The 466,845-nt window shown below is 33.3% G+C and overlaps 2 protein-coding genes and 1 pseudogene across 9 annotated transcripts; all 3 read right to left on the bottom strand.

The window, feature by feature from the left end:
- Nucleotides 1-47,472: 47,472 nt before the first annotated feature.
- On the bottom strand, nucleotides 47,473-428,191 carry LOC114335103 (kinesin-like protein unc-104). 8 transcript variants are annotated; one of them, XM_050655720.1, is made up of 27 exons: nucleotides 352,077-352,232; nucleotides 243,164-243,281; nucleotides 223,606-223,688; nucleotides 213,599-213,905; nucleotides 199,425-199,620; nucleotides 194,104-194,281; nucleotides 191,321-191,484; nucleotides 181,714-181,853; nucleotides 176,474-176,515; nucleotides 169,831-169,950; nucleotides 158,570-158,769; nucleotides 147,702-147,863; nucleotides 126,980-127,252; nucleotides 121,391-121,505; nucleotides 115,475-115,647; nucleotides 108,319-108,497; nucleotides 104,724-104,888; nucleotides 98,393-98,718; nucleotides 91,369-91,624; nucleotides 89,574-89,664; nucleotides 89,142-89,492; nucleotides 86,753-87,061; nucleotides 81,910-82,099; nucleotides 72,562-72,855; nucleotides 72,262-72,479; nucleotides 70,142-70,321; nucleotides 47,473-62,209 (listed from the first exon to the last, which is right to left on the bottom strand). In XM_050655720.1, the coding sequence occupies exons 2-27, from the start codon at nucleotides 243,261-243,263 to the stop codon at nucleotides 61,892-61,894; spliced, it is 5,130 nt and encodes a 1,709-aa protein (XP_050511677.1). In that variant the 5' UTR covers nucleotides 243,264-243,281; nucleotides 352,077-352,232; the 3' UTR covers nucleotides 47,473-61,891. The 8 variants fall into 8 exon arrangements, with proteins under 8 accessions (XP_050511677.1, XP_050511671.1, XP_050511670.1 ...); XM_050655714.1 differs by lacking the exons at nucleotides 104,724-104,888; nucleotides 352,077-352,232 and adding an exon at nucleotides 428,094-428,191; XM_050655713.1 differs by lacking the exon at nucleotides 104,724-104,888 and having other exon boundaries at nucleotides 352,077-352,231.
- LOC126887841 (uncharacterized) lies at nucleotides 253,070-253,545 on the bottom strand. Its single transcript, XM_050655728.1, has one exon. The coding sequence runs from the start codon at nucleotides 253,416-253,418 to the stop codon at nucleotides 253,080-253,082; it is 339 nt and encodes a 112-aa protein (XP_050511685.1). The 5' UTR covers nucleotides 253,419-253,545; the 3' UTR covers nucleotides 253,070-253,079.
- A 3,410-nt stretch (nucleotides 428,192-431,601) lies between the features above and the next one.
- LOC114335104 (5S ribosomal RNA) lies at nucleotides 431,602-431,720 on the bottom strand (annotated as a pseudogene).
- Nucleotides 431,721-466,845: the final 35,125 nt, after the last annotated feature.

Below are 466,845 nucleotides of genomic sequence, written 5' to 3'. Positions count from 1 at the left end.
TTCTGAAGCTATTTTCTTGTGGCATTTTTATAATCAAGTGTATTCAAATGGGAAATAAGCCACAATTTTACCTAAAAATGATTTTATTAACGTTTGGACGCCCAAGTCGGGTGTCGTTGTCAAAATACAAAATAATACTAAATAAACAAAAATGTTGCTTAGTAAAAAATTCTTCTAATAATTTATTTAATCTGACTCATTTATATCGGCAATTCAGACACGTATTATACATTTTAAAGTAGACGACTTTAAAATGATATTGCCAATATTGATGAGTTGCGTTCCTGGGACGACTTTACTAAAAGATAGTTCATTCGATTACATGAAATCAATCCCAACTCAAGAATATCCGCCACAAAAAATCATAGCATGTGATCTGTCTTTAAAAAGACAACCAAATGCAACGGTGGCACTGAAATTCTAGAGTTAGAGATTCCATAGTAAATCACGAGGGCAAACCAGGAAAAACCTCGTGATACTATCCCGACATCGTAAGTATTTGGGTTTACATTTAGTTTACTCTCAAAACTAATACCAAATTCTGACTTGATATTTTAAATTTTTCTAAATTTTAAATAATACTAAAATACTAAATATGTACTAACTCGATATGTTACTGATTTACTAATTGTGGTATTTTCTTTCTATTGACTTCCTCCTTTAATATGGGTAACCACATCCTACTGCATTCTACCGAGGAATTTGCGACACAATTGGTTTCATTTAGTATAATAATATAATATTTCACAATAATATAAAAATTCATTTTTAGAAGAAAAACAATTGTTAACATCTGTTTTATTAAAAAATGATTATCCCATATCGTTTATAAATAAGGAATTGTCAAGATTGGATCGAACGGAACAGAACAACTTAGAACGGGATCCTACAATATTCACAAGAAATAATACGAGGAAAATATCAATACCATATGTAAAAGGACTATCCGAGAAACTTAAAACAATAGGAAATAAATTCAACATATCAACAACACTCAAAACAACAAACACATTGAGATCTATTCTATCTAAAACTAAACCTAACAGTGAACAAGAAAGAACAAAGAATTGTATTTATAAAATACCTTGTGAATGCGAACAATTTTATATAGGTGAAACGTCAAGACCACTAGACGTTAGAGTAAATGAACATCAGTCTTATATAAAAAATAGAGAATTTGATAGATCTCAAATATGTCAACACGCATGGGATAGTGAACATAGAGTTCAGTGGAGAGATTCAAGTATAGTCCTAAAAGAAGCAGATAGTAAAAAGAGAAAAATCAAAGAAGCGGCTCTAATTATACTAAATGAAACCAATTGTGTCACAAATTCCTCGGTAGAATGCAGTAGGATGTGGTTACCCATATTAAAGGAGGAAGTCAATAGAAAGAAAATACCACAATTAGTAAATCAGTAACATATCGAGTTAGTACATATTTAGTATTTTAGTATTATTTAAAATTTAAAATATCAAGTCAGAATTTGGTATTAGTTTTGAGAGTAAACTAAATGTAAACCCAAATACTTACGATGTCGGGATAGTATCACGAGGTTTTTCCTGGTTTGCCCTCGTGATTTACTATGGAATCTCTAACTCGAGAATTTCAGTGCCACCGTTGCATTTGGTTGTCTTTTTAAAGACAGATCACATGCTATGATTTTTTGTGGCGGATATTCTTGAGTTGGGATTGATTTCATGTAATCGAATGAACTATCTTTTAGTAAAGTCGTCCCAGGAACGCAACTCATCAATATTGGCAATATCATTTCAAAGTCGTCTACTTTAAAATGTATAATACGTGTCTGAATTTCCGATATAAATGAGTCAGATTAAATAAATTATTAGAAGAATTTTTTACTAAGCAACAACATTTTTGTTTATTTAGTATTATTTTGTATTTTGACAACGACACCCGACTTGGGCGTCGAAACGTTAATAAAATCATTTTTAGGTAAAATTGTGGCTTATTTCCCATTTGAATATACTTGATTATAAAAAGCCATAAGTTGGTTAATATCAAAAAATATTGAAAAAGCAGTTATTATGTCAGATTCTCAATCTTCATTGATGTCTATTCAAAGTACCAAATTCGAGACGCTAAAATGTCCAATATTATGCGACATTAAAAGATACCTTCAAAATATTGATGTAACTTTTGTTTGGGTAAAAGGACATATAGGGATAATGGGTAATGAAAAAGCTGATCAATTGGCTAAACTTGCAATTACAGAGGGAGAATTCTGTAATATAATTACTGAAAGAGATAACAAAAATATTGCAGCGGTTATTTACTGTAATAACTTATAATTACAAAGAAACAAGCGGTTCGTATTTATATACGATTTTATTTATATAACAGTACAGACGAATTTATTTTTACAGACTTTACTTTACAACTTTTAGCTTAAAACTAAACTCTCAATAGGTCCTGTTCTCGAAATGTCTACATATCCCTCGGCCTAATGAATATTCTGGAGATCTTCGCTCACAGCGCCGTCGCTTCTGTGACGTCACGGCTACTGTTATTCCGACGGTTGGAATTCTCCCAAGCCGGGGACTGTTTATTGCGCCGATTCGAAACTCTTTCGTTACACTGCTCCCCTCTTAAGATCTGAGCGTCCCGATCAGCAACTCTAGATGAAGGCACAGGATGGCGGAATCTACACGACTCTCCAGCTTTGCATACACCCTTCAAGAAGAAATAACAGTCTACTGTCTTTGAAGGATCCGACATCTTCGGGTTCATGCAACACTCAGTAATTCGTACGCCAGTTTCTCTGAAGACCACCTCAAGCATGCTTCTCACAATCTTCCAATCCAGATTTTCTACTGCATGGCCTATTTTTGGTAAAGCCAAATCTTTGATGTCATAATTACACACGATTTTCTTCAAATTAGTTAGAGCACGCCATATGTTCTCGTAGCTTGGCGTGTCCCCGTATAAGACTTCCTGGTCACCATATACAGCAAAGATCGAGGATTATCTTCCAATCGCAGTACTCTTCCAATTTTAGGTTGTTTATTTCTTAACTCGTCCAGGCGGCCGAACTTTCTATTGAATACGGACGAGATTCCTTTAGTCATCTCGAGGTCTTGGGCAACACAGTGGGCTAGAGAGACGTTTTCTGGAACACCAAACAGATCTTGCTGAACTTCTGTGGTCACGCCGAATCTAGCACTCTTTCTCGCTGCGTAATTTGACATAAATTGATTAAAACTTGGCTGTGCGGCGTCTTTCATCTCCTGTTGGAGGACTCGGGCTTCTTCTATTTCATTTGAGCCAGCATATGGTGCAAGACGATTTATGTGAATAACTTTTGGTTTACCGTTTGGCAAGTTCTTAATTCTGTATATTACGTCATTTATTTTCTTCTTAACTTCATACGGACCTTCCCATTGTCTTTGCAGTTTAGGACACAAGCCGCGACGACGTTGTGGATTATAAAGCCAGACAAGATCACCTACTTCGAAGCTTTCATTCTTGCATCGAGAATCATATTGATCTTTCATTCTGTCACTGGCTATCTGGATGTGTTGTCGGGCAAGTTCATGAATGCTGTTCATTCGTAACTTCAGGCGGTCGACGTATTCTTCGCCTGCAACATGTTCCTCAGAAGGTCTGCGGCCAAACTCTAGGTCGCAGGGCAAACGAACTTCACGACCCAACATCAGGCAGGTTGGTGTTTGACCTGTAGTTTCATTTACGGCCGAGCGGTAGGCCATCAGGAATAAATTAATGTGTTGGTCCCAATCTCGCTGATGTTCAGATACAACTTTGGACAAGTGTTTACCCATCGTTCGGTTCATCCTCTCGACTATCCCATCTGATTGAGGATGCAGGGGTGTTGTTCTGGTCTTATTGGCACCAATCAATTTACAAACGTTTTGGAAAAGAGCTGACTCAAAGTTTCGCCCTTGGTCGGAGTGGATCTCCAAGGGAACACCAAATCGGCTGAAGAATTCTTTAACAAGTACCTCTGCAACGGTAGCAGCTTCTTAATTTGGTAATGCATAGGCCTCGGTCCATTTCGTAAAATAATCCATGGCTACCAGGATGTATTTATTTCCAGCATCAGTTTCTGGAAATGGACCTGCAATGTCGATTGCTACTCTTTCCATAGGACTGCCAACATTATACTGTCTCATGGGTGCTCTCTTTTTACCAACTGGACCATTACCGGATGCACACAGTTCACATTTCCGGCACCATCTTCTTACATCATCTTTACAGTTCACCCAATAGAACCGTTCTCGAACCTTTTGCAGAGTCTTCGTAATACCAAAGTGTCCACCTGATGTACCGTCATGCAACTGACGCAATACTTCTGACACTTTACTTTTAGGTACAATCAACTGAAGCTTAGATTCTGTACCATCATCGTTCTCAAAGGTTCTGTACAGGAGATCATCTTTTAGTATCAGGCAATTCCATTGGCTCCAGTAGGCCTTGACTTCCGGACTACATGCACTAATGTTTTGCCAACTAGGTCTCTCACCTCGACGCATCCAATCCAATACTCTTTTTATACATGGATCATCTTCTTGGGCGTAACTGTTGGGGCTGCCATTGTTCATTAACTACGGTGGTTCGTCTCACGGGGCAAAATCGTTCCTCTAATTTGGCACAGTGATTACAATTTGCACTGCATGGTCGTCTCGAAAGAGCATCAGCATTTGAATGAACTCTTCCGGCCCTATGTTCTATCTCGTAGTCATATTCTTGTAATAGTTCCAACCATCTGGCCCTCGGGATTACGGAATTGTATGAGCCATTTTAGAGCAGCGTGATCTGTTCGAAGAAGGAACTTTCTGCCATACACGTATTTATGGAAATGTTCGCAAGCCTTCACTACACCCAGCAGTTCTCTTCTTGTAACGCAATAGTTTCTTTCTGGTTTCGACAGGACTTTGCTGAAATAAGCAATGACTTTTTCCTGTCCATCCTGGATTTGGGAGAGAACAGCTCCTATGGCACTGTTGCTAGCATCGGTATCCAAAACAAATTTTCCTGCCTGTCCCGGGTAGCTTAATATCGGTGCACTGATCAGAGCCATTTGTAGTTGTTCGAAAGCTTTTTGGTACTCTTCACTCCATATATATTCTTTGCCCTCCTCCGTCAACTTTGTTAGGGGCTTGGAGATATTCGCAAATCCTTTGACAAATCGTCGGTAATATGTACATAGGCCAAGGAAACTTCTAATTTCATGTTTATCTTTTGGTACTGGCCAATCTTTAATTGCTTCAATCTTTTCAGGATCAGCTGTTACACCGTTACTCGATACAATATGTCCCAAGTACTTAACTTCTCGTCGAAACATGTGACATTTCTTCGGACTTAACTTCAAGTTCGCTGCCCTCAATCGTTGAAAGACTTCTATTAAATTCTTGGCGTGTTCATCAAATGACCTTCCAACCACAATTACATCATCCAAGTAAACCAGGCATGTTTTCCATGTTAGACCTCTTAGAACTGCCTCCATTAATCTTTCAAATGTGGCAGGGGCATTACATAAACCAAACGGCATAGCCGTAAACTGCCAAAGCCCTGATCCTATCGAAAATGCGGTTTTCTCCCGATCGACTGGCTCCATGTCTACTTGCCAATATCCACTTTTTAAATCGAGTGTGGAAAACCATCGAGAACCGGAGAGAGTATCCAATGTATCGTCTATTCGGGGCAAAGGATAACTATCTTTTTTTGTTACCGCATTGAGCTGGCGGTAGTCGATACAAAAACGCGTCGAACCATCTTTCTTCTTTACCAGAACTACTGGTGATGTCCATGGACTGTTCGATGGTTCAATTACCCCTTGTTTGTCCATATCCTTGATAATCTCTTCGGCTTCATCTCTTTTCGCAAATGGAAGTCGTCTAGGCCGTTGTCTGATTGGCTGAGCGTCTCCGGTATTTATTTTATGCGTTACTATGCTTGTTTTGCCCTTATCCTTCTTATCAATAGCAAAAACATCTTGATACTCTATCAGCATAGACCTCACTTTTTTCGTTCGTTCATGATCAAGATCTTGGCATCTTTCAATGATCATCTCGACAAGGTCTTTTGGATACTTTGACTTCGATGATTTCTCATTGGTATTCATAGAGCAAATTGAAGCCACGGGAACACACTGTCCGATCAAAGCTCCTCTACTCAACTTGATAGCAGTTTCTCTTAAGTTCATAACTCTTACAGGGATGACATCTCGAACTCTTATCAAAGTTTTCGCCGTTAGGAACTCGACATTTTCCACATCTTCGACCATCCTTAAACTTCCCTCTCGGCAGTGTCCATCAAGCATGGTCATCAGAATTTTCTCACTATTACCGGGTATGGTTACGTCGCATCTAGTTAGTAAGCGGATGGCATCTTCTTTGTCGTCGTGAAAGGGCAACTCTTCACCATTGATCCTGAGAACTCCATTTTGAACATCCAATATTGCCCCCACTTTTCTTAGTACGTCCATCCCCAATATGAACTCGTCGGAGATCTCGGCAATTAATACTTGATGTTCAACTGTGGTCTGGCCAATGAATATCGACATATTAGCCTCGCCATATGTATTAATTAGCTCACCAGTCGCTGTTCTAAGCTTTACTGTTGCAGGTGATAACTTATGGTGGCCTCGTACTACGTCTGGACGTGCGATAGTTCTAGTTGCACCTGTATCCACCAAAAACGATCTACATCTATTATTGATACGACCTTCGATGTATAAGTTGTGGATTGCACCGGAGGACGTAAGGTTGACAGTTACTATGGGGGCTTTAGTTCTCGAGGTCGGCAGCTGCCCCTTGGTGTCGACCCGCTGTAGTTTTCCGACGGCTGTACGATCTTCTTGCAATTACGACGAATGTGGCCTACGTCGCCGCAATTCCAACATCTAGGCTCGCGTCTCTTTGGCATCTCGGTACGAACTACTCTCCGTATCATTTCCTCCAGAGGTTCATCGTTGTGTTCGTCACTTTCTTCAATGGTTCTTACTCTATGGCTTCGTGAAGTTTGACTAGCCGTTTCGTGCTCCAATGCAATAGCAAGTGCTTCATCTAAAACTTTCGGTCTTGCTAGTCGTAAGGCTTTCTGTAGTTCACTCTCTTTCAATCCATTGATTAAGGTATCTACGGCAATTTCTTCTAAAATACTGTCTGGCGCCTCCGGATAAGCCAACCGCACCACACGAGCAACATCTGCTTCAAATTCTTGCAGATTCTCACTTGCTCGTTGACTTCTACTTCGCAGTTGTGCTTTGTATACTTGTTGTAGATGAGCATCTCCATAGCGTTTTTCTAGACGAGTGAACAAGGTCTGGTAACATTTTTCTTGACCCTTGGGAATTGACCTTAAGATATCTGCAGCATCACCTCGTAAAGCAGCAGTCAATGAAACAGCCTTTTCTTGTTCGGTCCAATGATTGGCGGTCGCAATAGCTTCAAATTGTCTAAGATATATGGACCAAGAGGACTTTCCATCGAATGGTGGTAATTTGAATCTCATATTATGCGACGTTTCGTCTCTCGGTAGTTCATCTTTCACCACAGGATCTAACGCTGCTACATTAACTGATGGTTGTACTTTTGTATCGGTTATCATGCTCTCTAGTTGTTTGATCTTTTCTTCTACGGTCTCTACACTTTTCTGCATCTTATCGAATGTTCTAGAAACTTCTTCAAATTTCTCGTCGTTCTGTCTACAAACTTCTTCAAGTTTTTCGTTGTTTTGTCTACAGACCTCTTTAAAAGTTTCATCAATCTTTTGAGAAACACTTTCGAATTTCTCATTGTTTTGACTACATACGTCTTTAATTATTTGAGAAGTCTCATCGAATCTTTTAGCAACATTTTCGAATTTATCGTCGCTTTTTCTACAAGTTTCATCAATCTTTTGAGAAGTCTCGTCGAATCTTTTAGCAACATTTTCGAATTTATCGTCGCTTTTTCTAGAAGTTTCATCGATCGTTTCAGAAACAGTTTTTAATTTCGATAAGATTACTTGTTCTGCTGACTGGAAGTGGAACGTCTCTGGGTCATCTCCGTTCTTCGTGAGGACATCCTTGAGTCGTGCTTGTAGGACTATCTTGCACCCACTGCTGTCTAATTCGTACTCTTCTAATTGTTCACGGAGCTGTTTTATGGTCAGTTCTTGTAGCAACATCTTTGGTCGGCACACACGTACTTTTCAAAATGTCTAAGTTTTTCCGAATACCGAACAATCAACGCACTTCAATTATTCCCGACGAATAAAGTTCAAAAGTCTTTTAAAAGTCTTTCCGAATACCGAACAATTAACGCACTCCGATTATTCCCGACGAATAAAGTTCAAAAGTCATTTTTTTCACTTTTCATTTATTTACACTCCACACCGTTAACACCACTGCAGCGGTTATTTACTGTAATAACTTATAATTACAAAGAAACAAGCGGTTCGTATTTATATACGATTTTATTTATATAACAGTACAAACGAATTTATTTTTACAGACTTTACAACTTTTAGCTTAAAACTAAACTCTAATAACAGCGCGCTCCGCTTAAATAGCCAATAGGTCCTGTTCTCGAAATGTCTACATATCCCTCGGCCTAATGAATATTCTGGAGATCTTCGCTCACAGCGCCGTCGCTTCTGTGACGTCACGGCTACTGTTATTCCGACGGTTGGAATTCTCCCAAGCCGGGGACTGTTTATTGCGCCGATTCGAAACTCTTTCGTTACAATATTATACAAATTAACAATCCAGTCGCAATGGGAAAATCAATATATTAATCTAGCAAATTCATCATTCAACCCATACTTTAGTATTCATCCAAAATTGCCAGATTCTTCTTATTTTAAATTAATGCACACACACACTCTAAATTATTTTCCCCTGCTTATTTCGTATTAAAACAAACCATGGCAAATTTCGTGCTCACTTATCCAAATTAGGTATAACACAAAATGCATTATGTAGCTGTGGGTCTTTCGGAGACTTAAATCATATATTTTTTAATTGCAATAATTATAACTTAAATACAAAAATTCTAATACAATCACTTATTCAAAAGAATTATTTACCACCTTACCATATCCATAATGTTGTCTGTACCACTGATATGAACATATTAAATCTGCTAGTTAGTTTTCTCAAAAGTAATAATATATATTTATAAATGTTTATAATATGAATTTATTTGATTATCGTGCATAATTATCTTGATAATTATGACATAAAAAAAATCTGTGGCAAATGGACTTGCATCCAAGCCAAAAACAAGCACACACACACACACACACACACACACACACACACACACACACACACACACACACACACACACACACACACACACACACACACACACACACACACACACACACACACACACACACACACACACACACACACACACACACACACACACACACACACACACACACACACACACACACACACACACACACACACACACACACACACACACACACACACACACACACACACACACACACACACACACACACACACACACACACACACACACATAATATAACGCGGGCACATAAATTTGATACACCCTGTATATTGATTTGTAACTATTTATTAGAAGTTAGCTTTTAAGCAGTGGGTTTATCCTTAATGAGTTTTTCCCTGAAGAATTAAAGACATTAGTACCTAAATAAAGTAATATGAATAGACAATTTGTTTCGGGATGATAATTTTAAAACGGTTGCTTTGTTACTAGCGAGGCCAAAAGCCACAGGTAATTATTATGTTTAGAAAAATAATGTAGAAAAAGTCGGAATTTTAAGTCTTTTGTTTAAGCCCCAAGTCAATTTGTAGAATTCCCGAAAATTAATTATCATGAGTAGAAGTATTTGTTTGGAAAGTGCATGGGTTTTTTCGAATGAAAAAAGTGGAATGGGAATGAGAGAAGGTTGAATGTCAGATAGTTTGAAAAAAGGAGATTATGTGTGACCGGCATCCGAGAAGAGTATTCAAAGTTTGCGTGAATAGTTCAGAAGCAAGTACCAGTGGTTGTTAGATAGTGAATAGTGTAGCTGAAAAGTGGAACGAGAGACAGATCAAATTGAGAAGAAATACCTCTTTGATTCTGTAAAGTCCAAGGGAGAGAATGTTAAGTCCGCGTCCCACCATCAAATAATTTGATCAAACTGGTTTGAGCAAACTGAAAGTGACAGTTAGTGACGTCACATCCTGAGTGTTCATTGTGGATAATAATGAAAAATTTAAATTTTAAATAAAGTACAAACAAGTTAGACAACTCAATACAAAAAATTTGATAAAACTAGACTGATAGTGAGAGCACAGATTTTTAGAATTTCAAAAAAACTGCAATTGTGACGTCACTTTGACGTACTTTCTCAAGTACGTCAAGTTTGCTCAAACTGTTTGATCAAATTGTTTGATCAAATTATTTGATGGTGAGACGCAGCCTTTATTGTGAGAAAGAGAGGAGAGAATTTTGGAGTTTTTTTAAACGAGTACTGGTCAAAAGAGGCCTGGCTCGTGTTTTGGAGAATTAGTTGCTGGTATGCTGTTGGATTGATGCTGAGAACGAAGAGGGCTTTGATGGGTAGCCTAACATAATCAACAAGGAAGAGCTGTTTGGGTCAAGAGGAGACATCATTGTGTGTGAATCAAAAGGTCAGTCAATAACTTCTGTGATAGATTTTCTTTATGTTCAGAAGTTAAATTTTTTTGTAAAAGCATATGAACTAAGATTCCAATATTTCAAAAATTTAATAGGAAGTATAAGTAGTTTTTACGAGTATCTAAATTTGTTTGTTTAGCTTGTTTTATCAATGGTATCGGGAACAAACCGATAAATATTTGTTGAATTAAAATTAATTTATGTGGTAAATAAACCGGGAGATATTAACAGAAGTTCAACCACGATTTTCTAAGTCCTGCCCTTTGCAATACTGGAAGGTTAGAGAAGGTACTTACAATTTGTGGAAAAATCCACGGGTTTCCTGTGACATTTTCCAGTGAAAATTAGATTTTCCATGAAAAAAAAAATTGGGAGTTGCGATGAATTTTTAAGTCCTGCCATATCCATAGAATAACAGGACACTATCTATTTTATGAAGGAAATTTTTTGGGCAGGACGGTTGCAAAAGGACTAAGGGAGTATACAGATATACAAACATGTAATGAAAATAATGAAATTTTCATAATTTTCTAAGTCCTGCCAACTTAATAAATTAATCATATTTATTTCAAAATGTCCAAAAAAAAATGTTGGCATGACGTCACCTAATGTTTAACTGCACTTGTTTCTTGGAAAATTCTGTATAAAATTTTCACTCTGGTTCCGTGATTTTCTAAGTCATAAAATAAATTTTGTTATAAAATAAATAATTTCAGTAGACATTATTCAAAATGGCAGGATGTTTAGTTACACCTTTTTTACTATATATAGTTAAAAAATTTGTAAGAAAATTCGTGGAAAATTACACGATTTTCTAAGTCATGCCATTTCGCACATATCTCAAGAAGGTTAATATAAATCTATTTTCAAAGAGGCAGGATGGTTGTATAGTTATTTCGTATAAAAAAATTAAATTGTGTGTCTGTAAAATTATTTCAGGGTGTTATACAAACATATTCATATCACCACAATTTTCTGAGTCATACCATGTCGAGTATGCTTAAAAAACACTAATCTAAAACCGTTTACAACTTGGCAGGATAACCGCAAATATGAATAATACAAAAAATTAATTTGTATATCATTAAAACAATCGTATCCTATTAAATATTATTTTCCTGAATAATGTCTTGGAATTTTTACACACTTTTCAAATCTAATAGCAAACTGTAATATCTTTATTTTAAGTGATTAGATCATATTTTTATCTAAGTAAACGCAATAAAAGTAAATAAACAATTTTTACAATTTATTGGTTATATTAGGGAATTTACCTGCCCATTATATTATACAGGGTGTCCAGAAGCTCTCATAACAAACGAAAACCGGAGATTCCTCAGATAATTTTAAGAAAATTTAACTCAATTCACCTAGTTCAAAAATGCTTCCGTGGAAAGCTAAAGCTTTTTAAAGATGGCGTCTTGTAATTCATCATCGTCATAATTCAACCCGGATCTATCCAATGCTGGATATAGGTCTCCCTCAGTCTTCTCCATGCATTTCTGTCCTGTGCTGTCTGCATCAAGTTTCTGTCGATCTGTTTGATGTCATCAGACCATCTGGTTGGTGGACGACCTCTACTTCGATATGCTTCGTCTAGAAGAAGCATATCGAAGTCTTGTAATTAGTTTCTTTAAAATAGCTGCAGAACGCTTCTATTTGGAAAAACGAAAACTGGTACACTTATTTATCTTCCAGAGGTCAATTGTCAAATGTCAATTATCAATTGTCAATTTTTAGTACCGGTCATGGGGGTCCGTTTTGGGTACGGAAACGGATATTTTATCGAATAACTTTTCTGTCTAACTTTTAAGCATTTCTGACACTGGATTATTAAATTCTGGGATAGTTTTGTACTAAAAGGTACTTTTGCTTTAACTAAGAAGAATACGCAGTGTTCTAGAAAAATCGATTTGAAAAATTTTTCGTTTTTTGGTTTTTTTGAGTTTAAAAGAATTTAGAAAAATTATATTTAGGAAAAAGGAAAACTGCTACGTTTATTTCTCTTCCAGAGATGAATCGATTTTATCAATTGTGAATTTCTAGTACTGGTTATAGGCATCCGTCTTGGGTAGATCAACGGATATTTTATCTCATAACTTATTGGTCTTTAAATTTTTAGACATTTTTGAGAGTAGAGTATTAAATTATGAGGTATTCTAGTATTAAAAGTTACTCTTGCTTTAAGTCGGCAAGTACACCGTTTTTTTTTTAATTTTTTTAAAATTTTTTTCAAATTCAAATAAAAGGTGTACAATATAAAAATGGGTGGAAATTGCATTTTAGTGCATAACATGCATCCAAAAGTGCATAAACCTGTCAAAATCAGTGTATTAAGGGCAAAATTTTGTTATTTGGGAGGTTTTTGGAGTTACGAATACGCAAGCAGAATCGACCTCCGAATCACCTAGTGCCCAGAGTTGCTGCTAAGGCACGTCTTCTGGAATTTCGTGGGATATCGGCAATAAATTAAAGAAAACAGATTATTCGAGGGTTTTTGGGATGGCCGAACACGAATATGACATTACACCCGACCCTCGGAGCACCTGGTGCCCAGGGTGACTGATCTCGAATTTAGAGAGTTTTTGGAGGTCGATTCTGATGGCGTATTCATGTTCAGCAACCACAAAACTCCTCGAGTAATCTACTTGCATCACTTTAGTGTCTGAAAGCCTCGAAATTTAAGAATATGGCGTGTATATTAGTCACCCCGAGCACTAGGCAAAGATCTGTTCTAATGTGACATTCTTGTTCAGAAACCCCAAAAACCACCTGAGTAATCTGTCTGTATCAATTTACTGCCGAAATTAATATATAAATATGGTACAGAAAATGCTTAACAAATAAAAAGGTACCATAAAATACCATTTTATTATAATACTAAAATACAGGGTGTCCCATTTAAGAAAACTCAGAAAATACTCATTCCGAGTTTCAACCAACCCCGTATACTAAAGTTAAACATTTTGGTATACTATTAATAACTGAAAATAGTAGACTATATTAAAAATCGTTTAAACATAAATTAATAGAAGTTTGGATATCAAATCACTAACAATATGTAGGGTGTGAATGTTCCTACAAAATTAACAAAAAACGTAATTATATTTTAAACTACCTCGTATAATATTTCAAAACGCTATATTTTATTAAAGAGAACATAGAGTAGAATCCAAAAATTTAAAAATATACAGGGTATTCCATTTAAAAAAACATAAATTTGTGTCACCCTCTGAAAACGGGTAGCCCTGTATATTAGAAAATACTGTTAAATCATAGTTCTATTTGTGGCCCATGTTTTACCTAAATAACTTTTTTCGTATATCTTACGACAAACGAGTAATTGGACTTTGTCACACTAATGCCCCACCCTGTATACAAAATAACCATAAAACCATCCTGCCTCTTTGTAAATAGACTTATATTAAGATTCTTGAAACATGTGCAAAATGGCATGACTCAGAAAATCGTTGACTTTTTCACGAATTTTCTTACAAATCTAGGACTCCTGCCGTCTTACAAAAACCGTTTAACCTTCCTGCCGAGTACCGAAAAGGTATTGATTGTATTTGAGTATTATAACTTTTTAAAGGCAGGACTAAGAAAATCACGGAATCAGGGTGAAAATTTTCCGCAGAATTTTCCAAGGGACAAGTATACTTAAACATTAGGAGACGTCATGCCAATATTTTTTTTGATCATTTTGAAATAAATATGTTTAGTTTATTTAGTTGGCAGGACCTAGAAAATCATGAAAATTTCATTATTTTCCTTACATGTTTGTACACATATATACTCCGTTACCCCGTTTGCAACCCTCCTGCCCAAAAAATTTTCTTCATAAAATCGATAGTATCCTGTATATCTACGGATATGGCAGGACTTAGAAATTCATCGCAAAACCCTATTTTTATTTTTTGGGAAAATCTAATTTTTACAGGAAAATGTCACAGGAAATTTGTGGATGTTTCCACAGATTGTAAGTACATCGTCTACCCTTCCAGTATTGCAAAAGGCAGGACTTAGAAAATCGTGGCTGAACTTCTGTATAATATCTCCCAGTCTAAAAAGTTTCATTGGGACAGTTATGCCCACAGGATTTAATTGATAGATTTTCAGAGTATTGCTTTTGATAATAAAAGATATTTGTATATGCTTATTTTTGGTATTTCTATTTATTTCCTTTTCCTATTTTATCCCGATAACGATCAACTAAGAGATACTGAAGCCACGAGAAAGGATAAATATAACCTAAGATAATTTGCACCCTGAAATTTTTCTTAATTTTTATGTATGATTTGACTAATTAATTAAATAAATATACTAATTATTATAAAAGTAAGAGAAAGCAGATCATAACAATACATATCAAAATGGAAGTCATCATCGAGATCTGAGCAGTGTTGAGCCCGCCGACAATATGGAATCAACGCCAGGAAACGATAAAGACGTTAGCGCTAGTGCATTAAAGGATATTCGTGAGTTTAATTTTCAGAAAGACGTTTTTTTTTCTCTTTTGTTATAGTTATAAGTTGTGGTTAGGTATATAGCTAAAATTTTGTTCTATATTTTTTTTAGGAGAGGGGGGTGTGACGATAATATAATTTTATCGTGTAGATTCTAGAGTACGCCAATGGATTAAGTAAAACGTGTTTTTGTACCGTCTTGGACGATATAAAAGTCGAATCAAAAAGCCTAGTTGATTATTATTCTTGGAGCGTTGATCGAAGAATAATAAACAACAGCGAGGTACAAGAGATGAGTTTATGTAGGTAGTAGTTCCCGACCATTTCCCGCTGTCGTTTTGGCGTGCTGAGCGAATCCGACAGTTTTCCTCTTACCTATCCTTATACGAGCGGTGATCGTATATCCCTAATATGTCTTTTCATCTGGCGAGCTGAGCGAGATTCCTTTTCTTCCCTTTCCTTATACATTCATGTCGTATTAATAAAAGCAATTCCTATTTCACGCGATCGTCAAAATCATTCATTCATGTACAAAATATCGTCACATCGGCCGGAACAGGAAGCTAGATGCGTAGATTATAAATATATTTTATTAACGAAATTAACGAGTAATTAAGGCTAATTATCTTATCTTTTGTATGTTTTGATTCCAAATAAAAATGTCTTAAAAAGCGAACTCTTTTCTTCGACTGATTTAGTTACCTGCAGCAACAACGCAACGACCGCGTTACAATCTGACAATATCAAACTTCAAATACTGGAATACAACTGTTATTAATGTCAAACACATATGTATATATACATGTTGTGACGTTCTAGACGTCACCAGACATTTCTGGGTTATTCCATGACATCTAGAAAATTCTCGTAGGTGACTACTTCTTTCACGTCAAGGGACTTTTTCTATGAAGGATCATCAATCCATGGAATTGTCGTAACATATGGTATTTTATTTAATAATATTAATAATACATAGATATACATATTATATAGTATAGGGTGTCCCAAAAGTAGCGGAACGGTCGAATATTTCGCGAACTAGACATCGGATCGAAAAACTGAAAAATACGTTTTCAATCATTTTCAAAAATCTATCCAATGACACCAAACACCAATCCCCACTACACCCCCTGGAGGTGGGGTGGGGGGTAACTTTAAAATCTCAAATGGAAACCCCCAGTTTTTCTTGCAAATTTGGATTCGTTACGTAAAAGTAGGCAACTCTTATTCAAGACATTTTTTCGAACTGTGGATAGATGGCGCTATAATTGGGAAAAACGATTTATCCTGATACCATAGGTAAATTATAGAAACGATCTAATATCTCACGAAATACACTTCCAAATGAGAAACCAAAAAACATATTTTTAATCTTTTTCGAAAACCTATCGAATAACACCAATCATGACCCTCCAACCCACCCCCTGGAGGTGGGGTGAGGGGTAACTTTAAAATCTTAAATAGCAACCTCCACTTTTTATTGCAGATTCGGATTCGTCATAAAAATTAAGCAACATTTATTCGAAACATTTTTTTGAAATTCTGATAGATGGCGCTAATAAATCGTATTTTTCCAATTAAAGCGCCATCTATTAACAATTCTAAAAAATGTTTCGAATAAATGTTGCTTAATTTTTCATGGCGGATCCGAATCTGTAATAAAAAGTGGGTGTTGCTATTTAAGATTTTAAACTTACCCACCACTCCACCTCCAGGGAGTGGGTTGGAGGGCCACGTTTGGTGTTATTCGAAAGGTTTTAGAAAAATATTAAAAATCTGTTTTTTTGTTTCTCATTTGGAAGTGTATTTCGTGAGATATTAGACCGTTTCTATAATTTACCTATGGTATCAGGATAAATCGTTTTTCCCAATTAAAGCGCCATCTATCCACACTTCGAAAAAATGTCTTGAATAAAAGTTGCTTACTTTTACGTAACGAATTAAAATCTGCAAGAAAAACTGGGGGGTTTCCATTTGAGATTTTAAAGTTACCCCCACACCCCACCCCACCTCCAGGGGGTGTAGTGGGAGTTGGTATTTGGTGTCACTGGATAGATGTTTGAAAATGATTGAACACGTATTTTTCAGTTTTTCGATCCGATGTTTAGTTCGCGAAATATTTGACCGTTCCACTACTTTTGGGACACCTTTGTATGTAAATAATATTAAAATATAAATTATGTACTATCCTCGATATGTTATTACTAATCATGGCATTTTCTTTCTATTGACTTCCTCTTTTAGTATGGGTAACCACATTCTACTGCATTCTACCGAGGAATTTGCGACACAATTGGTTTCATTTAGCATAATTAGAGCTGCTTCTTTAATTTTCTCGTTTTACTATTTGTTTCTTTCAGGACTATACTTGAATCTTTCCGCTGAACTCTATGTTCCTTGTCCCATGCGTGTTGACATATTTGAGATCTATCAAATTTTCTATTTTTAATATATGACTGATGTTCACTTATTCTAACGTTCAATGGTCTTGATGTTTCACCCAAATAAAATTGTTCGTATTCACAAGGTATTTTATAAACACAATTCTTTGTTATTTCTTGTTCATTGTTAGGTTTAGGGTTTAATTTTAGATAAATTAGATCTCATATTATTTCCCAATTAGAATAATAAATTACATAATTGCCACAAAGAAATAGCTTCAGAACAATAAAATAAGTAATTATGTTTCATAGTATAATGGTATAATAAACAAGTTCTAGTTATCTTTCAAATAAAAATCAAGCCAACGTCGTACAAGGGTTAAAACCGCCGAGATAAGGCTGATGATGATCTGGGGTCTGGGATATCGTGGAATACATTAAAAGAATGAAATGGTGCTAAGCAAGTCACAAAGCCAGATATGATAACAACATGTGGACACATAGAATACTAGAATGGAGACCAAGGAGGAGAAAAAGAAGCATGGGAAGACCTAGAAGAACAAAATGGCGCTGAGCAGGTCACAAAGCCAGATATGATGACAATAGGTGGACACGGATAATGCTAGAATGAAGACCAATGCGGATGACAAGAAGCATGTGAAGATTAAAAAGAGACGGGTTGATAACATGAAAGCAGTGGTAGGCAAAAAGTGAATTAGTTTGGCGCAAGATAGACATAGATGGACTAAATAATTTAATATATATTTTGTCTTCTGTTTCTGTGTCTAATACAATATTGATGTTGAATTATTTTTCAGATCCTATATGTTGCTTTTAAACGTAATGACAAACGTGAAGTCAAAGTAAGTCAAATAGTCGAATCGGTCATGGAAAAGGTTGCTTATCATCATTGTGATACTTCTCTTTCGATGACAATCGTCAACATGACTCAAAATTTCGTCGGCAGCCATAATATAAATCTATTGGAACCGAGTGGTCAATTCGGTACTATATAGACTGTCAGGTGGTAAGGATTCTGCCAGTCCGAGGTACATTTTTACCAAGCTGTCGCCATTATCGAGGTTACTGTTTCACGTGAACGATGATCCGTTACTGAAAAATGAATATGATGATAATATGAAAATTGAACCGATCTGGTATATTCCGATTATACCGATAGTATTATTTAACGGAGCTGATGGTAAGTAAATGATTTTAATATTATTTTTATATTTCTTCTAGGGATTGGCCATGAGTGGTTTTCCATTCCTTTAACGTCTGCTCACGTTTACTTAATTTCATTCGCGCCCGTCCACGTATCCTAAATTGAGTCACTCTAATTACGACACTGGATTCTACCAAATTGGCATATTCCAGTACAGTAGAAACAAGAATAAAAAAAGAATGTGTGTACTTTCTACGCACGTAAGAAGATATTCTTCTATTATATAATAGGTAATTTAAACGAAGTAAATATACTTAAAAGGTTATTTGTACTTATTTTATTTAAAAATCAAACTAACTTTCTTATCTACCACTTTCAAAAAAGAAGAATATCTTCAAAAATTAGTTGTGCGCCGTACGAAAGTTGACGGCATTTTAAACTGCACCACATTCGCGTATACGTCATGTGGGAATATACACAAACTAAACGTTTACACCATAAATTTATATGAATTTAATAAAATTATTAGTTTGATTTTTGTCGAAATAAAATACAACAAAATATAGAGTAAGAAAACGATATATGAGATGAAGATTTGTAGAAAGTTTGTTCGTAATCAGATTATGTAAATTAAAGCATTGCCTACTAATAGGTAACTACATTATTTTGTTTACATTTTCCAAATAGATAGGTATTGAAACTATTAGGTATTTCCAACTGAAACATTTAGAATTACGTACCTGCGGCTTTTCAAAACTATTTAAAAAGTCACTATAATTATAAATTTGATTTTATTTCTGTCCACACATCAATAAAAACTAGTATTATACAATATTTTTGTTTACCGATAACCTCCATATTGAACAATTATTGACAGATCATTTCAAAATTTCAACACCCAATCAGAGCCCGTATAACGACTAATACCATACTGTCGGTGTGCGCATGAGCGCGGATAGAATATCTTCAAAAACCGCTAAACGCCGTAAAAATGAGTGGCGTGGCGCATACAATATTCCAGCTACAAAATATCTGATATGAAGATTGCGTGGCGTGGAAATGTATTTTCATTTTATTGCAAAACAAAATTCTAGTTTTATTTTAAAAGATTTTTCCATATTATTTGCTAAATTTGAAGTAAAACGCGCGAATTTTACAAAAGAGTAACTTTGATACAGTTTGAATTTTGAAACTATTTTGTGGCGCGTTTACTTCAAATTTAGCAAATATTATGGAAAAATCTTTTAAAATAAAATAAAACTAGAATTTTGTTTTGCATCAAAATGAAAATACATTTTCGCGCCACGTTATCTTCATATCAGATCTTTTTTAGCTAGAATATTGTATGCACCACTCATTTTTACGGCGTTTAGCGGTTTTTATTCTTATATCAGGAGTTTTTCAAAGTTATTTATAAATTAAATGAATGAAGTTGACTGCAATGTTTCTCGATTACACGTTAAGCTTTATAAATGGTCGCCTTTGTCGCATTATCTCCCAAATGATCTAGTGTCCATCGAATGTACACTAGATTTTTTTTCTATTCGAAATAGATTGAAAAACATATTGGTATGGCCGGTAAATATACTCGGATTGCCCGTTGCCAGATCAAATTTAGCGTCGTAACCACTACAACTACATAAACCATTTCGGGATTGGATTATACTTTTGTAGCTTAATAACTTCTAAACGGCTTAACCGATTTTGATCACTAAACATGAGTTTGAAAGGTCTTTTCATTATTATGGCCTGAAAAGATTGTGTTTGGGTATTTGATGCTTGAATGCCTTTTCTATCAGCACCATGACCATACCCTGCCCTGCACGTTTAGCCAATACACCACCAATGCAACCAAAGTGCAGAATTACCCCACACCCGCCTGCATTTTTCTGTATAGACCAGAATCCCTACTGTAAGGACTGCCCTATAAGCCAATGTATTGTTGCCCGTATCCCGCCACTAGGAGGCACGTACTTTATTCGGGATACTAATTTCAGTATTTTATAAATGCTAGAATATTCCACTAGGTGATGCAAACTTTGAGAAAAACACAGTTTGATTGGAACACCCGGTATACAATGAAAATTTAACTGTTTAGCAACAATGCTATTACAGCGATATTGTTAAAGAATTCTAATATATTAAAAAAATCACTTAAATCGGACAACAGGTTTAGGAAATTCGAGATATCAAAAATGACCCATTTTTAAGCTGTCCGGTTAACTTTGCACGTTAGTGTATTTTAGATATCATTACTTTCCTCATACCATGTAACATAGGTTCCAACGTATTTTCGTTGTAATTTTGGGTCCATGTACCGACTGGCAATTCAGTGATTTCTACTGTGTCACCATCCAGAATATCAATTTCACCAGTGACGACATATCGCTGATCGCCACAATATTGGATGGTGCCCCAAAAATTATTATACCAAGGCAGCATTTCCTCGGGTTGTTCACCGTCCAACATTCTTAAAATGTTGGTTACAATGTCCCTCGGGTTAAAGTTTGGAATTTTCGTCATCCACCCAGTACCAATGCCTTAAATATAAAAAACATTTGACTAATTAACTCTTTATAATATATTTGATTTTTTAAATTGGGAATTAATATACGAATAAATGGCGAGGATTTGAACGACCTAAGGTTTGCAGATGACATCGTTTTAATATCTGGGAGTTGATAAAGGTTGTAATTGTATAGGTTTTAACAATTAGGCTCTAACAATGAAAATTCCACAGCGACCGGTTTTCATTTGCGGCAAAATACAAAAATTGTACATGGAAGCTACGTCTTCACCTCTAAAACGCATTTGGATTTTTGTTGATATACTCTGGGCAAATTAAAAAAAAAGCAAGGAAAAGTTATTTACCAGCAATTTTATTGCTGGAATCAAATCCTATGATTGTGTAATATTAATCATATAGGTATACAAAGTCCGCAGATAGTGTGCTATTTTTTCTATAAACAAATTAACACTTCAAAATCGTGTTTTTTTCAACTATTGCTCTGTAACTCTGAATATTTTAAATTTACAACAAAAATACCCAAATAGAAATTCCCCGTAATTAAATTCTGCATAGAGATATTTTTTACCGATTTGATTCGACGAAAATTTTCCTCGGAAAATCTGGGTTTTCCCAACAAAATATCAACTAAAATTTTAGGTAAGTATTATATTTCCAGAAGCCGGTGGAAATTGAACGAATAGTTTAGCAACAATTAAATTGTTAATTAACAATTTACGGTCGCAGAAATAACCATAATAATTATGATATATGATTTTCGTATAAAAAGACACTATACATTTATACATATCTAACGTACTTTACATAATTGAAATTGGACTATTTAAGAGGCCTCAGGAATGTTTTAAAGTTATAAACAACTTTTTGGCTTATAAACAAATATAATATCTCGGCAACTATTAGATTAAATAGAAAGACGCGGCAGGGCGCTTATTCTCAAAGAAAAAGTTAAACTGCGATGAGTGGTTCCTGAGATACAACCGGTCAAAGTTGACCGGCGTTCAAAGTTCCCCGTGTGGGATGCGGGCCGCCCAAGTAGAATTCACCCACAGTATCTCCTGACTTGATCGTAGAAGGCGACTAATAGGAGCAGCATTCCGCTGTCCTCTTCCTTGAAATCCTGTCGACACCTAACCCTCAACGACCAAACCCCGATACCCACCTCCAACTCACCCCGCGTGAGATTGGAGTCCTTTTGCCCGTGGGTGAATGGCAAGGGCCGTCTGGACGTGGGGGAAGCGGGGCATGTATATGTCGCGCAACCTATCAAACTGCGTTCAGAACGTCCAAACCAGACACGCACTCCTATAATAAACACGCACTCGCACGAAGGAAATGTCGTTGCCACCTCCAGGACCACTACCCCCTGAGGCTTGTCTGGAAGCTACAGTCGGCAGCCCCGGCACCAGACTCGGGTGCGGAAGGCCAATAACCTACCCATCTTAAATTGTATATTATTACTGAAACTTTGGTAGAAACAAACCGGACGGATCAAATGTTGACGACTTTGGCATCACCGAAAACACGGACACGATTTGGTTGCTGGAATGTAAAAACACTGTATGAGATTTCTAAACTGGCTCAAGCAGTAAAAGAATTAAACAGATATAAATTAAGCTTTGTTGGTCTATCGGAAGTAAGATGGTTGGGCAATGGTGAACACCATACCCAAACAGGAGAACTTCTATTATATAGTGGTAAAGAAAATGGAAGTCACGAGAGCGGAGTGGGTCTTCTACTCAGTAAACAAGCCAAAAAAAAGCCTCATTTCATGGAAACCCATTAATGACAGAATTATGACTGTCAGATTTTATACCAGATACCGTAAGATAACAGTTATTCAGTGCTATGCTCCTACGAACACATCTCTCCTCGAAGATAAAGACATTTTCTACGAACAACTAGAACAAACAACCCAACAAGTAAACAAAGGCGATATCCTAATAGTGATGGGCGATATGAACGCCAAAGTTGGAGAAGATAATATTAATTTAGAAACCGTAATGGGCAAACATGGCCTGGGAATGATGAATGAAAATGGAGAGCGCTTTACAAATTTTTGCTCCAATCACCGTTTAGTTATTGGTGGAACCATCTTCCCACATAAAAATATTCACAAGGTAACATGGACTGCCCCTGGTCATACCAGAGAAAACCAAATAGATCACATCGCCATATCAAAAAGATGGAGATCATCTCTTCTTGATGTACGAAATAAAAGAGGAGCAGACATCGCAAGTGACCACCATCTGTTAATTGCTACCATTAAAATCAAGATGGCAAAAAACAAAAACAAAATCACAAGAAACACCAACAGACCCACATATAACCTGAACAAATTAAAAACTCTTCCAGGAAAACACATGTTTAGGGAGGAGCTTCAAGTAAAAACAAGAGAACGTGAAGTAAATAGCTGGGAAGATTTGGCAAATGTTTTGACAGAAATAGCTGAAGACAAACTGGGTAAAAAAGAGAAAGATAGAAAGGAATGGATATCAGATGAAACTTGGAATCTTATCGAGGAAAGAAAACAACGAAAAAAAGATATCTTGCAAGCAAGAACTGTAGAAGGAAGAACGAACCGACAACAAGAATATGAAACACTAAATAAAGCAGTTAAAAGGAATGCAAGAAGAGACAAAAGAAGGTGGGCTGAAGAACTGGCAAAACAAGCAGAAACAGCTGCACAACACAACAGGACTAGAGAGCTGTACCAAATTACCAGACGATTAACAAAAAATGGGCCCAACTGTTCGAACATTGTAAGATCCAAGACAGGTGAATTACTTACTACAACGGATGATCAAGTAGAGAGATGGAAAGAGCACTTTCAGGAGATGCTAGGCACGCCCAGGGATAACGCGGATGAAATTGTCGAAAACCCGCAGAATGTAGACTTGCATATATCTTGCGAGTCCCCTTCCAAAATGGAGATAATAACAGCTATCAAATCTCTGAGAAATAACAGGTCCCCGGGAATCGATAACATTGCTGCCGAACTACTTAAAACTGACCCGCATCTAACCGCTGAACTTTTGCTCCCCATAATCCGAGAGGTGTGGGAAACAAACCGCATTCCAGCGGGCTGGAAAAAAGGTAATATTATTAAGCTTCCAAAAAAGGGCAACCTCACACTGTGCAAAAATTGGAGAGGAATAACCTTGCTTACCGTCATAAATAAAATTTTTACGATCATCATACATAAAAGATTAACAAACAAGGTTGAATTTCGAGCGAATCAAGCAGGTTTTAGACCAGAATCTTCCTGCATAGATCACATTAATACAGTGAAGGTAATAATGGAACAATCGGTTGAATGGAACACACCTCTAAACATGGTCTTTGTCGATTTCGAACGTGCCTTTGACAGCCTGTCTCATGCTGCTATATGGAAAATTTTAGAGCTAAGAAACATTCCTCATAAAATAATTTCCATTATAAAGTCACTGTACACTGAGGCGACGTGCAGCGTGACACACAATGGGGTCAACAGTGACGAATTTGACGTACTTACTGGAGTCAGACAGGGATGTGTGCTTTCTCCGTTTCTGTTTAACATAGCTCTGGACTATGTTCTCTCCAAACTAGACTTCGACACAAAAGGGATACAATGGACGTTAACCACACGCCTAAGTGATCTGGAATACGCCGACGATATCTGCCTGTTAGGACAAAGGTTCCAGGATGTGGCCGACCAATTGGAAACACTATCCACTGAGGCCAATAAAATAGGTTTAAAAATCAATATTGGTAAAACCAAGTCGATGAGAATAAATGCAAGGAACAACACGCTATTTAATATCGACAACAAGCAGATTGAAAATGTGGAGAACTTCACGTACCTTGGAAGTGTCATAACAGAAAGCGGAGGTACAGAAGACGATATTCGTATGAGGATACGAAAAGCTCAACAAGCTTTCAGCATTCTTAACCCTGTTTGGAGGTCTGGAGAATATACTACAAGGACAAAGATCCGAATATTCCAGTCAAATGTTATGTCTGTTCTACTCTATGGATGTGAAACCTGGAAAGTGACAAAATACCTTACAGACAAATTGCAGGTCTTTGTTAACAAATGTCTACGAAGAATTGTTCGTATTTTCTGACCAAACACCATCAGAAACGAAGATCTGCTACACCTGACCCAACAAAAGAGGGTAGAAAATGAAATAAAATGCAGAAAGTGGGGGTGGATAGGTCACACACTCCGAAAAGATAGTTCCAGTATTGCAAAAAATGCCCTAGAGTGGAATCCCCAAGGAAAGAGAAAAAGAGGTCGCCCAGCACAAACTTGGAGAAGATCCATCATGGACGAGATAAGAAGTCAAGGAAAGTCTTGGAATGAGGTGAAGGCCCTAGCGCAAAATAGAACCCGATGGCGCGTTTTCACTGAAGCTCTATGCTCCACTTAGGAGTTCAAGAACATTATATATATATATATATATATATATATATATATATATATATATATATATATATATATATATGATGTTTAAGACGACGTTTTAAAGTTGACCGGCATGTGCGGCGAAGTTACAAACAATAGGATTGTAATTTTCGAAACATTATCTTTTTATTTCGGTCCTCTTTCTACATACAAATTTTCATATCTTCAAGAGACTCATAACATGTATTATAATAATAAAAAGATCAGTATTATGCGTGAAAAATACCAAAATCACAATAAAAAATTAGGTTAAAGAAAATACAATCTCAAAATTCAAAATCGGTAACGTTAAAAAAATGTATTTTCTCAGCTTTCCATGGAGCAATTTTCATTATTTCGCGAGATTCATCTCAGAAGGCTATGGAGCGCCAGATATTGGGTGTCTCCCTGAGGGACCGAATTCCAGACGAAGAAATACGTTGTAGAACAAAAACAGCAGATGCTGTCGAAAAAATCGCGTCGCCAAAGTGGAATTGGGCAGGACACATCGGCAGAATGTCAGACAACCTATGGACAAAACGTATTGTCGAGTGGAGGCCACGACAAGAAGTACTACGGAGCAGAGGACGCCCACCAACCAGATAGGCCGACGATCTGAAGCATGTTATCGGCAACTGGATGCAAGCCGCACAAAACAGAGAGAGATGGAAAGAGCTGAGGGATACCTATGTCCAGCAGTGGAAGCGTACGGGTTGATGATGATCTTAAAAAATGTGAACCATCAACCTGTATGATTGTGCAAAATTTCAAATCTGTTTTGATAGCCGAAATATAGGTATATCTTAAATACGACAAACTGTAGATGTGAAGTTGGTTAAAATATAAAGTGTCGTATGAAACTGTCTACACACTAAATCCTATTACTTTAGTTTCTCGATTTGATTTTGATTCAAATTGTTGGATATTTTAATTGAATTGTATTAAAACAATAATATATCTGTATTTCGCCTTCCCAGATTATAATTTTAACCCGCGAGTAGTCGCGCGGTGAGATAGAATCTCAATTTTTATCCTTTATCGCGACAACTTGATGAAAAATTTTGCAATTTTAAAAAAATTTCGTAAGTGCCTCGAGGAATGGTGTAGTAATGCGTAGGATTTTTTTTTCTTTTCTTCTTCTTTTTTTTGTGGAATTTATGGCTTTGGGGAGAGCCAATTAGCTTTAACCCGCGAGTAGTCGCGCCGTTAGATAGAATCTCACATTTCATCCTTTTTCGTAATACAGTAAAACCTGTCAGTAACGGCCACTAAAAATGAAAGAACTATTGGCCGATATAGAAAGGTGGTCGCTATTGTCAGTTTTTGTAGTCTTAGTCCAGAAAGCCACTGCGTATCCGCTAGGAAAAATATTCTAATTCGGATTTTTTGCACAATCTTACTCAAAAAGGACCCCTTTTAACAAATTTGCATGTTGCCAGGACCAAAAGTTGGTCAAAAATTTTTTAAACGTTTTTTTTTTTGTTTTTTTCCTAAAATTATTTTTTTTGCATGGAACAAATTTTTTTTAAGTTTTTTGGATCATTCCAAACAGAAAAGGTATTTAGTGACTTTTCTCTAAAGTTGATAGTTTTTGACATATAAGCGATTAAAAATTGAAAAATTGCGAAATCGGCCATTTTTAACCCTCAAAAACTATGTGAAAAACTGAAAATTTGAATGTTGCCAAGGTAGGTAGATATTCTTTAAACATCGATTGATGAAATCCCGAAGAGTTTTTTGCAATACATCAAAAACCCCTTTGTTTTTTAATTGCCAATCAAGGGTGCGCGACACTATTTTCCGTATTAAATATAAATGAATAAATTCGTTATTTCGTAAACCGGTGACTTTAAGGAAAAATCCCAAAACAGGTCGGTTTTTATTTTTAAGTTATGATATTGTGGCATATATAGTATACTAGTGACGTCATCCATCTCGGCGTGATGACGTAATCGATGATTTTTTTAAATGAGAATATGGGTCGTGTGCTGGCTCATTTGAAAGGTTCTTCAATTCTCTATTCACTAATATAAACATGTACATAATTATTTATACAGGGTGTCCAAAAATTTTTTATTAAATTAAATCATTTGGCAAATTGACAAAAAAATTAAATTATTGGACACCCTGTATAAATAATTATGTAAATGTTTACCTTACTGAATAGAGAATTGAAGAACCTTTCAAATGAGCTAGCACACGACCCCTATTCTCATTTAAAAAAATCATCGATTACGTCATCACGCCCAAATGGATGACGTCACTAGTATACCATATATGTCACAATATCATAACTTAAAAATAAAAATCGACCTGTTTCGGGATTTTCCCTTAAAGTCGCCGGTTTACGAAAGAACGAATTTATTCCTTTCATTTGCACCATACTGCATACACATGCAACGGTGGAAAATAGTGTCGCGCACGCTTGATTAACAATTAAGAAACAAAGGAGTTTTGAATATTGTATTGCAAAAAACTCTTCGGAATTTCATCAATCGATGTTTAAAGAATATCTACCTACCTTGGTAACATTAAAATTTTCAGTTTTTCACATAGTTTTGGAGGGTTAAAAATGGCCGATTTCGCAATTTTTCAATTTTTAATCGCTTATATGTCAAAAACTATCAACTTTAGAGAAAAGTCACTAAAGACCTTTTCTATTTGGAATGATCCAGAAAACCTAAAAAAAAAATTGTTCCATGCAAAAAAAATAATTTTAGGAAAAAAACAAAAAAAAAACGTTTAAAAAATTTTTGACCAACTTTTGGTCCTGGCAACATGCACATTTGTTAAAAGGGGTCCTTTTTGAGTAAGATTGTGCAAAAAATCCGAATTAGAATATTTTTCCTAGCGGATGCGCAGTGGCTTTCTGGACTATCTACATATAATTGGTTTGGGAAATTTTTAAACTGGCCGTTAGGACAGGTGGCCGATGTTGGCAGGTGGCCATTAACATAGGTTTTACTGTACAGTAAAATTTGTCAGTAACGGCCACTAAAAATGAAAGAACTATTGGCCGATATAGTAAGGTGGACGGTATTGCCAGTTTTTGTAGTCTACATTTCATATAATTGGTTTGGGAAATTTTTAAACTGGCCGCTAGGACAGGTGGCCGATGTTGGCAGGTGGCCGTTAACACAAGTTTTTTTAATAAAATTGTTAGAAATATATATTTTCAATATAAAAAGTAGATAAAAATAGTACAAAATAAAAATTTGTTTTAAATTCGTATTTTGAGATAGAATCTCACACGCGACTATCGACGAAACAGAAGTGAGCGCGACTACTCCCGGGTTAAAACAATATTTTTACATTATATTTACCCTTCAATGTCATGACAGACGTCAGTTACAATTTCCAATCTCGCCAAATGTGATAATGACGTCATATAAACTCGTCACTAATTCTAGCCAATGAAATGCTTGCTGTAATAGGAATGCAGGTAAAAGGGGGGAGAAGTGTACTTTTGAAGTGTGTAAAATTAATAATTCTTAGCTGAGCGCTTTCGGCTTATAAAGCCATCTTCGGAGCTATGGTCAAAAAGGTCAAAATACCACTATGAAGAGAGATGGGTTCCATTTATGATATGAAATACTTCTGTTTCTTATGTAGTTTTTTATTGGTTGGAAAAAACCTTGTCTGTCTGTTTAAAAAATTGTTCAATTTGCCGCTGGTTGTTTTTTGTATCCAGAAAAATTAAACATCAAGAACGAGCACAAAGGACTTTCACACGAAAATTACATTATATATAAAACGAATATTTGATCATGGTAAGGTCTTTTTGACCTTACTATGATCAAATATTCGTTTTATATATAATGTAATTTTCGTGTGAAAGTCCTTTGTGCTCGTTCTTGATGTTTAATTTTTCTGGATACAAAAAACAACCAGCGGCAAATTGAACAATTTTTTAAACAGACAGACAAGGTTTTTTCCAACCAATAAAAAACTACATAAGAAACAGAAGTATTTCATATCATAAATGGAACCCATCTCTCTTCATAGTGGTATTTTGACCTTTTTGACCATAGCTCCGAAGATGGCTTTATAAGCCGAAAGCGCTCAGCTAAGAAATATTAATTTTACACACTTCAAAAGTACACTTCTCCCCCTTTTACCTGTTGTCATAAGTGTGTACAAAACTTTTTCAGTCTTTACATTTGTAATAGGAATGGCATGCAAAAAAACTGATATATTTCCCTACTATATATTTTTTCAAATTTAGAATATGGCAACAAGGGGAAAATTACTTGCAATCCATATTTATGGACTTTTCCTTTAAGAGGCTACATCAGCGCGTTATCAAAACGAAAAACGCGTTCCAAGATTGCATCTTTAATTTTGAATATTTTGTTGAGATATTTGGTACACATATGTTCGTAATATAGTAAAGAATGGCGGTACAGAGCCCAATTTGAGAAATATGTTAGTATGTGGAAATTACTCTATAATTAACCCTGTAACGTCGGGAACCGCATATACGCGCAGCTTGCCACATATACGGGAGACGCTTATATTCACTTGCATCAAAATGTACTTCAGAGCGGAAAACGTTATTTTTATAAATAATTAATAAAACAAAAAATAGTAAATCCTTTATAAAAGGTATATATTTAAAATCCCTCAAAAGGGCTACATCACAATCACATAACTAGTTTTCGACTGGTTTACCAGTCATCATCAGTGCTTACGTGAAGTTTACATGCTAACCACCAAGATATAGTTTAACAAAAATATGTGGGTCAAAGCCCTGTATAAGTGGCCCGTTAAGGAAACATCAGTTAAAAATGCCAATTAGAGCATGGATGTTTAAACTATTTTAAAATAATGCACCAGGTAACATCTGAGCTGTGGTGTGACTAGATTACATGGTGAAAGTCTGGTAGCAAATGACCATTTGCTACTAGTCATTTGCTACCAGACTTTCACCATGTAATCTAGTCACACCACAGCTCAAATGTTACCTGGGGCATTATTTTAAAATAGTTTAAACGTCCATGCTCTAATTGGCATTTTTAACTGATGTTTCCTTAACGGACCACTTATACAGGGCTTTGACCCACATATTTTTGTTAAACTATATCTGGGTGGTTAGCATGTAAACTTCACGTAAGCACTGATGATGACTGGTAAACCAGTCGAAAACTAGTTATGTGATTGTGATGTAGCCCTTTTTAGGGATTTTAAATATATACCTTTTATGAAGGATTTACTATTTTTTGTATTACATGGTATACAGCCAACTACAGGAAAACTTTTTCCTTGTGAATTAATAAAACGTTTATTATGTGTACTTGTTTATTCAATTTTACACTAACGAATTTGTTTATCACAAAAGTCGGGAAAAGCATAGATGCGCTGAAGTGTTAAACGGAAGCGCAAGGCCCAAAAATCCCGAAGAATTTTTGTAAACATTTCGATGAGGTAGTTGATAAACCAGTGTTTAATATTTAATATTCCGATAACTAATCGAATAAAGGATTACAGATTACGGTAAATATTTATTAAACATATATGATTACAAACTTTTGTACATGTTTTATTTTAGACCGTGACAAGTGCTCTGATCTAATTGACGTTGACAATGTGACAAATACACTGACACCTAAAGGTGTGTTCACACTATACACTAAACACCTTCCCCTTAAAGATCAAGTTTCACTGGGGGTTTAATAGATCGTCCAAAACGAGATCTTTGATAACCTGAAGTACCTGAGTCAGAGATTACTTGTTCATTTTTATTAACATCTATTGTCCTAAATAATAGATCTATATCATCTACAATATCATTATTACTTATAGGAATCTGATTATTCAAATATGTTTTTTGTTCAGGTATATACTGGTCGGGAAACAATTCGGGTTCCAACATAGCATCATAATTTGATTTTGTTAAAGATGGTTTTAATTGACTGCTGTTGCGCCTAATAACTTTATTATTACTTTCCTTACGTATCCAGTATGCTCTTGGTTCTCGAGCTTTCTCTAGAACAACTGCCTTATACCATATTTTATCTCTATTACTTTTAACTACTACTTTATCTCCCTTTTTATATTCTATTAAGGATTTAGGACTCGTTTTATCATAATGTATTTTCATCTTTTGTTTTTCTCCCTTCAATCTCTAAAAACTCTTCCCAGATACTTCCTCTGCTAGAATTACAAGCTACAACGTTATTACTTAAGTTTACATTATCTACAAAAATTTCACTTGAACTGTCGCCATCTTCATGTTCAACATTTTTAACATTTTTTACCCTACATGATTTTGAAAAATGATTTAGAATACCACATTTATTGCAAGCTTTTCCATAAGCTGGACATTTGCGGGGGCCGTGCTGAGTCTGGCACCTTTTACAGCGAAACGTCTCAGTAGATTTTGAAATTTTCTCATGACCTTGCTTTAAATTTTTGTTACTTTTTAAAAATTTTGTACTTACAGTTTTTTTATTTCTTATTTCATTTACTTCAAAACCTGTTTCATTGCTTCCTGTACTCTGAAATTGTAAATTTTGACTTTTACTTTGCTCACTGGTTCTGCAAAAACTTATGGCCTTTTCCAGTGTTAGTTTATCTATCCTAAGAAGGGCTTCTCTAGTTGTTGTATCTCTGATACCCATTACAATTTTATCACGGAGTGCCTTATCTTCTGCCGTCTCATCTGGATCATTACGATTGTAGTTGCATGTTCTTACCAAGTGTCTGCAATCTGTTAGGAAATGTTCGAATACTTCACCCTCTTTCTGGGTCCTCTTTAAAAAATTATAACGTTCAAAACATTCGTTCATTCTCGGATTCACATACTTCGATATCGTTTCTATCATATAATCATATTTATCAACCTGTCAGGAGTTAATCAAGTTAAAAAAAGAGTTAATCAGTTAATCAAAACCTGCCCGGTTAATCAAAACGAAACCGTAGATTTTCTTATTTTGTTAATGCCATACTCTGCATAGAGTACAAAGACTCGTTTCATATGGGCTCTCTGAACCGCAAAGTGGAATGTTTTCCTGGCGGTGCTTTTTGGTGTGTTTATACCTGGGTTAAGCAGAAAGCTTGAATTGAGTCGAAATTCATTTCGCTTATTCCCCGTTAGAGGGCGTTCTATCCATACTGCGATATAAATTATTTTAATTTATATCGACAATCTACGGTCGGAATGGTAAAAATCTGTCTTCCTTAGAGCCTCCTTGACAACAGGTAGACCTAGAAATAGTGCTATCGGGGGATGGAGGAAGACAGATTTTAATCAAAACGAAACCGTAGATTTTCTTATTTTGTTAATGCCATACTCTGCATAGAGTACAAAGACTCGTTTCATATGGGCTCTCTGAACCGCAAAGTGGAATGTTTTCCTGGCGGTGCCTTTTGGTGTGTTTATACCTGGGTTAAGCAGAAAGCTTGAATTGAGTCGAAATTCATTTCGCTTAACCGAGGTATGTTTTAAAAAAAGTCACACTGAAGATGAATTTACTTAAGTGTCAATAAGGCCGGATAATCCAGTACTCCCACGCCGCAGCAAAAAAACTTCAGAAGTGAAAGTTCCACCTAATCTTGTACCTAAAACTCTTTCCGCAAAAAAAGAAATTTCAAAGGAAAAAATCAGTGCCATAAAGTAAATGATGCCATCCATGCCACAAAATGACCAAGACTATTACAAAGCTCTGTTAAATTTAGAATAATATTGCATTTATTTACCTACTTATAGTTAGTTCAAATCGACCATATACTAATTGAATCAAAATGGAGAAGCTGGCGGGGTGCAGATGTGGATTCGGACCACATGCTTATCAGGGCCCAATTAAGTATGAAACTAGCCAGAGAAAATAATCGCAAGACTACCAGAAGAAAAAGATACAATGTAGAAACCCTAAAGCAAGAAGAAACAAGGAAAATATTCACTGACAGACTTACAGTAAACCGAAATATACACCACTGTAATGGAGATTCTGTGGAAGAAATATGGAAAAACTTCAAAGAGGTCATGATGAAGACAGCAAACGAAACAGTCGGGCTGAAAAAAGTGAAAATAAAAAATGGATAACTAAATACACGTTACAGCTTATAGAAGATAGAAGAAAGAAAGAAAATCAAGAAAGACATATTGCAAAAAGAAGGAACAAGGGAAGAAGAGATCCTCGAAAGAAAATACAAAGCAAAAAACATAGAAGTGAAGAAGGCATCTAGAAAAGATAAAAGGAATTACATAAACGAAATGCTAAAATCAGCAGAGAAAGCAGCACAAGATAATGATCTACGAACACAATACGCGATTATACGAAGCCTAACAGGCAATCGAGTAAGAAATGTAAGAGAAATAAAAGATAAACAAGGAAATTTAATTAAATCTGAGAAAGAAATAACTCAAACATGTAGAGAATACTTTGAAGACATATACGCCAAACATGACCGAACCCAAGAATTGGATGATCAAATTGAAATACAAGAATTAGAGGTTAACACTGGGGCAATTACAAGAGAAGAAATCGCCAACGCACTTAAATTATTAAAGAATGGCAAATCTGCAGGAACAGATAATTTACCTATCGACCTGATAAAAGCAGATACCGAACAAACCATAGATATGCTACATAAACTTCTAAATAAAATATGGACCAACGAAGAACTGCCACAAGACTGGAAAGAGGGACTGATAATAAAAATACCAAAGAAGGGAGATCTGAGTATCTGTAAAAATTGGCGTGCAATAACTCTATTAAGCGCCTCATCCAAGGTGCTAACAAAAATTCTGCTCGAAAGAATGAAAGAAGAATTGGACAAGAAACTGGGAAGTAATCAAGCAGGCTTTCGTGCTAAACGCTCCACTATAGATCACATAAATAGGCACCTTAAGAATCATCCTAGAACAAGCTAATGAATGGCAGAAAGACATAAATTCAAGTTTTATAGACTTTGAAAAGGCTTTCGACCGAGTCAATAGGGAAAAAATGTGGAAAATTTTAAGACAGTATGGTCCACCAACAAAAATTATTAACCTGATCAAACTGTTTTATGATGGGTATAAAGCTAGACTAGAACACGAGGGAGTTCTAGTCTAGGTTGTATCTTATCTCCTACTTGGTTCCTTATCTTGGTAGACTGGATTATGAGGAAAGTAACGGATGATCGGACAGGCATTAGATGGAACCTCTTTAATCAGCTTGAAGATCTTGAATTTGCTGACGACGTCTGTCTGTTAACAGAACACAGAACTCACATGTAAACAAAAGTCGATAAGCTAACACAGTACTGTGACATGATTGGTCTCCGGATAAATACAGAGAAGACAAAAATCTTAAAAAATGATAACCCGCAAATTAATAAAATAAAAATAAAAGACAAAGAAATTGAAGAAGTAGATAAAGTCATTTATTTGGGATCAATCATGAAAAGTAAAGAGGCTATTACATCCTAAATTCAGGACCGATATTCAGGATACGATTTAGGACACTAAATTCAGTCACCGAAGCTCGCGATTACACTATCCTAAATTTAGGATCGTAAATTATAAAAGACAGCACAAAGACAGGGTTTGAAAACCAAGTGTTAAAACCACAGGGGTTCGGTTTTATTTAGGTAAAACTTTTAAAAGCAGGTAAAAAAACAAAAGCTTTTCCTCAACCAGCTTGAGTGACGGAAGTGTCGAGTGGATTACGGTGACATATTTATCGTTTTGGGTACAAAAGGTAAAGTATTGTATCAGATATTCTGTGATTGTACACCCATCCGATTTTAGACGGCGCTGTGGCGTCACCCCCGTACGAAATTATTCCGATTCGACTTTTTTGCACAAATTTACTCAAAAAGAGGTTCTTATAACAAATCCACAGGGTGCTGGGAGGTGCCGAGGTCGGAAAATTGTTTAACATTTTTTTTAAACAAATTCAAAAAATCAATTTTTTCACTTCGTATACTTTTTTTTAGATTATATGGGTCATTCTGGGCAAAAAAGGTCTCGTGATTTTTCTCTAAAATTAATTTTTGTTGAGTTATACGCAATTTAAATTTTGAGAAATGCGAAAATGGCAATTTTCAAGGCTTAAGAGCAAACAGTAGCGATCAGCAGGTAGCAAAACCCGTTCCAAGATTGCGGCTGAAATTTTGAATATTTTTTTGAGATATTTGGCACACGTATTCGTAATATAATAAAGAATGGCGGTACAGAGCTAAATTTGAAAAGTATATTATTATGTGGAAATTACTCTGCAATTAAATACAATATTAAAAATACGAGCGTGTACCGCCATTAAGAAGAATAAAAAAATACACTTTCTTCAAATAAACTTTTTTATCCGATGCCTAGATTTTGTGTCATTTTGGAAATACTAAAATTTTTTATTTCATTAGTAGTTCCAAAATGACACAAAATCTAGGCATCGGATAAAAAAGTTTATTTGAAGAAAGTGTATTTTTTGTTGTTCTCAATGGCAGTACAGGCTCGTTTTTTAATATTATATTTAATTGCAGAGTAATTTCCACATAATAATATATTTTTCAAATCTTGGAACGCACTTTTGCTACTTGTTGATCGCTACTGTTTCCTCTTAATATTTTAATTAAAAATAATTATTATTATGAAAGTCAGAAAGTGACCAAATCAAAGTTTAAAACCTCTCCTTCAAGAGCCTGAAGAAATTTTGTCATTATTTTATTACAAAGCTATTATTTTTAACAATTAGCGCTCATATATCAAGCTCAATAATCATTTTTAATTGAGTTGATTTTAAGTGTTGAAAATGGCTATTTCCGCATTTTTCAAATTTTAAATCGCGTGTAAATAGACAACAATAAATTTTAGAGAAAAATCACAAGAGACCTTTTTTGCTCAGAATGACCCAAATTATCAAAAAAAATTGTCCGAAGTGAAAGAACCTGTGGATTTGTTATAAGGGGACGTTCAAGTATTAAGGCGGGTATACATATGCGCTCTGCTCGGTGTGTGAGCCGCTCGCGCGCAGCATATTTGTTAGATTAGTACATGTTTTCAAGTGGCACACAAACGGCTCGCACACGGCGCACCACGATCTAACTTCTGTCGGCTTTTCAACAAATGCTTTGATGGTTCGCAATACGTATTTGGACGGGTTTGCGAGTGGTTTGTTGGTTTTGGGGCGCCTGAGTTGAATATTTGTTAGTAATGGAGTGGTCGGAAGGAAATATCAAACTAATTGATGTTTACCGTCGAAAATGAAAATGAGATGATGACATTGAATATATTTTAACATGTTAGCTTGCAACCATCTTGCAACCAACTTACAACCAACTTGCAACCGACTTGCAACCAACTTGCAACCAACTAGCAACTCAACTTGCAACCAATCGGAATGAAACCAAACACTTCTCGATGAGAATAGGAGAAGCTACTAGATCAGATATCGGATCTGATCTGATCGGAGAAAAACGGATCCAATGTAGGCACCCACATTTTAATACTAATTATCTACAATTACTAAATATTCGTAAGTTTCCTCTGGATCGCGGAATGTTCGTCAAAATGAAAAATTTTAACGAACATTAACCGCGCCACGAACGCGCGGCGCGGATATGTATCTCCGCCTTTACGTAACGCAGGTTGGGGTAGGGGGGGCAAAAATCTTCAAAAATTGCGGTACGTAATACTTGAAGTTAAAGTTTGTGCAAAAAAAAAGAATGTGTGTGTACTTTGTACGCACGTAAGAAGTTATACTTTTATTATATAATTTCAAAGAAATAAATATACTTAACAGGTTATTTGTATTTTATTTAAATATTAAACTAACTTTCTTACCTACCTACCACTTTTAAAAATGTTTTATTAAAACAATACCAAAAATAAAAAAAAAGAATATGAATCGTCCGGGATTTCTCGATCTCCGGTCACACGCTCGACCACTGAGCTATATTCCCTTTGCTTTGACAGGTTACAAGATTTCTCATACATACTAACAAATTTAATAGACCAAGTGAAGTATACAAAAATACTTTAAATATACTTACTATTATTATAAAATATCTTATTCCCGAGGAAGACAAATCCAAAGACACAAAAATTATAATAAATAATACATTTACTAAAAACACTAATATATCCTTTTAACGACTTATTGGCGCTGACAGCGCTGATACATACATATCTTGAAAGATTAGCAACGGACTACATACTGTCTGTGTGCGCATGCGCCCGGTATTATAAAATTTCACTCTCGATCGTAAAGAAGTATAACTTCAAAAATCTAATCGAAATAATTTCGCTAACCGGGGAGACGATACAGCCTATAGCGCTAATTGTTAATATGTAATTAAAAGTAACAGCTTCGTAATAAAATAATGACTAAAGTTTCAGGATCTTGAAAGAGGGGGTTTTAATCTTTGATTTGGTCACTTTTTACTTTCATAATAATCATTTTTAATCAAGTTATTAAGCCTTAAAAATAGCCATTTTCGCATTTTGCATTTTTCAAATATTAAATCGCGTATATCTCGACAATAATCAATTTTAGAGAAAAATGACTAAAAACCTTTTTTGCTCAGAATGACCCAAGTTATCTAAAAAATTTGTTCGAAATAAAACAATTATTTTTGTGAATTTGTATAGAAAAATTGTTTAAACAATTTTTCGACCACTGCACCGCCTGGCACCCTGTGGATTTGTTATACGGACCTGTTTTTGAGAAAGTTTGTACAAAAAAATCGAGTCGGAATAATTTCGCTAACGGGGGCGACGTTATAGTCCCGACTATTTAACCATTTAGAATGTCGAAAACCATCCTAATTAGGATGCTAACTGACTAAATGCGATTACACTATCCTGAATTCAGAACGTTCTAAATATCGGACACTAAATTTAGGAAGATGTAATTGCCCTTTAAAGGAGGATGCATGAAAGACATACAAGCAAGAATAACGAAGGCACAATTCGCCTTCAATGCGTTAAATAAAATCTGGCAAACAAGTGAAATAACAGAGTCAACAAAAATCAATATATTCAATACTTGTGTAAAAAGCATATTAGTCTACGAAGCAGAAACTTGGAAGCACGACGAAAGCACAACAAAGAGGCTACAGACTTTTGTAAATAGGTCCTTAAAAAAGATCCTAAAAATTTACTGGTGTAAAGGTAAATTAAGGTAATTATCTCAGGTTTTAGGGTTGATTATAAGAAAATCATGATAATCGAAACAAATGATGTATTTTCGTCTATACGTTATAAAATGTCGATGCCATAGATAAAGAATATATATGGTCGATGCTAACTAAACTAAAAATAGAAAACTGAAAAAAGGTCTTTGTATCTTTCTTAGGTAAATACATCTGTTTCAACGGGGCACTGGGCCAGTTCCCGGAAAGCCATATGCCCTCTGGGTCCTTACCGACGCATTTCTTAGTCGTCTATGTAGAAGGGGCAGATTTGTTACACTGGCCTAATAAAATAACGAATGAAGAACTATGGAAACGAACGAAATAAACCAGTATAATAACAACAATCAGACAGAAGAAATGGAAATGGATCGGCCATATGTTAAGAAAAGATCCTAGTAACATCACAAGCACTCGAATATCAATCTGAGGGGACAAGGAAGAGGAGACGACCTGATAATACTTGGAAGAAAACAGTAACCAGAGAACACAACAGAATCGGCTTAAGTTGGGGTAAAGTGAAAAACAAAGCAAGAAACAGAGGAGATTTATTTATTTATTTATTTATTTACTTATTTATAGTACTATACAATTGACCTGGCCTCTTGTGACTAATCCAGGTCGTTTCCTGATGGGATTACAGTAGTTTATTACAATATTATTATTTTAAGAATTTTTTCTATTTGACTAATTAACAATAGCCCTAATCTACTACTAATTATGAAAACTACAAATTGTAAACAATTCTAATAAACAAATAACAGCAACTAAACAAAAACTAATAAACAAAAGATAAATTATTACTTTTTTTTAACATATAATTTTTATAAAAGTGCTCCCATTTCTCATTCTCAGATGAGAAATGCCAGCACTATTCATCTAAAAATAGTCACGAATAATTTTAAGTGCAGGTCTAATCGACTTTATGATATTCTCAATGGTATTTCGGTGAGCCTCAGACCATTGAGTTTTAAAATTTCAGGTTTTTAGTTTAATTTTTTTTTTTTGATTAATATTTTTTTTTTTGATTTTTGATTTATTTTATTTTATTTTATATTTGATATTAATTTTTAATTATTTATTATATAAATATTTATTTAATTATTCCAATATTTTATTTTATATTTTTATATGTAATTTTAATTTTTTTTGTATAATTTCTTATTAAAATTCATAGGGGTTGGATATTATTTACTTGATTTCTTCTTCGTCTAATATTATATAATTCTAATTGTTTCTTTGATATTATGTCCGCTAAATTATTTAGTGTATTAAATAATTCTTCATTTTGTATTATATTTACTATATTTATGCCAACAAGGTCTCTTCTCATTCTTTGTAGTTCTTGTGTATTTGTTTGTCTTTCGCAAATAAATACTATGTGTTCTGGTGTGCCTATTTCTCCACATTCACAATATTGATTGTCTTTTAAGTTAAATCTATGTAGGTATGTAGGGTACGGACCGTGCCCTGTAAGAAAATGGATTAATCCTTTTTTTGGGTTAAAATAATTTGGTATATTATTTAAATTTGGAATAAAATTATAGAGACGTCTTGCTTTAGGGGAATTATCCCATTCGTTTTGCCATTTTCTATTTAATATTTCTTCTAATTCTCTTTTTGTTCTGATTTCTATTCCCATTAATTGTATTATTTTTTCATAATTTTCTTTTCTTTGCCAATATCTACATGCACGTTTTTGTGTTTCCAAGTGCATGGGCATTACACCAGTCAATACTGTTAAAGCTGATGTTGCTGTAGTACTGAAGGCTCCTGTCATTCTAACAAGGAAACCTCTTTGTGCTTTATTCAGTTTTTCAATATTTGTATTATTTGTTAGTCTGTGTGCCCATACACTTGCACCGTACCCTACAATTGAGGCAAGTATCGTACTCAGGTATACGCGCATATGCTGGAACGGAATTCTATACTCCCTTTGTGCTAGGCTTGCAATGCAATGCATGACTTTCGCTGCCTTCTCACAGACGCTATTTATATGGTTTGTAAAGAGTCTTGGTTCATCGATTATGATACCAAGATATCTAGTTATTTTTGTTCTTTTTATTGCTTTCCCCCTTATTTGTATACTTGGATTTCTTTCAAGTCTTCCCTTTATAAGGCTATATGTTGTTTTTGTTTGTGATATAGTTAGTTTAACTTTTTTCATCCATTCATTTATATTTTCAAGTACTCCATTTGATTTTATTTCTAGTTCTCTTCTTGAATTAGCATCTATGATAAGCAGCAAATCATCCGCATACGCTATGCTTCCTAGAACTTCAGGATCCACAGCTAACCGTTCCAGCAGTTCTTCTAACATTATGTCCTAAAAAATAGGCCCACACACTGAACCTTGTGGACAACCTTTAGTTATGTCTCGTCTTTTTATCCATTGGACAACTTAAGCTGGCATATCGGTCTTGACAATAGTTTCTGAAACTTCCGTACAAGTTTCTGGGGCAATGCATCTGTCGAAGTCTTTCGAATAATGCCGGCCACCATAAATTGTCAAAAGCTCCAGGAACATCTATAAAGATCATCAAAACATACTTCTTTGTGCTCCCCCCAATTATATTAAAAACTTTATTAATAGCATCTTCTGTTGATTTTCCTTCCCTAAAGCCATATTGATTTGGGTGAAGTCCAGTTTCGTGTCTTATTTGATTTAGTCTTTTACAAAGTAATTTTTCATGTAATTTCCCCATTGTGTTTAGTAAGCATATTGGTCTATAAGATTTAGGTAAAGTTGGATCTTTATCTTCTCCTTTACTTATAATTATAACTTCAGCTTGTTTAAAGTTGTTGGGAAACTTTTGTTGTCTTAGACATTCATTATATAAAGAAGTGAGTATAGGTATTAAGTACTCTGAAAGTGCCTGAAGAATTTCTACATGAATGTTATCTGGCCCAGGAGCCTTTTTTCTTTTCATGTTTTTCATACATTCATATATTTCTTCTTCAGTAAATTCTTCTAACTGTCTTTCTTCTGGTATCTCATACTCTTGTATCATCAGTGTTCTAATATTTTTTTGTTCTATTGTTTCATTTTCTAAGTCGTCAGGAGGTAGTAATACATCTAGTAGTGTATCAGCTGAATCCTCCCAACTTTTTGTATATGAACCATCTGCTTTTTGTAAAGTAGAAAGCATTGTTGGACATTTAAGTTTTTTAGATACAATTTTGTATGGGACACCCCACATATCTAATTCTAAATGTCTTGAAACAAAAGCTTCCCAACTTCTCGCTTTCGTTATATTTATTTCTTCTTTATATTCGTTTTTTAATCTTCTATACTCTCCTAGAAGTATTTGCCTCTCGAGAAAGATACTACTTCGTTGATATCGCTTTCGCGCATATCTTACTCTGCTTCTCATTCTCGTGAGGTTTTCCTTCCAGGCAAAGTTTTTTACTTTTTTATTATTGGATATTTTTGGAATTGCTGTATCCATTGCTTTTCTAATTGCTTTAGTTAATTCTTTTGTCGCAGTATTTATATTATCCCCTCTTTGTATCAGACGTGGTGCACGGAATTCAGACCTAAGTAGTTCAAAATTCGCTTTTCTTATATTGTACCTCAACGAAGACATTTCCGTATTACGTGGCTCTAGGTTACTCAATTTGAACGTTATGAGATTGTGATCACTTGTTGTTGCATGTTCAACTACTTCCCAGTCTAGAACTAGGTTTGCTGCTGCGACATTCGATAGAGTTATATCTATGTTACTAGATGCACCTGCTCTATTCTGGAAAGTTGGTGGATTTCCTGGTTTATTATGAACTATTAGTTGAAGTTCATTTATCATCTCTTCAACTAATGTACCTTTCTGATCTGTTTGATTTGAATTCCATAATACTGATTTAGCATTAGCATCAGCCACAATCACAACTCGTTCGTTTCGGTATGCTATGAATATAGCTCTCATCTGTTCCACGTAATCGTCTATGTCTTCACTGAACTGACAATACAAGTTCGCGATAATTATTTTCCCTGCCTTAGTTAGAAGTTCTAAACATACACAATGTCGATTACTATATTGACTTATTAATAGATTTTTCATATCTTTGTTAAAAATTATGGTTACAGCCATAGGATTATCTCCTACGCTCGCACATTGTGCAGTTATAGGCATGTGTGGGACTTTATTCAATTTTGTGTATGGTTCCTGAATGCATATAATATCAAGATTTTTTTCTTCTGCTAATTTCGTTATTTCATGTATTACGGTTGCACTACGCATTCCATTTATTTGTCCAATATTTATTTTGAATGAATGATTAGCCATTTATATTTTATTTTATGTCTATTAATTTAATTTTCATTAATCTTATTTTGATTTTTATATATACTTTAGTGATTAAAAGATATTTATATTCCTGACTCTGTACTCCACATCTGATACAATGTATTATATAAAGAGCAGTTAAAGTATGCTTTGCTATCTCTTCGATTTTGTTTTTGACCAATGCATTACAGAGACTTTTATATATTAGGTTATTTAGATATAAATTATTATATACATATATTTGAATGTCAAAATATATATACATTATGATATTTAGATTTTGTATTATTTTAGATTTTGATATAATATTTATTTGATTTTTATATATTTTCATAATTATTGTGTGCCAAAGTCTGTTTTCTGAACTAAACGTTCTAGAAGCAATTTATATGTTGGACATTCTTTTTTATCTTTGTTACATAACTTACCTCTATTTTTACAAGGTACGCAAATTTTGGGTTGGTTAGTTTTGTTGCAATTTCTATTTTCATGTTCATCACCACAGTGACCACACACTGTCTGTTTGGTGCAGTGTTTACTCACATGTCCCAGATCATTACATCTTAAACATTTTGGTACTACTAAGTAGTCTTTTGAGTTTATACTTGTAAATCCTACATAAATTTTATTTGAGATCAATCTTTCTCTGATTTGAGGTGAAGCCTCTATTACATAATGAACAGTAGGTTTATTTCTTTGTCCAGTTTTAAATTTTATATTAAAATTCTGATCAAATTCCTCCCTTGGAATATCATCAAAATTTTGTGCATATATGCATTCTTTGATGTTTTCTTCTTTTTCATTACTAGATATATCATACATAATTATTAAGGGTTTTCTTTTTCTTTGTAATTCACATTTAAAATTTTGTTTTATTTTATCATTATTTTTTATAGATTCTAAATCTTCTTTTGTTGGTGTTTCTATTATTAAAATTTTTCCAGTGGTTCTCATTTTATTAATTTTTAGTTTTGTTTTTCTTGGATCTAAGAGTTTTGTGAATTCTTCCTGCACCTTCCTTCCAGTCTGTGCAGTCTCACTGGTGATGAACAGAGTATTTATCTTTTTGTTTGTTTCAATTAATTGTTTATTATCAGCTTTGTAATTTATAGGTTTTGCAGTTATATCTGCATACGATAGCTTTTCTCCCTGCATTTTTGTTATTTTATTTCTTAAGTCTTCATTTTCAATTCTTTGTCTAGTATTTTCTTCTTTTAAAATTTTAATTTGACCTTCCATATTGGCTAATTATATAGTTAAGGACATAAGTTTTGTTTTGAGTGTATCTTTTCCTGTTTTGTTTATTCTCTTACCGAGGTCCATTTCCCGTTCAATGAAGTCAAATAAGTCTTTTATTTTATTTTCTGTTATAAACTTTTCAGTTAGACCTACACTTAAATCAATTCCTCCACTTAATTCTACGCTATTCCTAATATTATAATTTGACCCCTCGTCTACTTGTGACGAAAGAAAAGTGTCAAAGCCTCCACTAGTAGTTATACTACTAATGGAAGATTTCTTTGTATTGCTGTCGCCCATTATGCCAAGTTTGTTTAAGAAACCATATATAAAATATACAATCTCTCAAAACAACCTACTGTATTTTATAGAGCTAAGTGTCATATTATCATAAGTTAATAAAGTCCTTTACCTTGTGGATCACTTACAAGGCAACAATACCCGAGAAGGTCCTCCACACAAGAATAGAACTTCCGCTTCTATGGGCTAGGACAAATCACCCATCTACAATCCATCTAGATATTGCTCATACCTAGTTTCTTATTAGGTGTTCTCCAAAATGTATATTATTTCACCAATAAAATAACAATTCTCTTGAATTATTCTTCAATTGACTGTATATGACGTTTATAGGTATGACATAAATATAAAATATTTTTATATGCTAAGAATCTAAATTTTATATTTTAAATGATATGTGATGTTCTTTACCTTGTCGTTTACTTGTAAGGTAACAACACTTGAAATGGTTTTCTATAGAAGAACAGTCCTTCTGTTTTTATGGTCTAGGACAAATCACTTATCTGTAATCCACTTGAATGTTGTTTAAACTTAATTTTTTTATGTGTTCGTGTTCGGAACGTGCTAATGGATTGAATGTTCAAACTAGAATTTCTCAAATGTGTTATTTTCACCAATAAAATAATAATTTTCAGGAACTATTTTTCAGTTGAATGTTGACAGTTAATTAAACAGAGGAGAATGGAAGGAACTGATACGCAGATTTACCAGAGAATAAACACAAGAAGACGCGCTGAGCTGGCCACCAGCCGTCTTACACTATCGGCCAAGAAACGCAGATGCGCCCAATACTCCACTAGGACTGATGGTCCAAGAGAGAGACAGAGTTAGGTCAGTTAAGGTTTTATATTAGAAATATTTTTGATTTAAAAAAATCACCAAGACTATTACAAAGCTCTGTTAAATTTAGAATAATATTTCATTTATTTACTTATAGTTATATATAAGTATAGTTATAGTATATATAGACACTCAATAAGAAAGGAGTCCGTGGTGAATATGTAAAGATTGTGAGGGATATGTATGAGGGAGTAGCGACTAGTGTTAGGACAAGTGTGGGAAAGACTGATAAATTTCATGTGAAAGTAGGATTGCACCAAGGCTCGGTGCATAGTCCGTATTTATTCTCATTAGTTTTTGACCAGATAACAGCGAAACTACAGAGTAACATTCCATGGTGCTTAATGTATGCTGATGTCGTGTTCGGAAATAGTGAAAGAGAGTTAGAACAAAGACTGGAACAGGAAAAAGGTTTAAAACTTAGTACGACAAAAACAGAGTATTTGGAATGTACATTTAAAGATGGAGTTACTACAAATAAAATGGTTTCTTTGGATGGTAAACTGATTGTGAAAAGCAATAGTTTTAAGCACCTGGGATCGGTATTAAAGAGTAATGGAGAAATATATGGAGATGCATTAAGTACAATTAGGGCTAGATGAAGTGGAAGGAAGCGAGTGGTGTGTTGTGTGACAGAAAAATTCCAATGAAGTTGAAGGGAAAAATTCTATAAAACAGCCATAAGACCGGTTATGATGTACGGAACTGAATGTTGGGCAGTGAAAAAGAAAGAGGAACAACGAATACATGTGGCGGAAATGAGAATGCTTAGAGATGGATGAGTGGAGTGACAAAAAAGGATAAAATTAAAAATGAGTATATTAAAGGAAGTCTAGGTGTGGCATCAATCGATGCCAAAATAAGAAAGCATACATTGAGATGGTTTGGTCGTGTTCAACGTCGAGACATTAATCAGCCAATACGAAGAATTGCTGAAGTGCAGATTCCTGGAAGGAGTAGAAGAGGAAGACCAAAGAAGACGTGGGGGAGACGATTAGGCAGGACCTGTTGGTAAAGGGGATTAATATTGATATGACCCAAGATAGAATTGTGTGGAGAAATGCAATTAGGGAAGGCGACCCCGCATAGGGATAAGGCAAAGATAATGATGATGTCAGGCATGGGTATTCTAAATTTCATGTTAATAAAAGCGGTTTTTTAAAATTTGGAACAATCCAATCTATCCAATATCGAACTAGAGGATAATGAACAAATCACATCCTGTAGTGAATACACTTACCTGGGAGTTATCTTCGATAGAACGGGAAAAGACGATGAGGAAATAAAGAAAAGGGTAACACAAGCTAGAAGAACAATTGGCTGTCTAAATGGAATACTTTGGAGCTCCGAAATAGGAATACAGCGAAAATACAATATCTATGAAACACTTATTAAAAGCAGCCTACTTTACGCAGCAGAAACTTGGAGAATAACCGAGAACAACAGGAAAAAATTAGAAGCTGTAGAAATGGATGTGTTTAGAAGATCGTTAGGTATATCCCGTAGGGAAAGAGTTCGAAATGAAGAAGTAAGACGACGAATTGGAATAGATGGTTACTTAACAACAGACATTGAGAGGAAACAGTTGATTTGGTATGGTCATGTTCAAAGAATGGAAGACACAAGATTGCCCAAAAAGATCATGCAGTGGATACCACCAAACCGCAAAAAACGAGGAAGACCCAAAAAGACATGGAAAGATGGGGTAACAAAAGCAATGAGTACAAGGGATCTTAGAGATGGCCAATGGGATGATAGAAGGACGTGGAAGTTAGGCATCGGACAACGTCGAAAGACGTTCTAAAACCGATACAAACATACAAAAAAAACCGTGAGTAAATGGACTAGTTAACGTTTATAGCTAAATCACATTTAGTTTGGTAAGATATGTTTGTTCTAATTTGGTACAAAATATTCAACTGCTTCCTTGACTTCTTCATCAACCTAACAATTCAACCCACTCATGTCTTGAAGAGCGTTATACATTTTATTGGTTTTCGGTATGCCGGTATATGAGTTACAGCAAAAGGATAAAGCAAGTCTGCCTGAGTTCGAAAGGAATATTTTTATTACAAAAACACAACCATTTAATTAATTTTATTTCATATAATACTTATACAATGATACAATAAGTATGAAGGACAAAATTAGAATTTTCATGAAATAAACAATTTAAAATTCCCTAGAAGGTCTACTTTTTCGTAATAGTAATATATATGCTTTTATACAATCATAGCATAGCAAGTGGGATGCATATCAAAGTTCATAGGGAGGAAAACTATGTAACTAGAAAAATAAATTTATAATTTTTAACAAGCAACTACAACAAATGTTTTATCCAGATCCAGAAAAGGTTTTAACTCATTTTATGGCTTTCAATAATTGTACATGTTTCTATACTGGCACCACCCAATACTTTATTTTTTTTTTAATTTTTATAAATTATAATTCTATTTAACAATTGAATTGAGAGTTTTTCGATTTAGTAAAATTTGTTATAGAACCACAGACTTAACATATTTAATATGCCACCAATATTCATTATCAGAAGATTTAATACTGTATAGGACCATATTACTAATACCGCCATTTTTACAAAAAAAAAATTACCGTTGAAAGGTATTTTGTAATGGCAGCTTTTGTTTCTGTTCCTTTGTGTTCGGTAGATTTGTTGTTTTACATTTTTTTATATATATTTAATTGTTAAATATTGTATTTATATGGGATTAGTTACAGTTGATTGTAACGGCAATTACATTTTTACCTAAAAAGATTTGACTATAACCGCCAAGTTGTTAAAGAGGTTATGTATTATCAAAAAATCGAGGTTGACATACTTGGCTATCGTGTTGTATTCAATAGCCAGGCTTAGCTGAAAATATGTGAGGGTGGATGTTTTATACCCCATGGTAAATTAAATTCTGATTATTTATTCGGTGTCTTTCTGCATTATTTCTATATGCTTCATGCGGTTCTCTGTGTAAGAGAGTTAGTCTTGTGTTATGTATTGTGTGTTGCATATGTATTATGTATAATAGAAGACTTGCGTCTCCCATTTTCTCATCTGCTATTGTTTGTAAATTCTTGTTGTTCACTTCTAGTATTGGCAACAAAAGCCTGTTACATTCTGCTGATGAGTTTGCTACACATTTTTCTTCATTTGGTAGAATAAGAGCTGCTTCTTTGATTTTTCTCTTTCATGTCTGTTTCCTTCATGATTTTTGATGCATCTTTCCATTGTACTCTGTGTACTCATTGTCCCAGGAATGTTTGTATATCTGTTATTTGTCGAATTTCCCTGTTTTTTATGTATGTTTCATGCTCGTTTATTCTGACGCTTAGGGGTTTTGTAGTTTCTCACACATAGAAATTGTTGCATTCACAGTGTATTTTGCAGATGCAGTTCTTTGACTTTCCGTGTGTGTTATCTGGTTTGGGTTTGAACAGGATATATCTGAGTGTATTGGTTGTTTTAAATGTTGTTGCGATGTTGTTTCCTATCCTTTTTAATTTTCCTGGTCAGCCCATAACATATGGTATAGTTGTTATCCTTTCTTGTGAGTATTACTGGATTGCTTGTGGTGTTGTTTTCTTTCTTCTATTTTGTGGATTTCCGTATTTATAAATGAGAATGGATAGTCATTTATTGTTAAAACCTTGGTTAGTAGGTTTTTCCTGAAATGCCTTTTCATTGCAGCAGATGCTTTGGGATTCCGGTGAAAATTTTTGTTCACTTCCGATTTTCTTCGATCCATAATTTTGCTTACAAAATAAAAATTCGCACACAAGAATGATTTTCGCACCAATAAAGATTTTCGCCTCTTTTGTTCGGTTTATACTATATATGCTGGATTGCAGAAAATCTTTGTTGATACTAAAATTTTTTTAAAACTTATTTCTATCTATGAGACAAACTGTTTTTAAACCTATGTATCTGCGTTCTTTGGTATTTTTAAATATTTTATAAAGCATTAACTGTACATATAGTAATCCTATACATATAGAGAAGAGGTTAGAATAAAAGTTTCTGTAAAAATTATACTTATTTCTATATCTAATGTAGGCTTATCTAATATGTAGAATAAAAAGTGAAAGTAGTGTAAAGAGGAGAATAAGTAGTAATATGCTTTATATTATTTGCTAATCAATAGGCAATTGCTAATATAACATTCCTGAAAAATTGGTCATTTCTATTTTTCTGTTTCAAAAATAGAACAGCGCCCTCTACCATATCCTACCATCATGTTTGGTGGCGTCGTAGTGTCCTGTGATATAAAACGTTACACTATATTCTTTTATATAGAAAACTCCAAATTACCAAGTTTTGAGATTGTTCTATTACCAATAATTCATTGATATAATTTTAACTTATCGGTAATATAATTAGTTTGATAAAGTTAGTCAAGTTAAAATTAAGCAATAAGAGTACTTACAACTAGCTTATCTTAAAATATATTTTATGCAGTCACCCTTTTAAGTACATTTTATAGACTTTATTAGTTTTGAGAAAAGGGACCAGAGAATAATTCTCACACTGAAGAAACGTTCCGTAAAATGTACGTCACCTATCCTAAAGCTAAATACTTAAATTAATTATTGAATAAAATATGTACGAAAAGTTACGTAGTGATAATAAGAGTTTAGAATACGTATGACATCTTATTTTTATCTTATGGCTGCGTGGCATAAATAGGATTTTCATCAATAATGACAACCGGGTGCATTTTAAAGATTACATATGTTTTAAAGCATCAGGCATTGGGACCAGAAAAAACTTCTCGAATCGTATTCTCTAAAATGTACAAAAGCTAATTGTCACTATGTTGTTTCAAGTAACAAATAGTACCAGGCAATATTTTGTATTTGTCCTGCTTGAAATGATAGTTAAACCACACTATCAGTGATTTGATATTCATATTTTTTACTTTGTGATCATATTTTGTGACCATATTTTGTACTTTGTGAAGATACTTCAGTTCTTTGCGACTTAAATAAAAAAATCATCCATTATATTGATAGCTGCAAATTCTTGTAAGTTATTCTTTATAATCAAGTATATTCAAATGGGAAATAAGCCACAATTTTACCTAAAAATGATTTTATTAACGTTTCGACGCCCAATTATATTAACGACGAAACGTTAATAAAATCATTTTTAGGTAAAATTGTGGCTTATTTCCCATTTGAATATACTTGATTATAAAAATGCCACAAGAAAATAGCTTCAGAACAACATTATTCTTTATAATTTTCTCTATGGTTATAAGCATATCGATTTACTTTTAGATGAACTGAAGATGTGTCTGGATTCATGTACGAAACGTCTTCGATAAAGGATTAAGTAGCAAGATCCGTTTGCATTCTTCTCTAATTTTGTGACCGGTAAGCCTCGCGCAAGTATCCTTGTGAACTACATTTTGTATATATATATAATTCATAAGATTTTTAAATATTATAATTCATAAGAATTTTGATTTCCTATCTCCGATCCTGTTTTCGATCTAGCACTGCTAGTCTAGTGTTATAAAAGACGGTCTATTTGGCCGTGATATGTTCGTGAGTGAATAAAGCTGACCAGGTTGTTCCCATTGTTTGTAGTAATGTGTATGCAGTTTTATGTTATGTACGTAGGACTCGTCAGTTATCGACTTGAGCACTAATAATAATAATAATATCGTATGGCATTTTTGCCGGGGAGATCCTTTCGGACAGTTCCGGCGCCATTTACATCTTTAACCCTGTTTTAAGTAACTAGTGTCGATGTACACTAGCCCAGGGGGACCGACGGCTTAACGTGCTCTCCGAGGCACGGTGAGACGGTTCGTGTCATTATTGGAAATGAAAATGGTTTGTCTTTGGCAGGGCTCGAACCCACGTGCACTGGCGTATGAGGCCAGCGATTATGCCGTTACTCCACGGTCAAGCACTAAGGGACAAGCTAAGTGCTGCTAAAGAGGTAGGCATGGTTGAGGACCGGAGTTGAGCGCCCTGTCCCCACATTCGGTCATCTACCTTGGTAGGAAGCCAATCCCACTTGCTCTGCCATATCCTCTTCACTCTCCTCTTATACTGTTCCCTACCCGTAATACCTTCTTCCTAACCTTATTAACTCAACCCCAAGAGACAACCTGACGCAGAAAAAAAACCGATGGAGAAAATCAGCGGAAAAAGCAGTATTTCAAGGCGAAAGAGACTGTTCGAATAATTATTCGAACACATAAAAATGATTAAAAATATTTTTAACGTAAGTACATCTTTGAAATGCAACACTGTCAACAGTGCAAATGTAAGGACAAGTGTTTAGTTTTTAATGTGTGTGCCTAAAAGACCATAGGTTGCAAAAAGAACTTTCTCCTCAAGATAGGAGAGCACCCGCTCTCAACCTCTCAGTGGGTTCTCAGCCGAGATCAAGGCAACATCCCGTTGCCCAGGGCAGTGTGTCACAGTCAGTCCGAGGTGGATGCGACACGCCTGTCACTCCCTCAACACATTCCGTCAAGGAAGTTTACAGTGTCTCAGTACGAGATCCGAGCAACACACCGTTGCAGTTGGATTCACCTGTCAAAAGTGAAAAGTGTCCTCAGTGCTCCAGTACGAGGTGTTTTGGAACACGCTCGTTTGCTCCCTCAAAAGATTTCGCCAAGGAATCATCACTCACCTGTTCCCAAGCTTAGTTGGGATCTATGTTGCCTTCAACCACACCGTTGCCACATCACCTGCTCAGCCTGGACCGTGGTAGGATTTTGTACAGACTAGTGCATACACGGACTTTAGACTGAAAGAATCATGGTAGCTTGTAAGTACTTATTCTAGTTATATGTAGTAGTTTTCTCTCGATCAACAATAGTGTTGCATCCATTTTGTTTAAGTGTTTTGCTCTCTCTCTTCTCTTGATCAACACTGGTGTTGCATCTAACCGTTTTGTTTGTATGTTTTGTTCTCTTTTTCTCCTAGGTTTGTTCTTACTCTATTTTGTATATATCTCCTCTCAATAAATAGTTAGTACTCATGGTAAAAGCTCCTTTAAACCTTAGTGTTTAAACCCCCTCATCCCTCTCCACCTCCTTTATTGCAGGTACAGGTAGATATCCTCATATATTGTATTTAGAACCAGCACCTGTAGTCGTACAGTCACTCTCTTTGTTCAGGCCATTTTTTATGAACGTCCTATTGTCATGTTGTGATAGCTATTATCTCAACAGAGACATTGATGACGAATGGTCCCCTTGGGGTACCTGACGACTTCCATTATAACCACTATTACTGCCGCAAGCGGAGCTCTGCGACAGTGGACTAACCCCTTCTCTACCTACTCATGGAAATAGCATGAAAAAAATATTTATTAGAAAAAACCGGTAGCGACCCGCCCGGCACAACGGGAAGAACCAATAAGGAAAGAAGCTGCAGAAAGAGGACGCACTCTCTCTCTCCCTCTCTCTCCTGACAGCCTCGACTTCGAAGACTATTATAGATGTACCTAATTTAACTCCCTGATAGAATGCATAGAGATGCAGGAGAAATTGACCGAGGAGCTCCACAAATTAATTGTGGAGATGACTAACACTTATAATACCATAAAAGATCATGCCCAAAGGCTAAAGATGAATACGGCCAACTTTAAAGGGGAGTCCATTAGAAAGTGGTTTATACGACCTCATTTAATTTTACATTCCCCTCTGTTGGACCACATACATCTACATTATTTACTTTTTCCTTTATAATACTGTTGTTGCGTGTTATTTTACGTGGTTCTTACCGCTTCTTGGCAAGTATCCTTTTCCAGTGTTTTTTCCCGAATTGATAAATTGCGCAAGGCATCCCAATGTTTGGTTCACCGATTGAACTTGTTTGGGGTGTCTTGTCTTGTGGAAGAAGGAGATCGAGGAGCATGTGTCGCATATAATAAATCCGTGGATAGTATGACCTAGCATGTGTTCCTTTCCGGATCAAATCTAACTGTAGTAGGAACATCTTCCCTATTCGGTCTTAGAACTTTTCCACCTCAGTAAAAAAGGTACTTCATCAGAGATATTGGTTACTAAGGGTTAAAATAATTTCTTTTATTTCATTATTATGCTTTCTAGTACTATGTTAAGTAATACTGTATACAGTGATGAGCGCGCTAGTAACCGGCAAAATAACTCAAAAGATGGAAAACATAATACATTGCGAAACAAAAAGAGATGAAAGTAGTGGAGGTGCAAATTATCGTTATAAACGTATAAATAATTAACATTACATTACATATTCTCCTTTTCATGAACATTTTTCAGTGCGTCACAAATTATAGAAAAAAAGGTAAGTCCGTGATAATACACATTTATGACATTTATTCTAACGTGATATTTTCGTTAAATCTGACAGTTGTCAAATTTTATTTTCAATTTGGAATAAAACCAAATTTATTGTGTCTATTGCACTTATAAAATGGTATTTTCTTTCATTTGTATAGTCTTATAAATTGTACAGATTATATTGATAATATTATTTTATTTAACAAATAATTATTTTTTGATTATAGCGCCATCTATCGACAACTAGAATAATCACAGAACTAGAATAATTACCAAAGTATTCACAGACGTGCGTTTTTTTCTGTCACATACAATTTAATGCGTTAGAGAGAAATCGAATAACTGTGACGCACTGAAAGATGATCATGAGAAAAAGAATAGTTTCCCACCTTTAGACGTCTATGACAGGAGTATTTTATAAAATTCTACTGTCACAGTGATAGTTGTCATACTCCTCTGATACGTCTAAAGGTGGGAAACAATGTAATGTTAATTTATACGTTTATAACGATAATTTCCACCTCCACTAGTTTCATCTCTTTTTGTTCCGCAATGTATTGTTTTCCATCTTTTGCGTTATTTTGCTGGTTATGGCGGTAAAATGAATTCTCGTCTTGATATTTAATATTGATATTATGTATTTTGATTCTACGAAAGTCTTCTGCAGCTCCTAACAATTTTTATTTTATACAGTTACTTCAGTGCACTTTAACAAATATTTGTATAACACAAAAGAATTAAAGGTAAAACAACCATTAATTTGGCTATTTTTGTATTAAATCAGTCATAAAATGAGTTAATATCTTTATCCAACACGATCTATTGTTTGCCAAATTATTATAAACAAGTGTGTAAAACAAAATTACAGCTACTGCACTTTGTCACTCAAACATCTAAATAAAAAATAATGACTTAGAAAAAGACAGTACATACAATAATTGTAAGTAATCAAAGCAAAATTGTTGATCGTATTTATATAATTTTTTTATAAAGTAATAATTCAACAATTGACGGGATGTATTGCTTTTGTGACTCACATTTTAAATGTTAGTCGTAGGTACAAACTGCCGGTTAAGTTCTTATTATTAGCTTTGCTTTGATTGACATTTGCTAATAAAAATCGATTGATAACTTTCAATTCTTTGATCATCTTATTAGCATTGTCTTAACCCCATTTAATTGTTACTGTTAGTGGGTTGTTTTGTAATTAATGTAAAGACTGAAATAGTTTTGTACACACTTATGAATACGGGTAAATAGGGAGAAGTGTACTTTTGAAGTGTGTAAATTAAATACTTCCTAGCTGAGCGCTTTCGGCTTATAAAGCCATCTTCAGAGCTATGGTCAAAAGGTTCAAAATACCACTATGAAGAGAGATGGATCCCATGTATGATATAAAAATACTTCTTTTTTTTATGCAGTTTTTAATTGATGGAAAAAATTGGAAAAAAACCTTGTCTGATTGTTGAAAATGCTCAATCCAGCTATTGTTTTAAGGTCGGAAAAGTTAAAAACATCTATTACAGGCACAAAGGACTTTCACACAAAAAATTACATTACATAAAACGAATATTTGATCATGGTAAGGTCAAGAAACCTTACCATCTGCATGCTGACACCGTAAAGTTCAGATGGTAAGGTTTCTTGACCTTACCATGATCAAATATTCGTTTCTTGTAATGTAATTTTTCGTGTGAAAGTCCTTTGTGCCTATAATAGATGTTTTTAACTTTTCCGACCTCAAAACAATAGCTGGATTGAGCATTTTTCAACAATCAGACAAGGTTTTTTTCCAATTTTTTCCATCAATTAAAAACTGCATAAAAAATAGAAGTATTTTTATATCATACACGGGATACATCTCTCTTCATAGTGGTATTTTGAACTTTTTGACCATAGCTCTGAAGATGGCTTTATAAGCCGAAAGCGCTTAGTTAGGAAGTATTTAATTTACACACTTCAGAAGTACACTTCTCCCTATTTACCTGTTTTGTAATTGTAGAAAATATTTGAGAATTTATTGGGTTGATTTGATCTTCCACTCAAGATTCCATTTAACAAGAAGAATACATGATCATTGACACTGAAGCACGAAAGACGATTTTTGGTTAAATTTATTTTAGTCTTCTTTCCTCCAACGAATGAATGAGTAGATCTACCATCTGGCATCTTCATCCTCGCAAAAAAAAATTTTCTTTTATTTGCCCTCAATACTTGTAGTCTTACCGTCAATTCTTGTTATTTTATTAAATTTTAAAATCGTTTTAATATCATTTTTAATATCCTTCCCCTTTTTTGTTTTGTTTATATTTTTGCTTCCCACACTCTTCCCACTGGTATGGTATCATTCATCGGGTGTAAATGACACCACCACCTTAGCTGTCTCTATTCTATAAACTCCACTGTGGATTGTATTTTCAGATCATTCCTTGTATTTGTGTTCCATATTCTATCCATTCTGGTAATACCTTTAATTCTTGTTAAATACTTCACCTCTATAGCCTGTATCTTGCCCTTTTGCCGTTGATCAGTTAGTACCCATGATTCGCTCAGAAAATCAGAACAAGTCTGCTTTGAAAACAATAATTTTTGTATTCCGTGATGTTTCTTTTTTTCATGGTATGATACAGTTGTAGCGTTTTCTCAACTCTGCTATTGATTTCTGCTTCTAGAGGTCTTACTTCTTCTATTATTCCTCCTAAGTAGGTAAGTTTTAACTTGTTCTATTTTTGTTCCTTTAATTTACATATATCTCGTTAATCTCCTATCTGCACAACTTTTGTTTTGTTAATATTTATCCTCATTCCGTTTTCATTGAGTACTTCTTTCCATATTTCCAAATTATTCCGAAGGTCTTTTTCAGTTTGCAACTGAATTATGATGCAATTTGCAATTTGATGCAATTAGCATCAAATCTTTTGCAAATACTGCTTCCTAGATGTCTAATCTTTGCAGCTTTCCATACCCTACATTCAACTTTTTACTTCTTGTTGTTTTCTTAATAATTTCGCCCATAAATATTGTAAATTTTTTGTCTCACTCTTAATACCTTGTTGTCAATTCCTTAAAAATTAAATAGCTTCAGAACAACATTAAAAATTAAGATTCTACTTTATATTTTACTTTTTTTAAATATCCGTTCAGTTGTGCTTATATTGCTTATTTTATAAGTAACACGAAGAATATGAAGTGTATGTACCGTTTTTACCTTTTAAGTGAATTATTCATTACTTAGATGCAGCTTCCATCCCAAAACCTTCTCAAAAAATATATTCCAAACCTTCAACTATTCCTTTATCACACCCGTACTAAAATATCAGTCAAGTGATCAGCTATTCAAAATTTATTGATCATACAATAAAAACAAATCGAGGAATCATTAATGAGTTATAATTATTATGTACTATCGTATATATGGCGGGAAGTATCAGATAAAACATTTTGATTATTTCAAATGAACTGTTATTTTTATTTTAAGAAGTAACATAGCAAACACGAGGCTAGCATACCTATCAACAATTTGGTTTACTTGAAGTTTTCAGTTGATTTTCCATTTGCATTTCACTACCTTTAGCGATTGCTACACATAATTTGCTTATTTCATTTAATTTTTCTACCTCTGCAAAAGTTTTTAAATAATACATTTAATAATAACCCAATAAATGATTTTCCTCGTATAACATTGCAAACAAAATTCTCAACTTACTAAGATTTGAGAAGAAACTCAAATATATATACAAAAATTGAGGAATGTATAATGTGGTAGTTACAATAGACTAAAACCTAAGAGAAGAGAGACAAAAATAAATAAAGATACACCCTGTACATTTACACTTACAGTGCCCGTAAAGTAAGGAATTTGTGTTCATCTCACATGTAGGTATATACTGGATATTGCACCTTAAAAAATGAGGCCTTATAAGTAAAAGTTTAATAGGTAAGGTGAAACTTGGTACATGTATTTTTATTACAATTACAAATTCTACTGGTCAGTCGATTCTAGGAAGTGTTCACAAAAAATAATGTATAATAAAAGAATATAAAAAATCTATTGTATTTCTTATAATAATAAAGGTAGATACATCTAATAATTATACTCTACTTGTAAGTAAAATCAATGTAATTAATCGTCACTCAAGATCAAAGTATGTATTAAAGGAAGTTGCGGATCAATTATGGAGTATCTTCCAATTGGGCTACTGAGCAGTTATTGAGATAATCAATCTAACCTAACCTAACCTAAAAAATATAATGCGTATATATTTGCCTTCATTTACTTATCAATTCCATAATGAAGGAATTCTTTTAAAAACAATCTTAGTTGAAGTTATTTAGATCTTTTCTCTTCAATTTTCGTTAGTTACATTTGAAATACTGATTTCTGTAGTGAAATTAAATGTTAAGTTCTATAAAATCTTTCCTATTACCAACTGTATATTTTCTAAAAGAATGCACTTATGATGGAATTGATAAGTAAATAGTAAATGAATTCAAATGTATATTTTGCATTAGGTATATTATTTTTTAGGTTAGGTTAGGTTAGGTTGGGGTGATCTAAGCATAGATATATAATACCTAGATTGCGAGGTGAGAAGTCTCTTTCTAATCGACAGGGTTTATCCAATGACGTTTAGTTTATTGATTACGTCACTTTCTCACTGTCGCCGATTAGATGAACTCATACGATTAGAAAGAGACTTACCAGCTAATAGGCTCATTTATCTCTGTCGCAATCGTCACCCATTTTAAGATAGCAGCGCGCAATCTAGGTATTATATATCTATGGATCTAAGTGGTCTTTTCGATTATCTTGGGAATCGCTAGCTAGAAACATTGAAAGATCCGCTAAATTGATGCTATAAATGAGGCCTCCATTTGACACATACCTTGAAATTGAGTGACAATAATATTTATTTACCAATAAGTATAGTACGATAATATTGACATTTTATTCATGAATAATCTTCCTTAATTTTTTTGTCTTCATTAATTTGTTTGGTGGTCTTTCTTCGTTTGCCTTTATATTGTACCTACATACCGTAGTCATACAAATTAGTTCTGTGTCATGATCTCCTTCCGATACTTATACAAATCCGTCCCTATAGATTTATTTTTCTCGATTTGATGTCTTTAGGCAGTTTTCGTTTGTGTTTAGTACCTACTGTTGGTGGTAACACTAACTTAGTGTTTATCTTGGATGTTGTTGGCACTTGCGCCTCATTACTAAGATATTTAGACACTTTGTGACAAGTCAGATCAAATATGAAAATATAAAGTTTTCCAGAGGTCATTATAGACTTATTTAGATAAATTTCATGTTTTATAGTAATTGTTGCTTGCAGGTGTATACTTTGTAATATTTGTAGATTATTCTACCTGGAACACAACTTTGTACTGTCCCGACAGAATGCGCCTTATCGTTACGAACATAACCTTTGATCTTTGAGTACGTTTTGTACTTTAATTCTTCTTCTTCTAGTATCGACTCCACTAATCAGGGTTCATCTCTATCTTCTGCTTTTCTGTAAAGCGTGTGTGTGTTTAACCCGGTCCAGTCGCGAATGTTTTTCAGCCAGGATATTTGTCGTCTACCAGGACCCCTTTTTCCTTTGATTTTACCCTTCATAATCAGATGTAGTAACTCGTACTTATCATTTCTAAGTATGTGTCCCAAATATGCTATTTTTCTCTTTTTAATGGTGGTCAAAAGTTCTCCGTCTCTTCCCATTCTGTGCAACACCATTTCGTCAATTAGTTCTTCTTCTACTTTTACTTTTATTGTTTATAAAATTATATTTACTTATTGTTTATATTTTTAAAAAGTAATCTCATAAAATGTCCAATGCGCACAAACATTTCTTTTGTACGATCACAAAAATTAGAATATAATTACTAAGGATGAACACTTCTGAATCAGACAATTCTGTATTATAATAATAAGCTTTTTTAACTTTTCCTAAAACATTGAGATCATTCCTCAAAATTATATTCGTATAAGATTATAGTTTAACAAAGTTAGGTATTTCTCTATTTTCCACAATTCCTTTCAATTTATACTATATATTATAACGCTATGCACATTTCATTATTCAAAAACGATGTAGAAAATTAAAAAAGAACAATAAATAAATCCTAATACTCAAAATGACTAGAAATATGTATTCACTTTATCACTCATGGAATCCGTTTGTGTAAAATTTCAATTAATCTAAATACTAAGGATTTTCGTAATGTATCTTTTTCAGTTTTGATTTTTATTAATATTTGAAGTAGGTTTATGGTAAGAATTGGACACAATCTCCCCTTCCTTATTTTCCTTATCCGACTCTTTCCCTAACTGTGCTTCATCCCTTCACCAGATTGTGATATAACTATTCAACAGTTTATCTCGAAATTCTATTTCTTTATTCCATCTTTCTCAGAAGTTCGTTGTTTGTGACGTGTTCTGTCCACGATATTTCCAGAATTTATCTGTACACCCACAACTCGAATGATTCCCGCTTTTTCATTAATGCCGCATTCAAGGTCCAAGTTTCCATTCCATAAAACAAAGTCTAGAAAACATAGTACCTAGCCTACCGAACTCTTAGCTCCAACTTCAAATCTATTGTGCAAAACACTCTTCCCATTTTGTTAAAATTTGCTCTAGCCTTTTCTATTCTGAGTTTGATTTCCTGGAAGTAATTATTTGTGGAGTTGATCATTGTTCCAAGATATGTATATTGGTCTACTCATTCGACATCGTTTCCGTTTATGAAAAGATTCTCGTTATTTCTTTGAGTTTTTCGCATATCTAATGTTTTTAATGGGAACTCCATTTACCTCTATTCCAGTTGTTTAACCCTCAAGAGTATACTAGTATACAAAGACCCTTAAAGCATCTTCGAATTTTTGGATCTTTTTCCTCCAATCGATATTATGCGGACCATGTATCTGTGACTATTTGTGTTATACGATGTAAAACAAAAAGGGGAGAAGATACGTCCTTGCCTAATGACCCAATCTTGACTACTTTGACAGCAAAGTTAGATTTAAGTAACGTTTGTTGCATTAAAGTTAAATTCGTTGTTATTTATACTTTTTATAAGGACCCATTATTAGGGTTAAAATATCTTGGTTTGTTTCTATAAGAACGAAATATTTGCATCTACGAGAAAGATACTAAAAAATCCCTAGTACAATCTTTATATTCACTTCATAAACTAACTATCCACTTCTTACATATACAGGTTTAGGCATCAAATACTCTCCAAAGCGATATCAATTAATTTATTTGATTTAGGTACTTTTTTGTGAATCTATTTCTAAACCACTTCTAAAGCCTTTATACATTTGTGTGATTTCAAAAAATAGTTATGTATGAATTTGTCGCTATTGGTTACCCAATATAAAATGTTTAACATTAAGAAGAAAATAGTTAATTTAATGAATTATATAAACCAAAAACAAAACTTGAACCTTCAATATTCTCTTTCGCCCAGTCAACTACACAAATAATCAACAGTCAAGACAAAAATTACGACTTGTTTAAGTTTGACATTGAAGAATTGGAAACATTGATATAACTGGTACACTTAGTTCCTCTTATAGCTTCAGATCACAATTTCCAAGGCCAGTCTAGGCATAAATACGACAACAAATCAATGACAAGTATTCTATCCCACAATATTTTATTTTAACTTTCGAAGAGTAGGTAATAAGCTCTCATAAGATTGTATCGATTGGTATCCAATGACACGTGAAGGGTCTAACCATGGTCTAACATACTCAAGCAAACTACTGGTTAGGTTATGTTAGGTTAGGTTTATTACCTACTGGTTAGTTAATAATGACATGTTGTAAAGCGTATTTGCATTTTGCAATGTTTAGCTGCTTTACGATTAAGTACAGATTAAGTTTAGTTTAACCTATCGAAAATTGTAGTTACATTTCTTGATACACTGCGTATAGCCACATTTTTATATAAACGCATGGTAACTTTTGAGGTAAAGTATATATTTACCAGTCTCAATCTTAGGTTAGTGTTAAATATAGCGTAGTATGTTTAGAATTTCAAATAAATTATCTTTAAATCACAATATATTCAATGAAAGTGTCCCTCATATTTATGACCTCCACATATCAGACTGGCCCGCCGAAGAAAATAAAATAACTTACATATATTAAAGCTACTAATAAACTAATACGGATTCCATAGTGATTAAATCTCATTTTAAATTAACCGTCACTTCTTTGGTGGTAGGGGTGTCATTGGTGTTTTGAGGATTGCGTCTAGCCGATTTCGACCTAATTTGGCCGGCTAAAAGCGGATTGATGGCGTAGAGCCAGTCATGCACTTCTTTCTCGTGCAAAGTTTGAAGTAGGTATCCCCTGTGCTTACTTACTACACTAAAGGTGTTGGGTAGACGAACCGCGCTTAACTGATCTTCGGAATACTCTACTTGAGCTGTAGCTAGGTTGATCAAGGCCCTTTCGACTGGATCTTTTTCTTCTCTGAAGATGAATACATAGGGACGGCGAACAGACTAAAATAATAAAAAACATGATTTTTTTAATTGTAGACACTTGCAGACAAGAAAAAATAACTCATCAGAAATTATTGAAACTTTTGGTCTTCTCTTTTTCTGATTGTTAAAGATCTCTCTACCTATTTATCATTGTAACATTTCTTGGTTTACATATTTGCACTTGGTATATAGTCCAAGTTAAGTTAATTTCTACTGGTAGCATACTTTTGGTTCTACTATGTGTCAACACTCGTTTCTATGCCACAGACCATAATATGTCTAATAAAAATTACACTTTTATAAAAAATAACTTTTTAACTAAGTACCACGTTCTTATTATTTATAGGACACAATATACAGGGTGTCCCGAAAAGATTGGTCATAAATTATACCACAGATTCTGGGGTCAAAAATAGGTTGATTGAACCTCACTTACCTATACATATACAATAGTGCACACAAAAAAAGTTACAGCCCTTTGAAGTTACAAACTGAAAATCGATTTTTTTTCATATATCGAAAACTCTTAGAGATTTTTTATTGAAAATGGACTGGTGGTATTCTTATAGTAGCAGCATCTTAAAAAAATTAAAATAAAATTTGTGCACCCCATAAAAATTTTATGAGGATTTTGTTCCCTTAAACCCCCCAAACTTTTGTGTACGTTCCAATTAAATTATTATTGTTGCACTATTAGATAAACAATATTTTTAAAACTTTTTTGCCTCTTATTACTTTTTCGATAAGCCAGTGTTTGTCGAATTCACCACATATTTGTATATGGTTAAGTACGATTATAGAGAGCTGTTAATAATCTGAAAATTTATTTATAATTTACATTATTAGGTATATTTTTGAAAAAGAAGCCACATCTCGATAAAATGTGACTTATCAAAAAAGACTAGGAGGCAAAAAGTTTTAAAAACAGTGTGTTTACCTAATGGTACCACAATAATAGTTTAATTGGAACGTACACAAACATTTGGGGGGGTTTAAAGGAACAAAATCCCCATAAAATTTTTATGTAATCATATTAAAAAAGAAGACGCATCCCGACAAAAACTGGCTTATCTAAAAAATACCAAGAGACAAAAAAGTTTTAGAAACGTTGTGTTTAACTAATGGTACCACAATAATGAATTAATTGGAACGTACACAAAAGTTTGGGGGGTTTAAGGGAACAAAACCCCCATAAATTTTTTATGGGGTGGACAAATTTCACTATAATTTTGTTTTAAGATGTTCCTGCCATAAGAATGCCCCATGTCCATTTTCAATAAAAAATCTCTAATAGTTTTCGATATATTGAAACAAATCGATTTTTATTTTGTAACTTCAAAGGGCTGTAACTTTTTTTATGAGCACATTTGTACTAAGGTAAGTTAGGTTCAATCGAACTATTTTTGACCCCAGAATGTGTGGTATAATTTATGACCAATCTTTTCGGGACACCCTGTATAAAAAAGTATTATAAAAACAATTATTTTTCAAATCAAAATGTCAATTTTAAAAACAAAAAGGATTTCCGATACCGAGAATCGAACCTGAACCTCCTGGGTGAAAGCCAGGCATCCTAGCCATTAGACCAGCGATACTCAACCTGCGGCCCGCGGGCCGCATGCGGCCCTCTTACGTTTTTTATGCGGCCCGAAGGCTAACTAAAAGGCCCTGTAAATGAACAAATTGTTTTGAACTCAAGTAATACAGTTGGTGGTGGCTTTTAGCATTTATTTGCGACATTACAGAAAAACTTGGCGAACTTAATCGTGCGTCGTTTACATATTAAAAGGTAAACATAAAATTATTTTCGTAGTTGACAAATAAAATATTTGCTTTCGTGGACAAGCTAAAGATGTACATCGAGGAAATTAATATAAATAATCTGCATAACTTTCCAACATTGGCTCAACTAGATAAAATTGATGTATTTCCAGAAAACTATGCTACTGATTGCTAATTTTCTAGTTTTCTTGAGCAATGAATTTCATGAAAGATTTAATGATTTGTGAAACATTAGGAAATGTCTTCTATTAATGGAAAATCCCTGGCACTTAGAAGTAGCCGCTACTATACAACTTGCGCCCGTTGAGATTTAAAAGCTCAAAGTTGTTACATGAATTAATTAATTTTAACAATGATACAAATCTGGAGGCAATTTTTAAAGAAGAAAGATACGCAAATCAATATGTTTTATAGTCAACTATTAAGACTCTCAAAAGTTGCGCTTACTTTTGTTCCTCACGTTGTTCGCTTCATCATACCTGTGCGAATCCTCATATTCAGAAATGAAATAGTATGCAAAGAAATGTTTACCTATCTATGCTGACACTGATTCGCACCTGGAGGACGTTGTTATTTCGTAAGCGGGCGACTTTAAGAGGAAACAGTAGCGATCAACAGGTAGCGAAAACGCGTTCCAAGATTGCGGCTGTAATTTTGAATATTTTTTTGAGATATTTGGCACACGTATTCATAATATAATAAAGAATGGCGGTACAGGGCCCAATTTGAAAAATATAATAATATGTGGAAATTACTCTGTAATTAAATACAATATTTAAAAAAACGAGCCTGTACCGCCATTAAGAAGAACAAAAAAATACACTTTCTTCAAATAACCTTTTTTATCCGATGTCTAGATTTTGTGTCATTTTGGACTACTAAAATTGTTTATTTCATTAGTAGTTCCAAAATGACACAAAACCTAGGCATCGGATAAAAAAGTTTATTTGAAGAAAGTGTATTTTTTTGTTCTTCTTAATGGCGGTACAGGCTCGTTTTTTTAATATTGTATTTAAGTACAGAGTAATTTCCACATATTAATATATTTTTCAAATTGGGCTCTGTACCGCCATTCTTTATTATATTATGAATACGTGTGCTAAATATCTCGAAAAAATATTCAAAAGTACAGCCGCAATCTTGGAACGCGTTTTGGCTACCTGTTGATCGCTACTGTATCACCTTAAGGAAAAATCCTGAATCAGGTCGATTTTTATTTTTAAATGATTTTTTTACATATTATACAGGGTGTTTCATTAATAACTGTCCATATAGTAACTGGAGAAACCTTAGCACAAAATACGAAGATTTAACCCAAAACACTTAAATAAAATGTGGTTCCTTACTGAGTTACAGGGTGTTTTATCTAAAAATTTAAATACTATTTTTGCCCAGCATTTTAAAACTTTTCGACGTATTTTTTTCATACTTCGCAGAAAGTGCGACTACTATACACCCTACTAAATTATGATAAACAAACGTTTCTAGCTACTACCAGAGGCGTACGGCAGGGGATAGTAAATGGTTGACCCTTCTCAAATTCTACGCCACTGGAGGAATTACTATTTTAGTGCCATTTTTAGATTTTTCAATACTTTCTACGTAAATAATGTACTCCTGATTGGTAACGATAAAGTCATTAGTTTTCGAGATATTTGAAGTTAAATATGAAACGGCACACTTATTTTGATTAATTCATGGTATGATTCATATATGATTAATGTTTAAAAATTATTTGACCCAGTACTTTAAAACTATTTGGTGTATCCTTATCATACTTGGCAGAAAGTGTAGGTACTGTACACCCTACTAAATTAAGATAAATAAACGTTTCTAGCTACTACCAGAGGCGTACGACAGGGGATAGTGGTAGGTTGACCCTTCCCAAATTCTACGCCACTGAGGAAATTGCTATTTTAGTGTAATTTTTTATTTTTCAATACTTTTTATATAAATAATGTACTCTTCACTCGTAACGATAAAATGATTAGTTTTCGAGATATTTAAAATTAAAAATGAAGCGACACAATACATTAATAAAAATAACCGTGTCGTTTCATTTTTAACTTCAAAGATCTCGAAAACTAATGACTTTATCGTTACGAATGAAGAGTATATTATTTTCATAGAAAGTATTGGAGAATCCAAAAATTGAACTAAAATAGCAATTTCGCCAGTGGCGTAGAATTTGGAAAGGGTCAACCATTCACTTTCCCCCGTCGTACGCCTCTGGTAATTGTCAGAAACGTCTGTTTAACATAATTTGGTAGTTTGTACAGTACCTATACTTCCTATCAAGTATGAAAAGGATACGTCGAATAGTTTTAAAATGCTGAGCAAAAATGGTTTTTAAATTTTTAGATAAAACACCCTGTAACTCAGTAAGGAACCACATTTTATTTAAGTGTTTTAGGTTAAATCTTCGTATTTTGTGCTAAGGTTTCTCCAGTTACTATATGGACAATTATTAATGAAACACCCTGTATAAATATTATACTATCGTCATCCATCTGGGCATGATGACGTAATCAATCTTTTTTAATGAGAATAGGGGCCGTGTGCTAGCTCATTTGAAATTTTCTTTGAATTAAATTAATTAACAAAAAAGAAAGAAAAATGTATGTAATTTATTTAATTTAAAATACATTTTACTGCTGTCAGAAAACAGAAGAAAATGTTTATTTGACAAATAAACACTGCTTTTCCCTTAAATCCAATGTTCAAACTGCCAAGAGGCAGGTGGGTAGACGCTTCAGCAATAAATTTAAGCGAAAAGCAATGTTCGTTTGTGAAATAAACATTTTTTTGTTTTTGTTTTCTGACAACAATAAGCTATATTTTGAGTAAAATAAATGACATACATTCTTCTTTTTGTGTTAATTAATTTAATTCAAAACAAAAATTTTTTTGAGCATCCTGTGAATAATCTTTTAAATGAGCTAGCACACGACCCCTATTCTAATTTAAAAAATAATCGATTACGTTATCATGCCCAGATGGATGACGTCACTAGTATGATACATATGCCAAAAATCGATATTTTAGAATTTTCCTTAAAGTTGCCGGCTTACGAAATAACGAATTTATTCCTTTCATTTGCACCATACTGTATATTACTTCACATAGATTGCGGCCCGCAAGCTGTGGATATAGCTGATATGTGGCCCAGGAAAAAAAAAAGGTTGAGTATCGCTGCATTAGACCATATTGGATGTTAAGTATGAAGATAAATACTTGGCATATAAAGTTCTAAATAGTACAACTGTATTAAAATAACTATGATTGTTTGGAATAATAAAACTCAATACATCCATGTAAAATCTGTTGAAATTTGCATTGTCATCGAGTTCTGAGCTATTCTGAAAATTTCATATCTCTCTAGCTAGTCGGGAAATATGTATGTTTAAAATCGATTATAAGATTTTTAGAACACAGAAACAGACAAAGAACAAGTGAAGTAGGTATATAAAAACGTTTTAAAATGCAACATGTTTGGAGTGGATATCAAACATTATAAATCTTTTTGAGTGTGTTTGTTTACATTCACATGAAAAACTGACAGCTTACATTCTTCTTCTTCTTCAGCCTTCAGTAATCCAACTTTGGAGATAGGCCTCCCCCAATTCAATCCAGTGTTGTCTATTTAGCTCCACCTGTTTCCAGATGTGTTCTCCAAACTTCTTTATGTCATCGGCCCATCTCATTTGTAGCCTTCCTCTACTTCTTCTTCCTAACCACGGTCTCCATTGTTGTATTTCGTGATTCCATCTTTTATCCTTCAGTCGGGCATTGTGTCCTGCGAAGCTCCATTTTAATTTGGCAGCATGTTCTCCTGCGTCTCAGCTTACCTTGTTATAACTAATTAAAGGATTTCATAGTAATGAATTTTATAAGAAAATACGAAGTCAAATGTGCAATCATGAAAGAAATCAACTCAGAAAAGGCTGACGGATATTATTAAACCGTTTTACAAAACGGGAAAAATTATACAAAATATATCCTAAAAGATAATGTGATGTGGGAAAATCTCAAAGAAGTTTTTACATCAGAAAACATTAAAATTTTGAACAACCACACTCCAGCTCCTAAAAAATGGGATAACCCTAGAAATTGTAAATCTTATGGACGAAAGACGAACATATAAAGATAAAAACAAGGAAAAATACAAAAAGATTCAGATATTGATACAAAAAAGATCAAAGACACAAAAAAAATTGTATGCTTCAGAAATGTATATAAATCGATGAACTAGAGAGAAAACACGATTATTTCAACGTTCACAAAGAAGTTAAGGAGTTTGCCGGTATCGGGAGAAAAATGTATGATGTCTTATAACAGGATAGCAATGGAAACCTTATATTGGTCCAACCAGAAATAATTCAACGATGGAATGAATACATAAAAGAATATTTGAATATGACCGAACATATAATAAGCGTGAACTGAATGGCTCTAAAGGACCAGATATTTCAACGACAGAAATTGAATAGGTATGCTGTTAAAAATTCGAAAAACCGTAAAGCGAGCAGTAGAGCCAGTGTGAAAGTGAATCATTATGTCGAAAAAATTATTAGAAAATTTGTTCATACATTAGGAAAAATTCTTGTTCGCGAAGTGACAGGTTAAGAGCGTTCAATAATTTATATAACTTAAGGTTCATCACCTAATACTGTCTCTAAAGAGATCAATTTATTTAAAATAAATTTCATTTTATAAACTGTGTTCTTCCTGGTGACACCTCCAAGGCTTCTACAATATGCAAGCCAAATGGATGCTGCAGTAAAGACAAAAGGGAAGGAATTCTACACTATGCAATTCACAACCCCCGTCTGCAGCGTGGTAAAGTTCCAACGGAAAATGGACCTAGTTACTTTATAGGAGTAATACTAATATAAAAATAAAAATGTATACCATTTTTATTCAGTTGCAATGCGAAGCCAAAACTGTCTTAATTTTTACTTAGACCAGAGAGTGCAACCAGCACTCTTATCGACGATTTCACCTCTTGTTAGAGGTTCATCAGAGACTGCATAGGCTGCTTTCTCTGGTCCAGGTAAAAATTTTCGACATATTAATCCCCCGTTGCAACTGACGAGAAGGTAGTAGGTGCGTAGCGGCATCTGCTAAATAAAAGACTAAGTTTTTCAACCTAATGACAATATTTGTAAATTAAATATTTTTAAAAGATTTTTAATTGAAAAACTTATTGGCCAATCTTCCTGGTGACACCTCCAAGGATTCTACTATATGCATGCCAAATGGATGCTGCAGTAAAGACAAAAGGGAAGGAATTCTACACTATGCAATTCACAACCCCGTCTGCAGCGTGGTAAAGTTCCAACGGAAAATGGACCTAGTTACTCTATAGGAGTAATACTAATATAAAAATAAAAATGTATACCATTTTTATTCAGTTGCAATGCGAAGCCAAAACTGTCTTAATTTTTACTTAGACCAGAGAGTGCAGCCAGCACAGTCTCTGATGCAGTCTCTGATGAACCTCTAACAAGAGGTGAAATCGTCGATAAGAGTGGTGGCTGCACTCTCTGGTCTAAGTAAAAATTAAGACAGTTTTGGCTTCGCATTGCAACTGAATAAAAATGGTATACATTTTTATTTTTATATTAGTATTACTCCTATAAAGTAACTAGGTCCATTTTCCGTTGGAACTTTACCACGCTGCAGACGGGGGTTATGAATTGCATAGTGTAGAATTCCTTCCCTTTTGTCTTTACTGCAGCATCCATTTGGCTTGCATATTGTAGAAGCCTTGGAGGTGTCACCAGGAAGATTGGCCAATAAGTTTTTCAATTAAAAATCTTTTAAAAATATTTAATTTACAAATATTTTCATTAGGTTGAAAAACTTAGTCTTTTATTTAGCAGATGCCGCTACGCACCTACTACCTTCTCGTCAGTTGCAATGGGGGATTAATATGTCGAAAAATTTTTACCTGGACCAGAGAAAGCAGCCTATGCAGTCTCTGATGAACCTCTAACAAGAGGTGAAATCGTCGATAAGAGTGCTGGCTGCACTCTCTGGTCTAAGTAAAAATTAAGACAGTTTTGGCTTCGCATTGCAACTGAATAAAAATGGTATACATTTTTATTTTTTATTTTTAATTTTAACTCTTTCTTTAAAATAATTAAATTATTTTTGAATACTTACCACCCATCTCTTTCTCCACCCCTGCGTTTTATGTTCCAATACGTTTAAATATCCTTTCCTAGCTATAACTGGAGAAATTCTTATTTCTTCCATATCTGGTACGTATAAAACTAATTCTGGATCTCTGGGACCAGGTGGTGAAACAGGCATGGGAGGGAATGGAGCACATTCTCCAGGTACCTAAAAAAATTGATATTAATTAATGATATAACATACATCCACTTTAACACAATACGATACAAGCCGGAAACAGGATGTCTTTAAGCTCTTCAAAACCTTATAAAATCGAAACAACTAACAAGACATAGAAAGGTATAACAATAGGTTTGTTCCAACACGACCCAGAACCGTTACGGAACGGTAACGCTCCTGCGCAGTAAACAAAAACCGTTCCAACAAAAATATGATCGTCACCGGATCGTCCTTCCCACTGTTCCAACAAGAATTGTGATCTTTCGGTGACGGTTTCGTGATGATCATTTTAGTAATCGGGCAAATGCATAGGTTTAATGTGCTGGTTGGACTGACTTGCGCAATAGGATTTAATTCTTTAAATTTTTTGAGCCTTTGATCGACTAAAAGAACACAAGCTGTCACCAACAAAAATGACAAATAGGGCTTTTCATCGATTGTCATTTGTTTCGAGCTACTGTCATATGTTATATAATCTGTGTATTATATTAATATAAACGGATTATACGATATATGACAGAAGCTCGAAACAAATGACTGTGAATGAAAAGCCCTATATATGATAGTGATAGATAAATCAGTTATCAGTCAGATAACCGTTCCAACATCGATTTCCAAATTACCGTCATGTGACGATAACTGGGCGATACAATTACGAACATGCGCACAAGAAACAGTACAAGTAGTTTCGTGACGGTTTCTGGACCGTCCAAAAGTTCATGTTGGAACAAACCTTATATAAAACAATCATACGACCCATGGTGATGGGTCTAGGTTTTTAGTTTTCAGAATTTTCATGAGTCGATCATGTTTTACTTTATCAAACGCTTTATTGTAGTCTATAAAACAAACGTAAAGGGGACGGTTAACATCCAAACATCTCTGTGTCAGCACGTTGAAGGAGAATAATGCCTCTCTGGTATCCATACCATTGCGGAACCCATATTGAGTGTCACTAATATCCAGCTCCAGTTTAGAGTGTATTCTGGCGTGGATAATTGTCAGCAGAATTTTCAAGGTATGTGACATTAAGCTTATAGTTCAGTAGTCACTGCATTCTTTGGCATTCACTTTCTTTGACAAACATACAAATGATGATGTCAACATTTCTCTAGGGATGATTCCCGTAGTATAGATAGCGTTGAACAGTTCTACTATTATGTCCAGGTTTTTCTCGTTGACCAACTATCAGATCGCTAGGTAATTCATCTGGACCAGCAGATTTATTGGTTTTCAAAGAGTCTATTGCCTGACTAACCTCTGATTTGGTTATCTCTGGGCCCACATCTCCGGTTTGGCTATCTACGGATGTACTAGCTTCTCTCTGATCATGAAATAGTTCCTCGATGTACTCTTTCCATCGTCGTAGTTTTCATTCTGTCTCCATTATAATACTTCCATTTTTGTCGAGCAATATATTTGAGGTTCTTCTATTTCCTATTCCGGCTAGATCTTTGACCTTTTTATGTAGGTTGAAGTTGTCATACCTGTTTTGCAGTTCTTCTATTTCTTTACATTTTTCACAGAAAAAGGTTTCTTTAGCCTCCCTAATTTTTCTTCTTATTTGGTTTTGAAGCTGTCTATAGCGGGTCTTATTGATGGTTTTGTTTCTTCTTCTTTCATTCATCAACTCTAGAATTTCCTCCGTCATCCATTCTTCTTTCTTACATTTGGTTGTTGTAAGTACTTTCTTACTTGTCTCTAATATAGAGGTTTTGAAGATCCTTAACACGGCGCGTCCCAATAGCTAATAGAGAGTGCCGATATACAAGTGTGCATCGAGCTTTAGAAGTTAAACGACCCCGGTATCTACAATCTAGGACTCCCAGTGGGATCACCTTAATCTGGTCCGGTTTAAGTTCTTATAATAACTAATTATTAAAAAAACAATCCTCCATAGATTTAAAAATATCGCAATGAAAACTTACCACAACCCTTTCTGGAGAGCATAGCTCTATAGAATTATTTGACATGATACTAGATATCATGCTTGTGCTCATTTCAGTGACTTCTTCAGAAGGACTCGTCACATCGTTGTCTTTAACGTTATTTGAGTTATCTCTGTGCCTGCCCTGGATAAGTTTAACGCATCTCAGAAGTAGATCCATTTCTCGGTCAGAGTATTCCGTAGTTGTGTCATTGTTCGCTAAAACAAATATAAAGGTACATTGAAACGTTTGTTAAAAGATAATTTCAAAAAATGTAACTGTTTATTAAAATATTCATACCTATAGCATTTATATTATTATTCTTGGCGACCATATTACATGCTTCCTTTTCATTCTTAGTGTATTCTAATCGGTACTTATTATAATTTAGTGTTCGATCCAATCCCAGACGTTCTCGTAAAAGCAACGTATGTCTGACTCTCTCTACTTCCTCCAAACGTGTCAATTTTTCTAGTTCCCACTGATGATCAAATATTAAAGAATCTCCTCTAGGTCTCCAACCATGAAGGTTCTCTTCACCTCGTACGTAGGTGGTGCTAGTATCCAGCACTCGTCGTTGACGTCTTTGTACGCCTAAAATTATTCAAAAGTTTTAGTTTTAATATACTTCTGGAATTATACTTTTATTTTATTACTGAATCAAGTTATATGATGTTTTATATACACTGTTTTAATTCAAATAACTGTAGATATAATATTTAGCATGAGATTAACTAAATGCGACAGAAAAAAGCATATTTTATATTAGGGCAGTCGATGAGGGTATTTGGCTCCGAATTCCATCCTACTACATCGATTTACTTGATATTTTCACAGTTAGTAGGGAATAGATCGAGAAACAAAGTCTACCCTATGTCGATGTGTGCTTTTATCGTAAGGGTGGCTCCCGCTCCTTCTTGGTGGTGGAAAATATTTTGGTTAAAACAGCCACGGAAAAGGCTAGAGAACCTAATTCTAAGCAAAAACTGTTTTATAATTTTTTTTTGAAAACTCAATAATTTTTGAGTTTTGCGTGGTTGAAAATTGATCATTTTCATTGAAAACTGACACCTTTGCGGACGGTTTTTTGCGAATACCCTAAAAACTATGCATCTAACGAAAAAATTATATAAAATATTTTTGTAGCTTATAAAAAAGCAAATAGATTGGTTCCTTCATCAATCTTCTAGTTATAATACAAAAAGAGATATGGTAGGTGAGAAGAGTTTGTTTTTTTGGTGCATGCTCAAATCGGTGTATTTAACCTGAAATAACAGAGAAACGGTAGATTTTACGTGTATAATGGTACTAATACCTTTTGCAGTTCTTGAAAAGACCTTCAAAGTGAGCAACATTAAATGTCAATTACATTCAAACTGAGCGAGATATGCTGCAAAAAATTGATGACTAACGTATCTTAAGAAAAAAATGGGAAGTATATTTAACCCCTCATCCGTCAGAATTTAAATACATCGTTTCCCTTCTACAATACTTTATATTGTAGTGTTATTTCTATGTTCAAAAAGTTGGACGGGTTTAAAATGAATGATTTCTGAAAAAAAAATAAAATCAAATTACAGAGCGCATTTTTAAATTTTCTTAAAAATCTTCCTTTTTCTCCATGTAACTCGAAAATGATAATGAGATACGAAAAAAGATACTGCACAAAAATGTAGGGTATTTTTAGATAAAAATTTTGTTTTTATTTTTCATTACTGTCATTACTTTCATTTTATTTGATCATATTTTTTTCAAAAATCGTTTATTTTAAACCCGTCTAACTTTTTGAACATAGAAATAACACTATACTAAAAAGCATTGTAGAAGAAAAACGATGCATTTAAATCCTGACGGATGAGGGGTTAGATATACTTCTTTCTTCTCATTAAATACATTAGCCATCAACTTTTTTGCAGCATATCTCGCTTAGTTTAAATGTGATCGACATTTAATATTACTCGTTTTAAAGGTATTTTCAAACACTACAAAAGCTATAAGTATCATTATACACGTAAAATCGACCGTTTCTATGTTATTTCAAGTTTTTTTTTTAAATACACCGATTTGACCCTGCACAAAAAACAAACTTCTCACCTACCATATCTCTTTTTGTATTATAATTATAAGTAGAAGATTTATGAAGGAACGAATCTCTTTGCTTTTTTATGAGCTACAAAAATATTTTGTATGGTTTTTTTCGTTAGATGCATAGTTTTTAGGATATTCGCAAAAAAACGTCCGCAAAGGTGTCATTTTTCAATGAAAATGGCCAATTCAACTGCGAATAACTCAAAAAGTATCGAGTTTAAAAAAAATATTATAGAACAGTTTTTGCTTAGAATTAGGTTCTCTAGCGACTTCCGTGGTTATTATAACCAAAAAATTTTCCACCCCCGAGAAGGGGTGGGAACCACCCCCAAGATAAAAGCACACATCGGCATAGGGTAGATTTTGAATAAAGAGATAAATAGAGGCTATTCCCAAAATTTCATAAAATCCATGAAGTAAGATAGAATTCGGAGGTAATATCCTATTCTTGCTCCCATTGACTGGCTTATACAGGGTGTTTCATTGGGAAAGTAACATACGTTAACTGTAGAAAGAGGACATTTAGGCGGTTTCAAAAATACCATACTTAATGGGTCTTACTCCATTAATAACAAAGATACTGGGTGTTTTGGCACACAAATATCCTTTAAGGTTTACAATAAATTAATTTATCTACAATAGTAATCTAGTACAAATCCAGGCTCGGATTAAAAAATATTGGAAAAATGTTCCCACCCAAAAACAACACCCTGTACATTAAATTTTTTTAAATTGGATTTTTCAGTTGAAAAGAGGATGAAAAACTAAATTTAGAGGTATACTTCGAAATTTCGGCAAAATGATTTTTCTGGTCAAATTTTGAATTTGAATTCTGAAATTATGTGAATTTCGAGAACTCTAAGTAGAAAAAAATGGAAATACAGCTTACAACTTGTCAACCGCACTGTATATTTATTTTATATTTAACACGCCAATATTCTTTTAGGTGTAAAATCAATTATTTTATTTACAATTAAAAAAAATCCAGGTCCGGATTAAAAAATATTGTAAAAATGTTTCGACCCAGAAAAACACCCTGTATATTAAATTTTTTTAAAATGGATTTTGCATTTGAAAAGAACGTGAAAAACTAAATTCAGTGGTATACTTTGAATTTTCAGCAAAATGATTTTTCTGATAAAATTTTGAATTTGAATTCTGAAATTATGTCAATTGCGAGAGCTTTAAGTAGAAAAAATTAAAATGCGACTAAATTTTAATTAATACCATTATATAATTAAATTGGTAAAATGTTAAAACATTTCAGTGTGTTTTATTATGTGTGACAAATAGGTTATGGCGAATATTCATCTTTAAATAATGAATAAAGAGTCAATAAAGAATACATCACTTTAATAAACAAAGTATCTAAAAATTATAACAAAACAGAGAAAATTTGCAGCATATTAACTATTCAAAATTACCACCATCAAAAATTATTGTTATGTGTCAAAATGTTAATATTTTACCAATTTAGATTAAATAATGGTAGTAATTAAAATTAAGTCATATTTTAATTTTTTTTACTTTGGGCTTCGCAATTCACATAATTTCAACATTCAAATTCAAAATTTTATCGGAAAAATTATTTTGCTGAAAATTCAAAATATACCACTAAATTTAGTTTTTCATCCTCTTTCAAATGCAAAATCCATTTTAAAAAACTTAATATACAGGGTGTTTTTTGGGTCGGAACATTTATACAATATTTTTTAATCCGGACCTGGATTTTTATAATTGTAAATAAATTAATTGATTGGACACCTAAAAGAATATTCGCGTGTTAAATATAAAATAAATATACAGTGCGGTTGACAAGTTGTAAGCTGTATTTCAATTTTTTTCTACTTAGAGCTCTCGAAATTCACATAATTTCAGAATTCAAATTCAAAATTTGACCAGAAAAATCATTTTGCCAAAAATTCAAATTATATCACTAAATTTAGTTTTTCATTCTCTTTTCAGCTGAAAAATCCATTTTAAAAAAATTGAATTTACGGGGTGTTGTTTTTGGGTCGGAATATTTTTCCAATATTTTTTAATCCGGACCTGGATTTTTTACAATTGTAAATAAATAAATTTTTCGCAAATCGCCAGGAAATTTTGACATTCCTGTCAAAATTTCTTGAAGAAAAAGTCAGGACCTCCTTACTGTAAGGAAATGTCATTTCCTTACTGTAAGGAAATGATATTTCCGTACAGTTGTTAGTGTTCTACATAAATGATAGAAAACACATTGCTATTAAAACCTTGTAAATTACCTTAATCATTAAATTTTCTTTATCTGGAGCTTCCTGGATAAATTTTTCAATTTCTTCCTTCGTTAAAATCTTAGATTTCTTTGCCCTCTAACCTTGAGCTTGCCGTTTCAATAAAGAACGAAGTTTTGAGTATGTAGATATATCTACATTGTGTTTAAGTGCAAGGGTTGACTTCAGCATTGAATAATTGGCCCATAATGTTGAAGATTTCATCTTTAAACAAAGGTCTAGGAAGTATGCCATTACAACATTTTCTGAGAAAGAACTCGTATTTTTACTCATGCGATAATCCATAAAACGTCTGTATGCATTTTCGTACTTTTCTCTTGATTTCTTTGGCAATAATTCTAATGAAGCAGTATTCACTGCCTCAACCAGCTCTGGAGGAGTCCCAGGAATGGAAATTTCATCATCACTTATCATTTTACTTTCGAGAACACCAGCAATTAAATTTATAAGCGTCAAGTTTGACAATTCAACCTCAATACGTTTCCATAGTAACCCAAGTAATTTTATTAGGAATTTCAAAGCACCATTTATTTGGGAATAAAATTATCGCGTTTTTTTTAAATCAATCAATATCTGTCGAATTTTAAACGATTTGCGGAAAAATAGTATGTTTACCTCGTAGGAAAAGCCACATTCCTGGACTCTGTGTTGCTAATCTTCACAGTCGTCCAGGAATTTTAAGCTTTTCCTACCCGGTAAACAATGTACTATTATTTTACACCTTAAATAATATTTTCTTGCCAAATATAGGATAAATATACAGTGTGGTTAAAAAGATATGAACCAATTAAGAAAATGGCAAAATAGATAAAACACTCAGTATCTTTGTTATTAATGGAGTAACACCCATTAAGTATGGTATTTTTGAGACCGCCTAAGTGTCCTCTTTCTACAGTTAACGTATGTTACTTTCCCAATGAAACACCCTGTATCAGTAACTGTGTTATACTGTTATATTTATAATAAGATATTTATACGAAACAAATTTTTGAGGCTAATTTAAAAACTGTATTTGAGTAAAGATATTTTTTAATATGACATACTTGCCAGGTGGTCGGGAATATTTGACATAAGTACAAAGGATTATCGCTATGAGTGGGTAGAAGGATGAGAGGGAGAGAACATATATGTCACTGACCAGCCCAGTTAAAGTATACTGCGGTATTTAACTTCGTTTCGGGTAAAGTAATGTCTTTATACTTTAACCTATGTTTTGGTTGAACTTTTAATGATTAATAACACCTCATGACCTTTCTGTAATATTTTTTTCAGTAAAACTGTTGATTTTGCCATCAATATTACTTCAATATAGACTCTGGTCTAAAAAAGTTTACAACAACAACATGCATGCTTTAATTCGCCTTGTCTTACAATTAGACCAGGGTAATAAGCTAGAAATAGACCATGTTCGGGACACTCAAAGATCCAGGTTGCTGACTACTTTTTTAGTTATTGTATCCCTATAGGACGAAAACCTACCTGTTTCCTGCCTATAGTTCGCGTCCGTTTTTTAATTATTAACAATTTAGTGCAAAAATCGCGATTTTTTCGATTTTTTGCACCCCATTCAAAAGCTAAATAGTTGACATAAAATTACAAAATTTAATTTTTTAGAACATTAAAAAACCTTGAAAATTCCGATTTTTGAAAGTTAAAAAGTTAATTTGTTGCTACGCAAACTGCAAAATAAGTGAAAATCGTTATTTGTTAATAACTTTTACAAAAACTACCTTAGAACTTTAGTGTTTCACCCAAAGTTGGGTATTGGGGTACGTAACAAACCCTCAAAATTTGAGACCGATCCATTAATTAGTTTAAGAATTATTCTAATTGTTTATCCCAGAGACCTTTATTTTGCAATAACATAACACAGAAAATAATGAAGATAGGGCAATTCTGCGTATGCCAAATGAATGTAGAAAACTGACACTATCAAAATGTACTAAAAAACGATAAAAAGATTATCTAATAAAGTCAAAAATCCTAATGCCAAATTTATGAAATTTTGTAGTTTAAAAACATTTAGAATAACTTTAAAAATATTGTCTGTAGAAAAAGTCATTTTACATATTAGAAAAGCTGGTATTTTACACGAATTTTTAAAAATGTAGTTTAATTGGTGACTAGTCGTGGTAAGTGAAGGGGGAGCTGGGAACCGACAAATGCACGAGTTCAAAAACTATAAAAAGCAACTTAAAACTACTATCATTTTCTATATCTCGGGATCTACTGAATATATTTTGATCGTTCTTTTTTTAATTTGTATGTAATTTTTCTGTACATTACAAATATGCAATTTGTCTAGACATTTATTAATTAATAAACAGTCTAATTTGTTTAAACAATTTTTGAAAAAATAATTTTTCCCAAAAATCCATGATTTTAATCATACTATCCCTATTAATCATAGAAAAAGTTAAGGTATACTTTAATAAATAAATTATCTTCAATAAATAATTATCTAATAAAAATCATTTATTTATTAAAGTGTACTTTAACTTTTTCTGTGATCATTAATGATACTATGAATAAAAAAAATAGATTTTTGTAAACAAAAAATTTTTTCAAGAATTGTTTAAACAAATTAGACTGTTTATTAATTAATAAATTTATAAACAAATTGCATATTTGTAATGTACATAAAAATTACATACCAATTAAAAAAAGAAAGATCAAAATCCATTGAGTTGATCCGGAGATACAGCAAATTATATTCGTTTGAAATTGTTTTTTCGGTATTTTAACTCGCTGGATTTGTAGATTCCCCCTAGTAATCGTTTGCTCTACATTTTTGAAAAATCGTAGAGGGTGCTGTGAAGGTATAATGTTTGTGAAAATTTTTTAAGAAAAAATACAAATCCCATTCTTTAAAATGGCATTAATGAGATTCCTTAATTATTATAAACAAATTAGCTGTGAATTAAAAAAAACATATGGCTAACTTTGTCCTAAATGAGCCCAGGCTAAATTTTTTTATTTGAAAATTCGTGTTAAAATACTATCTTTTCGAATATATAAAAATATTGTTTCTACGGACAAAATTTTTAAAGTTATTCTAAATGTTTATAAACTACAAAATTTTAAAAATTTGGCATTAGGATTTTTGACTATGTTAAATATTTTTTTATCTTTTTTTAATACATTTTGATACTATCACTCTTCGACTTTCATTTGGCATACTCAGAATTGCACTATCTTCATTATTTTCTGTCTTATCTTCTTGCAAAATAAAGGTCTCTGGGATAAACAAATAGAATAACTCTTAAACTAATTAATGGATCGGTCTCAAATTTGGAGGGTTTGTTAAATACCCCAATATCCAACTTTGGGTGAAACACTAAAGTTCTAAGGTAGTTTTAGTAAAAGTTATTAACAAATAACGATTTTCACTTATTTTGCAGTTTGCGTAGCAACAAATTAACTTTTTAACTTTCAAAAATCGGCATTTTGAAGGTTTTTCAATATTGTTAATAATTAAAAAACGGACGCGAACTCTAGGCAGGAAACACGTAGCTTTTCTTCCTATAGGTCTACTATAACTAAAAAAGTAATCAGCTACCTGGATCTTTGAGTGTCCCGAGAAAATCCTTATTACCCTGGACTAAATAGCCAATTGCACTCCAGTACGCTTCAGCTAAGCCGGTAAAAATTATATTTTTTCTGTCGCATTTCAACCTACCAATAGCAATCACTCCAAAGGGTCTTGATATTTGGCAGTATTCTTTGGAAGGAAATTCTAAAACAGGTCGATTTTTCCCAAAGATGATATCTTTGAATGATATAAATATCTGTCATTTTCAACCCTTTCTCTCCCAGTACAGCAAATTTTCAATTTTTAAAAAATTACCCGTAAGTACCGGGATCAGTAGCTGATAAAAAGGGGGCACGAACAACGTGTTAGGATTGAAGGAATTGGCAGAAGTAGAACTTTGAGGACCTGTTAATTTGCTCAAGATCGAGCTTAAAATAGCTCAAGAATCGAGCTTTTTTGCGCATTACTGTCCTCAGTCCTGAAACATTACAAATTTTATTCCTACAAAATACACTATCTGCACTGAATGGCCAGCACGATCCCCGATTTAACTCCTCTGGACTTCTTCCTATGGGGTATTTTAAAAAGCAATAATTATAATACCATTTCTGCTTAATTGGAAGAACTAAGATGACTAAAATGATTCAAAATGTTCGTTGGAATTTCGAACAGTGACTTTATAATTGTATGGACGCTGGTGGATATCATTTTGAACATTCTTCATATAGTTCTCATCAAGTTATTTAAGAAACCTTAATCTAAAGCTTAATACAAAGTCATTTGTATTTGAATTGGGTTGTTAAGCACAGGTAGAAAGTTAACCCTGTGTTATTGTTAAGGCTTCGTTAGTGCGGTGGGGTGTAGTACACCACAGCCGGAAATATTTTGGCTGTGTTTTTTGTTGACATATTCAGAATGATATTATTTATGTTTGTATGAATGATATTATTGTACGTTTGTATGTTACTGTTATTTTTTAGATCAAAGAAATAAATGCATTTAGTAAAGATTACAGTTATCTTATTTCTGAGACTTTTTGATTTTTTTCAAATTTTTCTTTGTACTCCCTTGATTAATTTTATTGGGATTCTAACACCCCATCACACTAACTGCAATTGATCAATTTTTTGACGTTACGGGAAACATTTCTGCAAATAGGACTTTTCATTGATTGTCATTTGTTTCGAGCTTCTGCCATTTTGTATAATATGTGTATAATTAATATTAATATACACGGATTATACGATATATGACACAAGCTCGAAACAAATGACCGTGAATGAAAAGCTCTATTGACACTAGAGAAACATAGGCGTTGCGTTCAGTTTTGACATGGAAAAAAATTATGGATATCTGAATTTTTCAGCGAAATATCTGTCTGATAATGTGCCACAAATGGTGTATTTTCTATTGATTGATACATATTGACAAATGACAGATATCTATTATGTTAAAAGATGTCCCCTTTGGAATAAAAATCTATTTGTTCTAGCATTTTCACAAAATCCCATGAATTTTGTGAAACAACGCCACCAAATATCAGGGTCTTTTGAGTGGCCAATCTTATTATATTCCTTAAAACTGCGAGAAATAAAAGATGTATATCTAAAAAAATACTACTACCTACAACTAAGCATAACATTTCACAATGCCACTACTGGAAAAGCTACAGGGGAGAGAGCCAGGCATAAAGAGGGTTTATAAAACTTGGAAGAGAATAGCAGTCAGGCGAGGAGCAGGATACTAAAGGGAATCTACCTGGACTACCTGCTTCGCTAGCGCGACGTAACAGCAACTCGTAGACTCCAGATAATCGATTAGCTTCAGTATTACGGTAGCTGCCAGAGAATAGATGTTTCAAAGACCTAGGTCCGGTTCTAGCGTCTCGTCCGTAAATCACCATGCTTAGGTCTTTTGTTATTATTGCTGGACGTCCACAATTTTCTAACTGTAATTAAATATATCTTCATTAAACAAAGGTAAAACAATCGTTTTTGAAGTAAAAATAAAGAGTTGTCTTTATTTTTAGTTCCAAAACACTTGAAAAGTTGAAGAAGAAAAAAGCTCAGATAAAGACGAATTGCCACACGAATTACTGGAGTATTATGGAGCAGCAATAACAGAACAGTTAACAACAATAATTAACAAAATATAAAACACAATAAAATATCGGAATAATGGAGAACTAATAATTATATTAGGAACTAATTCAAAAAAGGATATAAAAAAGAAGCCAGAAAGCTACAGAGGTATAAACTTGTTAAATACTAAAATTTTACAAGAACTGATGAATCAGAGGATCAGTTTAGCAGATCAACAACAGGGATTTCGTACTGGAAGATCGTTTACAGATGCAATATTCGTATAAACCAAATTCCTGAGAAATCTTTAGAGTATAATTAACACAGCATTTCTGTGTCTGAATTGAAGAAAGCATTTGACAGAGTAAGACTCAAATGTGTAATTAATCCATATTCTATATAATAGAAAAGTTCCCCTATATATCATAAAAACTATTGAAAATATCTATCAAAACAACTAAATAAAAGTCAAAATAGATAGACAACTTACAGAACATAAATATAGGCAGCGGAATAAGACAGAGGGACTCTGCAAAGAGTCCATAGATTTGACATAAGAGCAAAAAAAAATAATATGACAATCTCAACTCAGAAAACTAAAACAATAGTAGTAAGTAAAGAACCAATCAGATGTAAAATATAAATCTATGGGATCAGCATTGAACAAGTAATGGAAAGAAAAAAAAATCTTGAAATTACACTGTCCTGCTATGTATACCTGGACAAAGAAGTGAGAGATCAAGTAAAAAAAAGAAAATAAACTGACAGGATGTCTTAATACCACTTCCCAGGCAACCAAGTGACGTCAATAACGTCGAGGAAACGTCAGTTCTTCTTTGAATGTATCCACGTGTTTGAACATTACATGGTAGAAACGTCTTTTGTAGGTGATTTTAAATACGTAAGATTAATGACGTTAAAATACGTTTAAAAACACGTTTTCATTTAATAGCCTAAGTCTGACGTAACAAAATTGGGAGGTGCTTAAAGACGTGCTTAAAGATGCTTATGACTCCAAACAATTTCCATAAGGAATTTTTCATTTATTGTTTACATGCTTTGTGTGGTAAAATAAGACTTTTTATTTAGTTGAAGAAACGTGTTAATTAAGAGATTTTTGTTCGTTTTTCTCAAGTGAGTTAGTTCAATGCAATAGTTCTTCTTGAAAACTGTTTGAGGTTATGTTATTTGTTTTCTTTTGGTGTTAATATTTTCTGTTAATGAACTAATAATTATGTGTTATCGAGTTTAATTAAACTAATTTGTTAATAAATTATTTATTAGTTTATATGTTGTTTCAGTTTTGACACAGTAAGTATATATTATATAAACAGTAAAAATTCTATATTTGTTGCATTGAGGGTATTGTAATTCTATACATTTTAGATAGTCTTCCATTTGGTCTTGCTTACAGCCTAGGGGCTAAATTTAAAACAGTTAAATGAAAAATTGCAATACCAACAATGCCCATAAGAATAATTACTGTTGTGTATTTTTAAAATCTTAAAATGAAAAATAATCTAAATAATGACATAAAACTACGTTATTGATATCACGTAGGTTAAAACGTGATAAAAATGACGTCAATTGTGGTGGGACAAATTCACGTGACTTTCGACGTCGAAAAAACGTGATAAACTGACGTTGTTTGGTAATAATTATGACGTCTTTTCAACGTTTTGTAAACGTTATTTGGTTTTCTGGGTTTAAACTGGCATATTAACACTGAGATGAAGTCAAGAATTTATAAAGCCAATGTAAGTCCAATACACACATGCATCAGAAACAAGACCAGATATGGCCACAACACAAGGACTACTGAAAACGGTACAGATGAGAGTACTGAGAAGAATTACAGGAAATACGCCGAGAGATCGAAAGAGGGGTGAAGACAGAAAATGTAACGTACAGTGTATAAACAAAACAGAAAAAATAATGGAATAACCACATAAGCAGAATGGGGAGACCCGTATGGTCAAAATAGAAAGAGATAAATCACCTATCGGTAAAAGTATCGGACGACCGCGCCAAAGATGGATTGACAACGTTCTATAGAAGTATCAATCCGCCAATGAACAAGCAGAATTGCTTATAAAGAGGAAGAAGAAGAAAAGTCGGCAATCAATATCTCCAACATCTACATTAGTTCCAGGGTGTTACAAATTGTTTGCAGACCTAGATAGTTCATTAAAAATGTCTCTTTTGAGAAAGATATTGTACAGCGAAACATGTTACATTGATAATATTCTGTGGAAATTTAAAAAATAGTGTTGTATTTTTAGGTTTTGTTTTACAGTCGAACCCGCTTATTAGAGTACCGCTAATAGAAATATCCCGGTTTATGGAATAAAAATTCGAGGTCACGAAACGTTTCCATTTACCCCTTAATAAATTTATTCGTTTATTGGAATATGATTTAGTAAGATCGTACCGCTTTATAGAATATTCTTCATGTCAACGAATAAATTTTTACCTACAATTTCCTAAAAATTTAAACTATGTCTGGTATTATGGATTGTCGACAAAAGCCTCGAAGGCCTATAGTGCTGTTTAATATATTTTTAGGGTTTGTCAAGTAATACACTTTATTACTTTGTTATGAGTACGAATTCAATCTTTCGCCGACACAGGTCATAAAATAATTTAATTTGTCTGTAAATTTCTTTACAAATTACCACCCATTTGCCTGTTATAAAAAATTTTTAGAAACAGCTAATCGGCTATCCTAACCGCTCGTAGGTAAGAAGTTTTCTGGAGGGTCAATCCAATGGAAATTTTTCTAATTTTTATAATTTAGAGCAACAACTGATTAATAGTTTATGTAACAAAAAAAAACCAAGTACAAATTACCTATTATTTTTCAAGACAAAATAAGTAACTCTTTTATATTGTATTTTAATAAGAAAATATTTACAGATCTATATATTGTACACATTTCATATTAATTCCTGTATGCATCCACATTATATTGGGACCGTGCAAGTTCGCAAAGCGACAGCTGGTTTCTACGCTCAGCAACATTTTTCGCACTTTTAATTATATTGGCCAATTATATTAGTCCTGGTTACTGGATAATTGTCAAGGCCATAGTCCAAAAAAATAATAAGAAGAAAAAATAAGATTCAGGTTATGTTATTAAAACTTAAACAATTGTATGTAGTAAATAAAACTAGTTATTAAAATGCAGTAGGTACTGCAAGCAAAATACAATTACAGTGGAACCCCGATAAGTCGGCCCCCGATAACCCGGAACTCCGGCTAACCCGGACCGATTTTTATCAGACAAACATTTCAACAATAAAAATGTATGTAATATAATATTTGAGAGGTAATGGGTATTTGTGTAATTTGAACTACATATACCATAGTAAAAATGACTCATGGCACACCACATTCATTGTCGTGTTATCGAAAACAACAGGCACCTGTAGTATCCTTTATTTATTTGAAACTGTCTTAGCATTGTTTAGAAAAGACTATTAAAATTCTTTTTTTAACAATGGTCTTAGTCATCACTGTTATTAAATAACATAACATCAGAGACGGTATTGTGTGTAGTAAAGTCGTATTGTTCGCTTCCGTTCTGTAATCGTTCGTAAATCTATTCAGATTTTGTGTTTGCGTGTTTTTTGTCTATAAGGGCAACAAAACGTAAAAATGTTGTAGTGACAATGGAAAAGAAACTAGAAGCATTCAGTAGAATTGATAAAGGCGAATCTTGCAGCATTATATGGTGTCGGTACATCTACAGTATCGGATTGGAAGAAAAATAGAACTAAAATCGAAGAATTTTTTTAAAGTGATAACAAAAGACAATTTGGACAATCGGTGCAAAGCTAATAAAGCTAAGAATGAGACTCTTGGCGACGCTTTGTATGTGTGGTTTTGTGTGGAATGCGAACGTGGTTTACCAGTGTCTGTGTGACAATTATAACGGAGTTTATCTGTAAGCATACCATATTTTATTAATTTTTACCATTTTCCGGCTAACCTGGATTTTCGATAACCCAGATCGGCCGCGGTCCCGATTAATCTGAGTTAACGGGGTTCCACTGTAATTAAATTTACCTTTATATAATAATTGCATTGACAGTAGGTATGAAAAAATATACGTCAATTTGACAATTTCAATTGACAATATGAATTATTTAAGAAAGTTGCAATATTTCTCCGCTATTCACGCACGATCGTTTCTCGTATCCCCTCCAAGTACTTGCACACCGCGAATAATGCAATTTGGTTTTTAATAAATAAGTTCCTAATAGTTACACTACTGTATTATTGACATAAAAAGACCTAAAACCATATACATATACATGTTAACATAGTATGTAAGTACTATCATTACGAATATTCGGTACATTTATTTCGGCTTGTCACCAACGATCGGTTATTAGAATATCCCGGTTATAAGAATATTTTTGCTTGGCACGAAGGCTATTCCAATAAGAGGGTTCGACTGTATTATTAAATTATCAGTGTTGATATTATAATTTTTATTTATTAATAAATTAATTTACCTCTAAGTAAGCTGATATCGTCATAAATATTTGCTCTCCTTGCGAGGTTACTCTATTTAGTAATGGAGAATTATGTAAGGAACTATCCCAAGCAGCTTCGAATCTAAACATTACTCTATCGTCTCCGGGTATTTCTAGGTATTCACCAGGGAAGAGACCTAATGACAGAACCGAATTATCATTATCTTCATCTTCCTCCGATTCTGGTGTGTTTCTTATTCTACCGACCACCAACTCACGCACGTCTCGCCATTTGATCTCCGCCGCTGGATCGTGCACGATGGTTATTCTGATTCGGCGTTGAATTCCCTAAAAATCATACAGATGTTAAACTAAATGTTAATTTTAAAATAAAGTAGTTAATATTGACTTATGGTATTCGCAGTTTATAGTTTGTTTAACTAAAATTAATTATTAAATCGTTTGTAACAAAAGGATATCACCAGTTAAGTGTTTGTTTTGGGTTTTTAAGAGGACCGAGCTTCAAAATAACATCGAAACCCTCACCAATCGGTTATAATTAGAGATCGGAATGTATTCAAAAGGCATTCTTTTGTATCTGGCATATTTTGCATAGATATCATATTTTTACAGGATATTAAAGTATATATATGAAAATTCCACACCTGTAATTTTGAACCAATCAAAATACGTTATTTTGACAGATCACCATGGCAACGGAGGTATTTTATCGGAAATTTTTTGCTCGTGGGGTACCCAACAGCGAATTATAGGGCTTTTCATCGATTGTCATTTGTTTCGAGCTTCTGTCATGTGTCACATAATATTAATACATCTACGACATACGTCTTTGGTTTCTATCATTGGTATATGCCAATAACGTATGACGTAGATATATTAATATTATGTGACACATGACAGAAGCTCGAAACAAATGACTGTGAATGAAAAGCCCTATAGTGGAAATTTTTTGACGTTTACAATAACAGAACATTTTTGACAGACTGGTTTTTATTTGTTTACATAATTTAGTTTTGATTCATTTTCTATCACTTGTAGTTACTCAAAACTTATGTAAAATTGAAGAATATACTATTTTCTATCTTGAAATGGTATTCCCATGCAACTACAATGAGTAGAAATTACGAATTTGAAAGCCTAAATAATTGCTGACAAAGCTATGGCGCGCTATTAATCTGTTCATGCAGCTTTGGATTTTCAAATGCAAATTTGGTGTGGAATTTTCTTACCGAATACCACGCGAAGTCAAATTAATATCCGGAAATTTTTTTTTGATCATGAATATTTTTAGAAAATTTCCGGAAATAATTTGACCTCTAGTGGTATTACTAGTGAAAATATTGGCATTATAAGTAGGTATACCTAAGTATAATGCCAATATTTTCTGAAATTATGTCGACCCTTTCTCGAAATTGTATATTCAAATTCCTCGAAAAATAAAACCTGTCTTTTTGAATCATTTTAGGCGTAAATACTGTTGTAATAAAAGGTTTTATCTACTACAATAGGAATTATACTTCTAGGAATAAGTAGCTGTATGAATCTCCGACATTTCTCTTAGTTTCACTTATGGTTTTCGCGTCAAACAGTGTAAACGTATGGATTGAGACTAATTTAAAAGTGCATTATAGTGTAAGTGTTCGGGTTCAGTTATATCCTGAATTAAACGGGATGGAATAAAGGTATTTTTTCGAGCTTGTTCTAAAATTGGAAGTAAGTATTTTCGTTTTAAGACAAGTGCAAGCAAATGTCAACGCATGTTTCCGTAAAAAAAACGTGTGAATAAGCTTTGGCTTTTTGTATCAGATCTTTTGTGAACAATGTCAGCTCATTTTTGCAGAAATATTGTAAATTTAACATTTCCGATGAAAGTACCTCAAGAAAAAAATTTATCCAGATTTGCTACGATGATACCATAAGAGAAATTCGGAAAATTGTGGCCGATAACTCGATTTATTTTATAGTTGACGAAAGTACTGATTCACGGGGGCGCTATATGGCGCATTTAATAATAGGGGTTTTACACGAAGCTGTAAAAACTAAATATTTATTGCGTCAAGATTGCCATTTATGGTCAAGACAAGAACTTAAAAGATAATATTATATAGCAAAAGAATGTCAAAAAAGTTTTTATGAAATCGCCATTACGAGTTCAATTTTTCAAAGAACGTCTGAGTAATATTTTACCCCATTTGCATGTTATCACAAGGGGGCACTTAGTTAGAAGCAGCTTATTTTTATGAGTAGTATTCTCAAGGAATAAAAAGTTTAGTAGCCACTCTTATTATCCATACGTGTACAAGTTCCCAATTATTATGATGCCAGCTATCACCTATTATCTAATGCCCTAATTATGTTTTTCAGCCCCCTGTAGACAAACGCCACAAAATTAACTCCAAAAACATACCTGGTGCAATAAGAACAATCCTCTACATGGGAAATCATCGCTATGCTCTACCACCACAGGAACATACTCTCCACTAGGTGCTAACTCACAAATTTCAAACCAGACTAACACATCAGCCTTGGCATGAATGTGTGCGGTGCACGGAGATGGCAAAGCACCGAATTTAGTTGACCTAACAGGTTGAGAGATAGGAATAGAAGGTGGCAGCATTCTTCTTGGAGGTTGGCGAACGCTACCTTCGAGTTTGGCATCTTTGTGCAATGGATGTTGTTGGTAATGGCCAAATACTTCAAAAACTATTGGTTGGCTTTTTATGTAGTCGATAAAAGATTTTGTAGCGGTGACAGTAATCTAAAATTTAAAAATTAAGAATTTAAAATAAAAGTTTGCTATAAGTATTGTTTTTTTTTGGTTTATAAAATATATACTTACATTTTGAACATGGTAGAAGCCAAGAGGTGATCCTTTTCCAGTATTTTTGACGGGTTCTGTTGAAAATGCCTCATCGTGGCGATGAAGGAAGCTACAAAAACGAGAATATTTTATACATATTATTATGTATCAGATATAGAACATGGTAAAACGTTGAAGATAGGACCAAAGGGATGTTACGGAAAAGGGTGGGGGAGTGAAATGTAAAATAACACTGTAGCCGCATAACTTGATGGAAACCACAAGTTGAACGTAAGCAGCGAAGGACCACCAGTGCACAGTGATTCCAAATACTGAAAACGTGGTCATGAGGCGAAAAAAAATTCCCTATATAGGAATTTTCATGTTTACAGTTGTTTTCTCATACTATCGTAGAGTCGTAATACGCATGTATAAGGATCAGACTAGATGTATTCTGGTTCATAGCTTAGGGACAAGTGAGCCATGTTCGAGGTTATTTTAGCCGGCAGAGAAAGGTGAAAAGAACACGTATATTGAAAACGCTGTAAAACGTTTTGTAGTTTATCAATTTTATCGCGGTAAAGCAGATTCTTCTTTTTTAAGTATGTAGTAATGTAAGATATGAATTAACTTAAGATTTAGTACCAATAAATGCCTTAAATTTGTTAATGCATAAATAGTGAAAATATACTTGAAATAATCAAAATTTTGTAAAGATAAATTTAAAAAGTACAAAATTCTGCATAATCCTGCGACTGTTTATTAATCTTAAAATATATAGTAAGAAGATACAGAATCACTTTGGTTTAGCTGCCTATAACTGCCTATGTATTGACTATTGCTGGCAGTTGTTTGAATACAAAAGTGGGAAATGACGCATATTACATGATTCTGACGATTGTTGAGTATGTATGGGCAGTTGTACATAAGTAATAGGTTCTGAATATTTACTTCATAAAGAAAATATATTGCTAATCAGCAATTTTAAAAGTCCCTTGTAATATAAAATAAACAAATATGCAGTTTAAAACAAAATTTCTTTCGGCCATATTGGATACGCTATTTTGTTAAAAAAAAGTAATATTAGATTTGTAACCAGCGACCTCAAACTACCAAATTTGACCAAAAAATTTACGTTTTGATTGATATTTTCAATTTGTTTCCTCCATGTTGGATCCGCCATTTTGTTTTTCAGAAAAAATAATGTCAGATTCGTAATCAGCGATGCCAGAAACACTTAAGAACGAAAATAATTCCGAACTGTATAAACAATATATGCTTTTAAAGGTTCATGACCACGTTTTCGACATTTGGAACTACAGTGCAGTGGTAGAAGCACAAATTATAGGAGGCCCAGGCTCCATATAGGCTGTAGCGATATTGGAAGAAGGCTTACTGTATCTTTCATTACCTACTGGCTTGCTTTTATTCGGCCCTGGTGTACCTATTTTTATCAAGTCGGCATAGAACCTTTCCATAGCGACAGTAAGTTTTGCAAAAGCTGCCTTACTGTGCTGAAGTTTCGTCTATAGGACCCTGATTGGGGTCACTAAGACCTATTTGGCACAGCGACAGAGTCCGCGACCGGTGTTGCCTGTCTGCTCTCTTCGTCTACATTTTTAATTGTGGAATCAGAAGATTCCTCATTTTAAGTCCTCTTTTGGGCCACCTCTTTTTGTCTCGTTTATCCTAGGCACAGCGATATCACATCTTGGTATTAGGTAACGCAGTAGCAGCAGAAAAAATCTCACCGTATGAGCCAGTTGTGATGCGGCTGGTGTGTGTGGCGGTTTATCGATTAAGTATGATGGAGCAAGAAGACCAGTATACTTACTTAAATTGGCAGAAAACATCAGCATACTCCTGAGATATTCCAACAGCTTGTAGTACTGTAACTCTAAAAGTGAATTCCTTTCCAATTAAAAGATGTTCTGGAAGCTCTTCCTCTTTGATGTCAGAAGACACAGAACTATCACCTCGACCTGAGTCGGCATCGCATTCTATCAATTCATCCAGTTTAATTGGATCTATGTTGTTTTGACCTTCAACAATTCTTTCTTCCATGTTTCTTATATTACGATCCATAATATCTACAAAAAATATATTAAATTAATTATAAGAAAGGTCAGAGATAAAAATTTACTAAATGATTAATTTGGCAGATGATAATGATTTAATTATGAATTGCGATCAGGTGGCTTTCTAAGAGTCCAACAACAAGACAACAAGACGAAACACACTGAACCTAACATTATGTACTAAGAAAACAAAAAATAAAAGAAAATGTGATTTCATGTTGATTACATTTGATAGCAGATATAAATACAAAGATAAATACCAAGAGGGCTAGGGATACAACAATAAAACCATGTTATGTATATCTGACTTTAATAAACTATATCTGACTTTAAGACTGACCTAATTGAAGCTGGCAATGGGATAAGACAGGGGGAGTCCCTGAATTCTTTGTTGTTCAACCTGATCACGGATGAAAAGAATGAAAACTAAAAAATGATACCAAAACCAAAGAGGAGAAAAACAACTTAAAATAATCTGTTATGCAGATATATATCATGCATACTAATCTCCCAAAGTGAAGATGATTTACAACGTATGCTGGTTATAACAGCAAATCCAATAAGATGTAAATTGGAGCTGGAGGGTCAGATATTATAACAACTGATGGAGTTTAAATAGCTAGGCATCACACTATCTAGTTACAGAAAGCTCGAAACAGAAGTGGAGGATCAAGTGAATAGAGCAACAGAGCCGCAGATTGTCTGAAAGACACAATATGGAGAAATAAAATTGTAGGAAAAGAAATGAAAGGCAGAACTTACAAAACAATCATCAGACCAATAATGACATATCCGGACAGAAACACGACCTGACACAGAGAGGACAAATATATTGCTCGAAAGAGCTGAGATGAAAACTCTTCGAAAAATCGATGGCAAGACACTATGGAACAGAGCTAGAAGTACAGATATACGACGGAGATGCAAGGTGAAGAACATTAATAACTGGGTAAGAAACAGAAGAGTAGAATGGAATGACGACATAAGCCGAATGACAACAAATAGAGTAGTAAGGACGGCGAGAGACGGTTCCCCAATAGGAAGACGATCAGTGGGAAGACCACGAAAATGATGGAACGACCACTTACTGGAGGCTCATTGAAAAACAGACAGAGTCATGTCTATACAAAAAGAAGAAGAAGAAGAAAAAGACTTTAAGATGTAACTGTAGCAATAATTCTTACTTAGTCTTTCTAGATTCTATTATTTATTTTTCAGAAATTCCAATATGAAAGGCCTCACCCAAATATGACAAGACCACCACCATTTTTTCCTTAAAATGAGGCTTGATATAACATATTATTAACATTCGTATACGCATAAAAAATGTGTACGAAGAACAAACTGCACTTAGAGGCATAGAGGCATATATCACATCACGAATACAGGAGGTAGTGAACAAATCTGTATATCCAGGGCATTTATTGGAATTTAAATAACCCGCACAGAAGTCGTTGTCCATGCTAAGCGTAAGAGATGCACTTCGTCATAGGTTATGTAGATATTGAAAAATCTACAGGGAATTAATTTTTCAAAGTCAAAGTATTTGCACCTCTTAATCAAGTGATCCTGAAGACTTATTGATATTTTATTACAACGCCAAAGAGAAAATAAGATCTTATTGGGTTCGCTCCTACTTACTCAGCAAACGGCAACGGATGCTCTTCGTCGAGGCAAAAAAGAATTCTAGGTGTTGTTCTGAAGCTATTTCTTTGTGGAATTTTTGCAATTAACTATTCTAAATAGTAAATAAGCCACAATTTAACTAATAAAATAATTTTTTTAGACGAAGTAGTTTTCAATCCTAATAGTAAATTATTAATATTGAAAATATTAAAAATATTACTAAAAGATTTTTAAATTGAAAACTTGTTGGTACACTTTCCTGGTGACACCTCCAAGACTTCTACAATTTGCAAGTCAAATGGATGCTGCAGTGAAGACGAGAGGGAAGGAATTCTACACTATGCAATTCACATCCCCCGTCTGCAGCTGGTAAAGTTCCAACGGAAAAATGCACCTAGTTACTCTACGGAGTAATACGACTATAAAATAAAAAATAAAAATGTATATCATTTTTATTCAGTTGCAATGCGAAGGCAAAACAATCTTACTTTTCAATTAGAATACGGAGTGCAGTCCAGTCCCTTGAATCGCGATTTTCGGCTCTTATTGGAGCCTTTATCGGAAGAAACGTAGGCACTGTTCTCCATATTTTAACTGATTCGTATCGAGAGGTTTTCCCACCCATTGCAACTGAAGTGATGATAGTAGGTGGCTAGCGCCATCTGGCATTGAAAGACGAAGTAGTTTTCAATCCTAATAGTAAATTATTAATATTGAAAATATTAAAAATATTACTAAAAGATTTTTAAATTGAAAACTTATTGGTACACTTTCCTGGTGACACCTCCAAGACTTCTACAATTTGCAAGTCAAATGGATGCTGCAGTGAAGACGAGAGATAATATTTTTAATATTTTCAGTATTAATAATTTACTATTAGGATTGAAAACTACTTCGTCTTTCAATGCCAGATGGCGCTAGCCACCTACTATCATCACTTCAGTTGCAATGGGTGGGAAAACCTCTCGATACGAATCAGTTAAAATATGGAGAACAGTGCCTACGTTTCTTCCGATGAAGGCTCCAATAAGAGCCGAAAATCGTGATTCAAGGGACTGGACTGCACTCCGTATTCTAATTGAAAAGTAAGATTGTCTTGCCTTCGCATTGCAACTGAATAAAAATGATATACATTTTTATTTTATAGTCGTATTACTCCGTAGAGTAACTAGGTGCATTTTTCTGTTGGAACTTTACCAGCTGCAGACGGGGGATGTGAATTGCATAGTGTAGAATTCCTTCTCTCTCGCCTTCACTGCAGCATCCATTTGACTTGCAAATTGTAGAAGTCTTGGAGGTGTCACCAGGAAAGTGTACCAATAAGTTTTCAATTTAAAAATCTTTTAGTAATATTTTTAATATTTTCAATATTAATAATTTACTATTAGGATTGAAAACTACTTCGTCTTTCAATGCCAGATGGCGCTAGCCACCTACTATCATCACTTCAGTTGCAATGGGTGGGAAAACCTCTCGATACGAATCAGTTAAAATATGGAGAACAGTGCCTACGTTTCTTCCGATGAAGGCTCCAATAAGAGCCGAAAATCGCGATTCAAGGGACTGGACTGCACTCCGTATTCTAATTGAAAAGTAAGATTGTTTTGCCTTCGCATTGCAACTGAATAAAAATGATATACATTTTTATTTTATAATTTTTTTAGTTAAATTGTGGCTTATTTCCCATTTAGAATAGTGAATTGTAAGACTTCTAGGATGATAAAGCTTATATGACATATATTCGCGATTACTATTTTAGGACTGGTTGTTAGTTCGAATCACACGCTAGCAAGAGAGATATTTTAAACGCATGTAGTATAAAATCCCAAAAGGCATGTGGCTTGATTCTAATTACATATTAAATGCATGCAGTATAAAATCCAAATGATCTGTGACTTTGAATTGAATGTTACAAGTGAAATCGAGTTGGCCGATAGTAGTAGTAGTAGTAATGGTAGTATGGTGAAAGATAGAATCTCACAGCTCAGTGAACACTCATGCATTAATCTATTCTGAAAGGCGACAGGTCGCTACAAAACCAGAGTATAGTAGTACTAAAACTGAACTGTAAGTTGGCTGAATTAATAGAAAATACATAGAGCCAGCGCACGAAAAATGTATGGTATGGTTTAAGAACTACAACATAATATAGCGGTTTTCGCTCCTCTACGATCAGGGGTACCTACAATTGGACCGAAACCTTTACCGTAATTATATAAGTCATGTGCGGATTAAGTAAAATAAAGCAAGAAAAACTAAACAGCTGAAATATAACTTCAATTCAGTCCATACATACGGTTTAGGAAATTAATTTAGATATGAAAAAGGAATAAAATATAACAGTACTTGGAACGTAACTTATTAATAAGGAAATTGGTACTATTATAGCGCATATAAAAACAGACGCTAAACCAAAAGTACCAAAACAAATAACAAAAGTTGTATAAGATATAACAACAATCAATAGGGATAGGGGAAACGCTATTGATGATGGTTAGACAAAATAGTTGAGACTTCAAATAGGATAGGTCTACGATATCACAAAGTTTATTTATGATAAACATAAGTATTTAAGTCGTAACTTTTGTATGGAACGGAGGCCTAGACACCCAATGTAACGCTGATGAATAAGTTAGAAGCCTTTGAACTCTGGCTTTATAAAAGAATCTTAAAAATACCTTGGACAACCACCACCACCAACAAAAATGTTCTGAGGAAAATAGGTACAGATAGGGAGCTGCTAAAGATCACCAAAGTTAGAAAAGTTAGCTACCTGGGACACATAATGAGAAACGAAAAGTACCGCCTCGCGCAACTGATCATCCAGGATAAAGGCCGATTCATGTTAGGACGGGGCGTACACGATACGTTCCGTAGAACAATAGAAAGCGCACGTGCCCCGGCTCTCCCCGGTGTTACCGCGTTTCGTTGTAAAACCAATAAAGTTAGCCAATGCTTTTCATATCAGACGATTCCTTAACGTGTCCCATAAACCGCCGTGTCGTCCACGTCCCCGTTTTAACATAAATCAGCCTTAAAATTGAAGAAAAACGGGGTCCCGGTAGGCGCCAGATTTCTTGGCTTAGAAATATCAGAGACTGGACCGGCCTTGATTCAACATATGTTTAAAAGAAGAGGTTTGTGAGTTATTTGCTGAGACTTTTTCCACTGCTTTTACAGTTGACACGGATGCTGCGTTTTCAGGTTTGCCCACTACTGATAGAATAATGGAGAGTTTATCAACAATTGACATCTCTACTGAATTGGTTAGAGAGGTATTATGTTCTTTAAAGACTACTGCGTCTCCTGGATCGGAAAATATTTCACCATTGTTATATCATAATTGTGCAGATAGTTTAGCGCCTCCAATGGCAGCTTTATTGGCCAAATCTTTGAAAAAAAAATTCAATACCAGCTTCATGGAAATCTGGTATAGTAACACCGATATATAAAAGTGGAAATAAACTCCTTTCGTCTAATTATCGCCCAGTAACAGTTCCACCAACATCAGTTAAAATAATGGAAAAATTAATAGCTAATAAATTAATATCCTTTTGGTTAGAGCATAATGTTATTCCAGTCTCTCAACACGGATTTCTGCCGAACCGTTCTGTAATTAGCAACCTTCTTCACTCTCTTAATGAATGGACTTTATCTTTGGACCGATATGAACCGATTGACATTATTTATATAGATTTTTCCCGTGCATTTGATAAGGTACTCATACAAAAATTAATGCTGAAGCTAGAACATTACGGCGTGCGTGGTGAGTTGCTATTGTGGTTAGAAAACTTCCTTTCTGAAAGAACTTTTTCGGTCAAAGTGGAAAATGACTGCAGTGTTCCACGTGCGGTAGCCAGTGGTGTCCCTCAGGGATCAATATTAGGGCCTATTCTGTTTTTGTTGTACGTATCTGATTTAACGTGCGGATGGCAGTCAAAATCAGTTTCATATGCCGACGATTTAAAGTTATATTACTGTCCCGATATTGTTAATGCTCTTCAGAGTGACCTTAATCAGCTATCAGAATGGAGCATGAAATGGGCTATTCCAATAAATTCGTGTAAGTGTTGTGTTGTTCAATGTGGATATAATAATCCACATATAACATATTTTTTGGATGGAGTTCCTCTGAAATCGGTACAGGAAGTTAATGATTTGGGCGTTACGGTCAACCAAACGTTAAGTTGATCTACTCAAACAGCAAAAGTAGTCGGTAAAGCTAACTCTGCTTTATACCTCATATCAAAAGCTTTTCCTAGAATGTCTCCAGACTTGTTTTTGAAACTCTATAAAAGTTATGTCAGACCTCACCTGGAATTTGCGGTATCTGTTTGGTCACCTCATTTACAAAGAGATATTAATTTATTAGAAGGAGTACAACGAAGAGCTACTAAGCTACCTTTTAATTATGCAAGATTAAGCTATGAAACTCGATTAAGAAAGCTTAAGTTGTCTCCATTGACTCATAGAAGAGAGAGAGGTGATTTAATATCTACTTACAGAATTCTTAGGGGAGAATTTTGGGGAACATCGAATTTTTTTAATATCAGCGAAGATGCTAGACTACGAGGTCATCACTATAAATTGAAAAAGGAACATTTTAAAACTACTGTAAGGCAAAACTTTTTGGTAAATCGAGTTTTTGATAAATGGAACAGTTTAAGTGATGACATCGTAGGGGCTATTAGCTTAAATAGTTTCAAAAACAGGTTTGATGAGAACTAACTGGACATTGTATGTGTAATGTTAGCAATTTTTGTTAAAATAGTTGTAAAATATAAGGATATATTTTATGTTTTTTTTATGAGAAAAAAATTTGTAATTTTTAGGTATACTTACTTTCTAATTTTTGTATCTTTTTTAATTTGCTATTGTTGTAACAACTTTTATTATTTATGTTATATTATTTAGTTTAAGACCTACAATTATTTTTGTACTTTGAGCCATATAAGCTCTGCTTTGGCTCGATATTATTGTATAATAATAAAAATAATAAATAATAATAACATCTTCGTTTAGACTCACATTCGACAGAGACTGATTTGTTAGTGTAGTCGCTACCCTCTACTAACAGAGACAGCACCACCAGAAGAAGATTTAAGTCGTAAATCATTAAAGGGGTTAATTATAATTTAAAATATAATAACTTACTCTTTGGCGTACTTTCGAACGCTATTCTGGCACTCTGTCTGACGCCAACTTGATCAGAATTATCTTCATCCATAACGGCTTGAACTGCTACCTTCAAATAACCTCTTACATCACCCTTCTCACTGACGATTGCTACTTTATGGATGAGTGTAATGGGATAGAGTAGATTACTGAGGTAAACGAAACCTCTGCCTACCATTCTAAACCAAGGAAATCTGTCGTAAAACGGATCTCCGCCAGTTAAAGATTCGACGTTGTAGTCTGGAGATGTAGGAGACATTTCGGCTTCGTTATGATACATTTCGCGCATTAATTCAAGACGTTGCCTGAAAAATAGGAATACTAATTAAATTGTTCTAAACTTACGTGCATAGAAATCGGCCCACTTTAAACTTTTGACTTTAACTAGATTTATTTCTAAAACTAATTACTTCCACCAAAAAGGGATATATTTGAAAGATAATTTAATAGACTTTAATATGAGTATAAATTTGTCATGGATTGCTTATCATTTATATGCGTAGCAACCGGTAAATATAGAAAAGTTTTTATTTGATTTTTATAACGATAATAAGAAATTTGTCAACATTTGTTATGATCTTTGCAATTTGCAACTCACAATTGTATATTGTTTGCTTTTCATCAGTAATTAGTGTTCTCGTATTTAGGTGTGTGTAAGTTTAATGGACACTAAACCAGAGAAAGCCGCCCAAGTTATTGCATTAAAAGACAATGCACTTAGCCAGCGAGCTAAGGATAAGCATACAACTGGATATAACACTCGCCGTGGTTCGAGAGTGTCCCAACGTTATGAGGAGACTCGATCCTTTCGTAGATGACCTGGACCAAGTAGAAAGCAACAATTGCTCGTGATGATTGCTTTATTGTGTCAACAATATTAAGATCGTCACCTTAATGTCGTTCAAGTGCAAAAACAGCTCCGTGAAGTAAGAGAAATGGATATTAGTCAGTGGAGAGTAAGACGAAGACTGGAGGAAAATAATCTGACTCCTCGAGTATCTGCAATTGGTCAAAAACTTACTGCAGCACATTGTCAAGCACGAGTGCATTTTGCACAGGATCATCTGAACTGGACGTTGGAATAATGGGGATCTGTTCTGTTCTCAGCTGCATTGACGAGCTGAGTCCTTATGGAAGTGATTCCTGCATGATCTAGGGTGCAATTTCTATGGGGGTACGAACCGACCTTGTTTTCATTCGTAGGGTAACCGTCTTCACGAGCGAGGAAATTTAACGGGTGAAATTTAACATCAAGAAGATTTTAGCAATGCATGTGGTACCTTACGTTGACTACATTGGAGACGAATTTATTTTTAGGCAGGACAATGCAATGCCACATACCTAAAAAATTGTGCAAGATTACATTACTAAAGTCGGTTTTCTTGTCATGGAATGGCCAGCGTGCATAGAACATTTATGGGATGAGCTAAAAAAAAATGACGAAGTAGTTTTCAATCCTAATGGTAAATTATTAATATTGAAAATATTAAAAATATTACTAAAAGATTTTTAAATTGAAAACTTATTGGTACACTTTCCTGGTGACACCTCCAAGACTTCTACAATTTGCAAGTCAAATGGATGCTGCAGTGAAGACGAGAGGGAAGGAATTCTACACTATGCAATTCACATCCCCCGTCTGCAGCTGGTAAAGTTCCAACGGAAAAATGCACCTAGTTACTCTACGGAGTAATACGACTATAAAATAAAATGTATACCATTTTTATTCAGTTGCAATGCGAAGGCAAAACAATCTTACTTTTCAATTAGAATACGGAGTGCAGTCCAGTCCATTGGAGCCTTCATCGGAAAGAACGTAGGCACTGTTCTCCATATTTTAACTGATTCGCATCGAGAGGTTTTCCCACCCATTGCAACTGAAGTGATGATAGTAGGTGGCTAGCGCCATCTGGCATTGAAAGACGAAGTAGTTTTCAATCCTAATAGTAAATTATTAATATTGAAAATATTAAAAATATTACTAAAAGATTTTTAAATTGAAAACTTATTGATACACTTTCCTGGTGACACCTCCAAGACTTCTACAATTTGCAAGTCAAATGGATGCTGCAGTGAAGACGAGAGGGAAGGAATTCTACACTATGCAATTCACATCCCCCGTCTGCAGCTGGTAAAGTTCCAACGGAAAAATGCACCTAGTTACTCTACGGAGTAATACGACTATAAAATAATTTATTTTCTAAAAAAATGAATTCGAGCTAGACTTCATACCCCAAACTCGATCCCAGAGCTTATTGTCACAATAGGAGAAGAGTGGCCACTAGAAACAATAGCGAACTTGATTAGACCTATGCTTAATCGTATCAGAGTAGTTATTAATGCTAGAGGAGGTCATACGAATTATTAAAGCATTAAAATTGTTAAATTTTTAATTGTCAACTACCCTTCTTGTGTTAGCAGTAAAAAAAGTTAATTTGCTTGATGCAGTCTTCTTCTTCTTCTTCTTCATGTACCATGTCCTTTCAGAACGTTGGTTACCATCATAGCTATCTTAATTGTATTCACTGCCACCCTAAATAGCATGCTTAGCACCCTAATAGATGCAGTCAGTCAAAGTCAATTAAATTATCTTTCAAAAAGTATATCCCTTTTTTTCATCCAAGTGAGAGTTTCTAAAAAAATAGTTAAAGTCAAAAATTTAAGTGGGCCGATTTCTATGCACTTCAGTTTATATTATTTTAATTTTTGGAGTATGGGGTGAAAAGGTTGGTGCCACCATGATAAAAATAAGCCATAAAATAACTTGGTGAAATTAAAATACATAGCAATACTTTAAGAAGCATATTACGTGATAAAATAGCAGGTAAAAATTCAAGATGAACGTAAATACGTAAAACATGTACGATAATTGTTTAATCTTACACAAATTAAATCCTATATAAAAATGTGTTTAAGAAGACATGTGCCAAATAATAACACACAACATCGTGAGGTGTTCTACATTTTTCACATAAATTTTAAAAATATACACATATAAAAATTGTGATAGGGATAGATACTCTGTGATTCCGATGGGAAGCAGACGTATACTAAATAAATTTAGTGCCCCTGACTAAGCGAGCTTCTTAATCTCTTGCAATTCCTAACCAGGATCCTGGAGCCTGGAACTAAATCATAGCACCACCTTATCCACATTTAAAGTGCTCTACATCACTCACCACCTGCCAACTCACATAGGTGTGATAGGTAGTATCCGACATTCGACAGTTCGAAAATTTGCGTTTATTTTGTTAGCAACTAGATGAGGCGAAGAAATGAGGGTTATAAGAATCTCCGACAACTATTGCAAGAGTAGGACTATGTAGCTTATAAAGTGGGATATTATTGGTCCTCCTCCTCTGTCGTTTCTCCTTCGTAAAGAAGTAGTGACATCATGTAATTTGATTGACTATTTCTGTTCAATTATCTTTCTCCTGTGCGTGTTGTTTTACTTCGGAGAATGAGTAACTTGTCATGTCATTTATTTGACCAGACCATGATACTGGATATCTTCATCCTGGACCTTTTGTCCGGTATTTTGTCCTTCTACTATCATTTGTTCCATCCTTTCTCTTCTTCTAGTTATACATCCAAAACATCTCAGTATATTTTGGATCACAGTTGTGGTGATATGATATATTTATGATCGAACAAGGAGTAATTTTGTGCTTTTTATAAGGTCAGCATTCTTCCATATTTTTGGGAGTTTGATTGTTACCAATCTGGCCATTGTGATGTGTCGACGGATCTCATCTTCGCACCCTCTACTGTTAAAGGACATAGATAAATTTCGCGCATTAATTTAAGTGATGACGGAGCCTAAGTAACTAAATTGTCTGATCACTTCGTAACCTGCCATGTTTCATATTATTGGTATTGGTGAGGAAAGAATAAAAGACTAAGGCCAGGCAACGTTAAGATCAGTCTGTTATGATCCATCTGTTTTACTATGTAGAAACTGAAAATAATTACAGTAGGCTGAGTGAACTTTATTTAACACAGTCAAATTAATATAAGCACTGTTGAAATAACGAAGGAAATATTAGAGTAACCAGCATTATTCTACAAAGTTACTGAAATGGATTATACGAGGAAAAGTTCAGGAAAAAAGTGGCGGGAGACGTCATAGCCTGGCTGAAGAATATAAGAACATGGTTTCGTCGTGGTATTGTCCACCATGAGGATCTTAAAAGAAGCAATAAATAAAACTATTAATATAGGAGAGACAATTAAAAAAGAAAGATAATGCTTACCAACATTCAGTAACGGATATGCACTAGAAGAAAATTAAAAGGAAATTATTTAATATCTTTAATGATAACCTCTTCTTCTTTTTCTTCGTACTCATTTACTTGCGTCCGAGGATAGTGCCATATGATGTATATTTTTTATATGTGAAGTATTTGATGACATTGAATATGGACATCTTTCATAATGTTCTTCTAAATTGTTTTGATTAGTCGCCTACTGACTATGTGTTGAAGTGGCTCTTGAGTTTTTTACGTTTCCGGTTAATGCTTACTTAAATATCTTGAATTTACTGACATACACAATAGCATTTTTACTGAAGAGAAAACGAATAAGGTAAAAAAGTATCGTAATTACATGTACAGAAATACAACACATTTGTATCTAAATTATTACTTTTATTAATTACTTATTCTATTCTCGAAGGTTATATGTAAGAGGTATTGTAATAAAATTTGTATACATTGAATGTGGTGTTTTTATATATTTAATATTTAATAGTTTGGGCTTCCAAAATCTTTTTCCTGCAGAGTTTTTGTATAATTTAAAAGAAAGAAATAGAGATGATGAAATTGATTGAAGGAATGATCAAGAAAATGTATGGACCTAACGTCAAAAATTGTTTGGAAATTTACTTCAATACTTGAAGATTCTTAATTTCTAACGAAACTTTTTATAGGATAGTCTCATCAACACAATAAACGAAGAAGTTATTTGAAGAAGTTGATTGGTATTTTATCTTCAAATCAGGTCGGACACAGATCTTCAACTTATAAGATGACCAAAAAGGAAGCAAAAGTACCAGCAGCAAAAAGATAAAGTAGAAGCGTATACAAATCTATACGATCCACTTGATACCAGGGAGGGACAAGCACACTAGGTAATACAAAATAGCCAAACATAGAACAAAGAAAGCAAAATATTTTAGTAAGATTAGATATATTCGAGATCGAAACAATAAAATGCTAGCTCACGAAAATGATGTCAAAAAACTATGAAACAATTACTTTGACAGTATATTAAATAAAGAATTTGACAGAAAACCAGTCGAGCTAATTGAGACAGTAAGAGTAACGGTCATCAAAATAACAAACGGCAAGGTCTTCAAGTATTTAAAAAAATAAAGAAGGGTAAAGCAGTAAAGCATCTGTCTGAACCAGATGATATCCTAGGAAAATTGTGGACAGCTTTAGGATATACAGGAACAAGTTATCTAACAGAATAGTTTCTCAAATAGAATTATGGAAGTGAGACAAATGCCAGACGAATACAGAAGCAGTGTATTAGTAGCTGTTTACAAAAACAAAGGAGATATACAACAATGCACAAACTACAGGGCCATAAAAATACTTAGTCACAACATAAAAAAATGGGAGAGAGTAGTAGTTTTAAATGCCTAAAATCGGTATTACAGTGTGGTAGAAAAATAAGTGGAGATGCATGGAGAAGAGTTGGGTGGAAATGGATAAAGTGGAAGGACGAGAGAGGAGTGCTGTGTGACAGACATATTCTGATGAAATTGAAGGGAAAATTATATAAAACTGTCATAAGACCACTTATGATGTACGGAAATGAATGTATGTTGGACAGTTAAAAAGAAAGAGAAAAAAAAAACGTTCATGTGGTGGATGCTTAGATGGAAGGGTGGCGTGACAAAAAAGGAAAAACTTAAGAAGGAAAATAGAAAACTCGCGGTGTTCCTGGAATGGAGATTACCTACCCAAAAGAAAGAAGATTGGAGAAATGAAGCAGCAGATGGGTGATATGGCGCTCAATATTGGGATTCAGGCTCAATGATTTAACAACACAAAGAACAAATCTTGATAATTTAACTATTTTAGTTCAACAATGAACGAATCTAAAACCTTTTTTTTTTCTTATGCTATGTTTGATATATCATTAATTATTTTCATTGATATTAATCTATAGCTACGTTACTCTGTTACCTTATTGGAAAAAGAAATAAATGAGTATGCTCAAACGTATCAGAAGAAAGCGTAAAATATAAAAGCAAGTTATTTACATGAAACGAACCAATGAGGTGGTATAGAGTGGCACCAACCTCGAAGGTACTAAACGGTTTAGTGAGAAGCGTGACAGTGACGGTGACGGTGGGCATTGCACGATACACCGCAGCAGAGTTGACACAGGAGGCATCGGTTCATCAGGGCTGTCTATCGTCGAGACTTCTTCGTTATACACAAGACGCATTAACTCCAATCTTTGACTTCATGATGAAAAAGTTGAAATAAATAAAAGTCAAACAAAATATTTTCTGGTGTGCCTAGTTGTTGTGTGCGTGTTGATGAGGAAAATTAATGTTTGAATCGAAGCAATGCCTTGTGAATGAGGATTATTGATTATATTATAGATAAGGGAGTTCTTACATATCTATTTGAATAAAAGTGTGTTAATAAATAATAAATTAGTTTTTACAACAACAAGCGTCACGCTGCGCGGCGAAAGTCTTCCTCACCAACTATTTCCTGAATAGTAAAACTTATATTTATAAATTTTATGATTACTGAACTTGTTTATAGTTTTTATGATATTATAGTGTCGTAATTATTAAAAATGGGGGACATGCTCTATTCTGAAAGACAACTTTAAATGAAATGATGTGGTAAGTAATACTTCATATTTTGGAGATTTCTTTCTGATACTTCTTTTTGGGCATTTTCTTCGATATTGGTATGGATATAAAAGTGAGCCAGTCATTGAAAAACTCTCCAGTTAGGTAAATGGTGGGAAACTCTTTTGTTCTGTTAAATGGTGTTCAACAGGTTTTGTACGGGTTCGGTATAGTTTTTTAGAAAGTATTATTTTTACTGGGAGTAAGCCATACTTTTACTTTAAAATAAGTTTTGGTTCCTGAAGATGATTTTGAGTCGAAACTTTTTTCAACGATACTTTTTAGTTATTTTGATTAGAAAATAAAATGTAAATATTACTTCTTATGTAAAAAAATGGAACGCTTGTTTAAACAGAATAATTATAACTGTTTTCGAGAAAAATGCGTTTAAATAATTTCTAGTCTGAAAGGGGACTTCAAATATGATTTAATTTATGGAAAGTGTACTTTGGACTATCAGATAATTGTTTTTACCAACATATTTATACTGGGTTGGGCTAAAGAATGGAACCAAGCAAATATCTTTGAAACGAAAAGAACAATCTTTTTGAAACTTTGCATGCAAGTACAGTGACGCAAAACGCATCTGTTGCTATACTTTTTGTTACTAGTTCACTTCCGGTTTCACCGGAAATACCCTTAACTTATTTATTTTAAATGGGACACCCTGTATATTTTTGCAGATTTTGAAAGAACTTATTATTTTTAATTCATACATACCAAATTTAGAAGAAAAAAATAGTTAAAAAGTGTCTGTAGATAATTTTTTGTATTAAAAATAAACGAGTACTATTGTCCATATAATACTATAGACTAAAACTATTGTTGTATTTATTTGAATTTAGCATAGTAGGTAACTGTTACTGAACTAATTGACAGAAATAAGTTCTATTCAAAATGGTTCATTTAAGTGAAAGAGATCGCATTGAAATATTATATTGGTCATGGTGATCGTGTTAGAACTCATGACGAGGTGTGTAATATTTTTAATGAATTGAACGAAGTTATTAAACAAATATTGCAATTGATTTAGAGGAATCACCTCAAACTATCATTTTCAACATTTTAAATGATTTTTTTTTATTTTTATTATCGTTGGTCTAACGTAAATAAATTAACCTATTTTTTAACTGTAAAGAGATTTATTTCTTGTTTTAATAGTTTTTTCTTCCAAACTTGGTATTTATGAATTACAAATAAAAAGTTCTTTCAAAATCTGCAAAAATATACAGGGTGTCCCATTTAAAATAAATAAGTTAAGGGTATTTCCGGTGAAACCGGAAGTGAACTAGTAACAAAAAGTATAGCAACAGATGCGTTTTGCGTCACTGTACTTGCATGCAAAGTTTCAAAAATATTGGTCTTTTCGTTTCAAAGATATTTGCTTGGTTCCATTCTTTAGCCCAACTCTGTATATGTAGAGGGCGAACATCCAGCATTACCTTTCATTCTACAGTGCAACATTTTCCACATTTTGCAAAATGTCGATGACGTCATATTTTTGTCAAATGTAAATAAAAAATAAGTGAAGCGTAAAAAACTGTAAAGATAAATTAAATTTCGAGGGATTTCGACAAAAGCTGAATACAGAATACCAAATTCTTAGCGAAAGTTCACTTTTTTCCACATTCAAAATCTAGAGATTTGTTAAAAAATGTAAGAATATACGAAGTGATTTCAAACAATGTATTATTTTCCATATGATCTCATTTATAATACTTTTAAAAAATGGTGCCCGCCCGCCATTATTATGATTACCATACTAAAACATCATAAAAACTATGAACGGTTGCCTTAATTCAGCGCAAAAGATTATCAATTTAAGTTTCATATTCTAGAAAATATATGTGAAGCTTTAGATGCATACTGTATAATATATACTCATAATGAACTCTGATATCTAATATTTATCTATTATGGTTTGTTTTTAAACCAGGAGGAGTAAACTAAAAAGGCAGATTCACACCCAAGAAAGTAACTAAAAATATCACCAAATACATCTTCTTTTTTGGTTGATCATATCGTCCTTCGACGGTAATCCATATACATATATTATTATATTATACTAATACGTCCCTAAGAGTTCTAAAAATAACTGTTTTTTTTTATATAAAAGTAGACTAAATATCTAATAATTAAAGGAATAACGCAGAAAACGAGAAAACACAAAAAATCAACGATATAACTTAATTATCCTATGAAATGGCAGTATAGGGCTTTTCATCGATTGTCATTTGTTTCGAGCTTCTGTCATATGTTGTATAATCTGTGTATAATATTTATATACATGGATTATACGGCATGTGACAGGAGCTCGAAACAAATGACTGTGAATGAAAAGCCCTATTGTCAAAATTTCATAAATGTCAATTAGTGTCAAAATTTCGTAACAGTGGAGTAGAGTAAACTTGCCTGAGTTTGGACCAATTACAAACAAGAATTACTCCTCCCGGTTTAAAATCAGACCATAGAGTTAACATATTATTCTCGACAACGGTAATGTTTTATTCTGTTCCCCTTTCATCTTTCTATATTATTATGTTTACTTATTTTTTAAAGAATTTTATTTAATGTTTAATAGTATTTTTCTTGTCTTTAACAAATATTAATAATTTATGATGAAGTATAAACTGCTAGTATAAGTGGTATATTTTGTAAAATTATTAAAATGATGAAAATATTACCTTACTGGCAACCTCGACCACGTCTGTATCTGACAAAGGTTACCAGCCAATGTGATTCTCTACTCAGTACCAAGAGTTTTAATGATGATGATCTGATAGGACCGAAAACGTTTTGAAAATTGTAATCAGCTTGGATATTTTCATTATTTTAACCCATAACTATGCAAATATACCATTTACACTATAAGTTCTTATTTCATTCATAAAAGTTTTTCAACTATGGTATACCTACAGCCAGCAAAAGTTCAGCATATCTGCTCTTTTAAACTTTAAATCTTTCGTGTTGTGAAAATTGTTTAGTGTGCATTGTTTGGCAAAAAAGATACATGTAGAAAATTTACCGTAATTTATCTAAAGACCAATAGTGAGTAGCGCCATTTTTGATATCTTGTACTTCGACGGCAACTATGGTCCTCGGTATACTAATATCTTCATCTTGGTCGTAATCTATCATAGGTCGTAAATCAGCAGGAAGTGGAGAATACAAGGTGTCCGTAAGTAATGTAAACTGAAATTGAACCTGTGAAAGAAAATTCTTTATATAGCTGGTACATTCCAATTTCAAAATAGATTACAACAAAATTTATAATAATAAAAAATAAGTAACATTTGTTCTTTAGAGAGTAACTGCTTTTTTGGGATATTGTTACTCTTCTATATTACAGATATTCCACTTTAAAGATATCATGCTTCATCAAATATTATAAGCAACTGGATATATTGAAAGAAAGTACATAAAATAATTTTAATAGAAAAAATACATTCATAGTATAATAAAGCGTAACAACCATTCATTTTGTAACTGATTTCTCCATTACTGAAGGTTGGCGATAATTACAGCAAATTGCTTTCATCTTGAACTGTCCTTATTGATAAATGGGTGTCCATACCTGTGCAGTCTGTTACATTCTTCAACCACAAACATTTTCTTCTTCCTGGAGATCTTTTTCGTTCCATTTTCCGGCTTTTCTCACATGCGCCCTGCTCTTCCTAAAACTAGGCTTGTTGGGTTGTCTGCGTTCAGCGGTCGCCGGACTTCACCCCACCTCCAAGGAAGATTCTACGTCAAAATCCATTCATGTTGATAGGGATGTCCCTGTAAATGTGTTTCTAGATAACTTGTTTTTTATAATATTTAGGAGTTCTCTCTGTCCTCATCCTTTTTAGCACCTCATTGTTGGTCACGTGCTTTGTCCAATAGAGGACAAAGGTCCTCTATTGGACTTCCCAGGTCTTTAGCATCCTTCTAAAAATTCACATCTCAAACACTTCTATCCACCTCGTACTTGTAATTTCAAGAATTAATGTTTCCACTCCGTATAACAGTATGGAATAAATACAAATCTTTACAAATCGGTATCCAGTGACAAGACAAAAATTTATGTGAAAAGCGGACATCAATACAAGCTCGTAATTCGCTATGGTGGTCAAGATTGTTTGTTATCCAGCAACCAAGATCTTTGTGCAGGTTGTATCTGTTTGTTATAGATACGAATATTACTGTCGGCATTTGGTGTACTTGTAAAAACCATTACTTTTTTGTTTTATTTGTATTTTGAGGCCTACAGTATCTCCTTCCCTGGTGATGACATTTAGAGGTCGTTATTGGCCCTGGCCACTGTCTTAAAAAATGACCTTATCGTCTGCGTTTCTGAAATTGTTTACGTAATCTCCGTTTTTATACCTTATTCACTATTTTCGAGGGCATCTTGGAAAATATTTTCGGAATATACGTATTCAACGATAGTGAAGAAATTACACAGGCTTGATGAACTTCTTTTTTTATTGACATTTCTTTTGTCATACAGCGATGGTTTATATATTAATGTTGCGTTAAGGTTTCTATGTGTTCTGCATCTTTTACTCGATCAAACGCAAAATTGTTCTTTAACACATTGCGCGCCACGTCGCTCATATATAAGAGACACAGATGTTTTGCTAGGGGCCACGTGGCTCATTTTTGATATACACGTATGCCTAACTTTCATGTCCGTGGATATCAGTGACCCTGAGAGTAATATCCCGATTAAAGCGTGGCACGCAATGTGTTAAAATGTATAAAAGCAATGAAGTATGTACATACAAAAATGAATAACCATTTTCAATTTCGCTGCAAAACGAAAACACAGCCGAACCATATTCTAGTCCAATCAGAGAGTGCTGCAAGCACCCCTACCGGTTTCGAAACTTATTAGTCTCTCATCAGGAGGCACATATGCTGCTCTCCCTGATCCGACCAAAACAAACCCCGGCGTGCAGTCCCGGATTGCAACGAACGAAATGGCATAGATGCCCTAGCGGCAACTGCTAGCAAAAAAACTAAGTTTTCACTCTAATGGCATATAAAACAACATAATGCTATTCTACACCCCACCAGAATGAAAACAATGGGAACCTTCTCTGGTTACACCTCCGAGGCTTCTACAATTTGCAAGCCATACGGATGCTGAGACTAAGGAAGATGAGGGAATTCTACAATTTACAATTCACGTCCCATCTGCTCAGCGCGGTAAAGTTCCAACGAGAATGGTTCCCTTCATACTCCACACAGAGTAAATGTAAATCAAAAATGAATAACCATTTTCAATTTCGCTGCAAAACGAAAACACAGCCGAACCATATTCTAGTCCAATCAGAGAGTGCTGCAAGCACCCCTACCGGTTTCGAAACTTATTAGTCTCTCATCAGGAGGCACATATGCTGCTCTCCCTGATCCAACCAAAACAAACCCCAGCGTGCAGTCCCGGATTGCAACGAACGAAATGGCATAGATGCCCTAGCGGCAACTGCTAGCAAAAAGACTAAGTTTTCACTCTAATGGCAGATAAAACAACATAATGCTATTCTACACCCCACCAGAATGAAAACAATGGGAACCTTCTCTGGTTACACCTCCGAGGCTTCTACAATTTGCAAGCCATACGGATGCTGAGACTAAGGAAGATGGGGGAATTCTACAATTTACAATTCACGTCCCATCTGCTCAGCGCGGTAAAGTTCCAACGAGAATGGTTCCCTTCATACTCCACACAGAGTAAATGTTAATCAAAAATGAATAACCACTTTCAATTTCGCTGCAAAACGAAAACACAGCCGAACCATATTCTAGTCCAATCAGAGAGTTGCTGCAAGCACCCCTACCGGTTTCGAAACTTATTAGTCTCTCATCAGGAGGCACATATGCTGCTCTCCCTGATCCAACCAAAACAAACCCCAGCGTGCAGTCCCGGATTGCAACGAACGAAATGGCATAGTTCGTTGCAATCCGGGACTGCACGCTGGGGTTTGTTTTGGTTGGATCAGGGAGAGCAGCATATGTGCCTCCTGATGAGAGACTAATAAGTTTCGAAACCGGTAGGGGTGCTTGCAGCACTCTCTGATTGGACTAGAATATGGTTCGGCTGTGTTTTCGTTTTGCAGCGAAATTGTCAGGCCATGGAGTTGGGGTGTTTACATTGTAAAATGGCGTGCACCCTATCCTCTATGCTATGGCATGCTGGACGAGCCATACAGCCTGTAGTCAACACCCCGAAGTATGAGCGGGAATACAAAGTGTACTAATACTCATACGCTTATGAAACGCACCTGGCGGATCATAAGGGCCTTCACATTTTACTCTTTTTCAACTAGTCTTGAGTAAAATGTCTTTAATCTTTCCTATCGGCCTCTCTTGGCTACCTCTTGTTCTTCCGACCCCGAATGGCTATTAGGTTTCCGAGGGCAGACGGGTCACTATATTTCTTTCTACTACATACCTACTCTTCACCGAATGATTGCCGGTATAAGCAATCCCCCCACTTACTGACCAACGGCTTCGGGCGGATGAGTTAGTAAGTGGTAGGGCACTCTTTTGTCCTGAGACTGAGAAATCGGTCTCGAAGGCGGATGAACCCTACAGAATGGTCAACGGTATAAGGATGCAGAAGGCAACGGGAAACCACTGCATTAAAGACTCATGGAGTATCCCTAGAAATCGTCATGGCTTACAGAAATGACAATCAACAACCTACTAATCATGGTTCTCGGATGCCAAGATTCGGCAGGGGAAGAAACAACAGTAACGACAGGGCTTCCCAGGCCGTTAGTCAGCAAAATCCCTGTTCACTAAATATATACAAATCTACCTACAAAATCGCTACATGGAATGTAAGAAGTATGTATGAACCTGGGAAACTGAAGAATATACAGCAAGAGATGATGCGACTAGATATCGATATATTAGGAATAAGTGATACAAGATGGGTCAGCTCTGGCGAACTCAATACAGACAATGGACGAATCTATTACTCTGGAAGCAGCGACACCCAACACAGATATGGAGTTGCTATGATCCTCAGCGAAAAAGTAACGAGATCAGTAACAGGCTTCGTTCCGATGTCCGAAAGAATAATAATGTTGCAGTTATTGACAACCCATGGAAAAATGAACCTAATCCAGATTTATGCGCCAACTGCTGACAAAAATGAAGAAGAAATAGAAAACTTTTATAGCGAACTCCAGAAAACATTACATCTCACAGCATCTAGAGACATAACAGTGATCATGGGTGATTTCAACGCAAAAATTGGCGAAGGAAAATGCTATCCTAATGTAGGATCATATGGGCTTGGCGAACGAAACGACAGAAGAGATCGCCTAATAGAATTTTGCCAGGAGCATAATGTTATAGCCGCAAATACATTCTTTAAATTACCTAAGCGACGCCTGTATACATGGAAATCACCAGCTGACAAAGAGCACAAAATTGTCAGAAATCAAATTGACTACATCCTAATAAAGCACAGATATCGAAACTCAATTCAGGCAGTAAAGGCATATCCAGGAGCAGACGTATCCTCTGATCACAGTCTTCTTATTGCTAGGTTTCAACTTCAACTAAAAAAGACGCAAAAAAGCCGCAACAACAATAAACTTAACATACAGAAACTAAAGTCAGAAGAAACAAAAGAAAATCTGAAACACGAAATCAACACAAATCTAGACAGAAACCCAGGAAATAATTGCAACGTAGAACAGCAGTGGCAATTCTTCAAAACCTCTATATTAGAACCAAGTAAGAAAGTACTTACTACAACCAAATGTAAGAAAGAAGAATGGATGACGGAGGAAATTCTAGAGTTGATGAATGAAAGAAGAAAAAACAAAACCATTAATAAGACCCGCTATAAACAGCTTCAAAACCAAATAAGAAGAAAAATTAGGGAGGCTAAAGAAACCTACTTCTCTGAAAAATGTAAAGAAATAGAAGAACTGCAAAACACATATGACAACTTCAACCTACATAAAAAAGTCAAAGAACTAGCCGGAATAGGAAATAGAAGAACCTCAAATATATTGCTCGACAAAAATGGAAATATTATAATGGAGACAAAACGAAAACTGCGACGATGGAAAGAGTATATCGAGGAACTATTTCATGACCAGAGAGAAGCTAGTACATCCGTAGATAGCCAAACGGGAGATGTAGGCCCAGAGATAACCAAAGCAGAGGTTAGTCAGGCAATAAACTCTATGAAAACCAATAAATCTGCTGGTCCAGTTGAATTGCCTAGCGAGCTGATAAAGTTGGTCAACGAGAAATACCTGGACATAATAGTAGAACTGTTCAACGCTATCTATACTACAGGAATCATCCCTAGAGAAATGTTGACATCAGCCTTTGTGTGTTTGCCAAAGAAGGTGAATGCAAAAGAATGCAGTGACTACCGAACCATAAGCTTAATGTCACATACCTTGAAAATTCTATTGAAAATTATCCACGCCAGAATACACTCTAAACTGGAGCTGGATATTAGTGACACTCAATATGGGTTCCGCAATGGCATGGGTACCAGAGAGGCATTATTCTCCTTCAACGTGCTGACACAGAGATGTTTGGATGTTAACCATCCTCTTTACGTCTGTTTTATAGACTACAATAAGGCGTTTGATAAAGTAAAACATGATCGACTCATGGAAATCCTAAAAAATAAAAATCTAGATGAAAGAGATTTAATACTAATAACACACCTCTATTACAATCAGCGAGCAATAGTAAGAATTGAAAAAGAAACATCTGAAGAAATGGAAATAAAGAGAGGAGTCAGGCAAGGCTGCATACTATCACCTCTATTATTTAACGCTTATTCTGAAGAGGTAATGCGAGAAACTCTGGAAGATGAAACAGTCGGCATAAGAGTAAATGGAGTCTTAGTTAACAACATCAGATATGCAGATGATACAGTAATAATAGCCGATAGTTTACAACACCTGCAAAGACTCATGAGTAAAATAGTAAGGTGTAGTAGGGAGTACGGACTCTCTCTCAATATCAAAAAGACGAAGTTTATGAAAATTAGTAAAAACAACCATAATACTAACGAAATCTTGATAGTAGAGGGCCAGCAGATCGAAAGAGTAAAAAAGTACACTTACCTAGGAACACTTATAACAGAAAATAACGACTACACTGCAGAAATAAAAGTCAGAATCGAAAAAGCACGTTCTAATTTTATAAAAATGAAAAAGGTCCTATGTAGCAAAGATTTAACATTAGCTCTTAAAGTACGCCTAACAAAATGTTACGTCTACAGTGTTCTATACTATGGAGTGGAATCATGGACGTTAAATGTAGAGACAATGAGACGACTTAACGCCTTTGAAATGTGGACCTATAGAAAAATTATGAGGGTTTCCTGAGTAGATAGAGTTACAAACAATGAAGTACTGAGAAGAATAGGTAAAGAAAAGGAAGTTGAACTTACAATTAAAGAAAAGAAGCTACAGTATCTCGGACATGTGATGCGGGGCGAGAAGTATGGCATCCTACGACTCATAATGCAGGGAAAGATAGATGGCAGAAGAAGCATCGGAAGAAGACGAATTTCATGGTTGAAGAACCTGAGAGAGTGGTTTGAATGCAGCTCGAAACAACTATTTAGAGCTACTGCCTCAAAAATTAAAATAGCTATGATGATTGCCAACCTCCGTAGCGGAGATGGCACCTGAAGAAGAAGAAGCGAAATTGAAAATGGTTATTCATTTTTGATTTACATTTACTCTGTGTGGAGTATGAAGGGAACCATTCTCGTTGGAACTTTACCGCGCTGAGCAGATGGGACGTGAATTGTAAATTGTAGAATTCCCTCATCTTCCTTAGTCTCAGCATCCGTATGGTTTGCAAATTGTAGAAGCCTCGGAGGTGTAACCAGAGAAGGTTCCCATTGTTTTCATTCTGGTGGGGTGTAGAATAGCATTATGTTGTTTTATATGCCATTAGAGTGAAAACTTAGTCTTTTTTTATGTACATACAATATCTGCTAAATTGAATAGATAGATCATAAAAAGTGTAATAAACATCTATTGTAACAAAATCCCAAAAAGTGTTATTATTAACAAAGTATTTTGTAACAATTTTGTAATTTTACATAAAAGTGTAAATAAGAATTTATTTGAAATAGACTTATGATTTATGAACTTGTTACTATATATCGAGTAAAAAAATAATTATTTAGATACCTTTTTCTTTAATTCCACGGATATGGCGTTGGCTTCTTTTAAGAATATAGCATTACCCCAGAGATCATCTCTCAAAGAAGTAAACTGGTGATGTTTCCATTTCCTCCAAGCCAAAGCAGCAAGTTCGAACTCCTTTTCGGTCCAGTTGCATTCTGCGTCAAATAGAGGGTTCACTGCAAAAGCGCTCGTATATATTTTTAAAGCATTTTGTCCACTGACACAAAACTAAACGAGCACAAGCAGCAGTTCGAAAAACTAGAATGTTTCTTAGAAACCTAAGGTTATTTATCTAATAATAAAAACATGTAACATTCTGATATGCATACTACAGCTCTTCCAATCTAACTCTGCCGGTAGGATGGGCAGAACGACATAGTGCGATCATTATGTCAAATTGGTTATGTAGAGCTGGTTACAAATACTTTACAGTAAAGTATACTTTACAAATACATACAGTTTTTAACTTTGTATATTCTGTAATTCTTGAATAAAATTATAAAATTATTTATAATTTTATAAATCATAATCAGTCAATAAAAAACAAATTAATTATATCATAACATTGTAAAATAAAATAATAGTTATTTTCCTAACAAGTGCAGAAAGTCATACTTTTCCGCACGCGACTGCAGTTTGCCGAACGACGCGAAGCGGGAATTCGGCAAGCAGTCGAGTGCGGAAAAGAGACTTTCTGCAAGAGTTCGGAACAATATTTTTTCTACGAGTCTTTAAAAAATGACCAAATCTTAATCAATTAATTTAATTAATATGAAAATACATACACAAATTAATTCTTTGACAAGGTTGTCAAAACCAAACTTTCAATATAATTAGTTAGCATGACGACGATCTTGGTTTCCATGACGATGATTCAAAACGACTGTTATTGTCTACCGATTTGACTTTCGAATATTATGTCAAAATAATTTTATTTCATCGAATTGTCGCGTTATTTTAATTAAAACAGGAACACAATAAGATACATTTGAAATAAAATAGTAAATAATATCTAAATATTAGTTTACTGCATGTATTAGAATTATTTTAAGGCCATATTAAAATATCTACACGCGTGCGGAAAAGTAAAACTTTCTAAACTAAAACGCGTGCGCGAAAGTAGACATTTTTGCACGCTCGTAGAAAATAGTTATTTTCCTAACAAGTGCAGAAAGTCATACTTTTCCGCACGAGACTGCAGTTTGCCGAACGACGCAAAGCGGGAGTTCGGCAAGCAGTCGAGTGCGGAAAAGAGACTTTCTGCAAGCGTTAGGAACAATATTTTTTTCTACGAATCTTTAAAAAATGACCAAATCTTAATCAATTAATTTAATTAATATGAAAATACATACACAAATTAATTCTTTGACAAGGTTGTCAAAACCAAACTTTCAGCATAATTGGTTAGCATGACGATGATCTTGGTATCCATGACGACGATTCAAAACCACTGTTATTGTCTACTGATTTGAGTTTCGAATATTATGTCAAAATTATTTTATTTCATCGAATTCTCGCGTTAATTTCATTAAAACATGAACACATGCACACAATAAGATATATTTGAAATAAATTAGTAAATAATATCTAAATATTAGTTTATTGCATGTATTATAATTCTTTAAGGATATATTAACATATCTAAATTAACACGCGTGCGGAAAAGTAACACGCGTGCGGAAAAGTAAAACTTTCTAAACTAAAACGCGTGCGCGAAAGTAGACATTTTTGCACGCTCGTAGAAAAAGAAATTTACGTGTTCGGTGGTTTTACATAACAGCTGATGTGTATCAAATGAATACGTATACTTCCTACTTTTTTACATAGTGACCACTGATAGTCTAGGCGCCAAATGCAGGCCACCGTGTCCTTTTCAATTCTGATGAACAAACTCGGTTTCTTATGGATTTTTGGCTGCTGATTACGAATTTCGAGGGTGGATTTCAATCTGGGTGGTCAAAAAATTATTATAAACAATTTAATTGTTTATAAGGCTCTGGCGCATAAACTAAGAGATAAAAAAATGTTTGAAATAAAATTTGTTCCTTAATAAAAAACGAAGAAAAAAATGTTTACTAAACTTAAATTCAACAATTAGAACTCCAGATATTGTAAAATTAGTGAACAATGCAAATTGCAAAATAAGTATTTTTCGAAACTTTATCGATCGTAACTCGGCTCCTACGCATGCAAATGAGCCTTAGAAGGTCTCATTTTAAAGCATAATTAATAGGCTTCCAGACAAAAGTTTGTTAAATTACTTATCTTCATTTGTTTTAAAGATATACAGGTTTGAAGTTATAATTTTATTTAAAAAATTGTACATTAATTTGTTTGTAAGGGTTTCAAGCAAATTTGAGCTATAAATATTTATACTTTAACTAACAATAATGATAGAAGAACTCAAAAGGAACATTTTGAGCTTACGAAAATATTCGTAAGTTTATTTTTGGCCAAGATATCGATATTTTGGCTACGAATTTCGTCACTTACTTGACTGTGAGCCGATCTTGCGCCTCATAGCGCGCCATTAAAATATCGATATCTTGGCCAAAAATAAACTTACGAACATTTTCATAAGCTCAAATTGTTCCTTTTGAGTTCTTCTATCATCATTGTTAATTAAAGTATAAATGTTTGTAGCTCAAATTTGCTTGAAACCCTTATAAACAAATTAATGTAAAATTTTTTAAAAAAATTATAATTTCAAACGGGTATAACTTAAAAAAAATGAAGATAAAGTAATTTAACAAACTTTTTTTGGAAGCCTATTAGTTAAGCTTTAAAATGAGATCTTCTAAGGCTAATGAAGCTTCAAAATTACTTATTTTGCAATTTGCAATTTGCATTGTGGACTAATTTTACAATATCTTGAGTTCTAATTGTTGGATTTAAGTTTAGTAAATGTTTTTTCTTTGTTTTTTATTAAGGAACAAATTTTATTTGAAACATTTTTTTATCTCTTTTAGTTTATGAGCCAGAGCCTTATAAACAATTAAATTGTTATAACAATTTTTTGACCACTCGGATCGAAATCCACCCTCGAAATTCGTAATCAGCAACCAAAAATCCATAAGAAACCGCTGAGTTTGTCCATCAGAATTGAAAAGGACACGGTGACCCCTCTGGCGCCTAGACTATGAATATTAAACTAAATGATATAAGAGCTTTCAAATAAGGTATTATTTGCAATACGATTTCATTTAAAACAATTTTACAAAATGGCGCCTGTCGTTTTGAATAATTACGTATATAGCCCAGTAAATGACCATTTTGGAGTGTAATTTTCAGGGTCCACTCCAAATTGCATGAAAATTTGGTTTTAGGTTCTACTTACCCTCCAGTTCAAAGTTGAACTTGTGCCGTTAGTTTCTTTTTACTTGAAGGGTGAAAGTGGCCCCTTCTCGGGGGTGAAAAAACAATCGTTCAAGATAAGTCCGGAAATGGATAAATTGACTAATTCTAAGAAAAAACCAAATGTATGACAACATCTAAATACCCACTACGATGTAAAATCGAAATTGATGGGAAAATAATAAAGCAGGAAGCAAGGTTTAGATATCTGGGAATTGATATAACCAGTTACGGAGATGTTGAAGAGGAAGTACGACAACAAAGCTTAAAAGCAAGTAAAGCGGCGGGATCTCTTAATGACACAATCTGGAAGAACAAACACTTAAGACAAGACACAAAAGCAAGAATCTATAAAGCAGCAATTAGACCTATATTAACATACACGGCGGAGACAAGGCCTGACACATCTAAAACGAGACGACTACTAGAAACAACAGAGATGAAAATGCTCCGACGAATATCAGGGAAAAGTCTGTTGGATAGGGAGAGGAGCGAAAACATAAGAAGATCATGCAATATAGAAGACATAAATGGATGGGTGACAAAACGGAAACAGGAGTGGAACGAACACATTAGTAGAATGGCAGAGGATAGGATAGTACGAATAGCACGAGATAAGTCACCAAATGGACGAAGAAGTATTGGCAGACCAAGAAAAAGGTGGTGCGATAACCTAAACAATTTAGGAGGATAATATTGAAGAAGAAACAGGCTTTAAAGCCTACATACAAGAAGGAAGAAGAAGAAGAAGACTAATTCTAAGATACTTTTGTTCTATACCGTTTTTTAACTAAGTCAATACTTTTCGACTTATTTGCGAGTAGTATATTTCAACAAAAAAATCACATTTTCAAGCGGTTTTTCGCAAATAACTCAAAAAGTAAGTATTTTACCGAAAACAATATTCTAAGCAAAAATGTAGCTTATCATAAAACAAAAAAATGGTGTATTCACGAAGTCTATAAACCCAGTAAAAGCAAAGTTGTAGCTCATGAAAAATACGTTCTTATATGTCAAATTCCAAATCAAATATTTCAACGTGAACTAACCAAAAAATGAAACAATTTTCGAGAACAACTTATTAAAGTTTTTTAAGCTAAAAGCTTTATTTTTATTTTTTATAAAAGTTTCTAGTATCAAAACTAAGTGAGTTACACTCAAAATAAAGTTGGTCCCTTTTTTTGGTTAAAAAAATCGTGAAAATCTCCCCCTATTTATCACACTAAATAAAATTAATCGTTACCGCTTTACCATTTACTTTATATGTGTACTGTTTATACGATCTGTAAGTTTTTCCGGTTTAAAATGTTTATTTTTGAAAAAATTGGTTTAATATTAAAAAACATTTCTTCTAAAATTTTGAAAAAATGCACTTTTTTCAAAATAACTTAAAAAGTATTAGTGATACGAAAAATCTTAAAAAGTAAAAAATGCAGGTATTGCTTTTATAAATAATATGCTATGTATATATAATTGTTTGTAAAGCAGTAACGATTAATTTCATTTGGGATGCTAAATAAGGGGACTTGTATAAAAATAAAAGAAAAGCTTCTTTTAAACACTTTAAAAAGTTTTATTGGGGTTTTCCCGAAAATTGCTTAATTTTTTGGATATTTTACGTTGAAATATTTGATTTAGACTTTGACGAATAAGAACGTATTTTACTGCGTCGACTTCACGAATACACAATTTTTTTCGTTTTTTTTTATATGCTACATTTGTACTACAAATATTTTTTTCCATAAAATACTTATTTTTTGAGTTACTCGCGAAAAATTTCCTGAAAACGTGTTTTTTTTTGTCGAAAAATAAAGATTTTCAATCGCAAATAACTCGAAAAGTATTGACTTAGTTAGAAAACTTTAGAGAATGAAAGTTGCTTAGAACTAGCCAATTTATCCATTTCCGGACTTATTTTAAACGAGCGTTATTTCACCTTAAAGAAGGGGTGACTGTCACCCCCCAAGTATAAGCAACCAACGGCACAAGTTCAACTTTGAAGTAAAGGGTAAGTAGAACCTAAGGCTACGGCTCCACGGGCGAGAAATTGACGCTAGCAGTAGCAGTAAAATGAACTTAAGGTTCCGCGGAACGGAATGGGAATAGCCGAACTGAACCGACTACGCACAAGTCCTGTAGTCGGTACAGTTCGGCTATTCCTATTCCGTTCCGCGGAACCTTAAGTTCATTTTACTGCTATTGCTAGCGTCAATTTCTCGCCCGTGGAGCCTTAGCCTAAATCCAAATTTTGCATGCAATTCGGAGTTAATCCTGAAAATTACACGGTACCGCCTTATTTCCCGTTCATTTACTGTTTTAATAATACATATAAAAATATCGAAATAGTATACACTACAAAACTTAAACTAATTTTAGTTATTTTACGGTATGCATATGAACGTGTCTGTTAATTTCTTTTTCCGAAAATATCTTTAATGTATTAAAGAAGTATTTTCCATAATTAAGCCATCGCTTTCATAGAAACATTTTAGTTTCACATACCTAACTATTTTCGGAAATACATTGGGACAACACATTTAACATTTTTAAATTAACTACGCTTACCAAATATATCATCTTCATTATTAAAATCTTCCGGGGTGTAGGAACTGTACATAGACATTGTCATACTTTGTTCTTCGACTTGTTTCTGTAAGGCGTCTATTCTGGCTTCGTAATTCTAAAACAATTTCATTTATTATTTACCTATGATACAAAAGACCAAGAGACTAGAAATAAAATAAAGAAATCACAAAAACGAGTAGATGACGGAAAAATACTTGATCTAATGAAGCAACGCAGATACCAGACATCAATACATCAGAACCAACAGAAATACAAAGAAACCCAACATAAGATAAGAGCAAAAATGAAAACCACAAAAGAAAGCTGGATGAAAGAACGTTGTGAAGAATTGGAATCATTACAAAAAAAAGGATGCACTTGGAATATAAGAAGCCTTTAAGAGGATCGGTACGTATTTTCGGCTGCAATGCTATTCAAATGGGGATTCATTTTTTTCGAATCCTGAGAAAGCTAATAAGTATTTTTGAAAAATTTAAACGCAGAATGAAAGATCACGTTATTAGTGAGGGCCGAAAGTCCCTGAGAACTTCTATAATGTTTATTTTAATAAGTTACAGGGGTGAAAAACTAAGAAAAAAATTTAGTGTGATTTTTACTTTCAAATATATCATTCAAAATAAACTTTTTATTTATTCTAAGGGACTTTCGGCCCTCGGTAATAATTTAGTCTTTCATTCTGCGTTTAAATTTTTCAAAAATATTTATTGTTTTTTTCAGGATTCGAAAAAAAATAAACACAATGCCGTGGTAATATTTTCCAAATCTATCTTTGTCTTACACTTACAGCATATATTGTCAGTCAGACACTGACAATCAGTGACAATTTTAAATATTTGACATTGCATCGGGAATATGTTGAGTTATTGATTAAATATTATTGAAATGTAGTGTATTTGATAAATAATTGATTTAAGACGTGAACTTAATAAAAAGTTATTTATTGTGTATTATTTGTGGAAGATCCAAGCAGAGAATACATCAGGATAATATATTCTGTGATCCAAGTATTTTGTTGTTAAAGATGTTCAAAATTGTAAGCGTTCCATAACAATATATTAGTAAAAAATCACTTTAACACTTTTCCTCTTTTCTCGATTGAGTATTAGTCTTTGTTGTACAAATAAATTATTACAATCACTGAATACATAGTTAGTGAAAAAATTATCACATTTATTAACTGAATTATTAATTTCCAATTATAACAGTTATACAAGAACATTCAAAACCCATCTCTTTAAATTAATGATGACATTTTCAAGTAGAATGACATTCTAGTAATGTTTACATATCCATACCAGTGTGAATTTTACTACACGTAATTTGCCGTGTAAAGACAGAAAAAGTAGGTATACACGTAAAATATTTGCGAATTATGTACCCATAGCCTTAACAACCTGGAGCTACAGCTCAACTCATATAAGAAATGCATACGGCCAAAGATAACAGCATTGCTTTACAGGAGATGATATGGACTGGCTCAGTAATTCTGTAAAACAACTACAATATCTACTGCAGCAAGGTCTCTACATGTCACGAATTTGGTACCGGATTTATTGTGAGCAGCCGGATTAAACACACCTTAATTGACTTCAAGGCTATTACTTTTACTCCGTGGCGTTACAAACCTTCGTGGATTTTAGCCACTCGAGATCTTGCCTCCACTCTTCTCTGTCTTGAGCAACCTCCATTCAATTCTCCGCGCCCATAGTGCTTAGGTCTCCTGCTATATTATCTCGCCACCGGAGGTGAGGGCGTCCGCGTGATCTCCTTCCAGTTGGGACTTCCTCCCACACCAGTCTTACTGTTCTTTGGTCAGAATGTCTTCTGAGGTGTCCCGCCCATTGGGGTCTTCTGGACTTTATTTCTTTTATGATGTTGGCGTCTGGGTAAAGTTCTTCGAGCTCTTTGTTATCCTATATTGTCCTGATGCTTCATCCAGTACAGGACCAAAGATCTTCTTTAGGATTTCTCTTTCCCAAACACGTAATCTCTTTTCGTTTGTGTTTGTTATCGTCCACGTTTCGCTTCCATACATCACTATGAGTCGTCTGATTGTTTTATATACTTGTATCTTTGTACATCTTGTTAGTTGTTTCGATTTTAAAAGGTTTTGAAACATCTGTTGCCGGCGTGTGTCCTATAGGCTATTCCACGAATATACGACTGTTTTGGATTATCGTGGCAACGCATATTTTAGTGTGCAACATAAGAATTACAAAAGTAATTAATGGCTCTAATAATTTTCTGGAAAATTTAAAGTAACTGTGTACAGCTGGTTCCTAAAAAAACTGATATGACTCTTAGTAAGATTTGATCATTTTGAGCAGTGTATTGATCATTTGATCATATTTTGATTGGTCTGACATTATATTATATTTATTATGACAGACAAATGTTAATTCATAAATTGTAATAATTATTAAAGTCTAAATTTTGATATTATTTTGAATTCCTGCATTTTATAAAGAGTACCTATATAAATAGGGTCTACACCAAAATCCCGACAGCCAAAATCCCGACAGCCAAAATCCCGACAGGCCAAAATCCCGACACGCCAGAATCCCGACAGGTCTGATAAGTTCTTTTTTAACATATGATTACATTTATTTCTGGTTTTTTGTTTATGGCCATCTGTTTTTTATTTTTTGTTAGGTACTATAAACAAAAGTATGTACCATTTAATATTTGAACTAATTTTCTAAATAAAATTTCTAACATGGGTATATGAATTAAATTATATTTTTTGCCAATATAGTCCAATAATATATGTATAATCATATCCTGAATTCAAGTTTACTTTCATATAATAGATATTATCATGTCACTTACAACCTTGCATTTCAGTAAGTATAGCTTTTATATTATAAAATAAAGTGTTTAATAATTTCTTATTTTAAAATACATAATAATAATTAGTACCCGTACTTATTAGTAAGTAATTAATTTTTCAATTTCACTACTCTATAATATGATTTGGTTTTGCCTTTGAAAGGGAAACAATAAATATTCAAAATGTAGTTGTCGGGAGTTTTGCTTATGCGAGGATTGTTGCATGTCGGGATTTTGGCCTGTTGGGATTCTGGCGTGTCGGGATTGTGGCGTGTCGGTGTTTTGGTCGTCGGGATTTTGGCTGTCGGGATTTTGGGCGCCACCGATACAAATGATAGTTTTTACATAAAATAGGGTTGTTGTTATTATTTTTAATATTATTAAGGAATAAAACAAACGACTTAACTCAACAATATATTAAAGTAAGAATTGTTTTAAAACTGTTGTTCTGCTTACGTTAAAATGGTTCGCTATGGCAGATAGTGACCAAACATCTTCTAATAGGGAACTTGCATAAATTTTTAAATATTAAAATAATATTAAAAAACATAAGGTAACATGATCTTAAAACGCTTGCATGCGAAAAAAACAAATATTTTTAACCCGTACGCTAATTACGGCGCTTTGAAAATGCTATAAAATTCAAATATCTTAGGAGGCTCTTGAACGTCCTTCTATTGGTCTGACGTCAGAGGCCACAGTCATCTACGTCTACGATTAGGTATTACGGGTGTATTACATTTTAATCGTATTTAAATGGATATTACCAGCTATTATTTGTATTCTTGCATAGTTCTACAATCAGTTTATTTACTTTAAAGTGAAATTTTATAAATCTTTAGAAATTACTAATGTGTTTATAACGTATAAGTATTATTACTCACGAGGGGTTTTCAAAAGAAAGCGATTAAGTACAACAGTTCATTTTAATCGTCGTTTAATTGAAAATTCCTACGTATTATTTATGTTCATCTTATATATTGTAAGTAGTTCCCCAATCAGCTTAGTTTCAAACTGAAATTGGTACCATTATATGTATTATAGTAAACGGTTTTCCCCGTGGGTTTCATCTACCTAACTCTAATCGAAGGATTTCGTATATACTGGAAAAGATTACGGTGTAATTTGCATAATAATAAAGAAACTAAATTTTTATGAAATTTATTATATTTGATTGTAATGTTTATTAGTACCTACTGGAGCCTTTCATTATTGTGTTCAAATCCTTCTGAGAAAAGATTATGGTGATTAGCAGACGTACCGATAGCCAACAAAACCCTTCTTTACAAAGTTAATAATACGCATAAATAAGAAGAATCATTATTGTAATTTTACAAGTTAATATCTTTATCATATCAGCTTATATGGGCCATTCCACGAACATACGCCTGTTTTGGATTACTTCGACAACGAATATTTTACTGTACAACATAAGAAGTACGAAAGTAAATGGCGCTAATAATTATTCCAATAAACAACAATGTAATTTGCAATTTACTTTCGTTCTTCTTATTTTGCACAGTAAAATATTCGTTGTCGAAGTAATCCAAAACAGGCGTATGTTCGTGGAATAGGGTATACTCACACAGCATCCCTCGGTAGACCGCAAGCTATAGTAGAAACATGACTGTAGACCGCATACTATAGTAGCACCAATACTTTTTAGTTACTCTTACTTTTATTACTAAGTTTTGTTTATTTTTAAGTTACTTGTTTCTTTTTTCAACACAAGAAACGACAAAAGTAATTTCATAAAAAAGAACTTTTTGATGCATCCAGGTGCATCCAGGCACTATACAGTATATTACATATTGCGCATATATTGCGCAGATTTGTTTTCCATTTTGATAAAGTATATTACACACTAAATACACTAAACTACACTAAATACAATAACATAAATACCGAGCAAACGTCACAGTTATTCGACACGCACAACTGGCAATGGCAAACTGCATTCAAAGCAAACGGGCGAAAACGATAAATGTGGCCTGTGACGTCAGACCCAAGCTCGCGCTTTTGAAGTTGTTTGAAACAGACATTTTAGGCGCGGAACTTTGATCAGATGTTGTACGTACACTATTCATTGTTAAGACGTAATATTTTGAATATAACATTTTTAAACATAAATTAACAATTTTATGCAAAAAAATTTTTTAGTGCAAGTTCCCTATTTCGTTACAATTCTTGCTTTTAGTTCTTTGCTAGCATGTGGAGCCATTTTTTGAGGTTGAATAGAATAAGTTTTTTTTTATTTAGCTAATGCCTCGACAACGAATGGCCATTGGTATGGTAGGTACGGTAAATTTTTACAGTTAGGTAGCTAGTGTCATGTGTAGTGTGTGTGTTGAGTAAGTGTCTTGTTACTTTGCAAAGTCGACGTCATTGTCTTTGCAAAGAGACGCTAATTGTATCCGAACGTCTGCGGTCCCTCCGGCGAGTACCGATCCCACAAGGACAGAAACTATTTTCATTTATTAATTTATAATAAACAAAATAGAATAAGATATCTGACAAATTTTAAGATTTGGCAGTGACAGTAACAGAATGTAAATAATAAATTTTATCCTTCAAAATACACTGCTTAATTTTCTACAAAATACGCTTTAAGAGTCGTATCAGTTTTTTTAGGAACCAGCTGTACATATGCTATTCCGTATAGCAACCAACAAAATCATCATAGCCAGAATGATCGCCAACGTTCGGAACGGACAGGCACCCTAAGAAGGATATACATACCTTTCGCTGTTCTTCAAAGAGTTGATCCGCAGTTTCCTTTTCTTTGCGATATTGCTCTTCTAGTGTAACTAACTTTTTCTCCATTTCTGCTTTGAGATCTACACCTTGTTTTTCCAAAAGTTCGATTTGTGCGAAGTTCCAGTCTACGTGTTCTGAAGTAATCATATTTTTCTCCCTTAGTTCTCTTACTTCTTCCGGATGTGTGAATCTAAACACGTGATTTTTACCCAATATTACTCTTGATGCTGTTTTCAGTTGAACAGGATCCGAAACCTAAAATTCAAGACAAAAATTAAAAAAAAACAATAAAAATCAAGATGAAATTTAATAAAAAATCAATAAAGATTATTCAGCATACTGTTCGGAGACGCATTGGTATGACAAGAAATATGATGAGCGGCCTAATTAAATTTCGAAATACAGATCTATTTCTCAAAAAATAAAGATGAGATTGGTGAATGCACTCGAATTATCAATATTTCTATACGGGGCAGAAACCTGGACCCGTCCTGCACAAGAACGCCAAAAAATTGATGCCTTTGAGATGTGGTGTTGAATAAGAATGTTGCGCATACCTACGACAGCTTTCTTAACCAACTTGACATTAAAAAAAGGCTGTCCACAATATGTTCTTTGGTCATGGGGTTTGCCGAGGTGACGATAATTTAGAAAGATTAATAATTGTTTCTGGGAAACGTTCCTGGGAGAATCTCAAGAGGACGCACATACGTTGATTTTAAATAATTAGACGGCTAAAAGTCAAATTTCAAAAGTAACGTAAAAAATTCAAAACACATCCTAGAGACACATTATGGTTTGTCTTAACAAAAACTTACTATCCCCGCTCCATGTGCGAGCGCATGTACAGTCCGTCTAATTTACTTACCGTTGCACGTCATTATCTACGCCAGAGATCTAAGCTGACATAGTTGCCAAAGTATAAAAAAATCCTGAATCCATTTTAAATCAAATAGATCACATAATTATTGTAAACGTGGATTATACAGCAAAACAAATGAATATTCAATGTAAATAAATAAAAACTTAAGAAATAGAGAACAAGAATTAAGTTATAATCATTTAGATTTGCAGTGCAAGCGTTTTTGCACTGCATTGTTAATAATTATTAAAAAACGACTCCGAACTCTTGGGAGAAGCCGATAGGTTTCTTTGTATATGTCTACAATACAACTAAAAAAGTTGTCAGACACCTCGATTATTCCAAGTCGTGATAAAACTAGGTGAAATTTATATTTTTATATTAGAGGATCTTTTTATAGTAAAGTAAATAATAAGAACAGTAAGTATAATAGAACAGATACTTATAATAAAGAATATAAACAAATATGAAGTGTCATCACCGCAACTGTCAAATAAATGTTACCAATTTATTCTAAAATGTCACCTTCGTTCGATTACAGTTACAGTGTGTTCCGAACAAATGTGCTTCATAAAAACGCTTTATAATCCATTTATACAAATTAAATGAAACATATTACATATTGTGTATTTCTTTAGGTTAACATTAATAGAAATCTTCAAATATTATTTCTACGCGTATATAATAAAATATGTCTAGTGGCTGTAATTCCAGTGTACTCGGCAAAATGATTCTAAAAAAGAACACACCTACCGCCAAATATTTCGTGTTGGTATCATGCGACGTCACAGGCTATGACGCGGATGACGTGCAACGGTTAGTAAATTAGACGAAGTATAGCCGTTTTTGTTCTCTTAAACTTTTTAAAAATTGTGACATTTTGTAATAATCACCTTATTTTTCAAAGTGATTGTGATGGAATCGAATAATTCAGGTAAGAATGAATATTTCTTGAAATATTTATAGAAAGATTACTGTTATTTATTATTTTTAGAAAGTAAAAAACAAGCCATTTTATAGTGACATTTCTGTTTAATTTTTATGTTTATAAGGCATTTATTAGTTATACACTAAGCATCAAAATTAAAGCACCACCTTAAAAATGGGAGATTTTTATGCCCGGTTGCACCAACAGATCTTAGGCTTAAGTCGAGAATATCATAAGAATTAATATATTACAATAAGAATACCATAATATAATAATATATATAATTGATAATAAGGTAAGAATCTAAAATTATGGTGCAACGTAAGTGATACTCAAGGAGGCCCTATCTATAAGTAGAGCTTAGCTAAGCTGGAGCTTAAGATCTGTTGGTGCAACCAGGCATTAATGTCTCGGATTTGCTAAACCTGTTTTCCGATTTGAGTGATTTTTTTAGTATATTATAGCTTTATTCTTCAGGAATATCGACGTAATAATATTATTGTTAAACAGGTAAGTGTCATTGTATACCGGGTGTAACAATGATAGTGTGTTTTTTCCTCTAAGTTTGGAACACCCTGTTGAATATTGTAGCGTATATAAAATATTGAAATTAAAACGAAACTGTAGCCGTAGGCTTTCTTAACATTTTTTTTTATTCATTCGCTTATGTGCGATAATAAAAAAGTTAGGTACTTTAACAACTAGCCATGTTATTCATCATTACAGGGTGTTTCTAAATAAGTGCGACAAACTTTCAGGGGTAATTCTGCATGAAAAAATAATGACCATTTGCTTAATAAACATATGTCCGCAAATGCTTCGTTTCGAGATACGGGATGTTGAATTTTTTCTTATAAACTGACGATTTATTTATTGCTCTAAAACCGGTTGAGATATGCAAATAAAATTTAGTAGTCTTTAAGAGGTAGTTATTGCGCATTTTTTGACATACAATTAAGAATAGAAAGAAATATGCTTTATTGTCACTGAAAATTTTTACAATTTTATGGATAAAGCTTACATATAGTCAAAAGAAGAATAATATCAACAGCAAATAACATAAATAACAACTACAATTTACTAAAATTAGATAAATCGTCAATATGAATTTTATATTGACCATTGGCGTGCTTACGGGTCACATAACCCGTATGCACGCCAATGGTGAATATAATATTCTTAATTGTATGCCAAAAAAATGCGCAATAACTTCCTCTTAAAATCTACCAAATTTCATTTGCATATCGCAACCGGATTTAGAGCAATAAATAAATCGTCAGTTTGTAAGAAAAAATTCAACATCCCGTATCTCGGAAAAGAAGCATTTGCGGACAAATGTTTATAAAGCAAATGGTCATTATTTTTTCATGCAGAATTACCTCTTGAAGTTTGTCGCACTTATTTAGAAACAACCTGTATTGATGAAGAACGTTGCTAGTTGTTAAAGTACCTAACTTTTTTATTATCCAACATAAGCGAATTAATGAAAAATCATAATGTTAAGACAGCCTAAGGGTTTGCTCACTACGGAGAGTAATGGATTGTATCCTCGCTCCTACCCTTGCTTCCTGGTATTTATATTCGTGAATTCTCGCATTTAAAATAATGTATTTATTTTACATAGCGATCGAAACTATATTATCGATCGCTATGTAAAATAAATACATTATTTTAAATGCGAGAATTCACGAATATAACGAATATAAATACCAGGGAGCAAGGGTCGGAGCGAGGATACAATCCATTGCTCTCCGTAGTGAGCACAACTTAAGGCTACAGCTGAGTTTTAATTTCAATATTTTATATACGCCAGAATATTCCACAGGGTGTTCCAAACTTTGAGGAAAAAACACACTATTATTGTTACACCCGGTATACAATGACACTTACGTGTTTAGCAACAGTATTATTAAATCGATATTCTTGAAGAATAAAGCTATTACATATTAAAAAAATCACTAAAATTGGACAACAGGTTTAGGAAATATAAGACATCAAAAATATCCCATTTTTAAGGTGGTGCGTTAATTTTGGTGCTTAGAGTACTACAAGAACAATGATCCGAATATTCTAGTCGAATGTCATGTTTATTCTACTCTACGGATGTCAAAACCTGGAAAGTGACAAAAAACCTTACAGACAAACTGCAGGTCATTGTTAATAAATGTCTACAAATAATTGTTCGTATTCTCTAGCCTAATACCATCAGAAAGGAAGATCTACTACACCTGACCGAACAAAAGAGGGTAGAGAATGAAATAAAATCCAGAAAGTGGGGTTTGGGCCGGTCACACACTCTGAAAAAATAGCTCCAGTATTGCTAAGACTGCCCTATCGTGGAATCCACAAGGAAAAAGAAAAAGAAGTTGCCCAGTACAAACTTGGAGAAGATCTATCATGGACGAGATAAGAGGTCAAGGAAAGCCTTGGAATGAGGTGAAGGCCTTAGCGCAAAATATAACCCTATGGCGCGTTTTTACAAAAGCTCTATGCTCCACTTATAGTGCAGCCGATATGTGAAATAATTGTGCATTTAATGATAGAAGCATATAATTTGGACCACATATACTACACATAAAGGTTCAAATTTAGATAGGAGGCCAATTTAGATTTTTCGTTTTACAAAAATGGCGGGGATTCAAAATGGCGACTATACATATGTGACTAATAGCACGATAACTTTGGAACGAGACTTCAGATTTCAACCAAATTTGGTATATCGGTTCTTTTTTTGATGTATAAGATCGAGGTCTTGAACCGAAAGAATCGGTTTACCAGAAGTTGTGTTTTTCCTGGTTTTTATGTAAAAATATGCTGTTTTTCTTTCAATTCTTTCACCCTGTATGTATTAATTTTTCAAAAAGTTAATACCGCCATTAAAAAGAGCGTTAAAATATTTTTTAGGAAATATTTTTAACTTTTTAGTTGTGTTAATTACCATTCAATAAATGCAAAACGTATCTTCACATGTACCTATATAAGTGGTAATATTATAAGAATTATTGTGCATTTAATGGTAGAAGCTTATAATTTGGACCACATATACTACACATATAAAGGTTCAAATTTAGATACGAGGCCGTCTCAGTTTTTGTTCCTTTTACAAAAATGGCGGGCATTCAAAATGGCGACTATACATATGTGACTAATAGCACGATAACTTTTGAACGAAACGTCAGATTTCAACCAAATTTGGTATATAGGTTCTTTTGTTGATGAATAATATCGAGGTCTTGAACCAGAAGAATCGGTTTACCAGAATTTGTGTTCTTACTGTTTTTTTATGTAATAATATGTTGTTTCTTTTTCAATTCTTTCACCCTATATATATAAATTTTTCAAAAAGATAATAACGCCATTGAAAAGAGTGTAAATATATTTTTTAGGAAATATTTTGAACTTTTCAGTTGTGTTAATTACCATTTAATAAATGCATAACGTAAGTTATAGTACAACGACCGCTACCATCCAGTATATTCTACCACGTGGAATCAACACGAGGCTACGCCGCGTCGCAGCGTTGAACATTCTGGACCTAATTGCGACGTATTGGACAGCAAGATCAGCAATTATAAAATTATAAAACACCATGTAAAAATCAATATTTTTCAGTCTGATTAAAATCTCTAAATAAAAGTCTAATTTAAATGTTAAAGTAAAGTCTGATTTTAAATTATTGAGTTGTATCTAAAATCTTTGTTTGTCGAAATAAAAGTTTTAATTGTGAAGTTTAGTTTTTTAAAAAAGTGTTTTTCCAAAGAACATTCATAATTGGCGCAGAGTCAGTACGGAAGTGGAAGAGTCTTTACAGATCCTCGTCACTTTTAAGTGTTTGTCCACTGTTCCAAGAACCAGCCCCAGGGAAACCGTTGCAGAGTTCACCCGAGGGAATTAGCAGTTAGAAATAGAAGTTAGGAGCCTTCAGGAGCAAAGGAATGCACATCGGCATCGTCTTTATCCTGTAAGCGATTTTTATTATTACTTAGAATTAAGAAGATTAATTTTTGAAAGAGATATTATTAAATCAGACTCCTCTGAGTCCTTAGATTGAATCAGAGCTAGATTAAGAAGATAAAAACAAAGATTTGAATAAATTAATAGAAAAATTAAAATAATTTAGAAATATCTCCTCTAAGTCCTTAGATTGACTTTAGAGCCAGATTTAGAAATTTATTTAAAGAAAATTTTTTTTTTTTTTTTTTTTTTTTTTTATTTAAAATTAATGTGCTCGGCTACTAAGGCCACTTGCACAAGAACGGTTACAACAATATTACAATAAATAATATGTTACACAATGCAAAAAAATATGGTACAATGAAAATTATATTTTATAATACAACTGAATGTCTTTTAGAAATTTTATGGCGCACTTGATTTGATCCGCATTATTTAGTATGTCTCGTATATTGTCTTTGAGGTGAAAAAATAGTCTTCTGGCAGAATATTGGAGGCATTCGGTGAGAACATGATTCACTGTCAGTTGTAATTGACAGCTTTCACAATTAGGTCGGTTGCTGGATGACATTAGGTAACCATGTGTTAATTTTGTATGCCCGATACGGAGTCGTCTTGCCACGACAAGATCTCTTCTAGACAAACTTGTAGGTCCAAAAATAGGAGGACTATCGATTAGCGGTTGAATTTGATGTAAAGCTGAGCAGTTGGTGTCCCAGTGTTGTTGCCATCGGACTCTTGTTCTTCTTTTAATGTAAGCTTTTAAATCCTTGCTAATTTGGATGTTATCGGCGATAACAGATGATGTTGAGGCAATCTTGGCATGGTGGTCTGCAAGCTCATTACCTTCTATCCCAATATGAGATGGTAGCCAGATCAGAGTAACTGTTATATTTTGGGAAAGGATACGTTGGTAATGGTCATGGATCTTTTGGACGATAGGATGATCAGTGAATATGTTTTGGATAGACTGGATTGAGGCTAGAGAGTCTGTGCATATAGCAACTTGCTTATTTGATAGAGAAATGTTTTTGATAGCTTGAAGTATGCTGAATAATTCGCCAGTATGAACGCTACAAAAAGGGGGGATAAGGGATGCCGTGATAAGATTATGTGACGTTGTAACAGAACAGCCTACCCCTGTATCATTTTTTGAAGCGTCAGTATACAGAACTAAGTCGTATTTCTTTGTAGAGATTATTTCTTTAAAACTGTTCCTAATGAGTTCCCTCGGAGTTGTAAATTTATCGTATCTTGAGAGTGATGTGTTAATATGAGGAATGACTATAGACCAAGGAGGATAAGGGGTTGGGAGAAGTGGAATTATTTGTGATAGAGAAATGTCATCAAGTAACTGCGCCAAAATTAGTGGGACGGGTTTTATCGAAGGTAATTTAGAGTGGTCATGCAGTTTATTCGCGGATGATACAAAAAGAGGATATACTGGGTTAGAGGGATTAGAAGAAACAGATACTGCGTAGGACAGCAGCAGCTGCTCCCGTCTAATCCAAAGAGGGGGTTCATTTGCTTCACAATATAAGTTCTCTACGGGACTAGATCGGAAAGCTCCTATACAAATGCGGAGAGCTGTGTTATGTATTGAATTTAGGAGGTTAATATATGTTTTAGGAGCAGAGATGTATATGTAAGAACCATAATCCAGTTTGGAACGAATAACAGATCTATATATCTTCAGAAGAGAATTTTCATCTGCACCCCATTGATAGTGTGAAAGAGTTTTGATAATATTTAGTCTTTTGTGAGCTTCACCTTTTATTTCTAATATATGTTGCTTCCAGGTAAGTCGTGAGTCAAACGTTAAACCGAGTATTTTACATTCTCTGACAGAGGGAAGATAAGCTTTGTCAATCGTAATACTAGGAGATGGTGATGGTGGTCGTCTACTAAATTTTATTATTTTTGATTTTGTATATGATAATGATAAGCCTATGGAGCTTGTTTTCTTAATGAGGGTATCTACTGCGGATTGAATGAGCTTAGAAGTTGTAGAGATAGATCGTCCGTGGCAGTAAATTATTAGATCGTCTGCATATAAGACATGTCTAATGGGGGAAAGTATATTAGAGCATAAATCACTTATTGCTAGATTAAAAAGAGTTGGGCTTAATACTGATCCTTGTGGTACCCCATCGGTTTGAGTGTGAACTGATGAAAAAATACCATTGACAGACACTCTAAACGATCGAAGTGATAAGAAATTTTGTATAAAATTGAATATGTTACCCTTAATATTATAAAAGGTTAGTTTGTTCAGTATAGATTGCCTGCTAATAGTATCAAAGGCGCCTTCGATATCAAATATAGCAGCGACGACTTCCTGACTTTTGTTGAAAGCATCAGAAATATGACTTTGGAGAAGTATTAGATTATCTTGAGTCGAGCGATTTCGTCGGAAACCTGACTGTTCTTTGGGAATTATGTTATATTTGTTGAAGAACCATATAAGTCTTTTGTTAATCATTTTTTCTAAGATTTTGCACATGGTGCAAGTGAGTGATATTGGTCTATAAGCACTGGGTGACGAGCGAGCTATGTTAGGTTTTTTAATGGGTATTATAATTGAGGTTCGCCACTGGTTGGGAAATTTGTTGGATGACCAGATTAAATTAAACATTTCAAGAAGTTTAAGGAGACCTAAGTTGGATAGTTTTTTTATAAAGATATAGGGAATATCGTCGGGGCCAGAAGCAGTGTTTTTGAAAGTGTTAATGACCGAGGTAAGTTCTGCGTAAGAGAACGCCGAATTCAGATAAGTAATATCCTTAACTGTTTCGGAAGAGCATGGAGGAAGGGTGTTGACTAATGGCTCAAGTAAAGAAGAATTTATTTTGCTTTTAAATTTTGTATCGAAGTGTTTTGCTAGGGTTTCGCCAATTTCTTGATTATCACTGATAGTAATATTATTTGAGATAAGACTAGAGATTTTAGTGTTTGTATTGATGCCTTGGATTTGGCGTATTTTTTTCCAGAGATCAGTAGGATTGGTATTTTCGTTAATAGAAGATACATAGTTTTTCCAAGAAGATTTTTTACTTTGTTTTATAATGAACCGTGACTTGGCTCTAGCTTTTTTTAATGTTGTGAGATTTTCGGGGTTTTTATTTTTTCGATAATTTTTTAGTGCCACTTTATGTTGTTCTACAGAGCTTTGGCATGAGGTATTCCACCAAGGAACTCTTTTTTGTTTATGTGACATAGTACTTTTGCCAATGTGCGAATTGGCAGCTGAAAGTATGATATCTGTGATTAATGATATGTTATTATCAATATTATCTGATAGTATGAGAGAAGGAAATGCGATATCTGTTTGGGATGTATAACTTGTCCAGTCAGCATTTTTAAGTCGCCAGTAGCTTCTGGGCAGAGTTTGTTCAGTATTGGGAATATTAGATGATATAAAGATAGGATAATGATTGCTATCATAAAGGTCATCAGAGACTTTCCAAGTTAGTAAAGGTGCAGATTTGGGATCACTAAAGCTAAGATCTATCGAAGAAAACGTCCCAGAGGAAAAATTTAAATGTGTATTAGAACCTGTATTTAATATGCAAGAGCCTGTACAGTTAATTACATTCTCGATAGTTTTGCCTTTATTTGACGTATGATTGGATCCCCACATAGAATTATGAGCATTAAAATCGCCTACTAGAATGTACGGTGTAGGAAGCTGATAAATAAGGTCTAGAAGTTCAATTTCCTTTAGTGAGTGGTTGGGTGGAATATATACACTACAAATAGTGAGCTTATTTGGACACCATACGGTTATGGCGATAGCCTCAAGTTCGGTGGTGAGAGAGAGGTGAGATGAAAATAGTTCGCTGGAAACAAAAATTGAGGTTCCACCACTGGCTCTATTGCAGTCAGTTCGAACATAGTGATAGTCTTCAAAATTTTTTAGTTTAGGAAGTTTGGATAATTTGGAATTAGTTTCTTGTAAACATATGATTTCAGGTTGTTCTTCGGCAACTAATTGCTGGATTCTTTCCAAGCGAGGAAAAAATCCATCGCAATTCCATTGAATTATTTTGAAAGCGAGTTTTAGTTAGCTTGAGAGGTAGAAAACTGTGAAGATGGAAGAGCTTGTTCAGAAATAGGAAAGGTGGTTTCATCTTCAGTTTGGTAGTCAGACGAGGCACTCATATTGTCATTGTCATCAGGATTAAGTTGTCGTTTAATTTTTTTTTGTAGTCTAGTAATGCGGTTTTTAAAAGACCTCTCAGTTGATTTTGAATGGAGAAGTGATAAATCGTTTAGTAATCCTTCAATGTTAGAAGTGAAATTAAGAGCTTCTTTAAGTGGATCTGGGATGCCATATGTAATTTCTAGGAAAGCTGTAAACTGAGTTTCGGTAAGAGTTAGTTCCGATGAATTATTTTTGTAGATGCCTTGAACTGCATTAAGTGAACTGACTGTTAGTTTATGTTCTTCTGTTATTGTTGTTTTGGATTTTTTCTTTTTGCGTTTACAGGGAGTATTAGTTTTGACAAGCAAGGGTGGAGGCATTTGGTTGTTAGTTAGATCCGGTGTAGTGACCGGAGAAATTTGAAGTGGGGTGCTTGCATTGCTGTCAGTAGATATGGGTCTTTTATGGCCGTGTGTTAGGAGGGGTGGTGACTCTGTAATGTCAGTTTGTGTTGAAGTACTTGGAATTTCGGAAGAAGTTGCATTTAGTAAATTAGTTTCAATATGACTGCTTTCCGTTGGAGATAATATATCGGTGGGAAGAGATACGGGGGTAGCGGGTGTAGAAAGTTCGGTATGAGTTACTGTGATTGGAGCATTTGTACAAGCGTCAGCAGTGTGGCCAGCTTGTTTGCATAAGAAGCATTATAATTTGTCAGTAGACACAAATATTCTATTTGGCGTGTTGTCGTAAGTTATTAAGATAGAGGTTTGAATTGAAAAGTTTTCGTTATCAGGAATAACATAAGAGACTCTTCGGAAGCTCATTATGTGGGCATAATCATCACTAAGTGAGCCACATTTCACGAATGATACAGGAGAAGCTATTTGTAATCCGATATCTTTAAGTGCTTTTTCTATTATAAGGTGCGGTATTGTGGGCGATACATTTGATATGAGGATACGTTTAGCTGGAGTAATAAGTCGTCTGATAGGGACAACTATTGAGTTTATGGTAATACTTTGGTGGGTACTCAGAAGTTCGTCGACTACTGCAACGGAGGTTAAATAAATACAAATACGATTATTAGAAATTCGAGATGCAAAGGTAATATTCTTGGGGGTAACAATGTCACCTATAGCTTTTATATACTCAAACAGAACGACATTTGGAAGTGCATGTAAGACAAGGGCTTGATTTTTATGAGGAAACGATGGAGGTGCAGGTTTAGTTAAGGTTGCGGCGACATAAGACTTATTCATTGTTACGTTAGTTTGTAAATTTATTTGAGAGTTATTTGAGGTCATTTTTGTGAGTGGTCCTGGATGCCAAAACCACTACACGTAAATTTTATTAATGCAACAGACGTCCTAGTAGGACTCTGTGGATAAAGTGATAAAAGAATAACAGTTACCTGGTATGATGTTACGCCACTGGATAATCAAATTGTTCAATTAATGTAGTTTACGATGCACAGTTTTTTAAAAAACAACACTGAATTGTTCGTAAATATCACATATTTCTTTGTGTTTACATGGTAATTAGTACAAACTAGTAATAAGAAAAAAAAACTCGTAGATATCAGAAATATCTACCTACAGCAAACGATAAAGCGACAACGTGTGTACTCGTTGACTTTCTAATTAGGAATGAAGAAAAATTTGAATAGCTTAATAAATACTATATATTAATAAACACTAGAGATTAATAGATAAATAATAAGCAGTTTAAGATTGATATATTTGAAATTACTATACGTATTTGACTATTGACTATATATATTGAAATTTTTTTTAAATATGGCAGTTCCACAATTTGACGTGAAAAATTTATGCATTCTTCCAAATTTCGACGGAAACCCAAATGAATTACATGAATTTATTAAAGTTTCTACAATACTTCTAAACCATTATTATGATAGACTAAATGCAGCTAATATCCAAAATAAATTTTTGCTTCATGGTATTATAAGTAAATTAACAGGTAGAGCCAAAGAAGTTATATCCGTATATGGATGCGAAACTTTTGACGAAATAAAAAATGCATTAATTCAAAATTTTGGAGACCAAAGAGACGAAAATTCGCTTACAAGAGACCTAGTAAATTTAAGACAAGGAACAACAGAATCTATCATGCATTTTTACGAAAAAATAATGGGACTTTTAAGCTGTATCAACAATTACTTAGAATTACATACTGTAAATGCCGACATTAAAAGAAGCAAACAGGAATTTTTCCGTCAACAAGCTCTTACAACATTTTTAGCAGGCCTACGAGAACCAATGGGCTCTGTTATCAGAGCAATGAGACCAGGAAGTTTAGCTACGGCGATACAATACGTACAGGAAGAAAATAATGTTAGATATCTTCAAAAAAATCAAATAAGTCAACCTTCAACATCAGGAAGAAGCGAAAATTATCAAGAACGCCGACCTCAGAGACAGCAAATGCCTTTACCTGTCCAAAAACCATTTTATCAACAGCAAAATTTTGCACCTCCGCAATGGCAGCAACCAATCAGGCAATTCTACCCACAGAATCAGTTTCAACAAGCACATCGACAACAAAACTTCAACCAATTTAGACAAAATTCAAACCCTCCAGCATTCAGGAACCAGAACCAGTCAAATGTATGGGCACCCAAACCCGGACAGCCAAAGCAGCCTAGACCAACACCTATGAGTGGAATATCAGAAACCACAACCGGAGGCCGTCAAAAATTTACACCAAATTACCGAGCACAACCAAAATTCACCGTAGAAGAACTTTACAATATACAATGCCACGGAGATGAGCAAGAAGAGAATGCCGACTACAATGATTACTATGAACCCGAATACGACAATTTTCTACAAGATACATACGAAAATCAACCAACCGAATACGAAGAAAACGTAAATTTTCGAGAGGACCCACCAGAAGCAGCCGAAACGTAATTGAACTTCATTCATTTCCCGACAAGAAGGAGCTACCTTACATTGAAATTTCTGAGCCTTCTTTACGACTTTTAATCGATACAGGATCCACAAAGTCATTTCTTAATCCAGAAATAGCTTCTTCATATTTTCCAAATTATATAAAACACGAACCCTTCGTCGTCACATCAATTTTTCAAAATTATTCCCAAAAATATTGTGCTGAAATTCCTTCATTTTCAGAATTTAATTCTGACAGCAAAATGAAATTTTATCTCTTCAAGTTTCACAAAACTTTCGATGGTCTTATTGGCCTCGATAATCTAAAACTCTTCGAAGCCCAATTAAACTTTCCTAAATCACTTCTAGTTACAAAAGATTCTACAATCCCTATCAAATATTATGAAACAAACAAAACACAATTTTATTCCATCCATTTGGAACCAAATTCAATTAGCCAAGTCAAAATTCCAGTCAAAGAAGAAAAAGGAACCATCATTATTCCAACTCAAAAAGTACAAGGCGTCGTAGTACGAGAAGCCCTTACTAACGCCGAGAACCACCTCGCCTGGACCGAAATTGCCAACTTCACGTCAGAACCCATTCACCTTTCTCTTATGGAACCACTCGAAAGCCAGGAAATAGACATTCAAGATTTCCATATATATTCTATGGAAACAACCTCCGGACCAGACTACAGACAAGATATCGACGACTTAATTAAAACCGAACATCTTAACGAAGAAGAAGAGGATCAAGTTCGTCAACTATGCCGAAAATTCTCCGATATATTTCATCAACCAGACACTCCTCTCAGCTTTACTAACGAAGTTAAACACCACATCAAAACCAAGGATGAAGAGCCTGTATATACGAAATCATACCGGTATCCGTATGTGCACAAAGAAGAAGTAAAGAAACAAATCTCTTCAATGTTAGAGCAAGGGATCATTCGACCAAGCCAATCGCCATGGTCCTCGCCCATTTGGATTGTGGCAAAGAAACCAGATTCATCCGGTAAAATAAAGTGGAGGATAGTGGTAGATTATAGAAAGGTCAACGAGAAGACAATTGACGACCGATACAGAATTCCTCACATTAGCGATATTTTGGACAAATTGGGAAGATGTCAATATTTTACGACCCTCGACTTAGCGAGCGGATTTCATCAAATCGAGATGGCTGAAGAAGACATTCCCAAAACAGCATTTAATGTGGAAAATGGACACTATGAATATTTAAGAATGCCATTTGGACTTAAGAACGCTCCGTCCACGTTCCAACGTATGATGGACAACGTATTGAAGGGACTTCAAGGAGAAATATGTCTCGTCTATATGGATGACGTAATAGTATACTCAACATCACTACAGGAACACATAGTAAATCTCACAAAAGTATTCCAACGATTAAGAGAAGCCCGACTAAAAATCCAAGTTGACAAATGCGAATTTTTAAAAAAGCAAGTTAATTTTCTGGGACACGTAGTCACACAACAAGGAATAAAACCGAATCCAGCGAAAATTGAAGCAATAGAAAAATATCCAATACCGAAAACAGCAAAAAAAAAATTAGAGGATTCCTTGGACTCTTGGGATATTATAGAAAGTTTATTCGAGACTTCGCAAAAATCACAAAACCTCTGACAAGATGCTTGAAAAAGGACGCAAAGATCGAACATACACCCGAATTCGTAGAATGCTTTGAAACATGCAGGAAATTATTAATGAATGAGCCTTTATTGCAATATCCAGATTTTTCCAAACCGTTTAACCTCACAACAGATGCCAGCAACTTTGCTATCGGAGCAGTACTTTCCCAAGGACCAGTTGGCAGTGATAAACCAATTGCCTTCGCTTCCAGGACACTAAATGAAACTGAGACCAAATACTCAACAATAGAAAAGGAAATGCTAGCAATGGTGTGGGCAACTAAGTATTTCCGACCCTACCTATTTGGAAGGAAATTTAAAATACTTTCAGACCACCGTCCCTTGCAATATCTATTTTCCCTAAAGGAACCCAACTCCAAACTAGTACGTTGGAGATTAAAATTAGAAGAATTTGACTACGAGGTAATTTACAAAAAAGGAAAAGCTAATACCAATGCCGACGCACTGTCTCGAATCGAAATTCACACAAAGGAAACTAAGGACATCGATTCACAAATTAAGGAAGTCTTTGACGACTTAGTAGACATGGAAGACGATGGATGGTCAACGACTAATAATCCAGATGCAGATCGAATAATCGACGAGATTGTAGAAGAAAAAGCAACAGAATTAATCAAAAAAAACATCCCAGAAGACAATGTTGAAAACGAAGATCAAAACATCCCAGAAGACACTGTTGAAAACGAAGATCAAAACATGGATGAAGACGGAAATGAAACAATACATACAGCAGTAGAAAACCCAATTCTTGGTATACCTATTTCGGAAAAACCACTTAACTTTTACAATAACCAAATTATAGTCAAAATCGTCAACTACAATCCACGACCTCCAGCAATTATACAAACCTTTCCGAATAAAAGACGTTACCATATCCAGCTATCGAAAGATCAGCTAAAAGCTGATACCATAAAAATTTTTAAGGAACATCTCAACCCGAAAAAGAAGTATGCAATTTTATTTGAAGCAGAAGAAGAAATTTTTGCAGAAATTTGCGAAATTATCAGAAAAACTTTTAAAAACAACGCATATGACTTAGTAAAATGTAATCTTTTATTGGAAGATGTTAACCTAGAAGAACAACAAAAGGAAATTATAAAAAAACTATCATGAAGGTAAAACGAACCATAGAGGAATAGCTGAAACAGAAAGCCAAATAAGAAGAAAATATTACTGGCCTAATATGAAGAAAGACATAGAAGATATCATAAACTTCTGCGATATATGTCAAGAAAATAAATATGACAGACTTCCTCCCAAACCAAAATTTATGGTTACACCAACTCCCACTAAACCACTGGAAATAGTTCACATCGATTTATTCCAGGCTGATGGACAGAAGTTTCTAACCATAATAGACGCATTTTCGAAGTATGGACAAGCCTATCCAATAAATGGAGGAAACGCAATCAATGTACTCAACGCCCTACTAATTTTTATAACCCATCATGGACTCCCAACAATGATAGTAGCCGATAATGGTACGGAATTCAAAAATGGAGTAATACAAGAATTTGTAGACTCCCATAAAATCTCAATCCACTATACGACACCAGAGAATCCGCAATCCAACGGGATGATTGAGAGATTTCATTCTACATTAATCGAACATCTTCGAATCCTAAGGAACACCAAGGCAAAGCTCCCGATAAAAGAACAAATGCTATACGCTATAATTGGGTACAATAATTCCATACATTCCGCAACGAAGTTACGACCCATTGACATATTAAACGGCCATATCGACGCAAAAGATCCCTTTGACGTTGACATACAGAAAGTAATACTGAATAATTATATTCAAAATCATAGAGAGATAACAAAGGAATTATACAAGGAAGTAAATCAGCATATGCAAGAAAATAAAAATAAAGTCATCGAAAATAGAAACAAATCGAGACAAGACCCTATTACGTATAAACCAAGCACAAAAATTTATACCCGAAAAACAGTCACTAGGAATAAATTACTTCCACGATATTCTGCAAAACTTATAAAGAAAAATAACGAAGTTACTGTAAAAACATCAAAAGCTACAGTACATAAGAAGAACATAAAACATCAACCTAAATCAAAAACTAATTCGGAACTTTCCCCACAAGATCAGCCAGACGATAGGAAAGAAATTAAAGACAAAGAAACTGAAAAACAAACCAGAAATAATTCCCCTCAACCTGGGAGAAGCAAGGATTTAGATTACTAACAGACAACAAAAAAAAATGATAAAGAAAAAAATAAATTTAACTTTTCAAAATATCCAGAGTTATTAAATTCAAGAGCAAACGTTCCAGATAAATCGCGAATACTTCCCAAAAATTAGGACTACAGAAATTCAAACCATTCAGGATAGACCACATCCCTTTAGAAAAATTCCATAAACTCTCCGAAGGAAGAAGAAGAAGAACATCCAGAAAAAATAACCCAAAATTATGGAACCATAGCCATAGCCATTTTTTGGTTAACTCCTGTATAGATTTTTATTAAAATTATTTGCCTTGTATATGTTACAGATACAAAAAACAAATTCTAGCAACGAAATTCCAAGAGATGCCAATCCAAAAGTTTTGTTCATCCCTTACAAAACTTCTTCAGGGGATGGAGTAGTTATAGTACAACGACCGCTACCATCCAGTATATTCTACCACGTGGAATCAACACGAGGCTACGCCGCGTCGCAGCGTTGAACATTCTGGACCTAATTGCGACGTATTGGACAGCAAGATCAGCAATTATAAAATTATAAAACACCATGTAAAAATCAATATTTTTCAGTCTGATTAAAATCTCTAAATAAAAGTCTAATTTAAATGTTAAAGTAAAGTCTGATTTTAAATTATTGAGTTGTATCTAAAATCTTTGTTTGTCGAAATAAAAGTTTTAATTGTGAAGTTTAGTTTTTTAAAAAAGTGTTTTTCCAAAGAACATTCATAATTTGTTCACATGTACCTATGGGCGGCAGATTCATTTTGAATGCCCGCCATTTTTGTAAAAGACTAAATCTGAGATGGCCTCATATCTAAATTTGAATCTTTCTATGTGTAGTATGTGTGGTTCAAATTATATGCTTTTACCATTAAATGCACAATAATTCTTATATTATTATTTGCACGAATCTGCCGCACATAGGTACCTACATGTGAAGATACGTTATGCATGTATTAAATGGTAATTAATATAACTAAGGAGTTCAAAATATTTCCTAAAAAGTATTTTTACGCTCGTTTCAACGCCGGTATCACCTTTTTGAAAAATTAATATATACGGGGTGAAAGAATTGAAAAAGAAACAACATATTTTTACATAAAAACAAACAGTAAAAACACAAATTCTGGTAAACCGATTCTTCCGGTTGAAGACCTCGATATTACTAATCAAAAATATAACCTATATACCAAATTTGATTGAAATCTGACATCTCGTTCAAAAGTTATCGTGCTATTAGTCACATATGTATAGTCGCCATTTTGAATGCCCGCCATTTTTGTAAAAGGAACAAAAGGCCTCGTATCTAAATTTGAACCTCTATATGTGTAGCATATGTGGTCCAAATTATATGCTTCTACCATTAAATGTACAATAATTCTTATAACATTTGCACGAATCTGCCGCATATAGGTACATGTGAAGATACGTTTTGCACTTAATAAATGGTAATTAACATAACTCAAAAGTTAAAAATATTTCTTAAAAAATATTTTTACGCCCTTTTTAATGGCCGTATTAACTATTTGAAAAATTAATACATACAGGGTGAACTAATTGAAAAAAAAACAACATATTTTTACATAAAAACCAGGAAAAACACAACTTCTGGTAAACTGATTCTTCCGGTTCAAGACCTCGATCTTATACATCTAAAATAGAACTTATATATCAAATTTGGTTGAAATCTGAAGTCTCGTTCAAAAGTTATCGTGCTATTAGTCACATATGTATAGTCGCCATTTTGAATCACCGCCATTTTTGTATCTGAGATGGCCTCCTATCTAAATTTGAACCTTTATATGTGTAGTATATGTGGTCCAAATTATGGTTACATGACATCTCGTAACGCGACAGTTCGTAACCGGACAGTTGGTAACGGATAATTCGTAACAGCGACAGTTCGTAACGGCGACACTTCGTAACGGCGACAGTTCGTAACTATACAAATTCGTAACGGACAATTCGTAACCTCCAAATTGAATTATTCTGTTTATTGTTGTTAACGTAAAAACTAACTGTTATTACAGTTATAAATGAAATTATGTTTATCAATTTAACGAATCAGCATCAGGATAAACATTTTTTAGGCATTTCATATTTCGTGTTTCAGAATATAATAAAAGTAGTTAAACCAAGTATTAAAGTACCTATTACAAGCCATCCCTCTTATCAACTATAACCGTTGATTGAGTACCCCAAAGCTATTACCAATCACAAGGTTTATTATAATAGCAGGTAATTATAATCTATCCTTTACAAAATATTTATTTAAAAAGTTTGGAATGTCTAAAGACGGTTGTCAGATTAAAGATTTCAGGAATTAAGTAGGTACTTCATTGTTCCTTTGTCTAGGTATATGCAAATTTAAGGAACAATAAGAGTGATAAAATTTTAAAAATAATGTTAAAAGTTTCTATGTATTTAATATATTTGTTTGTGTTTAAAGACTTTTAAATATTCTGAAACACGAAATATAAAATGTGTTAAACATGTTTATCCGTACAGATTCGTTAAATTGATAAACATAATTTCAATTATAACTGTAATAACAGTTAGTTTCCACGTTAACAAAAATAAACATAATATGTAAATCAATTTGGACGTTACGAATTGTCCGTTACGAATTTGTATAGTTACGAACTGTCGCCGTTATGAACTGTCGCTGTTACGAATAGTCCGTTACCAACTGTCCGGTCACGAACTGTCGCGTTACGAGGTGTCTGGTCACTCCAAATTATATGCATCTATGATTAAATGCACAATTCTTATAATATTTGCACGAATCTGCCGCACTATTAGGAGTTAAAGAACCTTATATACAGGGTGTAACAAAATTAAATCACGTATTCTGGGACCAAAAATAGTTCGATTGAACCTAACTTACCTTAGTACAAATGTGGACATAAAAAAAGTTACTAGTCCTTTGAAGTTACAAAATGTTTATCGATTTTTTCCTATATATCGAAAACTATTATAGATTTTTTATTGAAATGGACCTTTGGCATTCTTATGGCAGGAACATCTAAAAAATCATAGTGAAATTTGTGCCCCCATAAAAATTTTATGGGGTTTTTGTTATGTTAACCCCCCCCCTTCTGCCACCAAACTTTTGTGTACGTTATAGTTAAATTGTGATACCATAAGTTAAACACAATGTTCTTAGAACTTTTTTGTCTCTTAGTACTTTTTCGATAAGCCAGTGTTTATCGAGATATTTTGAATATTTGTCGAATCCACCACATATTTTTTGTATATGGTTGGTTAAGTACGGTTATAGAGACCTGATATTCTGAAAATTTATTTATGCTTAATTTATATTTTTAGTATATTTTGAAACATATTAAAAACAAGCCACATCTCGATAAAAGGTCGCTTATCGAAAAAATACTAAGAGGCAAAAAGTTTTAAAAACACTGTGTTTAACTAATGGTACCACAATAATAGTTTAATTGGAACGTACACAAACAGTTGGGTGGTTTAAAGGTACAAAACCCCATAAAATTTTTATGTAAACATATTAAAAAAGAAACCGCATCTGGATAAAAACTTGCTTATTAAAAAAATACTAAGAGGCAAAAAAGTTTTAAAAACATTGTGTTTAACTAATGGTACCACAATAATAACTTAATTGGAACGTACAAAAAAAGAGGGGTTTAAGGGCACAAACCCCCATAAACTTTTTATGGGGTGTACAAATTTCACTGTTATTTTTTTAAACATGTCCTGCCATAATAATGCCACATGTCCATTTTCAATAAAAAATCTCTAATACGTAGTTTTCGATATATTGAAAAAAAATCGATTTTAATTTTGTAACTTCAAAAGGGCTGTAACTTTTTGTATGTTCACATTTGTACTAAGGTAAGTTAGGTTCATTCGAACTATTTTTGGTCCCAGAATATGTGATTTAATTTATGACCTGCATTGTTGTTACACCCTGTATACTTTTAACTGAGAATACATAATTAAACGTAAATGCAGAAAAAGTATTTTATAATTAAATATAACATAAATAGGTATTTACCTCTCTTCCATTAACATAAATGAGTGCTCCATTAAGAGGAACCAATGTTACTCGATTGTCCTTGTTTTCAAAAACGCAGTGTTCTGGTTTAATATGTGATCCACACAGTTGAATGTCCTGTGGAATATTAGCCTGATCTGAACCGATTCTTGTTAAACCCTCCTGCAAAAAAATAAAAAATAAATATTTACCTAGATATTGAAAGAGTGATAATTACTTAACCAATCACTAGAAACTAGCATTGCAAAATCAAACATTTATCGGTGCAAACTGAGATAATTAATATCTATTGCAATATAACACGTAAATAAAAAATGACTTATTTATTTCAGTGTCTTAAAAATATTACTCATTTTTATGATAAGACAATAGAAATGTTTATAACTAAACTGTTTTGAATCAGGATTTTATTTTTAATGCTTAAAATTATCTTCAACGCTTGAATTGAGAACAACACGTCGCCCTTTTATATTACACGAGTTTTTTCAAACAAAAGAATACTAGTGTATTAAATAAACTAATAAAAATACTTTATACAGAAAATATATGTTATGATAAAAATGTAGTACATAATGAGATTTGGGATTAGCTACGTGATCAGCTTTGAAATGTTATTTGAATTCATGCTTACTTAGTGGAGCGACAAAATAAAACACAGAAGGCTTGCAAACATATAGGGCTTTTCATCGATTGTCATTTGTTTCGAGCTTCTGTCATGTGTCACATAATATTAATATATCTACGTCATACGTCTTTGGTTTGTATTATTGTAGATACCAATATCGTATGTCGTAGATATATTAATATTATGTGACACATGACAGAAGCTCGAAACAAATGACTGTGAATGAAAAGCCCTATTATGGAACACAGAAACAGATGATCAGGATCTGACAATCATTACAAATTTATACCGATGCCAGAAAGCCATAATTCGAGTAGACTAGTAGATAATAGACTGTATACATAGACCAACAAAAATCTAATAGACCGGGCTGTATTGTCGCCCCCCACTAGCGAAATTATTCTGATTCGTTTTTTTTGCACAAACTTACTCAAAAAGAGGTCCTTATAACATATCCACAGGGTGCCGGGCGGTTCCGTGGTCGAAAAATTGTTTCAACAATTTATTTTTAAACAAATTCACAAAAATAATTTTTTCATTTCTACAATATTTTTTTTGGTAACTTGGGCCATTCTGAGCAAAAAAGGTCTCTTGTCATTTTTCTCTAAAATTGATTTTTGTCGAGTTAAATGCGATTAAAAATTTGAAAAATGCGAAAATGGCCATTTTCAAGGCTTAAGAGGAAACAGTAGCGATCAACAGGTAGCCAAAATGCGTTCCAAGATTGCGGCTGTAATTTTGAATATTTTTTCGAGATATTTGGCACACGTATTCGTAATATAACAAAGAATGGCGGTACAGAGCCCAATTTGAAAAATATATTAATATGTGGAAATTACTCTGTAATTAAATGCAATATTCAAAAAACGAGCCTGCACCGCCGTTAAGAAGAACAAAAAAATACACTTTCTTCAAATAAACTTTTTTATCCGATGCCTAAATTTTGTGTCATTTTGGAACTACTAAAATTTTTTTATTTCATTAGTAGTTCCAAAATGACACAAAATCTAGGAATCGGATAAAAAAGTTTATTTGAAGAAAGTGTATTTTTTTGTTCTGCTTAATGGCGGTACAGGCTCGTTTTTTTAATATTGTATTTAATTACAGAGTAATTTCCACATATTATTATATTTTTCAAATTGGGCTCTGTACCGCCATATTACGAATATGTGTACCAAATATCTCGAAAAAATATTCAAAATTACAGCCGCAATCTTGGAACGCGTTTTGGCTACCTGTTGATCGCTACTGTATCACCTTAATAACTCGATTAAAAATTATTATTATAAAATTCAAAAAGTGACCAAATCAAGATTTTAACCCCTTATTCAAGGTCCTGAAGAGATTTTTGTCATTATTTTATTACAAAGCTGCTATTTTTAATTATTAACAATTAGCGCTATAGTCCAACTGTATCGTCGCCCCCGTTAGCGAAATTATTTCGATTAGATTTTTTTGCACAAACTTACTCAAAAAGAAGTCCTTATAACACATCTACAGGGTACCGGGTGGTGCCGTGGTCGAAAAATTGTTTGGGTAAACAATTTTTTTAAACAAATTCACAAAAATAATTTTTTTACTTCGAACAAATTTTTTTTAGATTATTTTTTAATGATTTTAACTTCCAATCGTATAGTAAGATTTTTGATCACATGTTTAATTCTGTACAATCAGATTATTATTTCATCGGTAAGTTTCTACTGTAGAAAATTACAGTGAGAATTTTTTTAAGTAGATTGTTTCTGTTTAATTTCAACCAGTTTCCTAGTTTGACAACTGTCAAATTTAAGAAAATATCCATAATATACTTTTAGTTCTGCATCTAATGCCAAATTGTCACGAGGAGAACACAAATAGGCAAATTTAAGCGCTCGATTCACTTCGGTAAGATTATTTCATGAATAAAACTGTATTTATAAATAAATTAACTAATATTTTATTAATATCTTCATCTAAATATTTGCTAAACTGTGCTTTTCACTTTTCAAATTGAAAAATGTGTGCCACATTAACTGGAATCAATGTCACTGACTGTTTTTTATATTATACAGACTTGAATTTTATATGTAAATATTAAAAAATAATCTTACGAATATCACACGACAGTAAGAATAAATAAGAAAATAATGTAAGGTAAAGTGGAATTTTTATTTTAAGAAAATAATGCTTCATTTTTTCTCAAATTTGTTGTCATTGGGCAATAGCCACTCGAGCCCTGCGGACTCTCGTGTCTATTGCCAGACAACAAATTTTCGAAAAACTGTCGCATTATTGTCAATTTATTCTCACTCTCTTGTGATATTATACCCAATAATTTGAGACATTCTGAGCAAAAAGGTCTCTTGTGATTTTTCTCTAAAATTGATTGTTGTCGAGTTAAGTTATATGGTCATTTTCGCATTTTTCAAATTTTAAATCGCGTATAACTCGACAACAATCAATTTTAGAGAAAAATCACAAGAGACCTTTTTTGCTCAGAATGTCTCAAATTATCTAAAAAAAAATTGTTCGTAAAAGTAAAAAAATATTTTTGTAAATTTGTTTAAAAAAAATTGTTTAAACAATTTTTCGACCACGGCACCGCCCGGCACCCTGTGGATATGTTATGAGGACCTCTTTTTGAGTAAGTTTGTGCAAAAAAATCGAATCGGAATAATTTCACTAACGGGGGCGACGATACATCCTGGACTATAGCGCTAATTGTTAATAATTAAAAATAACAGCTTTGTAATAAAATAATGACAAAAATCTCTTCATTACCTTGAAGAAGCGGTTTGAAACTTAATTTGGTCACTTTTTGAATTTCATAATAATAATTTTTAATCGAGTTATTAAGCCTGGAAAATGGGCATTTTTGCATTTTGCATTTTTCAAGTTTTTAATCGCATATAACTTGACAACAATCAATCTTAGAAAAAAAATGACAAGAGACATTTTTTGCTCAGAATGATCCAAATTATCTAAAAAAAAATATTTTTCGAAATGAAAAATATTTTTGTGAATTTGTTTAAAAAAATTGTTTAACACTAGAATGTCTGGCTTAGTATACCTACCTAGAAAGCCGGAAGGGATCATTTTGGCCCCACGTTCTTTAATCAATTAAAAATCAGTTTAAAGAAATTAAATCAACTCTAGACGGTAGAATCTAATTTTATTTTTTACTTTTATTGTTATAACACATTCGCTGCCCATTAAACACATTCGGAGCACCATACAATTTGCAGTTTTTGATATTTGCCACACATTGCCTTGTTACAACCGTGGCAATGATTTGAAGTATGATTTCCTTTACAAAATATTTTCAACTGATATTTTTTTCGTTTTTGGAACAGTGATAGTTGTTGGTAGACCTGGTGTTGCTAGACGTAGTTCCAGATTTCGGGAGACAAGGTATGGGGCCCATAATTCTTCACACAACCGAAGAATAAACTTACGGAAACTGAGTCTACTTCCAGTTATTTCTTTATAAATAATCCATGCATTTATTGCTTCCAAGTCAAGAGTATGATAAAACACGTACATAGGCCATCGTCTTGAAGTTGCTTTTGTAGTATAAAGACGCGTCATTTGGTCCTCTACACCAACAATTGCATCTTTGTGTTCACTTGTGTTCGCCAACAATTGTATCTTTATTACGTAGATGATCAGTACCAGTATAAGGGTAACCATTTACAATAAACATACATAAATATAATTTTACCCATTTGACAGGAATTTGAAAGAAAGGATCGTCGAATTTGCCAGAAAACGATAATAACTTACACGGGGCCAATTTGGTCCCTTTAGACTTCTATGGTAGATTTGTTAAAAAAACCATTAAATAAATTTAGTAAACAATATTTTTTTGTTTTAAATAAGGCTTTGTATCAAAATATTAAAAGTCATAAAATATGAAAATATTATTGCCTCAAATAAAAAAACTAGAATAACTTTAAACCGCAACAGAGGCCAAATTGGCCCCTCCGGCTTTCTAATGTTAAACAATTTTTCGACCACGGCACCGCCCGGCACCTTGTGGATATGTTATAAGGACCTCTTTTTGAGTAAGTTTGTGCAAAAAAATCGAATCGGAATAATTTCGCTAGCGGGGGCGACGATACAGCCCGGTCTATAAAGATATTACAATAAGAAGAAGAGTACGACAAGGATGTGTATCCCCTCTACTTTTTAATATGGGCTCAGAAGAGATGTTTAAAGAGGCACTAAAAGACATTAATTAAAGCATATCAGTTAGCGGAACACTAGTGAATAGTCTAAGATGTGCAGACGATACAATACGCCTTGCGGGCAGCAGGGAAGGGTTACAAATTTTGATTGATCGCAATAAGCAGTACTGCGAGAGATATGAATGGCTCTTAACACAAAAAAAAACAAAGAGCATGATTGTCAGTAAGAACAAGATTGATGACGCAGTGCCGGATTAACCATTAGGCAAAGTAGGCAGTTGCCTAGGGGCCTCGCAGGGCCCAAAAAGAAAAAAATAATAGTTAGATTTAAATAAAAGTTATAAATCATATTATGTTGAAAAATTCAAATATCGCGCAATACCATAAAAGTGATGGTGGACGTATAAAATTACATTACAATGCATACTTTTGTTCACACAGAAAGCCTATGCTGTAAGAATAGGTCGCTAATGAATGCCGTTTGGTAGAAGGAACAGAGTCAGTCTGCACGGTTTCTTAGAAAAGTAGTAAGAGCAAGAGCAACAAATGGGTCAGCACCCCCCTCGCTAACCTCTCCTTCATTACCCATGCCTTTTGCTACATATCAGGCAAATGCAATGGTCTCCAGACTCATTTATCTAAGATTAACAAACTTGCGATTTAAATATTTCTTGTGCTGCACACCCGCTTTAGTTGGAGTAAAGTGCTGCTAAAAGTTGCGTTGGAGCAAAATCTTATTTTGGATTTGTTCAGCCCGTGTACAACTTTTTTTCAGCCTCTACCCACCATTAGGCAGCTACGATAAAATGCTTAAATGAAACTCCAATAAGCAATCCCATTCGCCAAGATCTAAACCTTGTCCTTAAAAGAACAAGCAGCACTAGGTGGACTGCAAGGGCTGATGCAACAAGAGCTTTGTCTAAAGGTTACAACACCTTCAAATCTGTTCTTCATACTCTTGCTGAAGACCTTAATAAGAAAGCTGAAACAGTTTATCATGAGGCTAAGTGTTTGTTGAAACAAATGTCAAAACAGAAACATTCATAATGATTGAGTTTTATTCGACAATTTCAGAACTCATCAACGCTGTCAGTAAATCATTACAGAAAGAAGAGATTGAACTTTAAACTTCAGTCAGCTTTTAAATTCACTTTTGGAGTTCTTACGGTCCCAAAGAGATAATTTTGCTTACTACGAGCAGAAGGCCTTCGATCTACAATGCTTTGAAGATTCCTACGAGAGTAGATAAACAAAAGCGAACAAAAAAAATACATTTTGATGATGCTAATTTCAATGAAGTTTTTCTACAGGGTAAAGAAAACTTAAAGGTTGAAACGAATCTACCAATTTTGGATAAACTAATTATTGAGTTGTCGGCAGTTCTGTTGACAGCGTACGAGTCAGTGAACTCAGTATTTGGTGTTTTGTGTGTTTTTCAAAAACTGAGTGATACTCAAATAAAGGAGTGTGCTTCAAAACTACATGAAAACTATACCTATTGATTATATTGAACCTGAAATTTAAGATAAACAGCAGTTCAAATATTTTATAGTCCATCTTCAGCCAGTCTTTAGGACTTGCAGCGAACACAATTTATTCCTGCTTCATAGTCTTTTCGGGTTATTTATGAGATAAAATTCGAATCGAAGTTTCCAAATTTGCCGGTAGCTTTTAAGATTTATCTTACGCTATACACTAATGATTACAAATACAACAGGCGAACGGTCATTTTCAAAAATGAAAATTATTAAAAACTGTCGCCCTTCAACAATGGCACAAAACAGATTAGCATTTCCCTTAATTATGGCCATTGAGAATGGTGTGCTCGAAAATTTTTAATTTGAAAATATTTTAAGTAGTTTTGTTTGTTTGAAACGCAGAAAAGTTGCTTTATAATTATAAGGCTTTTAAAACTAAAAATAAATTTAATATATAATAATTTATTATTGCATAATTATGTAATAAGTAATAGTATATTATTCAACGAGCATGTAAAGATGGGTATTGCTCACGGTGATGGAGTTTGCGACACGAGCCGAAGGCGAGTGTCGTTATTCATGGGAGTGAGTAATAGCCATTATATGTATAATACTATACTTTTTCTACGACCCTTTTTTTATTAGTAGAAAAATTATTGTATCTACTTTAAAATGATTCGTTTAATGATACTATAACAGAAAAAAAAACTAAAATAATTTTTTATTGTTTTAAAATTTAAAATATCTTAGAATAATTTTGTTTTAATCTAAGCAAAATTATATAAGTAAACAGTTTCTTGACTGTTTCTTTGTTTTATTTCTTCGAGCAATACGTTTTACAAAATGAAACAAAAATTTTGAGTTTAAGTCTACAAAATGTCCACTAATATACCAAAGGTATACCGCTCGGAGATGGAGGGGTTATCCGAGGTTTTGGAGGGAAAAGACAAAAGTTTTCTAAGGGGCCTCCTAGCTTGGGTTGCCTAGGGGCCCCAAGATTCTTACTCCAGGACTGGATGACGAAACAATCTACATTACAGAACAAGCTTTAGAGAAAGTACCCAGATACAGTTACTTGGGTTGTGAGCTAAATGAACAATGGCCCTTCAAATAAAAGGACGCATTGAGATGACCAGAAGCGCTTTCAATAAGGTGAAAACAGTATTATGCAATGGGAAATTGGGAATATAAATTAGAATTAGACTATTGAGATGCTACGTATTTTCTGTCCTTTTCTATGGAGTTGAAGCTTGGACAATTGTGGACGCAACTTAAAAAAAACTTACCAGCTTTGGGATGTAGAATTATCGAAGAATGTGGAAACCTCAACACTATGAAGTTATGACTGTTATGATTATGACTGTTATAAAGAAAACACTTTATGACTACTTAAACTTTTCGGTTATCTTCGCCATTTTCAATAAGCACTTTAATTATATAAACATCAGTGGCGGCAGGTCAGGGTCAGCAGTGCCGACCCACACATTTATAGATATTATAGATTTTTTAATATTCAATTTAATCAGAGTTTATGTCATTTTTTGTATCTATGAAATAAAAAAAACTGTCGGATAATACAGACTAAATTTTATTCATGGTTTTTAAAAGGATTCGACCAATCCGAGCGTTAAGTGATTCCTGCGCGTAAGAGACTTTTCAAAAAATGAATGATCCGAGCCATTCATCTGACTGTTCGGCTAGCCGACCCCAGCTCATCCGTAGCTTCACGATTTACACGTAAAACTCAACGAAAAATACAAGTCGATGAGCAACCAAACACATTTCTCCGTAGGCATTAAGCGGCAGCATGCGGCAGGTACGGCACATTTAAATCTGCCTTGGTAAATTCACTTGGAAGCATCGGCAGAAATTGTAAAAAATAATCACGCCGTTTTACGGCGTTTAATTGATATTGTAATTTTTTAAGTTGTCAGAAATTATCATTTATTTATAGATATATAATATCGTAGAACCGTTATAATATCATATAATTATAGATAATTAATAAAATTGTTTAAGAAATACGATTTGGATTTTCTAATTTACTTTCTGATTTTAAGATATTTAGCGGCATGGCTAATGAACTAATGTAGGAATGAACTAATATTTATAATCAATTAGTTACATTTTTAAAAAAGTTATTGGATCTGAGATTCACAAAACCATTTGCTTTTCGCTAGAAGTAGATGAAACTTCTGATTATCATGTCATTTACAATAATTATCAACTGTTATCCGATACGCGTTACGTGGTAATATTTATGAGAGGTTTTTAGGTTTTACAGACGTGAGTAAAAGCAATAAGGCTCATATTTTGGTCTTTTAAAGAACAGATTAAAATTTTTTGATATCAAAAATAAATTGGTAGGACAAACTAGGGCAACCTTATGATGGCGCTGCTGTGATGTCTGGTGAATTGAACGGTCTCTCAGGCAAAAGTTAAAACTATTGCACCACAAGCTTTATTTACTCACTGTCATGGGACTAGAATGAATTTAGTTTTGCAGGATAGATGCGTGTAAAAAAATTAAAGAATATCGTCTTTTCTTGCCAGTTTAGCTCGCCCAAACGAACTACTCTTTTAGAACAATTTGTTTCGAAAAAAATGCAAACAGTTTGTCAGATAAGATGAAATTTTAAACCTCGGTTAGTTTCCACTGTAGCAGATTTTCGTGAACAGCTTTTGGAAGTTTTTTAATTTATTACCGAAGGCGTCGATTTTGAAAGTTGTGATGTGATATCTTGATCCGTGAAGCAATCGGTTTGAGGACTTCATTAAATGATTACTCTTTTAATATTCTTTTAAATATTTTTAAGAAATTGTTTGCCCAAACCGATTTGATATTCATTGTTGTTCAAAATCAGTCAACTGACATTATTTATTCCAAAGATAGAATAAGAAAACTGGTGCAAAATCTCAAAGATTTTCGTCATTATAGTAGTTTCCAATATATACGCAGTGACGTTTTCGGGTTCGCCTTCGCTTGATATTTCCGAACCACCCCAAAAAAGACAAAGGCATGATACAGATCTCGAAAAACGAGTATATTTTGAAAAATTGGATACCTACTATGTATTATGCAAATAGATAGTCGTTTTTCGAATTTTGAAGATTTGCAAATTTTTTACCTCTTTGACGATTCAAAATATATAAGTTACCTTCGCCAAAGAATTTTCAAGATATTTATTATTACAAATTACTTAAAAATTACTCTGATCCAAATATTTTCAGAAAGTTGGATAAGTTACAAAATATGTGTAATTTTATATAGTAAGTATTGCAATTCATTACAACAAACTGATCATCAATTCTCTTATTACCACCAACTTCTGCTTTAAATGAACGGAATTTCTCTTGTCTCAAAAGAATCAAAACATATTGTCAAAACACCATGAAACAAGAGAGAATGTCAAGTAAACCAAACAAAAAAATCTCCTATGATGATTTAAGCCTTTTAATTAGATGGTATACCTATATGAGGAGACAAAAAGACCTTGCCGACCCTGTCTCTAAGGCCACGAGCCGCCACTGATAAACATTACTTCATACAATTTATATTTATGTCTGCTATTTGCTAGTTTGCGATAAATTCCATGTCTACGAAATTTTATAGATTTCGTTTATCCCAAACCCTTCTTTCAGTGCGTCATTAATTTTGACGTCAAATAATATTTTAAGAATGTCGCGAATCGTTGCGTGACATTTTAGTTAAATCTGACAGTTGTCAGAATTTTTATATTTATAAAAATATCAATATTTATATAAATATTTGCCAGAATATTAATATTTAAAATATTTTAAGGAAAAACTAAATCAATATAAAATAAAATTTCACTATACAATGTCCGATTATACCAATGACATATTTACGTCATTGAAAAATACTAACCTAGAATTACAACGGGTCATTTTATCCGTTTTGCGGTATCCGTTGCAGCATTTTGAAAGTACTGTCACGATAGATTACTTTTGTGCCAAATTATCTTTATTCGCATCATGGATTGGTTATCTGTTTAGAGTATTGTAATTATCAACCAATTATATACATCTATAGGTATAAGTCGCTTTAATATGGAAATACCCGTCCACGAATACATATGTAATTTTCGAAATTCTATGTGCAATAATCACGGACGTATGTTTTTTTCTGTCACTTCGAGCTTAATGTGTTAGAGCGAATTCGAGAAACTATGACGCACTAAAAGAAGGGTTTGGTATGAACTGTATTTTGATGTATCTCTGTTAATACTTGTATTAATTTCATTATTATTTGTATAATGTACCTATTAGCGCCGGACTCCACTTGCGATTTTCCAGTCGCGCGATTGTTTTGTCGCGAAGATTGAATACACTGTTTCAAATACAAGTCAATCCACGATCATTTAGTCGCAAATGAATTGACTTGTATTTGAAACAATGTGTTCAATCTTCGCGACAAAACAATCGCGCGACTACAAATCGCAAGTGGAGTCCGGCGCTTACTGATCCGATTTTTGATTTGTTTTATTAATAATTGTAATAATTTCATTATCAGTTGGATATTAATCGCTGGCTTTATAAATATAAAATAAAATCTATAAAAAATAAATCAAAACTTACCTTAATGTAGTAAATCAGACATTCCGACATGAATGGATCTTCATTTAAATTAACTAAATGCGGTGTGCACTTAGGAGAAAATACGCCCACTGTATTACCATCCTCTTTTACTGCAACACCCATTTCTGCAAAGACAGCTTCGCGCTGTATTCTTATTGCCTCCGTCTTCTTTAATTTTTCTTCCCATGTTTCATTTAGTTCTAAAATAAAATAATATTGATTGTAGACGACGCAATGAACAAAAAAGTTATTTCCATTAATGATTGATTACGGTACAATATTATAAAATGCAAAACTATGCAATAACAGTGACAATCCAGCTCTAACTTATTGTATTGTCTTTTAAAGCGATCAATCGTGATATTATTGCGATTTCCAGGGCCCCCGTAAGGTCTGCTGGCGCCTGTGTGCAAAAAAGGATTTTGGCGCCTCTTAGGCATTTTGGTTCATGTTTATTTATTGATTTTTTAGAAGGTAGGTCGATAGGTAGGTTCTTGAATAAAGCCAAAAACTGAAGTTTAGAAGTCATAATAAGTTTTAATGAGTTTTCCCCGAAAATTACTTCATTTTTTTGGTTATTTCACGTCGAAATATTCGATTTGGAATTTGACAAATAAGAAAGTTTTTCTCATGAGCTCCAATTTTGCTTTTACTAGGTCTATAGACTTCATGAATACACCATTTTTTTCGTTTTTTTATAAGCTACATTTTTGAAAAATACTTAGTTTTTGAATTATTTACGAAAAACCGTCTAAAAACGTGTTTTTTTTTGTTGAAAAATAAACATTTTCACTCGCAAATGACTCAAAAAGTATTGATTCAGTTATAAAACTCTATAGAACAAAAGTTGCTTAGAATTAGTCAGTTTATCCATTTCTGGACTTATTTTAAACCTGTTATATATTTAGTAGTTAAGATCTAAGGCTACTAATGTCTACCTTAGTTACTAATGTTTTTATGTTTCTAGATTAATATAATGTTGTCACTGTCATTAAATATAAATGAATAAATACTAAATACTGTTAACATGTCCATTTCTTGTATATAAAATTGGCGACGAGATTAGTAGAATGGACATTAAAAAGCTAAAAAAAAGTACGAGCCTGTTTACGAGGCACTCTGACAAAAACTGAAAACTGTTTATATGAACGAGAAATCACAAATGAAGAAATTGAATCCAGATTACATACGTTAGAGGAAACCATAAAGAAATTTCAAAATATACAATATGATATCGAACAAGAAACTGAAGACGCAGATATAGAACAAGAAACACAAGAAAGATTTGAATTTGAAGAAAAATATACAGTGATAAAAACCAAACTCCTAATTTTGCGAAAGAAAAATGGATCAAACGACCAAGATGTTTTATGTAGTACAAAAATTCAAAACTACCATAAGATACAATTACCAAAAGTTAATTTTCAACCATTACAAGAAACAGAAACAATTAATAACTTTACAAGGAGATTGACGGTATTTTTCCTATTAAATAACATCACAGATGAGCAAAGTAAAATTTATTTTCTATTATCTACGATTTCTCCACAACTTTATGATACTTTACATAATCTTTGTTCTCCGGAGGATCCATTAAATAAAAGCTTTGAAGAATTAATTAAACTACTTGATGATTTTATTGATCCTAAACCTAGTTTGTGGGCTCAACAACATAAATTTGTTACACATTTACAACGACAAAATGAAACTGTTGCAACATACGCTGCAGAACTCAAGAAACTTGCTTCTAACTGTGAATTCAAATGCCAGAATTGTTGTAAGTCCACAATAGATGGATTTTTATCGTTACAGTTTATCAGAGGATTGCATGACAGCGAAATTCGAATAAAAATTCTACAAGACAGAGAAACACACACATTCTCAAAATTAATTCAGATAGCTACATCAATTGAAATGGGAAAAATAGAAAACAATAAAATATCTGCAGACATACGTAATGAAATTGAAAAGGTGAACAAATTATCGACATCTGTAAAAAACCCTCAAAGATCATGTACTTACAAGAAAAAACATGAAAATATAACATTAAAAGACTTAAGGGGAAAATGTTTCAGATGTGGACAACCAGATCATAGATCCAACGAATGTTGGGCCATTAAAAGAACTTGCCACAAATGTCAAATAGAGGGACACCTAGCAAACGTTTGTTTAAAAAGAAACAATGCACTCCAGATTAATGATTGTACCAGTAATACAAGTGAAGAATCTATCGGCGAAATAAACCTTGTTAAGGATGAACGATCTGAAAAATATACAATTACAATCAGTATTGAAAATAGGCCAGTTACTATGGAATTTGATACAGGGGCTACACTATCTCTTATATCACTAAAATTGTACAAACAATTGAACATTCCAAAGAAAATTTTTAAAACAGACTTAATATTAAGAACTTACACAGGAGAAGTAATCAAACCTACTGGAGTTGCTTATGTTAAATGTAACTACAAGAACCAAACCTTCTTCAGCAAATTATACATTATAGCTAAAGACGTTGATCCTTTATGCGGACGTAACTGGATGAAAGAAATAAATGTTGAATTGGCAGATGTACGAAGACTACAAACTGTTGAAATACCCAAATTAGACCAACTTCTTGAAGAATTTGCAACATCAGTATTTAGGTCAGACCTAGGAAAAATACCAAATTTCAAAGCTCGTTTGAACTTACAGGAAAATACACAACCAATTTTCATGAAGTCTAGAAGAATTCCATACGCTCTAAAATCGAAAGTAGAAGCAGAAATAGAACGGCTAAGTTCTGAAGGTATTATAACAAAAATCGACCATAGTAATTGGGGTACACCCATTGTACCTATTGTTAAACCTAATGGGAGTATAAGACTATGTGCCGATTACAAAATAACTTTAAATAGAGTTATTAAAGACGGAAAATACCCGATACCTATCATAGAAGATATTTTTGCCAAAATGAATGGTGGTAAATTATTTTGCACATTAGATATTAAACAAGCTTACCTTAATATGGAGATGGACGAAGACAGCGCCCAAATACAAACTTTAAGCACTCATATGGGAACATACAAAGTAAACAGACTGATGTTTGGTGTAAAGTGGCTCCCAGTTTATGGCAAAGGTTCATGGATAATTTACTTAAAGGTTTAGAAGGCGTACAATGTTTTTTTTGATGATATAATAATTCAAGGATCAACAGAAGACCAGCTATTACTAAGATTAAGAGAGGTACTTACCAAGTTAAAAGAAAATAACCTACGGGTGAATAAAGAAAAATGCCAATTTTTTTAAAAAGAACATAAACTATTTAGGACATACAATTGATAAAGATGGGCTCCATAAGAACAAAGACAAAATTAAAGCTATAATAGGTATGGAACGGCCTTCTAATATAAACGAATTGCGAACTTTTCTGGGTATGGCTAATTACTACAACAAATTTATTGCTATCTATATCAAATCTTGCGTCTATATCAAATCCTCTAAATCAACTCTTGAAGAAAGATAAAAAGTTTACCTGGACTGTGAAATGCGAAGAAAGTTTTAACAGAATTAAAACGGAAATTGAAAGTGAAAACGTATTAACACATTTCGACCCAAGAAAACCTCTAATCATAGCCACGGATGCTTCACCAACAGGACTTGGAGCAGTCCTTTCACACATAGTTGAAGACGGCTCAGAAAGACCGATAGCTTTTGCGTCAAGAACCTTAACCAATGCCGAAAAGAAATACAGTCAGATTGATAAGAAAGCGACTGCGATATACTGGGGTATAAAAATTTTTTTTCATTTTTGCTATGGACGAAAATTTACTCTGATTACTGACCACAAACCGTTAACATCAATCTTTCATCCCCACCATAATCTACCAGAACTGAGTACAATGAGACTTTTTCATTATGCTCATTTTTTATCTGGATTTGATTATGATATACAGTACAGAACAAGCACAAAAAATGCTAACGCAGACTTTTTGTCGCGGTTTCTTGTTGAGAATATAAATACATATGAAGTAGATCAACATGGCTTATACCAAATACAACAAATTCAGATATTAGAAATTAGCCCAGATATAATCGCTAAGGAGACAGAAAATGATATCGAATTACAGAAAATAATTAAAGCACTAAGAACAGGTCAATCTCTGAAACAATATGGATACAAAGACAATGAATTTACTTTACAAGATGACTGTATTTTAAGAGGAACAAGGGTAGTAATACCACATAAATTTCGTAAATTTATTCTTAACGAACTGCACGCGGGACATATTGGTATATTAAAGATGAAACAACTAGCACGCAGTCATGTCTACTGGAAAAATATTGATAAAGATATTGAAGAAAAAGTTAAATCATGTAGATCATGCCGTTTAGAACAAAATGAACCACCAAAGACACATTTACATTACTGGGAAGAGCCCACAGGTCTCTGGCAAAGAATCCATATTGACTTCGCTGGACCAATTTCTGGTTCTCAACTATTCATTGTGGTAGATGCATATACAAAATGGGTGGAAATTATATCTACAAAGGTAACAACTAGCTCGTGGTGTATACAAACGCTAAGACAAATATTTTCCACGTTCGGAAATCCCTATGTGCTGGTATCTGACAACGGCCGACAATTTGTTTCAGCAGAATTTAACAAATTTCTATCCAATTGCGGTATCACCCATAGAACTATTGCTCCATATCACCCAGCAACGAACGGTCAAGCAGAACGATTTGTACAAACTATAAAAAGGACCCTGCGCAGCTTAGCGGGGGAGAGCAATAGCTTAACTGATAAACTACTTAAAGTACGAACACGTTTACGTCGTACACCAGGTATTAACGGTTTCACCCCGTATGAGCTTATGTTCGGACGAGAAATTAGAACGGATCTTCATGCAATGTTAAGAAAACCTTGCAAACACACAACTTCCTTTCCATCAGACAGGCCTACACCTGGTAGGGAATTTGCCTTGGGAGACAGAGTTCAGGCTAGAAAGTACTGCAGTGATCAACGATGGGTATTTGGAAATGTAATCAGACGCATAGGTTACTTACATTATGAAATACGAACAGATGATGGTCTACTTTGGAAACGTCACTTAGATCAGCTGCTGCCAGCACCTCTAGTCTTGTAGTTGGGAATTGGGGCGGAGGACTGTTATATATTTAGTAGTTAAGATCTAAGGCTACTAATGTCTACCTTAGTTACTAATGTTTTTATGTTTCTAGATTAATATAATGTTGTCACTGTCATTAAATATAAATGAATAAATACTGTTAACATGTCCATTTCTTGTATATAAAAAACCTATATTTTTTCACCACCGAGAAGGGGTAATATTCACCCCCCAAGCAAAAGCAACCAACGACACAAGTCCAACTTTGAAGTGGAGGGTAAGGGTAGAACCTACATCCAAATTTTCGTGTAATTCGTTGGTCACCCTGAAAATTATACGGTATCGTCGTATTGCACGTCCAATTACTGGGCTATAGGTACAATGGAAAAATAAAAAATAGCTTTTGTAGTAGCGATATTTTCTGAGACTTTGCTGTTGTAAACTCATCAATTACATCTCTAACATTTATACCATCAAAAATTTCTTGTTCAATTGCTAATATTGCTAGACCAGGCAATCGTTCTTGAAGCATTGTCCAAATGATTTTTAACTTTGAAAAAGATCGCTCGTCAGCAGCTAAAGATACAGGTAATGTCAAAAGAATTCTTAGTGAAATGCTTATGTTTGGAAGGTTGAAGATTAAATTGTTTTCAAATATATATTGTAAAATACTTAAGGGGTCAGTATCATCAGGTAATGAAAATAACTTTTCAATTTCATTAAACAAATCATTGGAGTCTATACCTATCCTTATTATCCTGATCTGTCAGTCATTCTTTAAGAACAAAATAACGTTTTAAAAGATCGCTGTCACTTAATTTAACCTTTAACTACCCGCGCATCAAGTTATAACATAACTACACGCGTGGCGTACTTTATACGCCACAAGAAAATAACACTTAAAAACAGCGGATTTATTTTCTTTTGCAAAAATACACTTAGTTGTTTGTTATAAACCTTATTCGGCATCAGTGAATACTTGGAGTTCCTTCTCAGTAAGTCGATTGGGATTTATAACTGGAATCATGGAATAACTGGATTCCATGATAAATAAAATTACTAATAAAAAATTTTTTGAAATGTGATTTTTTACAGGAGAAAAAGTATTGCTTATAAAGAAAAATATGTGTTGTGCCATAATGACTAAAAAACAATTGAAATATGTACTTATATTACTACTTATATTAATATAATCGTGGCGTATATTGTCCATCACCGGAAACAACAAATAAAAACTGTAAATTACGATCTCCCAGAAAGCCGATTATAACGAAACTAAAACCAAATTGTAAAGCACATTCCAATGATAGGTTAGAGAGATAAACAAGGTCAAAAATTAAATTTTTAAATATATTTGCAGTAGAATTCTTATATCTGGAGTACAAAATACGCCAGCGCGTGTAGTTAAAGGTTAAATATGTTTCGTGTGTATTTAGTATTATACCTAGTGTGACCAACTCCAATTCAGTCGAATCCGGGACAAGGCTGAAAAAAATACCTGAAATCCGGGACTTTTCAATGAAAATCGGGCCATTTTTGAAGTTATACTTCTTTACGATCGAGAGTGAAATTTTATCACATGCCGGGCGCATGCGCGCACAGACAGTATGTATTTCGTTGCTAATCTTTCATAGTCTGGGCTGATTATCGGAGAATAGGCCATTTTTGGGAAAAGTTATTTACCAGCAATTTTATTGCTGGAATCGAAGCTTATGATTATATATATTAATAATATAGGTATGCAAAGTCCGCAGATAGTGTGCTTCTTTTTTTATTAACAAAATGGCGCCCCCAAATCGTGTTTTTTTCAATTTTTGCTCCATAACTCCGAACATTTTAACTCTACACCAAAAACACCCTAATAAAAATTCACCGAAATTAAATTCTGCATATAGACGTGTTTTTCCAGATCTGCTACGACGAAAATTTTCCTCGGAAAATGCGGGTTTTCCCAACAAAATCTTTAAATTTCAAATAAAGTTTTAGATAAGAAATTATCTACCAATAGTTAAATAACTCGGTGACATAAAAGTTTTCTTGGTTTAGATTATAGTTTCAGAAGCCGGTGAAAATTAAACGAATATTTTAGCAACAATTCAATTGTTAATGAATAATTTACGGTCGCAATAATAACCAAAATAATTATGATACACTGATCAAACTTTGAAATCTTATAAATATAAGATGCCTATTTAATATTTTGTCAACAAAATATAAATTTTTAATTTTTTTGAATAATTTTTAAATGTTTAAAAAAAAGAGTTATAAACAAATTAACGTTTCTCAGAAAGTTTTTATTATATTCTAATTTTAAAAAATAGGTAAAACGCGTATTTTAAGGATTTTGAAAATTATGAAATAGCAAAGTAAACATAAGATTACTATGTTGTTTATAATTTTTTTTAATTCTTTCAAAGCGTAAAAGTTAGTTAAAAGTACAAGCTAATTACTTACAAAAAATATCGATTAGTAGTTTAATGGTTACATTTTAATTAAAGATTATAAATATTTTTTTTTTGTAATTTACACGCGCGAAAGCAGACTAATACAGTACCGTAGCTAATAACATTTTCACTCGAAGCGACAACCACCCGCGACGTACAGTAGTTAATAAATAAAATTAAGCTTCGGCTCTGTATCAAGCCTATTTTCGCGCTAAAAATTACAAAAAAAAACATTTTTAATCTTTGATTAATATATAACCATTGAACTAATGTTTGATATTTTTTGAGAGTAATTAGTTTGTACCATAAACTCATTTTTAAGCTTTGAAACAATTAAAACAAATTATAAAAAACGGAGTAATCGTATGTTTACTTTGCTGTTTCATAACTTTATTGCAAATGGTTAGAAAAAAATATTAAAGCATTCGTTTTCAAGACCTTTGAAATACGCATTTTAAGCATTTTTTTAAAATTATAATATAATAAACAATTTCTGAGAAATGTTAATTTGTTTATAACTATTTTTGTTAAACATTTAAAGATTATGGAAAAAAATGAAAAATTTATATTTTGTCGACAAAATATTAAATAGGCATCACATATTTATAATCTTTCAAAGTTTAATCAATGTTTCATGATTATTTTAGTTGTTATTGCGACTGTAAATTGTTAATTAACAATTGAATTGTTGCTAACATATTTGTTTAATTTTCACCGGCTTTTGCAGTTATAATCTATACCAAGAAAGCTTTTATTTCACCAAGTTATTTAATTATTGCTCCATAATTACTTGCCGAAAAAGATTTTTCGGGCTAGTTGGTCACACTAATTATACCTAATCCTATTTAATTTCTCAACTTTTGGTTTAAAATTAATTTCTATTAGTTTTGCAAATTATTTTTAAATTTTTGTCGCCTGGGTTTTGGCGCCCCTAAATGATGACGCCCGTGTGCAATGAACACTTTGCACATATGGTAGCGGAGGCCCTGGCGATTTCTAAACATAATATACAGGGTGGCCGGGTGAAAACGAAACCGAGGTATTGTCAGGAACTACATTTTTGAAAAATCCGGCGACAGGTGAATTTTTGATTAAAGGGGGACACATTTTTCTGGTATTTTCAAATACTCTACTTTCATTCCTAAGCCAGAATAAGAATCACCTAAACATTTTTTAATAGCAATGTCTTGGTCTTAGTCTTTAATTTTTTTAATTTAAATTATTTATTTAAAAAGGCTTTTAAAATTTTATTTACCTTCTTAATTAGTTAAATTAGTACGCCAACGGTTTAGATTTTAGTTTATTTCTTCGCACAGTTTTTGTTTTTTATCACATTTGTCACAATAAGTGAATGCTACGATATAAACAAATACTCTGTGATCGAAAAATCTGGGAAGGGCTGAAAGGATAGATACATAAGAGTGTGGTGAAACCCGCGTTGGTGTACCTAGGTGAAGTGTGGTATATAAAGAAGACTCAGGGAAAAATGGTGGAGGTAGCTGAAATGAAAATGTTACGGTAGATGCTGGGTAAAACTCGGATCAGGAAGGACTTGACTGAGAAAAAAGCTGGAGTATAAACGCAAAAAAAATTCAAGAACAAAGACTGCAATGGCTTGATCACGCTAGACGTAGAAATGAAAACTATGTGGGAGGAAGGATAGAGACGAACTGTTAGAAGTTGATGAAAGGAGAGGTAGAGTAAAACCTAGAGAAGGTTGAAGAAGATTGAAGGACTGGAAGGAATGCGACAGGGAACTTGAGGGAGAAAGGTTTAGGTGAAGAAGACAAGATGGACAGAAATGAGTGGCGAAGAACAGTAAAAAACCGACCCTTGAAAAGCGAAAAGCTAAGGAAGAAGAATATATTAGTAGAAAGTCGTGAAGAAACTGAAATCGTCGATAATCAGTTTGACTTTGTGCGAGGCTGCACAACAAATGCAATTTTCATTATAAAGCTTGATGAAAAGATACCGAAATAAATAAACAAACGCTTGAATTCAAGTCTATTCTGGTCTATTCTGTTTTTCTCCAAGTCTAGGAATGGCACCAATGGCAGCTATGTACGCCGTTGCTCCCGCTTGTCGGCGCTAGTCTAGTTTGTGGTCAACGTTTTGACAATTCGTGAAGTTTGTATATGGTGTTTTTGTGTACGATTTAATAAATAATAAATTATGGCAGAAAAATACGAATATTGGACTGTTTGTGCGTTGAAAAACGAATCGAGGAAAAGGAATTCGACAGTTACTTAAAAAAAGGAAGCCCTTATCGAAAGATAAACTATGTTAATCATCGTTTTAATGTTTTATTTCTATAGCCCAGACCAAAATAAAAATACTTATGTTGATCTAAGATTTATCGACGTTTTTCTCATCAGAATATCTTTGGGAAACCTGTGTCTTGATGTTCTCCATGACCACAAAGGCACAGCACAACACTGAGGCATTTTATTTTCTCAAATTAAATTCACACAGCGAAACAAATATCTTCTTCTTCTTTCTGGTATGTAGGCTCTAAAGCCTGTTTCTTCTTCAATATTAGCCTCCTAAATTGTTTAAATTATCGCACCATCTTTTTCTTGGTCTATCAATACTTCTTCGTCGATTTGGTGACTTATCTATTCGTACTATCCCATCATCTGCCATTCTACTAATGTGTTCGTTCAACTCCTGTTTCCGTTTTGTGACCCATCCATTTATGTCTTCTATATTGCATGATCTTCTTATTATTGATGATATATTATGATATTATATGCCGCGGTGACTGTCTGGTGCGGAAATTAAAATCCTATTTTTTCGTGCATCTACCTCAAAACTGGCCATTTTGGCGTTTATGCCGTTTTGCCTTGGCAGCGTCGATTTAAAAACTTAAAAAGTATTGACTTATTTTAATAACTTTATATAATAAATTTTGCTTTTAATTTGTTCTTTTATTGATTTGTGCAGTTATTTTTAATAAAATAATTGTCATCCCCCGAGAAGGGTTGGTAGCCACCCTCAGGGTAAAAGCGCACGATGGCACCATGTCACCTTTGTTTCTTGAGGTATCCTCTAACCACTTACCAATTTTCGTGAAAATCGATTGAGGTTCACCGAAATCGAAGGTAATAGTTGATTTTTACCTTCCGTGACTTTTTGCAATTTAATTATCTAAATGCGCGTATTTTGCGGGCTCATAAATTATTAAACGATATGTAGTCGCTAAATAATTAACTTAATTCATTTTAAGTACAACTCTCTCTTAAGCCGGGAAGATGGGGTGGTTTTCTTGCGAAGGGGTTGTAGCTCAATAATCGAAGTGCGCGTGATTTAAGAGTTTATTCTTAGAATATATAAGCTATACGAATTATATCCGCGATACGATATATTTTAATTTTTCTCAGCATTTTTCTCTAAGTTGAACCAATTAAAGGGTTGTTTGGGGGTGAAGTGGATGAGCTCAAAAATCGAAACTATATCACTTCGAAAGCTCATAAATAGCTCACAATTCTGCCACAAAGATCGATTCAATATCCCATTTTAAGTAGTGGGAGGGGTTGACTCTAAAATATTAAATTCCTGCCCAGTGTAACGAGCTCAAGATTTTTAATTTGCGAAATAGGAAAGCTCATAAATCAGCGCTATTTATTTTTTAATTTTTGCAAGTGGGGCGGGGGGCAGCTCAACAGGGGTCAAAAAATATCAAAATGAAACATGGTTTACAGCTTACCTGCTATAAGTTTTTCACTAGCTTGCAACTGGTCTACGGCTTCTTCAGCTAAAGAAGTGGATTGTGAACGACTTCGCTCTATTTCTTTGTTGTTTTTGGTGAGAATGCTGTCACCTGCTCCTACAACAGATTTAACTCGTAATATATTTAAAACCCTAAACCGTTTATACTAAAAGCTGTATATACACACTGAAATCATTCCGGCGCATTTAACAACTCCCTAATATATAAAAATTGTCTGATATCATTACATATATAGGTTAGGGAGTTGTCCATGGAAACATGGCGTTAGGTGAATTAAAGCAAAAGCGATCATTCTTCCTGATTTCTTCGGAAATACTTTCAGATACTGTAGAAAGATTACTGCTACAATAGGCTGATTTGTTTACGTGGGCGTCTACTGGACCTTTTAAAAATATACTAAACCGTAATTAAATATATCGGTATATAATGGAGCGGAGCTACATTTGCACTTTTTGTAATATTGAATGTGAATTAGTAATATAATTTGGCTATTCTGAAGTACTTTATATTCAAAATGCAACATTAGTGTTCTCCGTGGTTCTCTGTTTGAGCAAATTTATCGTTTATTTCCATAGCAGCATTTTAAGTTCAGTTCCATGTCACTTGCATGACTGGTAGAGCCTGCGAAGAAAATATGTAGGAATGCAACAGATAAGACAAAACAGGAGTAGATAACCGATGAAAACCTTCATACCATGGATTAAAAAATAACTTTTCTTTGCGGTTTTACATTGCAAATGGCAATACAGAGCCACAAAATATCAAATACAAAGTAAAGAGTGATAGAAAACATTTTTATAAAACAAAGTGTGAAGAAACTGAGGAGCTACAACATAAAAATGACAGCTTCAATATACATAAAAAGATTAAAAGGGGCTATTAGAAAAACTAAACCGATCAAACTCGAATTCATTCGTCACATAGCCAGAAGAACGGGGACCATGGAACTATGGGTTGTATAAGGAAAGGTAGAAGGCCAAAGAGCATGAGAAAGATCTATAACACGATGGGCAGACCAAATGAAGACTGGTTGGAAAATTCCTACATGAAGCCGTTCATCTAGGACATGATCGCAACCAATGGAGACAGCAAGCTAACAATATTGATAGTGCCACCACGCCCTGACAAGAGCTTAAAGAATGAGGAAGATGGCCAAAGAACAGTAGTACAAATAAGAAAACAGATATCTGCAGATATAGAAATAAAAACAGGAAGGTTCGTCAGAGTTGTGTGCATTCCCTAATGCTTTATATTTATAACATTTGTTCAAAAGCATTGGCTGATCTGGAATATGGCATTAAAATTAATGAAAGCGCAGTTAACAATCTGAAATATACAGACGATACAAGGCTGAGTATGAACTATCACTAAACAAAATCAAATTTATGCTTATACCAAAATCGGACTGTAACAGAGAAAACATAAATTTAAAGGGCAAGAAAATACAATTATTTAGGTACTCTAAAAGAGAATAAAGTACTAATTATTAAAAAAAGAGTAAATTAAAAAGATACAATTCCTCTACCTGGGACATATCATGAGGAGAGAACAATATCAATTACTTTGATGAACAACAACTATTAATGCCAGAAATGATAAGTGGAAGGAAGGAGATTAAAAGTATTCACCAACATCATATCTGTACTTGCCTTAATAAATATGCCACTTTAAACCAAAATGTGGCAGCCTTAACTCAGTCAGGGTTGCCAGATTGGGGTATTTTCCCACAATTTTGGAATAATTTGAAAGCGTCAGAGGAATTTTTCAAAGCAGAAATGGTTGGAGGAGATTTTTTTGGGGGGGGGCAATTATGAAAGATTTTAAGAAGTCATGGAAAAGTAAATTTGCGAATATACATAGAGCTGTATATTATACTCTCATATAATCGAAGAGATAAGACCTATGAATTATTTCCAGGGACCTCTGTTGATAAGTATGGTAGTATAATATTTTGGTTTACTGTTCTCTATATTTGACCACTAATTTAATAAAATGCGTCACAAATTTAAATTTGGGGGATTTGAGCTTCAATTTGAGGGAATTTCAGTTTCTAAGTGGGGGTTTTATAAAATCACATCTGGCAACTCTGAGCTCAGTGGTTATTTTATTGGCTTAACAAGCTAGAGGACCCGGGTTCGATTCTCGGCACTGACACTAGAAATTTTTTCAATAATTTTGATTTAAGGGATCAAGTAATGTTATGGGTATTTACATGACCTGAAAACCCTAACACTAGAAGGTTACACGAACTACTTTTTTTCAAAACCAAAATAGTAATAATCGATTATTAACTCTTTATTATTGTTTAAAATTGTTAATGATTTTCCCAACATGCTGATTTAATAAATTTTGGCTCCGTTCCTTTAAATTGTCCGGTTTTTCACATATTTATAATATATCACCAGACGCCCACGATATGCTACAGAAGCTAATTTAAACATAATATCAATGAATTTTTCTTTCACAGATCACATATTATTTGTTAGTAACAACGATAGCTTTAATATAAGAATATTCTACATTTGTCTTATATATTCTAAAAATAAATTGGTAATAGTTTTGGAACAGCATTTAGTTAATATTTTTTTTGAAAATACACCTAAACGTTGGTCGCTTTGTCTGACAGTTCTTTCAAAAAAATAAGTTGGACTCTGGGGAGTTATAGTCTGTCCGATTTTAATACAATAATGTTCCTAATTTACATATTCAAATACGAATCTAATGTCTTTTGATGGTAAAATGTGATATATTTAGACATAAAATTTTTTTTTTGTTTTAGATATCTTATCTAAAGTAAATTAAAACAGTAATACATTGAGCTGGTTTAATAGCTTGTTCTGGTGGTTACTATGTTTATCCTGATAATATTTTTATGCCTGATATAATAAATAACCCAGGATATAAAAAACATGTTATAGAAAAATTCCGCTACTATCGCTGTTACTAGCCTTTTGTACTTAATTGACAATTGTAATGGACTGCAGTAATAAGCAAGATAAAGAAATCTCAAAAATATTCTGTAAGTTACTAATTACCTAATGATAATGGAAATGTATATAATTCATGCCTGTTACATTACGTAACGTTAAACAATCCTATTACACAGTTAGTTTATTGTAGGTTTTTTACTTAAGTTTTCTTATGATTTCTAGGTACCTAAGTACCTAAGTTGTCGTTTAAGGTACATCACGATTATTGTACAATATTGGAAGAAAACTTCTTGTCGCATCTTATGTGGCAAAGAGAAAAATGGTTGAGTAAGCTTTGAAAGAAAGAATATCTTCTTAAGTACTTATTACATGAAAAAGTAAAAAACCTAGAGAGGCTTTCGGAAAGTAGAAAGGATAAACTACTTCGAAAATCAACCACAACCATCAGAACACACAATCTATTTTTTTAAATGCACTGGAAACGAGGGAAACTCTGTTCGCTGTAAATGTAGTTATGCAAAGATGTATGATTATTCACCAGCCAGTGTACATGTGATTTTTTGATTATAACAAAGGCATCCATATGGTCAGACATAATCGCCCTATCAAATTAATTGAAAAGAAAAATTTAGACATTAAAGACAGAACCATTAGCGCTCTCTATTACAACTGAATAGTTGTGATAAAGGAGAACAGCGTTTTTCCAGAAGAAATACAAATTGAGAGGTGTGTCAGGCGAGGCTGTGTCCAGTTCGCTACTGTGTTCAATGTATACTGTATACAAAATAATCCAGGAAGCACTGAAAGAACTAACCACAGGAATAAAAGTAAATGGTCGACCAATCAATAATATACGGTTCGCAGACGACACTATTCTAACAGCGAAAATTCTTGAGGATTACAACAAATTATTGACTCGGTGGTAGGAGTCAATGAAGAAAATGCGTTGTCCCTACACAAAGGAAAGCCTAAAAAATATGGGAACATATTAAAAAAGTTCAAAAATATAAGTATCTGGGAACAATATAATTAACAAGAATAATGAGTACACAGGAAAAATAAGAATAGGACAGGCAAGAAATGCTTTCAACAAACTAAAAAAAATCTGTAGTAGATACCTTACGATTCATTTAAAGATAAGACTTCTGGGCTGCTACGTCTTCTCCGTATTATTTTATGGGTTGAAGATGTTTCAGAGAGATTGAAAGTCTTAAGAGGAAAATGAGGTGAGCAATCAAGCTTAGAGGAGGTAGATGAAGCAACCATGAGGCTGAGAAACGGTAAAGATCTAGCAGAAGATCAGCTGGTAAAAATTATGGCTGGGACAATGAAAAAATGCCTAAGAGTAGGTCTTTTTCATCCAATAGGCTATAACATACTAAAAAATCACTTAAATCGGACAACAGGTTTAGAAAATTCGAGACATCTAACGTGTATAATTCATCGAGTGAGTCGATTTTTTTGCTCTCAAGTATATACCTATCTAATATGCGACTATCCGTAGATCTGTAAATGCGGAGTGGTATACAACCATTTGTTTACGAGAAGTTTCCTCAGAAAAATGAAAAAAATAAACAATCGAATCAGTCCTATACAGTTAAACGAAGACGTACTTTCTCATTACCTACTGAGAGAAGGTCTAACTAAAGTAAAAAAGTAAAAAATCAATGCGTGGTCAACGATTTTCAACACAACAAAGCAGTTGAAGTTTAAAGTTAAATAGGAAATGTTTCCTAAGCCATTTTCTGAGTGGAAAAATGCAATAGCTCTCATATAAATATGAAGAATATATCTATATTTACCAATAGAAATCGTCATAAAGTAAAAAATGGATATTTTAAATGGAATATGACGACCGACGTCTCATTTTCAACTTTAGTACTTAAATACGTTGAAACATATTCACAAAAAATTAACAACAGTTTAAATGCCTAATCTTATTTTCTATATTCTACATTGCTTCTGTTTACTTTTTGAACACTTAACAGGTATATACAGTGACTGACTTACACAAAAAAAAACAAGTGTTACTACCGTGCTCGATCTAATACACATTTAAGTGATGACCAACACACGGTTGTGTATAAACTAATGCTAACTGAACTGTGATAGATTAAAATGGAAGTTAACAATACAATGCTTGAATATGCTCCGGTAAGGTAACGTACGAATACCACAGGAGTTCGATTAAGCTGTTATTGCTTATCAAGTTTAACCAATTATCTTAATTACTTCCGCAAATCATTGAATTATGGTGCAGATAATAATGTAAGCGTTATTGTTAGGTTAGATATTATTATTAAGATATTTGTTTGTATTTAATTGAGTATCGATTATTTCTATCTATTCAGCTATTGTTTGATAACTTTAAGTAATTTATTTAGATTACAACTCTAAAAAACAATACAGGGTTGGTCACTCAAAAGTGTCAGTCCTCCCGATATTTTGGATTTTTTGAAAATGTTAAAACAGGTCGACATTTATTCCAAAAGAAACATCTTTTAACGATATAAATATCTCTCATTTGTCAACCCCCTCCTTTCCAGTACCACAAACCCTGTAAATTAAATAACATAAACATTTTGAAATATTTTAGGCGTTACTGGACTACATTCATGTACTTGTCGTAGTCTTAGTAATTCAAATGAAGCAGAAATGGTATTATAAATTTTGCGCTTTAAATATTCTCCTGGGAAAAACTCTAGAGGAATTAAATCGGGTGATTTTGCTGACCATTCAATAAAGCCTCTCCGTTCAATCTATTGCCTAGGAAACCGTTCATTTGTTAGAAGGTGCGCCGTCTTGTTGGAAAAATAAATAATCTTCTGAGTACGTTTATCATTTTTAATTATCTCTGTCAAAATGAGTTGAATAATGTCATCTAATAATTTAAGATATGCTTCTCCGTTTAAATTTTGCTCAAAAAGAATGGCCCAACAATACGATCTCCACGAATTCTTGCTCATACCTTTCATTTCAATGACTGTTGGGTACGTGTGTTTGGGTTAGGTTATTATTTCTGCTACGGATTTGTACAATGCCATTTTTGTCTAATTAGTTTTATTATATATTTGCTTTTTCACTAATGTGCCTACATTTGTTATGGTAATATTTGTCCATTATGTTTCTCAACATATTCGTCGGTATTTTGTCTGCTGTGTTCAGAAGCATTTTGTTTTTTGGTGAAATTTTCCAACTGCCACGTTATCAAACAAATTACGCGTGCATATAAATGAGAAGCGCTATAGGTAAGCAACACTGTGAGAAACAGCGAATACCGATAGCTACGATCGTTTTTAATTAATTCTAAATACGTATTACAACTATTTACAGATCATGTAGAAGAGGAATCTGAGAAGAGAATAAATATTTAAGCTCAGATGAGGAGTTTGAAGAAGAAGTACAAGATTCGGACACAGAATTAACTTAGTTTATAGCTATATCTTTATATAAAAATCTTTTATTATGGAAATCCCAAAGCAAGTTTTGCAAACGATTTACATTACGAATTAAAATATTCAACATATTTAAATTTGACTTATTGTAATAAAAGAATGTCCACCACCATTGTTCCGATTTGATCCGAAGATCGTACATCCTAATACATGTTTAGTTCAAATAAGTAAAAACGAGTATGTAATAATGAAAAACTGAGTGCCAGAAGCCTGTATTATGAAGCGAGTACTTACTGGGAGGCTCCCTTTTCTCATAAATAACTTTGCCATCTGGGCCTGCATTGCGACAAAAGTTTAAAAACGCCATCAGCCACAAAATTTAAATTCTCTCAAGAAACAAAACTAGTTACTCTATACTAACTTAAAATTAACTTCTTAAAGAATAATTTCTACGGATTTGCCTAAATAAGTTTTGTACATACATACATAATTTTGAATAACAGCCTGGCGAACGAGGGTATCTCCTTTGTTATTTTGCTCGGAAGTAGACCAAGTAATCAGGGAATGTATATGAATTTATATGTGTTGGAAAGTATGAACAAAATAGTATTTTTTAATATATCGACTTTTCAAGAGATAATATTCTTCATTATTTTTTTTTGTTTTATCAGTTAAACAAAAATTTTCTTAATCCATGGACATGAACAACAGAGGATTTAATAAGTCAATTATTATGTCATCATGCGCCAACAATCAAATCTAAAAGTTTTGGAGATAAGGGTGTATCGAGGAGCGAAGTGTGGATAGGATCACTACTTAACCAATACCAGGATAATAACAGCAATATCAATATGGGCAAACGATGTTCGAAAATACGAAAGATTGGCTACGACACTACAAAATATTTGAAAAGAAAACAAGACGGTGGAAGAACTTTACTGTCAAATAAAAAACTGGATACATACTGCAACACTAGAGGCCATAGGGTATAAGCAAAAGTTGCGAAACCAAGATCTGGAGTAGTGGTTCCAAGAAATGAGAGAGTTAATAGATACCAAAAAGAAAGCCTCTCGAATCTGGCTACAAACACAAAATCTAGAAGACTGGAAACATTTACACACTACCAGTGGTGGATCTAGCAGGATTCAACATCATCAAGAGGGGGCCGATTGCCTAAATTTCTATGAAAAATAAATGTTTTTATACTCTTTATAATATAACTTGGTTTGAGGGGGGGGGCGATCGCCCACATCGCCCTCCCCTGGATCCGCCACTGCACACTACACAGTATCTAGGTATCAAACATTAATAGTAAATGTCTGTATCCTTTCTAGTTATCTCACAATCAGAAGTAAAGATTTACGGTTTCATAATTTTCTCAATGGAACTTATAATGCTGAATCCAAATACGTCATCAGTTTTTCTGTATCTGTTACTGTTTTCGGATTAAACCAAGGAAGGACAGACGGATCGCACAAACATAAAGCATCGCTTTTTATATTTTGTTTCATGAAACTTTCACCCATGTAATTACTACACAACAATATGTAGGTATGGAGAAGACTGTTTTTTCAGTCATGGGTTTAATTACAGATGATAAAAAGAAAATAATAATATTGACATCGAGAGTTTTGCTTACAGTAGTAGTAAATTTGCCTATTAAAATAGTGAACAAACTATAAATGTACAAAATTAACCATAAAGGACACTGCACACATCTTATGGAAAATATAATGTCACTCAAATGAAATAAAATGTATATGACTAGAGTGATCTCGAAATTTCAATAATTTCGTATCATTGTGCCAACTCTGAATTTGAATAATAACGACGTAAATTGATATAAATAAATCTAAAATCAAATGGCAATGTACGTGTGTTAGTGATGTATCAATCGCGATTGATTCGTTCGTTTTTATTCAATCACGTCAAAGTATTGAACGACCGAATCCCGCTAGTTCATAACGATCCGATCACCTGACCTCTCGTGCGGTGACAAAAAATCGATTGATCGACTGCAGACTGCGCCGATCGTACCAAAACAAAATCCCACAGCCAATATTCTCATTACTTTCGGTCCTCGGTCGTTCCTCACTGGCAGCTATGTACGCCGTTGCTCCCGCTTGGCGGCGCTAGTGTAGTTGGAGGTCAACGTTTTGACAATTCGTGAAGTTTGTATATTATCACATATGGTGTTTTTGATTACGATTTAAAAATAATAAATTATGGCCGAAACATACGGATCTTGGACTGTTTGTGCGTTGAAAAACGAATTGAGGAGAAGGAATGCGAAAGTTACTGGAAAAAAGGAAGCCCTTATTGAATGATAAACTATATTAATCATCGTCTCAACATTTTATTTCTGTAGCTCAGAGGTTATAGATCTGAGGGTATTTATTTGGTATTTACTCACTCCCCCACGAGTCTAGTGTGTAGGTATATGATATCTGCCTTACTTTCTTATCAATTTAAAATTCACAGATAAGTGCGCCAAGCATTAGTTTTTGTGTTTATCTCGTTTAAAAATGTGATATTTTCAAAATATGGCCACCATGACAGTTGCGCATTTGGTGTAAATTTGATTTAAGCATTGGTTGAGCCAAATACTATGGACTGTAATACCAAATACTATTGACTGTAATACATCCAACTCCCACAGAAATCTGGAAGCACGTTGCCACTAGCGCCACTGTCGGCTTGTGGTGAAACTACCTTTTGAAAATGCACAATTTGACGTAAACATTTAAATTTAATTTTATAAATTTTTGAATAACGAGTTAATTTTGCTAAATTAAATTAAAATAAAAATAGTTCAAACACTTATACAAAAACAATAATAAAGCAATTTTATAAATGTAAGGTTAGATTGCTCTGGTTATCACCGCACACCACTAGATGGGGCTATATTGTTTACTTCCTCAAATGTAATGGGAAATGTCAAGAGTTGTATGTATTACAGTCAATAGTATTTGGTAATACGTACAACTCTTGACATTTCCCATTACATTTGAAGAAGCAAAAAATAGCGCCATCTAGGTGGTCTACGGTGATAACCAGAGTAATCTAATATTACATTTATAAAATTGCTTTATTATTGTCTTTGTATAAGTGTTTGAACTATTTTTATTTTAATTTAATTTAGCAAAATTAGCTTTTTATTCAAAAATTTATAAAATTAAATTTAACTGTTTAAGTTACGTTGTCACAACGTAGTTTCACCGCAAGCCGACAGTGGCGCTAGTGGCAACGTGCTTTCAGATTTCTGTGGGAGTTGGATGTATTACAGTCAATAGCATTTGGTTGAGCGCAGTTGATTCTGCAATATTGCCTTGTTTAAAAAAAATATAATTCCTTATGGAAATATAGAATGTGTTAATTTAATTAAGTATAATTCAGTATAATTATTTGGGTGTTTGTAAAGAATATTTGAATGGTGGTACTAGGTAACTTTAATTTTCAGTTATTAACTTGTTTACATTATTTTCGATGAGGTTAGGTTTGATCAGGTTATGTTTTAGTCATTTTAAAGCATATTTTATAGGTAATATGTCATTTAAATTTTCAGTTATTAACTTGTTTATATTATTTTCGATGACACTAGGTCAGGTTTGGTCAGGCTATGTTTTAGTGACTAAAAAATATTGAGAACTTGAGAATTATTTCAGATTATTATTTCACATTTTTCTATATTATTATTTCAAATATAAATTTTTTCCTATATTCACTCCATAAAAAGCGGTTGTAGATGTGGCAACAGTGTGAATGTATATAAAATTGCATATCTTGATCCCTGCGTTTATAATAAATTTTGATCTGAATTTTATAATGAAGTATTCTATCTTTTACAGTCGAATCTAGGGGCAATATCTGTTTTAACAAAATCTTTATTGCAGATATGTACGTGCATTTATTGTCGGCACATATTTATCCCTTCTTATTGCTACAATCCACTTTTTTCTCATCACAATATCTTTGGGAAATCGGTGTCCCGATGTTCTCGGTGAGCACAAATGCACAGCACAACATTGAGGGATTTTATTTTCTCAAGTTTAATTCACACAGCGAAACAGATATGCAATATTTACTTAGAAATATACTGATTTGAAGTTTTGACGTAAGTTGACGTGACCTCCAACTACACGAGCGCCACCTACGTTGAGCTTGTCAGATTAGCTGCCCTTGCGACGAAGACCGATATATGGCATGAGGCTGAATGCGTTCGTTCGATATAAACATATGAAATACGGTAAGCAATGCTCTCGGTTTTCAGTCGATTCAGCTCAATCAATCGGTTACTTGTTATTTCTTTTAAACAACAACGAAAATTATTGAAACTATTGAAATGATTCGATCGTTTTTGAAGTCGGTCACTGATTGATTCGGACCTCGTAAAATTAACGATTGACAAAACATTAACGTGTCTAAAAGACATGACAAAAGATTTTGTAATTCGGTACTCCATAAATCTTTCTGGGGGATTAAGGCAGAGGCTTACTCTTATCTTATCTTATTATTTTAGATATTAATAATAATAATATCGTATGGCATTTTGCCGGGAAGATCCTTTCGGATAGGTTCCGGCGCCATTTACATCTTTAACCCTGTTTCAAGTAACTAGTGTCGATGTTACACTAGCCCAGGGGGACCGACGGCGTACTCTCCGAGGCACGGTGAACAGCTCGTATCATTTTTAGAAATAAAAAATGGATTGTCTGTGCTGGGGCTCGAACCCAGGCGCACTGGCTTATGAGACCAGTTGTCATGCCGCGGCGCTACGGCTGTTCACAATTTTAGATAATAATATTAGATAATAATAGACAATAATAAAGTAGGTATAATTTGGTCAGTCGTACTTACTCTAATCGGCTTAGCTCACGTTGGGTAAGCTCTTTTCAACAGCCTCTAGACTAATAGTATTTATGGATGATAGTTTTATGGACTTAAAAAATGTGATTTTTATAAACTTTAATTACAATTTACACCGTTATTAATTAACATTCAGAATTGGCGCAATGATATGAAATGGAACTAATGTAATTTCATAAAGGCGCACGTGTTATGAATTTTAGCGCTGATAATTTTACAAACTCAAAGGTCTTTGCAGTTGCCAGCAGGTAAATTTATTGACTTTTGTCAAAGTTATGGGGAAAATAATAACAAGAAAATAGCATACAATTTCGTTAGGTTAAATTTACTGATCTTAAAAGTAATATTACATTTTGAGTAGTACATTTTCAGTTTTCTTGTAGTAATTTTACCTCATTGAATGAGAGTTACATCCGGTTCTTATCGGTTCTTACCGCATTTACATCGGCATATTTACTAAAAAATTTTAGTGTTTAACATTAATACAGAGTTTAGTTATACAAACTGATCAAAACAAATATACAAATTTTAATAACAAAAAGTTTTAAAATTGGTAATATTGTCAGTAACACCCAAGCAAAATCTTCCAGATGGACCCTCGATACGCCAACAATAGCAAGAGTAACTAAGTAAAAGAAATCTTACTAAAGTGTGTACTAGGTACTTACCTTCGCATACATCTATTCCCTCCTGTTTCAGTAGCTCGCGTAGTTTCTGAATTTCTTCTTTAAGCTCCCTAATGAGTTTGGCGTTTGCGTCTTCGTTGACGATGGCTTTGCAGACGATTTGTTTGGCTCTATCTGCATATCTACAAAAGAAAACGAATATTTGTAAACGTGAATAAATAAAATCTTTAGATTTAACAACAAGCTAAGATACACTAAGTGGTCCAAGTAAACAGCCCAAATTAAATACACTAAGCATCAAAATTAACGCACCGCTTTAAAAATGGGACATTTTTAATGTCTCGTATTTTCTAAAAATGTTGTCCGATTTGAGTGATTTTTTTAGTATATTATAGCTTTATTCTTCGGGAATATCGACGTAATAATATTATTGCTAAACAGGTAAGTGTCATTGTATATCGGGTGTAACAATTATAGTGTGTTTTTTCCTCAAAGTTTGGAACAACCTGTGGAATATTCTAGAGGCTAGCGTATATAAAATATTGAAATTAAAACTAAACTGTAGCTTTAGGCTTTCTTAACATTTTGCTTTTTGATTCATTCGCTTATGTGGGATAATAAAAAAGTTAGGTACTAACAACTAGCCATGTTATTCATCAATACAATAAGGGTGTTTCTAAATAAGTGCGACAAACTTTCAGGGGTAATTCTGCATGAAAAAATAATGACCGTTTGCTTTATAAACATATGTCCACAAATGCTTCGTTTCCGAGATACGGGATGTTGAATTTTTTCTTACAATCTGACGATTTATTTATTGCTCTAAAACCGGTTGAGATATGCAAATGAAATTTGGTAGGTTTTAATCCCTTCGGTACGGTGATGCACCCGTGTGCATCATGCTTGACTGTCCGCTCAGTACGGTGATGCACACGGGTGCATCATGAGTTTTCGTTCATACCGCGTATAAACATCTTAGATACATCCCGTATACACGCCAATGGTGAATATAAAATAACGCCAATGGTATATAGGGTGAGGCAGATAACTGGCCTATTAGAAATATCTCGAGAACTAAAGGCAACAGAATCATAAAAATTTGAATAAAGGGGTTTTGAAGGATGATCTATTAAATGAAAATATTTTCATCTCTTTTCAACTTCCGGTTATACCGGAAGTTTCTTATAACTTAGTTTTTTTAAATGGGACACCCTGTATATTTCTACATTTTTGGATTCTCCTCGATGTCTTTTTTCTTAAAATATAAGGTTTTGTAATATTATACCAGGTATTTTAGAAGATAATTACGTTTTTTTATTAATTTCGTAGCAATATTCACACCCTGTAGAATTGTAGTAGTTTGACATCTAAAACTCTACTTAGGTTCAAATGATTTTTAATATACTCTACTATTGTTAAGAATCATTAGTATAGCTAAATTTTTAATTTTAGTATACAAGGTTGGTTGAAACTCGGAATGAGTATTTTCTGAGTTTTCTTAAATAGAACGCCCTGTATTTTTGTATTGTAGTGAAATGATATTTAATAGTACTTTTTTATTTCTTAAGCATTCCCTATACCTAACAGCTTTAATGTGTGAGTTATTGGTGATTCAAGCTAAACATTAATTGCAACAAAAAATACGTAAAATTTTATTAGGTTGGCCGTGAAAATACTCAATCCCAAATAATTTTTCAGAAATAAATACATATTAATCCAGACTGGTCCTTAAAATTACCAATAATGGTTTAGCTATCAAAATACCTACCTAGTTAAGATTGTTGGTGCGTTTAACAATTAAGCAAAAATTAAAGCAGTTAGGTATAGAGAATGCTTAAGAAATAAAAAAGTACCATAAAATATCATTTCATTACAATACTAAAATACAGGGTGTTCCATTTAAGAAAACTGAGAAAATACTCATTCCGAGTTTCGACCAACCCTGTATACTAAAATTAAAAATTTAGCTATACTAATGATTCTTAACAATAGTAGAGTATATTAAAAATCATTTGAACGTAAGTAGAGTTTTAGATGTCAAACTACTACAATTCTACAGGGTGTTCATTTTGCTACGAAATTAATAAAAAAACATAATTATCTTTTAAAATACCCTGTATAATATTACAAAACCTGATATTTTAAGAAAGAAGACATCAAAGAGAATCCAAAAATGTAAAAATATATAGGGTGTCCCATTTAAAAAACGAAGTTATAAGCATATAACCGGAAGTATATATATAAGTATAACCGGAAGTTGCAAAGAAATGAAAATATTTTCATTTAATAGATCATCCTTCAAAACCCCTTGATTCCAATTTTCATGATTCTGTTGCCTTTAGTTCTCGAGATATTTCTAATAGGCCCTTTATTTGCCTCACCCTGTATAATATAAAATGCGTAATAACTACCTCTTAAAATCTACCAAATTTCTTTTGCATATCTCAAACGGTTTTAGAGCAATAAATAAATCGTCAGTTTGTAAGAAAAAATTCAACATCCCGTTTGTCGCACTTATTTAAAAACACCCTGTATTGATGAATAACATGGCTAGTTGTTAAAGTACCTAACTTTTTTATCATCCCACATAAGCGAATGAATCAAAAAGCAAAATGTTAAGAAAGCCTAAGGCTACAGTTGAGTTTTAATTTCAATATTTTATATACGCTAGAATATTCCACAGGGTGTTGCAAACTTTGAGGAAAAAACACACTATCATTGTTACACCCGGTCCGGTATACAATTACACTTACCTGTTAAGCAATATTATTATTACTTCGATATTTTTTAAGAATAAAGCTATAACATATTAAAAAAATCACTAAAATCGGACGGCACGTTTAGGAAATACGAGACATCAAATATGTCCCATTTTTAAGGTGGTGCGTTAATTTTGGTGCTTAGTGTATTTCCAATGGAAGGTTTTCCAGAAAGCCAGAAAGCCACGTGGATTTTGCTTTCAAGCGGTACATCTTTAGATCAGAAATTAATAGATACAATACCGTTACAAATCATTATTTCATTCACAATTTCTTTTGATTTAGTTCATTTCTTAACTTTTATGTTTTGATTCACCATTTTTCTTCTTCCTCTTTATAATCAATTCTACTTGTTCATTGGCGGAATGATACCTCTGTGGAAGGTTGTCACTCCATCTTTTGCGCGGTCGGCCGATACTACTTCTACCGATTGATTTATCTCTTGCGATTTTCACCACGCAGGTCTCTCCCATTCTGCTTATGTCGTAATTCCATTTTTTTTCTATTTGGTGTCCATTAGTTTATACACTGTGCGTTACATTTTTTTTTCTAATGTCTTCACTCCGTTTCGATCTTTCAGCGTCTTTCATGTAATTCTTCGCAGTACTCTAATTTCTGCCGTTTTCAGTATAGTCTTTGTATTGTGGCCGTGTCGGGTATTGTTTCTGATGCACAGTGGCGTAGCGTGAGTGTCGGCCGCCCGGGGCGGAAGACAATTTTGCCGCTCTCTTATTTAGGTATTTTAATTTATTGTATACTATACATTACTTACATTATTTATAGAGAACTTTTCGGCGAGAAAAGTCATCATTATTTTTGTATTATACAGGTTGGATTTTAAAATGAAAAAATTTATCTAAGTTTTACAATCACGTTTAAATACAAAAATTCCTTTACTTTCACCAATTAGATACATTGATATAGCTTAGGTACCTATCACTTAAGATTAGGTACACCTTGACGATCGACAAAATTAAATAAAATCAATATTTAATTAGAACTAGAACGATACTATAAATTTATATTTTTATCTTTATTAAAAAGTTATATAATTATTTGTTAGAATTAAAAACAAAACTTCCGTCTTCAATTAAAAATTTATACGTCTACCTTTTTTAAGAGCAAAGTTTTTTGTTGCACCGTCAATGTCTACCGCATCACACACCTCTTGCTCAATAGACAAAATAACAAAATTAGTTAGTCTTAGAGTACTCATTGTCGGTGTTAAATAATTTTTAATCAATTTCAATTTTGAAAAGCTACTCTTACAGCTAGCATTGCTTATATAGCAACTGTGAAAAATATTCGGAATATTATTAAAATATTAGGCAGAGTATCTTCCAGCTTGGATTTAATAATTTTAAATAATTCAAGTGAGTCTGCATTAATCAATTTCGTTGACTGTAGCCGCAACGAAAGTCCGCAGTCGAAGTTTTTATAGCTTGAAACCCTGCTCGTCAATTTCGTCAGATGTGTAGTCTACATTTCTACATTCAGTGTTGTCTGGATCTAATAATATAGCCGACGTTAGATAAACAAACTTATCCGTTAAATTCTGTGGCTGTTGAAAACGCTCACGAATTTCTGCAATAATTCTATCTAACGAAGAAAACAGCTTTCGTCTCAACTCATTTTCATCAGACAAGGTAGCACCTCTAGTTCCGTCATCAAAAATATGCTTTCTTGTTATGCGCCTCCGATGCGAATCCGTTCTTCACACATATGTTTTGCATAACCTACAGCGTCATTTGCCCATTCCTCTCTTTTCTCTGTCAATATCTTATTAGCGCACAATCTTATATCAAGTCCCCTTGTTTGTAAATATTTTTGTGCATCATTCACTTCATGTATCACAGGTTGCCACAGGCCCAAAAAACAAAGAAAGGAAAATGACTGCATCGAAACTAGTAAAGCACCTGCATCTGTCCTAGTATTTAAGCTTTCACCTGCCTCTGTCAGTTTTTCCAAAGTGACGAGAATGTTTTTGTAATGATGCCATGTCACATTTACGGCATCGCCTCTTGCACTCCACCGTGTGTTTGGAATCCTTCTTTTGCCTGTAGCTGCTATCAGAACTTCGATGTGTCGATGAGGGAAAAAAAGCAACGATCTAAAGTACCGAAAAAAGTTGTGCTGATTGTTAGTCATAAACGGGGAATTCCCACAAGTCGTATAGACGTTGTTGCCAGTCGCTACAAAATATCATTCAAAGAAAAGGAATTCCCCGAATTCGTCACAAAATAAGTAATGAAAAATTCCGTGCTCCTTTCAATCGGCTCGAATTTGTAGTTGCGATAAAAATATAAAATGGTTCAAATATTTACAAAATATTTTTATTATTTATTGTTAAATTTTGCCCCCCCCCCCTAACAAGTGCCGCCAGGGTCGGGCCGCCCCTGCCGCCCCCACTACGCTACGCCACTGCTGATGCATATGCCATTATAGGTCTTGCACTGGCTCTGTAAATTCTTGACTTCTTAGTCTATATGCTTTTTTTACTTGATATCTCACTTCTTTGTCCCGTTATCCATAGCTGGACAATGTAAGTCCAAGGTGTTTTACATTACTTGTTCAATACTGATGCCATAAATTTCTATTATATCTGATTGGTTCTTTACTGATTACTATTGTTTTCGTTTTCTGAGGTTAGATCTCATATAAAATATTCTTTTGCTCTTATGCTAAATCTGTGGACTATTCTTTGCAGACTATTTTCATCTTGGGCTATCAATATTGCGTCGTCTGGGTAACAGAATATTTTTACGTCTTTGTTTCCTTTTCTGTATTCTCTTCCGTTGTGGACACTTTTGATGTCAACACAAATAAATATCCTGTGCAGTTATTATTTTTCTATTTCAGCTTTATATCATTTCAATTAAATTCTCCCTGTACCTTTCGTATAACCCTTGTATGCTTACCTCGCATACGTTTTTACGTTCTATTTAATTAATGAAACTGACGGATACATGTCACTAAGGATGAGTTTGTCACTTCTGGTAAATAGTAGAAGAAGGGGTTCAATTTAATTGTTTTCGGTTAAAGTATTTTATTTTCCATCGAACTTCCTTCACTGCAGCGGCGGATCCAGCATTGTTAAGAGGGGGGGGGGCGATCAGCTAAATCTTTCGATAATTTTCTGCTATGCCGGCCTGTTTTACCCTACCGGCCCACCGGAAAAGTCCCGCACTATCTCTGTATCTTTAAAGTACGAAGGGCGAGTCAAGTCCCACAGCACTTAGGCCACAATTGACCCATTGTGCATCCTCCCAGGGGGCTGTCGTCCTTAGCTCATTGTCCATCCTACCATTTTCAGGAAGGTGGATAAATAACCAGGAGACATCTCTCCTATGTCGGCACGTGTAGGTCAAGTCTCGCCGAACGCATACTCTCGTATTGACGAAAACTCCAGCCATTCATATATTATAGAACATGCTCGACAGTTTCGTCATCTCGTTCACACTTCCTGCACAGAGGTGTGTCTACTAGCCCAGTGTCTGGAGGTGTTTGCTCAGTTACAATGGCCAGTTAAAAAACCAACTGTCCAGCATAGGTTTTTCCTGGTTATAAGTTCTACCTTCTGGCTGAGACAATGGTCTACCAGATCTCCTTTGTTGGTGGTACGGTGGCTGCATCCGAGGATAGGTAGACCGACGCTAGTATTAACTCTCTATTTTTGCCTTTTGCCCATGGGAATTTTACTTTAACCGCAGTTATGTCTGAGGTGAAAAACTTCACCAGGGGGAGGCTTTGATTTTTCTGGGAACATATATGCTGTTCTCGGTTGTTAATTGTTTTGTAAGCTGAAGGTTTGACCATTTAGACTGCTAAAACCAGTTATTTTGGTCTTAGTTATCCAAGGTTCTCGGATTAATGCTATTGCATTTTCCGTTACATCCAGGTGACGGCAGAATGTCGCCGTTGCCACCTTTTTGTGTTGGAGATTGCATTAAATAATACCTTTTTATCGATGTCCTTAGCCATGGTGAAAGTGTCGTACTAATTCTTTTAGGCGTTCATTTCCTCCTCGATTGAAAAGGCGGCAGCCTAGTCACTTTGCGCTTCCTCTGCAGGGTTCGTCGACTACCATCTGATGGTCGTCGTCCTGCTGTGGACCATGGGTGTCTCAGTCTCAGTGACCGTCTTCGGCTGCCGAGTAGCTGAGCTCCCTGGTTCCGAGGAGGTGCCCTTCATTTCTTTTTTGGTGCTTGCTTTTAGAGTCAATGAGGTGGACGCGTAGCTCAGCCTCATTGGTCTTTTCTTAACGACAGCCATGTCCTCTTCTCCGATTCCAAAGACGAACAGGTCTCCGTTTAGATCAGTCTTTACCTCGTGGTGGAAGGTGCACTATCTCGTAACTGACATGTCTGGACTTTACGCCGTTAGCCTCCACAGCACTCTTTCTGGGACATCGGAGGTGGTAGTAACATCCACGAGATCCATCGAGAGGCTTTGGTAAGCTTCGGGAGCTTATCCTGACTTACAACAGCTAGTGATGCTTCCTCCCACGGTTTGAAGTCATCTATAACCTTTTCTAGCCACGCAGTCGTCACCACAGACTAGGTACTCTGATGATCTCACCAGAATGGGTCCACGATTTAAAGGTGGGTGCTTTTGCTTGACTGTTGGAGTTGGACAAGATTGCTCTGTCCAATTCCTCCATCAGGCTGCGTTTGATAAGGTCTTCCCGGTCGGCAGTGACCGTGTGATGTTGCCTTACGGGTTTATCTAATCTATGATAGCGACCCTAAGGTGTGTCACGGCCAAAGATCTTATACAAATAGATTTGGCCAACTCCGAAAAATAGCGTAACGCGGAGCAGTTCGGGTCGGTGGTCTATCTATCTTTCTCTACTGGCGCTTAGCTTTCTCGCTCTAGCATATGATGGCTGCCGCCTCTGTGTAACTGTCGTTTCATTACTCCTACCTCTTGGTAGATACGCTCACACTCGCACGACAGACAAAGATAGCTATAGACCACCGTACTTGATATCGACGTTACACCCCGATGCATTGTTTAGCATATTCCTAGCCAGATCTATTCTTGACATATCTCTGGTCACAGCGGGCTCCCGCGAAGCTTTGGGGAAGGGTAGTAGTGTTTCCGCTTCTGTGTTCTTACTTGTGCTTCTGCAGCGTGCCTTCCGTGGAAGTGCTTGGGTGAAGGCGCTTCACATCGGCGCCTGTCGGTTCCTGTCCACTTTTGGAGGTAGAACTATTGACAGACTCTGATGCGGGCAAATTCACCTTTGTTTTGGGAGGGGGAGAGGGATGAATGGCTCCCGTAGGTATCTTCCTGGCCTTCCTCCTTTTTTTATCTCGGCACCACAGGGTCTGAGGCGTTTTGGTCGATTTCTCTGAGGTGATCCTTGCCCAGTCTTTGCTTGGGCCGATGTTTGAGGTGAACATTGCTGTCCATCCTCCACTCTGGCTTGAGACTGAGGTGAACGTTTTAAGTCCTGTACTAATAAAATTTATTTACAATTCATATAATATAAAATTTATATTTATATAGATATATGTATTTAATACATTATATCTTAGTCAATATTATAAAATTTATTATAAAAAATGTTTAATTATTTGTTTGAAAAAAAAAAAAAATTAAATGACTTGGTTTGAGAGGGGGGCCGATCGCCCCCCCTTGGATCCGCCACTGCTTCACTGGGGTAGGTAAGTCTTCAAAAGTATATGACGAAAATATTCTAGTTTTTTATTTTTTTATTTTTACTTTTATTCTCGTTTTTCGAATACATTTTTATAATTAAATTTTTATCTAGACATAACCTACATATATTATAAATTTTCTACCTTTTATTTGAAAGGTAAAGAATTCAGTGGATAGAAAGAAGAGAAGAATAGCTTCATCCAATAAGATTGGAAAATATGATGAAAAATTTGACAAAATATTAAATGTCTTCGGGAAACGAATACAAGAAATAAAAGAACTTAAAAGGAGCAAAAAGAATTTTTCTACAACCGTGTTAAAAATGAAACACTAGTGCTTTAAAATTTTTAAGGCACTGCAGTTCGTATTGACCGTATAAGCAATTTTGATGTAATGTCAAAAAAATATAAAAATGGAATGTCAGTCAAGTTCAAGTAAAAGTTTTTGTAGATATATTTTCTATAATTACGTCTGTAGAAAAAATATTGTATGCTATGCGTGTTAAAAAGTACATTTTTAAGGCACATATGTAAACTTTCACATGCGTGCCTTAAACGTGTACTTTTAACACTTATATCATAAATAACTATTAAAGCAGAATAAAAAGAATCTAAAGATGGGATTATGAATTTCTAACTTAAAATGACATCATTAAAAAAGAAAATATAAAACTGAAAAAGAAATCAGATTAATAATAAAAAATTAAATATAGTTGAATGGAAAAAATGGAAATATAATGTAGTTATACAGGAACTTACTTTGGCTTCAGATGGTCCATTAGAATTGGCGAAAGGAATAAAAAAAATCACTAAAGAACAATTGAAAAAAGATGTGGAAATAAAAACATCTAAAAAATTGGACAAAGTTAACAACAGTGAACAACTACAGTGAAAAACATACGATTATAAAGAATACAAGTAAATAGCGAAATATCCATTAATTTGCGCAACATAAAGGAAATAAAATATTTGCCAACGACCATATGACTAAAAAAAGAACGAATAGAACAGGGAAAGATTAATAAGGAAAGTCCAAGAAAAAAAAACAGAAAAAAGCTACCAAAAAACTAGCTTTAGAAACAAAAAAGACATAAAAAGGAAGCCAACAGTGGGGAAAAGGCCATATATTTATATGGAGTGGAATTGATAAGATTATTATATGAAAGTCTTAAAAATCATATTAAATACTAATTCTAATTATCTAAAGTAATATGAATATATTATTACCTCAAAGTCGATAAAGTTTCGTCGTAGTTTATATCGGCAGGAGAAATAGCAGCTATCATAGCAGTCTTACTGTTACCACCTAAATTTTCTCTAAGCAACCACGTCAGAACTGAATCTCTGTATGGTATAAAATCGGCTTTTTTGGATTTCTTGTTCTTGGATGCCTACAACAGAAATTGTGTTGAATAATGCTTACTAAATATATTTATATTTATGCTTTATATTTATAAATGATAAGTTTTGAGAAATGTCTGCTTTAATTTATTTTTTATATCTGATCCATTTATCATGAATCATGTAATACTCTATAGTGCATCAGCCTAAATATTTGAAGAAAAACAATAAACTGCAACTTCGTAAATTATTAAAGCCAAATTTTTTATGGTTGAAAAAAAATTAAACGGCCATTTGGCTTTAGAGTCTTGCGAAAAACGTCAATTTAGCAACGATCACCTTGACCAGTACCTTCTGTTCGATTACATATACAGGCAAGATATTATTAACAAAAATAGCCAAACACATAAAAAAGAAATAAAAAATATACAGATATAATTCTGAATGACCAACTTGAGACATACAGCTTTCACCTCCTCCAACTATTTAGTAGTTACTATAAAGTGTAGACACAGTAAAATGCATTACTTGATAAGCTATTCAAAACTTCTCCATTCTATTGAATATCGGAGCACTTATTTATATACCGCTTCACTGTAGACGTGGAAGAGAAATATGGGGAGAGCACGCCACTCTGGGGGACTCTTCTTAACTTTGCAGTTTAATTCCAATATATAGATTAGACTTAACTCTCATATCACGACTGTCAATATTTTTGCTTTTCAATATATTATCTACAAGATTTTTAGTTGAACCCTATCATATGCCTCTTGAAAGTCTACAAAACATAAGTACAAGTCCTGATTCATGACCATGCATCTATGGGTCAGCACATTCGAGTCAAACAAAGCATCTCTTTGTTCCGCTGTGTATCATTTTCAAAAAATGCACAGCTGTGTATTTTTTAAGTGTTATAACGGTCCGAAAGTCATTATTATTTTTGCTTCACCCTGTATATCACAAACATGATGTTTGTGTTTCAGTGTAGTACGTAATTCATTTCTCACAATGTTGGATTGATCTTGTGTTCTCATGGATACTCATATCTCTTTTATCTGAGGGACCTCGATATGTTTCGTACCGCCAAAAGAATCGGGACTCGTAAATCTTTTACTAATGTATTTTTGGCGACTGTGAGACTGGAATATGTTATTTTGAAGCTGATTTGTTTATTTTGTGAATTCTTTTGCAGAGATAAGGGCTCTGAGTGTGTTTATGTAATACAACAAGTTCGCACGTGAAATATTGCGAATGTTGCAAAAAAGCATGGGAGAATATTGAGATAAAATATAGCTATCAGAATTTCGTTTGGTTTAATCCTATTTGCGAGAGAAAGAGTTATTGCCTTTGAAGGCGTGGTTGAAATTTGCTTAAATCTGTTCTATTCGTTTTGAAATGAAAAGTGAAAATTGGCGAATTTTTTTATTGGTAAAACCGGACATGGTTGAGTAGGATGGAAAAATGGGGAGATGGAATGAGTTTTGAGGTTGAGAGAGAGTTCTGAGAGTCTAGAGTAAGAAGCTGGTGCCTTTCCGTCAGCAGGCTCTTTGCCTTGCTGACGGAAAAAATTGTTGATATGAGTTCAATGGAGATAGTTGCTTGTATTTAGCTCAGTTCAGTTTTTGTTCCATAGCCGAAGTAGGCTTAGTGGCTGCTGTGGTCTTCGAGTGTAAATTCTCGACCGTATTTTGTGTTTCTAGTGATGGATTAAACACATCCATTAGTTTTCTTTTGTCGAAAAGTTCTTCGTTTCTTTCAATTAAGTTTAATTAATAACAATAATAATAATAATAGTATCCAAGTGTTGCATACAATAAACGAACAATGGAATTTCATCTCTAATATAATTAATAGCTGTACTTTATCTGTTAAAATGAGTGTCGTTATGTGCCGTGACAAAAAATGTGCCGTAACATCAGGACAATGTATAACACCTTAACTACCGCATGGATGGACTATGGATCACCCACGGATAAAGAACACAACAAGGTATTTGCGCTATTTTTAATTGTTGAACTCTTACGTTTTCTCGCCAATCAGTAAAATGATTAAAGACCTTTTTAACAACTTTGCTAAATGGCTCCCTGGTGCCCATTTGCTAGTACTACAGTGTATGACTCATTAAAGTATGTGACATGAGCAGGTTATTGCACTTGACTTTTTGGGAATTGCTGTAAAGGTCGATTGTAGACATAGTCTGGGGATTGAGCAAGAAAATAATAATGAAGGACAATGAAGTTTACTTTTGACTAATCCCTGTGCTTTCTTTATACTGACTGTATACCGCGAAAATCAAGACATATAATAGAACTAATAATATATTATGAAGGAGAAACAGTAGTGACTGCTTCTCCGTAAAAAAGGGCGCACTTTTTGAAATAATTCTGTGGAAAATCTTAATAGAATTGCTTTATTTCGTTTAGTGAGATTCTTACATTTCTCAAAACTTATGTCTAGTACAATATCGAAAAGAATATTTTGGATTATTTGTTAGTTAGACATGTGTAGCCACTGTGTAAACATGAATGATTAATAAATTTAGGTAAATTTAGAAATCAAAAATATTCAATTTTACTCACCGACTTTATTTACATCCAATGAGAATGGGAGGAAAAAGAAAATAAAAAAATAGTTAATAAAATGTTTTCTAGGACCTACATGCTACTTACTATTTCAGCTAAAGCGGAAATAACTTTTCCTAGTGTAGTTAAACTTTTGTTAATGTTAGCTCCTTCTTTTAATCGTGTTCCTTTGGCTCCCGTAGAATCAGCCCTTTCGGAACCCGCAAGATCTACCAGTGATATTTTGGATACTTTTTCTGTTGTTAGTTGAGTTGTTTCGTCAAGCCTAAAAGAAATAAAATATATTAATATATTTAAATGCCTATTGTGATAATCGATAGGATCGATATGAATGTGGATGTACATGTTTGTTACGTTGATTTTCAAAAAGCATTTGACAACTTTACACATGAAAAATTAGTCCAAATTATAAAGACCAAAGGGACTTACTAATAATAACAAACCTTTACTGGAATCAAATAGCACAAATTTTAATAGATATCGAACCCAGTTCAGAAATTGAAATCAGGAGAGAAGTTAGGCAGGGATGTATTATGCCTCCCGTACTGTTTAATGTCTATATAAATCCATTTTTAAAGAAGCCTTACTACCTGAATGTGAAGGAATAATAATTAACGGAAGAACTATTAAAACATAAGATAGGCAGATGACACCTTGATTATGGTAAGCTCTGCTAAGTAACTCCAACTACTACTAAATAATACAAGAAGTTTCAATAAGAAAGAAAACAAGTATACAAACAATCATACATTTGGGAAATGTACCGATAGAAAGGGTTGATAAATACAAAAATACCTGGGAACTTGGATTTCAGAAAATAATGATCAAACAATAGAAATAAGAGCAATTATAGAAATAGCAAGAAATGCGTTTGTAAAAATGAAAACAATTCTCTGGAAAAACAGCTTGATACTGAAGCAAGAATACATAAATAAATAATCATACAGAAGTAAAAACTTCGTATGTACAATGGTATAAAAATTTATTAAAAAACTATTAAAAAGTCATCCAATTGGATTGCAAAACGTTTTCGATGTAGATCAATAAATGAATAAGTTACATCCATTTAAAATGTGGCGTTACAGAAGGATGTTTAGAATAGCAGGGACACAGAAGACAACGAACATGGAAGTAGTGGAACCTCGATAAGTCGGATTAATCGGGACCGCGGCGATCCGGGTTATCGAAAAGCCGGGTTAGTCGGAGAATACGGTAAAAATTAATAAAACCCGGTATACTTACAGATAAACTCCATTATAATTGCACAAACGTGAAATACGTATGCAGAGTACATCTAAATTACTTACAGTTCTATACAGTATTGTTTATTTCTTGGCAAAAAAATTCAGTCAAAGTGAAAAAATATTTGTTTTGTGTGATGAAAATCGTTCCGGGTTAGCCAGACGTCCGGATTATCGGAGGCCGACTTATCGGGGTTCCACTGTATTGCGAGAAATGGGCAAATAATACATAGACTGTATGAACTTATAAGGCGGCCTAGACTATAGACAGTATAGACTATAGGCGCCTAGACTATAGACTTTTCTAATTTAATTTTCGTATATATTTTTATTTTAGCATTTATAAATGAAATTGGTACCAAACACTCGCCGATCCAATAAAAATCCTTTATAATCAACCGTCATGCATAAACTAGATCTACTGAAGGCGACTAATATCATTAGCTCGTCTAATGACATTAGTCGACAGATTAACAATTAGTTAATAGAGCCCGTTATTATTAACCCAAACAGCGAATTTTTTGCGAGTCTGGTTTAGATTAAATTGTGGTAAATGTAATAAAGTAATAAACGTCTTTCTTTTACTCTTTTGAATTAAGAATTTGTACTTTATTTCATTACAATGAAAAGAAGCTTTTAATTATTCTGATATTGTCCATCTGGAGCTCTTATGCTATGTTTATTTGTAGTCAAACTTTATTTTAGAACTTCTAGGATGTTTTCTAAATGCTAAGAGATGCGAAGATCTCAGACTTATTAGTCTCATGATCCCTGTTATTAAAGCATTTTTTAAACTTCAGGGAATAAATAAAAGATGTGACGAGATTGGTGGATAATCGCAGTTTGGATTTAAGGGTGGGTTCGACACCAGAGAGGCACTATTTAGCATGCAACTCCTGGTACAGAACTACTACGATCAAAGAAAGGGTGTATTTATTTGTTTTATCGACTATCAAAAGGTTTTTGATAATGTACGCCATAGTCTGCTTATGTCCATTCTACAGGATATAGGTGCTGATTAAAAGAACATTTGGATTAATAAAACTTTGCATCGGAACCAGATGGCCAAAAGAATCATTAGATCATAAGGTTGTATACGTAGACAAGCAGCTATTCTAATCTATATGGAAAGATTAGTGGATAATCACAGTTTGGATATAAGGGTGGATTAGGCACGAGAGAGGAGCTAGTTTGAATGCAACTTCTGTTACAGGAGTACTACGATCAAAGAAAGGGTGTACATATTTGTTTTATCGACTATCAAAAGGCTTTCGATAACGTACACCACAGTCTGATTATGTCCATTCTACAGGATATGGGTGCTGATGAAAAAGACATTTGGATTAATAAAATTCCGAGCGTAGAATCAATAAATTATTATGTTGTTTATGCAGACGATACAGCTATTCTCACTGATAAGTTAAAATATCTGCAAGCTCGGATTACAAGCATAAATCGTACATGAAAGGAATATGACTTCTAGAATTAGAACGTGCAATTAGAACGAAAAGATACAATGTTTCGGAAAAAATCAAACAAGGTTATATTTTTCTAAAACTTTTTTTGTTAGTTTATAAATATGTTAAAGTAAAAAGTTCTACTCACAAATTTCGCCGCTAATTGTTTATTAATTGTTTAAACAATAACAATTGTTTTGTATAAATAATGTTAAGAATATGGGTGAATTCAACATTTCATTTTGATAAAAAATGTTTTTATTTTAGTTTTGATTATGCTGAACCCGAATCTGACATTACAATTTGCAAATTCAAAATGGCGGATTTTTACTAAAAATCCTTAAAAAGTAGTTGTAAAATCCGAACTTTTTTTATAAAACGTGTTTGTTTGCATATATGTGGATATTTTTGAGAGGTTGCTGAACCTGAATCAAATTTTGATAATTTAAATTATAAAATGGCAGATCCAAAATGGCGGCTAACTTAAAAAATAGTTGTAAAATCATAATTTCTTTACAAAATGTATTTATTTCTACATATATTTATTTTTGAGTGCTTTGATAAACCTAACTTAAATGTTAACATTATAAACTATAAAATGGCGGATCCAAAATGCGGATTTTCTAAAAAGAACATAAAAAAGAACATTTTTCTAAAACATTTATTGTCTTTATTTTTAACAGGTTGTTGAATCTGAATTAAAGATTAAAAATTTAAATTTCAAAATGGCAGATCCAAAATGGCGGATATTTAAATGAAAAACAAGTAGAATAAAATGAAACAAATATGGAATTTCATTCTTAAAAAAAGATAAACAAATAATTTGCACAATAATAAAAATTAAAATGCATTAGAAAGAATATTAAAAAAAAACAAATTTTCGATTAGAAGGATATAATTACATATTGGAAGAAAGTTACACTCCTGGATTAGAAACACGCGAAATTGGTGTGATGTGGCAGTTGCTGAGTCTATTTTGCAACTGGCTGAACAGATAAATATTAGAGCTTTTGATTAGGAGATAACTGAAATGCCCATAGGCTGCCAAACGTATGGCACAAGAAGAATAAGTTCAACAGTGGAAAATAAATTGAATATTATATGACGTAACAAAAATCACAACGTAACTGGTTAAATCTCAAGATATAACATCAGAAACTTTTAAAACTACTTAAGATATCGTTGGGAGATCAAGTTACCAATGAAGAGATACTTCGACTTGATGGAAAGGGCCGATCATTGTTGAGTGTGGGGAAACAATGGAAGATATTTGGATCAAGATATGCCTTCCTAAAACTTACACTCACTGGCAGGATTGCGGGAAGAAGGGGACCAGGAAGAAAGTTACACTCCTGGATTAGAAACACGCGAAATTGGTGTGATGTGGCAGTTGCCGAGTCCATTTTGCAACTGGCTGAGTAGAGAAATATTAGAGCTTTTGATTAGGAGATCAACTAAAATGCCTACACGCTGCCAAACGTATGGCACAAGAAGAATAAGTTCAACAGTGAAAAATAAATTTAATATTACATAACTTAATAAAAATCACAACGTAACTGGTTAAATCTCAAGATATAGCATCAGAAACTTTTAATCATTGTTTATATAGGGATAGTTGGTCAGCCCAATAGGAAAATTTATTTGATTCAAATTGCGACAGTCACCAGATGTCCCCACAATTTCTGTCAGGGTCGCAACGTCAAAATGCATAGACACCAAGTTGGATACGATCCTATTCATAACACCCCAACTCGCATACATATTAAGAAAAATAAATATATATGGAAGAATATATTTAGAAATTGAATTAATGATGTCATCCTTATTACTCGAAAATTATGTAAATTAAATTGTGAAAATTATGGTAAAAATGGATAATAAAACACCTTCAAGAAGTAATTATATTTCTTATAGAAAACGAAGTTCGTCAGAAGAATCCCATCGGAAATTTTTTGCAATCCTTTCTTGAATATTATGAGAGATTTTCGGAGGTCCCATAAACAAAATTTAACAGTAACTGAATTAGGTGAGAAGAGGAGCCCAAAATTGAAGTCAGATTATGGAAAAAGACTATATCTGATTTTTTGTTAACCTATAAGATAAATTAATGTTATTTAATACGCTTAATCAAAATTTAACCCTCACGCACAAGTTGTAGTCTATTTGACTAACAACTTCAGTGAGAAACTGGGTTTATTTATTATGTATTAGTTGATACAAATAAACTCTATTATTATATTATTATTATATTATTATGATATTACATATATAATATATAGTAGCATGACATCATTAATTCAATTTCTAAATATACTCTTCTAATATATATTTATTTTTCTTAATATGTATGCGAGTTGGGGTGTTATTAATAGGATAGTATCCAACTTGGTGTCTATTCATTTTGACGTTGCGACCCTGACAGAAATTGTGGAGACATCTGGTGACTGTCTCAATTTGAATCAAAGATATTTACCTATTGGGCTGACCAACTATCTCCCTATATAAACAATGCTTTTAATAAGTATAATTATGGCATTGCAAACACTCCCCGGTATAATTTAAACTAATTTGAAGTGTAGACTAGGAAAACTAGGTTAAGGATAGCGATCACTTCAAACCTCTAATAATTTAAGTCGTTTTCGTTGTTTTATCAAGGTAGCATCTCTTTCAATAATGGATAGGGTTTATTATCATCCTCAAGGCAACTCACCTTTGCTGCGTGAAAAAAATCGTAAACACCGCGTGCGACCTCGAACTAGTTTCATTCATATTGGTGGCCGCCACCGTCCTGGCCTTGTTGCCCTCATCTATAAGGTCATGGATATCCTGGTAACTCATCACAGCCAACTTGCTAAGGTCCTCCACGTATGGGCCCAGTAAAGGATGTTCTCTCACTCTTAAATTACCTGCATAAATCGATATTACATTTTAAAATATTGTAACGAAGCAAAAATGGAGGATTTAGTCGAAAATTTTCAGTAGTAATTGCACGAGAGCTCTAAAATTATTGAATTTTTCCCGAGTGACACTTTGACAGTTTTAATTTCACGAGCCGAAGGCGAGTGAAATTATGTCTAAAGTGTCACGAGGGCAAAAATTCTATATTAATTTTAGAGATCGAGTGCAATTTGTTGCGATTATTTCATGAATAAAACTGTTCAAAACCAAAATTTTATTGTAATTTATTTATGTAAGTACAAATTAGTACAATTAAACAAACAGTTGTTATAAATATTAATTTGACAGTTAAAAGTCATAGTACAATTAAACAAACAGTTGTTATAAATATTAATTTGACGGTTGAAAGTCATCACTTTTATAATTTTTAAAACATTAATTGTCATTAATGTCACTGAATGTAATTTTTCTCAGCAACGAAGGGCATCTGACGTAATATACTTGACGACGGGAAATTATCAAAAATTATCGATTTAATTTAGATTTCTGTAGCTTTCTATTGGTCAGAATCTCCTATGAATGAAATAATCGATACAATTTTATATTAATGACTAATCAATATTAAATAAGTAAAAAAACTAGTAGTCCAATTGTCAGAGATTTGATCTCTAAACACGAGACGAATGAATGAATGCTGAATTTTGTTGAGAATGTCAATTTTGGGACCCCAAAAGACATGCAAAAACGTTTGCCAATCGTCCCCCCGGGCTTACCCTTAAAACTCCCCCTCAAAGGGGAGGGGAAAATATGTTTACCAAGAATATGTACGCCGTAGAAAAAAATGTTTTAAACAAGAAATATAGCTGTAATTTAGTCAATTTGTACTCTACGAGCTCCCAAGTGGGAAAGTTTTGGGGCAGTTCTGATTTCTTTCATTATATATGGATTTTGGACTGCTGAAGCCGAATATGAGGTTTGCGGACAAAATTTCTTAACGTAACATTGAAAAAATCGCGAAAAAAGCGAAACATTTCTGCTTTTTTCCGCTTTTTTGCTCAAATCTTGAAAAATATTAACTTTTAGTAAATGGTGTGTTAACAGAAATTAAAGTACTTAAAATTCCTACAAATATCACTATTTACTTTTTTTTTCAGATGAACCGTTCGGTCTAAAGTGCAAGTTGAAAATTGCCAATTTTTAACGGCCTCGGCAAAACCCACTTTTTACATTCCAAAATTTTATTTTTTATTAGAATGCTGTCATTTGATAAATTTCTCCTAGTTTGCTGTACAAATAATAAATGTTAGTTCATAATATGAATATGGCATGTCTCTTGTCACAGCTTCCATGAATCCATTCCATCCTAAAATACCGAGAATGTCTCTGTTTTCCCTTAGAGCCACATAAGATCAGGCACAGATGGAGTCACAGTTTCAGTTGGTGTGAACATTTCCTTCGGATCTGTTATCTTGATTTCTGATAAACCTTGAGGTTTTGTCCTTTCAAAATGTATTAGTTAAACAGCTCCCTGACTTCCATAAACCCTAGGTGCGGGTTTAGTTTTTAACCGAGGAATGGATTGGTTAGGAGCTACTGCATGTTTTGGTGCAATACAAGAAATGCCACCCATGACGTGAAAAGGTTTGCCGTTTTCTTTACAAAAAGTACGGCTCAAGAAAAAAGGTTGATGTAGTTTCCTCTTTGGGGTTTTGTTCATCCTATACAGAAGCTGTTGGCCTGAAAGTGTCAGCATTCGCAGGCGATCCGCAGAAAATTGACCTGCCGTGCTTTGCACAGCAGGTGTACGATAAAGCTGATTTTAACGTACATACAATCGACGGATACCACACTTTTCACGTCATAGGTGGCATTTCTTGTATTGCACCAAAACATGCAGTAGCTCCTAACAAATCCATTCCTCGGTTAAAAACGAAACCCGCGCCTGAGGTTTATGGAAGTAAGGGAGCTGTTCAACTAATTCATTTGCAAAGGATAAAACCTCAAGGTTTATCAGAAATCAAGATAACAGATCCGAAGGAAATGTTCACACCAACTGAAACTGTGACTCCATCTGTGCCTGATCTTCTGTGGCTCTAAGGGAAAAACAGAGACATTCCCGTCCTCTTAGGATGGAATGGATTCATGGAAGCTGTCACAAGAGACATACCATATGAAGTAACATTTATTATTTGTGCAGAAAACTAGGAGAAATTTATCAAATGACAACATTCTAATAAAAAATAAAGTTTTGGAATGTAAAAAGTGGGTTTTGCCGAGACTGTTAAAAATTGGCAATTTTCAATTTGCATTTTAGACCAAACGGTTCGCCTAAAAAAAAGTAAATATTTACTGATATTTGTAGAGAATTTTAAGTACTTTAATTTCTGTTAGTAGACCATTTACTGAAAGTTAATAGTTTTCGAGATTTAAGCAAAAATGCGAAAAAATGCAGAAATTTTACGATTTTTTCAATGTTCCGTCATGAAATTTTGTCCGCAAACCTCAAATTCGGATTCAGCAGCCCAAAATACATATATAATTGAAGAAATCAGAACTACCCCAAAACTTTCCTAGTCAAAACACAATTTTATTGAATTACTGTGATTATTTTTTAATGATTTTAACTTCCAATCGTATAGTAAGATATTTGATCACGTGTTTAATTCTGTCCAATCAGATTAAAATTATACTGAGAATTATCTACTGTCACGGTTATTAGACTTTATTACGGTTGTCTTGTCCGACGGTGGTGGGGAGACTTATATTTTTGACTTTACGTCACAAGAGTTTACATTCCCATATTTTTAAATTATTTTCGATCATTGAATGTGTGTTATTGTGTATATATGTGTATTATTTGTGTTATTATGAAATAATAAGACAAATAGTAGGTACACATTTTATCTTATACCGGGCGGTGAATCGTAAAAAGGGCCATAAGAAACTCAATGTAAAATTCTGAATTGTTGAATTCCTGCTTCCCTAATTATTCTACATCAAAAGTAATGAGAGAATACTTGTAGAGAATTAAAATCTGTATTAAAATCAAAAGTTAAAATTGTTCTACGATTTAAATGCATTCCAAAATTTTGAAAAATATGATACATTTGCCACAATAGGTATGCGTGTAAAAGTAAGGCCACACGTTACTATTTAACTGACAATGCTCACACCATTGACTGAATATAAAAATCTTTATTATTAATCCTTTCTCCGCAACTGAGGGTATCTTATCAACTCTATTGTTTTTAAACAATAGATGATAAAATAAAAATATTGACAGTTCAAAAATGTGAACATTATTGCATTGTGTGTGGTCTAAGTTTGGGCTGAAAACTAAAATGTATTACATTTTTACAAAATTTTGGAATATGTTTAATTACGTAGACCAATTTTAACAGTTATTTCCAATACAGATTTCAATCCTGTACAAATAGTTTCTAATGTCTTTTGATGTACAATAATTATTAGGGAAGCTGGAATTCAACAGTTCAGAATTTTACATTGAGTTATGTAAAATTTTGACGCATGTCAAAATTCTCAATGTGTTTTAATTGTATTCATTTTTTTCGAATCCTGAGAAAACTAATAAATATTTTTGAAAAATTTAAACTCAGAATGAAAGACTACATTATTACCGAGGGCTGAAAGTCCCTGAAAACTTCTATAATGTTTATTTTAATAAGTTACAGGGCTGAAAATAAAAGAGAAGTGTGATATTTAATTTCAAATATTTCATTCAATAGAATCTGCTTGTTTATTCTAGGAGCTTTCCGCCCTCGGTAATAATGTAATCTTGCATCCTGCGTTTAAATTTTTCTAAAATACTTGGTTTTCTCAGGATTCGAAAAAAATCATATTACGATTCAAAAGACAGTAAACTCTCGTGACGTAATCTCACCCTTAATGTTCATTGGTTATTCGATTTAGGCAACCGTAGTAATGTCTAAGAACCGTGATCTACTGTAGAAAATTACCGATAGATTTTTGTTAAGTAGATTGTTTCTGTTTAATGGCAACCAATTTCCTAGTTTTGACAACTGTCACATTTAAGAAAATATCCATAATATACGTATTAAAAAATAATCTTACGAATATCACACGACAGTAAGAATAAATAAGAAAATAATGCTTCATTTTTACTCAAATTTGTTGTCATTGGGCAATAGCCACTCGAGCCCTGCGGGCTCTCGTGTCTATTGCCAGACAACAAATTTTCGAAAAACTGATAGTTATTTTCAATTTATTCTCACTCTCTGGTGATATTATACCAGATTATTTCATTCATCGGAGATTCTGACCAATAGAAAGCTACAGAAATAAAAATTAAAGTGATAATTTTTGATAATATCCCGTCGTCAAGTATATTACGTCAGATGCACTTCGTTGCTACGAAAAAATACATTCAGTGACATTAATGACAATTAATGTTTTAAAAATTATAAAAGTGATGACTTTCAACCGTCAAATATTTATAACAACTGTGTGTTGAATTGTACTAATTTGTACTTACATAAATAAATTACAATAAAATTTTGGTTTTGAACAGTTTTATTCATGAAATAATCGCAGCAAATTGCATCTCTAAAATTATTATCAATTTTTGCCCTCGTGACACTTTGACATAATTTCACTCCCCTTCGGGTCGTGAAATTAAAACTGTCAAAGTGTCACTCGGGAAAAATTCGATAATGTTAGAGCTCTTGTGCAATTAGTACTGATAATTTTGAACACAAATGTTTATTAGTACTTTCTGTGTACATATAATAAACCGTTCTCTCAGAAACAACACTTGAAGCGATCGGCGATTTTGAATATCAGTATCATGCGAGCGAAATCAATTATTTAAATACAGTTTTGAACTTTTGAACTAAGTGTCCTATCGATAAAAATCGAAATGCTCTTTAAATAAACGTACAGAATGCAGTTTTCGTATGTAGATTTTATGTTTTGCCGCAAATGAAATCAGTTCCTATAAAGCAGATAAATAAATAAACGTTGCGCAATTTTTGTCTTTTTTTATGATTCTCATGAGATCAATACACTTTTTCACTTCCATTGACTAGTCGCTGTGGAATTCTCATTTTTGGTGCCTAATGTTCAAAACCAATAATTTGAAATTTCAATTTTGCGGTTTGGCAACAAATATGAGGCATTTGAAATATGCCGCAAAAACGATGAATTTAAACTTTTACATTACAAACGATTAAATACGTCACGGAAAATGCTTACGCAATTGAAAAGAAGTAATTTTAAATGTTTGAGAGCGTTTGCAATGTAAAAGTTTAAATTCAGCGTTCAAATGTCTCATATTTATTGCCAATACTCAAAATCGAAATTATTTGATTTTATAGGTTTCTAACACTGGGCTCTAACAATGCAAATTCCACAGTAATTGAAGAGGTCGGGGCAATAAGGGACCTAAGCCTCATTTGAAAAGTTTTGAGTAAATCACGTTTAAAGTTTTTGACAAAATCCTGAAATGATTTTTTATAGTTTATAATGTTTACCTTAATTCCTTACATGCATAATAAATTATTACATATATTTTTTCAAAAGAAGATACTAAATAAAACTGAATTTTTTAAGAAAAAAATTATTAAACAAATAAATGTGGCTTATGAAATTTTTGAAAATAACAAAAGAATATAAATTCTAAAATCAGGAATATACCAACAATATTATTTTTTATTAAAAAAAATCGGTTTCATCATCCCTGTCTACTTCCTCTGCTTCATCAACTTGGTTTTAGTCTTGTTTAATGTTACTTGTATTGTTTCCAATAATAATGAGATATGGTTTATGGGAAGAATATGTTGTAAAAATTTCTTTATATCCTCAATTTTTTTTTGATGTTAACTACTATTAATATGTCCTCCAATTTTTTTTTAATTTCTTCTTAATATGTTGTCACCCAACTAACTTCACACCCCTCTTACCAACATTTACTTCATCAAACGCTCCATTTAGGGTGTGTTTAATAATTATGGAATTTGGGTCTTCGCTATCGAACCAAGAAGGGACCAAGCCACCTACTAAATAAAATACTTTTTTGGTCTTAAAACGTGTTATTGACAAACGAATTTAAATAGAATATAAGTGTTAAAGGCTCTTTATCAATAAAAAAAATTTAAAACAGGTTATTTATGTCTGCGTTTTACAATAAGTAAATTTAATGTTATTATAACTTATTAAGACACAAGCCACGTATCCTACAGCAAGAAGGTCTCAAGCCACTAAAATGTTTACTTATCTTTTTCGGAGAAGATTCATTACTTTCACTGGAACTCTAGTGCAGAGAATATTCTCGATCCTTTACAGAATCGTCAGAGTCAAAATCCGAGCCTGAACTACTGTCGTTTTCCTTATAAAATAATTGTTTTTCTTTTCAACACTCTTCGATCACGTGTCGCCATGTTGATTTTACTGTGGCTTATGACTTTATTGCTTCAAAATTTTCCATGAAGGTCGTTATAGCCTGGTGGCCACCTCTATTGCCCAATAACCGTAATACTTCGCTGGTGGCTTGAGACCATTGTTACAGAGCCCATTTTACTGAAATCTTCAAATTCAAAAAATGTGGCTTAGGTCCCTTATTGCCCCGAGCCTTTCAATTGGTCAATGGAAGTGATGGATTTTATTGATCTCATGAGAATCGTAAAAAATCGCAAACACTGCGCAACGTTTATTACTTAATAGCTTTATAGAAACTAACTTCATTTTCGGCAGAACACAATAATTGCACGCGAAAGCTGCACTCTGCAACTTTAAGGCGCATTTTGATTTTTGTCGATAGGACAGTCTGATCAAAAGATATAGAATTTTTACCATCGAATTTTATTTAAAAAATTGATTTTGCGCGCGTAACTGACATTGAAAATCGCCGGTCGCTTCAAGCGTTGTTTATGAGAGAACGGTTCATTTTACACAAAAGGTGCTAATAAACATTTTTGTTCAAAATTATCACAGCTACCTGTTTGTTTGGAACATTTTTTTTCTACGGGGTACATATTATTGATAATCCATGGGGTTATCAATAATCATGGGGTGATCCCCGGAGGCGACCACGAGGATCCCTCCGAGGGGTTTTTAAGTCACAACTTTTTTGCATTTTTTTTAGGTTCCAAAATTTGCCATATTGTTTTAGAACTTGTGTTTATTTTTGGCAATTTTAAGATCATATTATGCGTTTTTACACAATGTAACAGTAAAAATCATTCATATTTATTATTTTTTGTTAAGCTTGGTTTTATCTAATTAAACAATTTCGTATTTTTCTTGGAATGTCAGGCAAACAGTTCCGATATCTAAAGGTCTTTGTACTTTTTTCTTTTGGGTTTTTAACATTATGTATTAATATTTTTCGTCAAAAAACATTCAAATTTGAGCTATTTTATCCCTTTTCACCTAATAAATGAACTACAACATTAAAGGGGTTTTATTGTTTCATATGGTCAATGGATCCCCAAATATGAAAAAACTGTGTAGTGCTACCATTTAAAGGGGAGCGTTTTTGAGAAAGAGACAAGTTAGTCCATTTTCAGGACTAAGGCCGCGTTCAGAGTGGACGAGCAAAGAGCAACGAGCAAAGAGCAAAGAGCAAAAAGTGCACGTTCAGAGTGGACGAGCAAAGAGCAAAGAGCAAAGAAGTGCTAATAGCGGGTAGTTACGCTAGACGAGAGTTTAGTTCTTTTCCACTCGGCAGTATGGATAGGAGCGGTAGGATATTTGCTCTTTACTCTCACAGTAGTCCATGTAGTGAGACCGCTCCCGTCTGAAAAAATTTCCGATTCGGTCTCTTTGTGGATTCTTATTTAAAAATATTTTAAAATTTCCTTTAAACAAATCTGAAGGGTGCCGGGCGGAATTTTTGGGCAGAAATTGTTTAAACAATTTTTTTTAAACAAATACAAAAGATCACGTTTTTTGCTCTGGAACATATATTTTTAAGTTTTGTGGGTCATTCTAAACAACAAAGGTATCTTGTAAATGTTCTCAAAAATTGATAGTTTTCGAGTTATAGGCAATTTAAAATCTGAAAAATGGGAAAATACGCCTTTTCGAGGCCTAAAAACTCATATTTAAATTAGTATTTTTGAGGTTGCCAGATACTTAAATTGAAGTTTAAACATTGAGCTTCAAGACTCTGAAGAGTGATCGCGTCTAACCTTAATTTATACCGTTGTTTTTTAATTGTTAAATATGCGTGTTTATCCGATTTTTTTGCCGGTGCGGCGCGCTCTATTTCAAAAATCTCCTATTTTCCTCCGAAAATTATTTTTTCTAGATTTTTTGGGATTTTCTAAATAAAATAAGTTTCTTGATATTTTTCTCAAAAGTTAACAGTTTTAAAGTTATAAGCGATTTAAAATCCAAAAATGAGTTTTTTATCAACTTATAACTTTAAAACTATTAACTTTTGAGAAAAATGTCAAGAAACTTATTTTATTTAGAATGTCCCAAAAAATCTAGAAAAAATAATTTTCGGAGGAAATAGGAGATTTTTGAAATAGAGCGCGCCGCACCGGCAAAAAAATCGGATAAACACGCATATTTAACAATTAAAAAACAACGGTATAAATTAAGGTTAGACGCGATCACTCTTCAGAATCGAAGCTGAATGTTTAATCATCAATTTAAGTATCTGGCAACCTCAAAAATACTAATTGAAATATGAATTTTTAAGCCTCGAAAATGCGTATTTTCGCATTTTTCAGATTTTAAATCGCCTATAACTCGAACACTATTAATTTTTGGGAAAAATTACAAGATACCTTTTTTGTTTAGAATAACCCAAAAAACCTAAAAATATATGTTCCCGAGCAAAAAAACGTGATCTTTTGTATTTGTTTAAAAATAGTTATTTATGAAACAGTTCGTGAAGTATGCTTTTTGCGAACGGACGCGATATTTAGAGCACGAGCGACAGCGGAGCGAGTGCTATACATCGCGTAAGTTGCAAAAAGTACTTCACGCACAGTTTCATACAATATTTTATCTACTCTATCATAAACAAATAAAAAAACTGTAACTCTTCGTCACTGGAATTCATTTCTATTCTACAATTCTTAGAACTTTGACATTTAAAAATTCTAACTTCTTTCAAACCACAAAACTGTAAAAACTTTTGTCGTAATTTATTGCTCATTATGTCATCACCATGACAACGCCAAAGTTAGGGATATTTGATTATATGAAAGTGTGTTAAAAACAGTGCGAAAAAGTAAGTCCCATTTAAAATACATTGTTACTTCACGCTCACTTTAAACACTTCACGCACTGCTATCTAGAATGACAGTTTTCACAAACTAAAAACTTACACATAATATAACATAGAGTAGATAAAATTGTTTAAACAATTTCTGCCCAAAAATTCCGCCCGGTGCTCTTCAGATTTGTTTAAAGGGGACATTTTTGAATAGGAATTGACAAAGAAACCGAATCAAAAATTTTTTCAGACGGGAGCGGTCTCACCACATGGACCAAAGAGTGCGGGCGGAGAAATCAAACTTGTTTGGTTTCGCCGCTTTGCTCTTTGCTAGCACTCTGTGTACCTCCATTTTCCAGTATGAGTTTGATTTCTCCGCTTTGCTCTTTGCTCGTCCACTCTGAACGCGGCCTTAACTCATACGAAGTCTTTAGGATTCATAGTATCCGAGATACGAGTTTTCAAATTTCGCCACCATTTTTCTGCCATTTTCCCTATTTTTTCGCAAACATAGTTCTATAACTTTTTTTCCCCGCTGCGTTAGGTAGATGCAATGGAATATTTAATAGAAAGATCCATTTTAAGCAAGATATGGTTCTTCAAAGTTTTCAACTTTTAACGATTTTTGTTAACCATTAGGGATATTTTTAAATTTCACGTTTTAACTTGGTTCCTTGTATCTCTCTCTCTTGTCGTTTCCCCATTACTGAGGATCGTGATTTCTTCCAATATTCCTAACAATGTTTCTCCATTAGTCTCTATCTTCAGCTGCTCTAAGAGCATCGCAGAATCAGTTTCCAGCTGAATGCTTTATTTGGTCAGACCATCTAGTTGGTGATCGTCCTCTTGATCTTCTCCCCGGAACGTTTCCAGAAACAAATAATCTCTCCAAACTGTCGTCACCTCTGCGAACCACGTGACCAAAGAATTGCAGAATTCGTTGCAGACATATTGTGGACAGCCTTTTTTTAATATTGAGTTGGTTTAGAATGGAAACGATTGTCCTATGAGCTGTCCAAGGTATGCGCAGTATTCTTCTCCAGCACCACATCTCAAAGGCATCAATTTTTTGGCGCTCGCATGCGCGAAGAGTCCAAGTCTCTGCTCCGTATAGAAATATTGAGAATACAAGGGCAAGATATTTTGAGACATAGATCTGTCTTTTCAAACTTTAGTTAGGCGACTCATCGCATTTTTTGCCATACCAATACGTCTCCGAACTTCTGCTTCACAGTTACCATCGTTAGTTATACTAGACCCGAGATAGGTAAAGGTGTTTACTATCTGGTATTCCTGTAACATGTTAGTCAGTTGAATAGTGTCGAATCTGTCGACCACCATTATTTTTTTCTTAGCTGTATTGATTTTCAGACCAACTTCATTGCTTTCGTACTCAACTCTTCGCAGAAGATCAAACATTTCTTGCTCATTTGCTGTTATAAGTGTAGTGTCATCAGCAAATCTTGAATTGGAGATTTTCCTACCAGCTAATGTTACTCCACCGGCCCATCCTTCTAAAACCATCCTCATGACATGTTCACCATAAATGTTAAATAAGTCAGGTGACAACACGCATCCTTGTCTAACACCTCTCTCGGTCTTGAATTGGTTTGAGAACTTATGATCTAGTCGTACTGTCGCTATATTGGACTGGTTCAGATTTTTTATAAGTGTCACCAGGTGCATTGGTGCGCCCATTTCTATTAAAATTGACCACAGATTTATCCATCTTACACAATCAAATGCCTTTTGGTAGTCAACGAAGCATATAATCATAGGTACTTGAAATTCTCTAGACTTTTCAATGAGTTGTCTCAGGTTCAGGATTTGTTCCCTTGTACCTTTACCCTTTAGAAACCCCGCTTGTTCCTGAGGTATTTGGTAATTTAGATACGTTTTTAATCTGTTTTTGATGATATGCAACAAGATTTTACTAGCATGTGTTATTAGTGACAGTGTGCGGTAGTTTTCACATCTGGTAGTACCTAGTTCCTTTTTTGTGTAGTGGGATATAAATTGAGGTAACCAATCAGATGACTATTTTCCTGAATTCCAAACAGCGACACAGATAGAATGGATGATATGTAATCCTTTGTCATCTAGTAACTGTAGTATTTCACATGGTATTGAATCAATACCTGGGGATTTATTTCTCTTTAGTGATTTAATTGCATCTTTGACTTCAGCGAGTAAGACAGTAGGTTCTCTAGGGTAGTCAGAAGGCCACTGATTTTCTGCTGATACCTCGTTATTTTTATATATCTCGCCACAGTAGTTTCGCCATGTTTCCAATATTTCATCAGTATCGGTCTTTAAATTACCTACCTTATCTATTACAGACCACGTTCGAGGTTTAAATTCTCTGGCAAGGAGTTTGATCTTCTGGAATAAGTCCCTCGGTTCATTTAGACAGCCATGTTCCTCTATCTCTCTGCATATTTGAGAGATGTAATCAGCTTTATCTTTGCGGCATTGTTTTCTGATTTCTCTCGATAACGCTCTGTATTCATCCTTCCTTGTATATTTAGGTATATATTGCCAACTAAAAAAGAAGCTTGTTTTCTGTATTTTCTAGGACTAACGGTAACTAAAGGAGACAAAAAAACATATAAATTGATTAAAAGCAAAACCAAAGTAAAAGACGCAGGAGAACATGCTGCCAAATTAAAATGGAGCTTCGCAGGAAAAAATGCCGGACTGAAGGACAAAATATGGAATCACGAAATACAACAATGGAGACCATGGTTAGGAAGGAGAAGCAGAGGAAGGCCACAAATGAGATGGGCTGATGACATTAAGAAAATTGGAGGGCACAAATGGAAACAAATAGTGCAAAATAGAAAACACTGGATTGAATTGGGGGAGGCCTATGTCCAAAGTTGGATTACTTAAGGCTGAAGAAGAACGGTCACCAATATATGGTTCGTCAAAGTGTGATGTTTACAACAATTTTTCTAACTGAATATTTTAATATTTTTTAACTGATATTTTTTGAATTTCTATTTAAATCTTGTACATTGCTAAATAACAAAGAAAGCTTATTTACTATGGGAGCCTCGGCGGTTTTTATATTTGGAGGTCCATTGATCATTTGAAACAACAAAACCCCTTTAACGTTGTCGTTCCTTTCTAAAGTAGGTACATAATCAATATAAACTTACCTGCATAGAAATCCGCCCACTTAAAAATTTGGTCATTTTTGATGTTTGGTATTTTCTAAACCTGTTGGCCGTTTTAAGTGATTTTTTTAATATGTTATAGCCTGATTCTCTAACAATAGGTACCGCTGTAATAATATTGTTGCTAAACAGGTAAATTTTAATTGTATACTTGGTCATCAAACTGTGTTTTCTTCTCTAAGTTCGCATCACCCTGTGGAATATTCTAGCATTTATAAAATACTGAAATTAAAACCCAACTATAGCCTCAGGTTTTCTCAACATTCTGTTTGTTTATTTATTCTTTTATGTTGGTTAATAAAAAAGTTAGGTACTTTAACAACTAGATATGTTCTTCATCAATACACGGTGTTTCTAAATAAGTGCGACAAACTTTAAGGGGTAATTCTGCATGAAAAAATAATGACAGTTTGTTTTATAAACGTATGTCCGCAAATATTTCGTTTCCGAGATACGGAATGTTGAATTTTTTCTTACACACTGATGATTTATTTATTGGTCTAAAACCAGTTGAGATATGTAAATGAAATTTGGTAGGTTTTAAGAGATAGTTATAGCGGATTTTTTTACATAAAATTAAGAATTTTATATTCACCATTAGCGTGCATACGGGTAATATGATCGGGTAATATGACCCGTATGCACGCCAAAAAGGAAAATATAAAATTCTTAATTTTATGTAAAAAATCCGCAATAACTACGTTTTAAAACCCACCAAATTTCATTTACATATTTTAACCAATTTCAACCATACTTATTTAAATCAATATATATGTCGTCAGTTTGTAAGAAAAAATTCAACATCCTGTATCTCGGAAACGAAACATTTGCAAACAAACGTTTATAAAGCAAACTGTTATTATTTTTTCATGCAGAATTGCCCTTTAAAGTTTGTCGCACTTATTTAGAAACACCGTGTATTGATGAAGAACATGTCTAGTTGTTAAAGTACCTAACTTTTTTATTATCCAACATAAACGAATGAATAAAAAAAACAGAATGTTAAGAAAAGCTGAGGCTATAGTTGGGTTTTAATTTCATTATTTTATAAATGCTAGAATATTCCACAGGGTGATGCGAACTTGTAGAAAAAAACATAGTTTGATTGGTACACCCGATATACAATAAAAATTTACCTGTTTAGCAATAATATTATTACAACGGTATTGGTAAAGAATCAGGCTATAACATACTAAAAAAATCACTTAAATCGGCCAACAGGTTTAGGAAATACGATACATCAAAATGACCAAATTTTTAAGTGGGCAGATTTCTATGCACATAAGTTTTTTATACAGTCGGAAAAATGAAAGAATGCCCATGAACGAACATATAAAATACGCTGTATTTTCCTGTCACCGTGCCACAAAGAAAATTGCCCAGCGCAAGTACATGTAACAATAATTATTACATGTACTTGCGCTGGCCAATTTTTTGTGTGACACGGTGACAGGAAAATACAGCGTGTTTTATATGTTCGTTCATGGGTATTCTTTCATTTTTCCTACTGTATGTAAGTTCAACAAGAATTTTTACCGCGTACTCTATTCCTATATAGTTACCACAAAGTATTCACGTAAGATATAAATTTTAACTTACCCTTATTTTTAGGATTAAGAAGATCTCTCACTCTTTCGCAATAAATTTCCATATAACTAACTTCTACTGAATACTTAATGTCAGGCGAACTATTATTACGTATCCTGGTGAATAAGTCTTGGCATATTTGCGGTATGATCCCTTCTTGACCATCTTCCTGTTTACCCATCATGGTATAGGATTTTCCTGCACCTGTTTGCCCGTAAGCGAAGATACACACGTTGTATCCATCGAAAGAGTGCTGAAGCATTTCTTCGCCTATATCTTTGTATACTAGTAGTTGAGAGGAGAAAGCCGGATCGGTTTCCTAAAAAGATATCATGCTGTAATTTAAGTCAAATTATTTAATCCTTTATTTGTTTAAGCCAAACTTAAATATATGCTATTCAGATACTGTTCAGAGGCTGAAAACTTTCCTCCAAAGAGAAATAAAAGAACAGGTAGGGTTTGCCAAAGGTAGAGGTATACGGGAAAATCTTTTGAATGTAAGACAAATAATCGAGAAGTCAAGAGAATTTAATATCCAGTTATACTTCTGCTTCATAGATTACCTTCATAACAAGGTGTAAGGTAATGATGTATACTATCTCCACAACACAATTTCTACGGATAGCATTAAATGGCCGAAAGATAAACAACTACGCTTTCCGGACAATACATACTTAGCAACATCCAAGAAGACCTGATTGATCTCATACAACTGGTTGAAAATTAAAGCAGTACAACGATACAACAATCATCAACAAAATTCACCGGTTTGATACTGCAAACTCATTCTTGTATCTAGGATCAATAAAAATAAACAGAAGGACGCTCCAAGAAGAGATAAAACGTAGGTTTGATCTAGTCAAGAAAGCTATGGAAAAGATAACCAAAATATGGAAAGACTCCAATACTTAAAAAAAAAATAAAAATGAGATTGGTTAAAGGCGGGTTGACACGATCCAAGTGTACTTGGTCTAAGTCTACTTGGACGCTGCGCGCTCAACACTTCAAAGCTACTTTGATCGTGTGAGCGGGTTGACACGTTTCAAGTATTCTTCATCCAAGTCCATCCAAGTCTATTTGGACGCTGCGCGCGCAACGCTTGGAAGCTACTTTTATCGTGTCACCTACTTACTCGTCCAAGTACATTTCTATCAACAGGTTCTATCCAAGTTGACTAGGACGGTGGCAAACTTTCTTCCAAGTAGTGTCAAAGTGTAAAGTTACAATGGCGTGGCAGTCGGAAAATATAAAACGGGATATAGGTACAAATAGAAAATGGGCTGAAAGGGAGAGCGTTAGATTTATGGAGCTGTAAGAAGCTGAGAAAGCGTTATGGAATATAAAAATAAATGAATATAAAAATAAGGATGCTAGAAGTGCGGCCTTAAAACGAATAAAAATGCACATGAATATTCCTGGTTTTACAGAAAACGACGTATTAAAAAAAATAATGCCATGAGAACTACGTATCAACAGGAAGCCGAAAAAATAAAAGCATCAACTACAACAGATGCGTCAACTGAAGACATCTATGTGCCCATTATAGCGTGGTTTGATACCGCAGATCGATTTTTATATGCTATAATGAATATCAGAAAAAGATTCTTTAATCTGCTAAGTCTATCTATCAATCGGTTTTAAAACGTCTTGCGACGTTGTCCGATGCCTAATTTCCATGACACTCTATCATCCCATTGGCCCTCTCTAAGATCTCTTGCGTTCATCGCCTTCGTTACTCCCTCTCTCCAAGATTTCTTGGGTCTTCCTCTCTTTCTGCGGTTTGGTGGTACCCATTGCATAATTATTTTAGGGAGTCTTGAGTTATCCATCCTCTGGACGTGTCCGTACCATATCAGCTGTTTTCTTTCTATGTCTGTTGTTAGAGAGCCGTCAACCCCCATTCGCTGTCTTATCAACCTAATCTGCTAAGTAATTACGTATAATAATACTTTTTCATATTATCAGTGTGTTAAAACCCATTTACGGCAAGGATGCGTAAACGCAACCTTTATTTTTATTTTTTTTTGGCACGAGGATAATCTTTTTAATGTTTTCTTTTTGTTGAAGTAACATATCAATAGATTCAGATTGTGTTATATGGTATCATTTTTCTTTTTCCATTTTATCATTTTTCTGTTAACAAAAATATTACTTATATTTACATATTTTGATTATTTCTATATCAATAACCGGTACTTTATACTCGATATTTTTGGTACTTAAAAGGTAGAGTAATCCACTCAAAGCAAATAAATTTCTCTTTTTTATTACATACAGCTTTAGTATAGTAGTAAATCCATAAATAGTACAATATCAAAAAATCGTAAACCCATACCTTTTGGCAGGCCTTTTTCCATTTTTCATCGCTTCACAGACACCGAGATGCCAATCGTTGTTTGGTTCGGTATTACGGACATCTGGTTATTTCGCTATATAAATTAGTTTATTGTTTTATTCAGAGTTCTTTTACTCTGTACACCAAAAGTAAGGAGCATTTCTAACGAGGAATCGATATTTATACTTTGAGTATTGTTATGTACGTACAAGTATCCGTTACTTGACGTTACATTACATTAGTTACACTCAGGCGCCATGGGCGTCGTTTGGGGGGGGGGCAAGGGGGAGCAAATGCCCCCTTGCGAAACTTAAAATTCCTCTTTTCAGAATAATAGGTTTTAGTGTCATTTGAAACTATATATTTTGTAAAATTTTGTTTTCCAGCAGCATCAAACAAAACATATTTTGTTTATGGCTACGCTTAGGTTAGGTTGGAATTAGGTGTTTTGTCAAGTTTTTACAATACAGTTTTTTTATTAAGGTAATTTTTATTTTTGCCCCACCCTGGAAAAGTTTGTAACGACGCCCATGATAGGCGCCCATACCTGTTACACTACGTGATAATTTATTGATTTATGCACATGTTCGTACAAAAAATTTTTCTCTCACATTTGTATCAACTTTTTGAATTTTTGGATTGACCATTTGCAATAGTTGTTCAAATTGTTCGATAGTTATTCTTAAATGGTTTATAAATGTATCTTAATCTTCATTTACTACTTCACTTAGAAAATTAGACGAAGCTCCAAGCGCCTCACGTATCCAATTACGAGTCCAAATTTTCCTTTTTTTTCTGGATTTCAAGTTACAGTAAAACCTGTGTTAACGACCACCTGTCAAAACCGGCCACCTGAACTAGCCGGCCAGTTTCAAAGTTCCCCAAACCAAAATTTGTGGACTACAAAACCTGGTATTAGCGGCAACCTTTTTATATCGGCCAATAGTTCTGTCATTTTTAGTGACCGTTATTGGCAGGTTTTACTGTATTTGATTTGACGTCCAAGTAATTTACACGATCAAAGTAGCTTCCAAGTAAGCGCGCGCAGCGTCCAAGTTGACTTGGGCTAAGTACACTTAGATCCTACTTGGATCGTGTCAACCCGCCTTAACTCATTAATATTTCCAGAACTGACATATGGATGTGAATCTTGAACAGTAAGGCAATCAGAAAGAAGAAATATGTATAGACGCCACTGAAATGTTCTGCTGGAGAACAATGTTACGAATTCCATGGATTAACATTTCTATTCTAAAATAACTAAAGATTTGTAAGGAACTCTCCAGAAAAATCTAAGTACAACAATAAAATATTTTGGACATGCCATGAGGCCAGACATAGACAATATGGAGAGACTCTCTATTCCAGGAAATCACGAGGAAGATCTCCAACGAGATGCATTGACCAGATCACAGGAAGTTACAAAAGACCTATCTATGCATGATGTATTAGAAATGACCAGAGACAGAAAATATGAAGACAGACCACACACGATATCACGACGACTGCTATACTCTCTCCAGGGGGTCAATACTGAAGAGAGAGATAAATGATGTGCAGAGCGATACTCAAACCAGTTCCAACCGCTACTATTAGAAATCTCGTTAGTCACTTCAGAGAGTAATATTAGTACAGAGATCAAAAGGAGAATATACACCGCAAATAAAACCTATAACTTGTCAAACACTTCTGATAACAAATATGTTAGAAGAAGAAGAAGACAACAGATCTTTGTTATCAGAGGTTAAGAGATCGAGATCTTAGAACAGGCCACGATCCACAGTGGGTTGTCATGCTACTGATGAAGATGATGAAAGGTCCTTACCATGACCTATTCATTTTATAAGCCACCCTGTGGTAATTAAGAAAATGCAGCATCACTTTCAGGAATCTCGAAGAATTGCTTGGTTGCTCTTGCACAAGAGTGGTCAATGATCTGCATCTATAAAATATCCTGTGAATGTGTTATCAAAACAGGGACTTCGACAAATCACAAATATGCAAACATGCCTGGGACAATGGAAAGATGAATCAATAATCATGAAAGAAACATACATGAAAAAGGGTAAAATCAAAGAAGCAGTCCTCATCCTACTCAATTAAGAAAAATTTGTAGCAAACCCATCAGCAGAATGTAGCATGCTTTGGTTGCCAATACTAAAAAACAAAGTCAACAACAAGAATATATTATCAATAGCAGACAAAAAAATTTGAAACATATCGTCTACAATCACACACAGTACATATGCAACACACAATACATGAACACTCTGTCTCACACACACAATCGTATAAAGCACATACAAAAAATATTTTGGAGACAGAATAATCAGAAGATAACACAGAATAACCAGAATTTGATGTCTCATGGGGTATAAAACCCACCCTTCCATTTTTTCAGCCATGGCATGGCTGCTGCCTGAAACACCGCAGCCAAGTGAAACGTCCAATTTTTAGTTAAAAATGTACCTTATTATCGTTGCAATCAATTGTGGCTTAATTCCATATAGCCTCAATATTTAAGCTTTAACGTAGATATAACAAAGCTTATATTAATTTGCAGGAGAACATACCTGGGCAGGTCAAATAGAGCATTAGAAATTCTGATACTAACTAGCTATTCTGCTCTGTCTAGCATTGTTTATTGTTCGCTAAATAACAGCTTTGTCTCGTTATGTGCTAATGGAGGTGGAAACGATAATAGGATTTGCTTCTGTTGATGACCGATAAACGCATTGATGTTTGACAAATCTGACGTTGACATAAAGCAACTCCGGTACTGTCCGGTAGAGTTTTGTTTAAGAGAAAACAGTAGGGATCAACAGGTAGCAAAAACGCGTTTCAAGATTGCGGCTGTAATTTTGAATATTTTTTCGAGATATTTGGCACACGTATTCAAAATATAATAAAGAATGGCGGTACAGAGCCCAATTTGAAAAATATATTAATATGTGGAAATTACTCTGTAAATAAATAGAATATTAAAAAAACGAGCCTGTACCGCCATTAAGAAGAACAAAAAAATACACTTTCTTCAAATTAACTTCTTTATCCGATGCCTAGATTTTGTGTAATTTTGGAACTACTAAAATTTTTTATTTCATTAGTAGTTCCAAAATGACACGAAATCTAGGCATCGGATAAAAAAGTTTATTTGAAGAAAGTGTATTTTTTTGTTTTTCTTAATGGCGGTACAGGCTCGTATTTTTAATATTGTATTTAATTACAGAGTGATTTCCACATATTAATATATTTTTCAAATTGGGCTCTGTACCGCCATTCTTTATTATATTACGAATACGTGTGCCAAATATCTGAAAAAATATTCAAAATTACAGCCGCAATCTTGGAACGCGTTTTCGCTACCTGTTTATCGCTACTGTTTCCTCTTAATAGAACATTTTTAAATGTTTTTTTGGTAACACGATTGATAGTTAATTATACATTATGTAGACTCACAGTAAAAGAGAAAATACATTAATTGAACTAACCAGCGTCATTTTACAAATACAATCACGAATTACAAAATGTTCAGTTATAGGCCATGAAAAATAAATATTACAGGGCAATGTAATCAACATCAAAAGAATTGCGATTAAAAATAAATCTAGCAAAAACTAAATATCTAACCAACGAATCTCTAGATATAACTGAGAAGTAACTCTGGACAATAATAATATAGAAAAGGTTGAGTCGTCATACTTAGAACAAAAAAAAATAAATTGTGTACTTTGTACGCACGTAAGAAGTTATATTTCTATTATATGATTTCAACGAAATCAATATACTTTAAACAGTTTCTCTACTACTTTCCAAAAATGGTTATTAAAAAAATACCAAAAATTAAAAAAATAAAAGAATAAAATACACACAAACACATTGAAAAATGCCACAAATGATTTCTGAACAATAATTGTTGCCAAAAATTTTAATTAAATACGTATTTTCTGAAAAAAATTATATAATAATATACTTACAATCATAAAATCTATAAAAAAAAATAAAAAAATGATATAACTTGCATTGGGCTTGAACCTACTTCCCGTGTATCCCGCCGTACGAGAGTCGAAGCGATTTCAAACTGCACCACTTTCGCGTATACGTCATGTGGGAATATACACAAACTGAACAACTTTTTGACATTTTGTTTATATGAATTTTTATTAGTTTGATTTTTGTCGAATTAAAATACAACAATATATAGAGTAATAAAACGATACATTAGATGAAAATTTGTAGAAAGTTTGTTCGTAATCAGATTATGTAAATTAAAGCATTGCCTACTAGGGGTATAGTACATTATTTTTTTTACATTTTCCAAATAGGTATGAAGATAATTTTACAACTGAAACATTTAGAATTACGTACCTGTGGCTTCTCAAAACTATTTAAAAAGTCACTATAATTATAAATTTGATTTTATTTCTGTCCTCACAACAATAAAAACTAATATATTATACAACATTTTTGTTTACCGATAACCTCCATATTGAACAATTATTGACAGATCATTTCAACACCCAATCAGAGCCCGTATAAAGACTAATACCAAACTGTCGGTGTGCGCATGCGCGCAGATCAATATAAATTCACCCTCAATCTCAATCGCGCCTAAAGAAGTATAACTTCAAAAATCGGACTGTCAAAGCTTAAAATGTTCTTTAACATGGGCAGCATTTGGTCGATTACAAACAGTACAAATACAAACAGTACCAACTTCTTTAAAGGCAAAAACCTTCGATCAGTACGTATTGCCGGATCTGACATGTGGAACTGAAACATGGGCTTTTAACAACAGCATAATCCACAAACTTCAATTGACTCAGAGAGCTATGTAACGCAGAATGCGCAACATTAAGCTCAGTGATCGCAAATCCAATGAAGAGATAAGAAGACGATCAAAAGTAGCAGATTTGATCCAGAAGATTGCCATGTTAAAATGGAACTAGGCAGGTTATATAGGAAGAATGGAAGACAACCGAAGGATGAAGCGAATTCTTGAATGGCAACCAAGGGCAAGAGGTAGACATCAAACAAAATGGACTGATGACATCAAGCAAATGGTTGGTCACAGATGGAGACAGAAATGAATGAACACACCTAAGGGTAAGAACAGAACAAGTGGGTCTCGGTGGAGGTGGATGTGGAGGTCTCGGTCGATGTCGACATCCATGTAAAACAAACACACTGTACTGAATGAAAGAGAACAGAGCAAGTAAGTCGCGGTGGAGGTTTAGCGCGATGCCATCCAGGAGGTTTACATCGATGCTTTTGAAAATAAAATGAGTTTGTTTTACATGGATGTCTACTGCGCGGCCTACAAGGATGCTTCCCTGTGATTGGTCCGTTTCTAAGCCAGGTTGTCATTACCTGCGCTATCTGAGTTGAAACTTTTTATACAATCTCTTTTTTGTATTCAGTTTTTTTGAAGTTATACTTCTTTACCGGCGATATGTGGGTGAATTTTTATATGTTAAAACCTATGATCCCGGCGCATGCGCATTATAACTTTGTTCTGATTGGATGTTCAAATGACATGTCAAAAATTATTCAATATGGCGGCTGTGGCACAGCTGTAGTTAGATTATTTATGGTTGTTGCGTTTTAAAATTTGTGTGAAAAGAAACAACAAACAAAAGTTAGTTAATAGTTATACTGCCTTTTTAAATAGTTTTCATATACCTATATTTTTGGACTTTTGGACTATTTTGGACAAGGAAAACTCATTCTAATTTGGTAAGTAGTTTTTATTATAATCATATTGTAATTATACATTTGGATTAGGTTGAAATACAGTAGAGCGTCGATTATCCGAACTAATTGGGGGACATAGGTGTTCGGAAAACCGATTTGTTCGGATAATCGAACTACAATATATTGATACATATTTATAGTCATACATATTTATCCACAAGTGAATAAAGGCCATATTTATATACCTACATATTTATTTATATCTTGATAATGACAACTAGCAACTAAACAAAAAAGTGCAGTCTTTGCAACAACATAATTATTTTTGGATACAATATTGAAGAAAATTGAAGATATTTTAAGCGTCAATTACTAACGCTTGCTCGGTATTCGAGTGCGGGACGCGGGAGTCGATAGTTCGAATAAGCGGTCGTTCGGTTGATCGACGTTCGGATAATCGACGCTCTACTGTACATTTATTTTCTCAAGAATGGGGATTTTAGAGAGAAATCCCAAATTAGGTCCGATTTTTATTTTTAAATTATGATTTTTGGCGTAGATTTATTTATCTAGTGGGTATGTAATGCTTTGATTTACATATGTACTTAATTTGATTACCAACAAAAGTTCTACCAATCTTCATCTAATATATTGTTTTCTTACTGTTTTGTTATATTTTAATATTTTCTTCCACAAAATTTAAACTACATAATTTAATTATATTTAAAACAACTGTCAAACAGTAAAACGTTCAGTTACCCTATTTTTCCACATGACAAATAATGTGGAATTGGACGAGTGAGTCTAGGCTTCGATTACGAATCAAAGCGCCCCGAAAATCACGGGTTCGATTCCCGATGCAAGTTTTTATTTTTTTATTTTTTTATGCATTTTATGATTGTAAGTATATTTGTTATATAATTTTTTTTCAGAAAATGCGTATTTAAAATTTTTGCCAACAATTATTATCGTTCAGAAATCATTTTTTCTTTGTGGCATTTTTCAATGTGTTTGTGTGCGTTTTATTCTTTTATTTTTTAAAATTTTTGGTATTGTCTTAAAAATCACATAATATGTAGTAGAAGTATAACTTCTTACGTGCGTACAAAGTACACACACATTCTTTTTTTTTTAATTTCTAAAGTAATTAAATTCGGTAAATTTTTGAAATATGAAGGAGGATCTGATTATCTACAGCTGACATTTCATCACTGTCATCATTTGACTGACACAACATCGCTAAAGCACAACCTTTTTGTCATTCAAATTTCATTATACTACTTCACTTGATAGTGGTTCTAGCTCGACTGACAGCGCAGATGACCTCCTTGCTATGTGCTGTCGACATCAACCGTTACTTAACTAGTGGCATCTACCGCGACGTACACCTCCAACTCGACCCACTTGCTCTGTTCTTACCCTAAGGGAGGCTTATATCCGACGATGGATGGAATAGCTGTTGATGATGATGATATTAAAAAATGATGTAGAGGATCAAATAAAACAAACAGAATGCGTAAAATGCAACTGGGTTCTCACCAAAAGCAACTGGGGACCGCAACGCAACAGCAACGCGACTCTACGCTAATGTTTAAATACACGTGTTTCCACCTAACAAAAGGCAAATAAACTCAACCAGTTGCTCATTGGTTGCTGGTAGCGCTGCATACCGCGCCGCAGTCGCCAATTGCCCTCACAGTTGCCAAGAATAGCTTAGTCATCGTGGACGAGACAGCAAGAACTTAAATTTTATGGCTCTCGTCGAGCACAAGAGACTTAGCCAAAGTTGCGGTCGCTGGTTTGGTGAGAACACGGCCTTAGTGTTATCGGCTACTCAGACAGACTTGCGCTCTTTATTGTTTCATTGTCACGATTTTGCGATTGCTACGAAATTATACGTATTTCACTTCCTCTTATAACACCGATCTTGTGATTAAAAAAAATAAAAATATTGATAAATAAATCGTATAAATTATATAGTTCTACTTACGTCGTGTGACCAATATGAGTAGTCAAAATTAAAATTTTTTTGAGCATCTTTTGTGTTCGGGTCTGCTTTTGGGTTTGTAATGGCTGAAAAAAAAAAACAACAGATATATTACACTGATTATCACACAACACCGGTATGAGATGACAAAATACTCTTGAAATAAGTAAAGGGTGATTCTTATGTATTTTGACGAGCTAAATATGTAAAAAGTAGAAAAAAATTAATTACTTCAAAGTTTTTTCGGATTTTTAATATTTGACACCTTACCTATAAACTCTTATGACTTCAATGATATTTTATGAACCACTCCAGAGAATCCGTTGACCTTTAGATTAAAGCAAATGATAATGTTGACCATGAAACTTTGTACTACTGGTAGAGGAAGCAAGAATAGCTATTTGTATAACAAGAGAGGAAAGTGCTACTTTTCCTCCCAAGAATGAAGTTTATTGTAATTTAAGTAATCATTCAAGGGAGGAAAAGGCACTTTACTACCATGTTATACATATGATTTTTCCACCTTCCTCAAATAGCAAGTAATTTTTTCATTTTTAAATAATAATTTATTTATATAACTAACTAACAAAATTAATTAGAGAAGAAAAACTAACAAGTAGGTATAGTAGAACTGTCAACTGTTAAATATATGTCAAATTATTAATGTAAACATTGTTAAACCAAAATAGTAATTTAATGTTTTTTACCATTCTGCAAAATACAGGGTGTTCTACAAATAAACGTTAAAATGTATAGATACTTCAGTAATAGATAACAGAATATTAATATTCAATAACATACCATGACGTCACTTTTACTTTTCCTCCCTAGGGAGAAAAAGGACGACTTTGCTCCCTACAATCAGGTCACGAGAAGTACACTTTCGGTAGAGTTAGGTGGAAAAATATTTTCTCAAGACAGAGTTTATTAAAATTTATTGTAACAGTAGTAGATGGGGCTTTTATTCATGTTCAATATTAAGTATAACTGACCAGTAAATATTATGCTTCAGTATGAAAATTTAGATCGAACTAAAATAACGAAGAAGGATAGAGCTAAAAATAGAATAGATGAGAGACGCAGTTAGGGAAATTTTTTTTTAAATCTCCAGGCTCAGGTGAAATATACCCGGATCTGGGTGTACCTATATAGCTAATAAAATATGGTTCACAGAAATGATTTGAAATGCTTCGCAGATTATTTGAAAGGTGTTTAAACGGCGAGAAGTTCCAGAATAATGAAAACAGTGCTACATTTCTGCAATACATATGAAAAGCACAAAAACTGATCAAGCAAAAAAGTAGTAATACCAACAATAGGCAGATTAGACTCCAAAATATTACAAAACATAGTAGAAGTAGACGTTAAAGACAAACAACCTGAGAAATAAGCAATAAGCATAGATAATGAATTTACATTAATAATCGCCGTAGAAAAAAAGAGTACAGAGAATAGAGAAACTCATATAGCCTTAACAGACAAAAAAATGCATATGACATTGTGCCGATTTCACAGTTGCGGAAGGAAATGACGAATTTAAAAGTAAATCCAGTTCTATTAAGGTTACTCAAAAATATTATAGGCGAGATTTGCAAGAATTAAAATGGGAATAGAAATTATCTCGACTTTTAAAACAACTAAAAGTTTGAAAATAGAGACCACGGAAGATGAAGACGATCTTAGCTATATGATAAGGAAATTAAAGGATGAATATGAAGAGGCGGGCCTAAAAATGAATATGGCAAAATTTGAATATCTAATAGTGGACAATGACGAAATACCCGATTTGGATGTAAAATGAAAAAATCAAGGGTGTAATAATCTGCAATTATTTGGAAGTAATTATCAATAAGAATATGAATTACAGCAAGACCAAAATCATAACAAATACAGATGAGGACATCACAATGAGAATCGGACAAGATGAAATAGTTCACGATTATATTTATCTGAGTCAAATTTAAAAACTTAACAAGGAAAACCAAACAGCAGAGATCAAAAGACGAGTTAGACTGGCATGGGCGGCATTTAGAAAACTAAGCTACATCCTTAAAAACAAAAGATATCCACAACATCTTAAGACCAAGGTACACAATCAATGCGTACTCCCTGTTCTCACTTATGGTTCCCAAACGTGGACGTTTACAAAAGAAGCAAACAAGGACAAAATCATAAAAACGCAAAGAGAAATAGAGAGGCAAATTAATGTTGCACATATGACTAATGGATAAAAAGAGAAACGAGTGGATAAGATAGAAAACCAAAGTTAAAGATGTTAGACAAGAAGTTGCAAAATTGAAATGGAGAATTTCAATACGAGACAAAAAGAAGACCGATGGAACAAATTTTTTATAAATTGGAGACCGTGGGAATATAAACGAAGCAGAGGAAGGCCTCAAATGAGATGGGTAGATGATATCAAGAAGCACATGGGCTCTAGGTGGATAACTGTCGCGACAGACAGAGAAGAATGGAAAAGGATTGGGGAGGCTTATTGTACAGGATTATATCAGCATCCAAAATAAAAGCAACTTATATTCATTTAATTTTTAAATATCTTAAAAACAAACACCGCCGTTTGTTGTAAAATAATTAGGTGACACCGATTGCCCAACATAGTGCACTAGTTTTCAAGAACGCTTTTTCAGCTATTCGATATTATTAATATTTCACGGTCGAGTCGTGTCAACAATCAAAATAACAACATTTACAAGTTTATTTATAGATTCAGAAGAAGCATCGCTGATCATTCTTTTATCATTCGTTATTCGTGATTCAATTATTCATCATTCGATATTTAAACCTCAAACTCACCAGCTGGTTACTGGTATGTTTAGTAGTGTTGAATAAATAAATAGATGTTATGAACAAATAGTGCCTCCAGTTAATTAGCCTCATCACCAGGGTAGTAACCCCGTATCTCTTTATACTATGTCCAAAGATGGACCGAAGAAGGCTAATTAGATATCAATAAGAAAGAGAATAGTGAAGATGCAATTAGAGCGAAAATAGGTAAGAGTAGAGCAATGAAACGAGCGTTAAACTCGTTTTTTTTGGCACAATAAAAAAAGAAGAAAAAGTCGTACCAATAAAGTATTGCACAAAGCGTTACGTTGTACGGTTCGAAGAAACTTATGACGATAAAGATGGATTATTTAAGACGAAATTGTGGTAAAACAAAAATAGAAAAGTAAGAAAGAGGCAAATACGAAGTTTTAAAACTAATAAAAACCTCACATCATATTTCGATCCTACTTATTATCTCATCAGAGTCACAATTTACATTTAACCAACTACCAAAGTATTTAAAATGGTTACACGTTTTATCTCCTTTCCATTAAGAGACAGCAAACCTTGATCTACATTAATCATTGAAATAAACTGCCGTCCACTTTGTCTTTGAAATATTAATTTTATGACTAATTATAAAAGCCCTTTCGTATATTACAATGTCACATCCTTTTTATGTACCGTTTCATGCCCACAAGACCACAACACTAATGACGTTTCCATATTATGTATTGTTTCAATCCTGTCCATTTCATTTGAATAGCCGTCACGTCATATCTCAGTTCTTTTAGTTGTTTTATCGCTCCCGAGAAAACTTGACCGACCCGCGAAAAATATTACTTTTCCCTCTTTATACGAAACTTAAACTTATAAAGCAATTTGGGAAGATCTTAGATAAGCAGAGAGAATATCTCAGATGTTTAACCTAGAAATTTCCTGAACTTGTTTTACACAGGAGCAGAGTTTTCTTTACCCCAAGTTTTTTGGAAAAAAAAAATTCTAACTCAAACGATAACACAAATTTGAGTTATTCTGTGAGCTTTTTCGCATTTAAACTTTATAACTTTTTAGTAAATATTAGCTCCGTAAGTGAAGAACCATAAAGAAGGTAGAATATATCAATTATATGTGATTACTGCTGGATATGCCACAGATACTAAACTTGCTAGCAAAAAATCGACTACTCGATTAATTGTAGTTTATCTTTAGTAATTTTATGTTGTGTTACTTTGAATTAAAACAACTAATTCAAACAAACATTGTATAATATAGATAGAGCTTCCAAAAATAATTGTTTTATGCAAATTGGCAATGTGCTGTAAAATTTGCCGGTGGTCGTCTCAGTCGCTTTTCAAACGTTGATCTGTGTATACACTTCGAAGTGCTGTAAGTGGAATATTTTACAAATGGATACTTCACCAGTAAAGGCGGCCCAGGTAATTGCGTCATTACAAGAGGGCTATAGTCAGAGGACTATCTCCCGTCGGCGTCGCCTACTTATGACGCAGTCTTCAGTCTCAAGTGCTTACCACCGCTACCAGGAGACCGGTAGCTACAGTCAACCAGGTTCAGGTCCGTGATGTGTAACGAAAGAGAAGGACGATCGATTCATTATACTAAGCTGAATGCCTTGCGGATGATCGATTCGGCACGCGAGAAGAGTTGAGCTTCAACAATCGTTGAGGAATGTACGAGGTGTCACCGTAATTCGGGGACAGTTACGAGAAGACTTGGGGATGCCACTTTGACTACCAGCCAACCTAACACAGGGCCCAAATTGAACGCACGTCAGAAACAAGCTCGACTTTGGTTTGCCCGAGAACACGTGGATTGAGACCTTCGCCAATGGAGCAGAGTTTTATTATCTGATGCGAGTCGAGTGTGCTTGTATAGCAGTTACAGAAGACGACGCGTCCATCGAAGGTCTGGAGAATTTGCCCAGTGCTGCAGTGCCGAAATAGTGAGCTATGGAGGTGGTTGTGTATGTTTTTGGGATGGTATATCGTTTGACGGAAAAATAGAGCTTGTGCTCGTGCCTGGTGGTGGTCATGGAGGTGTTTGACAGCGGATCGGGATGTTAGGAATATTCTCCAAGACTATGTTGTTCCTTACGCCGCCTACACAGGCGATCGCTTCATGTCATGCAAATGCATGATAACGCTTGATGGATTATGAAACATTACCTGGCCAACACCAATATAACAACAATGGACTGGCCTCCATTGAGTCAGGAGATGAATCCCATCGATCACCTATGGAATGAGCTCAAACGCAGGGTTCGGATCCTTAATCCAGCACCATCGACAGCGGGAGAGCTAAAAACTGTATTAGATGAAAAGTGGGAAGCGATTCCTCAGGAATTAGTCAGAAACTCAATAATGTCCTTAAGAGATTGTATGAAAAGTGTAATACAACGAAGGGGAGGAAATAAGTATTAATTTTGATGCTTTATGTTAATTTATTTTTATATTCATTGTTTTCTCACATACAATATTAAGTATCTTTGTTATGTTCTTTAGTTACTAACTTGTTGTTGTACATATTATGTGGATAGACACTTGCCAAACCACGTAGTCAAAAAATATAACTTAATTTTATTTTGAGTCGATTTTTTGCTCGCAAGTGTATATCCTTTATTTTAAGCTGGCAAAAACAATGACAACTTTTTCTAATTTTGCAATCCAATTGAATTAACATTATCGTATTACTCTTCTTACGATAACAGCACACAATGATTAAGGACACTAAAGATTAGGAATATGAAAAAATAAAAATATTCGTGACCAATCAGTTTAATCATCACCAGGAAGGGATGTGTCAACAGAAGTTAACATGTGTTGTAATTCAAAGAGCTGTTTTTAAACGCTTTTCTTTAGTTCAATCGTTTGGGTCAAATCTTTAGACGTTAATTTGACTGCCTTTTCTTCAATGCAAATGAATGAAAATTTGCAGACATATGCATTCGCGAGAACAATACACGAATAGTCAATAAATGTTTTTTATGTTTATTAATTGTTTAAATAAAAAAACGAATTTAATGGAAAATGCTTAAATTCTCTTGTTTTTTACAATGAAGAAACTTGAAACTTTTACAGATTGTAGCTAATTATATGAACTATACATAATGTCACTTTTTACGTTAATTATTTACGTTATGCTTCATAAATAAACAATAAAGTTTCAAATTTTGCCGATTCCGAAATTTTTTATGTTTGTACATCATATTTTATGTTTTATACATATATTTTAATAATGACGATATAGTTTAATGTTTAAAAAGCGTAAGACTAAAAAGTAAAAAAAAATATGAAAAATTTTTTTAAGAAACGCTTTTCTTTAGTTATGAGTGACTAATATTATAAATATAAAAACTGTTAGCCAGATTGAATATACAAAAATTCACACATTCGTTAAAAAATTGAAAAAATCTAACACATTCGTTAAAGAAAAGCGTGGAGCGCGTCTTCATCGAATAAACGCTTTCATCGCCCCACGCTTTTCTTTAACGAATGTGTTAGATTTTTTCAATTTTTTAACGAATGTGTGAGATTTTTGTATATTTAATCTGCCTCAGTGGTACTGGATGAAGCGATAAAGAAAGACAAGAGAAGAATGAGAAAACTAACATTAGGATACTGGCAAATGAAACGGACTCAACTATCGGAGCTACTATTTGCACACGACATGGTATTGATAGCAGAAAACAGAGAAGACTTACAGAACAATCTTGAAATCCTAGAAGAAGAAATATCAAATCAAACATAAATATAAAAATTAATACAGACGAAACAAAAACAATGATAATTTCAAATACGAGGAAGACACACGCAATAGAATTAGACGGAAAACAACTAGAGCAAGTGGAATATTTTCAATACCTAGGAGTAATAATCGAATCAAATGGTAAACAAGACATGGAAATAAACGAAAGAATGGGACGAACAGGAAGCTTATTTAACGCTATGAAAACAACATTTTTGGGGAAAAAAGAGATACCGGAGAAAGTAAAAACGGCAGTCGTTAAATCAGTAGTTAGACCAACAATCATGTATAGCAGCGAGACATGGACATTGACGGGGAGAAAAAAATCCAGAGTCAATGCTATGGAAATGAGGTTCCTGAGGAAAATGCAAACAGAAAGAGGACAGACAAAATACGAAACGAAACAATTAGACAAAACCTAAAACTAGAACCAATCAATGAAAAAATAGTGGAGGGGAAACTTAGATGGTTCGGGCACGTGTGTAGAATGTCGAACGAGAGGCTTACAAAACGAGTGTTCGAAACGAGAGTGCAGGGGAAAAACAAAAAAGGAAGACCAAGAGTTATGTGGGTAGATGAAATCAGGAAAGAAGTCGAGAAGAAGGGATTGACATTGGAAAGTGCAAGAAACCTAACGCAAGATCGGAAAGCATGGAGACTACAATGCCAAACTCAACTCCACCAGCCTTACACCTAAAGGTAGAAAGGCTTAGGACTAAGTAAGTAAGTAAGTAATCTGCCTAATAATTTTTTGCGAATAATCCTTCGAGTTTGAATTTTTTTATTTTTTACTTTTTAGTTGATTTTTTTTTTAATTTCAGTCACTCGTAACTAAAGAAAAGCGTGTTTTAAAATTTTTTTTCATATTTTTTATTTTATTATTTTTTTTAACAGTGTAGGCGCAAAATATGCGAGCCCATGCTTTTTAAACGCATTCATTTTTTTTCACTGAAAACTTCTATAATGTTTATTTTAATAAGTTACAACGGTGAAAAAGAAGAGAATCTTAAATGTGGTTTTAATTTCAAATATCTCACTCAAAAGAAACTTTTTGTTTATTCTAAGGGACTTTCGGACCTCGGTAATAATGTAGTCTTTCATTCTGCGTTTAAAGTTATCAAAAATATTTATTAGTTTTTTCAGGATTCGAAAAAAAATGAATGCATTCGAAAACATTGGCTCGAAATTTTCGCGATAATGTCTTTTAACCGAGGGCCGAAAGTCCCTTAGAATAAACAACAAATGAGATAGTTGAATTTAAAAATAACACTAATTTTTTTTTCACCCATGTAACTTATTAAAATAAACATTATAGAAGTTTTCGGGGACTTTCGGCCCTCGGTAATAATGCAATCTTTCATTCTGCGTTTAAATTTTTCAAAATAACTTACGTATTAGTTTTCTCAGGATTTGAAAAAAATTAATGCATTTAAAACATATTAGCGCGAAATCTTGCGCCTACGTCCTTAAGAGAATATATAAAATATTTTAAAATAAAACTTGTTGAAAAGATTTTCTCTCCAAATATCGTGGTGTATTAAAATAAAAATGCGATTCCGTATAACCGTTGAAAAGGGGAAAAATCCAATTCCACTTCAAGGCATTCATCTTCATCAATCAAGTACAGCAAAATAACAGATAATATGTGTCAACAATAACCTTTGTTACTTTTTAAGCATTTGTGTTATATTTCATTTTCTTTTTGCTCGCATTTATTTACACATGGAAGTATAATCGTGATTCATGGCTATTGAATTGTGTAATTTTTGAGCTACGACGACATTCAATTATAAAGTACATTCAATTATAAAATTTTGAATTTTTAAAGCGAACAATATAATTTGATATATTTGGAAGATGCACAGTAGATCTTATTTGCTTTTTTCGCCCTGTATGAGATTTCTTGGTATAATTTTCCATCCTCTGATATCGTCGGTTCCCTGCGAAAAGTTACTAACTGACATTTTGTGTGAAATTTACTTAACTACATCTAGTGGTCTACTGTGGGCAGTTTGTTCATCTGTAGAAGTCACTAACTGCAAAACTGAATGGAACATAGTAATTTAGAATTGGTATAAATCATTATATGACATGTAACAAAAATATAAAACTGGTAAAATTCACTAACGGAGTTAACGACTTTTTCCAATAAGATCAATGTGTTATAATATAGGGAATATTGTATGTTAAAAAATCACTAATGGCAGTTAGTGACTTTTGCCACAATAGTGTTCTCGACAAAACGAGATTACCTAGCTAGGGATGGTTGGAACAGGGGTTTTTCAATAACTGTTACAATCTGTTTCAGTTCCAAAAATTATCTGTTTCAAAAAAACTACTTCAGTTCCAAACTGTTCCAATTCTAACACAGTGTTGCGGCACGTTGCGGTTTGCTGCACTGCACTAGAAGGTGTATCAATCAAGATACAAAAGACAAAAAAGTAACCCAGTTTGGAACTTTATAACCATAGCTGACATTGAAAACAGGATTGCGAAGTGTAATATATGTGTCAGTTACAAAGGTCCTATAAAATATCAATAAACAAACTTAAAAAAATTGATATTGACATTATTAACAGCACAACACCACAACATCGATCTCTGTTAGTAGTAGTTATAAGTACACTCTCCAAATGATAATACCAAGATTGCAGAGTATGAAAACAACATTGAAAATGGCGGACATCATCCATTGCAACAACCAACGACATCGTCACCTAAACATTCTCGTTGGCGTAAATCAAATCCATCCGAATGGTCTCGTAATGTCGAAAAAAAAATTTACTTGTTTATCATACAGAACTAAAAAAAATGTATTAAAATCAGCAAAAGCTCCAAAACCAGTAAAATGTGCATTATGTACATTTAAATGTCAGGAAAAATTTAATGAGGCGGAGAGATTACATATTTGTGAATCTTTCTGGGCTCTTGCTGATTATAATCGTCAGAAAGACTTCATTTTAAAATTACTTGAGTGAAAATTACCTGTGAGGCCTATAGTAAATACTCCTAAAAACGCAAATGTAGCAGATCATACTTTTTTGTAAAGAATAATAAAAAATTAAGAGTGTGTCAAAACTTTTTCCAAAAGACGTTGAACATTAGCAATGGGCACATTAATAAAGCGTTTGAAGGTTGTAAAAATGGAGTTTTTATGAACGAAGACAAGCGTGGTAAACGCTCTCCAAAAAATAAAACAAAGTCGCTGATATTGACTTTGTCAAAGAACATATTAATATGTTTCCTTCAATAGAGTCGCACTACTGTAGGAAAAGTACAAAGAGACACTACTTGGACTCCAAGTTATCTATTCGCAAAATGTACTCACTTTATACTATATTATGTGAAGAAAAAAAATAAAGTTCCAGTAGGTCATTCAGTATACCGAAAAGTTTTTTGTGAATCGTACAATTTGTCATTTTTTGTACCAAAGAAAGACTAGTGCCCTTTGTGTAATAAAGTTTCTGAGTCAAAATTAGCAGGAGAACTAACAGAAGAGCTGAAACAGCGCTTTAATGAGCATATTCAACGAAAAGAAGCAGCCTATGAGGCAAAAACCAATGACAAAATTAGGTCACAAGAAGATGCTACATTTATGTCAGCAACATTTGATATGCAAGCTGTTCTTCAGATACCCTCAGGAAATGTATTTTATTATATTACAGCCGTTAACTGTGTATTTACAATTTATGCATTTATGAAGCTTCACCTCCAAATGAAGCACACTGTATGGTATGGTCTGAAGTAAATGGCAAAAGGGGTACTAATGAAATTGGCACCGCCTTAATGCAGTGGACTACTGGTCTTCCTAATAGTATTTAAGAAATTTCGTTGTTTTCTGACACATGCGGAGGTCAGAATAGGAACCAGCACATAGCAGCACTTTTTCTCTTTGTGTCACAAAATTCCCACCTGGATGTCATTGAGCATAAATTTTTGGAATCTGGACATTCCTTTATGGAGGTGGACAGTATGCACAGCGCCATCGGGCCAGAAAAAAGCACACCACTGTAACTTCTGTTATGGATTGGATTAATATCATGAAAAGAGCTAGATCCAAATGAAAGAGAAACTCCGCCAATCCGTATCAAATCAAACAGCTTCATTTTTTCGATATGTTGGATTTGAAAGATCTTGCTAAACTCTTAACAAAAAATGGTTTAAAAGATGAAAATTGGGACACAGTTAAATGGCTTCAAATTACGTTTTGAAAAAGCTTGTCCACGAGTTATAAAGTTTAGATATGGGTACACTGGACCTTAGGTCAAACTCAATGTAAGTGGAAAAGTTCATCAACCCCATGTTACCGAAATTAAGAAAGCATATCAGCACCCTATTCCGATCAGTTCATTAAAAAAAAAAGGATTTGTTACAACTTTGCAAGAAAGAAGTAATACCTCAGGAACTTCATGCCTGGTATGCTTCCTTACCAACAGTGAATGCACCGGATTTAACACAGGAACCAGCCATTGATGAAGAAGACGATGATGAAGAAGCCTTATCAGAATAACAACTTATTTTATCTTGTTATAACTATACTAAATATAATAATAATATTGTCTTAATTTTTAATAAATCATTACTAGCATATGAGCTCTATTTAGTATTTGGAAAAAATCACTAACTGCTTTTTTTGCCAAAAATCAGACGTATTACTAACTACTCTCGGATTATACATAACACTCATTATTACTCTGGGCTAATTAGCAAAATTAATGGAAAAGTTATTTACCAGCAATTTTATTGCTGGAATCGAATTATAAGATCCTATATATTAATAATATAGGTATGCAAAGTCCGCAGATAGTGTGCTACTTTTTTTATAAACAAAATGGCGCCCGAAAATCGTGTTTTTTTCAATTTTTGCTCTATAACTCCAAAGATTTTAACTTTACACCAAAAACACCCAAATAAAAATTCACCGCAATTAAATTCTGCATAGAGATATGTTTTTCCTGATTTGCTGCGAAGAAAATTTTCCTCGGAAAATGCGGGTTTTCCCAACAAAATCTCTAATTTTCAAATAAAGTTTTAGGTAAGTAATTATTAATCAATAATTAAATAACTTAGTGAGATCAAAGCTTTCTTGGTATAGATTGTAATTCCAGAAGCCGGTGAAAATTAAACTAATATTTTAGCAACAATTCAATTGTTAATTAACAATTTACGATCGCAATAATAACCAAAATAATCATGATACATTGATCAAACTTATAAAGATTATAAAGATGAGATGCTTATTTAATATTTTATCGACAAAATATAAATTTTTCGTTTTTTGCATAATCTTTAAATTTTGAAAAAAAATAGTTATAATACGCTGGTCTAATTAGTAAAGTACAAAGAAAGGTTATTTACCAGCAATTTCATTGCTGCAATCGAATATTATGATCCTATATATTAATAATGTAGCTATGCAAAGTCCGCAGATAGTGTGCTACTTTTTTTATTAACAAAATGGCGCCCCCAAATCGTGTTGTTTTCAATTATTGGTCTACAACTCCGAAGATATTAACTTTACACCAAAAGTACTGAAATAAAAATTCACCCCAATTTAATTCTACATAAAGGCATGTTTTTCCCGATTTGCTCCGACGAAAATTTTCCTCGGAAAATGTGGGTTTTCCCAACAAAATCTCGAATTTTCAAACAAATTTTTTGGTCAAATAATTATGTATCAATAATTAAATAACTTAGTGAAATAAAAGCTTTCTTGGTATAGATTATAACTGCAAAAGCCGGTGAAAATTAAACAAATATGTTAGCAACAATTCAATTGTTAATTAACAATTTACAGTCGCAATAACAACTAAAATAATCATGAAACATTGATTAAACTTAGAAAGATTATAAATATGTGATGCCTATTTAATATTTTGTCGACAAAATATAAATTTTTCATTTTTTTTGCATAATCTTTAAATGTTTAACAAAAATAGTTATAAACAAATTAACATTTCTCAGAAATTGTTTATTATATTATAATTTTAAAAAATGCTTAAAATGCGTATTTCAAAGGTCTTGAAAACGAATGCTTTAATATTTTTTTCCAACCATTTGCAAAAAAGTTATGAAACAGCAAAGTAAACATACGATTACTCCGTTTTTTATAATTTGTTTTAATTGTTTCAAAGCTTAAAAATGAGTTTATGGTACAAACTAATTACTCTCAAAAAATATCAAACATTAGTTCAATGGTTATATATTAATCAAAGATTAAAAAGTTTTTTTTTTGTAATTTTTAGCGCGAAAATAGGCTTGATACAGAGCCGAAGCTTAATTTTATTTATTAACTACTGTACGTCGCGGGCGGTTGTCGCTTCGAGTGAAAATGTTATTAGCTACGGTACTGTATTAGTCTGCTTTCGCGCGTGTAAATTACAAAAAAAAATATTTATAATCTTTAATTAAAATGTAACCATTAAACTAATAATCGATATTTTTTGTAAGTAATTAGCTTGTACTTTAAACTAACTTCTACGCTTTGAAAGAATTAAAAAAAATTATAAACAACATAGTAATCGTATGTTTACTTTGCTATTTCATAACTTTTTTGAAAATGGTTGCAAAAAAGTTTTAAAGCATTCATTTTCAAGATCCTTAAAATACGCGTTTTACCTATTTTTTAAAATTAGAATATAATAAAAACTTTCTGAGAAACGTTAATTTGTTTATAACTATTTTTTTTAAACATTTAAAGATTATTCAAAAAAATTAAAAATTTATATTTTGTTAACAAAATATTAAATAGGCATCTTATATTTATAAGATTTCAAAGTTTGATCAGCGTATCATAATTATTTTGGTTATTATTGCGACCGTAAATTATTAATTAACTATTGAATTGTTGCTAAAATGTTCGTTTAATTTTCACCGGCTTCTGAAACTATAATCTAAACCAAGAAAACTTTTATGTCACCGAGTTATTTAACTATTGGTAGATAATTTCTTATCTAAAACTTTATTTGAAATTTAAAGATTTTGTTGGGAAAACCCGCATTTTCCGAGGAAAATTTTCGTCGGAGCAGATCGGGAAAAACATGTCTATATGTAGAATTTAACTTCGGTGAATTTTTATTAGGGTGTTTTTGGTGTAGAGTTAAAATGTTCGGAGTTATGGAGCAAAAATTGAAAAAAACACGATTTGGGGGCGCCATTTTGTTAATAAAAAAAGTAGCACACTATCTGCGGACTTTGCATACCTATATTATTAATATATAATCATAAGCTTCGATTCCAGCAATAAAATTGCTGGTAAATAACTTTTCCCAAAAATGGCCTATTCTCCGATACTCAGCCCAGACTATATTCACTTATTGCAGCTTCACTAGAAACAATAAACATGGAAAATATTTTGTCAACGGTTTATTTATAAATTTAAATTATTACTTCAAATTAATATATCTCGAAAACAGTAAAATGTCAGTTAGTGACTTTTCGCAGGGAACCGACGATATTATTACTCCCAGGTATTCAAACATGATCGCCAACATCCGGAACGGATAGGCACTTTAAGAAGAAGAGGTATTCAAACGTCGAGACTGTTTCTATTTTCTCGGTTTTTGCAAACTAAATATCGTTTGGTTTATTTCTTCCTTTTCTTTTGTGTTACTATCATTGGCCTTCGTTTTCTTTACATTTACCTCAATTTTCAGGTTTTCTATTTCTTCCACCCAGATATCGATTAATTTTTGCATTTTTTCTTTATCTTTTGCCATTATTACTAGGTCATCTGCATATAGCCCAATAAATGACCGTTTCGGAGTGTAATTTCCAGGGGCAACTCCGAATTACATTAAAATTTGGATTTAGGTTCTACTTACCCTCCAGTTCAAAGTTGAACTTGTGCCGTTGGTTGCTTTTACTTGGAGGGTGACATTTACCCCTTCTCGGGGGGTGAAAAACGCGTGTTTAAAATAAGGCCGGCAATGGATAAATTGACTTATTTTAAGCACCTTTTGTTCTATAAAGTTTTTTAGTAAGTCAATACTTTTCGAGTTATTCGCGATTTAAAATGTTGATTTTTCGACAAAAAAACTACGTTTTCAGACCGTTTTTCCCAAATAACTCAAAAAGTAAATATTGTATCGAAAAAAATATTTCTAGCAAAAGTGTAGCCTATAAAAAAACGAAAAAAATGGTGTACCAGTAAAGGCTACAAATTGAGTAAAAGCAAAGTTGTAACTCATGAAAAATACGTTCTTATTCGTCTAATTCCAAATCGAATAGTTCAACGCGAAATCACTGTAGAAAGAAGCGTTTTTCGGAAAAACCTTGTTAACATTTTTAAAGTATCATAAAAAGCTTATTATTTGTTTTTTACAAAAGTTTACAGCATCAAAAATAAACGAGTTACACTGAAAAAAAAGTTGGCACCTTTTTGTTGGTAAAAAAAATCGTGAAAACCTTCCTCTATTTAGCACCCTAAATGAAATTAATCGTTTGGCTTTACCATCTATTTTAACTGTATGCGTATTGTTTATATGATCTGTAAGTTTGATTGGTTTGAAGTTTTTATTTTTGAAAACATTTGGTTTTATAGTAAAAAAAAATTTCTAAAAATTTTTGAAAAATTTCATATTTTTAAAATAACTTAAAAAGTATCACTTATAAGAAAAATCTTAAAGAGTAAAAAAATGTAGGTTTTGCTATTATAAATATGCTAGTTTCATTTTGTTTCTCCGTAAGACAAAAACTGGTTAAGATATGACTGTTCAAAATTTGCATACACTCGTGATTAGTGACCCATTCAAGCTTTCTCAATTATAACCCTTTCAAAAATAAACACTTTAAACCGGTGAGACTGACAGATCATATAAAAAATAGATAGGTAAGTAAATTGTTTGTAAAGCGGTAGCGATTAATTTCATTTGGGGAGCTAAACACGGCGATATTTTCATGATATTTACAAAAAAAAAAGAGGGCCAACTTTATTTTGAGCGTAACTCGCTTATTTTTAATGCTAAAACTTTTGTTAACAATTAAAACAAAGCTTTTTATAAACACTTTAAAAAAGTTTAAATGGGGTTTTTCCGAAAAGTGCTTAATTTTTCGGTGATTTTACCTTGAAATATTCGATTTGGAATTAGACGAATAAGAACTCATTTTTCATGAGCTACAACTTTATTTTTATTTGATTGATAGACTTTACTGATACACCATTTTTTTGGGTTTTTTATAAGCTACACTTTTGCTAAAAATATTTTTTCTATACAATATTTACTTTTTGAGTTATTTGCGAAAACCGTCTGAAAACGTAGTTTTTTTGTCGAAAAATCAACATTTTCAATGGCAAATAACTCGAAGAGTATTGACATACGTAAAAAACTCTATAGATCAAAAGTTGCTTAAAATGAGTCAATTTATCCATTTCCGGTCTTATCTTGAACGTATGTTTTTTCATCCCCGAGAAGGGAATCCAAATTTTCATGCAATTCGGAGTTGCCCCTGAAAATTACACGGTATCGCCGAATTTTCCGTTCATTTACTGGGCTAATATAGCAATCCCTCCATTCTCACTGGTACTAAATGCCTATACCCTATTTTTGACTGTAATTGTCTTGACCTTCTTTTAGCGCTCTTCATTACTCTATCCATTACTAAGATGAATAAGCTGAGACCTGAGACTGTCCCCTTGTTTTATTCCTCTCCTTAGGTTAATGATTGGCGATATGCTTCCGTTTATTTGTACTTTCGCGAGTACCTTTCTATAATATGTACTTTTTGCCACGCTTATTATCTTTTGCGGGATTTGCAGGTCTTCCATTACTGACCATATTATGTCTCTATAGAATCAAAAGCAGCTTTAATATCTATAAACGTAATCATATAAGACTTATATATTATATAAGCCTTCTCCTATTTCGTTTTTCCTTTCAATTATATTTCTCAGTATGTATATATTATCTGTTGTTCCTCTTTCCTTCCTAAGAGCCGCTTGTTCTTCTTCTAGTTTTCCAGTTCTTTGCTGAGCTTCCTTTCTATTATCCTGTTGTAGACTTTATATACCACTGATGATAAGCATATGTCCCTGTATACTTGACTTCATTTAAAAATTATATAATTTGAGCTGTATTACCTTTTACATAATATTAAACGATCAACAGGTCTTATAGGCCTAAGGCATAGGGCAAAAACTTTCATTTACACATCTTTAATTTTTTTATAGGAAAGTCTTTATCATTCACAATATCATCATTTCTTCAGTTCTCCGCTTCTTCTCTCTAATAGACAACATCCATCTGACTAAGATCGCTTTCCACTTTTTCTATTAATTTTATTCTTGGTCTATATTCATCCCTTATTCTAATGGGCTTCCTAGATAAAACTATCCTAATAGTCCTTCTCTCCTTCAATTTCTTGGATGTGTCTTTTAGTTATATCTTCTTTGTGCCTTGACAAAGTGTAAGAATGAAGAAAAGAAAAATGAGCTACTTTAGTCAAATACTAAGAAATGAAAAATATGAGAGATGAAGTAGTTTTCAATCCTAATAACAATATTATTAATATTTAAAAATATTAAAACATTACTAAAAGATTTTTAAATTGAAAACTTATTGGTCCATTTTCTTGGTAACATCTTCATGGCTTCTAAAATTTGCAAGTCAGATGGATGCTGAAGCGAAGAAGAGAAGAGGGAATTCAAAAAACTTGCAATTCACGACTCCGTCTGTTCAGCTGGTAAGTTGCGGTGTGGGGGATGAACTCTCGGTGTTGATCACTTAAAGTATGGAGAAGCGTTCTCTCCGATGAGACTACAATAAGAGTCGAAAATCATCGATTCAGAGGGCTGGACTGCTCTCCGTATTTTAAGTGAAAAATAAGATTGTTTTGCCTTCGCATTGCAACTGAATTAAGAATGGAATTTTTATTTTATTTTTATATTGGTCGTTACTTCTTTGAGTAACTTAGGTCCATTTTCTGTTGGAATTTACCAGCTGAACAGACGGAGTCGTGAATTGCAAGTTTTTTGAATTCCCTCTTGTCTTCTTCACTTCAGCATCCACCTGGCTTGCAAATTTTAGAAGCCATGGAGGTGTTACCAAGAAAATGGACCAATAAGTTTTCAATTTAAAAATTTTTTAGTAATGTTTTAATATTTTTAAATATTAATAATATTGTTATTAGGATTGAAAACTACTTCATCTTTCAATTGCCAGATGACGCTAGTCACCTAGTCCATTCACGTCAGTTGCGGTGTGGGGGATTAACTCTCGGTGTTGATCACTTAAAGTATGGAGAAGCAGCCCTACGTTCTCTCCGATGAGACTCCAATAAGAGTCGAAAATCGTCGATTCAGAGGGCTGGACTGCTCTCCGTATTTTAAGTGAAAAATAAGATTGTTTTGCCTTCGCATTGCAACTGAATTAAGAATGGAATTCTTATTTTATTTTTGAAAAATATGAGTTGATGCGATTGGTTATACAAGAAAAAGTGGAAGGAAAAAGAGGACAGGGGACGCACTTTCTGCTTGAAAGATTTAAAGCAGTGGAATGGAAAAACAATAATAGAACTCTTCAAAACCGCTGCAGACACAGTTAAATGGGCCGTGATGATCGCCAATGTCCTTAAATGATGAGGCATATGAAGAAGAACAAGGTTTATTCGCCTTTTAATTTCTTCGAAACAACTCGCTTGCTACGCTATTTGTATCGGTCTATTGTAAATAGGAGGTAACGTCGCGCGCTGTCTCTATTTCGCGTGTCTCGGACTGCGCTTTCTAAGACAATATTAAGTAGGAGGCAAGCCAGAGCTTCATCTGGTCTGAATCCATCCTTTATGACAAAAGTTCTAGAACTCTCTCCCTGCAGCCTAACACTTGCTTGTATGTTAAACATTGTCACTCTCGTTAGTCGGATGTTTTTCTGGTACACCAAACTCACGCATTGGTTGGTATAGTACTGTTCTCTCGACACTGTCGTAAGCGGTCTTGAAGTCGACGAATAGGTGATTGGTTTCAATGTTAAATTCTATTGTCTTCTCGAGGATTTGTCTTATTGAATCTTCTTCAATTATCATAGCTATTCGGATTTTAGAGACGGCTGCTCTGAAAAGTTCATTTCCTTGAATGCTCCTATGCTTCGTTTTCCTTGAATCTTTCCCTGCATAATGAGTTGGATCAAGTTGTACTTCTCTCCAAGTGTAATATGTCCGAGATTTTCCAATTTTCTGGTTTTGATTGTATTTAAGAGTTCCATTTCTTTATTCATCTTTCTCAGAACCTCTTTGTTTGTGACGTGTTCTGTCCATGATATTTTTAGAATTCTTCTATACACCCACAACTCGAATGATTCCAGTTTTTTCATTGATGCCGCATTCAAGGTCCAAGCTTCCATTCCGTAAAACAAAGTCAAGAAAACGTAGCACCTAGCCAACTTTACTCTTAACTCTAACTTCAGATCTCTTGTGCAGATCACTTTTCTCATTTAAAAAAAAATTGAAGAAAAAGATCTTCTGTGTAAAAGGTATATTAGTTTGAAAACCCCAATAAAGGACTACATTAAAATACAGAACGTTTTCGCTCAAAAGAGAGCATCATCAGTGTTCTAAGCAAGCTCTACATGCTAAGCCACAAAAAATACATGGGTTAAAACCCTTAAAATGCCGACCAAAGGTCTTACATTGGCATATTTTTTATTAAACCCTGGCGATGGGTGAAATTTAAAAGGTATACCTCAAGGCACCATATGACTATATACCACAAGCATGTGGGTGGTTGAGTTGATTTCTCTGTCTTCACAAAGAGAAAGGTGAAAGCCAACTGAGTTGGCATATATGATGTTGTTAATGGAAACTCCGTTTACCTTTATTCCAGCTGTTTCACCCTCAAGAGGATCTCTTCTGAGTAGGCATTAAAAAGAACTGGCGACAATACGCATGCCTGTCTCACCCCACGTCTAATTGAATGAATCTGGTCAATTGTTCATTTTTTTAAGTATTACACGTTTAGTTTGACAATTCCGAATTTATTATTATCTTATTAATAATATCGTGTAATCATTCCACTTACCTGTGGTGTTGCCACTCATTTGTATAATACATTTGCATTCTCTTGATATTTCTCTGTTGTTGAATGGTCTGACTCGAACAGCTACTTTTACTGATGACATTTTGTAAATTTAATTTATCTGCAACAAGAAACTGCTATTAATATTTCAACATATTTACCATATACATAGAGATTAGTAAAGATTTTATTATTCACTTTTAATATTTAAAAATATAGCAAAAAAAAAAAAAGATTTAAACTCTTGTTTAAAAAGTGAACATTTTAAAAAGTACGTTGCAACCGAAAGCAAAAACATTTTAAAACTCTAAAAAGTATCTATGTTTGGGTTTTTACCTTCGACCCAAAAAATATATTATTGGTTTAGATCTCACCCATTAAAGAAGAGCAGTTGATTTTGATTTCAAAGTTATTGAGGTACAGTACTGATACCAACACTGATAAGTATTTAAGATGCATTCATTCACAGTTGAATTAAGTACAATATCACAACATTCAAAACAAGCAATACACTGAGATCTAACCTATCCAAAACGAAACTTAACAACACACAAGAGAGATCCACGAACTGCATCTATAAAATACCTTGTGAATGTAACAATTTTTGGCTGGGAGGAATGCAAGATTACTAAGTACCAGGAAAAACAAGCATGAAACATACATAAAAAACAGAGACTTCGACAAATCACGGATATGTAAACATGCCTGGGACAATGAGCACAGAGAAAACTGGCACAAAGAAACAGACATAAAAACATTTCGTGAGAAACCTTTCGCGTTTACACTGGGCACGAGAGTTTTATGTTAGTACCTAGTGGACATGGCATCATCATTTGTATTAGAGGCTACTATTACAACCTACGAAATAATAGCTATTATTTCTCTAGTACATGTTTTGCTGTAAAATGTTTCTCCTGATGAGAGACTAATAAGTTTCGAAACCGGTAGAGGTGCTTGCTGCACTCTCTGATTGAACTGGAATAATGATGCGGCTGTAGTTTCGTGTTGCAACGAAATTGAAAATGGTTATTCATTTTTGATTTACATGTTTACTCTGATTGGAGTACGAAGGGAACCATTCTCGTTGGAACTTTACCGAGCTGAGCAGATGGGATGTGAATTATAAATTGTAAAATTCCCTCATCTTCCTTAGTCTCAGCATCCGTATGGCTTGCGCAAATTGTAGAAGCCTCGGAGGTGTTACCAGAGAAGGTTCCCATTGTTTTCAGTCTGGTAGGATGTAGAATAGCATTTTTGGGTGTTGTTTTATGTGCTATTGTTCGTTGCAATCCGTGACTGCAAGCCGGGGTTTGTCCTAGTTGTAGTAGGAGCTGTAGTTTCGTGTTGCAACGAAATTGAAAATGGATATTCATTTTTGGTAAAATTTTCAATTTCAAGCTGAGCAACAATTCTTTCTACCGCTGCGTTTCGTGCGTCATTCCTTTTAAACCTTACATCAGAATCATTCATAAATCATCCAAAGATGGAAAATATAAGTTGTGAGATAAAAAGAAATCAAACTAGTGGAGGTGGGAAACAATAAAAAGTATACAGGGTGAGTTTTTAGTGCGGGATTGGTCGATAATTCCATAATGGTATAGAATATCGAAAAAAGTTATTTAGAAAAAATGCAGGCAATGATATTCTCCAGGCTTGGAAAATATGTCCATTTCTATAGGGTGATCAGTAACTGCGTGGTATATTAAACATATAATTTTTTAAATGGGACACCCTATATATTTTTTCATATTTATATTCCTCTAGTAATTCTTGTTCATATAATGTAGGGTTCTGTATTATTATACAGAGTATTTAACAAGTTATGACCATTTTTATTTCGAAATCCCTATGTGATTAACGCCATGTATATAAAGAAGTAATTCATAAACAATAATTTGTTTTATATAATAAGATAAACAATATACTGTAGTTTTTAAATTAAGTTTAATTGAAATCATTGACGAATATTTGTATACAGGGTGAACTACAAAACCAATTTACGATTTTCTCAATTTTTTTTAAATGGATCACCCTATATTTTCTTTTTTTTAAATATTGTATTTATGATACTCTTTCATTTTTATATAGCATTCCCTATACCCAAACTCATTAGTTTCCGAGATATTTTAAGTTTTCTTAAAATTTCGGGAATACATTCAATTTTTCTGGTACAAATAAGTTAGTATTAAGTGATAATTAAACAAAATTATTTTTATTCAATAAATAACTAACACAAAATATAAACCAAAACACTGTGCAGTAAATGTACCAATAAATGTGATATTAAGAAATTATCATATTTGCCTAATATACAAGAATAGTAAAATTCCAACAAAAAAAAATTGTCTTGTATATAATAATATAACAAGATTATTTTTATTCAATTAATAACTCACATAAAACATAAATCAAAACAATATACAACTGATGTAACAGTTTTTAGATTGTCATATCAACAGTATTCTAAGCCAAGAAATTTTTAGTAAAACATCCAAATTTTATAAGCACTTTTAAACTACAAAACAAAATTACGATTTTCTCAATTTTTTTTAATATATCACCCTATTATTTATTTTTTAGGAATGTTGTATTTATGATATTCTTTCATTTTTTATAGCATCTCCTATACCTAAACTTCTTAGTTTCTGAGATATTTTTAGTTTTCTTCATTTACCGGAAATACATTCAATTTTTATAAGTAAAAATAACGTAACAAATAAGTATTGTGTAATAATCTAACAAATATTTGCATTCAATAAATAACTAACAAAATATATAAACCATAACAATATTTAATGAATGTACCAGTTAATGTGATGTTACGGATATAAGTCTAAAGTAAATGTTGAAAATGTTCACCTTCAACGTCTATGCAATTTTGTAACCGATGTTCAAATGACCGAGTCACATTTCTTAACATTTTTGTAAGTCAATATCATAAAAGCTTCTCTTGTTCTCTTATTCTATCAGCTTCTATTTTTCATATCATCAGGTGTTGTTGGATGCTTCTGATATACAATTTTTTTATCTAGCCCCACATGAAAAAATCAATTTTGGAAGAACTGGAGCACCGTCGTGTAAAAACCTCAATCGTAAAAAAAATGTGGGCCAATCAAATAATCGCCAACAATAGCACCTTAAACATTTATAGACCACCTAGTTTGACTATGAGTGTTAACAAAGTAGAGATTTCTTGATGCATATTAATAAAAAATTAGTATGAAAATTATAGTATTACTAACTGCGCGTCACAATCTGCAATTAGGAACGTGTTACTAAAACCTTCTTGGCTTAGAATACTGTTGATATAACAATCTAAAACTGTTACATAAGTTGTATATTGTCTTGATTTACGTTTTGTGTGAGTTGTTTATTAAATAAAAATAATCTTGTTATATTATTATACACAAGACATATTTTTTGTAGGAATTTTACGATTCGTATATATTAGGGAAATATGATATTTCCTTAATATCACATTTATTGATACATTTATTGCATATTGTTATGGTTTATATTTTTTGTTAGCTATTTATTGAATAAGAATAATTTTGTTATATTATCACTCAATACTAACTTTTTCTAGAAGAAATATTGAATGTGTTCCCAAAATTTGAAGATAACTGAAAATATCTCAGAAAGTGATGAGTTTAGATATAGGGAATGCTATATAACAATGAAAGAAAATCATAAGTACAATATGTCTAAAAAATAAAATATAGGGTGATCTATTTAAAAAAATTGAGAAAATCGTAATTTGGTTTTGTAGTTCACCCTGTATACAAATAATCGTCAATGATTTCAATTAAACTTAATTTACAAACTACAGTGCCTTGTTTATCGTATTATAGAAAACAAATTATTGTTCATGAATTATTTCTTTATATACATGGTGTTAATCTTATAGGGATTTCGAAATAAAAATGGTCATAACTTGTTAAATACTCTGTATAGTAATGCAAAACCCTATATTTTATGAACAGGAATTATGAGAGGAATATAAATATGAAATGATATATAGGGTGTTCCATTTAAAAAATTATATGTTTGATATACCACGCAGTTACTGATCACCCTGTAGAAATGGATATATTTTCCAAGCCTGGAGAATATCATTGCCTACATTTTTTCTAAATAACTTTTTTCGATATTGTGTACCATAATGGAATTATCGACCGATCCCGCACTAAAAACTCACCCTGTATAAATTAATAGGTTTTTATTGCTAAATTTCCCACCATTGCTAGTTTCATTTCTTTTTATCTCACAACTTAATATGTTTTCCATCTTTTGCGTTATTTTTCCAGTTATTAGCGCGCTCATTACTGTATACAAACGCACAATACATAAACAAATAATACAAAAACACTCAAAATAATCAGAATTTGATGTGCTGAGGACAGGCACAAATTCCACTTTCAGATTTTTTCAACTAAATTCGTGGTATTGCCTACAAGATCGAGACCAAGGAAGTCACCCGTCAGTTTTAAATAAAAATAACCCGCTAACGACTTGTTGGTTATACTTCTTCGCACCTTTTTGCTTAAAAACTAGTTTCAATCCTTCTTAGGGTTTCTTGAGAGAGTGCATATTTGATACCGGGCCTCCGGTATCGGTCCACAACGAAATAACATGATGGCATGGATGCTGTGGCATCATCTGCTAGAAACGAATGAAAGTTTTACTTTAAATATTAACAATATCAAAAATAAAACTTTATCAGAACTAATCTTCTGGTTACACCATTCGTGGCTTCTAAAATTTCCAAGCCAACAAATTGCCGGAGCTAGGAAGGCCGAGGAAGTCTATCAGGTTGCATCTCACTTCCCGCCTGTCCAGCACGGTAAAATTTTAACAAAGATTAGTTCCCAATACTCAGATACTCACATAAAATATGCACTCTCTGACGAAACCCTATGAAGGGTTGAAACTAGTTCGGCTGCTTTTGGCGCTCTCTGAAGTAACTAAAATTAAGACTACTCTTTCGCCTCACAACGAAATGATTATTGATGATTATTTATTAGTATTGATAGCAATTTTACTTTCTTAGGCTTTGTACACATGCGGGTGCTTTCCCAGCGCTTTCGCAGCGGTTTACCTGTTAAATTCGCGCTTGCATGTGTACGATACCACTTGTTCCTTGCTAATTTGAAACGCGGCGTTTGGGTTTACCAGGTAAAACGCGGCGAAAGTGCGGGCAAAGCGCCCGCAAGTGTACAAAGCCTAAGCGCTTTATAAGGCGTGAGAAGAGGGAACACGTCGTTCTGTGATAAAAAAGTATCTCTTTACAATATTTGTTTTTTCACGCCAGAAATTATATCTACTTTAAAACTAACTACTTAAAGTTCATCATCTGCCTTTTTTACATTGTTCTTCCTTTTTATTATCTGCTTCGATCCTCCTGGAGCAGTAAACTGACAATGGCCCTTTTATTAAAATTATGATTCTTAAAATTCTATCTTGTCATGTTCTAGATATTGTAAACTTAGAATCGATATCCATTGTGTGGACTAACAATGAACAGATAAAAGATTCTGAAATTTAAAGTACACTAAACCTATTTTTAAACTCTGTCTGAATTATCCGGCCAACGACCGAATAATAATCCAGTAGAGGGTGGTTAATACGTAAAAAAGTCAGAAATTTACAGCTAGGTACATCCTTTCTAAATATCAAAATAATTCCCATTCAATATATCAAGATAATTTTTTATTAAACGATTTAACAAATTAAGGCCGAGTTCAAATATAAGTATTGGATGGCAAAAATGTAAACAATAGAAAAACACTGTATGGCTTGTACACGTACATACTTCAATATAAGTCAAAACGGCAACAGGTGTATGTTTTCAAAAAACTGATAGTGTATAAAACATGTTTTTTTAAAAATGTAAACACCTACATATATTTATCTGATTTTAATAATTTTTTGTATACCTATTCAGTGTCTCTTATTAGTAAAATGATTAAATTTTCAGCTTTATTCGCCAAATTACTGCAGAAGCTGGTCAATAATGTGTTGAGGATCCACAATTTCTTATACACTATTATACATCTCATTCCACGCTACTGAAACTTTGTAAAAAAGAGCTGCCAAAGTCTGTGGATGGTGTTGCAAATTCAAGAGTTTGCGACCCATCATGTACTAGACATTTTCAATTGGAGACAGTTCAGGCGATCATGGTGGCCAAGGTAAATGGTTGACGTGATGTTGATCCGTGAAGGTTAACGATTATCTGGCAATATGCCACTTGACGACTTAACGCCTTTAAAATGTGGACCTATAGAAGAATTATTAGGGGTTTCCTGGGTAGATAGAGTTACGAACAACGAAGTACTAAGAAGAATAGGTAAAGAGAAGGAAGTTGAACTTGCAATTAAAGAAAGAAAACTACAGTATCTCGGACATGTGATTGGGACGAAAAGTATGACATCTTGCGACTCATAATGCAAGGAAAGATAGATGGCAGAAGAAGCATCGGAAGAAGACGAATTTCATGGCTGAAGAACCTGCGAGAACGGTTTGGATGCAGCTCAAAAAACTATTTAGAGCTACTGCCTCAAAAATAAAAATAGCTATGATGATTGCCAACCTGGCACCTGATGGCCAGGTGCGGAGATGGCACCTAAAGAGAAGAAGATGCCAGACTGACATTGTATTGCTGAAAAATCGGGTTTTGGATGGTGTTTAGGTTTGGAATAAAATTAGGCTCCACTACACCCTAAATAAAGCGCCGGGCTATCATATTGCTTCTGATGAAAATTTCATGTCTCCTTCTCACTCTTGCCCGACCATAGTGCATTCCCAGACAGAAGCGAAATTCGTCACTAAGACTACCGTGATTCATTCCCGACCTCATAGAATTCTTTCTCTACAACATAGCAAACCATTGTGCTGATATTATGCTGTGAGAGTTAGCACCCAATGCGGGCGTTAAGAAAAAAGACCAAACTGACCTAGTCGGCGATATACCGTACGCAAACCACTGACTGTCGATGGCCCGAGTACTGTTAAAACTGTCTCTTAGAGCCAGAAGTTTTCATCGGCGATCTTGTTGCTATATGGTCCCTCTGTGACATACAGAACCACTCGCTCAGTTCCTCGGCCTTCCTGAGCCCAGGTTAGTTCACACTATAGTATACTCCGTAAGGATCTGTTGGTTTTCCTGAAAAATTTTCTATCGATAGACCGGCTTCACGCAACCCGACAATTCTAACCCTCCCAAAGTCAGTTAGCTGGGACACTCGGCGAATTCTACGCATTCTAGACATTTTGAGCAATCAGCTTCTCAATCAGCTACATGAAATTTAAAATTTAACTGACGTAAATTCACCACAAAAACTTAACACATAAACCAGGAAATTTTATCATTTGTTGTTTATGCCATGATAAGTCGATAAAATACCTTTTTTGTTTTACCTTTTTTGTCACTCAAAACTGATTACTATAAGATATGAATAAGTTAGATATATTATTATGTTCAGATAGGGTTATTTGTTTGTCATTTGTTTATATTTTGATATTGACAAAGATCGATCCTCAGTTGATTCAAAAATAATATCAAAATAAATTTAAGATAAATATTTATATTAAACAATTATGCCTGGTTGTACCAACAAATCTTAAGCTTCATCTTATAGATAGGTCCGCTTGAAGTCTCATTTACGTTGCACCCTAATTTTAGATTCTTGAAGCAATAATCCACGTGGAAATCCATTGTGACAAGCTGAAAATTGATCTAAAAGTCAATGGTGGAATGCGCATGTTTCGTAAGCTGAGCTTAACGCACGTCTTAAGCTCAAGATCTGTTGGTGCAAACGCATTACTTACTTAACGTTAGGACTCAAAATCTTAAGTCTTCAATCTCACTATAGACGTCAAAGGATTTTCTTTATAAATAATTGATGGATTCGACCGTTACTTGACGGACATTCATTTTATCTAATATTAAAACACTTATGCCTGGTTGCACCAACAGATCTTAAGCTCCAGCTTAGCTAAACTTTACTTATAGATAGGGCCTCCTTGAGTATTACTTACGTTGCCCCATAATTTTAGATTCTTACCTAATTATCAATTATATCTTATATCTATTATGATATTATGGTATTCTTAATATATTATAATTGTATTAGGTATATTAATTCTTATGATATTCTCGACTTAAGCTTAATTAAGATTGGTTGGTGCAACCGGGCATGAAAACTTTTGTTTTTAAATACTTCTACAAAATTTAAAGTCTCTTACTGAATAGGTTGAGGAGTGGGGAGCTGTTTGTCTCATGTTGGTCATTCAGAATTATATCTGTAATTTTTAATTTATTAATTTCAATAGATTCTAATAAAGGTAGCTTAAGGCATTTATTTTTAGTATGAAGAATTTGATAGTGTTCATTAAGAAAATGATTATGATCTAGAAGGTGAAGTGCGTAAGAATAATCTGTTTTTCTATTATTTACAGTCCTTTTGTAATCTGCTATGCAGAACCTCTGCCAAACGCATAGCAGAACATAAAAGGGTTTTCAAAAATAAAAAACATATTCTACGTACAATCCGACAAGCGAGAGCTGGCGGATGACCTTAATCGCGGGTGTCACAAATGCGTGGTTGTCGTATCAAAAATTTAGTTGGGACCTAAAAATTACGTTAGTAGATATTATTCACTACGATGTGAACTCCTAGCCGACAGCAATAGAAATAAGCAATCCCTTCCACTTTTCAATTTGTTCTACGCGCAACCCGCCAGCACTCGCTTGTCGGATTGTACGCACTTCGCCTTTTAGATCATAATCATTCTTTTAATGACCAGTATCAAATTGTTTATATTCAAAATAACGACCTCAAGCAATCTTTATTAGAATCTACCGAAATTAATAAATTAAAAAATACAGATATAATTATTCTGAATGACCAACTTGAGACAAACCCCACTTCTCAATATATTCAGTTAGAGACTTTAAAGTGCAGACAGTAACACAGTAAAATACATTACTTGGGAAAAGTACTCTGCCGAAATAGCTGTAGCGACATAAACTTATAATAAATTTGGTGGAAGTATTGAAAACAAAAGTATTGAGTGTTTTATTATTAGATCTTCTTTATTACGTATTTTTATGTTATTATCATCATTCTCTTTGCCTTATCCCTATGCGGGGTCGGCTTCCCTAATTGCATTTCTCCACACAATTCTATCTTGGGTCATATCAATGTTAATCCGCTTTATGGTTTGTTCAACAGTAAATGGTTTGAGTTCAATTAGTGCGGTCGTAAATATTATTAAATTTATCTGACCTGGCCCATTGTTAAGACCCACCCGGAGCGATAAGCCACCGAGGTAGACAGAGTTGGTCTTTTGCAATTAACACTGACTAGACGGTACTCCCATAATAAAGCCTAAAATAAATTGTACCTGAAACCGGGCCTTTTATACTATTATCGGTTAATCCCGGCTGTTTATAGTGGTAACTAATTGAACTTAACCATTTACTGTTTAACATACCATACCAACATGTCCTGCCGTATCGTCTCCCCCAGGTCTTCTTTGGTCTTCCTCTCTTACTCCTTTCAGGAATCTGCACTTCAGCTATTCTTCGTATTAGCTGATTAACGTCTCGACGTTGAACATGACCAAACCATCTTAACCTATGCTCTCTCATTTTGGCATCAATTGGTGGCACACCTAGACTTCCCCTAATATACTCATTTCTAATTTTATCCTTCTTTGTCACTCCACTCATCCATCTAAGCATTCTCATTTCCGCCACATGCATTCGTTGTTCCTCTTTCTTTTTCACTGCCCAACATTCTTCAGTTCTTCGTATTGGCTGATTAACGTCTCGACGTTAAACATGACCAAACCATCTTAACCTATGCTCTCTCATTTTGGCATCAATTGGTGGCACACCTAGACTTCCCCTAATTTACTCATTTCTAATTTTATCCTTCTTTGTCACTCCACTCATCCATCTAAGCATTCTCATTTCCGCCACATGCATTCGTTGTTCCTCTTTCTTTTCCACTGCCCAACATTCAGTTCCGTGCATCATAGCTGGTCTTATGGCTGTTTTATAGAATTTTCCCTTCAGCTTTATTGGAATTTTTCTGTCACACAACACACCACTCGCTTCTTTCCACTTCATCCATCCAGCCATAATTCTACTGCATGCATCTCCATCTATTTCTCCATTACTCTGTAATACCGATCCTAGGTACTTAAAACTATTGCTTTTCACAATCATTTCACCATCCAAAGATACCATTTTATTTGTAGTAACTCCATCTTTAAATGAACATTTCAAATACTCTGTTTTTGTCCTACTAAGTTTTAAACCTTTTTCCTCCAGAGCCTCCACTGTTCCAGTTTTTGTTCTAAGTCTCTTTCACTATTTCCTATTAACACTACATCATCAGCATACATTAGGCACCATGGAATACTACCCTGTAGTTTCGCTGTTATCTGGTCCAAAACTAATGAGAATAAATAAGGACTAAGCACCGAGCCTTGGTGCAATCCTACTTTCACCTGAAATTTATCAGTCTCTCCCACGCCTGTTCTAACACTAGTCGTTACTCCCTCATACATATCTCTCACAATCTTTACATATTTGCCAGGGACTCCTTTCTTATTGAGTGCCCACCACAGAATCTCTCGAGGAACTCTATCATATGCTTTCTCAAGATCAATGAATACCATATGAGCGTTGGTCTCTTTATTCCTGTATTTTTCCATCAGTTGCCTTACAATGAAAATTGCATCTGTTGTTGATCTGCCCTGCATAAAGCCAAATTGATTATCGGATATTTCGGTTTCTTCACTTATCCGTCTATCAATTACTCTCTCCCATATTTTCATGGTGTGGCTAAGTAGTTTTATAGCCCTGTAGTTTGTGCATTGTTGTATGTCTCCTTTGTTTTTGTAGACAGGTACTAATATACTGCTTCTCCATTCGTCTGGCATTTGTCCAACTTCCATAATTCTATTAAATAGACCTGCTAGCCAACTTATTCCTGTCTCTCCCAATGCTCTCCATACTTCCCCAGGAATATCATCTGGTCCGACCGCTTTTCCTTTCTTTATTTTTTGAAGCGCTTGAGCCACTTCCTCGTTTGTTATTCTGGTAACCATTGCTGTTACTGTCTCCGTTAACTCCACAGGCTGTCTATCAAATTCTTCATTTAATAAACTGTCAAAATACTTTCTCCATCTCTTTTTGACATCCTTTTCGTGAATTAGTATTTTATTATTTTCATCTCGGATACATCTAATCTGATTAAAATCTCTTGCTTTCTTTGCTCTCTGTTTGGCTATTTTATATATCTTTGCTTCGCCTTCCCTGGTATCAAGTTGATCGTATAGGTTTGAATGCGCTTTTGCTTTAGCTTTTGCTACTGCTACTTTCGCTTCCTTTTTGGCGACCATATAGTATTTTTATGTTATGTTTAACTTTAATACCAGAATAATATGATCAGATTTCGCAACTACAAAAAAACTCGATTTGGATCCATCAATTTCTTTTCTGCTAATGTTGAGATCAAATTGGAGCGTACGGCTACTTTAATTTTCTAAATGCTTTCTTACTGTTGCCATTTGACGGAACCTTAATCTCTAAACTTATGTAGGAAATGAAAACCTCTTTGAATTGATGTAGCGATATCCCCAAAAGTAAAAAAAAAGACAATACATAGAAATAAATTTCAAATAATATTTTTTTTAATCTGTTTTTATAATTGCAAATTCGAAGACAACCGCTACACAGTTCTGTAATAAATTACTTCTCTTGAGACACAACTTGTACTCCAAAACGATTAATACATGTATACTCTGATAACTAAAGTATTACAACCTGTAGCTTAATTATTCGAAAGTTTTCGAACATCTTGAACATAATAACCAACAAACTTAATCCTCCAAGTATGGCATTGTTTAAGAACGACTTTAATATCATTAATCTCTCACTCATAATCACTTATATCTCACTATATACTATAATCTCGCTTATAATCGTCACATTTTACATTGGGAAAACTGTATCCGTATAGACAAAAGATAAGCAGTTATTAAAAACTAACGTAATTTAACAATATAGTCTTACAATTTTCACTCTACAGGTATTGTTAATTAATTTTAGAAAACTATTTGTTAAAAAATTTCAACACAATTTTAATCTCTTCTATAATATCGGGAACGGATAAGCACGGATAGGACAAACTCCAGCACCTAGCGAAAAATGCCAGCCTGCTAGATTCTTCAAACTCTCAACCGGGAATCCATGGTTAGTGTGGTGAAATTTCAGATCCAGCCTCGCCAAAGGCTAGATCCTCTTAATAAAATCGTCTATCAAGCCGGTAATTTGATTCAATTTCTTTCTCGGAGTTTGTCAATGTAAACAAACACTTATCACTATCCTAGCGCCAATTTCCAAATCAAATAAATGATTGTATTTTGTTTATTCTAATCGAGGAGACACTGAAGTGTTTTTCTCTGAGGCTTAAGATGAAATTTGAATGTTTTTTTTAACAAACTATCGTTCGAATATTTGAAATTTGGAATACGTAAATTAAAACTTTATACCGAACGGAACAAGAAAATGATACAGACTTATATAAGAACTTGATTTCGGCAGTGAACACGCTTTCAACTAGAGTCCAGTAGTAGTAAAAAACCTTTATAGAGAGTGCTAAAACCAAAAATAAACACTCATAAATTAAAGACAAACACACAGACAATCTCTCTCTCTTTCTCTCTCTCTCTCTCTCTCTCTCTCTCTCTCTCTCTCTCTCTCTCTCTCTCTCTCCTGTCGTTTCCCCATTACTGAGGATCGTGATTTCTTCCAATATTCCTAACAATGTTTCTCCATTGGTCTTCAGCTGCTCTAAGAGCTTCGCAGAATGAGTTTCCAGCTAAATGCTTTATTTGGTCAGACCATCTAGTTGGTGATCGTCCTCTTGATCTTCTCCCCGGAACGTTTCCAGAAACAATTAGTCTCTCCGATACTTCTCCGAACACAAACAATACACACAAGAAAATAAATAATGTCATAAAAAGTGTGTTTTTTATATATTATACAACTTTGAAATGAAATAAAACAAAAGATGTTTTTTTTAATTGACAAGAAATTGACTTTATTTGATAGATAATATCTTGGCATTATAATTTAAATATAATTTCTGGCATATGACCGCCACGGCTGGATCTGACGTAGTTTAATCTGGAGGTCTAATTTTCCATGACTTTTTCCATTTGTGGTCGTATATCGGCAATAACGCGGCGAATGTTGTCCTCCAAATGATCAGTCGTTTCAGGCTTATCGGCCTAGACCAGTGACTTCACATATCCACACAGAAATAGTCCCACTGTGCTAAATCGCACGATTTTGGAGGCCAATTCACAAGTCTGAAACGTAAAACTATGCCGTTAAGAAACGTTTTCTTCAACAAATCAATTGTGGCACGAGCTGTTTGACATTTTACGCCGTCTTGTTGAAACCACATCTCCTGTACATCATGGATGTTCAACTGAGGAATGGAAAAGTCAGTAAACGTGGCTCTATAGTAGTCACCATTGACTGTAACGTTCTGGACAGCATAGTTTTTGAAGAAGTACGGACCAATGATTAAACCGGCCCATAAAGCACACCAAACTGTCCGTTTTGCGGATGGAACGGTGTCTCAACATACACTTAAGGATTATCTTCACTCCAAATACGGTACTTTTGTTTATTGACGTAGAAATTCAACCAAAAGTGAGCTTCATCGCTAAACAAAATTCGCTTATGAAAATCGGGATCAACGGCAATCTTGTTTTGGGCCCATTCACCGAATCTAGGCCTTGCAATTCTTGCATGAGTTGGATTTTGTAAGCACTCAAACCAAGATATTTCCCCTAAATCTTCCATAAAGTGAATGGACATAATATATCCAACTGCTGTGCACGATGGTTAATAGACTGATTCACTACAACAGCAGCAACAACTTCTTCTGTACGCACCGTACGATGTCTCTGTGGATGCGTATTATCATTTCGAGCAGGGGTTCTTAATCCGTGGTAGATGTACCACTGATAGTACATATTACATTATCATTGCGGTGGTACACAAAAACGCAGCCAAAATCCAGCATATTTGTAGTTAATTAGATTACCTAACTTGATAGGTATTTTAGGTGGTACCAAAAATAATTAAAAGAATTTTGTGGTACATGACTCAAAATGGTTGAGGACCACTGATTTAGAGTAAACATGGTGCGAAAACTTTCCATGGTTAATCAAATTAATTGCTATGATGGACGATTATGTTGACCATACAATGGAATGGACGTAGTGCACGATACGTATTTCGAACAAAACCATGATTTTCAAAATAAATTTGCACAATTTTGGAAGCGTTGCAGTTGTTCAGACGTGTCTATTTATGCTGAAATTGCAAACCGATCTAAACATAAATCACTTGACAGCTGTCAAAATGGTCGCCAGTTAAAAAAGTGTTGCCAACTTATATTTCTATACCTCTAAAAAACACCCATTACATGTAAGTATAACGCAATTGGTTTATGGCAAACAAAATTTTGAAACTGCTAAATTTGTGTATAAAATTTAATAACGTAATTATAATTAATGAGCCCGTAAACCGTATCTCTCGAACCCACCGGCTAACATTGTAATTAAGAGATGCGGGTTAGGTAGCGATATTAATCAAACAGGTCGTGCTAATGAAGAATCACCTTTAAATCTAACACCGGTAAATCCCCAAGCGGATTCTCTTGACGTTGTTAGCGAAAACAAGCACGAAACGTAATTTTAGGTTCATAACCTTTGACATGGAATCAATCAAATATAAAATAATATTGTCATTGAGAGTACTTTTACAAAAATATCCGGTGTACGCACAATACCACCATAAAAATTTTAAATTCTAGATAGAAAATTCAACTTAGTAAATCCACTGGAGTCAAAAAGTATTTTGATTATAACGTTGAGCCTAAAAGGGCATAATTTAGTGGAATAATTAAGAAATATGGTATGTAACGTTATAACCGTTACCTGTTTATTAATTTATATTTAAATAATTATTTTATTCCAATTCTTATTGATTTTATTTATTTGTTTTGTTTTGCTATTTTTCTTATAAAAATAGTTAGCGTCCATATATCAACTAAATATTCTGCTTGATGTTTCATTTATTATCTTCTATCCTTATCTGTTTTTCTTCCTAATTTAAAGAAATTAAATTTCGATGGTTCTATGCCACACTCCATTTGTCAGTTGGCAACTCTGGATTTTCGTTCTGTCATGCCAGTCTCAGCCTAAATGGTAGGAAATGTTTTTATAATGTCTTGAGTTTACTGAAGACCGTGTTTCTCTACAAAATTCATTTATATGGTCTAATATTTCTCGGGGTGAGTATTGTTCTGTTTTGAACTTGTTGATTAAATACAGTTGAGTCCGCGAGTCTTTACCCGTGCGTCATTAATACCTGGCGAAATAAAACACATACTTTTTATCTAGCATCATTCTCTTCCACGCATGAAACTCTTGACAAACCAGCTGCCGTTTGTTATTAAGTAAAAACACAAGTTATTTTTATGAACCATCTAGACTCAGTGAATTGAAAAGAGATAGGTACAAAAAAAGACGATTCGGTATGTTTTCATATTTTAAGCACAATTTGTTTGAAGTTTCTGCTTTGTTTATTTTTGTGGCTGTCAGTCAGTTGAATTTTTTGCGGTTTTTGTCAAATTTTTGCGTTTTGAAGTTTCTTTATATTACACAAACAGTTGTTTTCACAACTATTTTTATATTGGGCTTTGAACTTTTAAGGTAAATAATTATATTTATCGCCAACCGTCACTAAAGTCATTCATTATTGTACCCATTTGCCCTCATTTGCGGCAGTAAAGTAACACTTTATTGTACTGAAAGAAAAATTTTACTTTACCTGCCGCGATTAATCAAATTAACCCAGATTGAATGTAAGAGGTCATGGCAGTAATCGAATGGCGAGAATTTGAGAGAACTTTAAATTTATTTACTTTAATTATTAAAAATATTGTACACAATTTGCGTTATTACCAAATAAATTTATGTCAAAAAGTGAAATTCTGTAGTATTTTGTAAATATATCCATATAAAATAAATTAAAACTTTACCGATTTAGCAATTATTCAATATTGATAACTATCGATTAAAAATCGAAAGCGGCCATATTGCAAAAGTTACCTGTCATCACTGTCATGAAATTATTATGACGTCTAAATTTTACAAAGTTCTTAAATTGTAAATTGCAAGTAAGTGTTAAAACCAATATCAAATTATTGTAAAAAGTGAAATTGTAGATAAAATATATTTTGGCATTATCCAAGCTGTCAAGCTTTCAGTACTTCATTTTCCAGTTGTTCATTCAGGGATTATTAAAATTAAAGATGATTAATTTTATGAAATAATGAAGATAATCAAATTAAAAAAATTGTGTAGTGTTATAATGAGATTTTAAAGAAGTTAAATAAACGACAGGTTTTTATTCAATTTATTTTATAAATTTTATATTATTTTAAATTATTACAGAGCCCAAACTCTTACGTAGTCAACTTTAAGGTGCGAATTCAAATTCCAAGTTGATTTCCAATCAAATTATGGTTGCGATAAAATTTTGTATGAACCACGTCAGTAAAGACTCTTTATCGAACTCGTCTGTTACTCGCCTCGCTCGCTACGCTCGCTCTTCTCGTAATATCAAGACTCGTTCGATAAAGAGTCACTTTACTGACTTGGTACATAAATAACATTCACACAGTAAAGAAATGATTGTGTTTAGGTTTTCGTCAAAGTGAATAAAATAACAAAAATAAAATATGTTATTGAATTTTTTTATAAATTGTTTATTTATTTATTACTCAATAATAATAAAAAAAATTATTAAGCTACTTCAAATGCAGCTGTAATTCTACACAAAAATTTTGAAGCAAAACTTACATTTGACATTCTATATATTTGATAACGTCAAATTTTATAATAAAACCCGTAATCGGAACAGCAGCAACTTTCTGTCACTTGTTGTGGCGTGAAATAGATTTCCGACTTATTTCGTATGCTTTCAATGATGACGCACGGGTAAAGACTCGCGGACTCAACTGTAATTCACAAATATTCAAAATTGTCTTTTTATATTTCCATTTTTTGGACTTTACTTTATATACATAACCTCACCAACCCACTTCTCTTTTTAACTTTGTTAAACCTACATATATGCAGCTAAAATGTTTAATTATATTAAACTAATTCTCTCAATAAATAAAATTATATTTTTCTATTCTCATACTATAATATATAAATTATGATTTCACTACCTGTATCATAATGAACTTCATTATGATACAGATTTTCATTACGATACAGATTTTTAACCAACAGAATCACGATATATGACATTCGCGATAAAGGTGGCACACGCGTAGTGACCAATGGCGAGTCAAATACATACGCATTGACAGTTCTCAATATGTAAACAAACTTACAAATTAAGGTGAAACAGTAGCGATCAACAGGTAGCGAAAACGCGTTCCAAGATTGTGGCTGTAATTTTGAATATTTTTTCGAGATATTTGGCACACGTATTCGTAATATAATAAAGAATGGCGGTACAGAGCCCAATTTGAAAAATATATTAATATGTGGAAATTACTCTGTAATTAATTACAATATTAAAAAAACGAGCCTGTACCGCCATTAAGAAGAACAAAAAAATACACTTTCTTCAAATAAACTTTTTTATCCAATGCCTAGATTTTGTGTCATTTTGGAACTACTAATGAAATAAAAAAATTTAGTAGTTCCAAAATGACACAAAGTCTAGGCATCGGATAAAAAAGTTTATTTGAAGAAAGTGTATTTTTTTGTTCTTCTTAATGGCGGTACAGGCTCGTTTTTTTAATATTGTATTTAATTACAGAGTAATTTCCACATATTAATATATTTTTCAAATTGGGCTCTGTACCGCCATTCTCTATTATATTACGAATACGTGTGCCAAATATCTCGAAAAAATATTCAAAATTACAGCCGCAATCTTGGAACGCGTTTTTGCTACCTGTTGATCGCTACTGTTTCCTCTTAATAGCCCATGTGGTGAGACCGCTCCCGTCTGACAAAAATTTCTGATTCGGTTTCTTTGTGGATTCCTATTCAAAAATGTCCCCTTTAAACAAATCTGAAGGGTGCCCAGGGCGGAATTTTTGGGCAGAAATTGTTTAAACAATTTTTTTAAACAAATGCAGAAGATCACGTTTTCTTGCCCTGGAACATATATTTTTAGGTTTTTTGGGTCATTCTAAATAAGAAAGGTATCTTGTAATTTTTCTGAAAAATTGATAGTTTCCGAGTTATAGGCGATTTAAAATCTGAAAAATGCGAAAATACGCATTTTCGAGGCTTAAAAACTCATGTTTAAATTAGTATTTTTGAGGTTGCCAGATACTTAAATGGAAGATTCAACATTCAGCTTCAAGATTCTGAAGAGTTATCGCGTCTAACCTTAATTTATACCGTTGTTTTTTAATTGTTAAATATGCGTGTTTATCCGATTTTTTTGCCGGTGCGGCGCGCTCTATTTAAAAAAGCTCCTATTCTCCTTCGAAAAATATTTTTTCAAGATTCTTTGGGATATTCTAAATAAAATAAGTTTCTTGACATTTTTCTTAAAAGTTAATAGTTTTAAAGTTATAAGCGATTTAAAATCCGAAAAATGCTAAAAGAACGTATTTTCGGATTTTAAATCGCTTATAACTTTAAAACTGTTAACTTTTGAGAAAAATGTCAAGAAACTTATTTTATTTAGAATATCCCAAAGAATCTAGAAAAAATATTTTTCGGAGGAAAATAGGAGATTTTTTAAATAGAGCGCGCGGCACCGGCAAAAAAATCGGATAAACACGCATATTTAACAATTAAAGAACAACGGTATACATTAAGGTTAGACGCGATCACTCTTCAGAATCTTGAAGCTGAATGTTGAATCTTCAATTTAAGTATTTGGAAACCTCAAAAATACTAATTTAAATATGAGTTTTTAAGCCTCGAAAATGCGTATTTTCGCATTTTTCAGATTTTAAATCGCCTATAACTCGAAAACTATTAATTTTTCAGAAAAATTACAAGATACCTTTCTTGTTTAGAATGACCCAAAAAACCTAAAAACATATGTTTCCAAGCAAAAAAACGTGATCTTTTGTATTTGTTTAAAAAAATTGTTTAAACAATTTCTGCCCAAAAATTCCGCACGGCACCCTTTAGATTTGATTAAAGGGGATATTTTTGAATAGGAATCCACAAAGAAACCGAATCAGAAATTTTTCCAGACGGGAGCGGTCTCACCACATGGACTATAATTTGTTTGCGTTACAAAAGTAATAAATTTGAATATATTTTTTGTTGTGAATGATCATAGAAAAAATCGTGTATACAACTTGCATTTAATTATCATTATGAAGCTCGTACTCTATACGAAACAAGGGCGGATCCAGGACCGATTTTAGGGAGGGGCCATATACTTTTTTGGGAAGGAGCACCGGAGGTACGGGGGTAATTTTTAAAAATTAGGGTTACAATGGTGAGTTTTAAGGCACTTTTCACACACTTTTACCATGTGTGAGAAGTGCCTTAAAACTCACCATTCCTGCCATAGTACCGATCCCTACACATTTCTTCAGATCCAAGTGCAGTTCTGTCAACAAATTTAATACTATTTTTCCCAATGCTTCTCCTGTCAGGCCTTGTTCTTTCCCTCTTTCTTGATTTTCACTAATTATTTTTAGGTTCTCATAAGCGACAAAGAATTTGACAAAGTCTTCATGAATATTGTTATTGTGTATGTATCTCAAATTTAGAGAAAGCTGTTCCACGTGGGATACGTCGGTCGTTTCGTCAAATATTATTTGATCAATTATTTCTTCACCACAACATGTTATTAATTGATTTTGACTGCTGCTACTAATGTATGTTGCTCAGGAAGATGCTGTGAATAGGTGTTATTTAAGAGTCTTATCTCCTGATGCGATTTTAAACCTTAACAATTCACCTCTTTGCTAAGTCCAGCATCTTCGTCCAGAAGCAGAAGGCCATCATCACGATGGTCTCTTAGAGGAATATTTTGTCGACCTAAGAACACTATAGACCTTACTACTGGTCGTAGTTTTTCTTTATTTTTTTGTATCTGTTATGACCACTGAGAGTCTATCTGGTTAATGACTGATTTTTGAGGGTTGCGATAACTTTGTAGAAAATCTAGCTCAACCTGAACGCACTCCTTGTGGTATGATGTTTTTTCATGGGTTTATATGGCCCCGTCTTTGCTCATGAGTTTGGAAAAGATGGTAAAGGTTTCGTGACAAGGCTTTGAGCTGTGATCTCGTTATTGTGACCATCTTTTTCATTAGAAAAATAAAACGCAATACTTGTAAAACAATTCCTTTTGACTGTGCGAAAATATCAACCAACTCCTTTGTTCTAAGTGCTGGTGACCCAAGTAACGCTTCATTTCTTTTTTGTTCTTTGTGTGTATAGGATATGGAAATTTATATGATTTTGATGGCTGTCAAGGTGGTTCTAACAATTGGCACTTTGTAAAACTATCAACATTTTGATTTATAAAAAACCCAAGTCATTCTTGAAGCTTCCGTTACTTCCTTTTTCAATTCTAGTCCAGAAATCATATTTATACCACGTTTTGTACATTATATGTGTTTGAAATTAAAAACATTTGAACTGCAAATATTTAAATTTATATTTTTTTAAATTCTCGGAGGGGGCCATGGCCCCCATAGCCCCCTCCCTGGATCCGCCCTTGATACGAAACTCGCTGCTATACTCGTTTCATAATGCCCATCATTAAATGCTCGTTGCATAATATACTATTACTTGATCCTTGCCAATTTGGTATTTTATGTAACATTCTTCTTATAATTGTAATTTTGAAAGATATGGCAAGGAATTTTTGAAAACGTTTAATGTGTCTAATACAGAATTTTTTTATTCTAGTTTTTTTGGAGTAAGATTAATTTTTGTCCCCCTTTTCGTGAGGGGCTTCATAAAGCCTTTTAAAAACATCGTCGATTAATCAACCACGTGGATAAATCTACAAAGCAACTAAATACTGCAGCTGCCTTCAAGATGGCAAACGCCTAGATCTACCCAAATCATCTGGAGCCAACTACGTCCATCTTCATTCTCCATATCCAATAGCAAGCAGTCCAACAGTGCCATAGATATAATTTTATTGTAAAACTAGAGCAGGATTTGCGTATTATTAAAATATCATTTTAATATATTTTTTTATGCTAAATAAATACGATTAGTTAATTTTATTTGTTCCCCCTAAAAATCCTTATTCACTTATTCGAGTAAGGTAAGACGAAATTATACCTGAGTGACTGTGCCTTAACAATCGGCTCCCATAGTTTGTCAAAGTTTTATTGTTATATATTAACCTCCCCAACTTTCTGTGGTAGTTCGAACGTTACAGGCCTATTAACTATACCTAGGTACAAAATACCAAAAAAGAAAACAAAATAAAAAATATATTTTTTACCTTCTTACTTTTTTTACATTACCGAAGAAGTCCCCAGATGGCCACAGTTAAACAGGTAGAAAATAATGATCATACTTTCCTGGAAAACCGTAAAAGAATCAAAATAAATATAATCAATTAAATATGGACGAAGACCTATTTGACCAGAGCACACACACACACGCGTTCAACCCTGCCTCTAGGAACATGCGTGTACCGCCGACCAGTCGACGGAACCTGCATGTCCGAAAATCAGACAGGTCACGCCCCAAAGAGCGAATCATTTGGATCGGTACCCGCCTGACCCCCAGGCTTTTTTCCTCCACCCCTCCCCCATACGTGAATACGAGGGGGAGGCTGAACTTTTACTTCGGGTGATTGGGTAATGATAACACCCTCCGTCTATTCTTGGTTGTGGTTAAGCCACCTATCTCAAGGGGTAGCTAATTAGCTTTTCTCCCTATTTACTTTACTGAATTTACTATTGTTAACATGATTTTGGACTGGAGTCCCTAAGTGTGTGCTCCCAGCGGGGAGACACCAACCTAGATTGGCGTCTCTCCGCTCGGAGCCTCTGTGTGTGTCGGCCACACAGCTGCCAATTTGACAATACTTTCGTATTGTTCTCCTCGCCAGCTGGGCAGCCGCAGGTCTGATCACCAAGCTCGTGCTTGCCGGACACGGTCTCAATGATCAGGATCGCGCTAGGTCTCTCATTGACCTGCCTGATGGGCCTATAGCCTAAGTGGCTTGAATAATGGGCCTGATGGGTCCATTATTTCATTTTATGTTGTTGTCTCCTTGATTTTGCCAGTACTAATATTTTATAGAGCTGAAGGCTAGATAGAAGTTTCGTATGCTATTTTTTTTTTTTTTTTTTTTTTTTTGGTGAGCTACTTTGCTGTTCCAGGAACAGCCAAGCCGTTCGTGTTTTTTTTTTTTTTCCCACTTCTATTTTGCATGATCCTACGACTTTGTGACTTTCTATTTTTTCATGAGTTCGTTATTTATTCTTCTTCTGGGACATCCCTATATCCTGTTATTTGATGTTTAGGCCTTCTGTGTGTAGTACGTATATTTTCATCGTATTCTGTCAACTCTCTTAGTATTCTATTTGGATGGTCTCTTATTTCGTTGAATATTGCATATGCTTTTTCATCCATCGTTCTAAGGATCTTTTTCTGCTTTGTGTCTTTGTTATAAAGATATTTTATCGGTACATATTTAGGTACATTTAGGGCGTCTCTTATTATCTGGTTTTGTATTGTTTGAATTTTCTTTCTGTTTGATTTGCATGTGTATCCCCATGCTGCAGATGCATATGTTAATGTTGGTATTATTATACTATTAGCCATCCTGATCTTCGTTTTAAATTTTAATTTACTCCTACTCCCTATCAGGTGGCTGAGTTGACTTCTTAAGGCTTTAGCTTTATAGACCGTTTGTTTTACGTGTTCCGTATATGTAAGTTTTTTGTCTAGTGTGACCCCTAGATATTTCACTTGGTTGTTCCATTCTATCAGGGTATTGTTAATTGTTAGTTGTCTTTCTGGTCTGCCTTTTCTATATTGAAATACTACTGCCTGTGTTTTATCGGGGTTTAGTGCTATTTTCCATTTTATGCACCATTTTTGCAGTTGGTTTAGGGCTCTTTGTAGGTGATTCCTGGCTAGGTTTGGGTCGCTACTACTAGCTGCTATTGCTGTGTCGTCTGCATATAGGCTTAGTAGGGTTCGTGGGACTGTTGGTGTGTCTGCTGTGTATATGGTGTACAGATAAGGTGACAGCACCGCCCCCTGGGGCACACCTGCCTCCATGGTTCCGACCCCGGACAGGGTGGACCCTATCCGAACTCTGAACCTACGGTTCGCAAGGTATGACGCAAGGAGGCATGTCATCGCCTCACTGTAACCATTTTCATGCATTTTGTGCAGTAGTCCTTCATGCCAAACTTTGTCAAAGGCCTTACTTACGTCAAGGAAAGCTGCCGCTGTATACATTTTTTCGTTGAATCCTTTTGTTATATATTCAGTTAATCTTAATACTTGTAATTCGCATGAATGCCTTGATCTAAATCCAAACTGCGATTCTGGGATAGTTCCTAATGCTTCTGATTCTTCTTTTAGTCTTTTCAGGATTACTCTTTCCACTATTTTGCTTATCGCTGGTAGTAAGCTTATTGGTCTATAGTTTTGTGGAAAGGTCCCATTTTTCCCCGGTTTTCCTATCATAATAACATTTGCTTCTTTCCATCTATCCGGGAAGTATCTTAATCTTAGTATACTGTTTACAATGTTCGTAATATAGACTATTGTTTTTGTTGGCAGGTTTTTTAGCGCTCTGTTTGTTATGTTGTCAGGCCCTGGCGCTTTTTTTGCATTTGTCTTTTTTATTAATTCTTTAATTTCTTCAGGAGACGTGTGTTCTAGGTTTATTCTTCCCATTCTTCTACTTATTCTTTTTGCATTATTTTCTACTTCTATTGTAAAGTCAATATCTTCGTTTTCGTGGAAGTTTTGCTCATTACCCACTTCTAGGGTGTCTTTCATTACTTCTGCCTTTTCTTCTTCTGTGTATACTAAGCCCTGCTGTCCGTGTAGGGCAGGTATTGGTTTCCTTTCATTTCTTAATATTTTTGATACCTTCCAGAACCCGGATTTATTTGGATCTAGTTCTTGGATATATTTGTTCCAGCATTCGTTTCTATGGTTTTCCAGCTGTTTTTTAACTTCTCGGTCCAGTTCATTTGCAATTCTTTTGTCTTCCTGATCCCTTGTTCTGTAGGCTCTTCTTCTTTTTCTATTCTTCTCTTGTATTAGTTCCTTTAGTTCATCTGATATGTCTTTGAACCTACCTCTTTTGATTGTTGTTGTTTCTTCTTTGGTGCTGACTGTTATGGCATTCTGTATTGTTTGTTCTAACTTAATCACGCTGTCTTCTAGTTCCCTTTTGTTCTTGATGTTTGGAATGTCTCCTATGTTTTCGCTAGTGACTCTTTTGAAATTAGACCAGTTTGTCTTTTTCTTCTTGTATGGTTGTGTGTGATTAAGTTCTAATGCACCAAGGGTCAGGATGATTGGGTTGTGACTACTGTCTCCCTCATCTACTGTTTCTATCTCGTATTGTTGTCTTATATTATGTATGATTGCAATGTCCAAGTAAGTTGCTGTTAATCCTTGGAAGTGTGTTGGTTTAACTGGTCCGATTGCAAAGGTGTTTTCTTTTCTTTCTAGATAGCCACAAAGTTGTTTACCATTTCGATTTGTTTTTCTGTCAAACCAGTTGGGAGATCTCGCGTTTAGGTCGCCTATGATGACTGTTGGCTCGTCTGAGTCTAGTATTAGGTTTAGATCTTCTGCGAAGATCGGATCCTTTTGACCAGAGATAACTAAACATAGTGGAACTATAAAGGCTACTGGGCCCAATGGGATCTCTGTATTTTTTCAATGGTCTACATCAGCGGTTCCCAACCGGTGGTACGCGTATTATACCACTACTGGTGGCACGCTGGAAGATTTCAGGTGGTACGCGTCACGTGGGTGAAACAAGCGATTACGCTGGGCGTCTGTCTGAGAAAGTGCCAGTGCAGTTGTTGTGCTTCTATATTAAGCTATGAAGCAGTTTTTGGGACTTTAAAGTATAATGTTAAAAAACCTAAACCGCAGACCATTCGGAAATACCAAGAAAGCTACTTACAGTGTGGTTTTATAGTGAAGTCTGGCACAGAAAATAGTGACAACCCTATTCCTCAATATGTTGCTTGTTTCGAAACGCTTTCGAACCAAAGCATGAAGCCTTCTATGAGGATACGTGACCAACACACAAAGCACTCTGATGTGGTTAACAAACCGTGTTAGGAGAAAAGGCAGCCAAAGATATTAAAAAATTCCATTGTGAAACAAGAAACAACCAAACAACACAGTGAAAATGTGAATTACTGATATGTCTTCCAATATTGAAGAACAACTTTGTTTAAAACTTCAAGAATGCACATATTTTGCACTTAAAGTAGACGAAAGCACCGATATAGCAAACATAGCACACAGCTTCTCTTGTACGATTTAATTTTTACGAAGAAGTTATATAAGAGCAGTAAAAATAAAGAAAATTGCTCCTGAATGCCGAAGTACACATCATTGTGTAAAACACCGAGAAGAATTAGAAGTAGTAAAAAATTAGGAATGGGAGAGGGGGCTTCCTTCTATTTCATGTCCCCCCAACCGGTGTTTGGTGCGCAGTCACAATATTTCAGGTGGTACGCAGTTGCTAGAAGGTTGGGAACCCCTGGTCTACATGAATTGCTGATCTACTGTTTCCTGGGAGGAGTAGGATAGGAAGGCCAAAGAAGACCTGGGGAAGACGCTTAGGCAGGACATTATAATTATTAACAGATGCAGGTTAGGTAGCAATATTAATTAAATAGCTAATGAAGAATTACCACTAACACGTCCGAAGTGTATGTCGCTCATCGGCGACATTCGGTTTCCCTCTCCAGTGCTGATGTGATGTCGCCGATGAGCGACATGTGCTCATATACATTACGTTACAAAAATTATTTCAGGTTCTGGGAAAAGTACATCTAAAATTATACGCAGCGAACGTGTTAAATCTAACACCAGTAAATCCCCAAGTGACGTTAGCGAAAACAAGCACAAACGTAATTTTAGGTTCATAACCTGTGACATGGAATCAATCAAATATAAAATATTGTCATTGATAGTACTTTACAAAATTATACGGTGTACGCAAAATACCCTAAAAATTTTAGATTCTAGATCGAAAGTTGAACTCGGTAAATTCACTATAGTCAAAAGAAAATTTTTATTATAACATTGAGCCTAAAAGGGCATAATTTAGTGCAATAGTTGAGAAATAGGTATGGCCTATTAATTATAGGTACAAAATAAAAAAAAAATAAAACAAAAAAATATATTTTTTACCTTACCGAAAGTAAAAGTAGAAGATGAAGTAACAGACCAAATTGAAGCAATGGGGTAAGAGACGGAGACTCAATGAGTCATCTACTGTTCAACCTGATCAATATGGATGAAATAAGAAAAAGTTAAGAACTAAGAAAGGATACCAAATGGGACAAAAACAACTTAAAATAATCTGCTATGCAGACGACGCCCACGCAATACTAATCTCTCAAAGTGAAGATGATTTATTACAACGCATGCTGAACGATTTTAATTATACTAACCGCTAGAAAATGTAACATGTTAATTTCCCCAAAAGAGACCAAATGCATGGTTATAACAGCAAATCTAATAAGATGTAAATTAGAGCTGGAGGGTTAGATAAAAGAACAAGTTAAGGAGTTTAAATATCTAGGCATCATACTCTCTAGCTACGGAAAGCTCGAAACGGAAGTGGAAGATCAAGCGAATAAAGCAAACAGAGCTGCAGGTTGCCTGACTGAAACAATATGGAGAAATAAAAATGTCGGAAAAGAAGTGAAAGGCAGAATTTACAAAACAGTCATCAGACCAATAATGAGATACTCGGAAGAAACACGACCTGATACAGAAAGGACAAAAAGAATGCTAGAAACAGCAGACATGAAACCCTTCGAAAAATCAATAAGACACTATGGGATAGAGCTAGAAGTGCAGATATACGACGGCGATGCAAGGTAAACAACATTAATAACTGGGTAAAAAAACAGAAGAGTATAATGGAACGACCACATAAGCCGAATGACAAAAAACAGAGAAGTAAGGACGGCGAGAGACGGTTCCAAAATAGGAAGACGTTCAGTGGGAAGACCACGAAAACGATGTAATGACAACTTACTGGAGGCACATTGAAAAAACCGACAGTCATATCTACACAAAACAAAGAAGAATAAGATTTTTTTAAACTATGTGATGGGTCTCTAGTCACTAATGACTCGTTTGGTTCGATATTCAAAAAATTATTACAGCTATACCAATATAAAATATAGTTAAAATCTTACGTGGGAGGAATTTATTTATATTAATGGAATAAAAAATTTATCCAATTATCTATACTAACTGGCAATCATTATAATACGTAAAAGGAAATAAATTGTTTACTTTGATCGCACGTGCTTATCCCAATAACAGTAAAAATCGATTAGAAGCCGCAGAAAGGAAAAGTGACTCGGCTGAAAGAAAATATAGTTAAATATTTAATGGAATAGGTGTAGCCGTTGATTTCAATCATACATATACTCAAGAAAACATAAATATCACCTGAATTTAAAAAAAAATTGTAGTCTTACCTACACCAGCGAATATTTAGAGTTAAGGTGAAACAGTAGCGATCAACAGGTAGCGAAAACGCGTTCCAAGATTGCGGCTGTAATTTTGAATATTTTTTCGAGATATTTGGCACACGTATTCGTAATATAATAAAGAATGGCGGTATAGAGCCCAATTTGAAAAATATAATGTGGAAATTACTCTGTAATTAAATACAATATTAAAAAAACGAGCCTGTACCGCCATTAAGAAGAACAAAAAAATACACTTTCTTCAAATAAAGTTTTTTATCCGATGCCTAGATTTTGTGTCATTTTGGAACTACAGTGGAACCCCGATAAGTCGGCCCCCGATAACCCGGAAGTCCGGCTAACCCGGACCGATTTTCATCAGATAAACATTTTGATTTTCAATATTTTGTATTTTTCAATTTAATTGTGGCTTATTTCCAATCAAAATAGTTAATTATCAGACAAACCTTTCAACAATAAAAATGTATGTAATATAATATTTGAGAGATAATGTGTACCTATGTGTGTAATTTGAACTACAATATGTATACGATATTAAAAATGACTCATAGCACACGCCGCAGAAACAACAGCCACCTGTCTGTAGTATCTATTCCTTTTTATTTCAAACTGTCAGCATTGTTTAGGAAAGACTACTTAAAAAATTCTTTTATAAACAATGGTCTTTAGTATTGTGTGTCTTGTATTGTTCGCTTCCATTTGCTTACGTTTGGGTTTGGTGTTTTTTTAGTAATTTTAATGAGTAGGTACTGTGCATATTTATAAATATATTTCATGTTATTTCAATTCCAACGGAGTTTATCTGTAAGTATACCGTATTTTATTAATTTTTACCATATTCTCCAGCTATCTCGGATTTTCGATAACCCGGATCGGTCGCGGTCCCGATTAATCCGAGTTATCGAGGTTCCACTGTACTAATGAAATAAAAAAATTTAGTAGTTCCAAAATGACACAAAATCTAGGCATCGGATAAAAAAGTTTATTTAAAGAAAGTGTATTTTTTTGTTCTTCTTAATGGCGGTACAGGCTCGTTTTTTTAATATTGTATTTAATTACAGAGTAATTTCCACATATTAATATATTTTTCAAATTGGGCTCTGTACGGCCATTCTTTATTATATTAAGAATACGTGTGCCAAATATCTCGAAAAAGTATTCAAAATTACAGCCGCAATCTTGGAACGCGTTTTTGCTACCTGTTGATCGCTACTGTTTCCTCTTAAAAGGTTAAAGGCAATAAACGCAGGGGTTCCACAAGGTAGCATTCTTGGACCAGTACTATACCTTTTGTATATGTACATCTGATATTCCGGAGAGAGAAAACATTCAACTAACCACAGTTGCTGATGATACAGCAGTCCTGACAATAGGAGCAACTATAGAACAACCTACGGTAAAGCTACAAAATACAATTAATGGCATAGAAGACTGGTCAAAAAAATGGTGTATTAAGTTTAATGAACAGAAATCAGTTCATATCAACTTTACTAACAAGAAAATCAATTGTTTCCCAATTATCTTAAACAACAGCAATGTTCCTAATAAGAAAACAGCGAAATACATGGGTTTAAATCTGGACGTCAAACTCAAATTGAAGGAACATGTTTAAAAGAAAACTGAACAGTTGAAGATAAAGTACAAAAATATGTATTGGCTGATAGGTAGGTACTCTCAATTTTCCATCCAGAACAAAGTAGTGATTTACAAACAGATATTGAAACCGGCGTGGACCTATGGCCTACAATAAATTATGGGCTGTACCAAAAAGATTGCAATTATAGAAATTTAGAAACGATCCAGAACCGAATACTAAGGAATATTGTAGGTGCTCCTTCGTATGTTCTGAATGATGATTTACGTAGAGTAGAGACTTTAAAGTCGAATCTATTCCAAATTAAATTAGGAAAGTTGCCAGGAGACATGAAGAGAAGCTCAATAAACGTCCCAACCCTGAAATACAGTTGAGTCCGCGAATCTTTACCCGTGCGTCATCATTTAAAGCATACGAAATAAGTCGATGATAAGTCGGGAATTGAAATTTACTAAACGCAACAGCAAGTCACTTACTGTCACTTGGTGTTGCGTTTAGTAAATTTCAATTTCCGACTTATCATCGACTTATTTCGTATGCTTTAAATGATGACGCACGGGTAAAGATTCGCGGACTCAACTGTACTTGTCTTGTCAACCAACCCCAGATGCGAACCCTCAGGAGGCCTAAACAGTTCGAGCTTGTGTAATGCGAGATGTTATGTAACGTATCCATACAAGGGCGAACCCCGCTCCGTGAACCAGCTCGAGTGGATACGCTATGAGCTCCCCCACATATAAACCGCAAACCGGGTGGATCGAAGAGGGTGAGTTCCGAGCGGGGTTCGCAGACGTATCCACTATTATATATGTGGAGCTGCTACACGGAGCGGGGTTCGCTCTTGTATGGATACGTACCGTTAGGCTTAGTTACTGTTGTGCATTGTAGCCACAACAAAGAAGTGGGCTTTTCAGGTCAAAAAAAGCTTGGTTGGACCAGGTGACATCTAGATTACAAAAAATTTAGAAAAATTAGGTCAAATAAAAAATGCTGATTAATCTTGTAGATTAGGGGTATTCTTATAGTTTAAAATAAAAAATCCAATTATCTATACTGGCAATCATTATAATGCGTAAAAGGAAACAAATTGTTTACTTTGACCGCACGTGCTTATCCGAATAACAGTAAAAATCGATTAGAAGACGCAGAAAAGAAAAATAAAAGTGACTCGGCTGAAAGAAAATATAGTTAAATATTTAATGGAATAGGTGTAGCCGTTTATTTCAACCTTATACTCAGGAAAACATAAATATCACCTGAATTACTCGAGCTCGCTCCCTGGTGGGACGTTCAGCCAAAACACGTCTTCAATTTTTTATTTTTTTCTTACCTAATAAAAAATTTCTGGATGTGGTTGTGAGTTAAGCCCGAAACATGTTTCGTGAATAAGGGTTGTTTGTATTAAAGTTTATATCAAATTACTCGTAAGATCGATACGCGAACTTCCAAATTTATTTCTCAACTTGGATATATTGCGCTTCTGCTTTTAGCCCATAATTTTCTCTATTTTATTACTTTAATGTGTCTAAAGGATTGGAGAAATAAAGTAAAAATAGTTTCCTATTCCTCAAAAGGATGTACATTTATTTTAACGTCTCGAGTTCTTCTTCTTCTTTTTGTAGTACCTATCCGTTTCGGATGTTGACGTCATGACAATCTGCACCTGCTGCTCTGAAAATATTTGTGGTTGTTGTGTTGAACCACGTACGTAAATTTTTCAGCCAGGAAATCCTTTACCTTCCTGATCCGATTCGATGTACTTCCTATGTACAAGGGGGGAGACAAATGACACTGCGAAAATTATAGCGACATAACAATTTTAAATGTCGTGCACAAGATATATCAGGAATTATATACAGCCACCTGTATATTATTGGTGAATATCAAAGCGGTTTCAGACCAAACAGTCAACTATAGACCAAATACATATAATATATGTTAAGAGGTACATATTATGTTAAGAGGTATACATGAAAAATATGTTGAATATAACATACCAATTTACTACTTGTATATCGATTTCAAAGAGGCGTTTGATGGAATAGATATACAAAAGATATTAAAGCAACTATCTTTATTAGGGATACCCAATAAGTTAGTTAAACTTATACCAATGTCTTTGGATAGTTCCAAAGCGATGGTGAGAATATATGGAGATATGACAGAGGCATGTGATATTACAAATGGAGTTAGACAAATGCCTTCTCAACAACACTTTTCAATCTAACTTTGGAAGCTGTTGTTAGAAAATTGGATATATGAACGGCTGTACTAATACAAGATCTACGCAAATATGTGCATAATATGCGGATGATGTTGGCATAATAAGCTGCAACAAAAGGGTATTAAGCGAAAACAGAGCAGTGCGGTACATCTTTTAAATATGATGTAAGTCTTCGAAATGTCGCCCCTTAAATATTATTGAAACAACTTTTATTTTTATTAAGTGAAACTACACAAAATGAACCAAAACTTTTATTTTAAAAACAAAAAATACTTTAAATTAAATGAAATATGTATTAACACTACGTTAAGTGGCTAGGCGCAAATATTTGCTTGCAATGTTTTTTAAATGCATTCATTTTTTTTCGAATCCTGAGAAAACTTATTAGTATTTTTGAAAAATTTAAATGCAGAATAAAATATTACATTATTACCGAGGGCCGAAAGTCCCTGAAAATCTCTATAATGTTTATTTGAAGTTACAGAGTGAAAAAAAGAGAAAATTAAGTGTAATTTTTAATTTAAAATATATTATTCAAAATAAACCTTTTCTTTATTCTAAGGGACTTTCGGCCCTCGGTAATATTTTCATCTTACACTCTGTGTTTAAATTTTTCAAAAATATTTATTAGTTTTTCAAGATTCGAAAAAAGTGAATGCATTTAAAAAGCATTGCAAGCAAATTTTGCGCCTATGCTCTTAAGTAACATTTAAAAAAATTATAATTTTACACTTCTGACTTTAATTTTGGCAAACTCGTCAATCAGATTGGTGTAGTATAGTGGGGATAGATAGGTGTAGCAACTAGTGAGAACTCTATTGAAATAAGTGTTAAATTTTTTAGCTTTGTTTGTCTTATATAATATAATAGTTTTTAATTTTGAAAAACTTCTTTTCCCACTAGCTACCGAGGCAGGGAGTATTTATAAAATTCTTAGTTTACAGCTACGTTTGGGTATAAAGTAATTATTATATTCTAAAGGTTTCATGGAGTATGGTATAATTTGAAATATATCACGCAATTCTTCTAGAAGATCATTATATTATCAGGTTTTTTTCTTTTTCTATTGAAAGTATTGAATGAAATATTTTTCTAGTGTTTTATAACGGCAATGTCTAAAATATAAATGAACAAATTTGTTTTAAATATAGCTTCATCTGTTAAGAGCTCGTCCAAAGATTTTTCGTAGTCAAATAAACGCTTTTTTCTTCTGGCTCGAATATCATTTTCAGCCCGAAATTCGGAACTTATATCAAAATTTTCTGCAATTCCATTAAATTTTCATTTGGTCATCAGCCATATTGTCTGTAAGTTTTCACTTTTTCTATAGTTTCTGACAACATTTTCACACAATCTGACAATATTTTTATTTTACTGATTATGCCGCCCCCCTTGTGATGTCGCCTGATGCGACTGCCTCGCCACATCATAGCACGGCACGGCCTTGAGCGAAAAAGCTATAGAGCTGAAACGGGAAGCTGCTACATTTGGTATTTTTTTTTTTTTTTTTTTTTTTATTTGTGACTTTAGCACTTAGCTATTTAGCCAGATACAACTTGATAATAATTAATACTAATACAAAAAAACTATTAAACCTAATACAAATTATTAAAAAGAAAAACATATTATTCTAATTTACTTAATACTAAATAAAAAAGTGTCTATCTATACCTACTATTGCAAACAGATCAAAATAGTCAAAAGAAAAAAAAACCTCTTAAAAATTACTAAAAGACATTACTATAAATATAGTCCTGTCGCCAGGGGGGGTACAACGGCCTCGTTAATTCAGATGGACTTACCCAAATTTTTTTTATGTATTTTGACCCGTAGAACACGAATTTTTTGGGTAACAGTTGATCCGGATGTCGATAAGATTGTTATAGACCAAGAACTTGAGGAATCAAATAACAGCGATTTTTGGCAAAACAAAACAATATTTTGTATTTTTTGGGTCATTTTAAGCAAAAAATATTTCTACAAGTTTTTTAGTAGGATGCACAGTTTTCGAGATAAACGCGGTTGAACTTTCAAAAAATCGAAAAACTGCAATTTTTAAACCCGAATAACTTTTGATTAAAAAATAAAATAGCAATTCTGCTTAGCGCCTTTGAAAGTTCAAGTCAAATTATGTCGGTTTTGATTATTTGCATTGCTAAAAATTTATTGTGTTATTGCTAAACAAAGCTACAAACAACTAGTGCGTGAGTGATGTTTCTATGATTTCTCATTTAAAATCGAACGAGTAGGTAGAATAGGTACTAGTGCAATCAAGACTATTTCTACGTTACATGCGTTAAAACGCATGTAAAAGCACGGGAAACCCTACGTGTTTATAGCTTTGTTAAACAATAAAAAAATAAATTTTTACCAATGCAAATAATCAAAACCGATATAATTTGACTTAAACTTTCAAATGCGGTAAGCAGACTTGCTATTTTATTTTTTAATCAAAAGTTATTCGGGTTCAAAAATTGCAATTTTTCGATTTTTTTAAAGTTCAACCGCGTTTATCTCGAAAACTGTGCATCCTACGAAAAAACTTGTAGAAATATTTTTTACTTAAAATGGCCCAAAAAATACAAAATATTGTTTTGTTTTGCCAAAAATCGCTGTTATTTGATTCCTCAAGTTCTTGGTCTATAACAATCTTATCGACATCCGGATCAACTGTTACCCAAAAAATTCGTGTTCTACGGGTCAAAATACATAAAAAAAACTTGAGTAAGTCCATCTGAATTAACGAGGCCGTTGTACCCCCCCTGGCGACAGGACTAATAGGGAAAAGGAGGGAAAATAAACAATTGGGTAAAAAAAAGGTTAACGAGATTGGCTAAAATTGATTACAGACATACATTTGTACTATGTATAAATTTGATTAGACAATCATATACTCTTTTGTCATTAGTAGCCAATAGGTTATTTATTTGGTACGGAGGAAATATTTGCAGCGTTTGCAAGCTGCTTAAAAGAGTTCCTGTATGCTGAATATATTTGGAACAGTTAAAAAAGATATGATTAAGATCTCCTTGTTCTTGACATGTTTCACATAAGTCTGAATTGTAAATTTTGATTTTAGCAAGATGAGTAGGATAACAAGCATGACCAAATCTCAATCTTATTAAGGTTGTTATATATTTACGGATGTTACTAAATTTCTTAAACCATCTCGAATTTGGAATTTGTGGTTGTATATAAATATATTGTGTTGTTGAGTGGTTACAAAAAGTTTGCCAATAAGTTTTCCAACGATCTATTTGATTTCTTTTAGAGATACAAAAAGTGTCAGGAATACAAATTCTCTCCTCTGGTACAATTTCAGCTGAAGAGGTTATTGCAGCTTTAGCTAAAGAATCAACATGCTCATTATATTTTATACCAACATGAGCTTTTACCCAAATAAAATTAGTAGTTTTATTTTTATTTTTAAGCTTGACAAGCATGTTCTTAATTTGGTAAATGAAAGGATTAGAATTATAATTGGGTAATTTTGAATTTTTGAGACATAATAAAACTGACAATGAATCGGATATTATTAACACTGAATTATTGTTTAAACTATCGAAATATTCCTAATTAGAAAATCAACGAGTACACACGTTGTCGCTTTATCGTTTGCTGTAGGTAGATATTTCTGATATCTACGAGTTTTTTTTTCTTATTACTAGTTTGTACTAATTACCATGTAAACACAAAGAAATATGTGATATTTACGAACAATTCAGTGTTGTTTTTTAAAAAACTGTGCATCGTAAACTACATTAATTGAACAATTTGATTATCCAGTGGCGTAACATCATACCAGGTAACTGTTATTTTTTTTATCACTTTATCCACAGAGTCCTACTAGGACGTCTGTTGCATTAATAAAATTTACGTGTAGTGGTTTTGGCATCCAGGACCACTCACAAAAATGACCTCAAATAACTCTCAAATAAATTTACAAACTAACGTAACAATGAATAAGTCTTATGTCGCCGCAACCTTAACTAAACCTGCACCTCCATCGTTTCCTCATAAAAATCAAGCCCTTGTCTTACATGCACTTCCAAATGTCGTTCTGTTTGAGTATATAAAAGCTATAGGTGACATTGTTACCCCCAAGAATATTACCTTTGCATCTCGAATTTCTAATAATCGTATTTGTATTTATTTAACCTCCGTTGCAGTAGTCGACGAACTTCTGAGTACCCACCAAAGTATTACCATAAACTCAATAGTTGTCCCTATCAGACGACTTATTACTCCAGCTAAACGTATCCTCATATCAAATGTATCGCCCACAATACCGCACCTCATAATAGAAAAAGCACTTAAAGATATCGGATTACAAATAGCTTCTCCTGTATCATTCGTGAAATGTGGCTCACTTAGTGATGATTATGCCCACATAATGAGCTTCCGAAGAGTCTCTTATGTTATTCCTGATAACGAAAACTTTTCAATTCAAACCTCTATCTTAATAACTTACGACAACACGCCAAATAGAATATTTGTGTCTACTGACAAATTAGAATGCTTCTTATGCAAACAAGCTGGCCATACTGCTGACGCTTGTACAAATGCTCCAATCACAGTAACTCATACCGAACTTTCTACACCCGCTACCCCCGTATCTCTTCCCACCGATATATTATCTCCAACGGAAAGCAGTCATATTGAAACTAATTTACTAAATGCAACTTCTTCCGAAATTCCAAGTACTTCAACACAAACTGACATTACAGAGTCACCACCCCTCCTAACACACGGCCATAAAAGACCCATATCTACTGACAGCAATGCAAGCACCCCACTTCAAATTTCTCCGGTCACTACACCGGATCTAACTAACAACCAAATGCCTCCACCCTTGCTTGTCAAAACAAATACTCCCTGTAAACGCAAAAAGAAAAAATCCAAAACAACAATAACAGAAGAACATAAACTAACAGTCAGTTCACTTAATGCAGTTCAAGGCATCTACAAAAATAATTCATCGGAACTAACTCTTACCGAAACTCAGTTTACAGCTTTCCTAGAAATTACATATGGCATCCCAGATCCACTTAAAGAAGCTCTTAATTTCACTTCTAACATTGAAGGATTACTAAACGATTTATCACTTCTCCATTCAAAATCAACTGAGAGGTCTTTTAAAAACCGCATTACTAGACTACAAAAAAAAATTAAACGACAACTTAATCCTGATGACAATGACAATATGAGTGCCTCGTCTGACTACCAAACTGAAGATGAAACCACCTTTCCTATTTCTGAACAAGCTCTTCCATCTTCACAGTTTTCTACCTCCCAAGCTAACTAAAACTCGCTTTCAAAATAATTCAATGGAATTGCGATGGATTTTTTCCTCGTTTGGAAAGAATCCAGCAATTAGTTGCCGAAGAACAACCTGAAATCATATGTTTACAAGAAACTAATTCCAAATTATCCAAACTTCCTAAACTAAAAAATTTTGAAGACTATCACTATGTTCGAACTGACTGCAATAGAGCCAGTGGTGGAACCTCAATTTTTGTTTCCAGCGAACTATTTTCATCTCACCTCTCTCTCACCACCGAACTTGAGGCTATCGCCATAACCGTATGGTGTCCAAATAAGCTCACTATTTGTAGTGTATATATTCCACCCAACCACTCACTAAAGGAAATTGAACTTCTAGACCTTATTTATCAGCTTCCTACACCGTACATTCTAGTAGGCGATTTTAATGCTCATAACTCTATGTGGGGATCCAATCATACGTCAAATAAAGGCAAAACTATCGAGAATGTAATTAACTGTACAGGCTCTTGCATATTAAATACAGGTTCTAATACACATTTAAATTTTTCCTCTGGGACGTTTTCTTCGATAGATCTTAGCTTTAGTGATCCCAAATCTGCACCTTTACTAACTTGGAAAGTCTCTGATGACCTTTATGATAGCAATCATTATCCTATCTTTATATCATCTAATATTCCCAATACTGAACAAACTCTGCCCAGAAGCTACTGGCGACTTAAAAATGCTGACTGGACAAGTTATACATCCCAAACAGATATCGCATTTCCTTCTCTCATACTATCAGATAATATTGATAATAACATATCATTAATCACAGACATCATACTTTCAGCTGCCAATTTGCACATTGGCAAAAGTACTATGTCACATAAACAAAAAAGAGTTCCTTGGTGGAATACCTCATGCCAAAGCTCTGTAGAACAACATAAAGTGGCACTAAAAAATTATCGAAAAAATAAAAACCCCGAAAATCTCACAACATTAAAAAAAGCTAGAGCCAAGTCACGGTTCATTATAAAACAAAGTAAAAAATCTTCTTGGAAAAACTATGTATCTTCTATTAACGAAAATACCAATCCTACTGATCTCTGGAAAAAAATACGCCAAATCCAAGGCATCAATACAAACACTAAAATCTCTAGTCTTATCTCAAATAATATTACTATCAGTGATAATCAAGAAATTGGCGAAACCCTAGCAAAACACTTCGATACAAAATTTAAAAGCAAAATAAATTCTTCTTTACTTGAGCCATTAGTCAACACCCTTCCTCCATGCTCTTCCGAAACAGTTAAGGATATTACTTATCTGAATTCGGCGTTCTCTTACGCAGAACTTGCCTCGGTCATTAACACTTTCAAAAACACTGCTTCTGGCCCCGACGATATTCCCTATATCTTTATAAAAAAACTATCCAACTTAGGTCTCCTTAAACTTCTTGAAATGTTTAATTTAATCTGGTCATCCAACAAATTTCCCAACCAGTGGCGAACCTCAATTATAATACCCATTAAAAAACCTAACATAGCTCGCTCGTCACCCAGTGCTTATAGACCAATATCACTCACTTGCACCATGTGCAAAATCTTAGAAAAAATGATTAACAAAAGACTTATATGGTTCTTCAACAAATATAACATAATTCCCAAAGAACAGTCAGGTTTCCGACGAAATCGCTCGACTCAAGATAATCTAATACTTCTCCAAAGTCATATTTCTGATGCTTTCAACAAAAGTCAGGAAGTCGTCGCTGCTATATTTGATATCGAAGGCGCCTTTGATACTATTAGCAGGCAATCTATACTGAACAAACTAACCCTTTATAATATTAAGGGTAACATATTCAATTTTATACAAAATTTCTTATCACTTCGATCGTTTAGAGTGTCTGTCAATGGTATTTTTTCATCAGTTCACACTCAAACCGATGGGGTACCACAAGGATCAGTATTAAGCCCAACTCTTTTTAATCTAGCAATAAGTGATTTATGCTCTAATATACTTTCCCCCATTAGACATGTCTTATATGCAGACGATCTAATAATTTACTGCCACGGACGATCTATCTCTACAACTTCTAAGCTCATTCAATCCGCAGTAGATACCCTCATTAAGAAAACAAGCTCCATAGGCTTATCATTATCATATACAAAATCAAAAATAATAAAATTTAGTAGACGACCACCATCACCATCTCCTAGTATTACGATTGACAAAGCTTATCTTCCCTCTGTCAGAGAATGTAAAATACTCGGTTTAACGTTTGACTCACGACTTACCTGGAAGCAACATATATTAGAAATAAAAGGTGAAGCTCACAAAAGACTAAATATTATCAAAACTCTTTCACACTATCAATGGGGTGCAGATGAAAATTCTCTTCTGAAGATATATAGATCTGTTATTCGTTCCAAACTGGATTATGGTTCTTACATATACATCTCTGCTCCTAAAACATATCTTAACCTCCTAAATTCAATACATAACACAGCTCTCCGCATTTGTATAGGAGCTTTCCGATCTAGTCCCGTAGAGAACTTATATTGTGAAGCAAATGAACCCCCTCTTTGGATTAGACGGGAGCAGCTGCTGCTATCCTACGCAGTATCTGTTTCTTCTAATCCCTCTAACCCAGTATATCCTCTTTTTGTATCATCCGCGAATAAACTGCATGACCACTCTAAATTACCTTCGATAAAACCCGTCCCACTAATTTTGGCGCAGTTACTTGATGACATTTCTCTATCACAAATAATTCCACTTCTCCCAACCCCTTATCCTCCTTGGTCTATAGTCATTCCTCATATTAACACATCACTCTCAAGATACGATAAATTTACAACTCCGAGGGAACTCATTAGGAACAGTTTTAAAAAAATAATCTCTACAAAGAAATACGACTTAGTTCTGTATACTGACGCTTCAAAAAATGATACAGGGGTAGGCTGTTCTGTTACAACGTCACATAATCTTATCACGGCATCCCTTATCCCCCCTTTGTGTAGCGTTCATACTGGCGAATTATTCAGCATACTTCAAGCTATCAAAAACATTTCTCTATCAAATAAGCAAGTTGCTATATGCACAGACTCTCTAGCCTCAATCCAGTCTATCCAAAACATATTCACTGATCATCCTATCGTCCAAAAGATCCATGACCATTACCAACGTATCCTTTCCCAAAATATAACAGTTACTCTGATCTGGCTACCATCTCATATTGGGATAGAAGGTAATGAGCTTGCAGACCACCATGCCAAGATTGCCTCAACATCATCTGTTATCGCCGATAACATCCAAATTAGCAAGGATTTAAAAGCTTACATTAAAAGAAGAACAAGAGTCCGATGGCAACAACACTGGGACACCAACTGCTCAGCTTTACATCAAATTCAACCGCTAATCGATAGTCCTCCTATTTTTGGACCTACAAGTTTGTCTAGAAGAGATCTTGTCGTGGCAAGACGACTCCGTATCGGGCATACAAAATTAACACATGGTTACCTAATGTCATCCAGCAACCGACCTAATTGTGAAAGCTGTCAATTACAACTGACAGTGAATCATATTCTCACCGAATGCCTCCAATATTCTGCCAGAAGGCTATTTTTTCACCTCAAAGACAATATACGAGACATACTAAATAATGCGGATCAAATCAAGTGCGCCATAAAATTTCTAAAAGACATTCAGTTGTATTATAAAATATAATTTTCATTGTACCATATTTTTTTGCATTGTGTAACATATTATTTATTGTAATATTGTTGTAACCGTTCTTGTGCAAGTGGCCTTAGTAGCCGAGCACATTAATTTTAAATAAAAAAAAAAAAAAAAAACTATCGAAATATATCAAGGATTCAAGAATCGCAATTGCTTCTGCACTAAAAATTGAGCAATTAGAAGGTAATTTGAACATTTTTTCTGTTGATTTAGATGGAATGTAGAAAGCACATCCGGTCCCTTCCGATGTTTTGGATGCATCTGTATAGATTACAGTTGCTTTGGGCCATTTGTCTATACAGGAATTCAAGATGCATGAATCTAATAATGAACTATTATAATATGTAGGTATATGTATATCAGGTTCATAAAAAAATGCGAAATAGTATTATATAAATACATTTGGTATTATATAAATGAAAGTAAAACAAAATATATGGAGTGCACAAGGTCGAATCAACATGAGAATCTAAAGGTAGACAAACATACCTACGAATATGCCTCCATTTTTCCCTACCTATGATCAATAATAAATGACAGCAACAACACCAGTCAAGAAATACAAGCACGGAGTCTTAGCGGTAATAAGTGCTTTTATGCATACAAAGACTTAATGACAAGTAAGTTATTAATTAAAACAGTAATTAAACCAGTGGTCACGGATGTAAAACGTGAACCCTCCCAGCCACAGATGAAAATCAACAGAGAATATTTGAGCGCAAAATACTAAGAAAGATATTTAGACCAACCCATTGCAGCGATAGTTCGTGGAGAATTAAAATGAACTACAAGCTGGATGAACTAATGCAGAACGCAGATATTGTTAGATTTGTAAAGTCACAAAGACTAAACTGGCTTGGCCACTTAGAAAGAATACCAGATAATCGAGCTGTAAAAGTAATCCAGAGATGGAAGCCCAAAGGAAATAGAACAAGAGGAAGGCCCTGTAAAAGATGGATAGACGACGTAGAGGAAGATCTTAAAACCATGAACATCAGGCAGTGGCGAAGGAAAGTATCCGATAGGGCAGAATGGAAGAAATAACAGCGAAGATATGATGTAATGCCGTTTTGACATGCAACCATGTTTAATTTTTCTGTCTATGTATTGACCACCCCCTTCCCTTTCCAACGACCCCTCTTTCGTCACGATCCGGCGAGACTACACCACAAAAAGCGTCAAAAACGAACAGAATGGACTTTTTTGGTGGAGGTGCTCATGTTATTTCTCATGGGCTCATTCACCAAATCGCAGTTTTTATTTGATTTGTTGTATGGCTCGTTCGAATTTAGAGCGTGCGCCAGTGACATGCGCCTGCATGCGTAATATGACAAAACAAACATAAACAAACACGACGTGGTTTTTCTTTGCACTGTTTCACATTATAAGAATTTTGACCGTGCGATGGTTAGGGCTTGTTTTCATGTAGGCGGTTTGCCAGCGGCTGACGCAGCGGTTAGCCGACGTTTGCATCGTACACATGAGAGCGATTGACTGGCGGTCTCATTCCTCCCCTAGTAAAGTTACAACCGCCGCGGTTTGGCGACGGATCGGTTGCATATGTACGATTCCATTTGTTTCTTGGCAACTCGAACCGCGGCGGTTGGGTTTTTCAGGTAAACCGCGGCCTCAAACGTTGGCAAACCGCCCTATCTGAACAAGGCCTTAAAAACTACATAGTGTCTCGAGAATCTTTCTCTCTTCACCGCTTGAAACATTAGGTGAAGGGAGAAAGATTCTCGACTCACTATGTAGATTTTAACCATCGCACGGTCGAAATTCTTGTAATGTGAAATAGCGCATGCATTCACGGTTTTATGCAGTGCTTTCAAGTTGCATACTTTAAGTGTATTAATTTTGCAAATATTTTTTATTTATTGTTTTTGATCGTAAAGTAAGTAATTGTTACTTTATATTTATACATAAATTTCTATATTCAACAATTTTCATTTATTTTATCTGATTTTGTTTTCAATTCTTTTGCAGAATGGAAAGCGATAGCGATAGCGTTGAGGAGTTCAATATTGAACATTCTGAAACCGATTCAACATGTTCAGCTCTAAGTTCTAGTTCCGACTAGAAGTACTAGCACTATGGGATAGCGCAAATCGGAACATATTTAATGCGCGAGAGGGTCTCGTTCGAGATGCTTAAGTGGTTAAGCCATTTTAAATGTAAATAATGCAATGACATTTAGATCCCGTTGTAAAGTACGTTAATCAACAGAGTATATATTAGTTCAGTGGTAGAGCATTCGACTGCAGATCTAGAGGTCCCCGGTTCAAACCCTCTGGTGTTCAATTTATTTGTTTTATTTTTTATTAGTTTAAGTACTTTGATTATATAGCATATTATTATGTCATATTTTATTAAAATTCTATAATAAAAATTCATATTTTATTAAGTTAATATAAAATTAGCTATATTAATGTATATCACAATTATTCTTTCGAAACATAAATTTCTGAAGTTATACTTCTTTAGGCGCGATTGAGATTGAGGGTGAATTTATATTGATCTGCGCGCATGCGCACACCGACAGTATGGTATTAGTCGTTATACGGGCTCTGATTGGGTGTTGAAATGATCTGTCAATAATAAATAATTGTTCAATATGAAGGTAAACAAATGTATAATATATTAGTTTTATTGTTGTGAGGACAGAAACAAAAAAGTTTATAATTGTAGTGACTTTTAAATAGTTTTTAAAGCAACAGGTACGTAATAATTGTAAATATATCATAGGTACCTACCTATTTGAACCTACCAAAATACATAGTATGTAATACTTTTATTTATATAATTTGATTACCATCAAAATTTCTATCAATATTCACCTAATATATTGTTTTCTTACTCTATGTTTTGTTGTATTTTTTCAATTCTAAATCATTTCAATTCAAAATCAAAATAATTTGATTTATGTAATTCAAAAATGTCAAAAGTTTAATCCGTTTAGTTACTCGATCTTCGCACATAATGACACATTGTCTCCGTGGCGAAGCGTTTAATGCGAATGAACCCCAATACAACGCCAATACCAACCGCGCTGATAAGTTGGTTCGAATCCCAATAGAAACTTTTATTTTTTTATTTTTTTTATAGATTTTATGATTGTAAGTATATTTATTATATAATTTTATTTTCAGAAAATACGTATTTAGTTAAAAAAATTTCGACAATTAATGTTTAGAAATCATTTGTGGCATTTTTAATGTGTTTGTGTGTGTTTTATTCTTTTATTATTTTAATTTTTGGCACTGTTTTAATAAAAATGTTTGAGAAGTAGTAAGTATAAATTAGTTTAATATTTAAATAAAATATAAAAAAATATATATTAATTTCGATTATAATCATATAATCATATAATAGAAGTATAACTTCTTATGTGCGTACAAAATACACACACATTCTTTTTTACCATTTTAAACACTTTCTTTGATTTATATGAGTTTAAAATCGATTACAAAATTCTTTCATGACATAAGAATTGAAATAACAAAATAGTTTATAATTTTATATTGTGTCCTAGAAATAATAAAAACGTGGTACAGTGGAACCCCGATAATTCGGCCTACGATAACCCGGAAGTCCGGCTAACCCGGACCGATTTTCATCATACAAAACAAATATTTTTTCACTTTGACTGAGTTTTTTACCAAGAAATAAACAATATAGGTCTAAATCCCGCGTATGAAAAAAAGTTGATTAATAGCAAGCTGAAAATTTGTTAATAGCTTAATGGTGTCTAGTCGGACAAACTTTGATATATGGGAACACTGAAACAGGGAAGTTTTAATTGTGGAACTGGTTAAAAATTCGGAACGGTCAGACCACGAAAACGGCGCATGTATTTTGTCCGACAGAACAGACTTAAACTCTCCGAACAGAGATTAAACTCTCATGCAAAAATCAGACTGCTATTTATCACCAAATGGGCGTTTTAATGAGTGGAACATGTAGAATATGTCAAATGACAGGAATTATGACAGGTGATAAATAGCAGTCTGATTTTTGCATGAGAGCTTAATCTCTGTTCGGAGAGTTTAAGTCTATTCTGTCGGACAAAATAAATGTGCCGTTTTCGTGGTCTGACCGTTCCAAATTTTTAACCTGTTCCACAATTAAAACTGCCCCTGTTCCAGTGTTCCCACATATAAAAGTTTATCCCACTAGACACCCTTAAGCTTTTAACAAATTTTCAGCTTGCTATTAATCAACTTTTTTTCATACGCGGGATCCAGACCTAATACTATATACAACTGTAGGTAATTTAGATGTATTGTGCATATATTTTATGTTTTTGCAATTATAATGTGCATTTGTTTATTATCTATATGTATTTTATTATTTTTTACAATATTCTCCGGCTAGCCCGGATTTTCAATATCCCGGATCGGCTGTGGTCCCGATTAATCTGACTTATCGAGGTTCCACTGTATGATAAAAAGTAGTTTTTTTTATAAAAGTGTAATTATTATCTAAAACTAAAATTAATAATGAACAAGAAATAACAAAAACTGTATTTATGACATACCTTGTGAATGCGAACATTTTTATTTAAGCGAAACGTCAAGACCATTAAATGTTAGAATAAGTGAACATCAATATTATATCAAAAATAGAGAATTTGATAAATCTCAAATATGTAAAGGTGCACGGAAAAATGTACATAGAGTCCTGAAAGAAACAGACGGTAAAATGAGAAGAATCCAAGAATCGGCTCTAATTATGTCAAATGAAAATAAATACGTCGCAAATTCCTCAGCACAATGCAATGAATTACCCATATTAAAAGAGGAAATAAATAGGAAGAAAATACTGCTATTAGTAAGTCAATAACATATCGGTATTCTTAAGTTAAAGTTGATTTCATATAATCGAATGAACTATCTTCCAATAAAGTCGTCCCAGGAACGCAACTCAAAAATATTGGCAATATCATTTTAAAGTCGTCTACTTTAAAATGTATAATACATGTCTGAACTGTCAATATGGAGGAGTAAGAGAAGATTAAATTGCTAGAAGATTTTTTACCAAGTAAAAAAACAAAATTTGGTTAATTTATTAATGTTCTGTGTGTTTGAGAAAGAGTTGCGAAGTGGAAATCGAAACATTAATACACTTATTTTAAAGTAGAATGGTGGGTTATTCCCAATAAAAATAGTAAATTGCATTTTTTGACCACTCTTCGATGCATATTTCCATTTTTTCCATTCTTCGCTAGAATAGAGTAGGACAGAATAGAAATATGCTTTATAGTCACTGAAAATAGTACAATTATGGACAAAGCTTACAAAGAGTCAGAATGTAACAATAACAATTCCAATTTACTGAAATTACATAAATCGTCAATATTACAAAATAAAAGAAATGAAATAAAACAAAACAATATATTGCAAAATTGAAATAAGTTGTAAGTTGCATAATAAAACTTTAAGAACTAATAAGTTGAAGGCAAAATATTCAGAGGAAGATCTCCAGTACAATGTTAGAACTAAATAAAGGACATGACTGGTTGCTCATTCTACGAAGCAAAACAACACGCACAGGAGAGAGATAATTGGACAGAGATAGTCACACAAATTATATGACGCCACTACATCCTTACGAAGGAGAACAAATAGAGGAGGAGGAGAACTAACTTAGTGGACGGGATCGGTAAATAAACATCAAAGATTGAATTTTTGATCGAGTGGTCATGATTAAGTCTTGCTGGAAAACATGTAGGTGTTTACGAATTAAGCAAACAGTTTCTAAACTATATAGAGGGAAGTGGTAAAATTCCGTAATCTTTAAAGTAGCTTCTGCAATGTGTTGTTCTTCTGAGACCAAAAAACCACCGTATTGCTTTTTTTTGTAATTTAAAAATACCATCAGAACCCTAAAACCCCCAAAAAAGAAGACCTTATCGAAGATGAAACTCAGACAAACAAAATATGTTATTTTGGAAGATGCTAAATTGATTTCCTTCGAAACACATCTTATTGCGTAGCAAGCTGAGGGTAGTTTCCAAAAATTTTTACACAATCAACGGTACTGATCTGGCTGTTATTAAGAAGCAAGCGTTGAAGATCATCTTTACAGGATAATGCTACTGTCTTATCCACGTTAAAAGAGAGTAAATTAGAGTCGGACTAGGTTTTTATTGTAAATGGACAGGAGCGTCATTTGAAATTTTGATAGGGGGGGGCAAGCATTATATATACAATACATTTATATGCAAACATAATACAAAATTAATCTATTTTTTCTAAATTTCAGTAATTTTCAGGGTCAGGGGGGGCAAATGCCCCCCCTGCCCCCTATCAAATGACGCCCCTGTAAATGGATCAGAAGTTCAATAAAGGATATCTATTATTGAGACCTTAAGGTGGAACCATACAAACAAAGAAAGGGTGACACAAAAAATACTGAAAACAAAAAGATTACAACGCCTAGAGTCTAGAGTAAAGAAGTTCACTGTAAGTACCTTATACAACTACATTACGCAACAAAAAATGAAAGTAACCAAAAAAAATTAAATAATTAGTAAGTAATATGGTATAATTCAGTAGTAATAAAGTTGAAAATAAGTTGCTTCTTAGCTTAAACTTAAATTGAGATAAACGTGGCGAATTATTTATTAAACTTTAAAAATAAATAAATAATAAGATTAGGACAGAAAAATTTTGTAGTTAGAAAATAAAAAGTCACGAACAGCAAAATCTCATTAAATTTTTTACCAGTTCAATTTTAAGGTAAAAGGATGGCTCCCTATCCCCCCGTTCTCTTAACGATCTGACGCAAACTGGCGAATAGGCGCCTTTAACTTTTTTACCAGTTTTTTGTCAGTAATTTAAGTAATTGGAGATTAAGGGATTTACGTCTCATCTTTATCGACCTTGTCACGACACGTAGGACGACATTAGCAAAGTGGCGTGTCCAAGGGAATTGTAAAGATTAGTTAGTCACTGGTTCTAAAACCGAATAATTTTCGGCTTTATCAGACACAAATGAAGTTTTAATTACTTTATACGAGGTCTATCCTAAAATTATCACGATTTTTTTCATCTATCTAATTATCTAATTAGCCTTCTTCGGTCCATCTTTGGACATAGGCCTTCCCAATCCTTTTCCATTCATGCTACAGTTATCCGCCTAGAGCCCACGTGCTTCTTGACATCATCTGCCCATCTCATTTGTGGCCTTCCTCTGCTTCGTTTATATTGACACGGTCTCCAATTTATGAGAATTTTGTTCCATCGGTCCTCTTTTTGTCTTACAGTGTGTCCGGCAAATCTCCATTTCAACTTTGCAACTTCTTCTCTAACATCCCTAACTTTGGTTTTCTCTCTTATCCACTCGTTTCTCTTTTTATCCAATAGTCTTATGTGCAACATTTGCCTTTCCATTGCTCTTTGCGTTTTTATGATCTTGTCCGTGTTTGCTTTTGTAAACGTCCACGTTTGGGAACCGTAAGTGAGAACAGGGAGTACGCATTGATTGTATACCTTGGTCTTAAGATGTTGTGGATATATTTTGTTTTTAAGGATGTAGCTTAGTTTTCCAAATGCCGCCCATGCCAGTCTAACTCGTCTTTTGATCTCTGCTGTTTGGTTTTCCTCGTTAAGTTTTATAATTTGACCCAGATATATATAATCGTGAACTGGCTCTATTTCATCTGTGTTCATTGTGATGTCCTCATCTGTATTTGTTATGATTTTGGTCTTGCTGTAATTCATATTAAGGCCTATCTTTCCGGCTTCTATGTCCAGTTCTTTCATCATTTCAAACAATTCTTCTTTTTTTATCGGTTATCAATACGATGTCATCGGCGTACCTTAGGTGGTTCAAGCGTTCTCCACAAATTGTTATACCTTTTTCTTCCCAGTCTAATCTTTTCAAGATATCTTCCAGCGCCTGACTGAAAAGTTTCGGTGATATTGTGTCACCCTATCTTACCCCTCTATTTATTTGAATTGATTGTGTTCCTTCATATACTTTAATTGTTGTTGTGGCTTCTTTATATATATATATATATATATATATATATATATATATATATTTGAAAAACAAAAAAAAAAAACAAAAGATGTAAATCTTTGAAACACACTCAGTGATCAAAAGATCTAAGTTATTGGTTTACCGACCAAACGTAACTAAATCAAACAAATGAAATAGAGAATGTGGAAAAATCCCCTTACGAACAATTCACACATCCACCATTTCAGGTTGGGAAAAATTTCTTGAATAGAATCAAAGATCCAAACACCTGTTCTTAGAAATGTGTTTCGCCCTCTTCAACCTCTCTGGGCTTATCAATAAAGATGAGAGGTTGAATATCTTTAGACACATTCCATCATCGAATGTTGTTTTTTGATGGAATGTGTCTAAAGATATTCAACCTCTCATCTTTATTGATAAGCCCAGAGAGGTTGAAGAGGGCGAAACACATTTCTAAGAACAGGTGTTTGGATCTTTGATTCTATTCAAGAAATTTTTGGTGGATGTGTGAATTGTTCGTAAGGGGATTTTTCCACATTCTCTATTTCATTTGTTTGATATATATATATATATATATATATATATATATATATATATATATATATATATATATATATATATATATATATATATATATATATATATATATATTGGCTATTAGGTCTGTATATCTGTGGTCAATTCTGCTGTTAATCAAAGAACTTTTCACTGTCCAATGTTCGGCACTGTCAAAAGCCTTTTCGAAATCTATGAACGCTATATATAAAGGAATGTGGTATTTATTTGCTCGTTCTAGAAGGATTTTCATACTTAATAAATGGTCACTTGTGCTAAATCCCTTTCTAAAACCAGCTTGTTCTTTCGACTGGTATCCGTCGAATTTTGTCGTCAATCTATTGGTTAAAATCTTTGTTAGGAGTTTATACATTACACTGAGGAGTGTTATAGGACGGTAGTTTTTATATCTTCTTTGTCCCCTTTCTTATGTAAGATATTACGGATTATGTTACGGATTCCTTCCAGTTTTTTGGGATTCTTTTTTCTTTTAATATTTTGTTAAAAAGGGAATGGAGAGTATTAATTACCACTTTTCCACCATATTTCAGCATCTTTCAGGATCTTTTTTCATAACTTCACAAATATTATTCTTTGTCATCCAGCTCGTTCCAGTTTGATAGAAGTAATCTTCTTTCGACTGAACAACATGCCTTGAGTTACTAAAGTAATTATGAAATGAAGATTTTATAATGGTCTTTAGTGCTGCAATCTTCTTTATGTCATTAAAACTCTCAGAAGGAAAGAAAGTAGTAATACGGTATGCGGCAAAATAATCGGTACTGAAATTCGTATGCCTCAAACTTGTATGTGTCATTTGCCGAAATGTACTGAGTTGTTTCCGAAAGTCGTTACAACGTATGTGAATGTCGTGATAATGTTAGATGTTTCAGAATGGTTCTCAGTTGAGCAAAAAATTTTTTTATGGTGGAGTACTCTTTTCGGTCATACGGAAAAAGTCACGAAAACGGTCCAAGCTTAAAATAACAATGGTTTCAGCAGGACAGGACAACCTGTCACACTGCCAGGGTGTCTCTTCGAATACTGCGCGATCATTTTGGGAGTTGCCACTCACCAGAACTAACGCCACCAGATGCGTACATATGGGGAATGCTGAAGGAGTCAGACAGATCCATCGTCTGCCATTTCGGAATTGCGGATTAGAATTAAAGATTTTTTCGTACCAGAGGAAGTGGCGGATCTAGAAATTCGCCGTGGAAAGGGAAAATGTGCCCTTCCAATGAAAACCAACCAAAAGACAAAAAAGATAAACTCAGATTACATAAAAGACACAAGTTCCCTTAATTTTCATAACTAGCGTGTTTATTGGGTTGAATTTGTCTTTCTGTGGTTTTGGTTTCATGTCAGCTAACATATTTTTATGTTTGAACAATTTCTTTTATTTAATTTTGAACCTGGTTAGGGTTAATGGTCGTTTTCACGCTACGTCTTATTGTACGTTTTGTGTGTCATACAAAACGTACGACAAAACGTACGTTTTGTGAATAAGCGGATTTAATTTTTTCGATTCGACAAGACGTATGTTTTGCTGTTTTCACGCTACGTCTTATTGTACGTTTTGTGTGATAGGACAAATCCTATCACACAAAACGTACAATAAGACGTAGCGTGAAAACGAGCCTTTAGGGAGGGAAATTTCCTCATTTTTCCTCCCCGTAGATCTGCCACTGGCCAGAGGACATCTTTAACATCTGTTTTATCGGGAACGTGCGTCGTCGTGAATAATGTTTGCAAGGCTACATCATGTATACTAGATATATAAATAATCATAAACATTTCAATATTCATTTCAGTACTGTTTATTTTGCTGCATACTGTAATAGTAGAAATTTTCTGGGAAAAAACTGCCTTTTCTGACATATCCTTATCGAATTTTGGGCACGAGAAAGCTGTCGGTGCGATTGGTACCGCGTTGGCTAAGTCCTGACAACAAGCATAACCGTCAGCCCACTTCAGGGCAGTGTTTGACCGTCTGTGATTCACACGCTCTTTATCTTCATCGACTACCTGGAGACGGCAAAACGGTCACAGAGCTATTTTATGCCGAATTATTGGACCCATTCGACGCGAAATTGTAGAAAAAACACTTCATTTGGCGAAGAAAAAGTGCTCTTCTAATACAACAACGCACCGGCTTACGGCGTCGTCGTGACCACGGCCAAATTGGTCGAATTGAGCTACGAACAGAAATATCTAATAACACAGAACCATAAATTTGAAACTGTATCTAAGTTTGGCTACTTGGGAGTAATAATAGGGAAACCGGAAAAGATATAACAGAGGAAAGAATTTTTAAAGGCAAAAAAGCATATGGAATGAATAGAAATCTGCTGAGAAGCAAGATTATTTGTAAGAGAACAAAGATGAACCTATATAAAATATTAATAATAAGATCTGTTGTTATATATGAGATATATGGGGTACAACGACGACTAACAAGAAAGAGGAAGATAGCCTTCTGAAATTTGAAAGAAAAATAATGAGAACGATACTTGGCCACAATGCAACAACAGGGAGAAAGAAGAATGAAAACAAATGGCGAAATTGAAGAAGAATTAAAGGGGGATAATATAATCAGATACATAAATCTTATGGGCCGGCGTAGCGCAGGTGGTAGTGTGCTTGCCTCGCATGCCGGTGGTCCGGAGTTCAAATCCTACCGCCGGCAAGAACAACTAGACATTTTTAAAATGTCTATAGGCCCCAGGTCGACTCAGCCTGAATAAAATGAGTACCTTGGGTAAAACCAGCGGTAATAATAGGCGGTTGAAGCGTAGCACTGGCCCTGTTACCTTCCTTGCATACTGTAGGCCCTAGATATAGCAGACTACCCTGCTATACTCCCAAAGCCGCGTGCGGTATAAAACGGGAGACTATTATTATTATTATTATTATTACATAAATCTTTTCGCTTAGAATGGATAGAAAATTCTGCAGAGACGCCCACACTCAGATATGTTGAAAACGATAACTAACTAGACACCACTATAGACCAGGTGTAGAGAAAGGTCTAGAATAAGATGGCTGAATGATGTAGAACAGAGGTCGGCAACGTTTTTAATGTAAAGAGTGAAATACTAAATTAAAAATTCATGGCGGGAGCCAACTATTTTTTGACCTAACAAATATATAAATATAAACGTATAAAAAATATACGTTCTGAATTTTTTGTCTAAATTAACAATAGTTTAAGGGCGCACTTAAATTTATTTAAGGGTGCGGTGGCGCCCGCGGGCGCCGCGTTGCCGACCTCTGATGTAGAATATAAGGATAACGAATTTAAAGACTGGAAAGTTCAGTGCAAGGACAGGAAGAAATGGAAAAGGGTCACGACAGGAGCAAAGACACAAAGCAAGCTATAAATGATATAGAGGAGCATAGACCCTCCTAAGAATAGGATTTTGAACATGCTTTGAAAATGCCATGTAAAACAAACAAAAAAGTTTTTCTTTTTCATTTGAATCCACGATCTTCGGATTAGGCTACGGGGATGTTAACATTACATCCATGTTTGGCTTTAATAGTTATTTATGATATAAGTGTTAAAAGTACAATTTTAAGGCACGCATGTGAAAGTTTGCAGAATGAGCGAAGCGAATTTTGCAATTCACATGAGTGCCTTAAAGATGTACTTTTGAACACGTATATCATACAATATTTTTTCTACAAACGTCTTATATATCAACAATTATAATTTATTCCCACACTTTTATTCCCAACAATACCTAAAAAAAACTTTTACTTGAACTTGACTGACATTCCATTTTTATATTTTTCTTGACATTACATCAAAACTGCCTATACTGTCAATACGTAAATCATAACAACTATAGAATAACATCTACTTTTATTGTTGTATATTCTAACAAATGTTAATAGTTTTTTTCTACAAACGTGTTAAAAATGCAATAATACAGTTTAAATTAAATTTTAAAAAAACCTTTTAAACCACTTTTTTCAAATTTCGCAAGTTGTACTATTAATATTAATGTTAATAAATAAAATATAAATATTTTGACATTTCACAATTTGATAATTCACTTTTAACTGCAGTGCCTTAAAAATGTTAAAGCACTAGTGCCTTAAAAATTTTAAAGCACTACTGCCTTAAAGTAGCATTTTTAACGCTCCTATGGAGTGCTAGAAAATGCATTTTTAACACGGTTGTAGAAAAATTTATTTTATTGTAACAGTTATATTCCTGGTACATATAATAAAATGCAACAACCATTCAGTTTTCGGGTTTTACTAGTGCGGAAAGACACTTTCCGCATGAGTTGGGAACAATATTTTTTTCTAGGGCCGTACGTTTGGAAAAAAGCCATAACAAATAGAGTTATATCAAATACTATTGACTGTAATACATACAACTCTTGACATTTCCCATTACATTTGAGGAAGCAAAAAAATAGCGCCAACTAGTGGTCCGCGGTGATAACCAGAGCAATTTAACCTTACATTTATAAAATTGCTTTATTATTGTTTTTGTATAAGTGATTGAACTATTTTTATTTTAATTTAATTTTGCAAAATTAGCTTGTTATTCAAAAATTTATAAAATTAAATTTGAATGTTTACGTCAAATTTTACGTTGTCACAATGTAGTTGCCGTAGTCACACCGCAAGCCGGCAGTGGCGCTAGTGGCAACGTGCTTCCAGATTTCTGTGGGAGTTGGATGTATTACAGTCAATAGTATTTGGCAAAGAGACTTTCTGCAAGAGTTAGGAACAATATTTTTTCTAAGAGTCTTTAAAAAATTACCAAATCTGAATCAATTAATTGAATTAATATGAAAATACATACACCAATTAATTCTTTGACAAGATTGTCAAAACCAAATTTTCAATAATTAGTTAGCATGACGACGATCTTGGTTTCCATGACGATGATTCAAAACGACTGTTATTGTCTACCGATTTGACATTCGAATATTATGTCAAAATAATTTTATTTCATCGAATTGTCGCGTTAATTTCATTAAAACAGGAACACAATAAGATATATTTGAAATAAATTGGTAAATAATATCTAAATATTAGTTTATTGCATGTATTATAATTACTTTAGGGCCATATTAACATATATCTAAATTAACACGCGTGCGGAAAAGTAAAAACCGCGTGCGGAAAAGTAACACGCGTGCGGAAAAGTGAAACTTTCTAAACTAAAATGCGTGCGCGAAAGTAGACATTTTTGTACGCTCGTAGAAAAAATAATTTTCTCATTTGTTATCAATACATTATAATGGTGTAAATAAATAATTATTGATTGGCGTAAGGTTTATGTTATTTTTATGTCTGTTTACTATTAATAATATTGGCTATGAGCAGGTGCGTTGGTTGTGCAGTAATTTCCAGTCACTTCTGACAACTGAACTTTCCAAAAAAGAAATTACTAACTTCAGTGTCAAAGTGAATCTTGATAGAGCGAATTCAGATACAATCACGACGATATTGGTTTCCATGATGACTATTCAAAACATTATTGTCTACTGATTTGAGTTTTGAATATGTCAAAATAATTCTATTTCAACGAATTATCAGTAGTAATTGCACAAGAGCTCTGAAATTATTGAGTTTTTCCCGAGTGACACTTTGACAGTTTTAATTTCACGAGCCGAAGGCGAGTGAAATTATGTCAAAGTGTCACGAGAGCAAAAATTCTATATTAATTTCAGAGATCGAGTGCAATTTGTTACGATTATTTCATGAATAAAACTGTTCAAAACCAAAATTTTATTGTAATTTATTTATGTAAGTACAAATTAGTACACAGTTTTTGTAAATATTTGACGATTGAAAGTCATCACTTTTATAATTTTTAAAACATTAATTGTCATTAATGTCACTGAATGTATTTTTTCGTAGCAACGAAGGGCATCTGACGTAATATACTTAACGACGGGATATTATCAAAAATTATCACCTTAATTTGCATTTCTGTAGCTTTCTATTGGTCAGAATCTCCTATGAATGAAATAATCGCGTTAATTTCATTAAAACATGAATACATAAGATAAATTTGAAATAAATTAGTAAATAATATCTAAATATTAGTTTTTTACATGTGTCATAATATATTACAAGAGATTCTACTTTCCCGCACCAGTGCTAGGAAATTTACTTTACCGCACTGCTGCGGGAAAGTGGCTGTTTCAGCACGGTCGTAGAAAAAAACAGTATCTCTTTTAAAACAAAAAATATCTGTCAACGTTATGATTTTTGTTATAAATGATCTATACGCTCTGAGCTTCTGCGGATTACTAATGCAACTGTCACCGGTAATTTTTAAATTTATTATTTAATTGTTATCGCTTAATATTTACAAAGCAAAAAAGTAATTAAATTGTAATCGATTTTTTAAAGATTTTGCTAATCATTTTAACGTTCTATTAATGAAATATTAATTTCTTACTTCGGATACTTTCACAATTTTCGTGTAGATGGCGCTTAGATCAATTTATAATTACATATTACGAAATATTAAAAAAACTTAAATTCAGTATTTTAAACGTAAGTATATTTTTAAGGTAAAAATATACACCACGGCTTTGACCAACTAATATTATTTCCTATTAATGTTTTTAATTGCAATGTTTTAAATTAATCACTTTGACATTTATGTCAAATTTCTAGTAAAAGCTTACAGACTTGTCACTACTGGCGCTCGAGAATTTTTAATTATCCCCTCTACCTACGAGCTCATAGCGTATAACAGTAGTTTCTGAAAATAGTTAATAATAGCAAAAATTGTGGATAATGCATAACTTTTGAAACTATGTGTAGTTCTTACTATATTCGAGTAGAAAAATAAATTTATATCCGTTCATAAAATGTTGAGAAGGCCATTTTTCATCAAAGAAAAAGAAAAAACGGCTCGCGTGACCAAATACAGATCGTGCAGGTGATTTGACGGCGCCCGCCATTCGTCAACTGCCACTCTGGCCGCCATATCCGATGAAATGGCGCCAGCTAGGAAAATTCGATGAAAATTTAGAACTCAACTTAATTCCCTCCCGCCTACTGGCTGACGATTCGATAAACTGGAGGTTATATGACGTTTATTCATGGATTTGATGGCGACCGTTTGCCATAACTATTTTCTCAAATTACGTATAAAATGAAGAACTGAAAAGAAGTCGGGGGCGTTTGTTTGCTTGACATACAAATTTTGTATTATTACACCACGTGCAGTTATAGATTTTGAGTTTAATAGAAATATAAGGCCGCTTATGAAAGAGGCGCCCGCAGACATAAAAACTTAAGAGAACTGTAAAAAAGCTCTGAAAATGATACACATTTTAAAATCAGTTTATTCACGATAGAAAAACAATATTAGGCACGTCAATATTTTCTAATATAGCAACGAAAGTCTACACTTAAATAATTTGTTTTTCTATGGATGCTATACAATGTGTAACTTCTCTCACTACTTACATACATTCAAACTGAACAATTTTACACGCAGTGAGAAAAGTCGGCCATTGCAGTGAGAAATATTTTTTCTCACGGGTTCTCCTGCGGATTCATACATAAATATGATCGCCGTTTCCATGGTAACATGCACAATACAAACACAATTTCATTAATGTTGTCAAACAAAATGTGTTACCAGTAATTACCTTTCAAAATTGTCAAAAATAACTTAATTAGAATGTTAAATAAATAAGGTATATAAATTATAAGAATATTAAATATCTACATGTACCGGGTGTCCCAATAAGAATGGCTCTCGGCCATATCTCAGGAACCGTTTATAGTAGAGCTTTGAAATAAAAAATTTTATAACAAAAACTGCCTCAGGAAAAGCCTGGAAATTATTTTCATAATTGTGGGTCCACCGCTAGAGGGCGTAATTGAATATCAAAAATAAAAAAATCTAAATTTTACAAAATTTTCCTAATGAAGGGGCACTGGAAATCCGATTATTGTATTCTTCATCAAATTCTGCGCATATTTGATTTAACAAGTTTAACTCTACCTTTGCAAATAAGAGGTGGGGGTGAGTGGGAACCTTGTTATGAAAAAATGGCTGTAAGTCCGGTTCTGCTAAATCAAATTTTGAAAACTGGGTCTTGTTGAAGACAGATCTTTTTCTTCAATGTAAGCGTGATAATTTTGAACCATCCTAATAAGTAATAAGCCAGCTGGGAGGCGTTATTTAATTTTTTTCAGAAATCTAGTTTTCTTTGGAAAATATTAAATACAAGTATGCATTTTTAATCATACTTTATAAAACTAGATTAAATTAGCAATAGAATAGCGAAACCCGCATGTCGATACCTTTTTTCTATCTCAAGATATCTCGAGAAACGTGTAAATTTTATACATAACTGTTACTATCACCGGTAAACTAAGTTAATGAAAAGTAGTGTGCTGTGGAAAAAAAACAAAATAACATTTTCCAGATGTCAACGTATAAAAATATAATTAATTAAAACAACAATATTACTAAAATTAAATATAACACAGAACTACTTAGTGACGACCTAAATATTCAAATTGTTGCCCATATACACTACTCTAGAATACATTATCCAGAGAATACTAAACGCCATTCAAAGCATATCGAGAGCAGAAATTGAGACTGCTGTTCAATCTACTCTTGAAAGAGTAAATGTTTGCAACGAAAATGATGAGCAAAAATTTGAACGTTTTTGTCATCACTAAATAGTTGTTTTTATTTCTTTGTAATAGGGCTTTTCAACGCTTCTCATTTGTTTCGAGCCTCTGTCATATGCCGTATAATCCGTGTATAATATTAATATACGAGATATGAACGAGGCTCGAAACAAATGAGAAGCGTTGAAAAGACCTAATATACGTTGACAGCTGGACAATGTTTCTTTGTTGTTTCCATAGCACACTACTTTTAATGAATTTCGTTTACCGGTGACAGTAACAGTTATGTTTTTAAATTTCCACGTTTTGTAAGATATCTCGAGATAGAAAAAAGGTATTAACATGCGGTTTTCGCTATTCTGTTGCTACTTTTGTCTAATTTTGTAATATGGTATTAAAAATGCATGTTTGTATTTAATATTTTCCAAGGAACACTAGATTTCTGAAAAAAATTAAATAACGCCTTCTAGCTGGCATATTACTCAGTAAGTTGGTTCGAAATCATAACTTTTACATTGACGAAAAAGATCTGTCTTCAACAAGACCAAGTTTGCAAAATTTGATTAAGCAGAACTGGACTCACCGCCAGTTTTTCATAACAAGGTTCCCACTCACCCCCACCTCTTATTTCCAAAGGTAGACCTAAACTTGTCAAATCAAATATGCGCAGAATTTTATGAAGAATACGACGATCGGATTTCCAGTGCCCCTTCATTAGGAAAATTTTGTAAAATTTAGATTTTTTAATTTTTGATATTCAATTACGCCCTCTAGCGGTGGTCCCACAATTATGAAAATAATTTCCACGCTTTTCTTGAGGCAAATTTTGTTATAAAATTTTTTATTTCAAAGCTCTACTATAAACGGTTCCTGAGATATGGCCGAGAGCCATTCTTATTGGGACACCCGGTACATAAGTGTATGTAAATTATTTCAATTTATGCATATAATATACCTAAAAGCACCTGAAATATTTAATTTTGAAATTTGAACTCTTAGCAAAACCGCATCCATAGAAAAAGTACGGTGTACAGCACATGAGAAAATGACATATTTCTCCCTCGCTTGATTTGCGGCACTCGCCTCGTGCCTCGGCTCGTGCCAACAAACTTCTGCGCTCGTGAGAAATACTATTTTATTATACAATGTGTCAAAGCCACATGGAATAAACTCATTATTTATTTTAGGAAACAGGTGATTTTTTGGCATATTATATATCATACTAGTGACGTCATCCGTCTGGGCGTGATGACGTAATCGATGATTTTTTTTTTAAATGAGACTAGGGGCCGTGTGCTGGCTCATATGAAAGGTAGGGAATTCAATTCTCTATTCAGTAATAGAAACGTTAACATAATTATTTATACAGCGTGTGCAAAAAAAATTAATTACATTCATTGACACAAAAAGAAGAATGTGCGTAAGTTATTTAATTTAAAATACATTTTACTGCTGTCAGAAAACAGAAATAAAATGTTTATTTAACAATTAAACATTGCTTTTCGCTTAAATTAAATGTTCAAACTGCCAACATAACAGACAGGTGGGTAGAGCTTGAATATTTAATTTGAGCGAAAAGCAATGTTTATTTGTCAAATAAACATTTTTTCTCTTTTCTGACAGCAGTAAATAGTTATTTTCCTACCTAGTGCGGAAAGTGATACTTTCACGCACGAGACTGCCGTTGACCCGAACGACGCGATAGCGAAGTTCGGGCAAGCAGTCGAGTGCGGGGAAGAAACTTTCCGCATGAGTTAGGAACAATATTTTTTCTAGGGCGTACGTTTGGAAAAAAGCCAAAAAAAATAGAGTTATATCAATTTTTACTTAGGAGTGAAAATACACAAATTAATTCTTTCACAAGGTTGTCAAAACCAAACTTTCAATATAATGGTAACCACGACGACGATATTGGTTTTCGTGACGACGATTCAAAACCGTCGTAATTGTCTACTGATCTGACTTTTCTATTACTTCTATTTAGTGCGACTATGATATTGTCAAAATATTAATCTTAGATACATAATGTCAAAGATTACCACTGTTGCCAAAGTTTATAATACTATCTCCCGAAGTTATATTTTGTTGCTACCTGTTGATCGCTACTGTTGGCTCTTAAAGTTTTCTGTATTTTAAAATAGTTCAAACGACCCGTGACGTCACAGAGTTTAACTTTATTTATATAATTGGTTATATTTAGGTGTATTATTTTCTTCTTCTTTAGTTTATTGGCCTCCACCTACGTGGGTATTTGGCCAGCTCATCGTCGCGGAATAAGGGAAATATTTATATTCTAATGACATTTATCCTATGTCATTGTAATAATATATACCAGTTTGTTGAGATTGGAGATTGGAGATTGATACAGTTTTTGCAGAAAAGGAAAGCAGGTTTACTATGGAAAATAAAAGAAAACACCATAAGTGTTGTTTAGTGCCATTTTCTAAAAGTACAAGTTTTCTATGGATTTAAAATAGTTCAAACGATCAAACGTATTTTCTACTGACGTTTATAATGTCAAATTTAAAATTATATACAATTTTGTTTACTTTGTTGGTGCGGAATGTAAACATATAATCATATGACGTCATGATGCATTTTGGGCTAGCTGCAATAATTTGAATTTAGAATCGTCTTTAGGGGACAAACGGAACACAAAAACAACTTTTTATCTTTGATACATGTTTTAAATTATGTTCTGTTGTGATTTATAACATTTTTTTCGAATTTAAAATTTTATGCAAGTTCCCTATTCTGATTTTTAGATTTTTTCTAATACACTCACTCACAAAGTACTTAAAAGTTTAAATATATTTTGAGTAAAAAGTAATCATATATTAAAGGATCTCTATCTTGCAGGTTCACAGACACAAGTAGTAAAACTTTGGAATAGCGAATCACAGCGAAGCAATGAACCTAGGGATTTATATGCTCCGTACTCTCAAACGTGCACTATAAAAACTTACTAATCCTTCACCGAGCGCATTTTATTAGCTATATACATAAATAAAAAATACCCAATGTATAAACTTTCCTAAAATATGAGCATAATAAAATTGTAACTAACCCACGTAGGTACTGCATAAATCTACCAATACTATCAATAGTCTGGGAGCCTGTAACTACTGCACTTGAAATTATTATTAAGTAATAGTAACCATATATACGTACATATCTAATCTTAAAAAACCTAGGGCAACACGTCGAGCGGAAAACCTGTGTGTCCGTGACTATTTCACTAGACTATTTTTAACTGATAAAACGTCATAGCAAAGTCACGAAGGTGTCTGGTAATTCTATTGTTGTCAGTTTGATAACCGTCATTGAGGCGTAATCATTTTTGGACAGGTATCCAGACGAAAAATCAAGATTTGGATGCCAGTCAGGTGAAGAAATCAAAAAATTCTGGATCAGAGATCCAGAAGCTCTATTTGGATCCACTTTTCGGAGTTCCTATAGGTGAGAAATTTTACGCTTGAAAGATGTACTACCATAACGGAACTAGTAAAAATTCTCGAGTGCGTGTGTGTGTGTGTGTGTGTGTGTGTGTGTGTGTGTGTGAGTGAAAAAATCTCTTGGATGCGGGTCCGTTAGCCACAGATTTTTATTTTATTTTTTGCCGCAATTTATTAGTTATATATTTATACCTATTTCATTTAAATGACTATATTTGTTTCTTTCAAGTAGTTTATGATTAATTTAAATATTTCCATTTTATGACAACTTAGTAGATATTCTATACTAATTGGAAAATGAACTTGTGTTTGTCGTAAATTGTAATATAATTGATTTATATATCTCTCGTTAATTTTGCATTCAAAGAAAATATGGTTCAAATCTCTAATCGAAACATTATCACAAACACAGATTGATGAATTAACTATTCCTAATTTGTGCAGATGTGCCTCATATTTTCCGTGTCGAGTTTTTAATCTGACGATAGTAGAAATATCTTGCTTTGGCAGGTTATACTTAAATATGTATTCAGGAGGCGGAGGAAGTTCTTGATGTAAAGAAAAATATAAATTTTTTGATATGCTTGAAATATTTTTCCATTGTTTTTTCCATATTTTATTTATTCTAGCTTTGACGTGATTTATTGCATCTGTCGATAAGATCTCAATTAGGATCTCACCATTTTTTATTGCATCTTTGGCCAACTCATCCACTTTCTCATTACCCAGTATACCGGCATGCCCTTTTGCCCATATAAATACTACTTCCACTTTAGACAAATTATTTTTTATATTACATAAAATTTTTGATTTGTATGAATTAAAATCAGTGTTTTCAATTGCATATATTGCAGATCTGGAGTCTGTTATTATCACAGCTTTTTTAATATTATTTTTTTTTATCCATTCTAGAGCTTTTCCGATGGCTATAATCTCAGCTGTAAAAATACTACTAATACTAGATAATTTGTAATTATTATGTTGATGGGTATTTTGCACATACATAGCACATCCTACTCCTGTTTGATTTTTAGAACCATCTGCGTAAATTACTGTGTAATCCACAAAGTCGCTCAGTATAGACTTTACTAAAATATTATTTAAATGATTTGATTCTGTATATTTAGAAATTATGATTCTTGGTTTTTTTATCAAAGTTTTATACGGAAATTTATAAATTGGTAATACATTACTGTTGTGTAAATCTGTATAATTCCTGGTTTCAATAAATGCATCTGTTAGTGGTGGTGAATTTTTTATTCTCCAATATTTGCTTTCCATGTTTAATAAAGCCAGATTTGTTAAAAGGTCTGACTCAGTGTTTAGCTTTATGCAGTATTTTTGTAACACCTATAGTCCACGACTAACCGAATACAAGCATTGTAGAACAATAAAGCTGTTTTGGGGTCTGCACCCCATTTTCTGTTGGTAATACACCTTAGTATATTTATTTTTTTTTCACACTTACCTTTGATGTATTGAATATGTTTAGTCCACAGAGGTTTATTATCTAGTACTATCCCTAGATACTTATACTGATTCACCACTGGCATAGTACGCCCACTAAAAAAATTCTCGAGGATTATGCCTTTAACATGAAAAAAGGCAATGGCGAAGACTATAAAGAGTCGTCTGTAAAGTCAATGTGGAATACTACAGCTAAAATGGTACAAGAAAAATATTTTACGGAGTACGGCATAAAAATCGACCCTTCCACAGATATATCTTTCAAATGTGCAAGATTGGCCAGAGATACCAAGTGGAGGCAGCTTCAAAGTGTTCAAGAAAAAAGAAAACTCAGTTCAAAAGCATTATACACCGAAGAACTATTAAAAATCATCCAAAGCTACGACGAGGAAACCCCCAATGGAGCACAAAAAAAGTTTTTTCACCTTTGCTTATTTGAACTTGCTTGGAGAGGCAACGAGGTCGTAAACCAAGATTCACTTTTTCCAGAAGGAATTTGATATTATGGGAGAATTTACGGGCCGAATTGAATACAACAGCATTTTTTCCAAAACAAATCAAGACGGTTCGAAAAGTTTGGCAAGCAGCAAATGGCTGGTAAGAAATTCATCAAACGAAAATTTATGCACAGTTAGATTTTTTTTGAAATTAATGAAAAAAAAGGGGACCAAATATTTAATCAGAAGACTCTTTCTTACCGTTCACCCCAACTGGAAGGATGGATCTTGGTTCAAAAACTGTCCACTTAGAATCAACACCGTATCTAAGGGGACAAAAATGTCAGCTGAAAAAACTGGAATAGACACAAAAAAAAATAAAATAACAAACCATTCTCATCGATCTTCAGCTGTGTCAGCCTTGTTCAAGCAAGGTGTTTCTAAACAGGAGTTAATTAAATTAACGGGCCAGTCAAATGCAAGCTCTCTAAAACCAAATCTGCAGCTGGATTCCAGTCACCACCAGAAGTTGATCGAAAATATCAGAACAACAAATGAAGCTGGACCTTCGAGTTCCCAAATGCTACACGTAAATAATACACAAAATCATGCTTTGGTAGAAGAGAATAGGCAAACTAATATAGCTTATAATAATTGTACATTTAATATTGTTAACAAATAAATAAAGATTATGTTTTGTTGATATGGTGCATTAATTGTCTCGTGAAATAATCTTGTCGAATATCATTCGAGAGAAAATTATTTACTGGCAAAATTTTCTTCTGGTTTTATTCAAGTTTGTTGCCTTTTGGCAATTTTCGCTTTGAAATTTTGACAAAATCACTCGACTGACGTCTCGTGATTTAACTGTCAAAATTTAATTCGCGACAATTGCCAGGCAACAAACTTCCTTACTAGTCGAAAATATTGCAGGCACAATTTTCTCTCTTATGATATTACAGTCCATCTAATTTACTTACCGTTGCACGTCATTATCTACGTTAGAGGTCTAAGTTGACATTGACATTCTTGCCCAATTACAAAAAATTCTTGAATTCATTTTAAATCAAATACATCACACAATTTTACAGCAAAACAAATTAATATTCAATGTAAATAAATAAAAACTTTAGAAATAGAAAACAAGAATTAAGTTATAATCTTACCTTAAAGTACATAATAGGTTTGTTCTAGCATCAGTTTCAAACGGTTTGAAACCATCAGCGAATAGTCGACCAGCGCGAGTAGAGGGGATAGCACTGGTGACTGTATTATGTTCTCTCACTGACCAACTGTTTGCTGACGGTTTCTGACTAGTTTGACTGTTTGCTAGAACAATCCCATTAAAAACAGTAAATAGAAGTGTCATCACCGCAACTGTCAAATAAATGTTACCAATTTATGCCAAAATATCACCTGCGTTGATTATAATTACAGTGTATTCCGAACAAATGTGCTTCATAAAAACGCTTTCTAATCCATTCATACAAATTAAATGAAACAAATTGTGTATTTCTTTAAGTTGACATTAATAGAAATCTTTAAATATTATTTCTACGTGTATATAATAAAATATGTCTAGTGGCGATAATAACAGTATACTAGGCAAAGTGATTTTAAAAAAGAACACATCTACCGCCTAAATATTTCGTGTTGGTATCATGTGACGTCACGGGCTATGACGCGATGACGTGCAACGTTAAGTAAATTAGATGGAGTATATATACGACAATAACTACCGGATAATTTTATTATTTATTTATTATTTATATTTTAGACAAATTACATAGGTACCTACGTTATATTAAAATATTTTAAAAATTGAATAAAGAAATTTTATTACTTATTTATTTAATATTTAGATTTTAAACAAATAATTATGTTCATACTATGTAAGATAATTCAATAAATTATGTATCATGTTTGCTCCTAGGGCCACCTGCTAACGTATTATCAACAAAGCATACGTTGTTTACTTTTGACAGAACCGTCAAAGTCAAATATAAATATTATTTGATAGTAAATTTAATTATTATATAAAACGAACAAGATAAAATTTAACTAATGTATCAAATTTAAACAAAGTAATAAGAATGTAAGATATTGAAAATATCAATCTAGGGTAGGTAAACATGAAAATGTAACAAAGTCACTATGTAATTTAATATAAGAAGACGTGTTTTCCGTATCGTTTAAATTGCTGCAGTCTTCCTCTACGTAAACAATCGATCAGAAGCAACGTCACGTTATTTGGTTTACGAGCTCCCGTCCTATGAGCACAGATAGTGTAACTTTTGTGCTCAAATAAATTCGAGTCGACAGTAGAACTGAGCTAACCCGTTCCTTTTAATGATTCCTTGCCGATTATTTTAACTCAGTTATTTTTATATTATTAGTCATTTTTATCATAAATATGATGATAATACGTCCGAACAGCCTCCATCCTACATATGTAATGACCACTTACTAATCAGACCAGACGAAGTGGACAAAGCAATATAACAACTAAAAGATGGCAAAGATCCTGGACCTGACAAGTGACAAGTGACAGAACTCATAATAGTTATTTATGTATCAAGGGCGTAAAATAGGCGTTTATGGACCGCGATGTGTAAGTAGGAGCCCGAGCCAATAGGCGAGGGCTATTAACACGTAAGGTCCATAAATGCTATTTACGCCCGAAATACATACAAAATTTTATGCACGACTGTTTAAATAATCATTTATTAATAACGATACAAAATTCCTTGTACGATCGTCTTAGTGATTATTTTTTAATGCTTTTTTTTCTTTCCACCTTTCTAATGTGTCAAATAAAATGAAAATCGCCCAAAAAATTGTCAATGCTGATGTGCCATCTACAAGTTGCTCAGATTGCAGTCCAAATTTATATGGTGATTCTTTTGGGCATGCACATTCCACAAATCATACGGAGTTATTGAAAGTTCATAGCAACTTACAACAGAGCAAAGTAGCAAATCCTACATTTCTATAAATAATTGTTCAAGTTGTGTTATAAATATAAAATTATAGATGTAGGAAACTTATGTTTGATTGCTAAAGTTCTTCTTCTTCTTTAAGTTCCATCTTCTATCGAAGGTTGGAAATCATCATGGCAATGCGGACCCTGTTGACTGCCGCTCTAAATAGCTGTGCACTACTGCATTCCAACAATTCCCGTCTTAATCCAGGATGTTCTTCGTCTTCCTGAAGGTCCCTTCGTATTCTTGCTAAAGTTATAATTCCTTTATTAAAATAAAATACAATAAATAAAAACTTTGTGTTTCACTAACCACGCCCGCCATCTAACATTACCGTCCGGCGGGCGATTAAGAAGCCCACAAAAAAAAGAAGCCCCGCCAAATGTATACATAATATGGACTTTACCGCCCGGTCGTGAAAAAAACTATGTAACTAACACCAACGATACTCAACGTATAACAAAAATATTTAATGGCATATACTTAAGTGGAGTAATACCACGAACATGGCTGAAGTCGACGTTTATTTGTTTACCAAAGAAAGAAAACAAAATGCACATCCTGCAGTGAGTTCCAGACTATCAGCTTAATGAGTCATATTTTAAAGTTATTTCTAAAAATCATACATCAAAGGATATACTTATGGATTGTGCGAAGAAAAATCAGCCGTACACAGTTTGGTTTTCGGAATTCGGAATGCAGTGGATACGAGACAGGCTCTCTTTAGCACACAAGTGCTATTTTAACAATATAGAGACGTCAATTGCTATATCTATGCATGTTTCATTATTTACCATTAAGTGTTCGATACAGTAAATCACGAAAAGCTGATATAGACTTTAAATATTGGAAAAAACCCCTGTGATCTCAGAATGATTAGCAATCTTTATTGGAATCAAACATCGTCTATATGTACAGAGGCAGGAGAATCCAATGATATTAAAATCAAACGTGAAACGTGATGTCCGACCGGGAAGATACTATCACCCCTGCTGTTCAACATATAATCTGGGAAAATTTTTTAAAAGCAGTAGAGGTTGTTGAAGGCGGAATTCGAATTAACGGAAAATGTATGAACAACATATAAACCCAGACGACACGGTGGTATTCGTGTGTCAGTTATGAAGCCCTCCAGGAGCTAGTGAATAGGGTGATATAAGTAAGACGGATCTTTACTAAACATTAAGAAAACAAACTGTATGATGATCTCTAAGGAAGAACAGCAATATGGACGAATAAGTCTAAATGGTCAACAAATAGAAAGAGTAAAAACATATACTTGGTATATACTCTGGGCTAATTAGCAAAATTCATGGAAAAGTTATTTACCAGCAATTTTATTGCTGGAATCGAATTATAAGATCCTATTTATTAATAATATAGGTATGCAAAGTCCGCAGATACTTTTTTTATAAACAAAATGGCGCCGACAAATCGTATTTTTTTCAATTATTGCTCTATAACTCCGAAGATTTTAACTTTACAACAAAAACACCCAAATAAAAATTCACCGCAATTAAATTCTGCATAGAGATATGTTTTTCACGATTTGCTCCGACGAAAATTTTCATCGGAAAATGCGGGTTTTCCTAACAAAAACTCTAATTTTCAAATAAAGTTTTAGGTAAGTAATTATTAATCAATAATTAAATAACTTAGTGACATCAAAGCTTTCTTGGTATAGATTGTAATTCCAGAAGCCGGTGAAAATTAAACGAATATTTAGCAACAATTCAATTGTTAATTAACAATTTATGATCGCAATAATAACCAAAATAATCATGATACATTGATCAAACTTATAAAGATTATAAAGATGAGATGCTTATTTAATATTTTATCGACAAAATATAAATTTTTCTGTTTTTGCATAATCTTTAAATTTTGAAAAAAAAAATAGTTATAATACGCTGGTCTAATTAGTAAAGTACAAAGAAAGGTTATTTACCAGCAATTTTATTGCTGGAATCGAATTATAAGATCCTATATATTATTATTAATATAGATATGCAAAGTCCGCAGATAGTGTGCTACTTTTTTTATAAACAAAATGGCGCCGACAAATCGTATTTTTTTCAATTATTGCTCTATAACTCCGAAGATTTTAACTTTACACCAAAAACACTCAAATAAAAATTCGTCCCAATTTAATTCTACATAGAGCCATGTTTTTCCCGATTTGCTCCGACGAAAATTTTCCTCGGAAAATGTGGGTTTTTCCAACAAAATCTCGAATTTTCAAATAATTTTTTTGAGCCAGTAATTATTTGTCAATAATTATATAGCTTGGTGAAATAAAAGCTTTCTTGGTATAGATTATAAATTCAGAAGCCGATGAAAATGAAACGAATACTTTAGCAACAATTCAATTGTTAATTAACAATTTACAGTCGCAATAACAACCAAAATAATCATGAGACATTGATCAAACTTAGAAAGATTATAAAGGTGTGATGCCTATTTAATATTTTGTCGACAAAATATAAATTTTTCATTTTTTTGCATAATCTTTAAATGTTTAAAAAAAATTGTTATAAACAAATTAACATTTCTCAGAAATTGTTTATTATATTCTAATTTTGAAAATACTTAAAATGCGTATTTCATAGGTCTTGAAAATGAATGCTTTAAAAAAAATTTCCAACCATTTGCAAAAAAGTTATGAAATAGCAAAGTAAATATACGAGATCTCCGTTGTTTATAATTTGTTTTAATTGTTTTAAAGCTTAAAAGTGAGTCTATGGTACAATCTAATTACTCACAAAGAATGTCAAAGATTAGTGCAATGGTTATATTTTAATCAAAGATTAAAAATACTTTTTTTTGTAATTTTTAGCGCAAAAGTAGGCCTGATACAGAGTCGGAGCTAAAATGTTCACTTGAAGCGACTGGCACGCAGCATACATTATTTATTAAAAGTGTACGTCGCGCGGCCGCCGGTCGTCGCTCCGAGTGAAAATTTTAGCTACAGTACTGTATTATTCTACTTTCGCGCGTGTAAATTACAAAAAAATATATTTATAATCTTTAATTAAAACATAACCATTAAACTTATAATTGATATTTTTTTGTAAATAATTAGCTTGTACTTTAAACTCACTTCTACGCTTTGAAAGAATTCAAAAAAATTATAAACACCGTAGTAATCATATCGCACCTTGAGAAGAAGACTGTTCCAATTCAAAATATATCATTTTACAGGAGAGGCATTTTAATGTTTGAAGCAAAATGTTAAATCAAATAGTAGAAAAGAGATATTTCTTTTAGCGGATATAAATAGAAAACAACATCATAAATGAAAGTAAGTTTTAGTATTTTATTAAAATACATCTTATAAATAATTATACACATTATTTTGACTTGGTACTGTTTTCTTCCCAAAAAGAGTTCTATTTTTTGGTTTTGGTACAGATACTCAAAATAACTCCCATTATGATAGTTGTTTATTATTTTTATTTTTCAAAGGTAGAGATCAAGATTTTACTATAATGAAACACAGTAGCATAACTAACGTACATTTATTAAGTTACATAGAGCTGATTTCAAATTATAAAAAGGTTGGTTCCACTTAAATACATACTGAAATAATTATTACTAATATTAAATCTTTAATTACTATTGATTCAGAAAACATGTTCGATGTAAGAAAAAGTCTTCATTGACTTCAGCTAACAATTTTTTGTATCAGCTGAATTTGAAATTGGCAAAGACTCATAAAAATTGTGATACTGTTTATTTATTATATTAGACGTACAAAGTGACAACAAATCTTGTTTTTTAGCAGACGAAATGCCAGGAGGGTCATTGTACGCTGGTTTCAATTTTAATTGTGCTTGTCGTCCTCTCTTTTTTTCTCTTATATCTAAAACCTGAAATTCATCTTTGAAATTGTACTTATAAAAAATATGGAATGGGCTTCCTCTTTCAACTCGAACGACACTAATTTCTTTCCATTTCACAGTCTCACCTAAGGTATTTTTTGAGAAATTTGATTTATTTCCTATAATTTGCTTTATGTCCTTCATTCACATCCTCTGTACTCAGCTCTTGAACCTTTAGTGGATTACCATTTTTTTTAGCTGTCTGAATAACAGTGATCCATTGCGCTGGAACAGAAATAGTGCCTAACGCTAATTTTTTTTGTTTTTCGATCAATGAGTGGACCATGTCACCTCCGTTTTGTGTATGTCCATTTTTATGTGTTTCCCATGCTTACCACGTCGCTCACCTTCAATAAATCCCTCATTGTTGCATTTTTCTAAAGCAGTACTAACATTTCTTTTACTAATGTCTAATGTGTTCAAGAAAAAGTGCCTACATACCTGTATTTTACTACCATTACATTCAAAAAAATAATTGCTATTATAAGATCGTTTGCTTCCTTCTTTAGTATACCGATATTTTGGTTGGACCTTCTTTATATTCCTTACAATCCAGTCTCTCTGACGTGTTATGTCTTGTAAAGCATAGAAGTTGTTGAAAATTATTTGACGTTCTTGATTATTAATCTTCTCAGTGCATTTTAGACGACAGTTTATATTGCATGGAGGCTTTAATGATTTTGCTTCAATCGTTTTACCACTTGAATTAATATACGAACTTCCTGAATTGCGTTTGACTTTTGCTGCATTTTTTTCCAATTTAGTTCGTTACGAAACCTTTTCCGTACACGCTTCTTAGGCGTCTCTGCTATGTCACTATCAGAACTACTGATAACTACATTATGAGTACTAGCATTACAATTTTTATTAATATTACTACTAAACCTGTCTGATGAAGTATCCGAGTCCTCTGAAGCACTTGAAACTACTCTATTATACCGCTTGCTTTTTTTTGACAATTGTTCCCAATTTTCATCCTCGGAAGTATTATCAACATAGTCATCATCACATGATGTAATTATTTCCTCCTGCATGACTGAATTAGAAGACATATCATTTTGAGATTCAGCAGTTAAATCAGGTGCAGCCAATTCAGTAGACCAACTTGCTTGTGTAGCATCATCATAAATTTCTATTTTGTTATTAACAGCTGTCTCATTATAAGATTGTGATAGGTACATCATCTGCAAAGAAAAAGTGATAAATTATAATCATAATAATTACTTAAACTGGTAGGTGGCTTAATTTGTAAAGTTAAATGAAACCCTCAACTAAATTTAAATGAATACAAAAACAAAATAATATTAGCTTACTATTTCACTTCGAAATATAGTAAGTATGTACCTACATAATATTCTTTTCAGAAACTAATTTAAATGCTTATAGAAACAACAAAAATTAGGTTATAGATGCAAAATTACAACTTACCTTGAGATATTTGTTTTAAAACTGACTCAATTATTCTTTGGGCTCTTGACATTTTTTGATTGGATTTTTCTACAGATAATCTATTTTCCATTCTGATATGAACGAAAACCGAAAAGTACTAATGTTTTAACCAAAATCTCCTGTCCATGCCCCGCTAACTCTAATAAAAAACATGTAATCGTATTTATTTTCCTTCCGTTTAGTCAGAGGCGCTGATGTCGGCATTGTGATTGGTGGAACATGACTTTTGACAAATCCTGCGCTATCTGTGAATCTGTAATCTGTGTTCGTGTTCGTTCGTTCGTTGTCGTTCACTTATTTTATATGGTCGGTTATGTGATGTGTTTGGTGTTTGTGTTTAGTTTGTGTTTGTGTCACCATAAAAAGCTGATATTCAGTCGTGTTTTTTGATATTTTTGTTATTTCATAATCGAGTACCTTTTTAAAGGTAAGTTTTTCTGATTGTAGGTACTGTTTATCCAACAGTTTTAAAATACACATTTTATTTCGCGTTTTGTTGTTGGGTCTAATGGCCGATCAGCTGTTGTGTGCAGCCGATAAATTCAACAAGTAAACATATATTTAATCGAAATTAAATACTCATATTTCTATGTAAAATGTCACATTATTGTATAAATAAATAATTAAGAAACAAAAGTTGTTTGTGTTTTACCTTTATTGTCCACTTGAATAAAATAATATTAAATATTGGAAGTACCGTATGGAGGCTATTGTGTACCTAGCGTGGAGGCTAGATAACGCTACCCTTCCTATCCAATCAACAGCAAGAACGTTTAAAATTTCACACCTATCATGTCGAAGCTACAGACCACTTATGTGGAGGCCAGATCTGTAGTATCCTTCCAATTTTCCAGGTGCTGAAATACGTGACATATTTTTTGAAGGGTAAGATCGCATTCTACCAAATCACACAACACTTTTTTCTATGCTCCTGTCAAAATTAGTAATTATTATACACATGTCAGTCAAGTCAATAGCATAACATAACGTAACTTTTAATGATGCCAACTCACGATCAGCTGTGTTATTATTGGGAGAAGAATGTACCAATTCAAAAGGAACACTCTTCCAGCAAATTATAATAATAATTCTGACCACATATTTTACAAAAAGACTGTTCCATTCTACTTGGCACAGTATTCTTGCCAATATATGAAAGATTTAGCCAAAAGAATACTGAACTTTTGAAAACTGAATGAACTATGAGAGGTTTTAGAGTTGCAACACTCTTCTACACAAAATAGTACATTAAAAACTATCGTTTAGTCAACCTAACTCAAAATTGCCATTTTTTGAGTTGGCACACTCTTCTTCCCAAGGTGCGATATGTTTACTTTGCTGTTTCATAACTTTTTTGCAAATGGTTGCAAAAAAGTTTTAAAGTATTCATTTTCAAGATATTTGAAATACGCATTTTAGCTACTTTTTAAAATTATAATATAATAAAAACTTTCTGAGAAACGTTAATTTGTTTATAACTATTTTTTTAAAACATTTAAAGATTATGCAAAAAAATAAAAAAAATTATATTTTGTCAACAAAATGTTAAATAGGCATCTCATCTTTATAAGATTTCAAAGTTTAATCAGTGTATCATAATTATTTTGGTTATTATTGCGACTATAAATTATTAATTAACAATTGAATTGTGGCTAAAATATTCGTTTAATTTTCACCAGCTTCTGGAACTATAATCTAAACCAAGAAGGCTTTTAAGTCACCAAATTATTTAATTATTGGTAGATAATTACTTATCTAAAACTTTATTTGAAAATTAAAAATTTTGTTGGGAAAACCCGCATTTTCCAAAGAAAATTTTCGTCGGAGTAGATCGGGAAAAACACGTATCTATGCAGAATTTAATCACGGTGAATTTTTATTTGGGTGTTTTCGTTGTAAAGTTAAAATCTTCGGAGTTATAGAGCAATACTTGAAAAAAACACGATTTTCGTGCGCCATTTTGTTTATAAAAAAAGTAGCACACTATCTGAGGACTTTGCATACCTATATTATTAATATATAGGATCTTATAATTCGATTCCAGCAATAAAATTGCTGGTAAATAACTTTTCCCAAAAATGGCCTATTCTCCGATAATCAGCCCAGACTAATAAACGTCAATGAAAATTGGGACCATTCCCTAGAAATCAAAAGTAGGATAGAGTAAGATCTGAATTTCAAAAGATGGATAAGCTATTCAAATGTCACGATTTATCAATACCCATAAAAATCAGGTTACTACGATGTTATATCTTGTACGAAGTTGAGTCGTGGACTTTCACAAACGCTACCTGTAAGAAAATTGAGACTTTCTAAATGTGGTTTTATCGTCAAATCCTGAAAATATCTTAAACCGACCACGTTACCAATCATGACGTCCTATTAAGAATACAAAAAGAAAAAGAACTGTTAACCACAATAGAACTAACCAAAACTGAATACATCGGTCATGAGGAGCAGCGAAAAGTATGAATTGCTGCAAATAATTTTACAGGGAAAAGTATAAGGAAAACGGGAACCAGGAAGAAAAAATGGCCTGGCTGAAAAATCTACGTACGTTGTCCAACACAGCAACCACAAATCTTTTCAAAGCGTAAGTGTGCAAAGTACAGATTGTCACGACGGTCGCCAACATCCAAAACGGATAGGCACAACAACAAAATCATAAATATATGAATACGAATTGGTAGTCTACTCTGCTAAAGAGTAGAGTACGAACTAAGTTGACTTAAGCTATTGTATCTCATTCTTCAACTCCTTCGATTCATTTAGGTATAAGGTTTTACCAGACGATTTGGTAAGAACGGACTCAACTCTAACCGAGAATGTAATTTCTGTGTCTAAATAAACCGTCTCAAACCGACAGCGACATATGTCTGGGTTGAAATAGGGAAGGAAAACTCGTAAAAATCAGTATTCCGAACGACCTCGCTTTTCATGAATTCGCGGAGAATATGAAAGATGAAAAGATGAAAGAGAAGTAAACTTGCCATCCTATTTAGAGATCGACGTGAATACATTTGACTGATGGAATTTAGGGGATCAATCAGTCATTTCCTCATAATGGTCGGATTATGGAATGTAACGCGGGAAATTCGCAATTTCTCCCTTCGGGCCAAGTTAATATTGGATACCAAATCGACATGGACAGAACGAGTCGAAAGGAATTAAAAAAGAATGATTATTTGATATTTACGATAAATAAACCAAGATGGATTATTCATACGATAAATAAACCAAAATATTATCAAATAAAAAGGAATGTAATCTATTACACTCACCGACACAAAATTCCACCCAAAATTTTAATTAAGTTTGACATTTTATAACTTTATTATTTGTGCTCCGATTTTCAAGATTCTTGCACCAGTTTGTAGGTACATGCCGTTTTAGACCAGGACTAATCTGTAAAAAAACGTCTATTTTTGGATGTGAGAGGTGGCATTCGGATTTTTGCAAATAATGTTAGGTGACACCTTCAGTAATAATAATTGACTTAGGATCCTTCTCAAATATGTACTACATTAATAAAAAAAAATTAAAATATTTAAAAATTTCGAAAAAAATCGATTTTTTTCTGCTTTCTTTGCTTATAACTTTAAAACGATTCGTTTTGGAACAAAGTCGTAGAGAAATAAAATAATGATAATTGAACTTTGTGTGATATACGACTGGTCCAAAATGTCTTAAGGTATTACCTTTTCTGCCATATAGCAATAAATACAAAATAAGGGGGTAAAATACGCCTGTTGTTATTCAATGTTTCTTAACCACTTTGGTGGCACTTAGAACCTTAGTAATTCGCTTAGAAAATTCTTACAACTTACTTAAATGGTCTACCAAATTTCATTAAAATCGACGTAATAGATTTTGCATAATAAATTTGCAATCTAAATGTTTTTAAAAAAGGTCAAATTTTTTAAAATTTTTCTGAACAAAAAGTAGACCATTTAGAAGTTGGCTAATTTTTTTGCATATAAAGAGGTGCTCTACCTATCTAATACACTTTACAGAATTAAAATCGGATTATTTAAGGGGCCTGCCTCATCAATGTTTTAAAATTATAAACAATTTTTTGGCTTATAAACAAATAGCTTTGTTTAATAAAAAAAATTAATTTTTAGGAATGCAAATAATTAAAACCGGTATAATTTGACTTAAACTTTCAAATGATGTCAGCAGAATTCCTATTTTATTTTTTAAACAAAAATTATTCGCGTTCAAAAATTGCAATTTTTCGATTTCTTGAAAGTTCCATCGCGTTTATCTCGAAAACTATGCATCCTACGAAAAAACTTGTAGGCACATTTTTTGCTTAGAATTGCCCAAGAAATACAAAAAATGTTTTATTTTGCGAAAAATCGATGTTATGTAATTCCTCAAGTTCTTTGTTTATAACAATCTTATCGACATCCGGATCAACTGTTATCCAAAAAATTCGTGTTCTACGAGTCAAAATACATAAAGAAACTTGGGTAAGTCCATCTAAATAAAGGAGCCCGTAGCACCCCCTCCTGGCCACAGCACTAATTTGTTTATAAGCCAAAAAATTGTTTATAACTTTAAAACATTGCTGAGGCTGCTTAAATCATCCGATTTCGATTCTGTAAAGTGCATTAGATAGGTGGAGTGCTTCTTTATATGTAAAAAATTGACAAATCTTTGTATGTTCTAGTTTTTGTTGTGGAAAATTTTAAAAATTTTAATTTTTTAAAAAAAGTTTAGATTGCAAAATTATTATGCAAAATCTAGTAGGTAAGTCAATTTTAATGAAATTTGGTGGACGGTTTTAGCACATTACATAAATTTTCTAAGCGAATTAGGAAGGTTCCAAGTGTAACCTAAGTGATGGAAAAACATTGAATAAGGACAGGCTTGTTTTGCCCCCTTATTTTATATTTATTGCTATTTTGCAGCAAGGGTGATAAATTAAGACATTGTTAACCAATCTTAGCTGATAGAAAATTTAATTATCTTTGTTTTATTCCTATACAACTTTGTTCCAAAATGAATCGTTTTAAAGTTATAGGCAAAGAAAGTAGAAAAAAACGAAATTTTTTGAAATTTTTAAATATTTTATTTTTTTATTAATGGTCCGGGCATATTTGAGAAGGAGCATAAGTCAATTATTATTAACAAAGTTATCACCTAACTTTATCCGCAAAAATCCGAATGCCACCTCTCACGTCCACCTAAAAACAGATACTTCCTGGTCTATTTGGTATTATTCCGGTAACACAAAATTTTTGCTTGCATGGCATTATACAGGGGTGTATCGAAGCGTTGTATTTTCTCCTAACTTTAAAAAATTCTGTGGAAAATGGAAGCGACGATTTTGTTTCATAGTCCTGTCATGTTATTCCGGAGGCATTACTAAATTTTTATTTTTTGAATGATCCGAATATCTCTTTTCTTGTGCGAGGTGTACCATTTTTTGTAAATAAAAACACTGATGGAATCATAACATAGAGGTTGAATTGATAAGATTAGAATGGCCCGCATGCAGCCCAGATCTAAATCCTATCCAGAATTTATGGAACGGTAGAGGAATATCGGGCAATTCCCCGGGCAAGGATAACACATCTTTATTCGATGCCAAACAGATTGCGAGCAGTCGTTGCTGCAAGAGGTGGACATACCCGCTATTTAATTGTTTTGTTTTGTTGTGTTAATTTTAGTACGTTTGATATTTTTAATTAAAATCCTATACCGAAAATATTGCATAAACACGAGCGGGAAAGTAACAACTAGAAACAGTTGTTACAACTAGAAACTAGAAAACAACAATGAGAAATGCACCATAGTAACCATGGGATACATGAAACCGACGCCACTCTTACTCTTAAATCTATATAAAGCAGCAAAAACTTCCTTGAAACAGTTCAGGATAAACCGCCCGAGTATGTTCCTCTTCCTCAGGTTCAATGGACCAGCCAATATCTAGACTTTAAAACGTTGAAAACTATGAATAGGATAAGAACGGGGTCGCTCCAGTAAAATCAAACATGGCACAATGGGGGAAAATAGACCAAGATGGTGTGAAATCTGACTGGAAGCATACAAAATATGGAACATGCAGATAGTGGCGTAGCTGAATATTGGGGCTCCCGCGACAATTTTTGTGGGCCCCGTATTATAAACATAACGACAACTAATAACAGTATAATTACTAAAATATGTGTAAATGATAATGGGCCTTTCTTTAATAAGTATTCATCAGTTAGTGCTAATAGATTTTTTGGGAATAGACATGAAAACCTATTATACATGTATCTTAATCCGACAAACCTATTAGTAAGTTATATTATATCTAAATTTACATTGAAAATATTAACTTCAAACCTTTTTTGCTACAAATTATTTTTTGGTTGCAGCTGAGCTCATCGTAAAATTTTTTATGCGTTTTATCCGTTTTTAAATTCCGGTATAATACCCCAATATTCTGCTATTCCTGCTGCTTTTGCTAAAGTTTCGGAAAGCGAATTTCTCATTTCTCGAAGATTATCACGAGTTTTTTCAAAAAGTTGAAGGTCGACCGTTAACTCTGCCATTTCAGATGCAAAAGTTTTGATGTTAGATTAATAAAGTTAAGTATTTTAGATGAAATAGTAATGTTAACGACAAATTCAAAATTATTCATATGCTCTAATAATTAATTAGCTTCTAATTTTTCATAGTTTTTCAGATAGCAATGAAATTTTCGTTAAAGATTTCATTACTTGTCTGAAAGCTCGACGCAAAGCCAGAACAGCATTATGTCTGAATGACTACCGAGTTTCACAAAGCCTTTTACGTGTTGGCAAACGCAATGAATCTAGAGTCATAATAGTACATCCTACATCCCATCTTTTAATACTTGTACTAAAAAAACATAACGTTTTATTTATATCCTAAAAAAATCTATCCTGTACACCAGCAACGGTATCATTCAACACTAGGTTCAGATTATGGGATGCACATTTGCACAATGAACGCAGGAAGCTATTTTTTCAATGTCAGTTATGCGCCTTTGTACGCCTGAATATTCACCACTAATAACGCTTGCCCAATCATAACCCTTTCCTCTGCAGTTGTGTACGGAAAGGTGCTTTGATTGTATCAATTTTAAAATTTCGTTTACAAAAACTGCACTTCGGTCTAATATGCGAATAAATCCCAAAAAACTTTCAATAACATCTGCTTTGGAAGGTAAATATTTTCATCGCAAATTATTTTTACATACCGTAAAATAAAACTAAGATGACCGTGTTTTGAAATATCTTGAGTGGTATCAAGAATTATTAAATAAAAACAACTTTTTTTAATTAAATTCATCAATTTGTTTTCAATTTCTTGAACCAGCAAATTTATAACTTCGTTTTGTATCCGGGGGCTCTAGTCATCTGTTTTTAGATTATTGTTTTTATCGATCAATTTAGCTAAAACCGGATTATATTTTTAGCTAGTAAAAGAACCACCGACAAAAAATTACCTTTTTTACGGATTTAATATTTGTTTTCATTAAATATTATTCAATAATTCCATAAAAAATTCCATTTTTTTCAAAATTAAAAAAAATGTTTTATTTTATACCCAATTTTTTTCAAAAATAAGCACTTTGAACCAATGAAACTTATAGTAATATAAAGAATACATATCAGTAAAGTAACTTGTGAAGCGGTAACGATTAATTATATTTGGGAAGCTAATTAGAGGGTGATTTTCGCGATCTTTTACCAAAAAATAAAAAGGACAAACAATATTTTGAGCGTAACTCACTTACTTTTAATGTTAGAAGTTTTTTTTAAAACAAAAGTAAACCTTTTTTAAACACTTTAAAAAAGTTGTAATGAATTTTCCCCGTAAAGTGCTCCGTTTTTGGGTTATTTCAAATTGAAATATTCGATTTGGAATTTGACGAAGAAGAACCTACTTTTCATTAGCTACAACTCTGCTTCTACTGTCTACAGACCTCATGTATAAACCATTTTTTTCAATTTTTTATAAGCTATATTTCTGCTAAGAATATTTTTTTCGCTAACATACTTACTTTTTGAGTTATCGGCGAAAAAAAGTCCAAAAACATGTTTTTTTTTGTTAAAAATGAACGTATTCACTCGCAAATAACTCGAAAAATATTAACTTAGTGAAAAAACTCTATAGAACAAAAGTTACTTAGAATTAGTCACTTTATCCAATTTCGGACTTATTTTGAACGTATATTTTTGCACCCCCGTGAAAATATTTTTCATCCCGTATTTCCCAATTTTTGTAAAATGGAGGGGATGTAGAATTGTAAACTTTTTCTTATATAATAATAGACAATTTCAACTACCTATTCCCAAATTTTCATCCTTCCTTTATTTTTTGGAGGTTTTCGTAAAATTTTGTGTTCCCTGATAGGGCTAATATTATATTTTTTCAACTTTTAAAACTTGAATTAACTTCAATTGTTGAATTTAATTGAAACAAATTAAAAAAGCAGCAAACGTGTACGGGAAAAATAAAGTAATTTTGGATAATCGATAATCCACCTTCTATGATTACAAAATAGAGTGGAAATACACTGTGGTCTGTGGTGTAAAGTAATATCAACCGAAGCCCTACTAATAGAAGATTTATAATCCCAATCTTAACGTCAACATGAATCAAATACAACAGCGATGTCTCACTTTCGTCTTTCGTCAGCATTATCGATCCGTATCGTACGTACAAATTCTGATCCTCGTATAAATGTCATCATAATTATGGCTGAAACGTAGATAATGAAAAAGAAGGGAACACACATTTTCGTCCTACGTTCGTTCGCCTCTATTGTGTGTGAAAAATATGAGACTGCTAAAACTTTAATAATTTTCTTGTTTTTCCATTCTACTTTTCTCTCGCATTAGTTTTTATTGATCCAGTCGTTTTGGTACCGAACGAAAATAGCTGTATTATTCATACGAATTCTATGCATTTCAAAATATGAGTTGTAAGTCATAAGGAATTTATTTTATCAAACATTAAATCAACATTGTTATGAATTGAAAAAGTGATATATGTGAACAAAATTCCAACGAAATTAGCAATCATGTTATTATACATTTTATTTTTGATATATTGCACACTAATCATTGCTGATTAAATTTTGGTATACTTAGTGCGCTCGTAAATCAGCTAGAAAATTTAAACGAAATATAAAAAAAATCAATTTGGCAACATTCTGTGAATACTAAGTCTTCTAGTATATCAGCATAACCGTAATTTAGCCCAGACAAATTATTATATGTTTTTACCAATAAAGATGAGATGGTTTAACCAAATAATGCTTCAAATATGATGTGCAAAATAATTTTGAATTCGATTCCGCTCGTGAACTTGCTCTTTTGTCCTTAAAAGTAGAAAAAACGTTTAAATTCTCTTGCGTAATATTTATCGTCGAATTATTTTAACTGTACTAATACCCAACAAATGTGTACCGTAAGTTCTAAAATGAATGATTAATAGGATTGTGTCATCTCAAACATAAATCTTGCTTGCAACAATTATGGCATAAACATTACTATCAAAAAAACCAAGTATATGGTCTTCAGTAAAATCATGACACAACCAGCACATATTAGTATAAACGGCATTCAAATTGAAAAAGTATTTTATCAAGTTACAAATACTTGGGAACTTTAATAATAGTCCATGAGATGAGACCGCTCCCGTCTGAAAAAAATTTCTGATTCGGTTTTTTTGTGGATTCCTATTCAAAAATGTCCCCTTTAAACAAATCTGAAAAGTGCCGGGCGGAATTTTTGGGCAGAAATTGTTTAAACAATTTTTTTAAACAAATACAAAATATCACGTTTTTTTGCTCTGGAACATATATTTTTAGATTTTTTGGGTCAATTTAAACAAGAAAGGTATCTTTTAATTTTTCTCAGCAATTGATAGCTTTGGAGTTATAGGCGATTTAAAATCTGAAAAATGCGAAAATACGCATTTTCGAGGCTTAAAAACTGATATTTAAATTAGTATTTTTTAGGTTGCCAGATACTTAGATTGAAGACTGAACATTCAGCTTCAAGATTCTGAACAGTGATCGCGTCTAACATTAATTTATACCGTTGTTTTTTAATTGTTAAATATGCGTGTTTATCCGATTTTTTTGCCGGTGCGGCGCGCTCTATTTCAAAAATCTCCTATTTTCCTCAAAAAAATATTTTTTCTAGATTCTTTGGGACATTCTAAATAACATAAGTTTCTTGACATTTTTCTCAAAAGTTAATAGTTTTAAAGTTATAAGCGACTTAAAATCCGAAAATGCGTTTTTTGTTCATTTTTCGGAAATAAAAAATTTTGGTAGTTCCAAAATGACACAAAATCTAGGACATCGGATAAAAAAGTTTATCTGAAGAAAGTGTATTTTTTTGTTCTTCTTAATGGCGGTACAGGCTCGTTTTTTTAATATTGTATTTAATTACAGAGTAATTTCCACATATTAATATATTTTTCAAATTGGGCTCTGTACCGCCATTCTTTATTATATTACGAATACGTGTGCCAAATATCTCGAAAAAATATTCAAAATTACAGCCGCAATCTTGGAACGCGTTTTTGCTACCTGTTGATCGCTACTGTATCACCTTAATGCTTAAAGTGATTAGTTTATGAGAAAAATAAATACAAAATCAAGAAAACTGGATGGAATAAAAATTATTTTTTTAACAATTTTATAACATTTACATAGAATGAACATTTCACTACCAAAAATTTTAACAATAATTATTCAAACTTTTAACAATAATTATTCAAAATTTCAAAAGTCATTTTGAATAATTGTTAAAATTGATTAAAAATTATTCTTTTAACAATTTTATAACATTTAGAATGAACATTTCACTACCAAAAATTTTAACAATAATTATTTAAACTTTTAACAATAATTATTCAAAATTTCAAGTCATTTTGAATAAATGTTAAAATTTTTGGTAGTAAAATGTTCATTCTAAATGTTTGAATGTAATAAAATTCTTAAAAAAATAATTTTTTTAAATTCAGTGTTCTTGCTTTTGTATTTATTTTTCTCATACGCTAATCTCTTTAAGCATCATGTGTTATACATTTTTGAAATCAGTACAAAGAGGAGAATCCAAATATGAAATAAAAAAAAGGTGGAAGTAATTTAAAAAAAAAAAATAAGGGATGCTACGGGGGTGGCGGCAAACTTAAGTATGGCATAATGTCTCCCCCTTCGAGTAATATTTGACGTGTTTTTGCGTTTTTTCTAAAAATCACTGGTTCAAAAGTTATTTAAGGTGGATAGTTTTATCTGAAGAGCAGTATAAGCTATTCCTCGATGGAGAACGGTAATATAACCTCTCGCGTCACGATTTTTGAATGACGCCCAATACGATTTTACACCCGCCAAAATTCGTACTGAACGAACAAGAAATATTCACTTCAAAAATTCAATCACAATCAACAAATCAAATCAGCTATTTCAATTTTCTGTTAAAAATATTTAATATTCACTTACTAATAGTGTAATAAATTAATAACGAAATGTCCTTTTTGGAAGCTTTATACATTAATATACATCAAATATATCTTAATCATTTATTTTTGAATAAAACATTAACGATAACAAATTTTCCTAAATGACTTGCCGAACCAAAATCGAGTTATGGAAAATTTTGTTAGCGTTCTACGCGCCAATTTGTGATACACAGTTATTCCACTAATAATTATTATGCTTTGCATGCTGTATCTATTGTTTTATATTATATAAACACAATTATCGCAGAGATAAAATGATGTAATAAAGGTAAAAACACTTTGGCAGGGACAAATTTATTAATGGATTTATTGCCGCATGTCTGTAAATATAATAAATACAGAAATTAGTTATAAAAACGAACAAAATGATAAGATATACATGAAATAGATTTGTATGTATGGTAAAGGCCGGAGTTGTACAGAGTTGGTTGTTGTGTAGCGATCACGGAATGGTCCGATAAATTGTAACAATTTGAAACGAAGAAAAAAATTAATAACAACCATAATTAGATTTAACTCTCCCTCTGGCAAGTGCTGGGCGGATTGAGTAGCTCAGTAACTACCAGTGCCGGTTAAAAGTCCGGATAAAGGAGGAGGGTTGGACGACAGACCAGTAACTTATCACCGGAAATACACAAACAAGCCTCGGAATGGACGGATATTAAGGCAATGATATTGGCAACGGAACATGGCACTTGGCAAGTTAGAACTTTGAATGGACTCGGAGCGTTGAGCCCTCAAAAGATGCAAGAATGGTTTGGCAACAATTCAGGAAAGCAGGTGGCTAGGGAAGAGTATCTGGGACACAAAAACACTCGTCATCTTGTCAAGTGGTTTAGATACAGGAAATAAGTAACTTTGGGTGACATTTATAGTCGATGATAAACTCAAAAACCTCATAACAGATTTTTAAAGCACCTAATGAACGAATTTGTAGGAGAAGAATGTAGACCCAATTCTTTAACCCATAACAAACGTTCATTGCTCCACGAAGGAACATGATGAGGAAGCCGATGGTAAATATTTACCAATTACTAGAACACACAAGTAATCCAAAAACAACACCAAGAGAATGACATCAAAATAGTCATATAGACACCAACGCAAAGTTAGGAATAAAAAAATGACGTAACTATCATGACATATATGCCAAAAAGTCATAATTTAAAAATAAAAATCGACCTGTTTCGGGATTTCTTTCCAAAATCCCCCATTCACGAAAAAATGATTTTATTCCAACCTTTACATGCTCACTGTATAATATAAAGAACTACCTTTCTCTTAGTATGTCCGCCTACAGCATCTTCAATGGGCATGCCATGTATTTAGGATGGAAGAAAACAGGCTTCCAAAAATCTGTTGAATGCAAGAATACCCACAGTTTAAAATACGTTTATGGTGACGTAACAATTTCCACGAAAATCGTTCTTTTTTCCGAATCCGATTTATTTGTTTCGTGGAAAAAAATGATAATTGATGAAAAAGGATAACCCTTTCAACCAACACTATTAAGTTACGATATAAAACCGTTTCATAATGATATTTCTAAAAGATAGTAATTTACAGGATATCAGAAAGTTATATTTAACTTTTTATATTACTAAGAAGAAAAATATAATAATTAAGAATGATAAATTGATCAAGAACATTTATAAAAATATCACCCCCTGAAACCTAGCACTACCTAAATATGAATTACGTTCTGGGTAACAATACAAACATTTTAAAAATTAGGTTTTAGGCAAATCTATGTTATCATAACACTTTTTTTCTACAACCACTATTCAAAATGCACTTTTCTGCAAGGTTTTATGTTTGCAAACTTGATATTTTCTCACAGTATAAGATATTTGACATTAGTGTGCAGAAAAGTGACGTTTCTGTTCCGGAATAGTTATTTTCCTAACAAGTGCAGAAAGTCATACTTTTCCGCACGCGACTGCAGTTTGCCGAACGACGCGAAGCGGGAGTTCGGCAAGCAGTCGAGTGCGGAAAAGAGACTTTCTGCAAGAGTTAGGAACAATATTTTTTCTACGAGTCTTTAAAAAATGACCAAATCTTAATCAATTAATTTAATTAATATGAAAATACATACACAAATTAATTCTTTGACAAGGTTGTCAAAACCAAACTTTCAATATAATTAGTTAGCATGACGACGATCTTGGTTTCCATGACGATGATTCAAAACGACTGTTATTGTGTATCGATTTGACTTTCGAATATTATATCAAAATAATTTTATTTCATCGAATTGTCGCGTTAATTTCATTAAAACAGGAACACAATAAGATACATTTGAAATAAAATAGTAAATAATATCTAAATATTAGTTTATTGCATGTATTATAATTATTTTAAGGCAATATTAAAATAACTAAACGCGTGCGGAAAAGTAAAACGCGTGCGGAAAAGTAAAAATTTCTAAACTAAAACGCGTGCGCGAAAGTAAACATTTTTGCACGCTAGTAGAAAATAGTATATTACTTTATGAGGCGGAGAATCATGACTTTCTTGACGCGCCCGATATTACGCGCCGAACGGAGTGAGGCGCGTAATAGAGGGCAAGTCAAGAAAAGTCGCTTCTTTGCCGAATAAAGTATACTATTTTTTCTTCAAACGTAGCAAAATCTAGAATGCCTCAAACGACATGGGGGCTGGAAATCAAGCACGGTTGCCGAAGGATATATAGAGGATTCAATAAGAAATAAGAACGATAATGCTCAAAAAATTTTAAACCCTCATGATTCGCCAACATCGGGAATGATTGCTGAAAGTTGTGCTCGACCATCAGTATCATCAACAATTACCAATGCGTATCAAGAGTCGGGAACATTTTTGCACGGTTTCAATTTTGAAAATGCCTCATTAACTAATTGTACTTTTAATATTACTATAAATAAAAATGATGTTTAATTGTTGTTAATGACATTTGTATTGTTGCTTTGTGACATGTTTCATATTGTTGCTATGACAACATTTTTCCCTCCGCCGTAAAGAAATGGAAAAAAAAACTGCTGCCGGCGGAGACATCAAACTTTGACAGGATCAAGTTAGATAAGTAATGTCATCATTATTTGACGTTTGAAGAAAAAGTTCTTTTCTGCACAGTTGACTACCTCATTCTGAGTAACGTCATATTCTGTTTACATTCGTGGTTAAAGTTTAGACAAATATATAACCTATAAGACAATTATTATATTTAACTATAGAATAGAAATTAAATTATGGACGTTACAACTGTTTTATTTTACAACTTTATTCTTAATAAACATTTTATTATTATCAATTAACCAATAAGAATTTAGCAATCTCAACAAGATACGTCGAATGAAGTAGGTTTGGTGGAGCTCCATGACTGCATAAATATAACGTCAAATGTGACATTATTTTGTAATAATTATTTAAAATAGTTTAAATTCAAACAAATTAAGGCAGTGCATTAATATTTTAACTGATTTATGTGTAATTTGTTTAGGTATAATGAATTTAAATTGTTTAGTATTAATTAAATACAGTTTAAAGTTTGTAATTTATTATTATAATAAATCATCGTTTGGAAATTGTCATTTTTATTTTTAGCAAAAACTGTGGTTGTAGAAAAAGTATAGTGTGTAACACGTGCAGAAAGGTACTAATTTCTCACGAGTTTGAAAAGTTGCGGTACGAGCGCAAGCGAGTGCCGCAATTCAAACGAGTGAGAAATTACCTTTCTGCACGTGTTACACACTATACTATATTTCGTTTGCTTTTTTTCCTATACTGTGTGGCAAAGCCAAAATGGAATAAATTCATTATTTCGTGGAAAAAAATTCATTATTATATTCGTATAATATATCATACTAGTGGCGTCATAGGTCCGGGCGTGATGGTGTAATCGATGATTTTTTTAAATGAGAATAGAATACTTTTGCTAGCTCATTTGAAAGGTAATTAAATTCTCTATTCAGTAATATAAACATTAAAGTAATAGGCTGTCTAAAAAAATGTATTAATGGACACAAAAATAAGAATGTGCGTAATTTATTTAATTCAAAATATATTTCACTGCTGACAGAAAACAGAAATAAAATGTTTACTTGAGCAGGTGGGTGGCAGCTTGACCATTTAATTTAAGCGAAAAGCAATGTTTATTTGTTAAATACACATTTTTTTTCACTTACACACATTTTTTTTTCATCTTCTTCTTCCTCTTTATAAGCAATTCTGCTTATTCATTGGCGGATTGATACCTCTATGGAAGGTTGTCTGTCACTCCATTTTTGCGCGGTCGACCGATACTTCTTTTACCGATTGGTGGTTTATATCCTGCTATTTTGGCCACACGCGTCTCCCCCATTCTGATTATGTGGTTGTTCCATTCTTGTTTTCTTTTTGTGTCAAGTAATTTAACTGAACAAAATTTTTTTTGGGCTCCCTGTACAAATAAATATGTTAATGTTGATATTACTGGATAGAGAATTGAATTACCTTTCAAATGAGCTAGCACACGACCCCTATTCTCATTAAAAAAATCATCTATTACGTGTTATCACGCCCAGACGGATGACGTCACTTGGCATATAAACTTACGTGCATAGAAATCGACCCACTTAAAAATTTGGCCATTTTTTATGTCTTGCATTTCCTAAACCTGTTGGCCGATTTAAGTGATTTTTTGAACATGTTATAGCCCGATTCTTTAGAAATACCACTGGAATAATATAATAACTGTAGTAATATATCGTCAGTTTGTAAGAAAAAAATCAACATCCCGTATCTCGGAAACGAAACATTTGCGGACATACATTTATAAAGCCAACTATCATTATTTTTTCATGCAGAATAATTGCCCCTTAAAGTTTGTCGCACTTATTTAGAAACACCGTGTATTGATGAAGAACATGTCTAGTTGTTAAAGTACCTAACTTTTTTATTATCCAAGATAAACGAATGAATCAAAAAACAGAATGTTAAGAAAACCTGAGTCTATAGTTGGGTTTTAATTTCAGTATTTTATAAATGCTAAAATATTCCACAGGGTGATGCGAACTTTGAGGAGAAAAAAACACAGTTTGATTGGTACACCCGGCAAACAATGAAAATTTACCTGTTTAGCAACAATATTATTACAGTGGTATTGCTAAAGAATCGGGCTAAAACATGTTCAAAAAATCACTTAAATCGGCCAACAGGTTTAGGAAATACAAGACATAAAAAATGACCAAATTTTTAAGTGGGCCGATTTCTATGCACGTAAGTTTATACGCCAAAAAATAATCATAATTTAAAAATAAAAATCGACCTATTTCGGGATTTAGTTCTAAAAACGCCCATTCACGAAATAATTAATTTATTCCATTTGGCTTTGCCACACTGTATAATTATTTGCTGGTAATTTGTTGTCTGCACATTGTAAATTAATCGTTAATTAAACCTATCAAAATGATTACATGTCCATACATAACCATGCATAACTGCTCTCACAAAAAAAAAAAGAAATTAGCATGTAGCTATTAATCGCCAGTTTACAACCAGTCAAATCTTTTAGATATATTATCATCAAAATTTGTAAATTAATTGCACAATGTGAGCATATATCGTGAGTATGATAAAACATGGAATAAACAGCAAACATAATAATTTATCAAAAATGAATAACCATTTTCAATTTCGTTGCAAAACGAAAATACAGCCGAACCATATTCCAGTCCAATCAGAGAGTGCCGCAAGCACCTCTACCGGTTTCGAAACTCATTAGTCTCTCATCAGGAGGCACATATGCTGCTCTCCCCGATCCAACCAAAACAAACCCCAGCGTGCAGTCCCGAATTGCAACGAACGAAATGGCATAGATGCCCTAGCGGCAACTGCTAGCAAAAGACTAAGTTTTCGCTCTAATGGCATATAACATATCCCACCAGAATGAAAACATTGTTTTGGTTGGATCGGGGAGAGCAGCATATGTGCCTCCTGATGAGAGACTAATGAGTTTCGAAACCGGTAGAGGTGCTTGCGGCACTCTCTGATTGGACTGGAATATGGTTCGGCTGTATTTTCGTTTTGCAACGAAATTGAAAATGGTTATTCATTTTTGATTTACATTTACTCTGTGTGGAGTATGAAGGGAACCAGTCTCGTTGGAACTTTACCGCGCTGAGCAGATGTGACGTGAATTGTAAATTGTAGAATTCCCTCATCTTCCTTAGTCTCAGCATCCGTATGGCTTGCAAATTGTAGAAGCCTCGGAGGTGTAACCAGAGAAGGTTCCCATTGTTTTCATTCTGGTGGGATATGTTATATGCCATTAGAGCGAAAACTTAGTCTTTTATAATAATTTATATTTATTGCTTTCGCCAATTTTACAACATTACATATGACCACCACATAGAAAAGGAGGTCTTAGCAAGGATAGCTGCGGGGAATAGAGTATTATACTCCCTATCATCATTATTAAGATCTAAGATGCTAAAAAGAAAATCTAAATTAAGACTGTACTGTACATGTCAAAATTATTCGCCCAGTCTTTACATATGGAATCGAAACATGGACTTTACATCAGTGAGAAATAAATAAGCTGCTAATATTTGAAATTAAGTTTCTATGTATGGTACTGAAAACATCGTCAGGCAGTATGGCCCTGTAAGTTGTATCCATATGGAAAACTTTTTTATTATTAATTTTACGAAAAAAAGTTATTCTTTATAAAAAGCTCTGCATGGTCCAAAACCGAAGATTCAACCATCAGATATCAAATTTTATGAATATATACGAGGTATGTCAAAAACTGAATATTTGAATATTTGATAAAAAATATTTGAATTTCACTCAAGAGTGAAGTAGCTTTATTTTTCACAATATTGAAAATTTTCAGTTAGTTCAATTCTGATAACTCTTTTATTATTAATTTTACGAAAAAAAGTGATTCTTAATATAAAAAGTTCTGGAGGGTCTAAAACCTAAAATACAACCTTATTATACAAAATCTTAAATCAAATTTTATCAATTATACGAGGTAAAGATGTCAAAAAAGATTAATTTAGATCAAAAGTAAAGTACCTTTATAGTTCAGAATATTTCAATTAGAAGGATGTAATTACATACAGTCCAAGTAATGAAGCTTAAAATAGGACACAACCTCGAAATTTTTACAAAATGGATCGATTTGCTTGAAAATTTGAGAATAAGTAGTGGATAGTCCAAGGTCCAAAATCTATATCATGCCGAAAGGCGCTTTTACCATGGGGGTGGTTACCACCCCATCTCGAGGGTGGAAATTTTTTATTATATTTTAATCGCAAAATTTAGTTAAAACGTTCATTCTAAGCAAAAAACGTTCTATACATTTTTTTGATAAAATTGATAGTTTTCGATTTATTCGCTTTCGAATGTGTTAGTTTTTTATCGAAAAAAATCAATGTTTTTAATAAGTCTTCTGCTAATAACTCCAAAAGCTTTCGTTTTATCTAAACAACTTTACTTAACAAAAATGTACCTTTTAAAAAAATAAACAAAACCCTTTTTTTAAATTTTCTTTAAGACCAATAGTAACCGAACTATACTTTATTATATGTTGGCTCTTCTTCGTCAAATGCTAAATATGGTAGTTTCAAAGTCAAAAGACGGGAAACAATGCATTTTTAGAGGACAACTTATTTAAACTAATTTAAAGTACTTAAAAATATCTATCTCCAGAAATAAAAAAGTCTCTGGCTCAAAAATTAAGTGACTTATAATGAAAAAAATGTCAGCCCCTATTTTTTTCAGCGAAAAAGTGATCGCAAGCAACCCCCCAATCACCACTCTAATTAAAATTAGTCATTGACCTTATTTGGTCTTTTTTATTTATGTATTATTAATAGGTTCTAGAAGATTGACCAGCTTAGAATGATTAGTTTAAAAAAAAAATGGAGTTAAAAGCGAATAACGAATTTTTGTAGTTTGGAAAAAATTGCCTTTTCTTCAGAATACCAAGATTAGCATCAGAGATACGAAAAAATGTTTAAATATGAAATTGTAGCTGATTTAATTCCCAAGAACCTGTTTTTCAAAGATTTTTTCTACGGCAAAAATTGAGTGAACTATTGACAATTAAAACTTGTAATAACATGAAAAAACCACCTTTATCAACCCTTTCAAAGTCACCTCTTTTGGCGACTGACGATTTTAAAAAAATTTAATATTAATAGGGTTATAGATCTTGGAAAAACCTACAAAATTATTTTTTAAACAACTTTCTAGGATAAAAAATAAAAAAGTTACGGTAAAAAAATCAATATATTTATTTGAAAAAAAAAAGGAGAAATCCAATTGGAAGCATAATAATGTAAGTTACCGGTGTTTTTGGTCATTGGCCTTATTCATTCTTATTTACTTATGCATTATTAATAGATTCTAGAAGTTTGACGGGCTTAGAATGATTAGTTTTTAAGAAACTGGAATTAAAATCGAATAACGAATTTTTGTAGTTTGGTAAAAAATGCTATTTTCTTCAGAATAGAAAGATTAGCATCAGAGATACGAAAAAATGTTTCTATATAAAATTGTAGGTTATTTAATTCCTAAGAACCTGGTTTGAAAAAAGTTTTTCTACGGCAAAAATTGAGTCAATCGTAAATGAGTATATATCGAAAAACGTTGATTTTTTCTATACAAAACTAACACTTTCGATAGCAAATAAATCGAAGACTATTAATTTTATCAAAAAAATGTATAGAACATTTTTTGCTTAGAATGAACGTTTTAACTAAATAAAAAATTTCCATCCCTGAGATGGGGTGGCAACCACCCCCATGGTAAAAGCGCCTTTCGGCATCATATAGATTTTGATCCTTGGACTATCCACTACTTATTCCTAAATGTTCACGCAAATCGATCCATTCTGTAAAAATTGCGAGGTGAAAAGCTTCGGTTCCTGGCCTAATACTGAAACATAGTTTTTAATTCTAAATAACTTTTCATCATAACAATTTTCAATATTGTGAAAAATAAACTTATTTTACTCTTGAGCGAAATTCATATTTTTTGACATACCTCGTATAAAATTGATAAAATTTGACATAAGATGGTTGTATTTTAGGTTTTAGACCATGCAGAACTTTTTACTAAGAATCACTTTTTTTTGTAAAATTAATAATAAAAGAGTTATCTGAATTGAAATAACTGAAAATAATGTTAGTTATCCATAATTTTTCAAAAAAAAAATCAATTAGAAGTATGTAATTGCATACTAGAATATAGTTTTAAATTCCAAACAACTTTTCATAATAGCAATTTTCAATATTGTGAAAAATAAAGCTACTTTACTCTTAAGTGAAATTCAAGCTTTTTGACATACCTCGTAAAATATTCAAAAAATTTGATATTTGATGGTTAAATCTTAGGTTTTGGATCAAGCAGAGCTTTTTATGAAGAATAACTTTTTTTCGTAAAATTCATAATAAAAAAGTTTTCCATATGGATACAACTTACAGGGACATACTGTATATAAAAGCTAACCGGATAAGATAGGCAGATCATGTGGTAAGGTCAGAGGAAGATAGAGTGTTAAAGACAGTACTTTTTGAGAGACCAGACGGTCAAAGATCAGTAGGCCGTCCCAGAAAAAGATGGAAAGATGATGTTGAAGCCGATTTATCTATACAGGGTGTCCAGAAACTCTACCGACAAACGAAGACAGGAGATTCTTCAGATAATTTTAAGATAATTTAACCCAATTCACTTAGTCCGAAAATGCTTCCTAAGGGAGCTAGAACTCTTTGAAGATGGCGTCTTGTAATTAGTTTTTCTTAAATACCTCCAGAACGCTTCTATTTAGAAAAGCAAAAATTGGTACGCGTACTTATCTTCAAGATATAAATCTAATCCATCCATTGCAAATTTCTAGTACCGATCATAGGCGTCCGTTTTGGGTAGGGCAACGGTTATTTTATCCCATAACTTTTTTATCTGCAACTTTTATGCATTTCTGACATTGGATTATTAAATTGTGAAGTATTCTAGTACTAAAACGTACTCTTGTTTTAAATCGGTAGGACACACCGTTTTCCAGAAAAAACGATTAGAAAATTTTTCGCTTTTTGAATTAAAAAAAATTTTTCAAAAAAAAACTGTTTAGAAAGACGAAAGCTGGTACATTTATTTATATTCCAGAGGTAAATCGATTTCATTGCGAATTTCTAGTACTAGTCATAGGCGCCCGTTTTGGGTAGGTCAACAGTTATTTTATAGCATAACTTTTTTGTCTTGAATTTTTGAGCATTTTTGCCACTAGATTATTAAATTATAAGGTATTCGAGTACTAAAAGTTACTCTTACTTTATGTTGGTAAAATACTTCGTTTTTTGTTGAAAAGTTCTTTCAATTTTTTTTTCAAATTCCAAAAACGAAAAACTTTCAAATCGATTTTTTTAGAAAACTGTGTGTCTTACCGACTTGAAGCAAGAGTACCTTTTAGTACTAGAATACCTCACAATTTAATAATCCGGTGTCAAAAATGCATAAAAAATAAGGACAAAAAAGTTATGCGATAAAATACCCGTTGCTCTACCCAAAACGGACGCCTATGACCGGTAGTAGAAATTTGCAATGGATGGAATCGATTCATCTCTGAAAAGTAAATACGCACACCAATTTTCGTTTTTCTAAATAGAAACGTTCTGGAGGTATCTAAGAAAAACTAATTTCATGACGCCATGTTCAAAGAGCTCTAGCTCCCTTAAGTAGCATTTTCGGACTAGGTGAATTGGGTTAAATTGTCTTAAAATTATCTGAGGCATCTCCTGTCTTCGTTTGTCGGTAGAGTTTCTGGACACCCTGTATATAGGATTGGGATACAATAATGGGAAATGGAAGCGCAAGATCGTAGAAGATGAAGGGCTACAGTGGATGCGGCGAAGACTCGCCCCGAGTTTTAAAGCCAGTCAAGAAGAAGAACTTTAATCTTGAATTATCCATGTCTGTCTGTCTGACCAAGTAGGACTTACAACGTTCAATGGCTGATTTGTTTTTTATCGCTAAGTTAAACACCATCCATATCCTTCCGTGGTACGGCAGGGATGCATACTTTCTCCGCTGATCTTTAGCTTATATTTAGAAGACATACTTCATAAAGCATTAAAGGAAAAATCAAGTGGAATTAAAGTCGACGGATTATATGTATATAACATCAGATATGCCGATGATACGTTCGTAATCGGAGGGTCGGTTGAAGAATTGCAAGTTCTGATGAATAAGATTGTAGATAGTAGTGAAGAGGCCGGACTTACTTTAAATATCAAAAATACTAAATCCATGACCATTGTAAAGACTCAACAAGAGACGTTATGGATATGGGACGAACTCGTCCAAAAGGTGGACTGATGTATCTACATACTTGGGAACAATGATAACCGAAAACAACGAAAAAAGTACTTTGCAGCAATCATCCGAGTTTGCAACTCAAAGTACCAATACTGAGGTGTTATATATTTTCTGTGTTATTATATGGAATGGAAGCTTGGGCACTTAAAAAGGATATAAGTAACAGCTGTGTGTTTATAGAAGAATTTTAAAACTGGGTCAAGAATTTTAAAAATGTTACAAACAACGACGTTTTAAAAACAATGAACAAGGTAAAGGAGATATTAAATACAAGTAAAATAAGAACTTAAGAACATATCAGTATCTGGGTCATGTTATGAGAGATAAGAGATATGCGTTGTTACAGATCACTATCCAGGGAAGGATACTGGGCAGAATAAGCATATGCCCTTATCTTCTTAAAAGAGACGGCATTTAAAGGCGAAGAAGAAACGCCACACAATTTTAAGTTGTCATTTTCACACATGCAATGTAATAAATTATTACTATTGTCATCTGCAGGAGTGCATTATGAAAGGTTGTAATGATAAAAAATAATTAATTATACTAAAAAATTTGTATTGTTAAAGTTTAAAAAAAAGAAACTGCTACTTGACAATTTTTCCTAATAATGAAAATGTATGCCATCATAATAATTATTATAAAAGCCATTAAAAGTATACCGTTATAAATATTATTAATATCTCTATATTCTGAGTTGTATTCTGTTCTCTTAAGATTTCGTATTTATCAACCTGTTTAAAGAGGAATTTTTTGTTTTAGAATATAAGCTGAAAAAATTCTAAGTATATAGCGTCGGTGATGTGACAATACCTCCTATCTGCTTTTTCGTGAGTTTTTTAGGAGAGACGAAAAAGTTTTTTTTGGGGCCACCTCCTGTTTTTATATGATGTTTTTTGACTTGTTTTGTAATAAATCTGCTATGTATTTACTATATAATAAGTCAAAACTTGCATACGAAAACAGGAGGTGACCCATAAAAAAGGTTTTTCGTCTCTTCTAAAAAATTCACGAAAAAGCAGATAGGAGGTATTGTCACATCACCGACGATAGTTTGTTGTAGTGTATGGACGTAGACATCTCAAACATGATATGCAATGCAGCAATGGTTATCATTATTATATTTAAAACTTTGGTGGATGCATTTGGGACACATTAATTTTACATATTTAAAATTTTGGTGGATGAATTTAGTGGAAAGTATGTTAGGAATATGGTGGTTACGAAAAACAGATATAATGGTACTAAAATGTTTAGAGGTGAATAGTTTAATCATTATTTTCTACAAATTATGTTAGAGCACCCTTAGAGTATTTTACAGAATTATTTAAACTGGAACTCATGAATCAAATTTTGTTCGAAACAAATCATTGGTCCGAAGTAAGGAAAATCAATGTTGACAAAAGTCCTTCAAAGTTAGAATATATTATGATAGTTGTAGTCATCACAGAATGCTATGAACACAAATAATATTTAACCCGAGACAGAAGAAAGAATTATATACGCCAGGCAAAAAACAATAAATATAGACGAACTAAAACAGATAACAATCAAGAATACGAACAGAAATTGACAAAATGTACTGAACTAATAAACAAAACCGAGACTCAAACCGAGAAATAAGGTCGACCAAGCCCGAGCTGTTTCATGAATAAAACTTATTGAATATGTAATTTAGTATGTTAAAAATTATAAAAAAACAAGGGGTGCGCGATCTAATTTTGTTCTGACTAATTAATTAATAAATAAAAAATGACTTTTTTTTATAAATTCCTTATATCGTATCTTAGACTATTATAATATCAGTATCAAAAGAAATCGGTCCACCAAAAAACCGAGAAAGTTATTATAAAACTTATTGAATATGTAATTTAGTATTTTAAAAATTATAAAAAACAAGGGGTGCCCGATCTAATTTTGTTCTGACTAATTAATTAATAATTAAAAAATGATTTTTTTATAAATTCCTCATATCGTATCTTAGACTATTATAATCTCAGTATCAAAAGAAATCGGTCCAATAAAAAACCGAGAAAGTTCAAAAAGTCACAAAGAAAACACAAGATTTTATAAAAAGGAGACTTGCGCAATGTGCAAGTACCTAGTCAAATAGAAATAACAGAAATCATTAAAATAATAAAGAAAAACTCTAGTGAAGTATATTTACTAAAATCTATTCGGAAGATTTTCATAAAAAATAATTGAATTACTATATTGCACTATAATAGTATATAGTGTCTTGTTAGTTTGTTTAAATTGACCACCCACATCAATAAGCTAACAAATCAGAATTGCAGATTACGTAACCATAATAAAATATCTCGAAATGAAACTGAAAAACATCCATTAAATCGGAGGTCAAAGTTCTTAAAGCGAGAATCCAAGCAGATATATAAAAGAGGATAATAAATGGCTCCAGACTAAGGAGGAAAAACTCTGTGGAGATTGGGAACATAATTTAGGCTGGTAGACTCGTATATAATTGGTTTTTACTTCTAGTGCTTGTATTATAGTAAATACATACACAGAAAATATGTAGTAGTACCTAACGGAATTAAATGTTTCATTTCAGCACTTAAAAATTCGTCTTCCGCTCTTCTACTTATTGTCCTTTTCATGATCATTTTTCAGTGCGTAACAAATGATAGGAAAAAGGGTAAGTCCGTGATAATACACATTTATGACATTTATTCTAACATGACATTTTAGTTAAATCTGACAGTTGTCACATTTTATTTTCAATTTGGAATAAAAACAAATCAAATGTGTTTCTTGCATTTGTATAGTCTTATAAATTATACAGATTATATTTGTAATATTATTATCTAATTAAAAAAAAATATGTTTTTATTATGGCGCCATCTATCGACAACTAGAATAACTAGAATAAATGTTATAAAAATGTCACCGACGAAATGTAATCACCGACGTGCCTTTTTTTCTGTCACATACAATTTAATGCGTTAGAAAGAAATCGAAAAACTGTGACGCACTGAAAGATGATCACGAGAAATACTGTACTTATAAATTTTTCATATAAATAATTATTTTCGTATATTATGTACTAGTCCAGTCGTCAAAAATGAATGCCATTTTTTTTGTTTTTTTTTGAAAATGGCTTTGGCAGAGCCAATGATGCCATAAACCTTTAAAAATCATACGAGCTTCCCACTAAACAACGCACTCGTTAGGGGGGGGGAGAGGAAAACATCGATTTACCATGAATTTATTAGCTAATTAAGCCATCAAATTAAAAAAAAACAAGAATCTATACCCCACACAAAAAATGTTTAAAACAAGAAATGTAGCTGATGTGATATTGAAAAAAATTTATTGGCAATTTTTGTGTAGAATGAACCATTCTCTCAGAAACGACGCTTAAAAAGACGGACGATTTTGAATGACAGTTACGAGCGCAAAATCAATTTTTTAAATAAAATTTATATCAACTACATGGGGTTAAAGGTGAAGTATGCAGCTTTTACATGCGATTTCTGCATTTTATCGAAAATGAAGTATATATATACACACCGATATATTAGCCGTCAACGCCCTTTCGGTAGGGATCTATGGAGTATGGAGGTGTAACACTGAGCTGCAAGCCCTTATCCCTTGCCGTACTGCTCCCCCGTTTGTCAATTAGACACCAGCATAATCCAGTCTAAACCTCAGATTCTTATTAGAATTTTAAACTGCTGCGTTAGCCTGTTTGCTTTTCCGTTCACCGGGTTTGAATTCACGTACCTCACAGTGAAAGTCGGCCGCATGACTATCTGACCGACCCCGAAAATGAAGTCCGTTTCTATAAAGAATAAATAAACTTTGCGCGATTTTACGATTCATATGAGATCAACAAAATTTATCACTTTCATTGATCGGTCGCTATGGAATTTGCATTGATAGAGCCTATAATCTTCAGAACCTATACGCTGTGAGGTCGTACGTAGAAGGGATATTTACAAATTCTCGAGCGCCAGTAGTGACAAGTCTGTAAACGATTACTGGAAATTTGACATAAATGTCAAAGTGATTAATTTAAAATTAAAATTAAAAACATTAATCATAAAAAGTATTAGTTTGTCAAAGCTGTGTTATATATTTTTACCTTAAATATACAATACGTTTTAAATACTGAATTTAAGTTTTTTTAATGTTCCGTAATATCTAATTATAAATTAATATATTAATCTTAACGCCATCTATACGATAATTGTGAAAGTATCCGAAGTAAGAAATTCATATTTTATCAATAGAACGTCAAAATGATTAGCAAAATCTTAAAAAAATCGATTATAATTTAATTACTTTTTTGCGTTGTAAATATTAAGCGATAACAATTAAATAATAAATTTAAAAATTACCAGTGAAAGTTGATTAGTAATCCGCCAGGAGCGACACCAGCGAAGCTCACAGCGTATAACATGAAATTTCGATTTTGAGTACTGGCAACAAATATAAGGCGATAAAAAACGTTGAATTTAAACTTTTACATAAAAAATGATCTTACGTTCGGAGAACATAAAGGCTGTATGACACTATACATTTTCTTGTATCATTTCTAATATCGTTTCTGATATGTCAAAAAAATGCATAGTGTCATACACAGATACAAGAAACGATATCAGAAACGATACAAGAATTTGAGTCAGACACAAATTCTTGTACAAGAACTGCGCCAATTTCTGCGCAAAGAGCAAAAACGTAAAACCAGCTGGTAAAACATCTAAAATGTCATAATTACTTACTCATAATGGCGGCTGAAATGAAAATGGGATCATGTATTGATGAATTTATTTGTGTTTTTGTAGGTATTATTTATAAATCGTATATTGATACTTAATATACCGTTTGGTATGGACTACTGTTCTACTAATAACCATATATTTAGCTCCTAGTAAAGTTCAAACTATAAATTTAGGTTTCATGGTGCATAATTTTTTACAAAATACAATAGCTCCTAATTTGGATCAAACTGAAGATAATTCTAATGCAAATATTTTAGCACAAATATATCAAAACAAAATAAAAACACAAATAATCAACCTCAAACAGTCAACGTAAAATTCTGGTAAAAAAACATTCAAATGTTAATTAAAAGTTTATAAATTTTATAAAATCCTTAAAATCAGCTGTAGATGTAGATGCAGTACTACCATAACGTGACACGGGGTGACAAACAAAATATCGACCAATCACGTGCCGAATTTCATACAATTTTCGATACAAGAACTTGCATAGTGTCATACAGGGCACAAATGTACGTACAAGAAATGATACAAGAAAATGTATACAAGAAACGATATCAGAAACGATATTAGAAATGATACAAGAAAATGCATAGTGTCATACAGCCTTAACAAAATCTAACATAAATTGGAACTGGTTAAATTCAGGATTAAGGGGTATTACATAAAAAATATTTACAGTATATAAAGTGAGAATCAGCCCCTATTACACAACTCTTATAAAACAAGTTTCAAAGTGATTCTATTAGTTTCTGATATAATTCAAGTGTTTGCCTCATATTGTATATTTATTCTCTACATAATGTTTTACTTGCTTCCATAACTGTAATTCAGAGATTTTTTACATATTTATATTTTAAAACCTATTCACAGAAACGGGAATGAAAAATGAGCACGACGGCAAGACCGCATACAAAATATATTGCGCGACGCCAAGAACGTTCCATTTCATGTTAAAAATACATGAATTCTTAACAATTTCAAAGCCACAAGCCGTTTTGATAAAGTTTTAATGTAGAATACTGCACCAGACGTAGAAAGATTTAAAACCAATGACAAATTCATTTTCAAAAAAGAAATACAGTTTAATATAATAATCTTCTTCTTCTTCTTTTACTTCTTGGAGATCTTTCAATCTTTTAGATGGTCTTCCGGGGGGTCTTGAACCGGGCGGGTTGTTTCCTAGGACAATTTTTGAGAGTCTATTCTCATCCATTCGTCTTACACGGTTGTACCGCATCCTCTTGCGCTGCCTTCCCCATCTTACAATATCTTGAATTTCGCGATCTATACATCGGAATTCGATGTATAGATCCGCGTTCATTTTTCGATAGCGCGGATTAGAAAAAAAGGACTAACTTCGTTTAGAATAATCGTAGGACAACTTTTTTAAACTTGCCAGCTTTCCGATTATAAAAAATAGTTTTCTCCGGGGAATGGCAAAAAAATATATTCAAATCGTTTATAAACAAAAAATTGCTTTTTTTGTGCAATGTTGGAAATTAACTTTTTTTAAATTCTTTCAATAGAACAACTCTCTTAATTTTTTTTTGACTTGTTATTGCATAAAAAAGCTGTTTTGGATATAAAAAAATTAAATAACATCTAATTGACGAATCACTCTGAAATTGTAACCACATTTTTAACACCATAAGACCCAACTCTACACGCAATATCAATGTTGTAGCTTCATTTTTACAATGTCAGTCGACACCTAACGGTAGAATAGAGAACAATATGTATCTATGTTATACAATAGTTAATACCATTTATTAAAAATTAGGATTTATTACGTTTTTTAGTTTTCTAAGCAACAAATTAGTAAATAAACATTCAAAAATGGCCATTTTAAAGCTCTAAATATTTTATCAAAAATAATTACTTCCAAATTCGTTAAAAATGTTTGACTTTTTACTGGTAGACAACAGTTCTTGAAATTGGCATTAAATTGTTAATAATTTAAAAATTCCACATAACCCACTGCAGAAAACATAGGGATCGGGGTCCATAAAACTCAAAAACCTTCTCGGGTACCTGGCCGGGTCAAAGTCCTCAACAGGGTAATTTTTTACTGGATTTCTCTGGCCTATCTTGCGATTTCTTTGATTTAAATTGAATTCCTGAGTCCAGAATCCCAACTTAATTGCATAAATTCAAGCTTAACTTGCTTTCCAATTCATATATTCACATTTTAGATTATCTGTTGGCGTAAGTATAAAAATCGATTTAAAAACGTTTATTTTAGTCTCGTGTGTATCTTTCTTTTTATTTAGAAACTTTTGGTTCATTATGTAGCCTTGCTTCAATGTTTTATCGATTTTTTGTTATATAATACAATAGCATATGTCAAAACATGTCAGCTGTACAGAATCATTATAGCATAAAATCTTTTATAGTCCAGAAAGCCACTGCGCATCCGGTAGGAAAAATATTCTAATTCGGAGTTTTTGCACAATCTTACTCAAAAAGGACTCCTTTTAACAAATTTGCATGTTGCCAGGACCAAAAGGTGGTCAAAAATTTTTGAAACGTTTTTTTTTGTTTTTTTCCTAAAATTATTTTTTTTGCATAAAAAAAGTTTTTTTAGGTTTTTTGAATCATTCCAAACAGAAAAGGTCTTTGGTAACTTTTCTCTAAAAATGATAGTTTTTGACAAATAAGCGATTAAAAATTGAAAAATTGCGAAATCGGCGATTTTTAACCCTCAAAAACTATGTGAAAAACTGAAAATTTGAATGTTACCAAGGTAGGTAGATATTCTTTAAACATCGATTAATGAAATCCCGAAGAATTTTTTACAATATAATATTCAAAACTCCTTTGTTTATTAATTGCCAGTCAAGCGTGCGCGACGCTATTTTCCACCGACAGTATGGTGCAAATGAAAGGAATAAATTCGTAATTTCGGAAAACGGCGACTTTAAGGAAAAATCCCGAAACAGGTCGATTTTTATTTTTAAGTTATGATATTGTGGCATATATGGTATACTAGTGACGTCATCCATCTGGACGTGATGACGTAATCGATGATTTTTTTAAATAAGAATAGGGGTCGTGTGCTAGCTCACTTGAAAGGTTCTTCAATTATCTATTCAATAATATAAACATTTATATAATTATTTATACAGGGTGTCCAAAAAAATTTTATTACATTAAATTATTTGACAAAAAAAGAAGTAGAAGGACACCCTGTATAAATAATTATGTAAATCTTTACTTTACTGAATAGAGAATTGAAGAACCTTTCAAATGAGCTACCACACGACCCCTATTCTCATTTAAAAAAATCATAGATTACGTCATCACGCCCCGACGGATGACTTCACTAGTATACCATATATGCCACAATATCATAACTTAAAAATAAAAATCGACCTGTTTCGGGATTTTTCCTTAAAGTCGCCGGTTTACGAAATAACGAATGTATTCCTTTCATTTGCACCATACTGTCGGTGGAAAATAGTGTCGCGTACGCTTGATTAGCAATTAAAAAACAAAGGAGTTTTGAATATTGTATTGCAAAAAACTCTTCGGGATTTCATCAATCAATGTTTAAAGAATATCTACCTACCTTGTAACATTCAAATTTTCAGTTTTCACATAGTTTTTGAGGGTTAAAAATGGCCGATTTCGCAATTTTTCAATTTTTAATCGGTTATTTGTCAAAAACTATCATTTTTAGAGAAAAGTCACTAAAGACCTTTTCTGTTTAGAATGATCCAAAAAACCTAAAAAAACTTTTTTCCATGCAAAAGAAATAATTTTAGGAAAAAAACAAAAAAAAACGTTTAAAAAATATTTGACCACCTTTTGGTCCTGGCAACATGCAAATTTGTTAAAAGGAGTCCTTTTTGAGTAAGATTGTGAAAAAAATCCGAATTAGAATATTTTTCCTAGCGGATGCGCAGTGGCTTTCTGGACTATTACGAAAAAACCAGTAAGTAAAAAGTCAAGATCAAAAATGAAATAAGAAATTTCTTGAAACAACATTTTTTATTGCCAAAAAGGAATTACACTGATAATAGTTCATGACATTACGAGTATATTTATATAAATTATTTTTAGTGCAGTAACTGAAGCTTTTCATCTCCGATCTCGTTGAACCTTCATCGATTTTCATGAAAATTTATGAGTAGTTAGAGGATACCTCAAGGAACAAAGGTGACATGATGCCAACTTGCGCTTTTACCCTGGGGGTGGATGCCATCCCTTCCCGCGGGTGAAAATTATTTTATTAAAAATAACACAACTAATCGACCACCACTCTCTCTCTCTCTCTCTCTCTCTCTCTCTCTCTCTCTCTCTCTCTCTCTGTCTCTGTCTCTGTCTCTGTCTCTCTCTCTCTCTGTCTCTCTCTCTCTCTCTCTCTCTCTCTCTTCTCTCACTCTCTCTATCTATCTTTTCCTGCTTATGTTACGCGTAGAATGGATGACTCACTCTTTTTTTTAAATGTTTTGAATTGAATTTGAACCACACTTTTGTGTGATTTTGAATTGAATTTGAACCACACTTTTGTGTGATTTTGAATTGAATTTGAACCACACTTTTGTGTGATTTTGAATTGAATTTGAACCACACTTTTTTGAAAACGTTTATTTTGTCTCGTGTGTAACTATCTTTTTCTTTATAAATTTTTGGTTCATTGTGTAGCCTTGCTTCACTGTTTTATCAATTCTTTTGTTATATAAGATAATAGCATATGTCAAAACATGTCAGTTCCACAGGACTCATTATAGCATAAATATTTTTTATGGAAAACCCAATCAATAAACAATCAAAAATCAAAAATGGAATGATCAAAAATGGAATAGGAAATTTATTTAACAAACAATTTTTACTTTTTTACTTTACTTTTACATTTTTATAAAGACGGAATTACACCGATAATAGTTCAGACATTATATTTCTAAAAATTATTTCAAGATTAAGTCATATCACCAATATTGTCCTTATATGCCTTATATTACCAACCATACCAATAATATTGTGCAAATAGATACCTCTTAGCGTGACTTACTCAACTGTTGAAAAAAAAAACGAAAGTTAAACAACTTAAGCAAATAATTACGAAAGTTCGTTTTTTAAAATGTTTTTTAATAAAATTTTCATTAAAATGTGTATTTTTTAAGAAATCCTTCCGTGATTATATTCTATGTGTCTATGAAAATGCTTAAATACTATTATTATTTATCTATATGTAATATAAGTTGATGACTATCCAAATTTCTAATAAATATTTACAATAAATAATCAACTTCAAAATATAAACATTTTAAAGTTTTTGGAAACTATACTTTGATAGTTTCAGTTTCAGATATTTTTTATAATATTGAATTCGACCACCACTAACAACTTGATCTTCTATAAAAACGAAGATCAATAAAGCAGATGTAAGATCAAGCAAGAGATTCAATTAACTATAAATCAAAGGAACAGACTGACCTTAACAAAAATCATTTCTATTTAGTTGAAATTTACGTCATTTTAATTTTCTTGTAAATCTTGTATTCACATCACTTTATGATGATAATGTTGAAAATAAAGACTGCATTATATAAAAAAAACTATTTTTAGTTTAAATCGATGCGCAGTTTTGTAAAATAAATCAATTTTATACTAAAAAATAAACAGATACAGTGGAAATTCTTTCTGAAATTCATGTTTGAATAAATCTAAAATTTATAAAATTAATAGATATTATGTATTTTTTAAAACAATTTTATTTGATTTTATACCCAATGTTGACTCTTGTTAAAAAAATGTTTCGAAAAACGCAATAAAAAGTTCTACTACATTACGCCCTTGTATTTTGTATAACCGCATTAGTCATCAACTACATTAAAAGTACCAATAAATTTATTACAAACGGAAATTCTACCTTTTCAGAAAGAAACAAATATAGAGGGTACAACCAGTATTCACTTATCACCGATTTTAAGTGTTGACAACTTTAAAAACCAAGATTTCGTACATTTTAAAAAGAAATGCACCGAACTGAAATCGTACTGTTTTTAGGATCTTTTCCAATGTTAGAAATTATTTTTCTAATTTTTTAAATTCTTTGGATAGAATAACTCCCTCTCTCATTTACAGTGTTTATCAACATTTATTAGAGATTAATATTTCTTAGGTTTTTTACAGATTTGTAAGCAAAAAAATAGTAAACAAACATTAAAAAATCGCCATTTTCAAGCTTTAAACGTATTTTATCAACTAATTACCTCCGAAATTCGTAAAAAATGTTTTCTGTTTGCTGGTAGATGAATTTCTTAAAACAGTGCATTCTGGCCTTAAATTGTTAATAATTTAAAAGGTCTACCGGACCCACTGTAGGAAACATAGAAGTTTTGGTTAACAAGGTCCATAAAACTAAAAAACTTGTCAGATACCTGGGCGGGTCAAAGTCTCCAACAGGGTATTTTTCCGATTCCTTTTATTCCGAATTCCTGAGTCTAGAATCCCAACTTAATTGCATAAAATCCAAGCTTTAACATTGCCTTTAATTCATAATTCACATTCACGTTTTAGATTTATCTTTTGGCGTAGGTCTAAATATCGATTTGAAAACGTTTATTTTGTCTCGTGTGTAACTTTCTTTTTCTTTGTAAATTTTTGGTTCATTGTGTAGCCTTGATTCAATGTTTTATCGATTCTTTTGTTATAAAAGATAATAGCATATGTCAAAACATGTCAGCTCCACAGGACTCATTATAGCATAAATATTTTTTATGGAAAAACCAATAAATAAACAATCAAAAATCAAAAATGGAATGATCAAAAATGGAATAGGAAATTTATTTAACAAACATTTTTTACTTTTTTTACTTTACTTTTACATTTTTATAAAGACGGAATTACACCGATAATAGTTCAGACATTATATTTCTAAAAATTATTTCAAGATTAATCCATATCACCAACATTGTCCTTATACGCCTTATATTATCAACCATACCAATAATATTGTGCAAATAGATACCTCTTAGTGTGACTTACTCAATTGTTGAGAAAAAAACGAAAGTTAAACAACTTAAGCAAATACATACGAAAGTTGGTTTTTTAAAATGTTTTTTAATAAAATTTTCATTAAAATGTGTATTTTTTAAGAAATCCTTCCATGATTATATTCTATGTGTCTATGAAAATGCTTAAATACTATTATTATTTATCTATATGTAATAAAGTTGATGACTATCCAAATTTCTAATAAATATTTACAAATAAATAACCAATTTCAAAATATAAACATTTTCAAGTTTTTGGAAACTATACTTTGATAGTTTCAGTTTCAGATATTTTTATAATATTGAACTCGACCACCACTAACAACTTCATCTTCTATAAAAATCAAGATCAATAAATCAGATGTAAGATAAAGCAAGAGACTCAATTAACTATAAATCAAAGGAACAGACTGACCTAGCATAAGAAAAATCATTTCTATTTAGTTGAAATTTACGTCATTTTAATTTTCTTGTAAATCTAGTATTCACGTCACTTTATGATGATAATGTTGAAAATAAAGACTGTATTATTTTTAGTTTAAATTGATGCGCAGTTTTGTAAAATAAATCAATTTTATACTAAAAAATAAACAGATACAGTGGAAATTCTTTCTGAAATTCATGTTTGAATAAATCTAAAATTTATAAAATTAATAGATATTATGTATTTTTTTAAAACAATTTTACTTGATTTTATACCCAATGTTGACTCTTGTTAAAAAAATCTTTCGAAAAAACGCAATAAATAATTCTATTACATTACGCCCTTGTATTACCGCATTAATCATCAACTCGCATTTGAAGGTTGCAGAATGAGCGAAGCGAATTCTGCAATTCACATGAGTGCCTTAAAAATGTACTTTTAACACGTATATCATACAATATTTTTTCTACAAACGCAAATTCTTTAATTGCGCAAATTGTACTGTTAATATTAATGTTAATAAATGAAATATAAATATTTTGACGTTCGCTTTCAAAATTTGACATTTCACTTTTAACTGCAGTGCCTTAAAAATTTTAAAGCACCCAGTGCTTTAAAGTGACATTTTTTAGGAAATTTGACATTTTACTTTTAACTGCAGTGCCTTAAAAATTTTAAAGCACCCAGTACTTTAAAGTGACATTTTTAAGGCTCCTATGGAGTGCTAAATTGGAGAAAAATGTATTTTATCAACTAATTACCTCCGAAATTCGTAAAAAATGTTTTCTTCTTGCTGGTAGATGAATTTCTTAAAACAGTGCATTTTGGCATTAAATTGTTAATAATTTAAAAAGTCTACCGGACCCACTGTAGAAAACATAGAAGTTTTGGTTAACAAGGTCCATAAAACTAAAAAACTTGTCAGATACCTGGGCGGGTCAAAGTCCCCAACAGGGTATTTTTCCGTATTTCTCTGGACTATCTTCCGATTCCTTTTATTCCAAATTTCTGAGTCTAGAATCCCAACTTAATTGCATAAAATCCAAGCTTTAATATTGCTTTCAATGCATAATTCAAGTTTTAGATTTATCTGTTGGCGTAGGTCTAAATATCGATTTGAAAACGTTTATTTTAGTCTCGTGTGTAACTTTCTTTTTCTTTATAAATTTTGGGTTCATTATGTAGCCTTGCTTCAATGTTTTATCGATTCTTTTGTTATATAAGATAATAGCTTATCTCAAAACATGTTAGCTCCACATGACACAGTACGAATCAGTATAGCATAAAGATTTTTTATGGAAAACCCAATAAATAAAAAATAAGATCAAAAATGGAATAGGAAATTTATTTAACAAACATTTTTTACTTTTTTTACTTTAATTTTACATTTTTATAAAGACGGAATTACACCGATAATAGTTCAGAGATTATATTTCTAAAAATGATTTCAAGATTAAGTCATAATATCACCAATATTGTCCTTATATGCCTTATATTATCAACCATACCAATAATATTGTGCAAATAGATACCTCTTAGTGTGACTTACTCAAATGTTGAACAAAAAAAAAACGAAAGTTAAACAACTTAAGCGGATAATTACGAAAGTTGATTTTTAAAATGTTTTTTAATAAAATTTTCATTAAAAGGTGTATTTTTTAAGAAATCCTTCCATGATTATATTCTATGTGTCTATAAAAATGCTTAAATGCTATTATTATTTATCTATATGTAATATAAGTGGATGACTATCCAAATTTCTAATAAATATTTACAAATAAATAATCAACTTCAAAATATAAACATTTTAAAGTTTTTGGAAACTATACTTTGATAGTTTCAGTTTCAGATATTTTTATAATATTGAACTCGACCACCACTAACAACTTGATCTTCTTTAATATACAAACCCAGATCAATAAAGCAGATGTAAGATAAAGCAAGAGACTCAATTAACTATAAATCAAAGGAACAGACTGACCTAGCATAAGAAAAATCATTTCTATTTAGTTGAAATTTACGTCATTTTAATTTTCTTGTAAATCTAGTATTCACGTCACTTTATGATGATAATGTTGAAAATAAAGACTGTATTATTTTTAGTTTAAATTGATGCGCAGTTTTGTAAAATAAATCAATTTTATACTAAAAAATAAACAGATATAGTGGAAATTCTTTCTGAAATTCATGTTTAAATAAATCTAAAATTTATAAAATTAATAGATATTATGAATTTTTTTAAAACAATTTTATTTGATTTTATACCCAATGTTGACTCTTGTTAAAAAAATCTTTCGAAAAACGCAATAAAAAGTTCTACTACATTACGCCCTTGTATTACCGCATTAGTCATCAACTACATTAAAAGTACCAATAAATTTATTACAAACGGAAATTCTTACCTTTTCAGAAAGAAACAAATATAGAGGGTACAACCAGTATTCACTTATCACGGATTTTAAGTGTTGACAACTTTAAAAACCAAGATTTCGTACATTTTAAAAAGAAATGCACCGAACTGAAATCGTACTGTTTTCAGGATGTCTGACGTCTGAAAATCCCGAAGAAGGACATAGCTATGCGCAGTTACGGAGCCAGGGCACGTGATCAAATCGATAGCAGTCTTTGCCGGAGGACTTGTATTATTAGCGAACAAGAGAAATCGATATTAAATGTATGTTTTCAATTTTGTAAGTGCATGGAGCCTCTTCTTCTTCGGTTCTTATTTTTTACTTCTTTTCGGCTTTGAAAAGGATAACACTTAGCTGGGTTTTAGTACGTCCTAGGAAGGACCAAGATGTGACTGATTTTAGATACGATACAAAAAAAAATTGAAATATTCTGTCTGCTGATTTTATGAATAAAGTACAGTAAAATATGTTAATCCACTAAAATGCCATAACATGAATATATTATTATTCGTCATAACAGATAGGTTTCAGAGAAGATCACAAAAACCATTTACAAAAAATCATTTGTGTACTATTAGTCCAGGAACCGAAGCTTTTGACCTCGCAATTTTTACTGAATGGATTTGCTTGAAAATTTGAGAATAAGTAGTGGATAGTCCAAGGATCAAAATCTATATCATACCAAAAGGCGATTTTACCATAGGGGTGGTTGCCACCCCATCTCGGGGGGTGGAAATTTTTTATTATATTTTGACCGCAAAAGTTGATAAAAACATTCATTGTAAGCAAAAATGTTCTATACATTTTTTTGATAAAATTAATAGTTTTCGATTTATTCGCTATCGAAAGTGTTAGTTTTGTATGGAAAAAATCAATGTTTTTCGATAATATACTCATTTACAATACACTCAATTTTTGCCGTAGAAAAAATTTTTTCAAACCAAGTTCTTGGGAATTAAATAACCTACAACTTTATATTGAAAAATTTTTTCGTATCTCTGATGCTAATCTTTCTATTCTTAAGAAAATGGCATTTTTTACCAAACTACAAAAATTCGTTATTCGCTTTTAACTCAAGTTTTTTAAAAACTAATCATTCTAAGCCGGTCAAACATCTAGAATCTATTAATAATACATAAATAAATAAGAATGAATAAAGCCCATGACTAAAAACATCGGTAACTTACTTTATTATGATTCCAATTGGATTTCTTCTTTTTTTTTTTTTCAAAAAAATATATTGATTTTTTAACCGTAACTTTCTTATTTTTTATCTTAGAAAGTTTGGTAAAAAATAATGTTGTAGGTTTTTACAAGATCCATATGCCTTTTAATATTAAATATTTTCAAAATCCTCAGTCGCAAAAAGAGGTGACTTTGAAAGGGTTGGTAAAGGTGGTTTTTGCATGTAATTAGAAGTTTTAATTGTCAATAGCTCACTCAATTTTTGCAGTAGAAAAAGTGTTTGCAAACCATGTTCTTGGGAATTAAATAAGCTACAATTTCATAATTAAACATTTTTTCGTATCTTTGATGCTAATCTTGCTATTCTGAAGAAAAGGCCATTTTTTTCCAAACTACAAAAATTCGTTATTCGCTTTTAACTCCATTTTTTTTAAACGAATCATTCTAAGCCAGTCAAACTTCAAGAACCTATTAATAATACATAAATAAAAAAGACCAAATAAGGTCAATGACTAATTTTAATTAGGGTGGTGATTAGGGAGTTGCTTGCGATCACTTTTTCGCTGAAAAAAATAGGGACTGACATTATTTTCATTATAAGTCACTTAATTTTTGAGCTAGAGACTTTTTTTTTATTTCTGAAGATAGATATTTTTAAGTACTTTAAATTAGTTTTAACATCCCTCAAAAAAAATATATAATAAACTTAAAAACGGCTTCAGCCACTAAACAAATCAATAAAATATTAACAATAGGCGAAAGACTCAAAAAAAATATTAGTAACAAAACCCAAAAAACCGAGTCACCGAAGCGGAGTCACCTGAGCGCCGAGTCACCGAACTGGACATAGCCCAGAGCGAAGATAAGTCACTAGAGATAGCGGGAATAGAGCGCCTCACGCTGGCCTGCATTGATCGGGGTAGGATTTCATACGGGAGTCCGTGTACCCAAGACTCTCATATGATAAGCACTTTGCTGATTGAGAGCCCCTATAGCGCATCAGAGTGCTATCGGGGGGTAAGTTTATGTTCTGGAGCATTGAAGCGGGGTGGAGTGATTCCTGCTTACGGGAGTTAATCCTCCTCGCCCCAATGAATTGTATCACCCGAATGTCATTCAAATTAGTTTGAACAAGTTGTCCTCGAAAAATGGATAGTTTTCGCGTCTTTTGACTTTGAAACTGCAATATTTAGAATTTGACAAAGAAGAGCCAACATATAATAAAGTATAGCTCGATTACTATTGGTCTTAAAGAAAATTTAAAAAACAAATTCTGTTAATTTTTTCAAACGGTACATTTTTGTTAAGTGAAGTTGTTTTGATAAAACGAAAATTCTTGGAGTTAGTAGCAGAAAACTTTTAAAAACATTGATTTTTTCGATATAAAACTTACACTTTAATTTTATCAAATAAATGTATAGAACGTTTTTTGCTTAGAATGAACGTTTTTACCAACTTTTGCGATTAAAATATAATAAAAAATTTCCACCCCCGAGATGGGGTGGCAACCACCCCCATGGTAAAAGCGCCTTTCGGTATGATATAGATTTTGATCCTTGGACTATCCACTACTTATTCTCAAATTTTCAAGCAAATCGATCCATTCTGTAAAAATTTCGAGGTTTTGTCCTATTTTAAGCTTCATTACTTGGACTATATAAAATGCATGAATTTCCATAAACTCAATTCCATAAATAAATAATTTTTAAACGCTTTTCCTTACTTCAATGGTTGACATCAAATCTTTAGACGTTAATTTGACTGACTTTTCTTCAATGCAAATGAATGAAAATTTGCAGACATATGCATTCACGGAAACAATACACGAATAGTCAATAAAAAATATGTTTATGTTTATTAATTATTTAAATTAAAAAAAAACGATTTTAATGGAAAATGCTTAAATTCTCTTGTTTTTTACAATGTAGAAACTTGAAACTTTTACGGATTGTAGCTAATGATATAAACTATACATAAATTCACTTTTGTCGTTAATTGTTTTATGCTTCATAAATAAACAATAAGGTTTCAAATTTTGAACGTTCATATATTTGTTTATATATTAATCGGCGTTTATTCGTGTCAAATTTCAATACGATACGAAACAAAACTTCAACCAAAACTCGAATTAAAAAAAAACGTGTTTTTATCTTAGTCTTAGAAAAACCACCTGTAGAGACGTTTTGTGCTACAATTAATATTAGAATTCGTTTTGTCGTATTAATTAATTATTAAACGCTTTTCTTTAGTTCAATCGTTTGGGTCAAATCTTTGGAGGTTAATTTGACTGCCTTTTCTTCAATGCAAATGACCAAAAATTTGCAGACATATTATGCATTCGCGGGAAAAATACACGAATAGTCAATAAAATTTTTTTTTTGTTTATTAATTGTTTAAATAAAAAAACGAATTTAACGGAAAATGCTTAAATTCTCTCGTTTTTTACAATGAAGAAACTTGAAACTTTTACAGATTGTAGCTAATTATATGAACTATACATAATTTCACTTTTTACGTTAATTGTTTACGTTATGCTTCATAAATAAACAATAAAGTTTAAAAATTTTTGCCGATTCCGACTACTTATCATGTTTGTACATCATATGTTTTATACATATTCTAATAAACATGACGATATATTTTAATGTTTGAAAGGTGTAAGACTAAAAAGTAAAAAATAAAAAAATATGAAAAACTATTTTTAAGAAACGCTTTTCTTTAGTTACGAGTGACTAAAATTATACATATAGAAAAATCAACTAAAAAGCAAATAAAAAATATTGAAAAAATCTAACACATTCGTTAAAGAAAAACGTGGTGCGAAAACCGTTTATTCGATGAAGACGCGCCACGCTTTTCTTTGACGAATGTGTTAGATTTTTTCAATTTTGTTTATTTTTTGCTTTTTAGTTGATTTTCAACGAAAACATTTCGTTTATAAATTCGCAAAAGTGTGTGTGTTATTGCGTTGCCGCTCCTGCAATACTCAGATCAGATTTATCAATGGATTCTTATGTAGTTTTTTCTTCTGAATCCAAATCTGAAAACGGCATTTCGATACTTCTAACCGTCTTCGAGATAATCGACTTCAAAGTCTAAAATGTGACGTCACAATAGTTTTATTTTCTGCCGACACATTACACGTCCAGCTGAAATCGTTGCTATTAAGTAGGCTAGTTTTTTCATCTCAATTTGTTAAGCAAAGCATATGTTATTTACATTTGAGTTTGACACTTCGTGAATGTCAAACTAAATTTTAAATTAAGTATTAATAAAACATCAATGACATTTGATATACAATTTGAGTATATTTTAAAAACAATAATTATTTATTAACAGCTTTAAAAAGGTTTATACGGGTATATGGCCTCCCCTTTATGATAAATGGACTGTTCCATTTGCTATGATATTAAAATATAGTCGGTTCGCTAAACTCGACACAACTGGCTAGTAATTTTAGTAGGTAATTTTTTGTTTTTGCGAATTTTGCAAAATTTTAAAAATTATTAATTATTTAGTAATTATTAACTAATTAGTAATTATTTCTTTGCCAAATTGGCAAAATTATTGACTAAAACCACTAACCAGTTGTGTCTGAGTTTAGCGAACCGACAGTATATGAAATAATATTGTTTGGTATAAAAAATTATGGTCTGATATGTGCAATTACATCCTTCTAATGGAAAAAAATATTTGAAGATTTTTCTTAAATTATGGACACCAACAACATTTTCATTTATAACTCTTTTATTTTTAATTTGACGAAGAAAAGTTATTCTTCATAAAAACCTCTTCATGTTCTAAGATTTATGATGCAACCATCATATGTAAAATTTTATTAATTTTATACGAGGTAAAAATATGAATTTCGATCAAAAGTAAACTACCTTTATAGTTCATAACATTTAAATTAGAATGATATAATTGCACATTAAAACATAATTATTAATTCTAAACTACTTTTCATAATAGCAATTTTCCATATTATGAATTAAAATACGTAAATAAACAAAGTTTTCGTTATGATAATGCTTGCATTTTCAGCTTGTATTATAATATGTTTAATTTTAGTCACTCGTAACTAAAGAAAAGCATTTCTTAAACATACTTTTTTCATATTTTTTTATTGCTTTTAACCTTATATGGGTTTTACTTTCCAAATTATTTTCTTCTTCTTCTCCTTACGGTGCCGTGCATTTCTGCGTAGGCGTCCACCGTACATTGTCTTGTCAGGTGAGATATTAGATAGTCAGAATTAAATTCTTCAATTATTAGCATCATTGTGAAGCATTTCACAGCAGTGAATTCTGGTCCATTGTCAAATATTATGTAGCTATGACATTTTTTTACGTCCAAGACCTCTCTCGCCATCTATCTTTCCTTCGAGAACTAGTTGTTGAATAGTGAATAATGTATCGTTCTCCTATGTCTATGTGTCCCAAACATATAGTCTTCTTTGTTTTTACATAATCAAACAAGCTGAAAATGCGAGCATTGTCATAACGAAAACTTTGTATATTTACGTATTTTAATTCATAATATGGAAAATTTCTATTATGAAAAGTAGTTTAGAATTAATAATTATGTTTTAATGTGCAATTATATCATTCTAATTTAAATGTTATGAACTATAAAGGTAGTTTACTCTTGATCGAAATTCATATTTTTTATATACCTCGTATAAAATTAATAAAATTTTATACAAGGTGTCCCAAAAGTAGTGGAACGGTCGAATATTTCGCGAACTGAACATCGGATCGAAAAACTGAAAAATACGTGTTCAATCATTTTCAAAAATCTATCCAATGACACTAAACACCAACCTCCACTAGACCCCCTGGAGGTGGGGTGGGGGGTAACTTTAAAATCTCAAATGGAAACCCCTAGATTTTCTTGCAGATTTGGATTCGTTACGTAAAAGTAAGCAACTTTTATTCAAGACATTTTTTCGAACTGTGGATAGATGGCGCTATAATTGGGAAAAACGATTTATCCTGATACCATGGGTAAATTATAGAAACGGTCTAATATCTCGAGAAATACACCTCCAAATGAGAAACCAAACAAATTTTTTTAATACTTTTCGAAAACCTATCGAATAACACTAAACACGACCCTCCAACCCACCCCCTGGAGGTGGGGTGGGGGTAACTTTAAAATATTAAATAGCAACCCCCACTTTTTATTACAGATTCGGATTTGTCATGAAAAACTATGCAACATTTATTCGAAACATTTTTTAGAATTGTTGATAGATGGCGCTTTAATTGGAAAAATACGATTTATTAGCGCCATCTATCAGCATTTTTAAAAAATGTTTCGAATAAATGTTGCTTAATTTTTCATGACGAATTCGAATCTGCAATAAAAAGTGGGGGTTGCTATTTAAGATTTTAAAGTTACCCCCCACCACACCTCCAGGGGGTGAGTTGGAGGGTCATGTTTAGTGTTTATCGATAGGTTTTCAAAAAATATTAAAAACCTGTTTTTTGGTTTCTTATTTGGAAGTGTATTTCTCGAGATATTAGACCGTTTCTATAATTTACCTATGGTATCATGATAAATAGTTTTTCCCAATTATAGCGCCATCTATCCACAGTTCGAAAAAATGTCTTGCATAAAAGTTGCTTACTTTTACGTAACGAATGCAAATCTGCAAGAAAACTAGGCGTTTCCATTTAAGATTTTAAAGTTACCCCCCACCCCACCTCCAGGGGGTGTAGTGGGAGTTGGTGTTTGGTGTCATTGGATAGATTTTTGAAAATGATTGAACACGTATTTTTCAGTTTTTCCATCCGATGTTTAGTTCGCGAAATATTCGACTGTTCCCCTACTTTTGGGACACGCTTGCATCATAAATCTTAGAACAAGAAGAGCTTTTTATGAAGAATAACTTTTATTTGTCAAATTAAAAATAAAAGAGTTATAAATGAAAATGTTCTTGGTATCCATAATTTGAGAAAAATCTTCATTTTATTTTTTTCCATTAGAAGGATGTACACAGACACAATACTGGCTAGTGATTTTAGTTAATAATTTTGCCAATTCGACAAAAAAATAATTTCTAAATAGTTAATAATTATTACTAAATAATTAGTAATTTTGCCAATTTCGCCAAAATTCTCAAAAAACAAAAAAATTACCTTCTACAATCACTAGGCAGTTGTGTCGAGTTTAGGGAACGACTAGGTATACATAATATTTTAATTTTATAGCAAATGGAACAGTCCATTTATCATAAAGGGGAGGCCGTATTTATACTGGTATAAACCTTTTTAAAACTGTTAATAAATTATTGCTTTTAAAATATTTATACTCAAATTGTATTTTCGAACATCTTATTTATTTTATATAATAATTAAATTCACTATAAAATGTCATTGATGTTTTATTAATACTTAATTTAAAATTTAGTTTGACATTCACGAAGTGTCAAACTCAAATGTAAATAACCTATGCTTGGCAAATCGAGATTTAAAAAAAAAAGTAGCCTACTTCCTAATCAACCATTTGAGCTGACGCATGACGTTTAGTGCGTCTGTAGGAGATAACCGGATTGTGACGTCACATTTTAGACTTTGAGGTCGATTATCTCGAAGACGGTTAGATATATCGAAATGCCGTTTTCAGATTTGGATTTAGAAGAAAAAACTACATAAGAATCCATCGATAAATCTGATCTCAGTATTGCAGGAGCGGCAACGCAATAACACACAGACTTTTGCAAATTTATAAACGAAAAGTTTTCGTTGAAAATATGCAGTCTTCTTACTTTTTCCATAATTAAAAAGTTCTCCATCCTGGAAACCCGCTCTTGTTAATACTTCCCCATTTCATATTCTAAGCATTCGAACAGGCGCCACATTTCAAAAACTTTATTGGTGTTAATAGATCTGGCCTTTAACTTCCATGCTTCCATTCCGTACAAGAGAACAGACCAAACGTAACACTCTAGCATCCTGTGTCTCAGTTTGAAATCCAAATTGCGATCAGTCAGAAATGTACGAAGTTTCAAAAAAGCATTTCTGTCTTGTTCAACTCTACTCTTTATTTCAGTCTTAGTGTCCCAACTCTCCCATCCCAAGTATTTGAACTATCTGACTTGTCCGATTTCTTCTCCAGCTGCATATATCTTTGTGTTTGAGTTATTATTTCTATCTATAATCTTTGTTCTTATCTTCTTAATATTTATTTTCAAACCCAAAGCTCCGTTGCAATAAGAGTTAGATCATTTAAAAGGTATTGATGATCTTCGATGTTATCTGCCCCTACCGCTGTGTCATCGGCATACCTAATGTGGTTAATAAATATGCCGTTTAATTTAATATCCTTATTAGAGTTGGCCACTGCTTCTGCCTTTTTTACGTATGGCCAAGTTTAACAACATTGGAGAAAGTACAGTTGAGTCCGCGAGTCTTTACCCGTGCGTCATTAATACCTGGCGAGATAAAACACATACTTTTTATTTAGCATCATTCTCTTCCACGCTTGAAATTAATGACAAACCAGCTGCCGCCTGTTATTAAGTAAAGACACATGTTATACTACATTCGCTCTCGCGAGATTTTTTTTGAGACATTCGGAATAGGAAACGTACAACACAAAAATTCCTACCTCACACTATTAACTGCTAAAATCAACTCAAATCAACTTAATCTTTCATTAAAAAAAGAAGAATTATTAGAAATAGTGGGAGTGTCTACTAATCTCATAAAATTTTGTGAAGTTTATTTCTACAAAATATTTTTATTTTGTACAATCAATAATTTTCTCATTTGCTATCAATACATTATAATGGTTTAAATAAATAAATATTGATTGGCGTAAGGTTTATGTTATTTTTATGTCTGTTTACTATTAATAATATTGGATATGAGCAGGTGCGTTGGTTTTGCAGTAATTTCCAGTCACTTCTGACAACTGAATTTTTCAAAAAAGAAATTACTAACGTCAGTGTCAAAAAAAATCTCGCGAGAGCGAATGTAGTATATTTTTATGAACGATTTAGACTCAGTGTACAAAGAAAGACGATTGGGGATGTCTTCACATATTTTAAGTACAATTTCTGACGTTTTGGTTTGTTTACTTTTGTGGCTGTCAGTTTGTTGAATTTTTTGCTGTTATTTTGTCGAATTTTTGCATTTTGAAGTTTTTTTATAGTATACAAACAGTTGTTTTCATAACTAATTTTATATTGGAGTTAGAAATTTTGTAATAAGTTTATGTTATTTTACGATAAATTTTGACAACATACAAAGCTAACCTCATTGTTGACACAGTTGAATGCTTGTGTTTAAGGTTCCGCCAAAGTGAATAAAATAACAAAAAGAAAATATGTTATTGAATTCTTTTATAAATTGTTTATTTATTTATTAATCAATGATAATAAAATAATTTATTAAGCTACTTCAAATGTAGCTGTAGCTTTCAAATTTGACATTCTATTTATTTGATAACGTCAAATTTTATACTATAACCCGTGATCGGAATAATATCCACTTGCCGTTGCGTTTAGTAAATTTCCGACTTATTTCGTATGTTTTAAATGATGACGCACGGGTAAAGTCTCGCGAACTCAACTGTATATAACCTTGCAGTGGCGGCTCGTGGCTTTAGGGACAGGGTCGGCAAGGTTTTGTCTCCTCAGATAGGTATGCGATCTAATTAAAAGACTTCAATTTCATAGGAGATTTTTAATTTTTGTTTTTTTTTTATTTTTTTTACTCTTTTGTTTTTTTGTTTTTTTCTATAAATTTAGAACCTAAACCTGTTTATAAATTAAGTCTATTTAGTCTATGTTGTTTCGAAGTAGCAAAATGGGTTATAACGTCATTGTAAAATTTATTATTGCTTTAAAGAGATTTTAGAAGTTTTTTTCTATTGACATTTGAAATTTGAGACAAGTTTGACATTCTCTCTTGTTTCATGGTGTTTCGATAATACGTTTTGACTCTTTTGAGACAAGAGAAATCCCGTTCATTTGAGGAAGAATTTGCACACATTTGAGCACAATAATTTATTAATTTCGGGAACAGTTTGTTGCACCTAATGAATTAAAATTATACAAATTTTTTTGTAACTTATCCCACCTTCCGAAAATATTTGGATCAGTATATAAACCTGTTAATTCATTTTCTTATTTTATTTGATTAAAGAATGATGGATAATTTTTAATGAACTTGTCTAATAGATATTTTGAAAATTCTTTGGCGTAACTTTTAAATTTTGAATCGTCAAAGAGGTCAATGACTTATAACAGTGAGTAAATAATAGTTTTGCCTGGTGCAATAGTTTTAACTTTTGCCTGGAGACCATACAATTCACCGGACATCAAGGCAGCGCCGTCATAAATTTGCCTTACCAATTTATTTTTGATATCAAAAAATTTTAATATGTTCTTTAAAACACCGAAAATATATTCTGTCTTATGGCTTCTACTCAAAACCTCTGAAAACCTAAAAACCTCTCATAAATATTAAACGTAACGCGTATCGAAGAACAATTGATACAATACTTGTGAATGACATATTACCTCTATCAGTAGTTTCGTCTACTTCTACCGAAAAGCATCAAAATGTAACTACTAATTGATTCTTTCATTCTGTGCTGTTTTAGGTACGCCGCTAAATGTCTTCGAGTCAGAAAGTAAATTAGAAAATTTGTTAAACAATTTTATTTGTTCTATATAATTAACTTGATGTAACGAATCCTCCGATTCATCCTGTCACCTAAATGGTAATTCCTAACAACTTAAAAAAATTACATCAATCATTAAACGACGTAAAACTACCTACTAACCTATTTCATAATTTTATCCCGAGCGCGATAGCAAGGTACGTGCCTTGCTACCATTTGCAGATCACCGCTCGGCGCAGATTGGTTTCTGCCGTACTTGCCATTCAAATAGATACGGGAAATGTATAATTGGTTGCCTATCGGCTAATATTCCATAGCTTCTTATTACAAGCAAATCTTCAATCTGGGGACGGCTTGCCGAAAACACACAATCGCAATCGGGTGCATGGCTATGGGATCATTTTTGAAAAGTCTCTTACGCACATCGCACAGGGATCACTTAACGTATGAGATCGATCGAATTCTTTTAAAAACAATGAATAAAATTTAGTCTGTATTATCTCACAGATATTTTTTTTATTTCACAGAAACGAATATCATCAACTCTGATTAAATTAAATATTTAAAAAAATCTATAATGTGTCCATAAATGTGTGGGTCGGCACTGCCGACCCTGACCAGCCGCCACTGTAACCTTGCCTTTTTTATTGAGAAATCGTCATTTTCGTTGAAATTTTGAGGGTGTACTGTTGCTGTCTGGTTCCAATACAGTGTACAGTAAGGGAAAAAACCCTTACTGTATAATATAATATGTATCCAAAATATGTATATAATGAAGCATAATTAGGTCGAAACAGAAGATGTTGTTTCTATAATCACAAACAAAGCGAAGGTTGATTGATGGAGTTTGTTTAGGTAACCTCGCTAGTAAGTAACGATACTCACGTACCGTTTACTTTCAAAGTCCAAAATAAAGATTGATATAAAAACCCGAAGAGGGGTAAAATAGAGCCTAAATATTTCTTTAGTAGATTGTTATTATAGTGAGCATTTGTGCGAGATGGGTGTCTGAACGACTACCCCGCGAAACAACATCTTCCTAACCTTACGATTATGGATGTTGTAAACCTTTAAATAAAAGTATAGTTTAGAGTCAGTGTTTCCATAGTTCCAATAGTTGGCTCCCTTTCCGTCCCTTAAGGACCCAACACGACATGGCGACCCTAAGCCCGACATTGGCGATAACTCTTATATCCTTGGCATCCATTCCCAACTCTTGAAGATATTTTATCATTAGTTCGTGTGTCACGTTATCGATTGCTTTCTCATAATCGATAAAACAGAGAACAATACCCTTTACTTGATCTAAACAATTCTGAATTAATGTTTGCATACTAAAGATCGCCTCTATCGTGCAAGTACATTTTTGAAACCAAACTGACTCCAGTCAATGACCTCTTCACATTTCTTAAATAATCTTGTATGTGGTATTCTCAAGAAAAGTTTTAAAAAGTGGCTCATTAGGCTTATCTATCGGTGGTCCCTGTAGAATTTCGCATGTGGTGTTTTGGATAGGGAGAAAAATGTAGAGCGAAGCCAATCTTTTGGAATCTGGCCCGTATCGTAGATATCGTTAAAGAGCTTCACAATAATGTCTACATTTTCTTCATTAAGTAACTTAATTGTTTCTGCATACATATCATCTGGTCCTGGATCTTTCTTACTTTTTAATAGTTTGATAGCGTGTACAACCTCAGCTTACAAAATACTGGGCTATTCAACTGGTCTCAAAGTTGTGGTGGCTTTTGTGTTCTGTGATAGTTGAACACATTAGCTGTGTTCAACTATTAAGTATAAACAAATTTCCAAGGATTAAGTGTATCGTGAGGGTGCATCATTCATCTTGGTCATTATGTATATCAGTGACTTTATCAATTGACTTTGTCTATACTCAATTATTTTCTGGTGGCATGTTTTATATTGAATATTTTATAGTTTTGGGAATTATTATTCTGGTAACGATTGCGATATAAAAATGACGATACAGTTTCTTGTTGCAATGTTCTTTCGTGCAGATAAGCCAGAAAATGAAGCATTTTGGCTCGCAATTTTTTCGTCCAGCATGGATTTACTTGAAATTTTCACAGAAGGTAGGGAATAGCCCAAAGATATTTTCTATATCATGCCGCTGTACGCTAAAACCTTAGTGGTGGTTGCCACCCTATCTCGGGGGTTAGAATTTTTCATTACATTTTAACCATGGACATCGATGTAAAAAGTAATTCTAAGAAACAAATATTCTTTACGTTGTCTTCGTAAAACTAATATTTTTCGAGTTATTCGCGGTTGAACGTAACAATTATATTGGACGAAAAAATCGACTTTTTTAGATGGTTTTTTGAGAATAACTCGAAAAATTGGCATTTAATCAAAAAAACTGTGAATATCAAAATTGTATCTTTTAGAAACACAAACAAAATCCTTTTTTTTATAATTTTTTTAAGACTAATACAAACCGAGATACGGCATGTTAAAGGTTAACTTTTTTCGTCAAAGGCATAATTTGAAATATTCAAAGCCAAATAACGGGAAAATTTTGCATTTTTCGAGGAAAACTAACAAAATCTTTTTTCAAGTACTATATGGTTAGACCTTTAAAAAGAAAAAGAAAAAAAGTCTCTAGCATAAAAATTCAGCGACTTATGATCAACATTAAGTCGGTACCTACTTTTTTCTACGAAAAAATCCGTAAAAACAACTACCCTACCAATTAAAATTGATCTTCGCCATTCTGCAACTATTCTTTTTATATACGTATTATAAATACACCCAAGAAGTTTAACCTATTTAAAAGGCCTAATTTAAAAAAAAATTGGAGTTTAAAAATAAATTGATTTTTTGCAATTTCGTATTTTTCACCTTTTATTTCAAAATATTTCCGAAAATACTGGAGATACGAAAAAATGATATGATTAGTAAATTATACCTTTTTTAATGACTAAAATTCAACTGTGCATTACCGTGAATATTTAGTGAAGTATAGCTGTTTAAAACCTATGTTTACGAGCAAAAACCCCTTTATTCGAGCCCTTTAAACTCACCCCAATTAATAAGTAAGGAATCTTACGGAATTTAATTTACATAGTCTTATAGCTCTTCAAAAACCTTCAGGTCTTTAGGATCTTCAAGATCCTAAAGCATAAAACAATCATTATTTAACCAATCAAAACCAAATTTTACCCATATTAAATTTTACAATGGTTTTATATAATTTTTCACAATAAGGGGTGTTTGCATCCCTAAAAATAATCAACGCCCTTGAGCATGATATAGAATATGAAGTACAGGGTGAGATGATCCAAATCCAAGATTTTTATGCAAATCGATGCAAGCCGAAATAATTCTTTTAGGATCAATAAATATTTTTTGTATATAGCTCCAACAAGGGTGATTTTAAGGGTTGAAATATTATATTATATCGTAAAGCATGAAACAATCGTTATTAATAAAAAAACCAAATGTTGACCATATTAAAGTTTACAATGTTATTTTATAATTTTTTACAATTAGGGGTAGTTTTCACCCTTAAAAAACCAAAAGCGTACAACGGCTCAATATAGAAAATAAACTAGAGAGTGAAATGAGCCTAATTCAAAATTTTCGTACAAATCGATGTTGGACGAAAAAATTGGTAGGTTTTGCCATTTTTTCAGCTTCATTTTCTGGCCTAAGACTATGGCGAACAAAGTTGCTTAGCTTAAAGTAAACAGAGAGGTAAAAGTATGCCTAAGTCTACCTAAAAAATAATAATCCGCGTATGAGGACACTGTTTTTTTTACTTACTTGAATAACATCTAGCACACCAGAAGGGTGTGCCCCAATTGGTTGGAAACGCCTAATTCCGATCGTATCCTTTTTTTGTTTTTATTTTTAAAGGAAATTAAATTATAATGGTTCTTGAAAAATATTATCCTTTTTCTGTATACACGTGGAATAAGTAATTTTGGCTCTGTGGCATACTTATTTTGATGCTACCCTTATTATTTAAACTAAAACCATATGCAGAATGTAATTCTGAACACAAAGACGTTCTCACAACCCACGACAATCAGGGCAGGGCAATTAATTTAATTTTAATTAGATTATTAAGTGCTTGGTAGAAATTTAATTAGATGCATCCCGTTGATATAACGTTTTAATGCTTTTTAGCGATTTGTTACATCCAACGTGATGGTGTCTAGAATAATTATAACAAATTAATTTACTTTAAAAGATTGCTGTTTTTCATTTTAATCAGTGCTTTGAGCTATGTTTTAAATATCAGCACAATAATATCCTTAATATAATTTTTTAAGCATTACTTAAAAATTGTTAATTGATATCTTAAATTTGAATATCTTCCAATCTTCCAAAGATACTGATGAAATACTTCAATTAATTTTACAAGTATACTCCAGGGTACTGATAGACTGATGGACAGAAAGGCGTGAAACGGAATGTATATGTTATAGTCAAAGTCCGAATTTCAAGCACTCCTAGGTTGACCTAGGCAATCCTCAGGTCTGACTGACGGTCTTAGTCAAAGTCCGAAATAAATTACAGTTTCTAGGACAGACTAAGTTAATCAGGCAAAGGTCGAAATTTAATTTTATGAAATCGGGGTTTGACTACTCAAACCCCGATCAGTTATTAAAATGTCGTAATTTGTTAGATTAGGTTTAATAAAACGTCATTTTTGAATTTAAATGGTTATTATTTTTATATTGTCTTAATTAAAATAAAACAATTAGTGTTTATTCTCACACGTTGATGCACTATGGCATTTAGAGTTGCACAATACGTTACACCTTTTTCACTTATATAATTTTGAAGAGTTTTTCTTATTGCAGTAGTATTTTATAAAGCCTTGTCCTCCAAATTTATAATCTTTTGTACTAATTTCTCTTAGAGACAGTTTAACGTCTGGAACATCTTCGAACTTAAGAAAATTCTCTTTGCATTCTCTTATTTGATTTCTTGAAAATAGCGTGTTTATTGTTCCGTATTTCGTACCAACTCTATATAAACCGTCAATTGTTTTATCTTATATGATACCCAAACTATTTTGAGCAGCTCCTTTGGCTCTATCACTGCTGGGGATAGGTATTGTTACAGTTTTTCCGATCGAAATTGGAGGAATTTTTTTTCACTTAATTGTTTCATAGCATTAGCCTGGGCGTGAATACCTTTAATCGCCTTTCCTTTATTTATTTTAATAATTTTCAATAATTCTTCTTTTTTAATGAAACTTTATTTGAGCTGTTAATATTGTGAGGTAGGAAATTTTGTGTTGTACGTTTCCTAATCTGAATCTGGACTAATGCGTATAAGTTGAGCGAACGGAGTTTGATTATTATTTACACGTAATTTGGTTTGACTAAGTATATGAATTTTATTTTAGCACAAACAGATGGAATGGGAATGTCATCGTCAACTGTGAAAGAAGACATTGCAATCGGAGAAAAAACTAAGGATCACCATAATACTAATGAAGCCCCTGGACCGTCGTCACTAGGAGAGGAAGAAAATTGTCAAACAATTCAGATTACATCTTCAGATGTGGATTGTTGTATTAATTTTCCAAAAAGAGAGCTGTGATGCACATATGTGCATAATTTGTAATTAAGTGGTACATGTTGTGTGGTCTGACAGCACACGTGGTGCGTACTATGAAGGTTTTGAAAGAAACGTTACATGCATGCGTTGTGCACAGACAGAAAAGATTAAAATAAATAAAGGAAAGACGATTGAAAGTTTTCATGCCCAGGCAAATGCTACGAAACAATTAAGTGAAAAAAAAAAATTTCGATCGGAAAAACTGTAACAATACCTATCCCCAGCTTTGATAGAACCAAAGAAGATGGTCAACATATTTTGGGTATCATACAAGATAAAACAATTGACGGTTTATATAGAGTTGGTAAGAACTACGGAACAATAAACACACTTTTTTCAAGAAATTAAACAAGGGAATGCAAAGAGAATTTTCTTAATTTCGAAGATGTTCTAGACGTTAAGCTCTCTCTAAGAGAAATTAGTACAAAAGATTCTAAATTTGGAGGACAAGGCTTTATAAGATGTTACTGCAATAAGAAATGCTCTTCAAAATTATGTAAGTGTAAGAGGTCTAACGTATTGTGCAACTCTAAATGCCATAATGCCTCAAAATTTGAGAATAACCACTATTTTTTTTTATTGTAATTACGACAATATAAAAATAATAAACATTAAAATTAAAAAATGACATTTTATTAAACCTAGTCTAACAAATTACGACATTTTAATAGCTGATCGGGTTTGACTAGTCAAACCCCGATTTCATCAAATTAAATTTCGACCTTTGCCTGACCAACATAGTCTCTCCTAGGTTTGACTAGTCAAAGGCCGAAACTGTAATTTATTTCGGGCTTTGACTAAGACCGTCTGTCATACCTGAGGATTGCCTAGTCAAACCTAGGCGTGCCTGAAATTCGGGCTTTGACTATAACATATATATGTTACCGGCCAAACCCGATTTCAGGACAAACTAGTTTGGCCTAGGCCAAACTAGTTTATCCTAAACTCGTTAGGATAAACTAGTATGGCCAAGGCTAAACTAGTTTGTCCTATTGCGCGTAGGCCAAACTAGTTTATCCTGTTATAAAAACACACACTTCAGGCCAAACTAGTTTATATAATAAAGACTCACACTTCAGGATAAACTAGTACGGCCGAGTACTAGTTTCATCAATTTAGCCGAGTCGAAAATAATTTACCGAACATGTAAGGACTTTTACATGCGGGGAATTCCCAAATCACGTCCCAACAGGGATGGCAAAAAAATTATACATCGATATATTGTATCATATGATACATTCGAATGGAGATATTGATACATGCTATAAATCAATAGATTCTTGTATAATTAAATAATATAAAAAAATAATACATAAAAGGATAAGGTTTTCTCCAAAAATTAAAAGAAAAGATACACTTACGAATAAAATCGAGTACAAATTAATATGGTTTTCACCAATTTTGAAAAAAATAAATGTGAAAACGTTGAATTATCCACGTCCGTCTGTCTCTTTGTCAGTGAACTCAACTCATCCGTGATTATACAGGTAGTATGACAAATGAGGTGTCAAATGAAAGCTTATAATCGAAGAATTGTACTAAAGGTGAGAAATTTGACCTAGGCTGTCTGTCCCTCCGACGCGAATATAACTCAATATTACTGTTTGTTTGTTACGAATACAGTGGAACCTCGATAACTCGGATTAATCGGGACCGCGGCCGATCCGGGTTATCGAAAATCCGGATTAGCCGGAGAATATGGTAAAAATTAATAAAATACGGTATACTTACAGATAAACTCAGTTAGAATTGAAATAACATGAAATATAATATATAAATATGCACAGTACCTACACATCTAAATTACTAAAAACACACAAACACAAATCTAAGCGAACAATACAACACTGTATTCATACAGTCACAGTCGGAAGGATGTTTTGTTATTTTGTATTAAGAACAATGAAAACTAAGACCATTGATTAAAAAATAATTTTTTAAATAGTCTTTCTTAAACAATGCTAACACAGTTTGAAATAAAAAATAAAGGAATACTACAGACAGGTGCCTGTTATTTCTGCCGGTCTACCGGCTTGTGCCATGAGTCATTTTTACTATCGTATAGTTCAAATTACACAAATACACATTATCTCTTAAATATTATATTACATACATACATTTTTATTGTTGAAATGTTTATCTGATAATTAACTATTTTGATGGGAAATAAGCCACAATTAAATTGAAAAAATAATTTTATTAACATTTGGACGCCCAAAACGGGTGTCATTGTCAAAATACAAAATATGTACTGAAAATCAAAATGTTTATCTGATGAAAATCGGTCAGGATTAGCCGGACTTCCGGGTTATCGGGGGCCGACTTATCGAGGTTCCACTGTAATTATAATTTTAATAAAAATGTTTATTTTTCCAAGAACAAAGTATTTTATTCAATTTATTATGTATATTAAGCCGTACTAGTTCGCTGAATTACTTTCTTCTTCTTGGCTTTTTCCCATTATGAGTTTCCCGTTTTCGTCTTCCATAGCACTCTATTCTCCCAGTCGCCATCTCCGAGGTCTCTATCTGTCATAGCATTTCCTATGTGAGTTTTCCATCTCACAGCAGGTCTTCCTCTCCGTCTTCCTCCTCGCGGGTTCCAGTCCAGTAATCTTTTCGGCCACCAGTGCTCCGGCATTCTTTGTACATGCCCGCACCATTTCAGGGCTCTACTTTCACTACCACAACTTTTTTGTAATTGAGCATTCTACTTCTATTCTGTTTCATATTTCCTCTGTTCCTCTGTTTGTCAGTAACAGCTGTTTGTAAGAATGGTAGCCATTTTATAAAAAACACATTAAATGTAATTTTTAAACATTTAAGGGTTTTTACCCTAACCAGTGGTTATATCCCTGGGTTTATTTTAAACTAAAGAATGTGTTTGTTCGAAGTTTTCTCTTCTTTTGAGGTTTTTACACCTATAAGACGATAGCTCTGATGATGGCATAATATGCTGAAAGTACTTAGCTGATTTAATAAATTTATTTACACACTATCAGTCTTTTGAAAACATACACCAGTTCCCGTTTAGATTTTCAAACTATACTTCGTCTACCGAACAGACGGAGTAATCACGTGAATAAATCACAATATTTCTTCAAAATATCTTAGCGCACGGCCTTGTACACAATAACTAAAACACCAATACCGATTACCTTGTTATCGGTATTGTGTACAATGCCGTGCGTTAAGGTATTTTGAAGAAATATTGTGATTTATTCACGTGATTACTCCGTCTGTTCGGTAGACGGAGAGTAGTTTGGCCTGAAGTGTGCGTCTTTATATCAGGATAAACTAGTTTGGCCTAGGACAAACTAGTTTGGCCTACGCGCGATAGGACAAACAAGTTTGGCCTAGGCTATACTAGTTTATCCTAAAGCGCTTAGGACAAACTAGTTTGGCCTAGGCCAAACTGGTTTGTCCCGAAATCGGGTTTGGCCGGTAACATATATCTTTGTTTTCGTCTTGCTAAGGCACGTCGAATACAGGGGCGTAACAGAGGCCCCCGCAGTGTGTAGCTTGCGGGGGGGCCCCAATTGCTTAGGGGCCCATCTTGTCATCTGATATTATGTAAAAATCTGTTATTGTTATATTATTTTACGTTGTGTGTTTAAAATTAAAAACGTAAATTTCTAGTATTTGCCAAGTCTCATAATATCTAGAAACTTAATCCCTTCCGGCCTACCGAAATTTTATGGTAACGACAATAAACTATAATGCTTTTTACGTGACTATTGAAATATTTGAGAATTGCAATTTGTCGAAATGGGTTTTCTCTTTAATCTTTACCTACGTTTAGTATTTTGATACAATTATCCAGAGGCGTAACAGATGCCCCCGCAGCATGAAGTCCCAATATGTCAAGGCCCCATCTTGTTGTCTAATATATGTAAAAATGTGTTTTTATATTATTGGCATACATACGCTTTTTAAGCAGTGCAGAAGTGCAGTATTGAAAATGAAGTTGTCTATCCGAATTAATAAAATTGTAGATATATTCGCTGATAGTAGATAGTGCACGAAGAAAGTTGTTCATCTCATAGAATAATACTAATGTAATCATTTAGTAATTTTTGTTCTATTTTATTCTATACCAATACAGATGAAAAATGTAAGTCGTCATAAACAATGCATGAATACACCAATAGCTCAGTAAATGACAGTTTTGGAGTGAAATTATCAGCGTCACGACGAACGTATTTGCTTGACAATTTGGATTTAGGTTCTAGTTACACTCCACTTCAAAGTTGGATTTATGCTGTCAGTTGCTTTTACTTCGGGGGTGACACCCCTCCTTGGGGTGAAAAACATACGTTTAAAATAAGTCCGGAAATGTATAAATTGACTAATTATAAGCAACTTTTGTTCTTCTATAGAGTTTCTTTATCTATGCTAATACTTTTCAAGTCATTTGCGAGTGAAAATGTTTATTAAAAAAAAAACAACGTTTTCACACAGGTTTTTCGCAAATAACTCAAAAATGAGTATTTATCGAATTAAATATTAGATATCGAAAAAATGTTTGTAGCAAAAATGTAGCTTATAAAATTCATAAAATGGTATACTTATTCATGAAGTCTATCGACACAGTAAAAGCACAGTTGAAGCTCATGAAAAATTATTCTTATTTGTCAAATTCCAAATCGAATATTTCAACCTGAAATAACCAAAAAATGAAGCAATTTTCGGGAAAAACTCTTGAGACTTTTTTTAAATGTTTAAAAAAAAGGTTTATTTTTATTTTATATAAAAGTTTCTAGCACCAAAACTATACGAGTTACGCTCAAAATAAAGTTGGCCCATTTTTGGTAAAAAAAATCGTGAAATCTGCCCCTATTTCGCGCCCCCAAATAAAATTTATCATTAGCGCTTTACCATTTACTTTAAATATTTATTGTATATATGATCTGTAAGTTTGACCGGTTCAAAGTTCTTATTTTTGAAAAAATTTAATTTTTTTTATTTTGGAAAAAACCTTTTTTTCAAAATAACTTAAAAGTATTAGTGATACGAAAAATCTCAAAGAGCAAAGAAATGTAGGTAGGTCTTGCTTTTATAAATATTTTGGCTTTATTTTGTTTTTCTGTAAGACAAAAATTGGTTAAGACATAGCTGTTTAAAATTTGCATATACTCGTGATTAGTGACTCGTTTAAGCCCTTAAACTAGAACCCTTTTAAAAATAAGCACTTTTAAGCGGTGAAACTTACAGGTCGTATAAAAAGTTAGGTAATTTGTAAGGCGATAATGATTAATTTCATTTGGGGTGCTAAATAGGGGGAGATTTTCACAATTTTTTACCAAAAAATGGGATTAACTGTATTTTGAGCGTAACTGACTTAGTTTTGATGCTAGAAACTTTTGTAAAAAATAAAGCTTCTTTTAAACACTTTAAAAAAGTTCTAATGAGTTTCCCCGAATATTATTTCATTTTTTGGTTATTTCACGTTGACATATTCGATTTGGAATTTGACGAATAAGAAAAACTTTTTATGAGCTACAAGTTTTCTTTTACTGAGTCGATAGACTTTATTTTTGTTTCACTTTTTTTATAAGCTAGATACATTTTTCTAACAATATTCTTTTCGATCGAATACTTACTCTTTGAACTATTTGCGAAAAATCGCCTAAAAACGTGTTTTTTTGTTGAACAATAAACATTTTTACTCATAAATAACTCGAAAAGTCTTGAGTTGACCACTTCGGTGGTGACACTGAAAATTAAACGGTATCGCCATATTTTACGTTGATTTACTGGGCTATAACCCATCTAGGTATTTGTTACACATGTCGCATTGGGTAATTTTTTAAAGATGGACCCATTTCCAATTCTGCGGGGGAGTCCCGACGGAGTTTGTTACGCCACTGGTCGAATATATTGCTAATCTATTGCTTATAATATTTCGGCGACTTTAAAACAGTAGTTCCGGTTGCAACTCTAAAATAGAAAGTACGATGTCAAATGTCACACCTTTAATACCACATTTGGCCGTCTCATTTAACACCGCATTTGTCATTCTAGTTAGTTAGTTTTAATAACGGAGGAATTATATACCCAGACAGACAGACGGACGTACGGACAAAGAGGCATAAAAACGGAAGTATATATTTGTACTTGTCTTGCTAATAGTATATTCTTTCACGGTTTTTGCTCTAAATTTTAAAGAACCGCTTGGATTGACATGAAATTTGGCATACGCATAGTTTATATGTCAAAGAAAAAAAGTGATATTGTGTCGATGTGTGCTTTTGCCCTGGGGGTGACTTTGGGGGTAAAAAAATGTAAGTCCAAAATAAGTCCGGAAATTGATAAACTGACTAATTTTAAGTAACTTTTGTTCTATAGAACTTTTCGCCAAGTCACCACTTTTCCAGTTATTTGCGAGTGAATATATTCATTTTTCAACAAAATAACTACATTTTTAGACTGTTTTTCGCAAATAACTCAAAAAGTAAGTATTTTGTCGAAAAAAACGTTCTTAGCAAAAATATGGACTGTAAAAAAGTAAAAAAAAATGGTGTACGCGTTAGGTCTCTGGACCTCGTAAAGCCAGAGTTATAGCCAATGAAATATAGATTCATATTCACCAAATTTCAAATAGAATACTTTGAAGTGAAATATCCAAAAAATTAAGCACTTTTTTAAAGTGTTTAAAAAGGGCTTTATTTCTGTTTTTATAAAAAGTTTTTATTATTAAATTTAAGCAAGTTACGCTCAAAATAAAGTTGGTCCCTTTTGTTTTGGCAAAAAAAAAAATCGGGAAGACCACCCCCTAATTAGCAACTTAAATGAAATAAATCGTTACCGCTCCATAAATTATTTTACTTATGTTGTGTTTATATGATCTGTAAGTTTCATCGATTCAAAGTGCTTATTTTTGAAAAAATTTGGTTTTAAAGTGAAATTTTTAAAAATTTTAAATTTGAAAAATATGATTTTTTTCAAAATAACTTAAAAATTGTTAGAGATACCAAAAATCTCGAAAAACAAAAAAAGTCAGCATTGCTTTTCTGAATATCATGTATTTTTTTGTTTTTCTGTTAGACAAAAATTGATTAAGATTTGGTGTTTCTAAATTTGCATACATTCGTGATCAGTGACTCGTTCAACCCCTTTCAAAAATAAGGACTTTGAACCGATAAAACTTACAGATCATATAAACAATACATACGCGAGTCAAGAAACTTGTGAAGTCGTAGCGATTAAGTTCATTTGAGATACTAATTAGGGGGTGATTTTCCCGGTTATTTTACCAAAAAAAAGGGACTAACTTTATTTTGAGCGTAACCTGTTTACTTTTGATGCTAGAATTTTTTTTTATAAAACAAAAATGAAGCTTTTTTTAAACACTTTAAGTAAGTTGTAATAAGTTTTCCCCGAAATGTGCTTCATTTTTGGTTATTTCACGTTAAAGTATTCCATTTTAAATTTTACGAATATGAACCTATTTTTAATTAGCTATAACTCTGCTTCTACTAGGTATACAGACGTGATATATACACAATTTTTTAAATATTTTACAGGCTATATTTTTGCTAAGAATCTTTTTTCGACAAAATACTTACTATTTGAGTTATTTGCAAAAAACCGTATAAAAGCGTGGTTATTTTGTTGAAAAAATGAACATATTCACTGGCAAATAACTCGAAAAATATTGACTTACTGAAAAACTCTATAGAACAAAAGTTTCTTAGAATTAGTCAGTTTATCCATTTCCGGACTTACTTTGGACGAATATTTTTTCATCCCCAAGAGGGGGTGAAAAGCACCCCCGGGGCAAAAGCACATATCGGCACAATATCACTTTTTTTCTTTGACTTGTTAGTTATGTGTATGCCAAATTTCATGTCAATCCAAGCGGTTCTTTAAAATTTAGAGGTTTTGCAATATTTCACCGTTAAAGAACGGACTATAAGGCGCGTCGAATGATATATCGCTTGTACTATTTTGGCGACTTTAAAACAGTACTTCCGGCAGTAACTCTGAAATCGTAAGTCCTAAGTTAAATTTCTTACCTTTAAAACCATCTTTAGGTTATAAGCTTTCATTCGACACCTCATTCATTCATTCTCACGTCATTCTATTTTCTATTTGGTCTAATGACGGCGGAGTTGTGTTTACAAAGTCTCTTGGACAGACGGACATGAATAATTCAAGGTTTTCACATTTTTTTAAAATGGGTGGAAACAAAAAGTATAGGGGATACGAGAATCTCCTTACTACGCAACTTACAGAAATGATACCGATGCAGAACACATGAGCTTAGACACTACCCAGAGCAGCCGCATCTAAGTTCAATGATAGCGATGATTGCCAACGTGGCATGGCATGTAAAGAAGAATATATGATTTCCATGGAAGAATTTTGTAGCTGGCTGTATACCATTAATTACAAGTAAAATTTAATAAAAAAATTTTGTCTTGGTAAAAGGTAATAATTAACTAATAATTGTCATATTAGTTTAAAACGCCAAAAAGCCAAAATCCAAAGGATGGATATAATTCCTATGGATACGGCCCTAGGGCAACATATGACTCCCACACGTGGTAAGTGGGTCAATAGGTAACAATTAGGCCTAATAGCATAATAGCTAATTGTTACCTATTGACCCACTTACCACGTGTGGGAGTCATATGTTGCCGTAGGGCCGTATCCATAGGAATTATATCCATCCTTTGGATTTTGACACGTTTGCATCTATATGAGACTTTTAGTCTATTTTTGAAAGGCTTTGACCTTTGTATTTTTTGGTTGGCTCACCATGTTCTTGTAACACTGATGGTGCTCTTGTTACAGAGCGAAAACGTTTTATTTATATGTTTGTAGCCCTATAGGTTATTTGGGTATGTGGTATGTGGATATTTATTTATAAATATGTTTGTTGCTTTTTAAACTAATATACCTTTTACCAAGACAAACATTTTTTATTAAATTTTACTAATATGTGATTTATTTTCTTAGCTAGTCGAAGCCACTCCCAGAGAAAACCTCTGATCAGGGTGTGCAGCGCGTACAGAACCGTATCAACCATTGCCTTACAGGTGGTGGCTGGTGCTGCACCGGTGCACATCCTGGCCGGAGAAAGAGTCCGAATGTACCAAAGGGGCAAGGAGACAATAGGTTCAGGACCACAAAAAAGGACGAGAAGTCTACAGATGTGGCAGAGGGAATGGACAGCCGAAGTCGAGAAGGCAGCCTGGACAAGATCCCTGATTCCGGATGTGGTGAGATGGTACGATTGCCGGCATCGGCGCGTCAACTATTACTTCACACAATTCTTGACGGGACATGGAACGTTTAGGAAATTTACCTATCGTATAGGGAAGACCGGGGACGATCTATTTCCCGACTGTGGAGTGGTGGATGACGCGCAGCATGTTGTGTTTGAGTGCCCTGCATATCACGCGGGGCGTACCGAGCTGCAGCTGGGACTGGGATCCCCTCTAGGCGAGCCTCATGAGCTAATCGATAAAGCTATCGACAGCAAGAGAGACTTCGACCTGATCATTGCTTTTGTCACCAAGACAATCAAGCACAAAGAGGAAAAAGAGAGGCGTCTACAAGCGGGATGACCAATCGTCATTATTTATTTTTTATTCATTTTTTAACGTGTTTGTGTCATGCAAGGCAGTCAGCGGGGGAGGACCCTTTACATCCAATCTACGCTGACTGCCCTTATTTTATATTATTTATTATGTTTTATCTATCTATTTATTTATTTATCAATTTTATTTATATAAAATTTTATCGTTTTTATTCTAATCTTATTTAACTGTGGTGCATGTCTCAAGAGGCATTCAGTAGGGGACTTTTACCTTCTACTCATAGGTCTGGATCCCGCGTATGAAAAAAAAGTTGATTAATAGCAAGCTGAAAATTTGTTAATAGCTTAAGGGTGTCTAGTCGAATAAACTTTGATATGTGTGAACACTGGAACAGGGGTAGTTTTAATTGTGGAACAGGTTAAAAATTTGGAACGGTCACAGCACGAAAACGGCACATTTATTTTGTCCGACAGAACAGACTTAAACTCTTCGAACAGAGATTAAACTCTCATGCAAAAATCAGACTGCTATTTATCACCAAATGGGCGTTTTAATGAGTGGAACATGTAGAATATGTCAAATGACAGGAATTGTGACAGGTAATAAATAGCAGTCTGATTTTTTCATGAGAGTTTAATCTCTGTTCGGAGAGTTTAAGTCTGTTCTGTCGGACAAAATAAATGTGCCGTTTTCGTGCTGTGACCGTTCCAAATTTTTAACCTGTTCCACAATTAAAACTACCCCTGTTTCAGTGTTCCCATATATCAAAGTTTATTCGACTAGACACCCTTAAGCTATTAACAAATTTTCAGCTTGCTATTAATCAACTTTTTTTTCATACGCGGGATCCAGACCTATCAGGCTGAGTGCCTCTTGTGTTTCTCGTTTTGTTTCTGTTTTGATTTATGTTTTCCTTGTTCTACCCGTGTCCGTCCTGGGGCAGCTGGCGGGGGAGGACCTTTTACATCCAACCTACGCCAACTGCCTCCTTGTTTTAAGTCTGAGATTTTTAATGAATGTGTGTATTGAATGAATGAATTGATGAAAGTAAGAATGTTTGGCGTTGCTCGTAATTACCAACTGGTTCTGTTTTGCTAGTTCCATCGTGAGGGGGGGCATCCCGGTCGCCCTACCCGCGGGAGGGTTGCGGTCTGGCGTGAGGCTCTTGCGGGGAGGAGGCTAGGAGGCCGCCAAACTCATGGAATGCACGCGAAGAGTGCCGGAGGGGAGTTAAGAGTAAGGTCGGCGGGTCAGATATGCACGCTAAGTGCGGTTCCAGATCCGTCGGCTGGAGAAAGAGGGGGTGAGTTTAGTCGTTAGGCGGCCTCGGCCCGCGGTGAAGCGTGCCGGACTGAATCCGACACACCTGGGACACCTTCCCAGAGGGTCTCTTGAAGATTCTCACCTCCCAAAAAAAAAATCGAAGCCACTCAACAAGAGAATCTAGCGTTCAAATGCTGCATAAATGGAACATAACGTTCTCTTGCTACATTTAGAAGAGTGCTTGTTTTACTTAAATAGGTCTGCCCAATATTCTATATATTGGGTTTGGTGTGTAACATCAGAAGATCTTTCTCCTATCTACATTAACACAACAATTGTTAACGTGTTAATGTTAGATAACTGGTTCAAGTTCCAGATAAGACTGTAATAGCAGCTAGAAAGTTAGTTTTAGGCTGTCAGAACCTTAAAAACTACCGGTCTTCAGGGAAAATATAAATTCTTAATTTTCTGAGCACTTTGGCTTTTGAGATGACCCGAAAGCACATACGAAGAGTAGAGGAAAATAAAAAAATATAAAGGAATAAAAACAGGTTTAAATAAAATAATCCATCAACTTCTTTATGTTATTTAACACTTAAATGGAGTCAAGATTTTATTGATAAATAAATAAATTTAGGTTACTGTAATTTTGTACAACCCTGTGTACCCCTTACCAATTTTGACTTGATCCAAGCCCAGATATTTTCAATACCAATACCTTTAGAAGTTTTCACTTTTTCTCATCAGTAGTATTAAATTCTTGTTAATAAAAATGTATTCCGTTATATGTGACATTTTTCATTTCTTATTTATCTCAATTTGAATTTTCTGGTGACATATATATTGGTTTTCGACGCCCCCAATGAAGAACTAAAGCGTGACGTTGAATACTAATCAGAAAACTTGTGCGAGATATAAAAAAGAGGTTTTATTTTTAGCATAAAAGCGACACACATACAAAAACAATTCATAACGATACTTCCATCATTCATAAAACGTATTTAAAATGAACGGCTATACTCGTTTAAGGGAGAAGGAAAGAATCTGAAAATGCATTTATTATTATTAAACTGATGAAATTAAACTGATCGTGTTGTAAAGCTATAGTTAAAGATGTCCTAGTTTTTGTTGACTTCCACAAGGCAATTGACATAGCAGAAACAGTTGCTCTCAAAATCACTATCATAATGCAAAATAGACCAAAGGAATGCGAATAGTATTCTAAATACATATATACAAAAATGCAACAAAAAAATGGAATTTTTTTCAAAATTAAAAAAAAATATATTTTAAAACCAAATTTTTCCGCAGAGCCACAGAGCCAAAAATGAGCACTTTGAACCAATGAAACTTATGATAATAATGATCTATAAACAATACCAAAGTAAAGTAGCCTGTGAAGCGGTAACGATTAATTTTATTTAGATGCTAATTAAGGGGTGATTTTCGCGATTCTTTTTACAAAAAATTAAAGGAACCAACAATATTTTGAGCGTAACTCACTTACTTTTAATGTTAGAAGTTTTTTTTTAACCAAAAATAAACCTTTTTTTAAAACACTTTAAAAAAGATGAAATGTGTTTTCCCCGAAATGTGCTCCGTTTTTTGGTTATTTCACGTTGAAATATTCGATTGGAATTTAACGAAAAAAACTTACTTTTCATTAGCTACAACTCTGCTTCTACGACGTCTACAGACTTCATGTATACACACCATTATTTCACTTTTTTATATGCTATATTTTTGCTAAGAATATTTTTTCCATAAAATATGTACTTACTTTTTGAGTTATTTGAGAAAAACAGTCCAAAAATACGTTTTGTTTATTAAAAATGAACATATTCACTCGCAAATAACTCGAAAAGTATTGACTTAGACTTAGCGAAAAAACTCTATAGAACAAAAGTTATTTAGAATTGGTCATTTTATCAAATTCCGGTCTTATTTTGAATGTATATCTTTCACCCCCGAGAAGGGGTATTTCCCTCCATTTTTGTAAGATATAGGGGATATAGAATTGTAAACTTTTTCTTATATAATATTAGACGATTTCAACTACCTATTGCCAAATTTTCATCCTTCCTTTATTTTCTTTTGGGTCCGATTGTTCGTTGATCGGGCTAACAGCCCAACAATAATCAGCACAAGCGAGCCAAATAACATACAAGCCTCTACCAACTCATGGTCGTTGCTGGAATATTAGTCGACGATTACCCAAGGTTTACAATCGAAGCGAACATGAAATAGACACAGCATCTATAAATGAATATATTTTGCACATACAGTGATGAGCGCGCTAATAACCGGCAAAATAGCACAAAAGATGGAAAACGTAATAAGTAGTGAGATAAAAAGAAATGAAACTAGTCGAGCTGGGAAATTTAGCGATATTTACTTATACATTTAGATTATATTGATTGTGTCCCATCTTCAGACATATCAGATGAGTTTGGAAACTACCACTGTCACAGTGACAGTTTTAGTTGACATACTCCTCTGATATGTGTAAAGGTGGGAAACAATCAATATAATGTAAATTTAAAGGTTAATTTCGCTAAATTTTCCAGCTCGACTAGTTTCATTTCTTTTTATCTCACAACTTAATACGTTTTTCATCTTTTGCGCTATTTTGCCGGTTATTAGGGAGCTCATCACTGTATATTATACACTGTCCCATTGCGGTTAATATACTAGGTACCGGCTATAGACAACAGCTTATACCAATTTTTTTAGAGATCATCCACAAAAGTTCAAGTATCTGAATAGAGAGTCATGAATATCGCGTCATCATTAGAAATAAGCTGTTCCCAGAAGCCACATACAGTGACATAGAACGACAGCTCAAAAACTAGCCGGTAATGGCAAATCAAAACGATAACCAACCTGAGCAACCGAAATAGATTCCTGAGCCTACCCCACAGATAACTCGACCTGAGAATCCACAGCAGGCCAACAAGAGTCACATCTGGTAAGCGAAATGACACGGGCTCTACAAGAGTTTAATAGTGTAAACTCCCACCAAGAATAAAAATTTTTCCGCTTTTGTGCTCAAATTTTGAAAACTATTAACTTTTAGTAAATGGTCTGTTAACAGAAATGAAAGTACTTAAAATTATCTACAGATATCACTACCTTACTTTTTTTTTTCAAACGAACCGTTCGGTCTAAAGTGCAAGTTGAAAATTGCCAATTTTTAACGGTCTCATCAAAACCCACTTTTTACATTCCAAAACTTTATTTTTTATTAGAATGCTGTCATTTGATAAATTTCTCCTAATTTTTTGTACAAATAATAAATGTTAGTTCATAAAATGAATATGGTATGTCTCTTCTCACAGCTTCCATGAATCCATTCCATCCTAAAATACCGAGAATGTCTCTGCTTTTCCTTTAGAGCCACAGAAGATCAGGCACATATGGAGTCACAGTTTCAGTTGGTGTGAACATTTCCTTCGGATCTTGATTTCTGATAAACCTTGAGGTTTTGTCCTTTCAAAATGTATTAGTTGAATAGCTCTCTGACTTCCATAAACTTCAGGTGCGGATTTAGTTTTTAGACGAGGAATGGATTGGTTAGGAGCTATTGCATGTTTTGGTGCAATACAAGAAATGCCACCCATGACGTAAAAAGTGTGGTATCCGTCGATTGTATGTACGTTAACCCTTTCTGTCCCAACGCTGCATATATATGTTTTTGAAAAAGTGGGTCTGTATTCCCAGCCGCCGTATATATACGTTCAAGGTGTTATGGTCTCAATTTACCAAAGCCGAAAATATGCGTTGCTTATAAAATTTTAGACTCATTGGTGTCCCAATGCCGTAGAAATATGTCCGAAAATGTTAGATTATTGTTCCCAAATCCTCAAAATGTTGGCACCTAAGACAGGTCATGCGGACCCATTGCCGTATATATTTGTTCACATATTTTAGATATATGCTATATTGTAGCACTGGTGGCAATGCTTATAGGTAGCTGCTAGAAGGTGAAGCGTTTGTAGCCAAAGAAAAGACCAAGAAAAAAAAGAAGCGAATCGAGATACATGTGTGCAAGATGCGGAGTCGGCCTTTGCGTAGTGTTATGTCTGGAGGAGTACCACACAAAAGAAAACTTTTAATGTTAATTTACATTACATTATTTTTTTAAGTTAGTTACATTTTTTCAAGTTGGTTTTGCTCTCTGATGAGTACTTTTGAAAAGAAAACGTTTAAGTTGGTTAAAAAAAACTCATTAAAAACATGTTTTGGTAATTTATTTGTTTATTTATATGCGACGTATACACATATAAGGCAATGGGACTCTAAGCATGAAAAAACCTTTGGGATTGAGGGACCAACATGCAAATTAAGGCCTGGCATAGAAAGGGTTAAAATCAGTGTTTTCCTACACCTCTTGTGTAAAGCACGGCTGGTCAATTTTCTGCGGATCGCTTGCGATTGCTGACACTTCCAAATAAGCAACGCGCTTGCTCAAAGTCTTGTAGCGACAGTAAGGCTCAAGAAAATAGGTTGATGTAGTTTCCTCTTTGGGGTTTTGTTCATCCTATATAGAAGCTGTTCGCCTGGAAGTGTCAGCATTCGCAGGCGATCCGCAGAAAATTGACCTGCCGTGCTTTACACAGCAGGTGTCCGATAACGCTGATTTTAACGTACATACAATCGACGAATACCACACTTTTCACGTCATATGTGGCATTTCTTGTATTTTACCAAAACATGCAGTAGCTCCTAAGCAATCCATTCCTCGGATAAAAAAGAAACCCGCGCCTGAGGTTTATGGAAGTCAGGGAGCTGTTCAACTAATTCATTTTAAAAAGACAAAACCTCAAGGTTTATCAGAAATCAAGATAACAGATCCGAAGGAAATGTTCACACTAACTGAAAATGTGACTCCATATGTGCCTGATCTTCTGTGGCTCTAAGGGAAAAGTCCGGAGACATTCCCGGCCTCTTAGGACAGAATGGACTCATGGAAGCTGTCACAAGAGACATACCATACCTATAAACTAACATTTATTATTTGTACAGAAAACTAGGAGACATTTAACAAATGACAGCATTCTAATAAAAAATAAAGTTTTGGAATGTAAAAAGTGGGTTTTGCCGAGACCATTAAAAATTGGCAATTTTCAACTTGTACTTTAGACCGAACGGTTCGTCTGAAAAAAAAGTAAATAGTGATATTTGTAGATAATTTTAAGTACTTTAATTTCTGTTAACAGACCATTTACTAAAATTAATAGTTTTCGAGATATGACCAAAAAAGCGGAAAAAAGCTGAAATTTTTCGCTTTTTTTGAGATTTTTTCAATGTTCCGGCAAGAAATTTTGTCCGCAAACCTCATATTCAGATTCAGCAGCCCAAAATCAATATATAATGAAAGAAATCAGAACTACCCCAAAACTTTCCTAGTCAAAATACAATTTTATTGAATCAGTGATATATTGACAGAACTACCCTCAAAAGCTTAAAAGTAGAATATGTTGGGTTGCCTTTAATTGAATAACTAAACCTGATTTTAATTAAAAACTAAACCAATACTTTTTCATTCGAGTAAATATTACAGAGAAGTAAAACACCGTAAAACAAAGAGGGTAAGGCCTTGATTGATTAATTATTTATCTGAAAACCAATTCTAGTCAGAAGAAGGCAATCAATGGAAAAAATGTTCGCTTAACGCATCAGCGATTTTGCTCTAATACAAAAATAATCTTCAAACAGTAATACACCCCCAGCAAGAAATTGGAGGAGAAAATAAGGCGTTGGTTTAATAGCTCACTTAAGATGGCTAATGATTTTCTTGAAAAATAATATAGCGCAATTCACAAAATGATGTAACCTTTATTCAACGCCTAATGTTTACAGACAAAAGATATTATATTAAAAAAATAAATGTATACATTTTATTTATTAGGTATTTCCGTATAGTCCAGGAACCAAAGCTTTTCACCTCGCAATTTTTACAGAATGGATCGATTTGCTTGAAAATTTGACAATAAGTAGTGGATAGTCCAAGGATCAAAATCTATATGATGCCGAAAGGCGCTTTTACCATGGGGGTGGTTGCCACCCCATCTCGGGGGTGGACATTTTTTATTATATTTTGACTGCAAAAGTTGACAAAAACATGCATTCTAAGCAAAAAATTTTCTATACATTTTTTGAAAAAATTATTAGTTTTAGATTTATTCGATATCGAAAGTGTTAGTTTTATATCGAAAAAATCAATGTTTTTCGATAATACTTATTTATGATTCATTAAATTTTTACCGTAGAAAAAATGTTTTCAAACGAAGTTCTTGAGAATTAAATACCCTACAATTTCATATTTAAACATTGTTTCGTATCTCTGATGCTAATCTTTCTATTCTGAAGAAAATGGCATTTTTACCAAGCTACAAAAATTCGTTATTCGCTTTTAACTCCAGTTTTTTAAAAACTAATCATTCTAAGCAAGTCAAACTTTCAGAATCTATTAATACATAAATAAAGAAGAATGTATAAGGCCAATTACTAAAAACACCGCTAACTTACATTATTATGCTTCCAATTGGATTTCTTTTTTTTTTTTCAAAAAAATATATTGATCTTTTAACGGTAACTTTTTTATTTTTAATCTTAGAAAGTTTGGTGAAAAAGAATTTTGTAGGTTTTTACAAGGTTTATAAGCCTATTAATATTAAATCTTTTTAAAATCCTCAGTTGCAAAAAGAGGTGACTTCGAAAGGGTTGGTAAAGGTGGTTTTTGCATGTTATTAAAAGTTTTCATTGTCAACATCTCACTCAATTTTTTCCGTAAAAAAAATTTTTGCAAACCACGTTCTTGAGAATTAAATAAGCTACAATTTCATTTTTAAACATTTTTTCGTATCTCTGATGCTAATCTTTCTATTCTGAAGAAAATGCCATTTTTTCCAAACTACAAAAATTCGTTATCTGCTTTTAACTCCATTTTTTAAAAACTAATCATTCTAAGCCTATCAAACTTCTAGAACCTATTAATAATATATAAATAAAGAAGTCCAAATAAGGTCAATAACTAATTTTAATTAGGGTGGTGATTAGGAGGTTGCTTCCGATTACTTTTTCGTTGAAAAAAATAGGAACTGACTTTCTTTTCATTATAAGTTACTTAATTTTTGAGCTAGAGACTTTTTTTATTTCTGAAGATAGATATTTTTAAAACTTTAAATTAGTTTGAACAAGTTATCCTCGAAAAATGCATGGTTTTCCTGTCTTTTGACTTCGAAACTATAATATTTAGTATTTGACGAAGAAGAGCTAAGATATAATAAAGTATAGCTCGATTACTATTGGTTGCTATTGGCCTTAAAGAAAATTTAAAACAACGGTTTTGTTTATTTTTTTAAAAGGTACATTTTTGTTAAGTAAAGTTGTTTTGATAAAACGACAACTTTTGGAGATATTAGCAGAAAACTTATTAAAAACAATAATTTTTTCGATATAAAACTAACATTTTCGATAGCGAATAAACCGAAAACTATTAATTTTATCAAAAAAAATATATAGAACGTTTTTTGCTTAGAATGAATGTTTTTACCAATTTTTGTGGTCAAAATATAATAAAAAATGTCCACCCTCGAGATGGGGGTGGCAACCACCCCCATGCTGAAAGCGCCTTCCGGCATCATATAGATTTTAATCCTTGGACTATTCACTACTTCTCAAATTTTCAAGTAAATCGATCCATTCTGTCAGAATTGCGAGGTTTTGTCCTATTTCAAGCTTCATTACTTGGACTAGGATTTAAAACATTGAAATTAAAAACATTAATAGGAAAAAATATTAGTTGGCCAAAGCTGTGGCATATATTTTTACCTTAAATTATACTTACGTTTTAAATATTAAAATTTGTTTTTTTTACATTTAAATATAATTATTAATTTATTAATCTAAGCGCCACCTACACGATAATTGTCAAAGTATCAGAAGTAGAAAAGAAGAAAACTAATATTCGCCAGTCAATACGTCAAAATAATAAGGAATAAGGAAAAATAATCTAATTACTTCTTTACATTGTAGATATTACACTATAAAAATTAAATAATAAATTTGAAACAATTATTTGCTATTATTCGCAATAATTTTTTCATTAAATTTCCGGCAAAAGTTGCACTCGTAATCTGCTAGTTGGCGATACCAGGAAGCTCATAGCGAATACTATTAGTACGGGATCCGAATCTAGGTCGACCTTCACCCATCTGCTTTCCGAATGTAACATTTTTTTTATTAAATTTCATACATTACCAAATACGACTAGCACGGGTTGCCTATCAAAATCGTGTCATGAAATCAAAATTTCTAGCACATTTTTGTGAATTTTTAAAAGTATGGTAGAATTATTTTATTCTTAAATTAAATAAGTGTATTTAGCACAATCCAAACAATATTAAAAAAAATGAAGGAAAAATATGGAAAAGTAAGCCAACGGAGGCAAATTTTTAAAGACACCTCAAAGAAATGGATTTTGCGTTGGATATCAGAACTCATCATTGAATCATGTGAAAAATTCAAAAAGGTTTTATTAGCTTATGAGTTTCTTGAGGTCAAGTTTTTTAGTTTCAATGATTTTTGACTGTTTCGTATCACTCAGAAGTCAAAACAACGAATTTCTTTGCAAAAAAGGGTGAAAATCAATATATTTATTATTGTTAAACAAAAAATAAGCATAAAACAAAAAATATCTCTACAGCGTTACCTCACGAAATGACTAAAGAAAATATGTACAAAATTTCTGGGGGAGCGGTCAAGTAGTTTTTGAGTTAAAATGTCCACAACAACTTTTGAAAAAAGCAGTTTTGAGAAAAATGCGTTTAAAGTTTTGTTAACTTTTATTTTTAATTTCTTTTTTGTTTGTCAAATCGTAAATTGATGCACACCGGAATATGTTTTGAATCGCGGAGTAATTTACAAAAGAGAATGGGAACAGCTGTTGAACGTTTCTCACTACGCTCAAGCGCGCTGCCGCGAACCTGTTGCAAAGCGAGTCGAAGGTAGGGATATTCAACGCTATATCATCGGGTTTGTTATTAAAATTTAATTATTTAATATTATTTAAGATTCTTTAATAACCTTTATTTTGATATATATTTTGATTGGTAAACAGATCGGTACAGTCACCTATATTTGCTATCACCTATTTCCATACTTGCCGGTAGCAATGAACGTTAACACGTAGGCAATACCTCATAGTGAGGTATTGGAGGCATTTATATGTTTCAAATTTTAGTTTCAATAAAATTTGATTGGTAAACAAATGGGTGAAACTTAGTAACTAAAGTTTTTTTTTTTAATTAAAAGGAGGGGATGGTTTGAAAATTTTGAAATTTTAGATTTTTTTATTATTGTAAATGAAAGTACATAACTTCAAGAATACTCTCTAAAAATTTCAGATTCACTGGAGCAAAATTACCAGAAATGCAGCATGTGAAATATACCTACCTTCGACTCGCTTAAAAAATCAAATGACTATATATATATATATATATATATATATATATATATATATATCAAACAAATGAAATAGAGAATGTGGAAAAATCCCCTTACGAACAATTCACACATCCACCATTTCAGGTTGGGAAAAATTTCTTGAATAGAATAAAGATCTATTCAAGAAATTTTTCCCAACCTGAAATGGTGGATGTGTGAATTGTTCGTAAGGGGATTTTTCCACATTCTCTATTTCATTTGTTTGATTTAGTTACGTTTGGTCGGTAAACCAATAACTTAGATCTTTTGATCACTGAGTGTGTTTCAAAGATTTACATCTTTTGTTTTTTTTTGTTTTTCATATATATATATATATATATATATATATATATATATATATATATATATATATATATATATATATATATATATATATATATAAACTGCGCGTCATAGAAAACGGGCACCCTAAAAAATGGGTCGTTTTTGATGTCGTGTATCTCCTAAACCTGTTGTCCGATTTAAATGATTTTTTGAATATGTTATAGCCCTATTCTTTGTCAATATTCCTGTAATAATATTTTTGCTAAACAAGTAAATTTTCATTGTATACCGGGTGTACGAATCAAACTGTGTTTTTTTCTCAAAGTTCGCAACACCCTGTGGAATATTCTAGCATTTATAAAATACTAAAATTAAAACCCAACTATAGCCTCAGGTTTTCTTAACATTCTGTTTTTTGATTCATTCGCTTATGTTGGATAATACAAAAGTTCGCGATGTTAAGTCACAATGACGACCTCTCGTGGATTTCGGCAGAAGTAGTTTCATGTGGGTTTTTGATGTAAACTCGATGTCAAATTTTGAAATTACAAACACGCGAAAAAATATTGCTTATGTTTACATGCTTTATGGCCGGTTTCACCAACGACGAATAGTAGTTTATTCGTTGAATAAAGTTATTCGACCGATAAAACTGACACATCTACGTTTCACCAACGTCAAATAAGATTTTAATCTAATTTTCCTTACACGTTTATGTTCTGGTTTTATTATTCGTAAGTAATAAATAATCTCTCGAGTACTTTTTGATGTTTCCTTCCATTATTTTATGCATTTTCTTTTTATAGTAGGGGAGGAAAGTATGCTAAATTTGCAGTTACTCGAGCGCTTTGGGGACCTATTGGGTTGTGAAGATTAGGTCCTAAAACCAAAAAAAGTTAAGTACAGTTTTTCATTTAAGTCTGGACTTTCTATATTTTAATTCAATTTTCCATTTCCAAGAATCGTTTTTTCCGATTATAGCGATATCTATCCATAATTCGAAAAAATGTCTCGAATAAAAGTTACTTATTTTTACGTATGGAATCGAAACTTGCAATAAAAATGGGGGCTCCTATTTAAGATTTTAAAGTCCACCCCACCTCCGTGGGGGTCGTGTTTGGTGTCATTCGATAAATTTTTCAAAAACATTGAATACATGTATTTTGCAGTTTTTCGATCTGATATTCATTTCGCGAAATATCGCTGGGTTCCTATTTAAAATTTTAAATTTACCCCCCACTTCTCTCCGTGAGGGGTCGTGTTTGGTATTATTTAACAGATTTTTAAAAAATATTAAACACGCATTTTTTAGTTTTTCGATCTCACGTTTATTTCTCGAAATATTCGCTTTTCTCTTGTGAAACTTTGTGACTCACCCATTTCCTTACGCCCCGCTCAAACCGTCAGATTTTTTAAATATACACTATTCTGCATGTACGTAACTTACTTTATCTTAATCTAACGGTTTCGAGTTTTTCTAAGGATAGATTTTTTTCGGGTCCCCCTTAACGAACTCCCCTGTATTAAGAGTCCATATATGGTAGGGGTACATTTACAGGGTACAAGGTTTTTCCCCATGTGATAATCAGACGCGCTCCAGTAACGGCAAAAACCTCTGCTTGGGCTCCGCTACTATTATTATTGTATACAAAAAATACATGTACATCACATAGTTCTAACACCCGTGTTGAGCTGCCCCCCCCCCCCACTTGCAAAAATTAAAAAACAAATAGCCTTGATTTATGAGCTATTTATGAGCTCTCATATTCCGCAAACTAAAAATTTTGAGCTCGTTCCACTGAGCAGGAATTTAATACCCTAGTGGGGGGGGCTGAGTCAGCCCCCCCCCACTACTTAAAAATAGGAATATTGAATCGGTTTTTGCGGCAGAATTACGAGCTATTTATGAGCTCTTGAAATTATATAGTTTCGATTTTTGAGCTCATCCCCTTCACCCCCAAACAACCCTTTAATTGATTTAACTTAAGAGAAAGATGCTGAGAAAACTTAAAATATATCGTATTGTGGATATAATTCCTATAGCTTATATACTCTAAGAATAAACTATTAAATCAAGGGCATTTCGATTATTGAGCTACAACCCCTTCGCAAGAAAACCACCCTATCTTCCCGGCTTAAGAGAAAGTTGTATTTAAAATGCGTTAAACTAATTATTTGGCGACTACATATCATTTAATAATTTATAAGCTTCCAAATTACGCGCATTTAGATCAGTAAATTGCAATTTATTTTGTATAGTGCAGTCACTGAAGGTAAAAATCAACGATTACCTTCAAGTTCGGTGAACCTTCATCGATTTTCACGAAAATTGGTCAGTGGTTAGAGGATACGTCAAGAAACAAAGGTGACATGGTACCACCTTGCGCCTTTACCCTGAGGGTGGATACCGCCCCTTCTCGGGGGTGAAAATTATTTTATAAAAAATAACTGCACAAATCAATAAATGAACAAATTAAAAGCAAAATTTATTATATAAAGTTAATAAAATAAGTCAATACTTTTTAAGTTATTAAAGATCAAAGATTTTAATTATTTGTGAAAAAAATGCATGTTTTAAAGATGTTTTTTGTAAATCACTGAAAAACTGTAAGTTTTTACAAAAAAGTTAATAGTAGTTTAATTCGTATAGCTTATATTCTAAGAATAAACTCTTAAATCACGCACCTTTCGATTATATAGCTACAACCCCTTCGCAAGAAAACGACCCCATTTTCCCGGCTTAAGAGAGAGTTGCTCTTAAAATAATTTAAATTGATTATTTGGCGACTACATATCGTTTAATAATTTATTGGCTTGCAAAATATACGCATCTCAATTATTGAATTGCCATTTTCTTTCTATAGTGCAGTCACTGATGGTAAAAATCAACTATTACCTTCGATTTCGGTAAATTTCCATTTATTTTCACGAATTGACAATAACAACTTGGGGTTTTAGCCTGGGGTATATGTCACCCCTTCTCGGGAGTGAAAATTACTTTATTAAAAATAACCCCACAAATCGAGAGAGGGACAAATTGTAAGCAAAATTTGTTATATAATGTGATTAAAATAAATCAATACTTTTTGAGTTATTAAAGATCAAATATTTTAATTTTTGGAAAGAAAATGCATGCTTTAGAGCGATTTTTCATAAATGACTCAAAAACTGTAAGTTTTTACAAAAAAGTTTTCATCACTAAAATTGAAGCTAATAAAAAATATAATAAATTGCTTACTTGAAAAACCTTTAATGTTAATTTAAAGTAAGTTATTGGTAATTAAATGTATATTTTTTTCCGCGACTGTTCAAATCTAAGGGTTCAAGCTTAAATAACGGGAAAAAGATGCATTTTATAACACTTAGGTACTAAATACTTGTCAAAGTACTTAGAAATACCCATCAAAAATAAGATCCAGAAAAAGTTGATAGTATCAAAATCCGCTCACCAATTTTCGTGAAAATGAATGGAGATTTACCGAAATCGAAGGTCATAGTTGATTTTTACCTTCAGTGACTGCACTATAGAAAGAAAATGGCAATTCAATAATTGAGATGCGTGTATTTTGCGAGCTCATAAATTATTAAACAATATATAGTCGACAAATAATTAATTTAAATTATTTTAAGTACAACCCTCTCTTAAGCCGGGAATAAGGGATGGTTTTCTTGCGAAGGGGTTGTAGTTCAATAATCGAAAGGCGCGTGATTTTAGAGTTTATTCTTAGAATATAAGCTATACGAATTAAACTACTATTAACTTTTTTGTAAAAACTTACAGTTTTTCAGTGATTTACAAAAAACCTCTTCAAAACATGCATTTTTTTCACAAATAATTAAAATCTTTGATCTTTAATAACTTAAAAAGTATTGACTTATTTTATTAACTTTGTATAATAAATTTTATTTTTTATAAAATAATTTTCACCCCCGAGAAGGGGCGGTATCCACCCTCAGGGTAAAGGCGCAAGGTGGTACCATGTCACCTTTGTTTCTTGACGTATCCTCTAACCACTGACCAATTTTCGTGAAAATCGATGAAGGTTCACCGAAATTGAAGGTAATCGTTGATTTTTACCTTCAGTGACTGCACTATACAAAATAAATTGCAATTTACTGATCTAAATGCGCGTAATTTGGAAGCTTATAAATTATTAAATGATATGTAGTCGCCAAATAATTAGTTTAACGCATTTTAAGTACAACTTTCTCTTAAGCCGGGAAGATAGGGTGGTTTTCTTGCGAAGGGGTTGTAGCTCAATAATCGAAATGCCCTTGATTTAATAGTTTATTCTTAGAGTATATAAGCTATAGGAATTATATCCGCAATACGATATATTTTAAGTTTTCTCAGCATCTTTCTCTTAAGTTAAATCAATTAAAGGGTTGTTTGGGGGGTGAAGGGGATGAGCTCAAAAACGAAACTATATAATTTCAAGAGCTCATAAATAGCTCGTAATTCTGCCGCAAAAACCGATTCAATATTCCTATTTTTAAGTAGTGGGGGGGGGGGGCTGACTCAGCCCCCCCCCCCCACTAGGGTATTAAATTCCTGCTCAGTGGAACGAGCTCAAAATTTTTAGTTTGCGGAATATGAGAGCTCATAAATAGCTCATAAATCGGGGCTATTTGTTTTTTAATTTTTGCAAATGGGGGGGGGGGGCAGCTCAACACGGGTAGTTCTAACACTAGTAGTCTCGATCCCCCTTAAAATTGTCGAAAAAAAATATCCGTATTGTGTCTGAATAAAAAAAAATTGTATCTGAATACATTTTTAAGTGAAAGTATGCATCTTCTTCTTAACGTGCCCTATCAAGTCCTCTTGACGTTGGCGATTAACATGGCGAAACTGTCTCTGTCTCGAGCTATTCTAAATAGGTGTTCTGCTTTCTTTATTCCTGTCCACTGCCGGATATTCTTCAACCAAGATGCCTGCTTTCTACCAATTCCTCTGCGTCCTTCGATTTTACCCATCATAATAAGTTGAAGAATATTATACCGGTCTCCCCTTACTACGTGTCCAAAGTAGGCCATCTTTCTATATTTGATGTTATCAAGCAGCTCGCGGGTAGCTTTTGCTCTTTTAAGGACTGCCACATTTGTCAGCATAGCCGTCCATGGTATTTTCAGTATACGGTCTGTGCAGCCACATTTCAAAGGCCTCCAAACGGTTAATGGTGGATATTTTTAATGTCCATGCTTCGACACCATACAAGAGGACTGACCAAATGTAGCATTTAATCATGCGCTTTCGAAGTTGAAGTTGCAAGGTATCATTACCGAAGAATGACCTCATTTTTAAAAATGTCGTGCGGGCTATCTCGATTCTACATTTTATCTCTTTATCTGGATCTAGTTGTTCAGTAATATGGCAACCAAGATATTTAAAACTGGGTACTCTTTGAATTATATGAAAGTATTCGTACGTTTTTAAAAAGTGTCCGGGTATATTCTGATTACCTACCGTGTCCTGTATTTGACTTCGGATACTTTTTTCAGTATCTGACCTAACTCTGTACCGATGTATGTAAAAAAACGTTTGATTTTTTTCACGATAATCAAATCAAAGGAGAAAAAAAATCTATCCTCTTATTCAATACAATGTAACAGGAAAGCTTTTTAAGTGTTTCTAGAATAGCCAGTATCAATCTAACTAATAGAATTTAATCTTCTATTGGCGGCCGTTAGTTTTCGTACGCATCTTTCCTTCAATCGATTTATAAATGTATAAGTGGGTGGTTCTATAAAAGGACCTTTTTAAAAGAACTAACACATTTTTATTTAGCTACAATGACGAATACTCTGCGCAAATTAGGAAAAAAACAAGGAAAAGCTATTTACCAGCAATTTTATTGCTGGAATCGAAATTTTAAGTTTGTATATTTTAGTAATGGTAGGGGAGCCCAAGCGGGGATTTTACGCGTTACTCTAAAGCGTCAAAAAATCATATGGGGAGAAACCCTGTATATGTACCCTGTAAATGTACCCCTACCATAAATGGAATCTCTATACAGGGGCGCACGTTGAGGGCAGTCCGTAAAAAATATATCCTTAGAAAAACTCGAAAACGTCAGCTTAAGACAAGTTAAGTACATGAATAACAGTGTATATTTCAAAAATCTGACGATTTGAGCGGGGCGTAAGGAAATAGGTGAGTCACAAAGTTTCAATCAGATCGAAAAACTGAAAAATACGTGTTCAATATTTTTCAAAAAATCTATTAAAAACCAAACAGGACCCCATTTAAAATCTTAAATAGGAACCCCCTTTTTATTGCAGATTTGGATTCTTTTACATAAAAATAAGTAACTTTTATTCCAGACATTTTTTCGAATTATGGATAAATGGCGCTATAATCGAAAAAAACGATTTTTGGAAATTGAAAATTAAATTCAACACTGCATGGGATAACTATCGGGTGGATCGAGTAGCTTGGTAGTTATCACAGCCGGTCCCAAGCTCAGATAAAAGTGGAGGGTTAATAGGCGAGGTTAACAACCTACCTATCGTAAAATGAAGCAATGCTCAAAGAACCAACGGGATGCCTCGGAACAGGACAGATACACAGATGACGAAAACGGCGAGAATCAGGACAAAGAATAGGAAAAATATACTCACAATTGCGACATGGAATATAAAATCATTGTACAACAGAGACCAGGAGTTAGAAAAGGAACTGAGAGAAAATAAGATAGATATGCGCGATCCAGGAAACAAAAAAGAAAGGGAAAGGGCAGATGTGGCTTGGGGAATACGACTTGTTGATCTATAGTGGTGTACCAAAAAATACGAGAGCCAAAGAAGGCGTGGCCTTGATGATACACAAAAAATGGGCAGATAACATATATGAATGTCAATACATATCAGAAAGAATCGTAGTTACTAAGATCAAATTAGAGAAGCAAAAAATTAATAATATAGGAGTTTATAGCCCAGAAAACTGCAAACCTGAAGTCGACAGACTCCACTTTTATAACGAGCTTCAACAAACAGTCGACGAAATACCAGCCAATGAGATAATATACATTTTAGTAGACATGAACGCAAGAGTCGGTAACATAATTATACCAGGAATAAAGCAACGATTCAATGAAGACAACAAAAATGAAAATGGAGAACTACTTATTAACTTTTGCTCTCAGAACGAATTTCGAATAAACAATACGTTCTTCAGACACAAAGATCAACAAAAATATACATTCCAAAATACAAGAGGACACAGATCCGTTATTGATTATATATTGACAAACAGAAACATCCACCACTCTCAAGTACTAGACATACGATGTTTAAGGGCAGCTAATATTGGAAGCGATCACAACCTAGTACTTGGAAAAATCAGAATAGAGCTACAAAGAAACAGGAAAGAAAACCCTTTTGAATGTGAGACAAGAATAAAGGTCGAACAGCTACGAGACTTGTCAACACGAGATCTATACCAGAGAAGACTGCAAAAAGTACTGAATGAAAACTACATTACACCGGATGAAGACATCGAAGAAAGTTGGAGGAAGATCAGAGATAATATCAAAATGGAAGCAACGGAAGCACTTGGAGAATGTAAGATAAGTAAACATATACGAAAGAAAAGGAGAACTCCATGGTTCTGTGAAGAAATAAAAATAAAATGCCAAGAAAAAAAGAAAATCTACCTAGAATACAAGTCCAAAAGAACGAGACAAACATATGAAGAATATAAAAGAGTACGAAATGAATTAAACTCAATAATAATAAGGAAGAAAACAGAACATTGGGAAGCATTTTCAAAAGAGATGGAGCACGACTTTTATGGGATGCAAAGGGAAATGTGAAAAATGATAAGAGGTCAAAGGGCAGAGATGAAGGAATTGATAGAAGTAAAACATATTGATACAAATACATGGACAACTTACCTAAAAAACCTCTATCAAACAGCTAATCATGAAGAACTGGAAACACCAGGATTAGAATCAAATGAGCAAACAGAAATTAAAGAGGAAGATATAAAGAACTCCTTAAAAAAGATGAAAAATTGAAAAACTCCTGGGAAAGATGGAATTGCTAATGAACTTTTAAAATACGGAGGAGATAGACTTCACAAAGAACTAAATGTCCTTATAAGTAAAATAATAAATACAGGAAGAATTCTAGAAGAATGGAGAACCACTCAATAGCGTTATTTAAGAAAGGTGATAGGGCAGACCCCAGTAACTATAGAGGGATAAATTTACTGATAACTATACTAAAACTCACAACAAAAATACTTATGGAGAAAATAATGGCGTCTATAAATATATCGGATGAACAACAAGGATTTAGAAGTGGAAGATCATGTAACGATGCAGTTTTTGTGATAAGGCAAATAGCGAAGAAATCATTAGAATATAACAAACCAGCCTTTTTCTGTTTCATAGAGCTAGAGAAAGCGTTTGATAGAATCCAATTAAAAGATGTGATACACCTACTATATGACAAAAATTTACCACTGGATATCATAAAACTGATAGTAAACATATATATGTAAGAAATAAAATAGAAATGAAAGTCAATGGAATAATAACAGAACCCGTAGAGCCAAACACAGGAATCAGGCAAGGAGATTCACTAAGCCCTCTACTGTTTAACATAATGTTGGGTGCAATAATAAAACAAGTGAAGAAAAAAAGAGGGTACAATGGGCAATAGAGAGATAAAAATACTCTGTTACGCTGATGACACCGTGTTAGTAGCAGAGTGCTAAGACGACCTACAAAGATTATTGCACGAGTTCAACATTAACGCAACAGAAATTATTATGAAAATATCAGCCCAAAAAGCAAAAAGCTTAGTAATTGCCAAAGAACCAATAAGATGCAAATTGGAGTTAGACAATCAAATTATACAACAAGTAATGACTTTCAAATATCTGGGAATTAATCTATCAGCCGACAACAACATCGAAGAAGAGGTAAAAGACCAAATAATTAAAGCCAGTAGAACGGCCGGATACCTAAACGACACAATTTGGAAAAACAAACACCTAAGATTGGAAACGAAGGCCCGAATATATAAGTCAGTTATTAGGCCAGTTATGACTTACACGGCCGAAACAAGACCAGATACAAGCAAAACACGAAGACATCTGGAAACCAACGAAATGAAGATCTTAAGAAGGATTGCTGGAAAAGGACTACAGGATAGGGTAAGAAGTGAGGAAATCAGACGCATATGTGGGGTAGACAATATAAATACCTGGGTAAAACAGAAAAGAAGAGTGGAATGAGCACATAAGCAGGATGCCTGAATCAAGGATAGTAAGAATAGCCAGGGACAAGTCACCGTTAGGCAGGAGAAGTATAGGACGCCCAAGAAAAAGATGGAATGACAACTTAGGGGCAAAATGAAAGGCACCGCTGAAGAAAAACAGGCAGTACTGCCTATATAAAAGAAGAAGAAGAAGAAAATAAATTAAAAAATGGAAAACTTGACTTAACTTTTTTTGGTTTTAGGACCTAATCTTCACAAAACAATAGGTCCCCATGACGCTTGAGTAACAGCAAATTTAGTATTCATCAAGGCTCCCCTACTGTAATATCGGTTTGTAAAGTCCACAGAAAGTGTACTATTTTGTTTATTAACAAATTAGCGCTCCTAAATCTTTTTATTTCGGTCCTCTTTCACCATACGAATTTTCATATCTTCAAGAGACTCGTAACATTCTTGGCATCCCATAGATCAATTATTATTTTCTTCATTTTTTTTAATCCAAAGTAGCTTGAGTAGAGCCACCTAATTAACGCATTACCAAATACCAAAGATGCTTTAGTTTTGGTATAATAAATTAATTAATTTATAACAAAATAAAACTACATATTTTTCCTATGTTATAGACTTTTATTTAGAAAAACTTACTACAATTGTGCTTTTTAACGCTCAAAATACAAATAATATTCTCATTTGAAAGGTGTATAATTATTTAAACAATATTTGTTTAAATAAATTAAAAATGTTTGTTAATATAATTTTTTTACCGGACGGCGGAATGAACGGTTTCAGTGGCTCTGACTCCGCTCCAGAACAATATGTCATCTGTGTTTATATTTTCCTAGGACTACCTATTTAATTAAACAAAGATTTTTTAAATAATTATACAGTTGGTAATAAGTTTAAAAAAATCTACAACATAAGAAAAAAGATGTAGTTTTATTATGTTATAACTACTTAAATTTATTTACATTAAAATTAAAGTTATGCGTTATTTAGTTGTCTCTCCTAAAAAAAGAGGAAAATTGCTTCTTCTGATTTTTATCTAACTCCAATATTAATTCACAGCAAAAATTATCAAAAAAATTAACGTTAATATTAAATAGTATTTATTTCATCAAGGGAATAAAAACGCAGATGACACATTGTTTATTTCATCAAGGAAATATAAACATAGATGACATAATATTGTTCTCTAGAGCGAAATAAGAGCAGCTGAAAGCGTTCAGTCACAAACTATTGTCGCAGTTATTGTTTATAATTTCGTCGCAAGTGCCAGTTAACTATGACCGGTTGTATCTCAGGAACCAATTTTCGTAATTCAACGTTTTCTCTTTTAAAAGAAGCGACTTGTCGAGTCCTTTCCAACACCGACTTCTTAAGTTAATTTAATCTAATAGTTACTAAGATATTCTATTTGTTTATAAGCCAAAAAATTGTTTATAACTTTAAAACATTCCTGACGCCGCTCGAATAGTCCAATTTCAATTTTGTGAAGTCCGTTGGATAGTTATACTGCTTTTTATACGTAAAATCATAGTTATCTAGTTATTATTGCGACCGTAAATTTTTAATTAACAATTTAATTATTGCAATCTATTTGTTCAATTTTCGCCGGATTCTGCAAATATAATCTATTACAGCGGTTCTCAATCTGTGGTACATGTACCACTGGTGGTACATATCATTATTTGCGGTGGTACACAAAACGCAAAACTGTCAAAATCACCACTATTACAGTTAATTAGATTACCTATCTAGATAGGTAGTTATTTCAGTTAGGTGGTACCAAAGATATTAAAAAGTATTTTGTGGTACATGACTCAAAAAGATTAAGAACCACTGATCTATTACACAAAAACTTTTATTTCACCAAGTTACTTAATTATTGATAAATAATTATTTTAATAAACTTTTAGTTGAGAATAAAAGATTTTGTTGGGAAAGCCCGTACTTTCCGAGGAAAATTTTCGTCGAAGGAAAACGGGAAAAAATATATCTGTGCAGAATTAAATTACAGTGAATTTTTATTCGGGTATTTTTGGTTTAAAGTTAAAATTTTCGGAGTTACAGAGCAATAATTGAAAAAAAAGAAGATTTAGGAGCCCTAATTTGTTATAAACAAAATAACTCACTTTCTGTGGACTTTGCAAACATATATTTCTAATACACTAATAACCGGCAAAATAACGTAAAAGATGCACAACATAATGCGTTGTGAAATAAAAAAAAAGATGAAAATATTAGAGGTGGGAAATTATTGATAATAACCTATAAAACATTACCACTTACTTTTAGACGTTTCCCACTTTTAGAAGTTAGCTAAGAGCTAGTTGACTTTGGTCATACGTATGACGTTAACGTGACATTAACATTTTTTAATTCTAATAATTTTAATATCAAAAACAATGATTATGATTTTGAGTTAATAATTTTCCTCTAATTTTTAAAATATTTTTATTTAAAAACTAATTTAAAAATTAAACAGACACAGTTTCCTCATTCCCCCAGGCAAAAAAAATATTCAGCTATGCTTCTTTTCATGAGCATTTTTCAGTGCGTCACAAATGATAGAAAAAAAAGGTAAGTCCGTGATAATATTGTAACAAAACAGAAATCTTGGCCGACCGCCGTATAACAGTAAACACCTCGAGAATGACGTCATCGAATGATCTAGGCCTCAGCGGAAAGGAGGAGGAACTGCTCGAACGTACGACCCGTAGGCGGAACACGCTGATAGCTAGAGATGGGCGTCGATTGTTCCAGAATAACAACTGGGTATAAATACGGGCATATTTGTAAATAAAGTTTAGTCTTAAGCTAAAGTTTGTAAAGTAAACTTGTATAAATAAATAATAAAGTCATATATAAATACCCGAACGCTCGTTTATTACAGTTGGTGTCGGTGTTCGGTAAACTTAGTGCGATATAAATAAGTGAATTACAGAGAGACTTTAAAAGACTTTTGAACTTTATTCGTCGGGAATAACCGGAGTGCGTTAATTGTTCGATATTCGGAAAGACTTTAAAAGACTTTTGGACTTTATTCGTCGGGAATAGTTAAAGTGCGTTGATTGTTCGGTATTCGGAAAGACTGTTAAAAGACATTTTGGAAAGTACGTGTGTGCCGACCAAAGATGTTGCTACAAGAACTTACAGTACGTGAACAGCTAGAGGAACGGGATCTGGACAGCAGTGGGCTCAAGATAGTCCTACGAGCACGACTCGAGGATGTCCTCACGAAGAACGGAGAAGACCCAAAGTCGTTCCACTTCCAGTCAGCAGAACAAGCAATCTTATCGAAATTAAAAACTGTTTCTGAAACGATCGATGAAACTTCTAGAAAAAGCGACGAGAAATTCGAAAACGTTGCTAAAAGATTCGACGAGACTTCTCAAAAGATTGATGAAACTTTTAAAGAGGTCTGTAGACAAAACAACGAAAAACTTGAAGAAGTTTGTAAACAGAACAATGAGAAATTTGAAGAAGTTTCTAGAACATTCGATAAGATACAGAAAAGTGTAGACGACAATAAAGAAACGTTAGAAGAGAAGATCAAACAACTAGAGACTATGGTAACCAATACGAAAGTTCTACCTTCAGTTAATGCAGTAGTTTTGGCCGTAGAAGAGAAGATCAAAGAATTAGAAAGCATGATAACCGATACAAAAGTGCAACCGTCAGTTAATGCAGTAGCTTTAGATCCTGTAGTGAAAGATAAACTACCGAGAGACGAAATGTCGCATAATATGAGATTCAAATTACCACCATTTGATGGAAAGTCCTCTTGGTCCATATACCTTAGACAATTCGAAGCTATTGCGACCGCCAATCATTGGACCGAACAGGAAAAGGCTGTTTCCTTGACTGCTGCTTTGCGAGGTGATGCTGCAGATATATTAAGATCAATTCCTAAGGGTCAAGAAAATTGTTACCAGACCTTGTTCACTCGTCTAGAAAAACGCTATGGAGATGCCCATCTACAACAAGTATACAAAGCACAACTGCGAAGTAGAAGTCAACGAGCAAGTGAGAATCTGCAAGAATTTGAAGCAGATGTGGCTCGTGTGGTGCGGTTGGCTTATCCAGAGGTGCCAGACAGCGTTTTAGAAGAAATTGCAGTAGATACCTTCGTCAATGGGCTGAAAGATAATGAACTACAGAAAGCTTTACGACTAGCAAGGCCGAAAGTTTTAGATGAAGCACTTGCTATTGCATTGGAACACGAAACGGCTAGTCAAACTTCACGAGGCCATAGAGTAAGAACCATTGAAGAAAGTGACGAACACAACGATGAACGTCTGGAGGAAATGATACGGAGAGTATTAAGTAATCAGATGCCAAAGAGATGCGAGCCTAGATGTTGGAATTGTGGAGACGTAGGCCACATTCGTCGTAATTGTAAGAAGATCGTACAGCCGTCGGAAAACTAGAGCGGGTCGACACCAAGGGGCAACTGCCGACCTCGAGAACTAGAGCCCCCATAGTAACTGTCAACCTTACGTCCTCCGGTGGAATCCACAACTTATACATCGAAGGTCGTATCAGTAATAGATGTAGATCATTTTTGGTGGATACAGGTGCAACGAGAACTATCGCACGTCCAGATGTAGTACGAGACCATAATAAATTATCACCTGCAACAGTAAAGCTTAGAACAGCGACTGGTGAGCTAATTAATACATATGGCGAGGCTAATATGTCAGTATCCATTGGCCAGACCACAGTTGAACATCAAGTATTAATTGCCGAGATCTCCGACGAATTCATATTGGGGATGGACGTACTAAGGAAAGTGGGGGCAATATTGGATGTTCAAAATGGAGTTCTCAAGATCAATGGTGAAGAGTTGCCCTTTCACGACGACAAAGAAGATGTCATCCGCTTACTTACTACATGCGACGTAACCATACCCGGTAATAGTGAGAAAATTCTGATGACCATGCTTGATGGACACTGCCGAGAGGGAAGTTTAAGGATGGTCGAAGATGTGGATAATGTCGAGTTCCTAACGGCGAAAACTTTGGTAAAAGTTCGAGATGTGATCCCTGTAAGAGTTATGAATTTAAGGGAAACTGCTATCAAGTTAAGTAGAGGAGCTTTGATCGGGCAGTGTGTTCCCGTGGCTTCAATTTGCTCTGTGAATACCAATGAGAAATCATCGAAGGCGAAGTATCCAAAGGAGCTTGTTGAGATGATCATTGAAAGATGCCAAGATCTTGATCATGAACGAACGGAAAAAGTGACGTCTATGCTGATAGAGTATCAAGATGTTTTTGCTATTGACACGAAGGATAAGGGCAAAACAAGCATAGTAACGCATAAAATAAATACCGGAGACGCTCAGCCAATCAGACAACGGCCTAGACGACTTCCATTTGCGAAAAGAGATGAAGCCGAAGAGATTATCAAGGATATGGACAAACAAGGGGTAATTGAACCATCGAACAGTCCATGGACATCACCAGTAGTTCTGGTAAAGAAGAAAGATGGTTCAACGCGTTTTTGTATCGACTACCGCCAGCTCAATGCGGTAACAAAAAAAGATAGTTATCCTTTGCCCAGAATAGACGATACATTGGATACTCTCTTTGGTTCTCGTTGGTTTTCCACACTCGATTTAAAAAGTGGATATTGGCAAGTAGACATGGAGCCAGCCGATCGGGAGAAAACCGCATTTTCGATAGGATCAGGGCTTTGGCAGTTTACGGCTATGCCGTTTGGTTTATGTAATGCCCCTGCCACATTTGAAAGATTAATGGAGGCAGTTTTAAGAGGTCTAACATGGAAAACATGCCTGGTTTACTTGGATGATGTAATTGTGGTTGGAAGGTCCTTTGAGGAACATGCCAAGAATCTAATAGAAGTCTTTCAACGATTGAGGGCAGCGAACTGGAAGTTAAGTCCGAAGAAATGTCACATGTTTCGACGAGAAGTTAAATATTTGGGACATATTGTATCGAGTAATGGTGTAACAGCTGATCCTGAAAAGATTGAAGCAATTAAAGATTGGCCAGTACCAAAAGATAAACATGAAATTAGAAGTTTCCTTGGCCTATGTACATATTACCGACGATTTGTCAAAGGATTTGCCAATATCTCCAAGCCCCTAACAAAGTTGACGGAGGAGGGCAAAGAATATACATGGAGTGAGGAGTGTCAAAAAGCTTTCGAACAACTACAAAGGGCTCTGATCAGTGCACCGATATTAAGCTACCCGGGACAGGCAGGAAAATTTGTTTTGGATACCGATGCTAGCAACAGTGCCATAGGAGCTGTTCTCTCACAAATCCAGGATGGACAGGAAAAAGTCGTCGCTTATTTCAGCAAAGTCCTGTCGAAACCAGAAAGAAACTATTGCGTTACCAGAAGAGAACTGCTGGGTGTAGTGAAGGCTTGCGAACATTTCCATAAATACTTGTACGGCAGAAAGTTCCTTCTTCGAACAGATCACGCTGCTCTAAAATGGCTCATACAATTCCGTAATCCAGAGGGCCAGATGGCAAGATGGTTAGAACGACTGCAAGAATATGATTATGAGATAGAACACAGAGCCGGAAGAGTTCATTCAAATGCTGATGCCCTTTCGAGACGACCATGCAGTGCAAATTGTAATCACTGTGCCAAATTAGAGGAACGATTTTGCCCCGTGAGACGAACCACCGTAGTTAATGAGCAATGGCAGCCCCAACAGTTACAAAACGCCCAAGAAGATGATCCATGTATAAAAAGAGTATTGGATTGGATGCAGCAAGGTGAAAGGCCTAGTTGGCAGGACATTAGTGCATGTAGTCCAGAAGTCAAGGCCTACTGGAGCCAATGGAATTGCCTGGTACTAAAAGATGATCTTCTGTACAGAACCTTTGAGAACGATGATGGTACAGAATCTAAGCTGCAGTTGATTGTACCTAAAAGTAAAGTGTCAGAAGTATTGCGTCAGTTGCATGACGGTACATCAGGTGGACACTTTGGTATTACGAAGACTCTGCAAAAGGTTCGAGAACGGTTCTATTGGGTGAACTGTAAAGATGATGTAAGAAGATGGTGCCGGAAATGTGAACTGTGTGCATCCGGTAATGGTCCAGTTGGTAAAAAGAGAGCACCCATGAGACAGTACAATGTTGGAAGTCCTAAGGAAAGAGTAGCAATCGACATTGCAGGTCCATTTCCAGAAACCAATGCTGGAAATAAATACATTCTGGTAGCCATGGACTATTTTACGAAATGGACCGAGGCCTATGCATTACCGAATCAAGAAGCTGCTACCGTTGCAGAGGTACTTGTTAAAGAATTCTTCAGCCGATTTGGTGTTCCCTTGGAGATCCACTCCGACCAAGGGCGAAACTTTGAGTCAGCTCTTTTCCAAAACGTTTGTAAATTGATTGGTGTCAATAAGACCAGAACAACACCCCTGCATCCTCAATCAGATGGAATGGTCGAGAGGATGAACCGAACGATGGGTAAACACTTGTCCAAAGTTGTATCTGAACATCAGCGAGATTGGGACCAACACATTCATTTATTCCTGATGGCCTACCGCTCGGCCGTGAATGAAACTACAGGTCAAACACCAACCTGCCTGATGTTGGGTCGTGAAGTTCGTTTGCCCTGCGACCTAGAGTTTGGCTGCAGACCTTCCGAGGAATATGTTGCAGGCGAAGAATACGTAGACCGCCTGAAGTTACGAATGAACAACATTCATGAACTTGCCCGACAACACATCCAGATAGCCAGTGACAGAATGAAAGATCAATATGATTCTCGCTGCAAGAATGAAAGCTTCGAAGTAGGTGATCTTGTCTGGCTTTATAATCCACAACGTCGTCGAGGCCTGTGTCCTAAACTGCAAAGACAATGGGAAGGTCCGTATGAAGTTAAGAAGAAAATAAATGACGTAATATACAGAATTAAGAAGTTACCAAACGGTAAACCAAAAGTTATTCACATAAATCGTCTTGCACCATATGCTGGCTCAAATGAAGCAGAGGAAGCCCGAGTCCTCCAACAGGAGATGAAAGATGCACCACAGCCAAGTTTTAAGGAATTTATGTCAAATTACGCAGAAAGAAAGAGTGCTAGATTCGGCGTGACCACAGAAGTTCAGCAAGATCTGTTTGGTGTTCCAGAAAACGTCTCTCTAGCCCACTGTGTTGCCCAAGACCTCGAGATGACTAAAGGAATCTCGTCCGTATTCAATAGAAAGTTCGACCGCCTGGACGAGTTAAGGAATCAACAACCTAAAATTGGAAGAGTATTGCGATTGGAAGATGGTCCTCGATCTTTGCTGTATATGGTGACCAGGAAGTCTTATACGGACACGCCAAGCTACGAGAACATATATGGCGTGCTCTAACTAATTTGAAGAAAATCGTGTGTAATTATGACATCAAAGATTTGGCTTTACCAAAAATAGGCCATGCAGTAGAAAATCTGGATTGGAAGATTGTGAGAAGCATGCTTGAAGTGATCTTCAGAGAAACTGGCGTACGCTGTGTGTTGCATGAACCCGAAGATGTCATACCCTTCAAAGACAGTAGACTGTTACTTCTTTTCTAGGGGTGTATGCAGAGCTGGAGAATCCTGTAGGTTCCGCCATCCTGGGCCATCTAGAGTTGCTGATCGGGACGCTCAGATCTTAAGAGGGGAGCAGTGTAACAAAAGAGAAATCTTGGCCGACCGCCGTATAACAGTAAACACCTCGAGAATGACGTCATCGAATGATCTAGGCCTCGGCGGAAAGGAGGAGGAACTGCTCGAACGTACGACCCGTAGGCGGAACACGCTGATAGCTAGAGATGGGCGTCGATTGTTCCAGAATAACAACTGGGTATAAATACGGGCATATTTGTAAATAAAGTTTAGTCTTAAGCTAAAGTTTGTAAAGTATACTTGTATAAATAAATAATAAAGTCGTATATAAATACCCGAACGCTCGTTTATTACAATATGCATTTTAGTGACATGGCATTTCAGTTAAATCTGACAGTTGTCAAATTTTATTTGCAATTTGGCATAAAAACAAATCAATTTTGGTTATTGCATTTATAAAATGGTATTTTCTTTGATTTGTATAGTCTTTTAAATTGTTCAGATTATATTCCTAGATATATTATATAATTCGCAAATTATTTTATTTTAGATTATGGCGCCATCTATTGACAACTAGAATAAATGTTATAAATGTCACCGACGAAATGTAATCACCGACGTGCGTTTTTTCTGTCACATACAATTTAATGCGTTAGAAAGAAATCGAAAAACTGTGACGCACTGAAAGATCCTCATGAGAAAAAGCATACTACCTTATCATATTTTGACGTTTATTTGTGTCAGTCGAAACAAAAAAAAAAAGCTAACGTCCAAAGGTGGGAAACTATTTAAAGGAACATGGTTTATAGGTTTATAGCGATAATTTCCCGTCTCTACAAGTTTCATCTCTTTTCATTTCACAACGCATTATGTTGTCCATCTTTTGCGTTATTTTGTAGCGCACTCATCACTGTATATAGAATCTTAAGATTCGATTTCAGCAATTCTTCTTCTTCATGTGTCTTGTCCGTTGTGGACGTTGGCTATTATCATAGCAATTTTAATTTTATTTGCGGCGATTCTGAATAACTCGATCGATGTTAGTCCAAACCATTGGCGTAAGTTTTGAAGCCATGAGTGTCTTCTTCTTCCGGGTCCGCGTTTGCTTTCTATTTTACCCTGTATTATCAGTTGGAGTATATGATATTTATTATGTCTCATAATATGACCGAGGTATTCAAGTTTCCGTTTCTTAATTGTGAAAGAGATTTCTTTTTGTTTTCCCATTCGGCGCAATACGGCATATCGGATGTTATTTGTCAATTCTCCATTGATTTTTATGCCTTCGTTTGCTTCATCCAGTGCTTTTTTAAAAATTTGTTCAGAGTAAATATTAAAAAGGAGAAGGGAGAGAACACATCCCTGTCGCACACCTTTTCTGATATCAATGCTCTCTGTGGGCGCATTGCCGACATTTACCCTGGCTGTCCGATTCCAGTAGAGACTTGTCACAATTCGGATGTCCTTATCATCAATTTCTATGTTTTGTAGAATTTCAATTAGTTGGTCATGTCTTACATTGTCAAAGGCTTTCCAGTAATCTACAAAACACATGTAGACATCCTTGTCCATATTTCTACACCTCTGTACTAATACTTGCAGACAAAACACTGCCTCCCTTATGCCCAAAGCGTTCCTAAAACCAAATTGTGACTCGTTGATTTCCGCTTCACACTTGTAAATTCTGTTATATACAGGGTGTTTCATTAATAATTGTCCATATAGTAACTGGAGAAACCTTAGCACAAAATACGAAGATTTAACCTAAAACACTTAAATAAAATGTGGTTCCTTACTGATAGGCTATTGATTATATTCAAAATAAGATAGCTAAAAGGAACTACAACGTTAACGGGGTTTTATTATTTCATATGGTCAATGGACATCTATATATGAAAAAACCGCGGAGTGCTACCATTTAAAGAGGTGCGTTTTTGAGAAATGGGTGAATTAGTCCCTGGGCACAGGTTACATTAGGGTGAGTTCTATGCACTTTTGGTACACACATATCTACATAAAAATTGTTCCTGGTTAAATTTCCGATCTAAATATCACTTTTTAAAGTCAATGATACTTTCTTTTACAAAAATATATTCAAGAGAAAAAGCACAAAGAAACCCAAAAGAAAGAAATTTTATTTTTTGTCCCATAACTTTTGTCCTAGAGGATATAGGTATAGACATTGCTTTACAGAAAAAAAACCTACATATTTCTTCTTTAAAATGTTGTTTAGTAGAGGTAGGTAATTAGGATTTATAGTTTTCGAAATATGATTTTTCAAAGTTCGCCACTCACAGCAATTTTGGGCAATTTTCCTTGTTATTTCGCATATATTGTTCTGTAACTTTTTTCTACGTAACTTTAGGTATATGTAATGGTACACGTAATAGGAATAGAAATCAATTACCTTTAAAATGGTCTGCTGTATAACGTTGTACGACTTTTTTAAAGTGATTATGGTTTTTCAAGATTTTATACTTTTAACGATTTTTCATAATATAATATAAAAATAAAATAATATTATTATATAATACATTATATATTATATAATATTATATTATATATTATATAATACCTAATATGAAAAAATATTATTTTTTACATTTTTTACGATTGTTTTTTAAATATCTCATTATATAGTGGGTTCGCTAAACTCAACACAACTGGCTGGTTCGCGACACAACTGGCTAGTGATTTTAGTCGGTAATTTTTTTGTTTTTGGTCAACTTTGCCATTAAGATTGGTAAAATTACTAACTATTTAGTAATTATTTTTTTGCCAATTTTACCAAATTGGCAAAATTACTTACTAAAATCACTAGCCAGTTGTGTCTGAGTTTAGCGAACCGACTATAACTGTTTGTTTCTTGTACATGAATATACTATATATTGCTCAATAAAGAGGGCTTACTTTCTGTTCTTTAAAATTCTTTGATATTTTTGTACCTGTTTTATTTAAAATTATTTCTTTTACAAAAATTACCTAAATATTAGTTTTCGAAAACGTCACTTTAGTTAAAATTATTTAATAGTTGACATTTAACAAATTTTCAAAAACAAAGTCCATCTCTTCGTTAGCATTAGCTTCAATATCTTCCTCTGACACCTTAGTTATCTTAAGAGTTCCCATAATTAGTATCCATGCACATGCACCCTTTGCAGAGTATAGAACAACTAATTCCTATCTTCCTACAACCGCAATTTTTTGTACATCCTTTGGTACATTTACATGCTATTTTTTCAAGCAAAGCTTGTGGTGCAGGAGCTTTGACAGTAAATATTGGAATTAATCCATATTTTGAAGTTTACTCGGCCAAGTCAAGTGGATCCAAAAGTCCACATATAAAAAATAAGATTCAATCTTAACACACAATCACATAGAAAAGTTATAATGAGAAGTTTAAAATATAATCCTAAAATCAAGGATCGTTGCAAGTACTTATTACATTTTGAAAAAGCATATCTTATTCAAAAATAATCCTAGAATTTTGTATAATACACCATTTTAAAGTAAACAGAATAAGCTTTCTTTTTTATTCTATAATATATACCTAAATCACAGTATAAAGAGGGACAGTAGAACCACTCTCCGAAAAATTGGAAGTAAGATCTGTAGTCGCGCATGGCGACCGCGCAATGTTGGCAGTCGCTTTTGCCCCACTCTCGCATTGCTATTCGCATAGAAACGTACGGCTTTTAACAGGGACATCCCGCATCCACCACTGGTGAATTACCAATTGCGTACTGCCGGTATTACTTCCTGAGATCAAAGCGCCGACAGAAGAGTGATTTTACTGTGGAACCTCTATATACTGTGCCTAAATGTAGAAAAAAAAGTTATAATCGGAAATTTAAAAAATAATCATAAAAAATATAAAAACTCGTTAAAAGTATAAAATCTTGAAAAAGATAACCTCTTCAAAAGAAGTCGTACAACATTCTACAGTAGAACATTTTAAAGGTAATTGATTTCTATTCCTCTTACATGTACCATTCATATGCCTAAAGTTACGTAGAAAAAAGTTACAGAACAATATTTGCGAAATAACAAGGAAAATGGCCCAAAATTGCTGTGAGTGGCGAACTTTGAAAAATCATATTTCGAAAACTGTAAGAACTAATGACCTCTACCAAACATCATTTTAAAGAAAAAATGTATAAGTTTTTTTTCTGTGAAGCAATGTCTATACCTATATCCCCGTGGACAAAAGTTATGGGACAAGAAACAAAATTTCTTTCCTTTGGGTTTCTTTGTGCTTTTTCTTTTGAACATATTTTTGTAAAAAAAAGTATCTTTGACTTTAAAAAGTTATATTTAGATAGGAAATTTAACCAGGAACAATTTTTATGTAGACGTGTTTGTACCAAAAGTGCATAGAACTCACCCTAATGTAACCTGTGCCCAGGGACTAATTCACCCATTTCTCAAAAACGCACCCCTTTAAATGGTAGCACTCCGCGGTTTTTTCATCTATAGAGATTCATTGACCATATGAAATAATAAAACCCCGTTAACGTTGTAGTTCCTTTCTATAGTACATAATCAATAGCCTATGAGTTACAGGGTGTTTTATCTAAAAATTGAAAAACTATTTTTGCTCAGCATTTTAAAACTATTCGACGTATCCTTTTCATACTTAGCAGAAAGTGCGACTACTATACACCCTACTAAATTATTATAAACAAACGTTTCTAGCTACTACCAGAGACGTACGGCAGGGGACAGTGGATGGTTGACCCTTCTCAAATTCTACGCCACTGGAGGAATTACTATTGTAGTGCCATTTTTATATTCTTCAATACTTTCTTCTTAAATAATATACTCTTCATTGGTAACGATCAGATCCAGATAACTAAGTCATTAGTTTTCGAGATATTTGAAGTTAAATATGAAACGGCACAGTTATTTTGATTAATTTATGATATATGATTCATATTATTAAAATTTAAAAATTATTTTGTACCCAGTACTTTAAAACTATTTGGGGTATCCTTATCATACTTGGCAGAAAGTGTAGGTACTGTACACCCTACTAAATTAAGATTAATATACGTTCTACCAGATCTAATATACCTCTAGCTACTACCAGAGGCGTACGACAGGGGATAGTTGCTGGTTGGCCCTTCCCAAATTCTACGCCACTGACAACATTGCTATTTTAGTGTAATTTTTTGATTTTCCGATAAATTTTATGTAAATAATATTCTCTTCATTCGTAACGATAAAATAATTAGTTTTCGAGATATTTGAAATTAAAAATGAAGCGACATAATACATTAATCAAAATAACCATTTCGTTTCATTTTTAACTTCAAAGATCTCGAAAACTTATGACTTTATCGTTACGAATGAAGTGTATATTATTTTCATAGAAAGTATTAGAGAATCCAAAAATTGAACTAAAATAGCAATTCCGCCAGTGGCGTAGAATTTGGAAAGGGTCAACCATTCACTTTCCCCCGTCGTACGCCTCTGGTAATATCCAGAAACGTTTGTTTAACATAATTTAGTAGTTTGTACAGTACCTATACTTCCTGCCAAGTATGAAGAGGATACGTCGAATAGTTTTAAAATGCTGAGCAAAAATAGTTTTTAAAGTTTTAGATAAAACACCCTGTAACTCAGTAAGGAACCACATTTTATTTAAGTGTTTTAGGTTAAATCTTCATATTTTGTGCTAAGATTTCTCCAGTTATTATATGGACAATTATTAATGAAATACCCTGTATGATTTTGGTAAAGACTTTGGTGATATGATGCTTACTAGTCTATGTTGGTCACACAATTTAGTGTTTGGTTTTTTAGGTATGGCTACGAAGGTTGGTTGTAACCAATTTTCCGGAATTCTGTCGCTGTCGTATATATTATTAAAAAGAGTGGTTAGGGTTTCTAGGAATGAATTGTTCGTTTCGCATAAGAGTTTTAGCACTTCAGCATGAATATTGTCAGGTCCTGGAGATTTGTTATTTTTGAGGGAGCACATTGCTTTTTCTACATCTGAATTGAGAATGGAAGGACTGTTTTCGGTGATTTCAATTGAGTAATTATTAGGGCGGTCTGAAGCAGAGGTTTTCAACATACTGCTTCTATGTTTCTAGAATCTTTGTTGGTTCTGAGATCAAAATTCCGTTGGTGTCAAGTATATCCGTTGCTGAGCTGTTGTATTTTCTTTTATTTGTCATTTCTTTTATCTTCTTGTGCATGTTTTGGTAATCGTATTTCTTTTCATATTGTTCAGCAATACAATTCCCAAAATGGCCTATTTTTCGATAATTAGCCCAGACTAGAAACAATGACACGGAGTCCGGGGAAATACGTTCCTCTCTGCTTTTTAATCGATTTTACACAGTCGCGTCCATTAACACTTGATATCCATTAACAATTTGCCATAAACGTTTTGCTCTACTCCAAAACAACCGTTTTGCATGTGTATAACCACTTAGTTTAGAAACATAAAAGGGGTATCCAAGGGATTTAACGGATGCATGTTGACGCCACAACTACTAGCTGAACGGATCTGTATTTAACTTTTATTACTCACAACGGAACAATGGGAAATATATTTGTTTCATCATCGGCAGTATTGAAATTGAAATTATAGACGTGTAGGAAGAATTAACAGTAAATGGGAATGTTAATTATTATTGATTAACATTTCGATTTTCAATCGTAAGTCGGAAGCCAATGTGAAAACTGAAATAATATTTATATCGAATTTTTGAAAATACGACTGAGTAGCAGTAAGTATAGTCCAATAAAGAGTATCAAAGATTTAAGATCTTCTTCTTCTTCTTCCTTCTTGTATGTAGGCTTTAAAGCCTGTTTCTTCTTCAATATTAGCCTCCTAAATTGTTTAAGTTATCGCACCATCTTTTTCTTGGTCTGCCAATACTTCTTCGTCCATTTGGTGACTTATCTTGTGCTATTCGTACTATCCTATCCTCTGCCATTCTATTAATGTGTTCGTTCCACTCCTGTTTCCGTTTTGTCACCCATCCATTTACGTCTTCTACATTGCATGATCTTCTTATGTTTTCGCTTCTCTCCCTATCTAACGGACTTTTCCCTGATATTCGTCGGAGTATTTTCATCTCTGTTATTTCTAGTAGTAGTCGTCTCGTTTTAGATGTGTCATGTCTTGTCTCCGCCGTGTATGTCAATAAATAGGTCTAATTGCTCATTTATAGATTCTTGCTTTTGTGTCTTGTCTAAGGTGTTTGTTCTTCCAGATTGTGTCATTAAGAGATCCCGCCGCTTTATTTGCTTTTAAGCTTTGTTGTCGTACTTCCTCTTCAACATCTCCGTAACTGGTTATATCTATTCCCAGATATCTAAACCTTGCTTCCTGCTTTATTATTTTCCCATCAATTTAGATTTTACATCGTAGTGGGAATTTAGATGTTGTCATACATTTGGTTTTTTCTGCTGATATTATCATATTGTATTTCTTGGCTGTTGTATTGAAGATGTGTGTTAATCTTTGGAGATCGTCTTCTGTCTCGGCGATTAATGCGACGTCGTCTGCATAACATAATCTTTGGATTTCATTGTTCCCTATTCTGTAACGATGACCTTTGTAATGTAAGACGTCTTCGACTTGGATGCGATCGAAAGCCTTTGTCAGGTCTATAAAACATAGATATGCTGGTTTATTGTACTCAATGGCCTTTTCTGTGATTTGTGTCAGTACAAATACGGCGTCTACGCAGGATCTTCCGGATCCGAATCCTTGTTGTTTATCTGATAAAGTTGTTAGTTTATTGATTTTGTAGGTTAGGACTTTTGTGGTTAGCTTAAGTACGGTGTTCAGTAGATTTATACCTCTATAATTGTTGGGGTCTTCTTTGTGTCGATTTAAGATTTAAACGATCAATCCCATCATCATTGCCTTTTATTTTTAACCTTCTAGTAGTCACGTAGATTTTCGGGACCTGCATACTCGCGCCGGTTCAAGAGAACGGTATTTATTGGACACTGTTTTTGGAAAAAATATGATACCTTTTCATTAGTGAACAACAACTTGGGCTTTTAGAATTAATAATACACGCACATATTACAAGAAGTACATAGTAATTACAATTTTAATCATGGTATGAGTATCATAATATGGTATTACTCCTATTAATGCAGAACTTAAAAATTTCAATCCCAAAAAAATGACAATGTTATGAAAATTAAAATCTAACTGGATTGGTATGAGGAGTCCTAATTCTTTTTTGAAACTATCGCGAATCATAAGCTTTCTTTTTTATTTCACATATTTGCCCGAATTTGTCACCAATTTTTATTAGTACTTGTAATAAATACAAATCCTCAGTATAACAAAAATATATAAAATATCCAATTATTATGGTATTAAAATTATTTTTCTACGAGCGTGCAAAAATGTCTATTTTTGCGCACGCATTTTAGTTTAGAAAGTTTCACTTTTCCGCACGCGTGTTACTTTTCCGCACGCGTTTTTTACTTTTCCGTACGCGTGTTAAGTTAGATATGTTAATATGGCCTTAAAGTGATTATAATATATGCAATAAACTAATATTTAGATATTATTTACTAATTTATTTCAAATATATCTTATTGTGTTCCTGTTTTAATGAAATTAACGCGATTATTTCATTCATAGGAGATTCTGACCAATAGAAAGCTACAGACATGCAAATTAAGGTGAAAATTCCACACCTGTAATTTTGAACCAATCAAAATACGTTATTTTGACAGATCACCATGGCAACGGAGGTATTTTATCGGAAATTTTTTGCTCGTGGGGTACCCAACAGCGAATTATAGTGGAAATTTTTTGACGTTTACAATAACAGAACATTTTTGACAGACTGGTTTTTATTTGTTTACATAATTTAGTTTTGATTCATTTTCTATCACTTGTAGTTACTCAAAACTTATGTAAAATTGAAGAATATACTATTTTCTATCTTGAAATGGTATTCCCATGCAACTACAATGAGTAGAAATTACGAATTTGAAAGCCTAAATAATTGCTGACAAAGCTATGGCGCGCTATTAATCTGTTCATGCAGCTTTGGATTTTCAAATGCAAATTTGGTGTGGAATTTTCTTACCGAATACCACGCGAAGTCAAATTAATATCCGGAAATTTTTTTTTGATCATGAATATTTTTAGAAAATTTCCCTCGTCTGCGACTCAGGAAATTTTCAAAATATTCATGATCTCAAAAAAATTTCCGGAAATAATTTGACCTCTAGTGGTATTACTAGTGATAATTTTTGATAATCTCCCGTCGTTAAGCATATTACGTCAGATGCCCTTCGTTGCTACGAAAAAATACATTCAGTGACATTAATGACAAATGTTTTAAAAATTATAAAAGTGATTACTTTCAACCGTCAAATACATATTTATAACAACTGTATGTTTAATTTCGCTAATTGGTACTTACATATATAAATTACAATCAAATTTTGGTTTTGAACAGTTTTATTCATGAAATAATCGCAACAAATTGCACTCGAACTCTAAAATTAATATAGAATTTTTGCCCTCGTGACACTTTGACATAATTTCACTCGCCTTCGGCTCGTGAAATTAAAACTGCCAAAGTGACACTCGGGAAAAATTCAATAATTTTAGAGCTCTTGTGCAATTACTACTGACAATTCGACGAAATAAAATTATTTTGACATAATATTCGAAAGTCAAATCGGTAGACAATAACAGTCGTAAACAAAAACGACACCTATAACTTCGCACGCAGTTTCCTGTAAACAAACTAAATCGTGTAAAATGTAAATCCATTTTTACTTTTATTTCCAAGGTGAAACTTTTATGGAAACAACCCCCCAAAGCCACAACATGTAGATTATACATCGATAGTCGACTTATTTTTGCATACATTTCAAATCGGTGCGTAGACAAGAATTCCGATGAACTACACTATGACTCATACGCCACCCAACCCATTAGCCCCGAAACTCCGGATACAACCGCGCCATGTAAGGGGCCGCGATGTTGCCAACCGGAAATTACCCAAGAAAATTAATTTGAAAAATTTAGGTGGTACAAAAAATAGAAATAGATAATTTTATTATTAGATTAAGTAAGATTAAGTAGATTATACGTCATGAAGAACGTTTAAGAAAGTATGCTTGGATTATCAAAGAAATATACAGAGAATGGTAGAAACAGTTTCAGTTTACGAATATTCGTATAAACTCCTAGAAAAAAATGAGAGACAGCTTAAGATTTAGGTCCCGTTCTCATGACAAGCAAAACGCTCGTTAGCATGTAAACGGTCTCAAGTAAAATGCATGTAGTTGTAATCGCGCGTTATCAAAACGCGCGTTAAGCGCCTGTCATGTGAACGGGTGTTAAGATATGGCTGTTCAAAGTTTGCATACACTCGTGATTTGTGACTCGTTCAAGCCCTTTAAACTATAACCCTTTCAAAAATAAGCACTTTAAACTGGCGAAACTTACACATCATATAAAAAATACATGAGTAAAGTAAATTGTTTGTAAATGGGTAACGATTAATTTCATTTGGGGTGCTAACAAGGGCGATATTTTCACGATTATTTTTTACCACAAAAGGGGGCCAACTTTATTTTGAGCGAAACTCGCTTAGTTTTAATGCTATAAACGTTTATAAACGAATAGAAGTAAATCTTTTTTAAACGCTTTAAAAAAGTTTTAATGGCTTTTCTCTAAAAGTGCTTCATTTTTTGGTTATTTCACATTGAAATATTCCATTTGGAATTTGACGAGTAAAAACGCATTTTTCTAGAGCTACAACTTGGGTTGTGCTGGATCTATGGACTTCACGATCACACAACTTTTTTCGCTTATTTATATCCTACTTTTTGGTTAAGAATATTTTTTTCGATAAAATACTTCGATTTTGAGTTATTTGCGAAAATAGTCCATTCTTTCACGGTTTTTGCTCTAAATTTTAAAGAACCGCTTGGATTGACATGAAATTTAGCATACGTATAGCTTACATGTCAAAGAAAAAAAGTGATATTGTGCCGATGTGTGCTTTTGCCCTGGGGGTGACTTTCACCCCCTCTGGGGGGTGAAAAAATATATGTCCAAAATAAGTCCGGAAATGGGTAAACTGACTAATTTTAAGTAACTTTTGTTCCATAGAGCGTTTTCGCCAAGTCAACACTTTTCGAGTTATTTGCGAGTGAATATGTTCATTTTTCAACAAAATAACCACATTTTTAGACGGTTTTTCGCAAATAACTCAAAAAGTAAGTATTTTGTCGAAAGAAACGTTCTTAACAAAAATATAGGTTATAAAAAAGTAAAAAAAAAATGGTGTACGCGTTAGGCCTCTGGATCTCGTAGACCGAGAGTTATAGCCAATGAAAAATAGATTCATATTCAACAAGTTTCAAATAGAATATTTCGACGTGAAATATCCAAAAAATTAAGCACTTTTTGGGGAAAACCCATTATAACTTTTTTAAAGTGTTTAAAAAGCTTTATTTCTGTTTTTACAAAAAGTTTCTAGCATTAAATTTAAGCAAGTTACGCTCGAAATAAAGTTGGTCCCTTTTGTTTTTGCAAAAAAAAATCGGGAAGACCACCCCCTAATTAGCAACTTAAATGAAATTAATCGTTACCGCTCCACAAATTATTTTACTTATGTTGTCTTTATATGAGCTGTAAGTTTTATCGATTCAAAGGGCTTATTTTTGAAAAAATTTGGTTTCAAAGTAAAATTTTTAAAAATTTAATTTTTGAAAAATATGCTTTTTTTCAAAATAACTTAAAAATTGTTAGAGATACCAAAAATATCGAAAAACAAAAAAAGTCAGATTTGCTTTTCTGAATATCACGTATTTTTTGTTTTTCTGCTAGACAAAAATTGATTAAGATTTGGTGTTTCTAAATTTGCATACATTCGTGATCAGTGACTCGTCCAACCCCTTTTAACTACAGCCCTTTCAATAATAAGGACTTTGAACCGATGAAACTTACAGATCATATAAACAATATATACACGAGTCAAGAAACTTGTGAAGTCGTAACGATTAAGTTCATTTAAGATACTAATTAGGGGGTGATTTTCTCGTTTTTTTTTCCAAAACCAAAAGGGACTAACTTTATTTTGACGTAACTTGTTTAATTTTGATGCTAGAAATTTTTTTATAAAACAAAAATGAAGCTTTTTTTAAACACTTTAAATAAGTTGTAATGAGTTTTCCCCGAAATGTGCTTCATTTTTGGTATTTCACGTTAAAGTATTCCATTTGGAATTTGACGAATATGAACCTATTTTTCATTAGCTATAACTCTGCTTCTACTAGGTGGAGAGACGTGATATATACACCATTTTTTAAAATTTTTTACAAGCTATATTTTTGCTAAGAATGTTTTTTCGACAAAATACTTACTATTTGAGTTATTTGCGAAAAACCGTCTAAAAGCGTGGTTATTTTGTTGAAAAAGTGAACATATTCACTGCCAAATAACTCGAAACGTATTAACTTAGTGAAAAAACTCTATAGAACAAAAGTTACTTATAATTAGCCAGTTTATCCATTTCCTGAGTTTTTTTGGACGAATATTTTTTAACCCCCATGAGGGGGTGTAAACCACCCCCAGGACAAAAGCACATATCGGCACAATATCACTTTTTTTCTTTGACTTGTTAGCTATGTGTATGCAAAATTTCATGTCAATCCAAGCGGTTCTTTAAAATTTAAATATTTTACCGTTAAAGAACGGACTAAAAACCGCCTGAAAATGTTTTTTTTGTCAAAAAAAAACATTTTCAATCGCAAATAACTCGAAAAGTATTTGACTTACCTAAAAAACTCTATATAACGAAAGTTGCTTAGATTTAGTCAATTTATCCATTTCCGGACTTAATTTAAACGCGTGTTTTTTCACACCCCGAGAAGAGGTGAACGTCACCCCCCGAGTAAAAGCAACCAACGCCACAAATTCAACTTTGAAGTGGAGGGTAACTAGAACCTAAATCCAAATGCAATTCGGAGCTGACTCTAAAAATTACACGGTATCGCCATATTTCCCGTTCATTTGCTGGGCTGTCTAACATTTCTCTTACCTAGTCCCCGTTACATGCCAGGGCCATAACTACCATTGGGGCAACAGGGGCAGTGCCCCGGGACCCCATGCCAAGGAGGGCCCCCGTTTGGTTGGACGTGCATATATTTTAACGAGGAAAATAAAGAAAAGACCTTACAGGGGCACCCTAGACCTCAACATAAAGTTTTAATTTTTCACTAGCGAAATTAGTCTTTTCGACTAAAATGCAATTGGAACAAAACAGGGGCTCCTCAGGACTGAGCTAAGCTGGGGCCCCCGAGACCTTAACATAAAAATTTAAACTATTAGGAAATTAGTTATTTCGGCGTAATTAAACCGCTTATTTTCTTCTTTAATTACTTGGATTTGACTTATTTGTCCTTATAAAGTCTTTTCTTGTCTTTCTGTTCATAATTTATTCTCTTCTTGTTGTGATTTCATAATTTGAAACAATTGTTCAAACCTTGCTGATTCTTGTTTGCTTCTAGTTTCCATCTTTATTTCGTTCTCTAGGGGACATCCATAAACTACGTCGTCGAGAAGGGGGAGGGGGGGCTTGCTTATTTCGACGAAATACGACAGAGGGGTGGGGGGTATGAGTGCACATTCGACGTCGTTTAATATATCGGTATATTTAAATTTGTCGCTATTGTCTCTATAACTATAATTTTTTACTAGCTCTTACCAGCATTAAAGTATCAGATATTCATATAAAAACGTATAGTTTTTGAAATGAAATTGAAAATAAAACAAAACGTTTATGAATAAATACACCTTTGTTAAAATTAAAATGAATTCTCTTATAGATACTTTTATCGCATACATTTCGTTTTTATCAGTCACAGCCTTAAAATAATATTAGGCAGCACTTTTGTACAGGACAACAAACAATATAAGACCATTGTTCTTTGGGTTTAAACAAGCGCTTCTATATATACAGAACAACGTCTGGAAGCAAACAATATTAAATTGTTAATTCATTTATTGTGTGTGAAACAATAGTTCTGAAAGAATGAATGGAAATAAAATATTGTGTTCTATTTAGTTAGTAAGTCGTATTTATACTTAGAGAAGATTTATACGCAAAATCTTGGTCCAATGCTATTTAAATGCATTCATTTTTTTCAAATACTTAAAAAACTAATAAAAATTTTTGAAAAATTTAAACGCAGATTGAGAGATTACATTATTACCGAGGGCCAAAAGTTTCTGAAAACATATATAATGTTTATTTTAATAAGTTACAGGGATAAAAAAATAGAATATTTAGTCTGATTTTTAAGTTCAAAAATTTCATTCAAAAGAAACCTTTTGTTTATTTTAAGGGACTTTCAGCCCTCGGTAATAATGTAATCTTTCATTCTGCGTTTATATTTTTCAAATATATTTATTAGTTTTCTCAGGATTCGAAAAAAGAATGCATTTAAATAGCATTAGACCAAGATTTTGCGCATACCCCCTTAATTGTTCTTGTTATGATACATTCGCAAATAAAGTTTCAGTTTTTTCGGGGGTCGTGAACTGCAATGACGACGTCGACATGGGGGGGGGGGGGGGTTCGTCTGTAAACGACGAATTACGACGGAGGGGGGGAGGGTATTAAAAAGTTCAAATTTTTTACGACGTAGTTTATGGATGCCACCTTAGTGTACAGGTGGACGATAATTAAGAGCACACAGTAGCGATCAACAGGTAGCAACAAACGCGGTACAAGATTGCGAAAGTTCTACGAACTTTCAAAAGTGAGGCAACAGTACGTCGGTAATTCGACACTGACAGTGACGTTTATACTATCAAAAATAATAATTTTTATACACATAGTCGCGAAATGTTGCCAAGTCAGTGACGTTCGATTTCTTGTTATAAAAAAATCGATTTTTAGTAGTTCCAATGTGACACAAAATCTAGGCACGGGATAAAAAAGTTTATTTGAAGAAAGTGTATTTTTTTGTCTTTCTAAATATCGGTACAGGCTCCTTTTTTCAATATTTTATTTAGTTATAGAGTAATTTCCACATACTAACATATTTCTGAAATTGGGCTCTGTACCGCCGTTCTTTATTATATTACGAATATGTGTGCCAAATATCTCGACAAAATATTCAAAATTACAGCCGCAATCTTGGAACGCGTTTGTTGCTACCTGTTGATCGCTACTGTTTGCTCTTAAGTACCTATATGTTTAAAATATACTGAATTCGCTCAGCCGAGATTCATTTTGACACATTCGGAATAGGAAACATACAACAGAAAAATTCATACCTCACACTATTAACTACTCAAAGCAACTATATCTTTCATTAAAAAAAGAGTTATTAGAAATAGTGGGAGTGTATACTAAACTTATAAAATTTTGTGGAATTTATTTCTACAAAATATTTTTATTTTGTACAAAAAATAATTTTCTCATTTGTATCAATACAATTATAATGGTGTAAATAAATAATTATTGGCAAAGTATTCAACCTAATATAAACATTAATAATATTGAAAAATATTAAAAATATTAATAAAAGATTTTTAAGTTGAAAACTTATTGGTCCATTTCCCTGGTAACACCTCCATGGCTTCTAAAAATTGCAAGCCAGATGGATGCTGAAGCGAAGAAGACAAGAGGGAATTCAAAAACTTACAATTCACGACCTCGTCTGTTCAGTTAGTTAGGGAGTTACTCAAATGAGTAAAGACCAATATAAAAATAAAATAAAAATTTCATTTTTATTCAGTTGCAATGCGAAGGCAAAACTGTCTTATTTTTCACTTCGAACAGGAAGCGCAGACCAGCTCTCTGAATTTCGACTCATTTTGGAGTCATCATCGGAGAAGCGTAGGCCTGCTGCTCTCTGCTCGAAGTGACAAAACCACGAAAGCTAATCCTGCATTGCAACTGACGTTAATGGAGTAGGTGACTAGCGTCATCTGGCCACTGAAAGGCAAAGTTTTCAAGCTATTTCGCCTAGTGAGAACAATAGTGGCGAAACACGAAAATCAACGTTTTTGAGTTAAGTCCATCAACCGACATCTAAATATGCCCTCTTTTATGTGCAATATCGGCTAACAATTATTTAATTTCCTTATTACTAGAGGGCGCCTACAAGTCTTTATAGTATTGTGAATTTGTCAAATATTTTGATGCATTAACGACGAGAGCACACCAAACTTTATATCAACACTGGCGAATCTTTAATTACGCCGTGCTTTAATGTATTTGAAATATTAGATATCTTATTAAAGATAGTAGTGCAATGTGCAATAGTGGCGAATGAGCACTTTTATCTGTGTGGTCGTTTTTGCTTTTGTGGTTTTTTTTATAAAACTTCTTATAGAGAAACTTAGTTTCAATCGTTCTTAGGTACTTAGAAATAGGAAATAAAGAAAGCGACTATCCACTTTGGATCAGTATTGTTTAATTCCACACTATCGAGAACCAATATTCATTTCCAAAAATAAGTCTTACAAAATAAATCAATTCCTTCTACCCACAATCATTTCTTTAGTAGTTTGAAATACGAAACATATATACGAAACATATGAAATACCATATAATATGTGAGTGAATTGATGAATTTAATTTTATTATTCATAGTTTTTTTGCTTACTTTTTATCTTTTATTAAGTATCACGTTTATCGTTTTCTTGTTAACAGACATAATGTTAATAATTTTTACTTAAGATCTTATTTTGTTATTTTTCTATTGTACTTTAGTTTCATTTTGCGAATAAATGTTTGGTGTGTACAATAAAATATTTTATTTGATGCGTTTAATTTATTTTTAAAAGTAAATTTTTTAATTATTTAAGCAAGCAAGCAAGCATAGTAACTTAACCCAGCCTGAGAGACTTGCTCACCCCTGGAGAATGACATTCGGGTGATACAATTCATTGGGGCGAGGAGGATTAACTCCCGTAAGCAGGAATCACTCCACCCCGCTTCAATGCTCCAGACCATCCACTTACCCCCTGATAGCACTCTGATGCGCTATAGGGGCTCTCAATCAGCAAAGTGCTTATCATATGGGAGTCTTGGATACACGGACTCCCATATGAAATCCTACCCCGATCAATGCAGGCCAGCGTGAGGCGCTCTATTGCCGCTATCTCTAGTGACTTATCTTCGATCTGTTTTGCTTGCTCGGGCGCCGAGTCCCCGCTCTGGGCTATGTCCAGTTCGGTGACTCGGCGCTCATTATTTAAAACAGAAACTAAACTGTTGTAATATAGTAGTAAAGTAGAGTGGCGAAACATCAAATTAAACATCCTCGATAATGCAATAATGGCGTAACGCAGAAAAAAATCACAAATAAATACAATGTCCATCTTTTCTTCAAATAAAATTACTTCTACTAATTGGTTTAAATGACTAGATGCATATTATTAGAAAAATTCTGCAAAATGATTACCTATTAGTCAGTTATACTGTTTAGCAGTTTCATCAAAACTTCAAATAAGATTATCTCTAAATGTTCATTTTGAAGTTTCGTCACTATTGTTCTCACCAGGCTAAACATTAATAATATTGAAAAATATTAAAAATATTAATAAAAGATTTTTTTCTTCAAACTTCAAATAATGATGACATTACTTATCTAACTTGATCCTGTCAAAGTTTGATGTCTCCGCCGGCAGCAGTTTTTTTTCCCATTTCTTTACGGCGGAGGGAAAAATGTTGTCATGGCAACAATATGAAACATGTCACAAAGCAACAATACAAATGTCATTAACAACAATTAAACATCATTCTTATTTATAGTAATATTAAAAGTACAATTAGTTAATGAGGCATTTTCAAAATTGAAAACTGTAACCAACTGTAACCAGGGAGACGCAAATCCCACCGACGACTTAATTATTTTAATTTCTAACATCTAGACGACTTTGATAGTTGTCACAGTTAATTTCGAGTAAAAATAGCGTATGAATTGTACTATTTATGGTTGAAAATTGCTACGTTTGAAGAAAAAATAATATACTTTATTCGGCAAAGAAGCGACTTTTCTTGACTTGCCCTCTATTACGCGCCTCACTTCGTTCGGCGCGTAATATCGGGCGCGTCAAGAAAAGTCATGCTTCTCCGCCTCATAAAGTAATATACTATTAATTGAAAACTTATTCGTCCATTTCCCTGGTAACACCTCCATGGCTTCTAAAAATTGCAAGCCAGATGGATGCTGAAGCGAAGAAGACAAGAGGGAATTCAAAAACTTACAATTCACGACCTCGTCTGTTCAGTTATTTAGGGAGTTACTCAAAGGAGTAAAGACCAATATAAAAATAAAATAAAAATTCCATTTTTATTCATTTGAAATGCGAAGGCAAAACTGTCTTATTTTTCACTTAGAACAGGGAGCGCAAATCAGCACTCTGAATCGACGATTTTTTATTCTTTTTGGAGTCATCATCGGAGAGGCGTAGGCATGCTGCTCACTGCTCGAAGTGACAAAACCACGAAAGCTAATCCCCGCATTGCAACTGACGTTAATGGAGTAGGTGACTAGCGTCATCTGGCCACTGAAAGGCAAAGTTTTCAACCTAATATAAACATTAATAATTTTTATATATTGTGACAAAACCACGAAAGCTAATCCCCGCATTGTAACTGACTTTATTGGAGTAGGTAACTAGCGACAAAATTATTAATGTTTATATTAGGTTGAAAACTTTGACTTTCAGTGGCCAGATGACGCTAGTCACCTACTCCATTAACTTCAGTTGCAATGCGGGGATTAGCTTTCGTGGTTTTGTCACTTCGAGCAGAGAGCAGCAAGCCTACGCCTCTCCGTTGATGACTTCAAAAGAGTCGAAAATCGTCGATTCAGAGTGCTGGTCAGGGATGCCAGGTCTGGGGAATTTTCCCCATAACTGGGGAAAATTGATAAACTTTGAGGACTGGGGAAAAACTTTTTTAAAACGACTAATATCTGGGGAAATCAAACTGGCTAAAACATGTTATTAAATTTAGTAAAAAATAGTTATTTTAGAAAGTCCATTCCTAATTATGTGAATATTAAATGTTTTACAACGATAAGATCGTGGTGACTGATTCCACATATAGGCCACACTCAATACAGTTTGGTGAATTGTGACTACAGCGAACAATGATATTCCCTGGGGTTCCCTAAATAAAACCGTTCTTGAACGGTTACGAGTATGCGCAGTAACGAGAAATGTGTAACTGCGCATAAATTTTCGTTATTGCGCATGCGCGTAACGGTTCAAGAGCGGTTTTGTATCGAATTGGAACAAACCTTATAAGTCTGGGGAATTCTGTTGAAAATCTGGCAACTTTCAACACACAATATGGGGAAATAAATTATTTGGGCCTGGCAACGCTGGTGCTGGTTTGTGCTCCCTGTTCTAAGTGAAAAATAAGACAGTTTTTCCTTCGCATTCCAACTGAATAAAAATGGAATTTTTATTTTATTTTATTTTTAAATAATTTTTGATTGGCGTAAGGTTCATATTATTTATGTCTGTTTACTATTAATAATATTGGCTATGAGCAGGTATGTTTGGTTGTGTAGTAATTTCCAGTCACGTCTATCAACCTAATTTCCCAAAAAAAATACCAAAGTCACTAGACAGTTGTGTCTCAGATTAGCGAATCGACTTTATAAAATTTAAAATTTCCCTTATAAATTTGTATTACCGCTCAATATTAAAATTTAAATATTAAACATTTTTCCGGACTCCCCTCCCTTCCGCTGGGTGGCAAACCCCCAGACCCTCCGGTAGGAGGCCCCCAGATCACGTTTGCCCCGGGGCCCCCAACATCGTACTTACGGCCCTATTAGGATTTTAAAAAAGTTTCATTTAAAAAGCTTAAGAGGAAACAGTAGCGATGAACAGGTAGCGAAAACGCGTTCCAAGATTGCGGCTGTAATTTTGAATATTTTTTCGAAATATTTGGCACACGTATTCGTAATATAATAAAGAATGGCGGCACAGAGCCCAATTTGAAAAATATATTAATATGTGGAAATTACTCTGTAATTAAATACAATATTAAAAAAACGAGCCTGTACCACCATTAAGAAGAACAAAAAAATACACTTTCTTCAAATAAACTTTTTCATCCGATGCCTAGATTTTGTGTCATTTTGGAACTACTAATGAAATTAAAAATTTTAGTAGTTCCAAAATGACACAAAATCTAGGCATCGGATAAAAAAGTTTATTTGAAGAAAGTGTATTTTTTTGTTCTTCTTAATGGGCGGTACAGGCTCGTTTTTTTAATATTGTATTTAATTACAGAGTAATTTCCACATATTAAAATATTTTTCAAATTGGGCTCTGTACCGCCATTCTTTATTATATTACGAATACGTGTGCCAAATATCTCGAAAAATATTCAAAATTACAGCCGCAATCTTGGAACGCGTTTTTGCTACCTGTTGATCGCTACTGTATCACCTTAATAGAGGGATAATGGCGCTTTCCATTTAGAGTTAAGGTTGTTGCCGTTGTGACAGTCCGACCCTGCCTACGTTATAGGATTTATATTTATTATTTATTATGTCAATATTTAAATTTTAGTTCTACTTGATTACCTACATAGGCACATTAGAATTTAAATTTTTCTATAAGTCACATCCAAGTAACTTAATTATTACGTACGTTTTAAATTTGAAGAATTGTAAAATATAATATTTTAAGTCAACACAGCTTGGAACCGATGTCAATGATGGTCGCAAATTTAAAAATAAGTATAGGTTAGGTATAACATGGTAAAACCTTCTCAGGCCCTTTATACAATTTTTAAAACAAAAAATATTCTCATAAAACTGAAAAATTCCGCAGTTGGCAACATTGCCTTTTCAACCCCCAGTAGCCCAATACAACCCTGTGATGTGGGGGTTTGTAAAATCAATGTTCATGACCTAGCTTCAACCTCTGCACATTAAAAAATCTGAAGAAACAAACAGGCATCAATTTCTCATCAATTATTTAATTTGTAGTTTACAATAACATCACACTTTGTTGATACAGAGATGTGTACAAAACAAAACATTGCCTAATCATATGTGTTTGAAGATACAGTAGCATGAAAAACAGTGAACAAGAGGCCAGTTTTAAACTTAATTCCGCAATGTCGCTTCGAAGTTTTGAACTGAGTCATTTATATGTTACCTTAGTTATATAAAACAATTAAAAAACTTACCTTATTGTCTTTATTTTCTCCGAAAAAACCGTAGTTTCATCACAAGAAAGACCACTTTGACATTTCTAACGAAAATCGATGGCACCTGCGCACTTAAAGTGGGAATGACCCTGTCCCTGGCGCTGTATATTCGGTGTGCATGCACAACACAAACTACGCAGATCCGTACTGACATTTTCTCATACCTATCAGAAAAATTAATTTTATAATTTTTTTCTACAACCGTCTTAAAAATGCTGCTTTAAAGCACTATTGTTTGTTTTTTAACCAAGAGGAGTGATTCAAATTTACCGCGCTGTATTGCTAATTTGTAATTGGTCCAACCTCAGGCAAGTTTACTCCACTGTTATAAAATTTTGACACTAATGACATTTATCAAATTTTGACACTAGTGACATTTCATAGGTTAATTAAGTTATACCTGCGATTTTTGTGTTTTCTGTGTTATTCCTTTAATTTTTAGATTGTTAGTCTACTTTTGTATAAAAAGCAGTTGTTTTTGGAACTCTTTAGCGACGTATTAATTTAATATAATATTTATGGATTACTGTTGAGGGCCGACTATATCAACCAAAAAAGAAGATGAATTTGGTTATTATTCTATTTAGTGACTTTCATGGGTGTGAATTTGTCTTTTTAGTTTACTCCTACTGGTTAAAAAATATAAGGCACTGCCATAGCCACCTTTACTTAACAAGCCATGAAGTTGAAACTTGGCAACATCTAATGGTAAACCGGTTTAGTCTGTCAGTTCTCATTTGTTTGTATACAATATTCACCATATTTACATATAAACTGAAAAATTTTACAATATTTCGTGCTACAAATTATAAAGAGCTTTAAAAAGTATGTTATTGAGATGATTCTAGTTCAAACAGCATGTTTGTTGCAGTAAAGGAGAGACAACTGGAGCAGATTACTATGATTATTTGCAAAGAGATGGTATGTGCTTAGCAACGGATTCAGTAAAATTTATTTATTACATATCACCTTTGTTCAATATTTGAATTTATTATTAACGATCCTAATCTTAAAAAATTATTTTTGCAAAACAAATATTGTCACCTGATGTTATTTTGTTCTTTGGTAATGAAAAGTTTACAACAGCATGAAGGATTTCACTTAAATTTTGAATGTTAGTGTGAATGTGGGGAAAATACCTTCAAAGTTTATTCTGCTGTTATAAAAATCATGTGTAATATTGTTTTAGATAATTATACAAAAATACCAGCCATCAAAGTAATGAATCCTCAAAAAAGTATAAAAATAAAAATAACGATAAGGGCGATAACAAAAAAGAAAGTTATATACTCTAAACCCCAAAAATGCACATGAAACATTGTGAGCAATTGTTTTTATAGTTATTTCTAGCGATATTCTGTATATAATTTAAAATAATATATTATTTATTTAAAATAAAGTATTTTACACATATTCTTGTCATTGTTTTTTGTATAATAAACGTTACTTGCAAGGAATTACTTTTAATTTGATTTTGTAAAAGCTTTTAATTAATATATTTTCCTGTTCGACTCAAAAAATACTATAAATTTTACTTGAATTTGTACTTTAAAATCGTGGTTTCGAAAGCGGTAGTCTGAAAGTCAGACTACCGACGTCATCAATTGCGACGTTGCCTTTTTCTCTTCATGGCTTGTAAAGTAAAGGTGACTGTGGCACTGCAGTTAAAAGTGAATTGTCAAATTGTGAAACGTCAAAATATTTTTATTTCATTCATTAACATTAAATATTACAAGTATTACAACTTGCGCAATTTGAAAAAGGTGGTTTAAAAGGTTTCTTAAAATTTAATTTAAACTGTATTATTGCATTTTTAACACGTTTGTAGACAAAAACTATTAAAATTTGTTAGAATATATGTACAACAATAAATGTAGATATTTACGTATTGACAGTATAGGCAGTTTTGATGTAATGTCAAGAAAAATATAAAAATGGAATGTCAGTCAAGTTCAAGTAAAAGTTTTTGTAGCTATTGTCCTGTAATTGAGAATGAATAAATTATAATTGTTGATATATAAAACGTTTGTAGAAAAAATATTGTATGATATAAGTGTTAAAAAGTATATTTTTAAGGCACTCATGTGAATTGTAGAATTCGCTTCGCTCATTCTGCAAACTTTCACTTGCTTGCCTTAAAATTGTACTTTTAACACTTATATCATAAATAACTATTTGAGGATTTTTTCCCAAAGCCATCAGTTTTGAAATAATAAATTTATTGATTTCATTGGCACTCTATTGTATAATTATACTTTTGCTACATACTGTATTTTGTTTCTGATTTATTTTGTCTTTCCTTTGCTAAACGTTAGAATACATCATCATCAATGGTGCTACATCCCTATAAAAGAGCCTCGACCTTTCCGAGTCTATTACGCCAGTCAGTTCTATGCATTGCCAACTGTTGCCAGTTTGCTGGGCCTATTTTTCTACCGTCCTCATCTACACCATCCTTCCTTCTGAGTTTTGGTCTACCCCTATTTCTACTTCCCACAGGTTGTGACATGAGGATTCTTCTATGAGGGTTCTTCTGCTGTGATCTATTTTTATAAGAAATACTACGTCTTTTTACCGCCAAATATATGTTTATAATATCTGTGGTATATCGTATATCTCGTAGTTGTACCTCCTCCTTAAAACACCATTTTCACAGACGACACCGAATATTCCTCTCAGGATTCCTCGTCAAATATAAGCAGGAGGTTTTCATCTGCCTTGGAGATGGTCCATGTCTCCGATCCATATGTCAACACTGGTTTGATAAGGGTTCTGTATATGGTTATTTTTGTTTCTTGACATACGTATTTGGACAATATAAATTATTTAAGAAAGTTATAAGATTTCACCGCTACTCCCGCACGATCGTTTCTCGTATCCCCTAAAATTACTTGCACATAGCGAATAATCCAAATATGATATTAAAGGTGAAAAATTTGACATCGGAGTTCCGGTTCCAGAGTTATTCAACGATATATCAAAGACACGAACAAATATATACTTCTAGTTTTTATATTACTTCCGGTTAAAATGTTCTAACCAGAAGTGGCACATTATATTCGCAGAAAAATACACGTGATATATCAATTTACGTGTATTAAAAAGTCGAGGTCGAATATTTAGTTCCGGTATTGATGTCATTCCCGGTTAAAAAGTTATGACCGGAAGTTGGGCAAAAATGATTACAAAGTAATCAAATCGTGCACCTATCAATCGACAGAAAGTTAATGAAAAGTTCAAATTTATCAAAATCTACTTATATCAAAATCAAGTACCTAGGTAACCAAATTGTGCAAACGATTAATGCCAGTTATGCTTTTAAGCCTTCTTTTCCATCTTCTTAAATGGAATTAAACTTATGCGTTATGATGTACTAAAATTTATAAAATATACCAAAGTTCTCTAATATTACGCTTTTTTGCCGATGGTCTAGTTTTAACCTTATTACAATAATATCATAAATTAAACAAATAAAAAAAAATGAAGGCAACACAAACATGCGATGTTCCCAAGCGGTCACCCACCCAAGTACTAACCGCACCCGACACTGCTTGACTTCGGTGATCGGACGAGAACCGGTATATTCAGTGTGGTATGGCCTCTGTTGATAATAAATAAAACAAATTGATATCAAAATGAAGTAGGTAGTTAACCAAAAATTGTACAAAGGACTAATACCAGTTATGCTTTTAAGCCCTCTTTTCCATCTTTTTAAGAGGCAACAGTAGCGATCAACAGGTATACTGAATTCGCTCTACCGAGATTCACTTTGACACATTCGGAATAGGAAACATACAACACAAAAATTCCTACCTCACACTATTAACTGCTAAAATCAACTTAATCTTTCATTAAAAAAAGAAGAATTATTAGAAATAGTGGGAGTGTCTACTAATCTCATAAAATTTTGTGGAGTTTATTTCTACAAAATATTTTTTATTTTGTACAATAAAGTTGTTCTTATTTGTTATCAATACATTATAATGGTGTAAATTGTAAATAAATAATTATTTATTGGCGTAAGGTTTATGTTATTTTTATGTCTGTTTACTAATAATAATATTGGCTATGAGCAGGTGCGTTAGTTGTGTAGTAATTTCCAATCACTTCTGACAACTGAACTTCCCAAAAAAGAAATTACTAACGTCAGTAACGTCAGTTTCAAAGTGAATCTCGATTGGCGAGGAACCGCAAAGTGGGCGACGCCTGGTGGCGAATTTGAAAAGCATCAACTCAAGGAAAACATTGACTTGGCCATTAATTTGTGTACATATTTGCGGTCAGTTTATGTTAATTAACAATAATTTCGACTTAAAAAAACTATTGCAGTGTTCCTCAGTATTCATTCCTATTATACTCTACGTAATGACCTAAATTAACCAATGCCTAATCACACATTTTGTTAATTTAACGTTTGTATTAAACGTAGTATTTTTTAATGTTTAAGCGACTGCAAAATTAAATAAATAAATAAAATGTAGTATATATTCTGTACATAGAGTGTACATTGTTATGCAAAATATCCCGACCACTTCGTAATTTCCAGAACACAATTATTATAAAATAAATTCACCTACTTAGTTTCCAAGTTTCCACTTTTTATTTAATTAAAAATTGTTATCTGTTGGTGTAAAATAAACTGTAGTGCACCTATTAATTAAATTAAAAACAAAATAAGAAACCCTAAGATATATTAATAATTTTTAGAACGCTGTGTAATAATCGGGGGTCCTTTTTTATGAAAAAAAGGTAAAAACAAATCAGTAGTTAGCATCAAATTTTAATGAATGCATACAGATAAAACATAATTTTGAGTCGTCTTTAACTTATAAGATGTCTTAGTTGCAAAACTTAGTGGATACTTTGGCAAAACACTCCTGTAATGCCTGGTTGCACCAACAGATCTTAAGCTCCAGCTTAGCTAAGCTCTACTTATAGATAGGGCCTCCTTGAGTATCACTTACGTTGCACCATAATTTTAGATTCTTACCTTATTATCAATTATATCTAGTATTATATTATGGTATTCTTATTGTAATATATTATAATTATATTATATTAATTCTTATGATATTCTCGACTTAAGCTTAAGATCTCTTGGTGCAACCGGGCATAAATGATTTTAATTTAACGTTTTAGAACTGTGACTTCAAATAACAAAATGAATTGTTTTTGAAATTTTGAGCGCCCTCTGTTGGAATTTAATTTTGCGAATTAGTATAGCAGATAGCAACAAACGAGGTGTGTTATTTTGAATATTTGGTCGAGATATTTGGCACACATACCTATTCGTAATATAATAAAGAATGGCGGTACAGAGCCCAATTTGAGAAATATATTAGTATGTGGAAATTACTCTGTAATTAAATATAATATTAAAAAACGAGCCCTGTACCGCCATTAAGAAGAACAAAAAAATAAACTTTCTTCAAATAAATTTTTTATCCCATGCCTAGATTTTGTGTCATTTTGGACCTGCCAAAATCTTTTATTTCTAACAAGAAATCGAACATAGTATAACTAATAACTAATTAGGCAACATAGAGAAATTGTTACTGTCATTTTGACAAATCTGCGTCAGATTTTCTCTTATCTGTTCTGTTATCTTTATCGATATCTGTTCAATGCAGTAGTGTATTATTTTAAGAATTCGTTATTCTTGTTTCATAGGAAAGTAGTGTTTATTTATAGTTAATCAACGAAAACTTTTCGTTTATAAATTCGCAAAGTCTGTGTGTTATTGCGTTGTCGCTCCTGCAATATTTAAAGAAGATTTATCGATGTATTCTTATGTAGTTTTGTCTTCTGAATCCAAATCTGAAAACGGCATTTCGATATCTCTAACCGTCTTCGAGATAATCGACCTCAAAGTCTAAAATGTGACGTCACAATCCTTTTATTTTCTGCCGACACACTAAACGTCAGCTGAAATCGTTGCTAGTAAGTAGGCTAGCTTTTTAATCTGAATTTGACACTTTATGAATGTCAAACTAAATTTTAAATTAAGTATTGATAAATTATCAATGGCATTTGATAATGAATTTAATTATTATAATATAAAATAAATAAAATATGTTCAAAAATACAATTTGAGTATATTTTGAAAGCAATAATTTATTAACTTTAAAATGTTTTATACGAGTATACGGCCTCCCCTTTAATGAGAGTACCTAATGATAAATGGACTGTTCCATTTGTTATGAAATGAAAATTGTTATTATAGTCGGTTCGCTAAACTCAGCCACAAGTGGATAGTGATTTTAGTAGGTATTTTTTTTTGTTTTTGCCAATTTTGACAAAATTAGCAAAATTACTAATTATAGTATTTTTACTACAAAAGCGATATTACGTAGGTCAAAATTTTTGACGTAAGAGAACTGTCAAAACATTAGAATGTGACTTTTCATTATTGCCATGTTTATTATAAACATGGCAATAATGAAAAGTCACATTCTAATGTTTTGACAGTTCTCTTACGTCAAAAATTTTGATTTTTGGTTTATTATAAACATGGCAATAATGAAAAGTCACATTCTAATGTTTTGACAGTTCTCTTACGTCAAAAATTTTGACCTACGTAATATCGCTTTTGTAGTAAAAATACTATATATAGTAATTATTAACTATTTAGTAATTATTTAATTACCGACTAAAATCACTAGCCAGTTTAGCGAACCGACTATATGAAATGTTGTTTGGAATAAAAAAATTATGGTCTGATATGTATGTGCAATTACATCCTTCTAATGGAAAAAAATATTTGAAGATTTTTCTCAAATTATGGATACCAACAACATTTTCATTTATAACTCTTTTATTTTTAATTTGACGAAGAAAAGTTATTCTTCATAAAAAGCTCTACATGGTCTAAGATTTATGATGCAACCATCATATATCAATTTTATTTATTTTATACGAGGTATATAAAAAATATGAATTTCGATCAGGAGTAAAGTACCTTTATAATTCACAACATTTAAATTAGAATGATATAATTGCACATTAAAACATAATTTTGAATTCTAAACAACTTTTCATTATAGCAATTTCCCATATTATGAATTAAAAAACGTACATAAACAAACATTTTCAGCTTGTTTATTATATTTTTGAAATTATACTTTTTTAGGCGCGTTTGGGAGTAAATGTATATGTGCGCGAATTCATCAAAAGTCTTGGTCCTGGGCGCAACTGAAGTGTTATACGTGCTCTGATTGGGTAATTACAATGCCCTGTCAATAAGTGTTCAATATGTCGGTTATGGGTAAACAAATATTGTGTATATTAGTTTTTATTGTTGTGAGGACAGAAACAAAAGCAAGTTTATAATTGTAGTGACTTTTTAAATGGTTTTTAAAAGCAACAGGTACGTAATTGTAAATGTTTCAGTTTTGTTATAAAATATTACATAGGTACCTATTTGGAAAATGTAAATTGTAAGTACCTACCTTCTAGGAAATGCTTTGATTTACATAATTTGATTACCAACAAAATTTCTACCAATCTTCATCTAATATATTGTTTTCTTACTCTGTTTTGTTGTATTTTAATATTTTAATTCCACAAAAATTAAACTAACTTTATTAAATTCAGAACTGTCAAAAAGTTTAAAAGGTTCAGTTGATCTATCTTCAGACATGACGGGCGTGGCTAAATGGTAAGGTGCTTTTCAAATCAAATCACCCTAAAATGCGCGGTTCCGATCCCCGATGAAAATTTTTCTTTTGTTTTATACATTTTATGAGTTTAATATTTAAATAAAATATAAATAAACTGTTTAAAGTATTTTAATTTCGTTGAAATCATATTCTAATACAAGTATAACTTCTTACGTGCGTACAAAGTACACACACATTCTATTTTTGTAGAACTAAGTTGTTGGCCTATTTGAAAAAATAGATTATTGTTAATTAATTGTGAGTTTTAGTTATATGTAGATTAGGTAAGTATATTTTACGTAAAAATATTTCGAATTCTAATGAGAGTATATAAAGTTTTAGGAGGATTTTTTATTCTAAAACTATTATCAATAGTTAAAAAAATGGGAAAAGTTCATTTAAAGCTCTATTTAAAAAAAAAAGGATGAAACTAGTTAGAGTGCTTTTGACGCTCTATGAACTAAATAAAATAAGACGGCTCTTGATTCGCTTCACAACGAAATTATTATTTATTATTATTATTTCGTGCAAATACCTATGTTAACATGTAGACCAGGGTGGATCTGTGAAAAAACCTCTATCTTTGGATGTAAGAGGTGGCATTCGGATTTTTGCTGATAAAGTTAGGTGACAACTTCAATAATTATAATTGACTTATGCTCCTTCTCAAATATGCCCGGAACATTAATAAAAAAATTAAAATATTTAAAAATTTCGAAAAACATTGATTTTTTTCTACTTTCTTTGCTTATAACTTTAATTATGCTTATAACTTGCTTATAACTTGCTTATAACTTGCTTATAACTTGCTTATAACTTTCATTTTGGAAGAAAGTGGTTAAAAATGTCTTAAATTATTTCCCTTTCTGCAAAATAGCAATACATACAAAATAAGGGGACAAAATAAGCCTGTTCTTATTCAATATTTTTCAACCACTTTGGATGCACTTAGAACCTTCAAAATTCTCTTAGAGAATGCTTATAACATACATATAACATACAGTAGTACCCCGATAAGTCGACCCCCGATAACCCGGAAGTTTGGCTAACCCGGACCGATTTTCATCAGACAAACATTTCAACAATAAAAATGTACTATCCGTTGCAAGATAATTCGGATGGAATTCCCCAGATTATTTTGTGCTTGATATCGGCCCAGTCTCTTAATCTGGGGAATTCCATCCGAATTATCTTGCAAGGGATAGTATGTAATATAATATTTGAGGGATAATGTGTATTTGTGTAATTTGAACTATGTATACGATGGTAAAAATGACTCATGGCACACGGCGGCGGCGGCAGAGCGACGGTCATTGTCTGGGATTTATCGCAAACAACAGGCGCCTGTTATTCCTTTATTTATTTCAAACGTCTTAGCATTGTTTAAAAAAGACTAAAAGATTATTTAAACAATTCTTTTTTAAACAATGGTCTTAGCTTTCACTGTTCATAACATCGTTCCGTTTGCTTAGGTTTGTGTTTGCGTGTTTTTAATAATTTAGATGTGTAGGTACTCTGTATATATTTATATAATATATTTGCAAAAGTTGAGTGACGAAATTTAAAATTTAGCCTTTTAATCACGTTTATGTCAAAATAGAGAGTACAAAGAAGTTTTCTGGAAAATTTATGAACAAAATGTTTTATAGAAAAAAAAAATAGTGCAACTTTTATTATCGACATTAGAAATCCCCAATATAACGGTTATTTTTCGAAATACTGACCATGGCTGGTGAATGGTTAATTTTGGTCTTAGATTATGTTTTTGACGGTGCTGAAAACGAAAATGAAATTTATTTTAAATTTTAGGCCGGGGAATATTGTCAAAATCGCAATTTTACCATAAAAATAAAAAAAAGTGAAATCACGTTTTTTTGCGTTTAACTCGCTACAGCTCTGGTTCATTTTAATTTTTTTTCTAAGGTTTGTACGCTATTATGTTGTTCACTTTTTAAAGACAACGGTATCTCAAAAATGAATAACCATTTTCAATTTCATTGCAAAACGAAAATACAGCCGAACCATATTCTAGTCCAATCAGAGAGTGCATCAAGCACCTCTACCGGTTTCGAAACTTATTAGTCTCTCATCAGGAGGCACATATGTTGCTCTCCCTGATCCAACCAAAACAAAACCCCAGCGTGCAGTCCCGGATTGCAACGAACGAAATTGCATAGATGCCCTAGCGGCAACTGCTACAACAAGACTAAGATTTCACTCTAATGGCATATAAAACAACATAATGCTATTCTACACCCCACCAGAATGAAAACAATGGGAACCTTCTCTGGTTACACCTCCGAGGCTTCTACAATTTGCAAGCCATACGGATGCTGAGACTAAGGAAGATGAGGGAATTCTACAATTTACAATTCACGTCCCATCTGCTCAGCGCGGTAAAGTTCCAACGAGAATGGTTCCCTTCGTACTCCAATCAGAGTAAATGTAAATAAAAAATGAATAATCATTTTCAATTTCGTTGCAAGACGAAAATACAGCCGAACCATATTCTAGTCCAATCAGGGAGTGCATCAAGCACCTCTACCGGTTTCGAAACTTATTAGTCTCTCATCAGGAGGCACATATGTTGCTCTCCCTGATCCAACCAAAACACGGTATCTGTTTCTTCAATATTTTTGTCTTATTCTAGTAAAAGTTATGAATTTTTAAAATACAAGGTTCAGATTCGTGAATTACAAAATTTAATCGCAAAAGTTGACTGGCAAAATTTAAAATTTATATTATTAATCACATTTATGTTAAAACATAGAGTACAAAGAAGTTTTCTGGAAAGTTTTAGTTACAAATGTTTAATAGAAAATAATAGTTCTTAGGCCCCCATATAAAATTATTATTTATGACCACACCGTTGAAACTTTTTGTACTTGTTATTTGGGTGGAGTCGGACAAATTTCGAGCTTAGCGCATCATGGCAGTGGGGCGTTTGTCTGTCAAGCGGTCACGAAGTTGTCAATTTTATGCAAGAAAAAAATTTATAACCACATTGGTCATTTTATTTTAATCAATGGTTTTTATCGTATAAACAGCGAAAATAATTTTGTCGGACAAAAATATTGGGGCATACGACGCGTCGGACACGCTAAATATGTCAAATTTATGAAAATAAAAAATTTATTACCACATTGCTAATTTTATCAGAATATACCATAAAACATTTTTACAATAATGTGGTAACCTTGTCGGACAATTTTCACGGGGCATATGCACAGTCGGACGCGCCGAAGATGTCAATTTCCTGAAAAATTTTTATTTATTACCACAGATGTCATTTTTATTTTGTGCTGTTCTTTTACATGTGTAATGCATATTGGATCACTTGTCGGACAAAAATAATGGGGCGTTTTGGAGATACAGGGTGTCAAAGTTAAACTTTTTTTTTATTTATTATCGAATATTTCCTGACAGGTATGAGATAACAACATGAAATTTGGTATGTGGGGGTTTCTTGGGTCGAGGAAACTAAATTCCCTACCAAAAATTATGCATTGCCCAGAGGGCGCCACATACGCCTTTCAGCACTCATTTATTACGTTCAATTTTTTTATCCCTCACTCTGTATAATTTTGACATTAAAATTTTTATTGTCCTATTAGTTTTACTTAAAAAAGGTATACTTCTTTCATCTCCCTAAACTCAACCGTTTTCGAGATAAACGCATTTTAAATATGCGATACACCATCATTTTGCGATACAAAAATGTATCGCAAATTTCTTCAAATGGAATTTGCGATGCAATGACATAAATTTGAGAACTGCTATATATTATGCTAATATTATGCTAAAAATGATGGTGTATCGCAGATTTAAAATGCGTTTATCTCGAAAACGGTTGAGTTTAGGGAGATCAAAGAAGTATACCTTTTTTAAGTAAAAATAATAGGAAAATAAAAATTTTAATGTCAAAATTATACAGAGTGAGGTATAAAAAAAATTGAACGTAATAAATGAGTGCTGAAAGGCGTATGTGGCGCCCTCTGGGCAATACATAATTTTTGGTAGGGAATTTAGTTTTCTCGATCCAAAAACCCCCACATACCAAATTTCATGTTGTTATCTCATACCTGTCAGGAAATATTCAATAATATATAAAAAAAAATTTTAACTTTGATATCCTGTATCTCGGTTATTATAAAATTTGTACTAAGATAAGTTTAAATCTAAGCTAACTAACTAAGCTTAAATCGGTCTATTTTTAGCTCAGGAACCTGACGTTAAGCTATGGCCCATTATTTACGAAATTTTACCTGTATATAAATTAAATGAAATTGAATGTATTGTTTCTCGATTCCACGTTAAGATATATATGGTCGCCTTCTATGATTATCTCTCAAATGATCTAGTGTCCATCGAATGTACACTAGAGTTTTTTTTTTCTATTCGAAATAGAATAAAAAATTTTTTTAGTGGCCGGTAAATGAACTCGTATTGCTCTATTTTTATATAAATCTATCTAAATTTAGCGTCGCAACCACTACAACTACATAAACCATTTCGGCGATAATGATCAAATGGATTATACTTTTGGAACTAGATACCTTCTAATCGGTATTACCGAATTTGATCACTAAATATGAGTTTGAAACGTATTGAGAAGTAGTGTCTGATGCATCCAAGGTCAAGTAGGATAACCGAAGGTATTATAGGACTATTGAGCTTGAAAAACCGGTTTTCCTATAGGAAATAGATTTGATCACACTTATGAAGGCTATAACTTAAAAATTCGAATTTTTCCAGATAGAGGTATACACCGATAGACGCATCTGGAGTCCTCCTTATTTGTTGGCGCAATTTGTAGGTTGAAATTTTGAGTAATTGTCTAAAAACCAAAATTTTCAAAGTTTAGTTTTTCGGTTTTTCAGCTGTACTGAGCCGTGTGTATCTCTGATCTTAACCACTTAAGCACTATTTGAAAGCTTAACTCAACGCTATTAATTTGGTGTACTTTTGGTTTTCCTGTCTCTTCTTGAACCTAAGATTTATACCCCCAAAAAATATGCCGTTTTGTACCTACCAAGTCCTATAGCTGGCTTATGGGTGGTCGAAAGTCACAAGCTATACCGGTTCTGAATCGGCCCTGACCCCCTCTTAAACCATAGAAAAGAAATTTAGATCGGTATAACTTTTCCACAAACATACACACAAACATACAAAACATTTTCCCCTTTTTAAATAGAAATTGAGTAAAATTTCTGAGATCGGTAACTTTTGAATGATATATACAATTTTCAAAATGGCAATGGGATAAGACAGAGAGATTCCCTGAGTCCTCTGTTGTTCAACCTGATCATGGACGAAATAATAAAAAAAGTATTAAAAAAGTATATTATTAAAAGTATTATAAAATAACAAAAAAAGGATACCAAATGGGAGAAAAACCACTTAAAATAATCTGCTATGCAGACGACGCAATACTAATCTCTCAAAGTGAAGATGATTTACAACGTATGCTGCACGAATTTAATATAACCGCTAGAAAATTTAACATTTTAATTTCCCCAAAAAAGACTAAATGCATGGTTACAACAGTAGATCTAATAAGGTGTAAATTAGAGCTGGAGGGTCAAATAATAGAACAAGTCATGGAGTTTAAATATCTAGGCATCAAACTATGCAACTACGGAAAGCTCGAAACAAAAGTGGAAGATCAGATGAATAAAGCAAACAGAGCCGCAGGTTGCCTGAATGAAACAATATGGAGAAATAAAAACATCAGAAAAGAAGTGAAAGGCAGAATTTACAAAAGAGTCATCAAACCAATAATGACATACGCGGCAGAAACACAACCTGATACAGAAAGGACAAAAAAAGCTATAGAAACAGCAGAGATGAAAACGTTGCGAAAAATCAATGGTAAGACGCTGTGGGATGTAGCTAGAAGTGTAGATATATGAAGGGGATGCAAGGTGGACAACATTAATAACTGGATGAAAAGCAGAAGGGTAGAATGGAACGACCACATAAGCCGAATGACAACAAATAGAGTAGTAAGAACGGACAGAGACGGTTCCCCAATAGGAAGACGATCAGGGGGAAGACCACGAAAAAGATGGAATGACAACTTACTGGAGGCACATTGAAAAACAGACAGAGTAATGTCTATATAAAAAGAAGAAGAAGAAGAGAAGAATTTTCAAAATTAAACATGCGTTGAAAATCGGACTTAAATTTTCGAAATTTTTGGGAGATTTGGGGACGAGAACGAAAAACAGACCCTAAATGGGAATGGCCGTAACATCCACACCCTTGTACCAAAATGGATGGTTGACATATTTCTCTCTTCCTATATTTTAAGATTGGATTTGGCCCAATTTTTTCAATTCAGTCACATTTAGAAAATCGAAAATTTCTTGTATAATATAGTGTCGCATGTACGGGAACAGCCGTTCTCTGGGATATAAAAAAATAATAAGCATCAAGGAGACCAAAGCGAACTATAAACTATTTTTCTCGGTAAGATCTACATAGATCAAACTGAAAATTTGTAGAAATACTCCTTATAATGTTTATAAGGACGTAACGTAGAGAACATTCCAAAATTTTAGAAAAATTTTCCGAAATTTTCCCTCTTGTCGGAAAATCTTTTTGGAAAATTTTGGGTAAAACTCACCGTCATGCCCTTTTAAGTGTTGTACATAGCGTATGTACCAATTTATAGCTAAATCGATTCAAAAGAAACCGAGAAACACTGTTTTAAATTTTTTTTGATAATACCTCCTCCTCGATAGCCTAAAAGACTTAAGCTTTCTGTTCGTTTGCCCCAACATTTTTGTCAGACAATTAGATTTTTTGTTCAAGAATATAATTACTTGTAACTTACTGCCTTTGTCGGAAAATTGGGTTTAAAGATAAGGGATGCACAAACCCAGCAGAGTTTAAAAGTATAATTTATTAATAAAAATTAAATTTTTTGTCTGACTTTGGATTTGCCCCAATATTTTTGTCGGACACTTAGATTTTTTGATTTGGAATATAACTACTTATAACCTGATACATGTGCTGAAAATTTTTTTATTTCGAGAAAAAAATACAGAACGATGTTTGTCGTTGTTCAAGGAGTATGTACACAAATTATCAGATCACAATTTTTCTAAAATTTTCTCTCTTGTCGGAAAATTTTTTAAGAAAATTTTGGGTTCCGATCTACGTCATACCCTTTTAAATGCTTTACTTAGCGTGTGTACCAATTTTCAGCTAAATCGATTCAAAAGTAACCGAGGAACACTGTTTTAAATTTTTTTTTGATAATACCTCCTCGTCGATAGCCTAAAAGAATTAAGTTTTCTGTTCGTTTGCCCCAACATTTTTGTCAGACAATTACATTTTTTGTTTAAGAATATAATTACTTGTAACCTACTACTTTTGTCGGAAAAATGGTTGTAAAGATAAGGGATGCACGAACCCAGCATAATTTGAAAGTATACTTTACTAATAAAAATTAAATTTTTTGTCCGACTGTCGAGTTGCCCCAATATTTTTGTCCGACACTTTGATTTTTTGATTAAGAATATAATTACTTATAACCTACTAATGTTGTCGGAAAAATGGTTTTAAAGGTAAGGGTTGCACGAACCCCGTATTGTTTAAAAGACAGTTTATTAATAAAAATTAAATTTTTTGTCCGACTTTGGATTTGACCCAATATTTTTGTCGGACACTTAGATTTTTTGATTTAGAATATAACTACTTATAACCTGATACTTGTGTCGGAAATTTTTTTTAATTGGAAAAAAAAAAACTACAGAACGATGTTTGTCGTTGTTTAAGTAGTATGTACGCAAATATCAGATCACAATTTTTCTAAAATTTTCCCTCTTGTCCGAAATTTTTTTGGGAAAATTTTGGGTACAGCTCTACGTCATACCCTTTTAAATGTTTTACTTAGTGTGTGTACCAATATTCAGCTAAATCGATTCAAAAATAACCGAGAAGATCTGTTTTAAAATATTTTTGGATAGTACCTCCTCGTCCATAGCCTAAAAGAATTAAGTTTCCTGTTCGTTTGCCCCAACATTTTTGTCAGACAATTACATTTTTTGTTTAAGAGTATAATTACTTGTATCCTACTACTTTTGTCGGAAAAATGGTTGTAAAGATAAGGGATGCACGAACCCAGAATTGTTTAAAAGTATAGTTAATTAATAAAAATTAAATTTTTTGTCCGACTTTGGATGTGCCCCACTATTTATGTCGGGCACTTAGATTTTTTGATTTGGAATATAACTACTTATAACCTGATACATGTGCTGAAAATTTTTTTTTAATTCAAGAAAAAATACAGAACGACGTTTGTCGTTTTTCAAGAAGTATGTACACAAATTATCAGATCACAATTTTTCTAAAATTTTCCTTCTTGTCGGAAAATTTTTGAAGAAAATTTTGGGTTCCGATCTACATCATACCCTTTTAAATGCTTTACTTAGCGTGTGTACTAATTTTCAGCTAAATCGATTCAAAAGTAACCGAGAAACACTGTTATAAATTTTTTTTTGATAATACCTCCTCGTCGATAGCCTAAAAGAATTAAGTTTTCTGTTCGTTTGCCCCAACATTTTTGTCAGACAATTACATTTTTTGTTTAAGAATATAATGACTTGTAACCTACTACTTTTGTCGGAAAAATGGTTGTAAAGATAAGGGATGCACGAACCCAGCGTAATTTGAAAGTATACTTTACTAATAAAAATTAAATTTTTTGTCCGACTGTCGAGTTGCCCCAATATTTTTGTCCGACACTTTGATTTCTTGATTAAAAATATAATTACTTATAACCTACTAATGTTGTCGGAAAAATGGTTTTAAAGGTAAGGGTTGCACGAACCCAGTATTGTTTAAAAGACAGTTTATTAATAAAAATTAAATTTTTTGTCCGACTTTGGATTTGACCCAATATTTTTGTCGGACACTTAGATTTTTTGATTTAGAATATAACTACTTACAACCTGATACTTGTGTCGGAAATTTTTTTTAATTGGAAAAAAAAACTACAGAACGATGTTTGTCGTTGTTCAAGGAGTATGTAAGCAAATATCAGATCACAATTTTTCTAAAATTTTCCCTCTTGTCGGAAAATTTTTTAAAAAATTTTTGGGTACAGCTCTACGTCATACCCTTTTAAATATTTTACTTAGTGTGTGTACCAATTTTGAGCTAAATCGATTCAAAAATAACCGAGAAAACTCTTTTAAAATTTTTTGATATTACTTTCTCGTCGATAGCCTAAAAGAATTAAGTTTTCTGTTCGTTTGCCCCAAGATTTTTGTCAAACAATTACATTTTTTGTTTAAGAATATAATTACTTGTAACTTACTACCTTTGTCGGAAAAATGGTTGTAAAGATAAGGGATACACGAATCCAGCATAATTTAAAAGTATAGTTTATCAATAAAAATTAAATTTTTTGTCCGACTTTGGATTTGCCCCAATATTTTTGTCGGACACTTAGATTTTTTGATTTGGAACATAACTACTTATAACCTGATACTTGTGTCGGAAATTTTTTTTTATTTCGAGAAAAAAAAACTACAGAACGATATTTGTCGTTGTTCAAGGATTATGTACGCAAATATCAGATCACAATTTTTCTAAAATTTTCCCTCTTGTCCGAAATTTTTTTGGGAAAATTTTGGGTACAGCTCTACGTCATACCCTTTTAAATCTTTTACTTAGTGTGTGTACCAATTTTCAGCTAAATCGATTCAAAAATAACCGAGAAAAACTGTTTTAAAATATTTTTGGATAATACCTCATCGTCCATAGCCTAAAAAATTAAGTTTCCTGTTCGTTTGCCCCAACATTTTTGTCAGACAATTAAATTTTTTGTTTAAGAGTATAATTACTTGTATCCTACTACTTTTGTCGGAAAAATGGTTGTAAAGATAAGGGATGCACGAACCCAGAATAATTTAAAAGTATAGTTTATTAATAAAAATTAAATTTTTTGTCCGACTTTGGATGTGCCCCACTATTTATGTCGGGCACTTAGATTTTTTGATAAGGAATATAACTACTTATAACCTGATACATGTGCTGAAATTTTTTTTTAATTCGAGAAAAAAATACAGAACGATGTTTGTCGTTGTTCAAGGAGTATGTACACAAATTATCAGATCATAATTTTTCTAAAATTTTCCCTCTTGTCGGAAAATTTTTTAAGAAAATTTTGGGTTCCGATCTACGTCATACCCTTTTAAATGCTTTACTTAGCGTGTGTACTAATTTTCAGCTAAATCGATTCAAAAGTAACCGAGAAACACTGTTATAAATTTTTTTTGATAATACCTCCTCGTCGATAGCCTAAAAGAATTAAGTTTTCTGTTCGTTTGCCCCAACATTTTTGTCAGACAATTACATTTTTTGTTTAAGAATATAATGACGTGTAACCCACTACTTTTGTCGGAAAAATGGTTGTAAAGATAAGGGATGCACGAACCCAGCATAATTTGAAAGTATACTTTACTAATAAAAATTAAATTTTTTGTCCGACTGTCGAGTTGCCCCAATATTTTTGTCCGACACTTTGATTTTTTGATTAAAAATATAATTATTTATAACCTACTAATGTTGTCGGAAAAATGGTTTTAAAGGTAAGGGTTGCACGAACCCCGTATTGTTTAAAAGACAGTTTATTAATAAAAATTAAATTTTTTGTCCGACTTTGGATTTGACCCAATATTTTTGTCGGACACTTAGATTTTTTGATTTAGAATATAACTACTTATAACCTGATACTTGTGTCGGAAATTTTTTTTAATTGGAAAAAAAACTACAGAACGATGTTTGTCGTTGTTCAAGGAGTATGTAAGCAAATATCAGATCACAATTTTTGTAAAATTTTCCCTCTTGTCGGAAATTTTTTTTAAAAAATTTTGGGTACAGCTCTACGTCATACCCTTTTAAATATTTTACTTAGTGTGTGTACCAATTTTGAGCTAAATCGATTCAAAAATAACCGAGAAAACTCTTTTAAAATTTTTTGATATTACTTTCTCGTCGATAGCCTAAAATAATTAAGTTTTCTGTTCGTTTGCCCCAAGATTTTTGTCAAACAATTACATTTTTTGTTTAAGAATATAATTACTTGTAACTTTCTACCTTTGTCGGAAAAATGGTTGTAAAGATAAGGGATACACGAACCCAGCATACTTTAAAAGTATAGTTTATCAATAAAAATTAAATTTTTTGTCTGACTTTGGATTTGCCCCAATATTTTTGTCGGACACTTAGATTTTTTGATTTGGAATATAACTACTTATAACCTGATACATGTGCTGAAAATTTTTTTATTTCGAGAAAAAAATACAGAACGATGTTTGTCGTTGTTCAAGGAGTATGTACACAAATTATCAGATCACAATTTTTCTAAAATTTTCTCTCTTGTCGGAAATTTTTTTAAGAAAATTTTGGGTTCCGATCTACGTCATACCCTTTTAAATGCTTTACTTAGCGTGTGTACCAATTTTCAGCTAAATCGATTCAAAAGTAACCGAGGAACACTGTTTTAAATTTTTTTTTGATAATACCTCCTCGTCGATAGCCTAAAAGAATTAAGTTTTCTGTTCGTTTGCCCCAACATTTTTGTCAGACAATTACATTTTTTGTTTAAGAATATAATTACTTGTAACCTACTACTTTTGTCGGAAAAATGGTTGTAAAGATAAGGGATGCACGAACCCAGCATAATTTGAAAGTATACTTTACTAATAAAAATTAAATTTTTTGTCCGACTGTCGAGTTGCCCCAATATTTTTGTCCGACACTTTGATTTTTTGATTAAGAATATAATTACTTATAACCTACTAATGTTGTCGGAAAAATGGTTTTAAAGGTAAGGGTTGCACGAACCCCGTATTTTTTAAAAGACAGTTTATTAATAAAAATTAATTTTTTTGTCCGACTTTGGATTTGACCCAATATTTTTGTCGGACACTTAGATTTTTTGATTTAGAATATAACTACTTATAACCTGATACTTGTGTCGGAAATTTTTTTTAATTGGAAAAAAAAAACTACAGAACTATGTTTGTCGTTGTTCAAGTAGTATGTACGCAAATATCAGATCACAATTTTTCTAAAATTTTCCCTCTTGTCCGAAATTTTTTTGGGAAAATTTTGGGTACAGCTCTACGTCATACCCTTTTAAATGTTTTACTTAGTGTGTGTACCAATATTCAGCTAAATCGATTCAAAAATAACCGAGAAGATCTGTTTTAAAATATTTTTGGATAGTACCTCCTCGTCCATAGCCTAAAAGAATTAAGTTTCCTGTTCGTTTGCCCCAACATTTTTGTCAGACAATTACATTTTTTGTTTAAGAGTATAATTACTTGTATCCTACTACTTTTGTCGGAAAAATGGTTGTAAAGATAAGGGATGCACGAACCCAGAATTGTTTAAAAGTGTAGTTAATTAATAAAAATTAAATTTTTTGTCCGACTTTGGATGTGCCCCACTATTTATGTCGGGCATTTAGATTTTTTGATTTGGAATATAACTACTTATAACCTGATACATGTGCTGAAAATTTTTTTTTTAATTCAAGAAAAAATACAGAACGACGTTTGTCGTTTTTCAAGAAGTATGTACACAAATTATCAGATCACAATTTTTCTAAAATTTTCCCTCTTGTCGGAAAATTTTTTAAGAAAATTTTGGGTTCCGATCTACGTCATACCCTTTTAAATGCTTTACTTAGTGTGTGTACCAATTTTCAGCCAAATCGATTCAAAAGTAACCGAGAAACACTGTTTTAAAATTTTTTTTTGATAATACCTCCTCGTCGATAGCCTAAAAGAATTAAGTTTTCTGTTCGTTTGCCCCAACATTTTTGTCAGACAATTACATTTTTTGTTTAAGAATATAATTACTTGTAACCTACTACTTTTGTCGGAAAAATGGTTGTAATGATAAGGGATGCACGAACCCAGCATAATTTGAAAGTATACTTTACTAATAAAAATTAAATTTTTTGTCCGACTGTCGAGTTGCCCCAATATTTTTGTCCGACACTTTGATTTTTTGATTAAGAATATAATTACTTATAACCTACTAATGTTGTCGGAAAAATGGTTGTAAATAAAAAAATTTCAGGAAATTGACATCTTCGGCGCGTCCGACTGCGCATATGCCCCGTGAAAATTGTCCGACAAGGTTACCACATTATTGTAAAAATGTTTTATGGTAGATACCGTTAAAATTATCCATGTGGTAATAAATTTATTATTTTCATAAATTTGACATATTTAGCGTGTCCGACGCGTCATATGCCCCAATATTTTTGTCCGACAAAATTGTTTTCGTTGTTTATATGATAAAATCCATTGATTAAAATAGAATGACCAATGTGGTAATAAATTTTTTTCTTGCATAAAATTGACAACTTCGTCACCGCTTGACAGACAAACGCCCCACTACCATAATGCGCCAAGCTCAAAATTTGTCCGACTCCACAAAAATAACAAGTACAAAAAGTTTCAACGGTGTGGTCATAAATAATAATTGTATATGCGGGCCCAAGGCCTATAATGGCGCAACTTTTAATATAGACGTTACACATACCCAAAATAACGCTTATTTTTCGAGATACTGACCATGGGCGGTGAATGGCTAATTTTGGTCTTATTTTATGTTTTCGATGGTGCTGACAATGAAAAAGAGATTTATTTTTAATTTTATGTCAGGGAACATTGTCAAAATCGCAAGTTTAACCTAAAAATGAAAAACAAAGTGAAGTCACGAATTTTGACGTTTAACTCGCTACAACTCTGTTCCATTTTAATATTTTTTTCTAAAATTTCTACTGCATATATTTCTCACGTTTGTGAAAACTATGAAAGCAACTGTAGTCTTTCAGTCTTTTCTTCATAAAAGTCATGAATTTTTAAAAATAAAAAAACCATCGGTACATAATTCAAAAATATTTTACGGCTATCCCTAATTTTTTTCTGTCTTTACACGGCAAATTACGTGTAGTAAAATTTCTTACTGGTATGGATATGTAAACTTTGCTTGACAATGTCATCATTAACTTTAAAGATGGCTTTTGAATGCTCTTGGATAACTGTTGTATAATTTATTGCCTTAATTATTAATTCAGTTAATTAATATGATAATTTTTTCACTAACTACGTATTCAGTGATTGTAATAATTTATCTACTGTACAACAAAAACTAATAATCAATCGAGAAAGGAGGAAAAGTGATAAAGTGATTTTTTAATAATATATTGTTACTATGAAACGCTTACGCAATTTTGAACATTTTTAACAACAAAATACTTGGGTCACTGAATAATATATTATATCCTGGTATATTCTCTGCTTAGATCTTCAATAAATAATAAACAATAAATAACTTTTTATTAAGTTCACGTCTTAAATCAATTATTTATCAAATACACTATCAATATTATGTAATCAACAACTCAAAATATTCCCGATGCCATGTCAAATATTTAAAATTGTCACTGTCTGACTGACAATATGCTGACAATATTATATTTGACTGAGTGTATTGTATGACAAAGATATATTTGGAAAATATTACCACTGACATTGTGTTCATTTTTTTCGAATCCTGAAAAAACCAATAAATATTTTTGAAAATTTAAACGCAGAATGAAAGACTAAATACTATTATTACTGAGGGCCGAAAATCCCTTAGAATAAGTAAAAAAAAGTTTATTTTGAATGAGATATTTGAAATTAAAAATCACACTAAATTTTCTCTTAGTTTTTCACCCCTGTAACTTATTTAAATAAACATTATAGAAGTTGTCAGAAACTTTCGGCCCTCGCTAATAACGTAATCTGCGTCTTTCATTCTGCGTTTAAATTGTTCAAAAATACTTATTAGTTTTCTCAGGAATCGAAAAAAATGAATCCCATTTGAATAGCATTCGATCAGAAACTACGTACCCATCCCCTTAAAATTAAAAGTTGCACCATATTTTTTCTATAACACATCTAGACCTAAAACTCCCCATAAAACTTCTTTGAACTCTATGGTTTAATATAAACGTAGATAATCAAATACTTAGATAAATTTTAAATTTTGTTACTTAATTTTTGCGATTTAACTTTGCAATCCACGAATCTGCACCTTTTCCTTTGAAAAATTCTTAACCTTTATCAGGATAAGAATAAAAGCTTGAAACAGGTACCGTTGTCTTCAGAAATGTTAGAGCTATATATGTACTGTAAAAATTTCAGAAAAAAAAAATATTAAAATGGAACAGAGTTGTAGCGAGGTAAACGCAAAAAACGTGATTTTTTTTATGGGGTAAAATTGCGATTTTGACAATGTTCCTCCACATGATATTCAAAATAAATCTCATTTTCGTTTTCAGCACCATCAAAAATATACAGTATGACAAAAATTGGCCATTCACCTCTCCTTGGTCAGTATCTCGAGAAATAAGCGTTTTTTGGTGGTGTTCCGCTCGTCTATAAATGGTCTACTTTTTGTTCAGAAAATTTTTAAAAAATTTGAACTTAAAAAAAATTAGATTGAAAATTGATTATGCAAAATCTATTAGGTCGATTTTAATGAAATTTAGTGGACGGTTTAAGTATGTTATAAACATTTTCTCAGCGAATTACGAAAGTTCTAAGTGCAACCAAAGTGGTTGAAAAACATTGAATAAAAACAGGCTTATTTTGCCCCCTTATTTTGTATTTATTGCTATTTTGCAAAAAGGGTAATAATTTAAGACATTTTTAACCAGTCGTATATTATACAAAATTCAATTAACTTTATTTTATTTCCTCACAACTTTGTTCCAAAATGAATCGTTTTAAAGTTATAAGCAAAGAAAGTAGAAAAAAATCGATGATTTTCGAAATTTCTAAAAATTTTAATTTTTTTATTAATGTCCCGGGAATATTAATGTCCCGGGAAGTTGTCACCTACCTTTATCTGCAAAAATCCGAATGCCACCTCTCACATCCACCTAAAAACAGATCCGCCCTGATCTAATAAAATTTTCACCCATTTTGGTTTATTTTTATGAATATTTATTTACTAATAATAATAAAATTGTTTTCTATTACTTCCATTTAGTGCGCCTATGAGAATAATTGTCAAAATATTGATCTTAGATAATGTCAATGAGTACCTACCACTGTTGCCAAAGTTTCACAGAACTTACGAAAAAAGGTATGATACTATCTCCCGATAGTATCATACCTTTAAGTAGCTTAGTAGCCTGTATGCTCTTAAGTGAAATTAAACTTATACGTTATGGTTTATTATAGTTTATAGTGATGTAACGTATGTCATTTTTTGAACATTCGCGTATACGAATGCGAATATCTGCTACCGACATTCGCGAATGCGGATGCGAATGTTCAGTTTTTTATTTAATTTGTTTCTATTTTTGTAATGTCTTCTAAATTTATAATGAGCAGTTAATTGACATCTAATGTAAATAAATCTGATTCTTAAGGAATCTTAAGGCTTAATACAAAAGACCAAATAATAAAATAAAGTAAAGGCTGATAATGTGATTATACGAAGTTAAGTAACCTTTCCTTAATTAAAAAAAAAGATGACAAGTGAATATATTTTGATTTTATTAACCTAATATTATCTTCAAATTATTTTTTTCTGCTATTCATATTATGGTCTAAGAGCAACGCTTTCGAGAAAGTATTTTAAGACAGCTGATTCTTTAATATATTGTACCCTATGCTTCCTCGAACACCGTACCGGCCATCTGGCTGCTGATACAGGTTGAGTTCCTTTCTGCGCAGCACACCTGTACAATCTGTACACCGGTAAATACAAAATCAGGGTGATTGATTAGTGTGATAAAGCTTAGTAGATTCGCTATAGTAATAGATAGCAATAAAAGTTAATAACAAAAATTGTAGCCAACTTTGAGCTTCACATTACAAAATTAGTTAGAATGTTACAGGATGTTCGATCACATAGTGGCAGACCAAACTTTTATTTTTTTTTAATGAAACACCCTATATTCTATATTTTATTCTATATTCGAAATCTTCTTAACTTCCCCATCACAATAATATAAAGGTTTGTTATGTTATACAGGGCATTTACAAAGTTATAACCAATGTTCTATGAAAATCGTAATAAGTTCAGCTCCCTGTTTAAATAAAAATAAGCACAACAGCAATGATTTATTCGTGCCAAATTTTTTTCTTGATTGTCAAAATTTATAAAAATGGTTGATATTGCTAATTTGCTTTATATCGAATACAGGGTGAGTCAAAACGCAAGTACATTATTTTCTCAGTAATTTTAAATAGAACACCTTAACCTAATTAATAACTTGCTCTGAAAAATGAAAATATCTCGAATATCACATCTCGAAAACTAACAAATTTAGACATAGGGAATATTATACAAAAATTGAAGTACGGTAATGGTACTTTTCGATAGTTATATAAAATACAGTTCTATTTAAAATTTCTGAGAAAAGAATGTACTTGCCTTTTTACTAACCCTGTATTCGATATAAAGAAAATTAGCAATATCAACAATTCTTGAAAATTTTTACAATCAACAAAAAAATATGCCACCAATAAACCATTGCCGTTGTGCTTATTTTTATTTATACAGGGAGCCGAACTTGTTACGATTTTCATAGAAAATTGGTTATAACTTTGTAAAAGCCCTATATAATACAGTCGAACCCGCTTATTGGAATAGCCTTCGTGACAAGCAAAAGTATTCCTATAACCGGGATATTCTAATAACAGATCTTTGGTGGCTAGTATAAACGTTTCGGGACCTCAAATTTATATTCCTTAAAGCGGGATATTCCTTTAACAGGTATTCTAATAAGCGGGTTTGACTGTATAACAAACCTTTATATTTTTGTGATGGGGAATTTAAGAGGATTTCAAATATAAAATGGGTGTTCCATTTAAAAAAAAACATAAGTTTGGTCTGCCACTATGTTATAACACCCTGTAACATTCTAACTAATTTTGTAATGTGAAGCTCAAGGTTGGCTATAATTTTTGTTAATAACTTTTATTGCTATCTATTATTACCATAGCGGATCTACTGAGCTTTATCACACTAATTAATCACCCTGTATATTGAATTTAAAATTATTTTAAGACGAAAAATTTTTTTGTCATAATTTTTTAAACCACAGAAATGTCTGGCAATTATAATTCGTATTTCTAATATTGTTTAAAAAGCAATGACAAAAAATTTTTCGTCTTAAAATAATGATAAATTCGATATATTTATCTGTACAAGTGTGCTGCGCAGTAATGAACGCAACCTGTATCAGTAGCCAGATGGCCGGTGCGGTGTTCAAGGAAGCCTAGGGAATAATATATTAAAGAACCAGTTGTCCTAAAATACTTGTTTTTCGGACGTTTCTAGCTCTTTGTCCATTAACAAAACATTCGCACAAATTTTGCGAATACGAATATTCAAAAATATGCGAATACAAATATTCGTTACATCACTAGTCTATTACAATGTATAAAATGTACTAAAGTTCTCTAATTACGCTTTTTGGCCGATGGCTCAGTGTTTACCTTATTAAAATAATGTCAGAAGTTGAAAAAAGAAAAAAGGGAGGCAACAACATGCGGTGGTTCCCAAGCGGTCACCCATCCAAGAACAACCGCACCCGACACTGCTTGACTTCGGTTATAAAGTTCGGACTAGGCAAAAAATTTAGTGCTATTTATGTGCCAATTAGTTGCTCTAATCCGAATTTGGTTGCTCAAACCGTTGACCAGGAAATCGCGTTGAAAGTGGGGGGGGGTGCAGCTTAATGGCAAGCTGCACCCACCCACACCGAAAAAAGTTCAAATTTCATGATTTTTTTGGTGAAAAATTTAGTGCTATTTATGTGCTAACTAGTTGCTCTATTCCGAATTTTGTTGCTCAAACCGTTGACCAGAAAATCGCGTTCAAAGTGGGGGGGGGGGTCCAGCTTAATGGCAAGCTGCACCCACCCACACCGAAAAAAGTTCAAACTTCTTGATTTTTTTGGTGAAAAATTTAGTGCTATTTATGTGCTAATTAGTTGCTCTATTCCGAATTTTGTTGCTCAAACCGTTGACCGGAAAATCGCGTTCAAAGTGCGGGGGGGGGGGTCCAGCTTAATGGCAAGCTGCACCCACCCACAAAGAAAAAAAGTTCAAACTTATTGATTTTTTTGGTGAGAACTTTAGTGCTATTTATGTGCTAATTAGTTGCTCTAATGCTAATTTTGTTGCTCAAACCGTTGACCAGGAAATCGCGTTGAAAGTGAGGCGGGGCTAGCTTCTCATTAGACGTACAACGAAAGACTTGTATGTTCACTAAAACAATGAGCAATAAAATCAGATAGCGGTATAATTCGATGGTACGTGTTCCCTAAATTATTTTAGTACCAAATATGTACAAGCAACTTATTTATTTAACATAGAACAGAGACACATATAGCGCGGAGCAAGGTCGGGTGAGATAAACTAATCCATTTGCAAGTTCTACGGTTAGCAACAAAATCGGATACCGATATATTTCGATAGTACGTATCATCATCATCATCATCATCATTATCTAGCCTTTTTCGTTTACTGCTGGACATAAACCTCCCTCATTTTTGTCCATTGTGCTCTATCTTGAGCACTTTTCATTCAATTTCTTGACATTTTCTTGAGATCGTCAGTCCAACGAGTAGGTGGTCTTCCTCTACTTCTTTTGTCTAATCTTGGCCTCCACTCAAGTAATCTCTTCATCCACCCCCCCCCCCCATCTCACTGATTCGGGCGACGTGTCCGGCCCAGTTCTTCGCCTTAAGGCTTCATTTTTAACTCGGTCACGAAGCGATATACTCAGTATTGACCTTTCTATTTTCCTCTGGGCTATTTGAATTTGCAGCATTTTAGAAGTTGTAGCTGTCAATGTCAAAGTTTCGGCACCATAAGTCATCACAGGCAACACACATTGGTCAACTGTTTTACGTTTTAAAGAAATTGGTATGTCGTTTTTAAAGATGTCTTTAAGTTTTCCATAGGCTGTCCATGCTAGGTTTATTCTTCTTCATAGTTCTAATGTTTGGTTGTCTCTTGTGATCTTTATTTCGTGTCCAAGGTATAAGTATTTTTTCACTAGCTCTACTTAGTTGTCTCCAGTATTGATATTTCCGCTAGGTACTAGGTTTGTCATGAATTTTGTTTTGGAGATGTTTATGTTAAGACCTACACTGGCATACACTATAACTGAAGTTCATGTAGCATTGTACATATCTCCTTGAGGTTGACAGAGAATAAAACTACTTAATTCGTCTGCGAATTTCAAATTTATTAATCTTCTACCGTCAATACTCAGGCCTCGCTCTTCCCAGTTAAGTTTTTTACAAGTATATTCTAGTATTAGGCGATAAGTTATCGCCCTGTCGGACTCCTCTGCCGATTGGGATATGGTCCGTGATTTTATGTAGTTTCACCGACATAGTTGCGTTCTTGTATGTATTATGTATTGTAAATTAACCTTGTGTATCGGTCGGTAGTCAATGCGGCATGCTTGTAAGTGCTTCCAGAATTTTGTATCTTGACATCTTTTATCAGCTTGCATAAGGTGACAGATTTATTATCGACATTAGAATATACTGTCGGCGTCGCAAGGTCGCAACGCAAGAATATTAATTTATGACTAGGCGGCTATTCTCAAAACCTGAGCAATTAATTTCAGAGCGAATAAGTCGTCTGCTGGGACAGGGAACAGAATGTACAAAATATTTTATTTTTGCATTGTAATAATGATCTCTTAGTACGTGTCAAATGTGTCAAAAGTTCTTTTAATAGATATTTTGATTCGCTATGTAGGTATGCCTATGTGTTCGTAATGCGCATAAGTCCAATTTTTCAAATGTTTGTTAAATATGTTTTGGTTTTTCATAGAGTATCTAAGAATATGCCCGAACTAAACTATACTCTCTAAAACGAACCGCTGTTCTAACTGCAAGACGCAAGAGTCTTGCAGGCTTAGTATTGTTCTTGCCCAAATCTTGCACGGTAAGTCTTGGTCTTGGTCTTGCTCAAATTAGGCGGTGTTGATCTTGGTCTTGCGATAACACAAGAACAAGACCAAGAACAAGAACAAGAACATAAATAAGCTAAACCCTTAAAACTACATTTTTACTCAAGTTGGTGATTCCACTGACACTATACTTCGTATAAAAAAAATAGTACCTAATTTCTCTCCATCGTTACTTGTTCTATTTGTTTGGTTTTTGATTTGCCGTCCCCTGGGTATGCTGCTCTTGTGCGGTGTACCCCAAGCTCCCCTTGCACCGCGCTTTATATTCCTGTGTCTCGTGTAACATAAATTAGTTGCTCGCACATAGTTGGTACTAAAATATTCTAGGAAACACGTATTATCGAAATATACCGGTACCCGATTTTGTTGCAACCGTAGAACATAAGAATTTATTAGTTCGTCCCACCCAACATTGCACTGCGCTTTATATTCATATGTTTCGTGTAAAATAAATTAGTTGCTTGCACATATTTAGTATTAAAATATTTTAGGGATTACCTACTATCAAGAAGCAAAGGAGCATTACTACTAGCAAAGAAGATCAACTATCAGAAATTTTAACAAGGAAAAAGGGCATTGTCAACCAAGGATCAGAACTGCTACCGGAAATCACAATAGACGAAATAAAACTAGCCCTAAGAAAAGCTAAGAATAACAAATCTCTAGGCGAAAATTATATAGTTACTGATGCAATTAAAATCAGAGGCACTTGTCTTGTTAAGAAAATAAAAACCTTTTTAACATGTGCCTTTTAGATAGTAATATACCCGACAAATGGCACAATGCTCAAGTAATTCTATTGTACAAAAAAGTAGATCGACATGAATTAGAAAATTACAGACCTATAAGCCTTCTTAGTCACTTATATAAACTCCTTACAAGAATAGTAACGAATCGTCTCGAGAAAAAACTTGATTTCTACCAGCCAATGGAGCAAGCGAGATTTCGTACCATATTTGGAACAAATGATCACCTACAGAGCATTAAAACGGTAATAGAAAAGACTATCGAATACTATCGACCACGGTAGAATTTGACAAAATTCTAAAAGCTCTACAAGCATGCCTCATTGACTACCGATACACAAGGTTAATTTACAATACATACAAGAACGCAACTATGTCGGTGAAACTACATAAAAACACGGACCATATCTAAATCGGCAGAGGAGTCCGACAGGACGATAACTTATCGCCTAAACTGTTTACCGCAGTACTAGAATATGCTTGTAAAAAACTTACCTGAAAAGAGCGAGGCCTGAATATTGACGGTAGAAGATTAACAAATTTGAAATTCGCAGACGACATAGTTTTATTCTCTTACAACTTCAAGGAGATATGTACAATGCTACATGAACTTCAGTTAGTGTATGCCAGTGTAGGTCTTAAAATAAACATCTCCAAAACAAAATTCATGACAAACCTACTACCTAGCGGAAATATCAATATTGGAGGCAACGAAGTAGAGCTAGTGGAAAAATACATATACCTTGGACACGAAATAAAGATCACAAGATACAACCAAACATGCGAACTACGAAGAAGAATTAACCTAGCATGGGCAGCCTATGGAAAACTCAAAGACATCTTTAAAAGCGATATACCATTGCAATTTCTTTAAAACGTAAAACATTTGACCAATGTGATGATGATACGTACTATCGAAATATATCGGTATCCGATTTTGTTGCTAACCGTAGAACTTGCAAATGTAGTTTATCCCACCCGACCTTGCTCCGCGCTATATGTGTCTCTGTTCTACGTTAAATAAATAAGTTGCTCGTACATATTTGGTACTAAAATAATTTAGGGAACACGTACCATCGAATTATACCGCTATCTGATTTTATTGCTCATTGTTTTAGTGAACATACAAGTCTTTCGTTGTACGTCTAATGAGAAGCTGGCCCTACCCCACTTTCAACGCGATTTCCTGGTCAACGGTTTGAGCAATAAAATTCGGATTAGAGCAACTAATTAGCACATAAATAGCACTAAATTTTTCACCAAAAAAATCAAGAAGTTTGAACTTTTTTCTTTGGGGGTGGGTGCACTTTGAGCTGGACCCTCCACTTTCAACGCGATTTCCTGGTCAACGGTTTGAGCAACAAAATTCGGAATAGAGCAACTAATTAGCACATAAATAGCACTAAATTTTTCACCAAAAAAATCAAGAAGTTTCAACTTTTTTCGGTGTGGGTGGGTGCAGCTTGCCATTAAGCTGCACCCCCCCACTTTCAACGCGATTTCCTGGTCAGCGGTTTGAGCAACAAAATTCGGATTAGAGCAACTAATTAGCACATAAATAGCACTAAATTTTTTACCTAGTCCGAACTTTATTCGCGATGGTGGGGGGTGCAGCTTAATATGGGTGTAAATATGGTGAATACTGTATACAAACAAATGACAACTGACAGACTTAACCGGTCTACCATTAGATGTTGCCAAGTTTCAACTTCATGGCTTGTTAAGTAAAGGTGGCTATGTCATCATTCTCGTTCTCGTTCATCGTCATGCAGTGTTGCCAGGTAAAGAAGAATGAAAATCCCCATATGGCGGTAAAAAGTCGCTACATTGTCGCTACGTATCATTGCTGAAAAGCAGATTGGGGGGGGGGGGTAGGGGTGTTCATTTCAAATATACATCGATGTTTTTTGCGATGCATCAAGCGGAAAGCCTGCGACTGCCGTCAACCGCCATAGTTTGTTGATCGAACAAGCATCCGTATATCATAGAGTTATATATTAGCATAGAGAGAGTGTCATTCGGAGCGAAGTGACGACACCATCTTTTTTATTTGGATTAGTGCTGTTTCACTCTTACGCATAGTAAAGCTGCGACAGTTGTCCTCCCCTTGACTACCTCCCCCAGGTACTTGAAAATTTGGTGTTAACTATGAAACTTTTCCTAATCAACTATTTTCAATAGGAAATAAGCCACAATTTTACCAAAAAAATGATTTTATTAACGTTTCGACGCCCAAGTCGGGTGTCGTTGTCAAAATACAAAATAATTCTTGTATTCAATCATTGAAAATAGTTGATTATAAAAATACCACAAGGAAATAGCTTCAGAACAAAACTTTACCTATATGTATATATAAAATATTGTTGAAAACGTACTTATACATACTTTGTTATTGTAGAGCTTGGAACTCCTATTTTTTGTACAAAAAATTACACAATTGAGATAAAATACATAGAATACAGATAAGCTCTTATTAGATCACTATTAGGTCTCGATAACAATTTCAAGAATGGTTGTTTCTGTGTCAATTTTAAGCCAATTCATCAACGTAGTGACAATTCAGAACCACATTATGCTACTGGTACAGTATCTCAACACTTCCAAGAACTAATACCAAGACCAGATAACCATCATAGAAAGTTCTATTAGCTACGCTGTAAACAGTGTTCCAGAGACAAGAAGAATGGCATATAGAAAAAAAAAGAATGTGTGTGTACTTTGTACGCACGTAAGAAGTTATACTTCTATTATATGATTTAAACGAAATTAATATACTTTTTATTTATATTTTGTTTAAATATTAAACTAATTTATACTTACTACTTCTCAAACATTTTTATTAGAACAGTGCCAAAAATTAAAATAATAAAAGAATAAAATACACGCAAACACATTAAACAAGCCACAAATGATGTCTGAACATTAATTGTCGAAAAATTTTTTTAACTAAATAGGTATTTTCTGAAAATACAATTATATAATAAATATACTTACAATCATAAAATGTATTAAAAAAAAACAAAAAAGAAAGTTTCTATTGGGACTCGAACCAGCGCTGATAAGAGCGGTTGGTATTGGAATTCATTCGCCTTCTCCGCTTAGCCACGGACACTATGTGTCATTATTTACGAAGATCGACTAACTAAACGGATTAAACTTGTGATATTTTGATATTTTGAAAATTGATCAAATTATTTTAATTTTGAATTGAAATGATTTAGAATTGAAAAAATACAACAAAACATAGAGTAAAAAAACAATATATTAGGTGAATATTGATAGAAATTTTGATGGTAATCAAATTATATAAATAAAAGTATTACATACTATGTATTTTGGCAGATCAAATAGGTAGGTTTATACCCATGATACATTAACAATTATTACGTACCTGTTGCTTTTAAAAACTATTTAAAAGTCACTACAATATTATAAACTTTTTTGTTTCTGTCCTCACAACAATAAAACTAATATATTATACATTTGTTTACCTTTACCTTTACCTCCAAACCACAGCTGCCATATCAGATAATTTTTGACATGTCATTTGAACATCCAATCAGAACAAAGTTATAATGCGCATGCGCCGGGCTGATAGGTTTTAACATATAAAAAAATCACCCTCTATCGCCGGTAAAGAAGTATAACTTCAAAAAAGAATGTGTGTGTACTTTGTACGCACGTAAGAAGTTATACTTCTATTATATGATTTAAACGAAATTAATATACTTTTTATTTATATTTTGTTTAAATATTAAACTAATTTATACTTACTACTTCTCAAACATTGTTATTAGAACAGTGCCAAAAATTAAAATAATAAAAGAATAAAACACACACAAACCCATTAAACAAGCCACAAATGATGTCTGAACATTAATTGTCGAAATTTTTTTTAACTAAATAGGTATTTTCTGAAAATACAATTATATAATAAATATACTTACAATCATAAAATGTATTAAAAAAAACAAAAAAGAAAGTTTCTATTGGGACTCGAACCAGCGCTGATAAGAGCGGTTGGTATTGGAATTCATTCGCCTTCTCCGCTTAGCCACGGACACTATGTGTCATTATTTACGAAGATCGACTAACTAAACGGATTAAACTTGTGATATTTTGATATTTTGAAAATTGATCAAATTATTTTAATTCTGAATTGAAATGATTTAGAATTGAAAAAATACAACAAAACATAGAGTAAAAAAACAATATATTAGGTGAATATTTATAGAAATTTTGATGGTAATCAAATTATATAAATAAAAGTATTACATACTATGTATTTTGGCAGATCAAATAGGTAGGTTTATACCCATGATACATTAACAATTATTACGTACCTGTTGCTTTTAAAAACTATTTAAAAGTCACTACAATATTATAAACTTTTTTGTTTCTGTCCTCACAACAATAAAACTAATATATTATACATTTGTTTACCTTTACCTTTACCTCCAAACCACAGCTGCCATATCGGATAATTTTTGACATGTCATTTGAACATCCAATCAGAACAAAGTTATAATGCGCATGCGCCGGGCTGATAGGTTTTAACATATAAAAAATCACCCTCTACCGCCGCTAAAGAAGTATAACTTCAAAAACTAATTTGTTTTGTTCAAAAATGACTTTCTCTAATGTTCTAAATACCTAATAAAACAATTTGACGTAAAATTACATTGAACGGTTGCAGCCGTTGTGTCCCATTAGACATAATATATTTGCCGGGTGGGACGGTGACGGCTTCTACCGTCATAGTTTTTTTTAGTAAAGTCACTTAATTTTAAGCAGTTTAGTCATTTCTAAAAATTTGAGTTCAAAATATTCCATAGTATAATATTAGATAATCAAGTGCGTTGGTTTGGTCGAAAAAACGTTAGCTGGTGTCGGTCAATGTGTTAAAAATACACAATAATTATTCGTATGGGCATTTTTGGTATTGCAATTTTTCCACTTATGTAACTGTTTTAAATTTAATGAAACAACATATAAACTAATAAATAATTTATTAACAAATTATCCAGCATATCTTAATTATTTAACGCTGCCAAAAAGACCAAAAAGACATACGATGCATTGAAAACTTGTACTGGTATCAGAGAGCACAATTAAAAATAGATTTTTTAATTAAAATTATATGTTAAATAAGTTTAAAATAAATAAATTTTATTTGCTACACTTATTTGAAAAATCAAGACCGGTGCTGCAACATCTATTTAAGCAAAGCCGGATCTGACCACTTGAACCGATAAAATGGCGCAAGGTCACAGAACTGTCTGACCACATCACTGGTCTGACAGAATCCATTCTTCGACTTAGATCTACAGACCGAGCAAGCTTTGTAAATTCCACGGCTTCGCGCAATCGTACTTGCGACTGCGTCAGGTGTTAGGTTGTTGATTCTGTTTGAATTTTGAATATTGTATTACTGATTCGGAGGCGGAGGCGGATAGGCGGAGGATGCTCTAAAGCTGTAGAGAAAGCAAATCCTCTAGGAGAAGGAATACTCCAAAATCAAACCCTGGTCCTCCAGGTCGGGGGTTGAGGCATCGGGTTAACTCCCCGTTACTCGGAAAAATTCAAACTGTTAAAAAACCTAGCGAAACGCCTCGGAATCGATTGATTATAAAACGACGACACATGCTACGGAAAAGGATGACGAATATTGGAACTTGGAACGTACAAGGGTTTAAACAAAAAATAAATGAAGTAATACACGAAATAAATAGACTGAACATAGACATCGCAGTGATTACCGAAACAAAACGAAAGGGTCAAGGATCAGAAAATATCGGAGAATATGATTACTTCTACAGCGGGGTACCAAAGGAGAAAAGAGCCCAACAAGGTGTAGGTATACTTATACGCAAGAAACTAAGGAGATTCATAACTGCTTGGGAAGCCATCAGCGAAAGGCTCATAAAAATGAATCTAACTATCAAAGGAAAAAAGATTACGATTATTGGAGTATATGCAGTAAACGATGATGCACTGGTGAATATTAAGGACGACTTTTTTGAAAAGCTACATTCAGAAATTGCAAATATCGGCAGATCACGAGAAATTATAATCTTGGGGGACCTAAACAGTAGAACAGGCAAGAAACAGCACAATAAAGTCATAGGCCAATATGGTGAAGAAGCTATAAATGACAATGGTACTAGGTTAATAGCCTTATGCGAACAAAATGATATGAAAATCACAAACGGATTCTTCCAACACCGAGATATCCATAAATATACATGGACACAAAATACCCGAGGGCTGAAATCAATCATAGACTATACAATCATAAGACAAAAGACTAAATTGATTGTACAGGATGTGCGGGTATATAGAGGAGCCACTTGCGGCAGTGACCACCATCTATTAAAAACAAAGCTCACAATAGGAATAGATAGAGCAAGAGATTTAAAAGAAGCTGCAGCGGAAATAGAAAAATTAACAGAAAAGAAATACAACCTAAACAGCTTAGAACAAGAAAGCGTGAGGGATTTATACAGGAGTAGATTAGATAAAAAGTTAGAAACCATGCAATTTACCAGCAATGAAGAGCATTATCATTATATAAAAACATGTCTTCAGGAAGCAGCAACAGAGGCCCTCGGACTCCAAATAAAAAACCAAAGAAAAACTCCGTATTGGTGGGACGAAGAAATAGAACAAGAGATTAAAAATAAAAGAGAGAAGTATAAAAAATTTCTGAACACAAGGACCGACGCCGATAAGGTAGAATACAAGAGGGTCCAAGCTAAAGTGCGAAAAATGATATGCCAAAAGAAGAATGAGGCTTGGGAGCAAAAGTGTAACATGATTAACACACATTTAGGAGGACGGAGAAGTACAGAAAGTTGGAAAGTATTAAAATCGCTACGACAGGAAAAGAAAAGAGATATAATATCAGCAATCACACCGGATCAATGGGACGAATATTTTGAAAAACTCCTAAATGAGGAGAGAGCGGAATTTTTAAATAACAGTGATACCAGCAATGTAAATATCTTAGCCTCACCATTACGGGTAACAACAAAAGAAGTAGAAGAAGTATGTAAGTTCTTAAAAAATAACAAAGCACCAGGACCAGGGAACATACCAGCGGAACTAATAAAATATGGCACAACAAAATTATATGAAAACCTGGCTAAACTCTTTCAAAGATGCATCAACGGAGCGGAAATCCCAGAAGAATGGAAGACATCATGGATATCCACCATACATAAAAAAGGCAGACGGGATCAATGTGACAACTACAGAGGCATCGCTGTAACGAACTCGATCAGCCGAATATACGGAAAACTGATTAAAAATAAAATCGAAAACGAATATAAAGATATAGAAGCTGAAGAACAGGCAGGATTCAGGGCAGGGAGATCAACGGTTGATCATCTGTTTTGTATTACACAGATTATTGAGAAGAAACTGGCCGTCAACCAGGAGGTGCATCTGTTATATGTGGACTTAAGAAAAGCGTATGATAGCATCCCACAAAACAAACTATGGGAAGCATTAGAGAAAACCAATATAAGCGCAAATTTAATAACAGCGACGAAACAATTGTATACCAAAACTGCATCAAGGGTGAAAGTTGGAAGCAGGCTATCGAGAGGATTCCAAATTAGCAAAGGCCTAAAACAAGGGTGCTGCCTTTCACCGACATTATTTAAGATCTACCTCGAACAAACTCTAAAACTTTGGAAACGCAAATGCAAAAACATGGGATTACCGATCAGCAACAATACAATATACACTTTGTCATTTGCAGACGACCAACTTGTACTAGCGCAAGACTACGATGATATAGAATATATGACAAGGAAATTAATAGAGGAGTACAAAAAAGGTGGTTTGGAAATAAACATAAAGAAGACCGAATATATGTGTATCGGTGGGACACAGCAGGACCTTACACTGGAGAATGGCGAAATTATTAAACATTGCGACGCATATAAATACCTTGGTATGACCATCACACAAGAAGGAAGCGTAGACCGGACGATAGAAGAAAGAAACAACCAGGGAAGAAAAGCAATTACCCTTCTTAATAGCATCCTCTGGGACCAGTCAATATCAAACAACAACAAACATAGAATATACAATACAATTGTTAAGAGTATAATCACTTACAGCAGTGAAGTATGGCAAATAAAAGAAAGATACAAGAGAAAACTTGAAGCAACAGAAATGGATTTCTGGAGGCGCTCAGCAGGAAAATCAAGATTAGAAAGGGTAACCAACAACAGAATTAGGGAAATAATGAATGTGAAACACACAATAGTAGATGACATTAGTACCAAACAGCTTAGATGGTATGGACACGTACAAAGAATGTCCGAAGAACGACTCCCGAAACAAATCCTAACGTGGACCCCTCATGGTAGACGAAAAAGAGGAAGACCCCGCCTGAGTTGGAGAGAAGGCATAAATCGAGAAATGAGAGAAAGAGAATTGGATGAAGACCTTTGGATGGACCGAAGTGAATGGCGACTAGGCATCGGAAGACGTAGGAGAACGTTTTAAAACCGATATATATATATATATATATTACTGATTCTGTGGTGTGAATTTTTAAAACTTTTTAAGTGTGGTTTTTGACCGTTGTGGTTATTTAGTTTTGTGTTTATAATTTAAACTCTTGTTTTATTTACAAAGTGTTTTTGCTATACCTAAGTAGAAAATGAATAATAATATTTTGTATTATACTTAAATAAAAAATACAGTATTTTCTGAAATGCTATTTTCCAAATAGCGCATAAAATGGCTTAGTCAAAATTATAAAGGCTCAGTAAATACTAACAAACAATTACTTGTATTAATAACAAAATATTTTGTAATGATGTTACCTATTTTAAAAAATTCTCCATGAAAAAAAATAGAATTAATTTCAGTGGCGGCTCGTGGCTTTAGAGACAGGGTCGGCAAGGTTTTGTCTCCTCAGATAGGTATGCCATCTAATTAAAAGGCTTAAATTTCATAGAAGATTTTTGGTTTTTGTTTTTTTTATTTTTTTTATTTTTTTTTGTTTTTTTGTAAACCTGTTTATAAATTAACTCTAGTCTATGTTGTTTCGAAGTAGCAAAATGGGTTATAACGTCACTGTAAAAATTATTATTGTTTTGGAGAGGTTTTAAAAGTTTTTTTCTATTGACATTTGAGACAAGTTTGACATTCTCTCTTGTTTCATGGTGTTTCGACAATCCGTTTTGACTCTTTTGAGACAAAAGAAATCCCGTTCATTTGAGGCAGAATTTGAGCACAATAATTTATTAAACCTAATGAATTGCAGTATAT

The sequence above is a fragment of the Diabrotica virgifera genome, chromosome 7 (genome assembly GCF_917563875.1).
Source record: "Diabrotica virgifera virgifera chromosome 7, PGI_DIABVI_V3a".
In the NCBI taxonomy this organism is placed as follows: domain Eukaryota; kingdom Metazoa; phylum Arthropoda; class Insecta; order Coleoptera; family Chrysomelidae; genus Diabrotica; species Diabrotica virgifera.
Note: the sequence above shows the minus strand (reverse complement) of the source record. Positions and strands in the feature narration are given on the sequence as shown.

What these genes read in the sequence shown, in the direction of transcription:
- LOC114335103 (XM_050655720.1), bottom strand. Translation starts at nt 243,263, where the DNA reads ATGTCATCAGTAAAAGTAGCTGTTCGAGTCAGACCATTCAACAACAGA. An exon ending in TGGTCTTTAGATAAATTACG is followed by an intron (nt 104,889 to 108,318) that starts GTAAATTTTCTA and finishes TTCATCATGAAG; the next exon opens with TCAAAGATTGGAGTTAATGC. An exon ending in TAATAATATAAATGCTATAG is followed by an intron (nt 72,480 to 72,561) that starts GTATGAATATTT and finishes TATTTGTTTTAG; the next exon opens with CGAACAATGACACAACTACG.
- LOC126887841 (XM_050655728.1), bottom strand. Translation starts at nt 253,418, where the DNA reads ATGGTATCTTTGGATGGTGAAATGATTGTGAAAAGCAATAGTTTTAAG.